Below are 576,716 nucleotides of genomic sequence, written 5' to 3' on the forward strand. Positions count from 1 at the left end.
GTTCATCCTTTCTAACACACCATTTTCTTGTGGTGTTCTTGGAACTGTCTTCTCTCTACGAATTCCATGCTCTGAATAGTACCTATCAAACTCTTTGTTGCAATATTCACCTCCATTGTCTGATCTAAGACACTTCAATTTCTTTCCTGTCTCAATCTCAACCAAAGCTTTCCATTTCTTGAAAGTATCAAATACATCAAATTTATTCTTAATACAATAAATCCAAGTTTTTCTAGTTGCATCATCAATAAAGGTAACATAATAACGAGAGCCACTGAGAGATGATACCTGAGTAGGTCCCCATACATCTGTATGCACAAGCTCTAATTTTTCGCTCTTCTTTTCTTTCCCAACTCTGAGAAATCTGACTCTCTTCTGTTTTCCATAAATGCAATTTCCACAGAAGTCCAAATCAACATTCTTCAAACCTAGTAACAGATTCCTTGAGTGAAGAATCTTCATCCCATTTTCACTCATGTGTCCGAGCCTATGGTGCCATAATGCTGCATCTGCTCCTTTGGAATTTAAAGCATTAATAGAGTTAGAAATACCATTGCATAAATAGAATGTACCAACCTTTTCGCCTTTTGCTATTACCAGGGCTCCTTTGGTGACCTTCCAAGCTTTATCTATGAAAGTTGTCACACAACCTTCACCACCTAACTGCCCTGTTGAAATCAGATTTTTCTTTAGATCTGGAACATGCCTTACCTCCTTTAGTAGCCATTGGTTTCCATTATGCTGTTTTACAAGAACCTTACCCATTCCAACAATTTTACAGGGTTTATCATCACCCAAACGAACTTGTCCAAAATATCCTTGAACATAGTCATGAAAGTATTTCTTATTAGGTGTGGCATGGAATGAGGCCCCTGAATCTACCACCCAGGAATCAGTGATATTTTTGAAAGAAATAATCAAAGCATCTTGTAACACCTCACCTGTCACATTTGCTTCATGATTGTTTTCTTGCTGTGCAACTCCTTCTTTTCCCTTCCGAGATCTACAGTCTTTCTTTAGGTGTCCTTTCTTTTCGCATTTCCAGCACACTATCCTCGATCTGGACTTGGATCTTCCTTTCCTTGATTTACTGCGATATCCTGAGCTCTTTCCTCTTTCCATTTTTCTTCCCCTAGACTCTGCACTCAAATCATTACCCGATGTCTCATCGGAGCTTTCCTGTCGCATTTCCTCGCTAAGGATAGCATCGACAACATCATCAAACTTTAAAGTACTAGATCCAGAGACAGAGTTACTAATGGCCATTACTAAACCATTCCAACTTTCTGGCAATGAGCACAAGAATAACAAAGCTCTAACTTCATCTTCAAAGTTTACCCCTACAGAACTTAACTGACTTGTAACTGTATTAAAATCATTTAAATGATCTGCAATAGATCCACCTTTTGACATCTTCATATTAAATAACCGTTTCATAAGAAATACCTTGTTTGAGGCCGAGGGTTTTTCATATAGTTTCGACAATGCCTGAATCAAACCTTTTGTCATTGTTTCCTTCGAAATGTTAAGGCGACTGACGTAGTGAGGCACAATCGTATTGTTCCAAGAGCATTTCTATCGAGAAGGTTCCATTCTTCATCTGTCATAGCCATCGACTTCTTTGTTTTTCCACTCAATGGTAGGTACAGGTCTTTCTGATACAGATAATCTTCCATCTGCGTCTTCCATAGCCAGAAGTTTTGGCCATTAAATTTCTCGACCCTAAACTTACCATCTTCCGCCATTGCTCCCACTCGAATGAGGAACCCTTCTTTCCTACGAGTTTATCAGCCAAATAGACCTTCAGCTCTGATACCAGTTGTTAGAAAATTATATATTACGGAGCAATGGAACACATAAAATATTGTATAAATATAAACACAGAAAACGCATATAACAAGAGAGACATAGATATACGTGGTTCACTCAGTTTGGGCTACGTCCACCCCGAACAGCCAGTCCTTCCTTTCTATTATCCAGCAAAATGAAGAGACACAACCTACAGCAAATCAGCTGTAATATCCTCTGTTTCCTCTCACAGTCTCACCTCTCCGTTTCTTGCTCACAGAATACACATCTATTACACAGCCTCAAATGTAATGCCCTCATACAAAGAGAGGGGTTTCCTTCTAGGGCAAAAAAAAAAACCCTAAACTAAACATAAGTTCTACCGTCAGATCATCCGCCTAATGAACGGCCCAGATTGACTAGAAATTACTATACTTTTACAAGGAAATTTTACATCTATTTTTATCTTCGGGGGCACTGGCCCCCGGACCCCCCAGCCGGGGGGTATCAGCCCCCTCAAACCCCCGCGAGGGGGACAAGTCCCCCCCACACCCCCCTACGTGGAGGGGTGTACAAACTTCCTGGGGTATACATCCGGCTGAGACAAAGATCTCTGAACAATCATGCTCCACACACAATAGTGCAGGATTGCAACATTGGATCAAAGGAGGAGCCCCAAATAATTAATCTGTAAAAAAGAATCCGCTTTCATTACAAACAAAGGTATTTAGATATTTTCAAAGCCTACAAAGATTTTTTTTCTTGGTCTTATGATGATTTGAAAATTTTTGATACTAACATCATACAACATAAGATTCCTTTGAAAAGTGAAGTGAAACCCTGCAAGCAGAAACTTAGATAAAAATATCCACTCTTACTCCCCTCCATTGAAAGGGAGATAAGGAAGCTGCTACACGAAAATATTATAGTAAATCTAACATATTTTGAGTGGGTGGTGAATATGGTCCCAGTTCAAAAGAAGAATAGAGAGATAAGGTTGTGTGTAGACTTCCAGAACCTAAACACAGTGTCTTTCGAAGACAACTACCCACTGCCCAAGATGGATAATATATTGCAGAAGGTGGTTGGTTCAGCCAGAATGTCTATGGTGGATGGGTTCTCTAGATATAATCAAGTGGCATTTCATCCCAAGGATCAAGAAAAGACCGCTTTCACCACCCCGTGGGGAACATTTATGTATGCCCGCATGCCTTTTGGGTTGATAAATTCACGGGCCATATTTCAGAGAGCCATGGAAATAACTTTCATGGGGGAATGATACAAATTCTTGGTGGTCTACTTGGATGACATCACAATATTTTCCAAGATGGAGGAGGAACACATCCTCCAATTAGAACTCACCTTTGAGAAGTGCAGGAGATATGGTCTCTCCTTGAATCCTATGAAATCTCAGTTCGCCCTAAGTGAACAGAAGCTGCTAGGACATGTAGTATCGTAGGAGGGTGTGAAGATTGATCCTAAATGGGTTGAAGCCATCAACCACATTCCTCTACCCAGTAATAAGAAAGAAATCCAAGCCTTCTTGGGGAGAATAAAATTCTTGAGGTGATTTATACCCAACTATGCAAAGATTTTCAAAGGTATTACAGACATTCTCAAGAAGGGAAACAAAGTCAAGTGCAGCCCCATCCCTAGTGATTCTTTTAGCAGCATTAAAGAAGATTTGGTTGAATCCCCAATGTTATCCAGTCCCGACTATGTAGTGCCTTTCTACATCTTTTCTTTCACCTATCCACATGCCATTTCCACAGTTCTACTACAGAAAAATAAAGTGCGTTATGAGCAACCCATCACCTTCTTCAGTCAAGTACTAAGTGACGTTGAACTAAGATATAGTATATTGGAGAAAAAAGCTTACACACTGGTCAAGGCTCTGAAGGTGTTTCGTGTGTATGATTCTACAATCAAAGATCACAACGTTTGTCCTAACAACAACAGTCAAGGACATCCTGGTGCAAGGAGACAACAAGGGAATGAGGGGCAAGTGGATAGTGAAAATATAGGAATACAAGTTGGAAATAAAGAATACCAAAATCACGAATGCCCAAGGGATGGCCAAGGTTTTGTCTGAATCCAACTTCCAAGCGCTAGGGATAAATCTAACCGCAGAGGAAGACAGACAAGAGGAGCACCAAGGCAGTATTAAAACATGTGACCAGAAAATCTATGCCAAGTATGAGGGATCATCGTGGTATAAGAATATCATTCATTACCTGTTATTCTTCAGTGCCCATTGGGGCTGGATGCCTCCAAATATCGAAGCCTGAGGTTGCAAACCCAGAAATATATCATATCCAATGACCTACTCTACTGGAAGGACCCTATCGGGGTATTGTTGATATGTTTGGTGGAAGGAGAGACCCATAAGGTGATTGGGGAGTTTCTTTAAGGAGTTTGTGGAGGGAATTACACTTGCAAAACCACGACACAAAAAATATCCAACGCTGGGTTTTACTGGCCTACGTTGTTCCAGGATGTCTAGAACAAAGTCAGGACGTGCCAGAAATGCTAGGTGTTTGTTGAAAGGCAGAAGTTTTCTCCTCTCCCCCTGATTCTTATGCTTGTGGAGGAGCCTTTTAGATAGTGGGGACAAAACTTCATAGGAGAGATCGACCCACCATCCAATGGCCAGCACAAATGGATATTGACATCCACTGACTACTTCACCAAGTGGGCAGAGGCTATCCCAACTAGAAATGCTACAGATTCAGAGGTGATATAGTTCATGGAGGAGAACATATTGTCCCGCTTTGGTTTCCCTTTCAAAATCATCATTGATAATGCTCAAGTATTCAAATATTCCAAGTTCACCATCTTCTGCCATAAATATAATATCACTATTGGGCACTCCACTACATACTACCCTCAAGGCAATGGTTTTGATGAACCCTCAAACAAAACTTTGGTGAGGATGCTAAAGAAGAACATCAATGAAAACCAAAGGAAATGGGACCCCCAACTAAAGTTTTCTTTATGGGACAATCGAGTAACTCCTAAACGATCCACTAGGAAATCACCGTTTGAGTTAGTGTATGGCGAAGTCGTTGTCTTCCCAATTCAGCTAGCAATGCTAGTAGCAAAGTTGTTGCAAGAAGCTGAAGAAGAGCCAAACGCCTTGACAAGGAGGATAAATTAGTTGGTTGAGCTTCAGGAGAACAAGGAACAGGTGGAGGCAAAAATGTCCAATTATCAGCAAAAAATCAAATCTTTGTTTGACAAGAATGCCAACGACAGACCTCTTCAGCCAGGAAATTTAGTTCTCAGATGGGATGCTCGATGGGAGGACAAAGGCAAAAATGGAAAATTTGATCCACTGTGGTTTGACCCCTTTAGGATTGTAGAAGAGAGAGGGAACAACACATTTCTACTTGAAAACTTGGATGGTGAACTGTCGGAACTACCAGTGAATGGTCAATTCCTCAAGTTCTATTTTCAAAATTAAGAATTATTTGCCTTACACTCATTTTAAATATTCGGTATGTTTAATGCAATTGTTATTTAAATTTTCTTTTATTGTAAAAAAAAAATTCTTTTGTGAAAGTTATCTTTTGATTGAGAAGTGACTCCATGCCCAAAGGAATAGTTTGCAGTGTGTAGGTTCTCAACACTTTGCTAGCAAGGCACTATCCCCAAATGTAACCAATGTTGTAATTCACTTCTAACTCACTACTTTGAAAATGATCAGTGATCTAGGATGCATGAGAACAGTGAAATTGAAGCCATTTCCTGAGCCACATAAGCTATTAGAGCTCGATGGGATCCTCTCCATTTCATAGTGCTCAGAAAAATATTTCGAGTGATATATAGAAGTCCAAAAAATGGTTCCTAGGTCAAAAGTTAGAGTCTATTGAAGATTACCCCTGAAAAGGCCAGCTGATTGAGGAAAATGGATAAGTACGGAGAAAAAATTGAAATTGAGACCTGGGAGGCTCATCACAATCGCAATCGGGCATTTAGATGGGTAAGGAGCATTGATCCAAAAAGAAGCAGCGATCCACCGATTGCCAATATCACATATTGATAGTCGGCAGGTCAGTGCCCAACATTTATCGGTGGTCGGAACCCCTCAGACATAGAAACATATCGATGATCGACGTATCGGCTTAACAATGGTTTGACACTCCAAAACTTTGTGGGGCCCTATATTGGATGCACTGTTAAATTTTCAAGGTCGGGCCAAAAATAGTTTACAAAGAAAATGGTTAACAAAAGAGGAGCAGGTTGCCCCCCTTCTCTCTCCTCCACATGGCACAATCCCACATCCCCCATCAAAGCAGTCCCATAATCTAAAACTTCAAAGACCTTGTGAGGCTTGATTTGTCGAGTCACAGGGTTCACACTTAATGATATCAAAATCTCATAGTCCCGTGATATCAGCGATCGGTGTGATTTAAACCTAAAATATTTGTAAGCCGTTGATCATGCGATAATGTGGTGCATCGCTCAGGGGATGAGAAAACCAAATAAAAATGAAACCATGAAAAAACAGGGTTAGGCAGACCTTTTTCTCTTTCCTCTAAGAGCCCATGTGGTGGCCTCTGATTGGTCCACTGAGCTGACATCACCAATATCGTGGCACGTACGGATGCTGACATAGTGAGTGGACACATGTCACTTGTTTTTGGTGTTTTCAGGCATCCTATGGGGCTATTTCCGGGTGCCACGTGTCACCACTCACAAGGTGACACATGGCGGTCATGACATCAGTAGGTTTATCGACAATCGGAGGTTCCAGGTTTCAGGCTTATCGATGATTGTGATTGCGATAAGGAAAGGCCCCGGATGCAATATATAATGAGTTGTGATTTATAAAGAGTTTGGGTCTGGGAAATCAGCCGATGAAGGACTTCTGTGATATAAATAAAAAGGCCCTCAGTGTAGTTTTTGAGAGCTTTAGAGCCAAGCACATGGGCCTTTAGTTCTAGCCCTAGTCGTATAAGGAATTTCAATAAAGGGGCTATAATAAAGAGAGGCTAAAGGGGAAATCCAAAGGTGCTCTTTCGCTCATTACAGAGGTATAAGTTTGTACCCTTTCACCTGTATGAAGAGGTCAATGCTCGTGCTCCTTGAGAATTTTATCATTAAACCGAGAATGCACCACCAAGACATACCAGGGCGTCGACTGTGCTCAGGGGGTTTTTACGGTAGAAATCAACGAGGTCGACGCTAAAAGCAGTTGCAGAGGAAGATATAGGAGATCAAGCCTTAAAGACCAGGCAGAGCAGAGAAATGATGGATTCAATAGAACATTTAAGGCTGAAGTGATAGAGTCAATCTCGGAGGTGACTGGAGTAGTAAATCAGGAGAGGAAGTATTTAAAACAAAGTCTGGGAACCCCCCAGAAGTGGCTCTTTGTAACCCATTCTCAAGGTTGGCGCCGAAGGTCTTAAAGATGGAATGACGAGAGTTAGCTGAGTAACACAGGAGAATATGACGTGAACTAAATGCAGCCATGAAACGAAAGAGATTACAGGGATGGGGTGTTGGGATTTTGCATTAATGCCTTTCCTGTTTCACGATTCTATGATGTGCCTTCCTCTGTGAGGCCATTATTATTGTTCTTAATGTTTTTTTGGATTCAAAACCTCCTCTGGCTGAGCGAGCAAGCTAGCTGGAGACCTGAAAACTTGGCCCAGGATTTTATGTATGAAACCATGATTGAAAGCACCCCCTCTTCCTATAAATACGACGTCACAACACTGAACAAGGGTTCTGAAGTCTGAAAGAAAGTCAAATATTTTTGTGAAAACTGTATCAGTTAGTCACATAGATCTTGCAGAACATTACATGAATAGTGGTGATTCCTCCTTTGATGTATTACAGTCTGTTACTCTATTTCATTCATGTTGTATGTTTTCCTCTTTGAATTCATGTGATAATGGATACTCTAATATTTCAAACTTGTCTACAGATTCATCTGCGTTAAAGTGTTAATGCATATGCCTATGTGAGGGGTTGAAATTATATTTCCAACATTGTATTGCATGAAGCATATCATTCATTTCTTCTATGTCGATTACATCTTCCCGTCACTCAGATAGTTATATTAAATCTTATGGTTTCAGGCTCTATATTTTATATATATAATTCTTGGTACTCTGAGCTCTATATCCTGAGTTTTCCCTTTTCTTTGTCTCCTCTCATTTATCTTATAAATATTATTAAACTGTAAGTATTTGAAGTGCTTTGCCTTCACTATTTCTATTATATTTATGGGAACTATGTGTGTATAAACGCTAAAACATATGGCTTGTATCTTTGAATGAAAGAACCACCTCTATGATATCTATGTATCAAATACACATGGTGTCTAATCCTTCTCAAGAATCATTTGAGGCAGACCAATTTAGGTGTACCCAGGCACTGGTCTTGTAAGAAATCCAAGGCTATCTCTGGGAGTGACAACATCTTCTCAAGAGCTTGCCGAGGAACATATTGAAGGATTTTCCCCCTGGGATACAAAAAATTGAGCACCCTTTGTGTAGGTGAGTGAAGTCTATTATGATTTCATTCACATCACCTTGGCAACTTCACACCCCCCTCATTATCATTCATCACCATAGCTTTTAGAAAGCCTCATAATCGCTCAGGCACCTCACATCAGAAAGCCCCATTTTTTTCTGACCCTAAAAAATTAATTTTCAGAAAATTTTAGAGAGAGAAAACTCCCCCTGCATCTGCTACCATCTCACCAGCCTTTGCCACTTCCTCCTCCAGTTCTCAACCCATTGTTTCTCACAATTTAGGACTTGCTCCTAAGGCCCTGACATACCCTCCTTCCCCTTCAACCCCTACGGTCTTCACCTCAGTTCCTCAAGAAAATTTTAATCCTCCTCCACCAATCGAGATGGATCTTCTAGGATTTTTACTAAACAATTATGCACCTCTTGACTTACCTCAGCCCTTAAGTGCTATGCCCCAGGACTACGTGAATATTTTTCCTAGGCTTAGTGGGGAAGATGATAATTATTCCTAGAGACAAATTCAGGCCTTTTGTACTTTTTTTGAGAACCTAAATGCAAAACCACTAGATGTGGTCCTGAGACTTTTTGTACAACCCCTTGATGCATTAGCTAAAAAATGGTTTAAACCCTCCTTGATGCCTCCATCACTACCTCGGAGGAACTGGAAACATCCTTCACACAAAAATGGGGTGAGAAGAGAGATCATGAGTGCCTCCTTATAGAGTTGAATGCCATCAGGAAGAAGCCAAAGGAGAATATATTAGATTTTAATAAGAGATTCAATAAGTAGTATAACAACTTGCCTGTTGAGATAAAACATCCTCCAACTATTGCTCGGGTAGTTTACTTGGGAGAATTTGAATATGACTTTGGTTTCACCTTAAGCGAAAGGAAATCTCGTACCTTAGATTGACTCCAATTCGATGCTCTGGAAGTAGAAGTAAATTTATCCTCTACAGGGAAGTCAAGTGGAAAGTAGGAAATCACCGGGAACAGAAGAGGTAAAGAAGAAGCTTCCTCCTCTGGTCAATCTAGAGAATCACCAGACCAAAAGTTGGAGGAGCTAGATAAACTCATCAGGAGTTTGTCACATAAGGTTGTAAAACAAAAAATTTAGAACAAGAGCCCCTCCAAATAGAATGCTCAAGGAAACAATCAGGGATATAACCCACAATATAGAAGGCCTCCATTATAGACACTGCGAAGGGAAAGAAAGGAACAATCGGATCAGATCCCTCATCCTCTATATTTAGAAGATGATCCCGATGAGAAATGGTCAGATACATAAGAGATGTAGGGAGACTTATATTCTTCTTTCTCTGAAGAAGAATAGGAGAATATGGTTCACCAGGAGGTCAGTCATGATGGAGAAGTAGCAAATAAGCAAGATATGGATTATTATTGCAAACAGTTTGTAGAGTTCATGTTGGAACAACCACAATGTAAATATAACCTAATATCTTCAAAGAATAGGTCAAGAGAACCTGAGAAATAGGAGGAAACTGCTCCCCAAATTACTCCTCCAGTATCGAACAGAGGGAAAGGAAAGATAAATTTCGACCCTGCGAGGATAAAAGTCCCCTTGAATAATGAAAAAAATCACTCAAAGGAGCACACAACAAAGGAAGCACTTGTTTTGTAGAAAAACACCAGTGGTAGTGAAGGGGAAGCTGAGCCAGGAGGTGTAGAGAAGACCCAATATACATTCAACCTTCAAAGGGAGCTTGAAAAGGTAAAGATTTATGTTCCACTAACTGAGCTTCTGAAGCAGCCTACCTATAAAGCTCAGGTATCTCAATTCATGCTCCCATCAGTTTCATCATCCACCTAGGATTCTCTAAATCTTCAAGAGGAGATGCCAACGGTGGTGTTTGGGCTGAATGTGGAAGAACTTGATCCTTCTACTGCACCTTTCTATGTAACTTTGGGAATTCATGATCTTCTTTTACATAATTGCATGTTGGACTCCGAAGCCTCCCACAACCTCATGCCATTGGAAGTAATGGAACAACTTGGCTTGCAGATCACCAGGCCCTACAAGGACCTTTACTCTTTCAACTCCAAGAGGGTCAAATGTTTGGGTATGATAAAGGATCTGGTGGTGAACCTGGCTCAGGTCCCTGAGAAGAGCATGGTAATGGACATAGTAGTGGTAGATATACCCCCTTGTTTTGGCATGTTGCTATCTAGATCTTGGGGTTCCAAGGTAGGGGGCTCTATCAAGTTGGATCTAGCTTCCACCACCATTCCCACCTTTGGAGGAGAGCAAAGGAGGCTATATATAGAATCCAGGTTTGTAAAAATTGTGACCTCAGCTAAAGGCTCAAAGAACTCCCGAGTGTATGGAAAAGAAAGTGACCTCTCCTACCTATTTCTAGAAGAAGATAAGGCTATCACAAAATAAACATTAGTCCACCTAACATGGCAATTAGAACATCAATGTGCAAGTGAAATCAAAGTATGGAAATTATATTTTCATGGATCTAATTAAAAAGAGGGAAATGGGGCAAGAGTATTGTTGGTATCTCTTGAAGGTCGCCTAATACCCCTCTCATTCAAGCTAGAGTTCGAAGCAACCAACAATGTGGCAGAGTATGAAGTGCTACTCCTTGGGTTATAGATTGCAAAAAATATGAATATTGAATGTTTAATGGTTTAAGGAGACTCTAAGCTGGTCGTAAGGAAAATCAAGATCTAATGCAAGGCAAAACACTTGAGAATGAGGACATACCAAAATGAAGTGTGGGACTTAATTGATAATTTCTTCCTGGCCTTTAATGTCTAGTTTCTTCCCAGGGAAGAAAACATGATGCCTGATTCTCTTGTTGTAGCTGCAAGTAATTTCAGGGCCCCTCAAAATCCTCTCCTCTGATATGAGGTGGAAGTTAGGTACAGACCCTCCATGCTTGATAACATTAATCACTGGAAAGTGTTCGAAGATTATGAACAAGTGAAACTATTCATAGAGTTAGTTTGGGAGTTTTCTAACTCTACCATCAATCAAGAAGAAGAAGAAGAAGAAGAAGAAGCAGATCAAGAAGCCACTTCATGGAAAGTGTTGGCATTATGACACATGTGTTGTCCTTGATGGCAACTCACTCAGATGACAGATCACATTTCACAGGATAAGAGCACAGAGTTACAGATCAGACTTCACTAAATGAAGAAAGAATGGTATACGTAGGTTCACCTTGACAAAGTAGCATATACACATGGGTTAACAGACCAAAAGGAGCATATACGTACACACACACTTTCACATAATGAAAGGCACGTATATATTAGAAAACTAAGTTTTGGTCCAAGGTATTTGGTCCATGGTATTTTGGTCTATGGTATTTTGATCCATGGTATTGGTCCAAGATATATGGTCTGAGGTATTTGGTCCAAGGTATTGGTCCTAAGTGGTTTTGGTCCATGGTATTGAGTAAGGCCCAAGGCTATAAAAGGAGGAGAAGATCATTAGGCAAAGGTACTCAAGCATTGAATATCTGATGAAAAGCAAGATCTAGTTTACAGGTTATTGGGTTATGGTGCATAGCTGGATCTGAACAAAGGATGAACTGTAGCGCTTGATGAAGGATAAGATCTAATGATGGGTCAAGATCCTAAGGCTTGAAGAGAAGTATCTTTATGTGGTTTGATCATTTATCTGAATAATTGGCACATGTTGTAGTTTGTAAATATGATGATCTGGGTATAATTGAAATCTAAAATTGTTGTAAATTTTAAATCATCATTTACAGATCTGTATGCAGGTTCACTTTAGAAAAGGTGCGTATACACACTAGTTCTGCATATCAAAAAAACATATACATCTTAAATTTGATTTGCAGATATGTATGCAAGTTTGCCTTGAGAAAAGAGCGTATGCACGCAGGTTCGGCATAGGGAAGTAGGGTATACCTTATAAAATATGTTTTAGCTGCTTCTGTTTGTTGTTGCAGTGTTCTAGGTTTTGGCTTGGGTTCTGGTTACTGTATTCTCGTTACAACATTCTGAAAGATCAAATTGAAGGGTTGTCAAAGTGATTGATTGATTCAGTTGTGGTTGGTGCAAAGGAGATTGGTTGATGCAGATATATTTGATGATTGAATGATGTTATTGATGGATCCAGTCTGAAAATTTATGAAATGTGGTCCCTGGAAGAAAACAGAAGGTTGTATCCTTCTGTAGGCTAGCACCTATGTACTATTAAACATATCAGCTAGTACAAGAGCTAGGGGGTTGTAGCTCCCTTCCAAGAGAAGTTGGAGAACGAGAGAAGGTTGTAGCCTTTTGTAGGTAGAAGCCTGCGTACTGGTATAAGTCTGCACCAGTAAAAGAATCGTAAAAAGAAGTTTCTTATCATTAAAAATATAGAGATGATTGCAACAGGTGGTTTTCACCTACATTCAGTTTCCACCTTATATCTTGTGTTCATATGTGTGACTGTCTGTTCTGTTTTTACTGCACTTGGTTACTATTTATATGGTTCTAATGCAATGATTAAAGATCAACATATGATGAATTAACTAAATCATAAGTTTGTAGGATATATGCTAGTTGCCTTAAACACAGTGGCGTATACACACGATTTCCATTAACTGAAGTAGCATATATGAATCTGATTATGGAAATGAAAAATTATTGACTTGCTAATACTGATTCACCCCCATCTCAGTATTATTTCCAACAATTGGTATCAGAGCAGGTCCTTCAAAAGAAGTTTGATCGCTTGAAGGAAGATCCATCATCATGAGTAATCAAAAAATAGAGGGATCCATCAGACCACCAATCTTTGATGGTAGCAACTTCGTTTATTGGAAGATAAGAACTACAATCTATATTCAATCTCTTGGAATAGATGTCTGGGAAATCATATAAGGAGGATATACACTTCCATCAGCAATTCCTACAGATGCACCAGGTAAAAAGCAATATGAAACTCACAATCACAATCACAAATTTGTCAAATTTATGCAGCTCAAATCTGCCAAAGAAATATTGGACAAAATCATTCTAAGCTATGAAGGACACTCTCAGGTAGAACGTGCGAAACTGCAAACTCTCAGAATTCAATATGAAACTCTCAAAATGTACAATGTTGAAAGTATAGCTAGTTACTTCTTATGTATAAATGAGATTGTTAATTACATGAAGAATTTGGGTGAAGATATAAAAGAAGTTACTTTAGTTGAAATGGTTTTAAGATCCTTGTCTTCTAAGTTTGAATCAAAAGTATCTACCATAGAAGAAAAACAGGATCTTTAGACTATTACTATGACACAACTGCACGGAATCTTAACTACTTTCGAGATGAGAAAAGGAGGTCCATCAGATATGAGAGAAGCTGCATTTAAAGCTTCAGGAAAAGAAGAACTCAATGAATCAGGACATATTTTAGAAGGAGAGGAAGAAGCAAACTTTGTCAAGAACCTTCAAAGGGGTTCCAGAAGATATAGAGGTAAACTACCTTTCAAATGTTTTGCTTGTGGAAGAGTCGGTCATTATGCTACCAAATGTCCTCATAAAGATAAGGTTGATAAAGGTAAGGAGTTTGCAAAATGGAATAGAAAACAAAGTGTAAGTAAGAAGAGCTACTATACGCATGAAGATAGCGATGGTTTATCAATTAGTGATGAAGATGAAAATAGTAATGACTATAGAATTCTGATGGCTTTTGAAGATGATGATTTCTTGGATGCTTTAGAAGAAGATGACCTTTATGAAGAAATATCTAAACTCAAAAACTGTTTATAAAAAAAGAATATGATTATAGACTTTGACATTCCAACTTGTTGAAAGAGAAAAACACAATGATAAACTAGAATGTGAAATTCTGGGTCTAAGAAAGAATATTGAGAAAACAAAAGCTATCAATCTTAGATTTGCTAAAGGATCGGAAACCTTAAATTTTTTTATCAAAGTGCAACATTCTCCTCTGATAAAGACAGGTTTTGGATATACTGAAGAAGCATCTCAAGCACAAAAGCCACCAACCTCCACTAAAAGCTATCTTAATGCAACAAAGAGTAGTGAACAGCTTGATAATCATCAGCAAAGGCATAAAGCAGATCACCAGGTAAATCAGGCTCAATTCACTTCAAGGATGAACATAAGCTACAAACAACCTCAGGGAAATCATACTAAATCTACTTCAAGAATGAATATCAATAGAAACTATAATCACCAGGTTAGTAGATTCGATAATCGCAGGACCTTCTTTAATGGCCAATGTTTTTCATGTCATAACTTTGGACACAAAGCTTCTCAATGTGTTGCTTACAAGACCATCATGACTAGAGAAGCACGAAATCAAATAAATGTGACAAGGATCATGAAAAGGACCTACAATAACTTTTCTCTTCTTGAAAATGAAATAGAATGCTCTATCTGTAACAACATCGGTCATGAAGAATCTGAATGCAGGAGTAAATTTTGGCAAACATCTCACAAGGAGCATACTTCATTAAGTCCCAAAATATGGAGAAAGAAAGAAATGCAAACAAAAAGATGTGGTATAGCCTTGTATGCAGAAGGACAAGAAAATCTGTGGTACATCGACAGTGTATGCTCAAAACACATGACATGTGACAAAGAAAAACTTCATTCATATAATGCCTTAGAGAAGGAAAAGAATGTCTCATTTGGAAATGACACTCCTACTGTCATAAAAGGTAAAGGCTCTATTCTCTTAAAAAAAAAGGTTAAAGCTGGGAATGTTATGTATGTTGATGGTCTAAAGCATAACCTACTGAGTGTCAGTCAAATGTGTGATCAAGGAAATGAAGTAGTATTTTGATCAAATGGATGTGTTGTTCGTGAGCTTGATACAGGAGAAACAGTGATCAAAAGTATAAAAACTCCAAACAACTTATACATACTCAAGGGAGGACAACAATAGTGCTATCTAAGCAAAAATGATGAACACTGGCTATGGCACAGAAGATTTGGGCATCTAAGCATCTCTCAAATAAGAAAAGCATGGAGATTCCAGGTTGTTCGTGATCTTCCTGATATCATCATTCTAGAAAATACAATATGCAAATCATGTCAATTTGGTAAGAAAACCAGATCACACTTCCCTGAAAAGGAAGGATCAGCTAGTAAGCCTCTTGACCTTGTTCATACTGATTTATGTGGAGCATCAAGGAAAAAGTCACCTAGTGGAGAAGAATACTTTATATTGTTCATTGATGATTTTTCCAGAATGTGTTGGATAGGACTTCTAAAGCATAAAGATGAAGCATTTGAAAAGTTCAAAGCCTTCAAATCTTTGCTTGAAAATGAATCAGATTGCAAAATCAAATGCCTCAGATCTGATCAAGGAGGGAAATTTACCTTGGATGAATTCTTTTAATTTTGTGAAGAGCATGGAATAAAAAGGCAATTCTCCACTACAAGGACTCCTCAACAAAATTGAGTGGTAGAAAGGATGAACAAAACTGTTCAAAAAATGGCTCATGCTATGCTAGATGAGTCTGGAACTCCTGTAACCTTCTGCGGTGAAGCTGCATTCATTGCCATCATTATCCTCAACCAAGAAAATGTTCGGGTAAACAACACTCAAAATCCACATGAACTTTGGTATGGTAAGACTCCTACTATAAAATACTTCAAAGTTCTTTGAAGCAAATGTTACATCAAAAGGACTGATGAAAAGCTTGGTAAGTTTGAACCCAGAGAAGATGAAGGTATTCTCCTTGGTTACTCTTCCCGAAGTAAAGGATATAAATGTTATAATAAAAGAATTGGGAAAATTATTGAAAGTATTGATGTTGTGGTTGATGAAGCATGCAAAAATCCAAAAAAAATCAAAACCAAAGATTATGAAGAAGATGAGGATTATCCTCCCACATCAAATCAAACTAATTCTGAAGAAGAAACCAATGAAGTACTAGAAGAAGAGATAACGGTAGAAGAAAAGAGTCCATCTAGGTATGTTTAGAAAAATCATCCAGAGACTCAAATTTTGGGACAGAAAAAGGCAGGTGTGCAGACAAGAAGAACTATCACAGAAGCTTCAAGCTATCTAGCATTGCTATCCTCCACCAAACCTCAAAATGTAAATGAAGCATGTAAAGATGAATGTTGGGTCAAGGCCATGAATGAAGAACTTGAGCAAATTGAAAATAATAATACTTGGGAATTAGTTCCTAGACCTCATGATAAGAATATCATAGGAACTAAATGGATATTAAAAAACAAGTTGAATGAAAATGGAGAAGTTATTAGAAATAAGGCCAAACTTCTTTGTAAATGATATGCTCAACAAGAAGGTATAGATTTTGAAGAAACTTTTGCACCTATTGCTAGACTTGAAGCCATAAGAATGTTCCTTGCTCTTTCTAGTTTTTAGACATTCAAAGTATACCAAATGGATGTAAAATCTACCTTTCTTAATGGAGACTTAGAAGAAGAAGTCTATATTGAGCAACCAAGTGGATTCATTCTTGGAAATGATGCAAAACTTGTATGCAGACTCAGAAAGGCTCTTTATGGTCTAAAACAAGCTCCAAGGGCCTGGTATTACCGTCTTGACAAATACCTCCATCAACAAGGTTTTTGAAAGGGATCAGCTGGTAGCAATTTATATACAAAGATTGACAATAATAAATTTATAATACTTGTTGTGTATGTTGATGATATCATTTTTGGTAGCAATGAAGAGGCCATGAGTCGGAATTTTGTTTTGGTAATGCGGCAAGAATTTGAAATGTCCATGCTTGGTGAGCTTACATATTTTCTTGGTCTAGAAGTTCAACAAAATAAAGATGGTATTTTTCTGTCACAAACCAAATATCTCAAACAGATCTTGAAAAAATATGGCATGGAAGATTCTAAACCAGTATGTACCCCAATGGTAACAGGATGCGGTCTCAGCTCAAATGATGAATCAACAACATTACATCAACCAACTTACAGATGCATGATTGGTAGTCTGCTTTATCTAACAGGTACTCGACCAGACTAGTGAGCACCAGTATTGCAATAATAATGCTACAAATCTTGGGTTGCCTACTTTACTCTTATCAACCCGGTAGTTCGTAACAATCTTGGAAGCGGCAATGTTGCATGCACAAGTACTAGTTCTTACTACAAGCTGTCACTTTCTTAGCTCGTGCAAGATCACTAGGAGCTCAAGCCAATTTCTATGGATTCCAGAAAAATCTCTATATGTGATGAAAGAAAGGAAATCTTACTCCACAGAGGCTGCTCTACTTACAGAAAGGGAAAAGATTGAAATGGAAAGTAAACCTAGCAAACCCTACTTAACCAACTAATCCTAATTTTGCAGAAAGAAATATGAAAACCATGAAATGAATGCCATTACCTACTCAAGGAAGTAAACAACATCTACTCAAGCTATTTCTAGAAAAAAAATGAGGAAAAAACATCTTTCTGGACTTTTATGTATTTTTATGTGAATTTGTCATGCATGTAATTTATTTGTTTGTGAATGTGGAAATGAATAGGTGGCGATGGAGGGTAGTTTTGGGACTTTAGACGATGTAGGATGGTGTGGGTAGGTCCTAGGAGGTCTCAGGTGGCCTTTTGGAGGCTTTTTCCACAATCGACCTTCAAAAGGAAGCCTACAAGAAAATCTACAGGAGGATGCAGGGGATCTACAGGAGGTCTACAGGAGGATGCCGAGAGCAAATTTGAAGGTTTTAAAGGTGTGAAAGTGGGTGGAAAGGATAGATGAAGGTTGGGATGATGTGTCAGGACACCTAGGGTCCACCAAGGATCACTAGGAGAGGGAAAGATGGTCAGGAGAGAGGAAGAAATCCTATGGAAAAACGTTGAAATCTAAGGCAGATTTGAGGTGAACTTTGGGCAACCTGTAGGGCATAGATCAGGGAGAGAACGTGATGGCTGATAGGCTGACCTGCTGTGAGAAGAAATTTTCTGCAAAAGAACTATGAGTCAAACAATGAAATCAAGCAAGCAAGGAAATTAAGTAAATGAAAAAAACAAAATTTTGCATCAAGCTAATCTAAATTATGAGCTATGGAAAGAAATGCTGAAATATGCTATAATGAGAGAAAGGATGGAAGAAGACTTATTTCAAATACAAAATGAGCATGGTGAAAGAGATATAAAGAAAAGCATTAACCTTCTAACAAACTGCAACACTAGAAATCCTATGGAGAAGGAAAATCTATGTTTCTGTGGCAGCAAGAGGGTCTTGGCCTCAGTTCATGGTCCCAAAGGGAGGAAAGGAGGCCAAAGCATTGTTGCTAGCATTTTGTATCTTCTTTCTATCACTATTCAACCTACTATAGAGAACACAACTGAAAACAACCTTCTGAATCACCAAAAGCAACCTATTCATAACCAATAAAGAAATTCATCTAACAACAACTAATCCATAAACTGAAACAAAGCATATAAATACAAACAAGAGGAGTTTGGCTGCTTGGATTGGGCCGTAACCCAAGAGCTTCAGCCCTCTGAGGTAACTCAATGCTCGCTCAAGAAGAATCTCAACTTTATTATTAAAATAGTAATATGATTATATGAAACTGTCACCAAAAGTAAGCTCGAAGTTTAGCAGAGAAAAATTGCAACAAAAATTCAAGAAAAATTCGACCCTAGTGAGGCCCTAGGCCTCTCTACTTATACAACTAAATCTCCCAACAAATTACTTAAAATCAGGGAGGCTTGGCTCCCAAAACTTGAGATAAACATAAGTTATCCTTCACTTACTCGGCTGCCTCCTAGTGCATTGATTTGGTTGTTTGTGCTCCAAGCTGCATGAAGGATAATTAAAAGTGGGGAGTAATAAATGAGGGGGATTCCCTCCTATAAATCTTCTCCTTTGTCCACTTCGAATTATTGCTTCCAATTGTCCATTGAATCTTTGACTTTGTCTTCAAAATTCAACAAAAATCTGCATTAAACACATATTAGACCTCATGGCATCATAACTAACCCAACTCAGTCCATAAGCATAAATATAATCAAAAAACATGAAATAAGCTAAGAGAATGGTTGATTTAACTATTTTAGGAGGCAAAATGAGCCCATATAATTACCCATTTATAGGGCTCATCATCACCCCCCTACTGAAGGTGTTGCTCATCCTCTGAGCAACTTGGTCCATCTCCTCATCTTTGATGGCCCTGATAGCCTCCCTAACATCCCATTCTTCTGATGTGATCTCTTCTTCTTTGTCATGGAATCCTACCTTTCTGTCTACCTCTTCCCATTGTTGTTGCTCTTCTTCCTCTTTTCTGCCTTCTAGCATGCCTAGCGGCAGTGGGGGACTCAATTTGAGGCCAATTCAATTGACCTTCAAACACTGTATGGAGCGCTTGTACAGTGGCACTCTCCATAATGCCTCTTTCATCCTTTTTGGGGAGTGATACTCCCTTATCTGCAAACTGTGTGGTAAGGTGTTCCACCTGCTCATACAAGCATGTACATAGTCATCCCTAAGTAACCTTTCTATGTCCTCAAAATGTGCAATGGCCTGTGCTCGATCACTTTTATATTTAGGGGCAATTTGAGGATTATTTGCAAGTAGCTAGTGTGTGCTGATGAGAGCCATGGGATCTGATGGCTCAACTCTAATCATTAAGGGCTCATTTTGCTCCTTTATCATCAACTTTCTTATTTCGGTTGCCCTTAACTCCTCATGATTCATCCATGATGCCATGGCCATTAGTTGCAGGTCCCCTAGCCTAGCATTGGGGTCCCACACATTCATGTCTGTAAGGGCCATGTTATGCAGATAGAATTATGCTACTTTTGCCTTGTCTTCTGATGAGCTTTGGTCACACATGTCCATAAATTGTCTGTAATCTTGAAAAGGTATTGTGCCTCTCTGTGCCAAAGTCTTTATCTGAAACTGTAACCATTGGTCCTTGAGGTATAATCCATAGGATTTTGCTGGTGTTCTACATTGTAGTGCCTCCATGGACCAATTGGCGATGCATGCCAGTTGTGTCTCCTTCTCTTGCAGCTGTCTTCTTAGCAATTCATTTTTTGTTTCAAGGTGAGTTCTTGTGATTTCTTCTCTATGTCTGACAGTACTTAATTCTTTGCCCATTTCTCTAAGTTGATTCTCCATATGGCCAATATCCTCAAATCCCTTGGATTTGGCTATTTGCATCCACCTATAGGTCCTTATTCTTTCTTTCTCTAGCTCAAAGAATTGTGGGATTGCAAATTTTTGTGCAATGATTCCCACCCCCCCCAAGAAGATTGTAGTAAGAGCTAAGACTAGGTTATGGGTTAGGTTATTGTGCCTCTGTTGCTTCCTCCTTCCCTTGTGGCTGTCCTTCTACCCTTTTTTCAATTTTTTCGGTCTCCTGTAGTCTTGACAGGGTCTCCTGTAAAATAGTCTGTGCCTCCTATAGAACTGTTTTTGGGTCATGTAGTTCTACTTTTTCCTTCCATGTGGGAAACCTAGGAGTCCCCTTTCATAAGTGATAGGTGCCTTGGAAGGGGATTCCTTTCCTTGGGTAGAGGGTGAATCTTCAATAAAAATAGGCACTTTAGAAGAAGGCTGAGGTTTCCCTATTTTGATCCTTGTGCTCTTCCTAGCCCTGAAGTACATTGAGGTCTACCTCTTCCTCTTTTGTTTTGGTTTAATTGGGGTGTTGAGTGCAGTGAGAGCAGTTGTTGCCTCTCTTTCTAAGGTCTTAGGAGACACTTTTGTCTTTTCTTCCCCTTTTTCTCCTTCTTCTGTCTTTTTCTCTGTCTCTGTTTGTTTTGTTTCTTCCTGCTCTGTTTTGGTTTCTTCCTTCTTCTCTTCTTGTTCCTCATTTTCTTCCCCTTCTCCCCCTTGCTGCTCTTCCTCCCCACTATCAAAAGGACTGATATCATAGGTGAGGGCCTTTATGTCATCTTTTATTGTCATGTTTCAGAAAATTTCCCATGCTATGGGGATTGCGAATGTATGGAGGGCTTATTCCACTAAAATTTTTATTAACCCATGCTGAGCCAACTGATCTGGACACCCTGCCTTGAACTTAATGCTGGAGTCTATGAGGGACTGCAGGAGGAAATAGGGGATGTTGAGTTTCTGGGGTGTTGGAGTGTCCATGCCATATCTCAGCGCATGAAGGATTCTAAAATGGTAGCCATAGACTATGCTATACCTCCCATCACAGGAAATATATTTGATGATTTGGTAACTGACCTCATCCCAAGGGTAGGGTATGCTTGTCCTTCTAATGCCATTTTTATCTTCTACAGGATGTTCATTGTTTTGGAAGAAGTTTTTCTTGGCAACCTATCCAATTGGTTTTTCATCTTTGCTCCAAGGTAATCCAAGAGGAAGGGTAGTAACGATACTGATAAATTTTGGGGTTAGTTCCATGGAAAGGCCTCTAAAAGTGACAGTGGCATGGTTTCTTGAGTGAGGGACTAAAGAATGGGAAAATTCCTGAGCAACTTCCTCATCGAACCCTCAAAATTTCTCAAAAAATGTCATCCAATTTTCCCTAGTGAATATAGCTACTACTTGGGGATGTTCATGGAGCCTGGTTGAATTAGTGGGCTCCTTCCTCATGAATCCTCCTGTCATTATGCTTATACCCCTTTTGAACACCAAATGTAGAGATGGAGACAAGAATTTTGAAGAAAATAGGAAAACTGTGTTCTGTTTTTTTTTCTTTTTCTTTTTAACGGGCAGAATTTTTTATGTATTCCTCTTCTTTTCTAGACTCAATTCCTCCTTAAAATGATATCACTCCTTACACATATTGATAATAAATGTGGGTATGCATGGAACCTACCTCCTCAAGCCAGAAATCGAGTAAAAAACCCATGTTTTCTCCTTAAAAACAGCTCATTGCCCCTCCTGTAGAACTACCTGTAGGTGTTCCTCTAGAACCTGTAAGTTCTCTTGTAGAACGCCGATAGCAGGAGGATGGATGAGAGTGATGGATAACGATGGTTTCAAGGCTATGGGGTTACAAGGACTTTGCTGCAGCTAAGTGGACGAGGATAGAATGAAAGAAAAGGTGGTGAGAGTGTTTCGAGGAGTACTTATTCCTTCTTTTAGATATTTCCGGTGATGGGGTGAGCTGGCAAATAGGTACGTTGGCCATATTTGGACCAGTGCTCCCCACCTACCTTGTCATCATGGTTTCATCCCATAATCACCTATCATTGCATCAGAGTTTGCAAATCCTCCACTACCTGTCAATGGCATCTTTCTCTGAGTTGACTATGTGCACGTGTGGTGACATCTTTGGATGAGTGCAGTCAACTGGATGAAGGTGGCTAAGTTAACTGACCATATTTTTTCATTCAACCCCAACCATCTCATTCGCTTATGCATATCTTTCAATTACACAAATGCAACAGAGGAGCGGGTTAGTCACTTACCTGTGAGTCAAATGTATGTGCTGTGAGGTATTTTGGCTCCTTTTACTGTTGCATGCTTGTGTTTCCCTTGTTGCATGCTCGCTGCTTTCTGAAGTGTGGCTGTTTGTCTTGTGTAGGTATCCTTTGGCTGGATATAAGCTTCAGATGTTTCCTTCAATCCCGTGATTTCACTTCTTTTGCTGTTGTGGCTTGATTTTAATGGGATTAGCTGCTACAGGAATTCCTACAAGAGCTCCTATAGTTGCTTCTCCCTTTAAAATTTTAGCTTATTTCTATACTGGAAGATGTGAGGATGATGCCAGAGATGCTGATGGAGATGGAGAGGTACTAGGTAAGCTGCATGTGAGATTTGAGGTGTTGCTTCCTTTATTTTTTTGTTTTTTTTCTAAAAACTGGTTTTCTGTGTTTTTCTATGACAGGAAGGGAAAAAAATGATGATGATGATGTGATGCAGGTGTGGAATGGATGGAAAGGAGGGTTGATAGCTGTATGAGGGTTTACATGTTCTTCATAAAGCTTCCTAGCCCCTCAAACTGCTTTTTGGAACCATTTTTGGCTCTTTGTGATTCCTACAGGAGCCTCTTGTAGAAAACACAAGGCCTCCTGTAGAACACATAGTTTCTGGAAAAAAAGCATAGTGGGGTGGAAGAAAGGTCAGAAATGATGGAGAAGAGTGTGGAGGAGGTGAAATAGGCTCTTTGGAATCTTCTCTTGCTCCCTGTGGTCCTCTTGCAACCTGCAATACACATTAAAATTCAATTTTCCTTTTCTTCTTTTTCTACTTTTTTTTTTTAAGACAACTAGGGCACCTCAAGGAGGTTTTCACCCTAATTGCCTGCCCTGGGTGCCTCCAAGGGAGGTTTTCACCTAGGGATCTTATTCTCTTTTTTTTTTTGGCATCACTGAGCCGCCTCAGAAGAGGTTTTCAACTCAATGATGGGACTCAAGCGCCTCATGGAGGTTTTAACTTGAGTCCTTATTTTTTATTTCTCTTTTCTGTTTCTTTAGTGAGTGGGTGAAGTGGAGGCTAAGACATGCTCCACCACCATCACTGTCTTATTTAGATCTTCAATGAACTCTCACTTGGAGAGGGGATTCTTGTAAATTTTCAATCGATGTCCATTGACAAGCATGGGGATGGCTTCCTCATCAATGGTTCTGATCAGAATTGAACCACTGTCATTGCATTTTTCCCTAGTGTAGGGTCCTAACCATATTATCCTCAGCTTGCCTTTGAAGTATTTATACCTTGAATCATAGAGAAGTTCCCAATCTCCCTCTTGGAATTGCTTCTCCTTGATATTTTTGTCATGCCATATCTTCCTTTGAAGCTGAACTACCTCTATGTGGAGAAGGGTCTGCAATCTTTGTTCATCCAATCCATTGAGCTGGAGTAGTCTTTCCTTTTATGCATGGCTAAGGTCTAGGTCCAATTTAGCTACCATCCTTAGTGTATTGAATTCAAATTCTATTGACAGCAAAGCCTTCTTCCCATAGACTAGTTCATAGGGTGTGAACCCTGTGGTGGTCTTCCATGTTGTGTTGTAGGCCCAGGTGGCCTCAACTAATCTATCCGCCAAATCTTTTCTACTGCTGCTCACTACCTTAGTCAAAATTCATTCCAAAGCTCTATTAGTGACTTCCACCTACCCATTGGCTTGTGGATCGTAAGGGGTGTAAGTCTTGTGCTTGATTTTATGATGTGTGAGTAGGTCTTCAATCAAATTGGAAGTGAACTGACTGCCTTGATTTGTGACCAATTCTCTTGGATACTCGAATTTGTAGAATATGTTTTCTCTCAAAAACTCAGCTACTTTTTCCTCTATTGCTGCTTTGATTGCTTTTGTTTATGCCCACTTTTTCAGGTAATCAGTACACACAATGATGTATTGCTTCTGTTTTGAAGGAGGGTTGATAAGACACACAAAGTTCGTGCCCCACTTCTCAAATGGCTCAAAGGTCACTTGAGGTTGCATGGGCATCTCATCCTTTGGAGTAGGTTTCCCCATCCTTTGACACTGATCACATTCGCTGGTGTATCTCCTCACTTCTTGATGAAGAGTGGGCCAATAGTAGCCTACTTGCAAGATTTTGAAGGCAATTCTCTTTGCTGCAAAATGACCACCACAAGGCCTGTCATGACAAGTCAGGAGGATGTCAAAAACTTCCTCCTCCCTAACACATCTTCTCAATATCTGATCTGGGCCAAGTTTGAAGAGATTACCCCCAATCCAGGTGAAAGGGGCGCTTTTCCTCACTATCTTGCTCTTCTCCTTTGAGGACAGGTGTGGTGGGAACTGTACTGAAACCAAGTAGTTTGCTATATCAGCAAACCATGGAGAGAGTACTGAGATAAAAAATAGGTGTTCATCTAGCATTTGATCATCCACCATTCCTTCTTCACCTGCAGGGAAATTTACTCTAGACAAAAAGTCAGCAACAACATTTTCTTTACCAGGCTTATCAACGATGGTCAAATCAAACTGTTGCAGTAAAAGCAACCATCTAATAATGCGAGCATTTACATCCGGTTTGTTGATTAAATATCTAATTGCAGCATGATCAGTGTGCACGAAGGTCTAATAGCCTGTGATATAATGTTTCAATTTGTTTAAAGAATGCACAACAGCTAGGAGTTCCTTCTCGGTCACTATGTAGTTTAACTCTGCCTTTGAAATTTTTTTTCTTATAAATTATATGGAATAAGGTAACTTTTCATCAGTTTGACCTAAGGCTACTCCTGTTGCTTTCGAGGCATCTGTGTGAATGTGGAAAGGTAGGGCCCAGTTTGGGCCTCTCAAAATTGGGGTAGTCATAAGTTTACTTTTCAAGGTATCTAAGGCTTCTTAACAGTTTTCCGACCATACAAAGTCGACATCTTTGCCTAGAAGACCAAACAATGGAGAGGCTAGCTTACTTAAATCTTTAATGAACCTTCAGTAATACCCAGCTAAGCCTAGGAAACTTCTGACATCTCAAACCTTTTGAGGAGGTGAGACCCTTTGGATGATGGAAATTTTGTTGGGGTCCACCTGCAATCCTTGTTGAGATATTGAATGACCTAGCACGGTCCCTTCAGTCATCAAAAGTTCACATTTTTATAGACTAAGTGATAGGTTCATCTCAATACACTTGTCCAAAACTTTTCCTAGGTTAGATAAAGCTTCCTGAAACTCAGAACCATAAGGAGTAAAATCATCCATATATATTTCCACTGCATCATGAACTAGTTCAGAAAATATACTCAATACTCCTCTTTGGAAAGTGGCTGGAGCATTACACAAACCAAAAGGAAGGACCTGGTATGCAAAGGTACCCCAAGGACAAGTGAAAGTGGTCTTATATTGGTCTTCCAAGCTAATTTGAATATGATTGTACCCGCTAAACCCATCTAGGAAGGAGAAACACCTTTTCCCTGCCAGACCACCTAACACTTGATCTATGAAAGGCAAAGGAAAATGGTATTTTTTAGTGGCTTTGTTCAATTCCTGATAGTCGACACAGATTCTCCACACTAGCACCAAAGGAGAGATCCATTCACTATCAGAGATGGGGTAGATGAATCCTGCATCAAGTAATTTTTGTAACTCTTCCTTAACAATGTCTTTAAGTGTTGGATTCATCCTCCTTTGAGGCTACCTGACTAGTTTGCAATCTTCCTTAATGTATATACGATGAGTACATACTGAAGGGTGCACTCCCTTCATCTCCTTATAACTCCAGGCAAAGGCATCTAAATGTTTTCTCAATAAGCTACATAGCTCCTTCTCCTTGGAAATGGATAGGGATGGATTGATTTTCAAGGTTCTTCTTGGGCCGAATTCTATATTCTTAACACGGAGAGAGGTCGGGTCAGCCACACAAAGATCATTTAAGGGGTTGTTTTGGGTTTCTTTCACTATGTCCTCTAATGGTAAGATACTGGGGGGTGGATTCTAAATTACATTTTCATTGATATCATCCTCATCTTGCAGTTCCTCCCCATGGTAATTTCTAATGCACAGAGTGGTGCAGAATAGACTTCATCCTCATCCTCCTCCTCCAACCAGAGAGGTAGATCATGTTCTAGTAAGGGTTGGGCAGGAGGGTATAGGATTAACTGTTTGTACATATGCCCGTTCTTGATGGTCATGTTCCTAGCTTGAGAGCTGATGTAGGCATCGACAGTAGTCAACCAAGGCCTTCCTAGGATGAGAGGGTACCCAGTGAGATTTTCCTTTGGCTGGAGAACTAAGAAATCAGCAGGGTACTCCCAAGAGTCAATGGAGACCATCACATCTTGCACAATCCCTTCAGGGGTCATGGTGGAGTGGTCTGCTAGCTGTAGTACTGTCGTAGACTTCCTCAAGGAGCCCTGGAGGTTAAGTTTGAGCATTATGTCCTTTTTCATCACATGAATGGCAGCTCCCAGATCAATCAAGGTATGTGGGATCAAGGTGCCATTTATGTGGACATCAACTACTAGGCTTCCAAGGTCTAGATATTTCGGACAGATTACCTACCCCAACATCAGGTCAGACAGTTGTCCTATGACATTGATGGTTGGGGCATCTCTCTTGTGCCTTCCTGGATGCCTAAAGCACTTCTCTTTGATTAACCTATTGTATATAGGTACATCTTTTTATGGCTTGGAGAAGTGGTATCTTCACACATAGATATTTCAATTCTCCCAGAAGTTTTGTTTCTTCTGGGGTAGGCTGTGTTGTCCTAGATAGTCTCTTAGGAAAGGATGGAATTACTTTAGGTTCACTTTCCCTTTATCTTCCTCAACCTCCCTAGGTGGAGGCTGGCTATCTGGGAGAACCTTCCCAGATCGTAGGTTAATCTCCTGGATCTCCACAACATAAGTTGGGCATGATGGTTCCCCACTATATACTTGCTGAGCCTGTTTATTGTTTGGGTTCAGGTTTGGCTGGGCAGGCATTTGGGGTTTCCTTGGTGGAGCAGGAGGCAATGGTTGTGGTTGAACAGGTGGTGGAGGCAAAAGAGTGGGAGGAGGGTTGTACTAGAGTCTCCACCCCTGATGAGATGCATTTCATTGAGGTTGTGGCTAAGAATAGGATTGAAATGATTGAGTGACTAGTTGGGCATGATATTGAGATGGAAAGGACCAAGGAGGAGGCGTGGACCAGGAAGGATGAGCAAGAGGGCCCCAAGAAGGTATGAAAGTGACATGGTTGGGGTTGTAGTATGCCTTAGATGTCCCTTGCATCCCATGCTGGTATGGTCTAGGTCCATCTGGTCCCCTTTGGTTCATGAAATAGAGTAGTGGCTGCTTTGGCCCCTTGGTATACAACTTTAAGTCTGGGCAAGGAAGGGCACTTATCTGTAGAATGATCTTCTTCACAAACTAAACAAACCTCTATAGAGTTCAATGGACATTCATTCCTAGGATGCCTTCTAGTGTATCTAGGACAAAAGATGGCCAAAGCCCTCTCTACTTCCTCTTGTTTCCTTTTTATATGCAAGGTATCCATTTGCATAGCAAGAGTCTGCAACATCTCACTTTTGAAGTCTTCCAACATGTTTCCAAGTTCACCTTCGATGGATGAATTGTAAGAGGCGGTACTGGCTATGGTTTAACTCCCACTACCTTTCTTTCTGGTTGCTCTAGAATGGTTTCTAAATACAGTCTTTATGTCCTCATAAGATAGTTGGTAGATGTCTCCCTCGACCAGTAGATGGAGGGTGTCTAGAAGGTCTTCCATGATTCCCCTGAGCATAACCAACTTTAGAGATTCAGGGTCAAGTGTGCACCTGGCCCTTTTGTAACTAAGTTAGAACCTCTCTTCATAATCCTCCAAGGATTCATCACTTCCCATGGTCATTCAGATGATTTCTTTCTTGGTATCTTTTGACCTACAGTAGTATCGATATTTGTTATTAAAGGCCTACTGCATTTGAGCCCAAGTTGTAATGCTATTGCCAGGTAACCCCATGAAGCAGTACAATGCTGCATCCTTGAGAGTAGAAGGGAATAGTTTCAACTTTTGTTCATCTTCTGCATAGTCATAGGTTCGACAGATGACAACAAACTCAAACAATAATGTGTCAGGATATTCTGCAGTCAAACCATGGAAGTGAGGTAGGGATGAAGGACTTATATTCTTCATTTTGGTGTCCCCATTGGTCTCTTGGATGGGAAAGGTACCCTCTATTCTTTTTCCATTTCCCCTAGCATTTCTGTTCTCAGCCATTGGCTCAGGAGGGATGTTTTCTTCTTCTTCTTCCCCTATAGGTTCTTCAAATATATCTGGTTGTTCTCCTAAAGGTTCTTCCTAATCACTGCCACCGAAGAAGAGAGAAGGTTAGCTGTGTGACGTAGTGGGGGTGTTGGGCAAGAATTTTAGTGAATTATCTCTATTCCTACGAGGCATGAAAGGAAATATTTTTGGTTGGTCTTTTCTTTTTCACTGATCGTACCTGCAAAACTGAAATGGATTGAACAATACAAATTGCAAATAACTGATATGAACTTTGCTGAAATGAAATTTACAGAATTGAAAAGGAAAGCAAAGAAATGTAGAAATGAAAAGAAATAACTATTCTACTTTTGCTGAAATGAAATTTGCAGAATTAAAAAGGAAAGCAAGGAAATGTAGAAACTGAAAGAAACAACTATTCTACTTTTCCTGAAATAAACTACTTAGCAGAATGTTGTAATAGAAAATAGAAGAAGGAAGTAATCACAAAATATTCTGACGATTCCCTGGAAACGGCGCTAGAAAGTGGTGAGCACCAGTATTGCAGCAATATTGCTGTAACTCCTAGGCTGCCTACTTTACTCTTATCAACCCGGTAGTTCATAACAAACTTGGAAGCGATAGTGGTGTATGCACAAGTACTAGTTCTTACTGCAGGCTGTCACTTGGTCAGCTGGTGCAAGATCACTAGGAGCTCAAGCCAAGTTCTATGGATTCTAGAAGAAGATCTATATGTGATGAAAGAAAGGAAAGCTTACTCTATATAGGCTGCTCTACTTGCAGAAAGGGAAAAGACTGAAATGGAAAGTAAACCTAGCAAACCCTACTTAACTAACTAATCCTACTTTTGTAGAAAGAAATATGAAAACCATGAAATGAATGCCATTACGTACTCAAGGAAGTAAACAACATTTACTCAAGCTATTTCTAGAAGGGAATGAGGAAAAAACATCTTTTTGGATTTTTATGTGAATTTGTCATGCATGTAATTTATTTGTTTGTGAATGTGGCAGCGAATAAGGGGTGATGGAGGGTAGTTTTGGGACTTGAGAGGATGTAGGATGGTGTGGATGGGTCCTAGGAGGTCTCAGGTGGCCTTCTAGAGGCTTTTCCTGCAATCAATCTTCAAAAGGAAGCCTACAGGAAAATCTACAAGAGGACGCAGGGGATCTACAGGAGGTCTATAGGAGGATGTTGAGAGCAGTTTTGAAGGTTTTAAAGGTGTGAGAGTGGGTGGAAAGGGTAGATGAAGGTTGGGATGATGTGTCAGGGCACCTAGGGTCCACTAAGGATCACTAGGATATGGAAAGATGGTCGTGAGAGAGGAAGAGATCCTATGGAAAAACACATAAAACTAAGGCAGATTTGAGGTGAACTTTGGGCGACTTGTAGGGCACAGATCAGGGAGAGAACGTGATGGATGATAGGATGACCTGCTGTGAGAAGAAATCTGCTACAAAAGAACTATCATCCAAATAATGAAATCAAGCAAGCAAGGAAATTAAGTACATCAAAAAACAGAATTTTGCATCAAGCAAATCTAAATTATGAGCTATGGAAAGAAATGCTGAAAAATTCTATAATGAGAGAAAGCATGGAAGAAGACTTATTGCAAAGACAGAAATGAGCATGGTGAAAGAGATCTAAAGAAAAGCATTAACCTTCTAACAAACTACAACACTAGAAATCCTATGGAGAAGGAAAATCTGTGTTTTTGTGGCAGCAAGAGGGTCTTGACCTCAGTTCATGGTCCAAAATGAAGGAAAGAAGGCCAAGGCACTGTTGCTAGCTTTTTGTATCTTCTTTCTATCAATATTCAACCTACTATAGAGAACACAACTGAAAACAACCTTCTGAATCACCAAAAGCAACCTATTCTTAACCAAGAAAGAAATTCATCTAACAGCAACTAATCCATAAACTGAAACAAAGCATATAAATACAAACAAGAGGAGCTTGGCTACTTGGATTGGGCCGTAACCCAAGAGCTTCAACCCTCTGAGGTAACTCAGTGCTAGCTCAAGAATAATTTCATCTTTATTATCAAAATAGTAATAGGATTACATGAAACTATCACCAAAAGTAAGCTCGAAGTTGTGCAGAGCAAAACTGCAGCAAAAATTCAACAAAAATTCGACCCTAGTGAGGCTCTAGGCCTCTCTACTTGTACAACTGAAGCTCCCAACAACTTCATTAAAATAAGGGAGGCTTTGCTACCAATACTCGAGATAAACATAAGTTATCCTCCACTTGCTTGACTGCCTCCTAGTGCGTTGATTTGGTTGTTTGTGCTCCGAGTTGCATGAAGGAATATTCGAAGTGGGGAGTAATAAATGAGGGGGATTCCCTCCTATAAATCCTCTCCTTTTTCCACTTCAAATTATTGCTGCCAATTGTCCATTAAATCTTTGACTTTGTCTTCAAAATTCAACAAAAATCTGCATTAAACACATATTAGACCTCATGGCATCATAACTAACCCAACTCACTCCATAAGCATAAATATAATTAAAAAAATGCAATAAGAAGAGAGAATGGTTGATTTACCTATGTTAGGAGGCAAAATGAGCTCATATAATTACCCATTTATGGGGCTCATCACATACATCATGCATGTAGTAGGAATAGTTGGAAGATTCCAAGCAAATCAAAAGGAATCACACCTTCAGGTAGTCAAAAGGATTTTCAAATATCTTCAAAGAACACAAAATTTTGGTTTATGGTATCCTAGAGATACAGATCTTACACTTCATGCATATACAGATGTAGATTGGGTAGGAAGCGTTGATGACAGAAAAAGCACTAGTGGTGGTGCATTCTATATGGGTTCCTGATTAGTGTCTTGGTTCAGCAAGAAACAAAGTTCAATTGCATATCTACAGCTAAAGCAGAATATGTGGCTGCTGCATCTTGTTGCACACAACTCCTTTGGATGATGCAAACATTGCAATACATTCAGATCACATGTACTCCACCCATCTCCATTCTATGTGATAATACAAGTGTTGTCGGTATTTCAAAGAATGCAGTCATGCATTCCAAGACCAAGCACATACCCATCAAATATCATCTTCTACATGAACAAGTGCTTGAACAAAAGGTCAAATTGGAGTATGTTCCCTCCAAAGAACAGGTTGTTGAGATGTTCACCAAACCACTACCCGGATAGACATTTGAATATCTCATATAGAAGCTGGGGATGCTTGATGCATCATCCTGTTGTTAAATCCTATCTGTTTTAGAGAAAGTTGGTTATACGCGAGTTTCATGAAGCGTAGTTGTGTACATACGCTGGTTTCTGTGGATATATTCACGTATATGTTGGTTTAAAGAAAATCAGTAGGCCAGACTCAAGAAGAAAGGGGTTTGATATGGTTCAGTGAGTTATCTACTCTGCTTGATGATGGTTACAGTCTATGGATGACATGTGGAAATAAATTGTTGGCTTTTAGTTTGTTGATAACTTGATGTGTTTCTGATTGATGATGATGCCTTGATAACTCTTCTATTATATGAAATGATCAGATTTGACAATGATCATCTAGCACAGGTTCAGGGGGAGCATATGCTTCTAATAATGCATTGTTGGCATTACCTTAGAAGATCTTGGTACAGATTCACACAGTTGTTTTTTATTCAGGTAGAACAGGTTCAGGGGGAGAACATGGTTGCTGGTCTGGATGTTGATTGACAGATGTTGTTGATGATAGTTGCTGATATTTGGTCTCTGTTATATATGTCATGTATATCTTTTAATGTAAAGGTCATGAAACGACCTATTTTGTTACCCCACTATGCATGGGATGGATGATGTAATGTTCTTGTATATCCCCACTTGGTTGGGAGATGGATGTATGTATGAGTCATTAATGATAGGAAGGTCATTTATGATGTATGTATAGAGTCATGTTCTTCTTTTAGAACATATTTTTGCAGACCTTGCTTATATTTAGGGGGAGCATGGAGCTCGTTCAACACACTTCAGCATATTAGAGAATTTAGCATGTACTCAGGGGGAGCATAACCCTTTGCCCTTGATGACAAAGGGGGAGAGTGACTTGGGGTTGCCATCAAGTCCAATGGGTGAGATTGTTGGCATTATGATACAGGTGTTGTCCTTGATGGCAACTCACTCAAATGACAGATCACATTTCAGCAGGTTAACAGTACAGAGTTACAGATTAAACTTCACTGAATGAGGAAAGAATGGTATACGGAGGTTCACCTTGACAAAGTAGCGTATACACATAGGTTAACAGACCAAAAGGATCGTATACGTACACAAAGACTTTCACATAATGAAAGGCGCGTATATCTTGGAAAACTAAGTTTTGGTCCAAGGTATTTGGTCCATGGCATTTTGGTCCATGGTATTTTAATCCATGGTATTGGTCCAAGATATATGGACCAAGGTATTTTGTCTAAGGTATTGGTCCTAAGTGGTTTTGTTCCATGGTATTGAGTAAGGCCTAAGACTATAAAAGGAGGAGAAGATCGTTAGGCAAAGGTACTCAAGCATTGAATATCTGATGAAAAGAAAGTTCTAATTTACAGGTTATTTGGTTATGGTGCATAGCTAGATCTGAACAAAGGATGAACCTTAGCGCTTGCTAAAGGATAAGATCTAATCATCGGTCAAGATCTTAAGGCTTGAAGTGAAGTATCTTTATGTGGTTTGATCATTTATCTGAATAATTGGTGCATGTTGTAGTCTATAAATATGATGATTTGGGTATAACTGAAGTCTGAAATTGTTGTAAAGTTTAAATCATCATTTACGGATCTATATGTAGGTTCACTTTAGAAAAGGCATGTACACATGCTGGTTCTGCATATCAAAATGACGTATACATCTTAAATTTGATTTGCAGATCTATACGTAGGTTCGCCTTGAGAAAAGAGCGTATGTATGCAGGTTTGACACAGGGAAGTAACGTATACCTTATAAAATATGTTTTAGTTGCTTTTGTTTGCTGTTGCAGTGTTCTAGGTTCTGGCTTGGGTTCTAGTTACTGTATTCTGGTTACAACATTTTGAAAGATCAGATTGAAGGGTTGTCAAAGTGATTGATTGATTCAGTTGTGGTTGGTGCAAAGGAGATTGGTTGATGTAGATATATTTGATGATTGAATGATGTTATTGATGGATCTAGTCTAAAAATTTATGAAACGTGGTCCCTGGAAGAAAAGAGAAGGTTGTAGCCTTCTGTAGGCCGGCACCTATGTACTGGTAAACATATCGGCTAGTACAAGAGCTAGGGGGTTGTATCTCCCTTCCAGGAGAAGCTGGAGAACAAGAGAAGGTTGTAGCCTTCTGTAGGTAGAAGCCTGTGTACTGGTATAAGTCTACACTAGTACAAAAATTGTAAAAAGAAGTTTCTTATTATTAAAAAGATAGAGATGATTGCAGCAGGTGGTTTTCACCCACATTGGGTTTCCACCTTATATCTTGTGTTCATATGTGTGATTGTCTGTTCTATTTTTACTGCACCTGGTTATTGTTTATATGGTTCTGATGCACTGATTAAAGATCAACATATGATGAATTAACTGAATCATAAGTTTGCAGGATATACAGTAGTTTCCTTAAACATAGTTGTGTATACATGCAAGTTCCATTAAGAAGTAGCATATATTAATCTGATTATGAAAATGAAAAATTATTGACTTGCTAATACTGATTCCCACCCTCTCATTATTATTTCCAACAATTGGTATCAGAACAGGTTCTTCAGAAGAAGCTTGATCGCTTGAAGGAAGATCCATCATCATGAGTAATCAAGAAAGAGATTGATCCATCAGACCACCAATCTTTGATGGAAGCAACTTCTTTTATTGGAAGGTAAGAACTATAGCCTATCTTCAATCTATTGGAATAGATGTCTAGGAAATCATGGAAGGAGGATATACATTTCCATCAGCAATTCCTACAGATGCAGTAGGTAAAAAGCAATATGAAACCAATGCCAAGGCTGTCAATACTTTATTGGGAAGTTTGTCACAATCAGAATTTGTCAAAGTTATGTAGCTCAAATCCGCCAAAGAAATATGGGACAAAATCATTCTAAGCTATGAAGGAGACTCTCAGGTAAAACGTGAAAAACTGCAAACTCTTAGAATTCAATAAGAAACTCTCAAAATGCACAATCATGAAAGTATAGCTAGTTACTTCTTACCTATAGATGAGATTGTTAATTGCATGAAGAATTTGGGTGATGAGATAAAAGAAGTTACTTTAGTTGAAAAGGTTTTAAGATCCTTGTCTACTAAGTTTGAATCAAAAGTATTTTCCATAGAAGAAAAGCAGGAACTTCATACTATTACTATGACACAACTACATGGAATCTTAATTGCTTTCGAGATGAGAAAAGGAGGTCCATCAGATCTGAGAGAAGCTGCATTTAAATCTTCAGGAAAAGAAGAACTCAATGAATCAGGACATATTTCAAAAGGAGAGGAAGAAGAAAACTTTGTCAAGAACCTTCAACGGGGTTCCAGAAGATTCAGAGGTAAACTACCTTTCAAATGTTTTGCTTGTGGAAGAGTCGGTCATTATGTTGCCAAATGTCCTCATAAAGATAAGGCTGATAAAGGTAAGGAATCTGAAAAATGGAATAGAAAACAAAGTGTAAGTAAGAAGAGCTACTATATTCATGAAGATAGCAATGGTTTATCAATTAGTGATGAAGATGAAAATAGTAATGACTATAGACTTCTGATGGCTTTTGAAGATGATTATTTATTCGATGCTTTAGATGAAGGTTACCCTTATGAAGAAATTTCTAAACTCAAAATCTGTTTAGAAGAGAAGAATATGATTTAGATACTTTGACATTCCAACTTGCCGAAAGAGAAAAAGACAATGAAAAACTAGAATGTGAAATTGTGGGTCTAAGAAAGGATATTGAGAAAACAAAAGCTCTCAATCTCATATTTGCTAAAGGATCGGAAACCTTAAAAGAAATTAACAAAGTGCAATGTTCTCCTCTGATAAAGATAGGTCTTGGATATACTAAAGAAGCATCTCAAGCACAGAAGCTGTCAACCTCCTCTAAAAGCTATCTTGATGCATCAAAGAGCAGTGAACAGTTTGACAATCGTCAACAAAGGCATAAACTAGATCACCAAGTAAATCAGGCTCAATTTACTTCAAGGATGAACATAAGCTACAACCAACCTCAGGTAAATCATACTCAATCTACTTCAAGAATGAATATCAATAGAAACTACAATCACCAGGTCAGTAGATTCGATAATCGTAGAAACTTCTTTAATGACCAATTCTTTTCATGTCATAGCTTTGGACACGAAGCTGTGTTGCTTACAAGACCATCATGACTAGAGAAGCACAAAATCAAAGGAATGTGACAGGGATCATGAAAAGGACCTACAATAACTTTTCTCTTCTTGAAAATTAAATAGAATTCTCTATCTGTAACAACTTCAGTCATGAAGAATCTGGATGCAGGAGTAAATTTCGACAAACATCTAAGAAGGAGCAAACTTCATTAAGTCCAAAAATATGGAGAAAGAAAGAACCGCAAACAGAAATATGTGGTATAGCCTTGTATGCAAAAGGACAATAAAATCAGTGGTACATCGATAGCGGATGCTGATGAGCCCCAAAAATGGACAATTATTTGGGCTCATTCAACCTCCCAATTTGACTTAATCCACCATTCTCATTAGTTTATTGCATGTTTTTGATTATATTTATGTTAATAGAGTGAATTTGGTTAGTCATTATGCCAACAAGTCTAATGGGTGCTTTGTGTAGCCTTTTTGGTCAACTTGGAGACAAAATTGAAGGTCTTAATGAGCACTTGGCAGCCAAATTCGTGGGAAGACAAGGGAGAGGATTTGTAGGAAGATGTCCCCTTCATTTATGGGCCCTTACCTCGAATTCTCCACCATAAGCTCGGAGTTCAAGGGCCACTGAATCAATCAGCACAAGGGCAGCCAAGCAAGTCAAGTAGGATTGCTGTTAACTCCAAGTTTTGGGCAGCCGAGTCCCTAAATTTTAGGAGGACTGTTGGGTCCTCAAATTGTATAAATAAGAAGGCTTAGGGCCTCATTTGGGTTAGCCAGTTAGTCATTTTGTTAGCCAGTGGATGTTAGCTAGTTAGCCAGTAGATAGTAGCTAGTAGTTAGTCATTTCATAGCCTTGTTGTAGTCATTTTGTAATTCGATTTGTAGGCAATAGATTAGCTTTGCTTTCAGCTCATTCTCAAGCTCTCCTTGTGGACAGTTTTGATGTAACTCTTCATTCTTGATTAATAAAGATGAATCCAGCTTTGCACCAGCTCTAAATCTCTCTTGGGAGGCTGTAGCTCTTGGGGTTGGGCCCATCTCAAGCGCCCAGTACCTCCCTTGTTTATCTTTATGTGTGTTTGCTGCGTTCTTAAAATAAAATCTGCTCTTTAGATCTTGCTTTGTTATTTTGGTTGTTTTTGTTGGTTAAAGTAGCTTTTTATGTTTGGGAATCGATTGGTAGGAGTTTGTCATGCATTTAGATCTTTCGGAATGTTCTTGCTCACGTGATGTACATGGTTCTCTTTCCAAATGAGGCTGTTGTTTATTCATTTCATTGACAGTTAGATTAAGCTAGCTAGGACTTAGTTTGTTTGCAAGAATTCATTGATTCGGTTGAATGTGCATTGTGCAGGGCATCTCTATCACTCACTCACATGGTCAAGCTTCATCCGAGCCATTTGATTCATCCCATATCTAGGCTTCTCGCTTCACACCCATCCTCTTGCCCACGTAACCCTACCTTCTTCTCCATTGTTGTCTCAACTACCTTAAAGCCAAATCAGCCTTCCACATATCATCTCACCACTCCATCCATCAGTTCCTGGGTCACTTCAGACCCCCATCCTACCTCCATAACCATCCATGCATCTTCCATCAATCACCCATCCTCAAAAATCCCATTTCGAAACATCCTGTAGAAGAATTACAGAACATCCTGTAGAAACCCCTGCAGACTTCCTATAGAAGTTCATAAACACGGTTGCATGGCATCTAGACTTTGTGAAACTCTCAGAAAGAATGTTAGGGATCCCTTAGACCCTCTCTGTACCATCCTGACCTTTCCCAAAGCATTTCATCCCTTGATCCATCCCTGCACAGTGGAAAACTAGTTAGAAGCACATGCATGATAATTTCAACAACTTAAGCAAAAATACAAAAAGATGTTTTCTTCAGATAGTGATAACTTAGACACATGCATTTTACCTTCCTAGAAGTAATGGCATCTCTTCTCGTAGTTTGCATTCTCATTTTTGCATCAGTAGGACTAGTTGGTAGAATTAGGGTTTGCTAGGGTTTGCTAGGGTTTGTATTTCTTTCTGGCTTTCAGTTTCTTTCCGCAAGTAGATTAGCTTCCTTTGAGTTAGCTTTCGTCCATCAGTTAAAAAGCTTCTTCTAAGAGCTCATAGAAGTTGGCTTGAGCCCCTAGCAGACTTGTGCCAGCTAACCAAGTGACAACTGCGGCAAGAGCTAGTACTTGTGCATACAGCACCGTCGCTTCCAAGTTTGTTACGAACTACCGGGTTGATAAAATTAAAGAAGGGAGTTCCAGGAGTTGTAGCATTATTTCTACAATACTGGGGCCCACTAGATGCTCAAAACACATGACAGGTGACAAAGAAAAACTTCATTCATATAATGCCTTAGAGAAGGAAAAGAAGGTCTCCTTTGGAAATGACACTCCTACTGTCATAAAAGGTAAAGGATATGTTCTCTTAAAAGAAAAAGTTAAAGATGGGAATGTTATGTATGTTGATGGTCTAAAGAATAACTTGTTGAGTGTCAGTCAAATGTGTGATCAAGGAAATGAAGTATTATTTCGATCAAATGGATGCGTTGTTCGTGAGCTTAATACAGGAGAAACTGTGATCAAAGGTATAAGAACTCCAAACAACTTATACATACTCAAGGGAGGACAACAACAATGCAAAAATGATGAACACTGGCCTTGGCATAGAAGATTGGGGCATCTAAGCTTCTCTCAAATAAGAAAAGCATGCAGATTCCAGGTTGTTCGTGATCTTCCTAGTATCAGCATTCCAGAAAATACAATATGCAAATCATGTCAGATTGGTAAGAAAACTAGATCACACTTCCTTGAAAAGGAAGGATCAGATAGTAAGCCTCTTGAACTTGTTCATACTGATTTATGTGGACCATGAATGAAAAAGTCACCTCATGGAGAAGAATACTTTATATTGTTCATTGATGATTTTTTCTAGAATGTGTTGGATAGGACTTATAAAGCATAAAGATGAAGCATTTGAAAAGTTCAAAGCCTTCAAAGCTTTGGTTGAAAATGAATCAGATCGCAAAATCAAATGCCTCAGATCTGATCGAGGAGGGGAATTTACCTCAGATGAATTCTTTGACTTTTGTGAAAAACATGGAATAAAAAGGCAATTCTCCACCGCAAGGACTCCTCAGCAAAATGGAGCAGTAGAAAGGATGAATATAATTGTTCAAAAAATGGCTCGTGCTATGCTAGATGAGTTTGGAACTCCTGCAACCTTCTGGGGTGAAGCTGCATACGCTACCATCACTATTCTCAACCAAGCAAATTTTTGGGTAAACAACACTCAAACTCCACATGAACTTTGGTATGGTAAGACTCCTACTGTAAAATACTTCAAAGTTTTTGGAAGAAAATGTTACATCAAAAGGATTGATGAAAAACTTGGTAATTTTGAACCCAGAGCAGATGAAGGTATTCTCCTTGGTTACTCTTCCCGAAGTAAAGGATATAAATGTTATAATAAAAGACTTTGGAAAATTATTGAAAGTATTGATGTTGTGGTTGATGAAGCATGCAAAAATCCAAAACAAATCAAAACCGAAGATTATGAAGAAGATGAGGATTATCCTCCCACATCAAATCAGACTAATTCTAAAGAAGAAACCAATGAAGTACCAGAAGAAGAGATAATGGTAGAAGAAAAGACTCCGTCCAGGTATGTTCAAAAAAATCATCCAAAGACTCAAATTTTGGGACAGAAAGAGACAGGCGTGCGTACAAGAAGAACTATTATAGAAGCTTCAAGCTATCTAGCATTGCTATCCTCCACTGAACCTCAAAATGTAAATGAAGCATGCAAAGATGAATGTTGGGTCAAGGCCATGAATGAAGAACTTGAGCAAATTGAAAAGAATAATACTTGGGAATTAGTTCCTAGACCTCATGACAATAATATCATAGGAACTCAATGGATATTCAAAAACAAGCTAAATGAAAATGGAGAAGTTATTAGAAACAAGGCCAGACTTGTTTGTAAACGATATGCTCAACAAGAAGGTATAGATTTTGAAGAAACTTTTTCACCTATTGCTAGACTTGAAGCCATAAGAATGTTCCTTGCTCTTTCTAGTTTTCAGAAATTCAAAGTATACCAAATGGATGTAAAATCTGCCTTTCTTAATGGAGACTTAGAAGAAGAAGCCTATATTGAGTAACCAGACAAATTCATTCTTGTAAATGATGCAAAACTTGTATGCAGACTCAAAAAAGCTCTCTATGGTCTAAAACAAGATCCAAGGGCCTCGTATTACCGTCTTGACAAATATCTCCATCAATAAGGTTTTTGAAAGGGATCAACTGATAGCAATTTATATACAAAGATTGACAATAATAAATTGCTAATACTTGTTGTGTATGTTGATGATATCATTTTTGGTAGCAATGAAGAAGCCATGAGTCGGAATTTTGCTTCAGTAATGCAACAAGAATTTGAAATGTCCCTGCTTCGTGAGCTTACATATTTTTTTGGTCTACAAGTTCAACAAAATAAAGATGGTATTTTTCTATCACAAACCAAATATCTCAAACAGATTTTGAAAAAATATGGCATGGAAGATTCTAAACTAGTATGTACCCCAATGGTAACAGGTTGCATTTCAGCTCAAATGATGAATCAGCAGCATTACATCAACCAACTTATAGATCCATGATTGGTAGTCTACTTTATCTAACAGGTACCCAACCAGACATCATGCATGCAGTAGGAATAGTTGGAAGATTCCAAGCAAATCCAAAGGAATCACACCTTTAGGCAGTCAAAAGGATTTTCAAATATCTTCAAGGAACATAGAATTTTGTTTTATGGTATCCTAGAGATACAGATCTTACACTTCATGCATATACATATACAAATTGGGCAGGAAGCGTTGACGAGGAAAAAAGCACTAGTGGTGGTGCATTCTATATGGATTCTCGATTAGTGTCTTGGTTCTGCAATAAACAAAGTTCAATTGCATTATCTACAGCTGAAGGAGAATATGTGGCTGCTGCATCTTACTGCAAACAACTCCTTTGGATGATGCAAACATTGCAATACATTCAGATCACATGTACTCCACCCATCTCCATTTTATGTGATAATACAAGTGCCATCAGTATTTCAAAGAATGCATTCATGCATTCCAATACCAAGCACATACCCATCAAATATCATTTTCTATGTGAACAAGTGCTTGAACAAAAGGTAAAATTGGATTTTGATCGCTCCAAAGAACATGTTGCTCATATATTCACCAAACCACTGCCCAGAGAGACATTTGAATATCTCAGGCAGAAGCTGGGGTTAGTTGATGCATCATCCTATTGTTAAATAGTATCTGTTTTAGAGAAAGCTGGTTATACGCGAGTTGCATGAAGCGTAGTCGCATACATACGCCGGTTTCTATGGATACAGTCACGTATATGTTGGTTTGAAGAAAAGCAGTAGGCTAGACTCAGGAAGAAAGGGGTCTGATATGGTTTAGTGAGTTATCTGCTCTGCTTGATGATGGTTACAGTCTGTGGATGACATGTGGAAATAAATTGTTGTCTTTCATAAGTTGTTGATAACTTGATGTGTATCTGATTGATGATGATGCCTTGATAACTCTTCTATTATATGAAATGATCAGATCTGACAGTGATCATCTAGCACAGGTTAAGGGGGAGAATATGCTTTTAATAATTCATTGTTGGCATTACCTTAGAAGATCTTGGTACAGATTCACATAGTTGTTTTTTATTCAGGTAGAACAGGTTCAGGGGGAGAACATGGTTACTGGTCTAGATGCTGATCAACAGAGGTTGCTAATGATAGTTGCTGATATTTGGTCTCTGTTATATATGTCATTTATATCTTTTAATTTAGAGGTCACAAAATGACCTATTTTGTTACCCCACTATGCATGGGATGGATGATGTAATGTTCTTGTATATCCCCACTTGGTTGGGAGATGGATGTATGTATGAGTCATTGGTGATAGGAAGGTCATTTATGATGTATGTATAGAGTCATGTTCTTCTTTTAAAACATCTTTTTGCAGACCTTTCTTATATTCAGGGGGAGCATGGAGCTCATTCAGCACACTTCAGCATATCAGAGAATTCAACATGTACTCAAGGGGAGCAAACCCTTTTCCCTTGATGACAAAGGGGGAGAGTGACTTGGGGTTGCCATCAAGTCCAATGGGGGAGATTGTTGGCATTATGACGCAAGTGTTGTACTTAATGGCAACTCACTCAGATGACAAATCACATTTCAGCAGGTTAACAGTACAGAGTTACAAATCAGACTTCACTGAATGAGGAAAGAATGGTATATGGAGGTTCAACTTGACAAAGTAGTGTATACACATAGGTTAACAGACCAAAAGGATCGTATACGTACACACAGAATTTCACATAATGAAAGGCGCGTATATCTTGGAAAACGAAGTTTGGGTCCAAGGTATTTGGTCCATGGCATTTTGGTCCATGGTATTTTAATCCATGGTATTGGTCCAAGATATATGGACCGAGGTATTTTGTCCAAGGTATTGGTCCTAAGTGGTTTCAGTCCATGGTATTGAGTAAGGCCTAAGACTATAAAAGGAGGAGAAGATTGTTAGGCAAAGGTACTCAAGCATTGAATATCTGATGAAAAGCAAGATCTAGTTTATAGGTTATTGGGTTATGGTGCATAGCTGGATCTGAACAAAGGATGAACCTTAGTGCTCGATGAAGGATAAGATCTAATGATGGGTAAAGATATTAAGGCTTGAAGTGAAGTACCTTTATGTGGTTTGATCATTTATCTGAATAATTGGCACATGTTTTAGTCTGTAAATATGATCATCTGGGTATAACTGAAGTTTGAAATTGTTGTAAAGTTTAAATCATGATTTATAGATCTGTACGTAGGTTCTGTTAGCACCTAAATCTGCCTTAGGCTGAAGGAAGGAAAAATTCAGGGTAACCACAAACCACACTCAGTCTGGTTGCTAGCCCTACCAGAACAGGAGAGGGCTCTCTCCGAGTCACGCTCAGTGAATAGATAAATGAAATGGTCTGAGATGACTTACAGTGAAATATTGATCTTAGGCTAGTAAGTGAATATGGATACAAGAAGCAATTTTTTATGAATCACTGGGTTTCTGGGATGGTATGGGACCAACGTACAGTAATGAGCAGAGAATTTAATACAAAGGCACATATTACATCGTGAGGCAAGGCAGGCTGAAAGTCTAGCAATTCAGTTTGAAATAACGTGGAATGGAGGAATTGCTTAGGAGGGTGAAAAGGGCATAAGTGCATGAATCCTTTTCAACAGAAGAAGAACATTGAACATGAAATATTCCCACAGGCAGAGCAATAAAATTGAATTCTACCTTATCTAACTTAGAAAATTTCACTGGAAATGAATATGAAATGAATTGTGAAACATTACGAAATGCATATGAAACATAAGAGACACATTTGCTACACTCACAACCACATGAATCTCATGAAACAGAGCCGCTGCCTTTCATTAATCCTCTGTCAAAATATACAATGAAGAACTGAGTTTCTCTCCCACAGTCTCCCAGAAATTACAAGCCAAGAAACCCTTTGCAAATAGTTTGCATACAATATATAGAATGTGCCATGAAGAGATAGAATGCCCAGGGGTTGGGGAGTTACTCGAATCATTACAAAATGGAAGTGGAAAGCCAACCATTAGCTACAGGTGCAGCATTACAAACATGACAAATGGCTTGGGTGACAGTTTTCCTTCCTTTGCCACTTGGAGAGAAGCCAATCTAGAGTGAAAATACTTTAAATGCCACCTTAGATGTCAAAAAACTGAAATGTAGATGAGCGGGCCCACTTGGAGAAGTCGCGAATCGAAATTTCGCGAAACGGAGGTAAAATTCGGCTTTTTTCCTGTATGCGCCACGCCAATTTGGAGCCTGTTTTGAGGCACTTGCAGGAGTCCAAAATGTGCCCAAGTGTGCTTGTTGGAAAGCTTGTCCTGTCTACTTTCTAACCCAAGTGGAATTTCTAAATTTGGTGCTCATTTTCCCCTCCAAATATTCATTCTCCCAAGACTGCTTCCTCTGTGTCAAAATAGGGGCAGAGAGGTCATTTTTTGGGTGTTTTTGACATCCTGGAGACTCAGATCTTGCCCAAATTTCTTGTCCAAGCACCAGTAGTCATGATCTTTCATGTTGAATCCAAAAATGCAAAACATTCTTCATTTGGAGCTCCCAATTTTTAGCGCGAGAAAAAACCTGTGTTTTGCCCAAAAATTTGTCATGTGACCAAAATTTCCCCAAATTTCTTGAAATTTGGGCTGGAGGTCCTCTATGAAGTGCTATGTTGTGCCAAGGAGGCTTTAGCCAAGATTCAAAGCTGATCTTGCTCTTTTGCCTCTTTTGTTGCTTTGCTCAATTTTGCCTTCAAGCTCTTCATCCGGGCCTTTGCACTCATATTTCGTGCCCTGTAATGGAAGGCCATGTGTCTCAGTAAGGCATGGTCCTTGTCAGCCTTGTCCAGTAGGCTGTCCAAGTGCATGTTAACTTTCTCGAGATTGGCCTCCCGATCCTTATTGATCTCTTGCTCCAATGATGTGAGCTCAACTCTTCTCCTTTGTGCAGCTTGGTGATGCTCACAAATGTTTTGTAGCTCCATAATCGCCTACTGATCCTCAAGCTGTTTGTTCCTCTACTCCAGATATTTCATGTTCCATTTGGCTCTTTCTAAATCAAGGGACAAGGCTTCAATCTCTGATTGCTGATCCGGGATGATCTCTCTAAGCTCTGCATTTGTCGATTCTGTATTTGTCTCATCATCATGAAGGAGAACGAATTCGGTCTCTCGTTCACCTGATGGCTCACTTGAAGGCCCCTCATCATGCATTGGCTCCTTACCTCTGTCCTGTTCCTGTGTCGTCAATGTCGGAAGCGAGGCCCCTTCCACCCTGGGTGGAGATAACACTCACTTTGCCACTACAAACAAATGTCTACTGCCTCTCTGATAGGTGATGAATACTGGCATAGTAGCGGCCTCATGGCACTCATACTGGTGAGAAGGACCACCTATCTCATGCTGTGCCTCTGATAATACCTGTGGAGTGCTGAAGAAGTCACAGGAGATGAAGTTCTCCTAAGAAATGCCCTGCAATCCCAACTAATGATCCACCAAAATAGGGATAAGAGCAAAGTGATAAACACTGTTAAGCTGCTGCTGAGGGGTCTTATGCTGCATGAAATTGTTCATCCTCTCTATGTTCCTGCAAATGAAAAATGGGAGGTTCATCATCCGCACCCTGGTAAAGTGCATGAGTAACCTGATGTGATAGGCATATAGGCGAGAGAACCTCCCCTCACAACTGAAGTACTTCATGATCAATTTCATGAGCGGAGCATACTCATCTTTCAAATATCTGAATGGGAAGAATCTTTTGAGCTGCCTCAAACAACTGGCCTTAATGGAAGGCTCATAGTATTGCCTATCCACCTTCTTCTTCTTATGCCAATGTTCTCCAACATTTGGTATGCCTGTTGCCACTGAGATAGTTTCGGGTGTCAATGTGAAGGTGACCCCAGCCAAGATAGACTGACCTCCATGTAGATGAAGCACAAAAAGACGGGCCAACTCATGATGAATTCTAACATTAGCCACCCTTTGACAAAATTCAAAACACGCTAGGTGCTGGAAACATGACATAGCAAGAGGGCATGCCTGCAATTCAGTGAGGGTGTTTGGCTCATCCCTAACATGTTTGCCACTCTTGTGATATCTCCTGGGAGCTTGTTCTTCCGGGGATGTATCACTTTGAGTCTCCACCTCATACTCTGATGAACCCTCAAATGCCATGACTGCTGTTTATGTACTATACTTAGGCTGCCCTTTGATGATGGTGAAGCTGGGTGTTGTTTTTGTGATATCTGCCACCAAGGGGAATAATGAAACAAAGGGAGTATTAGGAGGGGAGTAATGTGATGGGAATAGGGGTTATGGGGAGAAATTTGTTTAGGGATATGTAGGGGTTTTGGGTATTTGATAGGGTAGGTTTTTTGGGGTTTTAATGAGGTAGGGTTTGGTGTTTGTATTGACCAAATAGTGGAGGGATAAGGAATATGAGTTTGGTAGTATTTTAGGGTAGTGGGAATAGGAAACAATAGCATAGGGGGATAAGGAAAAATGGTAAGGAAGGAAAATGGAACCTTGGCATCAACACCACACTTATACAACCCTAGCAACAATGACTTTTTAGTACTTTCTTGTGGTTGGTTTTATGATTTTTTGTTGCATTCAATCATAGGCATAAAACCACCGTATCATTTATGAACTTTGATAAACAAGTGATGTTATAGAGCCTACCTTGCAATTTGGTGGGCTTCACAAAAGATTTGAGGAAGTTTGGCAAGGTTCTGAGCGCTTTGTTTGTGTGCGCTGTGCACAAAATACAGTGCAGCATGCCCTGGGTGTGTGCCGTGCCAGTTAGAAAAATACACTATGGGCCAGCTCTGTGTGTGCCACGCCCTCTGTGTGTTCCATGCCCTCTGTGTGCACCGCGCCCTAAAATCGCCTCCAATCTTGCTCTAAAACGTACGATGCACACTCAAACAGTTTGAAATGTTTCCCCAAGCACTTGGTTTGTACAATGACTTCGATTTTGGTGGAAAATTATATTTAAAGACTTGAAAGTCATGGGTTACATCTTTACTTTTCAAAAACCCATTTTTCTAATGTTATGTTTTGACACTTTTTCCCTGATTTAAAGAAACACTGATTCTCACTTTCCCTTTGAAATTTTAGCTCAAATGATGAAATTTTCGGCACTCTTTGTAGGGATTGCATGACAGGGCATTTGGCCATGGAAACCATGATTGCACTTGAAGAAATCAACTGAAGACTCTTTTGGAAATTTTATCACCAATGACACTGTTTGACTTTTCCTCAAAACAGAGTTTTGAAGAACAGTCGCAGTTTATTAGTATGACGATGAAACTCTCTGAATCATTATTTTGTAAGGGCATCACTCTGGCTTGCATGGCTTTACTAGACATATTTAAAGACCAAATTGATTAATCCCGAGACCTAATGATCAAAAATGAATTTTGTCCTTTAAAGGACTAGACCTTGACTATCATGGACTTTAGTGATCATTGACCAAATACCTAAGCCAGCAGGAGCCAGACATGAGGGGAAATGACTAGCATGACCTTTTCCGTCAGATTATGGCATGCCCCTAGCAGAATGCAGCTGAGTGAATGGAGCGGGACTCCTAAAAATGAAATGCATAAAGAGTTTTGATCTCTGACGGAGGACTGACCAGACCAACTCTAACATTGGCTCCAATGGGGGACGGTAGCTCCTTGGAGGTGCCAAGAACAGCAAATCTCTGGAAGAGCTAGACAGTGCCTTCATCCATTGGGCTATGGAGTCATCATTTCGACAAAAAAAACCGGGCTCTGACTCATTTATGAAACTAAAATGACCAAAAAATTGACTCAAACTTGACATTGAAATGACTTAAAGACTAACTTGACAAACTCAAACCAAACTGAAATAAAAATGGTATTTACAATGATAGTGGAAGTAATGTTAATAACTCATAAATGGTATCGCTTGAGCAGTCGACCATTGATCGGCCCTCCTGGACAATCTTCCCCGTTCATTTCCTTCAGAAGAAAGCCATTCTGACCCCGATATAATGCAATCTTGAAAGGGCCTTTCCAAAGATTCTTGAACTTACCGTGCTTACCTTTTCCTCATTCCTTGCATCCCACTTCAGCACCACATCATCCAACTGAAATTTATTCGCCTTTGCTTTTCTGTCATAAATTTTCTTTATTCTCTCCTGCAATTTGGATGTGTTCTTGAAAACTTCTTCTCTGGTCTGCTGCAAGTGGACTATTTGATTCAACCTTCTCTGCATGGGATCTTCTTCACTGCCAGCCTCCTGAAGAAGTCTGACTACCAGGGCAGCGAGAGAGGTAGGGAATACTGTATCAACTCCATAAACAAGCTCAAACAGTGACATATCAATGGATTTTTTCTGACTGACCCGATATGCCCAAAGTTCATGGACCAACCTCTTATGCCAGCTCTTCTTATTTATTTCTAGCAGCTTCTTGATGATGTTATACTTTAAAGCTGCATCTCTTATATCTCTGCTGAAGAATGCAATAGGTCTTTCATGATTATCTCTTTTCTGCAATAATACAGCTGCCATAGTGTGCTCCGAAGCAAATGAAAACAATATGAAATCCTGAGTGTAGTCTGGGCTGACTAGAACTGGGGCTGAAGAAAGAGCCAATTTGACCAAATTGAAAGATTTTACAGCCTCCTTCGTCCATTTCACTTGGCTTTCCTTTTTAAGCATGTTTGTCATCTCTCTTAGGTGTTCAGCGAGATTAGGCATAAAGCGATGTAGGAAATTCATATTACCATTGAATGATTGTATCTCTTTTTTATTCCGGGGCAGATCGATTTGCTGAATTGCTTGCACATGTGCTGGGTCAATACGAATGCCATCTTTTGAGATAATGTGCTCGAGTAGTTTGCCTTCCTCCATGGCGAACAAGCTCTTCTTCAGATTCAACAACAAACCATATTTTCTACACTTTTGGAAGACAGTTTTTAGATGGTACATGTGCTCTTCATCAGATTTTGAAAACACTGTCAAATCATCCAGGTACACCACCAAAAAGACATCCTTCTCATTTGCAAAAGCCAAGTCCATTGCACGCTGAAAAGTGGCACTTTCATTCTTCAAACCGAAAGGCATTTTAGCGTAATGAAAGGTTCCCCATGGAGTGGTTAATGTTGTCTTGTCTCGGTCATCTTCATGGACAGAAATTTGGTTATATCTGGAATAACCATCAAGTAGTGACATTCGAGATGCTCCCACTACTCGCTGAAGTATATGGTCCATTTTGGGCAGTGGATAGTTGTCCTTCAATGAAACTTTATTGAGATTTCTAAAATCAATGCATAAGCAGATTTCACCTTTCTTCTTTCATACGGGCACCCAATTAGAGATCCAATCTGAAAATCTGATGGGAACAATGATCCTTGATTTGTACAACCTGTTTATCTCCTTTTCAATAGATGGTAGCAACTTTGGATTTAGCCTTCTCAACTTTTGTCTGAATGGTTTTTGATTAGGCTTGATGGGTATAGTGTGCTGAATTATATTGGTATCATACTTATTTAAATCAGAATAGTCCCAAGCAAACACATCTGCAAATGAAGACAACAAACTGATATATTTGTCCTTGATATTTGGTAGCAATGCTTTAGACAATTTTACCAACTTAGGATTAGCAGCTGTTCTGATGTTGACCTCTTCTATGCCCTTCTCTATTGGCTGCAATGTTGGCTTGCGGGCTACATCATCTTGATCGAATAGTTCTTCTAAAGGTATCAAGCCTTTAGGAATAACGTTATTCTTCAGCTGCAACACGTTCATTTCATTGATCTGCACCTCATCTGTACCATTACCTTTACCATCATCATTTTCTACATCAATTGAGGTCTCTTTGAACTTGCCTTTGTTTTGCAGAAAATCATCAATCTCCTCATCATCTTGGAAAACTTGCCAATATCTCTGATTGTTTGGAACGGTTGGACGATGCTTGACATGGATCTCGAATTTATTACTAGAGTTCATTAGGATCTTCAAACTACTTGCTGCCTTGGGAAGAGCATCAGCAATACTATTTTGTATATGAGGCACACATGTCAAGGTGTATTCTGAAAATAATTTTAGGATGTCTAAAATTGCATTATGGTAAGCCCACATCCTAGGATGCTTTGCTTGATACTCGCCTCTGACCTGCTTAATTACCAATTCGGAGTCGCCATATACTGAAATCCTTTTAGCATTCATATTTCTTAGGATCTTTAGGCCAGCAATCAGAGCTTCATACTCAGCTTCATTGTTTGAACACTCAAAATCCAACTTGTAAGAGCATACCCGTACATTACTAGGCACTTTGTTCGGGGCGGAGAAAGGACTGCGTACCCAAATTCCAATTCCAGCGCCATCATTTCCTACTGCTCCATCGAAATCCATGGTCCACAAACCTTCTTCCTCCTCTTGCAAGTGCTAGAAATCTGTTTGTTGTGCCTTGTCTGCTTGTTGTCCATTACTTTCAGCTAATTGCCCAACATTGTTCTGCTGTTCTTGTCCTTCTTTCTTTAAAATTTCTCTGAAATTTTCTGTTATTTCTGGAATATCATCTGCTTCAACTAACTGACTATCTATATCATTAAAACTATCTGAATACAAAACAAAAGACTCTAAATCTGTATGTACATAGTTAATTGGATGATTTATTGGTTTCTCCTTGCTTGTGATCATGTATTTCATTTTTTGTTCCCGATACAATTTCCTCATTTTTCCAAACACCGGAATCGTTGCATAGGAGAAATCTAGCTGTAGTGTCCCTTTCAATTTCACTACCCAAGACCTAGAAAGAAGCATGCCAAACCTTGGAGGAATATCTGCTACAACCACATCCATCAAAACATTCTTCATTGGGAGCTGATCCAGACTCACAACCAAGTCTTTGATGAGTCCTATACATCTTACTCTACTGGAATCAAATGAATAGAGATCATGGTATTGCCAGGTGATGTCCAGACCAAGCTTATCCATGATAGCCTTGGGCATGAGATTGTGAGAAGCTCCGGAATCGAACATGGCGTTATGTAACACAAAATCATGCAACCTTAAACTGATATAAAAGGGTGGCACATCACTATCAGGAGACTCACCATTCGATGCTGGCCCAAAAACCATTTTAGGTTGATCATCTTTGACATTCACCATGTCAGACATTGGGTCCAAATTCAACATTTTAGATACTTGCCCTTTGTAACTGTTGTTCCTCATTATTTCAGTCAAGGGGATGGATACCTTTAATTTAGCAATCTCATTCTCTAAATTAAAAGCGGGAATCTTTTCTACCTCTTTGACTGGGATTTCATTCCTTTCCTTTTCTTTCGATGCAACTTGTTGATGTGATTGTTCTACTGATGGTGATTTGCTGCTTTCCGGACCAACCGCCTCCTTTCCTTTCCTTTGTGTAACTGATGAATCATTCTTTTATCCCTCAACATCCTTCCTTTTCTGAATTGGTTTGACCGGCACATCTCTGTTTCTAGGTGAATATTGTTGCTGTTGGGCGGACAAAGCATTCATATAGCCTCTTTGGTACTCATCTGATTCTTCCTCCAAGACGGTGTCATTTTCTAGAATGAAATCTACATCTTTGTGTACAGCTGAACTTTCTGCATGCTCCTCTTCCTCAGTGAGATAAATAGGCAAATCATCAGGGGTAAAGAGGTGGTTTTCTTCACCTATTATATTCTCGTCCTCATCTAACTCCGGTCCATGCACAAAATTTTGATGAAAAGGTGTTTGTACTGGCTGTTGTGTTGTCTGCTCTTGGGCTCGCTGATCTCTTTGTCTTATTCTATATTGTGGCTGCTGCTGGCCACGAAAGTTAGGATTTCTAACTTGTGGCTCCAGTTTGTCAAGTTTCACCCTTTCAAGCATCTGCTCTACCTTCTTGAGTAATTGATCCATTGAGGAAGACTCTTCTTTTACAGTGACCTTCTTCTTTGCCTTTTCTCTAGCTCTTTTGGACAGCAGATTTGCTTCAACGCTGACCGCTATCTTCTGCATGTCTTCCATTGTGGCCGGTTCTCTCTCTCTTAATTGATAAGCCATGTCATCATCAAAACCATCCGGGAACTTCACCATGGCCAGTCCCACAGGTGGCCTTAGATGATCTGGAATTTCGTTATAAACTGAATTGAATCTAACGTAAGTGTTTCGTTTGATTTTCTCATATTCAGCCAGAATTTGAAGAGGATTATTTTTCACTTCCCATCGGTTTATGAATTGTCTTTGTAGGTCAGCCAAGGTAGCGATATTTGCCGCCGGCAAACCTCTGAACCATTTCCTCACTTCACCTGCAAATGTCTGTACAAAGAGTCTCATTGCCACATTCTCTGCATCGATCTCATGAATTTCATAGAAATCTGCCATTCTATCCACATGTTGCTGAGTAGTAATGGTGTTAGGAGTGCCATCAAAAAACGGCATTTTGCTTTGATAATCTATGGGAATATCATCTAAAACTTGAGGCAAAACCAGGGGTACAAAACGGGCAGCCATCACTCTTGGTGGATTTGGCCTTGGAGGTGTTGGAGGAGTGTGCACAGTTTGTAAGGGGCTAGTAATTGGAGTTTGAAGCTGAGCTATAATGTAATTATCAATTAACCGGCTAGCCCTTTCCGTCTCCAAGTCTACAAGAAATTTTGGATCGGGGACAGTATAGTCAACAGTCCTTTCGGATTTAGTCTCGAACAATGATATTTCAAAACGCTCGTTAAACTCAAGCTCTTCAAGATACTCAAAAATGTCAGGACATGAATGGGATTTGAACACAGGCGTTATAGTGCTCTCTTGACGAAGGAGTCTTGGAATCAAATTGGGGTTTTCGTAGATATGAGGAGGATCCGGGTCTAGATTGGCTCTGGTATATCGTCTCGAAGCCAGCGTGCTATTGAGGAAAATCGCAGGACACAACCAACTTACTCAGCCTATCCAATCCTAAACTTATCATCCGGAAGCTTAGAATTATTAAGAAATAAGGGGATTTGATTTCAGTGATCCCCAGTATGGTCGCCACTATGTTAGCACCTAAATCTGCCTTAGGCTGAAGGAAGGCAAAATTCAGGATAACCACAAACCACGCTCAGTCTGGTAGCTAGCCCTACCAGAACAGGAGAGGGCTCTCTCCGAGTCACGCTCTGTGAATAGATAAATGAAACGGTCTGAGATGACTTACAGTGAAATATTGATCTTAGGCTAGTAAGTGAATATGGATACAAGAAACAATTTTTTTATGAATGACTGGGTTTCTGGGATGGTATGGGACCAACGTACAGTAATGAAAAGAGAATTTAATACAAAGGCACAAACTACTTCGTGAGGCAAGGCAGGCTGAAAGTCTAGCAATTTAGTTTGAAATAACGTGGAGTGGAGGAATTGCTTAGGAGGGTGAAAATGGCATAAGTGCATGAATGCTTTTCAATAGAAGAAGAACACTGAACATGAAATTTTCCCACAGGCAGAGCAATAAAATTGAATTCTACCTTATCTAACTTAGAAAATTTCATTGGAAATGAATATGAAATGAACTTTGAAACATTATGAAATGCATATGAAACATAAGAGACACATTTGCTACACTCACAACCACATGAATCTCATGAAACAGAGCTGCTGCCTTTCATTAATCCTCTGTCAAAATATACAATGAAGAACTGAGTTTCTCTCCCATAGTCTCCCAGAAATTACAAGCCAACCAACCCTTTGCAAATAGTTTGCATACAATATATAGAATGTGCCATGAAGAGATAGAACGCCCATGGGTTGGGGAGTTACTCGAATCATTACAAAATGGAAGTGGAAAGCCAACCATTAGCTACAGGTGCATCGTTACAAACATGACAAATGGCTTGGGTGACTGTTTGCCTTCCTTTTCCACTTGGAGAGAAGCCAATATGGAGTGAAAATACTTTAAATGCCACCTTAGATGTCAAAAAACTGAAATGTAGATGAGCGGGCCCACTTGGAGAAGTCGCGAATCGAAATTTCGCGAAACAGAGGTAAAATTGGGCTTTTTCCCTGTATGCGCCGCGCCATTTTCTGTGTGCGTTGCGCCACTTTGGAGCCTATTTTAAGTCACTTGCAGGAGTCCAAAATGTGCCGAAGTGTGCTTTTTGGAAAGCGTGTCCTGTCTACTTTCTAACCCAAGTGGAATTTCTGAATTTGGTGCTCATTTTCCCCTCCAAATATTCATTCTCCCAAGACTGCTTCTTGTGTGTCAAAATAGGGGCAGAGCGGTCATTTTTTGGGTGTTTTTGACCTCTTGGAGACTTAGATCTTGCCCAAATTTCTTGTCCAAGCACCAGTAGTCGTTATTTTTCATGCTGAATCCAAAAATGCAAACCATTCTTCATTTGGAGCTCCCAATTTTTAGCGCGAGAAAAAACTTGTGTTTTGCCCAAAAATTTGTCATGTGACCAAAATTTCCCCAAATTTCTTGAAATTTAGGCTGGAGGTCCTCTATGAAGTGCTATGCTGTGCCCAGGAAGCTTCAGCCAAGATTCAAAGCAGATCTTTCTCTTTTGCCTCTTTTGCCTCTTTTGCTGCTTTGCTCAATTTTGCCTTCAAGCTCTTTATCCAGGCCTTTGCACTCATATTTCGTGCCCTGTAATGAAAGGCCATGTGTCTCAGTAAGGCATGGTCCTAGTCGGCCTTGTCCAGCAGCCTCTCCAAGTGCATGTTAACTTTCTCAAGATTGGCCTCCCGATCCTCATTGATCTCTTGCTCCAATGATGTGAGCTCAACTCTTCTCCTTTGTGCAGCTTGGCGATGCTCACGAATGTTTTGTAGCTCCATAATCACCTGCTGATCCTCAAGCTATTTGTTCCTCTGCTCCAGATATTTCATGTTCCATTTGCCTCTTTCTAAATCAAGGGACAAGGCTTCAATCTCTGATTGATGCTCCTGGATGATCTCTCTAAGCTCTACATTTGTCGGTTCTGTATCTGTCTCATCATCATGAAGGAGAATGAATTTGATCTCTCGTTCACCTGATGGCTCACCTGAAGGCCCCTCATCATGCATTGGCTCCTTACCTCTGTCCTGTTCCTGTGTCGTCGATGCCGGAAGCGAGGCCCCTTCCACCCCGGGTGGAGATAACACTCGCTTTGCCGCTGCAAACAAATGTCTACTGCCTCTCTGATAGGTGATGAATACTGGCATAGTAGCAGCCTCATGGCACTCATACTGGTGAGAAGGACCACCTATCTCATGCTGTGCCTCTGATAATACCTGTGGAGTGCTGAAGAAGTCACGGGAGATGAAGTTCTCCCAAGCAATGCCCTGCAATCCCAACTGATGATCCACCAAAATCCGGATAAGAGTAAAGTGATAAACACTGTTAAGATGTTGCTGAGGGGTCTTATGCTGCATGAAATTGTTCATCTTCTCTATGTTCCTGCAAATGAAAAATGGGAGGTTCATCATCCGCACCCTGGTAAAGTGCATGAGTAACCTGATGTGATAGGCATATAGGCCAGAGAACCTCCCCTCACAACTGAAGTACTTCATGATCAATTTCATGAGCGGAGCATACTCATCTTTCAAATATCTGAATGGGAAGACTCTTGTGAGCTGCCTCAAACAACTGGCCTTAATGTAAGGCTCATAGTATTTCCTATCCACCTTCTTCTTCTTATGCCAATGTTCTCCAACATTTGGTATGCCTGTTGCCACTGAGATAGTTTCGAGTGTCAATGTGAAGGTGACCCTGGCCAAGATAGATTGAACTCCATGTAGATGAAGCACAACAAGACGGGCCAACTCATGATGAATTCTAACATTATCCACCCTTTGACAAAATTCAAAACACGCTAGGTGCTGGAAACATGACATAGCAAGAGAGCATGCCTGCAATTCAGTGAGGGTGTTTGGCTCATCCCTAACATGTTTGCCACTCTTGTGATGTCTCCTGGGAGCCTGTTCTTCTGGGGATATATCACTTTGAGTCTCCACCTCATACAATGATGAACCCTCAGATGCCATGACTGTTGTTTATGTACTGTACTTAGGCTGCCCTTCGATGATGGTAAAGTTGGGTGTTGTTTTTGTGATATCTGCCACCAAGGGGAATAATGAAACAAAGGGAGTATTAGGAGGGGAGTAATGTGATGGGAATAGGGGTTATGGGGAGAAATTTGTTTAGGGATATGTAGGGGTTTTGGGTATTTGATAGGGTAGGGTTTTTGGGTTTTAATGAGGTAGGGTTTGGTGTTTGTATTGACCAAATAGTGGAGTGATAAGGAATATGAGTTTGGTAGTATTTTAGGGTAGTGGGAATAGGAAACAATAGCATAGGGGGATAAGGAAAAATGGTAAGGAAGGAAAATGGAACCTTGGCATCAACACCACACTTATACAACCCTAGCAACAATGACTTTTTGTTATTTTCTTGTGGTTGGTTTTATGAGTTTTTGTTGCATTCAATCTTAGGCATAAAACCACCGTATCATTTATGAACTTTGATAAACAAGTGATGTTATAGAGCCTACCTTGCAATTTGGTGGGCTTCACAAAAGATTTGAGGAAGTTTGGCAAGGTTCTGAGCGCTTTGTCTGTGTGCACCACGCGCAAAACCCAGTGCACCGCACCCTGGGTGTGCGCCACGCTAGTTAGAAAAATACACTGTGGGCCAGCTCTGTATGTGTCACCCCCTTTGTGTGCACCGAGCCCTCTGTGTGCGCCGCGCCCTAAAATCGCCTCCAATCTTGCTCTAAACCGCACGATGCACACTCAAACAGTTTGAAATGTTTCCCCAAGCACTTGGTTTGCAAAATGACTTCGATTTTGGTGGAAAATTATATTTAAAGACTTGAAAGTCATGGGTTACATCTTTTCTTTTCAGAAACCCATTTTTCTAATGTTATGTTTTGACACTTTTTCCCTGATTTAAAGCAACATTGATTCTCACTTTCCCTTTGAAAATTTAGCTCAAATGATGAAATTTTCGGCACTCTTTGTAGGGATTGCATGACAGGGCATTTGGCCACGGAAACCATGATTGCGCCTGAAGAAATCAACTGAAGACTTTTTTGGAAATTTTATCACCAATGACACTGTTTGACTTTTCCTCAAAACAGAGTTTTGAAGAACAGTCGTAGTTTATCAGTATGATGATGAAACTGTCTGAATCATTACTTTGTAAGGGCATCACTCTGGCTTGCATGGCTTTACTGGACATATTCAAAGACCAAATTGATTAATCCCTAGACCTAATGATCAAAAATGACTTTTTTCCGTTAAAGGACCAAACCTTGACTGTCATGGACTTTAGTGATCATTGACAAAAGACCTAAGCCAGCAGGAGCCAGACATGAGGGGAAATGACTAGCATGACCTTTTCCGTCAGATTATGGCATGCCCCTAGCAGAATGCAGCTGAGTGAATGGAGCGAGACTCCTAAAAATGAAATGCATAAAGAGTTTTGATCTCTGACGGAGGACTGACCAAACCGACTCTAACAGGTTCACTTTAGAAAAGACGCGTATACACATTGGTTCTGCATATCAAAATAGTGTATACATCTTAAATTTGATTTGCAGATCTGTACGTAGGTTCGCCTTGAGAAGAGAGTGTATGCATGCAGGCTCGACATAGGGAAGAGCATATACCTTATAAAATATGTTTTAGCTGCTTTTGTTTGCTGTTGCAGTGTTCTGGGTTTTGGCTTGGGTTCTGGTTACTGTATTCTAGTTACAACATTTTGAAAGATCATATTAAATGGTTGTCAAAGTGATTGATTGATTTTGTTGTGGTAAGGAGATTGGTTGATGCAGATATATTTAATGATTGAATGATGTTATGATGGATCCAGTTTGAAAATCTATGAAACTTGGTCCCTGGAAGAAAAGAGAAGGTTGTAGCCTTCTGTAGGCTGACACCTATGTACTAGTAAACATATCAGCTAGTACAAGAGTTAGGGGGTTGTAGCTCCCTTCCAGGAGAAGCTAGAGAATGAGAGAAGGTTGTAGCCTTCTGCAAGTGGAAGCCTGCATACTGTTATAAGTCTGCACCAGTACAAATGTTGTAAAAAGAAGTTTCTTATTATTAAAAAGATAGAGACGATTGCAGCAGGTGGTTTTCACCCACATTAGGTTTCCACCTTATATCTTGTGTTCATATGTATGATTGTCTGTTCTATTTTTACTGCACCTGGTTATTGTTTATATGGTTCTGATGCACTGATTAAAGATCAACATATGATGAATTAACTGAATCATAAGTTTGCAAGATATACTCTAGTTGCCTTAAACATAGTTGTGTATACACGTGAGTTCCATTAACTGAAGTAGCGTATATGAATGTGATTATGGAAATGAAAAATTATTGACTTGCTAATACTGATTCACCCCCCTCTTAGTATTATTTCCAACAGAAAGATGCAGTTGTTGGGCACAAAATTTTGCAACTAAAAGGGAACAATATCCCTCGTGGACTAGTCCCACTAGAAAGGATTTTTAATAAAGATAATATAGCACCAAACAAATATCTCATGAGATGGATGATCAAGTACAAGATTGCAACATTGGATTAGAGGAGGAGCCCCAAATGATCATGTTTTCAAAAATAACCCCCTTGCATTAGAAAAAAAGGTATTTAGATCTTTTCAAAAGCCTACAAATATGTTTTTACTTGTTCTTATGATGATTTGAAAACATTTGATACTAACATCATACAACATAAGATTCCTTTGAAAAATGCAATGAAACCCTGCAAGCAAAAACTCAAACAAATAAATCCACTCTTACTCCCCTCCATTGAAAGGGAGATAAGGAAGCTGCTATAGGAAAATATTGTAGTAACTCTAAGATATTCTAAGTGGGTGGCGAATCTCGTCCCAGTTTGGAAGAAGAACGCAGAGATAAGGCTATGTGTAGACTTTCGGAACCTAAACAGAGCATCATTGAAATACAACTACCCACTGCCCAAGATGGATAATATATTGTAGAAGGTGATTGGTTCAGGCACAATGTACATGGTGGATGAGTTCTCTCGATATAATCAAGTGGAAGTTCATCCTGAGGATCAGGAAAAGACTGCTTTCACAACCCTGTGGCAAACATTTATGTATGATCGCATGCCTTTTGGGCTGATAAATGCAGGGGTTAGATTTCAGAGATCCATGGACATAGCTTTCGTGGGAGAGCAAGAAAAATTCTTTGTGGTCTACTTGGATGACATCACAATCTTTTCCAAGATTGAGGAGGAACACATCCTCCACTTAGAACTCACCTTTTATACATTCAGGAGATATGGTCTCTCCTTGAATCCTATGAAATCTCAATTCACCCTAAGTGAGGGGAAGCTGCTAGAACATGTAGTGTCACAGGAGGGTGTGAAGATTGATTTTAAATGCATTGAAGACATCAACCACATTCCTCTGCCCAGGAATAAGAAAGAAGTCCAAGCCTTCTTGGGGAGAATAAATTTCTTGAGGTGATTTATACCCAACTACGCAGAGATTGTCAAAGGTATTACAGACATGCTCAAGAAGGGAAACGAAGTTAAGTGGAGCCTCATCCCTCATGATTATTTTAGTAGAATCAAAGAAGCTTTGGCTGAAGCCCCAGTGTTAGTGAGTCTTGACTATGTAGTTCCCTTCTACATCTTTTCTTTCGCCTCTCCACATACCATTGTCATAGTGCTGCTACAACAAAATAAAGTGGGTTATGAGCAACCCATCGCCTTCTTCAGCCAAGTACTAAGGGATGCTGAACTAAGATATAATATATTGGAGAAATAATCTTACACACTAGTCAAGGCTCTAAAGGAATTTCGTGCATATGTGCTACAATTGAAGATCACAACGTTTGTCCCAACAACAAAAGTCAAGGACATCCCGTTGCAAGGGGACAACGATGGAAAGAGGGGCAGGTGCGAAAATATAGGAATACGAGCTGGAAATAAAGCCTACCAAACTCATTAAAGGTCAAGGGTTGGCCAAGGTTTTTTCTGAATCCAACTGCCAAGCACTAGTGATAAATCTGACCACGGAGCAAGACAGACCAAGGGAGAACCAAAGCAGTATTAAAACATTTGAGTAGAAAATATATGCCAAGTACGAGGGATCACCATGGTACAACAATATCAATCATTACCTATTATTATTGAGGTGCTTGTTGGGGCTGGATGCCTCCAAATATCAAAGCTTGAGGTTGCAAGCCTAGAAATATATCATATCCAATGGCTTACTCTACTTGAAGGACCCTGTGGGGGTATTGTTGATATGTTTGGTGGAAGGAGAGACCCATAAGGTGATTGGGGAGTGTCATGAAGAATTCTGTGGAGGGCATTACAACTAGAAGACGACAACACACAAAATCCTCAAGGTTGGATTTTACTGGCCTATGTTGTTCCGGGATGTCTATAACAAATTCAGGAGGTGCGAGAAATGCAAGGTGTTTGCTGAAAGACATAAGTTTTCTCCTCTCCCCCTGATTCCTGTGCATGTGGAGGATCCTTTTAGATAGTGGGGATTGGAGCTCATAGGAGATATCAACCCACCATCCAGTGGCCAACACAAATGGATATTGACATCCACTGACTACTTCCCTAAGTGGGTAGAGGCCATTCCAGCTAGAAATGCTACAGATTCAGTGGTGATATAGATCATGGAGGAGAACATACCATTTGTCTTTGGTTTCCCTTTCAAAATCATCATTGATGATGCTCATGTATTCAAATCTGCAAATTTCATCAACTTCTGCCATAAATATAATAACACTATCGAGCACTCCACTGCATACTACCCTCAAGGCAATGGTTTGACTGAGTCCTCAAACCAAACTGTGATGAGGATGTTGAAGAAGACCATCACTAAAAACCAAAGGAATTGGGACTCCCAACTGAAGTTTTCTCTATGGGACAACCGAGTAACACCTAAACGATCCACTAGGAAATCACCTTTTGAGTTAGTATATGAAAAATCCACCATCTACCAAATTCAACTAGCAATTCCAGTCGTAAAGTTGTTACAAGAAGCTGAAGAAGAGCCAAGCACCTTAACGAGGAGGATAAATTAGTTGGTTGAGCTTCAGGAGAACAGGGAACAGGTGGAGGCCAAGTTGTCTAATTATCAATAAAAAATGAAATTTGTGTTTGATAAGAAGGCCAAGGACAAACCTCTTTAGCCAGGAGATTTGGGATGTACAACAAGAGGACAAAGGAAAAACATGGAAAATTTGATCCACTATGGTTTGGTCCCTTCAGGATTGCAAAAGAGAGAGGGAACAACAAATTTCTACTTGAAAACTTGGACGGTGAACTATTGGAACTACCAGTGAATGGTTAGTTCGTCAATTTGCATTTTCAAAATTAAGAATTATCTGTCATACACTCATTGTAAATATCTGGTGTGTTTACTGCAATTGTTATTTAAATTTTCTTTTATTCTAAAAAAAAAAAACAAAAAAAGATATTTTGTGAAAGTTATCTTTTGATTGAGATGTGACTCCATGCCCAAAGGAGTATTTCACAATGTGCAGGTTTTCAGCACTTTGCTAGTAAGGCACTGTCCCCAGATGGATCCAATGTCTTCTTTCAATGTCCACTCACTACTTTGAAAATGATCAGTGATCTAGGATGTATGAGAATAGTGAAATTGAAGCCATTTCTTAAGCCACAGTAGCTATTATAACTCAATGGGATCCTCTCCATTTCATAGTGCCTGAAAAAAGGTTTCCAGTGATATATAGAAGTCCAAAAAAGGGTTCCTAGGTCAAAAGTTAGAGTTTGTTGAAGGCTACCCCTTAAAAGCCCAGCTGATTGAGGAAAATGGCCAATTATGGAGAAAAAATCGAAATCAGGACCAGGGAGGTTCATCGCAATCGTGATCGGGCACTCAAATGGGTAAGGAGAACTAATGCAAAAAGGAAGAATGATCCACTGATCGAAAATATCGTATATCGACAGTCAGTGGGTCAGGGCCCAACATTTATCGGCAGTCGAAACCCCCCGAGCTTAGAAATAATCGGCATATCGACAGAAAAATGGGATGACACTCCAAAACCTTGCAAGGGCTGATATTATGATGCAGTGTTAAAGTTTCAGGGTCGGGCTAAAAAGCGTTTACAAAGAAAATGGTTAACAAAAATAGAGTGGGTCACCCCCTTTCTCTCTCCTCCACATGGCACAATCCTGCATCATAGCAGTCCCGTAATCTAAAACTTCAAAGACGTTGTAGGGGCTAATTTACGATTTTTGTGTAACATTTCCCGGGGGCCGAGAAAACTATTTACAAAGGAAAAGCATGACAAAACAAGGGTCGGGCCACCACTTTATCTCTCCTCCACGTGGCATTGGTGATCAGCTATCGGAAGAGTCCCAAGGTTCACACTTAATGATATCGGCGGTTCTCGGTGCTGAAGGCCGATATCACAATCCCGTAGTCCCGCGATATCAACGATATGCATATTGGCGGGATTTTAACCTAAAATATTTGTAATATGTCAATCATGTGATAAAGTGGTGCATCGTTGAGGGGCTGAGAAAACCAAATACAAACAAAAAGCATGAAAAAATAGGGTCGAGCATACATTTTTCTCTCTCGTCTAGGAGTCCACATGGCAGCCTCTGACTGGTCCACTCAGGAGACATGGGAGCCAACGTCAGCAAATGACGTCGTATAGATGCTGTCGTAGTGAGTGGACACGTGTCACTCGTTTTTGGTGTTTTCAGGGGTCCTACGGGGCTATTTCCAGGTGCCACATGTCACCACTCACAGGGTGACACGTGGTAGTGATGAAGTGAGAAGGTTTATCGACAATCAAAAGTTTTTGGTTTTAGGATAATCGGTGATTGTGATTGTGATAAGGAAAGGCCCCAGATGTGATATATAATGATCTGTGATTTATAAAGATTTCGTGTCCAGGAAATCAGCCGATGAGGGACTTCTAGGATATAAAGAAAAAGGCCCTCCACATGGGTATGGAGATATTTAGCGCCAAACACATGGGCCTTTGGTTCCAGCCCCGGTCGTATAAGGAATTTCAATAAAGGGGCTATAATAAAGAGAGACTAAGGGGGAAATCCAAAGGATCCCTTTCGCCCATTCCAGAGGTATAAGCCTATGCCCTTTCACCTGTATGAAGAGGTGAATGCTCATGCCCCTTGAGAATTCTATCATTAAACTAAGAACGCACCCCCAAACCGGATCAAGGTGTTGACTTTCTCAGAAGGTTTTTATGGCATAAATCAGCGAGGTCGGTGTCGAAAGCAGCTGCAGAGGAAGATATAGGAGATCTAGCCTTTGAGACCAGGTAGAGCAGAGCACCGAGGGATTCAGTAGAACATTTAAGGCTAAAGTGACAAAGTCTATCCCAGAGGCAGCTGTAGCAGTGAATCAAGAGAGGGATAATTTAAAACCAAGTATGGGCACCCCCTAGGAGTGGCTCTCCGTAACCCATTCTCAAGGTTGGCGCCGAAGGTCTTAAAGATGGAATGATAAGAGTTAGTTGAATAACGCAGGAGAATATGCCATGAACCAAATGCAGCCATGAAACATAAGTGATTACAGGGATGTGACACTGGGATTTTGCATTAATTTCTCACCTTTTCCATGATTCTGTGATGTTTCTTCCTTTGTGAGGCCATTATTATTGTTCTTAATGTTTTTTTGGATACAAAACATCCCCTGGCTCAAAGAGCAAGCTGACTTGACAGCTAAAAAATCGGCCCAAGATTTTATGTATGAAACCATGATTGAAAGCATCCCCTCTTCTTATAAATAAGGGGTCACAACACTGAATAAGGGTTTTGAAATCTGAAAGAAAGTTGGATATTTTTGTGAAAACTGTATCACTTAGTCACATAGATCTTGCAGAATAGTGGTGATTCCTCCTTTGATTTATTACAGTCTGTTACTCTATTTCATTCATCTTGTATGCTTTCCTCTTTGAATTCATGTGATAATAGATACTCTAATATTTCAGACTTGTCTACAGATTCATCTGCATTAAAGTGTTAATTCATACGCTTGTGTGAGGGGTTGAAATTATATTTCCAACATTGTATTGCATGAAGCATGTCATTCATTTCTTCTCTATCCATTACATCTTGCTGTCACTCAGATAGTTATAGTAAATATTATGGTTTAAGGATCTATATTTTATATATAGAAATATTGGTACTTTGAGCTCTATATCCTAAGTTTTCCCTTTTCTTTGTCTCCTCTCATTTATCTTATAAAGATGATTGAATTGTAAGTCTTTGAAGTGCTTGGCCTTCACTATTTCTGTTATATTTCTAGGAACTATGTGTGTGTAGAAATGTTGAAACATACAACTTGTATCTTTGAATGAAAGAACCAACTCTCTAATATCTATGTATAGAATACGGGTGGTGTCTCCTCTTGCTCAAGAATCATTTGAGGCACACCGATTTAGATGTATGCAGGCACTAGTCTTGTAAGCAATCCAAGGTTGTCTCTAGGAACGACAACACATAGCATTTACCATTTGATAGCTTTCATTTCCCGAATAGACAAGCATTTACTTTCCTACATTAGAACTAGCTTTACATTCACTGTTAGTAGTCAGACTCCTTTTAGTCAATATAGGACTGGTCTGGAACCCTAATGTGGAAGCACCCCAGTTGAGAAGTGACATGAGTAGAGCGATGCATTTGTTGTGTATATAGCACGGTCACCTCCAAGTTTATATGAAACCCTGGGTTGATAAACTAAAGCTGGTACCCCTAGGAGTTTTAACATCCTTGCTGCAATACTGAGGCTCATCACTACCTCTTTGCAAGGGTAAGGAAATATTTCTCTTTGCTCTCCATTATTGTCTTCTACGTGCTTCTCTTTTGAAATGAAGAGGTTTTTCCAAGCTATGACACTTACTTGTTTGTCTTCTTTGATCCACCTAATTCCTAGAGGCAAGGTTGTCACTCTGTTGATGGTTTGAGTACTGAGAGAGATGGCCAACCCTTTGACAACAATTGTATCACTGTCCTCCTCTTGAGAATGTAATGCCACAGAAAATTCATTGGAAAGATCATCATCATGCCCCTTTAGTAACTCAAAGAAACCCAACCACTGGTGTCTTCTAAAGATGTCAACTATAGGAGGGTGTGGGTGAATTCTCCTAGTTTCTGAGGTTTCCCTTTTGTTAAATCCTCCCCCCATTTCTTCTCTATTACACCTCGATGCTATGTAGCTATGGAATTAAAAAAAAATCAAACAGTCCTAGTGGTGAAACAATTGTAAAGTGCTTGGTAGTAATATCAATGATTCTTGTTGTGGTTGCATAGGTTGCTATAGGAGGAGTTTCTTCTCGAAGTAGTATTTTGATCTCCCCTTGATGTCTTCAGTTTGCATGAGGGATATGAGGGAGATGATGATAAGCTATGAGGATAGGGTTAGAGTCATGGAGTAGTTTAGACACTGTAGAAATAGAATATAGTAGATTCTGTGTTTTTTTTTAAGGTAGGACAGAGTCAAAAATTTGAGCAAATTGTTGGTGAAATGGAATGTATGGGTGATGGATAGATGATGGAAAAATCATAGGAGGACTCTCTTTATCATTTCTCAAAGTCAAAATGGTATTTTGGTTTGTTTTCCTCCTTCGATCTCCCTCTTGTAGCTTTGTAAGCTTCTTCTGTAACATTACAGGACCTTCCTGTAGCAATACATGTCCTTCCTGTAATATCACAGAGAGGAGGTGAAATTTGGATTTCTTGATGATGGTATGGTGGAGAGAGGATGAATATGAGATGTATGGATGGAGAAATAGATGGAGAGGATGAATATGAGATGTATGGATGGAGAAATGGATGATAGCTTGTAGGTCTTGAACTATAGCCATGAAATCTTCCACTGTGCGCAATTATGAAAAATAAGAGAAAGGTTAGCAGACATGATATAAGCTTCTTCTTTGTTCTCCTTTTCTTTTCTTTTTTATTTTTATCTTTTTTCTTTTTCTTGTTACACACAGGCTGCCTCAGAGGAGGATTTCAACCTGCATGCCTTCCCTAGGTGCCTCAAGAGGTTTTCACCTACGGATCTTTATTATTTTTTTATTTTCCCCTTTTTTTTTCTCTTGGGCTACCTTAGAGAGGTTTTCAACCCTAGAGTTGGCCTCAAATGTTTCATAGAGGTTTTCATTCAAGACATTTTGTTTTTTTTATATTTTTTCAAATTTCTAGGAATGTTGTGGATTGGAAACTATGAAACTCCCAATCACATTTAATTCTTTGCTGACTGAACTGATAAATTATTCCTTGGAAAAAGGTCTTATATATATCTTCAATATATAACCATTTACAAGTAAGGGATTTCCCTCATCATCAATGGTTCAGATCTCAAAAGATCCATTTTTATGACACTTTCCTACTAGACATGGACCCAACCATCTTGTCATTAGCTTCCATTTAAAATATTTTAACCTAGAATCATATAACAAGGCCTAATCCCCTTCTTGAAAAGTATTTTCCTTGATATGATTGTCATGTCAGAAATTCCTTTGCAGTTGTATGACTTTAGTGTGTAAGAGAGATTGCATTCTAAACTCATCTAAGCCATTCAATTGGAGCAACCTTTCTTGTTTTTCTATGGTGAGGTCTAAGTCCAACTGAGCTGCCTTTCTCAGAGTGTAATATTCAAACTCGATAGAAAGTAGAGATTTATTCTCATAAATGAAATGATATGGAGTGAATCTAGTGGTGGTTTTCCAAGTGGTATTGTAGACCCAAGTGGCCTCTACTAGTCTCTCTGCCCAATATTTCCTATTGCTACTAACAACCTTGGTGAGGATGCTCTCCAATTCTTTGTTTATGACCTCCACTTGCCCATTTTCTTGAGGGTGATAAGTAGTGGATGTCTTGTACTTGATATGGTTCTGCCTCATGAGATCTTCAATCAAATTGGATGTGAATTGTGCTCCTTAATGAATGAATTTCTCCCTTAGATACCCAAACGTGTAGAAGATGTCTTCTCTTAAGCATTTTGTCTCTTTTTGCTCAATTCCTTCTTTGGCTACCTTTGTCTCAGTCCACTTTGTCAATTAATCAACACACGTAATGATGTACTTTTTCTTTCCTAATGGTCGATCAATTGGCCCAATGAAATCCATGCTTCACTTGTTAAATGGCTCTAAGGTCACTTGAAGTTGTAGTGAAATTTCGTCCCTGGGTGTGGATTTTCCCATCCTTTGGCACTAATCACATCTAGTGGTATATCTCCTTTCATATTAATGTAAAGTGGGCCAATAATAACCAACTTGTAAAACTTTAAAGGATGTCTTTTTTGCAGAAAAATGACCTCCAGAATGCCCATCATGACATGCTGAGAGGATGTCAAATACCTCCTCTTCTCTTACACATCTCCTCAATATTTGATCTGGTCCCAATCTAAAAATATTGCCCCCAATCCAAGAAAAAGGAAAGATTTTCCTTACAATCTTGCTTTTCTCCCTAGATGATAGATTCGGAGGGAACCTCCCAGTAACCAAGTAGTTTTCTATGTCAAAAAAAAAGGAGAAAGCACTGATATGGAAACGAGGTACTCATCTGGCAGTTGATCATCCACCATCTCTTCATTACCTATACACAAGGTTAACCTAGACAAAAAATCTGCAACCACATTTTCTTTCCCCGATTTATCAATATAGTCAAATCAAATTATTGTAACAATAACAACCATCTAATTATCCTATCATTAACATCAGGTTTTTTCCTCAAATATTTAATGGTTTCATGATCAGTATGAACAAAAGTTTGGTACCCAATGATAGAGTGCCTAAATTTAATCAAAGAATGTACTAAAAGTAATCGATCATTTTCAGTGACAATGTAATTCAGCTCTGCCTTAGACAAATTATTATTAATGAAATAAATAGCATAAGGAAACTTAACCTATAATTATCCCAAGGCTCCCCCCAAAACTTTATCAGATGCATCAGTATGAATATGGAAAGGCAATACCCAGTTGGGACCCCTTAGGATGGGTGCAGTGGTCAACTTTTCTTTCAACACTTCAAGGGCCTCTTGACAACTTCTAGTCCAATAGAAATATGAATCTTTGGCCAATAAAACAAACAAAGGTGAAGAAACCTTACTAAATTCTTTGATGAATCTCCTATAATACAGATTTAGTCCCAATAATCTCTTGACATTTCTTTGCTTCTAAGGGGTAGGGACCCTTTTGATGATGGAAATTTTGTTTGGGTCTACCTGTATCCCTTCCTTGGATATGGAATGGCCAAGGATATATCCCTCATTCATCAATGAATCACATTTCTCAGGACTTAGAGAGAGATCCATTTCAATGCATTTCTTCAAAATCTTGCACATATTGGAGAGTGCTTCATGGAAGTCACATCCAAAAGGAGTGAAAGTGGTCTATCTTAGTCTTTAAGGTTGATTTGGATTTGATTGTATCCACTAAATCTATTTAGGAATGAGAAGAATTTCTTCACTGCAACGCCATATAGGACATGGTCAATGAAGGGCAAAGGAAAATGGTCCTTCTTTATAGCCTTGTTGAGCTCCTGGTAATCCACACATATTCTCCACTTCCCAATATTCTTAGGAACTAACACAAGTGGTGACACCAACTCATTATTTGAAATGGGGTATATGAACCCTACATCTACTAGTTTTTGGAGTTCTTCTTTCACAGTGTCTCTAAGAGTTGGATTCATCCTTCTTTGTGGTTGGTGCACATGCTTGCATCCCTCCTTGATCTAAATATAGTGGGTACAAAATGAGGGGCGTACACCTTTCATTTCTTTATAATCCTAAGAAAAATCATCTAGGTTTTGACTCAGAACATTGCACAATTTTTCTTCATGTTTGGCTGAGAGAGAAGGTTTGATATTTAAGGTTCTAGATGGGCCAAAATCTACAATTTTAACATGGTATGGACTTGATTCAATAGGGAATACTTCATCCCAATGATTTCTCCTAGATTATTTCATCAACTCATCAAATGGTATGGGAGTGGGAGTTTTATTCTGAAGGATATTATCAATGAGGTCATCTTCATCAGGTTCCCCCCTCCTGTAATGGTATCTGAGTGCAAATTGGGTGGGGAGTGCTACGATATAGTTCATATTCTTCCTCCTCTTCTAACCACTAGGGTAATTCATGCTCAATAGAAGGTAGAGAAGGAGGACATAATACCAATTGTTTAGAAAAATGTACATTCTTAATGGTCATGTTCCCATCCCTACAACTAATGTAAGCATAAACAGTGGTTAACCATGCCCTTCCTAAGATGAGAGGATAGCCATTAAACTTGGTTTTAGGATGGATAATGAGGAAATTAGTAGGATACTCAAAAGATTCAATGGAGACCATAACATCTTCAACAACTCCCTCAAGAGCTACTGTGAATCTGTCTGCAAGATGCACCACTATGGTGGTATTTATCAAAGCCCCTTAGAGATTCAACTTTAGCATGGTTTCCTTAGTCATCACATTGATTGTAGCCCCAAGATCAATCAAGTTATTATGGACTATAAGGCCATCAATGTGCACATCTACTATTGGGCTTCTAGGTTCTAGATATTTTGGGAAGATCACCCTCACAAGCATCAAATCAGATAATTGCCCAACAACATATATGGTGGGCGTGTCTCTTTTTCTTCTCCCAGTATTTTAGAAACATTTCTCCTTAGCGAGCTTATTATATATGGTAACATCCTTAATAGCCTAGAGAAGGGGTATCTTAATACATAAATTCTTCAATTCTACCAGAAGTTCAACCTCTTCTGGGGTGTGCTGGATAGGGTGGATCAACCTCTTAGGAAAAGGAGTTGGATTGACTTGAACACTCTCTTCCTTCTATTCTTAAATCTCTTCAGGTGGAGAAGGTGGGTGGTTATCTGGAAGCACTCTCCCAGAATGAAGGTTGATCTCTTGGATTTCCACAACATAAGCAGGATAAGATGTCTCTCCACTATAGACATGTTCTGCTTATTTGTTGTTTGAGTTTAAATTTGTTTGAGCGGGAATTTTAGGTTGCTTAGGTGGAGTAGGATGAGTGCATTGTGGTTGAGGTTGGGGTGGAGGTAGTAAAGTAGGAGGTTGGTTAAATTGAGGCTTCCACCCTTGTGATGGGTTACCCCATTGAGAATATTGGGGTGGATATGGTTGAAAAGGATGGTTGACAAGTTGAGGAGGATATGGAGGAGCATAAGGCCAAGAAAGAGGTGTGGACTAGGATGGATGAGTGGAAGAGTACCAAGGTTGCAAGGGTGCATTCTGATTTGGATTACAATAAGAGTAGTGTGCACCTTGCATGCCTTGTTGATATGGCCGAGGTCCTTGAGATCTTCTTTGATTGATGAAATAAAGTTGCTATGACCCCCTTTTCCTCCCTGATATATAGCTTTAATTTCTTGCAAAGAATGGGATTTTTCTGTTGCATGATTTTCTTCACAGACTATGAAGACCTCTATGACATTCAATGGCACTCATTCCTAAGATGCATTTTGGTGTGCCTAGGGCAGAAAATGGCTAGTGCCATTTCTTATTCTTCCCATTTTCATTTTATTTGCATGGTATCCATTTGCAATGTAAATATTTGCAACATTTCACTATTGAAATCCTCCAACATGTTACCTATCTCATTCTTAATGGATGTTGTGGAGGGAGAGGAGTTGACCAAGCCTTGACTAGCCCTACCCTTCTTCCTAGCATCCTTAGAGTGATTATTGAACACAATTTTGATGTCATCATAGGATAACTGATAGATATCTCCACTAGATAGATTGTTGAGGGTTTCCAACATATCCTTTGTGATCCCTCAAAGAAGAAATAACTTGAGTGATTTAGGATCAAGGGTACAATTTCCCCTCCTATAACTGGATTGAAATCTCTTCTCATAGTCTTCTAGGGATTCATCAAGTCCAAGAGTCATCTTAAAGATTTCTTTATTGGTTTCTTTGAACCTACAGTAGTCCCTGTACTTGCTATTGAATGCCTATTTCATTTTGGCCCAGGTAGTGATGCTAACCATGGGCATACCCATAAGCTAGTGCAAGGCTACATCTTTAAGGGTAGAAGGGAATAAATTCATCTTCTAGTCATTAGAGGCATGGTCGTAGGTCCTATAGAAAATAGCAATTTCAAACATGAAGGTGTCAAGATCCTAAAAGGTTAATTCATGGAAGTGTTGAAGGGAAGTATGGCTTATGTTCCTCATTCTAGCCTCTCCATTGGTCTCTCTGATAGGGAAAACCTCATTTTCCCTTTTTTTATGCATATTTTGGGTAGGTGAAGTGGGTTCTTCTTCTTCTTCCCCAACAGGTTCTTCAAAAATTTAAGGTTGCTCACCTAAAGGGTCTTCTAACTCCCCTATAGTCAGAGAGGGAAGCTCATAGTCACTGAAGAAGAGTGAAGGTTGACTATTTGAGGGGGTGTGGGTTTTTGGTAAGAATTTTACTTGATTATCCCTACTCCTGTGAGAAATGTTTTGTTTTTTTTTTTTTTTTTTTTTTCTTACTTTTTCAAAAACTGTATGCAAAACAAAAAACAATGCTTAAGAAGGAACACCATCTACTTAGACACCTCCCTGGAAACAACACTAAAAAGTGCCAAGCCTTGGTATTGCACCAAGAATGTTGCAACTCCCAAGGGCTCCTAAACTCAAATTATCAACCTAGGGTTCGTACAAACTTCAAGGTGACAATTCTATATGCAAAACATATAGGATTCCGCTCATGCCGCCCTCAGTTATGACATTAGGACAAAAGTTCTCAGAGATCACTCCTGGACTGCTAAATTAGAATGAAAGCTTGCTGGTAAAGGTACACCTGGAAATTACTTCTAGATATGAAAGTGGAAATGTCATTGACTGAACTTGTAAATGCTAACTAATTAACTCATGAAAGGACAAAGGCTAATGTACTTTCGAAAAGCAAGCTATTTTATCTTGCAAAATCCATAAAACTACAAAATCTACTTGCAGAAAGGAAATTATTTTTCTTGCATAATTCATCAAGCTATGAATCAAAATTGCATGTAACATCTACCTAGTTTACACTTGCCTGTAAATTATTAACCTACTTGCATCGTACTTGTGATAAAAAAACTAACTCTACATTGTTTTTGCAGTGAAGAAAAGGAATGGTTGGAGTTGCCTAGGAGCTTCCCCTGATCATAAAATCATAGTTGGGGGTCATCATTCATCTAGACTAAGTCAAAGTTGCAATGGGGATCAAAACTGATGAAGGAAAGTGATGCTATAGGTTTTTTATAGGTGATTGCTACAGGAGGCTTGTAATGCTATAGGAAGGCTTGTAATGTTACATGAGGGAATCCGAGTGGCTTTTGAAGGTAAACATGTTGTCTTGAGGGTATGGAGAGGTGGATGGAAGTTGAAGAAAATGGAGGGAAGTTGGTTTGAGCCCCTAGCCAAGCTCAGGACGTCTCATAGGCTTGTCTTGCACTAGGATAAGTGCTCTCTATATAATAGGAAAAATGACTTATAAAAAAATATTTTGGGGAGAAATTTGGAAGTTGAAAGAGAATATGAAGGAGCTCAATATGGGAGTGCTAAATGTGCCCTTCCATGTATATCAAATAGCCCTGCAATTAATCACATGCATGCATCCATTTATTATTAGCAAAATGAAATAAGTTATGATGGAAAAGATGAGTTGAATTTAAATAACATCTAATTTATGCCATAACACTGATCTAATCACTAAACTGAATTCTAAGCTACATAAATAAAATGTAAAATAGGACAACTAACACTAATCTCTTTCCAAGAAATCATAAACATAATATTATTGGACTGTGGTTGTGAATCCTTCCACCCATTCTCCCACAAGAGAGGTGGTGCTCTAGAAGCTACAACCACAAGATTTTATAGATTAATCTCTACTGAAATACAAGAAACTATGAACTGCTTGGAATCGAGAAGTAACATAAGTACAAGAAGAGGGACCAAATCCTCTGGGTTGGGCCCAAACCCAAGGGTCTCATCCCTCCGAAAATAACTCATATACAACTTCAAATCCAACTTCTCATTATCAAAAAGTGCAAGTTTAATACATCACATAAAAGTTTAAAGTAAAAATGTCAGGGTTGAATCTCAATAGCTACACCTAGCTGAACAAAATTTTTGAATCCTTATGAGATCTTCTTCTAGTTTACTTATACAAAAGGGTAGATGAAGAAGTTCCCTTGAAAGTAGGAGTGGTTCCTCATTGATCTCGAAAATGGTGGTTCTTGTCCCTATTGAACTTCACTTGGACTAGGAGTCACTAAGATGCCAATGAATTCAAACTGGTGAGACATGATATTGTGATCCCAAGTCATGTTTAGGGAGTTAAGGAGATGGATAAACCCCCTAGATTCTCTCATAATTGTCTCCATCAAGCCCCTGCATAATAATAGCCTAAAAAATGCTTCATTTTCTTGCAATTAAACCACATTAGGCCACATACTATGACAAACACCTTTTACTCCTCCTACTAAGCATAATATAATAAAAAATGTGAATTAATGTAAGAGAAGGATAGTTTTAAGGTTGGAGGATGGCATAATGATCTTCAAAATGTACCTATTTATGGGTCTCATCAGTAGTATGTATTCTATTTTATGTTCATTCCATATATATTCATTTTTTTCTCAGATTACATGTAATAGTAACGGCTAGATGTGCTTTTTCTGAAATCATGGATTCATCTATGACTAATGTTGATATAAGGTGCTTGTGGCTGATAAAGCTTAACATCCTTAATAGGCACTCCATGTAACTTAGCATATCATTTAAATGTTTTTGTCATCCATTTCATACTAAAGCCTAATGCACTAGATTCTTAACAAAGCCCTGTGCATTTTGTTTCACTCCTTCATAATTCTTCTCTCCCATATTCTATAATGATTGATAAAACTAAATGCTCACATAATGTTGGCCACCAAAGGTGGACTTTAATTCTTCTATGAGTATTATTTTGCAGCTAGATTTGTATTTCTCTTCTTAAAGAAGTTTCTGAACCAATTTTGTTTTAAAATATGTTAAATATTTAGTGTAAGGGAACAATCCCAACAAATTCTACAAGAAATCATCAATAACATAGTTTCTCCTCAACCCACAGGTTGTCTCTAGGAGCTATAACATAGTTTCTCCCACTGAAAGGCCTCCATGTGACCGTGGCCTTTTTCAGGAAGTTCTGTGGCAATGACCCCATATTCTAATCCACTTTTTCAACGCTAGGACTTGGGACCAAAAAAAAAACATACACTACATACTTTTACACAATCCCACCATGTATCGATCAAGGGATCACTAGGCCCTAAATAAGCATGGATGCCTCTCGATCTCTCTACCTAAACCATGAGGAATTTTTTCGTATCCACCCTCTAGGCTTTACCAGGTATCCCACCATTACCATTCAAAGGATTTCCAGGCCTAACGAGGGCATTCATCTCTAGAATTTACCATATATCCCACCATTATTGGTCAAGGGATTTATATGCCCAATGAGGTTATTCAAAACTAGGCTTTACTATGTATCCTTCCATTACCGGTAAAGGGATTCCTAGGCCTTGTTATTTTTCCCAAGACCACCCCACTCAATTTCAAAACCATATGAAAATCCAGCTCAACTAAGTAAAAGAACCCCATCATGCCATGGCTATCCAGAAATGGAAAGGCAAGGTTGAAAACCACTATCACACCTTGTAAAAATCCTGCCAATAACAACAAGAGAACCAAAAACATACATGCATGTACCATCCATGCCAAAACTATCAAGGAAACCATACATGCAACTTGATACCTACAAGTAATCTTGTTGTAGCTTCTTGATCTCGTTCTTGCTTTCTTGTTCATTGCTTCCCTTTGCTTTCTTGTCCTTCTTTTGCATTCCTTTCTCCAATGCTAGAGTACTCCAAGAATACACTAAGTTTGAAAGAGTATGAGAGAGAGAGAATAGAGAGAGGGGTGCAAAATTGAACTGACAAAAGGTTGTTAAATGATCCTCAAAAGCCTTTTTTATCAATGAGGCCTCTAATTTCTTCAATTTTCCATTATTTTCCTTCAATTTCCTCCTCACATGCAACCTGTGACCTTTCACCTTCCTTTTTCTCCTAATTTCCTTTATTTTCATAAAAAAAATCCAATTAATTCCTCTTTGTGTTTTTAAATCCTTTGCCATTGCCTTTGCCAATTTCCTTAGCCATAATAAACCAAATGAACACCCACACTAGGATGTTTTCCCCAACATTCATCTTGGAATATGTGTCCCATGAACTTGATCTTAAATTTTTTCCTTTATTAACTTTATTACATGGATTTTTAACCTGATGCTATTACAATCTTCATCTCTAGGTTCCTTCTCCTTTACTGTCTTAATTGTCGCTGAATTCAAAAACTCTGTCAGAATGAATAGTCTTCCTCATACCCTTTGTTAACAGGTGGAAGTGGATCTTGATGCACTATATCTTTAGAAGATTTTCTCTCTTCAAGAGTGGGAAAAACCAAATATTCCACTATATAAACTAATATACTAGTATGAGTCATTTCATTCTTCTTTAGGAAATGCGATAGATTATGTGCACCAAGAATTAAACTGGTGGTCATTGTGAACTAATGGGTTATAGGTCTAAGTGCTTAGATTTGTTTGTAGGTAACCCCATATGTCAACTATGGGCTAGGATAAGAATATCCTCCTACTTCAGGAATATAATTTGGAATGGTGCTCAAAATGTTGTTACCTTGTCCAGGGGATGAATGGTTAGGGTGTGTAGAGTTATCATCCATAAAATACTTGTTTCCCTCCTTCTAGATCCAGAATGTTGGTGGTGTTGGATATCGCCAACATACAAAGTGTCTCCCTAATATAATGTCCCAATTAGAATTCACACTATTTGATGTAGGAGTCCCATATGTAATACAACCCAACTGTTGTTCACTTAAAGATATGCCTTCGCTTTAGCTATCAGCAAGAGAGAGAAGCACATATGTGATTTTGAATGAGAAAGCAAGTGTAACTTATGACTGTTCGATTGCAGATGTATCAAGGTTCTCGTGAATGTGAGCCTCTAAGAGAGGAGTAATAATAGTACCCTAATGGAGACAAATGCAAATGAGAAATATTCATCTAACATCAAGTGAAATAGTTCACATAGATGATGAATGTTATAAAAATTACAACACATTTCCAATAAGTTGAGCACCAAAGTTGCCGAAATATTCCAATTACTCCAATACAGGTGAAAGAAAACATGAACCATAAATATTCAAAGAATAGTCTTAGAAACATTAACAATCCATGTGTGAAAATATGTTGGCCTAAAATGTTTTGATATTAAGTAAAAGTTACAAGATACATAAATAAAATGAACATCACTAGCTCCAATAGTGGAGCGTTAGAGCCACTACTTGCTCCCCAAAAGTACTAACTTTGTCTCTCTAATGCCTTGCGGGAGAAGCCAAGGTTAAAATTCCTTTACATGAGAAATGAGGTTCCTCTTATAACTTGAGGTATGACCTTTCACATCCCCATGAATCTTGAATTTCCAATGCCTAATGACCTTTGGACTTCCATGACTCTTTTTTCAATACATGACTCTTGGAATTCCACTTATTTGTCTTTACAATGATTACAACATCACATCATAAATTCCACATCATCATGATATGAAGATGTGGCATGTCACTATCTTTGATGAATGGGACATGGACTTTCTTCAATGGTGACATGGATGTCACTTATGTCTTCATTCTTCATGTGGCTTCTAACCACTGACTCCTTCACCCTCTAAAGGTTCTTTGATATTGGGGTCTTTAGGGTGCTTCGATCATCAATATTTCATTGTTTTCTTTCTTCTTCAATACTTCCTTTGTATGTCTTATTTTCCTGAACTTCCACATGCATGATTGCCATGTTGTTCCTAAGATATTTGTGGTTGCAACCACTCATGAAAAGCAACCATCAACCTGAAAATATCCTAGTATAAAATGTTTTATGCATATTTTATGTTCATACCTTTTCAGTGCACTTTGGCAAAAGCAAGAAAATATTTTGGGAACAAGGGTACACTTTGAAAGGCTAAAGGGCTGAAGGGGGTAGGCTTCAGGGCTTCGACATATGCTCATGTGCTCAAGAGGAAGATACAATCAATGCAAGGTGTATGGCATAAATCTAAAGGATGAAGGGGAAGGCTTTAGGCTTCCCCAATGTGTTTTCCACTCAAGGGAGAGGGGGGGGGGAGCACAAGGTGCACTCCTGAAGGTTGAAAGAGGAAGGCTTTAGGCCTTCGGGGTGTGCACATTCACTCAGAAGGCCTAGGAGGGTGCATAACACAAGTCTGAAGGTTGAAGGGTGAAGCTTTATGCCTTCGGCATGCACTCATGCGTTGAAAGTGTGTGCTCATGTGCTCAAGGAGGGTGAACTTCTTCGAGCCAAAGGAGTGTGCTCAAAGGAAGACTTGGTTTCTTGAAGGGCACAGTTTAGAACAAGGACAAGGAAAGTTCTTAGTGCATGTTATTTTCACCCTTGGAGGGTGCATGGATCACTTTAGAATAACTAGGGGTTCCTAATTAAGGTTTTAGAGTGTGCTCATGTGCTGTTGGCCTTAATGGGTTCGCTTTGAAACCAAACTTTTGCTATGTATGGAAGACACCAAAAAGGGGTGAACATGATGCGTTTTAAACATGAAACCATGTGTGACACATAAAAACTCATCAAGAAAACTTATACAAGCTTAAAAAATGATTAGTATACATAAAAATTCCACTTTACATGCATTCCCCAAGTACAATGGGTGAAGTGTGTGCGGCTACAACAAAAAAAATGTCGTTTTTCAACAATAATGATGTTGCGACCATGAAATACACCAAAAATGTTCTACTCAATGCGATGGTAGTTAATAACACTCAAGAAAACTTGAAACACATAGGAGGACATGAAACGACACTTGAAAACCAAGGCGACACTTGACATGATGGTAAAGTAGGCTCTAAATTTTGAATGTACTGAAATTTTGGAGGGTGTTGTAGCAGCGAAAATAGGATCATATCTAACAATGTATGACCTATTCAATGTACCTAGAACCTTTGAGTAAAATACATGGTGACATTGGCTTGGATGAACATAAGGATTTGTACATAAAGGTTAAAAGGTTTTGTGCATAAGGGATAAAAACTTCCTTGTAAAAAGAAGACATCAGATTCTTAAAACTGGCCTTGTCAAAGTGCACATGATCTCGAGGAAAATACATGCCTAATGGTAAAATTGTGTGAAGATATTATGAATATATAAGCTTATGAAACATCCAATCCCTGAGTTAAATTATGCACACCCCATGGTGAAAAATGTGCACCTCAAAACAGTAAAATTCATGGAACTAGGGCATGATGAAAATTTCACTCCTTATGAAGAAAAATGCTTGCCTTGAGTTGGTATTTGGATGTTTAGCTTATGAAATTACATGAAACTATGATATTGAGGAAAATAAATGTTTTAAGTTGAAAATTAATGTTGAGTGCATGGGATTGCATGTTTACATAGTAAGGATAATTACACACACATTATTAATGACAAATGCATAATACAAACACCTTATTAATAAAAAATGCATAGTTGCACTATAAAAATGCACACCCTTGAGATATTTTACAATGTTATGATGACCTCAACCTTAAGTGGTTCATCCTTAACTGATATGAATGGTTTTCATATGAAGATGAGAAAATGGACGTTGATCCATTGTATATAATTGATAATAGTACTATATGTCTTATAACAACCCTGAACCCATGTTTGTTACTATTTTTTGAAAATGACTTAGGTGGTTAACCTTGTCTGTTGAGTTATTGCAACTTTTGGGAATGAAATTGCTTGAAACCAAATTTCAAGGTAATATGGCTATGCTAGGTTTTAAATACTAAAATTTAATGAAATTGATTGAAGGTTGTCTTACAATATTATTTAATTATGAATACAAAGATAGATTGTATTCCTTTGATAATTGTAATTAATTTATTAAAAACCATGCTATGATGGTGGATTCTATAGATACCAAATTATGGAAATAGGAGTTGAAATAAAGAGAGAGGGGATTAAAATATGTACTCTTACATTTATAACTCTAAAATGATTTTAAATTTACTTGAAATTAAGTTATACTCATATTCACCAACACTCTAATGATGTTTGGAAGATGTTTGAGTAAAACATAAGTGGTGAGCCCACATGACATTTTATGATTTTACCTTCATTAAAGTAATGGAAAAATTATGAGGATTGGATGGGTGGGAAAATGTAACAAATCTAACCTACAATAGGGAATATTTTTTTGTATGCCTTAGGTTTTCATGTTTAAGGATAGTGTGTGCTATTTTAAACCAAAAATATTTTCTTGTCCATAAAAGATAGAAACTACCTTGTAGAATAAAGACATCAAATTGTTAAAACAAACCTTACTAAAATGCACAAACCTTGGGGCAAATGAATGCCCAATAGAGGAATTGACACCATGATATCAAGAATATATAGGATTATGAAACATGCAATTCCCAAGATAAATTATGCATGCCCCATGGTGTGAAATGAATGAAAATACGGCGAAAAAGAATGCACACTTTGTGAAGAAAAATGCATGACTTGTGCTAGTAATTAGATGTTTATTTTATAAATTATATGAAAATATGGTATTGCACACATCAAGTTTAAAATTCATCTTGAGTAGATGAGATTCCATGTGTACTGATCCAGGTGGATATTGGTGGCAACCCACCTATTACTATTTATGGTAGCTTTTTCAGTCCTGAACTTCGAGAGTCTTTTTGAGGATCTAAATGACGTTATTTTTTGGAAAATAGGCAAACCTGTAGCTTACGATATGGGTGTACAATTGAAAGTTGTATTTCTCAGATAGATATTTCTAACGAGTTATTGTATGCGTTAGACAGAGATCATATAATTTACGACACTAGGAAGTTTATGTACCAATTTACCCCAATGGGGCCCACAGACTTTTGGCAGTTGATCTCCTAGGGTTAAGTTTTTGTTTGTTTAGGGTTTTCAATTCTTTCTCAATAATAAATAGGCCTTTGAGCCTCATTGTAAGACAATTCAAAAAGCATGTATCTCCCACATATCTTCTTATAGGTAAGCTACGATCACTTGAGCTAGTTTATTTCCATTTTGCATGTAAACAATTTTTAGTACTTTGTTATTAATGAATTGAAGTTATGTTTTCACTGTATCTCTATGTTTTTGTCCATATCTATATTTCATTTTTTTCCTTCATAAATTTGGATCAGTGATATCATAGCATTCTCTTTCTCTATTTTTTTGTGCATGTCCCCAATGAGATCAGGGTATAATGAGTTAGGGCTCCAACTGGTTGAACCTTTGCAAGACTAGCCTGATCCTGACGACCTCCCATGGTGGAAGAAAATAAAGATGAGGGAGAAGGAGATCCTCTCAAAATATTGCTCGAATAATACCTCAAGCGACAAAGGAACTCAATTATTGACAAATTTTCCCAGATCCTTCGGCAGATGCCCACTAGCGATGCATCTTCATCCAACAATCACTTCGTAGGCACCACCCCCTGTAGGGTATAATTAAAATTTGATATCCCTATATTCAAAGGTCAAATAAATTCATATGTTATAGATAAATGGTTGAATCCATTGGAATGTTAATTTTTGGTCCATATTTTCTCTAATAGGGAGAATATTACTTTTGCATTGCTTAAGATTGCTCCCCATGTCAAGCACTAGTGGGAAACTTACTGTGAGAAAAGGGTTCAGGAACCCTCTCTATCTACATCCACCCCCTCTTGGAACTCTTTCTGAGATGCTATCAAGTAACATTATTGCCTTGTGGCAAGATATGATAATAAGTACATACAATGGACCAAAATATGACAACAAAGGGAGTAATATGTGCTTCAGCTTACAAATATTTTTCATACTCTACACAAAAAGTTGGGTATCAAAGACTCTGAGCAAAATCTAGTGGCCTAGTACCACAACTTTCTACACAAATACATTCAGGAAGAAATTAAGTTCCTAGACATCTCCTCACATGGTGAAGCATATTGATATGCTTCCAAGATTGAACAAAAATTTAAACAAGAGAAGCGCGACTTTGGATCCCCAAATCAGAAGTAGGGAAAGAGTGCCCCCAAATCGTAGAATAAAGGATAAAGCTAAGGCAAGGGGACCTAGGAAAATGTCAAAGCTACAAGGAAAGAGAATCACCACAAAGACAGAGAAGGACACATGAAAGTGGTGTAAGTTACATAAAATCGCCACCCACAACACAATTGAGTGTCGAGCCAAGCAGTCACTAGTGGTCGAACTAAAGGCTTTAGAGTCAGATGCATGTTTTGACTCTGAGTTAGAACCCAACAAGGGGAATGAAAAAGGGAAGCATATTATTGATGTGGAACCCAGTGGCATTGTTACTAGCAGCAAGATCCATAAGATTGAGCCCAAAGATCCAAAGGAGGGGAAGCATCTCTTCCACTCATAGATGTGGGTGAAGGGTTCTCTATTGTAGTTCATTGTCAACAATGAGAGCCAAAATAACCTCATTTCAGTAGAAATCTTGAAGCAGTTGGGCCTACTAACCACACCACATCTGTTGTCATACACCATCATGTGGCTTCACCAAGGACGAGATCTTTGCATCAACCAACAATGTCACCTTCCATATGAAATCAATCCCTTCACGGATGAGGTACTTTGTGATGTTTCTCCTCTTGATGTTTTTGATGTATTATTAGGCCAACCATACTTGTGGAAGTTTCATGTTGTGTATGATTCTAAGCCTCACTCTATTATTATTACTTTGGGAAATAAGTTATGCAGGATACCATAAGTAGCCCCGCCTACCACCATCTCTTTTATATCCCAAACAAAGAATTTTATTTTCTTTCTAGTTCGATCTCAAAGTAAGTGGAATATCATGGCCACATCCATGGACCTTGGGAAGGATTCCTCCACGCAGAATAATTAGGTGGATAAGGTCATGAAAGAATACAAGGACATCTTCTCCTCACCCACAGGGGTACCTCTGCACTGTGAGGTCAAGCATTCGATCGATCTAACTCCTGTAGCACCCCTAACCAATTGGATGATATACCGCTACTCCATTATAAAAAATGAAAAGATCAAGTGCTAGATCTAGGAGTTGCTACAAAAATGGAACATCTGACCAAGTTCCTCAGCTTGTGGGATCCTAATTTTACTTGTACAAAAGAAGGATGGGACCTGGAGGCTTTGCAATGATTATCGAGTACTAAACAAAATCACTCTTAGGAATATCTATTATTCCCATGGATAGATGACCTTCTCAGCCAACTCAAGGGGGCCAAGTATTTCAACAATATCTATCCGAAGTATGGTTATCCTTAGGTTCCAATAGAGCCCGCAAATGTATGGAAGACTACCTTCAAATCCAAGGAAGGCCTTTTCTAATGGTTGGTCATGCCCTTTAGGTTGACAAATGCCCCTTCTACTTTTATGAGGTTGAAGGATGACATGTTGGGGCCCTTCACCAACTCGTTCGTGGTTGTTTAGCTTGACGACATCATCATCTTCAGTGATAGTTGCAAAGAAAACTTGCAACACATTTGACAAGTCCTTTAAACCCCGCAGTAACACAAACTGTGTGCCAAATTGGAGAAATCCACCTTTGGCATGAGCCAAGTCCAATATCTTGGTTACATCATAAAGGAGTAAGGCTTGCATGTGAATCCAGCTAAGATCCAAGTCAATTAGAATTTTCCAAGCCCGACCACTCTAAAAAAGCTTCACAACTTTTTGGGCCTCAAAACGTTATATTGGAGTTTCATGTTGGGATTCTCCCATATCACTTGGACTTTGAGTCAGATTACCAAGGGTGGAGAAAAACAAAAAATTTCCTAGTTTGAGTCCCAATAGAAGGCATTCATTGAGTTGAAGCACCACCTCAACTCTACACAATTACTCACATTGCCATACTTGCAACAACCATTTGAAATTGAGACAAACGCCTCCAACTAAGATATTATTGCAGCTCTCACCCAACATGGGAATCCAGTGGCCTATCATAGTGAGACACTCTCTGATACAATTCATAAGTACCCCACCTATGATAAAGAGATGTATTCTATCATGAATTCTCGCTAACAATGGAAAAATTACATTATGGGGAAGGAAACAGTCATCCACATTGGTCACTGACCTCTTCAATTTATATAGACACAAGGGAAGTTGAAGAGTAATCACCATCAAAATTGGTCTACATATCTAAAAAAATTCCACTTGAATATTAAATACAAAAAGGGAAATACCAATCATGTTGAGGATTGCCTCAACCAACCCCCATTTGCAACACTAACTATTGTTCTAAACTCTTCTGGCCAAGAGACCTATGGATGGTCACAACTGTATAAAAATGATCTAGAGTTTTCCACCACATACTAGATGCTAGGGGGTGGAAAGGAAGTTCTTGATTTCCACCTCCAAGATGCATTATTATTCCACCTGGTACACTTTTTTGTTCCTTCAAGTGAGTGTGTTAAGCTGATTTTGGAGGCATGCTGCAGTCAGCTCGCAAGACACTTTGATGTGGAGAAAATTGTGGTCATACTATATAAGTACTTTTATTAGCCAAAACTATGACACGGCGTTGGAAAATATATCAAGTCCTACACTGGCCATGTCATCGCCAAGTCAACCTTCAAGAAGTAAGGCATGTACACTCCTCTTCCTACTGCCATCCAACCTTGGGAATCCATCTCCATGAAATATCTGTATGGCCTCCCTTCTACCAAGCATGGTAATGACTGCGTATTTATAGTCATGGAAAAATTTTCTAAGATGGTTGTATTGGTGGCCTGAAAGAAGAGTATCAAAGTAGAGAACACTGCCAATATCTTCTTTGAATGAGTGTGGGTATATTTTGGGATCCCACAAACCATTATATTAGATCAGGATAGCAGGTTCCTAAGTGTTGTTGGGAAAAGTATCTAATTCAGAATGCCCCTATCCCACTCTAAGGTGTGATAGTGCCTTAGCAACAAACAAGGAAACTTACTTGAGTATTCTTCTTTGTGAAATGTAAATGAGGAGAAAGGATCTAACTAACCTGTGTCTTCCGCTAGTTTGTTGATCCAATCGCTCCTCTCTTCAGTAGCTCCTAGCTCCCAGCTCCCTTACTGGCCCAGCTTCACCGAATTCCTGCAAGATCACAAGAGAGAGAAACTACACGAAGATACAGATATACATTCATAAAAAGATCAGGATCAGATTAAGCTTAACATGCGAATATAACAAAACATCATTGGTACACAGCATGTAGGAGAAACTCAAATAGTTTATTGATAGAATAAGAAAGTCCAAGAGGAGATACAACCAAGTGAGTCTCGATCCAGCATCTACCTCCCAGCAAAGGAATCCCTTCTTCTCCTCCAACAAAGCATAAATCACCCAATGTACTAATCTCAATCTCAAACCAACAGCAATTCTCTGCAAAGTACAAAATTCCAGCCTTTGGATCTCTGGGATGAGGGATCCATATATAGATGTAAGCAGAGAGGATGAGTCAGCTTATGTTTTGACTTGTGGCTTCTCTCTGTCAGTTCTTGCTTCCACTTGGAGACTGAGAGCCTCTTACTCATCACTTTGTCGAATTCAGTGAGGCAAGTGTCATTGGAGAAGATTCTGGAAGCTTCCATGGTCTTTCCACCTCGTTGAATGACTCTGCCACTTGTCATTTCCCGCTCAACGCACCTGGGTAGTGCATTCAAGTGCGTTGCAACGCACCTAGACAGTGTACTGTGGTGCTTTGCAACGCAGGCAGCTAGTGGAGCACTTGAATTGATCCTGAATTGACTGTTTCTGAGTGATTTTTGGTGGAGAACTTCTGGGAGAAGATGTCATTGGTTGACCTTGTTCCTTTAGGAGCTGTAACAACATCTTTAGGGACTTTGGATCCCTTGGATTATGGACATTTCATGCTCAAAGTTTTAAGGCACAAAAATGTCTATAACAGTTGCCCCCTAAAGTATGAGGCCGTTTATCGGGTGAAATGCTTTATTAGGAGGATCCGAAGTTCATTCAATGCTGGGAGGAGACCTGTAATAAGATACAATACAATACATTATTCTTCATACTGTTTTCATGATCTAGCTGAGGCGGGCATTCCCATGCTCAGCTTTATAAATTCATTTTGATGTACATAGGACAGACAATCGTCTGATGGTAGACTGATGATCTTGCTGAAATCATCATCCTTTTGGTAGGATGATTATCTGTTCTGCAATGCTGTACATGTCAATGTCTTTATTTTTCCTGAATATATATCACAGCCCGGATGGATGAAACTAGATCCAGGGTCTTCAATCTCGTCCGATCTTCACTCTAAGTACAAGTCGATCCATGTGAGAAATGTTTTGAAGTCGAACATGGAAAGACATCGCTTGATTACTAGTCAATGATGTAAACTGTTAACAAGCGCGAGAGGAATCACCGATAAGGATGATGACCCTCAATGTACTGCAGTACAATTCATGTGGTGTGAATAAAGGACTTGGCGTCGAACACCACGCAAAATCTTTCGGTCGAAGGTCATTGATGTATACCTGTCGCCGGAAGTGAGAAACTTGCCATTGAGGCATGCAAGCTTCAAAGTACTGAAGGGGGTGTTCCTAGATCAACTTCTTGGATAATGAGTTGATGTCGACAAGAAGCGATCCGTCAAAGGAGGGCCTTAATGTATCCCACATCAGTGACACAGAACGGAGCAAATGATTTTGATGGAGGTGAAAACGATCTGATGATATATGGTTCAGGGTGGCGGTCATGAAAGAATGAAGTATAATGTATGGTAGTCGATGGGACACGATTGACTTCTCTGGATGACTTCTCTTGAACATATCGGCGACACTTATGTGATGGATTGGTAGCATTTACCCCAAAGGTGGATGGTATGGCGAGACCATGGTGATGTGACCAGTGAATGAAACAACCCAACCCGACTCAGGCACGGAGTGGAAGTGTCATGTTCAAGAGCGACTTGCTACCAATAAAGGTTCTTTGAGTTTCTTCCCAATTTTTCCCAGTCATTGCTAACCAGTACCTCTTTATTTTTGTCAAGCTTGAGGAGGATAACATATGCTTGTTCTATAATTTTCCCTTCGGGCAAACCCATCACTATGTTTCAACGAGCCTAGCGATAGTGAAACTCGTTCTCGTCTAAAGACAAGTTTGTCGCTATTAATCTTTTTAACGAGTCTAACGACAAAGATAACTCGGTCCTTTTCATTTTTAGAGAGTCTGAAAAGGTACGTAAAGTTAACTCCGAAAGTCCTTTTTCGTCATCTAATCCCTTAAGTCCGAAAAAGTATAAAACAATACAGAAGGGATGAATTTTCGATAGTTTTAACGAGCCGAACAAAACAAGCGCTCGATCTTTTTGTGCAATAATCCCTCAGGTCCAAAAAGATTAAAATCTAGAGGAGGGATAGCTCTTCCGGTCGCTTTAACGAGCTGGAAGGCCAAAACTCGGCAATCTTTTCATATTTTACGAGTCAAATGAAAAGAGCTTAAAGAAGACTCGTCTTTTGAGGAACGAGTGATAAAATGGGTAGCAGCTGATTCCAGGTAAGGGTTGGAATTTTCCAAGCACGGCAGTGTCACAAGGATGGCTAGTGAAATCACTCTTCGCAGCTGTTCCTCAAAATGGGTAAACAATCAAATGGAGGTGAATGATCGACCAAGGGAAAAGTGGAGGTGACGGTGCAAACACGACCAAGGCTTTAATGGCTGATAATGTTACATTCACGGTGGTCATTTACCGGAGGATAGTTCATTTTTTAACGAGCTTAAACACGGGTTGAAACACTTTCTCAATCTTATGTTTATTTTTTAACGAGCATGAACTATGTGCTAAAACTGCTCGATAAGTTTGCATGCCCCCAGCATAATAACTCAAATCGAGGTGCATTCCCCCCAAGCTTCATTGCATTCAACTCGGTGGTTGGAATGAAGGTTTACCTTTGAGATTTGGAAAGGGGATTTGTTTCATTTTTTAATGAGGTTGACACAGTAAATGAACTATCCTCATGACTCCTCGTTTCATTTTTTAAAAAATAAGAACCGTCCTCGGAGCCCACTGTATTTACAGCATTCGATAGAAAATCGAAAACTGAAGGATGATAAAGGATCTTTTCCACAATTCGGGAGAAGGGAACGATGGTGGGAATCATTCCATGGTGCTCCGTCAATTACCATTGATTGGAAAATTCCTTCGTCGGTGACATGCACTTGCGACCAAGGATCTGAAGGGGTACCATATTCTTTAGATCTATCTATCCAAACGCTTGATGAGCGTTGATTTGGGGTTGCCCCCCAGGCCAAGAAAATTGATTGCTACAATATTTATAAAATGGCGATGATCCATGCTGACAAAATGTTCAGGAATTTTTGGAATCCATTAGATATAGAAGATTTCATATTGTAGGTTTCCACTGTGGCCACTTCCGCCAGATTACTCGGAGGCAGTAGGGAAAAAGTACCCATTAAGGTAGGGTCTTTTAGGAGACCTACTCCAATATCTTGAAGCAAATGATTGCTTCCATGGATCATTGGAATGCTTCCCGTAATTTGTGAACCGTCGGGGAGGAAAGTTTGTTGGTCGACGACTGTAATTCCTCCTTGAAAGTGAAATGCAATCTTCCTGAAGTAGGTCGACACAACTACGGCCATGGCATATATCCAGGGCCTTCCCAGTAGGATGTTGTAATCGAGGTTTCCATCAATTACTTCAACATCAATTCCTACTATTTTTCCCCCTAGTTCAACTTGCAAGTTACTTAAAATCCCGTATGGAGTGTATGATCGTCCATCAAATGCTTTTAACGTCGTTGACGATCTCGACAAGGGTGGTGAGCCTAAATTTTTCCAGCAACTCATCGACATAATACACGTAGATGCCCCCTCATCAATAATTGTTCGATGAACAGTTTTGTTGAGGGTTTTCACTTGAATAAGGAAAGCTAGTTGAGCTGGTAACTTAGGGTCATATCCTTTATGATAAAAGGCCACAAGATTGGAATCCATTGGGCCAATCCCACCTATTGCTGATAATAAAGCTTGCTCTTGGGAGGGGCAATTTTGCGGTACCTCAAGTGTCGACATAGCGGACGATGATTGGGCCAGGTCATCTATTATATTATAATTCTGTGCTATTTTTGCACGAGGATTAAATGTCGATTTGTGTACTATTCCCTTTGGCGACTTTATCATTTTTTCAGGAATGATGGGTGGCACAACTTCGGATAAAGTTGTCGTCGAACTACTAGGTTGTTCATTAGCCTTGTTATTCAACAGCTATGGATTCCCGTAATCTTTATGCCTTGTCAAAGCATCATTTTGCTGCTTTGAGACAGACAACATAAGCACTTGGGATCGGGAAGTATTTTGATTAGCAACCAGTTTGGTTCCCAGGTTTGGAAACAGATCAGTCAATACTGCTGAGAGTTTTGAACTCTTAAAGAGTTTCTTAACTTCAGCTTTATGTGGACAATCTCTCGTCTGATGATCCTCATCGCATATATGACACCCCGTAGGGGGTTTCCTTTGCCCAGAAGGGTTTGCAGAAGGCTTTCCAGAAGATGACTCATCCTGCTTCCTTTTTCTCCCTTTCTTTTTCTTCTTGCCCCCTGGTTGCTTCAGTTGTTTGCCCTTGTCAGTCGACACGGCATTTACTTTCGAGGCAAGAAGTTCCTCATTTGCATTTTGACTAGAAATATTACGGGCCTTTTTAGATGTAGCCTTTGTCGATTTCATGTCTGTTGTGCCAATCACGCCATCGCCGGTGTGAGAGTCATTGTTTGATTTAGGAGGAGGAGGAATTGAGAATTTCGGTCTAGGGGCGTCAGGTATTTTGTCATATAGCGTGCCAGACTGAGTATAGACCAAGTCCAGATATTGCGCACGAGTGATGACTTGCTCTTCCGTTACGACTCCCCCCTTTGCCACATCTTCTGTGATTGTAGGAAGTAAGGATTTGATAAACCATTCAACTAATAGCTGATCGGGAATGTACATTTTTACCATCCTACGACGACGTCGCCACTCATGTATATGATCAGATATGTGAGTGGTCGTTGTCTGTTTGAAGTTGGTTAGGAGTTCCGTTCCCGTTTCGTACCTTATCGGTAATTGAAAATGTGTTAAGAAAGTCGTGGCTAAGGTACTGAAGTTGTCGAACGAAGCTCTAGGCAATTCAATATACCATTTTGCCACTGGACCCGTTAACGTCCTCTGAAAAAGGCGAAGTCTTATCGAATCATCATTCAGGGTGTTTGATGAACACCACAGATGAAAGGTCATCACATGATTCGACGGATCTTCACCTGGATTTCCATTAAATTTAGGAATATCTGACGAAAGTTTATGCGGAATCGCTGGCCACCAAGGGGCATAAGCAATTGGATCATTCGTCAACCGGTTTAGATCTGGTAATTCTAGAGTTGCTACAAAGGGCAACTGTTGATTCAGGTTAGGCGAAGCATACCCAGGATAAGATGGAATCGCCTGAGTAGTGGGTCTTTGCATACTAGCATAATGTATTTGATGCTGGCAACTTTGACAAGGTTGATGGGCACAACCATTATAATATGGCTGTTGATAATCGCTTTGGGAATGCAGTTGCCCATTATTTACAAAGACTTGTTGCTCAAGTCCTTGATATGATTGCTGGAATGGCGGTTGTTGAGATTGAGCCGGCAATGGTTGTTGGACCATTCGCTGTTGCCCAATACTGGATGATTGACCAAGATGATGAGTCATATTACCTGTTTGAGCCTGAGTCGCTCCAGATAAGGAGTCACTAACCTGAGGTTGTGATTGAGTCATTGAGACAAGAGGTTGTTGTATTGCAACCTGAGAAACTTGGGGTTGACATACAACAGGTAGCGCTTGTACTTACGACGCAATCACCATACCAAGTATAGTGGGAATATTCGACACAGGGTGGACTGGTTGCATTGAATATGCAACCCTTGGTTGCTAAGGCAGTATTGGTACCCAACCGCTGGATGTAATTCCAGTTTGACCTGAACTTTGTTGTAAACTCCCATATGGTTGTTCTCTGGGAGGGAACAATGAAAAGGCATACTGCCCTCCATATGGTGGAAATCCAGTGCTTAAAGGGTAGATTGGCCTTTGAAGACACATTGGATCAATTTGTTGAGTTTCAACATAAGAAATACCAGATGATAACCCGGATGAAGAAATAGGAACTAACCATGTCGTCGTCCCTGATTGGACTCTGGCTTGTTGTTGATAACTTGCCGGGACAGATGTATACCGGCGAACATTGTTGGAGTAGCAGCAGGAGGTTCAGCTGCTGCTGTGTCAGACGACACAGTCCTGGATGTCGACGGTTGTTCAGACATATCTAGTCTATCCAAAATATTTTCTAGCGATTCTACAAGATCTGTGATGAAAAGAGACTAACTTTGAAGACCAACGAGGGAATGGTGATGATTATTCCGTTTAAAAATAAATTTTAGACGCTTGGACACAACTTGCTTTTTCAATTTTAAAGAGTCGAGAAAAATCAAAAGATGACTCTAGTCTCCTTCGATTTTTAATGAGCCTGAAGTGACAAGTGCTCAGATGGACCTTTTCCGTTAAGGATTCTGAAAAGGAATGAAAGGGACTGCTATGGAGTTCTAGGTAGAGGGTGTGCCAAACTTTTCACAAAACCGCAGAATACTTTTTAAGGTACGGGCGGTCAATCTTCCCGAATGCTGTGTTCAGTGCATTGCGATCAGTAGGGCGGCCGACACGGCTTCCTATGGATAAAGGTTTTATGCCTATAGGGGTCTCCCAATATATACTCGACGGTACGTGGGAGCACAATCCGTACTGGCGCTTATCGTCTCTCAGGAGGAATCACCCAACCATCAGCGAGATCGACAGTCACCAGGTTTTATGATGTCGGAACACGTCTCTAGCCTAGACCTCTATGTTGTGCGTTAAGTTACAAAGCGTTGTTAAGTTCATTCAATTTATTTTAGGTTGATCTTTCTTAGAATTTTGCCTTTTTGGATCACCACGAGATGTAGATACAAATCCTAAATGCAGTCTAAAGATGATAAGCAAGCATTTATCTCTTTTCAACAATGAAAATCCTAGCTACAAGGGGAAAAGAAAGACACAAACTTTTCTCAAAGAGCGAAGAGCACACTGTAAATGCACTTTTCCTAAATCAAACCATACAAAATATCAATATGCAAATGCACAAATGCATGTATTTGTTTTCACTTTCTTAATATTGATGCCTAAAAAGAAAGCTGTTGTACAAATTTGAATTCGATTTCAAGTGAAAAACACAAACAAGCTTGATTACGACACTAGAAATTCATAAATTCAAACCAAAAGACAAAAGTAAAAGCGCAATCAACTGCCAACAGCAAACAAACTTACTCCTAAGATCAAAACGACACTTACGACGGGTCTAGATCTAAGGGCGACAGTATGACTAGTTTACTTTTGTAATGGGAAACTGCAAATGATGTAACAAATACACAAAAACAAATACAGTTTCTTTATACAAGTGAGGCAGAATTAAGGCAGAGAAAAGGGTTTTTCAGATAGGTACACACACTGATAACAGGCTGCAAAAAACAGAGATAAAACTGAACACAAGGATGCAAAGAACCACAGCTGCACAGGGCAAAGGCTGATCAGCGCACCTGCAGAACAGAGAAACTGAATTGCAGTGCAGGTAGCCCTCTCGGGAGCTGCGTTGAAATGCAGAGTCTCTTCACAGAGCCTGTGTTGAAGCAGAAACGAGATTTGTTTCTGGGTTCTGGGTCACAGTTTGCAATCTGATCTGAGGTTTTTGGCTGGATAAAAGCTATCAATAACGTACAATTAGGAGGATGATTTAAAGGAGGACTAAGAGCTATCACAAAGGGCAATTAGAGAATTTGTGGATCAGCTTGTTCAGATCATAAATAGGCCCAGTGAGTGGGCTAGAGTGGCAGATCTCTACTTTGCATTTGTAAATGGAAAATGCAGTTCGATTCAGCACTCCTAAGTTTATGAGAAGAACAACAATAGAAACACAAATAAACTAACTAGATACGGTCCCCAGCGGAGTCGCCAATTTGTTGTTGGGAAAATTATCTAATTCACAATGCCCCTATCCCACTCTAAGGTGTAATAGTGCCTTAGCAACAAACAAGGAAACTTACTTGAGTATTCTTCTTTATGAAATGTAAATGAGGAGAAAGGATCTAACTAACCTGTGTCTTCCGCTAGTTTGTTGATCCAATCGCTCCTCTCTTCAGTAGCTCCCAGCTCCCTTACCGGCCCAGCTTCACTGAATTCCTGTGAGATCACAAGAGAGAGAAACTACACGAAGATACAGATATACATTCATAAAAAGCTCAGGATCAGATTAAGCTAAACATGCGAATATAACAAAACATCATTGGTACACAACATGTAGGAGAAACTCAAATAGTTTATTGATAGAATAAGAAAGTCCAAGAGGAGATACAACCAAGTGAGTCCCGATCCAGCATCTACCTCCCAGCAAAGGAATCCCTTCCTCTCCTCCAACAAAGCATAAATCACCCAATGTACTAATATCAATCTCAAACCAACAGCAATTCTCTGCAAAGTACAAAATTCCAGCCTCTGGATCTCTGGGATGAGGGATCCATATATAGATGTAAGCAGAGAGGATGAGTCAGCTTATGTTTTGACTTGTGGCTTCTCTCTGTCAGTTCTTGCTTCCACTTGGAGACTGAGAGCCTCTTACTCATCACTTGGTCGAATTCAGTGAGGCAAGTGTCATTGGAGAAGATTCTGGAAGCTTCCATGGTCTTTCCACCTCGTTGAATGACTCTGCCACTTGTCATTTCCCGCTCAACACACCTGGGTAGTGCATTCAAGTGCGTTGCAACGCACCTAGACAGTGTACTGGGGTGCTTTGCAACGCAGGCAGCTAGTGGAGCACTTGAATTGATCCTGAATTGACTGTTTCTGAGTGACTTTTGGTGGAGAACTTCTGGGAGAAGCTGTCATTGGTTGACCTTGTTCCTTTAGGAGCCGTAACAACATCTTTAGGGACTTTGGATCCCTTGGATTATGGACATTTCATGCTCAAAGCTGTAAGGCACAAAAATGTCTATAACACTAAGAACATTTTTGTCGAGCCTATAGACACTATTGGACACCAAGCTCACAAACTCGACTGCATTCCATCCCCAGACTGATGGCCAGACAAAGGTCCCCAACAAGATGATAGTGCATATACTCTGCATGTACAACTCCTAGAATCCATGAACACGGGGTGAGATCCTTCCCTATGTGTAACACAACTATAACAAATATCTCCATAACTCAACTAGTTGCAGTCCCTTTCAAGTGGGTCTGGGATTTCAACCATTGTGTTTGATTAATGTCTCCATTCCTCATGTCATTACACAGAGAGAATACACACATGTATAGTATGAGGGTGATAAAGAAGCCAGGTTTATTGAACACATCCAGCACATTCGCCAGTGGGTTCACGACATCTTGGATAAGTCTAATGCCAAGTACTAGTGACATGATCAACATTGGGTGCCACACACATTTTAGGTGGGTGACAAAGTTTGATTGAATTTGTAGAAATAATGCCTTACCTATGCCCATCGAAATCTCATACCACTCTGATATGGGACTTACACCATCACCAAGACTATAGGAGACAATGCTTTTGAGCTCAACATTCCCCCATTCCTTGGACCGCACCTAGTGTTTAATGTGGACGACCTTCGGCCATACTTTCCACCACTACTAGACACATGAGACATTGCAAAACAACTCACACCAATAGAGATAAACTTAGAATGCATGGAATAGGCCACAACTGATCAAACATCGACATGCATATCAAGAACAATCGCCAATAGAAGATGCAACTGTATCGGGTTGTCAAGACTGGCCAACTCCTGCACCAAGGCAAGTGGCTCACTAGGGACCAAGTTCAACAAAATTTTCCCCATCTCATGGAGGCACTCAATGCAATGGGCACCAGTTCTTCCTGGGGGGGCAGGACTGATCTAGGTGGATATTGGTAGCCTCCCACAAATTACTATTTTTCATATTTTCTGGGTCTTGAACTTCCAGAGCTATTTTGAGGCCCTAAATGACATTTTCTTGGAAAATGAAAAAAGCAATGGCCAATAGAAAGGGCTTGTAATTGAAAGTTGTATTCCTCAAATAGATATTTCTAATGAGGTAATGTACACATCAAATGGATATTATATGCCAAAGTTACGACCCTGTGAAGTTGATGTACCAATTTACCCAATGGGGCCCAAAAACTTTTGGCGCTTCATCTGCTAGGGTTAGGTTTTTGGATGTTTATGGTTTTCCATTGTTTCTCAATAATAAATAGGCCTTCTAGTGTAATTATAACACAGTTCAGAAGGCATGTAGCCACCACATCATTTCTCAGAGACAAGCTACCATCCCCTGAGCTAGTTTATTTCCATTATGCATGTAAACAATTTTCAGTACTTTGTTATTAATGAATTGAAGTTATGTTTTCTTTGTATCTCTGTGTTTATGTTCATATATGTATTTCATTTCCTTACTTCATAAATATGGATCACATAAATAGCAAGGAAGAATACATGCACCTTGCTAATGAAAGTGCATGCAGGAAAACCAATTTCCCATGTAGGAAAATTCTTCATGTTTTCATTAAACATAGAAAAATATTTATTTTGCGATTCTTCAGACAAACCCACTTATAATGTCATTTCAAATATGTAGAAATTTTGAATAATTTAACACATATCTAATGGAGATTATCCTGATCATGTACTATTGCGGAATACATAAACAATACATAAGCTCCTCTATGTTGATCATCAATATAGCAGCATCAATAACAATAAAACATCAAGAGCATTCACACATTAACACAGTATGTAACCCGGGGAAAGCATCTCGATAAAAACCCCAACTATCTGTATATTAATGATTGAGACCATGCAACATTACAAAGTACAATGCTTATCACAAGCAATCCAGTACCAGATCCACCTGTTACACACAATACAGCTAAGATCTGATCTCCAAATCTATTCCACTGCTTGCCTGCCTCCACTGCTAAATACCTGCTCAAGAATGAATGAGAATGGTTTACCAAACTCGTATTTCACCTCAAAAGAATCACTAACATTGTGTTAGACGTGAGAAGAGGCTATAATACTGGGCAAATACATGAGCAAACTCATTAGCATACTCAATCCCTTGATTGTGCAAGATCTGATGCACAACTATAGTCACAACTGATAGCAATTTGATTCTCTAACACCTGTCCCTGCTGAACTGAACATGCACTGACATGAAACTGAGTTAACTGATGTATTCTATAGTTGTATTATGAGTTAATAATTAGTTTAACAACTCATCATTAGTCTATTTGCAGTTAGACTAACTACAACTAGTTTAACCAAGTCAAACTGAACACAACTCCATCAACTCTACAATCAACTCCACCAAACTCAACTGATTGAGTTCTAACTGAAGTCATGCATGCAACAACTCAACTGACTCATAAGAAAAGCGTACCTCCTTCTGACAGCTGCATGGGCCACATCTGTAGCTCAAATTGAAGTGCTCCAAGAGAATAAGATCAAGTTTATAGTCCAAATATTATTATGAGACAATAATATTTGACTTTTCTATTTTGGACAGACAGTCTAAAAATAGACTTTGATCACTCCTGCTGTGATCACTCCTACTGTGGTCACTCCTACTATGATCACTCCTGCTGTGGTCACTCCTGCTGTGATCATCCCTATTGTGGTCACTCCTGCTGTGATCATCCCTGCGGGGATCCAAAAATAGAACTTGCGCCATAATTTGCCTGCGGGCCCACTTAGTGAAGGTGCCTCTTTTCACTAAGCTCCATCATCTTGTTGCAATCTAAACACTCCCTCTCGACAAGATATGGATTATCAACAACCCCTATCCTGCCTCGGTGGTATTTGAATTTGCTCCTGGTGAGAGCCTTCGTCAGAATATCAGCATCCTGATCCTCCATTGGAATGTATGAAAGCAACATGATCCTCCGTTGCACACAATCTCTGATATGATGGTACCTGATGTCCTTGCTGCCATATACTTGGCCTCTTGAGCTCCCTGCCCAATCTGCATCCTCCTGTCTGTACCAAGATCCATATCCCGATGTGCCTCTCAAGTAGCGCAATACATGCTTGCCCGCCTTCCAGAAGAGCTTGGTAGGCTTAACCATAGCTTGTGAAAGATGGTTAACTGCATAGCATATATCAGGTCGTGTATTGACCAAATACATCAGCGACCCCACCAACTGTCGATAAACAGTGGCATCCACTTCTTCTCCCGAAGTGGCATCCTCCTTCCTCCAACCTCCAGGAAGAGGAGTATCAACAGGCTTGTAGCCATGCATGTTGAACTTCTCCAGTATCTCCCGAGCATACTTGCCCTGAAAAACAAACAGTCCATCACTGCGCTGCCATATTTCCAATCCTAGGAAATAGTGAAGGAGGCCCAAGTCCTTCATCTCAAACTCTGTAGCAAGATCCTTCTTGCATGACAGTATCAACAGCTCATCATCCATTAGAATCAAATCATCAACATACAGTACAATGATAAGCAACTTACCCTCCACCACAATTTGGTATAGGTTAGGATCCGCCTCGCTCTTGGAGAATCCAAGTCTTGTGAAATAGTTGTCTATCCATGTGTACCAAGCACTTGGTGCTTGCTTCAACCCATACAGCGCTCTCTTGAGCCTGCACACATGTGACTCACTGCTGAAGACCTCAAAGCCTTCGGGTTGCTCAATGTACACCTCCTCCTCAATGACTCCATTGAGGAATGCAGTCTTCACATCCATCTGATGAATGTGCCATCCCATCTGCGCTGAGAGAGCAAGAATCGTCCGTATGGAAGAATACCTTGTGACAGGTGCAAAGGTCTCCTCATAATCGATCCCCTCTATTTGTGAAAAGCCTCGAGCAACAAATCTTGCCTTGTACTTCTCCACACTCCCGTCAGCTGCCTGCTTAACTTTGTAGATCCATCTCGAACCCACCACTGATTTCCCTTCTGGTCTAGGAACAATCTCCCATGCATTGTTTCTGACAATAGAATCATACTCTTCCACCATGGCATCTACCCATGCGGGATCCTCCACAACTTACTCGAAAGAGGATGGCTCAGTCACAACACACTTGCCCATAAGAGCCATGTATCCAGTGTACCGATCAGGTGACTGTCTCTGCCTGCGTTGGGCTATAGGTGGTCCTACAACTTTCTCTGCATCTTGAGCCAGTCGCTCAGCTTCTGTCAAGCGCTTTCACCCTTTGATGGTTGGCGCTGCATGAGTGGTCTCTTCCACTCCATGAACCTCGTCCTATGGCTGATCCACGTCCTGAAGCTCATCCTTAGGAACTAATAGTTCCTCATCTGCATGCAAGTGTAGCTCCCTCTCAAGCGAACACTTCATGGCTTTCTCCTCCTGAAATTTTATATCCCGTCGCACAACAGTTTTACCACTGTCTGGAAAATACACACGATAGTTGTGGGGTGTATCAGTGTACCCCACAAATATCCCAACCTCTGCTGTCGGCTCCAACTTCTTCCTAGCATCCTTCGTCACATGCATGTAAACGTTAGCACCAAAAATCCTCAAATGAGAAAGATCAGGCTTCTTACCAGAATAAGCCTCCTCAGGTGTACTCATGCCAAGTATCCTATGAGGACAACGGTTCTGCACATAAACTGTTGTATTGCATGCTTCTGCCCACAAGTGAAGGGGTAGGCCTTGATCATGCAACATTGCCCATGCAGCACCCACAATCATTTTGTTCTTCCGCTCAGCTACCCCGTTCTGCTATGGGTTATGGGGAGCTATGAGCTCTCTCTACGAATCCCTTCTGCCTTGCAGAAATCCTTGAACTCGTCCGAGATGTATTCACCACCATTATCGCTCCTAAGAGCCTTCACCTTCTTCCCTGACTCCTTCTCGACCAATGCTTTGAATTCACAGAACTTTGAATATGTCTCGCTCTTCTTCTGCATGAAGAAGATCCAACACTTACGAGAGAAATCATCAACAAAAATCACATAATACCTGTGTTTTGTTGTCGAAGCAACTGAGAAAGGTCCACACACGTCTGTGTGAATTCTCTCAAGGATCGTCGTGGCGCGACTATCCTTCTCGTGAAAGGTGGCTTTCACAAACTTCCCCAAAGTACACCCATTGCACTGATCTGACTGTGCAAGAGTGCCTTTAGGAAGCCCTGTAGTGATCTACTACAGTATCTTCAAGGCTCCATGGTGAAGGTGACCCAATCTCCTATGCCACAACTCACCATCATCCCGGCTCACCAATCCTTCTGCCTTGCCCGCCATTGCTGCGCATCCATCTACATGCAACTGATAAAGGTTCCTCACTCGAACCCCTATCTTCCGGGTCTCACTAGTTGTCTTGCTACGCAGGAAGGCCTTTCCCTCGCTGAAAACAACATCATACCCCTTGTCTTCTAACATTGCCACTGAGATAAGATTCTTCTTCAATCCTGGAACATGCATGACTTCCTTCACTACGAAGGGTTTCCCAGACTCCCTCTCAAAGGAAATGGTACTGATACCAGTCGCACTGTATCTACCATCATCACCCATCTCGATGTGCACTCCAAGATCTTTGTCCTCCAGATCAGAGAACAAATCTCTATCTCCCGTCATGTGAAAAGATGCACCACTATCCAAGAACCACACCGATCCCATCACACTTGAAACCAAGCATGCGATCAATGAAAAATCAAGCTCAAACTGTGAGGCTAGAGCCTCTCTTGCTGAAGATCCAATAGCCTGCTTGTTCTTCTTCTTCTGCGAACAATTAGTGGCATAGTGTCCATGCTGGTGACAGTGAAAACACTTCACCTTGGACATTTCCTGCTTCTTTCCTTTCGCACCAGACTGAGAAGCTTTCTTGCTCTTCCCTTTCTTTGCTTTGGCAGCCAAAGCGCAATTCTCTTCATCATATACCTTTGATGAAGATCCATTCTCACCTTTATTGTTTCTAAGTTTATCATTGAGCGCCAGGTTGCTCTTGCTTTGGAATAACATTTGCAATCTGTTGAAAGACATTTCAACAACACTACTGCAAATTTGATTTCCACCAACTCCAAACTCAACTGCCTCAGATCTAAGATTCGTGAGAACACAATATTTCTCGTACAGAGATTGACTGTATGGGCATTCACCGGATATCTTACCTTCCAAAGGAAGGATGAATCCAGAGGCTACCTGGCCCGATTACAGACTCTACCTGAAGAAATAGAATGTAAACACTTCCTGAATAGTAGATCTGATGATCAACAGCTCTGATACCATGTAGAAATTTTTTCTACAAATCATCTAGCTCTGATACCATGTAGAAATTTTGAATAATTTAACACATATTCAATGGAGATTATCCTGATCATGTACTATTGCGGAATACATACACAATACATAAGCTCCTCTACGTTGATCATCAATATAGCAGCATCAATAACAATAAAACATCAAGAGCATTCACACATTAACACAGTATGTAACCCGGGGAAAGCATCTCGCTAAAAACCCCAACTATCTGTATATTAATGATTGAGACCATGTAACATTACAAAGTACAATGCTTATCACAAGCAATCCAGTACCAGCTCCACCTGTTACACACAATACAGCTAAGATCTGATCTCCAAATCTATTCCACTGCTTGCCTACCTCCACTGCTCAATACCTACTCAAGAATGAATGAGAATGGTTTACCAAACTCGTATTTCACCTCCAAAGAATCACTCACACTGTGTTAGGCGTGAGCAGAGGCTATAATACTGGGAAAATACATGAGCAAACTCATTGGCATACTCAATCCTTTGATTGTGCAAGATCTGATGCACAACTATAGTCACAACTGATAGCAATCTGATTCTCTAACACTTTTCCCTGCTGAACTGAACATGCACTGACATGCAACTGAGTTAACTGATGTATTCTATAGTTGTATTATGAGTTAATAATTAGTTTAACAACTCATCATTAGTCTATTTGCAGTTAGACTAACTACAACTAGTTTAACCAAGTCAAACTGAACACAACTCCATCAACTCTACAATCAACTCCACCAAACTCAACTGATTGAGTTCTAACTGAAGTCATGCACGCAACAACTCAACTGACTCATAAGAAAAGCGTACTTCCTTTTGACAGCTGCATGGGCCACATCTGTATCTCAAACTGAAGTGCTCCAAAAGAATAAGATCATGTTTATAGTCCAAATATTATTATGAGACAATAATATTTGACTTTTCTATTTTGGATAGCCAGTCTAAAAATAGACTTTGATCACTCCTGCTGTGATCACTCCTGCTGCGGTCACTCCTACTATGATCACTCCTGTTGTGGTCACTCCTACTGTATCATCCCTGCTGTGATCATCCCTGCTGGGATCCAAAAATAGAACTTGCGCCATAATTTGCCTGCGGGCACACTTATTGAAGGCAACTCTTTTCACTAAGCTCCATCATCTTGTTGCAATCTCAACAAAATATGTCATGGTATTTATTAGTCAAAATTTTATGATAAGGATTTTCTAAATTTTTCAGGATTTTGACTTGTTGTCTTCCTTTCTAGGGTCAATTTTCCATTTTCCTATTATTTCAAAGATTGATAAAAGTGAATTTGATGAACTCTTTTCTCTACTAAAATTTTTCAAGGAAACCACTTATGGGAAGCTTAAAAATCTTGTAATGTTTTGGAAAGTTTCTCTTTAAGTAGAAGGAGATCATTTATGACCATATATGCTTATATGATAGGAAAACCAAATCTTGAAGATATTGGCACCTTTAAATTGGTTTTTGGAAATGTTACAAAATGACATGAGGAAATGGGAAAACACAATATTGGGTATAAGAAAGAGTGGTATTGGGTTGAAATTTGAGCAGTATAAAAAATGTATAATTTTGACACACTATCAATTAAAATGTGACATGTGGAAAACCATGATATGGACTAAAAACATTGTATTAGATTTTTATGTTATTTTATTAAGCATGCTACTAAAGCTACCATGAGGATTATGAACCAACATATAAAATGATCATGAATTGTTAGATTTGGTCTATTCAAATTACAATTCTCTCTTTATAGATAACTCATAATCACACCCTTAAGAGCCAGTAGGATTATATTAATGCCCTCATGGCTTTTTTATGTGTTTTATTGATTACACTTGGTTTTATTTGATGTTGGTTAGGGATTATGGACTATTATTGTATAATTATCCTCACATGATATTGAGAAATTAATGACAACTGGATTAAGGTGATTTCTCTTACTTTGATAATTACTTGTGGTGCTCTTTTACTTAACTTGATGTACTTGCAATTAGTCTCTTCTTCACTTAATTATTATTGTCTTCTTATCATCAAACAACTACCAAACTATGAAGATCAATGAGGCAATAGGACAAAAAAATATAGGTTGCAAGCCAGGGAAAAAACCTCTCCCTTTGAGAGGAAAACCCACAAGCATTCTTCTCTTCTTATATAATATTCCAATGATGAATTCCAAGGCCTAAGACCCAAGACAAAGACCCCTCCAAAATCAAGTCAACCTCTCCTTTGATGAACCTTCTCTTCCTCAAAGCCAACCCAAGTAAAACTTCTTGAAAGCTTCAGATTTTGTCCTCTACTTCATATTTTCAGCCACTGCTTCAAGTCTATAATTTTCAGACTCAACAAAATCCCTATCTTGCACATGTGAGAAAATGATGGTGAAATTGACCTTCTCTCTCCTTCACTTGGATTGCTTCTTTCTTCTTGGCAATTCGACTTGCAAACTTGATACTTATGGCACCAAAATTCAACTTATTTGGAGGTCTGAAATTTCTATTTTACTATAGAAAAATGATGCCCTAACTCTTCTCACATGTGGGAGGATTTAACCCAAAATAGTCCTCAAGAATTTCAACTTCTCTTCTTTTACCTTTTCTGGCTCTTTAGACTTCTTTCCTTCTTAGATCGAACTTGTTCTCTTGCATAATCAAATGTGTTGGATGTGTCTTCAAATGAGGTAGAGTACCTCTTATATATAGGCTTCCCTTGGAGTTCGAACTGTCATCATGAGAACAACTTGCCCTCTTTTGTAGGACGAATTGTTGATGGCTAGGCCAACTTGGTCTTGGAGGGTCTTTATGACACAAATTGACTTACATAAATTCCTTTAACTTGATACATGATGCCTAATAGGGTATTTTACATATCACAATGACTCTTTGACTTACGTGACTTAATGTTAAATCCCTAGAAGCACAAAATGGGTTCTCGAATTAAAACAAACTGACTTAGAGCATGAAACCGATGCTATCAAAAATAATAATAATAAATTTTATTTTTCTCTTTACATCAAATAAATAAAATCATGAATACATAAGAAATTATTGATACCAAACCTAGTTACATTTTCCAACGCATCACACTTGTGATACCACTTACAACCTATTTGAATTGCAATGTCCTTACACTAGTGGAAATTGCACCCCTACATGGCACACTATTGCCTTGACACACATATTAGGCACCTTAGTAGACATAGTCAATTGCGATGAGAATTTTTAGTTCCCATAATGGGCTTAATTAAGGCCGTAGGGATAAAATGCACATGAGATGAGAACTTTTTTTATGTTTCATGATAGGCCACCAAGTGTCCTTGGTGGTTTTGATATATGCATTTATTGAAAAACATTGAAGGCGAATAACACATTTGGAAATGATCACACATATCTGACTGTCCAACAAAATTCAAGGCATGAAAATAAAAAAAATAACAAAATTTTAATAATTAATTAGTAGTTTCCAACTATATGATCAATTTTATCTGTATAATTGAAACTCCTCGTTGAACATAGACATCATATGTAATAGTGTGATGTAAGAACTAGCCAACATCCTTTGAATACATGAAGAAGAATATTAGTCAAGGCTTATTCGTAGCACTACCTTACTTGTAAAATTATTTTGGAATAGAAACTAATGCTTATGGGTATTTTATACGAGCAATATTAACTCAGAGGAGGAGGAACTACATCTCTTTCCTTTAAAGCTATTGAATGGCGTATTAATAAACTAGATTGCACATGGAAAATATATATATACCCTAGTTCAAGTGGTGAAGAAGTGGAAACACTCTCTATTGGCTAAGGAGATAATCATCTGTATTGATCACTATCTTTCACAACACTTTTAGGCTTAGAGTAAACCATAGCAAGTAAACAATTATAAATGGATGGGATTTCTGTAACAATTTATCTAGACATTAAATACAAGAAAGGAACAACTAAAAATTTGGTTGATTTTCTATCTAGGCCACCAATAACAAAGATTACAACTCTAAGAGCCATAATACAAATGGAGATATTCATCCATGAATGAGGATTATGTGGAAGATGATGACTTCAAGGTGGTATATCAATAGTTGTAAGGAGAAAATGAATATGTGTATGTTGATTAGCATCTCCAACATGGGTTACTCTGCAAGATAAGGAAGATTTTTCTACCAAATTCACAAGCTTTGTGTTCCCTATTTTGTATAAGTCCATACAAGAATAAATTCTCAATTTTAATAAACATGGCTATTTTAGATTCTTTTCATACCTATTGCACATAATTCTACATCAATAAGCTATAAGTTCATATAAATTCATAAAGAGGATGGTGTATGGATCCATAACCTTATTACCAAATGCACATATAAGGTTAAAGCCAATAATTCCTTATAAAGGTATAACAAGTTCATTGATAATTTTTTGAGAAAGAGGTCACATATTACTTCAATAGCATAATAATAACATGTCGTTGTTGTACAAGGATGTCTTACAATTTTATGATATGATTAAGAATGAAGAATATTTTATTTTTGAGAAATGTATTGTACTTGAGGCATATGGATTTTGAGGTAAATCATACAAACTTTTCATGTTCCCAACGTTAGCCTCCTGCTGCAGCAGGTTAATCATCTTTCATGATCGACATTTTTACATGCCAAATATGTCATACTTTGCTTGCTGCAATGCTCCATATTTGCTACAGATGGCCAGAGAAGTATCCATGAGAGTGTGCTAGTCTATATGCCACTGATGTGTTCCAGTTTTGATGAGTAATCCATTTTGATCAGTTTTCAAGTATAGGGAGGTCCAAACAGCTTAATCTTGGCCTCCCTAGGTTTCAATTTCCTGTTGTAGAATATAGAGAATGAACATCTGTCCAAACAGCTTAACCTTGGCAGATTTGTAGATAGGTAGAGAAACAAGGGTGCTCAACAGCTTAATCTGAGCCCCTGGATGCAATAAGTGTAGTTGTAGATATCAGGACAGCAAGAAGAAAAGAACAAAAAGCTGGGTATGCTAGTTCAAGTGCACCCAAACCAAAAACAAGAGAAAATGCTAGGTGAATAGGCCGGGTAGGTAGCTTTGTGGTTGCAGAATCATGGCTTGTGATCCATTTCATATTGTCAAGTGTTATATCTATCATATCACAAGTTGAAGGTGATTTTTCAGTTGCAGGACTTCAAGAAATGCATGTCTAACTTCCCGCTTCTCCCTCTTTCCCAAATCACTCACTAACTTCCCCTAAAGAGGTCAAGATCTGCTTGATACCTCTTAGATTCATCATTCTCCATATCATCTGCCTTGGTGAAGATCTGCTTCACCAAAGGAATGTTCACACTTCTTCTATCAGTCATTTTCCCCCATTGATAGCCTAAGACTTCATTCTTAGCGCGTTTTCTCATCATTATCATATTAACTACTAACTTTATTATGTAACTCCCTATCTCTTTTCCCTTCCCCTACTAAAACTATCTCTATAACTCCCCTATATACTTATCCCCTCCCCTTGGTTGAAAAATAACCATATACATCCTTGGGAATTGCTAAGTTTTTCTGAAACTCAGCAAGAACCCTCATTGACCCCTCTGACCATCTTCCAAATGCATAAGGACTCATTCCTTTGCATAGTTTCCCTTCATATGTATAAAAATCATCTCTTTGGCCTTGGTTTGCCTTTATAAGGCATGAAACCCTCTTTGGCCACTAAACCCCTCTCAAAATCACATCACTTTCCCCCTAAGTGCCTTTGGACTCCTTCCAAGGCATAAGAATACAAAAACCATGCAAAAACCATGAAAAACCTTCAAAAAAGGATAAAATCCTCCCTTTTTTGGCTATCGGACCCCTTCCGATGCATTAGAATCCATGCCAAACTATAAAGGAACCCCTCCGATTTCCCAAAAGGCTTGGCAGTTCACAAAAACATGGGTCCGATATAATAAAGTTTCATTCGGACCCCCTCCGATGTGATATCGCTATCGGGAGGGGGCAATCATATGTTTAAAACATCATATATAACCCCTCCGAATTCATTTGCCTTGCCTTTTCATAAAAAGCGTGCTCCGGTGAGATAAATATTTGTTTGATCCCCCTCCGATGCGATATCGCTATCGGGAGGGGGCAGTGGCATATATAAGTGAAAATGGCTAAGTCTCAAGGCATGAGGCATAGCGCCGATGGGCCGGACCCGAAAACATATAAAGTAGACCGGTAATAGTATATCGGGTCCACGCAGTTCGGCGATCACATATATGTCAACCCTCTGCCCCGCCGATTGCCGAAGTCCCGATATAATCGCAGCCATCCATTTTTGGGCCCCAGATCTGACGGCCCAGATCTTGTCGTGCGGTCCCCCACTTCGCATCGCCCCATATACTGCTCTGATTTGGCAGAGCCGATGAGTTATCAAATGCAGTGTTAAGGGTTTTCGGGTCCGTGGACGCATTCCACTGTTAAAACCGCCGATTTGGGTCCTGCCGATGGGTCGAACCCGAAATAAAATAAAAAGGGCCTGTATAACTTATCGGGTCTGATGGGTTTTGGCGTTTTTATGTGGCAACCCCATGACCCCACCGATAGCGAATTTCCGAGTTAATCTCAGCCGCCCATTCAGTTCCAGAGATCAACGGCCCATATTTAATCGCATCACTCCTATATGGCTCCGACCAGCAGAACCGAAAAGTAATAAAGCGTGGCATAAAGGCATATCGGGTCCGAAAGGGTCCGCACTGTGTGCTCCTATATCCCGGAGCCGAAAAATATTAAAGGGCAGTTTTAAAGGATTTCGGGTCCGCATATTGATTTTGTTAAAAACCGCCGATATGAAATCGCCGATGGGCCGGACCCGATCTCCATAAACAAAGGGCATATAAGCATTTCGGGTCCGTGGCATTTCAGAGGTTTTATGTGTTGGGGCCAATGGTCCACCCCAATGCGAGTTAGCACCAGCCGTTGGATCTGCCTTCGCGCGATCCCACGGCCAGGATTTAATCTCCGCTACAGTGTCGCTCCCGCCTATGTTTTTCACGAATTTTACATAGAAAATTGGTCTTTTTCTGTGTAAAAGAAAAGGCGGCATTTGTTCATATTTTCACATATATGCCCGTGCCCCTCTCCCGATAAGGGAATTCATGCATCCCTAAGCTTTCTGAGATCACTCCAAGGCCCAGTTTTGCTTCAGATAGCCAGTTTCGGCCTCGGCACAGTCGGCAACACTTTTTCCTCCTGTTTGCACAATTTTTTAAAGTTTAAAGCTAGTTTTGATCGGCCAGAGCGCCGATAGCATTCTAATGGCCATGGAGGACATTAGCAGTAGTTATTTTTACATTAAAAGGCAGAAGGGGGCGATGGGACAGTTTAAAAAGTATTAGCGGTGAGAAAAGGCCCAGATTCAGTGCCAAAGTGTATCAGGATGCGGCAAAGAGTATCAGTCCAGTTTTTCAAAGCAGATGAAATCAAAGCAAGCCCAGCAAAGTCAACAAAGCATCATTCAGCCATTAAGGCTCACCAACACTTCTTTTGTTGCCTTAAAGCCACCTAAAGGCATAGATGAAGGCTTTCAAGGCAGAGTTATTGCAGAGACATTGTTCCCAGTCATATTTTTGGAGCAGCGCTGCTTCCTTAATTGTGCAGTTATCACACAGAGGATAGCGCGTGGCTCAAGGCACTCTTTCAGTCCATTTTTGAAGTTGCAAGACCCTGTGCAGCCCTAAAGAGCCATTTTGATGAGGCTGCTCCCTCATGTGCATCTGTTTTAGATATTTTATTGCATTTATTTCCAACACAACTTAGCATTCGAAGCATTTATTGCACAGATCTCTTTTGGCTCTGTTTTGATAGATATTTTGAGATATTTTCTCCTTTGGCACCTGTTCAAGGGATGTTTGTAAATATTTTCTATTTAAACAACCCTCTGTATTTTTGTAAATGGTTGGTTGGTCGATAACTTCCTCTCTAGACTTGCACTGTATTTTCTGAGAGTCTCTATAATCAAAGATCGCTGGAATGCTTGGGAGATGAACTGGCTATTTTGTTTTAATGACTGAAGAGTGACTATGGAATCCTAACGCTTCTACATAGCCCAATACATGTTTCTTATCTTTGTTTACAGTTTATATGTTTTATGCCATCATTGTTTCACTATCTAAATAGTAGAAAGAAAGAATAGTTCAGAGCTCACTTAGTTGTATTCTGTTCTCAATTTCTGTGATTTATCTATGTTTTCCTCTGAATTAGTCCTGAATATGAACACTGATTAGCTCATAGTTACACTATTTCCTTCATATATGAATGTTGTTTAGGAATCCTTGATTGCTCCTATATAAATGTTCATTCACCTTCCCTCTGTTAGCATAATGAGAGCTACTTAGTTGCCTTTCATTCACTGACCTTCATTCCATCCTTATTCCAGCTTGATATTGTTTTATGTGTAGCTATCATGCTCTGTATTCCTCTTGTGACCAAGAAAATGCAACAGCAAGCCTAATCCATGACTCCATGCCCAATGGTTTTAACTTCTCACAGTATGCATCCCAACTCTGTTTGAAAGAATCCCCCATCCCACCAAACATAAACAAAACCCCCTTGAACTCATTAGCTAGCCTAATATCATCTTCAACAAAGCTAAATTATAAAGAGAGAGCCCTCTCTGATTGCAGGTAGGCTAGGACCTGTAGTCCAAAGATTGGTTTGTGGTTACCTCGGCCGTATCCTTTAAGGAGCTTTAAGGATAACCTGAGTGATAACACCCAACACCCATATTTTTTTCTAGTTCAAATAAATAGAAGGGAACTCAGTCTGTGGGACACATATTTTTCCATGGAAATAAATAGATGACATATTATTCCCTCTTGTTTTTCCATGATAGTTACTCCTTCCTAAATAAGAAAAATTATAGTGAATTTGGTGACATTTTAGTTCTTATGGATTTGAGAATGGCATTGATTGGTCTTGGGATCCTGTTGATGGTGCTAGAAGTCCATCAACCAAGCGGATCCCTGTTGTGGGGAAAAATGCCTATGCAGGACGATCCTATCCACCTAAGGTGTGACAGTGCCTTAGCAACAAACAGAAGCAGTTATTCTAGTATTCTTCCTTTATGAATTAAGAATGAAGAGAGATGGATGGACTAACCGGTGTCTTCCGTTTGTCCCTCGATCTGGTTTCTCTTCTCTTTGAGAGTTCCCAGCTACTTGCCTTCTCGCTCGCCCAGCTTCAACAGGTTCCTGCAAGATCACAAGAAGGGAACACTACACAAAGACATAGATTCATATTCATAACTGGTTCAGGATTAGAAATAAACCAAATACACTAATGCAATCATACATCAAAGACACATCAGCATATAGGAGAAACCAAGATAGCTTTATTAATGAATAACAAGGTTCAGGAGGAGATACAACCAAGAGAGTTCCAATCCAGCATCTCCTTCCCAGCAAATGAAATTCCTATCTTCACCTCCCTTCAAAGCATTAAGCACCCAATGATTCCAATCTCAAACCAACAGCAATTCTTTGCAATAACAAAATTCCCCTCTAGATCTCATGGAGAAGAGATCCATATATAGATGTTTGGAGTGAGGATGAGTCAGCTTGTGATCTGACTAGTGTCCTCTCTCTCTGTCAGTTCTTACCTCCACTTGGAGACTAAGAGCCTCTTACTCATCACTTAGTCGAACTCAGCAAGGCAAGTGTCATGGAGGAAGATTCTGGAAGCTTCCACAGTCTTGACACCTCTCACAAGAGACCCTGACATTTGTCATTTCCCGCTCAGCGCACCCTGGTAGTGCTTCCACCTGCGTTGAAATGCAACTAGCTAGTGTAGCCTCTGCATTTCAACGCAGGCAGCTAGTGGAGCTTCTGAATTGATCCTGAATTGACTTGTTTTTTAGCAGTTTCTGGTGGAGAACTTCTGTGAATTGTTGTGGTTTGTTAGCCTTGTTCCTCTAGGGGTAGGAACAACATGTTTAGGGACTTTGGATCCCTTGGATTATGGAAATTTCATGCTTATAGCTGTAAGGCACAAAAATGTCTATAACAGTTGCCCCCTAAAGTATGAGGCTGTTTATCGGGTGAAATGCTTTATTAGGAGGATCCGAAGTTCTTTCATTGCTGGGAGGAGACCTGTAATACAATACAATACAATACATTATTTTCATACTTTTTTCATGATCTAGCCGAGGCGGGCATTCCCATGCTCAGCTTTATAAATTCATTTTCATGTACATATAACAGACAATCGTCTGATGATAGACTGATGATTCTGAAAGAGCCATCATCCTTTCGGTAGGACGATTATCTGTGCTGCAAAGCTGTACATTTCCATGTCTTTATTTTCTGAATATATATCGCAGCCCGGATGGATGAAACTAGATCCGGGGTCTTCAATCTCGTCCGATCTTCACTCTAAGTACAAGTCGATCCATGTGAGAATTGCTCTGAAGTCGAACATGGAAAGACATCGCTTGATTACCAGTCAATGATGTAAACTGTTAACAAGCGCGAGAGGAATCACCGATAATGATGATGACCCTCAAGGTACTGCAGTACAATTCACGTGGTGTGAATAGAGGACTTGGCGTTGAACACCACGCAAAATCTTTCGGTCGAAGGTCATTGATGTATACCTGTCGCCGGAAGTGAGAAACTTGCCATTGAGGCATGCAAGCTTCAAAGTACTGAAGGGGGTGTTCCTAGATCAACTTCTTGGATAATGAGCTGATGTCGACAAGAAGCGATCTGTCAAAGGAGGGCCTTAATGAATCCCACATCGATGACACGGAATGGAGCTAATGATTTTGATGGAGGTGAAAACGATCTGATGACATATGATTCAGGGTGGAGGTCATGAAAGAGTATAATGTATGGTAGTGGATGGGACACAGGTGACTTCTCTGAACGACTTCTCTTGAACATATGGCGACACTGATGCGATGGATTGGTAGCATTACCCCAAGTATGGATGGTATGGCGAGACCATGGTGATGTGACCAGTGAATGAAACAACCCAACCCGATTGTGGTACGGAGGAAAAGTGTCATGTTCAAGAGCGACTTGCTACCATCAAAGTTTTCTTGAGTTTCTCCCAATTTTTCCCCAGTCATTGCTGACCAGTACCTCTTTATTTTTGTCAAGCTTGAGGAGGATAACATATGCTTGTTCTATAACTTGCCCTTCGGGCAAGCCCATCACTATGTTTTAACGAGCCTAGCGATAGGGAAACTCGTTCTCGTCTAAAGACAAGTTTGTCGCTATTTAATGCATTTAACGAGTCTAACGACAAGGATAACTCGGTCCTTTTCATTTTTAGAGAGTCTAAAAAGGTACATAAAGTTAACTCCAAAAGTCCTTTTTCGTCATCTAATCCCTTAAGTCCGAAAAAGTATAAAACAATACAGAAGGGATGAATTTTCGATAGTTTTAACGAGCCGAATAAAACAAGCGCTCGATCTTTTTGTGCAATAATCCCTCAGGTCCAAAAAGATTAAAATCTAGAGGAGGGATAGCTCTCCTGGTCACTTTAACGAGCTGGAAGGCCAAAACTCGGCAATCTTTTCATATTTTACGAGTCAGATGAAAAGAGCTTAAAGAAGACTCGTCTTTTGAGGAACGAGTGAAAAAAGGGGTAGCAGCTGATTCTAGGGAAGGATTGGAATTTCCAAATCACGGCAGTGTCACAAGGATGGCTAGTGAAATCACTCTTCGCAGCTGTTCCTCAAAATGGGTAAACAATCATATGGAGGTGAATGATCGGCCAATGGAAAAGTGGAGGTGGTGGGCAAACATGACCAAGGCTTTAATGGCTGATGTCACTACATTCACGGTGGTTATTTACCGGAATAGTTCATTTTTTAACGAGCTTAAATGCGGGTGGAAACATTTGCTTGATCTTATGTTTATTTTTTAACGAGCATGAACTATGTGCTAAAACTGCTCGGATCTTGCGTTTATTTTTTAACGAGCATGAACTGTGTGCTAAAACTGCTCGATAATAAGTTTGTATGCCCCCCAGCATAATAACGCAAAACGAGGTGCATGCCCCCCAAGCTTCATTGCATTCAACTCGGTGGTTGGAATGAAGGTTTACCTTTGAGATTTGAAAAGGGGATTTGTTTCATTTTTTAATGAGGTTGACACAGTAAAAGAACTATCCTCATGACTCCTTGTTTCATTTTTTAACGAGGTTGACACGAGATAAGAACCATCCTCGGAGCCCACTGTATTTACAGTATTTGATAGAAAATCGAAAACTGAAGGATGATAAAGGTCATCTTGAGTATCTTCTCCACAATCCGGGAGAAGGGAACGATGGTGGGAATCATTCCATGATGCCCCGTCAATTACCATTGATTGGACAATTCCTTCGTCGGTTCCATGCACTCGCGACCAAGGATCTGAAGGGGTACCATATTCTCTAGACCTATCTATCCAAACGCTTGATGAGCGTTGATTTGGGGTTGCCCCCCAGGCCAAGAAAATTGATTGCTACAATATTTCTAAAATGGCGATGATCCATGTTGACAAAATGTTCAGGAATCTTTGGAATCCATTAGGTATAGAAGATTTCATATTGTAGGTTTCTACTGTGGCCACTTCCGCCAGATTACTCGGAGGCGGTAGGGCAAAAGTACCCATTAAGGTAGGGTCTTTTAGTAGGCCTACTCCGATATTCTGAAGCGAATGATTGCTTTCATGGATCATTGGAATGCTTCCCGTAACTTGTGAACCGTCGGGGAGGAAAGTTTGTTGGTCGACGACTGTAATTCCTCCTTGAGAGGGAAATGCAATCTTCCTGAAGTAGGTCGACACAACTGCGGCCATGACATATATCCAGGGCCTTCCCAGTAGGATGTTGTAATCGAGGTTTCCATCAATTACTTCAACATCAATTCCTACTGTTTTGCCCCCTAGTTCAACTTGCAAGTTACTTAAAATCCCGTATGGATTGTATGATCGTCCATCAAATGCTTTTAACGTCGTTGACGATCTCGACAAGGGTGGTGAGCCCAAATTTTTCCAGCAACTCATCGACATAATACATGTAGATGCCCCCTCATCAATAATTGTTCGATGAACAGTTTTGTTGAGGGCTTTCACTTGAATAAGGAAAGCTAGTTGAGCTGGTAACTGAGGGTCATATCCTTTATGATCAAAGGCCACAAGATTGGAATCCATTGGGCCAATCTCACCTATTGCTGATAATAAAGTTTGCTCTTGGGAGGGGCAATTTTGCGGTACCTCAAGTGTCGACATAGCAGACGGCGATCGGGCCAGGTCCTCTACTATATTATAATTTTGTGCTACTTTGGCACGAGGATTAAATGTCGATTTGTGTACTACTCCCTTTGGCGACTTTATCATTGGTTCAGGAATGATGGGTGGCACAACTTCGGTCAAAGTTGTCGTCGAACTACTAGGTTGTTCATTAGCCTTGTTATTCGACAGCTGTGGATTCCCGTAATCTTTATTCCTTGTCAAAGCATCATTTTGCTGCTTTGAGACAGACAACATAAGCACATGGGATCGGGAAGTATTTTGATTAGCAACCAGTTTGGTTCCCGGGTTTGGAAACGAATCAGTCAATACTGCTGAGGGTTTTGAACTCTTAAAGAGTTTCTTAACTTCAGCTATATGTGGACAATCTCTTGTCCAATGATCCTCATCGCATATATGACACCCCGTAGGGGGTTTTCTTTTTCTCCCTTTCTTTTTCTTCTTGCCCCCTGGTTGTTTGGTTTCTTTGCCCTTATCTGTCGATACGGCATTTACTCCCGAAGCAAGAATTTCGTCTTTTGCATTTTGATCTGAAACCTTACGGGCTTTCTTGGATGTAGCCTTTGTCGATTTCACGTTTGTCGTGCCAATCACGCCATCGTCGGCGTGAGAGTCATTGTTTGATTTAGGAGGAGGAGGAATTCAGAATTCCGGTCTAGGGGCGTCCGATATTTTGTCGTAGAGCGTGCCAGACTGAGTATAGACTAAGTCTAGATATTGCGCACGAGCGATAACTTGCTCTTCAGTTATGACTCCCCCCTTTGCCACATCTTCCGTAATGGTAGGAAGTAATGACTTTATAAACCATTCAGCTAACAGCTGATCGGGAACGTATGTTTTCACCATCCTACGACGACGTCGCCACTCATGTATATGATCAAATATGTGAGTGGCCGTTGTCTGTTTGAAGTTGGTAAGGATCTCCGTTCGCATTCCATACCTTATAGGTAATTGAAAATGGGTTAAAAAGGTAGTGGCTAAGGTGCTGAAATTGTCGAACGAAGCTCTAGGTAATTCAATATACCATTTAGCCGCTGGACCCGTTAACGTCCTCTGAAAGAGGCGAAGCCTTATCGAATCATCATTTAAGGTGTTTGACGAACACCATAGATGAAATGTCATCACGTGATTCGATGGATCTTCACCCGGATTTCCATTAAATTTAGGAATGTCTGATGGAAGTTTGTGTGGAATCGCTGGCCACCATGGGGCGTAAGCAATTGGATCGTTTGTTAACCGATGTAAATCAGGTAACTCTAGAGTTGCCACGAATGGTAACTGCTGGCTCAGGTTAGGTGAAGCATACCCAGGATACGATGGGATCGCCTGAGCAGTTGGTCTTTGCATACCAGCATAATGCAGCTGATGCTGGTATGACTGGTAAGGTTGGTGGACAAGACCATTATAAAATGGTTGATTTTGACCATTTTGAATGTACGGTTGCCCACTATTTGCAAAGATCTGTTGCTCAGAACCTTAGTATACTTGTTGGAATTGTGGTTGTTGGTATTGCACCAGCCATGGTTGAGAAGCCATGTGCTATTGCGCTATACTAACAGTTGGACCAAGGTGTGGGGTAATTGTACCCGTTTGGACCTGTGTCGCCCCACTAGTTGGCGATTGTGGTTGAGTCGCGGGGTCAAGGGGTTGTTGCATTACAACCTGAGAAATCTGAGGTTGACATACAACAGGCAACGTTTGAACTTGCGACACCATCACAATCGCTGGTGTAGTTGGGATGTTCGACATAGGTACACACTGTTGCATCAAATACACAACCCTTGGTTGTTGAGGTAGCATAGGCACCCAACCACTTGAAGCAATTCCAGTATAACCTGAACTTTGTTATGAACTCCCGTATGGATAGCCTCCCGGAGGGGGTAATGAAAGGGCATACTACCCCCCATACGATGGTGATCCAGCACTGAAAGGGATTGTTTGCCCTTGAGGACCGGATTGCCCAAATTGACCTCCAAACGGATCAATTTGTCGAGTTTCAACATAAGAGTTGCCGGGTATTATTCCAGAAGAACAAACAGGAATGGACCATACTGTCGTAATAGCCCCTGAATGGGCTCCTTCCAGTGGTTGAGAGCTAGTTGGGATAGATGGTATGCTGGCGAACATTGTCGGAGTGACGGTAGGGAGTTCTGCTGTCGTTGTGTCAGGTGCCACAGTCCTAGATGTTGACGGTTGTTCAGACATATTTATTCTATCCAAGAGATTCCCTAGCGATTCTACAGGAACTTACACTGGTGGTAGACTAACTTCTGAAGAAGGATATAGAGTGACCCCGACTCCAAAGTGAGTTGGAGTACTTGTTGGAGGGTCTTCTACAATTTCTTCAATCGCAATCAGACCGGGTGGAAGAGGAAGACCGTCAGGTTCGTAAAATATTTCTGGTGCTGAAGAAGGGGTTGTATCGACCGCGACAGATGTTTGAAGAGCACCACTCTCTGGACCGATTACTGATGGAACTGGTTCGGTAACACAAGTGTTTACTCTCAAACTAGGATCAGTATCACTGTCCCTCTGTGGCTGTTGAACTTCTTCTGTAGAGGCAGGGTTTCCAGAAATGTTTGGAGTAACCGGAACCTCCGATGTCGTCGGAACACTTGTTCTAAATTTAAGAGGAGATTTGGAACCGGTTAAACGAGTTCGATTTGTCCGTACTGGCTTCGATTCCGGAGACAAAGACGGTTGACTCGTAAGTCTCCGCGAACGACGGGGTTTCAATTGACTTTATTCCACAATTGCGGATTACTCGATCAACTAAAATAAACAGGGGAAGTATATTTCCGAATTGAATGAATTTTAGATGCTTTTAGACACAACTTGCTTTTTCAATTTTAAAGAGTCGAGAAAAAGCTAAAGATGACTCTAGTCTCCTTCGATGTTTTAACGAGCCCGAAGTGACAAATGCTCGGATGGACTTTTTCCGTTATAGAGTCTGAAAAAGGCCAAAAGAAACTGCTCTGGAGTTCTAGGCAGAGGGTGTGCCAAACTTTTCGCAAAACTGCAGAATACTTTTTAAGGTACGGGCGGTCAATCTTCCTAAATGCTGTGTTCAGTGCATTGCGATCAGTAGGGCAGCCGACACGGCTTCCTAAGGATAAAGGTTTTATGCCTATAGGGGTCTCCCAATATATACTCGACGGTACATGGGAGCACAATCCGTACTGGCGCTATCGTCCCTTAGGAGGAATCACCCACCATCAGCGAGATCGACAGTCACCAGGCTTTACGACGCCGGAACACGTCTCTAGCCTAGACCTCTATGTTGTGTGTTATGTTACAAAGCGTTATTAAGTTCATTCAGTTTATTTTATGTTGATCTTTCTTAGAAGTTTGCCTTTTGAGGTTCACCACGAGATGTATAGACAACTTCCTAAATGCAATCTAAAAGATGATAAGCAAATTTTATCTCTTTTTCAACAATGAAAATCCTAGCTAAAAAGGGAAAAGAAAGACACCATCTTTTCTCAGAGAGAAATCAGCACACTCTAAATGCACTTTTCCTAAATCAAGCATGCAAACTATCAAGATGCAAATGCACAATGCAAGTGTTTGTTTTCCGCTTTCTTAATATTGATGCCTAAAAGGGAAGCCTTTTGCACAACTTTGAATTTTCTTTTAAATGACAAATACAAACAAGTTTACTTTTTCGAAATCAGAAAGGGTAGAAGAGATTACAACACTTAACAATTTTCGAAATGAATACTTGTTTTGACACTCAAAAGAGACAAACTCAAACCAAAAGCAAAAATGAATGTATAACCAACTGTAAACAGCCAATGAACTCTCTCCTAAGATCACAATCAACAGATCTGAATCAAGGGCTACAGGATGACTATTTCACTCTTGCAAAGGGAAACTGTAAATGATGCCACAAACACATAAAAACACTCACAGTCTTTTGTACAAAAGGAGGCGGAATTTAAGCAGAGAAAAGGGGCTATCAGACAGGTACCTATGCTGGTTACAGGCTGCAAAAATCAGAGATCAAAACAAGGCAAAACAGAACAGAGAACCCCAGCTGCACAAGGCCTAACTAGATCAGCGCACCTGTATAACAGGGAAACTGAATTTCAACGCAGGTAGCCTTCACGGGAACTGCGTTGAAATGCAGAGTCTCTTCACAGAGCCTGCGCTGAAGGAGAAACGAGAGTTCCTCACTGGGTTCTGGGTCACGGTTTGCTATTTAATCTACAGTTTCAGGCCAAATCAAAGCAACAAGCAAGGTACAATCAAAGGGATGCTTTGAAGGAGGGCTAAGATCTATCACAAAGGATCATCAAATCATTTGTGAGTCCATTGTTCAGATCATAGACAAATCCAGTGATTGGATCAAAGCAGCAGCTGTCTACTTTGCATCTGAGAATAGCAGATGCAGTTCGATTGCTACTCTTGAGTCTATGAAACAAACAATGATAGAAACACAAATAAAATGACTAAACTTCCTCCCCAGCGGAGTCGCCAATTTGTTGTGGGGAAAAATGCCTATGCAGGACGATCCTATCCACCTAAGGTGTGACAGTGCCTTAGCAACAAACAGAAGCAGCTATTCTAGTATTCTTCCTTTATGAATTAAGAATGAAGAGAGATGGATGGACTAACCGGTGTCTTCCGTTTGTCCCTCGATCCGGTTTCTCTTCTCTTTGAGAGTTCCCAGCTACTTGCCTTCTCGCTCGCCCAGCTTCAACAGGTTCCTGCAAGATCACAAGAAGGGAACACTACACAAAGACATAGATTCATATTCATAACTAGTTCAGGATTAGAAATAAACCAAATACACTAATGCAATCATACATCAAAGACACATCAGCATATAGGAGAAACCAAGATAGCTTTATTGATGAATAACAAGGTTCAGGAGGAGATACAACCAAGAGAGTTCCAATCCAGCATCTCCTTCCCAGCAAATGAAATTCCTATCTTCACCTCCCTTCAAAGCATTAAGCACCCAATGATTCCAATCTCAAACCAACAGCAATTCTTTGCAATAACAAAATTCCCCTCTAGATCTCATGGAGAATAGATCCATATATAGATGTTTGGAGTGAGGATGAGTCAGCTTGTGATCTGACTAGTGTCCTCTCTCTCTGTCAGTTCTTACTTCCACTTGGAGACTAAGAGCCTCTTACTCATCACTTAGTCGAACTCAGCAAGGAAAGTGTCATGGAGGAAGATTCTGGAAGCTTCCACAGTCTTGACACCTCTCACAAGAGACCCTGACATTTGTCATTTCCCGCTCAGCGCACCCTGGTAGTGCTTCCACCTGCGTTGAAATGCAACTAGCCAGTGTAGCCTCTGCATTTCAACGCAGGCAGCTAGTGGAGCTTCTGAATTGATCCTGAATTGACTTGTTTTTGAGCAGTTTCTGGTGGAGAACTTCTGTGAATTGTTGTGGTTTGTTAGCCTTGTTCCTCTAGGGGTAGGAACAACATGTTTAGGGACTTTGGATCCCTTGGATTATGGACATTTCATGCTTATAGCTGTAAGGAACAAAAATGTCTATAACAATCCCCCCGATGTGAAGTTCCAATTAGACCTCACACCATTTGGAGTAGGAGCCCCATCAGGAAAATTGACTTGGTTTCCATACATATTAAAGATATGCCTTGGCTCTAACTGTCAGCAAGAGAGAAGAGTGAATGGTGCCTTCGAAAAGCAATGGGGGTGTGCCTGGTGAGTGTTCTATCATATGTGTGTCAACTTAATTTCACTACGTAGGGGAGGAAAAGTGAGCCTCTAAGAGAGAAGTAGTAGTACCACCCTAGTAGAGACAGACATGAACAAGAAGGGTTCGTATAACATCAAATAGAACAGTCCAGAGAGATGCAACGATCATTGAAACCAATATAACAAGGAATATATGTCTAATATCCAACAGAATAGTCCACAAGGATGCGACAACAATAATAGAAATTACAACACATTCTCACTATGGTAAGTACCAAAATAACTTAAATAGTTCAACTACTTTAGCACAGACAAAAGAAAACTTGAATTACAAACATTCACAGAATAGTCTTACAAATATACATAATCCATGCATGAAGAACGTGCTAGCCCATAGGGCTTCTGTTATTAAGTAAAAGTTCCAAGACACATGTATATAATGAACATCACTAGATCCAGTAATGGAGTGTTGGAGGCACTCCTTGCTCCTAAAAATAATTGATCTGTCTCTCAAATGCCTCACAGGAGGAGCGAAGGTGAAAATTCCTTTGCTCATACAATGAGGGAGTATATATAACTAAGGGGTGATGCTTTCCCTTCCATGTGACTCTTTGAATTCCCTCATGGTTGTTTGATTTCCTATGACATTTTAACTTACGTGACTCATTATATTCCATGTGTGTCCTTTGGAATTCCACTTTACAATACATTCTGAATACCATTTACATGATCCACAATGACGATGTGGCATATAACAACTCATGACATGACACTACTGACATGGACTACTTGATGATGTGGAAGTGTTAAGCCACTACTGCTGCTGTGTGCTAAGTGTTTGCTTGAGAATGCTCTTCTTTTCACCTCCATACGACTTGGTGATAAGGAATCTTCAATGGTCTTAAGTCTTGAGTTACGATCACAAAATTATATCCCTTTTGCTTCTCTTAATTGATTAGCTTGTGTATTTAGCTACAAGTGTGAATTTTAGCAAGATTCCCTCCTTAATCTCCTTCTTCATCTTCTTTCCATAGTGTGATAGAGTAACTGCATCTGCAATTCACTCATGACAAGACGACATCAGTTTGAAAACACCCTAGTCTAAGATTGTGCATTTTTGATCTGTTACTGAGACGAAACCCTATGAGAGGTCGAGAGAGAGGGCTCAGTGATTGCGCAGTGCGCAATTCCAACAGGCAGGGAAGAGGCTTGAGCTTTGATACTCACAGTGCACAGTTCAGGTGAGAGTGAGGGAAAAAATTATACAATTCTAAGAGCTAGTGGGATAGGCTGAGGGGATGAACATTGAGAGGACACACTACGTAGTTTTGGGAGACAAGGATGGAAAGGCTACTACACAATTTTGAAATTCAGAGGCTCAAGGGATGAGCTTGAGGCTTGTGATTACGAAGTTCACAGTGAAGGCTAGGCTAGGAGGAATGATTACATAAGTATTGAGGTCAATGTCAGAGCTTGAGCACAAAAATTGCGTAGTGCAGTAGTCCTGGGAGGAAGGAACTACGCATTGCATAGTGTCAAGGGGTAAGGTATCAACTATAGGACTAAAACTACATAGTCCACAGTTCAGGGAGGTAGAGTGAAGCCAAGTTTCTTAGTCGGGAAGCCTTCTCAGAAATGGCTAAGCGTAACATTGGTTAGACTGACGTGGACAGTGATAAGACTTCAACTGTGATCTTACACTTAGAATACTTGATGACACAACAACATAGATCATGCAAGACACATGAATATCATGTTTCCCTATGTGTGACCACTTTACAACTAGATACGACAAGTGCGAGACTTAAGATAGACTTTGGGACGACCGTGATGACACTTGTGGGACAATGCTCAAAACTTTGTGAGTGAGTGTGACAGATGTTTACATAGTTAGAAAAACTCATATACACAAAGATAGACCCTTGAAACCATCAGAAAAGTCTTTTACGCAACATGTGACAACCAATCATGCTAAAATATGATAGTTAAACCATCTTGCAAAGGGGAGCATAATACTTCAAGAAAGCTCATGAAATAAGCTTCGATGTTTGCAACGACAATATGCAAGACCAAGGAAGTGTCTGAAATTTAGTGTAAGACAATATTTTGGAGGGTTTTTTAGTAGCTACAACATTTCCTCTTGGCATAATCATTCTAATTTTTTGAATGTAAATGATACTTTCTCTTACATCAGGGCTTGAGCTACAAAAATTGGAAAATAAAGACATTCTTGTCTTTATATTTCTCATATTATTTTATTTATTTCTATTTCTTTTTAGGTTATCCATAATCATCTTTTAATTTAATTTTATTATGTTTCATTTCATTCAACTCTTTTATATCATTTTTCATTTATTTGTGTATCTATTCACCGAATAGCTCCTTTCATGTTTTATTCATTTGTACACACAAATTATTAATTTCACCCCTTAAATCTAAATCTAGAAATATTTTCTAATATCATTTACATTGTGTGTCTCTTTCATAATGAGTGGAGAGTCTACTCAAAAACATTAGGGGTTTTATAATTTGGTATATTGCTTATTTTCAAAAAAATCAACAACAAAATAAAGACGATCAAGAAAAAGTTTTACAAGGAAAATTGGTTGATGTTGTTACTTACAAATTTCTTATAATAATTAAAAGGGAAATAATTTAGGTAATTGAATGTGATAAATTCTTATAAAAGGATAGATACCCAATACTTTTTCTTTCTTATTTTATTTTACCATAGTGAATCAACAATTCGTTGGAGCAAATATACCCCATACTAATTTTAACAAGGAGAGGGTTAGTGTGCGAGTAATGAAGAGAAAAAAAATAGATAAAGAAATATTTCCCAAGGATAAAATCAAATAATGTTGGGTAGGCACCTGTTTTAACAAGAGAGTGCATGATTTTGAAAGTATTCTTAAGGACATAATTTTTCTAATGCATGAGATAAGAGACACTTAAATTGAATTTCAATCGATATTGATAATTTTGATACTAATATTGTTGATAATGAACAATCCAATAAAGGATATATTAGAATCATGTCCCTAAAAAATTAAAGGAAAAAAAAGGGTTCCCAAAGGGTTTCTCAGTAATCAAGAGAATATGATAAGGAAGAGGAAGCTTAGAAAACGAAATCCAAGGTCCTTGAATTCATTTACACCACTAAAGTAACCACACAGTAAGGGACTCAATTCCATACAAGAACATAAATTCTTGAGTGGAATTATATTTATAGTATTTGGTAATTCATCTCAATAAATTCCAACTCATTTTTCCTAAGAGGGAAACTAAAAATGATAGACATTGGTCATGCATGGCTAGTAATAGTCAAAGTTATGATTTAGAAAGTTCCTCTCGTCCACTATGACAAGGGATAACCAACCTTAAGAGAATCCAAACAATGTGTATTAAAAAAGTAAGGACTAAGATGGAACTAGATTGCAAAAAATAAATGATGATGAGAAGATAACCTAAATAATAGAATGACCAAGACGAATACAAAATGGATGCTAAAGAATATTAACATCATTCTCCTCCTTAAAATAGCCCTACTTTCATTTATACCACCCTCCTTATCTCTCATTCTTTTTTTTACTTTATTTAGTCAATGTCACTATTATGTGATATCTCATAGTTGTTTCTTTCATTATGTCGCCTCTTCAAATACAAATTTCATAAAGGTGTTTCTTTTTCTCTGTATTCAACCATACCACCTTAGTCTCCTAACTCAATGCGTTATATATCATTCTATCCATATAAGTCAAATGGTTGATTAATGTCGATAGGCTTAGGACACCAATGCAATCAAGAAAGACAATTGTGGTAATAAGGTTGGAAAAAATTCAAATCTTAAGGTTAGAATTTAGTTACATGGCTAAAAAATCATTTAATAATACAAATAGTCACAAATCCCCATTTACAAAATGCAAGGAAGTCAAAAAATTTAATCATCTCTATAGAAATGTCTATACATTACGATACTTGTTTGGTTTGTTTCAATAAATAACCCTTCCATTCTAGTTACTAGACCAACTCACTCTTTCTCTTCTCTTGATGGGGCATGGAGGGTAATTTATCAATCATGGAATAGTCCATCCTTACATGATCAAATTATCCAACTCAGTAGAGAAACAAGAAATCCAACTGGAAATAGTGCAAGTAATAGAACAAACCAGAATTATTTAGATCATATCCTCCACAAAACAAGTTTTGACAATAGTGAATTCGAGTAGAAAGAATTCGTATAAATGCAAGAGGCCCATTATAGAACCCAATATAAGGGTGGTGTGTGGTTTATTTTGTGTTTAACATGGAGTTAACATGTGTTCCTTTAAAATAAAAATAAAATATACTCTAAATAAAAAAAATATCATCTATAATAAAAACATAAATGAATATCCACCAACAGAGAACCGAGCGCGATAGCATAGGCATGACAACACGACTGGGTAACTGGTATGTCTCTCTAGCCTTCCTAGTTCATGAAATGACGACATTGTAGCAATGCTCGAAGCTGGAATGGCAGGGTCTAGTGAGGATTGTGCTTGGATTAATTAGGATTGGGTTAAGTCTGTCTCTGTTAGCATCTAGAATGTCGATTTTAGTCTTTTATGGAAATCTTCTGGCCCATATGGGCATGTATGGGGAGTCGGAGCCTGCATCTAGCAAATTGTCTGTAGATTCTGTCAAGGAGTCCTGTAGTTCTAGGCGTCTAAGGCCCAAATGGGCCTAGGGTTGGTTAGGGAGCCAGACATCTTCTGAAAGTTTCTCGGACCAAAGGGGCATGTATGGGGAATTGGGGTCATCATCGAGTGTCTGGTATGTAAGTTATGAGAAATCCTTGCCTAATTCATGCAGGCAATTGGGGTCATCACTGAGCGTCTAATCTGTAAGGTCTGAGAAGGCCTCATTTAATTAATGGAGTTAGAGGCATGGTCGGGCCTTGAGTCAGTCAGAGAGTCTGAGCGAAGTAAGGCATCTGTGTCAGTTGAAAGAAATGGAGATGGTCAGATCTTTTGTCTGCCCAAAGGAAAAGGTTGAGGGCATTGGGGTTCTTTGTGTTCTCATTTTTTGGAACAAGAAATGTGGAACCATAATAGTCTCCCACGGGAAAGGGACGAAAGCTAAAACATGTATATGGCATTTGGAAGGCAAAAAGTTTAATGAACCCTCTATGTACACTACCATTTCAAGTATACCTAAATTGCATATTCCTACGGCTTTGGCATAGCTGGTTCTCACTTCAGTGAGGACTCGGGTGGTACCGCAGTCATTGGATGACCAAGTGTACATCAGAATGGTGAAGGCAGAGGCTGGCATAGGGAAGCAAGGTCGTTGTTGCTACAACATCCAGAACAACAGGAAAGGGAAAATGCCAATGGCTTCATCTAGTAATCCCCAATGTAAAAAAGGAAGGAAAATAGGGGAGGATAACATGCAAAATATCATGCATGCTTACAGTGTTGGATGCCCGACACAAGTGAACTCTGTCATCTCGGCATGGGAGGCAGAATTGAACACCAAGGTGACTGTAGAACCGATTCCAGCAAAGGATTGGAAACCTTTCGTAATGGACCCTGGACATACCCACAAAAGGCTGACTATGTTCAAACAGTCAGTCCATCTTTATTGGGTAATGAAGCGCTTACTGGTAAGAGATATGTCGGAAAACCAGAACATGAATGGCCCCTAGCAAACCCAACAATCTGAACTGAGCCTCAAGGACATTCAACGGGAAATATAGGTAGTACAGGTGCAGCAGTACCATCAGAATGTCTGCCTTGGCCACATGGAAAAACAACTACAAAGTCTGCAGCAAAACAAAATGCTAGAGTCAAGTTCAAAGGACCCAACCCCGGTAGAATCGTCTGATGATTGACAAAAAAGTCATGAAATTTTTGAATGTTTATGATAATTTTGTTGTTTTTAATGATCTGGTTGGATAGCATTTACATTGTCAATAGTACATACAAAGGGGTGATAGATATGACAACCTATAAAGCTGGGATAGACATTCTTAAATTGTTTATGTTTTGGACAACTTATGATGCTAATCGGTGGCCAATAGTCTTGGTTTCCTTCGGGCAAGTTAAGACCACAGGACATATTTTTTGTAACCTACCTTACATATGATTAATAGACATATTTTTTGTAACCTGCATTACATATGATTAATAGAAAGTTACTTTCAAGCTTACACAAAAAAAACATAACACAAAAAAACATAAGTGAATATATCTATTTTGTTATTTTTAATTAAAAACATTCGAAAACATCAATAATCCATCATTGATTTGGTCATTAATATTACAACCCATATGGAGATATGGTAAGATGTTTCATTTTTACTGTATGAGTCATAAATAAAATATTTAATGTCTATTTTAAATAATATTGCAATATAAAACTCAGTGTGTTCTTTAAACATTGTAAAATATTTTAATGCTTAAAAGAAGAATTAATTAAAAGTAAAATAATTGAATTACTTTCTAATAGTTGTGTAATTCATTTAATTCTTAATAAAAATTGATATGTGACATTAAAAAAAAATTGATATGTGGCAATAAAAAAATATTAATAATAATAAAATTATACAAGAGAGGTCATAATAAAATATTTGTCATGTCAAATAAAATATTTCAATGTAAATATATTATTTAAAGAAATTAAAAATAAATAAATTATTATGGTTAAAATATTTTAAAAAGTTTAAAAGTTGTCTCACTATTTTATGTTTTGACCCTTTCTTTGTGTATTTTTTAGTCAAATTTTTCCTAAAATCTAGCGAAGATTTGTTGGAATTACAAATTTTATTTGTGTATTTTACACCATCTAAGTGTCCAATGGGACTTTCAAGGCATTGTATCTATTTAAACATTAAAAATGCAGTTTAACCAATAAAAAATTACATATGAAATCCATCTTAAAGAGATTAAATCTCAAGGAGCTAACATTTTTCCAAATTTTATTTTCTAAAAGTGGTCTGCATATCAAAACATTTGATCTTCTTGGGGCTTGGTAAATCCTTGATTAAAATGAATCAAATGATGTGATTAATCTGAAAGACATTCGAAATAACAATATAGATCACAAAAATCTAAAAGCAATAAAATGAATCAAATGATGTGATTAATCCAAAAGGCATTCTAAATAACAATATGAATCACAAAAATCTAAAATCAATAAAGCAAATCTGATATATAACTATAATGAAAAAAAAATCACATCATCAAAAAATGCAATGATGCAAGGCCATTGGCTTGGATAAAATCCCATCAAAAGAGCAAAGCCAATTGCTAGATAAAATGCAAAGGGAGTTCATGAGGTAGTGCACATGAAATAGCTAAAAACTGGAGAACCATTTTGAGGTCGAGAAGTCAAGGCCCGAAGACAACGTCATAAAGGAGTTGAATGGAAAAAGGGTGAAGAACCAGATATAGTTACAGAAATAGAAGTTGCCCCAGTGACATTGATTATACCTTTTAAGTTTTACAATGAAAGCTTGTGGCTTAGAAAGAGACCTGTGAGAAGAGGAAGGTTGAATCACTGTGGAAGGGGATATAGGATGTACACATACCTTTTAGAAAAATATATCATTATCTTAAGAAAAGCATATCATTCTTTTAAGAACGCTAAAAGAAAACATATTGAGTCTGAGTCTGAAGTTTTGATAGGGAAATAAATTTAAATTTAGAAGCTCAAGCATAAAGGATAGTCGCACTGCACCCAAGTATAGAATTCTTCCTAAAGTATAGTTTAGTTTAAATTTATTTGAAGTTTTGATTTTATTTTTAATTAAATTTTGTTTGAAATGTAAGAGGGTTTGTTAGGATTATAAGTTTGATTTTGGTAATCATAATTTATTGTTTATGAAATTTTCACTTAATTAAATTGTTTTATATTGTTTTATATATTAAAAAGATGAACAAAAATAAATTCAAAATCTTATTCAAAATTTGATATGATCAAATTCTTTCGCAAAAATTAAAACATCGCAGAATCAAGCTAAGCACCTCTCATTTTATATAATAAAATTTTCCATTGTAAAAGAAGGCGATTCTGAAAGGGAAGATGCCGAGGCCTTTGCAGCTGAACTATAAAGCTACAACACGGCGGAAATAGAGCAAGGAATGAAGTTGTTTATTGAGGTTAAACTTTTTTGGATAGCTAATTTCTTATTGGAATCTGGTAATTTTTTGAAAAAATCTAGATTTGGTGGTCTTTAAATTATTATTTTTTTTTTTTTTTATCACAAAAATAAATGAACACTATCAAAAACTTTTAGAGCATTGAAAATCTTAAAATTTAATGATTATAACACAGATTTTCGAAAAAAAATTATTAAATTTTCTGAAAATCATATTTAAATTTCTATTATTTAGAAATTATAATTTGTTCAGGATACTTGAAAGAGAAGCATTGGAAACACCAAAACACGAAACCATGGGGGACAAACATGATAACGGAGATGTAGAGAATGGCTTTGGAGGCCACTTATCACAAAGATGAAAGTTATTGTGTTTAAGCTTATATTGATAGTTAATTTAATTATTCCATAAACATGTAGGAGTAAAGTGAACTATTCATTTTGTTACATAGTTATTAAATTTAAATTTAGAAATTTTCCAGTTTTGAGAAAGATGATGATAATGATGATGAAGAACAACGTCCGACTAAATTTGTCTATTTGACCTATAATTTTCTTAGTTTTTAATTGTCTCGCTCCTCGTCTTTCTTGGCGAGATTGATGTTGTAGCTTTCTTTTTTTTCTCTATGGTCTTCCAACTTCCTTTATCTTGCATCTTGTAATGACCCCAGTAACTTGTAATTCTAGATAATTACTGTGGTAAAAACAATATGAGTGATAACTTGTTATTATTAAAAGACATTGTTATTTTTTGAAAGTGAATATAATGGACTACTTTGCACATGTGTATTGATGAAATGCTGGCAGCCTCCAAAAGGAGGATTTTCTATTAAAAGAAAATAAATCAGTTATGAAACTAAAAAACAACTGCCTCTCACCCAAGGAAAAGTCCGGGGAGGAAAACCTCTGGCCTGTTGATGAACAGGCAGAGGAAAGATTCCAGAGAGAGAGAGCAGAGTGGAAAAAAGTGGGTTAAGTCTGGTTGTGATCAGATAACCCAGCACAGTGGTGCATGAGTCTTGTCGAGGGCTGCAGGCCTGCAAGACAGCTCGGGGGAGAATCCAGTGCAGTGGATCTCAAGGTTGGGAGGTTAAGAGCAAAATCGTTGCAGGTGAACTTTTGGAATAGGAGCGACAGTAGCGGATTACCAGGTATGCATCCTTAATTAGTTTAAATTGAGGCTCAAGTAATGATAGCATACAGTTATATATATATATACATGCAGTAGTCTGTGTTCTTTTATTTAACTAAGGGAATACAGTTAAATATACACACGCAGTGGTCTGGGTTTTTCTATTAAACTAAGGAGATATAGATATTTATGTGTGCAGTGCCTGTACTTTCCTTAAAGAGTTAATGAAATATAGTTGTATATATAGTTGACTGTGCTTTTCTTTAATAAGCGAATGAACTACAGATTTATAGATATATATATCTGTCTGTGAAACTTTTATAGTAAGGAAAACTGTATTGAAGAGCCGAGACCTTAACAAGTAAAGTGGAAAGACTTATAAAGAAAACTTTATTGAAGAGCCGAGGGTTTAAAGTAAACCGTGATGCCGTGTAAGCCGGAGCAACAGAGATCATAACTAGCAGTGTTGGACTTGTTCATAGACAAACCCCACTCTATCATTAAACCATAAAGTACTTTATAAGGCCGTGCGAATTGTAAAGAACATCTCATAGCTGTGTGAATATAAAGAGCATTGTATGGCTGTGCGAATGGAGCGTTAACGCTACCCGCAAGCCAATAACCAGAGACCACACTATTTAGAACTGAACAAGACAATTTACCATTTAACAAACTCCGATAATGCTAACATGCAAAAACCCATATTCGTGTTTGCGAAGAGGGTGACTTGCCTTCATTATTTCGAAAGCAAGTCAAAAACCCTGTAACCGCAACAGTATAACCATAAACTGTGTGGTATCTACGAATATTGAAACGATTTAAATACAGACCCATAAAGACAGAAGAAACCACGCAATATAAGGAATCGAAAAACATGTTAAACAGATCAAAATGTCTTCATTACTGTAGTAAGCCCCGTAGGGTAAAATCCATGAGATTAACAAGGTTAAGCTGTAGCTACAGTCAGAGCGGGGTGTTATCGATAGGTAAACCCTGTAGCATATTAGCCGCATGCAAACAAAGAACAGAACTTTGCACTGTAATATCCATAACAGAATTCATTACATAGTCGATGGTGTAATATCATAACCAAATATTAAAAAAAAAACCCTCAAATGGCCTGTAGCCGTAACAAGAGATTATATAATCCTCAGGGTTTTATGGAGTACAGTTTCGGTATGGAAATGCCGCCTGTAAACCACCCAGAGGTTGAATAAAGGGCAACCAAACCTGAGACATCATGAATAACCATATATGAGTCTCGTGCTGGCCACTGAAGATCGCCATACTTTCATCAGAGTCAACTCTACATGACAACGCATTCGGCATCGATGACTTACCTGGATGAAACGCAAATCTGCAAACCCTCCTTTGGAAAGCAGGAACTGTTGAAGCCCAAACCCTCCTGCACAGAGCCGCCATCGTTATCAACTGTATAAGGGGTAAACGAGTAAAACAAGAACCGAAATAAGCTGTCAAGAGCAAGACTGTAAACTTTTGTTAACCTGCTATGGACGATGTGGTTCCATACCTGTGCGAATGGCAGAACCGGAGTGGTGGTGGAAGATGTCGGATGAGTTGCGGATGCATTGGACGCAAATGAACCGAGGCCGAAGAACCCGGGGGTTCATATAATGTCAACCAAACCCTCGAACCAACCTGCGCCGTCCGATCTAAAGGAGTGATCGCCATCGTTCATTTGAGCGGGATTGTGGCACGCAAACCCCAATGCAAACCCTCTGCTTATTCACATGGTATCACATGGCCCGTAGCCACCTGGCCACGGAACGGGTGAGGTGGATTAACACCCGCGCACCATATGGCCGTGATTAATAGCCCAGTACTCAACTCAATTAAAGGACTGTGCATAATGTTAAGTGGGTTGGTGAAATATGGTTAAACGTATGACAATTAAAGTGTGGAGGATAAACCATAAACCATTTACTGCAAGGTTGAAAACATAATACCGTGTTTATATTATAAAAATATACCATAATGACCTGTAAGGGGTTGGTAACAATAAAAAAAAAATTTGGTTGGTATAAATTAGATTCGGATCGTGACAATGTGGTATCAGAGCAGAGGTTTCAAAACTGTGGCCTCTGGAACAGCAAGATCATTTTATAATGTATATATAGAAACAATGCAACTAATTGTCTTTCTTGTGTACCACCAGGAGAACCATACAGAGATAGCTACCTGTTAGCAGCTAATAGTACGATGGAGGAAATGCCGGGAGCTGGCGGCATCCCTCAAGAAAATGCTGGACTGTGGGTACAGCTTGGTGCTGAGACACGCAGTACCAATCAGGCAATACTGCAAACTGTTCAGGAGCTGAAAGGTGAAATGGCGCGTCTACGAGAGGACAATGCGCGATTAACAATGGAACAAGAAAGAATACTGAAAAGCTTTTCAGATAAACAAAATCCACCCTTAGCCAGCCCTAGTGCAGAACAGCAAAGGGGCACTGAGGAACGGGATTACGCACCTGAGCTTTCTGAAGAACAGGAAGACCATTCTGATAATGTACAAGAGAAGCAAACCTTCAAGCGGCAGAAAGTGGAATTACAGGGGGAATTTCGAAAAATCAAACCTCCACTTTTCGATGGAGAGCAGGAAGAAGCAGCAGAAGCCTGGTTGATTAATATTAATAAATATTTTCAACTTTATGAATATGACCAAAATCTGAAGGCGCGGCTGGCTATTTTCCAGTTGCAGGGCAAAGCCACCTTGTGGTGGGAAGAGATTAAGATTGTGAAGGGAGTAAGTGAGCAAAGTATAACCTGGGAAAAATTTCAGAAATACTTCAAGGAAAGGTATTTAACTGAGCGCTTTTATGATGAAAAGGCGCGAGAATTCCATGACTTGCGGCTAGGACAGCAGTCCATGGACGAATTCATAAACCGCTTCACTTCTCTGCTTCGTTATGTGCCATACATAAAAGAAGAGAAGGCCAAGGTGCAGAGGTTCGTGAGTAGCCTACCAGCTTATATAAGGGAACGGATTGAGTTTGACAACCCCCGAACTATGGATGAGGCAATTCGGAAGGCTAGAATTTGTTACCAGCAGAACAAACAAAGAGGCGAAGTTCCGAACAAGAAATGGAATGAGAGGAAAGGCAGCAGAGTTGCTGGAAACAACAAAGGCAGCCATGGAAATGGTGGTAAAGGAGCTGGAAAGGGGCAGTTTAACAGAAGCACCAATAAGGGCACCTTCCGGGCTAAGCCAAGCGAGAGCAGGATCAGCGAACCACCTGCTAGATCGGAGGTCGAGGGAACCAAACCTTCAGTTCAGTGCTGGGTATGTGAAGGACCACACTATGCTAGGAATTGCCCACAGCGTAAAAGAGCTGATCAAATATCTCAAATCCATGAAGCCTCAACTGTTGGGGATGTGGCGCGCAGCGTACCGAGAATCAATGCAGCCTTAGAGGACCGGCAAGCGGAATACCAACCTTCCATGGTGGAATTCGAAGGTAAGATTTCGAACCTTTCTATAGCTGTACTTATTGATCCAGGAGCTACTTTAAGTTATGTTAGTCCAAAAGTAGTGGAACAATGTAAGCTACCACCAGAAAAGTTCAAAAACCCATGGTTGGTCCAGTTAGCTACGGGGGCCAAAAGGCGGGTTTTAGCTAAAGTTAATAACTGTTCTTTCAGTATAGCTGGACAGCGCGTAACGACAGATCTGAATGTACTTCCGTTAGGCTCCTATGACATTCTTATTGGTATGGATTGGCTGGAGAAGCACTGGTCGTTGGTGAATTGCAAAACCAAGACCATATACTACAAAGATGATTTGGGGCAGCAGCAGGAATTGCAGGGAATTAAACATCCTGTTCAGATTCGACCTATCACTGCAACTCAGTTAGCTAAATGTATTAGAAAGAAATGTCAGATCTATGCCATACAAGTTGGCTATGCGAATCAGAAAGATAAGATGTCTGCATTAGACGATATTCCAGTGGTACAGGAATTTACAGATGTCTTCCCTGAAGAGGTACCGGGTTTGCCTCCAAGAAGGGACATAGACTTGACTATAGAGTTAATACCGGGGGCAGCACCAGTATCGCGGGCACCGTACCGGATGAGCATACCAGAGTTAACGGAGTTGAAAATGCAGCTCCAAGAGCTGTTGGAGAAACAGTACATTCGACCCAGTGTATCACCCTGGGGAGCTCCAGTATTGCTCGTGAAGAAGAAGGATGGGACCCTTCGCATGTGCATAGATTACCGGCAGCTGAATAAGCTCACGGTCAAAAATAAGTACCCTCTACCCAGAATAGATGAACTCTTTGATCAAGTGAAAGGGGCAAAAGTGTTTTCCAAAATTGATCTGCGATCTGGTTATCATCAGATCAGGATTAAAGATGAGGACATTGCCAAAATTGCTTTCCGGACACGCTATGGGCACTACGAATTTGTAGTGCTACCTTTTGGTTTGACCAATGCACCTGCTACTTTTATGTGCATGATGAATAGCGTGTTTCACAGATTTTTGGACAAGTTTGTACTGATATTCATTGACGACATATTGATATATTCTCGTTCCCAACAGGAACATGAGGAGCACCTTAGATTGGTGTTACAAACTCTTCGGGAGCATCAGCTATATGCTAAGTTTAGCAAATGCGATTTCTTCAAAGAGGAAATTCAGTATTTGGGCCACGTGATTACGAAAGAGGGAATTGCAGTTGACCCCGAGAAGATAAAATCTATTATGGAATGGCCTATACCCAAAGACGTTGCTGATATCAGATCCTTCATGGGGTTAGCTGGCTATTACCGGAGGTTTGTGGAAGGCTTTTCTAGGATAGCCTATCCTATCACCTCATTGCAAAAGAAAGGAAAGATATTCAGATGGACAGCAGAGTGTCAACAGAGTTTTGACCGCTTGAAGCACCTCCTCACCACTGCACCCATCCTGAGGATCGCTGATCCTAATAAGGATTATGTGGTGTGCACCGATGCAAGCAAAGAGGGCGTGGGAGGAGTATTAATGCAGGAAGGAAAAGTAATAGCATATGAATCAAGGAAACTAAAAGAGCATGAGCAGAGATACTCTGCTTACGATTTAGAGTTAACCGCTGTGATTCACGCACTAAAGATGTGGCGACATTACCTTCTTGGAAAGAAATTTCTGTTGTTAACAGATCATCACAGTTTGACGCATTATTTCAGCCAACCTACCTTGAATGTGAGGCAAGGCCGTTGGGCAGATTTTCTAAGTGGGTTTGACTTTGAAATAAAGCATTTAAAGGGCAAAGAAAATCGGGTGGCAGATGCCTTAAGTCGAAAGGTTCATTGCTTATGTGAACTTTCAGCCAGCAGGTGGCGGAGTTCGCTGGTTGAACAAATAAAAACAGCAGCCAGTGACGACTCTGAATATCAGCATTTAAAACAGCAGGTACAACAATCTGATAATGGAAAGTTACAGCAAGGGTACACATTAGATAATGCTGGATTGCTGTATTTTAATAAAAAAATGTATGTACCTGATTCAAATGACCTTAAGAGGCTGATTTTAGATGAGTTCCACATCAGCCACTACACTGGCCACCCAGGGTACCAAAAGATGGTCACGGCACTCAAGAAAGAGTGTTACTGGCCAGGAATGAAGAAGCAGATAATGGAATACTTGGCAAGGTGTTTGGAATGCCAACAAATTAAGGCTGAACATCAACACCCAGCGGGACTGTTGCAGCCTTTGCCTATTCCGGAATGGAAATGGGAAACCATTTCCATGGATTTTGTAACTGGGTTACCACGAACAAAGAAGGGCAATGATTCTATTATGGTCGTGGTTGATAAATTGAGCAAAGCAACGCACTTCATACCGGTGCAGTCTACTTACAAGGCGGTACAAATCGCACACCTCTTTATGCAAAATGTGTTCCGTTTGCATGGAATGCCAAAGGTAATCATATCAGACCGTGATGTGAAATTCACTTCCACCTTTTGGAGAACATTGTTTGCCGAGTTGGGCACTCGGTTGAATTTTAGCACAGCTTATCACCCACAGACCGATGGCCAAACTGAGCGAGTCAATCAGGTATTGGAAGACATGTTGAGGGCGAATGTAATGCTAAAGCCTAGTCAATGGGAAGAGTATTTGCATCTGGTCGAATTTGCCTACAATAATGGGTATCATACTTCAACCCAGCTAAGTCCCTTTGAGGTCCTGTATGGGCGAAAGTGCCGCACACCCTCAAGTTGGAGTGGACTGGAGGATAAGCTGAGTTTGGGTCCGGAAATGTTAAAAGACATGGAAGATATGGTGAAGAGAGTGCGAGCAAATTTAAAGGCTGCACAAGACAGACAGAAAAGTTTCGCAGACAGGAAAAGAAGATTCACAGAGTACAATGTTGGTGATCATGTGTTTGTAAGGATTCAAACCAGAAGGAGCACACTGCAGTGGAGTGGGTGCGCCAAGCTGGCTCCTCGATACTTTGGACCGTTTCAGATTTTAGCTAGAGTGGGGCCTGTGGCCTACCAACTCGCTTTGCCCAGTGATATTAAGATTCACAATGTGTTCCATGTTTCTGTCCTAAAGAAATATGTGTATGACCCTAAACATGTTATTCAATGGCAAGATGTGCGGGTAAGAATTGATCCGGTTGTTTCGATTATGCAGCTATATTCAATAGGAAATTGACTATGTGCTGGTTGTCTGCAGGTCGAACCGGAAGGCGAGGTCCTGGTCGAACCACAGAGCATTCTCGACCGGAGAGAAGTGCGGCTGCGGAAACGGGTTATTACCCAAATTAAGGTGCTGTGGCAGCACTATGGTCCTGAGGAGGCTACGTGGGAAGACGAGGAACCTTTCAGAAAGGCCTACCCGAATTTATTTAACGAGAATGGACATCGGGACGATGTCCAATCCCAGGGGGGGAAGATGTAATGACCCCGGTAACTTGTAATTCTAGATAATTACTGTGGTAAAAACAATATGAGTGATAACTTGTTATTATTAAAAGACATTGTTATTTTTTGAAAGTGAATATAATGGACTACTTTGCACATGTGTATTGATGAAATGCTGGCAGCCTCCAAAAGGAGGATTTTCTATTAAAAGAAAATAAATCAGTTATGAAACTGAAAAACAACTGCCTCTCACCCAAGGAAAAGTCCGGGGAGGAAAACCTCTGGGCTGTTGATGAACAGGCAGAGGAAAGATTCCAGAGAGAGAGAGCAGAGTGGAAAAAAGTGGGTTAAGTCTGGTTGTGATAAGATAACCCAGCACACTGGTGCATGAGTCTTGTCGAGGGCTGCAGGCCTGCAAGACAGCTCGGGGGGAGAATCCAGTGCAGCGGATCTCAAGGTTGGGAGGTTAAGAGCAAAATCGTTGCAGGTGAACTTTTGGAATAGGAGCGACAGTAGCGGATTACCAGGTATGCATCCTTAATTAGTTTAAATTGAGGCTCAGGTAATGATAGCATACAGTTATATATATATATATACATGCAGTAGTCTGTGTTCTTTTATTTAACTAAGGGAATACAGTTAAATATACACACGCAGTGGTCTGGGTTTTTCTATTAAACTAAGGAGATATAGATATTTATGTGTGCAGTGCCTGTACTTTCCTTAAAGAGTTAATGAAATATAGTTGTATATATAGTTGACTGTGCTTTTCTTTAATAAGCGAATGAACTACAGATTTATAGATATATATATCTGTCTGTGAAACTTTTATAGTAAGGAAAACTGTATTGAAGAGCCGAGACCTTAACAAGTAAAGTGGAAAGACTTATAAAGAAAACTTTATTGAAGAGCCGAGGGTTTAAAGTAAACCGTGATGCCGTGTAAGCCGGAGTAACAGAGATCATAACTAGCAGTGTTGGACTTGTTCATAGACAAACCCCACTCTATCATTAAACCATAAAGTACTTTATAAGGCCGTGCGAATTGTAAAGAACATCTCATAGCTGTGTGAATATAAAGAGCATTGTATGGCTGTGCGAATGGAGCGTTAACGCTACCCGCAAGCCAATAACCAGAGACCACACTATTTAGAACTGAACAAGACAATTTACCATTTAACAAACTCCGATAATGCTAACATGCAAAAACCCATATTCGTGTTTGCGAAGACGGTGACTTGCCTTCATTATTTCGAAAGCAAGTCAAAAACCCTGTAACCGCAACAGTATAACCATAAACTGTGTGGTATCTACGAATATTGAAACGATTTAAATACAGACCCATAAAGACAGAAGAAACCACGCAATATAAGGAATCGAAAAACATGTTAAACAGATCAAAATGTCTTCATTACTGTAGTAAGCCCCGTAGGGTAAAATCCATGAGATTAACAAGGTTAAGCTGTAGCTACAGTCAGAGCGGGGTGTTACCGATAGGTAAACCCTGTAGCATATTAGCCGCATGCAAACAAAGAACAGAACTTTGCACTGTAATATCCATAACATAATTCATTACATAGTCGATGGTGTAATATCATAACCAAATATTAAAAAAAAAACCCTCAAATGGCCTGTAGCCGTAACAAGAGATTATATAATCCTCAGGATTTTATGGAGTACAGTTTCGGTATGGAAATGCCACCTGTAAACCACCCAGAGGTTGAATAAAGGGCAACCAAACCTGAGACATCATGAATAACCATATATGAGTCTCGTGCTGGCCACTGAAGATCGCCATACTTTCATCAGAGTCAACTCTACATGACAACGCATTCGGCATCGATGACTTACCTGGATGAAACGCAAATCTGCAAACCCTCCTTCGGAAAGCAGGAACTGTTGAAGCCCAAACCCTCCTGCACAGAGCCACCATCGTTATCAACTGTATAAGGGGTAAACGAGTAAAACAAGAACCGAAATAAGCTGTCAAGAGCAAGACTGTAAACTTTTGTTAACCTGCTATGGACGATGTGGTTCCATACCTGTGCGAATGGCAGAACCGGAGTGGTGGTGGAAGATGTCGGATGAGTTGCGGATGCATTGGACGCAAATGAACCGAGGCCGAAGAACCCGGGGGTTCATATAATGTCAACCAAACCCTCGAACCAACCTGCGCCGTCCGATCTAAAGGAGTGATCGCCATCGTTCATTTGAGCGGGATTGTGGCACGCAAACCCCAATGCAAACCCTCCGCTTATTCACATGGTATCACATGGCCCGTAGCCACCTGGCCACGGAACGGGTGAGGTGGATTAACACCCGCGCACCATATGGCCGTGATTAATAGCCCAGTACTCAACTCAATTAAAGGACTGTGCATAATGTTAAGTGGGTTGGTGAAATATGGTTAAACGTATGACAATTAAAGTGTGGAGGATAAACCATAAACCATTTACTGCAAGGTTGAAAACATAATACCGTGTTTATATTATAAAAATATACCATAATGACCTGTAAGGGGTTGGTAACAATTAAAAAAACTTTTGGTTGGTATAAATTAGATTCGGATCGTGACACATCTCCTCCATCTCTTCTCTTCTGTTTCTTGGGACATTGGTGTCTTAGCTTCGCGACCTGTTGTGTATCCTTTCCATCTCTTATGTTTCTTGGGACATTGGTGTCTTAGCTTCGCGACCTGTTGTGTTCGTCATTTTGGTCAGAGAAAAAGTTTGGTCTAGGAGATCTGCTTTGTTGTTAAATGAAGATTTATGTTGTGCCATATTTGAATCCTCATAACTGTTGATGCTTGAGGGGTTGTAAAGTTGGGCGGGGCTTTCCCCCTGCTTGTTTTGAGAGTTGTTTCTTTCTTGCCCGATTTCTTGTGATTTTTTCGAGAGTATTCTTCTTTGATAGCAGTGTAGTGTTCTTTTTGTGCTCCTTCCCACCATGTAGATTTGTGGTGATTTTTTCTAGCATTTTTCTAGGAGGCTTTTGGGCTTTTTGGCTGGATGACCTGTCTCAAAGTAGGATCGGCATCTGAAGAGTTATCGGCATCTGCATCTGAAGAGTTAATATACATCAAAATAAGCCATTTATATTTTAAAATTTTCCAAATTTATTTGTAATTTAAATAAGGTTGTTTGTTGTTTTGGCTTGCCTCGCTGATTGTTCCTTTTCTGTGGGTTTTGAGTAATAAGGGGTAATTTATTAATGTGTTTTTACAATCTCATAAGCAAAATCCCCTATTAAATCAGTTTTAATCTCTTTTTTACTGCCCAGAGTTGAAATTTCAAAATAGACTCACTCTTTAGATTTGACGGTTTTCACCCCTAATTTTTACAATTTCAACAAAAAAGCTTCAAAGATTTTGTAAAATTTTAAACTGTATTTGACAAGCAAATTACAGCAAACAATTTACCTATCAAATTCCTTCCCTGGTCCAACCTATAAAATTCGAATTATTATGACCAATTCAGACGAATTTGGTAACCAGGCTTTGGATCATGTTTATCAGATGCTTAGAATTTGCAATCATTTCTTTAAACAAACTATTGTCAAAACTTGAGAAGGAAGTTAATTTCAAAATATCAGGAGTGCAGTCAGCGTTTTTCATAAATGAAAATAAAGATTCAGGAGTTACCAGATTTGGGCATTGATGACAGTACCTGCAACAATTCAAGGTCAAGGTCTCTTTCTTTTCACATATTGATGACAGGACTTGCAACAATTCAAGGTCTCTTTCTTTTCACATAGACCACTACTTGTGGATAAGGCCTAGTCATCATGTCAAAATTGCCGTAGATTGTGGATAACGCCGAAGCTAAATGTCAAAATTGTTCCATGCACAATAATGATTTTATTGAAAATGTTCCACATCTTGTGGGTCAAGGCTTGCCATAACACTGGGTCCTTGTCCCTTACGTTGTGCGGCTGGAAACGATGGACGTAAAGAGGGAAACACTGTTGAAATTGAAAAGTAGACGCAGGCCCTCAGCCCACGAAGGCATTGGGAATTATTGAGATTCCTATCGGCCTTAACGCCGCGATTAACGAGATAATGTAATTTTTTGCATACAATTCGTTTATTTAACTGGATACGATGTAACCTGCCCACCTGTCAGGCGGAGCACCATTTTTTTAATCTAGTATCTGCGTCACTATTTGCATAATTTAGTATCTAATGTTTCCTATTGCTCATCATCATTTGTTCCAGCTAGGATCTAATGTTTCCTATTGTGCTTCATCAAGGACAGCTCATCCAACAGGAAATTTTCGATTAAGTCATCAGGCTAACGTTCCGTAAACAAGTGCTGAGAATCTCACGAAAGATAATGGGAAGAGATTTTCATTAGAATCTCACAATGGATAAGGGATGAGATTTTAAGGATGGGGGAGATGAAGTGGGTCATTGCTATTGATAGGTCTATTGAGAGTTAAGATTTATGTTAATGTCACATTTATGTTTTATTTTACTTTTAATTTAGCTTATTTATAAATGATTTAATTTTATTTATAGATAAAATGGTTTTTGGGTTGGAGTCTGACAGTGAAATTTTACAATTTTTAGTAAGATTGTGATTTTTTATTATTTAAAATATATTTTTGAATATATAAATGGATTCACTATCATAAAAAGTCTAAGTCACTTGATCTTTGCAGATTAAAAAACTTAAATTTTTAATTTTTAAGAATATCTACCTAGTTTTGGATTTTCATAAAAAAGAATGTTTGGAAAAAAGTAATTTCATTACTTACACTACGCCTTTACATGTTAAAAAATTTCATGACAAAATGGAGTTGGATTTCCATAGTTAATAATCATGTTACATTTTTTTTTTTTAAATATATGTATATGTTTGTGTTTTATGTAAAATATATGTAATTTTTTAAAGTTTTATTTCTATAGTAAAAAAACATTAAAAGAAGGCCTACAAGATTATCATAATTTTTTATGAGTTAAAAGGTCAAGAATATTAGTGGTGTGACAAATATTTTGATATTTAGATCTAATGTGAGTATAAGTAAGACAATCTAAGAGAAAATATTTTTCCTCTTGAACCCTTCTAGTGTCCAAAAGGTAACAAACTCTCTCAGGTTAGGGTGTTTTTGGAATTGAGCAATGCTCAATTTCACTATGGAGGTCATGGAGGTTTTTTTCATATTTTGGCAATGCTTATTTTATTCTAAGTTACACTAGCCAAAATAAAGAGATATTTTTATTTTCAAGATTAGTGTTGATCACCACCTAAAATCTTAGTTTACATTTTCCATCTAACTCTTTATCGTTCCACAATTTCTCCTTAAATTTTGATGTAATAATATTTTTAATAGTATCCTTATTCTGCAAAATGGTCTTATCCTTTATCCCCCCAATACCAATATTGGGCATCCTTCTCAATGGTTTACCCAATATCGGGCATCCTTATGCCATCCCTGCTTGAGTCAAAGGTGGTGATTTTAGCTGGAGTTAGATCTTCCTTCATAACTATTTGGAGACACTACAACCCCAAACCTCACATCCATATAACATAATAGGAGTGATGAGAATGTCAAATTGGAATTACATTTTATCCCATATCCAAAGATCTACTAACTTACAATTGTTTTCAAGTCCATAATACTCTTTCCATTCACCATTTATCTTTTTCTCAATGCTATAATTTTATTTCATCTTGTGATAGATATCAATTCCTAGATATTCGTATGAAAAACATTCCTCCAAATTATTTTAATAATATTGACAAATTACGTCAATATTGTCGGATCTCAGTCCGTACATGAGATGGGTTCCATTTTGGAATGAGAAAGGAAATATTCCTAGTGTAAAAAAATTGATCTTGAATGCTCTCTAATCATGAGAGGATCTAGGAATCACATCCCATTTTTGTAGATTGATATTTTAAGAGTAATCCTATGTAATCCCAAAATCCTCTCATATGATGGCATGTTGATGGTGGGGGGAGGTTTAGCTTGATAATCTAAATTATGTTAGTGCTCTCTAAATCATGCATGACATATTTACACAAAATAAATTGCTAATGGATATAATTTTATAATTTTGTTTTGACAATTAGAAAAATACCCTGCTTGATTTTCAAACCGCCAATGATTAATATAAATAGTTGAAAATGCCCTTGATTGTCAAACAACAATTCCTCAATATAACTAGATGGACCAAATTAAATTATGCATTGGGTTTAATGGATTTGATTAAATTTAAGGAAAATACACATTTCATTTGGCAAGTTGATGATCAAGATCCCAAATCATTTCACATCTTTATCAATTTGAGATGGATCATTTTACATTAGTATTCTACATCATTATTGTCGTAATATCTTATCCAAGTCAATAATAAAAATTGAATCGACAGGAATAAAACCATCATAAACATCCTATACACATCGCCAAAATCAAAATCCAACACAACATTACTCAATTACTAGGTTAAGTACAACCTTATCTATTCTCATTAGCTTTGATAGGCTTACTAATCATGGTTCCCAAATGGAAGACTACCTCCTGTCTATCTTCTTGATAAAACCTAAATATGAAGACCAATTATATGCTTGGTTTGATGCATTTAAAAATCTATTGAAACTTGGTATGGTTGATGTATCACATTATACTGATTTACGTAGATTACATCATTCCCACGAAGCTTTAAATTTTTTCAAGCTTTGGAAATTTACTTCGAAAATGTCATGGTTCTTGTGAACAACTTTCCCAAATTCAAATCTGTATGACCTTGATCAATAATCCATAATTTACCATGACCATGCCAAATTCATCTTCCTTGTAGCCTATCAATCTATGGAGACATGTTACAATTCCTTGAGGGGCATATTATGATGAATTTTCATAACCAATACAATAGTAGAAGAATATGTTCAACTATGATAACTTCCAAAAACTTTTCCAGAAAATGACCAATCAATTCCTTGGACTATATTATCTTGTAAGGCTAATATTGATGACTAAATGAGATGGAAATTTCATTTCTATATATGCTATCAATGATTTTATGGAGACTTGATGTGAATACCACTTCAAGGCTTATAAATTTCTAATCCAAAATGAATTTATGCAGGTAATATATGAATTTATTAATTCTCTAGACTGGAGGGATTAGAGCTTGGGACATATTAAAGATGATGTTTATTTTCTCAATTTTGGGTCATTAACTTCTAATACATTTTTAATGCCATAAATAGTGTATTTTTTTCCCTATAAAGGCTTAGGATTGTCTTGGCCTTACTAAGACTTAACTTTGTCTTCTTCTCACTAATACCTTTCCAGGAAGTTTTCATGCACCTAAAATGAAGTTCATATGAGAATTTTGAGGCCTTAACAAGGTAATGATCCAAATAAGCCTCACATTTCCTTACATGCCCAAGTGGTGACCATGCGAGTTTTCCATAATTTGAATATGGGGAGTTAATAACATCTAGGAATAAACTAGATACTTCTAGAAGCATAATGAATGTTTTAATATGGCTTCTAAGCCCTAAGCCTAACCCTAACCTTAATTCTAGATATTAAAAACTATTAGAAAGAATAAAGAGGGTTCACATTTTCACTTTCCATCAACCATTCTATTGCATGAGAAATAGTGTGGAGGAAATATTAATAGTGTATAGAGACATAAGCATATTGCTAAGGATTATATAATACCATAGTGTCACATATCTTCATATTAACCTTCAAACATTTTGTATTATATATCATAATCATCATAATATATGTATATGGAAGGCATAATCCTTAAATTGAATGTTTTTCCTCCCACATGGGTTTCCAAAGTGAATATGTGTATTCCATTGTCTATGCATCAATGTACTCTTTTTCACACATCATAGTAATTCATGAATTTGAATGGTGTGATTTTAGTTGTAGTGTTAAGTAAATAGGAAAATATATTCATGTCACTGTTTTAAGTTTAGTTCTATTTTTATGCATTGACCATCGAAATATTCAAATAAATCTATAGATCATGTTAGTATTAGAGATGATTATCTAGGTGTTTGGTGGTTTGAGGCATAGTGTATGCTAAATAGTTTAGGAGATCCATTTATGTGGGAGAGTTGTACATTGTTGATCATATGATCAATATAAGAAGGGTTAACAAGTTTCCACAATCTACAAAATTGGATGAGTGTTAGCAAGGACCCTTTGGTGAATACAAAAGTATATTCAAGAGTTTCAAATTTAAGTAGTTTATAGTTACATTAGCATAACCATAATCATCGACACTATTGAGAAAAATATATATCCCTTTTTGAAGCCTTAAGCTCATGTGAAACTAGGATATATTGAGGAGTAGAGGGGAGAGAAGGAAGAAACAAATCCCAAAAAACATGACTTTAGTAACCATTCTTTTCAACACCTATTTGACATGGAAGGAAAGGTTGAGATCAATCCTTATGAAGGTGAAGTTGATGCATCTAAAATAATTCATTGGTTGTAAGAATTAAAAGTCTATTTCAATGTGCATAAGTGATGCAGGAGCATCCAACACCCTTAGTCAAAGGGAGGAATCCAAAGCGAAGCGAAGAGGAGAACGTGGACTAGGGGAGGAAAACATGGAAAAATCTATTTTAAAACATACTTAGAGATGGAAAAAGATGAATAAAAGTCTCAAGGAGACTTATCAATATGTATTCTGCCATATGCATGCATTATGGAGCTTTAGGGCTTTTTAGGAGCAAAATCAAGGAGGGGATGTGATCGGATCCTTCATAGTAATCCGATCTAACACCTCTTATATAGGTGTGTTAAACATGTGTGTTCAAAGTAGTAGAGACTGAATGAGATAGATGTGATGTAGTCAAATAGGAGACTGTTCTAAGGCTAAAATACCTTAGCTGTAATCATGCTATTTATAATATAATAAATATGTGTGTTGTGGATGTCCTCATGTCTGTGTATTACGTCTCTTTTAAATTTTGATATATATATATATATATATATATATATATATATATATATATATATATATATATATATATATATATATATATATATATATATATATATATATATAGATATGTGCCGTGGGTTCAAATCCCTCTTTGAGTGTGTTGATCGACCATCAGGCATGATGGCAACCCATTGATTTAACTGGGTTAATTGTGTTGTAGAAGCTATGCGTGAAGGGCAAAGAACTATGTTTAACACAGAAAACCTTCAAAAGGCATGATATCAACTAACTGTTATATGTATTGAGTGATAACAGTGTAAGTGGTTGAGTATGGTAGAGGAAGTCGTGCGTAGTGTAAGTCCATCAAAGGCAGACAAGATCACGTTAAGGGGAAACAAGAGCAAATGCACAGTGACTGTTTGATCACATGGATCAACGATCCAGATGATTTCCCTTCATTGCATCGGCAGATTGTTTTTATAAAGGGACAGTGAAGTGTCAATGGCCGATAATGGATATCGCCAATAGGCCAATCGGTGAACAGGGTTTGTGGTGATCGGCGGTTGGGGAAGTCGGAGTTCAGACCCTATCAATGCACCGATGGCGATAATGCGATATCGCCGATAAGCCGATTGGCGATAAGAGCTCTATTGGATCGGAGTTTCAGAGATCGGAGGTGTAGGCATCAGAACAACACTGCAGCAAGAGGGAGACAGGCCTAATGATATAGATAGGTGTGGACTTATAGTATTTGAAGTCTGGCCGATGGGTTCATAGTGGGATTTCTTTTGTTATCCCGTATAGTTCCGATATATGTGTGGCCGAGGGGTTTAAGGCTTGAATGCCTATGTGTAATGCCTCCAATGGGGGAAAAGCTCTTGATAGTTAAAGCTGCCAATAGTGCAATGTGGTGGCTCCGATTCTAATGTAAGTCCATGGTTAAAGGATAAAGGCCTTATGAACTCTTCCGATAGGCTTTGTAGGCCATAACCCACAGGCCTCATGATCGATTTATTTAGGAAACGGGATTTTGATTAACCCCCAAAATCTCATTTCCATTAAGTGGTATCAGAGTAGGGAAAAGTTTCCTACGAGGAGAAAGAAGAAGAAGGATTCCAGAGAGAAAGAAGAAGGAGTAGGAGGTATAGTCGTTTAAAGCTAGAGAATTTATGGTCTTACTGTCATGTAGATAGCGATAGCGGAAGGTGAGACGACTTACACCAAACCTAGATCATGGAGTGCTCATATGGTTCCAGAGGAGAGGAACTAAAGGATGCAAAAAGACTAAGCTCAGGAGAAAGCTTGGTGAGGTATCATCTACTAGAAGGAGACTATTACTGCAGATGTTTGCTTGCAGCTCACAAAAGACCATGAAAGCAGTTCCATTGAAGAAGGAAGTGGGTAGAATTGTTAAGGACAAGGAGAAGCATATGACCAAGAGGTCATAAAATTTTGTGCCTCGGGAGTCTAATGCAGGATCATCCAGCACCCTTAGTCAAAGGGAGGAATCCAAAGTGGAGCGAAGAGGAGCACGTGGACCAATGGAGCAAAATAGGGAAAAATCTATTTTAAAACATATTTAAAGATGGATAAAACTCTCGAGGAGACTTATCAATATGCCTTCTGCCATATGCATGCATTATCGAGCTTTAGGGATTTTTAGGAGCAAATCAAGGAGGGGATGTGATCGGATCCTTCATAGTAATCTGATCTAACACTTCTTATATATATGTGTTGAACCTGTGCGTTCAAAGTAGTAGAGACTGAGTGAGATAAATGCGATGTAGTCAAATAGGAGACTATTCTAAGGCTGAAATGCCTTAGCTGTAATCGTGCTATTTATAATATAATAAATATGTGTGTTGTGGATGTCCGCATGTCTGTGTATTATGTCTCTTTTCAATTCTGATATATATATATATATATATATATATATATATATATAAGCCGCGGGTTCAAATCCCACTTTGAGTGTGTTGATCGATCATCAGGTGTGATGGTGACCCATTGATTTAACCAGGTTAATTGTGCTGTAGAAGTTATGCGTGAAGGGCAGAGAACTATGTTTAACACAGAAAACCTTCAAAAGGCATGAAATCAACTAAATATTATATGTATGGAGTGATAACAGTGTAAGTGGTTGAGTATGGTAGAGGAAGCCAAGAGTAGCGTAAGTCCATCAAAGGCAGACGAGATCACGTTAAAGGGAAATAAGAGCAGATGCATAGTGACTGTTTGATCACATGGATCAATGCTCCGGATTATTTCCCTTTATCGCATTGGTGGATTGTTTTTATAAAGGGACAATGAAGTGCCGACGGCTAATAAGGGATATCGTCGATAGGCCAATCGGCGATCGGGGTTTGTGGTGATCAGCGTTCGGGGAAGTTAGAGTTTGGACCTTATCGATGCGCTGATGGCGATAATGTGATATTGCCGATAAGCTGATCTGCGATCGAAGCTCTATTGGATTGGATTTTCGGAGATCGGAGGTGTAGGCATAGGAATAGCGCTGCAGCAAGAGGGAGATGGACCCGACAATAGAGATAGGTGTGGACTTATAGTATTTGAAGTGCGACCCATGGGTTCGTAGCGGCATTTCTTTTGTTATCCCATATAGTTCCAATATATGTGTGTCCAAGGGGTTTAAGGCTGGAACGCCTATGTGTAATGCCTCCAATGGGGGAAAAGCTCCTAATAGTTAAAGCTGCCGATAGTGTAGTGTGGTGGCTCTGATTGTAATGTAATTCCACGGTTAAAGGCTGAAGGCCTTATGAATTCTTCCGATAGGCTTCGTGGGCCATAACCCACTGGCCTCAGTATTGATTTGTTTAGGAAAATGGATTTTGATTAACCCCCAAAATCTCATTTCCATCAATAAGGTATGTGGGAAGAAAAAAAGAGATTTAACTAAATCTAGAAGACCATGAATGAACTTGGTGGGAAAACCACACTAAGGCCCTTATGCTAAGGGGAGACCCACCAACAACTAAGTGGGAGGTATTCAAACACCTTTTCATGTTCCAATTTCACCCTTTTAGGTATGAAGAGGACCCAAGGATTTGGTGGAACAATTACTAATAGAAGAAATGACCAAGTGTAGAAGATCGCACTACAAAGTTCAAGAAGCAAACCATCTAATTTGGAACAAATTCTAAAGATTTAGATATGACCATCAATTTTGTAAGTGGTTTCATGGTCACATAAGAAGAATAGTTATGTTATTTGAGCCAAGGGAAATAACCAAGGATTGTGTACAATCCAAATACGCTGAATATGACAAGAAGAAGGGGAAATCAAATAATATGACGATAACAAACTAGCATGGAGCTTGCATTAAGGGAAAGAAGAACAAGATAAAATGAAAAATGGAGAAGATTGATAGCACTGTATGATATAGATTAATGAGAGGAATGAAAATATATCTATATTTGTAATTAGAATGCAGAGATATAGTGAAACTTGACTTCTATTAATAAATGGAAGATGTTGAAACTGTATAAATGTAGAATGAAAACATGCTAGCTCGGACAATGGTAGCTTATCTTTTAGAAGAGATGTGACGACTACATGGATTTGATGAACTATCTTACAATGAGGCTTGAAAGGAATTTTTATCATAAATAAGTAATGGTAAAATCACAAACATTCAAAATAATTAACATAGGAGATGAAGTGCCAAAAGGCTTGTGGGCCCCGATATAGTAAATTGGAATGTCAACTTACCAGAATCATAACTTTGGCATACAATCTCTATTTGGGGCACTCGATAGATTTTTGAAAAGGTATAACTAAGTAAAATTTTTAATTACACTCATGATTATATAACCTCCAAGTTCTCATTTCACAAAAAAACACCTTTTAGGGCCTCAAAACAACTATGGAGTTTTAGGAACAGAAAAAGTGTAGAAAAAATGCCAGAATAGAAAATTGTGTTGTGAGTCAGTGGAATAGATGGGTGGCCACCGATATCCATTAGGATTAGTATTCCCCCCTTAAGAAGAAATTCTCTCCATTGCGTTAATTTCCTCCTTTAGATGGGGAAACTTCTACTAAAGTTGGCCCCTAGTGTGCCACTCGCCTTGGTGCAGGATATGGCTTTCTTTAAAAACCCAATATAGTTGAATCTTTTGTTGGTGAGTGCTCTAAATCTATGTGTCGATGATTTGATCAATTTTACTTGTTCAATATAATCTTGGTTGACGTCTATTGATGTTAGCTACTCTGTGATTTCTTATGTGTCTAATAATGGTAGAAGATATTGTTCAAGGATGTCCACATTGAACATTGTGTGTAGGCCACCTTCTTAGACTTAGAAATTTTCATCCACTTGTGGGTATTTCCTCTTTCTGCTTCTAGCTCATAGAAAAGTGGGACTACAAATTTTTGGGGAATAATTGCCCCCCCTTCAATGAATTTATAATAATATCTTACGCTGGGTTGTGGACTGGGCTCCTGGAGCTCCGGGAAGTCCTTCTCAAATGTTTTTGGGGAGGCTTCTACCTCCTGTATTTGTTGTGTCACATTATGCCCCTCCTGTTTCTCATTCTTCCCCTCCTGTAGCATCCTCTGCCCCTCTTGTAGCATCCTCTATCCATCCTATAGTGCACTCTATTTTTCCTATCGCATACTTTGTCCATCCTGTAGCTTCCAATTTTATTCTTGTTGGAGGGTGGTTGGTCTCCTAGGTTTTTTGAAGGAGGTTGATCTAGTGGTGGGCCTCCTTATATATGCTATATGAGTCTTTGTTATGGGTTTTGGAGATGTTACCCTCTTTGATTTTTTCAATGGGTCCCACCTCCTCTTTCTTGCTTGGGGACTCTTCAATTGTGATAGGGGCCTTTGTGGGAGTTTGTGGCCTCCCTTAATTGATCCTCATGCTTTTCCTAGTCTTAAAATATAGGGGGCTTACATCTATCTCTTCCATTTATGTTTTCCTGGGTGCTGAAGGTAGCTAAAGTTGCAACTACCTCTTGTTCAATGGGTCCTAGAGACAAAATTGCTTTCTTTGGGGGTATCTCCATTTCTCTGGGTTGAGTAGTCTTCTTAGGACTTGATTTTTCCTATTTCTCCCCCTATTCCTCTTCATATTGTTCTTCTCCTACCTCTACCTCTGGTTCTTCCACTATCCTTTCTTCTTTTATTTCTCTTTCCTCTTCTTCTAACCCTATTGTTTCTTCCTCTTCTACCCTTGCCCCTTTTTCATCCTTTATTTTCCCTCTCTTCCTCCAAAACTAGAGGTTGGGGTCTCACCTGGTGTGAGGTTATGTGTGCCAATGAGGGCTTCTCTATCCATGTCTATGAATTTGGACCAAAGGATAGGGATTCTCAACTTGCTCAAGGCATTCGCCACTATCAGTTTAATGAGGCCATGGTGACCTAGGTGTTGGTGTTTTCCCTCTCTCACTTTTGACTCATGTCCCTCATGGAATGTAGGAGGAAGTATGGAACACTAAGCCTTTGAGCGAGAGGAAATTCTGCCTGAAACCCAAGTTCATGAAGAAATATAAAGTGGTAGGCATAGACCACACTCAGTATTCCCTCACAAGAGATGTATTTCAAAATATGGTAGGCCACCTCATCCCAAGGATAAGGTAAGATTTCCCTCCTACCTCTATTATTGTCCTTGACGGGCTTTTCATTGGTAGTAAAGAAACTCTCTTTAGTAGTGACACTGGTGGCCTTTTATTGTCTGCTCCATTTGATCCCTAGAGGTAGGGTTGTCACTCTACTAATTATTTCAGGGCCGAGTGAGATAGATAAGCCCCTCATCATAGTGGTGGCATTTTCCTTTGTTTGTGAATTCATGTCCATGGAAAATTCAAAGGCAGTGTCATCATCATACCCTTTCAATAACTTGAAGAATCTTAGCCACTGGTATTCTAAAAATGTCCATCATAGGAGGGTGTAGGTGGATTATTTTCATATCTGAAGGCTCCCTTCTAAATCCTTCCCCCATCTCTTCGTTATGTTTTTAGATAAGTGAGGGAGAGATACTTCTATAAAAGCTTTAGTGTATAATTCAGTGGAAGTAGTGAGTTAAAATTCCTTGATGATGACAATTGCCTACATTCCCCTTACTCTACTATCTGAAAAGACCTTTTAATTTCATAATTAGACTGCTTCTGCTTATAGAACTTGAATTGAAATTTACATGCAATCTTATGTATGGGTGAAGGAGATGGTGGAACTTACCTTTTATTAAGTGGCTTGGGATGAAGGTGATAATTTCAAGACCAATTCAAACCTCTGTGGATTTCCTTCAACCTTTTAGTCTTCCTCTAGATGTTTCTCAGCCTTCCTGTAGTAGTTGCAGGCTTGCCTATAGCTCCCCCCTGTAGCAATTGTAGAACAGGGTTTGAAACTCCTCGATGGAACCTCGAGCTCATCCTCTCCTTAAATATTTTTGAAATGAGTGATTATGCCAAATAATTCGAGCCTTAGTACATAATATTCCATTTTTGTCTTAGGCTTGGAGTGTTGTGGTGACCTGGCAGTCACACAGGGTTTCCTCTTTTGGACCGTTGTCCCCACTCGAAGTGATTATTTCCTCTTTCCTCACAATCCCCATCCACTATCTGTGACCCCAAGTCGACTTGTGTGACATATACACATTGCATGAGTGCTTACCATTAATTTTAGTTTACTATCCAATGGTGGCCAAGTTAACTGGCCACCTCCAGCTTGTTAAAACATCTCCTCCTGACATTTACACATTTGTGTTCTTCACAGATGGGGAGGAGGTGAGAGTTTTCCATACCTATGCCTACTTCATGATCAAACTGATGTAGGGATTTTCATGTTGGAGCTGGACCACATTATTTGCATCAAGGGAGTTGACTTGTTTGCTTCTTTCCTGTGTAATTCTTCAATTCTCCTCATGATATTTGATTATTATGTTTGTTGTGTGTGCAGGTACCTTCTTATTGTCCAAGCTACTACTGCTAGTGGAGATTCCTTCTAGGAGTGACATGACTACTTCAGAGCGGCCTCATAAGTTTCCATCACCCCATACTGATGAGAAAAAAAATTATTATTTCTTTTTGTGATCTGTGCACAAGCTACTACAGGAAGAGGTTTTCTTCTTGTAGTAGTCCTCCCCTTTTCCTTTGGGGTCTTCAAGTTGCATGGGGGTGATGAGATAAGTTGTAATAGGTCTTGAGGAAAATGCTAGGATCTTGAGGGAGTAGTGTATACTTGTAGAAATAAATATGATGGACTCTGTGTGTTTTTCCAAATTTTTAACAGGGGTAAGACAGAGTGGAGGAATTTTAGTGGGAAATGGTTTTTTTTTTAATATGAAATGGGATGGATGAGTGATATATGGATGGTGGAACATGGCAGGGGAACCTTATTCATCATTTTCAAGGTCATGTTGGTCTTTCCTTTCCCCTAGACCTCCCTCCTATAACTTTTCAGGACCATGTTGTAGCACTACAGGACCTTCCTGTAGTAGTCTATAGAGGGGGTGGAACTTGAAATTTGAGCTGATGGGATGGTGGAGAGGGGTGATCACATGAGTGTGGATTATGGATAAGAAGTGGATGGATGGAGGAGTGAAGGGAATATTCAGAATTTTGGCCCTGTAGCCATGGAATCTGTGACTGTCTTTAATCTTGCAAAATGACAAAAACAAAATAGCAGACATGGTGTAGATCCTTTTTTTTTTCTTCTCCTATTATTTTTTTCTCTCTTTTTTTAGACACATAGGTTGCCTCAAAGGAGGTGGAGCCTCAAGAGAGGTTTTCACCTAGGGATATTTATTATTTTTTCTCTTTCTTTTTTTTTCAGATCTTGGGCTACCTCAAAGAGGTTTTCAACCCATGAGTTGGCCTCATATGCCTCATAAAAATTTTCATTTGGGCCTTTTAATTTTCTCTTTTTTATTAAAAAAAATATCTAGAAATGTTGTACACTGGAAGCTATGACACTTCCAATCACATTGACTTCTTTGCTGATTGCATTGATGAATTCTTCCTTAGACATAGGTTTTATGTACACCTTCAGCTTGTAGCCATTGACAAGCAAGGGAATTGCTTCCTCATCAATGGTCCTAATTTGAACAGCTCCATTGTCATGACATTTTTCCATCAGGTATAGGCCTCACTATCTTTTCATCTGTTTCCCTTTGAAATATTTGAACCTAAAATCATATAATAATGCCCACTCCCCTTCTTGAAACACCTTTTCCTTGATATGCCTATAATGTCAAAATTTCCTTTGAAATTGTATAACTTCGGAGTGTAGGAGGAACTGCATTCAGAACTCATCTAAGCCATTCAATTGGAGCAATCTCTCTTGATGTGCTTTGGCAACATCTAAGTCCAATTGAGCCACAATTCTGTTCTACTCAAACTCAATATAAAGTGAATCTTTCTTTCCATAAACCTGGTCATATGGAGTGAATCCAGTAGTTGTCTTCCAATTGGTGTTATAGGCCCAAGTGGACTCCACTAATCTGTCTACCCAATCTCTCCTATTGCTGCTCATAACCTTGGTGAGGATGCTCTCGAATGCCCTATTTTTAGCATCTACTTTCCCATTTTCCTAAGGGTGATAGGTAGTAGATGTTATGTGCTTGATATGATGATGCCTTAGGAGATTCTCAATCAGATGTGATGTGAATTGAGCACCCTAATTAGTGACTATATCCCTAAGGTACCCAAATTTGTAGAAGATATTTTCCCTTAAGAACTCAACCACGTTCTCCTTTGTTTCTACTATGACAACCTTTGTGTCAGCCCATTTTTTCAAGTAATCAGTGCATAGAATGATGTATTTTTTTAGCCCTGATGGTGGTCAATTGGCCAAATGAAAACCATGCCCCACTTGTCAAATGGATCTAAGGCCACCTAAGGTTGTAGAGGAATTTCATCCTTGGGTGTGGGTTTTCCCATCCTCTGGCACTAATCATATCTGCCGGTATACCTTCTTTCATCTTGGTGGAGAGTGGGCCAATAATATCCAGCCTGTAGAGCTTTGAAAGTTGTTTTTTTGGCAGCAAAATGACCTCAGCAGGGCCCATCATGGCAGGCCAAGAGGATTTCAAACACTTCCTCTTCCCTGAAACATATCCTTCAGATTTGATCTAGTCCCACCTTGAAGAGATTGACCCCAATCCAAGTGAAAGGGGAACTTTTACTTACAATTTTTCTCTTCCTCCTAGATGACAGATTTGGGGGAAATATTGTAGTAACTAGGTAGTTGGCTATGTTAGCGAACCATGGGAAGAGCATTGATATAGAAAATGGGTTCTCATATGGAAACTAATCATCAACCATCCCTTCGTCACCTGTAGGAAAATTAAGTCTAGACAAAAAATCTACAACTACATTTTATTTTCCTGTTTTGTCAATGATAGTTAAATCAAATTGATGTAACAATAGAAACCATCTAATGATTCTAGCATTCACATTAGGCTTATTCTTCACATATTTAATAGCTTCATGGTTAGTATGCACAAAATTTTGGTATCCAGTGATGTAGCGTCTAAATTTGTTTAAGGAGTGTACAACAACTAAAAGTTCTTTCTTAGTTACAGTGTAGTTCAATTCAACCTTAGACAGATTTTTACTAATGAAATAGATTTCATAGGGTAAATTATCATCTATTTGTCCTAGGGATTCCCCCACAACGTTTTCTGATGTATCAACATGCATATGGAAAGGAAGAGCCCAATTGGGACCCCTAAGTATGGGTGTAGTGGTTAATTTCTCTTCAAAAATATCAAGGGCCTCTTGGTAGCTATTTTTTCAATAGAATTCTGAGTCCTTGGCCAGCAACCCAAATAATGGTGAAGCCACTTTACTGAAGTCCTTGATAAACCTCCTATAATAGTGAGCTAAGCCCAAGAAACTCATAACATCCCTCTTCTTTTGAGGAGAAGGGACCCTTTTGATGATGGAAATATTGTTTGGATCCACTTGTATTCCCTCCTAAGATATTGAATGGCCGAGGATAGTCCCTGCATTCATTAAGAATTCACATTTCTCAGGACAAAGTGAGAGGTTAACTTCCATGCATTTCCTCAGGACTTTTCCCATATTAGAGAGATCCTCCAAGAAATCACACCCATAGGGAATGAAATCATCCATGTAGATCTCCACAGAGTCATGGACAAGCTTGGAAAAGATGCTTAGAACTACCCTTTGAAAAGTGGAAGGGGTATTGCATAGACTGAAATGGAGGACCTTATAAGAAAAGGTAACCCAAGGACATGTAAATGTAATTTTGTATTGATCCTTAGGGCCAATCTGGATCTAATTGTAACCACTAAGTCCATCTAGGAAAGAGAATAAATTCTTCCCTGCAAGACCATCTAAAACATGATCAATGAAAGGCCAAGGGAAATGGTCCTTCTTGGTGGCTTTGTTCAATTCTATGTAATCCACACAGATCCTCCAATTACCATTCTTCTTTGGGACCAAAAATACAGGGGACACCCATTCACTATCTAATATGGGGTATATGAACCCTAGATCCAACAACTTTTTCAATTCTTTCTTTAATATGTCCTTGATGGTTGGGTTCATTCTCCTCTGAGGATGGCGCACAGGTTTGCATCCCCCTTGATGTAGATATGATGAGTAGAAATCGAGGGATACACCCCATTCATATCTTTATAGTTCCAAGAAAAGGCATCTAAGTGTTCTCTCAACATATTTCACAATTTATCTTCTTGGTTGACTGAGAGAGGGGTTAATCTTCAAGGTTTTAGATGGGCCAAATTATACAAATTTGACATGGGAAGGACTTGGGTCAACTAAGCATAATTAAATCCAAGGACTACTCTCAGACTCTTTCACAAACTCATCAAGAGGCATGGTATTGGGGAGTTGGTTTTGGAGGATTTGGTCAATAAGGTCATCTTCATCAGGTTTCCCCCCTCCTATAACAACATCTAGGGTACAAATTGGATGGGATGTTGCATGATACACTTCATCTTCCTCATCCTCTTCTAGCCATAAGGGTAAGTCATGCTCAATAGATGGCTGAGCAGGAGGATACAATACCAATTTTTTGGATAAATGCCCATTCTTAATGGTCATATTCTTGACCTTGCAACTAATGTAAGCATCAACAGTGGATAACCATGGCATTCCAAGATGAGAGGATAGCCATTGAATTTGGTTTTGTGTTGGAGAACCAAGAAGTCAGTATGATACTCCCATGAGTCAATAGAGACCATTACATCCTCAACAACTCCCTCAGGAGCTACTGTGGATCTATCTACAAGCTGCAACATTATAGTGGTCTTTCTCAATGCTCCTTGGAGGTTTCATTTTAGCATGGTTTCTTTAGTCATCACATTAATGGCAAACCCAAGATCAATCAAGGTACGAGGGGAAATGATGCCATCAATGTTCACATACTACTACTAGACTTCCAGGGTCTAAATATTTTGGACAAATAACTCTCCCCAACATCAAATCAGATAATTGACCAATAATATTAATGGTGGGGGTGTCTCTTTTTCTCCTCCTAGGGTTTTTGAAACATTTCCCTTTGATAAACTTAATATAGATGGGAGCATCCTTAATAGCTTGGAGGAGGGGTATTTTAACACACAAATTCTTCAATTCTCTCAGAAGTTCCATCTCTTCTAGGGTGTGCTAGCTAGGATGGATCAATCTCTTAGGAAAATGAGGTGGATTTACTTTATGGGTAATCTCTTCCTTTTCCTCTTCAAGTTATTCAGGTGGAGATGGAGGTTGGTTATCTGGAAGCACCCTTCTAGACCTAAGGTTGATTTCTTGGATCTCCATAGCATATTCAGGGTAATATGTCCCTCCACCATAGACTTATTGTGTTTTTCTATTATTTGGGTTAGGATTGGGTTGAGCAGGAATTTGAGGTTGTTGTGGTGGAGTAGGATGAGTGATTTGTGGTTGAGGTGGATGTGGAGGTAGTAAAGCAGGAGGTTGGTTAAGTTGAGGCCTCAACCCTTGTGATAGGTTATTCCATTGAGGAGGTTGAGAAGCATATGGAAGAAATGGTTGATTGACAGGTTGGGGAGGAAATTGATGAAAATAAGGCCAAGAAGGAGGTGTGGACCATGATGGATGAGTGGAAGAGTACAATTGTGGAAAGGGTGAATTCTAGTTGGGATGGTAATAAGAGTAAGATTCGCCTTGCATTCCCTGCTGGTATGGTCGAGGTCCTTGAGGCCTCCTTTGATTTATAATGCAAAGATTCTCAGCCCCACCTTTTTCCCTTTTGTATATAGATTTTAAACCAGGGAAAGAAGGGCATTTATCTGTGGTATGGTTTTCCTCACAAATTGAGAATAACTCTATGACATTTAATGAGCATTCATTTCTGGGGTGCCTTCTAGTGCATTTAGGTCAAAAAATAGCTAGGGCTCTCTCTGCTTCGTCTTGTTTCCTCTTGATCTGCATGGTATCCATTCGCAAAGAAAACGTATGCAAATTTCACTTTTAAAGTATTCCAACATGTTCCCAATCTCATTCTTGATGGATGTTAAGGAAGGAGAGGAATTGATGAGGTCTTTACTAGCCATATCGTTATTTATAATAGCCCTAGAGTGATTTTTGAAACTGTTTTGAAGTCATCATAGGATAATTGATAGATATCTTCCATAGACAACATGTTGAAGCTTTCTAGCATGTCCTCACTGATCCCTCAGAGAAGAACTAGCTTGAGTGATTCAGGATAAAGGGTGCATCTTGCCCTCCTATAACTTAGTTGAAATCTCTCCTCGTAGTCATTTAGGGATTCATCATGAACAAGAGTCATTATAAATATTTCTTCCTTTCTTTCTTAGGATCTACAGTGGTCCTTGTACTTGTTATTAAAGGCTTGTTGAATTTGAGCCCAGGTAGTGATGTTATCCCCAGGCAGACCCATAAACCAGCACAAGGCTGCATCCTTAAGGGTAGATGGGAATAACTTCAACTTCTGGTCATTAGAGGCATAGTCATAGGTCCTACAGATAACAAAAAATTCAAACATAAAGGTATCATTATCCTCAGAGGTTAATCCATGGAAGTGTGGAAGGGCATTAGGGATGGTATTTTTCATTCTAGCCTCTCCATTAGTCTCTCTGATAGGGAAAACCTCATTGTTCCTGTTTTCAGCCATGGTTTGGGTAGGTGAAGTGGGTTCTTCTTCTTCCCCAATAGGTTCTTCAAAGATCTCAGGTTTCTCACCTAGAGGGTCTTCTAACTCCCCTGTAGTCAGAGAGGGAAGCTGACAGTCACCGAAGAAGAGTGAAGGTTGACTTCTTGAGGGTGTGGGGGTGTTTGGTAAGAATTTTTTTTGAGTATCTATATTCCTACGACACCTAAAAGAAAACTTTCTCTTTTTCTTTTATGTTGCTTTTTCAAAATTGTATGCAAAACAAAAAACAATGCTAAAGCCGAAATAACATCTACCTAGACACCTCTCCGGTAATGGTGCCAAAAAGTGGGAGCCCTGGTATTGCACCAAGAGTGCTACAACTCCCAAGGGATCGTCAACTCTATTTATGAACTTGGGGTTTGTACAAACTTCAAGGTGACAATGTTATATACACATTAGATGGGATTCTACTCATGCCACCCTAAACTAGGACATTTGATCAATAGTTCTCCAAGACCATTCTTCCTACTAGATTAGAAGGAAAAATAACTAATGAAGGTGTAATTTAGAAGCTACCTCTAATGATAAAAAGGAAAATCCTTTCTAAACTTCAACTTGTAAATGTTATTGAATCAATTCATGAAAAGATAAGAGCTATACTACTTGCAGAAAGGGAACTATATTATCTTGCAATCAACCATGTAGCTAACAAATCTACTTTCAGAAAAGAAGCTAACCTACCAAATCATAACTTAATATTCTATGCATCATCTATCTAGCTCACAATTTCATATAAATCAATGTTTTATTTGTGCCAAATCTATAATAAAGAAACTATTGCTATTCTATTTTGCAGTGAAGGAAAAGGATGGTTAGAGTGGCCTAGATGCTACCCTTGATCATGGAGTCATAGTTGGGGATAAACCTACTTCTAAAATAAGTCAAAATTGCATCAAAGGTCAAAACATGTGGAGAAACAGGCTACTACATGTTTGCTACATGAGGTTGCTATGGGTGCCCTATATTGTTATAGGAAGGCCTATAATGCTACAGGAAGGTTGTGGAGAAGGTTTAGGAGGTACGAATGATAGGTTTAAGGGATGGTAAGGTGGATGGAGGTTGAGGTAAATGGATGAAAGGTGGCCAACACTCCTAGCCATGTTCAAAGCCTTTGGAAGGCCTTCTTTGCACTAGGAGAGATGCTCGCGGTGATCTAGGAGGGTGATCTCGAGAACAAAACTTTGAAGACAAAATTTTGGATTCATAAAAGAGGGTGAAGAATTCCAAGATGGAAGTGGTGAAAGGCCCCTTTCCTGCAAATCCAAATAGACCTACAACATCACATGCATATACCCTTTTATCATTGACAAAATGAAACAACTAATAGTGGAAAATATGAGTTGATTTTTAATGCCATCTAATATGTGCCAAAAACTCTGATCTAATCAATGAATCAACTCCTAAGATATGGTGATCACATGTAAATCAAGATAACTAACATAGAAATTCTTCCAAGAAAACATAAAAATAGTATTTTTGGACTGTGATTGTAGATCCTTCCATTCATGCTCCCATGGGAGATATTAGATAGAGGTTACGATAAAAAGGTTTTGAGGGGTCATTTTCTAATGAAATACATAAAACTAATAAGAACTCTGAACTAAAAATAAATACCATTACATAAGAGGGACCTAAGCCACTAGGGTTTGGCCCAAACCCAAGAGATTCATCCCTCTAGAACTAACTCATTAATTAACCAATAAGAAACTTCTCATTATCATTGCATCAATGTCAAATTGTTGGCTTAGGGGGTCCTGACCCAAGTTCAGAGTTAGTTGTGCAAACCATCAAAACCCTACACTAGTAGCCCTTTCAGCAACAACCCACGTAGCATAGGATTCATTCTCACCCAAGGCAGTATGGGGGATGCAAGAACCAAGTTTCTGCATCCAGAGACTAATGTGATGTTTTCCAGTGCCTTGGATCTACCTTTGTGCAGATTGATAACCCTTAGGGCACATTACTGTAACTATGTTAAAATAGCCTTCAGACCTTCGTGAAGGTCTCCAATTAGTCCTTGTGGACCTTTGACAATTAATTTACCTACTTATGCGCATCAAAAAGAAATCCTATATTGGTGTTCTCGTAGATCTACTTAAGCCGTTAATAAACATAAGAGGAATCACCAGAGTCTTCGGGAAAGTATTTAAACATGCATTGCATACATTATTAAGAATTATTCAAGAGATTCACATAGCATTCAATCAGTATTTCATAAAACAAGTCATTCATCAATGACATATAACATAAATAGACATGAACATAAATACTCAATAATTCTTCAGAAACTTGTCTTTATTGATCTTAATTCACATACTACAAACTCAAAATTGCCTTGCACACCCATATACAAGGGTCTGTGCACTCAACTACGGACTCTACCTAGGGCTCTACTCACTCAACTACTGAGCCTTTTCCTTCTCTACCTAAGCGCAGGAAGAAGAGCCTTCCTGCCCTAGACTTTTCAATAGACCCAATTCCTTTAATCTCAGTTCTTTCTTAGTTTTGTCTTCTTCTATTTCACTAAGACTCACTACTTACATATTATTTTTCATATAATGCCATGGTCTGTGGACCATGGGTGAATCTCAAAAACTGACTCAAAACTTATCCAAAAAAGGGGGCTAAGCCCCTTTGACTACTAATCATCTACGCACTCCGCATCCACAAATCGCTGAGAATTTATATTATTTACAAAATTATACCAAAATTTGGGTTATCATAACTCCAAACTAACCTAGGGACCCCATCCCAATGGGCCCCTAACACAAATATCGTGACTTGCCCTCGATTCACTTTGTTGGCATCGTGATATTACTGCGAAGATCCTTCAGCTCCACTTGGATCACTACAACTTCAGCAACGCTCTATGTTGCTGCCTGTTGAACCTCCTTGACCAATTTTTCAGTGGCTGGTCCTTCGATTTCCAACCTCATCATTCGTTGTGTCTATTGTAGTCCCTTAAGCTTATCTTGAATGGAGAGCATTATCTGATAATCCTCATCCAACCAAGGCCACAACCTGGCCTTTAGCAAGGCCTCTTTCTTCTATGCTTCCTCTACCTGTGCCAGTAGCTGCTTTCCTTCCTGTAACTTGGCAAGGCGCTGCACTGGTGCTGAGGTGCGCGCAGTCACCCTGAGCTCATCATATTGGTGTTGTATCTCCCTTACCTTTGTGTTCGATGTTTGTAGGTTTGAATCCTCTTGCAAATTGGTCAACAACTCCATAGTCTGATCAAACAATGATCCGAATTTAAACAGGAACACAAAAAATTATAGATATAACCCCACATATAGAGATGAAACATAAATAATACTTCATTTCATTACTGTAAAATACTGAAATATGCTTAAAAACAGAAATGGAAATAAACTAGCTAGGGCGATGGTAGCTTATCTCTAAGAAGAGATGTGGCAGCTACATGCCTTTGAACTGTATTACAATGAGGCTCGAAGGCCTATTTATTGTTGAGAAACAATGGAAAACCCTAATCATTCAGAAACCTAACCCTAGAAGATGAAACGCCAAACTGTGGGACCCGTTTGGGTAAATTGGTACATCAACTTCCCGGGGTCGTAACTTTGGCATACAATATCCGTTTAACGCGCACAATATCTCATTAGAAAGATCTATCCAAAAACTACAACTTTAGGAAGCAACATCAGTCCATGGACCCATGTTGCTCCCATTTTTCCCAAAAAATGTTGTTTAGGGCCTCAAAACGGCTTCGGAATTTCAGTACCCGAAAAACTGCTAAAAATAGTAAACTGTGCTACAATTAAGGAAACTAAAAAGCTGAAAGAAACAATGGTGGGGTTCCAAGTGGACTTGGTGGGTGGCCACTAATATCCAGCTAGATCAAATAGCATCGTACACTTAGTGACTATGGTATCCAAGGTAGCCATGCCCTCCTTAATTGTGACTCCGCATTGCTCCCGAACCTCAGGCAGAGTTGTGGGCTGCAAATTTAACTGCAACTCTGCAATCTTCATGTTGAAATTGAAAGTGACTCATCCAACTTCTACTCTAGTTTCACGTACACCAACGACTAATTTTCTAAATTTGGCTTCAAGCTGTGCATCCTCCAAGATGTGAAGTTCAGGCACTGACTTACATGCCTCCTCTACTACTGACTCTAGACATGAAATATGCACCTGTAGTGCCTCTTTTCCTTTAGAGCTTGTGTCTTCTTAATGAACAGTTGTTGATTGTTGATGTTAAACTCACGGATGGTAGTGAGTGCTCGTTGTTCTCTGATCCTAAGCTCTTCCACAACCCCCTAATGTAATACATGTGGGGACATAAGTGACAACATGGCGAGGTTCAGTCCCATGTTTTTGACGGTGTGAAGCACCTTGCGCCGTTCATCTATCTTAATGCAGACTGACCCTTCAGGCAAAGGGAAGACTCTAACGTCCTACAGCCAGTCCATTTTCGTGACTATACTCTTTCCTCGAGCCAAACAGGCTTGTGCACCACCCACCTTCTCGACATCTTCCTAAATTATAGTTGCTTAGAGTTGCAACTCATGTAGATCCTTCTGGACGCCCCCAAGCATCTGCATGTATTACTACTTGAACTGCTACAGCACTTCAATTATGGTGTCCTGAATTTTATCACCGATCAAATCGAGATCACCCTCTGTTAATACCATGTGTTTAGCCCATGTTTTATCATATTTATGTTTCTTTCATGTTCCACCCTTCTGCTCCATGCCATGTCTTTTCAAGATGAAGGGGGTTCATTGCCCTTCATCACGTCGTCGCCTTGTCCTGAAAGCTCTTCTTCCTCTGTCTCTAGCGATGGTGACTTATCAACTTTCTATGACTTGCGATGCTCTTTCTTTTCCTGCTCCTTAGCAATGCATTCTTGCTCTATGCGGGCCTTTTCTACAGCTTCCTTCTTTCAGTGTTCTGCTAGGGTATGTGCATCTTGCTTAGCGGCCTCCTTTCTTTCTTACGCAACAGAAATTTCCACACCCATGCTTGTTCCAACATCTACTTCTAATGGGGCACACCACTCTATAGGCCATAAGCCTATGACCTCCTGCACATCCGTTTCTGACACCAAATAGGGGAACTAGTGTCATTCTTGCTTTGGATCCTTTTGGGCCTGGATGTAGACCTTGTGGAAGTCAGCCTTGAATGCCACATAGGCTGACAGCTACGTGAACAAGGTTGGGGACAACCTTGGATGATGATTGGTTGCCATATGGAGATCCATTTCCAAAAAGGTCCAAAATATCTTTGTTTCTGTAATCCGCGCGACATCCATTGTAGACCATAAAGAGGCAAATTGCGCTGCATATGGCAATCCTTCTTTGAGCAGAGGAAATTGGCTATGCTATGGCAATATCCATGCAACGATCACAATTGATAGCAGCAACGAAGCATAGTGGAATGGCTTGGTTTCCTCTTGGGCCTGATGGCAGTTCACTAGGAAATCCTGACAAGGGTACCTGGCTCAATTAAACTGTATGCCTTTCGTGGACTACACAGCGAGTGAAACAATTGGGGTTGAAACTTCGTCCGTGTGGCGTTTTCTCATATCCTTCCCTGCTAAAATCTGGGAAGAAAATTGAAATGCCTAGTCCGTTATGGAGAGAATGGAATACCCTCGCGACTTCTTGAGGAGGTCGTAATCCTTCTTCATCTTGTCTGCAAGTTCTTTCTCCCTAGTCTTCCCTCCAAACTCCTTGGCAGGGTTTGCGCCTTTGTAAGTCAGATTTGTGATTCTGTGAATCAACATGTCTGTGATGGGGATAGACTCTTGTTGTAGGGAAAAGTATCCGATTCGGATGACCCTATCCCACTCTAAGGGTGATAGTACCTCAGCAACAACTGTAAAGAAAACTACTTAAGGTTTACTTCTTTATGAAAGCAAGAGAGAATGGAGAAATGCACTAACCGTTGTCTTGCGCTTAATGTCGAATCCAAATTCTTCTCTTTGCTTGCTTGCTCCCAGCTCCTTGCTCTTTTGCTGGCCCAGCTACAATGAGATCCTGCAAAATAGCAAAGAAGGAAACTACAAGAAGCATGCAATCATAATTGATTCAAGGATTAGCATAAATCAAATATACAATTATCACAATACATCATTGAAACAAATGCATATAGAAGAACCTCAATAGCTTTTATTAATGGAAGAAGTAAAGTTCTAAGAGTGTTACAACCATTGAAGGCCCCAATCCAGCAACACCTCCCAGCAGAAAGAATTTCTCCTCTTCACCTCCTTTAAGCAATCACCCAATAGCTCTATAGTGAAACCAACAGCATATCATTACTTTGCACAAAATTCCAGCCTCCTGAGCTCATGGAGAGAGCTCAATATATAGATGAATTGAGAAAGGATGAGTCAGCTTGCAACTGATGTGTAGCTGCCTTGTGTCCTCTCTCTCTTCAGTTGATCTTCAGTTCTTGAGTCCACTTGGAGAACCTTGCTTCCACTTGGAGAAACAGAGCCTCTGACTCATCACAAGGCGAAATCCCTGATCCAAGTGTCATTTTCGGAAGATTCCAGAGCAATGACTCAGTGTGCCACTTGTCCCATCTCGCTCAGCGCAGGTGGCCTTTGTTCTACCTGCTTTGCAACGCAGGTGCACCATGGAGGAGTTGAGTTTCAGCGCAGAAGCCTAGTGGAGCACCTGCTTTGATTTCAGGATTGCTTGTTTTTGAGTGTTTTCAGGTGGAGAACTGATCTAAGAGCTGTTGGTTTGCTGACCTTGTTCCTCTAGGGGTAGGAACATCATGTTTAGGGACTTTGGATCCCTTGGATTATTGACAATTCATGCCTGATGCTGCAAGGCACAAAATTGTCTATAACAGATGCCCCCTAAAGTATGAGGTCGTTTATCGGGTGAAATGCTTTATTAGGAGGATCCGAAGTTCATTCAATCTGCTGAGAAGTGTCCTGTAATAAGATACAATACAATACATTATTTTTCATACTTTTTCATGATCTAGCTGAGGCGGGCATTCCCATGCTCAGCTTTATAAATTCATTTTGGTACATAGAACAGACGATCGTCTGATGGTAGACTGATAATTCTCTGCTGAAATTATCATCCTTTGAGAAGGATGATCATCTGCTGTAATGATGTACACATCAAATGTTTTTATATCCTGAATATATATCGCAGCCCGGATGGATGAAACTAGATCCGGGGTCTTCAATCTCTTCCGATCTTCACTCGATGTACAAGTCGATCCATGTGAGAATTTCTTGAAGTCGAACATGGAAAGACATCGCTTGATTACCGGTCAATGATGTAAACCGTTAACAAGCGCGAGAGGAATCACCGATAAGGATGATGACCCTCAAGGTACGACAGTACAATTCACATGGTGGGAATAAAGGACTTGGCGTCGACCACCATGCAAAATCCTCTGGTCGAAGGTCATTGATGTATACCTGTCGCCGGAAGTGAGAAACTTGCCATTGAGGCATGCAAGCTTCAAAGTACTGAAGGGGTTGTTCCTAGATCAACTCCTTGGATAATGAGCTGATGTCGACAAGGAGCGATCTGTCAAAGGAGGGCCTTAATGAATCCCACATCATTGACACGGAACGGAGCTAGTGATTGTGATGAGGTGAAAACAAACTGAGATGTATGATTCAGGGTGGCGGTCATGAAATGGATGAAGGACAATGTATGGCAGTGGATGGGACACGGTTGACTCTTTGCAGAACGACATCTCTTGAACATATAACGACACTGATGTGATGGATCGGTAGCATTACCCCAGCTATGGATGGTGTGGCGAGGACCATGGTGATGAGACCGGTGAATGAAACAACCCAACCCGATGTGATACGGAGGACAAAGTGTCATGTTCAAGAGCGACTTGCTACCATTAAAGCTGTGAGGTTCTCCCAATTTTTCCCCAGTCATTGCTGACCAGTACCTCTTTATTTTTGTCAAGCTTGAGGAGGATAACATATGCTTGTTCTATAACCTGCCCTTCGGGCAAGCCCATCGCTATGTTTTAACGAGCCTAGCGATAGGGAAACTCGTTCTCGTCTAAAGACAAGTTTGTCGCTATTTAATGAATTTAACGAGTCTAACGACAAGGGTAACTCGGTCCTTTTCATTTTTAGAGAGTCTGAAAAGGTACGTAAAGTCAACTCCAGAATTCCTTTTTCGTCATCTAATCCCTTAAGTCCGAAAAAGTATAAAACAATACAGAAGGGATGAATTTTCGATTGCTTTAACGAGCCGAACAAAACAAGCGCTCGATCTTTTTGTGCAATAATCCCTCAGGTCCAAAAAGATTAAAATCTAGAGGAGGGATAGCTCTTCCGGTCGTTTAATGAGCTGGAAGGCCAAAACTCGGCAAACTTTTCATATTTTATGAGTCAGGAGAAAAGAGCTCAAAGAAGACTCGTCTTTTGAGGAACGAGTGATAAACAGGGATAGCAGCAGATTCCAGGTACAGGTTGGAATTTTCCAATCACGGCAGTGTCACAAGGATGGCTAAGTGAAATCACTCTTCGCAGCTGTTCCTCAAAATGGGTAAACAAACATATGGAGATGAACGATTGGCCAAATGAACGGATGGAGGTGAGACTGCAAGAACACGACTAAGGGCTTTAATATGGCTGTCAAAGGTTACATTTACCAAGGTTATTTACCGGTTCATTTTTTCTGGGTGAGCTCGAACTCTAGGGGAAGATTGCTCACAACTTATGTTTATTTTTTAACGAGCATGAACTATGTGCTAAAACTGCTCGAAATGCATGCCCCCAGCATCATAATAACGCATGTCAAAGGAGGGTGCCCCCCAAGCTTCATTGCATTCAACTTGGTGGTTGGAATGAAGGTTTACCTTTGAATTTTGAAAAGGGGTTTTGTTTCATTTTTTAATGAGGTTGACATAGTAAAATAATTATCCTCGTGACTCCTTGTTTCATTTTTTAACGAGGTTGACACGAGATAAGAACCGTCCTCGGGGCCCACTGTATTTACAGTATTTCCATTAGGGCGATGATCCATGCTGACAAAATATTTAGGAATCTTCCGAATCCGTTGGATATAGAAGATTTCATATTGTAGGTTTCCACTGTGGCTACTTCCGCCAGATTACCCGCCGGTGGTAGGGCAAAAGTACCCATTAAGGCAGGGTCTTTTAGGAGACCTACTCCAATATTTTGGAGCGATTGATTACTTTCATGGATCATTGTGCTGCTTCCCGTAACTTGAGAACTGTTGGGGAGAAATGTTTGTTGGTCGACGATTGTAATTTTTCCTTGAAAAGGAAATACAATCCTCCTGAAGTAGGTCGACACAACTGCAGCCATGGCGTATATCCAGGGCCTTCCCAGTAAGATGTTGTAATCGAGATTTCCATCGATTACTTCAACATCAACTTCTACTGTTTTGCCCCCCAGTTCAACTTGCAAGTTACTTAAAATCCCGTATGGAGTGTATGATCGTCCATCAAATGCTTTTAATGTCGTTGATGATTTTGACAAGGGTGGTGAGCCTAAATTTTTCCAGCAACTCATTGACATAAGACATGTAGATGCCCCCTCATCAATAATTGTTCGATGAACAGTTTTGTTGAGGGCTTTCACTTGAATAAGGAAAGCTAGTTGAGCTGGTAACTGAGGGTCATATCCTTTATGATCAAAGGCCACAAGATTGGAATCCATTGGGCCAATCCCACCTATTGCTGATAATAAAGCTTGCTCTTGGGAGGGGCAATTTTGCGCAACCTCAAGTGTCGACATAGTGGACGACGATTGGGTCAGGTCCTCTATTATATTATAATCCTGTGTTATTTTTTCACGAGGATTAAATGTCGATTTGTGTATTACTCCCTTCAGCGACTTTATCATTGGTTTAGGAACGACGGGTGGCACAACTTTGGTCAAAGTTGCTGTTGAACTACTAGGTTGTTTATTTGCCTTGTTGTTCAACTGCTTTGGATTCCTGTGATCTTTATTCCTTGTCGCAGCATTATTCTGCTGCTTTGAGGTGGACAACATAAGCACTTGGGATCGGGAAGCATTTTGATTAGCAACCAGATTTTGACCTGGATTAGGAAACGGATCAGTCAATACTGCTGGGGTTTTTGAACTCTTGAAGAGTTTCTTAACTTCAGCTATATGTGGACAATCTTTCGTCCAATGATCCTCATCGCATATATGACACCCTGTCGGGGGTTTCCCTTTCCTTTTCTTCTTGCCCCTTGGTTGCTTCAGTTGTTTGCCTTTGTCGGTCGACATGGCATTTACTTCTGAGGCAAGAAGTTCCTCATTTGCATTTTGACTAGAAATTTTGTGTTTGCTGGGCACGCCATTACTGGCGTGAGAGTTAGTGTTCGATTCAGGAGGGGGAGGAATTGAAAATTCAGGTCTGGGGGCGTCAGGTATTTTGTCGTAGAGCGTGCCAGACTGAGTATATACTAAGTCTAGATATTGAGCACGAGCAATGACCTGCTCCTCTGTTACGACTCCTCCCTTGGCCACATCTTCCGTTATAGCCGGAAGTAAAGACTTTATAAACCATTCAGCTAACAGCTGATCGGGAACGTAAGTTTTCACCATCCTACGACGACGTCGCCACTCATGTATATGATCAGATATGTGAGTGGCTGTTGTCTGTTTGAAGTTGGTAAGGAGTTCTGTTCCCGTTTCATACCTTATTGGTAATTGAAAATGGGTTAGGAAAGTCGTGGCTAAGGAGCTGAAATTGTCGAAAGAGGCTTTGGGCAATTCAATATACCATTTAGCTGCTGGACCTGTCAATGTCCTCTGGAAGAGGCGAAGTCTTATCGAATCATCATTTAGAGTGTTCGATGAACACCACAGATGAAAAGTCATGACGTGATTCGACGGGTCTTCACCTGGATTTCCATTAAATTTAGGAATGTCCGATGGAAGTTTATGCGGAATCGCTGGCCACCAAGGGGCATAAGCAATTGGATCATTCGTCAGCCGGTTTAGATCTGGTAATTCTAGAGTTGCTACAAAAGGCAACTGATGGTTCAGATTAGGCGAAGCATATCCAGGATAAGATGGTATCGCCTGGGCAATGGGTCTTTGCAGACCAGCATAATGCTGACAACTTTGACAAGGTTGATGGGCATAACCATTATAGCATGGTTGCCCATTACTTACAAAGACTTGTTGCTCAGGTCCTTGACATGATTGCTGGAATGGCGGTTGTTGAGATTGAACCAGCTCTGGTTGTTGGACCATTTGCTGTTGACCAATACTGGATGATTGACCAAGATGAGGAGTCACAGTACTTGTTTGAGCCTGAGTCGCTCCAGATAAGGAGGCACTACCCTGAGATTGTGATTGATGCAACGCATTCACCATAGCAGGAGTGGTGGTAATATTCGACACAGGGTGTACTGGTTGCATTGAACATGCAACTCTTGGTTGTTGAGGCAGTATTGGTACCCAACCGCTAGATGTGATTCCAGTTTGACCTGAACTTTGTTGTAAACTCCCACATGGTTGTTCTCCGGGAGGGAACAATGAAAGAGCATACTGCCCTCCACATGGTGGAAATCCAGTACTTAAAGGGTAAATTGTCCTTTGAAGACACATTGGATCAATTTGTTGAGTTTCAACATGAGAAGTACCAGATGATAATCTGGATGAAGAAATAGGAACTAACCATATTGTTGTCCCTGATTGGACTCCGGCTTGTTGTTGACAATTCGCCGGGACAGATGGTATACCAGCGAACATCGTTGGAGTAGCAGCAGGAGGCTCTGCTGCTGCTGTGTCGGACGACACAGTCCTAGATGTCGACGGTTGTTCAGACATATCTAGTCTATCCAAAAGATTTCTTAGCAATTCTACAGGAACTTCCACTTGTGGTGGACTAACTTCGAAGATCAACGAGGGAAGGGTGATGATTATTCCGCTTAAAATAAATTTTATAACGACGCTTTAGACACAACTTGCTTTTTCAGTTTTAAAGAGTCGAGAAAAAGCTAAAGATGACTCTAGTCTCCTTCGATGTTTTAACGAGCCCGAAGTGACAAATGCTCGGATGGACTTTTTCAGTTATAGAGTTTGAAAAAGGCCAAAAGAAACTGCTCTGGAGATCTAGGCAGAGGGTGTGCCAAACTTTTCGCAAAACCACGGAATACGTTTTACGGTACGTGTGGTCAATCTTCGTGAATGCTGTGTTCACTGCATTGCGATCAGTAGGGCGGTCGACACGGCTTCCTAAGGATAAAGGATATATGCCTATAGGGGTCTCCCAATATATACTCGACGGTACGTGGGAGCACAAGTCCGTATTAGTGCCACCGACTCTCAGGAGGAATCACCCACCTTCTTCGAGATCGATAGTCACTACGTTTAACGACGCCGGAACACGTCTCTAGCTTAGACCTCTATGTGTTTGCGTTATGTTTCAAAGCGTTGTTAGGTTCATTCAGTATATTTTAAGTTGATCTTTTTAAAGTTTGCCTTTCAAGGTTCACCACGAGATGTATGCGACAAATTCCTAAATGCAGCCTAAGATGAGAAGCAAGCTTTTTCAAATCTTTTTGACTGATGAAAATCTTAACTACTGAGGGAGAAGAAAGGCATATCTTTTCACACAGTTCATACAGCACAAACTAATGCACTTTCTCCTAAATCAACATGCAAACTTTTCAGATGCAAAATGCACAATGCAAGTATTTCTTTTCTCTTTCTTAATGTTGATGTATTACAGAAAGAAAGCTGTTATATAACTTTGAGTTCAATTTCAAGTGAAAACAAACAAGCTTGTCCAAAATCAAAAGACACCTTAAGATTCACTTGTTTTGACACTAGAAATATATGAAATCAAACCATATGACGAAAGCAAAAGACCAATCAGCTATGAACAGCAAACAAACTAACTCTTAAGATCAGCAAGACACCTATCACAGGTTTAGATCTAAGAGGCCACAACAAGACTAGTTCACTTTTCGTTATGGGAAACCGTAAATGATGTAAGAAATACAAAAGAACAAGTACAGTTTCTTTATATAACCGAGGTGGAATAATGGCAAGTAAAGTTGGTTTCAGATAGGTACATAGACTGGTAACTGGCTGCAAAAACAATAGTGAAAACAGGGCAAGAAACAGGAGGAAACCCCAGCAGCACTAGGCAAAACTGGATCAAAGCAGGTAGTACACTGTCAGTTTGACATTCAGCGCAGGTCCCGAAGGGGCTACCTGCGTTGCAAAGCAGGTAGCCTGTGTATAGCCTGCTTTGGAAAACGAAAGTTGCGTTTTCACAGTTTCCGGGTCACAGTTTTCTCAAAAATTCACAGTTTTTGCTCAAATCAGAAGCTATCAGTCAAGCACACACTAAGGGATGACAAGGAAGATGAAAAGCTATCACTAAGAGCTTACAAGGATCCTTGTAGATCAGCTCTTCAAATCATGAACATGCTCAGGAATGAGCTAGAGTAGCTGCCCTCTACTTCGCTTTTGATATAGTCAAAAGCTTTTCGATTTGGTACTCTTTTGTTCAGGAAATGAATAGCAAAATACTACAAACAATCAAACAGATACGATCCCCAGTGGAGTCGCCAGTTTGTTGTAGGGAAAAGTATCCGATTCGGATGACCCTATCCCACTCTAAGGGTGATAGTACCTCAGCAACAACTGTAAAGAAAACTACTTAAGGTTTACTTCTTTATGAAAGCAAGAGAGAATGGAGAAATGCACTAACCGTTGTCTTGCGCTTAATGTCGAATCCAAATTCTTCTCTTTGCTTGCTTGCTCCCAGCTCCTTGCTCTTTTGCTGGCCCAGCTACAATGAGATCCTGCAAAATAACAAAGAAGGAAACTACAAGAAGCATGCAATCATAATTGATTCAAGGATTAGCATAAATCAAATATACAATTATCACAATACATCATTGAAACAAATGCATATAGAAGAACCTCAATAGCTTTTATTAATGGAAGAAGTAAAGTTCTAAGAGTGTTACAACCATTGAAGGCCCCAATCCAGCAACACCTCCCAGTAGAAAGAATTTCTCCTCTTCACCTCCTTTAAGCAATCACCCAATAGCTCTATAGTGAAACCAGCAGCATATCATTACTTTGCACAAAATTCCAGCCTCCTGAGCTCATAGGAGAGAGCTCAATATATAGATGAATTGAGAAAGGATGAGTCAGCTTGCAACTGATGTGTAGCTGCCTTGTGTCCTCTCTCTCTTCAGTTGATCTTCAGTTCTTGAGTCCACTTGGAGAACCTTGCTTCCACTTGGAGAAACAGAGCCTCTGACTCATCACAAGGCGAAATCCCTGATCCAAGTGTCATTTTCGGAAGATTCCAGAGCAATGACTCAGTGTGCCACTTGTCCCATCTCGCTCAGCGCAGGTGGCCTTTGTTCTACCTGCTTTGCAACGCAGGTACACCATGGAGGAGTTGAGTTTCAGCGCAGAAGCCTAGTGGAGCACCTGCTTTGATTTCAGGATTGCTTGTTTTTGAGTGTTTTTAGGTGGAGAACTGATCTGAGAGCTGTTGGTTTGCTGACCTTGTTCCTCTAGGGGTAGGAACATCATGTTTAGGGACTTTGGATCCCTTGGATTATTGACAATTCATGCCTGATGCTGCAAGGCACAAAATTGTCTATAACAACTCTCCTAGACATAAGCACCCATCATGTACCAGTGTGAGGAGCTGGCACACACATATCGTATTAATGGGGGTGTAGTGATAATGTGGCACCAACAGTAGATTGAGCAACCCTGATTGCTCAACACCGTGGACCCATTCCATCATCTCCAATGTTGTAACACCCGTTTCTTCATAATGGACTTGCCGCATATATTTGTCCCTCACCAAATGTGGAAACGTACTGTGGTACGAGAGGTCCCAATCCTCCATTTTTAACAATGGGATCTGCATGAGCCAAGGACCTTCAAAGGAGACCTACTCAGGAAGCAGGTGCGCGGCTACTGTAAACTTCTTGGTATCAGGGTCCTTCATTACCTTTTATTTTCCCTTCTGTGGAGGGACATACTTTGGTAGCCTCGTCATGGGTTCCACTCCTTCGACATCAATATCCTCCATTCCCTGCAATTCTTCCTCCTCTAGGTTCACTACACTTGCTAGCTGCTTATCTTTCTTTTGTTTTTCCTGTGTTTCGGTAGGTCTCCAAGGTGACGTGCACACTGGAACCAACTTCTTCTGTTTCTCCTTCACTGCTGGTTGCTTCTTTGTGATTGCAGGCTGTTTTTCTTTCGTCATAGTCTGTTTTGGCCTAGGTGACCTCGGCGCCATGGGCACCATAGGTGTAGCCTCTACACTTGACACTTCTGGTCCTGGCGCATTGGACACAACAGCTTCCTAACCTAGGGTTTCGGCAGGGTTAGTGGCAATCATTCTATCCATAAACAATTCATAAGCTACGGGAGAAACATTTGCTCAGGACAAGAATTATTCCCATAACGCTCGGCTCATAGGAAACAGACATCAAAATTCAGCAACAAATCTTAGAGCACAAAGTGTTCTCTATTGGACCAGCAAGCGTAATTTATATGGGTTTTTGAATTCAAATTTGACCATTCCCCCCAAAATATGATAATAAATGATGTTTTGGCGATAGATCTTCAAAGATTTTCGCCTTAATTTCTGCCACCCCACTCCTCTTAACTATCTGCTGGTTGTCAAGTCATGAACAATGACTCCAACGGTCATTTTCCCGTTTTGCTGTGCGGTACCTTCCGTTTTGGCGTAGCTTCCTGAGTGCAACTGCATTGGCTGCATCTTCGTCACTCTTCGCATAGCTTGCTCACTACTTTGTCCTTTAAACCAGGCAGTGTAGTTTATAGTCTCTCGCTCTCTTGCAACTGCCTGGAACACGAAGACTATCCTGCTGCCATATAGTCATTGCACAAGATCCCCTATATACAACTTCAGTCTTCTCCCTTTCACTCTTCTCGGGAAGGGATCCCCATTCATCTTTGCACGCTGAACTGTGCCACCATCTATAATTTCTTTGACAATATATGGCCCTAACCAATGCATCTAGATTTTACCCAGAAATTTAGTGAATTTACTATCGTATAACAGGACAAGATCAAGTACCTAGAATGTGTGGAGCTTGATATGGTGATCATGCCATGATTTTTCGCATTCCTTCTATACTTGTTGATGGAATGCTACCAAAAATCGATCTTCTTTGAGCTCCATCAGCTGCGGGAGATGTTCCTCCAAGGCCTTGCAATCTGCCATATTCGTTAAAGCTGCAATGCACATACTAAGCACAATGTATTCCATCGGCATTACGGCTTTGACCCCATATACTAATCTGAATGGCGTTTTCCCTGTCAGATTCTTACAAGTAGTCCTATAAGCCCATAGTACTGTAGGTACATGCACATCCTATTCATTCCACTGTGCATTGCATATCTTCGTTAATGCATTCTCCTGAATCTTGTTAAAGCCTTCAATAGTTCCATTTTCCTGTGAGTGATATGGTGTAATATTCTAGTGGTAGTCCTAGAATTCCTCACTCAACACACTAATTTTTTCGTTCAGAAAGTTTGTACCCCTGTCACTCAAATAAGAATTTTGCTACCGTAGCTCCTGTACAATCCTTAACCAGTTGTGCTTCTGCCCATCTGGTTAGCTATTCCATTGCAGTGATAATATAACGCGCACCCATTTTCTTTCTAGGGGATTGAATTGGCCCCACAAAATCAATCGCCCACTTCTCAAAGGGATACAAAGATACCTGAGGGTGTAGTTGTAGCTCATCTTTTCATGACAGTCTTCTAGTTCATTGAAAAGCATCATATGCCTTCCAATATGCCTTGGAATCTTTATGCAATGTTGGCCACCATAGACCTGTGCGTAAAATCCTTTGTGCAATTGCCTTGCCTGCATAATGGCCTCTCACAGCTCCCCCATGAGCTTCAACTAGAATGTTGTCCCGCTCAAAGTCTGACACGTATCTTCGCAATATTTCATCCATACCCATTTTATACAAATGTCCTGCAATGACTGAAAAACCGGTTGTGCGCACTACTAATTCCTTCTTCTGCTAACTCATATATCCTTCGAGTACCATCCCCGTATTCAAGAAGTGAATCATTTCTGCAAAATGGTCATTCGCTACACACACCATAAAGAGTTGCGCATTTGGCAACCCTTCCTCCAAATTGTTAGGTTCTTCTCCTGTTTTGATTCAAGACAAATGGTCAGGTTCAACATTCAATCTCCCTAGCTTCACAATGACTTGAAAGTCATACTCCTGAAATAATAGCAACCATCTACAGATCTTCCCCCCCAACACAGGCTTGTTGACTAAGTATTTCAAGGTAGAATGATATGTGTACATCTTGAAATTCCCTCCTAATAGATAATGCTTGAATTTTTGCAACGCATACACCATGGCCAACCCTTTGTTCTCAGTCGTTGAATAATTTTTCTTAGCCTTCGATAACTTCCTACTTGCAAAGGCTATAATATGGTTCATTTCTCCTTTGCCAACCTGTGTTAGCACTGCGCCCAACACAATGCAAGAGGCATCCACATATACATGAAACTCTTTCTTCCAATCAGGAAATACTAAGATCGGTGCAGTGACCATCTTTTCTTTCAGCACGTCTAATTTGTGCTGACATTTTTCATCCCAACAGAATGCCACCTCCTTCTTTAGCAGTTTCTCCATGGGCACAGTAATTTGAGCATAGGCCTTAATAAATTTTCTATAGTATCCCACATGTCCCAATGTTGTGTGCAGTTGTTTAACTTTCTTAGGGGCCTCCATGTTCACAATTACCGTAATCTTATAGGGTCCACCGTCAATCATTGCTTGCACAAAACATGACCCAAGAAGATCCCAAAAGGAACACAAAATATGCATTTTTTCAAATTTAGCGCGATCTAGTATCTGTGACATGTTTCCAACATAAGGTGTAGACTTGTTGCATGGTGCTTCACTAATTCAAACACCGTCTAGTCATCAAATTATACCTCCATAAACTTATATACCTCCATAAACTTATGAATGAACTTCTTGAACACTGCTATGACTACGCGGGAAAATATCGTAGGTGCTTTTTTTAGTTCAAATGGCATCACAGTGTACTAGAAACAACCCCACTCCATCGCAAAGGTCATTTTTCTCCTATCCTCTGGCGTGATCTTGATTTGATGATACCCTAAAAACCCATCAGTAAAGGAATAGGCTTCATGCCTGCCAACATTGTCTAGTACTTCATGTGTGAACAGTGTCGAGAATGATCATGGACACATGCATCGTTAAGCTTTCAAAAATCTAAGAAGATCCTTATTTTTCCTTTTTTCTTCTTTTCTTGAACCACCATTGGGCTCACCTAGTCAGATTCTTCAAAAAAATTCTATGATGCCTACCTCCATCATCTTATCTAGCTCCTGGCAAACGTTTTCCTTATACTTAGGATTAAGGTGGTAAGGCCTCTATTTAACAGGCTTCACGTCTAGTTTCAGTGTGATATTCATAATTCCAAAGTCACCGATTATGCCCTTTAGATTTGAAAACTTAGTTGGAAAGAGATACTGGTATTCACAGAGTAATTCAACAACTTTATCTACTATAGTGTCATCCTAGTAATCTCCAAGTTTCACGAACTTTGGTTCTTCCTCAGTGCCAATGTTCGCATGCTCTGTTTTCAAAGGTGTGGAGATGTCCGATTTTTCTATTTGTGGACCTTCGACTTCGTGATGCCCTTCCGCCTCCTGAATATTTTTGTTCCTTGGCTCTTCTTCTTCCTCTTTAGCAATCAAATTATAGCATTCTTGTGTGTGGCGCAGCAGGGTGCTCCAGTCTAGTTGGGTCCATTCCATAGGTTCCATTGGCATTCTGAAGATAACCGCTTTAATTTCCTGCAGTGCTTCATCGATGCTTGCAAACCAATCATCAAAACTAAAAGTCAATAAGAACCCTTCCTTCAATACATCCCATTCTGTGGTGCCATGGTGGAGCTTTGTTTCAAAATACCAGTTCATGGGGATGGTAGCTAAGGTATGGAAAAATACATGTACCCACTATGGCTGAGGTTTTGTTCCCCATGCTTTAGTCCATTTTGCTAGGTGAATGTGCGGATCATCCCTTCCATTATACTTCTCAATCATTCTGGTGTTAGCATGCCGAAAATGTAGCTTCATCATTCTTTTGTAGTCCCGCCATCCAGAAAAACTATCCTTGTGCGTACCCCACCATCATGTAGGCGTAGCGCACAGTATCAATTCTAATGCTTGGAAGTAGTGGTCCTTAGGGACTTCACGCTCAAATTCATCTAAAAACAAATCTACATCAGTTAAACCATCACGATAGGGTAATTTCCTTACCTCTGAGGAAACACAACGCAATGACTTCATCATCCTATTACATTGCAATGTAGAAACTTCATGCAAGTGATTCTGCTAATGCTCTAACTCCTCATCTGAAATAGAGGTACATGAACTCTCCCAATCCTATGCAATCCATCCATCTGCCATTGGATTGATCCAGTCCTGATCTCGCCTTATTATCTTGTAAATCTAGTCCAGTTCATCATCACTTTCTTCATAATTACAGAATGGTACAGTATAGAGCACGCCTTCTGTAGGATCCAGTGGTACTATAACCTGAATCAACTTTATTTCAAACGACATCATTCTTTTCTTAAAATTAATGACCCCATTCATATCAATAGGCTAGTCAATTCTCAGGAGTGCGGGGTAGGGATTACTGTCTTCAACAATTTCTATAATTTCAAAGTATGCCACCACGATCGCACCTTCAATATCAACTATTGCACCATATAACCATCCCATGGGGATGATTTTCTGCTATTTCACCACTCTGAGCTAAATCGAAGACCACTGCAGCGCAGGTCTCCCCATCCTTTCCCATGTCAGTTTCAGTAAAACATTTGCATCAGACCCCATATCGAAGATGACCTGATCCATTTCATAATCACCTATCTATGCAGTTAGCCTCATCTCTCACCCTGTTTGTGCCTTGTGCTTGCCAAGATTTTTGACCACGCGGTGTTCACCAGGGGCCTTTTCCTTGTTGGCACATTTATTTATTAGCTCCTATAGGCCTTCGATAGCCTTGCTATCATGCAACAGCTTCGTGGAGGTCTCCAAAAATGTAGTGAGTGCAAAAGGATCAACATATGCAGCTACATTGAGTTCTTGTATCTTGCCCTAGCTTCCTAAGGTGGAGGCCTCAACGAAGTTCTTCTTGGCTTCCGATCCAAATCAAAGTCAGATTATTTCTATGGCTCTTTGTAGACCAATCCTTCTTCTTCAGGTTTCTTACCCTTATCAGTGCCAATCGTCATTTCACTTCTTATCACAATATTAACACTTTGATCTTCTTCGCGAGGCTTAACCCTCATCATCTGTAGATTCTGCTTAGGCTGCTAAGGTTGCATTTTCTTTTCTTGCATTTTAACTATTAGCACTAGGAATTCTTCTATAGTATGGTCAAACTGTCTACAATATTGACATGATGGGTGTCTAGGATTCTAGCACTCTCGCACATAGTTCCCTAGCTGTCCATAGTTGTAGCAGCTAATCTGACCGCGACCCCTACCAGGTCCTCCTCCTCATCAACCCTGATAACCTCCACGTGCTCCCATGGTGCCTTGACCTGGAGGTCAATTTTTTTCTTGCATATGGCACATAGGTTTTCTTTCCATCATCAGCTCATAGATTCAACAATGGCATTCATCATGGCTCGCAAATTTTTAGAAATTACAGAACAACTACTGTGGTGTTTGAACAAACTACCAAAGTAAATCGAAATTATATGTCGCATGTTTCCCAGTAACTTGACAAATGGTGCACCACAACGCAGACCCCATGCTCGGCCCTGCTGGGGCATCTAGCTTCAGGGGAATTGGTCCGACTTCTATTATAAAATTCATGTACATAGGACAATGATCCTTATTGTGCCCGTGTCCCTTGCACTTCAAACACTAGACTTTTGCACATACTTTAGGCTTAATTTCCTTTTCTTTCTTCAAACTCTGTATTTATAAGTGTAAAATTTCTAACTGTGAGTGGATCTGCTACACCCCCAGGTTTGTATTCTAAATAGGTGATGCATGGAGCCTCGTCATAATCTCCAAAGATTATGCCTACATTTCTATCTTCTGTTGCGATAGAGAAATTCTCAAATGGGGCAAAAGTGATGTTATAAACCATTCACGATGATGGCTATTTGTGATCTTCATGTTGGCCTCTCTAATCTGACACTTCAACCTCTGATAAAATTCCCAAGGCATTTCTTTGACCCTCATCATGATCTCTTTAAATCCGATTACCGACTGTGAGTCAAATTTAGGTTTACTAAAATCTTTGTTGAAATTCGTCTTTGTTATAGACATTTTTGTGCCTTACAGCTCTAAGCATGAAATGTCCATAAACCAAGGGATCATAAGTCCCTAAAAGTGTTGTTCCGACCCCTAGAGGAACAAGGTCAACAAATTACAGCTTCTCCCAGAAGTTCTCCACCAGAAACTGCTCAGAATCAGTCAAATCAGGATCATTTCAGCTGCTCCACTAGCTAGTTGCGTTGCATAGCACCCAAGTACACTAGCTAGGTGCGTTGCAATGCACCTAAATGCACTATCAGGGTGCGCTGAGCGGGAAATGACAAATGGCAGTGTCATTCCGCGAGGTGGACAGAAAATGGAAGCTTCCAGAATCTTCCCCAATGACACTTGCCTCACTGAGTTCGACCAAGGATGAGTAAGAGGCTCTCAGTCTCCAAGTGGAAGCAAGAACTGACAGAGAGAAGCCACTAGTCAAATTATAAGCCGACTCATCCTCTTTGCATACATCTATAAATGGATCCCTCATCCCAGAGATCCAGAGGCTGAAATTTTGTACATTGCAGAGAATTGTTGTTGGTTTTGAGATAGAGATCAGAGTATTGGGTGATTTATGCTTTGTTGGAGGTGAAGAGGGGATTCCTTTGCTGGGGGGTTGATGCTAGATCAGGAATCATCGGTTGTAACTCCTCCTGGATCTTCTTGTTATATCAATAAAACTATTTGAGTTTCTCCTACATGCTTGTGTATCAATGATGTTTTGTTATATTTGCATGTTTAGCTTAAATCTGATCCTAAGCTATTTATGAATATAAATCCATGTCTTTGTGTAGTTTTCTTCTTCTGTGATCTTGCAGGAACTTGGTGAAGCTGGGCAAGTAAGGGAGCAGGTAGCTGGAAGCTATCAAAGAGGAGAGAGATTGGATCAAAGGACTAGCGCAAGACACAGGTTGGTTCATCCTATTTCTCTTCGTTTATAGTTCATAAAGAAGAATACGAAAGTAGTTTTCCTTGTTTGTTTCTAAGGTACTTGTTGTGGGGAAAAGTATCCGACTCGGATGACCCTATCCCTACTCTAAGGGTGACAGTCCTTAGCAACAACTGAAAGTAAAGCTTTGATGTTTTCCTTTATGAAAGTACAGAGAAGGAAGAAAAGATTGACCAACCGGAGTCTTTCGCTTTTGTCGATCCTATCCTCTCTCTTTGTCTCTTGTTCCCAGCTCCTTGCTCCCTTTGCCGGTCCAGCTACACAAAGATCCTGCACAAACAAGAGAAGGAAAACTACAAGAAACATGTACTCATAACTGATGCATGGATTAGAGTGAATCAGATATACAAGTAAATACAATACATCAATGCAATACAAGTATATAGGAGAACATTCAAAGCTTTATTGATAGAAGTAAAAGGGTTCTGAGAAGGTTACAACCATCAATGGCTCCAATCCAGCAGCACCTCCCCAGCAACAAGAAATCTCCTCTTCACCTCTATAAAAGCAATCACCCAATAGCTCTAACTGTAAACCAACAGCACTTCCTTACTTTGCACAAAATTCCAGCCTCCTTAGACCTCATAGAAGAGCTCTATATATAGGATAGAAGAAGAAAGGATGAGTCAGCTTGAGACTGACATAAAACTGCCTTGTGTCCTCTCCCTCTTCAGTTAAACTTTAGTTCTTGAGTCCACTTGGAGATCCTTGCTTACACATGGAGATCAAGTACCTCTTACTCATCACAGGGCGAATCCCTTGAACCAAGTGTCAGTTTGGAAGCTTCCTGGGCAATTGACACCTTGCAGAATGACTGTGCCACTTGGCCAATCTCGCCCAGCGCAGGTAGCCTTCATTAGATTTGACTTTCAGCGCAGGTACAAGGAGGAGCAGTTGCATTCTAGCGCAGATGCTCAGTGGAGCAGCTGACATGATCCAAAAAATAACCTGTTTTTGAGTGTTTTCAGGTGGAGAACTGATGGGAAGTGCTGTGGTTTGCTGACCTTGTTCTTCTAGGGGTAAGAACAACATGTTTAGGGACTGAGGATGCCTGTAATTATTTACATTTCATGCTCCATGCTGCGAGGCACAAAAATGTCTATAACAGTTGCCCCCTAAAGTATGAGGCCGTTTATCGGGTGAAATGCTTTATCTAGAGGGTCCGAAGTTCATTCCAGTGCTGAGGAGGCGCCCTGTAATACAATACAATACAATACATTATTTTTCATTTTGTTTTCATGATCTAGCTGAGGCGGGCATTCCCATGCTCAGCTTTATAAATACATTTTGGTACATAGAACAGACGATCGTCTGATGGTAGACTGATAATTCTCTGCTGAAATTATCATCCTTTGAGTAGGATGATCATCTGCTGCAATGATGTACATGACAAATGCTTTTATATTTCCTGAATATGTATCGCAGCCCGGATGGATGAAACTAGATCCGGGGTCTTCAAACTCGTTCGATCTTCACTCTAAGTACAAGTCGATCCATGTGAGAATTTCGCTGAAGTCGAACATGGAAAGACATCGCTTGATTACCGGTCAATGATGAAAACCGTTAACAAGCGCGAGAGGAATCACCGATAATGATAATGACCCTCAAGGTATTGCAGTACAATTCACGTGGCGTGAATAAAGGACTTGGCGTCGAACGCCACGCAAAATCTTTTGGTCGAAGGTCATTGATGTATACCTGTCGCCGGAAGTGAGAAACTTGCCATTGAGGCATGCAAGCTTCAAAGTACTGATGGGGTTGTTCCTAGATCAACTTCTTGGATAATGAGCTGAAGTCGACAAGAAGCGATCCATCAAAGGAGGGCCTTAATGAATCCCACATCAATGACACGGAACGGAGCTAATGATTTTAGTGGAGGTGAAAACAAACTGTGATATATGATTCAGGGTGGCGATCATGAATGGATGAAGGATAATGTATGGCAGTGGATGGGACACGGTTGACACTTTCAGAATGACCTCTCTTGAACATATAACGACACTGATGCGATGGATCGGTAGCATTACCCCAAAAGTGGACGGTTTGGCGAGGACCATGGTGATGAGACCGGTGAATGAAACAACCCAACCTGATGTGGTACAGAGGAAAAGTGTCATGTTCAAGAGTGACTTGCTACCATTAAACTTTGATGTTCTCCCAATTTTTCCCCAGTCATTTCTGACCAGTACCTCTTTATTTTTGTCAAGCTTGAGGAGGATAACATATGCTTGTTCTATAACCTGCCCTTCGGGCAAGCCCATCGCTATGATTTAACGAGCTTAGCGATAGGGAAACTCGTTCTCGTCTAAAGACAAGTTTGTCGCTATTTAATGAATTTAACGAGTCTAACGACAAGGATAACTCGGTCCTTTTCATTTTTAGAGAGTCTGAAAAGGTACAGAAAGTTAACTCCATAATTCCTTTTTCGTCATCTAATCCCTTAAGTCCGAAAAAGTATAAAACAATACAGAAGGGATGGGTGTTCGGTACTTTTAACGAGCCGAACAAGACAAGCGCTCGATCTTTTTGTGTAATAATCCCTCAGGTCCAAAAAGATTAAAGTCTAAATGAGGGATAGCTCTTCCGGTCCTTTTAACGAGCTGGAAGGCCAAAACTCGGCAAACTTTTCATATTTTACGAGTCAGTGAAAAGAGCTCAAAGAAGACTCGTCTTTTGAGGAACGAGTGATAAACAGGGATAGCAACTGATTCCAGGTACAGGTTGGAATTTTCCAATCACGGTAGTGTCACAAGGATGGCTAGGTGAAATCACTCTTCGCAGCTGTTTCTCAAAAGAGGTAAACACACAAATGGAGGTGAATGATCGACCAAATGAACAGTGGAGGTGACGGTGCACAAACAGGACCAAGGCTTTTATGGCTGATGAATTTACGATCTCAAAAGGTTATTTACCGGTTCATTTTTTCTGAATGAGCTTGAACTCTGAAGGGAAGCCTGCTCATAAACTTATGTTTATTTTTTAACGAGCATGAACTATGCGCTAAAACTGCTCGGATCTTGCGTTTATTTTTTAACGAGCATGAACTATGTGCTAAAACTGCTCGAAATACCAGTCATAAAATAAGAATGCCTCCTCTAAGGATCCATTTTTTATAGAGCTTGCGCCTTACCACAGCTATGCTCCAACTCATCCTTCCTTTGTGTAAGTTCGGAAAACGGTTAATCTTAAAACTAGATAAATAACCGCCCCTAGCTTGCACTCCAGAAGGTTTGCATGCCCCCAGGTATAGGATAGAATTTCGAGGCTGCCCCTCCTCTCCCCCACCTCTGCTTTTCTTTGGGTGTTCACAGCTACTTGTCATCTTGCCAATCTAATGTTAACGATACTAGTCTTCTCGTTATTTTAAGGGGTCTTACGCGGTACTTGTCTTCCCGTCGGCCCAACTTTTAACGAACAGCTATTTGTGACAAGAGAAGAACACTACTCAAAGACAAAACATTGGTATTATTGAGGGAGGCTTGTCTCTTTCTTATTATCCGAAGAGGGTTCTATTTGCTGCCGCAAATCAATCTCTTTTCTTCGGCGATGTCTATCATTGGGTTACTCAAATATGGTTACCCTATATCACAACAATAAAATCTCTTTCTTTGGAGGCTGCCCCTACTTATCCTTCAAAACATTTGTTTTAATGGGTGAGGCTTGCTTTTCCCCAAAGATGGTTACTACTTGTTGCAATAAGGGAATTCCTACTTGGGCAGTGCCCACCTCTTTAGACAAAGGTGAATGACTCTTTAGCCAAACACATAACTTTAACAAAAGAATACTATTCCAGAACAACCCCTCTTCCATCCACGGACGGGGTACGGACTAGTCATATTCTTCTGCGGAAATTCTACCTTATACCTAGGGTTTCTTTTGCCCGAAGCAGACCAGGGTGCATGCCCCCTGGGTTCCAGTCTTTCTTTCCGAATCACTCGCACTCATCGGGAAGGAGGACTGGGGGCGGAGGCGAATCTTGTGTGAACAGACCATTTAGGAATGGTATTTGACTATTTGCGATGCGAGATCCCGGAAATGAAAGTTGGTCTACGAGCTTGACCATCCTTCCTTCGTGTGGAAAACACATTACTCTAAAGAGTGAGGAGACTATTGCTCCCATGCAATAAATATAGTCACGTCCAAGGAGTAGGTTATAATCCAAGGGTCCTTGGACGACCATCACGTTCAAATTAACGGTCTTCCCTTTCAATGTAACAGGCACATTGGGGAGGATTCCTAATGGTCGACTGGTTCCTTTATCAAAACCTGAGAGATTTCTTAACTCAGGTAAAAGCGCTGGGGAACCCAGTGCTTTCCAAGCAACAGAGGAAAGGATACTCACAGACGCCCCTTCATCAATGATAGTACCAGCCATGATCATTCTATAGATCTGGACAATGATTCTGAATGGTACACTGGCTGGTAACCGGGGTCTGCCTAGTTGATTCCAATCAAAGGATACAACCAGGTTGCTTGGTGGTGGGACCGAATATACGGCCGGATATGACCCTGATGATGTTCCTTCCTGCGATAAAGGAATGGGCACATTGCCCTGACGCTCATCAGAGTTGGTGCTGATGAAAAGAACCTGGATGGTGTCATCCTTATTCTCTTCAGTGAGGGTGTCGCATGAAGATGACTCTTCGGTGACGGTGTCATTTGAAGATGAAACTTCTGAAGGTAGAACCGGGTCAACTGCCGTATCGACCTTTGGACTTTCGTCCGGTCTGGATTCAGTAGGTTCATTTTCAGTGACTGACGCTTCAGCCGACCACTTGAGCGGGCCAGCTGTATTTTCAACCAACGAAGGACTTGGCACGATTTTTTTGTATCCAGGAGGAAGTTTTACCGGTGAAACCGGACGATCTTCCAAAACTCTTTTCGCTTCGTCTAAGAAGGGACAACGGTGGATGGCATGACTGCCTTCCCACAACTTACAGGGGAATCTTACTCCCCCTTTTTGTCTTGATCCTTCACTTTCACTGGTTGACGGAAAACAATCAACCTGATGGTTAGAGGTTGATGCCCCCGAATTGTGCAGACGAGGGGACCAATCCCTTAGTATCCGGGGAATACAGGGACAATCTCTGTGGAAATGGTCTCCTCTACATATGACACGTGGCTATTTAGGCCCGGTCTGTGCAGTGGGTGGGTTTTCGTCAGATGTCTTTTGCTTGCCCCCAGTCGCCTTAGGCTCCTTCTTCTTCTTTTCTCTCTTCTTCTTTTCCTTCTTCTCCTTGGGAGGTTGACTTTTGCCAGCTCCACCTTGCGAAGATGAAGGATCAGAGGAAGTATTGTAAGAAGTGGAAGGCTGGTGGGTAGTTCTAGACTGGTCTGACTGTTGATTCGATTGCTCAGGATTAGTGGCGATCTGGACTACATTAGTTGAAAAGAGCCATACAGGGAGGCCGATTGTCAATCCTGGAAGTGACAATGTTGCCATATGAGGCGCACCAACATCTCCCCAAGAGGAGAAGGGATTTGGACATCCGCCAAGGTTGCCTCCTTGGTTGGTGGGCTCCATACTTTTCAAATGAAAGATCAACGTGGGAATAACAGGTGATTTTGTTCCGCTTAAAATAAATTTTATTAACGACGCTTTTAGACACAAACTTGCTTTTTCATGTTTTAAGAGTCGAGAAAAAGCTAAAGATGACTCTAGTCACCTTCGATGTATTAACGAGCCCGAAGTGACAAATGCTCGGTTGGACTTTTTTAGTTATAGAGTTTGAAAAAGGCCAAAAGAAACTGCTCTGGAGATCTAGGCAGAGGGTGTGCCAAACCTTTCGCGAAACCACAGAATACGTTTTACGATACGGGTGGTCGATCTTCGTGAATGCTGTGTTCACTGCATCGCGATCAGTAGGGCAGTCGACACGGCTTCCTATGGATAAAGGATAAATGCCTATAGGGGTCTCCCAATATACGCGACGGTACGCGGGAGCACAAGTCCGTATTAGTGCCACCGACTCTCAGGAGGAATCACCCACCTTCGTAGAGATCGACAGTCACTATGTTTAACGACGCCGGAACACGTCTCTACCTAGACCTCTAGATGTTTGCGTTATGTTACAAAGCGTTGTTATGTAAATTGGATTTATTTTAATGTTGATCTTGCTTAGCAGTTTGCCTTTAAGGATCACCACGAGATGTATATATACAACTTCCTACATGCAATCTAAGATGAGAAGCAAAACTTTTCGATCTTTCAACTTTGAAAACCTTAATCTACTGAGGGAAAAGAGGATATCAACTTTTCTCACAGATCATAGAACACACACTAAAATGCAATTTTTCCTAAATCGTCAAGCACACAGTCAAATGCAAAATTCACAATGCAGATATTTCTTTTCGTTATCCTTAATGTTGATGTAAGACAAAAAGGAAACTGTTGTATAACTTTGAATCTAATTTCGAGCGAAAGTAAACAAGCTTGTCCAAAATCAAAAGACACCTTAAGATCGACTTGTTTAGACACTGGAAATGTATAGATTCAAACCACAAGATGAAAAACAAACAAACTCAAACAGCCATGAACAGTAATAAAACTAGCTCTTAAGATCACAAAGACACTTTTACAGTTCAGGATCTAAGAGGCCACAGCTATACTGGTTCGCTTTTCACAATGGGAAACTGTAACTGAAACAAGAAATACTGAAAGAACAATCACAGTTTCATCACACAACTGAGGCGGAATAATGTCAAGGAAAGTTGGTTTACAGCAAGTACAATGACAAGCAATCAGCAGCAAAATAATAGTGAAAACAGGGCTCAGACACAGTGGGAAACCTCAGGAGGACATAGCCTAACTGGATCAGCGCAGGCTCTGGTCTGTCAAATTGACTCTCAGCGCAGTTCCCGAAGGGAGTACCTGCGCTGGAATGCAGACTGCCTGTGGACAGCCTGCACTGAGACACGAGAGTTGCGTTTACAAGGATTTCCGGGTCATAAAAAGCTCAAAAATTCACTGTTTTTGCTGAAATAAAAAGCTATAGGTCAAGTACAAGCTAAGGGATGATCAAGAGGATGAAAAGCTATCACAAAGAGTACAAGAGTCTTTTGTAGATCAGCTCTTCAAATCATGAATCTGCTCAGTAAATGAGCAAGAGTAGCAGCCCCTCTACTTCGCTTTTGATATAGTCAAAAGCTTTTCGATTTGGTACTCTTTGGTTCAGGAAATGAATAGCAAAGATACTACAAACACCAACAAGATACTAGGCTCCCCAGTGGAGTCGCCAGTTTGTCGTGGGGAAAAGTATCCGACTCGGATGACCCTATCCCTACTCTAAGGGTGACAGTCCTTAGCAACAACTGAAAGTAAAGCTTTGATGTTTTCCTTTATGAAAGTACAGAGAAGGAAGAAAAGATTGACCAACCGGAGTCTTTCGCTTTTGTCGATCCTATCCTCTCTCTTTGTCTCTTGTTCCCAGCTCCTTGCTCCCTTTGCCGGTCCAGCTACACAAAGATCCTGCACAAACAAGAGAAGGAAAACTACAAGAAACATGTACTCATAACTGATGCATGGATTAGAGTGAATCAGATATACAAGTAAATACAATACATCAATGCAATACAAGTATATAGGAGAACATTCAAAGCTTTATTGATAGAAGTAAAAGGGTTCTGAGAAGGTTACAACCATCAATGGCTCCAATCCAGCAGCACCTCCCCAGTAGCAAGAAATCTCCTCTTCACCTCTATAAAAGCAATCACCCAATAACTCTAACTATAAACCAACAGCACTTCCTTACTTTGCACAAAATTCCAGCCTCCTTAGACCTCATAGAAGAGCTCTATATATAGGATAGAAGAAGAAAGGATGAGTCAGCTTGAGACTGACATAAAGCTGCCTTGTGTCCTCTCCCTCTTCAGTTAAACTTCAGTTCTTGAGTCCACTTGGAGATCCTTGCTTACACATGGAGATCAAGTACCTCTTACTCATCACAGGGCGAATCCCTTGAACCAAGTGTCAGTTTGGAAGCTTCCTGGGCAATTGACACCTTGCAGAATGACTGTGCCACTTGGCCAATCTCGCCCAGCGCAGGTAGCCTTCATTAGATTTGACTTTCAGCGCAGGTACAAGGAGGAGCAGTTGCATTCCAGCGCAGATGCTCAGTAGAGCAGCTGACATGATCCAAAAAATAGCCTGTTTTTGAGTGTTTTCAGGTGGAGAACTGATGGGAAGTGCTGTGGTTTGCTGACCTTGTTCTTCTAGGGGTAAGAACAACATGTTTAGGGACTGAGGATCCCTGTAATTATTGACATTTCATGCTCCATGCTGCGAGGCACAAAAATGTCTATAACAGTACTGTCACACCTTAGTGGGATAGGAGCATTCTGAGTAGACACTTTTCCCTTTAACAAAATGGCGACTCCGCTGGGGACCGTGTCTAGTTAGTTAGTTTGTGTTTCTCTTGTTGTTTGTTTCATAAACACAGAAGTAGCAATCGAACTGCATTTGCCATTATCAAATGCAAAGTAGACACCTGCTACTTCAATCCATTCACTCGATTTGTTTATGATTTGAACAGCTGATTCACAAATGATCTGATTACCCTTTGTGATAGCTCTTAGACCTCCTTTAAATCCACCCTCTAATTGTGCATTACTGATTGCTTTCACTCGGCCAAAAAACATTGATTAAACTGCAAACCGTGACCCAAAACCCCGATAGAATTCTCGTTTCTGCCCCAGCGCAGGCTATGTGAAGAGATTCTACATTTCAACGCAGTTCCTGAGAGGGCTACCTGCACTGCAATCCAGTTTCTCTGTGTAACAGGTGTGCTGATCAGCCTAGCCCTGTGCAGCTGAGGTTCTTTGCTTCCATTTTTCAGTTTTGTCTCTGATTTTGCAGCCTGTGATCAGTGTGTGTCTGTTTAAAAACCCCTTTTCTTTGCCTTAATTCCACCTCCTTTGTACAAAAAGACTGTAGATGTTCTTTGTGTGTTTGTTACATCATTTACAGTTTTCCATTGAAAGAGTAGAATAGTCACACTGTCGTCCTTGGATTTAGATCTGTCGTAAGTGTCGATTTTGATCTTAGGAGAAAGTTCATTTGTTGTTGACAGTCGATTATGCTTTTACTTTTGCCTTTGGTTTGAATTTGTCACTTTCTAGTGTCAAAACGAGTGTTTATTTCAAAATCATAAAGTGTTGTAATCTTCTCTACCTTTTGATTTCGAAAAGAAGCTTGTTTGTGTTTGTCACTTGAAAGCAAATTCAGATTTGTACATCAACTTTCTTTTTAGGCATCAATATTAAGAAAGTGAAAACAAATACATGCATATGTGCATTTGCATATTGATACTCTGTTTGGCTTGATTTAAGAAAAGTGCATTTACAGTGTGCTCTTTGCTCTTTGAGAAAAGATTGTGTCTTTCTTTTCCCCTTGTAGCTAGGATTTTCATTGCTGAAAAGAGACAAAAGTTTGCTTATCATCTTTAGGTTGCATTTTAGGAATTACATCTACATATCGTGGTGATCCCAAAAGGAAAACTTCTAAGAAAGATCAACTTAAAATAAATTGAATGAATCTAACAATGCTTTGGAACTTAACGCACAACATTTAGAGGTCTAGGCTAGAGACGTATTCCGGCGTCATAAAGCCTGGTAACTGTTGTCCTCACTGATGGTTGGGTGATTCCTCCACTTTGAGACGATAAGTGCCAGTACGGACTTGTGCTCCCATGTACCGTCGAGTATATATTGGGATACCCCTATAGGCTTAAAACCTTTTATCCATAGGAAGCCGTGTCGGCCGCCCTACTGATCGCAATGCACCAAACACAACATTCGGGAAGATTGACTGCCGTACCGTAAAAAGTATTCTGCAGTTTTGCGATTGGTTTGGTACTCCTTCTACCTAGATCTCCAGAGCAGTCCCTTTCGTTCCTTTTCAGACTCCCTAACGGAAAAGGTCCATCTGAGCACTTGTCACTTCAGGCTCATTAAAAATCGAAGGAGAGTAGAGTCATCTTTTGTTTTTTCTCGACTCTTAAAAACTGAAAAAACAAGTTGTGTCAAAAGTGTCTAAAATTCATTTGATTCGGAAACATACTTCCCCTTTTTATTTTAGTTGATCGAGTAATCCGCAATCGTGGAATAAAGTCAATTGAAACCCCGTCGTTCACGGAGGCTTACGAGTCAACCGTCTTTGTCTCCGAAATCGAAGCCAGTATGGACAAAGCGAACTCGTTTAACTGGTTCAAAATCTCCTATTAAAGTTAGAACAAGTGTTCCAACGACATCCGAGATTCCGGTTACTCCAAACATTTCTGGAAACCCTGCCTCTACAGAATAAGTTCAACAGCCATAGAAGGACAGTGATATTGATCCTAGTCTGAGAGTAAACACTTGTGTTACCGAACCAGTTCCATCTACAACCGGTTCGGAGAGTCTTGCTCTTCAAACATCTATCGTTGTCGATTCCACCCCTTCTTCGGGGCCAGAAATATTTTACGGACCTGACGGTCTCCCCCTTCCACCTGGTTTGATTGCAATTGAAGAAATTGTAGAAGATCCTCAAACAAGTACTCCAACGCACTTTGGAGTCGGGGTCACTCTATATCCTTCTTCGTCAGAAGTTAGTCTACCACCAGTGGAAGTTCCTGTAGAATCGCTAGGTAATCTTTTGGATAGACTCCAAATGTCTGAACAACCATCAACATCTAGGACTGTGTCATCTGACACAGCGACAGCAGAACTCCCTGCCGTCACTCCGACAATGTTCACTGGCATACCATCTGTCCCAACTAGCTCTCAACAGCTAGAAGGAGCCCACTCAGGGGCTATTTCGACAGTCTGGTATGTTCCTGTTTGTTCATCCGGAATAATATCCGAAAACTCTTGTGTTGAGTCTCAACAAATTGATCCATTTGGAGGTCAATTTGGGCAGTTTGGTCCCCAAGGGCAAACAATTCCCTTGAGTTCTAGATTACCACCGTATGGGGGGCAGTATGCCCTTTCATTATCCCCTCTGGGAGGATATCCATACGGGAGTTCACAGCAATATTCAGGTTATACTGGAATTACCTCAAGTGGTTGGGTACCTATACTACCTCAACAACCAAGGGTTGTGTATTCGATGCAACAATGTGTACCTATGTCGAATATCCCGACTACGCCAGCTATTGTGACGGTGTCACAAGTTCCAACGCTGCCTGTTGTATGCCAACCTCAGATTTCTCAGGTTGTAATGCAACAGCCCCTTGACCCTGCGACTCAACCACAATCGCCAACTAGTGGGGCGACACAAGTCCAGACGGGTACAATTACCCCACACCTTGGTCCAACGGTTAGTATAGTGCAACAGCACATGGCTTCTCAACCATGGCTGGTGCAATACCAACAACCACAATTCCAACAAGTATACCAAGGTTCTGAGCAGCAAACCTTTGTGAACAGTGGACAGCCGTACATTCAAAACGGTCAAAATCAACCATTTTACAATGGTCATGTCCACCAACCTTATCAGTCATATCAGCATCAAATGCATTATGCTGGCATGCAAAGACCAACTGCTCAGGCAATCCCATCTTACCCTGGGTATGCTTCACCTAATCTGAATCAGCAGTTACCATTCAAGGCAACTTTAGAGTTACCTGATTTAAACCGGTTAACGAATGATCCAATTGCTTACGCCCCTTGGTGGCCAGCGATTCCACATAAACTTCCATCAAATATTCCTAAATTTAATGGAAATCCGGGTGAAGATCCATCGAATCATGTGATGAAATTTCATCTATGGTGTTCATCAAACACCCTAAATGATGATTCGATAAGGCTTCGCCTCTTTCAGAGGACGTTAACGGGTCCAGCGGCAAAATGGTACATTGAATTGCCTAGAGCTTCGTTCGACAACTTCAGTACCTTAGCCACAACCTTTTTAACCCGTTTTCAATTACCGATAAGGTATGAAACGGGAACATAACTCCTTACCAACTTCAAACAGACAACGGCCACTCACATATCTGATCATATACATGAGTGGTGACGTCGTCGTAGGATGGTAAAAACGTACGTTCCAGATCAGCTATTAGCTGAATGGTTTATCAAGTCATTATTACCTTCCATCACGGAAGATGTGGCAAAGGGGGGAGTCGTAACGAAAGAGCAAGTTATCGCTCGTGCACAATATCTAGACTTGATTTATACTCAGTCTGGCACGCTCTACGACAAAATACCTGACGCCCCTAGACCGGAATTCTCAATTCCTCCTTCTCCTAAATCGAACAATGACTCTCACGCCGGCGATGGCATGATTGGCACAACAGACACGAAATCGACAAAGGCTACATCTAAGAAGGCCCGTAAGATTTCATATCAAAATGCAAAAGATGAACTTCTTGCTTCGGAAGTAAATTCCATATCGACAGATAAGGGCAAAGAAACCAAACAACCAGGAAGCAAGAAGAAAGGCAAAGGGAAGAAGAAGAAACAGGATGAGTCATCACCTGAAAAATCTTCTTCAAACCCTCCTGGAAATAGGAAACCAAAAAATCCATGCTATATATGCGATGAGGATCATTGGACCGCAGATTGTCCACACAGAGCTGAGCTTAACAAATTCTTTAAAAGTTCGAAAATCTCAATTGTGTTAACTGATCCGTTTCCAAATCCAGCAGCAAATCTGGTTGAAAGTGGAAATGCTTCCCCGTCTCAAGTGCTAATGTTGTCAATTTCGAAACAGCAGAATGATGCTTTGATTTCGACAAGGAACAAAGATTACGGGAATCCGCAGCTGTCGAACAACAAGGATAAAAATCAACCAAGTAGTTCGACAACAACTTCGACAGAAGTTGTACCACCCACCATTCCTGAATTAACAATAAAACCGCCGAAGGGAGTAGTACACAAGTCGACATTTAATCCCCACGCTAGAGCGGCGCAACATTATAACATAGTGGAAGATTTGGCCCAATCGCCATCCGTTATGTCGACTCTTGAAGTACTACAAAATTGCCCATCCCAAAGGCAAGCTTTGTTATCAGCCATTGGTGGGATTGATCCTAAGGATTCCAATCTTGTATCCTTCAACCACAAAGGATACGATCCTTAGTTACCGGCTCAACTAGCTTTCCTTGTTCAAGTGAAAGCCCTCAACAAAACTGTTCATCGAACAATTATTGATGAGGGGGCATCTACATGCATTATGTCAATGAGTTGCTGGAAAACTTTAGGATCTCCAACCTTGTCGCGATCCTCGACGACATTAAAAGCATTCGACGGAAGGACATATACCCCATATGGTATCCTAAATAACTGGAAAGTTGAACTAGGGGGAAAAACGGTAGAAATAGATGTTGAAGTCATCGATGGGAATCTTGATTACAACATCCTACTAGGAAGACCATGGATATATGCCATGGCAGCCATTGTGTCGACCTATTTTAGAAAGATTGCATTTCCCTTTCAAGGAGGGATTGCAATCGTCGATCAAAAAAACTTCCTCCCCAATGGTTCTCAAGTTACAGGAAGCATTCCCATGATCCATGGAAGCCCCCATTCGCTTCAGAATATCGGAGTAGGCCTACTAAAAGATCCTATACTAATGGGAACTTTCGCTCTTCCACCTCCAATCAATCTGGCAGAAGTAGCGTCGATAGGAACCTGCAATATGGTATCTTCTACAAAGATCTCAGAAAACGATATCAATATGGATCATGCAATGGTTCTGCCCCCAAGCCTAATAGAAATATTATAGCAATCAATGTTTCTAGCATGGGAGGCAAACCCAAATCAATGCTCATCAAGCGTTTGGATAGATAGGTCTAGAGAATATGGTACTCCTTCAGATCCTTGGTCGCAAGTACATGTCACTGACGAAGGAATTCGCCAAGTTATGGTAATTGAAGGAGCACCATGGAATGATTCCCACCATCGTTCCCTTATTCCGGATTGTGAAGAAGAGACTCAACATGACCTTTATCATCCCTCAGTATTTGATTTTCTTTCAAATACTGTAAATACGGTGGATTCCGAGTGAAACTTATCCAACATTGAAGAGACTATAGCCATAAATATCTCGACTAAAACAGATGTTGTAGAGAATATTTATGTTGGCAAATGTTGTTCTCCTTCAGAACTGGAAATATATAACGCTCTTTTTCGCGAATTCAGAGATATCTTTGCTTGGTCATACAGTGAAATGCCAGGCATCGACTCGAGTATCATTGAAGATGTATCCAGATGTCAAACCGGTACGACAACGGCTAAGGCAGATGCACCCCAAGAAAGCCGCTGCCATTAAGGCAGAAGTTGAAAAACTTCTCCATGCTGGTTTCATCTACTCGGTTCCTCTAACCGATTGGGTATCGAATATTGTCCCTGTTATGAAGAAACAAGGGACAATTAGAGTGTGTGTCGATTATAGGGATGTAAATCAAGCTTGTCCAAAAGACAACTACCCTACACCCTTCATCGACCAGATAATTGATGAATGCGCCGGATGCGAAATCTTTTCATTCATGGATGGATTTTCCGGGTATAATCAAATAAATATCCGCCCACAGGACCAATCAAAGACTGCATTCATTTGTCCGTGGGGCACATTCGCGTATCGGAAATTACCCTTTGGTTTAAAGAATGCAGGGGCGGCGTTTCAGAGGGCAATGAATTATGCCTTCCATGACATCAAAAACATCGTTCAACCATACCTCAATGACCTTCCGGCTCATTCGCGAAAGCGGACTGATCATCCGCAGCATTTAAGAGCGATATTTCTACATTGCCGACACTACAAGATACGACTCAATCCACACAAATGTGTATTTTGCGTCAGTTCTGGTCGTTTACTTGGCTTTGTAGTCTCCAAGGATGGGATTCGTCTCAACCCGTGCAAGGTCCAGGCAATCATAAATTTTCCTCCACCTTCAAATTTGCTTCAGATTCAGAAACTCCAAGGGAAAGCAAACTTTCTGAGGAGGTTCATTCCAAATTACGCCGAACTTGCTAAAGGTTATACACGTCTTTTGAAAAAGGAGGTACCCTTTGTCTGGGATTAGGTCACGCAAGCTTCCTTTGATGCTTTAAAAGATTCCCTAATGAAAGCATCTTTAATGTACTCCCCCGATTATCAAAGAGATTTTAACCTGTATCTGGCTGCAGCAGATACAACCATCACAATGGTTTTAGTTCAAGAAGTCAATGGAATTGAACATCCTATATATTATTTAAGTAAGAACTTAAATGATACAGAAAGCAAATATTCTTATGTTGAAAAACTAGCGCTTGCAGCTGTTCAAGCGATACAAAGATTTCGACACTATGTCCTCTTTCGGAAAACTACCATTCTGTCTGATTGCAATCCCATGACTTATATATTGTCGCGACAGTTGCTGGGGGGCAAATATTCAAAATGGATAGCAATCCTTCAAGAGTTTGATCTGGAATTTGTAAAATCCAAATCAAAGAAAGCTCTAGTTTTTGCAGAACTATTATGCGATCTCCCATCGTCGTCCAACGATGAAACATCCGAAGAATCAATCGTGGATGAGAATTTGTTTCTGATATCTACAAGCAATGAGTGGTATGGAGATATAATAATTTATCTCCAAACCCAAAAGTTTAGGCCAAACACCTCACACTCTGAACAAAAACGTATTCGATACCAAGCAAAAGACTACATGATCGTCGGTGATACACTTTACCATCGTGGTATCGATACAGTTCTGAGAAGGTGCCTCACCCATGAGGAGGCCGAAAAAGCCCTGAATGAGTGTCATTTAGGAGCCTGTGGGGGGCATCAATCTGGATATGCTACAGCACAAAAAATCTTACGAGCAGGATACTTCTGGCCAACAATGTTCAAAGATTGCATAACCGCAGTCAGAAGTTGCCATGCTTGTCAAATTTTTGATAGCAAAACCAGAAGACCACCCGCACCTCTACAGCCAATAGTTGTTGTTGGGCCGTTCGCCAAATGGGGCATCGATTTCATGACATGTAACCCCACCTCGACCGGGGGGCATGGGTATATCATAGTCGCAGTTGACTATTTTACCAAATGGGCCGAGGTGATGCCTACATTAGATAATACTGGTGAAACAGCTGCCCTTTTCTTTTTCAATCATGTAGTCGCCAGATTCGGCGTACCACAGGCTATAGTCACAGAATCTCCCGAAATCAACTGATGAAAATCAAGGGGGAAAAGGCACCTCCAAAGCTCCAACAAACCAAGTTCAAATGAAATGGTAAAATGAGAGGTAAAAAAACACTTTTTTATTGCTTTTACGTAGTTCAAAGTAAAATATTAGCGTTTTAATCTCATTTTCAAGCAAATATTGTTCATTTCTAACTAGTTTGATGAAGGAGTTGAAAATACAGTACTATCTTTGGAAAGACGAAGCTATTTATGGTAAAAATCAAAACAAGACCATCTAATCGAGCAGTTTTAGCACATAGTTCAAGCTCGTTAAAAAATAAACATAAGACATGAGCAAATGTTTCCACCCGCATTCAAGCTCGTTAAAAAATGAACTATTCTCCGGTAAATAACCACCGTGAATGAAGCATTTCAGCCATTAAAGCCTTGGTCGTGTTTGCACCGTCACCTCCACTTTTCCATTGGCCGATCATTCACCTACATTTGATTGTTTACCCATTTTGAGGAGCAGCTACAAAGAGTGATTTCACTAGCCATCCTTGTGACACTGCCGTGATTGGAAAATTCCAACCCTTACCTGGAATCAGCTGCTACCCATTTTATCACTCATTCCTCAAAAGACGAGTCTTCTTTAAGCTCTTTTCAATTGACTCGTAAAATATGAAAAGATTGCCGAGTTTTGGCCTTCCAGCTCGTTAAAGCGACCGGAAGTGCTATCCCTCCTCTAGATTTTAATCTTTTTGGACCTGAGGGATTATTCCACAAAAAGATCGAGCGCTTGTTTTGTTCGGCTCGTTAAAACTATCGAAAATTCATCCCTTCTGTATTGTTTTATACTTTTTTGGACTTAAGGGATTGATGACGAAAAAGGAATTTCGGAGCTACCTTTACGTGCCCTTTCAGACTCTCTAAAAATGAAAAGGACCGAGTTATCTTTGTCGTTAAACTCATTAAAAAGATTAATAGCGACAAACTTGTCTTTAGACGAGAACGAGTTTCACTATCGCTAGGCTCGTTAAAACATAGCAATGGGTTTGCCCGAAGGGCAAATTATAGAACAAGCATATGTTATCCTCCTCAAGCTTGACAAAAATAAAGAGGTACTGGTCAGCAATGACTGGGGAAAAATTGGGAAGAAACTCAAAGAATCTTTATTGTTAGCAAGTCGCTCTTGAACATGACACTTCCACTCCGTGCCTAAGTTGGGTTGGGTTGTTTCATTCACTGGTCACATCACCATGGTCACGCCATACCACCCACATTTGGGGTAAATGCTACCAATCCATCACATAAGTGTCGCCGACATGTTCAAGAGAAGTGATCCAGAGAAGTCATCCGTGTCCCATCCACTACCATACATTACTCTTCATTCTTTCGTGACCACCATCCTGAACCATATATCATCAGATCGTTTTCACCTCCATCAAAATCATTTGCTCCATTCCGTGTCATTGATGTGGGATTCATCAAGGCCCCCCTTTGACGGATCGCTTCTTGTCTACATCAGCTCATTATCCAAGAAGTTGATCTAGGAACACCCCATTCAGTACTTTGAAGCTTGCATGCCTCAATGGCAAGTTTATCACTTCCAACGACAGGTATACATCAATGACCTTCGACCGAAAGATTTTGCGTGGTGTTCGACGCCAAGTCCTTTATTCACACCACATGAATTGTACTGCAGTACCTTGAGGGTCATCATCATTATCGGTGATTCCTCTCGCGCTTGTTAACAGTTTACATCATTGACTGGTAATCAAGTGATGTCTTTCCATGTTCGACTTCAAAACATTTCTCACATGGATCGACTTGTACTTCGAGTGAAAATCGGACGAGATTGAAGACCCCGGATCTAGTTTCATCCATCCGGGCTGCGATATATATTCAGGAAAATAAAGACATTGAAATGTACAACGTTGCAGCATAGATAATCATCCTACCAAAAGGATGATGGCTCTATCAGAATCATCAGTCTACCATCAGACGATTGTCTGTCCTATGTACATGAAAATGAATTTATAAAGCTAAGCATGGGAATGCCCGCCTCAGCTAGATCATGAAAACAGTATGAAGATAATGTATTGTATTGTATCTTATTACAGGTCTCCTCCCAGCATTGAAAGAACTTCGGATCCTCCTAATAAAGCATTTCACCCGATAAATGACCTCATACTTTAGGGGGCAACTGTTATAGACATTTTTGTGCCTTATAGCTCTAAGCATGAAATGTCCATAAACCAAGGGATCCTAAGCCCCTAAAAGTGTTGTTCCGACCCCTAGCGGAACAAGGTCAACAAATTACAACTTCTCCCAGAAGTTCTCCACCAGAAACTGCTCAGAATCAGTCAAATCAGGATCATTTCAGCTGCTCCACTAGCTAGCTGTGTTGCATAACACCCAAGTACACTAGCTAGGTGCATTGCAATGCACCTAAATGCACTACCAGGGTGCGCTGAGCGGGAAATGACAAATGGCAGTGTCATTCCGCGAGGTGGATAGACAATGGAAGCTTCCAGAATCTTCCCTAATGACACTTGCCTCACTGAGTTAAACGAAGGATGAGTAAGAGGCTCTCAGTCTCCAAGTGGAAGTAAGAACTGACAGAGAGAAGCCACTAGTCAAATCATAAGCTGACTCATCCTCTTTGCATACATCTATAAATGGATCCCTCATCCCAGAGATCCAGAGGCTGGAATTTTGTACATTGCAGAAAATTGCTGTTGGTTTTGAGATAGAGATCAGAGTATTGGTTGATTTATGCTTTGTTGGAGGTGAAGAGGGGATTCCTTTGCTGGGGGGTTGATGCTGGATCAGGAATCATCGGTTGTAACTCCTCCTGGATCTTCTTGTTATATCAATAAAACTATTTGAGTTTCTCCTACATGCTTGTGTATCAATGATGTTTTGTTATATTTGCATGTTTAGCTTAAATCTGATCCTAAGATATTTATGAATATAAATCCATGTCTTTGTGTAGTTTTCTTCTTCTGTGATCTTGCAGGAACTTGGTGAAGTTGGGAAAGTAAGGGAGCAGGTAGCTGGAAGCTGTCAAAGAGGAGAGAGATTGGATCAAAGGACTAGCGCAAGACACAGGTTGGTTCATCCTATTCCTCTTCATTTATAGTTCATAAAGAAGAATACGAAAGTAGTTTTCCTTGTTTGTTTCTAAGGTACTGTCACACCTTAGTGGGATAGGGGCGTTCTGAGTAGACACTTTTCCCGTTAACAGTCTTAGTATCTGATAACGTTGCAAGAGGGTTATCAAAACAATACTTAATGTACCAAGTTAGTGCACCATCCTGCAAAGAGGTAACCAATTGTTCCTTCTTTATATTGTCGTCAGTAATCTGTTGCGATGTCCATTCAATGTTCATGAAAAACCAGAACTACTCTGGTTATTCACTTCCTATGCCCTTGGTGACTATCATCTTCATTGCATTTTCCATGAAAGGAGGTGGTGGAGGTGGAGGTGTGGACGAAGGTGTATGTGGTGGATGTGGAGGTGGAGGTGGGGACGATGGATGGTTTATTCTAGGAATCTCCTAAGTAATTAGCTGAACATCGTTGCATGACATATTCTACCCCACCCCTTTGTCGTCACTTGAAGGAGGTACAATCAAGGAGCTATACTCTGGTCCTGATCCTTTGCGATTTCTAAATAATCATCCACTTTGTGTAGCTCTAAACATCAAGGTAATGGCATCACCCATTTTTTAGATAACAACATATTAATCCAAGTATTCAATGATCTTAAATACTTACCTTGCTGTCATTTGAAGAATCTTCACTTCGCTTCAATATAGTTGATTGAGATATGAACTGCAAATTCTATAACAAAGCCTCCTAGAATTCGATTGAGCCAATGATCGACAACCCGTGCGATCTTGTTGTCAGAGGCTTCTAGTCGTCACACTAATTCTGGAGTCCACAATACAGGATTATCGAGCTTCTACCTTCCTTGACTATCTGTCAATTTAGCCAACCACTCATATAGTTCAATGGGGAAGGTGCAGAAGAAGATCTCATGTATATTTGTATATAGAAACATGTTCAACCAATCTTCCCTCAACAGATATGGATTCCTATTTTTTTGTGCTGTGAACTCGTGAATCTTCCGATCCAACCACTTTTCAATTTATTTCTTGGTCAAATTTCAATGATGTGACATCACACATCTCTTTCAAGCAGATCCCGATCCTAGAAACATAACCATTTGTTGGCTTAGGGGGTCCTGGCCCAGGTTCAGAGTTAGTTGTGCCAACCAAAAAAACCCTACACTACCAACCCTTTCGGCAACAACCCGCGTAACACAGGTTGTAGTCTAACCCGAAGTAGTATGGGGGGGATGTTAGAACCAAGTTTCTGCATCTAGAGACTAGTGTGATGTCTTCCAGCACCTTGGATTTGTCTTCATGCAGATCGATAACCCTTATGGAATGTTACTGCATCTATGTTAAATTAGCCTTCAGACATTCGCGAAGGTCTCTGATCAGTCCTTGCAGACCTTTGACAGTTAATTTACCTACTTACGCACAGAAAGAAATCGTAGATTGGTGTTCTCACAGATCTACTTAAGTTGTTAATAAACATAAGAGGAATCACCAACATTTTCGTGAAAGTATTTAAACATGCATTGCATACATTGTTAAGACTTATTCAAGAGAGTCGTGTAACATTCAATCAGTATTTCATAAAATGAGTCATTCATCAACAACATATAACATAAATAGACATAAACAAAAATACTCAATAATTCTTCAAAAACTTGTCCTTATTGATCTTAAATCATAGATTACAGACTCAAAATTGCCCTATGCACCCAGCTGCAGTGGTCCGCGTACTCAATTGCAGATCCTTTCCTTCTCTACCTAAGCACAGGAAGCAGATTCTTCCTGCCCTAGACTCTTCAATCAACCCAATTCCTTATCTCAGTTCTTTCTTAGTGCTGGTATTGAGTTAGATCGGATTTTTACTTTTGTGTAAATGTATTAGCCTCTTTTTTTCACTGCTACAACACCCTCCAAAATTTTCACTAATTTTCAAATTTTGGAGCTTGCGTCATTGTCATATCAAGTGTTGTCTCATTCTTCAAGTGTTGTTTCATGTTTCTTTTTATGTCATAAGTGTTCTTGAATGATCTCAGGTGTCATCACATTGATTATAACATCTCTAGGTGCATTTCATGGTTGCAACATCTTTGTGTTGTAAAATGACACTTTCGGGTTGCAATCACACACACTTCACTCATTATACTTTGGGAACATGTATAAACTAGAGTTTTGATGTATATTAATTATCGATAAATCTTGTATAAGTTTTATCAATGTGTGTTGCATGTCGTTTTATGTCTATAACTCATCATGTTGACCCCTTGCCTTATCACCTAGACTTAGGCAAATTTCAGTTGCAAAACAAGCTCATTAAGGCTAAGAGCAGATGAGTGGACTTTGAAGCCTTGATCAAAGACCCTTCATTATTTATAAATTCACCTTTCACCCTCCTTGAGAGTTGGGCCCACCCCCAAAGCATGAATCTTGTTCCTTGTTTCGAACTGTGCCCTCCAAAATGACTATGTCTTCTGTGAGTGCACTCCTCTGACCCGAAGAAGTGTGCCCTCCTTAAGCGCACTTACACACTTTGAATACTTGAAGCTCAATCCTTCAGCCTTCCCCAATGTTTCATGTGTCCTCTAGACCTTTGAGCACATTAGCACACTCCAAAGTCTCGAATTTCTTCTCGTCAACCTTCATACTTGCACAATACACCCTCTTTGGTCTCTTCAGTGCATGACTGGACTTTGAAGGCACGAAGTTCTCCCCTTAAACCTTCAGACTTGTACCATGTTCCATATTTGGTCTCCTTTAGTGTAGTCATTTGACATGAAGGAATGTGCCCTCCTTGAGAGCACTCCTTCAACCTGAAGGAATGCGCCCTCATTGAGATCACCCATTCGACCTGAAAGAATGCACCCTCTTTCTCTCCCTTGAGCACACAACACACTTGGGAAGCCCAGTGCATTCCCCTTCATCCTTTGGACTTACCAAATTTTCCCTACCTTGACTTCCTTATTCCCTTGAGCAGATGAGCACATGACGAAGCCTTGAAGCTTCCGTTCTTCAACCCTTTAGCCTTTCAAAGTGCACCCATGCGCCTAGAAGCACCTTTGACCTTTTTGAGTGCACTGAAAAGGAATAAACAGAAAATATGCACAAAAGATGGTATATTAGGAAATTTCATGCTGATAGTTTGTCATAATCAGTGATTATAGAAGTAGGTAGTCCAAGTACCTCATGGTATGCACACACGAGGAAGATCAAGGAAAGAGGATAAACAAAGGAAGCATGAAAAAAACCAATAACACACTTGAAACTTGATGATCAAAGCATACCAAAGGCTCCAATATTGAATACCCTTTGGAAGTTTAATGTGCCATGATTAAAAGACAAAAAAAGAGAAAAGATAGAGTGGCAGCCATGTCACAACTAGAGAAAGTCCATGTCATCAATCACTATCAGTCCTAATCATCAAAGATAGTGACATGTCAAGTCTCATAATATGATGATGTGGAGGTTATGATGGAGTATTGTAATAATTATAAAATATGAATAAGTTGATGTCCAAGAGTCATGTGTGGAACATGAAGAGTCACATAGTCATATATGCAAAAATATTTTATAGAATTCCAAAAGTCATTTAGAAGTTCAATAATTGTTTAGAAGTCTAAGAGTCATGGGGGTAATCTAAGAGTCATGAGGATATGAAAGGTCATTCATCTTGTAATAAAGGAAACCTCATAACTCAAGAAAATGTATTTTGGAGTTTTAAGCTTTGGGGCGATAGTCTTGGCTTCTCTACATGCCATAGGAGAGAAAATATATTCTTTGGAGAAGCAAGAAGTGACTTAATGTTCCACTATTGGAGCTAGTGTCTCATCATTGTAACTATGTACTTGGATGATTCACCTAATTGAAGGTCTATGAGCCGACACATTTTCATTCATGTATAAAAGATATTTTAGGACTATTCATGGGATGTTTACGATATATGTTGTGTTCATATGTACCACAGAAATTGAACTATTTTGGTGGCTTCGATACTCTGCTTGTTGAATGTGTTCTATATTCGCTTTAACATCGTTATGTGAACTATTTCTCTAATGAATCCTTTTATTCTCTTGTGTGTCTATCTTATGTTATTACTATTAATTTCCTTCTAGAGGCTCACTTTTGTCTCTCCCCTCATGAAAGTATCCTTTTACACATTGCAATCAGTGTTTCAAAATGTTAATCTACTTTCTTATTCAAGGTTTATGTTTATAACCTCTTATATTATCCATTTAAACCACTGGGTTGATACTCTAAATGGGGCTCCTACTCCAAACGGTGTGAGGTATAATTAGGACTTCACATCGGGGAGACCCCATGTATGTTGGTAGTATCTAGCACCATCAACATTCTAATGCTAGAAGGAGGGCCATATGACAAGTTGTGCCATTGAGTTTGTTTGAATCTCTTATTTATAATGGCTAATTCTCAAATTAGACTCCTGGGGTGTTTCTCTAGTTTATGTCCCCCTAGTCAAATTTTAATCCCCAATGAGCCTCTTTATGACTTGTCTCAATTGAAATTTGATGGTGAGAATAGAAAATCCATACTCGAGCACATCTCTATTTTTCTTAAATTGTGTGAATATTAAAAAATCGATGATGAATATTTTTCTTGTGTCTTTCTTCCTCACCCTTGAAGGTCGTCTCAATTGATGGTGTCTTACCTTACCATCTAGTTCCATCCATTCTTTTGATCAATTACTCAAGGAACCTCATCAATTTTTTGATAGGTATGATTACCAAGATGTTTTTAGAAAAATAAATCAACTTAGAATGAATCCTAATGAATCAATTAAGGATTTTTATAATTGATTCCTTCACTTGTGTTCTGATTTTCTTGGAGGAAATTTGGATTGGGATTTTCTTAAAGTGAAGTTTGAAAGTTTGGTTTGAATCTCTTTACACGACGAATCTAAATCCACTGATGTTTATGTTTCCCCAACTTTTGTAAATTTTGAGACACCTCTAATTCTATAACACGAACCTACAATTACTTGTGTTCCTTGTTCTCCTCCTTTTCCAGTACCAATTTGGGTGCCAACCTTCTCCCACTTTCCTCGATTCAGATCTAATGGAGGAAACCTTGGAATGGTTCATGGAGCCCAAGGTGAACGATAATCCATTGATTTCTAAAAATGGTATTGCCACTCATAACTCTAGTATTAAGTCTGATATCAATTCCTATCATCCTCTATCATCTCCCTTTCATGATCCCTTTCCCCATGATTTGCTTGATCAACCTATTCCAAATCAAAATAGTGATTAGGTGCAAGGAAGTCACTCTTCACTAATAGAGGAATAGGAAAGTGAGGATTATTTTTCTCTTGCTTCTCTTTTCCAAAATCCTCTATGTCAAGATTATGTTCTTCCATCCTTGGTTGATTTTGAATCTATCAATCTCAGTGACGAACCAAATGAAATTGATTTTCCTAATAAATATAAAGTCTTGGGCAACCATCATTCTCAGGGTGATGATTCTATTGATGTACATGGTGATGGACGCCCGAGTGCACCTACTAATCTTCTAGTTTCTCAAGAAGATTTTGATTTGAAATATTTAGATCTTGAATCTGTTTTGGTTAAATAAGATGTTATCATGGAAACTCCCTCTTCACCTCACTATCCCTTGTGTTCTACATTTTTTAATGCATTAAATTATGATGAAGATATGCCATGCTCTTCAAGTTCATAATCTAATGAGTTGAATTTTTAATTGACAAAATATAGTGAGGTCATCCATGATGAAAAAGAAGCTAAGCCACTCATCAAGTATCCTTTCCATTCCTTATCATGTCCAATTTTTCATGAAGAAAAATATTCTATCGAGGTTACTCATGAGATTTGTCTGATTTATCCATATTTAGGTGTGCAATAGAAGAATATTTTGGCTTGGGTAATCTTTTTTTGAAGATCTAAATTTTGATCAAATCAATGATGTCAATGGCTACCATTTGGATAATAGTGATCTTGTTGAAATTATTCAAGGTAGTTGTCCATACACCATGCATGATTTGATTCAATATTCAAAATGCAATTCTATAATTCTGGAAAGTTCTAGAATCAAGGATTCAAGGCACTTCAAATTCTGTTGATGGTTATGTTAGGTTCTCGCGACTCTGGTAAGATCCTTGAAATAATTCAGATATGGATCCTCTCACAGAATTCTTTTCTTTACATGGTTTCACTAAATCCAAATTACTTCCTGAAATATGTTTGTAATTTTGAACTTAGCTCTTTCAAATTTCAAGACGTGGTCTTTGATCGGGTTGATGATTATGTTTCAATTGATCATTCCTCATGTAAATCTCTTTTATTAAAACTGGTTTTGGAATTTATACCTTTCATGGATGAGAAAAGTTGTGAAGTTTATCATTCTAAAGATTATCTTTTGATCTAGTGGATCAAAATAATGCTCAAAATTGAAAGTTCGTGACAAATCTTGAAACATGTATGATTGGATAAATATCAGTGCTCTAATTCCAACGCAACTCGTTTCACTCCAATCTGACATCGGATGCTCCTAGCCCATGGCCACCCTTGTGCCACAGTACCATTGGAAGGGGGCCAAGGGCTAGGCTTTAACCCGGCCCTAGCCCGAACCTAGCCCTAGCCCAACCCTCACGACCCTTAACACAACCATATGCCCACAACAAAGAACCATAGCACAAAGGAATAGGGGGACCAGCCCATGGGGGCAGCCCTAGGTCGTATGACCCCTAATGTGTTCAACAACGTGTGTAGAAGGGGGCCAACTCATGGTTACAACAAGCCACAAGACTAGGGGTGTATGGAGGTAGGGGTTAGACTGAGCCCCCAAACTTCAATACCTTTCGCGGTCATATGATAGTCGCACATCCAGGAAATTTGGGACTATGGGCTTAATGGCACCCTTAACGGTCCTACAAATTCACCTACTGAGCGGGAATTGTGTCAGGTTTAGTGCATCGATTCCACGTTCAAGGTGCTCAAGCTAGGTTGAGGTCGAATTCGATGATGGTTAGCTATAGAATTTGGGAAAATGAAGAAACAAGCATAAAGTTCTCTATTTTTGGCCAAATGAGGTGCATAAAGAACCAAAATAGGTGTTTTTGACAATTTTGGATCCATTGGAGACATCAATTTTGCTATTTGAATAGTTCAAAGCATGTAAAAACACTTTTGAGAATTTTTAATGAAAGAGGTCTTGCATTGGAAGCTAGACCAAGAGATGTAGCCGAAGAGTGGGGTGAACTCCTTTATCATGCTTGTGTTATGTGTTTCAGATATGTGTGGTTTTGTCTCTGTTTGGCTATAAAATTTGATTTAAATTTACTTGTTTATGTGTTTAGTAAGCTGATCCTCTACCCAAAACACATATAAATTTAACTTGCGAAATTGTTAAAAATTTGCAAGTTTACAGATTTAGATCATCTTTGGCTTAAATATTCATGCTTGTCACATTCTTTTGAATGTAATCATCTCTTGATCCTTCTTTCGAATATTCTAATACTGATCATTTTCTTCATGGCACTAAATATCTTCTTTAATGTCAATGACAGCTTGTGATATTTGCTGAATCAAGTTCCTCTTTTTCATCCACTACATATTGACTAGTTTCATGTGTTTTTCATATTGGCATTCATTTTTAATTATTATGATGTCAATCCTTGTTGAATTCAGTCACAAGTAGTTGGTGTTTCACATTTATCATATGAGTAATATGATTCTTTCATTCGAATAATTTGTAAAGTGGTTCAAACTAATTTATCTTTGTTGTCTCCCCATCAAGAATCTTATGCCTTAATCAACAAATATAATGATGGTTCTTTCTCTAACAATTGTCATTCAATTGATCATTTCCCTATTGGCATGATGATATAGGTGTTGTCCTTGATGGCAACTCACTCAGAGGTATGATACAGGTGGCAACTCAATCAGATGACAGATCACAGTATAGTAGGTCAAGGGAGAGGTATACGCAGGTTAACCTTGATGAAAGTGCGTATACACACGGATGAGAAGAAAAGAAGACACGTATACGTACACACACAGGTTCACAGAAGGAAAGGCGCGTACATGTCGGAAAACTACGTTTTGGTCTGTGGTATTTGGTCCATGGTATTTTGGCATTGGTCCATTGTATTTGGTCCGAAGTGTTGACCCTAGGTATTGGGTCCAAGGTATTAGTTCTACATGGTTTTGGACCATGGTATTGAGAGAAGCCTAAACCTATATAAGGAGAAGATCATTAGGCCAAGGGCGAAGTGAGGAAGTGATGAATATTTGATATGTTGGTTATGGGTTTGTGTTGCTTTGCTTGATCTGAACCAAGGATGCACTCATGTGGATGATGATGAATGATGGATCGGGATCTTAATATTTGGAATGTTTATCATTATATGGTTTGATTATGGATAGACTAGATCTAAATTATTGATGCATGTTTTATTGTATGAATGTTATGATATAGGTATGACTGATGTCTGGAATAGATGCAAAGTTATGAGTAAATATTTGCAGATCTGTACACGGGTTGGCCTTGGTGAAAGCGCATATGTATGCTGGTTTGGTTCTTCATAGTAGCGTATACATTATGAGATATGATATTTGAAGTTGCAGTTGGATCTGGTTATTATTGCAGAGTTCTATTGTCTGTTCTGTGTTCTGGTGACTGTGTTGTTGATAGGGTTTCAATGTTTCAGTATTGGGTGATTCAGAGATTGATGATGTAGGTGTAGTTGATGGGTGTATTGCTGTGATGATTAATTTTGTGCTTCAATGTTGTTGATGGGTCCAGTATGAAAAGTGGATGAAATGTGGCCTTCAGATTATGGTGTTGTGCTTCAGGAGTATCCAGTCTGAAAATTTATGAAACGTGGTCCTTGGAGGAAGAGAGAAGATCATAGAGTTCTGTAGGTCGGCGCCTACGTACTGGTAAACATATCAGCCATTACAAGACCCAGGGGGTTGTAGCTCCCTTCCAGGAGCAGTTGGAAAACGAGTGAAGGTTGGAGCCTTCAGTAGGCCAGTGCCTACGTACTAGTAAATGGATCAACTAGTACAAGAGCTAAGTGGGTTGTAGCTCCCTTCTAGGAGAAACTGGATAACGAGGGAAGGTTGTAGTCTTCTGCAGGTAGAAGCTGCGTACTGGTATAAGACTGCACCAATACATAAATATTGTAAAATGGCGTTTCTTATTAAAGGAAGATAGAGATGAATTGTAGGAGGTGGTTTTCACCCACATTGGGTTTCCACCTTATATCATGGTGTTCATGTGTGCTCCTTATGTGTGATGGTCTGTTCTGTTTTACTGCACCTATTTACTGTTAATATGGTTAATAATGTTCTGATGCACTCATTGAAGATCAACTAACTGAATCATAAGTTTACTGGATATACGCTAGTTGCATTAAACACAGTTGCGTATATATGCGGGTATCCCTAACTGAAGTAGCGTATATGAATTTGAGTATGAAAATGAAAAGGTTATATTGATTTAATAATATTGATTCACCCCCCCCCCCCCCTCAGTATTATTTCCAACAATTGGTATTAGAGCCGGTCCTTTGGTAGAAGCTTGATCACTTGAAGGAGATCCGTAAAATAATGGGAAAGAAAGTGCGTCAAAAGAAGAAGACAGCTCAAAGGATCAATGACAGCCTGCCGTTGAGTGGAGGCAAGTATTCAGATCCTGAATCACCTCAGATTGAAGATGGACAAGCAAATGAAGCATCAGATAAAATCATAGATCAACAAGATCTACCTAGCAAAAGGGAGAGTGCCCTCAAAAGAGAAATTATCAACTTAAAAGCTCAGCTGGAATGTGCCTTCAGAGTTCGTCAAATGCTGCAGGACCTGAATGAAGAACAAGAAAAGGAGATACTCAAACTAAGGCAACAAATGGAAGAAGGAAGAAAGTACGAGGAAATTTTGAAGAAGCAATGTCTGGAAAAGGAAGAACAACATCAGTTCGAGGTAAATATCTTGAAAGGTAAATTAGAAGAAAAGGATAAACTATTATGATTTCAAGACAATACTAAGATTTTGGATGATATTCTTAGTAGTCAAAGGTCGCCTGATATCAAAATTGGTCTTGGTTTTTATGAATCCGTTGAAGGTGAATCTAAATCACAAGGTGAGGCAAGGAACTATAATGAGAAAACTGAAATGCTCAACAAGGAGATGAGAAGACAACCCCATCAACAGCCAAGGAAAGAAATTCCTCAAAGAATATCTTTTGCTCCTAACTGTGGAAGTGATAGATGATTATTTCCTCCAATGAATAATGTTGAATATTATGTACGTCATAATCTTGGACATGTTGCAGCCAGATGCAGAACTAGAATGGTTCAAGACCATGACTCAGGAAGATCATCACGTTCTAGATATTTTAAGGGATATTGTTTTTCTTGCAATATGTTTGGTCACAAAGCCATTGACTGTTATAGGAGGAATATGAGACATGTAAGATGTTATGCATGTAACAAGCTTGGACATATAGCAAAGGAATGCAGGAGAAGATTTTGGACACCATACCAAAAGGAGAAACCATAATCACAGTTGAATATGTGGAAGAAAAAGGAAGTATAGCCAGAAAGATGTTGTATAGCAGAATATACAGACATCACAGACTTAGAGGAAGCAGAAAGTGTGGAACATTCGTGTTCTAAATCTCATACGAAGGTTTCATGAAGATAAGTCGCATATATACGCGAGTTAGATGCTGCACAGGCGCGTATATGGAGCTCTGAAGAAAAACAGCAGAACAGACTTAGGAAATGGTTCTGTCGTGGTGGTTGGCACAGGCTGAGGGGGAGCATATGCTTCGAATAATGCATTGTTGGCATTATGGTTAGAAGTACTTGGTGATGATGCTTATTGACATATCTTACTACTGATTATTGATTGACCAAGAGAATGGATTGCAAGTTAAGATGCTTATAGTGCAGATCATATAGTGTATGATAGCTGTTGATATCTGTCATGGTCTTGTTTAGGTCATATGATGTATCTTGTTACCCCACTATGCTTGGGATGGATGATGTAATGGTTCTTGTGTTTGAGTCAAAAAATGGTGTATCCCCACTTGGTTGGGAGATTGATGTATGTATGAGTCTTTAGGAAGGTCATTGGCAATGTATGTATAGAGCTATGTTTTGCTTTTGTAGACCTTGCATGTGCTTAGGGGGAGCATGGACGGATTGGTACAAATTGGCATGTACAAAGGGGGAGCTCAATCAAAAACTTTAGCATGTACTCAGGGGGAGCATGGACAGCAGAATGTATATCAAAGAAGAGAATATCTTGGTCCACCCTTTGCCCTTGATGTCAAAGGGGGAGAGTGAGTTGGTGTGGTGGTTTCCATCAAGTCCAAAGGGGGAGATTGTTGGCATTATGATACAGGTGTTGTCCTTGATGGAAACTCACTCAGAGGTATGATACAGGTGGCAACTCAATCAAATGACAGATCATAGTACAACAGGTCAAGAGAGAGGTATATGCAGGTTAACCTTGATGAAAGTGCGTATACACGCAGATGAGAAGAAAAGAAGACGTGTATACGTACACATGCAAGTTCACAGAAGGAAAGGCGCATACATGTCGAAAATCTACATTTTGGTCTATGGTATTTGGTCCATGGTATTTGGTCCGAAGTGTTGACCCCAAGTATTGGGTCCAAGGTATTAGTTCTACATGGTTTTGGACCATGGTATTGAGAGAAGCCTAAACCTATATAAGGAGAAGATCATTAGGCCAAGGGGGAAGTGAGGAAGTGATGCTTTGCTTGATCTGAACCAAGGATGCACTCATGTGGATGATGATGAACGATGGATCGGGATCTTAAGATTTGGAATGTTTATCATTATATGGTTTGATTATGGATAGAATAGATCTGAATTATTGACGCATGTTTTATTGTATGAATGTTATGATCTGGATATGACTGATGTCTAGAATAGCTGCAAAGTTATGAGTAAATATTTGTATATTTGTATGCGGGTTGGCCTTGGTGAAAGCGCGTATGTACACTGGTTTGTTTCTTCATAGTAACATATACATTATGAGATATGATATTTGAAGTTGCAGTTGGATCTCGTTATTATTGCAGAGTTCTGTTGTCTGTTCTATGTTTTGGTGATTGTGTTGTTGACAGGGTTTCAATATTTCAGTATTGGGTGATTCAGAGATTGATGATGTAGGTGTAGTTGATAGGTGTATTGTTGTGATGATTAATTTTGTGCTTCAATGTTGTTGATGGGTCCAGTATGAAAATTGGAGGAAACATGGCCTTCAGATTATGGTGTTGTGCTTCAAGAGTATCCAGTCTGAAAATTTATGAAACGTGGTCCCTGGAGGAAGAGAGAAGATCATAGAGTTCTGTAGGCTGGCGCCTACGTAGTAGTAAACATATCAGCCAATACAAGAGCCAGGGGGTTGTATCTCCCTTCCAGGAGCAGCTGGAAAATGAGTGAAGGTTGGAGCCTTCAGTAGGCTGACGCCTACGTACTAGTAAATGGATCGGCTAATACAAGAGCTAAGGGGGTTATAGCTCCCTTCCAGGAGAAACTGGATAACGAGAGAAGGTTGTAGCCTTTTGCAGGTAGAAGCATGTGTACTGGTATAAGATTGCACCAGTACATAAATATTGTAAAACGAAGTTTCTTATTAAAGGAAGATAGAGACGAATTGCAGGAGGTGGTTTTCACCCACATTGGGTTTCCACCTTATATCATGGTGTTCATGTGTGCTCCTTATGTGTGATGACATTTTCTATTTTACTGCACCTATTTACTATTAATATGGTTAATAATGCTCTGAAGCACTCATTGAAGAGCAACTAACTGAATCATAAGTTTACTGGATATATGGTAGTTGCATTAAACACAGTTGCGTATATATGCACGTATCATTAACTGAAGTAGCGTATATGAATTTGAGTATGAAAATGAAAAAGTTACATTGATTTGATAATACTGATTCACCCCTCCCCCCTCTCAATATTATTTCCAACATTCCCCACTAGTGTACATAATGATGGTTCTTTTACATTAGCTGATATTTATGGTTTATCATCTCAATATTTAGATACTTGTCAAGCAGTTGAGGCACTTCAACTTCTGTTGATGGTTATGTCTGGTCCTCACTATCTTAACAAACCTTCTAAATTTGATTGGATATATTTTCCCTCACAAAATTGTCATCCTAATTCCATGCCATTAATTAAGGAATTATATTTTCAAGGATTTTGGTTTCCTCAAGAGGATGTTTTTGAATTTAAAGATTCAACCTATAATTAGATGGAGGCATCTTACTTAGCAAGCCCATTTGCTAGAAACATGCTTTTCTTTCTCTTGATGTTTGCTAAGGAAGATAATATAAGTGCAGTTGCTTTCCCAAGGAGGTGTAGAGGTTTGTATGATTTCTATTATTATCAAAAAGGTAAGGTGGCATGTTGGGTAAAGTCAAGTGGTATGGTGCATCTTTCTTTATTTAAGAAACACCTTCTATTTGTTTAGCAATATATTAAAGCTTTTAGGTTTTTTGGTGCACATGATCTTATATTGTTTTCATTGTTCGTATATTTGTGATTGCAGGTCAAGAGAAATTATGTTGGGTTCATTGGAAATATCAATACACTTATCACTGACCTTCTAGCTGGTTAGGTTAGGAGTAGACTTATTTGGATTTACTTTCCTTTTCATTCCATCCACCTTCTTTCCTGCTCTCCATCTAGTCTCTACATCTGTTTTGTTTTTGTATGATGTTTTGAATTTAGTCTCCATTTTCTTTGTCTCTTGTCTCTACTTTTGGTTTCTATGCATTTATTTTCTTGTTTTCTTAATAATACCTTGTGTGAAAAAGTGAATGTCTCAAAACAAACTTTGTCATGGAATAAATAAAATATAAGTGTGACAACCACAATGCTTTGCTTTTTGTTTTTCTCCTTCTTTGTTTGGGAAAATGTCATAGGTTGAGTTAAGTCAAGAAGGAAAATACGATTCATACAAGAGGATAACCTCAAGGGAACTTATTATATCCATGCCTATTCTAGTGTCTAAACTACTCAACTTGGTGTAAATCTATCTGTGTGTTAATGTTTGTCCAATCTACTAGAGAGAGGATATGGGGAAAATCTAAAGCGAGAAAATCAATATCATAGGTCTTAAAATAATTATCTAAAGGAGAAACCTCCCCTACACTCAATAAATTAGGATCCCTCTTCCTCTAATGAAAAATAATAAGTGTCGATGCATAGTCTATTAAATAAATAAATAAAGGGTGAAAGAAGAGAAAGGCTTCCTAAGAAGGGAGTTGAAGCAAGAGACTTCGCCAGGGTACTGTCCAAGCTTGATGGTTGTGAAGAAACATTTGTCCTCTTGAAGTCACTCAGTCAGGGTGCTGTCCAGGCCTACTGGTAGTGGGGAAACACTATAGATGAAAACTCATACTCTGAAAATCATAAAATCGTTGAGCACATTACCCTTTCCCATATCAACACAATTGTGATATAGTGTATCTTCTGTATGTGTTTTGACCAAGTGGAGAAAATTAAGATGCTATGTATAAAAATAGGTCGCAAGGGGGAACTTAGGGCAATAAATACTCCCAAAAGGTCTAACCCTTAACTAAAAACTTTCCCCAAACAAAGAAGTTGAAATTCACTAAGTCTGTCACCAAGAGTTGGCACTGCTACAACACCCTCCAAAATTTTCACTACATTTCAAATTTTGGAGTCTACTTCATTGTCACTTCATGTTGCTTTGTATGACATAAGTGTTTTTGAATGATCTCAAGTTTCGTTGCATTGATTAGAACATACTTAGGTGTATTTCATGGTCGCAACATCTCTCTGTTGTAAAACAAAACTTTTAGGTTGCAGTCGCAAACACTTCACAAGTTATACTTGGGGAACATGTACAAACTGGAAATTTTATATATATTCATTATTGATCAAGATTTTCTAAGTTATCTCAATGATTTGGTATGTGTCTCATGTGGTTTTATGTCTACAACTCATCATGTTCACCCCTTGCCTTATCACCCAGACTTTGACAAATTTTGGTTGCAAAACGAGCTCATTAAGGCTAAGCGCGCATGAGCGCACTCCAAAGCCTTGATGGGAATCAAAAACTCTGTTGTTTATAAGTATAAAACCCTCTTCCAACATTTACCCAAACTAACCGATCCAATGGGGTAAACATGTGATGAAGATTTACTATGATATGGTTCAACTCGACAAGTACAATTAAGGAAGTGGAATTGGAAAACCAAAACTGAAATGACCTTCCTCATGAGCTACAAAACCTGAAGGAGCCAACCAACGCCTCTAGGTTTCCAACCCGTAAGAGAAATTTCTTCTTGACTGAACTAGACCCCCATTCACTCCCATGAAAATCTCTCCATGTGAATGAGACCCTCGAGTTGCTCCCACAGTAATGCTTCCATGCAACTGTGGCCTTTTTTAGGAAGTTCTATGCCAACGACCCCAAATTTTGAGCCACTTTTTCAGGGCCAAGACTCAGGCCTCTACCCAAAACTTCATGAAATTTTTAGAAATGATAAATAACAAGATGGAAATGTCTCTAATGCAAAACTTGAAGAAGGACCTGACCTGACAGGGCCTACCCATGACATGCATTGCATCAAACATATCATGAACATGTAATCTACAGGTCATATAAACACATATGAGCATAGGGACTTCATACTTATTTGAGAACTATCAAAATGCTTTGATCCTCTCTCATAATAGTCGCATTATCATATATTATGTCATACATTCATTATAATTTCATTTACTAAACAAAACATGATGATAACCATAACTCAAGCCTATCATAAACCATGCTTATAAACAACATATAAACAATGATAGAACAACCATTATCATCACATAATAACAAACATATTTACTCATAGTATACAAGAGTAAAAAAACTATTATTAACATATACAAAATCAAACCAAGCCAGGGACTTCCACATACCACCTAACCACAAATTGGGCTGAACCAAATCTTTCTTTCAGCCAACCACCTGCATGCCATATTCCAAGCATGAATGTGGGACTCACAATAGAACCAACCAAGGCTTCCTCGGGTTTTACCATCTATCCCATAAATGGATTCCTAGGCCCACACAATAAACATACACTACAGGATTTAGCACGATCCCTCCATGTACCAGTCAAGGGATCAATAGGTCCTCAATAAGCATGGAAGCCTCCAAATATCTCCACCTAAACCATGAGAAATTCATCTCTCTCCACCCTATAGTATTTATAGTGTATCATGCCAGTACCGGTCAAGAGATTCCTAGGCCTAACGAGGGTATACACCTCTAGGATTTACTGTGTATCTTGCCATTACCAGTCAGGGGATTCCTAGGACCAACGAGGGTATTCATAACTAGGCTTTACCTTGTATCCCGCCATTACCGGTCAAGGGATTCCTAGGCCTTGTGATTATTCCTGAGACCACCCCACTCAGTTTCGAATCCATTTGACAATTCAGCTCAACCAAGTAAAGGAACCCCATCACACCATGGCTATTCGTAAATGGCAAGGCAAGGCCAAAAAACACTTTCACACCTAGAAAATCCCATGCCAATGACAATTAGAGAATAAAATACACACATGCATGTACCATGCATGCCAAAACTAGAAAGGAAAACATACATGCAACTTGATATCTATAAGTAATCCCATTGTAGTTGCTTGACCCTGCTCTTTGTTACTTGATCTTTACTTCCCTTTACTTTCTTTTCCTTCCTTTGCCTTGTTTCCTCCAATGCTAGTTTTATTCAAGAATAATCTAAGTGTGCAAGAGTGTGAGAGGGTAGAGAGAATAAAGAGAGAGCTCCAAAACTAAACTGACAAAAGGTTGTGAACTGATTCTTAGAAGCCTTTTTATTAATGAGGCATATATTTTCTTCAATTCCCATTATTTTTCCTTCATTTTCCTCCTCATATGCAACCTATGACCTTTCACCTTTGTTTTCTCCTATTTTCCTTTATTTTCATAAATAAAATTTGATTTAATGACACTTGCCTTTCCAAATCATTTTCCATTGACTTTGCCAATTTACCCTGGCCATAAAAACCAAATGAACACCCACACTAGGATGTTTTTCACAACATTCATTTTGGAATAAGTGTCCCATGACCTTGGTCATTATTTTTCCTTTATTAAATTTATTACTTGCACTTTTGTCCTGGGTTGTTACAAATCCCTCCACCTTAGGGGAACACCGTACTCAGTGTTAAATGACATCTACAACCAGTGAGATCATTGAAAAGAAAAACATATGACCCATGGATCTTTATAACTTAGCTCAATGCAATATTTACGATGATCAACTTGCTGAATAGAAACCAAACATAACAATATGACACCCATACTTCTTATTAGAGCTTTATAACAAAACTCATGGTGGTATTTACATCCATATACATAGATACATATACCAAAAAACCATGTCAAAACATATACCAAAAGACATCCATTCAACTAGAGAATAGAGAAGAGTACATAGCCCACATCTTGTCAGCGATCTCCCATGTAGCTTCATCGAGCCCAAAGTGCTTCCACTGCACTTTAACCTGCTCAATTACTTAGTTTTGGATCATGAGCATCTTTCTCTACAAAATACACAAAGGGTTCAGCTAGAATTATCCTTTTGGCTCCACCTACAATACATACCTATCAATAACATAATCAACATATTTTACGTATCTTTTAAGTAATGAAACATCGAAATATCATGTACTTTCACTGTCGGAAGCAGTGCAAGTCTGTATGCCACTAGACCAATCCTCTCAAGGATCTCTAAAGGCCCATAATACTGAGGTTCCAACTTCGCACATGACCTGATCCTCAAGGAGCTCTTCTTAGGCTTGATGTGCAAGTACACATGCTCCCCAACCTGAAACTCCTTAAACAACCTATGTTGATCTTCATAAATTTTATTCTTGTCCTTTGTCACCTTTAGATTCTTCTTGATAACTTTCATTTCTTGTTCTATATCGACCAACGTGTTCGGTCCTATTAACACCCTATTCACTGGATCACTCCAACTTTGGGAGTATTGCAAATCCGCCTATACACTGCCTCAAATGAACTCATCCTCAATGACTCCTGATACTCATTGTTGTAAGAAAACTAAACCAATGGAATATACTCTTCCAAATTTCATTGTTGATGCATCACATACATCCTCAACATGTCCTCAAGAATCCTGTTGACCCTCTCTATATGTCCATCTATCTACAAATGATAAGTTGTACTAAAGGCCAACTCTATACCCAAATCTACAATCAACTCTTTCTAGAATCTGGAAGAGAACTTAACATCTATGTCTGGCAAAATGTTCTTTAGTACACCTTGCAACCTCACTACATCTCTGATGAAGAATTTTTCTACATGATTAGCTAAATAAGTAGACTTCATTAGAATGAAGTGTGCCACATTTGTCAACTTGTACACCACAACCATGATGGAATCATGTTGTCTAGATGTCTTCAACAAACCTGCAATGAATTCCATGAAAATGACGTCCTGTTTCCATTATGGAATCAGAATCGACTGTATTAATCTACCTAGATTCTTACACTCTTCTTTTACCCATTGACAATTGAAACATCTAGCCAAAAACTCGGTCACTTCCTTCTTCATATTCGACCAATAGTATAACTTCTTCACCGCTATCAATCTATTCTGATATCCTCGGTGGCCTGAATACGAATTAGCATGAAATTCACTCAAGATAAACTTCTTAAAATCACTATTTTCTAGCACATAGATCCTATCCCTAAATTTGATCAAACCATTTGTTGTAAGATGATAGTCCACATCCTATTAACCTGTACCCTATTGTAACCTGTTCCTAAGCTCCATGTACCTGCTATCCTTTTTTCCTCCCTATAAGATCTGATCCAGTAGATATTTCCTGTTGGGCCCCTATACTACTAGTGTAACCCCTTATTGTTATTAATACAACCCCCTTATTATATTTTTGTACCCATGTAGTCCCCATATTGTTACTATTGTACCCCATAGAAGCCCGCTATTGTTATTATTGTGCCCTTACATTATTATTGTTATATCGGCTCTGATTATATTATGACCCCTTACACTCCTATATATAGAAAGGAGGTCTTGTCATTTGTATCATCCAAGAATCGTTCATTTGTGTAATGTAAAGGAGGTTTCCCCCTAGAAGAGGCTTAACTCTGAGGTGTTCAACTATCTTTTCTATCTTTTTGTGAGTTGGTTTCATAACATTTGGTATCAGAGCTTTAGATTCTAGGGTTTCACTGCTCCAAATAGGTCATCGTGGAATATTCGCTATAACTTTTTTCTATGATGTTTCAGAAGCTAAAAAAAATTCCATTTGAGACGAAATCGCACTGAACCTCGGGTCCAAATTTCAGAGCTTTTTCACTATACTTGCGGAGATATGATCTGAGGGAGTTGATTTTTTTGCAAACTCCTGAATTACATTCCAAACAGGTGACCTGGGGAAAATCATCATAACTTTCTCTCTGAGCATCGGATTGAAATTTCGTAAGAAGCTACAGAAAGAGGACAGGTTCTAGTTTCTTGTATATATTTTTTAGAGTCAAAGGTCGAAACAGTGACTCGTGGAACATCGTACAAGTTTGCTCTACTGAACTAGTCTATAATCAGGTCACTGTGGGAGATTTGGCATAACTCTTCCCTGGAGAATCCAATTTGGATCGGACTGGTGGCATTGGAAAGAGGACGCAGAGGGCTACCACAGGTTGCAATTTTAGAATTGGATAATCTGAAATTATAGAGATACATCAGATTCAATATCAAGCTCCTACAAAGTGAAAAAAGGTGTGTAGTTTTTTTTAAATTTTTGCATAAGCTTGGTTTGAAAAATTAGTTTGAAGGAATTCAAAGGGAATAGTAAAGAATTATTATCAGTAATTGATACCCCGAGGAAAGAAAATGCAAACACCTTAAGCAACCTGAAAGCTCTAGCATGACTCATGAAGTAGAGGAAGAAATAAAACATGATATATCAAATTACAAGACCAAGTGCAACAAGTGTCACTTGCACAAAAAGTAACAGAATCTAAGATGGATGGTTTAAAGAAAGATGTAGAAGCTAAGATGGATGGTTTAAAGAAAGACATAGAAGCTAAGATGGATTGTTTAAAGAAAGGCGTAGAAGCTAAGATGAATGACGTGGAAGCTAAGATGGATGATTTGAAGATAGATTTGAAGACAGACTTGAAGACAGGCATGGAAGATTTGAAGACAGATTTGACAAAGTTTCTACAAGAACTTCTTACTAATGGTGAAAGGGTAGTAAAGGAAACTCATAATGAGAACAAAAGAAATGTTAATCATGATTTCATAGACTCTAATTATTATAGACAATTTTGTGCCTTGCAGCATCAGGCATGAATTGTCAATAATCCAAGGGATCCAAAGTCCCTAAACATGATGTTCCTACCCCTAGAGGAACAAGGTCAGCAAACCAACAGCTCTCAGATCAGTTCTCCACCTGAAAACACTCAAAAACAAGCAATCCTGAAATCAAAGCAGGTGCTCCACTAGGCTTCTGCGCTGAAACTCAACTCCTCCATGGTGTACCTGCGTTGCAAAGCAGGTAGAACAAAGGCCACCTACGCTGAGCGAGATGGGACAAGTGGCACACTGAGTCATTGCTCTGGAATCTTCCAAAAATGACACTTGGATCAGGGATTTCGCCTTGTGATGAGTCAGAGGCTCTGTTTCTCCAAGTGGAAGCAAGGTTCTCCAAGTGGACTCAAGAACTGAAGATCAACTGAAGAGAGAGAGGACACAAGGCAGCTACACATCAGTTGCAAGCTGACTCATCCTTTCTCAATTCATCTATATATTGAGCTCTCTCCTATGAGCTCAGGAGGCTGGAATTTTGTGCAAAGTAATGATATGCTGTTGGTTTCACTATAGAACTATTGGGTGATTGCTTGAAGGAGGCGAAGAGGAGAAATTCTTTCTGCTGGGAGGTGTTGCTGGATTGGGGACTTCAGTGGTTGTAACACTCTCAGAACTTTACTTCTTCCATTAATAAAAGCTATTGAGGTTCTTCTATATGCACTTGTTTCAATGATGTATTGTGATAATTGTATATTTGATTCATGCTAATCCTTGAATCAGTTATGATTGCATGCTTCTTGTAGTTTCCTTCTTTGTTATTTTGCAGGATCTCATTGTAGCTGGGCCAGCAAAAGAGCAAGGAGCTGGGAGCAAGCAGCAAAGAGAAGAGTTTGGATTCGACATTAAAGCGCAAGACAACGGTTAGTGCATTTCTTCATTCTCTCTTGCTTTCATAAAGAAGTAAACCTTAGAGTGGGATAGGGTCATCCGAATCGGATACTTTTCCCTACAACAAACTGGCGACTCCGCTGGGGATCGTATCTGTTTGATTATTTGTAGTATTTTGCTATTCATTTCCTGAACAAAAGAGTACCAAATCGAAAAGCTTTTGACTATATCAAAAGTGAAGTAGAGGGCAGCTACTCTAGCTCATTTATGAGCATGTTCATGATTTGAAGAGCTGATCTACAAGGATCCTTGTAAGCTATTAGTGATAGCTTTTCATCTTCCTTGTCATCCCTTGGTGTGTGCTTGACTGATAGCTTCTGATTTGAGCAAAAACTGTGAATTTTTGAGAAAATTGTGACCCGGAAACTAAGAAAACGCAAATTTCGTTTTCCAAAGCAGGTAGTACACAGGCTACCTGCTTTGCAACGCAGGTCCCGAAGGGGCTACCTACGCTGAGAGCCAGACTGGCTGTGCAGCACCTGCGTTGGCCCAATTTTGCCTTGTGCATTTGGGGTTTCCTCCCTTTTTCTTGCCTGTTTTCACTATAGATTTTGCAGCCAGTTACCAGTCTTGCACCTATTCTGAAACCAACCTTACTTGCCATCATTCCGCCTCTGTTATATAACGAAATTGTACTTGTTCTTTTGTATTTCTTACATCATTTACAATTTCCCATAACGAAAGTAAACTAGTCTTGCTTTGGCCTCTTAGATCTGAACCTGTGTTAGGCATTTTGCTGGTCTAAAGAGTTAGCTTGTTTGCTGTCCATAGCTGATTAGTCTTTTTACTTTCGTCATTATGGTTTGATTTCATGTATTTCCAGTGATTAAACAAGTAAATCTTAAGGTGTCTTTTGATTTTGGACAAGCTTGTTTGTTTTCGCTTTAAATCGAAATCAAAGTTATATAACAACTTTCTTTTTGTAATACATCAACATTAAGAAAGGGAAAAGAAAATACATGCATTGTGCATTTTGCATTTGACTGCTTGCATGATGATTTAGGAAATTTTGCATTAGTGTGTGCTCTATGATCTGTGTGAAAAGATTTGTCTTTCTTCTCCTCAGTAGTTAAGATTTTCAAAGTTGAAAGATTGAAAAGTTTGCTTCTCATCTTAGACTGCATTCAGGAATTTGTTACATACATCTCGTGGTGATCCTTAAAGGCAAACTGCTAAGCAAGATCAACATTAAAATAAATTCAATTTACATAACAACGCTTTGAAACATAACGCAAACACATAGAGGTCTAGGTAGAGACGTGTTCCGGCGTCGTTAAACGTAGTGACTGTCGATCTCTACGAAGGTGGGTGATTCCTCCTGAGAGTCGGTGGCACTAATACGGACTTGTGCTCCCACGTACCGTCGCGTATATATTGGGAGACCCCTATAGGAACAAAGCCTTTATCCATAGGAAGCCGTGTCGGCCGCCCTACTGATCGCAATGCAGTGAACACAGCATTCACGAAGATCGACCACCCGTACCGTAAAACGTATTCTGTGGTTTCGCGAAAAGTTTGGCACACCCTCTGCCTAGAACTCCAGAGCAGTTTCTTTTGGCCTTTTTCAAACTCTATAACTGAAAAAGTCCATCCGAGCATTTGTCACTTCGGGCTCGTTAAAACATCGAAGGAGACTAGAGTCATCTTTAGCTTTTTCTCGACTCTTAAAACATGAAAAAGCAAAGTTGTGTCTAAAGCGTCGTTAATAAAATTTATTTTAATCGGAACATAATCACCTGTTATTCCCACGTTGATCTTTCAGTTGAAAAGTATGGAGCCCACCAACCAAGGAAGTCACCTTGGTGGAAGTCCCAATCCCTTCTCCTCTTGGGGAGATGTTGGTGCGCCTCATATGGCCACATTGTCACTTCCAGGATTGACAATTGGCCTACCTGTATGGCTCTTTTCAACTAATGTAGTTCAAATCGCCACTAATCCTGAGCAGTCGAATCAACAGTCAGACCAGTCTCGAGCTACCCACCAGCCTTCCACCTCTTACAATTCTTCCTCTGATCCTTCATCTTCGCAGGGTAGAGCCGGCAGAAGTCAGCCTCCCATGGAGAAGAAGGAAAAGAAGAAGAGAGAAAAGAAGCAGAAGGGGCCTATGGCGAAGGCGACTGGGGGCAAGCAAAAGACATCTGACAAAAATCCACACACTGCACCGACCGGGCCTAAATCGCCATGTGTCATTTGCAAAGGGACCCACTTCCATCGTGATTGTCCTTGTATTCCCCGGATACTAAGGGACTGGTCCCCCAGGTTGCACAATCCGGTAGCATCAACCTCTGGTAGTCATGTTGATTGCAGTCCATCAACTAGCGAGAGTGAAGGACGAAAAGGGAGACCAAGATCACCCTGTATGTTGTGTGAAGGCGATCACGCCATCCACCGATGTCCATTCTTAGATGAGGCGAAGAGAGTTTTGGAAGATCGTCCGGTATCACCGTTACGACTTCCTCCTGGATACCAAAAACTCGTGCCTAATCCCTCGATAGTTGAAAATCCAGCTGGCCCGCTCAAGTGGTCAGCTGAAGTGTCCGTCATGGAGAATGAACCTACTGAATCCAGACCAGACGAAAGTCTAAAGGTCGAAACGGCAGTTGACCCGGTTCTTCCTTCAGAGGTTTCATCCTCAAATGACACCGTCGTTGAAGATTCATCTTCGAATGACACCCTCACTGAAGAGAATAAGGATGACACCATCCAGATTCTTTTCATCAACACAGACTCTGATGAGCATCAGGGCAATGCGCCCATTCCTTTATCGCAGGAAGGAACATCGTCAGGGTCGTATCCGGCCGTGTATTCGGTCCCACCACCAAGCAACCTGGTTGTGTCCTTTGATTGGAATCAACTAGGCAGACCCCGGTTACCAGCCAGTATCCCATTCAGAATCATCGTCCAAATCTACAGAATGGTGATGGCTGGAACTATCATTGATGAAGGGGCTTCTGTGAGTATCCTTTCCTCTATTGCTTGGAAAGCACTGGGTTCCCCGGCACTTTTACCTGAGATGAGAAATCTATCAGGTTTTGATAAAGGAACCAGTCACCCGTTAGGGATTCTCCCCAATGTTCCAGTTACATTGAAAGGGAAGACAGTTCATATGAACATCATGGTCGTCCAGGGACCCTTGGTTTATAACTTACTCCTTGGACGAGACTATATATATTGCATGGAGGCGATAGTGTCCTCACTCTTTAGAGTCATGTGTTTTCCGCACGAAGGAAGAATGGTCAAGCTCGTAGACCAACTTTCATTTCCAGGATCACGCATCGCAAATAGTCAAATACCATCCCTTAACGGTTTATTCACTCAAGGAATGCCTCCACCCCCAGTTCTACTTCCCGATGAATGCGAGTGATTCGGAAGAAAGAACTAGGACCCAGGGGGCATGCACCCTGGCCTGCCTTGGGCAGAGAAAACCTTGGGTATAAAGTTAATTTCCGCAGAAGAATATGACTAGTCCGTACCCCGTCCGAAGGAAGGAAAAGAGGGTTGTTCTAGGATAAAATTCTTTTGTCAAAGTTATGTGAGCGAAATAATCGGCTCCCTTTGTCTAGAAATTAGGCTCTCCTAAGGGAGGAGATCCATTTGTGGCGGCAAGTAGCCACCATCTTTGAAGGCAAGCCTCACCCATTAAAACATATGTTTTGAAGGATAAGTAGGGGCAGCCTCCAAAGAAAGAGATGAAATTGCTGCAAAAAGTAGTCACCATCCTTAGCAACCTAGTAATAGACATCGCCGGAAAAAGAGTTTAGTTTGCGGCAGCGAACATAACCATTTTCCGGATAATAAGTAAGAGGACGAACCTAGAAATTATACTTTATACCTGGGGGCATGCAAACCTTTTGGAACGCAAGCACGGGACGACTATTTATTTTTTAAATTTTTAGGTCCTCCCTTTAAACCTGTAGGTCTAACCCGTTAAACTCGTAGGATTAGCCGTTTCCAGCTTGCATAAAGAAAGGATGTGGGGCAAAAGTCAAAACTTGCCAAATAGGAGCATAGCTTCATGAGATAAAGCTCCTTAAAAAATAGCTATCTCACCTGAGGCGTTTCTTGTATTATGACTGGTATATTCGAGCAGTTTTAGCACACAGTTCATGCTCGTTAAAAAATAAACGCAAGATCCGAACAGTTTTAGCACATAGTTCATGCTCGTTAAAAAATAAACATAAGTTGTGAGCAATCTTCCCCTAGAGTTCAAGCTCACCCAGAAAAAATGAACCGGTAAATAACCTTGGTAAATGTAACCTTTGACAGCCATATTAAAGCCCTTGGTCATGTTTATATGCCATCACCTCCATCCGTTCGTTTGGCCAATCGTTCATCTCCATATGTTTATTTACCCATTTTGAGGAACAGCTGCGAAGAGTGATTTCACTAAGCCATCCTTGTGACACTGCCGTGATTGAATATTCCAACCTGTACCTGGAATCTGCTGCTGCCCTGTTCATCACTCGTTCCTCAAAAGACGAGTCTTCTTTGAGCTCTTTTCACTGACTCGTAAAATATGAAAAGTTTGCCGAGTTTTGGCCTCCCAGCTCGTTAAAGCGACCGGAAAGCTATCCCTCCTCTAGATTTTAATCTTTTTGGACCTGAGGGATTATTGCACAAAAAGATCGAGCGCTTGTTTTGTTCGGCTCGTTAAAGCAATCGAAAATTCATCCCTTCTGTATTGTTTTATACTTTTTCGGACTTAAGGGATTAGATGACGAAAAAGGAATTCAGGAGTTGACTTTATGTACCTTTTCAGACTCTCTAAAAATGAAAAGGACCGAGTTATCCTTGTCGTTAGACTCGTTAAATTCATTAAATAGCGACAAACTTGTCTTTAGACGAGAACGAGTTTCCCTATCGCTAGGCTCGTTAAAACATAGCGATGGGCTTGCCCGAAGGGCAGGTTATAGAACAAGCATATGTTATCCTCCTCAAGCTTGACAAAAATAAAGAGGTACTGGTCAGCAATGACTGGGGAAAAATTGGGAGAACCTCACAGCTTTAATGGTAGCAAGTCGCTCTTGAACATGACACTTTGTCCTCCGTATCACATCGGGTTGGGTTGTTTCATTCACCGGTCTCATCACCATGGTCCTCGCCACACCATCCACATTTGGGGTAATGCTACCAATCCATCACATCAGTGTCGTTATATGTTCAAGAGATGTTGTTCTGCAAAGAGTCAACCGTGTCCCATCCACTGCCATACATTGTCCTTCATCCATTTCATGACCGCCACCCTGAATCATACATCACAGTTTGTTTTCACCTCATCACAATCACTAGCTCCGTTCCGTGTCACTGATGTGGGATTCATTAAGGCCCTCCTTTGACGGATCGCTCCTTTTCGACATCAGCTCATTATCCAAGGAGTTGATCTAGGAACAACCCCTTCAGTACTTTGAAGCTTGCATACCTCAATGGCAAGTTTCTCACTTCCGGCGACAAGTATACATCAATGACCTTCGACCAGAAGATTTTGCATGGTGGTCGACGCCAAGTCCTTTATTCCCACCATGTGAATTGTACTGCCGTACCTTGAGGGTCATCATCCTTATCGGTGATTCCTCTCGCGCTTGTTAACGGTTTACATCATTGACCGGTAATCAAGCGATGTCTTTCCATGTTCGACTTCAAGAAATTCTCACATGGATCGACTTGTACATCGAGTGAAGATCGGAAGAGATTGAAGACCCCGGATCTAGTTTCATTCATCTGGGCTGCGATATATATTCAGGATATAAAGACATTTGATGTGTACATCATTGCAGCAGATGATCATCCTTCTCAAAGGATGATAATTTCAGCAGAGAATTATCAGTCTATCATCAGACGATCGTCTGTTCTATGTACCGAAATGAATTTATAAAGCTGATCATGGGAATGCCCGCCTCAGCTAGATCATGAAAAAGTATGAAAAAATAATGTATTGTATTGTATCTTATTACAGGACACTTCTCAGCAGATTGAATGAACTTCGGATCCTCCTAATAAAGCATTTCACCCGATAAACGACCTCATACTTTAGGGGGCATCTGTTATAGACAATTTTGTGCCTTGCAGCATCAGGCATGAATTGTCAATAATCCAAGGGATCCAAAGTCCCTAAACATGATGTTCCTACCCCTAGAGGAACAAGGTCAGCAAACCAACAGCTCTCAGATCAGTTCTCCACCTGAAAACACTCAAAAACAAGCAATCCTGAAATCAAAGCAGGTGCTCCACTAGGCTTCTACGCTGAAACTCAACTCCTCCATGGTGTACCTGCGTTGCAAAGCAGGTAGAACAAAGGCCACCTGCGCTGAGCGAGATGGGACAAGTGGCACACTGAGTCATTGCTCTGGAATCTTCCAAAAATGACACTTGGATCAGGGATTTCGCCTTGTGATGAGTCAGAGGCTCTGTTTCTCCAAGTGGAAGCAAGGTTCTCCAAGTGGACTCAAGAACTGAAGATCAACTGAAGAGAGAGAGGACACAAGGCAGCTACACATCAGTTGCAAGCTGACTCATCCTTTCTCAATTCATCTATATATTGAGCTCTCTCCTATGAGCTCAGGAGGCTGGAATTTTGTGCAAAGTAATGATATGCTGTTGGTTTCACTATAGAACTATTGGGTGATTGCTTGAAGGAGGTGAAGAGGAGAAATTCTTTCTGCTGGGAGGTGTTGCTGGATTGGGGCCTTCAGTGGTTGTAACACTCTCAGAACTTTACTTCTTCCATTAATAAAAGCTATTGAGGTTCTTCTATATGCACTTGTTTCAATGATGTATTGTGATAATTGTATATTTGATTCATGCTAATCCTTGAATCAGTTATGATTGCATGCTTCTTGTAGTTTCCTTCTTTGTTATTTTGCAGGATCTCATTGTAGCTGGGCCAGCAAAAGAGCAAGGAGCTGGGAGCAAGCAGCAAAGAGAAGAGTTTGGATTCGACATTAAAGCGCAAGACAACGGTTAGTGCATTTCTTCATTCTCTCTTGCTTTCATAAAGAAGTAAACCTTAAGTAGTTTTCTTTACAGTTGTTGCTGAGGTACTATCACCCTTAGAGTGGGATAGGGTCATCCGAATCGGATACTTTTCCCTACAACACTAATGTTGGATCGAAGACCCACCATATTCCAAAAATCGATATGAGGAAGTTTGATGGCAAGGATCCCGCAAGATGGATATTACATATGGAGCAATTTTTGAATCTCAATAATGTGCAAAACACACAAAAGGTATGTATTGCAACTTTATATTTGGAACCAAATCAGTTTGTATGGTATCAATGGCTTTGCTCTCATAAACAAATTATCACTTGGGAAATTTTTATGGAAGAATTGATAGCACATTATGAGGATACAAAAAGCAACACTTTTTTTAGCCAATTGATAAGTCTAAAACAAAAGGGTTCAATAATGGAGCACATTGAGGAGTTCCAAAAATTGAACATAAGGGTAAAATTTTTTTTTAGAGGAACATAGGATTGATTTGTTCATAGGGACTTTAAAGGATAATATCCAACATGATGTTCGCCTTTGGGAACCTAATTCATTAGAGAAGGCATTCAGGTTAGGAAGAAAAATGGAAATCAAAATTATGGCAACTAGGAAGCATACCACACACAACTGTAAATATGGAAGTCTTGTTGCTCCTAGTCTTCCACAACCTATAAGGTTGACACCACAACAATTGGAAGAAAAAGGAGAAAAAGGGCTTTGTTACATTTGTGATAGAAAATGCACTGAAGGTCATAAGTGTGCTAAGAAGAAACTATTTTACATAGAGTATGAAGAGGAGGAAGAAAAGGACCAAGAAACATCAAAACAAGAGGATATACGCCAGGACCCAACTCGAGAGAAAGAAGAAATAAGTCTGACCATATCTTGTAAAGCATTGGCAAGAATTACCACTCCTAAAAATCTCAAGATAGAAGGACATATCAAGGAGAAAAAGGTTCAAGAAGTGAAAGATCACATCAAGAAAGAATAAATGAATCCAAACATATCATGTAATGCATTGGCCAGAATTATCACTCCTCAAACTGTCAAGATAGAAGGGCATATCAAGAAGAAAAATGTTCAAGAAGTGAAAGATCACATCGAGCAACAAGAAATGAATATGACCATATCTTGTAAAGCATTGGAATAAATTACCACTCCTCGAACTCTCAAGATAGAAGGACATATCAAGAATAAAAAGGTTTAAGTAGTGAAATATCACATCGACCATCAACACCAGGTTCTCCAACTTTTAAAGTATAATGCCACTTTGGTGCAGAATCGAATGAAACAACAAGTAGGTCAACATTGAAATGAAAAAGGTTTTGATGTAGGTGATTGGGTATTTTTACGGCTACATCTCAAGCAAGCTATTCATGAGAAGGAAATATTGGCAATACTACATGCACTTAAGAAATGGCGACCTTCCCCAATGGGAAGACACTTCAAGGTAAAAATGGATCATGATAGTCTTAAATACTTTTTAGAACAAATATTATCTTTAGAAGAACAAAAAAAATGGGTCACAAATATGTTGGGTTATGACTTTGACATCATCTATAGAAAAGGGAAGAATTTGTTTTGTTGCAGATGTACTCTCAAGAAAGGATGAGGATGTGGAAGCATTGTTTTGTGCTATTTCTATTATCCAACCAGATTGGATAAATGAAGCAAGGGATGAATGGAAGAAGGATGAAGAAGTGTGGCCACTCATTAAAAAGTTGCAGAAGATCCCATTTCAAACAATATTGCCAGAACTTGAAGAGGAAGGAAAAATCATATTGGAACCTGGAGCGGTCACAGAAATAAGAATCCGACAGCTATGAAATCGATCAATTTTAGAGTATCTCATCAAGTGGAAGAACTTACTTGTTGAAGATTCCACATGGGATGATAAGAATTTTATACAGAAGCATCATGAACTACTCAAGTGTTGAGGACAACACTTTTTAAAGGAGAGGGGCATGTTAGGCCCCTCTACTACTAGTGTAACCCCTTATTGTTATTAGTACAACCCCCTTATTATATTATTGTACCCATGTAGTCCACATATTGCTACTATTGTGCCCCATAGAAGCCAACTATTGTTATTATTGTGCCCTTACATTATTATTGTGATGTCAGCTCTGATTATATTATGACCCCTTAGACTCCTATATATAGAGAGGAGGTCTTGTCATTTCTATCATCCAAGAATTGTTCATTTGTGTAATGAAAATGAGGTTGCCCCGTCGAAGAGGATGAATTCTAAGGCGTTCAACTATATTTTCTATCTTTTTGTGAGTTGTTTTCATAACATTTCCCATAAGAACTCATAAATGTTATATGATTCACCTGCACTCTTCAGCTAAGAGCATCTGCAACCCTGTTTTCCTTTCCCTTAATGTACTTGATCTTGAAATCAAACTCATTGATTGCAGCCAACCATATTGCTTGCCTGGTATTCATATTTGGTTGGTCAAACAAGTATCTCAATCCATTGTGATCACTCATATGTACAAACCTCTTGCTAAGAATATAGTGCCTCCACATTTTCAATGCATGGATGATCGCTGCCAACTCAAGATCATGTGTAACAACATTTTCTTGTACTCATTCAATTTCCTTGACTCATAACATACCACCTGTCCCTCCTACATAAGGACTGCCCCAAGCCCTCTCTTGCAAGCATTGGTGCACACCACAAACTCTTTATCTGAATTTACAATCTTAAGAACTGGAGCATTTGTCAACAACTTCTTCAACTATTTAAAACTAGTTGCACATTCCTTTGTCCATTAAAATTTATTACCTTTCCTTTGCAATGACGTGATACGATAAGAAGTCTGTGAGAGGTTCTTGATGAACCTCCTATAGTAACCTGCTAATCCCATAAATGACCTTACCTCATCAACATTCCTAGGAGGTTCCCATTCCATGATAACTCTTATCTTTTCTAGATCCATTGTTATGCCTTCCTTGTAAAAAACATGTCCCAAGTAATGTACCTATATCTGAAAGAAATTGCATTTGCTAAGATTGGCATACAACTGATTTTCTCTTAGAAATCTCAACATTGTTTCTAAATGTTTGGCATTCTCTTCCTCATTATTAGAATATATCAATATATCATCAATGAACACAATAACAAACTTGTCTAGATAAGGATGAAACACACTATTCATGAAGCACGTAAAATTAGTTGGATCATTAGTCAAACTAAATAGAAATACAACAAACTCATAATGTCCATACCTAGTCTCGAAAGCATGCTTGTAATTAGCCTCTTCTTTGATGCATAATTGACGATATCCTAATTTCAAATCAATGTTTGAGAACATTGTTTCTCCCTTCAACTGGTCAAACAGAGCATCTATCCTTGGCAATGGATACCTGTTCTTGATGATTACCTTATTCAACTATTTTTTAATCAATGCATAACCTTAGAGTACCATCCTTCTTCTTAATAAACAATATTGGTGCACCCCAAGGCGATACACTTGGTCTAATGTATCCCTTGTTAAGAATTTCCTTTGACTACAAATTTAGCTCTACTAACTCTAGTGTGCTCATCCTATATGGTGCCTTTGATGTTGGTGCTGCCCCTAGTACCAAATCAATGGAAAAATCCACTTTCCTATGAGGCGGAAACTCTGAAATCTCTGCAGAAAATATGTCTTGGCACTGTTTTAAAAATTGATACTTTCTCAATACCTCTGCATCATCAACATCCTTACCTTTATCACTAGAAATATGCACTACAAATAAAAAACACCCTTTTCTATGATTATGCTTTGCCTGCATAGCTGTAACCATTCTGACTAATGTAGCTTTCTTCTTACCCTACAAGATTCGATGTTCTCCATTATCATCGAAGCATTCAATAGCTTGTCATAACAATCCACCTTGGTCCTATGAAGATACAACCAATCCATGCCCAAAAGTATACTATATGATCCCAATGGAAGTACATTCAAATGTGTTGATGTAGGCTTACCATTCAACTCAAATGCACAAGCTCTTACCCAATGATGAGCTCTTTTCTTTGTACCTATAGCCAACTGCACTAACCAAAATTCTACATGCACTTATTTATTCAACCCACACTTATCCACCAAGTTAGGATGAACATAAATATAATTAGATCTAGGGTCAATCAAAATAGAAACAAATTGATCACAAAGCTTACCATCCATATCGATAATATATTCCTGGTGATCCGCTTGCCTGTTATCCAATGCTCCATAGATTCGAGGAATGATCTTCCCAACATCCCCAACTGTCTGTGCTTCCTCTAAACTGTAAATCTAAGGCCTACCACCCTGATTATGCATAAAGTATCTCTTGAGATTCTCCTTGCCACATATTCAACACTATTTTGTACCATCACCTTTACTCTACTTCCCTCTAGGTTGTGACCCATGTGCCTGTCCAACTACATTAAAATTCTTGTAAGAAACAACATTCTCTTTTTCACCTACATCTTGGGGTCTTTTTCTTTTTGGATGCCATTTACCTTTAGCCTTGTCTTTCCCTTTCAAACCTTGCTAATACTCTATCTTATGCTTTGATTACTGATAAAAATGCTTTAACTTACCAATGAATTATTCAAGTGACTGAGGCTCATCATATTTAATCTGATCTCTAAATGCTAATGGTAATCCACTCACGAATATATGAACTTTGGCCTTCTCATCCTTAAGATATGGTACATACCTCAACAATTCTAGGAACTTGGTCATATACTCCTCATCCGTCATCGATCCCATATTTAGCTCATACAACTTCTTAGCTTTACTATCATAGTACCTCTCTGACAAATATTTCTTCCTCAAAATTATCTTGAATTCATGCCAACTCAACTCTTCTATCCGAATTTCTCTAACCCACTTCACATCTTCCCATTAGATGTCTACTTTCCCTTTGAGTTTGAAGATAATTATTTTGGCCTTCATATTATCTATGTAATCATGCAGCTCAAACAAATTATTCATCCCAAGTAACCATGCCTTGGCATCTTCTGGTTTCTTCAAATCTCCATCACAGGTAGGTGGCTAGGCTTTCTTGAATTTATCTAGAAAACATCCCCTGTAATTCCTCTTGTAAGGATGATAATGATGATGATCATGGTACTTGTCAGAACTAGAACTAGAATAGAATATGCACCCATCACCTCTCCTATCTGTCATATCCAAGAACATACCATATTTGATCGTGCCATCCCTATCCATCCTATGCCCACCATGAGACCTACTACCATATGCCCCATTAGTCCTATCCTACTACCCATGGTTGATCCTTAGTGGTCCTTGTCTCTGCAAGAATGAAAAAATCTAAAGAATAACTACATTAACCTCTACTTGTTTCTCTTGTGCCTAAATGATTATGTCATTATCGTTTTTGCAACTTCTTATTTCTTCCTTCAAACTTCTCAATGTGTCTTATATGTTAGGGGAGTGCCCATCAACATGCTTCTCATATGATCTATAGGGAGAGTCTCATGAACTGTAGTCTACCATCTTGCTAGTCATCTTTGATCTTCTTCCTGCAAGTTTACCATGTCAGCTAAACCAAAATATAAACATAATCAACATACCCTAGTAGATTTTAAGGGAGAATATCTCATCTGCAAGATCAACCAAATTATCACAATCCATGTATATATAGACAAAATCATATCAATATATAGAAATCATTTCAACCATTATCTAGTTACCATGCATGAATATACCATGACCATGATAAAGCATGCATAATGACACATAGACATTGACATGCATAAAAAATGCATAACTGACATGCACTCAAGATCACCACATCCAACAACAACACCATTATCTTCCATATGAAAACATAATTGCAACAATGACCACCACCATGCATACACAACAAGCACATAGACCAAAAACATAAATGAAACATATGCAACCAACATGTATGCATGACAAACTCATTTTTCCCATGAAGTCCAAGGGGTGAACCATGCTCTAATACCACTCTATGGTATCAGATATCGCCCAAAGAAAATGGAAACCGGACATCACCCAAAGAGAACGAAACTTTCTCTGATACCACTTTGTAACACCCTCCTCCCACATTTACCCAAGCTAACTAGTCCACCGGGTAAACATGTGACAAAGAGTTACTATGATATGATTCACCTCATCAAGTATAGTTAAGGAAGTGGAATCAACAAACCAAAACTGAACTTACCTTCCTCAGGAGCTACAGAACCTCTAGGAGCCAACCAACCCCTTCAGGTTCCTAACCTCTGAGAGAAATTTATTTTTAACTAAAATAAGCCCTATGTCGCTCCCATTAAAAGCCCTCCGTGTGACTAAGACCCTCCGGTTTCTCCCATAACAAGGCTTCTATGTGAATGTGGCCTTCTTCAGGCAATCTTGTGCCAACAACCCTAGATTTTGAGCCACTTTTTCACGGTCAGGATGCATGCCTCTTCCTAGAACTTCATGAACTTTCAGAAATGTTAAATAATAATATGGCAAGGCCTCTAATGAAAAAATTGAATAATGACCTAACTTGATGAGGCCTAGCCATGACAGGCATTCCATCAAACACATCATGAACATGTAATCTATAGGTCATATAAACACATCTAAGCATAGGGAATTCATACTTATTTTAGAATTATCAAGAAGGTTTGATTCCCTCTCATAATAGTTGCATTATCATATATTAGGTCATACATTCATTAACATTTCATTTTACTAAACAAAACATGATAAGAGCCATAACTCAAGTTTGTCATAAACCATGCTTATAACTAGCATATAACCAACATATCAACAATGATAAAACAACCATTATCATCACATAATAATAAATACATTTTCACATATTACATAAGAGGAAAAAATATATTATTAACATTTACAAAAGCCAACCAAGAGAGGGACTTCCACATACCACCTGTCCATATATTGGGCTGAACCAAATCTTTCTTTCAGCCAATCACCCCCATGCCATATTCCAAGCATGAATATGGGATTCGCAATAGAACCAATCAAGGCTTCATTAGGTTTTACTATGTATCCTCTAAAGAGATTCCTAGGCCCAAACAATATGCATACACTATAGGCTTTACCAAAATCCTGCCATGTATCGGTCAGGGGATCACTTGGACCTAAACAAGCATGAATGCCTACAGATCTCTCCACCTAAACTATGAGGAATTCATCTATATCCATCCTCTAGGCTTTATTGTGTATCCATCCATTACTAGTGAAGGGATTCCTAAGGCCAAAGAGGGTATACATCTCTAGGATTTACTGTGTATCCTTCCATTACTGGTCAATGGATTCCTAGGCCCAACAAGGGTATTCAAAACCAAGCTTTACCATGTATCCCTCCATTACTAGTCAAGGGATTCCTACGCCTGGTTATTTTTCTTGAGACTACCCCACTCAGTTTCAAATCCATCTGGAAATCCAACTCAACCAAGTAAAAGAACCCCATCACACCATGGCTACCTGAAAATGGAAAGGCAAAGCTTAAAACCAATGTCAAACCTCGAAAAACCCATGGAAATGACAAAAATAGAACCAAAAACACACATGAATGTACCATGCATTCCAAAATTAACAAGGACATCATATATGCAACTGGATACCTGCAAGTAATCCCATTGTAGTCACTTGATCCTGCACTTCCTTGCTTGATCTTTGCTTCTCTTTTCTTTCTTTTCCTTCCTTTTCCTTCTTTCCTCCAATGCTAGTGTGCTCCAAGAATACTCTAAGTGTGCAAGAGTATGAGAGAGTAGATAGAATAGAGAGAGAGCTCCAAAACTAAACTAAAAACAGGTTGTGTATTGATCCTCATAAGCTTTTTTATTAATTATGCCTTTATTTTCTTCAATTTCCATTATTTTTCCTTCATTTTTCTCCTCACATGCAACATGTGACATTTCACCTTCCTTTTCTCCTATTTTCCTTTATTTTCATGAATAAAATGCCAATTAATGCCACTTTCCTTTCCAAAGCCTTTGGCATTGCCTTTGCACATTTCCCCTAGCCATAATAACAAAATGAACACCCACACTAGGATGTTTTTCTCAACATTTAGCTTGGAATAAGTGTCCCATGACCTTGGTCATTATTTTTCCTTTATTAACTTTATTACATGAAATTTGAACCCGGGGATGTTACAGGAAGTATGCCTTGTGCCCTCCTTGAGAGTTGGGCACACTCCCAAACCACGAATCTCCTTCCTTGTTCTAAACTTCACCCTCCAAAATGAATAAGTCTTCCATGAGTGCACTCCTACTCAAAGAAGTGTGCCCTCCTTGAGATCATTGGCACACCTTGAAGATTCAAATCTCAATCCTTCAGCCTTATCCTTTGTGCCATGTGCCCTCCAGACCTTTGAGCACATGAGCATACTCTAAAGGCATGAAGCTCTTCTCTTCACCTTCGTGCTTGTTCCATGTGCCCTCTTTGGTATCTTGAGCACATAAGCACATTCTGGAGGCACAAAGATCTTCTCTTTACCCTTCAGACTTGTGCCATGCACCTTCTTTGGTCTCCTTTAGTGCACTCCTTAAACCTGAAGGAATGCAACCTCCTTGATACCACTCCTTCAACGTGAAGGAATGTGCCCTCATTGATAGAACTCCTTCGAACTGAAGGAATGTGCCCTATTTCTCTCCCTTGAGCACACAATGCACTTGGGAAGCCCAAATCCTTCCCCTTCATCCTTCAAACTTGTGACATGCACCCTTCCTTCACTTCCTTATTCCCTTAAGTGCATGAGTGCATGACGAAGCCCCGAAGATTCCCTTCTTTAGCCCTTAAACCTTTCAAAGTGTTCCCATGCGCCTAGAAGCACCTTTGACCCTTTTGAGCACGCCGAAAAGAAATAAATGGAAAATATGGATAAAAATATAGTAGATTACGAAATTTCAGGCTGGTAGTTTTTCATCATGGGTGATTGTAGAAGAATGTGTTCCAAGGACCTCATTGAAAAAACACATGAGGAAGATCGGGAAAAGAGGATAAATAAAGGAATCATGAAAATAACCAAGTGGCAAGGACACACTTGAAACTTGATGATCGAATCACCCTAAAGGATCCAAGATTGACGACCCTTTGGAGGGTTAAAGTGCCATGATAAGAATATAAACAAAGAGAAAAGACATAGTTCCAGTCATGTCACCACTAAAGAAGGTCCATGTCATCAGTCACTATCAATCCTAGTCATCAAAGATAGTGACATGTTAAGTCTCATCATATGATGATGTGGAGGTTATTATGTAGTATTGTAATCATTGTAAAAGATAAATAAGTGGAATTCCTAGGTTCATATGTGGAACATGAAGAGTCACATAGTCATATATGGACAAAGATTGTATATAAGTCCAAAAGTCATTTAGAAGTTCAAGAATTGTTTAGAAGTCCAAGAGTCATGGGGATAATCGAAGAGTCATGAGGATATGAAATCGAATTCCTCTTATTATAAAAGAAACCTCATAACCCAAGAAAATGGATTTTGGAGGCTTAAGCTTTGGAGAGCTAACCTTGGATTTTGTACTTGGCATAGGAGAGAAATCTATTCTTTGGAGAAGAAAGAAGTGACTTAATGTTCCACTATTGGAGCTAGTGTCTCATCATTGTAACTGTGTACTTGGATCTTTCACCTAATTGAAGCTCTATGAGCCAACACATTTTTACACATGTATTGCAAATGTTTTAGGACTGTTATTGGGATGTTTACAATTTATATTGTGCTCATATGTACTGGAGAAATTGAACTATTTTAGTGCCTTCGATACTCATCTTGTTGAATGTGTGTTGTATTCACTTTAAAATCGTTATGTGAACTATTTTTCTAACAAATATTTTTATACTCTCGTGTGTCTTTATTAGGTTGGTACTATTACTTTCCTTCTATAGACTCACCTTTTCTCTCCCATCGTGAAATTCTCCTTTTACAAATTTCAATCGATGTTTCACAATGTCAACTTACTTACTTATTCAAGGTTTATGTATATAATCTCTTATGTTATCCATTGAAACCGAGTCAAACCTTTGTGTTATAGCAATTGCGCCAATATGCCAGGTGGGGCTCCTACTCTAAATATTGTGAGGTATAATTGGGACTTCACATCAGAGAGACCCCCTGTATCTTGGTGGTATTGTACAGCTTCAACACCTCTATTTTTAGTTTCAAAATTGTATGAAAAGTAGAAAATTGGCTAGAGGAGGTAGTGGCCTACATTCAAAAGAGGTTGGTGCCTCTAGGCAAGTTGGGGCTTGCTAGGTGAAGGGGGTTGGTGTGTCTTGTGAGTGGGTTCTCACAAATAAAATAATTTAATTGAGTAGGTGCTTAATTTACATCATAACAATAAATAGGTTAGTGGCTTTCTCCCTTTGGGTTTCCACGTAAAAATACACGTGTCAACGTGTGTGTGCTGATAATTTGATGGAATATGTGTACATGCAAATGGCTTATCTTGCTGATCATTAGTAATATATTATGAATGCACTCTCAAGTAACTGACGGTAGTGAAAAGAAATAAATAATTATGTTTAAAATTATCAGAAACTCTCTATTACTGATTCACCCTTTCTCCCCTCTCAGTAATTCCTTATTCCAACAAAAATGTTATTAGAACTATTGAAAATTAAATCCAATATAACAAATTATAGGTAGGTATTAAAACCTTGCGAATAATTTTTTTTTATGTATAAGGAGAAATCCAAATACAACATTTATAGCCACAACCATAATCAAAATATTTAATCCAATATTTAAAATGGTTATATAAGCCATGGTAAGTTAGGGTTTTTGGTTTTCAAAACCCCAAACTCGACAAATAAAAGAACATATAACATAAAGTAAATACAAAGAGGCATTTAAATTAAACTATTCATGTAGGGGTGAAACCCTTAATAATAAAATAGACTCTGCATAAGAAACTTTGACATGTCATGGCTTGATAGTAAATGGCCATTGCAAAATAATTAAGAAAAAATTTTAAATAAGGAAAAACTAAAATATTATTTTCAAACAAAGATTTTAACATTCAAAACCCTAACCTATGAAATGACCAAGAATTAACAAAATATATGAGAAAAGTGTTTCTAATCTTTTAATTAGGAATGAAGTTTAAAGCCTTTGGGTAAAGAGAAAACCTCTATCAAAACATGCACCTTAGCTGAGAGCACATTTCTAGCAAGAGAAGGCCAAAAATCACATTATACCTCCATGGTGAACCTACACACAATGAAAATAAAGATTAAATTAAAAACCCTTTTCATTTAACTGACATAGAGTGCCATAAACAAATAAACAAAATATATATACATGAGCTTACTTGAAGGAAAATAGGAATGAGGAGAAATAAATTTTGTAATGAATTCAAGTTAGAATTATGAAACCAAGTATTGAATTAACATTTTCGATAACAACACAGACTAAGAAAAGTCTCGAAATTCTACCTGTCAACCTTATAAAAACCAAACAAAACCAACAAGGAATTAGTGTAAAAATATATTCGAATGAAAAAATAAAAATGGGGAAACTGTAATGAAATATTTGTATTCTGCAACTTACCTAAACACATAAGAAAACATGTAATGTAGCATCCATTGTATGTGAAGAGTAAATTAATCCTCGAAGAGAACAAGGATTACCATTATTCCAAATTTCGCTGAGCATGGAAATCAGAATAACTTTGTCATACAGAAGAGAATAGATCTATTGGAACACCAAGGAAAAATGACTGAAATAATTGATGGAGAAAAGGTCAATAAGGCCAAACCAAAACCCTAATGATAATCACCATCAGATAGAGAATATCGAGCCGTAATTGTTGAATTAAAGACATGTTACCAATTATGGTCATGTGAAGTGATGTGGGTAGCCATATTATGGACCAATGGAGTGGCTCTACATAAACAAGATTGGTCCACACGTTACATTCAAATAATGGCTCAAATATTAAATAAGACAATGTTAGATTGCAATAAAAGTTGTTGTGGTAAGTTAGCACTACATAACAATACAAGGTTTTATAAATCCATTCACCACGTTGTGTTAATAGTATTACCATCCACCTTTTCAGTATTGAGGTATTGGACATATCAAATGTATAACAAGAAATGGAATCAACTATAAGGCACAATAATAAAATATTTATATATACATATGAAGATAAAAAAAAAAAATGTAAGAATGGTAGGACATTTCTTTTCATTATCTTTCAAAAACAAGCAAGTTACATCCAGGAACTAAGTGGTTAAGTGGCCTCAACCTGCCCAAAGGGAACACACATCTATTTGCCACCTAACAACATGATAAACCATCCAAAATAAAAATATTATGAGTCTGACAATCCAAGCTAAATAAGCTTGTATGTCCTTAAACTTCCTAAATTCTAGATCAATATAAGCATAAGAATGTAAAATTTGAGACTGCTGCATACAAACACTAAATAGGAAACATCCAACTATTCATCATCAACTGAATCAAAAGGAGAAGGATCCTCTGCACTGGAGCCTGGAAGCTTAGAGTTCGGGATACATGGGATATATTTTTCAATGCGACCGAGGCAACCATTCTGCCTTTGGAGCTGAAATTGGATCTGTTGGAGATCCTTAGTATAATTCGGGAACCTTTGAGAAGACGAGGTCAAACCAGAAGGGATATGTGAGAAATATTTCACCAAGAGAGTCTTCATCATCCAATACAGATGGAAATTTTTCTTATACTGAGAGCTTCTTCCCTGAGAGTGTCCAAGGTCAGGCATGAGGGAGTATCAATCTTCCAAATTGTTATCCACAAGACTAGCTTGTTGGTTAAGCTCGGCTTCCCATGCATCTATCAGTTGGAAAACTTGGGCAGAGCTACCCTCATGGTATGCAGAGGCAACTTCGTTGATTATACGAGAGACAGATTTGTGGCCACAAGGTTTACCCTCAGATTCATTAAGTAGACAAGACTTAGGCGTGCCTCGATATTTCTTGCCTTGTCTATGAGAGCCCTGGGTGGCCTTTCCCTTCTTAGAAGTGGCACAGGAAATGGTTCAAAGCTACATAAAATAAAGGATGACTATAGACCTAGACCCTGTTAGCCAACCTGAGGATTGGTTGCACTGGACCAGGGGACCTGCCACATTAACCATATGTGAGAGTCTCATCTTGTTCATAACCCAATGCTTCCCTCTCATGCAGAATTCCACCCAAAGATATAAATAATCCTCAAACCAAGAAACAAGGGTCCCTCTCTCTTTGGATCAACCAAGGCCATAAGAATGAGTTGATTCACTCTCATTGTGAAACCCATAAGCCTCAGAACCTACTCTACCAACAATCAAAATGAAACCAACTCCATGACTCCAGAGAAAGGCCAAGAGGGTGGCCAAGAACAAGACAAAGGCTTTGCCCACCAAATGCCCATACGCGACAAGAGAATCCCAAAACAAATAGACACATTGTTGTTGGGAAAAGTATCCAATTCGGAATGCCCCTATCCCACTCTAAGGTGTGATAGTGCCTTAGCAACAAACAAGGAAACTTATTTGAGTATTTCTTCTTTATGAAATGTAAATGAGGAGAAAGGATGTAACTAACCTGTGTCTTCCGCTAGTTTGTTGATCCAATCACTCCTCTCTTCAGTGGCTCTCAGCTCCTTGCTCCTTCACCGGCCCAGCTTCACCGAATTCCTGCAAGACCACAAGAGAGAGAAACTACACGAAGATACAGATATACATTCATAAAAAGCTCAAGATCAGATTAAGCTAAACATGTAAGCATAACAAAACATCATTGGTACACAGCATGTAGGAGAAACTCAAATAGTTTATTGATAGAATAAGAAAGTCCAAGAGGAGATACAACCAAGTGAGTTCCGATCCAGCATCTACCTCCCAGCAAAGGAATCCCTTCCTCTCCTCCAACAAAGCATAAATCACCCAATGTGCTAATCTCAATCTCAAACCAACAGCAATTCTTTGCAAAGTACAAAATTCCAGTACCCCTGAACCTCTGGGTGAGAGATCCATATATAGATGTAAGCAGAGAAGATGAGTCAGCTTATGTTTTGACTTGTGGCTTCTCTCTGTCAGTTCTTGCTTCCACTTGGAGGTTGGGAGCCTCTTACTCATCACTAGTTGAATTCATTGAGGCAAGTGTCATTGGAGAAGATTCTGGAAGCTTCCAGGGTCTTTCCACCTCGTTGAATGAGTTTGCCATTTGTCATTTCCCGCTCAGCGCACCCTGGTAGTGCTTCCACCTGCGTTGCAGTGCACCTAGCTAGTGTATCCTCTGCATTTCAACGCAGGCAGCTAGTGGAGCCTCTGAATTGATCTTGAATTGACTGTTTCTGAGTGGTTTTTGGTGGAGAACTTCTGGGAGAAGCTGTCATTGGTTGACCTTGTTCCTTTAGGAGCTGTAACAACATCTTTAGGGACTTTGGATCCCTTGAATTATGGACATTTCATGCTTATAGCTGTAAGGCACAAAAATGTCTATAACAGTTGCCCCCTAAAGTATGAGGCCGTTTATCGGGTGAAATGTTTTATTAGGAGGATCCGAAGTTCATTCAATGCTGGGAGGAGACCTGTAATAAGATACAATACAATACATTATTTTTCATACTGTTTTCATGATCTAGCTGAGGCGGGCATTCCCATGCTCAGCTTTATAGATTCATTTTTATGTACATAGGACAGACAATTGTCTGATGATAGACTGATGATCCTGCTGAAATCATCATCCTTTGGTAGGATGATTGTCTGTGCTGCAATGCTGTACATGTCAATGTTTTTATTTTTCCTGAATATGTATCGCAGCCCGGATGGATGAAACTAGATCCGGGGTCTTCAAACTCGTTCGATCTTCACTCTAAGTACAAGTCGATCCATGTGAGAAATGTTCTAAAGTCGAACATGGAAAGACATCGCTTGATTACCAGTCAATGATGTAAACTGTTAACAAGCGCGAGAGGAATCACCGATAATGATAATGACCCTCAAGGTACTGCAGTACAATTCACGTGGTGTGAATAAAGGACTTGGCGTCGAACACCACGCAAAATCTTTCAGTCGAAGGTCATTGATATATACCTGTCGCCAGAAGTGAGAAACTTGCCATTGAGGCATGCAAGCTTCAAAGTACTGAAGGGGGTGTCCCTAGATCAACTTCTTGGATAATGAGCTGATGTCGACAAGAAGCGATCCGTCAAAGGAGGGCCTTAATGTATCCCACATCAGTGACACGGAACGGAGCAAATGATTTTGATGGAGGTGAAAACGATCTGATGATATATGGTTCAGGGTGGCGGTCATGAAAGAATGAAGGATAATGTATGGTAGTGGATGGGACACGGTTGACTTCTCTGGATGACTTCTCTTGAACATATCGGCGACACTTATGTGATGGATTGGTAGCATTTACCCCAAAGATGGATGGTATGGCGATACCATGGCGATGTGGCCGGTGAATGAAACAACCCAACCCGACTCAGGCACGAAGTGGAAGTGTCATGTTCAAGAGCGACTTGCTACCAATAAAGTTCTTTGAGTTTCTTCCCAATTTTTCCCCAGTCATTGCTGACCAGTACCTCTTTATTTTTGTCAAGCTTGAGGAGGATAACATATGCTTGTTCTATAATTCTCCCTTCAGGCAAACCCATCGCTATGTTTTAACGAGCCTAGCGATAGTGAAACTCGTTCTCGTCTAAAGACAAGTTTGTCGCTATTAATGTTTTTTAATGATTTTAACGACAAAGATAACTCGGTCCTTTTCATTTTTAGAGAGTCTAAAAAGGTACGTAAAGATAACTCCAAAGGTCCTTTTTCGTCATCTAATCCCTTAAGTCCGAAAAAGTATAAAACAATACAGAAGGGATGAATTTTCGATAGTTTTAACGAGCCGAACCAAACAAGCGCTCGATCTTTTTGTGCAATAATCCCTCAGGTCCAAAAAGATTAAAATCTAGAGGAGGGATAGCACTTCCGGTCGCTTTAATGAGCTGGAAGGCCAAAACTCGGCAATCTTTTCATATTTTACGAGTCAGATGAAAAGAGCTTAAAGAAGACTCGTCTTTTGAGGAACGAGTGATAAAACGGGTTAGCAGCTGATTCCAGGTAAGGGTTGGAATTTTCCAATCACGGCAGTGTCACAAGGATGGCTAGTGAAATCACTCTTCGCAGTTGTTCCTCAAAATGGGTAAACAATCGAATGGAGGTGAATGATCGGCCAATGGAAAAGTGGAGATGGCGGTGCAAACACGACCAAGGCTTTAATGGCTGATAATGTTACATTCACGGTGGTTATTTACCAGACGAGCTTAAACGTGGGTTGAAACACTTGCTCGATCTTATGTTTATTTTTTAACGAGCATGAACTATGTGCTAAAACTGCTCGATTATCCAGTCATATGATAAGAATGTCTCATGTAAGATGCCATTTTTTATGGAGCTTGCGCCTTACAAAGCTATGCCCCGCATCGTTTCGTTATGCAAGTTCGGAAACGACTAATCCTACTAGTTTAAAGGGTTATACCTACAGGTTTAAAGGGAGGACCTAAAAATTTAAAAAATAAATAGCCGCCCCTTGCTTGCACTCCAAAAGGTTTGCATGCCCCTAGGTATAAAGTACGATTTCAAGGTTACCTCTACTTCACTTCCGCCAAAACAATTGTTTTACCGAGAGAGGCCTACCTCTTTCAGGTTACCCAAAGATTGTCCTGTTAATCTTTCAAACAAAACACTTCTTCGGCGATGTCTACCGAGATAGACAAAGGTGAGTGACAACGAGCGCCAAACACATAACTTTGACAAAAGAATCTTATTCTAGAACAACCCCTCTTCCAATCACGGACGGGGTACGGACTAGTCATATTCTACCGCGGAAACCTACCCTATACCCAAAGTTTTCCTGCCGAAGCAGACCAGGACACATGCCCCCTGGGTTCCAATCATATCCCTCCGAATTACTCGTGCTCATCGGGAGGACGGACCGTGGGTTGAGACATTTCTTGCGTGAAGAGACCATTTAGGGATGGTATATGACTATTTGCGATGCGTGATCCGGGAAATGAAAGCTGGTCCACGAGCTTGACCACTCTTCCTTCGTGCGGAAAACACATTACTCTAAAGAGTGAGGAGACGATGGCTCCCATGCAATATATATAGTCTCGTCCAAGGAGTAGGTTATAATCCAAGGGTCCTTGAACGACCATCACGTTCATTTGAACGGTCTTCCCTTTCAATGTTATGGGCACATTGGGGAGGATCCCTAAAGGTCGACTGGTTCCTTTATCAAAGCCTGTCAGATTTCTCATTTCAGGCAAAAGCGCTAGCGAACCAAGCGCTTTCCAAGCAATAGAGGAAAGGATACTCACAGATGCCCCCTCATCAATGATGGTGCCAGCCATGACCATTCTATATATTTGGACGATAATTCTGAATGGTATGCTTGCTGGCAAACGGGGTCTGCCTAGTTGGTTCCAGTCGAAGGAGACAACTAGGTTGCTTGGTGGTGGGACTGAGTAGACGGCCGGGTATCGCTCTGATGAACTTCCTTCCTGCGATAAAGGAATGGGGGGATTGCCCCCGTGCTCGTCAGAGTCTGTGTTGATGAAGAGAATTTGGATGGTGTCATCTTTATCCTCTTCAGTGACTGTATCATTCGAAGATAAATCCTCTGAAGGCAAGACCGGGTCAACTGCCGCCTTGACCTTTTGACTTTCGTCGGGTATGGATTCAGCTGGTTCATCTTCAATGACCGACGCTTCAGCTGACCACTTGAGTGGGCCAGCTGGATTCTCAACTAACGAAGGACTCGGCAAGAGTTTTTTATATCCAGGAGGAAGTCGTAGCGGTGAAACCGGACGATCATCCAAAACTCTTTTTGCTTCGTCTAAGAAGGGACAACGGTGGATAGCATGATTGCCTTCGCACAGTCTACAGGGAGATCTAGCTCTCCCTTTCTGTCCAAGGACTTCACTTTCGCTAGTTGATGGTGTGCATTCAACATGGCTATCAGAGGTTGATGCCACCGGACTGTGCAAACGGGGAGACCAGTCCCTTAGTATCCGAGGGATGCAGGGACAATCTCTGTGGAAATGGTCTCCCTTGCATATGACACATGGCGATTTAGGCCTAGTCAGTGCTGTGTGTGGATTTTTGTCAGACGACACTTGTTTGCCCCCAGTCGCTTTTGGTTCCTTCTTCTTCTTCTCTTTCTTCTTCTTTTCCTTCTTCTCCTTAGGAACTTGGTTTTTTGTTTTACTAGTTCCGTCAAGCGAAGAGGAAGGAGGAGAGGAAAAATTAGAGGAAGTAGAAGGCTGGTGGGTAACTCTGGACTGATCTAACTGTTGATTCGACTGTTCAGGAATAGTGGTGTTCTGAACGACATTGGTTGAGAAGAGCCAGACCGGCAAGCCAATTGTCAGTCCTGGAAGCGACAATGTGGCCATATGGGGCGCACCAACATCTCCCCAAGAGGAGAAGGGACTAGGATTTCCACCAAGGGGAATTCCTTGGTTGGTAGGTTCCATTTTCTCAACCTAAAGATCAACGCAGGAAAAAGGGTATGAATATTCCGTTTAAAATAAATTTTAACGACGCTTAGACACAACTTGCTTTTTCAATTTTAAAGAGTAGAGAAAAAGCAAAAGATGACTCTAATCGCCTTCGATGTTTTAACGAGCCCGAAGTGACAAATGCTCGGATGGACTTTTTCCGTTATAGAGTCTGAAAAAGGCCAAAAGGAACTGCTCTGGAGTTCTAGGTAGAGGGTGTGCCAAACTTTTCGCAAAACCGCAGAATACTTTTTAAGGTACGGGCGGTCAATCTTCCCGAATGCTGTGTTCAGTGCATTGCGATCAGTAGGGCGGTCAACACGGCTTCCTATGGATAAAGGTTTTATCCCTATAGGGGTCTCCCAATATATACTCGACGGTACGTGGGAGCACAATCCGTACTGGCGCTATCGTCTCTCAGGAGGAATCACCCAACCATCAACGAGATCGACAGTCACCAGGTTTTACGACGCCGGAACACGTCTCTAGCCTAGACCTCTATGTTGTGCATTAAGTTACAAAGCGTTGTTAAGTTCATTCAATTTATTTTAGGTTGATCTTTCTTAGAAGTTTTCCTTTTTGGATCACCACAAGATGTATGATACAATTCCTAAATGTAGTCTAAAGATGATAAGCAAGCTTTTATATCTTTTCAACAATGAAAATCCTAGCTACAAGGGGAAAAGAAAGACACAATATTTTCTCAAAGAGCATAGAGCACACTGTAAATGCACTTTTCCTAAATCAAAGCATGCAAACTATCAAAATGCAAATGCACATATGCATGTATTTGTTTTCACTTTCTTAATATTGATGCCTAAAAAGAAAGTTGTTGTACAAATTTGAATTCGATTTCAAGTGAAAACATAAACAAGCTCCTTTTTCGAAATCAAAAAGACGATTACGACACTTTATGATTTACTTGTTTAGACACTAGAAATGCATAAATTCAAACCAAACGACAAAATTAAAAGCTTAATCAACTATGAACAGCAAACAAACTCACTGCTAAGATCAAAACGACACTTACAACAGGTCTAGATCTAAGGGCGACAGTATGACTAGTTTACTTTTGTAATGGGAAACTGCAAATGATGTAACAAATACACAAAGAACAAATACAGTTTCTTTATACAACTGAGGCGGAATTGAGGCAAAGAAAAGGGGTTTCAGATAGGTACACTGACTGATAACAGGATGCAAAAACAGAGATAAAACTGAGCAAAAGGAAGCAGGGAACCACAGCTGCACAAGGCAAGGGCTGATCAGCGCACCCTCAGCACAGAGAAACTGAACTTCAGCACAGGTATCCTTCACGGGACCTGCGTTGAAATGCAGAACCTCTTCACAGAGTCTGCGCTGAAGCAGAAACGAGAGTTGTTTCTGGGTTCTAGGTCACGGTTTGCAGTTTAATCTACAGTTTTTGGCCAGATAAAAGCTATCAATTAGGTACAATTAGGAGGATGATTTAAAGGAGGACTAAGATTTATCACAAAGGGCTGTTAGAGCACTTGTGGGTCAGCTGTTCAGATCATAAAAACAAGCCCAGTGAGTGGACTAGAGTGGCAAATCTCTACTTTGCATTTGAAAATGGCAAATGCATTTCGATTCGGAACTCCTGAGTTTATGAGAAGAACAACAATAGAAACACAAATAAACTAACAAGATACTCTCCCCAGCGGAGTCGCCAATTTGTTGTTGGGAAAAGTATCCAATTCGGAATGCTCCTATCCCACTCTAAGGTGTGATAGTGCCTTAGCAACAAACAAGGAAACTTATTTGAGTATTTCTTCTTTATGAAATGTAAATGAGGAGAAAGGATGTAACTAACCTGTGTCTTCCGCTAGTTTGTTGATCCAATCACTCCTCTCTTCAGTGGCTCTCAGCTCCTTGCTCCTTCACCGGCCCAGCTTCACCGAATTCCTGCAAGACCATAAGAGAGAGAAACTACACGAAGATACAGATATACATTCATAAAAAGTTCAAGATCAGATTAAGCTAAACATGTAAGCATAACAAAACATCATTGGTACACAGCATGTAGGAGAAACTAAAATAGTTTATTGATAGAATAAGAAAGTCCAAGAGGAGATACAACCAAGTGAGTTCCGATCCAGCATCTACCTCCCAGCAAAGGAATCCCTTCCTCTACTCCAACAAAGCATAAATCACCCAATGTGCTAATCTCAATCTCAAACCAACAGCAATTCTCTGCAAAGTACAAAATTCCAGCCCCCTGAACCTCTGGGTGAGAGATCCATATATAGATGTAAGCAGAGAGGATGAGTCAGCTTATGTTTTGACTTGTGGCTTCTCTCTGTCAGTTCTTGCTTCCACTTGGAGGTTGAGAGCCTCTTACTCATCACTAGTCGAATTCATTGAGGCAAGTGTCATTGGAGAAGATTCTGGAAGCTTCCAGGGTCGTTCCACCTCGTTGAATGAGTTTTCCATTTGTCATTTCCCGCTCAGCGCACCCTGGTAGTGCTTCCACCTGCATTGCAGTGCACCTAGCCAGTGTATCCTCTGCATTTCAACGCAGGCAGCTAGTGGAGCCTCTGAATTGATCCTGAATTGACTGTTTCTGAGTGGTTTTTGGTGGAGAACTTCTGGGAGAAGCTGTCATTGGTTGACCTTGTTCCTTTAGGAGCTGTAACAACATCTTTAGGGACTTTGGATCCCTTGAATTATGGACATTTCATGCTTATAGCTATAAGGCACAAAAATTTCTATAACAAACATGAGTAAAGAAAATAGAGAAACCCTCATACAATTCTACAATTTCCTGATGTGATTTCCAGTGGAACACCTTCCAAACCATCTAATATAAAATATTTCCATTCTTCTCAGAGACCATCAAAACTAGGGAATTAGCCATAGTCACAGAGAGACAAATATTAGGACTAAAAACATACCCATATGCGGTGGTATGAAGCGAATGTGGACGAGTTAATGCCTAGTGGAGGACCGCGAAGGAAACCTCCCCCAAGCCACAAAGTTTCTTAGAACAAGGCGGATTCGAACAAGAATTAGAAGCATAAAATTTACCAAACTTACCAACGTGAAAACCTGAAACTTTCACCTCAACATTGTTGTTGCCACCTTATTTAATGTCATTAAGTAGAGGCATGTGAGAGGCCACCGCTCCATGTGCCTCGTGCATGTGAAGGGTGGCAAAGTATCTTTTCAAAATCATCATATTAATTGGTTGGTAGGGATAGGGCCTTCTCTACATGCTCACACCCCGATCAGAGAATATGAAGATAAAGTAAAGAGGGTTAAAACCCTATTTTTATACACTTTAAATATATATTTATATTATGAATTGAAATATGTTAAAAACCCTATTTAAATGGAAAAATGAAAATGAGTAAATTCCATGGTGTTCCACTATAGAAAATGTGCAACACAAATCTTGGATCAAGTTTTGTATAAGATCTTTAAGAGAATGTAACAACCCCTAGTTGATTTCCTATGTAAATAAAATTAATACCAAGGCCATGGGACACATATTCCAAGCTAAATGTCGGGCAAAACATAGTGATGGGTATCAATGGTGCCTAATAAATGGCTATGGAATTTGGAAAAGGAAGTGGCAAAGGAAAACAGGCATTAATTGGCATTTATTTATGAAAATAAAGGAAAATAGGAGAAAAGGGACATGAAGGGTCACATATTTTCATGAGAGGGAAATTGAAGGAAAAACGAAGGAAAATTAAGAAAATAGAGTCCTTAATGATAAAAAGGCATCAGAGGATCAGTTTGTAGCTTTTTGTCAGTTCAGTTTGGAGCTCTCTTCTATTCTTTAATTCTCTCATACTCTTTCACACTTAGAGCATGTTTGAAACACTCTAGTTTTCACTTGGATTTGGAGAAAGAAGGCAAAGGAAAGAAGGAAAGAACAAGGGAACAAGTTGATTAGTAGTTATGGTTGGATTATTTTGTAGGTAGCAAGTTGCATGTGTGATTTCCTTGCTAATGTAAGGATGCATGATATATGCATGTGACTTTCTGGTTATGTGTTTTCATTGACATGGAGGATTTCCTGGATTGAGAGTGGTTTTAGCCTTGCCTTTCCATTTCCTGGGTAGCCAGGGTGTTGTGGGTTTTTCCACCTAATTTTTTTCTGATTGGTGCTCATAATTTCTTACGGTTGTGGGTAAAAGAAAAACACTCTGGAGGCCCTAGAACAACTTGGGTTGAGTTAATATTCCTAGATCCTAGGTTGGGACAAACACTCTGGAGCCCTTGGTGGGTTGAGTTACTAGTCCTTGGAGCCAGGTTGGACAAAATTCTCTAGAGCCCTAGAATGTTGTGGGTTGAGTTACTAGTTCCCGGAGCCCTTGAAAACTTGGGTAGATATCAACCTCATTGGTGTTAGTAGTGTCTGATCATGGAGGCAGATTCACTGAGGTTAAGGGTTGAGGTGTTTTGGCCTCTCGAAGCCCAAGTTTGGTTTTTCCTTGTTTTATTCCACGAGATCCCACATTAATGCTTGGAATATGGCACGGTAGTGATTGGTTGAAAGATAGATTTGGTTCAACTTAATTTATGGTTAGTTGGTACATGGAATTCCCTGACTTGGTTGGAATTTTCATATGTTAATAAGAGATATTTCTCTACTTTTATTCATGTATATTTTTAGCAATTATGTTGGTGATATTATGGCTAAGTTTCCATCGTTTCTATGTTGGTTCTTTGTTGGTTATATGTTGATTATGTGATGCATGTTAATTATGGGTCTTGTCATTAATGGTTTATTTATGACTGGTTGATGAATGTATGGACTAATAAGTGTTATTGGAGCTATGTGGAGAGGGCATATGGCCTTCTTGGTGATTCTCAAATGAATCTCACACTGTAATGATCAAATATGCATTCATAACCTGTAGCTTACATGTTTTCCATATTTTTTACGAAATCATTGTTATGGTTATGCATTGTTAGTTCAATTTCTTGTTTAAGTTTTGTATGTTTAGCGTTTTCCTTATGTTGTGTTAGAACTCTGTAATTTCTGAGGTTGTGAAAGAAGCCACAAAGGTAACCACAAAATCAGTTTGGAGCTTAGGATCTAGCCTTCCTAAACTCAAAGAGGGATCTCTCTGTCAGATTTAACTTTGTTGTAGTTGTAATTTTAGGATAGTTATGAGAGTTCAGAGTTTGATTTTAAAATTGGTTTGGTTTATTAAATTCCTAAAACTTCCATTCGGCTATGGAGTCTACAAAATTAATGTGGATCTGTCTTAGATTTTCAAAGGATTTTCACAGTGTAAGGCAGCTGAACTGACTAGATCTTTTAGATTTAAATGAAATGTAATGGAAGAAGACAAATAAGTTCAATTAAGAAAAATAGAATTTAAGAATTATTTACCTTAGTATTAGAGGAAAACATTTAAATTATCCATAGCCAGAATCATAGTGTATATTTCAACAAATTATGTTCATCAACTTTCTGTTAAATAATTTAGATTTTAGGAACACATAAGTATGAAAACAAGGAAATAAACACATGGAAATTGAGAGAGGCACTTCACCAAATAGTCTAGCACATGAATCTGTGAAGAATTTATTTTTTATTACTGATCAAACCATTAAATGGAAAAAGTAAAATAGCTTTCTAGAATGAAAAAATTAACCCTTGATACTTCAAAAAGAGAAGTATTTATAAATATATTTATAAAATATCCTATAAAACCTGATCAGGATATACTATAAGAAGTTCTAAAACCAATTCTATCTATTTGTTACAAAATATAGGAAAATTAAAACTGCTTAGATTGGTGGTCCTAGATTTGTGGAACTGTTGAATATGTGGCCCTCGAATTTCTGTCGCGTTGTTAGGCTAGTGTTGGAAAAAAAAAATCATCTTCTTACTCCAGTAAATCACACAATTTATCCCACGTTGTTCACTAGGGATAGACATCTTGAGTAACTTTCTGTAGACCTCATCCACTTCAGTATATTTGCCAAAAGTTGGCTTGGAAATAAAGATGTGCTTGATTTCATACTAGATGTCTAAATCATATGTCAATGCTTCTGTTATCACAAAATCGTGTACTAAGGGCTGCTACTTAGCAAGATCTCATGCAACTATTTCAAACCAGGCTTTAGACTAAGGCTTAGCCTCCTTAGTCAGAGAGGGCTCTCTCACAGATTTTTGATATGAATTAATAACAAGAAAAGATGGCTAACTCTTCAAACAGTACATGAAAATAAGCTGGTTGGAACAACAAAATAAGACTTCTTCCATTGGGCTCATGGATTCAAACACCTTTGCAGTAAATTACCAACTACTCATTCATGGAAGTCAAGGCATATAATGTCTAAACACTCAAAACATTTCTCAAAGGAACCTCAACTCATAAACATACACAGGAAATCTGAGCACTAGGTGAATTCAGAGTGATTGCACATCTATGGAGCTGTAAAACAGAAAGGAAGAGACACAACCATATATATTCTGAGTGTTTAAACACAAGATGAATCTTGAGAAGAAAAAGTAATCTTTCTATTGCTGTCAAAAGTCTTTTACATCAGTCAATATAAAAACTCTGTTTTTTGTATAAATCTCCAACCCCCATTGCATCAGAGTTTTCACTATATATAGGAAAACAAACTAAACTATTTTGAGTCTCCTCCTCCAGCATGAGGGGAGCTCGATGGCCTATCATTAACTAACCTTATCTATTTTAAAACAAACTCATTAAATGCATAAGGTATTGAACTGTAATTACATAGAGTTCTAATCACACTGAAACTCTAACTTCATCTCCTCGTATGCATGATTCCTTCCTTGATTATTGACACCTGTGTATTTTCTGTTTTGGCCGAGATATGTTGGAGGAGAATACACTGAACGAGCTGGCCTTGGATACTAGCTGTGTAGATGGCTCATAAACCAATTAAGATAAGTGCCCTGATTCCACGGTCTCTGTCTTCCATTATTCTTCACTACTTAAAGAACACGTCCCGGTTCTTTAATTCTTCAAAAACAACGCATAACACCATATGTCTCATGAGCTGGATGCCTCGTGGACTGAACAGGTGTGCAACCAAAAATTCCGGTAACCCTACCAGAACCCTAACAATTCGGTCATAAAGTACTTTTAACAAGACTTTGGCAAAAAACAAAATATTTCACTTTTTCTCTAAAATGCACAGCTGTCATTCTTTGAATAGTTATGATAGTCTTGTATAGTCTCCCTCCTGTCCTTGAGGTATTTCCTTCAAAAATTCGCTGACTTCATCATCAAACTCATTTTTTTCTTATAAAACAGCATCTACAGCAGTTTCGTAGCGCGCTACGAAACTGCTGTTTTTGTTAAAACAGAGCATATTTGTCTTGAAGCGCTTTCTGCTTAGACTCATGACTTCTTCAGACCTTTACTACAGGTGTTAGGGACCTAAATGACTTCAAAATGATGGAGCTTAAACCAAAATTTATCAAAACTTTAGAAAATCACCTTTCCTTTAAATCAGCGAGCTAGTTTACCTAGCTTCTTCTTCAAACTGGTAACCTCTTTCTTCAAAGCCTTATTTTCTGATCTCAGGCTCATGTTCAGCTTTCTTATGAGTTTTGCTTGCTTAAGTGCTGCTACCGTCCACGAATATACATCAGATCCCGAGTCAGCTTGACCCACTAGGCTTGTACAGTGTTTTAAAACAGCCCTTCTATAACTGGCATATCTCATTGCACGCTCTTTAGAAACATTCTTTACCTGGGCCACTTCTTCTTGTGTTGCTCTTGCCTGGCTCTTTATAGCTATGACATTTCCTCCTTGGGTAATAATGACCCTATTGTCCTTACGCTTGGCTGCCTGCACTGTTTTGGTCAAAACTTAAATTACCTCTGTACTGGGCATCTTTACAGCTACCTCTTCTTTATGCACTTTCTCAGCCTCTTTCATTTGTTTCCTTGTAACTGGCCTTCGTGGCTTGAACACATATTCTTCACTAGGTTCCTCAAACCTTAACCTCTTCGAAGCCTTTGATCTCTTCGTGCTCTCTGGTGAAGATTGGGTTAAGTCAATGTGCATTGGCTGCACTGGCTGGTCCTGCTCAAACTCTATTGGCTCAATCTGCACTGGCTGATCTTGTTCAAGCTCAATAGCCTCAAGTAAATCATTTAAACTAGCCTTTGACATAGGACTTTCTTCAACAGCAATTGATTTGCCCTTCTCCTTGCTTAATTGACTTCTTGTTTTTACTCTTGATACCTTTCCAACTTCACTTGATCCAGGTGTATCCTTCTTGTGCTTGACCTTCTCTTTTGATGATGATTGAGGTGGCTCCTTGACAACCAAGGGCTTCACTGATTTCTTCAACTTGGTTTTGGTCCTCTTCTGATCTTTCACCTCCTTCCTAAGCTCAGTAAGAGTAGGTTCTTCAATTGACTCTTCTCTTTCCCTAACAGGCAATGGAGTGAGGCCTGTCTTGCTCTGAAAGCCAGCCATAAAAATAGAGTTTCAATCTTTACCAATTTTCTGCAAACCATCTAGCACTAACAACTTTACTAAACCATGGTGAAACAGTGATGTTTCACAGTCATCTTTCTTCAGTTGAATTTTATCACACATCTTACTAAGGCTTCTGAATAAGTAGAATGGGATATCTATAGATGCTTTGCCTGTGAAATGTAACAAAAGTTTAAAATGATAGGAATAAACTTTGTTATACCTCCCTTCGCATGTTAAATATTTTTGGATGCATGTAAGGAGCAGTGCAAAATGTTCCTTCACGTAACTCCTTGGCACAGCCTTTGTGAGATCCTCATTTACATAAGGCTCCTTCAAGAATTCCTTACAGGGGCTCATATCGAATTTGAAATTTTTGAACCATTCATGTCCTCCTCTCGGAATCTCAGTCACATTGGAAATAGCTTCTGGAGATACAGGGAATTCTAGCATGGACACCTTAGAGTTTAAACCTGTAAAATTCATTGCGAATGCTTTTGTCACCTCTGCATGCCCTCCCTGCAACTTCTCACAAAACCTCCAGCAACCAGCATCTCTAAAATCTTTTGCTACTCCTTCATTCTTTAATGCAAGATCCAGCCCCTCCGGTTCTATTCTTTGGCATCTTCCTGATCGATGCTCCCTTTTCTCCATTTTACTTTGAAAACTTCCGCACAGAGAAATAACAGCAGCTTCAACTCAAAAAGCAAATTTAAACTTTGGAATGCAGGCTCGCTTGCAATCAGGTCCTTTTAAATAAAAACTCGGGCTCCTTTGCGCTTTAACAGTCTTATCAAACAGCAGGTCAGTTTACGCACTATGAACAAATATCATGACACTACCATACATTACAAAATCACTTTGAATGATTTTTATGTGCGTGGTTCTGAACCTCATGGCGGAATGATGACTCATAATGACTTGGAGAGGACACCAACTGACAATAGATGGACGGACCTAATGACTCATCCCCCCAGACTTGACATTTCAAGAATCCGCGCTGCAAAATCCCCGAATCTCCGATTTCGTAGCGCAGACAGTTATAAATTAATGACATGCGCTACGAAATGGCTGGTTATTGACACGCTACGAAAAAGCTAAAACATCATTGCGCTGCCAAATCAGCCAATCAAACTGCGCTGCAAAACTGTGAAAAGGACCAATGACGCAAACAAGATAAGATATGCCTTAAATAATCATGATGGAGGATGACTAACGGTTTCTGAAAATGATTCACATCAATACCTTTTTAAAACATGATCCCTAAGTAACACACATAGGACCATAACCATTTGACACACAATTTTTGACAATGAATTTTTTTTTTTTGTTTGGGAAAACATTATGTACATGGACTGCAGTTCTAGGTGATAACAGCTTCTAAAAATTATTTCCTTGTTATGTTGCCTTTCACTCCTGCAGTCTTAGTACCATCTTTAGTAATGGTCATCAATTTCTAGCTATAATCTAGCCATGTGATGAGCTTGTCGTTTATCACTAGTAAACTAGGACGTTCCTTTTTGTACAGGACTTCCAATTTGTTGAAGAACCTCTATTCACCTATGTCCACAACTTGACATTTTTCTTCCAGCTACCTGATTATGTTTCTTTTAGTTAGCACCTCTTTTACCTCTAGTATTGTCTCAGCCTTGACCTCAATCTCTAGTTCTTCTAGCTTCTTCTTATTTTTGGAATTGAGAAACTTAATGAGCGATGTAGATTCACTTGGTTTACCACCCATATACTCATTGATCTGTTTAATAGCTTCACTAGGTTTCTCAATTAATTCCTTCTTCTCAAATATGATTTGTATAGATGGGCAGATTTCTATCATGGCTTCATTTATCATTTTCCATATGTTCAACTTAACCTGGGCTAAGGTATTACCCATGGCAGTTTCCTTCTCTATCTGTTGCATTCTTTGGGTAAACCTATGGGATTTCGGCAGCTCTGTTCGGAGAGAATTTGCATATCTGGTGTTCTGTTCCCATAGGGCATTTACATCCTCTCATAGCTTTTTGATTTTTTCTCCTTGTATTAACATATTTTCCATTGATTGGGCCAGTTTGAAAGAATCATTTGTAGTTGAAGTAGGGGGTGTTGTAGAGGTAGATTCTCCTAATGTTGTAGCTAATGTAGAAAGCTCTATTTGAAGTATTGATGCAAGAGGCACTGCATCAAGAGTCACCAAAGTGAGCTGAGAATTCTTCTCCTTCTCCTTGATTAGTTTGTCCATTTCTACTTCCATTTCCTTTATTTGAGCATTTTGTTCCATGATGAGCATGAGCATATTTTCTTTCTTAATTTCCACTTCTCCCATCTCCTTAGCTTGAGGATCTTCATTAGTTGGCAGTTTTAATTGTTTTCTGAGAGAAGCAATGTCAACATTTTTCTTTTTTTATGATTTCTTCCACTACCTTTATGTTGCTTGGATCATACCCTGCTTTGATAACTAGATCTTCTAAGGATTTTATTCTATTATCCTTAGCCAAAGAAGAAATCTTCTCAAGCTTTAGTTGTGATTGAATGTTACTTAAAGATACCTACAATTTGGAAGTAATTATTGTAGTTTGTGTGAATGTGGAGTAAACCATCTCTCCAGTTTTCCTATGCATGTCCATCTGGTCCAAAGGATGGACATCCTTTGCCTCAAACTCAAATGTTCTTTTCTTGTAATCTGTTACTGATTGTGGATGGGGGCATGTTCTTGCAAGAATGCCATATGCATTCTCCCCTTTTTTGTGTCAAATTCTGACATGAGCCTATGCTGAGTGGTGGAAGTTTGCTTCCAAAACTCTATGTAGGTGTTGTGCTTGAGGGCTTTATTTCTTTCCTTGATCTCTCATGCTGGAGTGTTTTTTGGATTTCCCTATGAAAATGATGAAGTTTGGGACCCTATAGATATATCCTCTATTTTTTTTTTTAAACATTAAACCTTTCATAACTATTGTAGATGGTCCTTGTTCTTCTTCTTGTTCTACGAACCATGTTGTAGGATTCTTCCTGAATTTCCTTGTGTAAATCTTGAACTCCTTTGCTAAGACCTCTGTTACTGAAGGTGAGTCCTCTGATCTTGGTATTTTCTCTGTCTTTTCATGAGGAACAAGAGTATATGAAGTGGTCCTATGCAGAAGATGCTTCTCTACCTCTTTTAAAGTGTTTCTTCCCACTGATCCTGGTTCATGGATTTTTCAATTTCTGGTCTCTAAGTATGCACATATGGTGTAGTCTTCTCCTCCATCATAAGCTTTGAAATTATTTTAAATGGGTCATATGATTAGGTAAAGCTGAGGGGAAATTTCATCCATTTAAGAATTCCATCTTCTTCCTGCCTTGTTGTCCTATTGTTACAAATAAAAGGCCCCACCTGTGTTTTTATCTTGAATTGTGATTTTTTCTTGGCTGCAACATAATGGATTTCATTAGAATTAATAATTTTCTTGATGTATTCCAAGGAAAAAATATTCATGGGAAGGTATCTAGGTATCTTATCGGGTGGAAATTCATACCCATATACTCTGATTTTGGTGCAATTCTGGTACAAGTACCAGTCACCTATATTTGCTTGCTCATTCAGGCATAAGATCTTCTCGATTTCTTGACTAAACCTAGGTTCTGTCTGACCTGACAATAAACAAGTCGTTGGATGCACAAACTGATCTATGAAGTCCTTGAAAGCATACTCTAAATTTTTTTTTAAAATAGAGGCCCAAAATATAACTAATTTTGGCTCCCCCTTCTCATTTAGTTTCTGCATTGCAAATGGGAATTTGTTTTCTTGAAAAAATAAAAATAGGTACATTATAACATAAGCATATCTGAACATTCCTTTAGTTTGGAGTTTAAGGAATTGTTCATGGATCCTATCGGCAAGAAATTGGTTGAAATCAAAGAAAACTAAGGGATTATCTTTAGTGGAAAATATTGATAGAAAACCTAAGATGGGTTCATCTACCCATTCATTAGAATAGTAACCTAATAAATAGGAGAGCATTGATATGATTTGTTTGGCTCTTTCTAGAAACATTGAAGAGGGATAGGGAGGTTTTTTCTTGGGAAAGTGTCTATCTTTAGGTAGGAAAATCTCAAAAATTCTTTCCCTTCGAGAAAAATCTAGCTTTTAGTATAACTCATTTAGGGCTTCTATTGAAAAAGGGTAGAGGCACTATTTTGAGAAATCAACATCATCTATTGGATGGACTGAGGGGTAATTGCAAACAAAATTTCACCTATGGGGGTTATAATGGATCTTTGATTTTTTATGTAGTTAACTCTACATTTAAGGATGAATTCAGGAAAATAGTGTGCTTGGGGAAACATGTAGAGGGGCAGATTTGATTCCGAGATGTCGATTTCATCACTTTGGTTAAGATGAAGATCTTTGAGCTAATTGTGCAACTTGAAAAAATCAAATTCACACTTTGGTTCTAAGATCTTATATTCTCAGTCAACCAGGGGAAGGTGATCTAGGTCAATGGGTGGAGGGATCATGGGGTTTTCAGCACTGGTGGCAGTCTGAATTTTGGGAGCCATAACAAGAAATGTGAGGAACAAACAGATAAGAGAATTTAGGGAATTGACTGGAAAAAACCTGAAAACCAAAGGTTACTTGTTATGACGATGATAATTTGGCCGATGGTAATCCTCTGCTTGTATCCAGTCAGAAAAATGGGTAAATTGTGAAGTTTAACACCTGCAGAGTTTAGAGATAGCAAAGGGAAAAAATGCAGGAAACTCTAGTGTTTTTATGGTTGAGAATGTGTCCGTTGTAGGCACGGGGATGTTAGAGAGATTAACAGTAATTTAAGCGGGGGAATAAATGCTTAACAGTTAGTGGGTAGGGGGACAAGTGTCATGGAGGGAGTGGTAGAATAGGTGCGGGGAACGTTGATGGAAACGAATGGCAGTGAGGTGGTTTTTCTAGGGGAGGGGGGTTGTGAGTGGTATGTGGTATGGTGAGGGGGGGTGTGAAAGAATTAGGGAGTGACATGGAGGCATGGGGCTAGATAGGGAAATCACCTTTTGGGACCACCTTTCCACTGATAAAGATAGACGGGGTTGGGGGGGCGGGGGGGTGCGAAAATCCCTTGGAGTCGTTGATCTGGTCGTCGATGAAAATCCATTGTTGGATGGAGCACGAGGTTTAACCAAATATGAAAAAATGACCTTTGTCATTTGCAACTTTACAATATAAACTCCAGACATTAGATAAACCTAAATTTTAGGCTAAGCATAGGATGACCCAAAATATCAATTTTGTTTAATGTCCACCTCTTTGATCTCTATTTTCCTCTAGACTAAGATAATTTTTACTAACCAAGGGTGCATTTAGAGGGCCAACCCTTGTTTTATTTTCTTTCTTTTAAAAACACTTATCTAATCTAACTGCAACCCAACCCTAGTAATTGATTGATCAAGATTAAACTGTTGGATCAATTTATTCACCTAATCTATCTAACTATTTTTAGCCAAGATTACATGGTTTAGCTAATTTATTTTCTAACTTAATTAGCGGAAATTGAATTTTTCTTTATCATGATTACACTGTATGACCCAAACAATGACTCAGGGTTATGGCATTTTAAACAAGTTGAACACAACAATCAATCTATTCTAGAAAATCAAATCATTTATCTAGTAGTGGCATTTGAATTTGCATCACTTTCATTTCTATTTTTTTATGGGGTTCTTTTCATCCTTTTTTTTCTTTTTCTATTCCATTTTTTATATATACCCTCTTTTCATTTTTTTTATTTATATATATTTTTTGGAAATAATTTGCAATATAAAATATTATTTACAATTGGATATAGTGCAAGAAAACATTCAATCATCATTTGATCCTATGAATCATAAGACCCTAACAGTGGCTTCAGCTGGGGATGGCACTATCCTTGTGTGGTGTCGATAATGGTAGACTAGTAGCCTTAAATCCTCCTCTTTAGTGTTTTACTGCATCTTATTTGTTGTTGTTGTTATAGTTATGGTGGAAAACATGACTAAAAGCTCAGGGCCTTCTCCACGGGCTTCAACTTTTAGACATGATCTACCCCAAACATAATAGTACAAAGAAAATGGTATCTACAATGAATGTGATGAGAAGTGATTCTATTCCTTAAAAACATAATGTTTCAACATCCTACGTTTATGTAGAATTCTTCTTGAATGTGTACAAAAAGAAACTACTTTACGCTGTGGATGAAAAAAAGCCCTAATAATGAAAATCATTGTTAAACAATATTGATCTGCAACAAATGATAGAAACAAAACATGCCAAAGCCCTAATTTATGCAACAAATCTAGTTAAACAACAAAATGAAATAAGTGCAAGTAACTCCAATAATCCAATGGAAACCAGATATATAAAGAATATATTTTATTAAAAAACACCTGTGAAGGGAACAAATAATGTTACCAGTCCCCCTCTATGGGATGGGTTCTTGGCTATCCCCAATGTATTCAGATTTTGTACAGTATCTCTCCTCTACTCTGCGTAAAACCCAGCAAATGAAATGTTTGAGCTCAATGAGAACTCAATTGGAAAAGAAAAATGGTGTGCGATTATGATAATAATCAGAGATGCAACAGTGAGTGCAAGAATGAAAATAATCGAAAGTTAAGAGTGAATGTAAAACCCTTCTATTTATAACAAAATATTAGGTTATCCTCGAATAATGAGTAATAATAAAATATTATTAACCCCATTCTAGAATTAACCATTTGGAATATTTTATTATATCTGGTTTGGAGGGAAAAAGTATTTAAACTTTTATTTAGAAATAATAAATGAATAAATGATTTATTTATCATCTCAAAAAATATGGTTAAGGGATAATAAACAAATAATGATTTATTTAAGTATTCCTAGGGGATTTAGTCAAACTTGACAAGGAATAATAACTAATTAGTGATTAATTAATTATTCCTAGAGAAAAATAAGATAATTAATGATTTATCTATTGATTTCTCATAATTGTGTCAAATGTGACAATGAATATTAATTAAACAATGGTTTACTTAATTATTCGTAGAAGATAATTAAATAAATAGTGATTTATTTGATTATTTTTCATGGGTTTAATTTTAAATCACTTAACAAATGTGGTTTATTAACTAATTTCTCACTATGAAAGAAATTTTTCTATGGTAAAATTGGCCCTACATGGTGTACTTTGATCCATCTAGTAAATTATGGCTAGATGATCATTTTTTTGTGAAAACATATTTCCCCCCAATGTACGGGTGTTAGGAGAAAAACATATGACCGAAGTACATTATAAGGACACAACCACTAGACAACGAAGTGGAGAGAGAGAGACAAAGACAGAGACAGAGACAGAGAGAGATAGAGAGACCAATGGTGTTGAAGCAAAAGATGATAGTGATAGAGGGGGCAAGACCAATGCAAGTCTCCTTTTACATTGTGGTACCGGATCTCAGTGAGGCGGGGGAGATATACCTATACCCACCAATATAACTTAGTACAAAAATAATGATGCACCCAGAAACATGAAACTAAGCAATAAAATACATGTTGAATTGTACATGACATGCTAGCATAAACGAGCCAGAAAATAATACAATGTCTCCCATATACATAATACGCCTAGAAGAAACATGAGCCAGGAATGAATACAATAACATCTGATTACATGAGATACAATGGCCCTTCCCTAAAACATGGGTGGGAGGGAGGGCAGAACAACCAAAGAAGACCTGCTAAATAGGAAAGGGCTTTGAAAAACTAAATGGATCATCTGAGGGAGACATGCATGCATGAATGCTACAAGCGGCAAGAACTTAACCCATCAAATATACGAAACTGCATCTAAGGATGTAGCATAATAGGAAGGCATTTGGGCATGTTGGGGGCTACCTAAAGGGCCACCCCCTCATAAGGTCTGAAACATCTTACACACACCCAGGAATCACTGGTACAATTTGTTGCATCACTGGACCATCAAGTGTATGAATCATGAGCATGAAAAAAATAAGTCAGAGGGCAATGGTGATTCCCTTTACTTGATCCGAGGCACTGAACAAGAGTGGAAGCTGGAACTAAGATACACTGCCCTCTAGGTTGTTCTTCTAGAATAGATGTGATGACGTCGACAGAATAGGGCCTGCCATAGGTGAGGAAATGAGGATCATCATCTAAGGCATGAGGGAAAATAGTAATGTGATTGATTGAATGAAACTAAGGAAAGTGGGAAAGATGGGACTAAGGGACAAATAGACGACTTCCCTTGCCAGAGCATAAAGTGCATGGTTGACATGGTAGCGAATGAATCGACTACGGAGGGGATGGTGGACAATATGACTGAAGGCCAACATGGGTGACACGGGATGAATGGTATGGAATACTGTGGCATGATACAATGGGACGTGAAATAAACTCCATTTATGAAATGGTGACTCATCATAGATGCTCTAAACAAGGGTGGCTCAATGATGCTACCACAGAGAAGAGGTCGGTGGGGACCATGAAAGCATGAGAAAATTATGGTTGCTCATGACAAAAACAAACACATGAGACAACAAGGACCAAGGGAAGGTGGTCCCCAAAGTATAAGCTTCAGATATGAATAAATTCAATTTTGAGAGGCGATGAAGTGGCCCTTTTTGGAAAATTGGTTTCCTAGTGAAGTTTAAAAAAAGACGAAGAGATACCCATGATAGTGCTCAATAAGAGTTTTCCAATGGTGTTGATGATTCATCAAATGGAGCTACGGTCTATTCGTAATGTGTGACATAACAACTATGGGTTTCCATATAAAAGGGTGATTTTCGTCCAATTTGAGAGGAGGAGAAGGCCCTAAATCTTGTGGAGATCGTAGCGGAAAAGACAACCATCGGAATCAGGATCTATGAATTTTAGGTAAGTGGCATTACTTGTCTAGAGATGGAATTAATACTTCTTGAAATGATGGCTCCTGGTGAAGAATTAAGGGAACAGGAAAACAAGAACAAACTACTAGATGAGATCTAGAATCATCCTCACACACTAAGTCAAACATGGGGATTATGTGGTAAAGGTGGTATGACATAGAGTAGAATATTTGAAGATATGGTATCAAATTTCTATGATATGCTATGTGAATATGGCTTGCTGGAGAGGCCGATAGGACAAACTATCCAAGGAATGGGAGGATAATCGACCATACCAAGATCTGGTGGGATCTAGGTGGAGACTTATGTTAATAAATTGAGAAGATGGCCGAGGGAAAACCATCATGCCCCAAAGGATGGGATACAGCCCACAAGCATATTGATGGAGGGGATTGATCTGGTATGAAAAGGTGGGAATGATGCCCCCTAGCAAGAGGAGTTTGTGGAGTGCCATTGTGTTTTGAATGCTTGAAAAAGGGATTCAAGGATCTCGGCCCAACTTGGTACAAGATCCTCCAAAGGATGATAAGGATATGTAGGGGCCTATGTTCCCCCTAGTATGTTATGGGTGTACTGGATGTATTTAGAGTGGTGGACTCCAATTATGGAAGGAAGTGCACACGATGGTGCATATCGTGCCAAGGATAATCAGGGGTAGTCATGGCTTCCAGGATGTATTTATTAGAATGGAAGATGGTTGGACAAGAGGAAGACTGACTACATGATGTGGCACTGGTACCTGGTGCATCATCATGAGAAATAACATTCACATATGAATCATCTGAAATGGTAGATGACAGGCTAGTAGATGGAAAATCTACCGATGTTGAGACCTGGGTTTCTGATGAAGAAGGTTCAATAAAAGCACGCATAGAAACCTCAAAGAGGTTTTCCTACGAGGAACTCAAGGATGACGATAGGTAAAGGATATGGACCATGGATTCCATCATCTAGACATCGGGGGGAAGGATCATGATGGTGGGACCAGAGTCCCCCTATTCTAGTGTACTAGTGGTACCAAAATCCACAGGTAGAGGAGTAGGTGATCCACTACGAGTGGCCTCGTACTCACAAAGTGCTTGAAGGAAATCACAAAATTCATTGAGACGAGGGAAATAATGGGAATAGTTACCATAATGATCGTACAAGGCACATGGATAATTTGTGTGAAACATTTTGAGTGTCTTGGCTGGTCACGGTAAGGTAACTTGGACCTCAAGGATATTTGATTCAAGGAATGTTTCATGAATTAAAGGTTTCAGATGAGGAAGCTTAAGAAAGTTATTCGTGGCATGCCCAACAACCTCCCACAAAGTGCATGGAGGTGTTGACTTTGGAGGCTTAGGAGATGAAGGTACGTGGGGAGCCTTGTCCTTAGGTTCTTTCCTATTGGATATGCCCCCCTGTTTGGATGATTTTGCAATATGAGTGGGTTCTTGTTGAGGTTGCGGTGGAACTGAAGAAGCAAAAGGGGTCGTAGGGACCGGTTGAACTGGGGTCAAAGCATGATATGGTTTGAGCTGACCAGGTGGAGTGTTTGTTGGGGGATCAATGTACGAGACTGGGATCCCCAAAGCCATATTAGGGAGAGTCAATGAAGTCATGATAGGGACAAAAAAGATTCAAGGAGGAGGAAACAACAAAAGGTATCTGTCCGGTAGGGTAATGTCCCAGTAGAACAACTCCGGGATGGTTGAGACCTAGCAGAATAGTTCTTGGTGGGAACAAAGAGAAGGCACCCACGAAAGGAGGAGGTCCTGGGGGGGTGGATCCATATGGCTTGGTTGATATGGTAATAGTAGGGTGCTGAGGAGCTAGTTGTTGACAAGATGTACCAAGCTACTTTTGAGCAGCCTAAAATACTTGAAACATGCAAACACTCAAAGAGCTAGGCTCAAAGATGGGAGGGGGAGGGCCATGGAAAGCACCCAATAGCGAGGAGTCTTTGTAGAATCTGGATGAAACATCGGTGAGAGGGGTGACAGACTGCTTTTCGGACATTGATGAGATAATGGACTCAGGGGAGGTCAATAATGACGGCTCGTAGTATGTCAACTGATCGATAGTGATGATCTTCCCTTCATGGGAGAATCACATCTTGTGGAAAACCACAGACACAATGGATTACATGGCATAAGTGTAGCTACGACCCAAGAGAATGTTGTAATCTAGAGGGGCATCGATAACCTTGATGTCTACATGAACTATCTTTTCAGCAAGAGTCACTAGACAATTGTGATACATGCTGAGGGGTTGGGATGAGTGACTATCCCAATCACGCACAGTGATGGCAGATTGGGATAGCTCAAGTGACTTGAGTTGCTTCCAAACAGCAATGGACATCATGCAGGTGGATGCGCCTTCGTCGATAATGCATCGGGAGATGATGGCATTACGGACTCTGACTGGTATCTAAAAAGAAATGGATGGAGGTAATGGAGGATGTTCTGACATATCAACAGGCAAGAAAATCAAATGACCATCTGAAGGATCTATTACACCCAAAGCAGTTAGTAGAGATTTCTTTTGAGATGGGCACGACTAGAGGAATTCTATTGTCGACATGGCAACAGGGGATTTACCCGAAGTCGTCTATAATATTGTATGTATGGGCAGCTTAGTCAGAAGCCACGTTACAGTGTAATGGTCCCTTGGGATCTTGGGAATTGACTCAATGTTAGGTTGAGGGATCTGTAGCAGACCACTTGGTGTCATAAGAGGCTCATTACATTCTTTGATTTTGGACTCAGTGGTAGACGAAGTCGATGGCTTGTCATATTGACGCGACCGAGTTTGCAAGTTGATATCAAAGGTATTGATCTCATCAGAATTCATCATGAGGATTTGGTAGTCACCTAGACCAAAAGGTTGGGGAGGGTGGGCTGCTTGATCTTTCTGAGGTTGAGAAGCAAGAAATCCTTGCTGAGGGAAAGGATTTGTGAGCACAACTGATTGAGATGTCGTAGGATTCTGAGGTGATTGCTACATATGCGGTTGACCTCTAGAAGTTGCTTGGGCTTCCCACATTTGGCACATCTGGGGTAAGAGGGGACACTCATGAGTATAATGGCCATGTACACCACAACATGCACATGACATGTTCATACGAATAATCTTGTTATGCTTGGGTTGGTCACCCTATTGTTGGTTGTTGGTGTTAGGCTCGTTCCTGATCTGAATGGAAAATGGCATCAACCCATGGTATTCATCCACCCATGTTATTCATTGACCCAAAGATTTTACCCATGGTATTGTAAGTGGCATCCACCCATGGTATTCATTCACCCATGGTATTTTTCCATGGTATTGTGACATCCACCCATGGTATTCATTCACCCATGGTATTGTGACATCCACCCATGGTATTGTGACATCCACCCATGGTATTCATTCACCCATGGAATTGACTTGTGGTATTGTAACTGAAAAATACTATAAGTAACAAGTTGCATTTTGTAAAAGGATAGATGATGCACCACAGTGTAGTCGTTACAACTATTATTTGTTTTAATAAAAAAAATTCTTTGTGGTTTTGTTTATTGGGTATTCTACTCTTTTTCTTCTGGCAATTTCAATTTTTTAGATCTTGGGGACCTCCCGCCAATATCCAGATCAATGGTATTAGAGCAGGTTTTGATTCCATGGGAATGAGGGTTTCATACATATTTCAGTTTCAATTTTTGCAACAATATTAATCAAACTTCAGGGATGCGTTGCGACCTCCACAAAGCACTTTCTTGGACCAAGAAGGAAAATTTTTTCTTTTTTTCATTTTTTCGTAGGATTTTTTTTCTTTTTTTTTTTTGGCGGTGAGTTTGCAGATCAGATCTTGAATATTTGGTGCAATATTTAGAGAAAAAAATAACAAATCTGGATTCCTTGCGAGAAAATACCAAAATTCAAAAAAAAAGGGTCGAATTAGAGTCTGGATGAGGAAGATATCGCTGATTTAAAATCAACTATGTTGTAGAATTTTTTTTTTTTCTGACGACAACTCGTGGACGACGACTCTCCTATCATTTTTTTAATTTTTTTGTGCAAAATTTCAGAAAAATGATTGTATATTCGAGATCCTCTTGAAAAATCACCCAATTTAAAAAGAAATGGGTCGAATCAGAGTTCATATGTGGGAGATATCGCTGATTTAAAATCAACCATTTTTTGATGTGACGGCAGAAAAATTGCAACGCGAATATGAGATTCTAGAGTGTCCAGATAAGGATTTCCAAGACATGTGAAGATGAAAAATGGTCCTTCTGCTTCCAAAAACAGGTTATAATAAATATTCTGAGTTATATTGAACGAGTTATGTCCATTTTAATTATGGAGCAACATTCGGAGTAGGTTCCCATTGGAGACATGCCCTCCCACCCCACTTTAGCAGGCACCTGCTTCACATTCATCAGTTTCAGCATAACAGCCTTTGGCTTTGGTTATTTGGAGACATCCCCTCCCACCCTAGGCTATGTAGGCACCTACTACTTCATCAACAACCAACATCACGGTTATGGGTCAACCGCACAAAATCCTTGTAATCGAAGTCCATTTGCTAGGCCGCACACTGTTCATATCACAGTTGGTCACAAGCATTACAAGGCATCTCTGCCCTCAGATCTTTGTTTGTCATGTTTATGGGTCATCCACAAACCCGCACTTCATAGAAGTATATTTTCTAGGCCGCACACTGTCAGTATCACAGTTGGTCACAAGCATTACAAGGTATCTCTATCCTTGGATCTTCATTCATCATGGTTATGGGTCATCCACAAACCCACACTTCATCGAAGTCCATTTTCTAGGCCGCACACTGTCAGTATCATAGTTGGTCACAAGAATTATAGGGTATCTCTATCCTCAGATCTTTTTTCATCATGGTTATGGGTTAACCACATAAAACCCTTCTCTTGAGTGGCTCTTCATATTCAACAAAGGCTTTGCAGGAGGGAACTTCATGCAATGGGGACCATTGCTTCTTAAGGAGGGAGGAATGATTCGAATGGAAAATGGCATCAACCCATGGTATTCATCCACCCATGGAATTTACCCATGGTATTGTAAGTGGTATCCACCCATGGTATTCATTCACCCATGGTATTGTGACATCCACCCATGGAATTTACCCATGGTATTGTAAGTGGTATCCACCCATGGTATTCATTCACCCATGGTATTGTGGCATCCACCCATGGTCTTCATTCACCCATGGAATTGACCCATGGTATTGTGACGTCCACCCATGGAATTGAGCCATGGTATTGCAACTGAAAAATATTATAAGTAACAAGTCACATTTTTTAAAAGGACAGATGGTCCACCACAATGTAGTCCTTACAGTTCTTATCTATTTTATTAAAAAAAATCTTTGTGGTTTTGTTTATTAGGCATTCTACTCTTTTTCTTCTGGCAATTTCAAATTTTCAGATCTTGGGGGCCTCCCGCCAATATCCAGATCAGTTACCCTAGGGTTCATTACCTTGGTTATCCTAGTTAGCCTTGTTACCCTTCCCCTTATTCTTTTTCTTTGAATTTTGGGGATTTCTCACACTCTATTGTGCAAACACCTAACATTGAGGGGCTGGTGGTTGTTGGGGTTGTGGATGCATGGGAGGCTATGGTGCAAATTCCTGAGGGGTTGGAGCATTAGGCAGTGCATAGGTATAAGATGGTGAAGGAGGAACAGTCTAGTAGACAATTTGAGTACTAGCTAGCCCTGACATCTGCTGATGTGCTTGGGTGAATGCATAAGAGTTTATTTGTCCTAAATAAACGTTGCTAGTAGGAGGGGCATAAGTGTTGGAGGAACTGGTGCCCCCTGTTGATAGCCATAACTCTGCTGAGTATATGGTGAAGGATATGAAATAGCTCCAACGATATCATCAGCGACGTGAGATGCTCCTGGTGCATTGGCACCACCAGGATGAGGGAGGTCTGGTATAACGGTATAGACATAACCGGATTGAGCATAAATCAAGTCATATCTTAGAGCAGTCCGGAGAGCTTCTTATTTTTTCTGAGGACAGTGAGATGCAAAATCTTTTGAAATAGGCACTAAAAGAGTCCTAAGAAGCCAATCGAGGTACACACGGTATTTGAAGGTTGGAGCACAACACATGCTCCTCTTCTATGCCATTCTTGAATATGATCAGAAAGACGAGTGGCAGAGGACTAATGGAATGTAGTCAAGAGCTCCATACCAGTGTCGTATCAGAGAGGTAACTGAAAATATGAAAGGAATGCTTTATCAAGCATCACAAAAGTGGAATGAGAGGTGGCGGGCTGGTCAACATACCACTTCGCAAAATCTCTAGTGAGTGCGTGTTGGAAGAACCAAAGACAAATGGAATCATCGATGATGGAATTGGATGAACACCACATATGGAAGGAGCGGACATGATTGGTAGGGTCCTCTCTAGAATTATCCTCAAATTTGGGAATGTCGAAGGGAAGTTTAGTCGACATAGCCAGCCAACCAGCATCGTGGTGTATAGGGTCATTAATCAACTAGCTAAAATTCGGGAGGATTAACCCATCCAGGAAAGGTAGCATGGGAGTTGCTAAAACAGTTCTTGTAATGGTTCCACTAGATGTGACTACTAGGGTAGAACCATAGCCAACACTAGGTTGATTACCTGCACCTGAAGTGGGTCCTGAGATGATGACGGTATGCGATGAAGGAGGCTCAGAATCAGATGAGGAATCAAATGAACCAGAAGAAGAGTCAGTATGGGGACTCGAGGTACGATTAACTGGAATACTGCAAGGAGGAGTAATACATCCAAGTGGAAACTGGGGATGAAGGAGTAAGAGTCTCCATGACAAACACCTTGGTGGCACAATGGTTGTAAGACACAAGTGATACAGAAATGGTGAAGTGAGATAAACAATATGTTTTTTCTTTGTTTGGGGAGATAAATAAATAAAGTTAAGTATTGGCTTGGTGGTGTAAACCAAGCACCCTTTGCTTAAGGTTTGCTTGTGTGTGCAAGTGTGTTTATTAATTAAACCCATATCATGTTTGAAAAAAGAAAATATTGCTAAAATAAACTAAAATTAAAAACCAAAAATGAACAACAAATCAACTATCTAAAACCCCACCCAAACTAGGTTTGAAAACACTGTGTTGGTTGGTGGCATTATCAATTGAAAACACACAAAAAAGGGTAAGAAATAAAAGCATCAGTGTGACTGAGATCAAATGACACTATGTTGCTGGAAAGTGGTGCAACAACAGCAAAAAAACGGGGAGGAAAATCGTTGCAAAAATATAGGGAGATGGGTGTGAAACCTTGGGAAAACAGTGGTACCCTAAGGAAAATGACCAAACAAGGTCCAAGGTGAAACTTTGGATGGAAACAACCTATCTATGAATATCTGAAAAAGGAAGGTACAAATCTAGAAAATATGGCTGAAAGCTCTGCAAAAACTCAAACTTCTTACTCAGCTAAACTCCTCATATAAAGGTGGAAGTGTATGATAAGCCCTAAGGGACTAAATTCCACTTCAACAAGTGAAAAAAAGTAGATAAAGGCCTAAGCGGGCTAACACAATGGTCAACCAACCTAGCAGACAACTCTCGGCAAAACCCAGAGACAAATCAGAAAAAAACCCAGAAACCCTAAAATCGTAAGTAATGACCTGTTTAGGGGGATATCACAGTTTTTGGGCCAGAACATGCGCTCTGGACCTCCAAATCACACTTTTGGGGCAGAAAAGCACAATTTTTGCTCCTCAGTTCTTGGGCACAAATCTCGGAAAAAATTGGCATCTCTATCACGGTTGGTTCCTGTCACCTGTGGAAATGACCAGAAAACTTACGGAAGTTAGAAATTTGGTTGATCTACGGTTAGAATGCTAGTAAACAACATTAAGAGATTGAAAAAGAAAACCCTAGGCTGAAAACTAAAGGTCGCCCAGGTTTCTGAATCATAATTAAAAACACAGTGAAGTCGCCAATTTGTTAGCGACAATCAGAAAATCGCTAGTGGAGTCGCTAATTTGTTATGTAGAATTCTTCTTGAATGTGTACGAAAATAAACTACTTTAGGCTATGGTGGAAAAACAACCCTAACAATGAAAATGGTTGTTAAACAATATGGATCTGCAGCAAATGATAGAAACAAAATGTGCCAAAGCCCTAATCTATGCAACAGATCTAGTTAAACATGAAAATGAAATAAGCGCAAGTAACTCCAATAATCCAATGGAAACCAGATATATAAAGAATATATTGTATTAAAAAACACTTGTGAAGGGAACAAATAATGTTACTAATCCCCCTCTATGGGATGGGTTCTTGGCTATCCTCAATATATTCAGCTTTTGTAGAGTCTCTCTCCTCTATAATGTGTAAAACCCAACAAATGAAATGTTTGAGCTCAATGAGAACTCAAATTGAAAAGAAAAATGGTGTGCGACAATGATAATAATCAGAGATGCAACAGTGAGTGCAACAATGAAAATAATCAAAGCTGCAACAGTGATTGTAACAATGAAAATAATCGAAAGTCAAGAATGAATGTAAAACCCTTCTATTTATAACAAAATATTAGGTTATCCTCGAATAATGAGCAATAATAAAATATTATTAACCCCATTCTAGAATTAACCATTTGGAATATTTATTATAATTGGTTTGGAGGGAAAAAGTATTTAAACATTTATTTAGAAATAATAAATAAATAAATGATTTATTTATCATCTCAAAAAATATGGTTAAGTAATAATAAACATATAATGATTTATTTAAGTATTCATAGGGGATTTATTCAAACTTGAGAAGTAATAATAACTAATTAGTGATTAATTTATTATTCCCACAAAAAAATAAGATAATTAATGATTTATCTAAGTATTTTTCATAACTGGTTCAAATGCGACAAGGAATATTAATTAAACAATGGTTAAATTAATTATTCCTAGAAGATAATTAAATAAACAGTGATTTATTTAATTATCCTTCATGGGTTTAATTATAAATGACTTAACAAATGTGGTTTGTTAAGTAATTTCTCACAGTGAAAGAAATTTTACTATGGTAAAATTGGTCCTACATGGTGTAATTCGATCCATCTAGTAAATTATGGCTAGATGATGAATTTTTTGTGATAACACTACCATTAACAGGTCCACGAGGTAGCTCTGTTCCATCCATGTACTTCAGCAAAAATGCATTATTTCCCATGCTTGCCCTTTTCTTCTCTTCTTGAATCCAATTTCAAAACATGGTTTCCTATTTGAAAATCATCATCCTTAGTTCTTTTGTCATATATCTTCTTAATACTTTCCTGGACCAATTGAGTCCTATTATGAACTTCCACTCTTGACCATTGTAGTTGAATTGTTTGATTTATTCTTCTTTGTAGGCCATTTGGTTCAACCTACAATTCTTGCATCATTTTCAAAACAAGAATTCCCAATGAAGTTGGAAAAACAACATCCATCCCATAAACTAATTGGTATGGAGACATGCCAATTCAATTCTTAATATTACTAGCTTATTATGCCATGATTTCTTTTCACGCTGCAACAATGTTTTGATAATATTAACCAGACTTTTGTTGGAAGACTCTGCTAGTCCATTTCCCTGAGGGTAATAGGTTGTAGAATGTCCCAAAGTTATTTGATATTTGTTGCGAAATTCCACCATCCTCTTTGATTTGAATGTTGCAGCATTATCTGTAATGATTTTCCTAAGACATCCAAATCTTGAAAGAACACTATTCTCTAGGAATTTAACGAGTAATGCATCAGAGGCTTGCCTAGTAGGTATAGCTTCAATCCATTTGGTAAAATAATTGGTGGTTGTAAGAATCCACTTATGTTGGGCCAAAGAGGAAGGGTGAATTTCTCCTATGAAATCCCGACCCCATTGTTGAAAAGGAGTTTCAACTGATATGAGCTTTAAGGGTAAAGGCAATAGTTTCCTTTTGCCTTCAAATATCTGGCATTTGTGACATGAGGTGACTTTCTTTTGGACATCAGCAAATAAGGTTGGCCAATAAAAACCCACTCTTAGGATCTTGTTGGTAGTGGTCTTCCAGTATAGGTGTCCACCATAATCTCCTTCATGAAATTCCTGCATCACTTTATTTGCCTCATCTTTCAACAAGAAATTTAGTAAAACTCCACTAGTATCTTTCCACTACAAATTATTATCTAAAATATAAAATTTCATGCCTTTGAGATTAAGAAATCTAACTTTCATTTTGGTCAGACCAGGAGGATCTTGTAGATGATGTAGAACAAAAATAAGGTTTGCATACCAGGCAGATGTAGCAAAAGATTTTGCTACTTGTGGAGTCACCTGCTATTCTGGTTCATTGAGTATAGCTAGAAAATTTATATCCAAATCATGTAAATTAGATTCAACCACCAATTTAGCTAACCCCTAACCTTTAATGAGTTTGGTAGGTTTGATTTCAATGTATTATTCTAAGAAAAATGGCAATCCATTTACCTATTTTCTCATTAGGATCATTTTGAGTTAGTATGTCTTTTACCACAACATTTGGAACAAAGGAAAATATATGTGAGTGGAGGATATAAACTCTAAAATCTTTTATTGTTTTTACCAAAGGAAAAGCTTATTTTTCCATGATATTTTATTTTAATGCAACATCTCATAAGGCTTTACTAAAGAAAGAAATAGGTTGTTCATGTCCTTCATTATTTTTTCTCTAAGAGAACTGCAACAATAGTATACACATAAGCAAATGAGAAAATGAGAAAACCTTTTGTAAAATCAGGGCTAATCAACACATGAGCCTGGGTTAAGGCTGTTTTTACTTTATAAAATAATTATTTAGCCTCGATGTTCCACTTTACCTCCATGTCTTTACTCAACATGTTTATTATATTTCTTAGAAGCTCTGCTAGATTAAGAATAAATCTCCTCAGAAAATTGATTTAGCCAATGAAAGATTGAACTTCCTTTACATTTCTAGGGGGATTTATTTTTAATATAGCTTCAATTCTGCTAGGATCTATTTTAATTCCCTCCTTTGAAATGATATGTCCTATTCGTTTTCCTTATTTTAAACCAAATAATGTTTTCTTTGGGTTTAGGGAAATACCAAATCTCCTACATTTTTCAAAGACCCTCCTGAGGTGGAATAAATGTTCCTCATTTGTTTTTAAAAAAATAGTGATATCATCAAGATATATGACTATAAATCGACCCATTTCATCCACAAATGTAAATTCCATTGCTCTTTGGAAATTTGCACCGACATTCTTTAGACCAAAAGGCATCCTCACATACATGAAAGTGCCCCAAGGTGTAGTAAATGTTGTCTTTTCTTAGTCTTTAGGATGTACCAGGACTTGATTGTAACCAGAAAAGCCATCTAAAGGAGAAATTCTACTAGATCCATCCACCTACTACAAAATGTGATCCATCTTAGGCAGAGGGTACTTATCCTTCAGGGAGGCTTTATTAAGATTTCATAAATCAATACAAAGTCTAATTTCTCCAGTCTTTCTCATAGTTGGAACTAAATTTGATACCCATTTAGAATATCTCAATGGCACTATGATCTTGGGATCATACATTCTTTTGACCTTTTTCTCAATTAGAGGGATGGGCATTGGGTTGATTCTCCTTAGCTTCTACTTAAAAGGCTTGTGGTATTCTTTTAAGGTAGTCTTATGTTGTATAATTCTGGTGTCATAGGATTTCAAATCTTCATAACTCCATGCAAACACATCTATGAACTCTTTGAAAAAGCTTATGTACTTTTTCTTTTCTGTTGGGGTTATAGATTTAGATAATTTAATCATCTTGCGTTCTTGTTCAATTCCAATGTTACATTCTTCAACTTCAGCTCTAGTATGTTCTATTTTAGGATTTTTGGCTATGTCTTTAAAGTCAAACAAATCCTCTTAGGGGGCTAATCCTCTAGGCAAAACATTGTCTTTCTTTTTATTCTTAGTTTTCTTGATCTGTTTCTTTCAACTCTAATTTAGTCACACTGTTAGGTACACTATCTTCTAAGTCAAATTATATGTCTATATTGGCACACTCAAACTCATCTTTTGACTGTAAAAAACTTTCAATCTGTGCATCGTTTCCAAAAACTTGCTAATATCTGATATTGTTTGGTATAGTAGGTCTGTTTTTCACCTCAAGAGTGTATTGGTGACTAGGACGATATGGAATTTTATAGGTACTAGATGAAGTAGCAAGACCAACATCTAGGATGTTTTGACCTCTAGGGACCATAGACAGACTATACTCAATAAAAGATACAAGAAAATCCAAAATGACATTCCTATAGGCCCTCAACCTTGGATGTTTAGCAGAGTATTCCCCTTTAATTTGTTTTATTATTAGTTCATAATCTCCATGAATTGAAATCTCTTAGAACCTAGCTGCTTTAAAATTTGTAACCCTCAAAGTAAGGCTACATACTTGGCTATGTTTTTAGTACATTGAAAATTTATCTTATATGAATGTCCTTCTGAGTGACGAGTTCGTGAATTTGAAACGCATACACTTGCCCTTGATCCTTCTTTACTAATAGCCCCATCAAAACTTAAATTACATAAAGGTTCATATTGTTTATCATGTTCTCTAATATCTATTTGGAATTACGTAGTCTGACACAACTTAGTTTCTACATTGGGAACTTGTTCATGTATATTTTCTTCATTATACAAAATAAAATAATCAAGGTCTGAATGGAATGAATATAAGGGATAATTGTCAGGTTTATCCTGACTAGTAACCATAAATTTCACGAGTTTTTCCCTATATAGTTCCTATTATGAAAAAACATTGGAATTGTAGCATAGGTCATATCCATCTGGAGGTTTCCCTGGAGTTTAGCTCCCCATGAGAGAGATAGTAACATGACATATTTAGGAGGTATGTCAACAACAACTATGTCCATTACCACACTCTTGGCTGGTATTTGCACTAAGTTGACACACAAATCCTTAAAAGGCCCCAGGAATTTTTCTTTACTTGAGTCAAATGAATACAGATCCTTGTACCATCTAGTGATATCTAGTCCCAACTTTTCCATGATAATATTAGGCATGAGATTGTGAGAGGCCCCTGAGCCAAGCATTGCATTGTGTAAAATTCTATCATGAATGCTTAAGCTAATGTAAAAAGGAGGTACATATCCATCTTGGATTTTACCATCAACTTCAGGCCCAAATAATGTTTCTTGTTGATCATTAGATACATTGACTATATCTGTATCTTCTACTATACTTAAGGCTTTCATTACTTGTGATCTATATGAAGTTTTGTTCATAAATTATATTAGAGGAATGGATATTTTATGCTTTTCCAATTCATGTTCTATACTAAATGATGTTTGAGTTTTATTTAAATTCATGGCATCCTGTTTTTCAACCAAGTCCTTTTGGGAAGAATCTCTTTGCTGGCTAGTAGAGGGATTATCATTTTGAGTTGTTTTGAATATAGTATCAAATTTTTTGGGTTGGAGCCTTAGCATTCTTTCTAGCAAGAATCTCAAGGTTTTTATTAGCAGGTGTATCAGCTATCTTTTTATTTGGAGTATCAGGTGTTGTCCTACTCCTTAGATTATATTGCCTATGGACTTCCATAAGTGCATTTTCAAAACCTTTCTTATACTCCTTTGATTCCTTAGGATCTACTTCAGCGTGAGATAGTAGAAAAAATTATTGTTCCTCTTGAGTAAGAAATGTAGAATAATTTTCATTTACTCCTATTAAGTTGATTTGAGTATCATTCATGTCTTTATCTATTTCTCCCTCCTCACTATACAGTTCTCTTAAAAAGGAGATATCACCTGCTGATCTGGACCCTTTTGTTCCTTTTGTTTGACCTGGGGTGGGTTTCTTCTAAAATTTGGATTTCTGATTTGGGGAACAATTTGGTTTTCTCTAGGAGGATTCCTATTGGTTATACTTATCCTATACATCATCTTCTCCATGATTCTAAGTAGACTTTCTATTTTATAATCAGATGGAGAAGAAGACGAAGGTTCCTCTTTTATATTAACCCTTCTTTCAATTTTTAATTTTTCTTTTTTTGCTAATAAATTAGCCTAGACTTTAAGGGAATTAGCTTGCATTTCCCCTAAGGTAGTAGGGTCTCTTTCTCTTAGCTGATATGCCATATCCACATCAAATCCTTAAAGGAAATGTATAAGGGCCAAGCCCAGGGGAGGTTTAATAGCAGGTGGAATTGCATTATAAACTTTATTAAACCTGTCACAATATTCTTCCACAGTCACATTAGGTCCTCTCTTTAGGTTTTTATATTCACTAAGAATATGAAGAGGATTATTTTTAGTTTCCCACCTATTTAATAAAGTCTGATGAAAGGCATCAATATTAGCAATACTAGCTGTTGTTAAATTTTAAAACCATTTTCTTACCTCTCCACCCAAGCTCTCGGAAAAAATTCTCATCTTTACATCATTTTCATGCACTTCCTGAAGATCAAAGAAATCGTTCTTTTTATCTATATGTTGTTTTGAAATGATAGCACCAGTAGCATCAAATTGAGGAATTTTGGTTTGATAATATTGGGGCATAGGATGCAATTTCCCAGGTAAGACCAAGGGAGCATAACGAGCAGCCATGTTGGGTTGAATAATGTGTGGTCTTATGGGAGGTATAGATGTAGGAGTTCTTGGGATAGGTTGGGTCACTGTCTGTGATACTATTGGAGAAGTAGTGGAGATTATAGAAGGGGTGGGACTAATTGATGTAGGATGAACAGATTGGGAAGAAAGAGAAGATGTTGCAATAGTGAGGGAAGAAATTTCAACAGATTGTTGAATATAGGCTTGATGTACAGCTTGATCAAGTACTGATACAAGATCTTGTAACTTGTCAAAGTTTTGGAGGGTTTTCTGATCAAAATATGGTTCAATAGATGGACCTACAGATTTATAGGGTTGGAGTACAGATTTATCAATTACTGTTTGATCAACAAAACTTTCAGATTTGGTCCTAAATAGACTATGTTCAAATGGTAAGTCAAACTGAATATCTTGTATGGTAACAAACTTTTCTGGAAGAGAATTTTCCCTAGAAAGGGGACTATTACTTCCTTGACTTTCAGCTAAACTTCTTTTCCTTACTAACTTTTCAGGATCATCTAAAATTTTGGGAGGTTCTGGATCAGGATGAGATTTGGTGTAAATCATTTTTGGAGCCAAATCTTAAATGTGAGAGACACCACTTGATTATTTACACAGTTTACAACCTCTAATCCTTTATTTCTAAAATTTGGATCATTACTTTTTCTTGAAATAAAGTTTTATGAACTAGGGAAGTTAATTTTGTAAAAATGAAATGAAGGATTGTTCTTCCCCAGTATGGTCACCAGAACGTTAGCACTCTATAATTTCTAAGGATGCAAAAGAAGCTACAGAGGTAACCACAAAACCACTTTGGAGCTTATGATCTAGCCTTCCTAACTCAGAGAGGGATCTCTCTGTCAGATTTAACTTTGTTGTAGTTGTACTTTTAGGCTAGTTATGAGAGTTCAGAGTCTGATTTTAAAATTGATTTGGTTGATTAAATGCCTGAAACTTCCATTGGGCTATGGAGTCTACAAACTTAATGTGGATCTGTCTCATATTTTCAAAGGAGTTCCACAGGGCAAGGTAGCTGACCTGACTGGATCTTTTAGATTGAATGAAATGTAATGAAAGAAGAGAAATAAGTTCAATTAAGAAAAAGACTAGTTTATAATTCTTTAACTTAATATCATAGGAAAACATTAAATTATCCACAGCCAGAATCAGAGTGTATCTTTCCAAAAATTATGTTCATCAACGTTTTGTAGAATAATTCAGATTTTAGGAACACATAAGTATGAAAACAAGGAATTAAACACATAGACAGTGAGATAATCACTTCACCAAAAATTCCAACACATGAATCCTGTGAAGAATGTCCTTTTTATTACTGACCAACCCATCAAATGGAAAAAGTACAATAGCTTTCTAGAATGCAAAAATAAACCCTTGATGCTTGAAAAAGAGAAGTATTTATAAGTTTATTTACAAAATATCCTGTCAAACCTGATCAAGATGTATTCTAGGAATTTCTAAAACCAATTCTATCTATTGGTTACAAAATATAGGAAAATTAAAATTGTGTAGATTGGTGGCCCTAACTTTGTGGAACTGCAGAATATTGGCCCTCGAATTTCTGTTGCGTTGTTGGGCCTTTGTTGGAAAAAAAAATCATCTTCTTACTCTAGTAACTCATAAAATTTATCCCAACGTTGTTCACTAGGGATAGACATCTTGATTAACTTTCTGTAGACCTCATCCATTCCAGTATATTTGGCAAAAGTTTCCTTGGAAATAAAGATGTGCTTGATTTCATACTAGATGTCTAAATCATATGTTAGTGCTTCTAAAAATTCTTTCCTTGTTATGCTTCCTTTCACTCCTACAAACTTAGTACCATCTTTAGTAATGGTCATCAATTTATGGCTATAATCTACCCATGTGTTGAGCTTGTCATTTATCACTAGTAAACTGGGAAGTCTCTTTTTGTAGAGGACTTCCAATTTGTTGAAGAACCTCTGTACACCTATGTCTAGAACTTGACATTTTTCTTCTAGCTACCTGATTAAGTTTCTTTTAGTTAGCACCTTTTTTACCTCTAGTATTGTCTCAGTCCTTTCCTCAATCTCTAGGATTTTAGCTCCTACTTGTTTTTGGAATTGAGGAACTTAATGAGATTTGTAGCTTCACTCAGTTTATTACCCATCTTCTCTTTCATCTGTTTAATAGATTCACTAGATTTCTCAATTAATTCCTTCTGCTCAAATATGATTTGTATATATGGCCATATATCTATCATGGCTTCTTTTATCCTTTTCCATATGTTCTCACTTACCTGGGCTAGGGTATTACCCATGGCAGTTTCCTTCTCTATCTATTACATTCTCTGGGTAAGCCTTTGGGATTTCTCCAACTCTGTTAGGAGAGAATTTTCATATCTGGTGTTGTGTTCCGGTAGGACCTTTACATCCTCTCGTAGATTTTTTATTTCTTCTCCTTGTATTGACGTATTTTCCACTGATTGGACAATTTTGATAGAATCATCTGTAGTTGAAGTAGTGGGTGTTATGGAGGTGGATGCTCCTACTATTGTAGCTAATGTAGAAAGGCCTATTTCAAGTATTGATACAAGAGGTACTACATCAAGAGGTACCAAAGCGAGCTGAGAATTCTTCTCTTTCTCCTTGATGAGTTTGTCCATTTCTGCTTCCATTTCCTTTATCTGAGCATTATGTTGCATGATGAGCATAAGAATATTTTCTTTCTAACTTTCCACTTCTCCCATGTCCTTAGCTTGAGGATATTGAGTAGCTGGTAGTTTGAATTATTTTCTAAGAAAATAAATTTTTCTTTTTCACGATTTCTTCCACTGTGTTTATGTTTCCTGGATCATAACCTGCTTTTATAACTAGATCTTCTAAGGATTTTATTCTATTATCCTTAGCCAAAGAAGAAATCTTCTCAAGTTTTAGCTGTGATTGAATGTTACTTAAAGATACTTGCAATTTGGAATTAGTTATTGCAGTCTATGTGAATGTGTAGTAAACCATCTTTCCGGTTTACCTATGCATGTCCATCTGGTCCAAAGGATGGAAATCCTTTTACTCAAACTCAAATGTGCTTTTCTTGTAATCTACTGCTGATTATGGATGGGGGACCTATTCTTGCAAGAATACCATATGCATTCTCCCCTTCTCTGTGTCAAATGCTGACATGAGCCTATGGTGAGTGGTGTAAGTTTTCTTCCAAAACTATGTTTAGGTGCTATTCTTGAGGGATTCATTTCTTTTCTTGATCTCTTTGTACTTTTCAAAAATATTTAATTCTTTCTACTTTTGGACATTTTTTATTTCTGGATTTCCCTGTGAAAATGATGAAGTTGTGTTCCCTATAGATATATCCTCTGAATGTTTCTAAAATAGTAAACCTTTTAGAACTATTGTAGATGGTCCTTTTTCTTCTTCTTGTTCCACAAACCATGTTGTATGATTCCTCCTGGCTTTCTTTGTGTAAATCTTGAACTCCTTAATTGATACCTATGTGACTAAAGGTGAGTCCTCTTATCTTGGTATTTTCTCTGTTATTTCATGAGGAACAAGAGTATGTGAAGTGCTTCTCTATAGAAGCTACTCCTCTACCTCTCATAAAGTGTTTTCTTCCCACTGATCCCGGTTCGTATATTTTTCAAGTTTTGGTCTCTGAGTATGCACATATGGTGTAGTCTTTTGTTCCATCCTAAGCTTTGAAATTATTTGAAATGGTTCATATGACCAGGTAAATCGTAGGGGAAATTTTCTATGTTTTATAATTTCATATGCTTCCTGCCTTGTTGTCCTTCTATTACAAATAAAAGGCCCCACCTCTGTTTTTATCCCGAATTGTGATTTTTTCTTCGCTACAAAAAAATGGAGTTCATTAGAATTAATCATTTTCCTGATGTATTCCAAGGCAAAAATCCTCATGGGAAGGTATCTGGGTAGAATATAGGGCAGAAATTCACACCCGTATACTCTGATTTCGGTGTAATTCTGGTACAAGTACTAGTCACCTATATTTGCTTTCTCAGTAAGGTGTAAGATCTTCTCGATTTCTTGACTGACCCTGGGTTCTATCTAACTATGTCAATAAACAAGTCACTGGATGCACAAATTGATCTATGAAGTCCTTGAAAGCATACTTGTCTACTTTCAAAAAATAAAAAATAGGAATTTGTCTGCTTGAAAAAATAAAAAATAGGTACATTAGAATAGAAGCATATCTAAATATTCCTTCATTTTGGATTTTAAGGAATTGTTCATGGATCCTATCATTAAGAAATTGGTTGAAATCAAACACAACTGGGGAATTATCTTCAATGGAAAATATTGATAGAAAACCTAAGATGGGTTCATCTAACTATTCATCATAATAGTAACCTAATAAATAGGAGAGCATTGATATGATTTGTTTCGCTCTTTCTAGAAACATTGAAGAGGGATAGGGAGGGTTTTTCTTGGGTAAATTTGTATCTTTAGGTAGAAAAATCTCAAAAATTCTATCCCTTTGGGAAAAATCTAGCTCTTGGTACAATTCATTTAGGGCTTCTATTGAAAAAAGGGTGGAGGCACTATTTTGAGGAACATGCATCATCTGTTGGATGGACTGAGGGGTAATTTCAAACAAAATTTCACCTATGGGGGCTATAATGGCTCTCTGATTTGGTATGTAGTCATCTCTACATTTGATGATGAATTCAGGAAACTAGAGTGCTTGGGGAAACATGTAGAGGAGCATATTTGATTCCTAGACGCTGATTTCATCACTTTGGTTAAGATGAAGATCTTTGAGCCAATTGTGCGACTCGAAAAAATTGAATTCGCACTTTGGTTCTAATATCTTATATTATTGGTCAACCAAGGGAAGGTGATTGAGGTAAATGGCTGGAGGGATTATGGGATTTTCAGCACTAGGGGCAATCTAACTTTTGGGAGCCATAACAAGAAATGTGAGGAAAAAACAAATAAGATAATTAGGGAATTGACTAGAAAAAACAAGAAAACCAAAGGTTACTTGTTATGAAAATGATAATTTGGTTGAGTGTACTCCTCTACTCGTATCAGGTCAGACAAATCGGTAAATTGTGAATTTTAACACCTACAGAGTTCAGACACTGTGAAGGGAGAAAATGTAGGAAACTATGGATCTTTTATTGTTGAGAATGTGTCAGTTGCAAGCATGGGGACATTATACAAATTAATGGTAATTTAAGCAGGAGAATAAATACTTAACGGTTATGGGATAGGGGGACATGTGTCATGAAGGGAGTGGTAGAATAGGCAAGAGGAACTTTGGCGGGAAGGCATGGTGCTGAGGCAGTTTTTCGGGGGGGGGGGTGTAAGTGGTATGCGGTATGGTGAGGGGGGGTGCGAAAGAATGAGGGAGTGACATAGAGGCGTGGGGATGGATGTGGAAACTTCCTTTTTAGACACCCTCTCTACCAATAAAGATAAACAAGGCGTTGGGGGGGGGGGGGGCACCAAAAAGCCCTCAGAGCCGTTGATCTGGTCGCCGATGACAATCCATGGTTGGATGGAGCATGATGTTTAACCAAATACAACGAAATGACTTTTTTCATTTACGACTTTATAATGTAAACTCCAGACATTGGACAAACTTGTATTTCAGGCCAAACATAGGACAACCCAAAATATTAATTTTGTTTAATGTCCACCTCTTTGTTCTCCATTTTCCTCTAGATTAGGGTAATTTTGACTAACCAAGGGTGCATTTAGAGGGGCCAACCCTTTTTTTATTTTATTTATTTTAAAAAGGGAAACTCATCTAATCAAAGTGCAACCTAACCCTAGTAATTGATTCATCTGAATTAAACTATTGGATCAATTTATTCACCTAATCTACCTAACTATTTTTAGACAAGATTAATAGTTTAGCTAATTTATTCTCTAACATAATTAGCAGAAATTGAAACTCGATTGATCATGATTACACTGTATGACCCAAACAATGACTCAAGGTTGTGGAATTTTAAACAAGTTTCTCACAACAATCAATTTATTTTAGAAAATCAAAGAATTTATCTAGTCGTGGCATTTGAATTTGCATCACTTTTAGTTCTATTTTTTTCTGGGGTTCTTTTCATCCCTTTTTTTATTTTTCTATTCCATTTTTTATATATACCCTGTTGGGCGCGAGATCCCGCAAGGGCAATTTTTGGGCTTAAAGCCCAGATTTTGGTCCAATTTTGTAATCCTAATGTAAATACTCTGCATTTTGTGGTCACGGAGTGTGTAGATGTTAAAGAGTCATAGGTTTGCCTTCCTTTATTTTGATAATGTAATGTAGGTTGTAGAACATCTACGCATGGTCCGCAGACTATGGGATTGTGTAAATAGAGTGAAGCTCTAAGTAGTTAAGGCATCAAGATACAATAAGAAGAATGATATGATGTATGAGAGATAGCTCTAAGTAGAAGTCTAAGTTTGGGTCGTCGCGTAGGTAGAGGCTCTGCAGCTAAGTGTGTAGAGGCCTAAAAGTCTACAGCTGAGTGCGCGGATCCCTACAGCTGAGTGCACAGGGCGAGTCGAGTATGTAATCATTTGGGATTATCAATAAAGAGAAGTATTCTATAATTTCTATGTCTTTATTTCATGTTTATGCATCTGTTATATTGGGTATGAATTTCACTTCTAATGCTTATATGATGCACTAATGTGTATAATTGTGTTGGTTAAGTGAACGCAAGTAAGAACATCTGTTTATGTGAAGCTAACTAAGATATGTTAAAAAGATAAGTAAGATACTTAGCGTAGTTTGGGAAATATCACAGTTCGCTGCCCTAGCAGCGCAAAAGCATATCAGCCCCTAGTTAGGGCTACGCGGAAGCTGATTGTAAAATCTCACGAAGGTACTGAAGGGTAGAACAGAGGGATAAGAAACCTGTGTGAAGGCAACTATAGTTAGAATAAAACGACATCACATCCATCTCAAGGGTGCAAAACCTTGGTTCCAATATCCCCCCATACTGCTTTGAGTGAGACTTCAATTCGTGCTCTATGGGTTGATGCTGAAAGGGCCAATAGTGTAGGGATTTGTTTGCCTAACTAACATTGAACCTGGGTCAGGCCCCCACAAGCCAACAAATGGTTCCGTTGCCGGGACCTAAATCTGCATGAGAGATGTGCGATGTCATATCACTGGAATCCAACTAAGAAATAAATTGAAGGTTGGTTGGACAGAAGGATTCACATGTTCGTGGCGCATGAGAACAAAAACTCGTGACTGTCAAAAGAATAGTGGTTGGACCAATACTTGTATACGGAGATCCATGAAATATTTTTCGCATCCTTTCCTACTAATCTATACAAGTGGATCGTGAAGCTAGCAGATAGCCAAGGAAGGTGGAAACTTGAAGGTCCTATTCTGTGGACCCCAGAGCTAGTGCGAAGGTTGGAAGCATCGAAGGATAAGATCGTGCGCGCCATCGATTATTGGCTCGATCACATTATAGGAGGATTTGTTACTGAGTTCACGGTCGACACCTCAGTCAGCTATAGCAAGGAAAAGTGATGCTTTTTCAAAGGACCGCGAGGTAAGTACGTAAAATATCTGAATACTTGGATTAAAATGTTGCTGTGCAAAAAATGGGTTATGCAGTTACCTTGATGTTTGGAACTATGTGAAGCAAAAAAAGTTATGAAAACAAAGGAAATAAAGGTCCGGAGTATAGCCCCTTGATTCCATCATCGTGAAGGGACAAAGAGAATATAACAAAGGTCTCCCCGTGAAGTGCTATTCAATTGATAAGACAGGGATTTCCACAAATACCACCTCCATCTTCACTATGGAAAACACAGTGAAGTTGCCTTTGTTCAAAGGCCTAGGAAATGAGGACCCAGACCAATTCTGGTTCATTGTGAGGGTTGGATGGGAAGTTGAAGGTGTTACAGATGATAACATAAACAAGGCAACATTGGTTAGTTCTCTGTAAGATCATGTGCTAACCTGGTATATTAAGTACTCCAGCAATAACTCGAATGCTAGAGTAGTGGACATGCAAACAACACTGAATAGGGAATTTAGCAGGCCTAAATTTGAACCGCAATCAATCGGGGGATTCAGAGAGATCATGATGCTACCAGGCAAGATGTCTTGGGAACTAAATCAGAGGCTGAAATGTATGATCCGCGAAGCCAACATGAATTTGACAGATGGACAGCATCGCGAATGGTTTGTAGCTTCATTACTACCACATTTAAGGAGTGCACTATCATAGTAGAAGATAACAACTCAGGCAGAGGCCTTGAAGATTTCCATGAGATTACATGAGACTTCGATGCAGGATCCTAATCTAGGAGTTCAACAAATCCACATGCAGTTGAAGAATTTTTGCCTTGAGATGCAAAGCTTGAAGCAGGATAGGATCGTTCGGCCAGAGGTACACGAAGAAGTATGGTGCGTGAAATGCAATAATTAGGGTCATGACAAAGACCACTACCCAGTCTTTATAAATTACCTTGCACGAGGAGGATTAATGAGGATTAATGCCTTTAAGGCCGAAAGCTCAAGCAGGACCTAGTGCGATGCTTGCTTTGTTGTGCGCTATCTGTCAAATAGTCAGAAAACATGCCATAGATAATTTCCACCTGTTACAGAAGTATATGCAAACTCCACAACAGTTGTTCTGCAAATTTTGCAGATCAGTGGGACATGATGAGCGTACTTGCAGGAGCTCTGAATTGATGATGGATAGAACTCCCACCTACAGGGTTTAGGTCGAAACGCAGCCCCTCGACCAGAATGTAGGGATGGCACAGACACGATTTCAGGGGCGCAGATGAGGCCGAGGTAGAGGAGGACCTAGTTGAGGGCACGGACAATTGATTTTCTACACTTGCGGAGGGCCAGGACACTATGCCCATGATTGTACTAATCCAATGCGCTCGTCGTGAATGTATTGCACATTGTTTGATCATGAAACAGAAGATTGTCCTACGCTGATAGCTAGGATATGTGACAAAGGAGTGCTACTACCTCCCTTGACTCAGAACCTACAATGATGAGGTCTGAGCCATGCGAGGAAGATTTGAATGTAAATATAGTGCTCCAAAGTGGAATCGCGACAGGAGATGACAATGGAAAACAACCAAAAGACAGTACATGGGTTCGCTAAGCCCCGGTGAAAGAGGCTGAGTTCGGTTTGGAGCACACTCAAGAAAGCTTCATGGAAGCTAAGAAGAGCTTTTCTGAGGCCTCCACTTTAGGAAGCAAAGATAAGCCTGATTCGGAGATGGACCCCTCTATTCTCACTACTTTCCTGGACACCTGTATGAAGTTATTGTGTGACAGTAAGGCTGTGAAAGGGTTACAGGAACTTATCAATAGATGTACTGGGACCATGCTAGCTGAACCGTGCGTAGTTCGCAATATCAAAAATCATAAGACAAGGACGGGAAGTGAAATGAGACTCACCGCGCAGGTCGGAGAATACGAGATGGATCAAGTCATTCTAGATTTGGGATTAGATTCGAATGTTCTACCAAAATAGACATGGGAGTGAATGGGGAGACCAGTGCTACAATGGTCTCCGATTCAGCTAAGGATGGTGAATCAGTAGAAAATAATACCCATGGGGCGGCTGCAAGGAATAACCGTGGATATTGAAGGAGCAAGCATGCTGATAGATTTTGAAGTAATAGAGATTGTTGATGACAACAATCCCTACCCTGCACTATTGGGAATTGATTGGGCTACTGATAAGAATGGGGTAATCAATCTGAAGAAGCGAAAGATGATATTTGACAAGAAATCACTGCACGTAATAATACCCCTGGATCCTGCTGAAGGATCGCGCTATAAGGAGCTGGTCCACGACTATGAGAGTGATGATGATCTGGAATGCATCTATAAGATAAAAGCACAAGACCAAGACTAGTTGAATCCTACCATGGATGGATAGATTATATGGGAGCACGAGAGCTCCTGCACTTCAGATTTTGATGAGGAGATAGAACGCTCGCAGAATTGGTTACATGAAGTAACTACGTTGAATTACAACTTGATGACCTGGTTGCTGCACTGTGTGTCATCGGAGGAAAGAAATCTTCCTACTTATGATGGACTGAATGAGGTCGATATCTTTTTGGATGTGTTTGAAAAAGAGATGACAGAAAAACAACGCTTCCAGACCTTGGACTAGGCACTGCATGGTACGCTCGCAAGATGGTGGGGTACGCACAAGGCGAGTTTTGATGATTGGCACGAATGTAGGAAAATTATGCGAACACTATTTGGGAAGCCTAAGATGTGACTGACAGAAAAGTACAATGGGAAGAATGATCTGCACATGCATCTGGCCAAGTGCGCACAGGTTTATGGATAAAATCCACAGCCTAAGTGGGTTCACCTATTCTGTCATACCTTGGATGTTATCCCAACGAATTGGTATGTAGAAACAGAGCTTCGCCATGGGACAGGTGAATGGGATATCCTACACAAAGTATTCATGATGACCTTTAGTTTTGAGGACGGGTTTTACGGTATTTAGGAAGCGCTACAAGAGGTGAAAGTAGCCATCTTTAGGATACCACAGGATCCTTTGGATCTGACGCAGCTTGAATCGGCTACTTAGCTGAGTCGTGCACTGGAATGTTATAATGTAACTATTGAAGAAGAGGATGAGGATCTATGGAATATTAACATTCCAGAGACAAAAGGCCACCACGAGGTTCAGGGACCAGAGATTGAGAACCCTGATATAACTGCACCAGTGAAAACTAGACAGGTGAACATTGGTACGGAAGCAGAACCCAAGTTTGCAAAGATTGGAGACTACTGGGACAACGCGACGGTGGATAAGGTCTTTGAATTACTTCGCGAATATCAGGACTTATTCCCTACCAAGTTTATGGATTTAAAATGAATAATTAGAGACCTGGGAGTGATGAAGATCATGATAAAGCCCGACGTGAAGCTAGTTAAGCAGAGGCCTTACCGCCTAAATCTGTAATATAAGGAGAAGGTCCACTTAGAGCTAGACAAAGTGCTAACAGTAGGCATTATTGAGCTTGTGGAAGAGTCCAATCGGGTAAGCCCAATGGTGGTGCAAGAGAAGAAGCAGAAGCATGAGATAAGGATATGCATGGACCTTAGAAAGCTAAATGACGCTTTTGTGCATGATCCTTTCCCAACTCCGTTCACAGGTGAAGTGTTGGACAATGTAGGTAGCCAGGAAGCATACTCCTTCATGGATGGGTTCTCTGGGTACCACCAAATCAAAATTGTTCTGGAGGATAGGAGCAAGACAACCTTTATGACTGAGTGGGGTTGCTTTCAATGTATTCTAATGCCATTTGGGTTGAAGAATGTGCTTGTTATCTTTTTGCGCGTGGTTGTTGTGGCATTCAAGGAATTTATTCATAAGTTCCTAGAGGTCTATTTTGATGACTGGACTATATTTGGACTGGTTAAGTGCCATGTAGCAAGCTTTCACTTGATGTTGGATACTTGTCGAAGATACCAGATTGCACTTAACCCTAAGAAGTGTCTGTTTTGCGTTCCTTTTGGGAACCTATTGGGACATATGGTTTGCAGACAAGGGCTGATGGTAGACCCCATGAAGATCATGATGATTCTGAACTTGGAAGCACTAAGAAGTGTGAAACAGTTGTGCTACCTTGGGACATATGGGGTATTACAAATTTTTTATCAAAGGCTATGCCTAGATCACAAAACTGATGGAAAAACTGTTGAAGAAGGATGTCTCTTTCTATTGGAACGATGACTGTAAGAAAATATTGGATATATTGAAAGAAAAGATGGTTATTGCATCGATTCTAGTCTTCCCAGACTGGAAGAAAGAATTTCATGTACATGTTGATGCATCATGTATAGCGCTAGGAGAAGTACTAACACAAGATGGCGAAGAAGGCTTGGACCACCCTATTGCATTCACAAGTCGCAGATTATCCAAAGCAAAGAAGAAATATTCCATCACTGAATGTGAGGGACTGGCTATGGTGTATGCCCTCCAGAAGTATCGGCACTACTTGCTAGGAGGCCACTTTAAGATGTATACAGATCACTCTTCACTAAAATACTTGGTCAATAAGCCTATGTTGGGGCGGCGCATATGTAGATGGCTATTATTGTTCCAGGAATACGATTTTGAAGTTGTTGTGAAGCCTGGGTGATTGAACACGGGACCAGACCACCTATCACACATCGAGACATGGGAGGAACCTACTAATTTGGAGGAAGGATAACCTGACGGGAAAATTTTTGTTGTGTGCATCGCGGATGGAAATTTTGAGGATATAATACACTTCCTAACAACAGGAACTATGCCGGAAGGATACTCTATCCAACAAAAGAAGGAATTAGTGGTGCGCATGGTAGACTTCTCTGTCATTGCTGGGCATATATACAAGATGGGAATGATGAAATACTGAAAAGGTATATACCTAAGTTTGAACGAAGTAGCATCCTTGCGGACACTCATGGGGGCGCCGCATGAGGAAATTATGTAGGGAGAGCAACCGCGTAGAATATTCTATGTTCAAGGTTGTGGTGGCAAACCCTTCATCAGGATTCAAAAGAATATTGCAAGCCGTGTGATGTATGTCAAAGAATAGGTAGGCCATCACGGAGGGATGAGATACCTTTGAATCCACAAATGACGTTGCAACCTTTCGAAAAGAAGGCAATAGATTTTGTACAATTGATTCATCCATAAGGAAATATAGGCACGAGGTACATTATCACTGCGGTGGAGTACTTGACTTGTTGGGCAGAAGTAGCTAGTGAAGGATTGCATGGGTGCGACTGCCGCAAAGTTTCTATTTGAACATGTACTGATGTGATTTGGATGCCCAAAGACCTTGATGAGTGATCAAGGTACGTACTTTCTGAACAAAACGATCAACGCACTAACGGAAGAATTATAGGTGTATCATCAAAAGAGCACACCTTATCATCCACAGGCTAACAGGACAATGGACACATTCAATAAAGTACTGGAGACCGCGCTGACCAAGGTATGCAATGCTCAACGAAGTGATTGGGACCTATGCATGCCTACAGTATTATGGGCTTATCGGACAATGTGCAAGAAGCTAACAGGATAGACACCCTTTAGGCTAGTATATGGGGTTGAGGCTGTGATGCCTATGGAAAACATCATGCCTAGTCTGCACATATCAGTGCTGACATGTATGATGGATCACAGAGCTCTAGAAGAGAGGCTCGTGCAATTAGATGATATCGAAGAAGATAGATTTTTGACTGGAATTCACCAGCAGGTCCAAAAGCAGCATGAAAAGGCGTGGCACGATTGACATATTAATTTGTGCACCTTTGAGGTGAATGACTTGGTGCTATTATATGACAGTAAGTTTCATAAATTTCCAAGGAAACTCAAAATGCATTGGTTGGGGCCGTATGTTATTAAGGAGATTATCGATGGTGGCATGGTCCAGCTGGTTAAGTTAAATGGAGATCCCCTCCTAGGAAAAGTGAATGGAAGTCATTTGAAGCCATACACAGGTGGCCCGACCATCTAACTAGTCGAAAAAATCATATTCTTAGTGCTCTAGGCAGCTGAAAGGAGGTGTAGGACTATAAACTACACTACCCTAGAGCTGTGCGATTTCAGGACTACGCGAAGTAGCAAAGTGTCACAGGGTCCATGACAGCGTGAAGACAGTTGAGCTTGCACACAGGTCTACTGGAATGTGACCGTTAAAGTCACTATTCATGATTTTATGGTTGGTTTGAGGCCAAATGGAGCAGGCGGCAGACATTTAAGGCGAATTTTATAGGCTAGATTCTTGAAAATTTGCCGCAAATCTAGCATTAATGGGCCAAATGTGGGGGGAACGGTCGAATTCAAATTCAAAAGGTCCTATAAATTACAAGTGGATGTCCGGGGAAAAACACTTGGCATTTTGAGAACTCAGTTGTTGCGTTATCAAGTGTGTATGGACCTTTTGAATTTTGAGGCTTTGAGAGCAAGTTCAATGTTTGAAACATTGTCGAAGGAGATGCAGGACCTTCTGACTAGTATGATGTTGACACCCAAGGAAGTCGCACAGGAAGTTGCAGAAGTGGAAGTCCCAGAAAATGGTGGAATAATAGTTGAGCTCCCTAAATCACCCCGCACACCGAGACTTATGAAGGATAAGCAGGCCATGATCCCGGTGCACATCTCACCCAAAAATCCACTAAGGACCAAGCTCACCTTGCAGGAAAATGGGAAGGCCATTAATATGGAGGCCGATGAGGCGGAGTTTGAAGAAATGTTTGTGGAGGAGGAGGATGTATAGATGGAAGTTGAAACCCAGGGCGCGGACCCTATTACCCAGTTACCTGAATATGTTCCTCCATACAAGGGTAAAGCCAAGGTGCCGAAGGATATAAATGAGAGCAAGAGCTCTTTGTAAACTCCATTGCTCCCAGACAATCTTTTTTTTGAGGGACCGCACTTGGGGTGGGTTCCTATGTTGAAATTTGAAGATTGGGACCTCACAGAACACGAGAAGTTCCCACATTTAGTGACTGTGAAGCTAATGCACTAGAGGATTGACGAGATTGTTGGAACTATTCAATTGGAGCCACGCACATGGCTTAGTGGTGTAGAGAAAGCTGGGTCACTTAACCTGCTCTCGGTGCCGCATTACCACCGTACCCCAGTGACTATCTTTGTCATCAGGCAATTGCTCTGCTTGGTGCATGATGGGTGCTTGCGGCTAGAAGATCCCATCACCATCACAAACCATCTAATTCACTGAATTACATGGCTACCTTACTCAAGGGAGGATCTAGTTAATATTTTCAAATGAAAAGGTGGCGAGCTAGCCCTCATGGAATCAATGAAGAAGAGGTTCAAGTTGGAGAAGAAGAAGCGAGGATATGCCATCTCCAGCATTAACAACCCTGTCGTCAAGGCCGCGACACAAATCCTGGTAGGGAAGGTGATGTGGAAGTGTCACATGGATGATGTTCCTACGCCCATGGTTGCACTAGCGGCCCAATGTGTGGAAGGAGTCCAGTTCAACTGGGCGAACTATCTATGCAGTGAGTTCCTTGCGAAGTGTCATGAGGAAGAGGAGCAGGGAAAAACATTTCAATATGCATGGCTTCTGTTATCAACTGTACTAGTGGCATGGGAGATTCCCGAAGACAGCTAGTTCCCTTCGGTCACACTAGACCTTCTAGAGGCAATGAAGTATGCTTCACTGTGGGAAACTAGGCATGCGTAGTGTATTAGAGAAAGCAAGATATTTAGATACTAATGGAGATGAATATCAGAATGGGGATTAATTGCAAGCCGCAGTTGTCGCCCACAGTCTATGCCAGTTTACAGATCTTTGTAGAGTTCAAAGAATATTTTTACCATGTTTTTATTAGGGCATGGAAGGACCCTATGAAGACATGGCATAACCTACTGTACCTGGCAATAGATGATGTGATCTTCACAGTCCTTAAGTCTTTGCTGCCGGAGTGGCACGCTCCAGCTGGCTCCGTGGTGGAAACAAAAACGTTTGTCATGCAGCACAAGAAGGAAGAGTCAAATCTTTTAATGGAACAACTAGTGGAAAAGCGCAGAAAAGAGGAAACAGAGGCTAAGGCCTAGGTAGCACGCGATGCTGCGAAGCTAGTGGAACAACAAAAAATAGGAGAAGAAGAGCATGAAGGATAAAAGTCACCTTCGCCCGAACCTAAGACAGACATAGAACAAGGTGGTGCAGACTCAGATGACATCAACCCAGCTCAAGCATAGGCAACCATGAGAGCAGACAATGCCACAAAAGAAAATAAAGGCATCAAAGACTTCTTTCAACCCAATCACCCTCACTGAAGGGAATTTTCAGGATATCGGTGAAACGGTGAGGGATGTCACCACGGAGGCACTCCAACAATTTGAAGAACAACAATAGTTGGTATTAGGAGCTCTCAAGATAGAATTGCAGGAGTTGTAGGTTTGCACTTCACAGGTTGGCACCATGTCCACCAGCCTCGCGATCGACACTTCAACTGCCAAGGAGATGTTGCGCACAAGGGTGACCAACATGATACTGCTACCTAATGGGGTTCTCACTACGGAAAATGAGGTCAATAGGGCTATCATTAGCAGTCTGAAAGTGGTAGGAGTGAACATGGCCACACTCCCTCGGGAGACACTCTACCTCCTATAGGATGGAGTCACCACAGAACTTCGGGCCAAGGAGAGTCATGCTCTATAGGTAATGAGCAAGCAACGCATCAACATTAAGCAATTGGGCCTCCAACGTAATGAGGTAGTGGAGTAAAACATGCAGATAATATAGGTTGTGGAGGAAGCCTACCGGATGGTCCTAGAATTAGACATCCAGGCTGCAGAACTGGTGGAGGTGCGTGTTTGAAAGTTGGCCATAGGCGTGCACGATGCCCAAGCAGAAATGGCCAGGGTTCAGCTGGAGAAAAACCTGCAGATCATAGAATTGTAGTTGAAGGCTCAGCCTTAAACTCCGTCAGAGATTAGGGAACAACGTACCACCTCAGTTACAGCAACAATAACAACAGTTGATAGCGCAGTGGAAAACTGCATGTAGCTGTTTGAATAGTCACTTGAGGTCCTAACTACCCTGCAGTAGGACCCAAATTTAGAGTGCCTAGAGACAGAGGTGTGTGAGCTATAGCAAAGGTATGATGAGGTAAAATGGACTGCACAAACAGTTTCCCTTACACAGAGGCTTGCAACAATGCAGGAGGCAAAGGCACTCAAGGAACAGGTGGATGCCGCTTGGCATAAGCAAGCAGTCTTAAAAGTGCACCTACAACCATGGATTGATGAGGCTTATGCAATCATAGCCTCCATTGAAGGAAAGCTCACGAAACTACAGGAAGCTCAGCAGAATATTCATAGCATCAGTTCAGCAGTAGTCACCGAACATCGTGTGAAAGAATTCCAATAGGTAGTCGCTAAGTGTGCTACTGAAGTTGTAGTGATCCAAACAGATTTGGGAGGTCTTTGTGCTAATATCTCCACACCTGTAGAGTGACTCGGGGGTGACTCAAGATGTTTGTGTTAGGGGCCTGTTGGGCACGGGATCCCCCAAGGGTAGTTTTGGGGCTTAAAGACCAGATTTTGGTCCAATTTTGTAATCCTAATGTAAAGACTCCACATTTTGTGGTCACGAAGCGCGTAGATGTTAAAGAGTCATAGGATTTTCTGCCCTTATTTTTATAATGTAATGTCAGTTGTAAAAGATATACCCATGCTCTGTGGACCATGGGATTGTATAAATAGAGCGAAGCTCTAAGTAGTTAAGTCATCAAGATACAACATGAAGAATTATATGACGTATGAGAGATAGATATGAGTAGAAGTCTAAGTTTGGGTTGCAGCATAGGTAGAGGCTCTACAGCTAAGTGTGCAAATGGCTAGAAGTCTGTAGTTGAGTGCGTGGACCCCTGCAGCTGAGTGCGCAAAGCGAGTCGAGTTTGTAATCATCTGGAATTATCAATAAAGAGAAGTATTCTATAATTTCTGTGTCTTTATTTCTTGTTTATGCATCTGTTATATTAGGTATGAATTTCACTTCTAATGCTTATATGATGTGCGAATGTGTATAACTGTGTTAGTTAAGTGAACATAAGTAAGAACATATGAGTACGAGAATCTAAATAAGATCTATTAATAAGATAAGTAATATACTTAGCGTAGTTTGGGAAATATCACAATTCACTGCCCTAGCATCACGAAAGCATATCAGCACCTGGTTAGGGCTACGCGGAAGCCGATTATAACATTTCACGAAGGTACTGAAGGGTAGAACAAAAGGACAAGCAATCTACGCAAAGGCAACTATAGTTGGAATAAAACGACATCACATCCATCTCAAGGGTGCGGAAACTTGGTTCCGGCATTCCCCCATACTGCTTCAAGTGAGACTTCAGTCTGCGCTCTACGGGCTGATGCTGAGGGGGCCAGTAGTGTAGGGATTTCTTTGGCTAACTAACACTAAACTTGGGTCAGGCCCCCACAGGCCAACATACCCTCTTTTCATTTTTTATTTTTATTTATATATTTTTTTGGAAATCATTTGCAATATACAATATTATTTACAATTGGATATAATAAAAGAAAACATTCAATCATCAATTGATCCTATGAATCATAGGAGCATAACATGTCATTTATCATTCGGAGAAGTCTCTGGTGGTTCTGGGAAGGGGTCTGGAGGTTGTTCTGGAATTGTAACAGAAATATCAGGACTGAAGGAACTAAACTAAGAAATTTAGGTTACAACCACATGGAGCATGGCTTGTGTGTGTGGTTGGAGTCCTTCAACCACATGCACGTAATGTGAAGGGTGTCATTTAGAGTCTAGGTCAATGAAAAAGAGCCCCAACATAGGGTTTGGTCACTTGGGGTGGTCGTATGGCCCCTAAGTGTCCTGTAGCCTTGAGGGATGTTGTGATTTGTCAGTTTGTGGTCAGTTTGTAGGCTCCATTTCCTTAACTATAGGTTGGAGTTCAAGTCATGTCATAGTAACTCTTCATCTTATGCTTACCCTAGTAGGCTTGTGACTTTGAGTAAATGTGGGAGGGGACAGTTACATAGAATATAAGAGAAGTATGAGGTTAATGATATACAGATAGGGCCATAGTTAAATTGAAAAATAAATATTGTTAAAATATATCCTTTTATGAACTTGATAGAATTTTTATTGTATTATGATATTAGTATAAATTAAAGATGAGAAAGAGTCTTACAAAAGAATAAGGGCAACAAAAAATGTATCAATTTAGGAGGCTTTTACCTTATGATAAGACTTAGTGATGAAAGGAATATCTAACCATTACAAATATAAAATTACTCAATAAACAAGCTAGTAACAAAGTATTTAATTATAAACCCTTGAAATAACAATGTAGTACTGAAATCTAGACAACGAGAATAATTTTTTTTAACGTGTTTGTGGGGTTTATTAAACATAGTACTAGAGTTGTAGGATAAAACACTGGGTCTTTATGGGTCCAAACTAAATTATTATTTTCTTTGTAACATACAAAAAACAAAACTACTACCAAAAAGAAAACTAAAGAATGGTTGAAGATAACAATAGGTAGAATTTTGTAAGATCACCTGAAGGGGATATAGAGCATGATTCTCAACAAGGAATGATGAGGGGTCCGTAGTCATAAAACATATTCAAATGGTGTAAAATATAATCGTAAAAACTGTCTAAGACAAAGGATGAAAAAAAAAGATATAAATGGGTACATACTCAAGAGATTAGAAGAAAATAGAGGTAGTGTGAATGTTGAAATAACTCATAAGAAAAGGTTTAGAAGTGAGTCTCCAAATATAACTGAACCTATAACTTCTAATGAGAGTCAAATGCCCAAGTTTAATGATGAAATGGAAGAAAAAAAGATAAGAAGCAGTGCTTATGTGTCTAAGAAACGAATTGTATCCCAATTACAACGTGAATTTAAAAAGATAAGACCTTCAAATTTTAATGGAGACTCTGAAGAAGGGGTAGATTCTTGGCTTATTAACATGTCAAAATGTTTTGAAGTCTATAATTACCTTAGTAACTAGAGAGCTAGACTGACTACATACGAGTTGACTCGCGAGCAACTTTGTGGTGGGAAGAAAAAAAGCAATAAAGAAAATTAGAGGAAAAAGTTTGACATGGAAATTATTCAAGAAGGAATTCAAGAAGAAATATTCAACAGAGAGGTACTATGATGAGAAATCTAGGGAATCCCATGAGTTAAGACTATTTCAATTAACAATGGATGAATTTCTGAATAAATTCATGATCCTATTGTAATATGTTCCATATATTAAAGAAGAAAAGGAAAAAAATCAAAGGTTTATCAGTTGTTTGCCTTTTTCTTACAAAAAAGGATTATAGTTTGATAATCCAAAAATAATGGATGAGACAATAAGAAAAGTGAAATTGTGCTACAACTAGAATCAACAAAAAAGTGATAGTTCTAAGAGTTGGTTGGAAAGGAGAAATGAAAAATTCAATGCTAGAAAGAAAATATTTAAGAAATTTGCATTTGTCAATAATTCTAAAAATACTCATGGGGGAAATTGTAGTAGGAATGTAAATTAGCAGAGGAATTTAAATAAGGGAAGTGGGATGGTAATAGGAACTAGGAATAAAAAAATCGATGAATCTGCAAGGCCACCAGTAAAATGTTGGGGCTATAATGAAAATCACCTATGGAGGAATTGTGCACAAAATATTTCGAATACGAAAGTAACAATGCATAATATAAAGGAGGACTTTATAATAAATGATATTTCCTATAATATTCCAAGGATTAATGTAGCACTAGATGATAGGGAGGTTGAATATCAATCCACCATGGTAGAGGTTCAAGGTAAAAGTTTTGTAACAATTGTATCTATATCATTTAATCTCGCTTTTAGTTTGAGTTATACTTCTCATTCTGTGATTGAAAAATGTGGTCTTCATTTAATTTGTGTAGCTATAATCTATTCATAATGTACAATTTATACTTGTAAAGATAAAATATAAATTATATTTGTGATAAAAGAAAATTTTATTTATCATGTTCTTCATGGTTGTGAAAAAATAAAATTTATTTATTGATTTGTCAAAATAATAGTTCATAGGGCATGTTCTTTATGGCCTTTCTAGAAGTGGGAATTTGAATTTTTTAATTTGGAATTTAGAAACTACATGTTGTCAAGTTGTCCTCCCTAATGATGAAGTCGAATAAGCCCCAAAAGGCACCCATTCAGACCCCTTCCAATGCATATAAATAAGAGATTACTCCTCCCTCCCAAATTACCATTCGATCTCACACAAAAGAGACATTTGTTTCTGATCTAGAGCGAAAGAATAAAAATATGAGGTAAAAATTAAGGAGAGAAGAAAACCAATATTTTTTGTGGTACAGGTCCAAATTTCCTTAGTAATATAGGTCCTAAATTCTATGGAATAGTCTGAGCTTCATTCTGAATTGTAGTCCAAAATTGTTGTGATCATAATTGAAACTTTTAAGAGACAATTCCAAGTTTCTCTATGATTGTGGTCTAAGATCTTTTGTCCAAGCTTTTTGTAAGAAGAAGTCTGATCATATTCTGAGAAGTCTGCATAATAGTGTGAGTTTCTTGTGAAGAATAAAACCTAATTCTTATGGAGTGAAAGCCCTTGTTTCCTATGAAATGAAGCTATAATTAAGCTTGAAGTTTTCTATTATCTAAACTGAGACTTCTAGTGGGAGAAGAAGCTACTCAAAGTGGAAATTTGTGGATGAGTGAAATAGGTTGGACTTAACATCTTGTTGCTTGTCTTGTGAGTTTGACCATAAGCCTTGAATTTGATGTATCTCATGTTACACTAAATATTTATCGAAGAAGAAGGCTTCTCAGTTTTCACCCAGGTGGTTTTTCCCAGGGTAAACAGTGTGTCTCTCTCTTTTGCATTGTGATATCTATTATTTAATTGTCTTCATAGTTGAATTTATGAATGTGCAATTTCTTAATGATATGTTGAAGTGATAATTAAACATATACATGATTGGAAGTAATTATGAAGTTTCAGAAATAAGTGCTTATATAAGTTGCACTCAAAAAATCAATAGTCTTAAGAAAGAAAAATAGACTAAATGTCAGTTAGTGCAATTAGTTATAGGAACCAAAATAAGGGTTACTGGCGTTAAAAAAGATTTTTTAATAGGCATAAATGTATTTCACACTAAACTTAACTTGGATATTTTTCCTTTGGGATCATATGAAATTCTCATTGGCATGGATTAGATAGAACAACACAGGGTAGTCTTGAATTGAGTCAATGATGAAGGGGTAATTTGTATAGTAAAAGGGGTTCCATGAGCTATTTCATTGAGGAAATTATCTTCCTTACAATTAAATAAATGTGCTCAAAAGGGATGCAATTTGTATGCAATTCATATTAAAGATCATTCTAACAGTAATCAAAGACCTTCCATACACCATTATCCCATCTTAGAAGAATATAAGGATGTCTATTATGAGGAAATACTAGGACTACCTCCATAAAGAGATATAGATTTCACTATAGATCTTATCCTTGGAGTATTCCTAACATTTAAATATCCATACATAATGAGTATTCCAGAGTCAATGGAATTAAATATGGAACTACAAGAGATGTTAGAAAATAAATATGTAAGATCTAGTGTGTCACCTTGTGGTGCACCAGTCTTATTTGTAAAAAATAAAGATGGAACCCTTAGACTCTACATAGACTATCAACAACTCAACAAAATTAAAATAAAAAACAAGTATCATTTACGCACGATTGATGACCTATTTGATCAGGTCAAAGGAGCTACTATCTTTTAAAATATTGAATTAAGATATGGGTATCAATATATCAAGATTAAATATGAAGACATTCATAAGATATCCTTTAGGACATGGTATGGACATTATGAGTTCATCATACTTCCTTTCAGATACACTAGCAGCACCAACCACATTTGTGTTGAAAGAATATTGTACTCAAACCTTATTTAAACAAATTTGTCAATGTATTTATTGATGAAATTTTAGTCTATTCAAAGAATAAGGAGGAACATGACCACCTGCAAATGGTTCTCCAAACACTCTGAGAAAATGAATTGTATGCTAAGTTTAGAAAATTTTCATTTTTCAAACACAAATTCAATATTTAGGGCATGTTATATCTGAAGAGGGGATTGTTGTAGATCCATAGAATATAAAGGTGATTATGGAAAGGCCAATACCTAAGTACGTAGAAGATTAGGGTTTTCAAATTTATCTGGGGTTGATTTTGAATATGAGATGTCGGAAATTCCATAGTAGTCATCTTTGAATGTCAATGTTTCGAGTCTATACCAAGACCCATCGTCAAGAGAAAGGTCCAAGACCTTTGTCCTCGCGATGGGTCTTGGTATATGTAGAAGATATCTGGTCATTTTTTGGAATCACATGTTATTATAGGAGATTCATAAAAGGGTTTTCCAAACTATCTTACAATTACTTCCTTACAGAAGAAGGGAACTAAATTTATCTAGAATAAAAAATGTGATGATCGATTTGAAAAAATGAAGAAATTATTAACTACTACTCCAATTTTAAAGACAACTCACCCCAATGAAGGCTTTGTAGTTTTTACTAATGCATAGAAAGAAGGGTTGGGGGGATTATTAATGTAAGAGGGTCATGTGGTAAGTTATGAATCATGAAAACTTAAATACAATGAGAAACATTATGCAACCCATGATCTGGAATTAGCATCTTCATTCATGCCTTGAAAATGTGGAGGCATTATCTTATAGGAAGGATAATTTAGCTAAAAAATGATAATATTTGCCTTAAATATCTCTTTTACCATCGAAACATAAATGTTAAGCAAGCATGGTGGTTGGAATTTCTTAGTGAGTACAATTTTGAAATAATACACATTAAGGGAAAGGAAAATAAAATAGCAGATGCTCTTAGTAGGAAATTAAAATAGATTTGTGTTAATCTGCAAGTAGTTGATAAATAAATTTGACTGAAAAAGTAAGGACAATTGAAAATTTTAATGAAGAATATGTTAAAATGAAGCAGAAAATTCAAAGATCAGATTCTGAAGATGAGGAAGAAAATGATTTTTCAATTAATGAAGAGGATTTTTTGATGTAAAGAAGAAAAATTTATATACCCAATGATCAAAACATAAAATCGTTTATCCTTGATGAAAAGCATAAAAAACCTATATTTATACATCCTAGCTATTAGAAGCTAATAACCATGTTGAAAAGGGGCTTTTATTAACCTAATATGAAATCATAAATAAAACAATATGTGGAAAAATGTTTAGAATGTCAATAGGTTAAATATTCCTATCAACATCCATCCAAATTACTACAACCTTTACCCATTCCAAAGTAGAAATGCAAGATATAAGTGGATTTTATCACTGGTGTTGTCACTCACTGCGTTGTGGGTTTCAATTGGTCAAGGTTTCCCAAGAGAAGTGAAGTTTGGATCCACTTTCCTAAGCCATAGAAGATCACAGAGCTAAATTAGACCTTCTCCATTGCCTAGTGCCCAGAAAGATATTTCCAACGGTATATAGAATTCCAAGAATGGACTTCTAGATTGGAAGTTAGAGCATGTTGAGGATCACACTTGGAAAGCCTTGAAAACCAATAAAACAACTAAGTATGAGGGAAAACCGCATATCAACGACCCTGCAATCCCACATCCCGTAGGTTCTGCATCCCACAAATCGCATATTGGCAACCCCACAATACCATATCTTGTAGATCCCACATCCTGCATCTCAGTGACCCCGAAGTCCCGTAGTCACAGCAGTCTAACATGGCCCCTACAATACCTGATGGGCCATCCTCAAGGAATTCCGAGGGGGAGAATCGCCAATATGGTGTGACATCACCGGGGAGGTATGAAATTCATTTAAAAAGGAAGAGCATGGTAAAACCAAGGTAGGGCCACCTCCTTCTCTCTCCTCCACATGGCATCGGTGCATCAGCATATCAGCGGAGCAAAGCAGTGCCACTTTAAAGACCATGCGGGGGCCGATTCTATGATACAGTGCAAAATTTCCAAGAAAGGTTGAAAACCAAATATAAAGGAATTTCGTGAAAAATGACCAGGTCGCCCCCTTATCTCTCCTCCATGTGGCGGTATGGCATATCGGTGATGGGAAATATTATAATCACACATCCTGCAATCCCACATTATCAGTGATCGACAGGGTCACCACTCTAAACCATGGAAAAATGTCGATATTGTGATTTAATGCAAAGTTACCGAGGAGGGCCAAAATCCATTAACAAAGGAAATGCATGCGAAAACAGGGTTGGGCAGGCCTTTTTCTCTCTCCTCTAGGGGGCCACGTGGCGGCATATGATTGGTATCCAAAGCTGACATGACAGCTAATGTCATTAGTGATGTGGAAGTATGAATGATGATGTGGCAGTATAGGTGGACATGTGTCAAGTAGTTTCGACATTTTCAGGGGTCCTATAGGTGCATCTTCGGGTGACAGGTGTCACCACTCATAGGGTGACACGTGGAAATGATGACATCATCCTGAATATCAGTGATCACAGATGTCTAGGGGAGAAACTTAAGGAGAAGTGCAGTCAACGTTGGGATGCGAGATTCCCAGTAACAAAGAAAAAGGACCCTAGATGCGATAAGCTATTGTGATCTATTTGATAAGGCCTTTGAGTCTAGGATATTGGCCGATGTAGTGTAAGGGGCTATAAAAGTTGTTTCAAGTTACAAATTAAAGGGCTCCCGAGCAGCAGTTGAAAGCCTTAGTGCCCAAAGGGCTAAGCCCCTGGTTCCAGCCCCCAGTCATATGAGGAAAGTCACATAAGGGGCTATAATAAAGATGGGCTAAGGGGGAAATCAAAAAGTGCCAATTTCGCTTGTTTTAGAGGTAAAAAGCCTGTGGCTAACAGACTTCGTTGTTACACTACATCAAGGCACCGAGAGTGCAGGTTAAAGGTTTAAAGGGCGTGATGGGTCGACAAATATGGTTTTAAGAAGAATAGGTGATTCATTCAAAGCATGAGATGGGTTGATCCAGAAGAAGCCCACTGTGACATGGGTCCAAGAGCTAGCGCTGAATGGAATAAAGGTAGAAAGGATAGATGTTTGTGAAGCAGTGTAGGAAGCCATGCCTTAAGTAGAACATCTTTTGCAGCAGAGATGATCACAGGATAGGCAAGGAGATATTTATATATTTTGCACCTTATGGTTATTTATTTTTTGTACTGTAACGTGTCGCCTTTCCTAAGGCATTTAACTCTGTAATATTTTGGTCCACAAATCCATTTATGACTGAGAGAGCTAGTCAACTTGACAGCTGAGTCTAGACTAGAGATATTTTGCTGTAATGAATGTTCTTGGCCCCTTCTCCAGATAAATACGGGAAAGGAAGTCTTAGAACAGGTTCAAAAATTCTATAGAAAACACTACATGCTAGTTTTAGACTATATCTCTTTGTAACATATATTTTTCAGAATATCAAGGGAATGGTGGTGACTCTCTCTTCAAGAATTACAGTATGTTTTCCCTCTGTTAAAACCCATTTTGTGTTCATATTTCTTCTTTGTATTCATGCAATTATAGCTGCTAGAAACTTTTCAAGCTTCCTGATAGATTTATTTGTATTGATATGTGAATGCAAGTGCCTGTAATTATATCACAGATTCACTTGTCTTAATACTGTTGATGGATATACCTGTGTGGACTATTGAAATCATACCTTTAAATCTGCAACACATGAATCATAGCATTCAACTCCTCCTTCATCGATTACTTCTACTTGCAACTCAAATAAGTATAGAAATCCTTAATGACTCAAACTCTATGTGTTAAGTGTAGAAGTCTTGAAGACTTATTCTCTATGTGATGGGTTGCTTCTTCTCTTTGTATTCTCTCATTTGCCCTGCAAAATCTTATTAAGTTGTAGGCCCTTAAGATACTCGGACTCCATTATTTTTATGCATATTTTTGAGATTTGAACCTGTGAAGAAGTACCAGAAATACATGTCTTATTTCTTTGCATAAATGAACCAACCCATTTCCTATAAATATATCTATCTATAGCACAGAAGTGATGTCTCTAGTTTCCTATAAATCATTTGAGACACACAAATCTAGATGTGCCCAGGCACTGGTCTTGTAAGAAATCTGTTAGTGTCCTATAATTTATAGGATCTCAAGGTAATTGAGTATTGTATCTCAGGAATCTTATTTTGTAAATACTTGTCAATCTTCCAATGATTTCCAAATAAAAGAAAAAATAGAATAAAAAATGAAAAGAGGGTATAAATAAGAAAAATAAAGTCAAAAAACAAGAATATTGAATAAGAATAAAATATTGAACCCCACCAAAAGAAAGAAAAATAGAAAAAGGAATAATATTGAAAGTGTTGCAAGTCTAAATGACACTACTGATAGTTGGTTTTCTTCATTATTGTTAAATAAAGGTTGTGTGAAACTTGTTCAAAATGCCACAATCACTAGCTTTTGGTTTAATCATATAGTGTAATCTTGGTTAAACTTGTTTAAATTTATGTAAATTAGGTTAAAGAATAAAGATTTTCCCAATAAAGGCATCAAAAGACTTCTTTCAACCCAATCACCCTCACTGAAGGGGATTTTCAGGATATCGGTGAAACGGTGAGGGATGTCACCACGGAGGCACTCCAACAATTTGAAGAACAACAATAGTTGGTATTAGGAGCTCTCAAGATAGAATTGCAGGAGTTGTAGGTTTGCACTTCATAGGTTGGCACCATGTCCACCAGCCTCGCGATCGACACTTCAGCTGCCAAGGAGATGTTGCGCACAAGGGTGACCAACATGATACTGCTACCTAATGGGGTTCTCACTACGGAAAATGAGGTCAATAGGGCTATCATTAGCAGTCTGAAAGTGGTAGGAGTGAACATGGCCACACTCCCTCGGAAGACACTCTACCTCCTATAGGATGGAGTCACCACAGAACTTCGGGCCAAGGAGAGTCACGCTCTATAGGTAATGAGCAAGCAACACATCAACATTAAGCAATTGGGCCTCCAACGTAATGAGGTAGTGGAGTAGAACATGTAAATAATATAGGTTGTGGAGGAAGCCTACCAGATGGTCCTAGAATTAGACATCCAGGCTGCAGAACTGGTGGAGGTGCGTGTTTGAAAGTTGGCCATAGGCGTGCACGATGCCCGAGCAGAAATGGCCAGGGTTCAGCTGGAGATAAACCTACAGATCATAGAATTGTAGTTGAAGGCTCAGCCTTAAACTCCGTCAGAGATTAGGGAACAACGTACGACCTCAGTTACAGCAACAATAACAACGGTTGATAGTGCAATGGAAAACTACATGTAGCTGTTTGAATAGTCACTTGAGGTCCTAACTACCCTGCAGTAGGACCCAAATTTAGAGTGCCTAGAGACAGAGGTGTGTGAGCTATAGCAAAGGTATGATGAGGTAAAATGGACTGCACAAACAGTTTCCCTTACACAGAGGCTTGCAACAATGCAGGAGGCAAAGGCACTCAAGGAACAGGTGGATGCCGCTTGGCATAAGCAAGCAGTCTTAAAAGTGCACCTACAACCATGGATTGATGAGGCTTATGCAATCATAGCCTCCATTGAAGGAAAGCTCACGAAACTACAGGAAGCTCAGCAGAATATTCATAGCATCAGTTCAGCAGTAGTCACCGAACATCGTGTGAAAGAATTCCAATAGGTAGTCGCTCAGTGCACTACTGAAGTTGTAGTGATCCAAACAGATTTGGGAGGTCTTTGTGCTAATATCTCCACACCTGTAGAGTGACTCGGGGGTGACTCAAGATGTTTGTGTTAGGGGCCTGTTGGGCACGGGATCCCCCAAGGGTAGTTTTGGGGCTTAAAGGCCAGATTTTGGTCCAATTTTGTAATCCTAATGTAAAGACTCCACATTTTGTGGTCACGAAGCGCGTAGATGTTAAAGAGTCATAGGATTTTCTGCCCTTATTTTTATAATGTAATGTCAGTTGTAAAAGATATACCCATCCTCTATGGACCATGGGATTGTATAAATAGAGCGAAGCTCTAAGTAGTTAAGTCATCAAGATACAACATGAAGAATGATATGACGTATGAGAGATAGATCTGAGTAGAAGTCTAAGTTTGGGTTGCAGCATAGGTAGAGGCTCTACAGCTAAGTGTACAAATGCTAGAAGTCTGTAGTTGAGTGCGTGGACCCCTGCAGTTGAGTGCGCAAAGCGAGTCGAGTTTGTAATCATCTAGAATTATCAATAAAGAGAAGTATTCTATAATTTCTGTGTCTTTATTTCTTGTTTATGCATCTGTTATATTGGGTATGAATTTCACTTCTAATGCTTATATGATGTGCGAATGTGTATAACTGTGTTGGTTAAGTGAACATAAGTAAGAACATATGCTTACGAGAATCTAAATAAGATCTATTAATAAGATAAGTAATATACTTAGCGTAGTTTGGGAAATATCACAATTCATTGCCCTAGCATCACGAAAGCATATCAGCACCTGGTTAGGGCTACGCGGAAGCCGATTATAACATTTCACGAAGGTACTGAAGGGTAGAACAAAAGGACAAGCAATCTACGCAAAGGCAAGTATAGTTGGAATAAAACGACATCACATCCATCTCAAGGGTGCGGAAACTTGGTTCCGGCATTCCCCCATACTGCTTCAAGTGAGACTTCAGTCTGCGCTCTGCGGGCTGATGCTGAGGGGGCCAGTAGTGTAGGGATTTGTTTGGCTAACTAACACTAAACTTGGGTCAGGCCCCCACAGGCCAACATACCCTCTTTTCATTTTTTATTTTTATTTATATATTTTTTTGGAAATCATTTGCAATATACAATATTATTTACAATTGGATATAATGAAAGAAAACATTCAATCATCAATTGATCTATGAATCATAGGAGCATAACATGTCATTTATCATTCGGAGAAGTCTCTGGTGGTTCTGGGAAGGGGTCTGGAGGTTGTTCTGGAATTGTAACAGAAATCTCAGGACTGAAGGAACTAAACTAAGAAATTTAGGTTACAACCACATGGAGCATGGCTTGTGTGTGTGGTTGGAGTCCTTCAACCACATGCACGTAATGTGAAGGGTGTCATTTAGAGTCTAGGTCAATGAAAAAGAGCCCCAACATAGGGTTTGGTCACTTGGGGTGGTCGTATGGCCCCTAAGTGTCCTGTAGCCTTGAGGGATGTTGTGATTTGTCAGTTTGTGGTCAGTTTGTAGGCTCCATTTCCTTAACTATAGGTTGGAGTTCAAGTCATGTCATAGTAACTCTTCATCTTATGCTTACCCTAGTAGGCTTGTGACTTTGAGTAAATGTGGGAGGGGACAGTTACATAGAATATAAGAGAAGTATGAGGTTAATGATATACAAATAGGGCCATAGTTAAATTGAAAAATAAATATTGTTAAAATATATCCTTTTATGAACTTGATAGAATTTTTATTGTATTATGATATTAGTATAAATTAAAGATGAGAAAGAGTCTTACAAAAGAATAAGGGCAAAAAAAAATGTATCAATTTAGGAGGATTTTACCTTATGATAAGACTTAGTGATGAAAGGAATATCTAACCATTACAAATATAAAATTACTCAATAAACAAGCTAGTAACAAAGTATTTAATTATAAACCCTTGAAATAACAATGTAGTACTGAAATCTAGACAACGAGAATAATTTTTTTTAACGTGTTTGTGGGGTTTATTAAACATAGTACTAGAGTTGTAGGATAAAACACTGGGCCTTTATGGGTCCAAACTAAATTATTATTTTCTTTGTAACATACAAAAAACAAAACTACTACCAAAAAGAAAACTAAAGAATGGTTGAAGATAACAATAGGTAGATTTTTGTAAGATCACCTGAAGGGGATATAGAGCATGATTCTCAACAAGGAATGATGAGGGGTCCGTAGTCATAAAACATATTCAAATGGTGTAAAATATAATCGTAAAAACTGTCTAAGACAAAGGATGAAAAAAAAAAGATATAAATGGGTACATACTCAAGAGATTAGAAGAAAATAGAGGTAGTGTGAATGTTGAAATAACTCATAAGAAAAGGTTTAGAAGTGAGTCTCCAAATATAACTGAACCTATAACTTCTAATGAGAGTCAAATGCCCAAGTTTAATGATGAAATGGAAGAAAAAAAGATAAGAAGCAGTGCTTATGTGTCTAAGAAACGAATTGTATCCCAATTACAACGTGAATTTAAAAAGATAAGACCTTCAAATTTTAATGGAGACTTTGAAGAAGGGGTAGATTCTTGGCTTATGAACATTTCAAAATGTTTTGAAGTCTATAATTACCTTAGTAACTAGAGAGCTAGACTCACTACATACGAGTTGACTCGCGAGCAACTTTGTGGTGGGAAGAAAAAAAGCAATAAAGAAAATTAGAGGAAAAAGTTTGACATGGAAATTATTCAAGAAGGAATTCAAGAAGAAATATTCAACAGAGAGGTACTATGATGAGAAATCTAGGGAATCCCATGAGTTAAGACTATTTCAATTAACAATGGATGAATTTCTGAATAAATTCATGATCCTATTGTAATATGTTCCATATATTAAAGAAGAAAAGGAAAAAAATCAAAGGTTTATTAGTTGTTTGCCTTTTTCTTACAAAAAAGGATTATAGTTTGATAATCCAAAAATAATGGATGAGACAATAAGAAAAGTGAAATTGTGCTACAACTAGAATCAACAAAAAAGTGATAGTTCTAAGAGTTGGTTGGAAAGGAGAAATGAAAAATTCAATGCTAGAAAGAAAATATTTAAGAAATTTGTATTTGTCAATAATTCTAAAAATACTCATGGGGGAAATTATAGTAGGAATGTAAATTAGCAGAGGAATTTAAATAAGGGAAGTGGGATGGTAATAGGAACTAGGAATAAAAAAATCGATGAATCTGCAAGGCCACCAGTAAAATGTTGGGGCTATAATGAAAATCACCTATGGAGGAATTGTGCACAAAATATTTCGAATACGAAAGTAACAATGCATAATATAAAGGAGTACTTTATAATAAATGATATTTCCTATAATATTCCAAGGATTAATGTAGCACTGGATGATAGGTAGGTTGAATATCAATCCACCATGGTAGAGATTCAAGGTAAAAGATTTGTAACAATTGTATCTATATCATTTAATCTCGCTTTTAGTTTGAGTTATACTTCTCATTCTGTGATTGAAAAATGTGGTCTTCATTTAATTTGTGTAGCTATAATCTATTCATAATGTACAATTTATACTTGTAAAGATAAAATATAAATTATATTTGTGATAAAAGAAAATTTTATTTATCATGTTCTTCATGGTTGTGAAAAAATAAAATTTATTTATTGATTTGTCAAAATAATAGTTCATAGGGCATGTTCTTTATGGCCTTTCTAGAAGTGGGAATTTGAATTTTTTAATTTGGAATTTAGAAACTACATGTTGTCAAGTTGTCCTCCCTAATGATGAAGTCGAATAAGCCCCAAAAGGCACCCATTCAGACCCCTTCCAATGCATATAAATAAGAGATTACTCCTCCCTCCCAAATTACCATTCGATCTCACACAAAAGAGACATTTGTTTCTGATCTAGAGCTAAAGAATAAAAATATGAGGTAAAAATTAAGGAGAGAAGAAAACCAATATTTTTTGTGGTACAGGTCCAAATTTCCTTAGTAATATAGGTCCTAAATTCTATGGAATAGTCTGAGCTTCATTCTGAATTGTAGTCCAAAATTGTTGTGATCATAATTGAAACTTTTAAGAGACAATTCCAAGTTTCTCTATGATTGTGGTCTAAGATCTTTTGTCCAAGCTTTTTGTAAGAAGAAGTCTGATCATATTCTGAGAAGTCTGCATAATAGTGTGAGTTTCTTGTGAAGAATAAAACCTAATTCTTATGGAGTGAAAGCCTTTGTTTCCTATGAAACGAAGCTATAATTAAGTTTGAAGTTTTCTATTATCTAAACTGAGACTTCTAGTGGGAGAAGAAGCTAATCAAAGTGGAAATTTGTGGATGAGTGAAATAGGTTGGACTTAACATCTTTTTGCTTGTCTTGTGAGTTTGACCATAAGCCTTGAATTTGATGTATCTCATGTTACACTAAATATTTATCAAAGAAGAAGGCTTCTCGGTTTTCACCCAGGTGGTTTTTCCCAGGGTAAACAGTGTGTCTCTCTCTTTTGCATTGTGATATCTGTTATTTAATTGTCTTCATAGTTGAATTTATGAATGTGCAATTTCTTAATGATATGTTGAAGTGATAATTAAACATATACATGATTGGAAGTAATTATGAAGTTTCAGAAATAAGTGCTTATATAAGTTGCACTCAAAAAATCAATAGTCTTAAGAAAGAAAAATAGACTAAATGTCAGTTAGTGCAATTAGTTATAGGAACCAAAATAAGGGTTACTGGCGTTAAAAAAGATTTTTTAATAGCCATAAATGTATTTCACACTAAACTTAACTTGGATATTTTTCCTTTGGGATCATATGAAATTCTCATTGGCATGGATTAGATAGAACAACACAGGGTAGTCTTGAATTGAGTCAATGATGAAGGGGTAATTTGTATAGTAAAAGGGGTTCCATGAGCTATTTCAGTGAGGAAATTATCTTCCTTACAATTAAATAAATGTGCTCAAAAGGGATGCAATTTGTATGCAATTCATATTAAAGATCATTCTAACAGTAATCAAAGACCTTCCATACACCATTATCCCATCTTAGAAGAATATAAGGATGTCTATTATGAGGAAATACTAGGACTACCTCCATAAAGAGATATAGATTTCACTATAGATCTTATCCTTGGAGTATTCCTAACATTTAAATATCCATATAGAATGAGTATTCCAGAGTCAATGGAATTAAATATGGAACTACAAGAGATGTTAGAAAATAAATATGTAAGATCTAGTGTGTCACCTTGTGGTGCACCAGTCTTATTTGTAAAAAATAAAGATGGAACCCTTAGACTCTACATAGACTATCAACAACTCAACAAAATTAAAATAAAAAACAAGTATCATTTACGCACGATTGATGACCTATTTGATCAGGTCAAAGGAGCTACTATCTTTTCAAAGATTGAATTAAGATATGGGTATCAATATATCAAGATTAAAGATGAAGACATTCATAAGATATCCTTTAGGACATGGTATGGACATTATGAGTTCATCATACTTCCTTTCAAATACACTAGCAGCACCAACCACATTTGTGTCGAAAGAATATTGTACTCAAACCTTATTTAAACAAATTTGTCAATGTATTTATTGATGAAATTTTAGTCTATTCAAAGAATAAGGAGGAACATGACCACATGCAAATGGTTCTCCAAACACTCTGAGAAAAATGAATTGTATGCTAAGTTTAGAAAATTTTCATTTTTCAAACACAAATTCAATATTTAGGGCATGTTATATCTGAAGAGGGGATTGTTGTAGATCCATAGAATATAAAGGTTATTATGGAAAGGCAAATACCTAAGTACGTAGAAGATTAGGGTTTTCAAATTTATCTGGGGTTGATTTTGAATATGAGATGTCGGAAATTCCATAGTAGTCATCTTTGAATGTCAATGTTTCGAGTCTATACCAAGACCCATCGTCAAGAGAAAGGTCCAAGACCTTTGTCCTCGCGATGGGTCTTGGTATATGTAGAAGATATCTGGTCATTTTTTGGAATCACATGTTATTATAGGAGATTCATAAAAGGGTTTTCCAAACTATCTTACAATTACTTCCTTACAGAAGAAGGGAACTAAATTTATCTAGAATAAAAAATGTGATGATAGATTTGAAAAAATGAAGAAATTATTAACTACTACAATTTTAAAGACAACTCACCCCAATGAAGGCTTTGTAGTTTTTACTAATGCATAGAAAGAAGGGTTGGGGGGATTATTAATGTAAGAGGGTCATGTGGTAAGTTATGAATCATGAAAACTTAAATACAATGAGAAACATTATGCAACCCATGATCTGGAATTAGCATCTTCATTCATGCCTTGAAAATGTGGAGGCATTATCTTATAGGAAGGATAATTTAGCTAAAAAATGATAATATTTGCCTTAAATATCTCTTTTACCATCGAAACATAAATGTTAAGCAAGCATGGTGGTTGGAATTTCTTAGTGAGTACAATTTTGAAATAATACACATTAAGGGAAAGGAAAATAAAATAGCAGATGCTCTTAGTAGGAAATTAAAATAGATTTGTGTTAATCTGCAAGTAGTTGATAAATAAATTTCACAGAAAAAGTAAGGACAATTGAAAATTTTAATGAAGAATATGTTAAAATGAAGCAGAAAATTCAAAGATCAGATTCTGAAGATGAGGAAGAAAATGATTTTTCAATTAATGAAGACGATTTTTTGATGTAAAGAAGAAAAATTTATATACCCAATGATCAAAACATAAAATTGTTTATCCTTGATTAAAAGCATAAAAAACCTATATTTATACATCCTAGCTAGTAGAAGCTAATAACCATGTTGAAAAGGGGCTTTTATTAACCTAATATGAAATCATAAATAAAACAATATGTGGAAAAATGTTTAGAATGTCAATAGGTTAAATATTCCTATCAACATCCATCCAAATTACTACAACCTTTACCCATTCCAAAGTAGAAATGCAAGATATAAGTGGATTTATCACTGGTGTTGTCACTCACTGCGTTGTGGGTTTCAATTGGTCAAGGTTGCCCAAGAGAAGTGAAGTTTGGATCCACTTTCCTAAGCCATAGAAGATCACAGAGCTAAATTAGAACTTCTCCATTGCCTAGTGCCCAGAAAGATATTTCCAACGGTATATAGAATTCCAAGAATGGACTTCTAGATTGGAAGTTAGAGCATGTTGAGGATCACACTTGGAAAGCCTTGAAAACCAATAAAACAACTAAGTATGAGGGAAAACCGCATATCAACGACCCTGCAATCCCACATCCCGTAGGTTCTGCATCCCACAAATCGCATATTGGCGACCCCACAATACCATATCTTGTAGATCCCACATCCTGCATCTCAGTGACCCCGCAGTCCCGTAGTCACAGCAGTCTAACATGGCCCCTACAATACCTGATGGGCCATCCTCAAGGAATTCCGAGGGGGAGAATCGCCAATATGGTGTGACATCACCGGGGAGGTATGAAATTCATTTAAAAAGGAAGAGCATGGTAAAACCAAGGCAGGGCCACCTCCTTCTCTCTCCTCCACATGGCATCGGTGCATCAGCATATCAGCGGAGAAAAGCAGTGCCACTTTAAAGACCATGCGGGGGCCGATTCTATGATACAGTGCAAAATTTCCAAGAAAGGTTGAAAACCAAATATAAAGGAATTTCGTGAAAAATGACCAGGTCACCCCCTTATCTCTCCTCCATGTGGCGATATGGCATATCGGTGATGGGAAATCTTGTAATCACACATCCTGCAATATCACATTATCAGTGATCGGCAGGGTCACCACTCTAAACCATGGAAAAATGTCGATATTGTGATTTAATGCAAAGTTACCGAGGAGGGCCAAAATTCATTAACAAAGGAAATGCATGCGAAAACAGGGTTGGGCAGGCCTTTTTCTCTCTCCTCTAGGGGGCCACGTGGCGGCATATGATTGGTATCCAAAGCTAACATGACAACTAATGTCATTAGTGATGTGGAAGTATGAATGATGACGTGGCAGTATAGGTGGACATGTGTCAAGTAGTTTCGACATTTTCAGGGGTCCTATAGGTGCATCTTCGGGTGACAGGTGTCACCACTCATAGGGTGACACGTGGAAATGATGACATCATCCTGAATATCAGTGATCACAGATGTCTAGGGGAGAAACTTAAGGAGAAGTGCAGTCAACGTTGGGATGCAAGATTCCCAGTAACAAAGAAAAAGGACCCTAGATGCGATAAGCTATTGTGATCTATTTGATAAGGCCTTTGAGTCTAGGATATTGGCCGATGTAGTGTAAGGGGCTATAAAAGTTGTTTCAAGTTACAAATTAAAAGGCTCCCGAGCAGCAGTTGAAAGCCTTAGTGCCCAAAGGGCTAAGCCCCTGGTTCCAGCCCCCAGTCATATGAGGAAAGTCACATAAGGGGCTATAATAAAGATGGGCTAAGGGGGAAATCAAAAAGTGCCAATTTCGCTTGTTTTAGAGGTAAAAAGCCTGTGGCTAACAGACTTCGTTGTTACACTACATCAAGGCACCGAGAGTGCAGGTTAAAGGTTTAAAGGGCGTGATGGGTCGACAAATATGGTTTTAAGAAGAATAGGTGATTCATTCAAAGCATGAGATGGGTTGATCCAGAAGAAGCCCACTGTGACATGGGTCCGAGAGCTAGCGCTGAATGGAATAAAGGTAGAAAGGATAGATGTTTGTGAAGCAGTGTAGGAAGTCATGCCTTAAGTAGAACACCTTTTGCAGCAGAGATGATCACAGGATAGGCAAGGAGATATTTATATATTTTGCACCTTATGGTTATTTATTTTTTGTACTGTAACGTGCCGCCTTTCCTAAGGCATTTAACTCTGTAATATTTTGGTCCACAAATCCATTTATGACTGAGATAGCTAGTCAACTTGACAGCTGAGTCTAGACTAGAGATATTTTGCTGTAATGAATGTTCTTGGCCCCCTCTCCAGATAAATACGGGAAAGGAAGTCTTAGAACAGGTTCAAAAATTCTATAGAAAACACTACATGCTAGTTTTAGACTATATCTCTTTGTAACATATATTTTTCAGAATATCAAGGGAATGGTGGTGACTCTCTCTTCAAGAATTACAGTATGTTTTCCCTCTGTTAAAACCCATTTTGTGTTCATATTTCTTCTCTGTATTCGTGCAATTATAGCTGCTAGAAACTTTTCAAGCTTCCTGATAGATTTATTTGTATTGATATGTGAATGCAAGTGCCTGTAATTATATCACAGATTCACTTGTCTTAATACTGTTGATGGATATACCTGTGTGGACTATTGAAATCATACCTTTAAATCTGCAACACATGAATCATAGCATTCAACTCCTCCTTCATCGATTACTTCTACTTGCAACTCAAATAAGTATAGAAATCCTTAATGACTCAAACTCTATGTGTTAAGTGTAGAAGTCTTGAAGACTTATGCTCTATGTGATGGGTTGCTTCTTCTCTTTGTATTCTCTCATTTGCCCTGCAAAATCTTATTAAGTTGTAGGCCCTTGAGATACTCGGACTCCATTATTTTTATGCATATTTTTGAGATTTGAACCTGTGAAGAAGTACCAGAAATACATGTCTTATTTCTTTGCATAAATGAACCAACCCATTTCCTATAAATATATCTATCTATAGCACAGAAGTGATGTCTCTAGTTTCATATAAATCATTTGAGACACACAAATCTAGATGTGCCCAGGCACTGGTCTTGTAAGCAATCTGTTAGGGTCCTATAATTTATAGGATCTCAAGGTAATTGAGTATTGTATCTCAGGAATCTTATTTTGTAAATACTTGTCAATCTTCCAATGATTTCCAAATAAAAGAAAAAATAGAATAAAAAATGAAAAGAGGGTATAAATAAGAAAAATAAAGTCAAAAAACAAGAATATTGAAGAAGAATAAAATATTGAACCCCACCAAAAGAAAGAAAAATAGAAAAAGGAATAATATTGAAAGTGTTGCAAGTCTAAATGCCACTACTGATAGTTAGTTTTCTTCATTATTGTTAAATAAAGGTTGTGTGCAACTTGTTCAAAATGCCACAATCACTAGCTTTTGGTTTAATCATATAGTGTAATCTTGGTTAAACTTGTTTAAATTTATGTAAATCAGGTTAAAGAATAAAGATTTTCCCAATAGTCCAATCTGGGTAAATCAGTAGTTAGGTAGAAAATAACATTGATTCAATTGTTTAATCTAAAGAAATTGGAGAAATAAGGGATAGATTTTAAATAGTTTTTCATTATGTATAAAAGAAAATAAAGTGGGTTTGCTAGTCTAAGTGCACCCTTTTGAAGAATAAAAAATTCTAGTTTAGTTATGGGTAGGTAAATTAGATGATTTTGAAAATATATGATTATGTCATTTTTATCCTAAGTTTTAAGGATATGGTGAAAAGGCCAAAAAACGTGCCATGGGATAAAGTGTTTCCACATATGTTTTATACTTCCTTTTATCCTAAGTCAGAAAGGAAAATAATAAAAGAGCATGTAGATAAATTCAGCTTGTCGTATATCGTTAAAGTACATCTCAGTCAACAACACCGGGATGTGTTCCGGCTCATAACCTATGGCCCTTGTCCGCCTTCGACCCCCCTCTCCATCCTGCTTTTACCACCGGGTGGGTCTGAAAAGTTGTTTCTCTCGCCAAGCTCCATCCCCTATGTGTCACCCTCTTGCAATTTCGCACCCGCCTCACTGAAACCACATATCACTTATTACCCCCTCCGAAACCACCATCCTCTCACTTGCTTTACCATGCCCCACCACAATTTCCTCCGTCATTCTCCTCCCGCCACGTCATCTAGCCATTAGCTAATTAAATGAATTCCTGACAAATGACCGTTAACATTAAATTTGTAATTCTCGGGTAAACATTCAGGCCTAAGGGTCCTGCGCCATTTTCAACCAAACTTTCCTAGCATTTAAAAAACTTCTAAACCCATCAACTCTCTTTCCTTTACTGCTCATCCTATCACTCTCCTCCTTTTCACTATTATTTTCTGTTATTGACGGCTTTTGTCCAACGACTGTTCTCAGAACATTTCCATGACAAGACCAAGATAGAAAATTGATAGTCCTCTATTTTTTTTCACTTGATAGTTCATTACCCCAACAGTTTCCCTGGTAAGCTCTTTTGTAAATTCCTCTTGTTTTTCAAATTGTTACACTCATGCCTCTAAATACCAAAGATCAAGATAATCTTGTTAATCCTTTGATTTCCCCTTCTGTAGGCTTAGATCATATCCCTCTGGCTAACAGGAATTATAGGATTAGTGAAACCCAATGCGAATGTGACATTCTTGAATTATACTGCTAGTTAGAAGACAAACATGTTGATAAAAGTGATGAAATTGAGCTATGAGAGTCTAGTGTTCACCATTACATTTTCCGCTTGACATTCCGAGCCCCTGAGTTTACCAGAAAGTGTCAGGCATGTTATATCCCTACTCGAAGAGCTATCATGGTCCCCTTAGGTGACATTCTCTTCACAACTACTGCCCAGTCCATTGACCAAATGATGTTGGCTCCCACTATGGAAAATAATACTCCTTTCTCCTTAGAAGCCCTCACCCAACTTTATTAGAACCTAGATTTCGCCACCAGAGCTAAAATCTTTGAAATCTTCATGCCTGAGAAGCCCAGTTACCAAAAAAGAATCCTCTATATCCTTCCTCCATCTTCCCTAATCAGGCCAAACAAATTATATCCATGATTTACTATAATTTAGGCTATTATTCTGATCAGTGGGTAGATGAACCCATTTTAGGATTCCTCTCCATTTTTTCCATAGACAAAAAGCTTTCCATTGTGTTCAATTTCAGTCAATTCTTGGCTAACAGTATTCATGAAGAATTCATAAAGTTTCCCACAGAATAGTAGTTTAATTACACCTCCATTTCGATCTATATGTTCCTGTACTATATTGCAAAAAAACTCAACTTTGCAATGCAAAAGCTTGATGATGCAGGAAATTAGTAGCTAGTGATCTTTTGGACATCCTTGGTCATGAAAGAACAACAGGAGTTCTCTTACAATCAGTTCATTGAATATTTTGTTCATCCAGCCATGAACATCCTTAATAGTGCAATTCAACCCAGAATCAGTGAAGAAATCAAGAGAGTTTTGCACCTAACAGATCAGGATAAGGCTGGGGATTGGTATTTATACCAAAATTACACAGAGATTAGGATGTATGGTTGTGAATTGGCACCATACAAACTCCCCAAATACCTCCCCATGAGGATTTTTTCCCTAGAGTATATTAGACAAATGATGAATTCAGATGACATCCATTTTGTAGTGGCCAAGAAGAAATCACAATTCAGAATAAAGACACAGGTGGGCCCATTTGTATGTAATACCAGACAGCAGGTGAAGAAGCAGGCAAGATGCTTAAAGAAATGAAGTTTAGCTTGAGATTTACATGGTCTTATAACCCTTGTGGCATTATTTCAAAGCTTAGAGTGAAGAATAAAAGTAATCCTTACATCCATACTTCAAGGCCTAACGTAGAGAAGTATGCTAATCAACTAGAATGGATAGAAAACACTTTCTAGGAAGCTAAAGAACAACGATTTTCTACCTCCATTTTGTAGGCTCCCACTCCTAAGGAAAAATCAAGCAAAAGACAGAGGGAGGGAGGATCTTCATCAACCATTGGGAGCAAAGCCAAAGAGTTTAGGATGAGTTACAGGAAGAGGACAAAGCTGACTCCTAGAGTAGAGGTGGACAAAGAAACAGAAGAGCAGGCTGCCATCATAATCACAAATTCACCACCTGCAACCAACAAATTTACAACATCTCCTACTGGACCTTCATCATCACAAGGTCAAAAGGAAACTGAGCTAGAGTCACAGAATGTCCATACAGAAAAAGAGAAGACAGTTTTTGACAGGTACATAGAGATTAAGCTTAGAAATGAGATTCTAAAAAACAATACTTATAATTAGTTTTGAAAGTAGACATCCATCTCACAGAGTAGGTTGTTTTTAGTCTTTGACATAGAGCATGGAAAAATGTAGATGGCCTTCCTTGAGGCCCAAGTTCCACAGCCAAAAACAACAACAGAATACAGGAGCACTAGTTTTGAGTTCAACACCAAAGATATTCATCCCATTGATCAAATGGAGATGCACAAGAAAACTAGTCAGATGATATCTCCCACATTGACTAACACTGCTATGTCACTATCAAAATTGCAAGTTTCATTTTCCAACATTCAGCCATTATTGAAAATGGAGAAGGTGTCCTCCTTAGCAAAGGATAATAGGATCAAGCGTTTGGAATACTTGGTGGTTAAGATAGGGTATGACTATAAAGATCTCAATGTTGTTGAGGAGATTATTAAAAACAAGAATCTGGACATTGTAGCCTTGAGAAAGTAGCTTAAGCTACTAGAGATAGAGGATCCATTGACCAAGGACATCGAAGAAAATGAAGCACATAAGGTAGATATGATGAAACTGATCATAGAGAAGAATATAAAGATTAGAAAAATGGACACAGAGATGGAGAAAATGATAAAGGAGAAAGAAGAAGATCAGAAGATGGTCATTGTCCTCCTGGATGCCATACCTATTTCTCAGCTTCTAGCAATAGGAACAACCACTGCAACTACTTCTTCCACTCATACTGCAAGTTCTAAACAGGTGACAAAGACACTTGAGAACATGTCACTCCGGTCAAAAGAGATTAAGACATTGCAAGATCAGCTCAAAGCTTTAGAAGTACAAAAGGCCAAAGCTAAAGTTGGTAGTGTCACTGAAATGCAGAAATCCCGGAGATTGTTGGAAAAGTTTCAAAAGGTAGAAAGGGATACCTCAATTGGTCAGACCTTGGCCCAAGCCAACGAAACCATTTGGATGAATATATTAGACTCTATGAATGAGATTTGGCCTTCTATCGAAATCATATTTGAGTAGAAGGAGATGATAGAAAAAACTACAAAAGCTATTATGCAGGGAAGGGAGAAGCTTGGAGAAATGCCCAGAAAAACCTCCAACATTATCATGTTCCTGAATTCCAAGTCCAAATATGAACTTGAAGAAGTACGAATCAACGACAGAACTGCTACTATTTTGGAAGTCAAGAAAGTCTTGACAAAAAGGAATCTTATTAATTAGTTGGAAGAAGGATGTGATACCTTGGAGCTGCAAGTAAATAGGTTTACTAATAGAGTTAAAGCATTGATCTAGAAAGGACTACCCAACATTTATGTAATAAATGACAAATTAATCACTCAGGAAGGCTATGTCCTGAAGATGAAAGGAATGGCTAGAAGCAACATAAAGGTCAGTGGAATAAAAGGCAATATGACATCAAGGGTGTTTTTGGAAACCACGTCAAATGATTTCTACATACAGAATGAGGTAAAACACATTTTTACTGTGAAGCCGACTTTTGCCAGTAACATAGAGGTAGATGAAATTTACTGGAGAGTAAAAAAATTTGTTGATTTACTAGATGAAAAAGGTAATTCGGGAGCAATAAGACAACAACCAACACATCAGCCAACACGACAGTGAGTTCAGCAACACAACACAATTTCAGGTTGACTCAACAATTGAAACCATCAAAACAAGGCCACCTTTCTTTTCAGCTGTTTATGTGGCCTATTTTTCTGCAAGGATTAGATGATATTGTTTCAAGTATTAAGGGTTGATTTCTAAATGTAATTTCTTCTACGTATTGTATTTTTCAAAGTTCTGGAGCATCAATAATACAAGAACCTTTCATAGGATTCATGTGGTGTACCAAATGCTGATGTGTCTCTACTATTTATTTGTTTAAACATTGTTTTTATTTCTCTATTATTCTAAATATCTAAATTATTCAACATAAACTATGATAAATAGGATTTGTACTTAGAGCACCCTATTTTGGCTATTGGTAATTTTAATATTTTCCACTGAAGTCAAATCAAGGAATTCTTAATTGCTCCTTCATTTCTACTAAACCTTACACTTCTGCTATTTCACCATCCATTTAATTTATGAAAAGATCCAAATAGTGCAACCTAGCTTGCCTTTTGAGAACTCTCTAAAAATTGATGGAAAATCCAGCTTAATTTATAGACTACATGGTCCAATGGAATTATAACACTTAAATCAACCAAACCAATCAAATCAAAACAAACAAGTATGTTCACAACTAGCCTAAAATTTACATAAAACAAAGCTAAATTTTGCAGAGAGATCCCTCTCTGAAGCTGGCAGGGCTAGATCCCAACTTCCAAAGTGGTTTTGAGGTTGTCCCATGTTTTTACTCCCTCAACCTCAAAATAGAACGACAACATTGTGGCAACCATACCAGGGAATGAAAAACTTTCAGATTGAAAAATCATTATTCCCTGGTATTCAATCAGTATTTCAGTTAAACAAAATTGTTATATCACCATGAAATATATGATCTGAGGTTGTTATCGTGTACATATTTGAGTGTGTTTTTAATTTTGACTTATTAGTTCTGTGACGAATTTTTAATAGACCTAGCTCCCAAAATAATTTTCACTAGAGCTCACCCTGATTCCAACCCTATTGAATTTGTTGATAATCCAAAGAAATTGCTGACAAAGAAAAGCTTCACAAAGAGTCAAGGTAGTAATAGTCCATTGTCTAGGTTCAATTCTCTTCCTGAGAATAGTCCTTTGTCAAGGTCTAACTCTCTTCTAGACAAATTTGAAACTATTCAAGACATAGAGTTTGATTTTCCTTTCTAGCATAGTTTGTTGAAATCAAAATATGAGACTTTTGTGCATCGAACTGTCATTGAAAAAAACCATACTACAACCATATATCCCCCAAAAATATCCTTTTGAAACAGATCCGGATCTTGAATCCCTACAAAATTTTGATAAATTACAGGATCTAGTTTCGATTTCAACTAACCCATTGATGAAGCTTATATTCAACAATCTATTTAATTTTTAGCTTTAACTCTTGCAACAACTTCTTTTTCTAGCCAATCTTCCCAATCTATTAATCTATAACCCCCTAGTCCTACTCATTCCATACTTTCTACTTCCTCGTCTGTGATATCTCAGACTGTTATTCCTACTATCCCTATAGTTATCACAGCTACACCTACCACAGGACCAAATTCTAGCCAATCTTCTAGACTTAGAGCTATGGCAAGTAGGTATGCACCTTTGGTGTTATCAAACTAACTAAATGTTATGCCTAGATATTATCAATCTAAAATTCTAATTTTTGATAACACTGGTTCTCATACTACTCAACAACATGTGGATAGAATGAATGATGCGTTTGACCTTCAAGAAGTAGATGAAGCTGACGTAAAAATGAGATTTTTTGCTCAAAGTTTAGGAGGTGATGTCAAAAAATGGTTTAGGTGATCCGAATTTAAACAGGAACTCAATAAATTACAGATATAACCATTAATATAGATATGCAGCAGAAATAACATTTCCTTTGATTAATATAAAATAATGAAATATTCTTACAAATAGTATGGAAATGAGACTAGCTCGATGATGGTAGCTTATATTTGAGAAGAGATGTGCTGGCTACATGCCTCTGAACTTCATTAAAATGAGGCTCAAGGGCCTTTTTATTATTGAACAATAAGATCAAACCCTAAACAACCAAAACCCTAACCCAAGGAGATGTAACACCAAGAGTTTATGGGCCCCATTGGGGTTAGTTGGACAACCAACTTCCTGGGGTCATGACTTGGTCATATTATCTCCATTTGAGACACATAATACCCCGTTGGAAATATCTCTTCGAGGAATATGATGGAAAATACGATTTTATCAAAGAATTGTTCACGGTAGATTGCCAAAAAAACGTCATTTAGGGCCTCAAAATGTCTCAAGAAGTTTAGGACCCAAAAAATAGCTAAAATTAGTAAATTGTGCTACAATTAAGGAAATTGAAAAACTGAAAGAGATAGTTGGGGGGTCCAAGTGGGATAGGCAGGTGGCCACCAACATCCACCTGAATCATTAGGAGTCTACCTACAAGAAGTATAGCTAACCTTCATGCATTCTATCAAACGTTTTTAGCTAGATGGGAGATCAAGAAAAATCCACTTCAACTCCTAAATGAATATAAAAGACGGAAAGAAAATGAAATGAAAGTGTGGAAGAATACTGTGAATGGTTTAATATTGTTTTCAATGTCATTCCAATAGACATCAAGCCCTCCCCTCGCCTAGATCTAATTGATTTTATTGATGGTTTCGATGTAGAAATGGAATATCAACTTAGAGAGAGATACCTGACAACTTTGGAAGAAATACAAGCTAATTCTATCAAAGTTGAATCTAACATCTTAGCAAAGAAGGCCAAATTAAAATTTGAACGCAGGGTTACCGTAAAAGAAGAACCTTCCACTTCTGTCGTTGGTCATAAAATTGATAACTTAGTGAGGGTAGTGAATCAGATGATGCAAAGAGTAAACATAAATGACTAAACTCAAGTGAGAGAAAACCAAAATTCTCCTCAAAATAAAACCAAAAATTTAGCAGGAATGTTCCCCAAATCAAACAAATAGAACAATAGGGTCCAGACTAGTAGGTTCGGCCTCCTTTTCAAAAAAACTACACTGGTGATGAAGGTAATGTTATTGAAGATTTGGAGGATAGTCAAATAAATCTGATGGGAATAAATGAGGATGAAACAATTTTTCTCACTCAAGAAGAGCAAGAATGTTTTCTCCTAGCTCAATCTGAACTAGATTCTGAAGAATCAGATGAATATAAACTAGGTTTTGAAAATGCAATAATGGAGGTCCATAGGAAGTATAACCTTAGGAGAAAAAAGAATATGGACCCTCTCAACAGCAAAAAATTAGATAATCCTGCTAAAAAACCCTTTGAAACTGATCCTAGGAATACTACACAAAGTCTTCCCAAGAAAACTATTGACAAGTTTGGTAAAAGGAAAGTGAAAATTCCTACTAAAAAGAAAATTGATAGAGTTTCTAAAACTACTCAAACAAAAGCCCCAACCACAAGTCAGCAAAAAGAGCCTATGACAAAAGAAATGACAGATCAATTTGAGCTTCCCAACCTAGTTAAGATTCAAACATTGTTCAATATTGAGAATGAATTAGCAAAGCTTAAAATTCGTATTCCTCTAAGAGAGATAATAAACAAAAACATGTGCAAACCCCAAGTGATTAAAGCTCTAAACATAGGGGAAACCACAGACTCTATAAATCTGAATGATAGCCAGCCTGAACTCTTATTTGGACCTGAAGTTGAGGGCAAACCACAATAAGGACGAGTTCCTCCATTCTCTGTTAGCCTGAATATTCATGACAAGATTCTCCATAATGCTATGCTAGATTTCGGTGCATCCAAGAATTTAATGCCTAGAGTAGCTATGGAGAAATTAGGACTTGACATTACTATACCTTATAAAGAGTTGTATTCCTTTGATTCCATCAAAGTAAGATGTCTAGGTCTCATTAAATACCTATGTGTTACTTTAGCTCAAATCCCTGCCAAAACTCTAGTAATTGACATAGTGGTTGTTGATATTCCCCCTAAGTATGGCATGATATTGTCACACTCATGGGGAGAAAAATTACAAGGTACGCTACAGATGGATATAATTTTTGCCACCATACTAGTTTTTGGGTAGCAAAGAAGATTATATAGGGAAAATTTGATGAAATTTATGGTGAGTAGCCAAGAGAAACCCCACAATTATCCACTTTACTCTGTCCACACATATTTGGACACTTTCATTCTTTACAATGATGGAGGCATCAACACTCAGGTGGTTAATGTTGAAACTGGAATTTCTAAAACAGACCCAAACCAAACACAAACAATGCAATCAAATACTCCTCTTTAACCTCTTTGGAACATGAGATTTGATGGCTCTTGTACCAAAGATGGTTCTAGAGCAGGAAGATGGGTGGTAAACACAGGAAACAGTCATGCTGAGGGCCACTCATACAAGCTAAACTTCCAATGTACCAACAATATAGAAAAGTATGAAGCCTTATACTAGGATGGTAGTTGTTAAAAAGGTTAGGTGCAAAGAAGATCTCCATTCAAGGTGATACTGAATTAATTATAAAACAAATCAACGAAGAATATTCAGCTAAACACCCTAGGATGAGAGCATATAGAAATGTTTTGCTTGATTTTCTAGAAAATTTTCTTAAATATGACCTTTCTGTAATTCCTAGAAAACAAAATATCATTCCAAACAATCTGGCCTTTCCAGCCAGCTCCTATAAAATTCCTTATCCTAATCAAGAGTATGTACTGGAAGTGAAACATCAACCAGCTGTACTAGATAACATGAGGTATTGGCAGGTATTTGGAAATGATAAACGGATCAAAATTTTTCTGCGATCTAAATATGAATTTCAAGATGATAATATAGATTTGGAATATGAATTATAAAATCAGGAAGTTGTACATTCTAGTTTAGAAAGGCAGTCAAAAAATTTAGATGTAAATACACCCATAGATAAAGTTGTAAATAAATTAGAATTGCTCGAAATAGACCCAGAAAAAGAAGAATTTGAAACACTCCAGCTAAAAGATAATGTTTTGCCTAGAGGTCTAGTTCCATTATAAGAGTTATTTGATTTCAATGATGTGGCTAAAAATCCTAAGATTGAGCCCACAGGAGTAGCAGTAGAAGACTGTAACATAGGCAGTGAAAAGTACCCCAAAATCATAAAATTGTCTAAATCAATCCCAGCTGCTGAAAAACAAAAATACATTGCTTTATTCAAGGAGTTCAGTGATGTTTTTTCCTGGAGCTATGAAGATCTTAAAACATATGATACAGAGATTATACAACACAAAATTCCAATTAAAGAAGATCATAAACCATTTAAACAAAAGCTCTGAAGAATAAATCCAGTTCTGATGCCTTTAATTGAGAAGGAAATTAAGAGAAGACTCTAAAATCATAGTTCCTCTTAGGTAATCTAAATGGGTTTCCAATATTGTGCCAACTAAGAAGAAAATAGGTGAAATCAGATCATGCATAGATTTTAGGAACCTTAATAAAGTCTCCCTAAAGGACAACTACCCTTTACCAAAAATGGATCATATTCTACAGAAGATAGTTGGTTCTTCTAGGAATTCTTTACTAGATGGTTTCTCATGTTATAATCAGGTTTAGTGCACCCTAACAATCAAGATAAAATAGTCTTTACTACTCCATGGGTACCTTCATGTATGTAAAGATTCCCTTTGGTTTAATGAATGCTGGGGTCACATTTCAAAGAGCAATGGATATTTATTTTACTCATGAAATTGGCAGATTTATTGTGATCTATCTTGATGACATCATTTTTTATTCTAAAACTAATCCAGAACATTTTTCACATCTGAGAAGAGTATTTGAGAAATGTACAAGGTTTGGGATTTCATTAAATCCTAAGAAAACATTGTTTGGCCTCGAAGAGGGAAAACTTCTTGGTCAGATCATATCTAGGGAAGGTATTAAAATTGACCCCAAAAGGATTGAAGCTATTCTGAAAATCAATCATCCAAGAAACATTAAGGAAATTCAATCATTTATTGGTAGAATAAACTTCCTAAGAAGATTTATCCCTAACCTGGAAAAACTTCTCAGAAACATAATGAACATGCGAAAAAAAGATTCAGAAATCAAATGGAACATTGAAGCTAGGAAATCATTTGACCAAGTTAAGCAAGCTTTGACAAAAGCACCAGTCCTTATCAGTCCAGATTTTACTAAGGATTTTATAATTTTTTCATTTGCTTCTGAACATACTATTGCAGTTGTCCTTTTACAAAAAAATGATGATGGATATGAACAACCCATTGCTTTCTTTAGCAAGGCTTTGAGGGATGTTGCACTCAAATATAATATAATGGAAAAACAAGCCTTTGCATTGATAAAAGCAATTAAAGATTTCAGAGTATATATCCTTCATTCTCACATAATTTCTTATGTACCAAATGTTGTAGTTAAGGATATTTTGACACAAAATGGACCAGATGGTAAGAGAGGAAAATGGATTGCCATCATTCTTGAGTATGATATGGAAATCAAGCCAACCAAGCTTATCAAAGGACAAGGATTAGCCAAATTCATGGTTGAATCTAAATTTAATGCTTTGGATATCAACTTTGTAGCTGCATTAGATGATCAAGAGGAACATGCGACTCCATATCTAGATGAGGATTTCATGACCTCACCCTAGTATGCAGACTTTATTTATGATTTATTCAATTTAAATGCTCCTCCTAGCCTAAATAAAATAAAGGATAGATTTCTGAAGCTAAAAGCGATTAAATTTTTCATCATAGATAATGTTTTATATTGGAAAGATGTTGGTGGTGTTATACTAAAGCGTTTGTTGAAAGATGATGCAGAAAGAACAATGCAGGAATTCCATGAAGGTGACCTTGGTGGCCATCTATACTGGAAAACCACTGCTAATAAGATCCTTAGAGCTAGTTTTTACTAGCCTACCCTTTTCCCTGATGTTCATAAGAAGGTAAATTCTTGCCATAAATGCCAAATCCTTGAAGGGAAAAGAGAGCTTTTGCCTCTATATTTGAAACCCATATATGTTGAAAGTCCTTTCCAACAATGGGGGTTGGATTTCATTGGAGAGATCCATCCACCATCCTCTTCCCAACATAAATTGATCCTCACTACTACTGACTACTTCACCAAATGGATTGAGGACACACCCTCTAGACTAGCTACATATGTTGTTATCATCAAATTCTTAGAAACTAATATTATGTCTAGATTTGGTTGTCCACACAAGCTCATTACAGACAATGTTGCAGCATTTAGATCTAAGAAAATGATATATTTCTACAACAAATACCATATCACATTGGGACATTCAACTTCTTATTACCCACAGGGTAATAGGTTGGTTGAATCTTCAGATAAAAGTCTGGTGAACATTATTAAGAAGCAGTTAGAAGACAACAAAAAGTCATGTGACAACAAGTTGATAAATGCACTTTAGGATGATAGGCTCACAACTAAGAAGTCAATTGGCATGTCACCATACCAATTGGTTTATGGAATGAATTTTTTTTTTCCATCCTCTTTGGGAGTTCCAGTCATGAAGTTAATTAAGGAATTATAGGTTGAGTCAAATGGCATTCAAAGGAGAATTGATCAGACAATCCAATTGCAACAATCCAGGGAGGAAGTCTATAATAAGGCTTAGGTTATCCAGGAGAATATAAAAAAGGTTTCTAATAGAAGAACAAAAGAAATTGATTTCACATTGGGTGATAGAGTTTTAAAGTGGGATTCCAGAAGAGAAGACAAAGGGAAGCATGGAAAATTTGACAATTTATGGATGGGCCCTTATGTCATTTATGCTTTCAGAGAACACAATGCATTTTTTCTCCAACGTCTAGATGGGATAGAGATGCCTGGTGCATCTGTGAATGGGAGAATGTTGAAGCACTATTTTTCTAAGAAATAGATATTTTTTCTAGCACTGATAATTGTAAATATCATTGTCTTTATCATTTTGATTGGGTGACCTATTAACAGAAGTTGAAGCCCGTAGAGAAGGCCCTAAGCTTCCATTGTTATGTTACCATAAGTACTATGATAAAAGGAATCAGAGGTGGATATTGCTGAAATAGAACACTCAAGGATATTGATCAAATGTTCTTGGCACCTCACAGGGAGAGTGCCATCCCCAGTTGGAGCCATTGTTAGGGTCCTATAATTTATAGGATCTCAAGGTAATAATTTATAGGATCTCAAGGTAAAGGAAAGAATATTGATAGAATATTGATTCAATTGTTTAATCTGAATTAATAGGAGAAATAAGGGACAGATTTTAGATAGTTTTTCATTATGTATAAAAGAAAATAAAGTGGGTTTGCTAGTCTAAATGCACCCTTTTGAAGAATAAAAAATGCTAGTTTAGTTATGGCTAGGTAAATTAGATGATTTTTCAAATATACAATTATGTCATTTTTATTGTAAGTTTTAAGGATATGGTGAAAATGCAAAAAAATGTGCCATGGGATAAAGTGTTTCCACATATTTTGTATACTTCCTTTTATCCTAAGTCAGAAAGGAAAATATTAAAAGTGCATGTAGACAAATTTGGCTTGTCGTATATGGTTAAAGTACATATCAGTCAGCGGCATCAGGATCTATTCCCGCTCACAATCTATGGCCCTCATCCACCTTCAGCCCCCCCCCCCCCCCCTCTCCATCCTGCCTTTACTGCCAGGCCGGGGGGGGTCCAAAAAGTTATTTCTCCAATTGGGCCCCATCCCCTATGTGTCACCCTCTCGCGATTTCACACCCCCCCCACCGAAACCACATATTACTTGTTACTCTGTCTGAAACCATCATCTCCTCACGCGCTTTACCATGCCCCACCATGATTTCCTCCACCATTCTCCTCCCACCATGTCGCCTAGTCGCTAGCCAATTAAATGCATTCCCGGCAAATGACCATTTAGCATTAAATTTGTAATTCTCGGGTAACTATTAAGGCCTAACAGTCCCACACCATTTTCAATGGAACTTTCCCATCGCTTAAAAAACTTCTAAACCCATCAACTCTCTTTCCTTTACTGCTCATCCTATCTCTCCCCTTATTTTCACTGTTTATTTTCTGTTATTGACGAGTTTTGTCGAGCGACTGTTCTCAAAACATTTCCACGAGCATACCAAGATAGAAAATTGACAGTCCTCTATTTTTTTTTCGCTGATAGTTCGCTACCCCAATGGTTTCCCCGATAAGCTCTTCTGTAAATTCATCTTGTTTTTCAGATTTTTACAGTCATGCCTCCGAAGACCAAAGCTCAAGATAAGCATATTAATCATTTGATTCCCCTGTCTGTAGACTTAGATGATATCCCTCTGCCTGACAAGGATTATAGGATTAGTGAAACCCAATGTGACTGTGACTTAAATTATACTTCTGGTTAGAAGACAAGCATGCTGATAAAAATGATGAAATTGGGCTCTAGGAGTCCATTCTTCCCCATTACATTTTCCCCTTGACATTCCAAGCACCTGAGTTTACCAAAAAGTATTAGGCATGTTATATCCCTGCTCAAAGAGCTATCATGTCCCCCTCAAGTGACATTCTCTTCACAATTACTACCCATTCCATTGACCAAATGATGTTGGCTCCCACTATGGAAAATAATACTCCTTTCTCCTTAGAAGCCCTCACCCAACTTTATCAAAATCTGGATTTTGCCACTAGAGCTAAAATATTTGAAATCTTCTTGCCTTAGAATGCCTAGTTACCTAAAAAGAATCCTCCATATGCTTCCCCCATCTTCCTTGATCAGGCCAAATAAATTATATCCATGATTTCCTATATTTTATGTTATTATTCTGATCAATGGGTAGATGAGCCCATTTTAGGATTCCTCTCCATTTTTTCCATAGATAGCAAGCCTTCCATTGTGTTAAATTTTAGTCAATTCTTGGCTAACAGTATTCATGAAAAATTCATAAAGTTTCCCATAGAACAAGTGTTTCATTACACCTCCATTTGTATCTATATGTTCCTTTAGTATCAGGTAAATAAATTCAATTTTGCAATGCAGGAGCTTGATGATGCTGGAAATCAGCAGCCAATGATCTTTTGGACATCCTTGGTCATGAAAGAACAACAAGAGCTCTCTTACAAGAATTTCATTGAAGATTTTTTTCATCCAGTCGTGAACATCCTTAACAGTGCAATTCAACCCATAATCAGTGAAGAAATCAAGACAGTTTTGCACCTAATAGATCAGGCAAAGATTGGGGATTGGTATTTATACCAAAATTACACAAATATCAGGGTGTATGGTTGGAAATTGGCACCATACAAACTCCCCAAATACCTACCCATGAGGATTTTTCCCTGGAGTATATTAGACAGCTGTTGAATTTGAAACACATCCATTTTGTAGTGGCCAAGAAGAAATCACAGTTCAGATTAGAGACATAGGTGGGCCCATTTATATGTAATACGAGGACAAAAGCTGAAGAAGAAAACAAGATGATTAAAGAAATGAAGTTCAGTTTGAACTTTACATGGTCCTATGCCCCTTTTGGCATTATTTCAAATCTCAAAGTGGAGAATAAAAGTACTTCTTACATCCATACTTCAAGGCCTAAAATAGAGAAGTATGTCAATCAACTAGCATGGACAGAAAACACTTTGGAGGAAGCTGAAGAACAACTCTTTTCTACCTCTATTTTTCAGACTCCCACTCCTACGGAAAAATCAAGCAAAAGACAGAGGGAGGAAGGATCTTCATCTACAACTTAGAGTGAAGCCAAAGAGTTCACGATCAGTTACAAGAAGAGGACAAAGTTGACTCCTAGAGTAAAGATGGACAAAGAAACAGAAGAGAATGTTGCCATCAAAATCACAGATTCACCACCTGCAACCAGAAAATTTACAACATCTCCTACTAGACCTTCATCATCACAAGGTTAGAAGGAAACTGATCTAGAGTCGCAGAATGTCCAAACAGAAAAATAGAAGACAATTTTTGACAGGTACAAGGAGATTAAGCTCAAAAATGAGATTCTAAAAGATAGTTCTTATAATTAGTTTTGGAAGCAGACCTCCATCTCACAAAGTAGGTTGTTGTCAGTCTTTGACATAGAGCATGGAAAAATGCAGATGCCCTTCCTTGAGGCCCAAGTTCCACAACCAAAAACAATAGCAAACTACAGGAGCACTACCTTTGAGTTCAGCACCAAAGACATTCATCCCATTGATCAAATGAAGATGCACAAGAAAAATGGTAAAATGATACCTTCCAAATTGACTACCACTTCTATGTCACTATCAAAATTACAGGTTTCATTTTCCAACGTTTAGTCACAATTCAAAATGGAGAAGGTGTCCTCCTTAGAAAAGGATAATAGGATCAATTCTTTGGAAGACTTGGTAGTTAAGATAGGGTATGACCCTAAATATGTCAACTTTGCTGAGGAGATTATTAAAAATAAGATTCTATACATTGTAGCCTTGAGAAAGTAGCTTAAGCTTCCAGCCACAGAGCATCCATTGACCAAGGACATCGAACAAAATGAAGCACAAAAGGCAGATATGATGAAACTGATCATAGAGAAAAATATACAAATTAGACAAATGGAGGCAGAGATGGAGAAAATGATAAAGGAGAAAGAAGAAAGTCAGAATATGGCCATTTTCCCCTTGGATGCCATACCTATTTCTTAGCTTCTAGCAATAGGAACAACCACTGCAACTACTTCTTCCACTCATACTGCAAGTGCTGAACAGGTGGCGAAGACACTAGTGAACATGTCACTCTAGTCAAAAGAGATTAAGACTTTGCAAGATGAGCTCAAATCTTTAGAAGTACAAAAGGCCAAATCTGAAGCTGCTCGTGTCACTAAAATGCAAAAATCCTAGAGACTATTGGAAAAGTTGCAAAAGGTAGAAAGGGATACCTCAATTGGTCAGTCCTTGGCCCAAGCCAAGGAAACCATTTGGATGAATATATTAAACTCTATGAATGATATTTGGCCTTCTATCCAAATTATCTTTGAGCAGAAGGAGCTAATAGAAAAGGCTACATAAACTATTTTGCAGGGAAGGGAGAAGCTTGGAGAAATTCCAACAAAAGCCTCCAACATTATCAGGTTCCTAAATTCAAAGTCCAAATATGAACTTGAAGAAGTAGGAATCAGAGACAAAGCTGCTACTATTTTGGAAGTCAAGAAAGTCTCGAAAAAAAGGAACTTTATTGATCAGTTGGAAGAAAGATGTGAAACCTTGGAGCTACAAGTAAACAGGTTTACTAACAAAATTGAAGCATTGATCCAGAAAGGACTACCCAACATTTATGTAGTAAATGACAAATTAATCACTCAGGAAGACTATGTCCTGAAGATGAAAGAAATGGCTAGAAGCAGCATAATGGTCAGTGGAATAAAGGACAGTATGACATCAAGGGTGTTTTTGGAAACCATGCCAAATGATTTCTACATACAAAATGAGGTAAAACACATTTTTACTGTGAAGCTAACTTTTGCTAAATACATAGAGGTAGATTAAATTTATCGAAGGGTAACAAAATTGACCATAGCAGATGAAAGGATATGGGAAGAACTGGTCGATTTACTGAATTAAAAAGGTAATTCGAGAACAGTAAGACAACGGCCAGCACATCAACCAGCATGAAAGTCAATTCTGGAACACGACACAATTTTAGGTCGACTCAGCAACCGAAACCATCAAAACAGGGCCACCTTTATTTCTAGTTTTCAACGTGCCCTATTTGTGTGCCAGTATTAGATCATATTGTTTGTAATTAGGATAATAATACACTGTCGAGTTGACAACGATTTTGTAAATGATTTTTGTAATTATCAATATAAATACTTCATTGTTTGAAGTATTAAGGGTTGATTTCTTAATGTAATTTCTTTTGCATATTGTATTTTTCAAAGTTCTAGAGCATTAATATTATAAGGACCTTTCACAGGATTCATGTGGTGTACCAAATGGTGATGTGTCTCTACTGTTTATTTGTTTCAACATTGTTTTTCTTTCTCTATTATTCTAAATATATGAATTATTCAACAGAAACTATGATAAATAGGATTTGTTACTTAGAGCACCCTATTTTGGTTGTTGGTAATTTTAATGTTTTCCACTGAAGTCAAATCAATGAATTCTTAATTTCTCCTTGATTTTGACTAAACCTTACACTTTTTCTATTTCACCGCCCATTTAATTTCTGAAAGGATCCATATAGTGTAACCTAGCTTGCCCTGTGAGAACTCCTCTAAAAATTGATGTAAAATCTAGTTTAATTTATAGACTCCATGGCCCAGTGGAATTATAATATTTAAATCAGCCAAACCAATCAAATCAAAATAAACAATTATGTTCATAACTAGCCTAAAATTTACATAAAACAAAGATAAATTTTATAGAGAGATCCCTCTCTGAAGCTGGCAAGGCTAGATCCCAGCTTCCAAATTGGTTTTGATGTTGTCTTATGTGTTTACTCCCTCAACCTCAAAAATACAAAATGACAACACAATCCAAGGTTGTCTTTGGGAGCTACAACATCTTATGGTGTTGTTGTTGGGTAGCTTATTGAAGGATTTTTCCCCCAGGATACGACAAATTGAGCACCCTTCGTGTAGGTGAGCGAAGTTTGTTCTTATTGCATTCATATCACCTTGGTGACTCCACACCCACCTCATTAGTATTCATAACCCTATATTTTAAAAGGCCTCATACTCACTCAGATACATCCCGGCAGATAGCCCCATTTGTATCTGACACTGAAAAATTAATTTCCAAGAAAATCGGGAAAGAGAAACTCCCCCTGACTGTGTTACCATATCACCAGCCTTTGAAGTTCCCTCATCCAATTCACAGCCTATTGTTGCTCATTATTCAAGACTTACTCCTAAGGCCCTGTCATACCCTCTTTCCCCTCCAAACACTGTGGTCTTGACCCTAGTTCCTCAAGAAAATTTTAATCCCCCTCCACTAATCCATATGGCTCTTTAAAGCTTTTTTCTAAATAAGTATGCACCTCTTGATCTACCTCAGCCCTTAAGTGTCATTCGCCAAGATTACATTAAGATTCTACCTATATTCAATGGGGAATATGACAACACAGCACAAAGACACATATAAACCTTTTGTTCATTTGTTGAGAACCTGAATGTGGAACAGCTGGATGTGGTCATGAGACTTTTTTTACAAAGTCTTGATGGAGAAGCTAGAAAGTGGTTCAAAGGCCTACCAAAAGCCTCCATCAGTACCTGGGAGGAGCTGGAAAATTATTCACCCAATAATGGGGAGAAAAGAGGAATCATGAGTACCTCCTCACTAATTTTAATGCCATAAGAAAAAGATCGAAGGAGGATACTTCAGAATTTATCAAAAGATTCAATAAGAAGTACAATAACCTACTGGCTGACATAAAGCCTCCTCTAGATCTAGCTCGTGTGGTTTTCTTTGGAGCCTTTGAGTCCAACGTTGCTTTTACCCTGAGAGAAACGAAGTCTCTCACTCTGGACCAACTTTAGATCGATGCTCTTGAAGTAGAAGAAAATCTGGCCTCAACACGGAAGTCAAGGGTAAAGCAAGAACCTACTGAACCAAAAAGAGGGAAAGAAGAGGCATCCACCTCTCGTTAAGATAGAGAATCATCAGACCCGAAGTGGGACGATCTAGACAAACTTCTCAGGAGTTTATCACAAAAGGTTGGAAAGCTTGAAATTGAGAAAAAGAACCTCTCCAGACAAAATACTCAAGTCAACAACTAGGGATAGAACCCACAATATAGAAGGCCTCCACTGCAACTACTTCCAAGGGAAAGAAAGGAACAAATTGATCATATCCCTCATCACTTATACTTGGAAGATGGCCCTGATGAAAAATTGTTGGATACACAAGAGATGTAGGGAAATATATATTCTTCTTCTACCGAGGAAGAAAATGATAATATGGCTCAGTAGGAGGCCAGTCATCATAGAGAAGCAACAACATATGTGAAAGATATGGATTATTATTGCAAACAATTTGTAGAGTTCATGAAAACACAACCGCAATGTAAGTATAAACTAAGATCTTCAAAGAAGAGGTAAAGAGAACCAGAGCAACAAGAAGGAAGTGCTCCCCAAGTTGCTCCTCCCGCACCAGAAAAAGGGAAACGTAAGCTCCATCTTGACCCACTCAAGACAGGAGTCTCTTTAGATAAGGAAAACAATGTGTTACACAAAAATATCGTCACCATGACTATTTGCAGTCAGTATGGGTCTATCATCACTTGTATTGTCCTCCTAAGCAAGTCTCAGACCTCAGCTCTTCAAGTCAAGCTTTGAAAATGAGAGAAAGACATTGAAAATCAACAAAGCTCTGGTTCCGCACTTTCTCTCACTGTTGCCTATAGTCCCGCACCCCCGCTTGTTTGGGAGAGGACCGCACCCTCGGCTTGGAACACAGTGCGGACCTATCCGCACTTTTGCTTTTAGCACAGAGCGGTACCGCACCTGTGTGAACGGTGGGCCTGCGGACCCTGCTAAAATTTTGAAAAACTTAAGATTTTCTCTTTCAGTCAGTTTAGTTTTTGTTTAGATGTTATTATCCCCTGCCCAGACCTGCATGTAACTTGTCAGAAGCTTTTCTTAGGTTAATTCCATTGGTGTTAGGGTTTTAGGTGAAATTCCTAGAAGTTTTGGTTGCCGGGCTTGGTTTTCATTTTGGTCTTGTAGTAGCTCTAAGCTTAGAAGCTGTAGAAGCCTCAAATCACCTTGGTTTTTACTGGCCTTCTTATGAGTCTGGCCATTTGCAAAATCTACCTTTGTTGAGGAACCCACCTTGTGTTTTCTCTTTGCAAAACTTTGAAAAGGCTTGTGTTAAAAGTTTGGATTTCATTTTTAGAAAAGAAAACAAAAATTGGTTGTTTTTTGACTGATTTGTGATTCTGGACAAATTAGACCTTAGTTTGTTTATAGCTAAGTAAAACATCCTTGAAAAAGACATCTTGTAAGCTTTGACTTCAAACAGTTTTTTATAGTTTATAGATCTCAAGATTAGTTATTTCCATAGTTTTGAGTGTTTTATAAAAAATAAAAAATCTCTTTTGGAAAAAGTTTGTTTTTGTAGTATTTGAGTGTTTGAAAGAAAAGGGAATTTTTTTTTAAAATAACTAGTTGTCTCATTTTGAGTGCATTGGGAAAGACAAAAAGCTATTCTTTTAATTTGTTGGTTAAGAAAGACTTGTGTTTACAAGCATTTGCATTCTCAAACTCTTTCCTAGCTAGAAGTTCATTGAAGGGAAAAGATTGCTTAATCATCTTAAGTGCATTTTTTAGTGATTTTGAGTCGAGTCTTCACACCACAAGTTTTATCTCCGCACCTCTTGACTTAAACAAAAACCAATAAAAATAATGCTTAAAGTAAAATCTATCTAGTAATCTTTTTGTTTCTAGGGCTCTAATACACCAACATAGCTTAGGCTAGTGTCTTGGAGTAGGGAGTAATTAACTCTCCAAGACAGTAAAACAAACAAGTAGCTGTATCTTGCGGTAGGAGAAAAATCTAATTGTTGCATCTATGCTCTGGGAAAGTTCCTCTTAAAGGAGAAGCACGAGATCATGTCCAAGCCAGTGTGGGAATCAATCATTCCTCATTGGGAACGACGCCAGATATTCACGTTTTAAAAACGGTAAACCTCGGATTAACCATTGTCAAGGAGCCTGGGGTCACTTGTTGGTAAACCTTGGATCATGTCAAGGAGCCTTCAAGGGGATTGAGCTTGTTACTCTGCCCTTTCATGCGTATCGGATCGTAGACTGTTCCCCCGGGTATATTTGTTTCCGTTGGTAACCATAGTGACGATATTCTATAGGATTCTTCCTAAGGTGACAGTGGTGGGAAGATCCCACTGTACCTGGAGCAGATGTCGGCTAGACTCACTTGGATTTTCTAGGGGGTTATCTTCACTCGAGACGGTTTAGTGGAGGAACTTGTGCCAGTATATTCATTAAGCAGGTTGCCGGGGTAACTGTTCCAACCGCCATTTCTGTATTGAACTCTGCGACGTTGGACTTCATCACCAACTAGTGTTTTTAGTATGGAAAGTTACTGTTTGTGTGTGGTTTGATCTCCTAGATTCTTTAGGCGTGTGATTCAAATTTGTTTGGTTCTTTAGAGGCTTTAGGTGGTTTTCATTGAGATTTTACTTTGTTTGCGTGTGAAGTAGTTAAAATTTTTTAATCGTGGCTGAATTACCGAGGAAGTCCCGTAGACTTCGGGGCCAACCTCCTGAGTTTTCATCGAGCCAGCCTGAAGAGTTAAGAGCCCTCGTAACTCCTAAAGACAGTAGAGTTGGGTCACCTAAAGAAGGAGAGTCTTCTTTAGTGGTACATCCTGATTTTCAAGCTTTAGTAGCAGATTATAATCTGCAATCTGTGTCTGTTTCCAAAATTACTGGTAGCTTTTCATCTACTAGTGATATAGGTGAGGAACCTGAAATATCTGAACCTGAAAGTGAATTTGCTGCTACTCCGACGTCGGGATTTACCTCTCCAACTTCTAGTGGTCCTGGTTCACCCAGGATAGAAAGAATAATTACCCAAAATCTTCCTTTTGGACTTATAGCTATTGAAGAACTTGCTATTCTGGAAGAAGAAGTAGGCATCCCTATCCCTGAAAATCAACCTGATATAGAACTTAGGGAGCGTGAATCAATCTTTTACAGTCCACCTAGGAGCAATTCTTGGTATCTTTCATTGACAAACTTTTTGGAAAACCCAGGACTAGGTTTTTCACCACCTCGTATTCCTTATCACCCAACACCTAGAGGTTATTATCCTCCGTTAAATATGTCAAGACAGTCATCCATGTTTTCTCAATCTCCAGAATCCTTTTTGTACGGCTGTCCTTCTGTTCCCTCTGGGTATCAGTCACTTACTGGTACTTTTTTGGGGGCATCTCCTCAACCCATTGAACAAGGGTTATTAACTGGAAATAATGGTACTGTCGTTGAGTGTAGAAGATATTATCATGATGTCAAGTACTATTCCTAATCCTCAACCTCAAGGTGGCCAGTTACCGCCTGGGGGGCAGCCTCAAAATCCTCAATTATCGCCTGGGGGGCAACCTCAAGGTCCCCAATTTGCGCCTGGGGGGCAACCTCAAGGATAGTTTATACCTACGGGACAGTACATTCCTCAAGGTCAACCCCAGACTCAATATGTACCTCAAGGTCAACCCCAGTATCAATATGTACCTCAAGGTCAACCCCAGTATCAGTATGTGCCTCAGGGTTATCAACCCCAAGGTCAGTACTCGAACCAAGGTTTCCAACCACCTTTCGGTCAATCATATGTTCAAGGAACTGGAAATGTACCTTTGAATTATCAACCCTACCCTCAACCCAGTTATGGTCCTCAATATTCTCAACCTATTATGGGTCCGTACCCCGGAATGAACTTAGTGTGGGATCCATCGCAAACTCAACAGGTCTTGCAACCAAATGTACAGTTGTCATCTTAAACTGGACAACCCTTAGTTTCTGGTTCACCCCAGCAACCTATCCAGTCAACTATTCAAACTTATGTACCTTCGGTATTTTCTCAGCCTGGGCCTAGTACGCCTCGTACTCCACCTCAAACGGCTGCTGCAACTGCTGCAACGTCTGTTCAATCTACCCCACCTACTTCTGGAGTATCGACAGCTCTGGTTTCTATTGTTCCTATATTAACTCCTCAGACATCTTTACCTCGGTCTGGATCCACAATTCAAACTTCGGTTCAGATGCCTGTAGGACAACCTGGTTCAAGTACGATTGTCACAAGTCAACCTCAATTTACTTATCAACTGTACCAGGGACAGTACCAATTCGGTCATGTTGTGCAACAGCAAGTCTATCAGTATCAACCATACCCTAGGTATACATATCAACAACCTCAACAACCCCAGTACGGTCCGGTTAATCCTGGTTTTCCGGGAGGATATAATATCCCAAATGCAATCCCAATTCCTAGTTATCCTGGATATCCTGCTCGTGGGGCTGGTCTCATGACACAAAGTTTTAGGGACCCTAATCGTCAGTTACCGTTTATCACAACTTTTGACTTGCCTGACTTGTTGCGCCTAACGAACGATCCCATTAACTATCTTCCGTTTTGGCCGCCAATGCCGAATAAGTTGCCTAGTGATATTCCTAAGTTTGAAGGTAAATCAGGAGAGGACCCATCGAACCATGTGATGACTTATCACCTCTGGTGTGCGTCTAACTCCATTTCAGATGATTCAATCCGTTTAAGGCTTTTCCAGCGCACTCTAATTGGTCTTGCGGTCAAGTGGTACATTGAGTTACCGCGAGCCACTTTTTATAACTTTAGTCAGTTAGCTACTTCATTTTTAACTCATTTTCATTTTCTTGTCAGATATGACAATGGCACGGAATTACTAACGTCATTAAAGCAGTCAACGTCCACTTACATTTCAGATCACATTCATGAATGGAGACGTCGACGGTGTTTAGTGAAGGTTTTTATTCCGGATCAGATCTTAGCTGAATAGTTTGTAAAATCTCAATTGCCAAAGATCACTGAGGATGTAGCTAAGGCCGGAGTCGTTACTGAGGAGCAAGTAATTGCTCAAGCACAGTACCTTGACTTAGTTTATACTCAGTCAGGTACGTTACACGAGAAAATCCCCGATCTTCCTAAGCAAAATCAAATCGCTGCAGCTCCTTCAGGGTCTCATGCCGCTGACGGTATGATTGGTACGGTTAATACCAAAAGTAAGAAGAAGTCTTCCAAGAATTCTTCTCCTATCATAACCTTGCCAGATTCCCTGACAGGAGATTCTTCTACGGAAATTTCCGCCGATATTCATGTTGTAGAGTCATCTACAGCCAAATCAAAATCCGGTGGTAAGAAGAAAGGGAAGAAGAAAAATAAAACAGATAAAACTTCGAAAGAGAAACCAGAAAAAAGCAGAATCAAATGATGAGAAACGCAAACCTCGTTATCCTTGTCTCATTTGTGATGAAGAGCATTTTACAAGAGACTGCCCTCATCGTGCAGAGGTTGCGAAAATTGTCAAAGGTTCCCAAATGCCTGTTGTTTTGAAGGATCCTTTTCCATCAAGACAGTAAGATGATAAGTTCTTCCTCAAATGCCAATGAAGAACCCATACTGATGATGTCCCATGTTAAGATTGCGACTCGATCACATGATTATGGTAGAAAAAGTCCTGTTGATGGTAAAGAAGCAGAATCTTCTCATTCTAACCCATCAACCTCAGCTCCTGGTTCCGATCCACTACAAATCGAGAAACCTAATACAGACTTAGTAATCAAATCGCCCACCAAGGGTATACTTCGAAAGTTAGCTTTCAATCCACATGCAAGAGTGGCTGAGAACTATAACATTGTTGAAGATTTAGCTATTTCACCTTCAGTAATGTCGGCTTTGGAAGTGCTGCAATCATGTCCAGCACAACGTAAATTACTATTGTCGGCTATAGGAGCTGTTGACGTTCAGGACTCGAACCTTATCATTTTCAATCTAGAAAATAGTACACCGCACTTACCTCATAAAATGGCTTTCCAGATCCCAGTGTTAGTAAAAAACAAACCTATTTACAGGACTGTGATTGATGAGGGAGCCTCAACGTGTATTATGTCGATACAGTGTTGGAGATCACTTGGTTCTCCGTCGCTAAAACAATCCCCGACGATTCTAAAGGCCTTTGATGGCCGTGGGTTTCATCCTTTTGGCATTCTACAGGATCTACCTATAGGGGTTGAAGGCAAAACTGTTAATCTAGATGTGGAGGTGGTTGATGCCCCTCTAGATTACAACCTTCTCTTGGGTCGTAGTTGGTCTTACGCTATGACAGCTGTCGTTTCATTGGTCTTTTGGCTTATAAAGTTCCCTCATAATGGAAAGATCGTAACTATAGACCAGCTGACTTACTTTTCATCCCACCCAGCCTCTTCTGAAAGTATTCAGCATGTCGGTAAAGCGACTATCCTGTATAAGGATGTTGGAGTAGGACTAGTTAAAGATGCTGGTTTACTGGGAACTTTTCCTTTTCCTCCTATCAACGCATCGTCTTCTACTGCAGCCATTCATATGATTTCTTCAGACACCATTGTTTATGATGATCCTTGGATCGTACCTTCTAAATCTGAGATAGACTCATTTGGTGATGTTATGCCTTTGAGTCGATATGAAATTGCGTATCAGGCCGTGCAGTCATTTTCCGACCCATATTCAACCAAAATTGACTTAATGAATGTGGTCGATGAGAAATCACTTTTCACATCAACCTCAGATTCAACAACGTTTTCTGAACTTGTTCACACTGATGAGAAAATTTGTGAAATCCTATGTGTCGATGATTTACCATGGGAAGATCTTCATCATAGATTTTCGTTTTTACCCGAGAGTGATTGTTTTGAAAATGATTTTTCATCAATTTTTACGACTGAATATGTCAAGAAACCTTAGAATCCGATGAAAAATCCTGATTCAGAGTTAAATTTGGGAAACATTTCTCGAACTATTCCTATTGACATTTCGGTTAAGCCTGGAATTGTTGAAAACATTCATATAGGTGCCTCGTGTACAGAAGATGAAATTCAAATATATAAGGCCCTATTTCAAGAATTCCGCGACATGTTTGCCTGGTCATATGAGGAAATGCCAGGAATTGACCCCGCAATTGTTGTTCATGAAATCAAAACTTACCCGGACACTAAACCCGTCCGCAACGTTTGCGTCAGATCCACCCGTGAAAAGCTGCTGCTATTAAAGCAGAAGTTGAAAAATTACTCAAAGCAGGTTTCATTTATCCGATTCCGTTAACGGATTGGATATCAAATATTGTTCCGGTTAACAAAAAGTAAGGGGCAATAAAAATATGTATCGATTATAGGGACATTAATCGAGCCTGTCCAAAGGAAAATTACCCAACTCCCTATATCGATCAAATCATTGATGATTGTGCCGGCAGCGAAATATTCTCCTTCATGGATGGTTTTTCTGGATACAATCAAATCAATATTCTACCTGCCGATCAACCAAAAACGACTTTCATTTGTCCGTGGGGGACATTTTCTTATTGCAAATTACCTTTTGGGCTCAAGAATGCCAGGGCAACTTTTCAAAGGGCCATGTCTTATGCGTTTCATGACATCAAGCACATTGTGCAACCCTATCTCGATGATTTTCCTGCTCATTCATTACATCAAGCTGATCATCTCATCCATTTACAAACAATCTTTATGAGGTGTAGGCATTATCGGATTAGGTTGAATCCACACAAGTGTGTTTTCTGTATAGAAACAGGTCGGTTACTGGGGTTTGTTGTTTTGAAAGCCGACATTCGCGTCGATCCATCGAAGGTTGAAACTATTGTCAAATTGCCTCCTCCTTCGAGTCTTTGCCAACTCCAAAGTTTGCAAGGGAAAGCAAACTTTTTACGATGATTCATTTGTAACTACACCGAGATACAAAGGGTTTTACCCAGTTGTTGAAACAAAATACTCCATTCTATTGGGATGAGATAGCTCAGAAATCTTTTGATGCACTAAAACACGCGTTGACCCATGCACCGGTATTGCATCCTCCCAACTACAACCACGACTACTTTCTGTATCTTGCCGCTTCCCATTCCACCATCGGAATGGTGTTAGTTCAGGAAGATGAAATTGATACTGAACATGTGATATATTACCTTAGTCGAACTTTAAATCCAACTGAGCTAAAATACTCACACGTGGAGAAATTGGCATTGGTAGTTGTTCAAGCTGTCCAACGTTTTCGTCATTACATTTTACTACGTAAAACTACAGTAATTTCTGATTGCAACCCTATGATCTATATTTTGACCAAGCAATTGCTAGGGGGCAAGTACTCCAAATGGATTTTCATCCTACAAGAGTTCGACTTGGAATTTGAAAAGTCTAAGTCGAAGAAATCTTTAGTTTTTACGGAGTTAATGTGTGACTTCCCGCATGCTGACACGGAAACTGTGGTGGAGGAGCCCATTGCGGATGAATCCTTGTTTCTAATTAGTACTTTAGATCCATGGTATGGGGATATCATTGTTTATCTCCAGACCAAATCCTTTTGGCTAGAAATTTCAAGGTCAGAACGTCAAAAAATACGATTCCAGTCCCAACAATTCAGAATTATTGGAGATACTCTTTATCGTCACGGGGCGGACTCTATTTTTTGACATTGTTTAACTCACGAGGAAGCCGAAAGGGTTCTAAATGAATGTCACTCTGGAGCGTGTGGCGTTCATATGTCTGGGTATGCCACAGCCCAAAAGATATTGTGCGTTGGCTACTTCTGGCGGTCCTTGTTTAAAGATTGTATTAACGCAGTCCGAAAATGCCACAACTGCCAAATTTTTTATCAAAAGATGCACCCTCCACCTGCTCCTCTCCACCCTATAATTGTCATCGGTCCGTTTTCAAAATGGGGTATCGATTTTATTACATGTAACCCTCACTCGGCTGGGGGGCATGCGTATATCATCCTTGCGGTAGATTATTTTACCAAGTGGGCCGAGGCGATGCCTACATTTGAGGCAGACGGCAAAACAGCTGCGATTTTCATGTTCAATCATATAATTGCTAGGTTTGGTGTTCCACAAGTGATTATCACTGATCATGGGTGTCATTTTCAAAACGTTATGATGACTGAACTTACAGGCCAGATTGGCTTGCATCACGATAGTTCAACTCCTTATTATCCACAAGCTAATGGTCTGGTTGAAGCCATCAACAAAGTTCTAGTCATCATGATCCGATGAATCATCGGGATTCATCGGTCGAATTGGCATAACATGCTATTTTCAGCGCTTTGGGCGTATCGAACCTCAGTAAAAACGTCAACAGGGTTCACTCCTTTCGAACTAGTTTATGGTTTGGAAGCTCTGTTACCCATTGAATGCAAAATCTTGTCATTGCAAATGGCAATCGAGTTACTTCCAGCCACTTCCGAAGAGGAAAAACGTTTGTTATAATTAGCTCAACTAGATGAGAATCGACGTGACGCTGCATTGGTGATCGAAACTCATGCAAAACATATTAAAGCTCAGTATGATCAAAATGTGACCCCTCGAAATTTTTCGGAAGGAGACCTAGTCTTATTGTACGATCAAGCTAATGATAAATTAGGCACTGGAAAATTCGTTCCTATGTGACATGGTCCCTTTGTTGTCAAGTGAAAGCTAGCAAAAGGGGCCTATGAATTGGTAGACTTTGACGGGGACTCTTTAGGTAAACCCAGAAATGGTCTTTACCTGAAGAGGTATTATGCTTAAAAATGTGTGTGGAGATTTTTAGTTAGGTTAGTTTTCTTTCTAGCTGGTGTGTTTTAGTTTTAAAAAGTGTGCTTAGCTTAGAGAGTGTTTTTCGTCATTATTCCTGCTTATCTTGGTTTTACTCTTGATATTGCAGATGTCGATGCCTCTCCAAACATACATTGGTTTTGCTGATGGTGCTTGTCGTAATACATGGAACATTTCATCCGCAGCTTGGGTTATCTATTCGCCCTCTGACGAGTTGGTATCTATGCATGGGGTAAGCCTCGGTCAAACAAGGAACAACATTGCTGAGTATAGTGCAGTGATTGAGTTATTATCTAAATCTATTTCATTTGGGATTCGGAGTTTGATAGTGAGGTTAGATTCTGAACTCATTGTATCACAGCTTAATAGAGTATATGCCATTAGAAATCCAGTGTTATTGATATTATTTTTGAGAGTGCATCTCTTGGAACGTGAATTTGATTATATTGAATATCAATAGATTCCAAGATCTTTAAATACATTAGTAGATGCAGTTGCTTCTCGAATGTTAAGTAGACATTTGCAATAATCATACATGTAAATTTAAAAGCATTCCATAATATGTTTTACAAGATAATTCGTAATAGCGATATAGTATAATATAGGAGTGTGTCAAAATATACATCGTCCTCGATCATAGGTTGAAAAACACCTTATGATTGGCAAAAATGATAAGTATAAAAAAGCAAAAATGTCATATGTGTCTACTATAGGCGATCATCCTATCACTGGTGATGATCTCGATAAGAAACCACTGTATGGGCCACCTTACAAAGGAACCTCCTAAAAGGTCCTGGGACCCAAATCACATAGCGCTATAGTCGACGGGGAATGTCATCTATGCCGGTCTCCGGAATGTCTCCTGTCAAACTCTCTAGATGGCTCTCCAATTCGGCCAAGGTCTCTGCTGATTCGTCCTGTGGGGCTGGTACCACTGCAGCTGGTTGTTTCCTCTCGTAAGGCCAGAGAGCGGCTGGTCGCTGTGGACCCACATCTGCATTTGAAACTTTTACTATCAGTTTTGGGACGAGATAAAAACAAAAAAAAATAAAATAGGAAAATGTTGAAAATGATTTTACCTGAGTCATCCCATTGCTTTCTTGGTGGAAGAGCCATGTCTGGGTCACCGCAAAAATCTACCCCAGCATAAGGGAAGTCCTGAATAGCAAAAACCTAGTTTTCCAACCAATGGAAATACTCAGGTTTGAATCGAATGACCTCTGTTCCCTCATCAGGATGACGGGCCATAACTGCAACCCATCGCATCAGTTTGGGCTCTCGAGGAAGTCCAGCTCCAACAGTGAGGTGCTACGGGACCAACATTGGGACCCTCTCCAGACCAAAGCTCACAACTAAAGCACCATATCCAAAGGTCTTCAGTTGTCCATTCTTGGCTCTGGTCAGTTGGCCTTTTACATTAGCCAACACAGCATCGCACCAGTTGAAGATGGTGCCTCGAAAGCAGTCAACTGCCATCCGCATCTGGGATCCAGTGGCTATATGTAGTGCAGTGCTCCCTCAAAGCCTGGTAACAGCAAACGCGATCACCATGAGTTCAGGACGGGATATGGTTTTGATGTCTATCCCTTTGTCTCTAGTCTGGTTGTTGTAGAACTCTAGCCGGAGGCTATCGACAGACTGGCCACCTGGCCTAGTCCTGAATAGAGTCAAGTCTTCGCTTCTCTTAGGCAATCCAGTCAAAAAATATATGTCTGCCGGCTCAATTTCGAGCTGGTGACCACCAAGGAAGAAGCACTAGTCCTGTATGCTCCACCTGTCTACCAGCCACTGCAAGAAGTCCACCTGGGCCCTCATGCCAAGTATGGCCAAGAATTTGTACAAGTCGCATGCCTTCAATGCATCGATCAAAGGTTGGTGATTTAATGCAGCAATATCTACGTCCTCATGCTCCCGTTCTCGCCAATCAAGCATGATGTATACTCTACATCCAACAAAAAGGCGAGTTAGAATGCAAAAAATTGAATTGTTTGGGTAAATTTTGAGAAATTTAGGGTTAAAAACCCTTGCTGCGGCGACCACACCCTCTCTATTAGAGATAGTGTGTGGGTTCACACCTTGCCTTCAAGGCAAGTGTGGACCCCTAACTTTTTTCCCACTGAGAAAAAGTCGGGGTCCGCAGGCCGCCTGTGTTGTGCCTGCGGGCCCCCGTGCGCGGGTTTCTAGCCTAAAAAACCTCTAAAAAATGAAATGAAACCCTAAAAACGATTTGAAATGGATAAAATTGAAGAGTAGGATGATGTGGATTACCTGGAGGAGACGACGCTCGATTCCAACGGATAGATTTTCCGCAATCTTCACGGGAAGTTTCTGACCAAAAGTTTTTTTTTTCTCACCCAAATCTCAAACGGTAAAAATGAATTGACGAAAGCCCTTTTTATAATTTTTTTGAATAAATGAATTGTAAATTTATTTATGTTTCACTTTAGAAAGGTAACTTTTGCAGCATTTTTATCCATTTTAAACAGGTATGAGTAATGTTTGAGTTTTTGTTCAGGACAACGGACATTTCAGGCGAAATCGGTCATTTTCGACGAAAAAACATTAGAGAACCTTTAAGCTCTTTTCTGACTCCTAAAACATGAAAAGATTGCCGAGTTTTTCTTTTTAAACTCGTTAAAATGGAATTAAAAAGACGGTCCACTTACAGCTCTTTTTCTGACCGTAAAAACATGAAAAGATTGTCGGATTTTTCTCGTTTCAAATTCGATATTGGTTATAAAATGACATGTCATTGATCACTTTTTTACTTTTTCGGATCAGAGACACTAATTACGAAAAGTACTCCTTGGTCGTAATGATCAAGCGGTTCTCTAAAGTATTATTTTATACTTTTTCGGGCTTGGGAGACACAAATTTACGAAAAAGGTCAACCCTGGAGTCTTCTTAAGTTTTTTCAGACTCTCTAAAATTGAAAAATGCCGACTTTCTCCTATACTGGACTCGTTAAAATTTAACAGTAAAGGACCTATTCAATTACAAACAGGAGCGGACCACTCCTTCTTAGGGTTTGAATTTAAACTAAGTTGGACTCATCCGAAGGATGAGCTTATAAATAAGCAAATGTTATCCTCCTCAAGCTTGTCAAAAATAAAGAGGTACTTGCCAGAAATGGTGGGGGAAAAGAGAGAAAAATGAGCCTGTTTGTCATACTTTCTAACCACTCTTGAACACGTCATTCACCTGGGTTGGGAAATCCTTTGCCTAACAGTTGATGAAACCACATTAAAAGTCTTCAGCCGGTTTCTGGGTATTAACTTTGGGTCAATTGTCACCAAACCATCTGTTGTGTCATTATGAATTCAAGAGGTCAGTGCCAATAAGCCATTCATCTGCAAAATATCTGTCATCCATCTTGACCATCCCTAAGTCAGTCCTTGCAACTAAATTTCTTCAACTTGATCTATGATTTCTTGTTGTGGGCTTGCCTACGACAGATCGCTTTCTATCAACTCCAGCTCATTATCTAGAAAGATGATCTAGAAATCGCCAGTACCTTGGGATCTGCATGCCTCAATGGCAGGTTTCTCGCCTTCGACGACAGGTTGCATCATTGACCTTCGATCAAAGGATTCTGTGACATGTTCGACATCAACACATCTATTCACATCTCATGGATTGTACTGAGTACTTTGAGAGTCATTGACATTACTGGTGGTTTCTCTCACACTTGCTAACAATTTACATCATTGACTGGTAATCAAGTGGTTTCTACCATGTTCGACTTCAATACATTCATTCGCATGGATAGAATCGTACTATTTCGGGAAGTAGAAATGAAGACCCTGGATCTAGTTTCCGCCATCCAGGCTGCGAGGAATTTTGTATTCATTATATTGTGGACTATTCATAAACAGATGGTTACGTCCATACTGTGTCTACATGTGTCTATACTTGTGATGTATGACAAGATCATTCCTATATCAGAGCAGTAGTTAGTTTTCTAGTCAGTTTTGATCTGATTATGGGAATGCCTACCTCAGCAATGATATGATCTCATATATATATTTTGCATTGAATGTTTTTATAGGTTCCAACCAAGCTCTCCACAAGATGATCCTCGAAATGATAAAGTACTTCACTCTTCCTAAATGATAAATGAAATCCTCATCTACTACAGACTTCGCACTTTAGGGGGCAATCTGTTACACAAAAATATCGTCACCATGACTATTTGCAGTTAGTATGGGTCTATCATCACTTGTATTGTCCTCCTAAGCAAGTCTCAGATCTCAGCTCTTCAAGTCAAGCTTTGAAAATCAACAAAGCTCTGGTTCCACACTTTCTCTCACTGTTGCCTGCGGTCCCACACCCCCTGTTCACATTACCTGCGGACCTGCCCGCTCTGTCCCTAAAGGAGTGGGTGCGGACCCCTGTGAAAGTCAAAAAGGCACAAGTTTATTCTAAAAAACTCACTTTGGGTTAATTCTAGATGATTCTAGAAGGAATTTTGACGTGGATTGTTCGCTCTTAGGTGGTTCATGCATCCCAAAAGAGAAGGAGCTAATCCCTTGATGAGAGGAGCTATCCCTTTGAAGGAGGACTTTATCCCTTTGAAGAAGGACCTAGTAACTTCCCTCCATTGCACTATAAATTAAGGCATTGGGCTGGTTGCTAGAGAGGTTAGAAGCTGAACATTTTTTAGGGTAAATGCTAGTGGAATTGAGACTTCCTAGTTAAGCTTGAGAGGAGAGATCACATACCTTTTTGGCTTCATTGGGAAGAGAGTGAAACTTGTCAAAGTAGAGGAGACTTCTTGTTGGACCCTGGGAGGAGCTTGTACAGCATCAAGGCACAGGTTGTAAAGTTCTTCTTTGATTTGAATTAATACAATCAGATTCATTTTTCTCAACAAATTGTCTTATGTCATTTGTTTCATGAATTCCTTGATCATCATGATAAGTATGCTTTATGATATTAGCTTTTCAGGTGCTATTTAGTTTGTTTGCTTGTTTGTATTTGTAGATTCACTACAAGGGAGCTCATTTGGATCAAAGGAGTGAGGCTTCCACAAACTTGCATTGGACCCAAGGTAGGCCTAAAACACTTGTTTTCCTTTCTTTATATATTGCATATTTAGAGAAAGATAGTTTTTGATTGGCTTTCTTGTCACTAGATATCGTTAGATTCTAGGAAGGTCTATCTTGTCCGCAAGATCGACTCATTCCATGTGACACAATGGTCCTAAGGGACACACAAAAAAGGAGGCACATTTTTTGCCTAAAACTTCTAGTGGGAAGGGAGAAAGAACAGAGCCAGGAGATATAGAAAAGGGCCAACCCACATTCAATCTCCAGAAGGAGTTGGAAAAGGTAAAAATTCTTGTTCCTTTGATTGAGATTCTAAAGCAGCCTAATTACAAAGCCTAAATCTCTCAATTCATGCATCCAGTCACCTTAGCACCAACCCATGATAGTTTGAACCTCCAAGAGGAGAGGCCCATGGTTGTTTTCGGGCCGCATGTAGAAGAGTTGGACCCTTCTACTCCACATTTCTATGTGACTTTGGTGATCCATGACCTTTTTTTGCATAATTTCATGTTGGATTCTAGGGCCTCACACAACCTCATGCCATTATCAGTAATGGAATAGCTGGGTTTGGAAATCACCAGACCATACATGGACCTGTACTCCTTTGACTCCAAGAGAATCGAATGCTTAGGCATGATAAAGGATCTAGTGGTAAACCTGGCTCAGATCCTGATGAAAAGTGTGGTAATGGATATAATGGTGGCTGATATACCTCCTCGTTTTGGAATGATCTTATCCATATCTTGGGGATCCAAGGTGGGTGGCTCCATCAAGCTAGATCTGACCTATGCCACCATTCCCACTTTTGGAGGTGAGAAAAGCAAGCTGTACAGAGTATCCAAGTTTGTGAAAACTCTGACCCCAGTTAAAGGATCATAAAACTCCCCAGTGCATGGGAAGGATAGTGACATCTCCTATCTATTCCTAGAAGAATATGATGCCTTCCTAGAGGAAACATCAGTACACCTAACAGGGAAGTTAGAGAACCTGCAAGCAAATGAAAATAAAATATGGAAATTATACTTCGACGGAGAAAACTCAAAATATGGGAATGGAGCTGGAATATTTTGGTGACTCAGAGGGTAGCTTGATACCCCTCTCTTTTAAACTGGAATTTGAGGTGACCAATGATGTGGCGGAGTATGAGACATTGCTCCTCAAATCACAAACAGCAAAAAATATGAATATCGTATGCTTAACAGTCTACAGATATTCTGAACTAGTCATAAGGTAAATTAGAAATCAATGCCAGGCCAAAAATGCTAGGTTGATGACGTACCGAAATGAAGTGTGGTACTTAATCGATAATTTATTCCTAGCCTTTAACATCCAATTTCTACCCAGGGAAGAAAATAGGATGGCTGACTCTCTTGCGGTAGCTACAAGCACTTTCAGGCCCCCACAGAATCCACTCCTCAGATATGAGATAGAAGTCATACACAAGCCTTCAATACTTGATAATGTCAAACACTAGTAGGTATTCGAAGATGACGAGTAGGTGAAAAGATTCATAGAAGTCATTGGGGAGTTCACCCACTCCACCATCAATCAAGAAGAAGAAGAAGTAGAACAAGAAGCCACTTCGTGGAAAGACACAATGGCTGGGAAAAAAATTGCAACTAAAAGGGAACACCATCCCTCATGGACTTGTTCCACTAGAAAGGATTTTTAATAAAGATGACATAGCCTCCAAACAAATGACCCCCGAGAAGGATGAGCAAGTAGAAGACTGCAACATCAGATCAAAGGAGGAACCCCACACTATCAGGATGTCCAAAGAAATACCCTTGCAATACAAGCAAAGGTATTTATATCTATTCAAAACTTACAAATATGTATTTGCTTGGTCTTATGATGATTAGAAATGATTTTATACTAATATCATTCAGCATAAGATTCCCTTGAAGAGTCAGATAAAGCCATGAAAACATAAATTTAGATAGATAAACCCACCCTTACTCCCCTCCATTGAAAAGGAGGTAAGGAAGTTGTTGTAGGCCAAGATCATAGTAGCTTTAAGATACGATGAGTGGGTAGCCAATTTGGTCCCTGTGTGGAAAAATAACAGAGAGATAAGGTTATGTGTAGACTTTCAGAATATAAATAGGGTATCTCTAAATGATAACTACCCTTTGGCCAAGATGGATAATATATTGCAAAAGGTAGTGGGTGTAGCTAGAATTTCGATGATGGAGGGATTCTCCAGATATAACCAAGTTGCAGTCCACCCTAAGAACTAGAAAAAGACTGCTTTCACCACCCTCTGGGGAACATTCATGTACGACTGCATGCCATTCGGGTTGATAAATGTAGGGGCCACATTTCAAAGAGCTATGGACATATCTTTCATAGGCGAGCAAGGAAAATTCGTGGTATTCTACTTAGACGACATCACAGTCTTTTCTAAGACTAATGAAGAGCATATCCTCCATTTAAATCTCGCCTTTGAGAAGTGTAGAAGGTATGGTCTCTCTCTGAATCCTAAGAAATCTCAACTCACCCTGAGTGAGGGGAAGCTTCTTGGACACATAGTAGCCTAGGAAGGAGTCAAAGCCATCAACCATATTCCCTTGCCCGAAAACAAGAAATAATTCCAAGCCATTTTGGGGAGGATAAACTTCTTAAGGCAATTCATACCCAACTATGTTGAGAGAGTCAAAGGTATTACAGACATGCTCAAGAAGGAGAATGAATTCAAGTGGATATTTTTCCCCCATGATTCTTTCACAAGACTAAAAGAAGCTTTGGTTGAGGCCCCAGTGCTAGTCAACACCGACTATTCAATGCCTTTCTACGTCTTTTCTTTCGCCTCTCCACATACTATCGTAGTTGTGCTATTATAGAAAAATAAAGAAGGTTATGGGAAACCCATTTCCTTTTTCATCCAATTCCTAATGGATGCTGAGTTGAAATACAATATATTGGAGAAACAAGAATATGCACGGGTCAAGTCGTTGAAGTCATTCCATATGTATGTGTTGCAATCAAGAATCACAATGTTCATCCCAACGACTGTAGTCAAGGACATCCTGGTGAAGGGAGACAATGAAGGAAAGAGGGGTAGGTGGATAGCTAAAATACAAGAACATGAGCTAGAAATAAAGCCTACAAAGCTCATCAAAGGCCAGGGATTGGCAAACATTTTATTTGAATCCAACTACCAAGTTCTAGGGATAAGCCTGATCATAGAGGAAGGCAGATGTTGGCTCGATGGGCCCTAACCCAGGTTCAACATTAGTCAGCCAAGTAAATCCCTACACTACTGGCCCTTTCAACATAACTCCGCGCAGTGTGGACTGCAGTCTCACCCGAAGCATTATGGGAGGATGTAGGAACCAAGTTTCTGCACCTTGAGATGGTTGTGATGTTGGAATTCTACCTTAATCCCTGCCTTCACGCAGATCAATAAGCCTTTAGGGCTTATTGATGTACTTCCTCTTCCATCTTTCAGAACCTTTGCAAAGGTATCCAACTATCCTTCACACAACCCTAAACGATGATTCAAGCACTTACGCGCCCCTGTAACTAGGTTAATGTCTCGTTTCCCAAATTATCTCAAGTATTACCCAACTCTACCATGCAATTAAGATTATCCTCGTACAAACATATATTATTACTTGTGTTCATGTAACAGATGGAAACATATATTTCTGCACATCAACTAAACATTATATCTTAAACCCAACATTAAACATAGCATAATTGCAACATTTATAATAGAAGTAAAATAATGCTTACATAGATAGAAAGTACACAGTAAGTTTAGAACACTTCTCTTTATTGATGATTCAAATTTCCAATACAAACTCTAACCGCCCTGCACACACAGCTGCAAGTGTCCACGCACTCAACTATGGACTTCTACCCTAGGCCTCTATGCACTCAACTACAAAGCCTCTTCCTACGCTAAGACTCTCACTCTTAGCTCTTACAAACCTAGTACATCAATGAATCATGACTACTGAACTTCAAAAACTTGCCTTAGACTCTTCTAAGACTTCCCTTTTTATACAATCCCATGGTCCGTCGACCATGGGTGGATCTCCAAAACTGACATGACCTATCTAGACTAAGGGTAGAAACCCTTTTTGACTTTATATATCTTCATGCTCCACGACCAAAAAATGTGGAGAATTTACATTTCTTTATACAAACTTTGGGCCTTCTGCCCCAAAGATTGGGTTTTTAACCCAAAAATTAACCCCCAGGGGACCCGTTTCCAATAGGCCCCCAACAAAAACATGGTGACTCGCCCTCGATTCACTCAACTGTCATGGAGATCGTGTCACGAAGACCTCCTAGCTCAACTTGGACAACTGCCACCTTAGTGGTGCACTGTGTTGCTGCTTGCTTCATCTCCTCGTCCAACTACTCTATCGCTGGCCTTGTACTATTAGTCTATAGCTTCTGCTAAGTCTCCTATAGACTAGCTAGCTTGCCTTCAATGGTGTTCATGATCACATAGGCCTCATCCAACCAAGGCTTCAAGCGAGCCTTCAACACGATTTCCTTGTGCTGAGTTGCATCTACCTGCTCTTTCAATGCCATGGCCTCCTATATCTTCGCGAGTCTCTACATGATGGTGACATTATGCACTATCACTTTAACCTTGTCATAGCACTGTTGTAGTTCCAACGCTTCTTTCACCAGCCTCTGCACATTGGGGTCTTCTTGCAGGCTGGTGAGTACCTCAAGTCACTTCTCAAAAAGCGTCGTGTAGTCCGTCACTGCACTTGCTACTGCTGCTAGTGCATTTTCACGGTAGTCGCGCACTGTTCTCGGACTTCCAATGGAGTTGAAGGTTGGGCCTTTAACTAAAATTCTGCCATTTTTAGGTTCAACTCTAGCTGAACTTTTTCCAACTCTATGCATTCATTGCACACTCCTGCAATGAGTTTCTAAACCCATACATATACTGGCTTAGCCTCGGGAATGGCTAGCTCCGGGATAGTTCTGCATGCCTCATCCACAACCTTGATTATGCGTTGATTCTTGTCTTTCAATTCTATCACAAGTTTAAAAATGGAGTCTCTCTGCACAACCATCTGATCCTTGTTGACCGTTTTCTCACTGATCACATGTAAAACGCACTACTCACGAGCTCGAAGTTCCATAATCACACCATCCTTTAGAAGTTGAAGTGCCTCGAGAGGAAGCACAGCCAAGTTAAGTCCCACTCCCTTGAGGGCACTAACAGTGGGCCTGTCAGCTTCATTCACCATTGTCAGTGCTCCATCTGGCAGCACTATGGCTCGGGGGTCCCTTCCGTGCAACATCCCTCAGCTTCTAAGGTGCCAAGGGCCAAACTGGTGGACACCGTGCTGGTCTGAATTTGTGATGCATGGATCTACAGCTCACGCAGACCTGTCTAAATAGTCCCTAATGCCTACTGCTACTGCTGCTCGAACTATTGCAAAAGTTCTGCGATGGCATCCCGCACTGCATCCCCTATATCATTCAGATCCCCCTCTATTAGGGTGATCAGATCTAGAGACATCTTGCTAGCCTTGGACTTCTTCTACGGCCCTACCTTTTCTGGTCCTCTAGTGTGCTTGATACGGAATGGAGTCGTCTCCTGATCCTCTCCTTCCTATTCTGTCTTTTCTTCCTCTTCTTCCTCTATTTCTAGTGAAGGTGACTTCTGACCTCCATCAGAGCCACGCTCCTCTTCTCTTGTCTGCCCACCCGACTGCTACACAGTAATGCACTCCACCTTGGCCCTGTCATCAGCCTCCTTTATCCTTTTCACATGCGCGATAGTCTTGCTCGATCCCACAGCCAAGTCTGAGGCAGTGCGCCACTTTTTCGGTTAGTGGTCAAGGACTGCGTCGATCGCATCATCTGTTGCCAAGTAGGGAAAGTCATGCCACTTCTGCTTAGGGTCCTTCTGTGCCCGTATTGAGACATGGTGGAAGTCAGCCTTGAATTCCACGTACTCCTGCAATCTATCAAAATTGGTAGGCAACAACCACGGCTTGCGGTTGATGGCCATATGCACGTTCATCTCCATCAAGATCCAAAAGATCTTGTTGTCCTTTATCTGTTGAGGATCCTTAGTTTCTCACATCGCAGTGTACTTCACTGCCCCTAGTAGGTCTAGTGCAACCACAGGAAACTCATGGTCTTCGGGTAGCTCCCATGCTACCAGCAATATGGACAGCAAGAGCCATGCATAGTGGAATGGCTTGCTGAGATCTTACACCTCACGGCAATTCGTGAGGAACTCACTAGAGAGGCAGCACGCCTAATTAAATTGAAATTCCTCTATGCATTAGGCCACCAAAGCTATAACTAGTGCTGACACTTCATCTACGCGACACTTCTGCATGACCTTCCCTGCCAAGAGTTGTGTTTCCACTTTAATCGTAGGGTCACAGATGCTCGAAATGGCATAGCCACGTGGCTTCTTTATTAACTTGAACTTTTCCTTCATGGCCTTCGCGAGGACATGCTCTCCAGCCTTTTTGCCAAAGGCCATGGCTAGATTTTCTGCTGTGTATGGCAGCCGCGTGATCCTATGGATTAGCATATCAATTATGGGTATTGGCTCCTCCAACCATAGACACCCATCGTGTACCAAGCACAATAGTTGCTTGGTTACCACCATTGTGATGGGTGCATGGTTGTACTGCGGCACCCATAACAGGTTGAATGGTCCTACCTTATCCACGCCTCTCAGCCACTTCCGCGGTTCCAACGCAGTCACTCCAGTATTTTTGTGGAGGACCCAATGCATAAGTTGGTATTTTGCTAAATGAGGGAACTGCTCTGTGTCCATTAAATCCCAGTCTTCTAATTTCACAAGGGGGACATGCCCCAAGCGCAGTCCTTCGAACACAATTTGGTTTGGCAAGAAGGGTGTGTGCAGGGTGACCTTACTCTCATCAATGTCTTTGGGCACCTTGGTCTTGCCCCTATGGGGAGGAACATACTCAGGTAGCTTAGTGATAGGGTCAGACCCCTCAATTTCAACATCCTCTGTTTCCAAATCAACATCCTCATCGTCCATTGGGATATCCTCAATCTCTTCTTCTTTCGTCTCTAGGTTAATTATCTTGCCCTTTTCCTATGTGGTGGGCTTAACCTTTTGTGGGTGTTTTTCGGGACATGCACACACCGACTGCGGTGTCACGGCTTGCTTTCCCTTCTTTTTCTTGGGACCCTCCTTGGTCAGGGAGGGCCTTGGCCGAGGTGTCCTTGGGGATTTAGGCACCTCCACTGGTACTTTCGCAGATGCAACATCTGGGACAGCTCCTTCTGCTGCCATATCCACCTATGGAATAGCTCCCTCGACTATCACTACTTCAGCGCTCATAGCTTTTGTGGGCGTTGACATGATGCTATGCAATAACTCCTGTGTCACCTGTGGCAATGTCTCAAATACAGAATTTGCTACCAAAACTTCAAAGGTCTCACGCTTCATATGCACTTGAGATCTCAACAACTCAATTCTCAAAATGCCAAGTGTTTTTCCCTAGGCAACGACCTGTAAATGATAGGCACTTTCAAATTCAAATCTGATCATTCCCCCCAAAATCGGTTCATTAATGCAATATTGGGGAGATTTTCAAAGATCTTGCCCATAAATTCCAACTTAAATGCTGCCCCCTCGCTCCATTTGGCCTTTTTTTCATTGTCAAATCATGAACAGTGACTTTAACGATCACTTTCCGACTACTCTGCATGGTTTCTCCCTTGGTAGTACAACTCTCTGCATGTTGTTGAGGGCTTTGTGACATATCTTTGTTCCGTGCAATTCCTTGATTACGCAGATCCCTAACCCAGGCAGTGTAGTTTATAGTCCTACGCTTCCTTTCAACTGCCTAGAGTGGTAAGATTGTGCTTCCCTCATATAGTCACCTAGATGGATCACTGTTGTATGGCTTCAATTTGTTGCCATTCACCTTCCCTGGGAAGGGTTATCCATTCAATTTAACCAGCTGAACTACTCCACCATCGGTAATCTCCTTGATGACGTATGGCCCTAGCCAGTGCTTCCTAAATTTCACTGGAAATTTTTCAAATTTATTGTCATATAACAAGACCAGATCATTTACCTTGAATGTGCACAGTTTGATGCATCGATCGTGCCATGCCTTTTCGTGATCCTTTTGAACTTGTTGGTGAAATCCAGCTAGAAATTGGTCCTCCTCAAGCTTTGCTAGCTATGCAAGCCTCTCTTTCAAGGCTCTGCAGTCCACCATTCTTGTGAGTGCCGCTATGCGTAGACTAAGTACAATGTATTCCATTGGCATCACAACTTCTATGCCATACATGAGTCTGAAAGGAATTTTCCTAATCAACTTCTTGCAAGTTGTTCTGTAGGCCCATAGCACCACGGGTACGCGCACATCCTATTCATTTCTTTGAGCATTGTAGACGTTCTTCAATGCACTCTTCATTATCTTATTGAATGCTTCCATCATCCCGTTGGCCTGCGGATGATAAGGCGTACTTTTTTATGATACACCCAAAATTCTTCTGTCAACACATTGATTATTTCGTTAAGAAAGTGCTTACCATAATCATTCATCAAGATCTTTAGATAGCCAAATCTTGTCAACACATATTCAAAAATAAACTTTGCTACTTTCACACTTGTACAGTCCTTCACAGACTACACCTCCGCCCACCTGGTCAAGTACTCAGTCGCGGTGATGATGTACCCTGCACCCATCTTCTTTCCTTAAGGCTAAATTGGACCCACAAAGTCAATCGCCCATTTCTTGAATGGTTGTAATGTCACCTGCGGCATTAGAGGTAGTTCATCCCTTTGTGACGGCCTGCCAGTCCTTTGACATGCATCACATGCCCTATAATATGCTTCTGAATCCTTATGCAGGGTTGGCCACCACAACCCAGCACGTAGAACCTTCTGCATTGTTGCTTTACCTATATAATGTCCTCCTGTAGCTCCGCCATGAGCCTTAGTGAGGATACTACTTCATTCAAAGTCAGGCACATAACGTTGCAATATTTCATCTGACCCCATTTTGTACAAGTGCCCTGCAATGATAGAAAGGTTTGTCGAGCGCACTACCAATTCCTTCTTCTGTTGACTTGTATAACCTTCCGGAGCTGATCCTATTGTCAAGAAGTGGATAATGTCTTCAAAATGGTTGTCCATGATGCACATTGCAAAGAGCTACACGTCAGGCAACCCTTCTTCCAAATTAGTAGGTTCCTCTCCCATTTCAATGCGCGACAAATGATCAGGTCCCACGTTTAGTTATCCTGGCTTCACAATAACTTCAAAGTCGTACTCCTAGAACAACAGAAACCACCTACATATTGCCCCCCCCAACATAGGTTTGTTGACCAGGTAATTCAATGTGGAATGGTCTGTATACATCTTAAAGTGTCTGCCCAACAAACAGTTCCTAAACTTCTTAAGCGCACACACCATAGCTAATCCTTCGCTCTTTGTCGTGGAATAATTTTTCTTTGCTTTAGACAACTTCCTACTTGTGAAAGCTATAGGGTGATCAAGTTCTCCTTCATGAGACCATGTTAGCATGGCCCCCAGTGCAATACATGATGCATCCACGTGCACATGAAATTCATTCTTCCAGTCTAGGAAAACTAGGATCTGCGTGGTGACCATTTTCTCTTTCAGCACATCCAAGCTCTTCTGACATTCATCATTCCAACAGAACATAGCATCCTTTTTTAACAATTTCTCCATAGGCGTAGTGATTTGGGCATAGGTCTTAATGAACTTCCTATAGTATACGATATGGTCTAGAGTTGAGCGCAGCTGTTTCACATTCCTTGGCACCTCCAAGTTGATCATCACCACGATCTTCGTGGGGTCTACCATCAATCCTTGTCTGCATACCACATGACCCAATAGGATCCCAAAAGGGACACAAAATAGACACTTCTTCATATTGAGCATGATCTGGTATCTCCGAAACGTATGTAGCATCAAGCACAGACTTGCCACATGGCACTTGACCAATCCAAACATTGTCCAATCGTCAAAGTATACCTCCAAAAATTTATGAATGAAGTCTTTCAATGTCGCGATGACTACGCGCAAAAATCTAGCTCGCACATTCTTCAGCCCAGAAGGCATTATGGTGTACTAAAAAAATCCCCATTCGGTCATGAAGGTCATCTTGCTTCTATGCTCGGGCGTGATTTTGATCTGATGGTACCCAGAGAACCCATCAGTGAAAGAGTATGCTTCTTGGCTACCTACATTATCCAGGGCCTCGTCAGTGAATGGGGTTGGGAAAGGATCATGCACACAAGCGTCATTCAATTTCTGGAGATCCACACATATCCTTATTTCTTCTTTATGTTTCTTTTCCTGAACCACTATCGGGCCTACCCAATCAGATACTTCAACTGGTTCAATAATTCTTGCCGCAAGCATCTTATCTAACTTAGCGTAGAACCTTTCCTTATACTTCGGATTAAGGTGGTAAGGTCTTTGTTTTACAGGATTCTCATCGGGTTTCAGGGTGATCTTCATGACACCTAGGTCTCCTATTATTCCCTTCAGATAAGAAAACTTCATGGGGAACAAATCTTGATATTCACAGAGGAGCTCAGCAACCTTGTCTATTGTTGCATCATCCAAATAGCCCCCAATATTTGCAGATTTCGGCTCTGCCTCTGTGACAATGTTGACCTACCTAGCTTTTAGTGGTACGATTATGTCTGGATCCTCTATATGTGGACCTTCAACCTCGCAATGACCCTCAGTTTCCGGAATATTAATATTTCTAGGATCCTTGTCTTCTTCTTCGGTGGTCACATTATAACATTGTAGCACGTGGTTCAGCTGGGTAGTCCAATCAGGTTGAATCAGGTCCAAAGGATCCTGCGATATCCTAAAGATCTCTGCTTTAACCTCCTGTAGCACTGCCTCAATACAATCAAATGCATCCTTGGAGCTGAACATCATTATAGACCCCTGGCACCAGATGTCCCATTCTTCAATGCCATGGCAGAGCTCTGTTTTAAAGTACCAATTCATTGGTATGACATCCAAGGTATGATAAAACAGATGCAACCATTTAGGCTGGGGCTCCGCTTCATAAGGCTTAGTCCATTTAGCTAGGTGATTATGTGGATCATCCCTTCCATCATACTTGTATTTCATCTGCACTTTCTACTGCCCAAAACGTATTCTCATCATCCTCCTATAGTTGTGCCAATCACCGAAATTATCCTTGTGCGTACCCCACCATCTTGCGGGTGTAGCGTGCAGTGCCCAATCCAAGGCCTAGAAGCAATGCTTCTCCAACACTTCTCTCTCAAATGCATCCAAAAAGCGATCAACATCAGTTAGCCCATCATAGTGAGGTAGATTCCTTACTTCTAATGACACGTAGCGCAATGACTTGGTCATCATATTACAATGCAGCGTAGATACTTCATGCAGTTGGTTCTTCCAGTGCTCTAATTCTTCATCTGAATCTGATGTGTAGGAGCTCTAGCGGTCCCATGTGATACACCCGTCTATTGTCGGATTTACCAAATCTTGGTCTCGCACCTTTATCTTATAAATCTGTCCAAATCTTCATCACTTTCATAATCACTGGCTGGTTCTATATAGTGTGGTCCTTCTGCAGGATCAAGTGGCACCACTACGCGGAGTGACTTCTTTTCAAACATCATCTTTTTCTTCTTTAGGTTGATTACCCCATTCATGTCAATGGCCCATTTGATTCTAAGGAGTGCAGGGTAGGGATTTCTATCATCCACAGTCTCTATTACCTCAAAATCAACCAGTGCGCTCGCGCCTTCGATGTTAACTGTCACCCCGTGTAGCCTCCCCATCGAGATAATTTTCTGTTGATTCGCCATCCTTAATTGGATTGGAGACCACTGGAGCGCAGGTCTCCCTATTCTTTCCCATGTTTTCTTTGGAAAAACATTCGCATCAGACCCCAAATCTAAGGTAACTTGGTCCATTTCGTATTCCCCTATCTGGGCGATGAGCCTCATCTCATGCCTAGTCCTTGCCTTATGCTTGCCAATATTTCTAATTACACGTGGTTCGCCAATAGCGCCATCCTTTCCAGTGCACTGATTGATCAGTTCCTATAGGCCCTTCACAACCTTACTATCGCAGATCAGTTTCATGCAGGTCTCCAAGAACGTGGTAATCATGGATGGGTCCATTTCTTCAACTAGTTTCTCCTGACTTCTAGAGGTAGAGGCCTTAGCAAAGCTTTTCTTTGCTTCCATAAATGTTTCTTTTGCGTGCTCCAAATCAAACCCAATCTCCTTTTCTGGTGCTTTGTAGACCCATTCACCTTCTGCATGCCACTTCCCTTTATCCTCCTCAGTCGTTGTTCTGCTCCACAGAATAATGTTTACCTTAGGGTCTTCCTTTCGGGGCTTAGCCCTCATCATTTGGAGGTTCTGCATCGCCCCCTTTTCAAGAATATTAGCCAACAATATAGGGCAACTGTCAGTCACATGGTCAAACTGAGTATAGTAGCGACATGACAGTTGCGTCGGATTCAGATAGTCCCTTGCATAGTGTCCTGGTCCTCCATAATTGTAACAAATAAGTTGTCCTCAACCTCTACTAGGCCCCCCTCCACCTCGGCCTTGACCGCACCCCTGATACTCACCTCACGCTCCCCCAATGCCTTGGTCTAAAGGCCACATTTCTTCCTGCACCTTGTATGCAGGTGTCCTGTCCATCATTAATTCATAACTATGGCAATTGCACTCGTCATAACCTACTGATTGACAGAAATTGTAGAAGAGTTTTTGTGGTGTCTGTATGAATTTTTGCAGCAAATGGCAATTGTCGATCACATGTTTCCCAGGCACCTAGCATATAGCGCACCATAGTGCAGGCCCTGTACTTAGACCTACCGTAGCCTCCGTCCATAGAGGAATTGGCCCCCCTACTGTAACATAGTTCAAAAATACTGGAAAATGATCCTTGTCATGCCCATGACCTTTGCATTTTAGGCACCAAACTTCTTTGCACTCCTCTGGCCAAGCAGTTTTGTCCTTCTTCAGACTTTGCATTTTGAGGCAAAGGTTCTACAACTACGTGTGAATTTGTTGAACCCCTAGATTATCATCCCACATTGGTCTCTTATGCATTCTCCTCACGATTTCCAGAGCTTCTGCTTGGGTTCCAAACTTTTGTTGTGATAGCGCAACCCTTAGGTGGGGTAGGAGTGAGGCCACAAACCATTCGCAGTGCTTCCCATCAGTTAGGTTCATGTTGGCTGCACGGATCGTACACTTCAATATTTGATCCAAATCCTAGGGTGTCTCCCTAGTCTTCATCATGATCTCCTTGAATCCCAAAATTGATTGCACCCGAGACTTAGGTCTACTGAATTCTCTATTCAGCACAACCTGAATATTTCCCAATGTGGGCGTTGGGTTATAAGTACTGTACTAAATGTACCACATTAGTGTGTTGTCCTGCAAAGAACTAGCCAATGTCTCTTTATTCATTTGGTCATCGGTGATACCCTAATCTTCCCATACAACCTTCACGATGAACCAAAATTGGTTTGGATCTTCACTTCCTATGCCCTTAAATATAGGTAGCTTTACGTAGTTCACCATGTTGAACAGTGGTGGAGGTGGAGGTGGTGTGGGCGATGGGGTGAGTGGTGGGTGTGAAGACGGAGGTGGTCTGGATGGATGGAATAAGGATGGACATGGTGTATGTATTCGTGGGAACCCTTGTCTTATCAGCTAAACAGAGCTCAATGGAGAAGACTGCACTCCTCCTTTGTCGTCACTCAAAGGAGGCTTGATCAGCGGGCTATACTGAGGACCTTTTCTTCCTCCATCCCTGAATACCTTCCACTTTGCGTAGCTCCAAACATCAAGGTAACCGCATGACCCACTTTTCACACAAGGGCATCTTAATCCAAGTATTTAGTGACTTCAAATACTTACCCCGTGGTCCTTTAAAGAAGCGGTGCTCTGCTTCGCTGTAACTGACAGAAGTATCGATGCGAACATTGTCACAAATCCTCCTATGATGCGGTCAAGCCAATGGTTTATAGCATGCTTGATATTATCTTCAGAGGCTTCCAATCTCCGTACTAACTCCGGTGTCCAAACAATCAGATTGTCAAGCCTCCATCTTCCTTGGTTGTCTGCCAACTTCTCGATCCACTCGTATAAGTCAACCGAGAAGGAACAGAAGAGATTTCATGTATTTCTATGTACAGATATATGTCCAACCATTGTTCTTTCATCAATCATGGATTCTTCTTCCTTTGCACAGTGAATTCATGGATCTTCCTATCCAACCAGTTTTCGATCTCTTTCTTAGTTGGATTCCAATGATACGACATCACACATCTCGTTATGCAGATCCCGGTCCCCGCAACGGAACAATTTGTTGGATTGATGGGCCCTGACCCAGGTTCAGTGTCAGGCAGCCAAGAAAATCCCTACACTATTTTCCCTTTCAGCATCAGTCGACACAGTGCGAACCGAAGTCTCACTTGAAGCAATATGGGGGGATGTAGGAACCAAGTTTTCACACCCTGAGATGGTTGTGATGTTGATTTAATACCTTAATCCCTGCCTTCGCACAAATCGATAATCCTTTAGGGCTTATCGATGTACTTCCTCTTCCATCTTTAAGAACCTCCATGAAGGTATCCGACTGTCCTTTGCGCAACCCTAGACGATGATTCAGGAACTTACATGCCTCTGTAACTAGGTTAATGTCTCGTTTCCCAAATCATCTTAAGTATTACCCAACTCTACCATGCAACTAATATTATCCTCGTGTAAACATATACTATTACTTGCATTCATGTAACATATGGCTTCATGGATCGTACACTTCAATATTTGATCCAAATCCCAGGGCGTCTCCCCACTCTTCATCATGATCCCCTTGAATCCCACAATTGATTATGCCTGAGACTTAGGTCTACTGAATTCTCTATTCAACACAACCTAGATATCTTCCAACACGGGCGTTGCATTATTAGTACTCTACTGAATGTACCACGTTAGCGTGTGGTCCTTCAAAGCACTAACCAACATGTCTTTATTCATTTCATCGTCTGTGATACCTTGATCTTCCCATACAGCCTTTGTGACAAACCAAAATTGGTCTGCATCTTCATTTCCTACGCCCCTGAATAAAGGTAGCTTTACGAAGTTCGCCATGTTGAACAATGGTGGAGGTGGGGGTGGTGTGGGCAATGGGGTGAGTGGTGAGGGTGAGGATGGAGGCGGTGTGGATGGATGGGACGAGGATAGAGGTGGTGTATGTATTCGCGGGAACCCTTGTCTTATAAGCTGAACAAAGCTCAATGGAGAAGATTGCATTGCTCCTTTGTCATCACTCAAAGGAGGCTCGATCAGTGGGCTATACTGAAGACCTTTTCTTCCTCCGTCCCTAAAATACTTTCCACATTGCGTAGCTCCAAACATCAAGGTAACTGCATGACCCACTTTTCACACAAGAGCATATTAATCCAAGTATTTATTCACTTTAGATACTTACCTAGCAGTCCTTTAAAGAAGAGGCACTCTGCTTCATTGTAACTAATAGAAGTATCGACACGAACTCTGTCACAAATCCTCCTATGATGCAGTCAAGCCAATGGTAGATAGCATGCATGATCTTATCTTCAGAGGCTTCCAATCTTTGTACTAACTCTAGTGTCCAAACAATCGGATTGTCAAGCCACCACCTTCCTTGGCCGTCTACCAACTTCTTGATCCACTCGTATAACTCAACCGGGAAGCAACATAAGAAGATTTCGTGTATTTCTGTGTACAGATATCTATCCAACCACTTTTCTTTTGTCAATCGTGGATTTTTCTTCCCTTGCACTGTGAATTCATGGATCTTCCTATCCAACCAATTTTTTATCTCTTTCTTAGTTGGATTCCAATGGTATGACATCGCACATCTCGTTATGCAAATCCTGGTCCCTGCAATGGAACCATTTGTTAGATTGATGGGCCCTGACCCAGATTCAGCATCAAGCAGCCAAGAAAATCCCTACAATATTGGCCCTTTCGGCATCAGTCCACGCTACGCGAACTAAAGTCTCACTTGAAGCAGTATGGGGGGATGCAGGAACCACGTTTTCGTACCCTGAGATGGTTGTGATGTTGATTTTCTACCTTAATCCCTGCCTTCGTACAGATCGATACTCCTTTAAGGCTTATCAATGTACTTCCTCTTCCATCTTTTAGAACCTCCCTGAAGGTATCTGACTGTCCTTTGCGCAACCCTAGATGATGATTCAGGCACTTATGCACCTTTGTAACTAGGTTAATATCTTGTTTCCCAAATTATCTTAAGTATTAGCCAACTCTACCATGCAATTAAGATTATCCTCACATAAACATATATTATTACTTGTATTCATGTAACAGATGGCTTCACGAATCCTACACTTCAATATTTGATCCAAATCCCAGGGCGTCTCCCCACTCTTCATCATGATCTCCTTGAATCCCACAATTCATTGCGCTTGAGACTTAGGTCTATTGAATTCTCTATTCAGCGCAACCTGGATATCTTCCAATGTGGGCATTGGGTTATTAGTACTGTACTAAATGTACCACGTTAGCATGCGGTCCTACAAAGCACTAACCAACATGTCTTTCTTCATTTGGTCATACGTGATACCCTGATCTTCCCATACAGCCTTCGTGACAAACCAAAACTGATTTGGATCTTCATTTCCTATGCCCTTGAATACAGGTAGCTTTACATAGTTCACCATGTTGAACAGTGGTGGAGGTGGGGGAGGTATGGGTGATGGAGTGAATGGTGGGGTTGAGGATGGAGGCGGTGTGGATGAATGGGACGAGGATGGAGGTGGTGTATGTATTTGCGGGAACCCTTGTCTTATCAGTTGAACAAAGCTCAATGGAGAAGACTGCACTGCTCCTTTGTCATCACTCAAAGGAGGCTCGATCAGCGGGCTATACTCAGGACCTTTTCTTCCTCTATCCCTGAAAGACCTTCCACTTCGCATAGCTCCAAACATCAAGGTAACCACATGACTCGCTTTTCACACAAGAGCATCTTAATCCAAGTATTTAGTGACTTCAAATACTTACCTCACAGTCCTTTAAAGAAGCGGCGCTCTGCTTCACTGTAACTAATAGAAGTATCGACGTGAACTCTGTCACAAATCCTCCTATGATGCAGTCGAGCCAATGGTCAACAACACGCATGATCTTATCTTCAGAGGCTTCCAATATCCGTACTAACTCCGGTGTCCAAACAATCGGATTGTCAAGCCTCCACCTTCCTTGGTCATCTGCCAACTTCGCGATCCACTCGTATAACTCAACCAGGAAGGAACAGAAGAAGATTTCATGTATTTATGTGTACAGATATCTATCCAACCACTGTTCTTTCATTAATCACAGATTGTTCTTCCCTTGCACCTTGAATTCATGGATCTTCCTATCCAACCAGTTTTTGATCTCTTTCTTAGTTGGATTCCAATGATACGACGTCACACATCTCATTATGCAGATCCCGGTCCCCGTAATGGAACTGTTTGTTGGCTTAATGGGCCCTGACCCAGGTTCAGTGTCAAGCAACCAAGAAAGTCCCTACACTATTGACCCTTTGGGCATTAGTCCATGCAGTTTGGACTGAAATCTCACTCAAAGCAGTATGGGGGGATGAAGGAACCAAGTTTTTGCACCCTAAGATGGTTGTGATGTTGATTTTCTATCTCAATCCTGCCTTCGCATAGATCGATAATCCTTTAGGGCTTATCGATGTACTTCTTCTTCTGTCATTTAGAACCTTTGCGAAGGTACCTGATTGTCCTTTGCGCAACCCTAGATGATGATTTAGGAACTTACACACCTCTATTAACTAGGTCAATGTCTCGTTTCTCAAATTATCTTATGTATTAGCCAACTCTACCATGAAATTAAGATTATCATCATGTAAACATATATTATTACTTTCATTCATGTAACAAATGGCTTCGCAGATCGTACACTTCAATATTTGATCCAAATCCCAGGGCGTCTCTCCAGTCTTCATCATGATCTCCTTGAATCCCACAATTGATTGCGCCTGAGACTTGGGTCTACTGAATTCTCTATTCAGCGCAACCTGGATATTTTCCAACGTGGGCATTGGGTTATTAGTACTGTACTGAATGTACCACATTAGTGTGTTGTCCTACAAAGCACTAACCAATGTGTCTTTCTTCATTTGGTCATCTATGATACCCTGATCTTCCCATACAGCCTTCGCAACTAACCAAAACTGGTCTAGATCTTCATTTCCTACGCCCTTGAATACAGGTAGCTTTACGGAGTTCGCCATGTTGAAAATTGGTGGAGGTGGGGATGGTGTGGGTGATGGGGTGAGTGGTGGGGGTGACGATGGAGGTGGTGTGGATGGATGGGAATAGGATGGAGGTGGTGTATGTATTCGCAAGAACCCTTGTCTTATCAGCTTAACAGAGCTCAATGGAGGACCTTTTCTTCCTCCGTCCTTGAAAGACCTTCAACTTCGCGTAGCTCCAAACATCAAGGTAATCGCATGACTCACTTTTCACACAAGAGCATCTTAATCCAAGTATTTAGTATTGGAAATAATACTGAGAGGGGGGGTGAATCAGTATTATCAGATCAATAATTTAATTTTAAAAACTGATTTGTATATGCTACTTCAGCTTAGTGAACTAGCGTGTATATGTAACTATACTTAATGCAACCAACCTATATGCAGAGATATTTTGATTTACCCAAATTATCATGCATTGATCTTTAACTAGTATAACAGGAATTCATGAGATAGTGCAGTAAAAGCAGAATAAAACATCACACACAAACAACACACATGAACACCAAGATATAAGGTGGAAACCCAATGTGGGTGAAAACCACCTGCTACTGTCATCTCTGTCTTCTTTTAATAATAAGAAAATCTGTTTACAATTCTTGTACTGGTGCAGTCTTATACCAGTACGTAGGCTTCTACCCGCAGAAGGCTACAACCTTCTCTTTTCTTCTAGGGACCACATTTCATAAATTTTCAGATTGGATCCATCAACAACATCATTCAATCATCAAAGATATCTGCAACAACCACTCTCCTTTCAAACACAACCGAATCATTCAATCACTTTGACAACCCATCAATCTGATCTTTCAGAATTTTTTCACCAGAATACAATAACCAGAACCCAAGCTAGAACCCAGAACTCTGCAATAACCAACAACAAAAACTAAAGCATATTTTATAAGGTATATGCTACTTCCATGTGTCGAACTGGCATGTACATGCTCTTTTTTCAAAGCCAACCAACGTATACATTTGCAAACATAAATTCAGAGTTTTGCTGCTATTCCAAACTTTTGTTATACCCAAATCATATCATTTACAGAATAATATATATGCGTTAGTATTCAAATCTAGAATATACATGAGCTTATACAGAAAAAATAGTTCATTTTACACCTGAAGATCCCGATTCATCATTAGATCTGATTCCTCAACATTAGCTAAAGTTCATCCTTGTTTCAGATCGAGCTATTCACCATAACCCAATCACCTGCATACTAGATCTCACACTTCATCAGATATTCGATACTTGCACACCTAGCCTAATGATCTTCTCCTCCTTATATAGTTTTAGGCCTTTCTATATACCATGGACCAAAACTACTTAGGACTAATACCTTGGACCAAATACCTAGGGTCAATACCTTGGACGTAATACCTTGGACCAATACCGTGGATCAAAATACAATGGACCAAATACTTCGGGCCAAAACTTAGATTTCCAAGGTATACACACTTTTTTGTGAAAGTGTGTGTGTACGTAACACGACTTGTATACAGTGAACACATGCGTATACGCAGTTTGGCTAACGGTAAACCTGCGTATACCTCTCTTTCTTCATTCTGTGAATTCTGATCTGTAACTTTGTGCTGTTAACCTGTTGTACTGTGATCTATCATCTGAGTGAGTTGCCATCAAGGACAACACCTGTGTCATAATGCCAACAATCTCCCCCTTTAGACTTGATGGCAACACCAAGTCACTCTCCCCCTTTTTCATCAAGGGAAAAGGGTCATGCTCCCCTTGAATACATGCTGAATTCTCTAATATGTTGAAGTGTGCTGATTGAGCTCCTATGATCGAGTCCATGCTCCCCCTGAGCACAAGAAAGGTCTGCAAAAAGATAACATGACTCTATACATACATCACCAATGACCTTCCTATCACCAAAGACTCATACATACATCCATCTCCCAATCAAATGGGGATATACCAAATTTTACTCATCCGCCCAACCAAGTCGGGATATACCAATTGTTTATACAAGAAACATTACATCATTCGTCCCATGCATAGTGGGGTTACAAGTTAGGTCTTTTCATGACCTTTACATTAAACTAAATACATGACATATATAACAGAGACCAAATATATTAAACAAGACCATGATAGTCATCAAAAACTATCATCAGCAACATCTGTCAATCAGCATCCAGATCAGTAACCATGTTCTCCTCCTGAACCTATTCCACCTAAATCAAAAACAACTATGTGAATATGTAGCAAGATCTTCTAAGATAATGCCAACAATGCATTCTTAGAAGCATATGCTCTCCCTGAACTTGTGCCAGATGTTCACTATCAGAGCTGATTATTGCATATATCAGAGGAGTTATCAAGGTATCATCATCAACCAGATATACATCAAGTTATCAAGAACTTATGAGAGCCAACATATTTCTACATGTCATCAACAAATTGTAACCATCATCAAGCAGAGCAGATAATTCACTGAACCATATCAGACCTCTTTCTCCTGAGTTTGGCCCACTGCTTTTCTTCAGACCAACATATACGCAACTGTACCCACAAAAACCAATGTATGTACGTGACTACACTTCATGAAACTAGCATATACCAACCTTTCTTAAAAAAATGGATTTTAATAGTAGGATGATGTAGCAACTACTCCCAGCGTTTGTCTGAGATATTCAAATGTCCCTCTAGGTAATGGTTTAGTGAATATATCAGCAACTTGTTCTTTGGAGGGAACATACTCCAATTTGACCTTTTGTTTAAGAACGTGTTCATGTAGAAAATGATATTTGATGAGTATGTGCTTGGTCTTGGAGTGCATGACTGGATTCTTTGAAATACTGGTGGCACTTGTATTATCAAATAGAATGGAGATGGGTGGAGCACATGTGATCTGAATGTCTTGTAATGTTTGCATCATCTAAAGTAGTTGTGTGCAGTAAGATGCAGCAGCCACATATTCTGCTTCAGTTGTAGATAATGCAATCGAACTTTGTTTCTTGTTGAACCAAGACACTAACCCACCACCAGTGCTTTTTCTGTCGTCAACACTTCTTGCCCAATCTGCATCTGTATATGCATGAAGTGTAAGATCTGTATCTCTAGGATACCATAAACCAAAGTTCTACATTCCTTGAAGATATTTGAAAATCCTTTTGACTACCTAAAGGTGTGATTCCTTTGGATTTGCTTGAAATCTTCCAACTATTCCCACTGCATGCATGATGTCAGGTCAGGTACCTGTTATATAAAGTAGACTGCCAATTATGGATCTATAAGTTGGTTGATGCACTGTTGTTGTTTCATCATTTGAGCTAAGACTGCATCCTGTTATCATTGGGGTACATACTAGTTTAGAATCTTCCATGCTGTACTTTTTCAGGATCTGTTTGAGATATTTGGTTTGTGAGAAAAAAATTCCATCTTTATTTTGTTGAGCTTGTAGACCAAAAAAATAGGTGAGCTCACCAAGCAAGGACATTTCAAATTCTTGCTACATTACTAAAGCAAATTACTGACTCATGGATTCTTCATTGCTACCAAAAATGATATCATCAACATAAACAACAATTATTAGCAATTTACCTGTGTCAATCTTTGTATATAGATTCCTATCTGCTGACCCCTTTGAAAAACCCTACTGGTGGAGATATTTGTCAAGACAGTAATACCAAGCCCTTGGAGCTGTTTTAGACCATAGAGAGCCTTTCTGAGTTTGCATACAAGTTTTGCATCATTTCCAAGAATGAATCCTTCTGGTTGTTCAATATAGACTTCGTCTTCCAAGTCTCCATTAAGAAAGGAAGATTTTAGATCCATTTGGTATACTTTGAATTTCTGAAAACTAGAAAGAGCAAGAAACATTCTTATGGCTTCAAGTATAGCAACAGGTGCAAAAGTTTCTTCAAAATCTATACCTTCTTGTTGAGCATATCCTTCACAAACAAGTCTGGCCTTGTTTCTAATGACTTCTCCATTTTCATTTAGCTTGTTTTTTAATATCCATTTAGTTCCTATGATGTTCTTATCATGAGGTCTAGGATCTAATTCCCAAGTATTATTCTTTTCAATTTTCTCAAGTTCTTCATTCATGGCCTTGACCTAACATTCACCTTTGCATGCTTCATTTATATTTGGAGGTTCTGTGGAATATAGTAATGCTAGATAGCTCGAAGCTTCTATAATAGTTCTTCTTTTCTACACACCTACCTCTTTCTGCCCTAAAATTTGAGTTTCTGGATGATTTTTCTGGACATACCTAGACGGAGTCTTTTCTTCTACCGTTATCTCTTCTTCTAGCACTTCATTGGTTTCTTATTCAGAATTAGTGTGATTTGATGTGGGAAGATAATCCTCATCTTCTTCATAATCTTCGGTTTTATCTGTTTTGGATTTTTGCATGCTTCATCAACCACAACATAAATACTTTCAATAATTTTCCCAAGTCTTTTATTATAAAATTTATATCCTTTGCTTCAGGAAGAGTAACCAAGAAGAATACCTTCATCTACTATGGTTTCAAACTCACCAAGTTTTTCATCAACCCTTTTGATGTAACATTGCTTCCAAAAACTTTGAAGTATTTTACAGTAGGATTCTTACCATACCAAAGTTCATGTGGATTTTGAGTGTTGTTTACCTGAATATTTGATTGGTTGAGAATAGTGATGGCAGCGAATGCAGCTTCAACCCAGAAGGTTGCAGGAGTTCCAGATTCATCTAGCATAGCTCAAGCCATTTGTTGAACAGTTCTATTCATCCTTTTTATCACTCCATTTTGCTGAGGAGTCCTTGTGGTGGGGAATTGCCTTTTTATTCCATGTTGTTCACAAAAGTCAAAGAATTCATCCGAGGTAAATTCCCCTCCTCGATCAGATCTAAGGCATTTGATTTTTCGATCTGATTCATTTTCAACCAAAGCCTTAAAGGCTTTGAATTTTTCAAATGCTTCATATTTATGCTTTAGAAGACCTATCCAACACATTATGGAAAAATCATCAATGAACAATATAAAGTATTCTTCTCCACGAGGTGACTTTGTCCTTGATGGTCCACATAAATTAGTATGAACAATTTCAAGAGGCTTACTATCTGATCCTTCCTTTTCAAGCAAGTGCAATCTGGTTTGCTTACCGAATTGACATGATTTTCAAATTGTATTTTCAAGAATGCTGATATCAGGAAGATCACGAACAGTTTGAAATTTACATGCTTTTCTTATTTGAGAAAAGATTAGATGCCCCAATCTTCTAAGCCATAGCTAGTGTTCATCATTTTTTTGTAGATAGCACTGTTGTTGTCCTCCCTTGAGTATGTATAAGTTGTTTGGAGTTCTTGTACATTTGATCACGGTTTCTCCTGTATCAAGCTCACGAACAACACATACGTTTAATCGAAATACTACTTCATTTCCTTGATCACAGAATTGACTAACACTCAATAGGTTATGCTTTAGACCATCAACATACATAACATTCCCAAATTTAACCTTTTCTTTTAAGAAGACAGAGCCTTTACCTTTTATGACAGTAGGAGTGTTGTTTCCAAATGAGACATTCTTTTCCTTTTCTAAGGTATTATATGAGTGAAGTTTTTCTTTGTCACCTGTCATATGTTTTGAGCATCCACTATCGATGTACCACTGATTTTCTTGTCCTTTTGCATACAAGGTTATGCCACATCTTTCTGTTTGCAATTCTTTCTTTCTCAATATTTTTGGTGTTAATGGAGTTTGCTCCTTTTGAGATATTTCTCGAAATTTACTCCTGCATTCGGATTCTTCATGGCCAAAGTTGTTACAGATTGAGCATTCTATTTCATTTTCAAGAAGAGAAAAGTTATTATAGGAACTTTCTTGATCCTTGTCACATTCCTTTGATTTCGTGCTTCTCTAGTCATGATGGTTTTGTAAGCAACACATTGAGCAACTTTGTGTCCAAAATTATGACATGAGAAACATTGACCATTAAAGAAGTTTCTGCGATTATCGAATCTACTCACCTGGTGATTGTCGTTTCTATTGATATTCATTTTTGAAGCAAATTGAGTACGATTTACCTGAGGTTGGTTGTGGATTCTATTCATCCTTGAAGTAAATTGAGCCTGATTTACAAAGTGCTCTGTTTTATACCTTTGTTGATGATTGTCAAACTGTTCACTGCTCTTTGTTGTATCAAGATAGCTTTTGGTGGAGGTTGACGACTTCTGTGCTTGAGATGATTCTTTAGTATATCTAAGACATGTCTTTATCATAGGAGAACACTACACTTTGATAATTTCATTTAAGGTTTCTGATCCTTTAGCAAATCTAAGATTGAGAGCTTTTGTTTTCTCAAGATCCTTTCTTAGACCCACAACTTCACATTCTAGCTTTTCATTGTGTTTTTCTCTTTCAACAAGTTGGAATGTCAAGGTATCTATAATCATATTCTTTTCTTCTAAATAGATTTTGAGTTTTGAGATTTCTTCATAAAGGTCATCTTCATCTAAAGCATCCAAAAAATCATCATCTTCATAAGCCATCAGACGTCTATAGTCATTACTATTTCCATCTTCATCACTAATTGATAGACCATCACTATCTTCATGAGTATAGTAGCTCTTACTTACACTTTGTTTTCTATTCCATTTTGCATATTCCTTCCCTTTATCATATTTATCTTTATGAGGACATTTGGTAGCATAATGATTAACTCTACCACAGGCAAAACATTTGAAAGGTAGTTTACCTCTGAATCTTCTGGAACCCCGTTGAAACTTCTTGACAAAGTTTACTTCCTCTTCTGAAAAATGTCCTGATTCATTGAGTTCTTTTCCTTTTGATGAAGCTTTAAATGCATCTTCTCTCATATCTGATGGACCTCCTTTTCTCATCTCAAAAGAAGTTAAGATTCCATGCAGCTGTGTCATAGTAATAGTCTATAGATCTTGTTTTTCTTCTATGGCAGATACTTTTGATTCAAACTTAGCAAACAAGGATCTTAAAAATTTTTCAACTAAGGTAACTTCCTTTATCTCTTCACCAAAATTCTTCATGCAATTAACAATCTCATCTATATGTAAAAAGTAACTAGCTATACTTTCATCATTGTGCATCTTGAGTGTTTCATATTGAATTCTGAGAGTTTGCAGTTTAGCACATTTTACCTGAGAGTCTTTTCGTAGCTTAGAACGATTTTGTCCCATATTTCTTTGGCGGATTTGAATTGCATAACTTTGACAAACTCTGATTGTGACAGACTTCCCAATAATGTATTGATAGCCTTGGCATTGGTTTCATATTGCTTTTTACCTGCCGTATCTGTAGGAATTGCTGTTGGAAATGTATATCCTCCTTCCACAATTTCCCAAACATCTGTTCCAAGAGATTCAAGATAGGCTGTGGTTCTTACCTTCCAATAAACAAAATTTCTCCCATCAAAGATTGGTGGTCTAATGGATCCCCCGCTTTCTTGATTACTCATGATGATGGATCTTCCTTCAAGCGATCAAGCTTCTTCTTAAGGACCTGCTCTGATACCAATTGTTGGAAACAATACTAAGAGGGGGGCTGAATTAGTATTATTAGATCAATAATTTAATTTTAAAAACTGATTTGTATATGCTACTTCAACCTAGTGAACTAGCGTGTATACACAACTATGCTTAATGCAACCAGCATATATGCAGAGATCTTTTGATTTACCAAATTATTATTCATTGATCTTTAACCAGTATATCAAGAATTCATGAGACAGTGCAGTAAAATTAGAATAAAACATCACACAAAAGCAACACACATGAACACCAAGATATAAGGTGGAAACCCAATGTGGGTGAAAACCACCTGCTGCTGTCGTCTCTGTCTTCTTTTAATAATAAGAAAATTTGTTTACAATTTTTGTACTGGTGCAGTCTTATACCAATATGCAGGCTTCTACCTGCAGAAGGCTACAACCTTCTCTCATTCTCCAGCTTCTACTGGAAGGGAGCTACAACCCCCTAGATCTTTTACTAGTTGATATGTTTACTAGTACGTAGGTGCCAGCTTACAGAAGGAAACAACCTTCTCTTTTCTTCCAGGGACCACATTTCATAAATTTGCAGATTGGATCCATCAACAACATCATTCAATCATCAAAAATACCTGCATCAACCACTCTCCTTTCTAACACAACCAAATCAATCAATCACTTTGACAACCCATCAATCTAATCTTTCAGAATACTGTCACCAGAATACAGTAACCAGAACCCAAGCCAGAACCCAGAACTTTGCAATAACCAACAACAACAACTAAAACATATTTCTTAAGGTATACGCTACTTCCATGTGTCAAACCAACATGTACACGCACTTTTCTTAAAGCCAGCCAACATATACATCTACAAACATAAAATCAGAGTTATGCTACTATTCCAGACTTTTGTTATACCCGGATCATATCATTTATAGAATAATATATATGTGTCAGTATTCAGATCTAGAATATACATGAGCTTCAACACAAAAGATAGTTCATTTTACACCTTAAGATCCTGATTCATCATTAGATCTGATTCCTCAACATCGGCTAAAGTTCATCCTTGGCTCAGATCCACCTATGCACCATAACCCAATCACCTGCATACTAGATCTCACACTTCATCAGATATTGGATAATTGCACACCTGGCCTAATGATATTCTCCTCCTTATATAGTTTTACACCTTTCTCAATGCCATGGACCAAAACCACTTAGGACCAATACCTTGGACCAAATACCTAGGGTCAATACCTTGGACTTGATACCTTGGACCAATACCGTGGATCAAAATACCATGGACCAAATACTTCGGACCAAGACTTAGATTTCCAAGGTATACACACTTTTCCTTTTGTTAAAGTGCATGTGTACATATACGTGACTTGTATACAATGAACCTGAATGTATACGCAGCTTGGCTAATGGTGAACCTGCGTATACCTCTCTTTCTTGATTCTATGAAGTTTGATCTGTAACTCTGTGCTGTTAACCTGTTCTACCGTGATCTGTCATCTGCATGAGTTGCCATCAAGGACAACACATGTGTCATAATGCCAACATTTAGTGACTTCAGATACTTACCTTGTGGTCCTTTAAAGAAGTGGTGCTCTACTTTGCTGTAACTAATAGAAGTATCAACGCGAACTCTATCCCAAATCCTCCTATGATGCGGTCAAGCCAATGGTCGACAACACACACAATCTTATCTTCAGAGGCTTCCAATCTCTGTACTAACTCCAGTGTCCAAAAAATCGGATTGTCAAGCCTACACCTTCCTTGGCCATCTGCCAACTTCTCTATCCACTTGTATAACTCAACCGGGAAGGAACAAAAGAAGATTCCATGTATTTCTATGTACAGATATCTATCCAACCACTATTCTTTTGTCAATTGCAGATTCTTCTTCCCTTGCACCATGAATTCGTGGATCTTCCTATCCAACCAGTTTTTGATCTCTTTCTTAGTTGGATTCCAATGATACGACATCACACATCTCATTATGCAGATCCCGGTCCCCACAATAGAACCATTTGTTGGATTGATGGGTGCTGACCCAGGTTCAGTGTCAGGCAGCCAAGAAAATCCCTACACTACTGGCCCTTTCAACATCAGTCCATGCAGCGCAGACCGAAGACTCACTCGAAGCAGTATGGGGGGATGCAGGAACCAAGTTTTCGCACCCTAAGATGGTTGTGATGTTGTTTTTCTACCTTAATCCCTGCCTTCATGCAGATCAATAATCCTTTAGGGCTTATTGATTTACTTCCTCTTCCATATTTCAGAACCTCTGTGAAGGTATATGAATATCCATTGCACAACCCTAGACGATGATTCAGGCACTTACGCACCTCTGTAACTAGGTTAATGCCTCATTTTTGAAATTATCTTAAGTATTAGCCAACTCTACCATGCAATTAGGATTATCCTCGCGTAAACATATATTATTACTTGCATTCATGTAACAGATGGAAACATATATTTCGTGCATCAACTTAACATTATATCTTAAACCCAACATTTAACATAGCATAATTGCAACATTTATAACAGAAGTAAAATAACGCTTACACAGATGGAAAGTACACAATAAGTTCAGAACACTTCTCTTTATTGATTATTCAGATTTCCAATACAGACTCTAACCACCCTGTGCACACAGCTGCAGGGGTCCACACACTTAGCTGCGGACTTCTACCCTAGGCCTATGTGCACTCAGCTAGAGAGCCTCTTCCTATGCTAAGAATCTCACTCTTAGCTCTCAAAAACCTACTACATCAATGACTCATGACTACTAAAATTCAAAAAATTCCTTCGACTCTTCTAAGGCTTCCCTTTTTATACAATCCCATGGTCCGCGGACCATGGGTGGATCTCCAAAACCAACACAACCTATCTAGACTAAGGGCGGAAACCATTTTTGACTTTAGATATCTTTGCACTCCGTGACCAAAAAATGTGGAGACTTTACATTTCTTTATACAAACTTCGGGCCTTCTGTCCTAAAACTTGGCTTTTTAACCCCAAAATTGACCGCTAGGGGACCCGTTCCCAACAACAGACCAGAGGATCACCAGAGCAGAATTAAAATAGTTGAGTAGAAGATTTATGCCCAATATGAGGGATCGCCTAGGTATAAGAACGTTGTTCATAACCTCTTATTCCTAACATGCCCATTGGGACTAGATAGATCTAAATACTAGAGTCTAATATTGTAGGCACATAAATGAATTATATCGAATGGACTGCTCTATTGGAAGGACCCGGTGGGGGTATTACTGCTATGTTTGGTGGAGGGAGAAACCCATGAAGTGATTGAGGACTTCCCCATGGGAGTCTACGGAGGACACTAAAATTGGAAGAAAACAACACATAAAATCCTTTAGGTAGGATTCTATTGGCCCACACAGTTTGGATATGTTTATTCCCAAGTTAGGTTGTGCTAGAAATTCCAATTGTTTCCTGAAAGACAGAACTTTTCTCCTCTCCCATGGATTCATGTGCACATAGAGGAGCCTTTTAGACAGTGGGGACTCAAAATCGTTGGAGAAAGAAACCCACCATCCAGTGGCTAACACAAATGGATTTTAACAGCCACTGACTATTTCACCAAGTGGGTAGAAGCTATCCCAGCTAGAAATGCTACTGACTGAATGGTGATAAAATTTATGGAGGAGAATATACTATCCTGCTTTGGGCGTCCTTTCAAAATTATCACTAACAATGCACAGGTCTTCAAATCTACCAAGTTCAGCAACTTCTGCCATAAATTCATCATTATTGGACACTCCACTACATACTACCCTCAAGGGAATGGCTTGGCTGAGTTTTCAAATAAAATTGTGGTGAGGGTTCTAAAGAAGACCACCACTGAAAATAAAAGGAACTTGGACTCCTAACTGAAGTTTTCTCTGTGGGCTAACCTGTAATGCCTAAACGATCCACTGGGAAATCACCTTTTGAGCTAGTATATGGCAAGGTTGTTGTCTTCCCAATCCAATTAGCAATGTCAGTAGCTAAGTTGCTACACGAAGCTGAGGAAAAGACAAGCACCTTGACTAGAAGGATAAATTAGTTGGTGGGGCTCCACGAGAACAGAGAGCAAGTGGGGATCAAATTGTCAAGCTACCAGCAAAAGATGAAATCTCTATTTGACAAGAAGGCTAAGGAAAGACCTCTTCAAACAGGAGATTTAGTTCTCAGGTGGAATGTCTGATGAGAAGACAAAGGCAAACATTGGAAATTTGATCCACTATGGTTCAGCCCCTTCAAGATTGCAGAAGAGAGGGGAAATAACACTTACATGCTTGAAAACATGGATGGTCAACTGCTAGAAGTTCTTGTAAATGGTCAGTTCCTAAATTTTATTTTCAAAACTAGAGATATATGTCTCTTGCTCATTGTAAACATCTAGTGTGTGTGTTGAAATTGTTATTTAAATTTTCAGTTTCTTATCAAAAAATTCGTTTTTCAAAGAATTATATTTTGTTTAAGAATTACTACATGCCCAATGAAAGGAAAAGCTACTAGTCTGCAGGTCCTCAACACCTTGATAACAAGGCACTATCCCCAATTGGAGCCAATGTTGTCACTCACTACATTGTGGATTTCAATTGGTCAAGGTTGCCCAAGAACAATCTCACTACATTGTGGATTTCAATTGGTCAAGGTTGCCCAAGAACAATGAAGTTCAGAGCCACTTTCCCAGGCCACAGAAGATCCTAGGGCTAAATCAGATCCTCTCCAATGCCTAGTTCTTAGAAAGAGCTTTCCAATGGTATATAGAAGTCCAAGAATGGAATTTTGTATCACAAGTTAGAGCATGTTGAAGATCACACATGGAAAGCCTTGAAAACCAAGAAAATGACTAAGTATGAGAGCAAACCGCATATCAGTGATCCTACAATCCCGTATCCCACAAGTCCTGCATCCCGCAGGTCTTGTATCCCACAAATCACATATCATCGACTCCACAATCCTACATGCCACATCTCAGCAACCCCACAGTCCCGCAGTCACAACAGTCCCGCATACCGTAGTCCCGCATGGCCCTGCAATACCTCATGGGCCATCCTTAAGGAATTGTGGGGGGGAGAATAGTTGACATGGTGTGACATCGTCTGGAAGGGCTGAAATTCATTTACAAAGGAAAATCATGGTAAAACCAAGGCAGGGATGCCCCCTTCTCTCTCCTCCACGTGGCATTGGCATATTGGCGGAACAAAGCGTTGCCGCTTTAAAGACTGTGTGGGGGCCGATTCTGCGAAAAACTGTAAAAGTTCCGGGAAAGGCCAAAAACCAAATACAAAGGAATTTCATGAAAAATCAGGACAGGGCCATCCCCTTCTCTCTCATCCACGTGGTGGAATGACATATTGGTGATGGGCAATCTTGTAATCCCGCATTATCGATGATTGGCGGAGTCACAACTCTAAACCATGGAAAAAAGTCGATCTTGCGATTTAATGTAAAGTTGCCAAGGAGGGCCAAAATTCATTAACAAAGGAAATTCATGTGAAAAAAGGGTTGAGCAGGCCCTTTTCTCTCTCCTCCAGGGGCCATGTGGTGACATATGATTGGTCCTCAGATCTAATATGGTAGCTGACGTCATCAGTGACATGGAAGTATGGGTGGACACGTGTCAAGAAGTTTTGACATTTTCAAGGATCCTAAAAGCGCATTTCTAGCTGACACGTGTCACCACTCACAAGGTGACATGTGGCAACAATGACGTAATCCCGCATATCGGTGATCGTAGCTTCCTAGGGGAGAAACTTAAGGAGAAGTGTACTCAGCACCGAGATGTGGGATTCCGAGAGAAAAAGAAAAAGGACCCTGGATGGGATAAGTTATTGTGATCTATTTGATAAGGTCTTCGTGTGTAGGATATCAGCCGATGTGGTGTAAGGGGATATCAAAGGTGTTTCAAGTTACAAAGGAAAAGGTCCTCGAGTAACAGTTGAAAGCCTTAGTTCCCAAAGGGCTAAGCCCTTGGTTCCAACCCCCAGTCATATGAGGAAAGTCACACAAGGGGCTATAATAAAGAGGGGCTAAGGGGGAAATAAAAAAGTGTCTTTTCTGCTTGTTTTAGAGGTAAAAAGACCGCGGCCAAGAGACTTCGTTGTTACACTACATCAAGGCACCAATAGTGCAGGACAGAGGTTTAAAGGAAGTGATGAGTTGGCAGTTATGCTTTTAAGAAGAAAAGCTAATGCATTCAAAGCACGAGATGGGTTGATCCAAAAGAAGCCCACCGTGACACGATTCTGGGAGCTAGTGTTGAATGAAATAAAAGAAAAAGATATATAGGTTGGTGCAACAGTGCAGGAAGTCATGCCTTAAGTAGAACAATTCCTGCAGCAGAGATGATCATAGGATGGGCAACAAGATCTTTGTATATTTTTCATCTTATGGTTATTTATTTGTAGTACTGTAACATGCCTCCTTTCCTAAGGCATTTAAGTCTGTAATATTTTGCGCCACATAAACATTTATGACTGAGACATCTAGTCAACTCGAAATCTAAGTCTAGACTAGAGATATTTTTCTCTAATGGATGTTCTTTCCCCCCTCTCCAGATAAATAGGGAAAGCAAGATTTAGAAAAGATTCAGAAATTTTATAGAAAACACTACATGCTATTTTCAGACTGTATCTCTTTGTAACACGTATTTTTCATAATATCAAGGGAATGGTGGTGATCCCCTTTTCAAGAATTACAATATGTGTTCCCTCTGTTAAAACCCATTTTGTGTTCATATTTCTTCTCTATATTCATGCAATTATAGCTGCTATAAATATTTCAAGCTTCCTCATAGATTTATTTGTATTGATATGTAAATGCAAGTGCATGTAATTATATCACGGAATCACTTGTATGAATACTATTGATGCATATACCTGTGTGAACTATTGAAATCATATCTTTAAATCTACAACACATGAATCATAGCATTCAACTCCTCCTTCATCCATTACTTCTACTTGCAACTCAAATAAGTATAGAAATCCTTAATGCCTCAAGCTATATGTGTTAAGTTTAGAAGTCTTGAAGCCTGATGCTCTATGTGATGGGTTGCTCCTTCTTTTTGCCATCTCTCATCTTCCCTGCAAAATATTATTAATCTGTAGGCCCTTGAAATACTTGGACTCAATTATTTTTATGCATATTTTTTAGATTTGAACCTGTGAATAAGTACTAGAAATCCATGTCTTATTTCTTTGGATAAATGAACCAACCCATTTCCTATAAATATATGTATCTATAGCACAAAAGTGATGTCTCCAATTTCCTGTAAATAATTTGAGACACACAAATCTAGATGTGCCCAGGCACTAGTCTTATACGAAATCCAATGCTGTCTCTGGGAGCTACAAAAATTGGTTTTCCAAAAACAAGGAAATAACATGACTCTATAATGGTTGTGGTAGAAAACTTAGTAAAGCAACACATTTTATACTTGTAAGTTCTACTTTCAAATCTATGAAGGAAATTTTAGTTTACATGGTATGCCTAAGACTATAATCTCTAAGCTTTGGAAAGGTCTTTTTGAAGGCATGGCTAAAAAATTGAACTTTATCACAACTTATCATACCCAGACTGATGGTAAAACAGAAATTACCAATCAAATCCTAGAGGACATTCTATGAATATATGTTATAGATAGGCTCATTGAGTGAGAAGATTATTTGCATTTATATGAATTTTCCTACAATAATGGTTATCAAAATTCACTAAGATGATTCCTTTTGAAGCAATGTATGGAAGATAATGTAAGATTCCTTTAATTTGGGATCATGTTATTGGGAAATCTAGTGTCTATGCAGAACTGCTAGTCCCACTAAGGCTGGTAGCTACCTTAGAAACAAACAAACTAAAACCAATTTCGTTTTCCTTTATGAGAAGTAGATAAGAGGGGAAAGAAGGAGACCAACCTCTGTCTTGCGCTTGGTTCCTTGCTTGATTCCTCTCCCTTCTGATAGACCTTTGCCACTTGCTTCCTCATTTACCCAGCTTCAAATAGCACCTATAGAATCAAAGCAGCATAACACTATCCAAGAACATAGATCTACTATCATAAACAATATAGGACTAGATATATATTGACCACACAAATGCATCAATCATACAAGAATGTGGAGGAAAACTTGAATAGCTTTATTAATAATCAAGAATAGCAAAGAGGATTACAACCAATTGTTCTGACCCAGCATCATCCTCCCAGCAAGAAAGCCCTTCTTCACCTCATGAAAAGCTTAGATCACCCAACACTGTGATGTTACACCAAGAAACCAACAGCACTTCCTTACAAGATACAAAATTCCAGCCTCCGGATCTCTGGGGTGAGAGATCCATATATAGATGTTTGCAAGGGTGGTGAGTCAGCTTTTGAGATTTGATTAGTGTCCTCTCTCTAATAGTTCTTGATTCCACTTGGAGATTGATGATCTCTTACTCATTCCTGGGCGAATGCAGAGAGGCAAGTGTCAAAGGAGAAGTTTCTGGAAGATTCTATGATCCTCCACCTTGCAGATTGACCTTTTCATTTGTCCACTCTCGCCCATCACACCCCATAGAAGGGCTTTTCAATATGCATCGCACCTCTCGTGTGCATTTAGGTGGGATGCAGCGCACTTTGACCATGGAGCAGGTGAGATGGTCCAATTTTGACTAGTTCTGAGTAGTTTTTCATGGAGAATTTTTGGGAGATGATGTAATCAGCTGACCTTTTTTTTTAGGGGTTGGCACAAAACTTTTAGGGACTTAAGAGCCCTTGGTTTATGGACATTTATGATTGGGGTTGCAGTGCCCAAAAATGTCTATAACAGTTGCCCCCTAAAGCATGAGGTCGTTAATCTTTTGATGTCGGGTGAAATTCTTTATCATGAGGATCTGAAGTTTTTTCAAGCTGGAAGGCGACCTGTAATAAGATACAATACAATACATTATATTCATAATATTTTCATGATCTAGCTGAGGCGGGCATTCCCATGCTCATCTTTATAAATTCATTTTCATGTACATAAGACAGACAATCGTCTAGGTGCAGACCGATGATTCTGGTAGAGCCATCATCCCTTGGATTGGATGATTATCTGTGCAGTAATGATTTACATTTGATGTCTTTATTTTCCTGAATATATATCGCAGCCCGGATGGATGAAACTAGATCCAGGGTCTTCAATCTCGTTTGATCTTCACTCAAAGTACAAGTCGATCCATGTGAGAGATGTTCTGGAGTCGAACATGGAAAGACATCGCCTGATTACCAGCCAATGATGTAAGCTGTTAACAGGTGTGAGAGGAATCACCGATAATGATGATGACCCTCAAGGTACTACAGTACAATTCACGTGGTGTGAATAAGGGACTTGGCATCGAACACCACGCAAAATCTTTCAGTCGAAGGCCATTGATGTAAACCTGTCGACGGAAGTGAGAAACTTTCCATTGAGGCATGCAAGCTTCAAAGTACTGAAAGGGGTGTTCCTAGATCAACTTCTTGGATAATGAGCTGATGTCGACAAGAAGCAATCCATCATAGGAGGGCCTTAGTGAATCCCACATCAATGACACGGAACAGAGCAAATGATTTTAATGGAGGTGAAAATGATCTGATGACATAAGGTTCAGGGTGTCGGTCATGAAAGAATGGAGCGTAAATGTATTGCAGTGGATGAGACACAGGTGAATTCTCTGAGCAACTTCTCTTGAACATACCGGCGACACTGACATGATGGATTGGTAGCATTAACCCCAAATATGGATGGTGTGATGGAACCATGGTGATATGACCAGTGAACAGAACAACCCAACCTGACTCGAATGCGGAGTGAAAGTGTCATGTTCAAGAGCGACTTGCTACGAATAAAGTTTCTTCATGTTTTCTTCCCAATTTTTCCCTAGTCATTGCTGACCAGTGCCTCTTTATTTTTGTCAAGCTTGAGGAGGATAACATATGCTTGTTCTATAATTTTCCCTTCGGGCACACCCATCGCTATGTTTAATGAGCCTAGCGATAGTGAAACTCGTTCTTGTCTGTATGGACAAGTTTGTCGCTATTCGGTTTTAATGAGTTTAACGACAAAGATAACTCAGTCCTTTTCAATTTTAGAGAGTCTAAAAAAGGGATGTAAAGAAAACTCCAATAATCCTTTTTCGTCATATAACCCCTTGAGTCCGAAAAATTATAAAACCATACAAAAGGGATGAATTTTCGGTACTTTTAACGAGCCGAACAAAACAAGCGCTCGATCTTTTTGTGTAATAATCCCTCAAGTCCAAAAAGATTAAAATCTAAAGGAGGGATATCACTTCCGGTCACTTTAACGAGCTGGAGAGGCCAATTGCTCAGCAATATTTTCATATTTTATGAGTCAGTTTAAAAGAGCTTAAAGGAGACTCGTTTTTTGAGGAACGAGTGATAAATTTGGGTAGCAGCTAATTCCAGGTAAGGTTTGGAATTTTCCAATCATGGCAGTGTCACAAGGATGGCTAACAGGATCACTCTTCGCAGCTGTTCCTCAAAAAGGGTAAACAATCAAATGGAGGTGAATGATCGGCCAATACAGAGTGGAGGTGATGATGAGAACACGACCAAGGCTTCAAATGCTGATGATAATACATTCATGATGGTTATTTACTAGAAATTGGTTCATTTTTTAATGAGCTTAAACTCTGGGGGGACATTTTCTCATTGCTTATGTTTATTTTTTAACGAGCTTGAATTCCACGTTAAAACTGCTCGATATAATGGTCATTGATTATCTTGATTTTACCATTGACAACTTTTGTTCCTTCAACGGTTGTACTACTTCTTCAATTGCTTCATAAAACTAGTTAGAAACGAATAACATATGCTTGAAAAATGAGTCAAAACACTAATATTTTACTTGAATTGCGTGAAAAGTAATTTAAAAGTGGTTTTTTACCTCTCATTTTACCATTTCATTTGAACTTTGGTTTGTTGGAGCTTTGGAGGTGTTTCCCCCTTGATTTTCACTAGCTAATTCCAGGAGATTCTGTGGACGATTCTCGGCGCCGTCTGGACTAGGTAGGAGCTAAACCTGAGCTCTTCAGTTTCATCCTTTCCTTTTTGAATTCTGAGCATGTTTTGTGGTTTTTCTGAGCCTCTGGGGTTTGAAAAACTCACCCTGGCTCCATCACACCTCTTCTATATCGAAAGGTGCAATGCATGCTGGCTTGGCCATTGGCTAGTCAGCATGCATCCCACCTAGAACACTGCTGGGGGTACGATGGGCCAAAGAGGGAAATTTATGCACAGTTTTTCATGGAAATTTTTTCTTGTTTTTTCACCAAATTAGGATCCTGACCCTTCTCTTGTTTGTTTCAGAGATTCATTGGAGCAAGATGCCTGTTACATGGCGAGAACGTGAGCATGAAGAAGAGGACATGCTTGCTTTACATGATGCGGTTACGGTAAATGCATTGCGGAACTGTGGCCTGTTCAAGTTTTTCCGCATATCTAGCATGATGCAACAAATCAACTTGTTGCAATATTATCTCGATGCATGGGATCCTACCACCCAGGTGTTCCAAATTAGGGGCAAGTCCATCCCCTTGACTGTCGTGGACATCTTTTTTTGACCGGCTTATCGAGGCGGGGTGCCCCTATCTCATTATCAGGTTCGGTCCATGGGGGTGAATCTGTGAGAGATTACATTCGCAGGTATTGCAGATAGGGATCTCAGCCGAGTAAGGACGGTAAGATCAATATCCGAGATGTCACTAACAGGTTCTTGAGGACCATTCTGTTCACTTTTTCTAGACTGGCTGGTAGTGCAGCTCTTCATGTGGCCAACAGGTCTTATATGCAGTACGCCTTGGAATGCCTTGAACCAAAGGTGTTCAACTGGTGTGATGCAATACTCTCTGTGATGAAGGAACAAATGACCAAGGTGAAAAACGGAAGATTGAAGAACTTTGGATATGGTCTATCTTGACCGCTTTCGCCTTGGAAAAGATCTCGCTGACGCAGTCGTAGTATGTTTCACTTGGTTTACCTCCACCAACTGAGCCACGGATGCAGAGATGGGTCGACCTCATGGCAAAAAATGTTGGTCAGTCCCAGGTTTCCTTTTCTGATACCTTTTTTGAGTGGTTCAACCGTCAGGAGATGGCTTTTTCTGAGTATCCATATGTCGGTATGGATTTCCGGGGTGATTCGGATTTGGTACTGCCAGCTGGCGAGCAGTGGGGTGCCATCGGTAAATCCTCTGACCAAATATCTGTTTATCATTTCTTTTATAATGTTCTTGTGCTTTCTTCTATCATGACTAATCAAAACTCATGTGCTCATGCAGATGTTGGACCAATTCGGCTAGTAGTACGCCTGAGAGTGCCAGCTGCCACTCCAGCAGGAGAGGCTGTGGGAAGGGCTATCCTTCGCGACATTAATGTGGTCGAGACTCTTTCAGCATTACAGGACCAGGTCGAAGGCCTCACTCTTGGTATTTCGGACGTGAGGACTGACGAGCTTCCTCTGAGGTTGCAGCGACATACTACTGGTGTGCCGAGTCGATGGACTAGGCTTTTACGCATGATTGCAAAGGCAGTGACTTGTTATCACCAGCATCATTAGACTAGGGTGCCCCCTAGCGTTTTGAGTTTTGGGTCATTTGACCAATTTTGTATTTGTTACAGAACATTATGTGTAAACCATAAACAGTTATATATATATTTTTTACTTTCAGAGTTTTATTTTGGTTAAGTTACATGATCCTGATGCAAATACTGATGAAATGCTTCTTTTTATAAATGTTGCAAATGTCTATCTAACACATAATTTGCCAATGAGTCTGATAATGTGTTTAAGTTTCTGGAAATATGCTGATATTGAATAAAATCAAATTTCCTTTCCAAAATATTGACCCTTAGGAACATGTGATAGATCACTGGATTTCGGACGGAGTAGATACCAGTGAGTTATAGGATGACGAGCTATGAGTCTATCTTGACGACAAGTCGGCATATGCCATGTGTGATAGCATCAGAGAGAAGTTCTATCAACGCGCTATATTCAGCGATGTTATTTGTTGACCGACCAATACATACCCCTCTGAAACTTATTAACTCGCCGCTTGGATAAAAAATGGCCCAGGCCGCAAAAGATAGGTTCCGCAAACTACGACTCGCTCCGTCGGCATATCCAAAAGAAGATTCCAATAGGTTCGACATCTGCGAAAAATGTAAAAAGTGGATTACTTGACCAAAACAATTACCCTTAGAAAAAACAAAAATGTAACAAAATCATATGGGTTACCACACTGAATCATGTGTAGTAACGCTTAAGGTACAACCCGTTACGGGGTTGCGCCAGTGGAATCCCATCATAATCCATTAACTCATAAGCTCCTTTTGCTCATACATGCTTAACAATATAGGACCAGATATATATTGACCACACAAATGCATATATCATCAATCATACAAGAATGTGGAGGAAAACTTGAATAGCTTTATTAATAATCAAGAATAGCAAAGAGGATTACAACCAATTGTTTTGAACCAGCATCATCCTCTCAGCAAGAAAGCCCTTCTTCACCTCATGAAAAGCTTAGATCACCCAACACTATGATGTTACACCAAGAAACCAGCAGCACTTCCTTAAAAGATACAAAACTCCAGCCTCCGGATCTCTGGGATGAGGGATCCATATATAGATGTTTGCAAGGGGGGTGAGTCAGCTTTTGAGATTTGATTAGTGTCCTCTCTCTGATAGTTCTTGATTCTACTTGTAGATTGATGATCTCTTACTCATCCTTGGGCGAATGCAGAGAGGCAAGTGTCACAGGAGAAGTTTCTTGAAGATTCCATGATCCTCCACCTTGCAGATTGACCTTGCCATTTGTTCACTCTCGCCCATCGCACCCCATAGAAGGTATTTTCAGTATGCATCGCACCTCCCATGTGCATTTAGGTGGGATGCAGCGCACTTTGACCATGGAGTAGGTGAGATGGTCCATTTTGACCAGTTTTGAGTAGTTTTTCATGGGGAACTTCTGGGAGATGATGTAATCAGCTGACCTTGTTTTTTTAGGGTTTGGAACAACACTTTTAGGGACTTAAGAGCCCTTGGTTTATGGACATTTATGATTGGGGTTGCAGTGCCCAAAAATTTCTATAACAGATCATCCTCAAGACATGTTAGTATTAGGACCAGATATGTTGAAATATATGGAGGAAATAGTCAGACAGGTGAAATAGAATTTGAAGGCAACTTAGGATCGAAAAAAAATCTACGTAGATTTAAAGAGAGTTCCACTAGAGTTCAAATTTAGTGACCACGTTTTTGTAGAAGTGAAACCTAATAAAAGTACTCTTAGACTTGGTAGTTGTTCCATGTTTTCACCCAAATATTGTGGATCCTTTGAAGGGTTAGCAAGGATAGGTCTAGTTTCCTATCAGTGTGCTCTTCTAGCAACCATTAAATTTCATGATGTGTCTCATGTTCCTTTATTAAAAAAATTTGTACATGGTACAACTCACATAATTGATTGGAATGTTGTACAGGTAGACCTAGAGGCAGAGTTCATAGCAGAACCTCTACACATACTAGAGAAGAGGGAATTCATGCTCTACAATTGAGTTATAGCCCAAGTCAAAGTTTAATTGAAATAATTCAGCCCAGAGGATACAACATGGTAATTGGAAGATGCCTTTAAAGAAGCATATCCATCCTTATTCTAAAAATTGAGTTGAAATCCAAAGTAAACACTGGGATGGTGTCATACTCAAGTGGGGGAGGGTGTGATATATCGCCTAATTTAGTGTCTATTTGTGAAAATAATATATGTCAATGTACTTGATGTTAATATTCTAAGACTTAATTGGAATCAGTATATCAATATTGTGTTACTAATAAGTTAGATTATGTAAATATATTTTTGTTAAGTTGTTAATAAAATTCTAGAAAATAATTCCGAGACTACATATGGCTAAAGAGAAACTATGGGCTATGAACTAGTGGTTTAATTCATTAACCCTTGGATGTAAGACCTATGCATCTAATTTGAGGATTAGATTACTTAATGATGCAAAATTTATTGATCAATAACTCTCCTAAAAGACACAATTATGTCTTAGGAAGTTGGGGATGTGGAGCTCATTAATGAGCAAGTAACTACTTACCACTTAATGGATAAGGGAGGAGGTAGTTACCAACTACCAAGAGAATCGTGCAAAAAGGGTCCTCATATCCTATACTAGTTAGACTCATGAGGTGCATAGCCAATGTGGAGGAGGTATTGTTGACAAGAAGGGAAAAAGAAAAGAGAATTGCATTTTATGCTAGTCTGGGTAGTCCATTAAAGCTTGGGGGTAATCACCCAAGAGGAAGAGTCAATATTGGGAGGAGAATTTTAGTTCCTACGTTATTTTCTAAAGAAATTATTTTTCAAGTTGGTACTCTAAACACTTTGTTATCATTTCTATATTATATATTTATTATATGTAGTAGAATATTATTATAACATGTGCAAGTATTATGAAAGTTTTATGCAAGTAAATGAAACTAAGACAATGATATTTATTTTCTTATTATAAACATAACTAAGCATACATGTGGTTAAATGGCTAAATAGAATGAATTTCCTACTTAATGTTAGAAGCTCCATTATGTAACTCTAAGACTAGTATCTACTTTTTGTATTTCACTAAAGAAAATAATAATTGAATTTTTTGGACGCATGAAAATGTGAAAAATTAGACAAAGAATAACATAGTGAACTCGAATAGTTGCATAATAGTTCATTCATAGCACTCTTTCCTTTTATAAATCATCAGTGAGAAAAACAAGTTTTTAATTACAAACTTAAACAAATATATTTGTAAAGCTGAGTTGGCTTAATATTTCAGAAAGAATAGAATATTAGAGCTACGATCCATAACAATAAGGTTATATATATATATATATATATATATATATATATATATATATATATAATAACTTTTGAATGACAACAAAAAAGGAACACAGTTACAATTACATTAAGGGATTAAACCCTCTAGGTAATTGAAATAAACTCAATAATTAATGTTAAATGCAAAAAAATTGGAGAATAATTCTAAAAGGTAGAACATGACCCTTTTTAACCATTATATATATATATATATAAAACTTTTGAATGACAACAAAAAAGGAACCAAGTTACATTACAGGGATTAAATCCTCTAGGTAATTAAAATAAACTCAATAATTAATGTTAAATGTAAAAGAATTGGAGAATAATTCTTAAAGGTAGAATATGACCCTTTTTAAGAATTATAAAGGAAGATAACATTCATGGATTGAAGTCTCATAACTTTAGTCAATCAAAATGAAAATATTTTTCATATATATCAAACAAAAAATTTGACACATGCGATGGTATTTTCAAAATAACAAACATAGTTAATATTTAGAATGGATGAGAACGGCCTATATGATGAAGTGTAACAATAATGTTACCACTGACCGAAGGTTTTCAGCTAGGGTCTTTTGAAAATAATTATGAGAAGGCAACGTTTCCTTTAAACCATGAATACTTATTCATGGTAATGAATAACATAGTAACATTGTAAAAATAGAAACCCTCGTAATTAAATTGAAAATCAATCAAACACATAATAAGCCACTATGAGTCCAGGAGTACCCAACCTAGTTGGAGGAGGTGAGAAACGTGTTAAGTACTGGAAATACTTCATAACATATGCAAAGGAAAAAGTTTCAAAATTCGTTAGTGCTTCATTATACTTGTGAATTTTTGGAAATTCAAAATATAAGGATCGGTAAAAAGGGAACAATCTTATCCGAAGAAACAATAAAAATAATAATTGACTAAGTTACTTGAGAAAAAATCTATGTCTAAGGATTGATCTCGATTCCTGCAATATATTACAAATGTTGTTAAAACTATTGCAAATGAAATGTAATTATAACAAATTATAGGTAGCGATTAAAACCCTACAAACAAACAAAATTTTCATATAAGGAGAAAGAAAACACAACATTTATAACCATGATCATAATTAAATATTTAATCCAAGTTTACCAGTGGCTATAAGAGCCATGATAAATTAGGGTTTTGGGTTTTTAAAACCCCAAACTTGACAAATAAAAGAAGATGAACAAATAGCATAAAGTAAATACAAAAAATAATTAAAGTAAATGTACTCCTATAGCATTGAAACCCTTAATAATAAAATAGACTATGCATAAGAATCTTTGCCACAACATGGATTGACCATAAATGGGTATGGAAAATCAATTAAGCCAGGTTTTAGCCAAGTAAAAACCGAAATATTACTTTCATACTAAGGTTTTAATATTCCAAATCCTAACCTATGAAATGACCAAAGAATTAACAAGAATCTACGAGCAATGTGTTACTAATGTTTTCAGAAGGAAGGGAGTGTAAATATTTTTGGCAAAGAATGAACCTCTATCAAAATATTCACCTTTACCGAGAGCACATTTCTTCCAAGAGAAGGTCATAAATCACATTATAGCTCCATGGTGAACTTGCACACAACGGAAATAAAGAATAAAATAAAATCCCTTGTTCTTTTACTGAAATAGAGTGCCATAAACAGAGAAGTGAAATATATATACATGATATTGCCTAAAGGAAAACCAGAATGAGGAGAAATAACTTATGTAATGAGTTCAAGTAAGAATTATGAAACCAAGTAGTAAAGGAACATTTTTTCCAACAACAGAGACCGAGCGGAGTCTCAATATTCCCTCTATCAACCTTGTAAACACCAAACAAAATTAGTGAGGAATTAGTGTTAAAATATATTCAATTGACAAAAGAAAAATGGGGGAACCCTAACCAAATATTCATATTTATATGAGTGTCACTTTAGTAAATAAAACTTAAAATAGGCTACTTGAAAATAAACCACTTTAATATTTTTAGATAAATTAGGAATGAAATCAACTAGCATAAATTGATAGTCCAATGTATGATTTCAATGAAAATCATTCATATGTTCAAAGAAGAACTAGCTTAAGGATGCTCACCACTTTCCATTCTTTTTTAATGATGAACAAATGTAGAATCTAATATTTAGAGTGAAGAGAACCATCCAAGAGAGAGATGTTCCACTTAAATGCAAGACATCTTGGACTATTTAGCTAGCACTTGAGATATGCAAAAAAGAAACATCTCAAGAGAGGTCAGAGTAAATTTCACAAGAGATATTTCAATGTATCAAGTAATTATAACTTTAAAATAAAATGACAAACCCCCCAAGGTTTATCCAACATTAGCACTAGAATTCACTAAAACAATCTATGAGTAAATGATAAGCAATTATAAGTCAAATTGAGATGAATTGCACTGTGATTGCACCATTAGAAATCTTAGATAAAGTTGCATCAATATTCTAGATAATGAAATATAATATATCTACAAGAATAAATGAACCTTTAAGCACAAAACCCTATCTTTAGGGTTTCCCAAACCTATTTTTTATTGACATTATATAATTTCTAGTTTTGAAAAATCCTTAAAATCAACCCAAAACTTATTAGATAAAACCTTGAAGTACAATGATATAGAGCCAATTTTACCTGTTTAGGGTTTATAGATATGAAATGAAGAAAAAACCCTATATTAACTAGCCTAGGAAATGAATTTAACCATTAGTTTTGCATTAGAATAGGAAAGAAATCAAAATTTATGATTTTTCTTTGATTTTTACCATTAGATTTATTTCTAAACAAGATAAGATAAAATATTCTAAATTCTAGGATTTTTGGTTGGTTTTTGACCAAGAAGAAAAGTGTCTTAATCCAATTAGGTATTATGGGGTCAGGAAGTATGCTACTCTTAAAATCGGTTTATCTACCTTAATGGATTAGGGATAATATAATAGAACCCTAATGTTAAAATATTCTCTTATCTAATCAACATAAGGTATGAATACCAAGGCCCTAGAAGAATTAGTTCTCAAGGGAATCACCTTCACCAGAAAGATCAGCTATAGCTCGAATAAAATACCTAAAACCATTGCTAATAATTTGAAGGAGAAAAAATGAGGAGTTGTGTACTTACCAATATAAATAAGGAAGAAGAAAGGGATAAACCCTAAAACGTCTTCCCTTATTTTGGTAGGCCTATCCCTCAAATGGATTCATCTTAAAATATTTTAGAAGTAACAAGCTATTAAAACACATATCTACTGCACCAAACATAAACCAAGAGAGAAGAACAAACACCAACACCTCAATTGGTAGATCTTCAACAAAATTTTATTCTCAAAGGAGTAACCAACAACAAAAAAATGGGATGAGAGGAAATCCTCAATTTATATAGGAGACTTCTACATCCTTCTTGATCTTTATTATTTACTAATATCCCTAAATCTATCCTAGGAGAATTAGAAAACTAACTAGTCATCCACATAGTAAACAAGACTGTCTCAAACTACAACAAAGATGTGACACAACTATAATAAATCCCTCAAGAGAGGATGATATCCAACAAAATAGAGGTTGACTAAGGTCAAGAGACCTCAAAATCACTACAATATGTAGGAAAAAATATGCAAAGCATGGTAAGGTCCAAATATTTGGGGCTAATATCTAGAAAGGTTAAAATTCCAAGAGAAGAGAGAAAACATACAGATCTTCCATGAAACTAATCTCAAGAACATTGATAAAAAATGTAAGAAAAAATTCATCACAATATATATATATATATATATATATATATATAGAGAGAGAGAGAGAGAGAGAGAGAGAGAGTTTCCATTAAGAATAGCCATTACATGCAATGAGGCAAAACTTGGGACCTCTCCTTGTTGGGACGGGGTCCTCTGGGTCAAGTTTTGATAAGATATTGTAAAGTTTCTGTATTTTCAGGGGCGTAGCGCAAGTAGCGCAGGTCACTAAGAGTCAAGGGGCTTTAGGAAGGTCAAAGCCCCTTATTTTTGGCAAAGGGGAAGGCTCCTACACCTGAGTGCGCATGCCCCTATAGCTATGTGCGCAGGATCTAGAAAGCTTCTATATGAAAGATATGAAGTAATAAAGAATATTTGAAGAAATTTTGTGTCCAATTTGTATACTTAAGTGTTTTCTATATTTACATGTACTTGAATGCTAGTTATCTGTATTTTTGTATTTATTGTTCCGTGAAGATCTAGATCTACTATTATATGTGATTATATGCATGATTAGATGTATACACGAAGTATCAGATCTCCTTGAACTTGAAAAATGCATTTTGTGTGTACCTTATGGAATATTGTTAGGCCATGTTGCTTGTAAGGTAGGCTTGATGGTAGACATGCTAAGATTGTCGTAATTATCAATCTGGAGCCCCCTAGGAATGTAAAGCAGTTACGCGTGACATTGGGTCATACTGGGTACTATAGGAAGTTTATTAAGGCATACACGCAGATCACTGTGCCCATGGAGAAGTTGTTAAAGAAGGATCCTACATTTTTCTAGGACGATGATTGTCAGAAGAACTTGGATACTCTAAAAGAGAATATGGTTATGACGCCAATCCTAGTATTCCTGGATTGGAAGAAGGAATTTCATGTGCATTTAGATGTGTTTTGCATAGAGTTGGGAGTCGTCTTAACTCAACCAGGGGCAGGAGATATCGATCACCTGATTGCCTTCGCCAGTCGAAAACTATCTAAGGCCAAGAATAACTACTCAACCATAGAGCACGAAGGATTGACCATGGTTTATGCACTACAGAAGTTCAGACATTATCTGCTAGGTGTGCACTTTAAGATGTAAACGGACCATTCTTCTTTGAAGTATCTCCTTAATAATCCTGTGTTGGGGGGGAAATCTATAGATGGTTTCTCCTTTTCCAAGAATATGATTTTGAAGTGATAGTGAGGCCCAAGAGTTTGAATGTTGGACTAGACCACCTTTCTCGGATTGATAATGGCGAAGAGCCTAAAAATATTGATGAAGGATTACTAGACGTGCAACTCTTTTCTATCAGGGTTGCAGAAGAGAATTTTGTAGACACAATTTGGCTTTTATCAATTGGCATAGCTCCTAAAGTTTATATGACATAACAGAAGAAGGAATTAGTTGTTAGGGATGCAGATTTTTCTGTTATTGCAGGGAAATTATATAAGATAGGGTCGGACAAAGTTCTACGCCGATATGTGCATGAATATGAAAGACACAATATTCTAGCCAAAGCACATGGCGGTGTTCCTGGAGGACACTATGCAGTCAAGGAAACTACACAAAAGATCCTACGAGCATGATTACGGTGGTTGACAGTACATAAAGATTCCAAGGAATACTGCAGTGTGTGCGATGTATGTCAAAGGACCGAGAGACTATCACAGAGGGATGAAATTCCATTAAATCTGCAACTCACACTACAAGCATTTGATAAATAGGCAATTGATTTTGTTGGACCTATCCAGCCACTAGGGAAGAAGACAGGAGCACGTTATATTATCACTGCAATGAAGTACTTAACCAAGTGGGCTAAGTCACAACCTGTGAAGGATTGCATCATGCACACTGTTGCAAGGTTCATATTCAATTTTATTCTATCAAGGTTTGTATGCCTGAAGATTCTGATGAGTGATAGATGTTCGCATTTCCTAAATGAGACAATTGTAGCTTTAACAAAATAATTTCATATGTGCCATCAGAAGAGTACGCCATATCATCCATAGGTGAATGGCATTGTCGAAGATTTCAACAAGATCTTGGAGAATGCCCTCACAAAGGTTTGCAATGTTCATATAAATGATTGGGATGTGTGCATACCAGTGGTGCTATGGGCATATATGACTATCTGTATGAAATTGGCTACGCAAACACCCTTTCGACTAGTTTACAAATAGGGAAGCAGTAATTCTCATGGAATACATAGTGCCCAACCTAAGGATCACATAAGTAACTGATATGGTAGATCGCAATGTAATGGATGAACGCCTAGCGCAACTGCTTGCATTAGAGGAAGACTGCCTATTTGGATGGCTTTCATTAGCAAGTACAAAAAGCTAGAGAAAAGGCATGGCACGATCGTCAGATTAAGCAGTGCACTTTCAAGAATGGTGATTTGGTCCTAATGTATGACAACAAGTTTACCAAATTTCTGTGGAAGTTTCAGATGCACTGGCTAGGACCATATGTAATTAAGGATATTTTGGATGGTGGCACAGTTCAACTTGCGAAGCTGAATGGGGAAGTATTTCTTGGCAGGATTAATCGGAGCAAGTTGAAGGTTTATAGGGATGATATTGCTCTTGTGCAATGACTACATGGCCAGATGAAAGTCTTAGTGCTTCTGGCAGTTGAAAGAAAGCGCAGGACTATAAACTACTCTGCCAAGAAAAAAATTTATCAGAGAAGGAAGCCTGCACGATATTTTGGGAGATGGCACAAGTGGAAGCTACAATGAGGTAGCTGTGCCACATGTAGGATTGTCGCGCAACCTGCCCAGAAAGTGGTCATTGGAATAGCTACAGTTGATTTGAAAATGATTTTTTCGTTAAAAGGAGTGGGGGAAATGCATTTAAGGTGCAAATCTAAGAAAATTTGTTGCCAAATTCACATTTATGAGGATGATTTGAGGGGGAATGGACAGTTTTAATTTGAATTAGGTTATAAATATGGCACCCCACTCCACATTCAGACACTTTTATTTCATAGAGCTTATGTTGTGATTTTTCGCCTAAGTGTGAGTCGTGAGCATTGTTGGATGTGTGAGTGGAATTGGGTAGAATGAGAAAGGGAATTCTTGTAGAGAGGCATTGGATCTATCATGACTGCTACATAGCCTGCCTATACTAAAATGACAAGATCCTCTAGATGGAAGGGTGTTTCCTCAGTAGCAACAGCTAAGAAGAAGAAAAATCCGCAACAGACTCTGGTTCAGGAATCACCATGGAAAATTCCAACCGAGCAGAGACAGAAGGGTAAAATGGATAAAAACAAGAAACCCATGGAACCACGAGACTTGGATGTGGAGGAGTTGGATGGTGGCTTTGTAGACATTAACGTAGAAGATGTAGAACCTATTTCCAGGTTGCCTCTGTATTTGCCACCACAGAAGTCAACGTCCAAGGTCATGAAGGATCTAGATGCGGTTAAATATAAGGTTTTCACTCCATTGTTACTTGAAGACATACCTATTGAGGGAAAAAATTTGGCCTAGGTACCGTCCTTGAAGATGGAAGATTGGGATCTAAATGATCGTAGTAAATATCCCCAGTTTGGGCTCAACCAGTACCTCAAATCTATCTATTATGAAGAAGTAGGTGTCACATGCGTTGAACCAATGAAGTGGGTTGCTGGAATTGAGTGCACAGGTTTGTTGAACATGTTGTATGTTCCCCATTTTAGGCATAGTATCATCAACACTATTTGTGTGTGCCAATTGTTGGCGTTGGTCCATGATGGGTGCCTATGGCTGGGAGAGTCCATCCCTATTGATGAGATGTTGATCAAATGAATTAGTGCGTTGCCCTGTCAGGGGGCAAACCTGGATGATGATTTTGTAGGAAAGTCACAGGAGAAGAAACTAGTAGATCAAATGAAGAGTGACTTTGGATTGATTAAGAAGTCCCAGGGCTACACTTTTAGCTCTATTAACAATGAGGTTGTGCGGTTTGTCACCTTTACTTTGGCGAGGAAGATTATGTGGAAATGTCATGCAGGTGAAGTGTCAGCCCTTGTTGTGTCCTTGGATGCATAGTGCAGCCAAGGTGTCCAGTTCAATTGGGCAAGGTAACTGTGCCAAGAATTCCTGGATGACTGTGTGAAGCACAAGAAGAAGGAAAGTTCCATTATGCGTGGTTGTTGGGCTAATTTATTAACACAAGTATTTCTTTATCAATCCAGGTTTTTAAAACTTGGAGGCATGTCCAAAATGTATGGATATCAGATGTAGTCAAGATTAGAAGATAAAATATGAAGAACTAAGGAAATACATTTTATAAATATAAATCTAATTAAATATTTCTAATTCACTAATGCAATATATGTGAGATGAAGTGGCTCCTAACTTAGAAGATCCATTTGTGTCCTCCTTCTACAATATTACTTGATGAATAGAAATAAAAAACCATTAATTGACAATAGCTTAATATGCACAAATAAATAATGAAAGAAGCTCCTAAATTTGGAGATCCTTGATATTCCTCATCACAAATTCATTCATCATAATACTATTTTTAGAAAACTGGGATTGCATAAAACTACTTGAAAGCAAGAAAGATGAACTCTAGTTTTTATTCATTAATCCAATAGAAGGAGGTTCAACTTGAACACTAGATTGTCCCTTCACATAAAGATGGTAAATAAACCAAGATTCATCATAAAACATAAATCATCATACGTCAAATCAGGTAAGCAAATATGAAGCAAAACAAGTAAAAAAATATGAAGCAACTAGTTTATGAAAATAAAGCTAGTTTAACAATGAAGTGTACTTAGCTTGGAGTGGGGGCTCTCCACCCTTTCTTTGCACACTTGAAGATATTATCAACTACTGCAACTTCAGTCAATAATCCACACGATTGAGCATAAAAATGAAGGTAGAACAAGTTCCTCAAATTAACTTCAAATATTCAGATGTCTCAACATAAAATTAGATGAATTCTACATGCATAAGCCTTCAAAGTTTTGGCTTAAATAGAAGATTATGAAACAAAATGATCTAAAGTATCTCTAACAACTATATCTATCCATATCCACCTATCCAGGTTGAAATCATCCAACCTATCACTAAAAATATGGAAAATCCCATGAAATCATAAAATTGCCCTATTTCCTAGGGATTTTCTAAATGACTGGTCCTGTTTAACCAGCTTTGACCGGGCCTAATTAAGCCTGGTTTGAATGAACCAATAGGAGTTAGTTCAGTCCTAGTTCCCAAGCTTTCCATAAATGTATCCAACTCGTGCCCAGGTGTCCTGCAAATATGACATCCATATATATATTATGATAATTTCTCATTCTGTCCAAAAATGCACTTGAAATTCAATTTTCATAAAAACTTCTAAAAATTGAAAAATTAAACTTAAATACCTGAATATGCATAAATACATCAAAATGAGGTGGATTTCATGGAAAATGGATGAAAAATATAGAAATTAAGTATGTTTTCTTAAGCAAAACTTGACCAAAAATGAGGGCCAACAGTGGTTATTACTTCTGAATGCGTTAATCACTTGGAAAACAACAGAGGAATCATAGTTCCCTTCGGTGAATAGAGATATCTATGAAGCTGCTTGATATGCCTCGTTATGGGCATCCAAAGACCATACAAGGGTCATGGAGAATAATATATTTTTGGTTCTATTCGAAACAGAGCTACACATGGTGATTAATCAACAACTGCGGTTACAGCCCTATTTGATCAGTATCATGATGTTGCTAAGTTTAAGGCCAATTTTCACAATATCTATATCTGCACCAAGAAGGATCTGATGGACGAGTGGCATGCACTACCATATCCGGTAGCAGAAGAACATATTTTGGTTATCAACATTAAGTGGTCGAGTGATTGGCTCACCCCAACCGAACCAATGACAGTAGCAGGTACAAGCAAGACTATTGTAGAGACATAGGTTGAGAAGAAGGATCCAAAGAAGGATTCCAATAAGGATTCCAAGAAATATCCCAAGAAGGATCCCAAGAAGGATTCCCAGAAGGAGCCCAAGAAAGTCATGATTGACTTGGATGAAACCACTGTGCCAGAGATAGAGCACATAATCAACACAAAAACTGCTGAGGAGGAAGAGGGTGGTGAAGACCCTTTTGTGGGCATGGAGGACTTCAAGTCTCCATTCATTATCAAGAAGTGGTAGAAGCGGAGTGCTAGTGGTGTGTGGAAGAAACAAAAATTAGACAAGTCCACCAGCATAGAGCCACTGGCTCTTACAGAGGGGTATCTTTATGGAATTGGGGATATTATCTGATCCACGACGGAAGACATCTGGGGGAACATAGAAGAGAAATAACAATCTGTCTTAATGAAGGTCCAATAGGGCCTTCAGGAATTGCAGGTACAGACCAGTGTTCTACAAGCGAGCATGGGTCAAGCGAGCGTAGGTCAAGCGAGCCTTAAGAAAGCGAGTGTGACAACCTTACAAGCAAAACTTACTACAAACCTCCATGCAGAGCAATTTCTAGAGGGATCATTACATGTCGACACTTCAGAAGACAAGGCAGACCTCCTACATATGAAGAACTTGAACCTTAACCTAGTGGTGCTCCCCATTCAAACATCGCATGAGCTGCATCAAGGAGTCTCGGATGAGCTCAAGGTTTGGGAAAAACGGGCATTACTGGTTATTAGTGAAGTCAAGACTAACAACCAGAAAATGTTTGAGGAAAAGGTGTAGGCACTTAAGGAATGAGAAGAGGTCATTGCACACAGTCAGCAGCTGGAGGCAACAATAGCGAAGGTATGCAAGTGAGATTCTAAAGCTCCAGATTCCAGCAGAGGAAGCTTCGGCCGAGAAATTACAGAAGTTGGTAACCACAATCAAGGAATCTAAGGTTGAGGTAGTAAAGGTGCGGTTTGAGTTGTAGTTGCAGATCTTCGAGTTTCAGATGAAGCTGTAGCCTACAACCCCTCCAGAAGTCTGATAGCAGCGTGAGGCATCTATTAAAGCTGATATGGAAATTTTTTCCACTAGAGTTAATGACTGCAGCCAAATTTTTGAAAGTAAAATGGAAATGTGGGCCTCGCTACAGGAGGACCACATCTGCAGAAACTTGAATCTAACATCCGCAAAAAGCAACTGCAATTTGATGAGATCATGGCGACAATGTAGACCTTAGCACAAGTGCAAAGGTTCACCAGACTCCGAGAAGGGAAATTCATATAGACCTAGATTGATGAGTTGCGTCGAAAGGCTTCTATCATGTCAGCAAGGATGTAACAATGGGCCGACGAAGCAAGTCAATTGTCATAGAACATCCAGAGAAAAATAAAATCCCTTCAGTAGACATAAAGGATGATGAGTTTAGTAGTCGCAAGGCCAATTACAAAAAAGTTGGTCAAAGAGGTTAGGCAGGCCGCACAGTGTACATTAGAAATTCAATCTTTGAAGTCCAAATTCAGTTACCTCAAAGCACACATTAAGGATATACCAGCAGAGTGACTCAGGGACGAGTCACATCTTTGTGTTGGGGGCCTGTTGGGATGCAATCACCCAAGTTAAGTTTTAATAAGATATTGTAAAATCTTTGTATTTTGAGGAGCGAAGCACAAGTAGAAAAGGTCACTAGGAGTCAAGGGGATTTAGGAAGGTCAAGGCCCCTTAGTTTTTTTATTGTTTTTAGATTCGACCATGGTTGTGGACCATGGTATTGTAATACGAAAAAGTATATAAAAGGGTGTCTTAGCGAGTCTAAGGGGATGAATCAATCAATAGAAGTTAGATTTGATATGTTTTGAGTCTGTAAAGGTAGAGTCTTTCTGTATTTTTGGTGAAGGGGATGTTGAAGTGTGGCAACAAGAATATTCCAATTTAATTTGTCCTTGAATTAAATTGTGAATTAAAATCGAATTTAGTCTTAACAACTACTTGGAAATAATTTATTTATTTATTTTAAATTAATTAGTTGTAGAAATTCAAGTTAGAAACCTTTCTAAAGTCATGCAAGAGTTATCCCTTAAATTAAGGAGATAAGGTTGAGTTATATTTGAGTTGTAATTAGTAAACTCAGTTTACTAAGTTAAGTCCAGTTAAATTAGTTCCAAACTGTTTGAGGAACTAATAGAGAGTTAACAGTCAGTTGATGCATGCATGCATCCAACTAGTGCTATTCCAGTTAATTGAAGATTCCCTCATCAAAAACTCATGCATGTCTATTCTAAGAAAGACCCAGTTGACATTAATGTCAAGGAAAGTGTACTATCAGTTTCATATTTTTTCATATAAAGAAAACTCATGCATGTAGTCAAGGAATCATTCCTTGAGGATTGCACAGTTCTGATAGTGTGTGAGAGAGTGTTACACTTGGTAACAGGAGAATCATCCTAGAGGAACAGCACAAGGAAATAGGAGCTTGGAGGGAAGAGAGGAAGGCTGGAGAGAAGCCAAGATTTCCTATGAGCATCTGTGAGGATTGTACTGAGAGCTGGCTAGCTATGAGAGCTAAGGCTTTGTATAATTCCTATGTATTTCCACCTGTATGATAATACAATAGTGTGGGGTTTTAGCTGAGGCTTTCCCCAAAGTATTTTCACGTGTATTGTGTGATTGATTCTTCTTCTTCTGCTTATATTGTTTAGCTCGATCTTTAAGCTTCCGCAAATTGATAGTAGAAGTAGGTTATAGTATTCTGCTTTGATTTATATTGCATTATCGGGTTAAACTACCAGCAGATTTTCTACAGGGTATCAGAGCGAGATTTTTAGAAATTATTCTACATGGTATTAGAGCTGTGAACAGTATACTGACAAGAGAATTCGAAGTTTGAAGTTTGTGGTTGCAGGTGCAAATCAAATTCATATCATACTTCAAGGTTGGCCAATGGCGTTTTATGGCTTGAGACTCGAGTATGCCTTGGAAGGTAGCTCGAATTACATAGCATGGGAAGATAGAATGGAGGTTGTATTAGAAGAAAATGGCTTGAAGGAATTCATTGATCAAGAAATTCCAAAGACAGATTCAAGTAATGCACAAGAGTTGGCTGAGTGGAAGAAGTGTGTGGCGAAGGTGAGACAGATCATCCTTGGAGGAGTTCGAGGCCATATTGTCTCGAGTCTCCATGGGAAGGATACTCCATTTTCAATGTGGAAGACATTGAAGGACCTCTACCAGAGCAGTAGCGACTAGAGGAAATTGGCACTCAAGGATAAGCTTCGAAGAATCAAGATGGAGAAGGGCGATACTATTTCCACATATCTGAATAAGCTCACCACCTATAGAGATGAGCTTGGCAGTGTGGGAATAACTACTGCCGATGATGATATTATGAGCCTCGCTCTCCTTCGTATTCCAAAGAGTTGGAATAGCTACCAGGACTTTGTGAATGGAAGGGAGAAACTGCTAGACTGGGAACGACTGTGGTCGGATCTCATGCAGGAGGAGATCAGGAGGAGCACACGAGATGGTTCTTCGTCCAAGAATGATGATGAAGAAAATCTTGCCTTAGTAAGTAAGGCAAGTAAAGGGAAGGGGAAGGCTTCCCATTCCAAATCAAATTCTTCTCATGGAGGGAAGAAGGGTGACATGTCTAAAGTAAGATGCTTTAATTATCATGAGATGGGACATTATGTGACTAATTTCCAATCGAAGAAGTCCAAGAAGAGATCCTCAGAAGGATCGGAAGGTGAGGCATTAGCCTCTCAGTTCGAAATGGAATTTACCCTCATCGCATGCATGGTGTCATCAATGATGTGTTCTGTTTGGTATCTTGATAGTGGAGCCTCATTCCACATGACCGGTGATAAAAATTTATTTAGTGCCTTGGAGGATAAAGATCTCAAGATGCGCATAGAGATGGGTGACGATGAAAGGTATAGTGTTTCAGGAGTGGGCACGGTTGCTTTTCTAAGGGAGCATGGAGCTCCTCTCACCTTGACAGATGTGATGTATGTGCCTGGACTGAAGAAGAACTTGGTATCGGTTGTGATGTTGGAGGACAAAGGCTACGATGTTGTGTTCAGTAAAGGAAATGCATTCCTAAGACACATAGCCATGGGTCAGACCAAGAGGATAGGGATTCGGGTGAAGAATCTCTATAAACTAGAGGTAGATGATTGTGCAACATTGAGTACGAAAGCAGAATTGGCGCAAAGTCAAGACATTGGCGAGTTGTGGCATAGGCAGTTGGGCCATTTTCATCATGGGTCGTTGAAGATAATGTAGCAGATATCTACAGGACTTCCCAAAGGTAAACTTGAGCAAGTTGACACATGCAAAGGTTGTACCTTGGGAAAGTACACCAAGTATTCCTTTCATGATCGAGACAATCGAGCAAAGGCTATCTTAGAGTGAGTTCATACTGATTTGTGTGGACCATTCTCGACGGCATCCACAACGAAGCAAAGGTATTATGTGGTTTTCATTGATGACTATTCTCATAAATGCTGGATTTATTTCATGCAGAAGAAGGACCAAACTTTCACAAAGTTTTGTGAGCTCAAAGCTTTGGTCAAGAAAGAGTCAAGGAAGAATATAAAGGCCTTGAGAAGCGAAAATGGTGGAGAATATGTCTCTCAAGAGTTTAAGGACTTCTGTGCAGCAGAAGGAATTAAACGAGAGTTGATGGAACCTCATAACCCGCAGCAGAATGGGGTGGCCGAGAGGAAGAACAGAACTATTGTAGGGGCAACATGGGCAATGTTGCATGACCAAGGCCTACCACTTCACTTGTGGGTTGAGGCATGCAACACAACGGTCTATTTTCAAAATAGAAGCTCGCATCACATACTTGGGATGAAGACACCAGAGGAAGATTTCTTCGGTAAGAGACCAGATATGGGTCACTTCAAGATCTTTGGCTCGTTAGTATATTTCCATGTGACAAAGGATGCACAGAAGAAGATTTAGCTGACAGCGGATTTGGGGATACTTGTGGGGTACACTGATACACCTCACAACTATCAGGTGTACTTTCCTACCAATTGGAGGACAGTGGTTCGCAGAGATCTCAAGTTTGATGAGCAGAAGGCCATGCAAGTTTCCCTTGAGAGGGAGCTCCAACTACAGGCTATGGAGGAACTGTTGGTTCCTAAGGAGGAGGAGCCTCAAACTGATGTGGAGCAGCCACATGTAGAGGTTCCAAGAGTGGAGGCATCCACTCAAGCAGAGTCTTCCAGAGATGGATGGAAGCGCACAAGAGAAGTTGACAGATTGTTGGAGGATGTGAGAGAGAATGTGGGAGCACCATCTTCTCAGTGCAGAAAAAGGAGGTCACCTAAGAGGTACACTGGATACATGGCCCTTGCTGGGGAATGTGTTGAGCCCGAGCCATCTTCCTTTGAGGAAGCAGTACAGTAGCCGATTTGGGTTGATGCTATGGTGGAGGAGTATGACTCCACAGTTCATAACAATGTTTGGGATGTGGTTCCAAGACCGGAGAACAAGTTGGTTGTGAGTTCTCGTTGGCTTTACAAGGTAAAGCATACTGCTGATGATGGGAGGATCATGTTGCTGCAATATGTTTCGACAAAGGGGCAAGATGCTGACATTTTGACAAAGGCATTATCAAAGTGTAAATTTGAGCTCCATAGAGATAGGATCGGGGTGGCAGATAATCCCTTTCATGTTGAGATGGAGTGTTGAAATGTGGCAACAAGAATATTCCAATTTAATTTGTCCTTGAATTAAATTGTGAATTAAAATTGAATTTATTCTTAACAGCTACTTGGAAATAATTAATTTATTTATTTTGAATTAATTAGTTGGAAAAATTCAAGTTAGAAGTCTTTATGAAGTCATGCAAGAGTTATCCCTTAAATTAAGGAGATAAGGTTGAGTTATATTTGAGTTGTAATTAGTTAACTCAGTTTACTTAGTTAAGTCTAGTTAAATTAGTTTCAAACTATTTGAGGAACTAATAGAGAGTTAATAGTCAGTTGATGCATGCATGCATCCAACTAGTGCTACTCCAGTTAACTGAAGATTCCCTCATCAGAAACTCATGCATGTCTATTATGAGAAAGACCCAATTGAGATTAATGTCAAGGACAATTTACTATCAGTTTCATATGTTTTCATATAAATAAAACTCATGCATGCAGTCAAGGAATCATTCCTTGAGGATTGTGCAGTTTTGACAATGTGTGAGAGAGTGTTACACTTGGTAACAGGGGAATCATCCCAGAGGAACAACGCAAGGTAATAGGAGCTTGGAAGGTAGAGAGGAAGGCTGGAGAGAAGCCAAGATTACCTGTGAGCATCTGTGAGGATTGTACTGAGAACTCGCTAGCTGTGAGAGCTAAGGCTTTGTATAATTCCTATGTATTTCCACCTGTATGATAATACAATAGTGTGGGCTTTTTAGTTGAGGCTTTCCCCAAAGTATTTTCATGTGTATTGTGCAATTGATTTTTCTTCTTCTGGTTAAATTTTTCAGCTCGATATTTAAGCTTCTGCAAATTGATAGTAGAAGTAGGTTATAGTATTCTGCTTTGATTTATATTGCATTATCGGGTTAACCTACCTGCAAATTTTCTACAGGGGAAGGCTCCTGTAGCTAAGTGACCAGAGACCTTGATAAGTCTGTAGCTGAGTGCGCGGGCCCCTACAGCTATGTATGCAGGATCTAGAAATCTTGTATGTGAAAGATCTGAAGTAATAAAGATTATTTGAAGCAATTATGCGTCCAATTTTTATACTTAAGAATTTTCTTTATTTACCCTCACTTGAATGCTAGTTATCTGTATTTTCATATTTATTTCTCCACGAATATCTAGATCTACTATTATATGTGATTTTATGCATGGTTAGATGTTTACACGAAGTTAATAACTCTTCTTAACTGAAAATCTTTTAAGTTTTGGGAATTTTGGGGATAAGGGTTCACAAAGGTTAGATCAGGCTTGGAACTAGAGAAATGCCCTAACCCCACATCACATAGCCTTTTGGATGCAGAAACCTGGTTCTAGCATCCCACAATACTGCCTCGGGTGAGAGTGCAGCCCGAGTTAACCGGGTTATTTCCGAAAGGGCCGATAGTGTAGGGTTTTGTTGGTTAGCGTAGCTAACTCTGAACCTGGGTCCAAGCCCCCTCAAGCCAACACTCCCTCTCTACCTTCACTCTCTTTCTATTGCCTTCATATAATTTGGCTTGTTAAAATAGTCAACTTTAGTTAAGGTTTTCTCCATCATTTACATACGTATCAAGTTCCCTTTTACATAAAATTATCACTTGATGATGTATGCATTCAAACTTAGACTATGAGCCCCACTAAATTTGGATAAGTTCTCTTCCAAAGAATACAAGTCTCTGAATGTGCCAACATCTAACCTCAAAGGATGGTATGACCATACATGTTGGGTAAAAGAATTCCAAAAAGGAAGATACCTCCTTTAAGAAATCTCCAATGTCCAAGTGTGAAGTTTCCAATTTGAAATAATATCCTCATATCATGCATTAAGTAACCTGCACAAACCACGGAATGATCTTCCAAGTCAAAAATATCCCACATGTGCTAAAATGGATATTAGAATAGTTCTCCAAGAAGTCAACCATAAACTCAAGTGAGAAGTTTCCTCAAAATGCATGGAGGATGAGAGCACTCAAAGTTCAAGGACATGGAATGTCAAGATCTAGCCCATGCATGTAAAAATAGATCCAAAATGCTTCAGATGATGTGACTAATGTGGTAGTGCCTTGATCATATCAATGTAACTACCTCAAGATCTATGAAACTATCCTAGGAAATGTGAAACTACATCACAAACTATACAATCATCTCTAAGCTTCCATTGCCAAAGCGTGAAAAATACATAAGAGTGGGTCCAATCTTATGCATAAGATAATTATACTTCTGTAGGAATGACAACCTTTACAATATGATAAACACATTTTCATAGAAATAAGTAAGAGAGCATAGAGGTTCCCCCTGATCATGTGTTCTAGTAGATCCATCCCATGGCCCTAACATACCACCCAGGTCGTAAATGATTCATATGGTGTCAACTTAATTACAGCAAGGATTATTTAGCTAAGTCATAAGAGCAAGGAATATCCTAAAATGGGGACTAAGGAGATGGACCATGACTAATTAGAAAGTGTCTAGAGATAGGTCATCTACATTAGACACTTTTACATAAATCATTAAAGCGTGACCTGGTATAATATATGAATACAAAGGTAGCCATACTTTTGGCTAATAAGATGCAATAATACAACGCACCATAATGACACATCTAATCATGATACTTTAAGTTCTAATATCATCAAGATAGGCACAATCATTTGCTAATATGAAGGGTCACATATGGAGATAAAATATGAGGTGCACTAAAATGAATATGAGGTGTAACATGCACCTTTGCTATGGAATGTGACATTTTCCAACAACCAAAGGAATAGAGTGAAATCTTTATGTGAACTAAAACCTTTACCCATTGCATTGACTATATGGACTTTATTATGAAGTTACCCAAATATTAAAAAAAAAGATGTCATCATGGTTGTGGTTCAACTACTTTCCAAATATGCTCTTTTTGTGCTCCACAACACCCTTTTAAAGCCTCTATGGTAACTCAAGTATCCATGTATATGCCACAATCTACTATGATGGACTATAACCCCACTTTTGTTAGAAATTTCTAACAAAATTTATTTGGCTCCAATCCACTCAATTGACTCTTAGCATTGCAATCAATCCTAAATAATGGTTAGATTAAACCTATCAACAACATTATTTGGAAATGTATTTGTGGGGCTTTAATTTAGAGTGATAATGCCATTGGGTTTAGTGGTTACCTATAGTAGAATGGTGGTATAATGCAGTTTATCACGGTGCCACTTGAATAACTCCCTTTGAGGCTACATATGGCCAAAATCCCCCATTGGTATTGTAACAGCCCCGAAATAACAACACGTAATTAATTAGATTAATCAAGTGATTTATAATCAATAAGCAATTTATCAACTAGTTAAAATCATATTACAAAAATATGAGTGAAGAGAGACAACTTGCCTGTGGAACTCTAGTTGAACACTAGTCGAATTCTGCTACCTGCAACAAAGTCTTGGGGACAACTCTCCACCCAACCGTAGACTCAATTGCACAAAATCTTGCTACAACTGGCCACCCCCGAGCCCTCAATCAACATACTACTGCCAGGGTATCCTTTGTCTCACAACACTATTCTCCCAAGAGAATGGATGATGGAATGCCTCTCATCTTCCTCACCATCTATTAAATAGAGCAAACCTTGGAAGGGGAACCACATGCACACACTCCATGTGTCAACATGCAACTTTATTGCTTTCTTGTTTTATTCTTTTGTTTTTACTTTTTGATAGCTTTACTGATTTTTATTGCTTTCTTGTTTTATTTCTATTTATATTTATTTAGAGCTTTAGTATTATTATTTATTATTTTTTTACTATTACTATTTTTTATTTATTGTTTATTATTTATTTTCCTGTATTTTAATATTATATTATATTATTTATTATTTATTATTAAGGGACATTACATACTCCCCCACTTTAAGGAACTTCGTCCCTAAGTTAAGTTGAATTATTTAACATTTTATTTTGTTATTTATTACTTCATGTTGTCGACAACCTCTACTGAACTAGTATAGCCAGTAGGCATCGAAAGTTTCACAACACCGGGAAATCCCAAGGAATCTCTGTTCGTTTTCCCACTTTCGGAACCAGGCATAAGCCTCCCCAGTCTGTATCCCAGTCCAAGGCTGGCCCCAAGGCTCGTGCCCGACTCAGACCTCATTTGCCCCAAGGCAGGCATCCGGTACGGTACTCAATGACTCCGGGCATCTCGCAAGGTTGGCCCACTCCCTCCACAACTCACTAAGGCGCACAACCCCAGGCATCAAAGTCCTTACACCCCCACCAGACTTCGGCATCCCAATCCAATAACAGGCACCTAGCCTAGAACATCAGGCACTTGGCCTCCTCAAGATGGTCCCATAGCCCTTCAAGAGCTATCCATCAAGAGCTACACAAGACAAAGGAACCACTGGCATATGTAGTGTTGATTGAGTTTGTCCCCAGCCCATATGGTGTTACTTATTCTCCCTCTCGGCCCATTTGTGGAGTCCTGTCAATCATCACACCTCAACATGCAACCAATGCATTAGCTATACCATCATAGTATCATAGAAAATAATCCACATGCCAAGTCTTGCATGTCATCATGAGAACATTCATCATTGTTAATCGCAACATTATGAATAATAACGAACTGCATGCTCATGCATGTCATAAATTTGTATGCAACTATCACATGCTTCACCTCATGAAATACCATCATAAGTTATAACATCAACATATTTGCATCAAAGACATATCATGACTTCACATAATAAATGAACCACATGTCCATATACATCATATCATAACATCATGATTCCTATGCATATCATATCGATCATAAGCATATATCATCACTATTGTAACAACAATAAGAACCACATGTGCATCATTATCCTCATACCATCATATCATGAAACCTCATCCAACATTATACTCAACATCATAACAGTTAAGTAAACCATAATTGAATTCATAGTGTATGATTTAGATGTATCATAAAATTTAAACAATAAATCATGATTTAGATGCTCCATAAAAGTATTTATCTTAGCTAAGTTAAGCTCTCCTACTTAGTTCACCACACATTTTTAATCAAATAGATACAGAAAATCATGAAACATAACATTTGCATCTTCCGAGATAGTTGGCCTTAGGCTATATTGGTTCACGAACTCACAATCCATTAGAAAAATCAATTTCATTTACTCATGAAAAAGAATAACAAATATCATTCACCATCCATTAGGATTTAGACTATCTCTTCATTACTCATTAAAACCCATAATCTTTATCTAACACAAAGTTAATAATACCAAATCCATGTGTAATTTAAAATATAATTTTAATCCAGTTCTCAATAAGTTAGCATTAAAACCTATGTATTCCCAATAGTATTTATTTGTTTATCAATTAAATAAATATTATTCCCACATATATATTTTTCTATATATATGATTAATAAACATAATCATAATTACAATTTAGAAATGATACTTCTATTTTAAAAAATTGACCAAATAATTTTAAAAATAAATATTCCAAAAATAACTTATCAAATATCTTTTTGTATATTTAATTAACCAACTTATAATAATTAAAATTAAAACTTTATATTCCAGATTTTTTAATCACCATCTTATTAATCACTAAAATATTTTCTTATTTCTCCATTTTTATTTAAACATAACCCCCTAAAAATTAATTATGAATTTCTACTTACAACTAAATGGTTCTTTAATAACCACGATTAAAATATTAAGTAGTTTCTTAACAACCACGATTAAAATATATGTAATATTTATTTTATGTGAGAGAAAAATTCACATTGCTTCAATTAAAAAATACCCTATATTTTAAATAATAGCCATAATCTTTATTTAGGATAAATAATAAATAAACCTCGGTTTATTAACCATAACTTAAAAATGACTTATCATAAAAATTAACAAAAATCAATAATTAATATTTTTACTTTTTATGACACTTTATTCCCTCTAATTTATTTAGGAACAAACTTTCAAACACATTTTCAAGGATATTAATCGATAAATATTATTATGGTAAACATAACTTTACATTAAATTATCAGCTATTTTATTACATGCAAATTTTCAAATTTTATGCATGTTGATTTTTTTGAATTTCTAAATTGAGTAAGTGAGAATTAAATCTATATATATGAAATTCGTCAAATTGGGATAGACAACCAAATGAGGGTTTGATTAAAGAAAAGTAGGAGTACTTCACGTACTAAATACTCATAACCTCAAGAACTAAAACATAAATTATTCATTAAAGTGAAAACTGTCTCGAGTACCACATGCAGACACATGTGTAGACTAATCGAGAGCTAGTAATTCGTTGCCTTCCTCGATTTTGTTCGGAGACTATGGATTCCACTGCGTCCTTCAACATTATATTAGGTTCAACTTTAGCAGCTAAGTGAACTGATTTTATATACCATATGTATTTATAAAAAAAAAATGTTATGTATACATCAATTTAATCGAACCAATAGGAATCCGAAGATTCAATTAAAGAAAATCAGAGGCATTTGGAATCTTCCACAAATTTCATATTCACAGCTAATCTCATAAGTTTAGTGTAAAGTAACCTCAAATTTAATTCCAATGAGGGATACGAAGGCATGCTAAGTTGGGGTTAGGATGACTCATGAAAAGTGTTGCCACAAATTGAATATCCATTAACTAGAAAAAATTTAAAGCTATTTATCAATTAAAAAAAAAACCGTGAATAAATTAGTTTAAAAAACAAATCACCTATTTATTGACATTTGTATTTATAACCAACCATCTTGCGCTGAAACAGTGCCTTGCTATGGCAACACCTCAGGGAAACCAATATTTACCTAAAACCTGAGTGGAATCATTTGCCCCATTGCCAGAGTAAGGGCGTGCATGCGGTTGCACTATGGCGATGATGTTTCTCACTTGTGATTTCAGGGTTGAACGCTAGTAACAACACGTAATTAATGAGATTAATCAAGCAATTTATAATCCACAAGAAATTTATCAACTAGTTAACATCAAATTACAAAAATATCAAATTACAAAAATATGAGTGAAGAGAGACAACTTACCTATGGAACGCTAGTCGAATTCTGCTACCTACAATAAAGTCTTGGGGACGACTCTCCACGTTGAACGCTAGTAACAACACGTAATTAATGAGATTAATCAAGCAATTTATAATCCACAAGAAATTTATCAACTAGTTAACATCAAATTACAAAAATATGAGTGAAGAGAGACAACTTACCTATGGAACGCTAGTCGAATTCTGCTACCTACAATAAAGTCTTGGGGACGACTCTCCACCCAACCGTAGGCTCAATTGCACAAAATCTTGCTACAACTGGCCACCCCCGAGCCCTCAATCAACGTACTACTACCGAGGTATCCTTTGTCTCACAACACTATTCTCCCAAGAGAATGGGTGATGGAATGCCTCTCATCTTCCTCACCATCTATTAAATAGAGCAGAGCAAACGTTGGAAGGGGAACCACATGCACACACTCCATGTGTCAACATGCAACTTTATTGCTTTCTTGTTTTATTTCTATTTATATTTATCTAGAGCTTTAGTATTGTTATTTATTATTTTTTTACTATTACTATTTTTTATTTATTGTTTATTATTTATTTTCTTGTATTTTAATATTATATTATATTATTTATTATTTATTATTATTATTATTATTTATTATTATTATTATTTATTATTTATTATTAAGGGACATTACAACTATTATCGTACTTACCTACATTTTATAAGGTGCAATAGGTTTATACACATTTTCGAGTCACTTTCCACACTCTGAGGGATAATTTGGTAATGGCTCTAAATAGGATAAGGTAATAGGTTGATCAAAATCACTTGAAATTCCATTTAGAAGGATGGGATCATGAGTTCCTTTGTTTACATTCTTATAAGTAGACCTCCCTCAAAGAAAATCCCCACTAAAAGCTTGCTCCCAACTTTTATGGCCCCTATAAGCTCCTCAATGTATTGGGCCAGTGGCTTACAAATTGGATCTGCTTAGCAACTCTAAAATTCAATGAATATTTCACATATTTTGGTGAAAGCACATGGTGGGATCTAATTTTTGTATCTAGCCCAATTGGAAATGGTGAAATTAGGACAAAAAATATGAACTTACAAATTATTGAATGACTATTGAACTACAATGGTAGTTCTTGCTTGCTTTCATACTACAACACTACTGTAGATACTCTATCCTACTGAATATGCACTTTCATCATGAATATATAAAGGCATTTATTCATAGGCCTCATTTATATATAATAGTGACCTCAAGGTAAAGGCCTCATTTCTGTCTAACAACATAATTTTTTAAATGGAATTACATTAGTACCATTTATTACTTCATTTCAATAGATTCCATCTTATTTTCCCTAATGGGGAAACCATGAACCAACAAGCATTGGTCATGCATGGCTCCTAAGACTCCAAGTTATGACGTACTAGATTCCTCTCAAATATCCTCCATTGTTATAGGGGGTGGCCAACCTCCAAAGAATCCCAATGATGGGGTTGAAAAAAATAAAAACTAGGATAGAAAAAAATGAATGGTGATGAGAAGAAGACTTAGATGCTAGATGGCCTAGAAAAATGATGAAAGAGGGATGATTAAAGATAACATTCATGGTAAAGAACATCATTCTCCTCGTCGAAATATCCCTCCTTTCATTTATAACACCCTCCTTATTCCTCATTCTTCTTTTATACTTCATTTAATCAAATCCACCATTGTTATGTCATAGTGGTTTCCTTCTCAAGTGATAGTGTCTCTTTCAGAACAAATTCCATAAGATGCTCCCCTTCCCCATATTCAACCCTACAACCTTAGTCTCCTAAATCAACTACATGACCTAAGATACCTATATGGTTTGCTTCGTTTAGTGACCTTTGCTCTAGTGAGTATTGACTTGACCCAAAGGCCACTTCTCTTCCTTCATGGTGCTTACTTATATTCTAATTTACCAATCATATCTTATTGCATCTCTAGTATGAGCAAATTATCCAATAAAATAAAACAAAAAGAAATATAACAAATAGTAGGAGTAATCATAACTTATTGCATCCCTAGTATGAAGAAATCATCTAATAAAGTATAAAAAAGAAATGTAACAATGAGTAAAAATAATAGAAGCAAACCAAACTTGTTTAGACCATATCTGGTAGAAAACAAAGCGAAAATTCAAAAATAAAGTAGGAAGGGAGATTATTATGAATATCGAAAGAATGTCCATGAAATATTAAAAAATTGGAAAACTATCATGAATTGAGAGGCTGAAGATAAAGGCAACGTCATCAAGAAATTCAATGGAAAAAGAGGAAGATCTAGTCGTCGTAGGCTGAAGATAAAGACAACGAAAAAGACCTTGGAGAAAAAGGTCGACTCAATATGGAAAAGGCTACAAGGTGTAAATGTTGATTGGTTCAGAAAAATATATCATGTTTTTTTAAAAACATATTAAGGAAAATATAGTAGTCGAGTGTGAGGGCAAGATAGAGATAGAAGGAAAAAAAGAAAAAACCTATATACAGTAGCTTCACACGTACATTGCAACAAAATATAAAATCCTCTGAGATGACTTAAAAAATGTAACAAAATCCTTTACATTTTAAGGAATAAGGAATATAAAGGGTGATTCTCAAAAGAAAGATGTGAAGGCTTCTGAAGCTGAAGAGTGAAAACGGTCGCATATAAAGCTAATACAATGAAACAGAAAGGAACTAAGACCCACATTGAAGACAATAAAACAAAGAAACCATGGCGACAAACGTGATCATGGAGATGTAGAGAATGGCTTCAGAACAAGTCAATGCGCACCTATGGCTGCGTTCAAGACTTATCTCTGGGTATATACACAACTGATCGCTCACGTAAAAGTTGTGGGTAAGAAGGGTAAGTTTAAGTTGATTGTAGATTTTTTTGAATATTTGGGAATCTCAGGAATTTGACTGCAAAAAGTTGATCGTGTTCATGTCTGTCTGATTCCTAAATATTTGTGGAATCTACAATCTATTTAACTATACCTGGTAAGAATGTTACATTAAAGCTATCTTATTGTTTAGTTTTTAGTTTTTTTATCTTAGGAGAATGATTCAAAATTTGGAGAGATTTGTTAACCAGAAAATAGTTTAAAATTTAATAGAAATTTGTTAACAAAATAACTGTTTAAAATTTAGTAAAAATTTGTCAAAAATATAAATATAAACTATGTAAATAATGTAATTTAAATATTAAAATACTTGAAAACTTAAAAACAATTGAATTCACTTTTATATTTATAAATACATTCTAAATATTAAAAAATCACACCACCACCCTTACATTATATTATGTATATAAACACTGTCAAGACTGTTACAGGTGAGAAAGGAAGTCATTCTCAAAATATCTAAAACTCTTACAGGTTAGAAAGGAAGTCATTCTCAGAATACCTACTATTAGGATTGCGGTCATCCATTTTCGTAAATCACTAGACCATTGCAACAAATGGAGGTCTGTCTCGTTTCGCAAAGAGTACAGTGCCGACAACCGTGAGGCTAAATGTCAAAATTTCATAAAGAGAGAGACGAGGTGTTACCAAATTTGGGTATTGATGACAGGACCACCGTAACAATTGAATGTCTGTCACTTTTCACAAAGAGTACATTGTGGATGACACTGAAGCTAAATGTTAAATTTGGCGTACAAAGTATATAACGCCAAGTTAAATGTCAAAATTAGGTGAAGCCTGGGCCGAACGCACGGCCAGAAAGGAAATAAGTGGTGTGGTGAGCAGCCAGCAAGGTTGGCATGTTTCCATAAAGAGTACATTGTGGATGACACTGAAGCTAAATGTTAAATTTGGCGTACAAAGTATAGAACGCCAAGTTAAATGTCAAAATTAGGTGAAGCCTTCCCATAGCACCGGGACGAACGCACGGCCAGAAAGGAAATAAGTGGTGTGGTGAGCAGCTACCAAGGTTGACATGTTTCCATATTTGATAGGCTGTAGTTTAAGGAGGTCACAATTTTATTTGGAAAATTTTAGGAATTTTAGTAAAATTTTGAAATTTTTTCTTATAACAATCAAGGAAAATTTTAAGAATTTTAGCAAAATTTTGAATTTTTTTTTATAACAATCAAGTTTCAAGATTTTAAACACTACTAAACAATATTAAATTTATTTTTACAATAAAAAATTATTTAACCATTTCTATAACCAAATTTTTGAAAAATAAAAATTATGGGATTCCAGCTAAAAACATAACCTGAGAGAAAAATTATAACTTTAGTAGATGGTGCCTTTGATCAATAAGCGTATAAGTCAAGATAAATACTTTGATTAATAAATGTATAAGTCAAACTGTATAAGTCAAGATAAACACATAAATAATGGAAAGACGTGAGCTCCCAAGCTCCTCCTACATAGGGATTATCTTGATGTCATATGGTTTTTTCATTTGGCATGCACATAGTTGGGGCATATTCTTCACTGCTTAAGCAACCCCATTTAAGAATGTAGTAAGGAAATAGAGATTATTTTGCTCCCAGATATACACACAGTGTGATATGTTCTTTCCTATTGGCATGTACATTGTTGGGGTATATTGTTCACTGCTTAAGCAACCCCACATAAGAGCTAAGGATGGAAGCCATAAGAGCTAAGGAAGCCAGCCAAAAGGGTGAAGTAAAGACTTAGGTAAGTAAACCAAAGATGTTAAGTAAAGTTGTATGTGAGTAATCAGGTTAATAAGATCAACTAAATAAGTAGGAAAATCATCAAAATTAATTTATAATTAAATAGATTTTAATTAAATGGTCATTTAAATAAAAGGGAGAAATTGAGAAAATTAATATAATAAATATTATTTTTATATTATAAATGGTTTTATGTTATAAAAAGTGTTATTTTTGGACCACTCAAAATAATAATAATAGTAAAGTAAATCAACATTTTAATTTAAAAGCCAGTGTAAGTTATTATGACTAAATAAAATTATAAAAATTAAATCATTTTTTTTGGTTGACTAGCAGAATCCGCAAAGGCGGTGGTATCGTATTGTCGTTACATGGATTCGAATCCCACTGACTACCACTACCACTATAACTTCTAGGAGGACCGACTACCACTACCACTATAACCTCTAGGAGGAATGGGGTGGGAGACGGGGTCGAATACTATAACCTCTAGGAGGAACAGGGTGGGAGACGGGGTCGAATCCCACGGGCTGCCACTACAACCTCTAGGAGGAAACTGCCACTACCAACCACTATAACCTCTAGGAGGAACATGTCACTACCACTATAATCCCATCGGCTGCCACTACCACTATAACCTCTAGGAGGAATCGCCCAGCCCGCAATAATGACCCTCGGTTAAGACGAGACTTGAACTCGTGACCTGCACAGTGGCACGAACGACTTAGCAGACCATCCGCTGGCGACGAGACCAAACCCCTCCGGGCTATAAAAATTAAATATTAATATTGTACAATCTTTTGAATTGGTTCCATTTTCACATGAAAAAATAGTTAATTCAAAAATTTAATTTTGACAGAGATAATTTGAACATATTTTGACCACTATACATTAAAAATAAAAAGGTAAACTATTTCCATCTAAATTTAAGAGAGACTCAGTTAATAAAGGTAATAGTTGTTATATTGATGATAATGATCATATTATTAATCATTGTTTTTATTATTTAAGATGACATCTAGTGAGATGTCAAATTTACATGTTAATTATTATCAATATCATATTTAAATTCATATTGTAGTTTCATGTTAAATTAATGTTTTAAATGTCATTGTTTGTGGGAGTAGGGACCACTTCCATACAATGATTTGGTTAATAAAGGTAATAGTTGTTATATTGATGATAATGATCATATTATTAATCATTGTTTTTATTACTTAAGATGACATCTAGTGAGATGTCAGACTTACATGTTAATTATTATCAATATCACATTTAAAGTCATATTGTAGTTTCATGTTAAATTAATGTTTTAAATGTCATTGTTTGTGGGAGTAGGGACCACTTCCATATAATGATTTGATTAATTGGTTTATGAAAGTATACATACCTACCATTCTTTGTATTCAAACATGTCACCTTCAAGAAGGGTAGAGAAGTTATTAATTGTTACATCTACTATGATTGCAAGATAAGATCTTAATAGTTAGATCCACTATGATTGCAAGATAAGATCTTAATAGTTAGTTCCACTACTGCTGGAAGAGAGAAAATGAAAAGAATAATGTTAATATTTTTATGATTTTGACCTTTCATGATTTGTTATCCCTATAATCTTGTCAATTAATTTTGATTAAACTAAATTTTGGAATTTTGATTTTTTTTTTTTTAATGTAAAAATGGATTCAACATTCTTAAATACCACAATGGCCAAATTTGTACAATGTAAAATTTGATATTTACAATTACATCAATTCAAAATAGTTAGTATAGATTTTAGGTCAAAAATACTTGTTTGGAGAGTTTTTGTATTAATAAGAAGGGCATGGTAAGATTAATGTTTTCAATAATAATAATAATAATAATAATAATAATAATAATAATAATAATAATAATTATTATTATTATTATTATTATTTTCATTGAAGACAACTTAATAGACTATGTCCATCTTCATGATAATGAAGTGTTTTGTACAATAAGATTTGAAGTTGAAATCCCCAATTTTTCTGGTCACCAAAAAAATAAAAACCTTTTTTTATAAATTTGATTATTAAAAATTGAAAATCACATATATTAAATAAAAAATAAAAAAATCTAAAATATATACTATATAGGATATTGTGTATATATTTAAAAGTACAATAATTAAAAAAATAATTAATTAAAAAAAAATATTATCTAAAATATATCATACACAAATTTATAATAATTATCTAGCAATTAAATAAGATAATAATAAATAAATAAATATATTTAAAACATCAAATATACCATTAAGGAAACTTCCATACTTAAACGTCTCTACTTTCTAATTTTATCAAAATAAACCACATTTTATGAAAATTTAGGAAAGCCGAGATCTACTTTTCAATCATTGAAACCATTACCTCTTTCGACTAATATTATAAAACAAAATTAACCAATTTAGGAAAGCCGAGATCTACTTTTCAATCATTGAAACCATTACCTCTTTCGACTAATATTATAAAACAAAATTAACCAGAATTTCATATCGTGCAATTTAAATATATGAAGTTTATGCCTGACAAGTTTCATGCAGGGTAAATAATGAATTTATTTCATGCAAGTTATAAATAAATAAAGTTTTTGTCACAAATATAATCGAGAATGTGTTTTGGTTAGGGCGTTATATTCCAACAAGTCTACAAAACAAACCCACCCCACCGATCATGATAAATACTTACAAGCTTAAAATATAGAGAGAGTTATTTCCTCAGCTACTTACAACAAACATATGAATTACATTAAAATTAAATACTAAAAACATTACTGACAAACATAGAGGCTAATGATACTTTATTTCTAAATGGAACGAAAGATCCTTTGCAAATCAAGTAAAAAATGCCATAAATTAGCAATTGAATTTTGATATTTCTTACATCCATGCATACAATATTCAGAGCCCCAGGTGGATTTTCCTTGAATTAGGGCATGAGACCAGGTGTTCGCTTCTCCATGAATATATTATGCAGACCTGGGTGGATGATTTTCCTTGGGGTTGCATTAGGCATAAATAACCATTTACTTGGACAGTAGATTTTGGAAATAGTTTAGAATTTGATAGACCAAAACAAGATCAAGCAATTAAAAAACTGCTGACTGTTGATTCAACCATTGACCTCACTACTATCCTTTGGATTCCAAAATATTTCCAAATTCTACCATCAAAATAAGTTCAACATGCATAAATCACATTACTGCGCATCTAACTTCTCATCTCAGTAGACTTTTCCCAACCGGGCATTCTTCATATCGAAACAGATATCCCTTTTCATCAATGCGACCACCTGCGCCTTCGCCTTCGCCTGGTTTGGATTTTAAAATGGGTTCCTCCTTCACAGCTACGTGCATTGAAGCCCAGTTTATTGAGAGCTCCAGGTTGAGATTTAGTGTGGAGGGTTCATCCCGCGCTAGGGATTCGCTTGCAGCATCTGAAACTTGCTCGGAGTTGCTGCATAATTCTGACGGGCTGTGAAAGAAATTTTCGACAATCTCAGGCGGGCTTGCTATTTCAGGCACTCTAACTTTCCCGGGAAGCAAAAGATCATGGCGAGAATTCCTCTGAAATGGACGATGGGTCAGGGGATCGACCCCCATGCTGATGAGTTTTCTCTTCAGATGAGAGTTCCAGTAGTTTTTGATCTCGTTGTCAGTTCGACCAGGCAAACGACCCGCTATCAGAGACCACCTGCAAGTGAAAATCAAAATGAAAAAAAGAAGATTGATTGAAGTTGAAATTCGGGAAAAAAAAGGAAAAGAGATTTTCACAATTAGAATCCACGTTGTCAATCTATTTTTCTTTTGAAGAAATTATGTATCTAGATTGAAACTACCAATATTCATATTCATTTGTGGTAGCCATTACACTTATTATAAAGAACACATTGTAGCTATTTGTTCCTGATGATAATTTCCGTATCCTTGATAATGAGATAATGGGTAGAGCATCCATCCAAGTTTAATGGGAGGAGCATCCATCCAAAACTTGGGTAGTTTTAATCAAAATACATAGTTACACTCATAAATCACACTTCTCGTCCTTCCAACGTACTTATTTCCGAGGAGGGCGTGCAGTTTGAGAATAAGATCGTCTTCATCTTCAGAAAAACCTCCTCGTTTCAGATCAGGGCGAAGATAATTTATCCATCTCAGCCTGCAACTTTTTCCACACCGAAGCAGACCTGGAGATTATAACCCAAAAAAAATAAACAACAGTTTGTTAGCATCCAACCAGTAGCGAAATCCTTAGAATTAAAATATAGATTGAAGGAAAACCTGCGGCCTTGGGGAGAGAACGCCAGCATCCTTCTCCATGAGCCTGAATATATTGGGTAAGCCTGTCATCCTCTTCCTTGGTCCAGGCTCCCTTGTTTCTGTCACCGTTGGCACAGCAAGGGGCTCTTCCCATCGTTTGTCAGAGAAGCAAAATTGCTCGGGCCGAAGCGATAAGATGATCGAGCGTAGAACAAAAGGGCGTGGGAACGATTGTAATATATGATTTTGGATAACGGTAAAGAAATGGATAGGTACCCAAATTATTAAATAAGTGTTAGGTAAAAATGTGAGTGTTGCTGGCTGTGGTGCGTTGACGAGAATGGTCGTTCAGGCATTGGGAGTGAAGTTGATAAGTTGTGCGTTGTTCGGTATACGTATCTTTCTCAGAAAACAGCCAAGAGAATCTGGCGTGGATTCACCAACTTCATTTGTCTGAAAGCATAGGACGCAACGCCATGTGAAGTCGCTGCGAGTATGTGGTTGAGACTGTCGTCCTTCCAACCAAACCAACAGACTCTTCATATCTTTCTTATTTCCAAAGTAAAATCACTATAGCTCTGTTATCCAGTTTTATGGAATTGGTGTTTTCTTCAGATAAAACCAATTTCTATATGCAAAAATTGCAGAAAATTCACATCGATTTAAATGGATGGTGATTGAGTATATCTTTCTTATTTCCAAAGTAAAATCACTATAGCTCTCTTATCCAGTTTTATGGAATTGGTGTTTTCTTCAGATAAAACCAATTTCTATATGCAAAAATTGCAAAAAATTCACATCGATGTAAAGGTGCCTGTTTCAAAACTCATGAGTAATCTCACCTATCTCATTATTAAAAAAAATTATATATATAAATTTGACAGAAACATCTAAACATGTAAATTAGTAGTAGGGATAGTGTAATGATTAGAAAAAACAAAACACTTATATTATAATTTATTTTTATAATAAAAATCCATGTTTCTATATTTATTATTAGTGTTTACATAAGGTTAGGGTTGTAATAGTAATGAAGGTTATGATTATAGAACAATGGATTTTATGTTTGACTTTGACTTTGTATTATTTAACTTTTGATTATAATTTTTTTTGTTTCCTTCTGCTTATATTGTAATTTTTTAGTTTAACAAAATATATATTTTATTATTTTCAATTATTAAAATTGATTTCATTGTGATGTCATTAGTGGAGAGACTTAGTGTTAATTTGAGATTTTTCTTCACATATTTCTTTTACTAAGATATTATGGCTTTTTGTGATGTTTAGTGGGTAAAAGATTGTAGTTTTTTTGTTTTTTTTGCAACATAACTTGCTATTGAGAATGCTACTTTCTTTGTTTTATTTTGTTTGATTGTAGCTTTTTCTAGTTTTTTGGTAGTAAAACTTATTAATGAAAACACTACCTTCTTTGCCTTATTGTGTTTGACTTCAATATTTGGGTAGTCATTGATGTAGGCATACTTGGTGCTCAGTGCATCTATATTATGCTTTTATGGCTTTTGTGACTAGTGATTGGGGCTTTTTGTGACTTTTCCTGATTAAGGGATTATAGTCTTTTCTGGTTTTCTTGGTAGCAAAACTTACAAATCAGCACGTTACCTTCTTTGCTTTATTATGTTTGACTTCAATCTTTATGAGTAGTCATTGATGTAAGCATACAAGTAGTCATTGATGTAGGCATACTCAAGAATGGAATTTGACGGGAAACTGGCTTGCGACAGTTTAAAAATTTATGAGACCATCAAGATCCTTGCTTAAAACTATGAATATGGGTTGGGGAGGTGTGAAAACCAATCAATTTGATGGGTGGATCTATTTTGAAATTCCAACCCTCGACATACTTCTTGGTGCTCATTATGTTTTTTTGGCTTTTGTGATTGAGTGATTGTGACTTTTCATGACTCTTTTTACTAAGAGACTGGTTTTTTTCCTTTTCCTTATAAAGGGATTGTGGCTTTTTTTGGTTCTTTGGTAACAAAACTTACCAATGAACATGCTACCTTGTTTGTTTTATTGTGTTCAACTTCAATATTTATGAGTAGTCACTAATGTAGGCATACAAGTAGTCATTGATGTAGGCATACACGTAGTCATTTATGTAGGCATATGAGTAGTAATTGATCTAGGCATACTTCTTGGTGCTCAGTGCATCTTTGTTATGTTTTTTTGGCTTTTGTGACTTAGTCGTTGTGGCTTTTTGTGAATTGTTTTACTAAGAAGTTGTGGTTTTTTGTGATGTTTCCTAAATAAGGGATTGTAGCTTTTTTGGTTTCAAAACTTACCAAAGAACATGCTACCTTGTTTGGTTTATTGTGATTGACTTCAATATTTATGAGTAGTCATTGATGTAAGCATATGAGTAGTCATTAATGTAGGCATATGAGTAGTCATTGATGTAGGCATACTTCTCAGTGCTCAGTGCATCTATATTATGTTTTTGATTTAAAACACAAACCCTTGTTGTTACATCCCTTAAAACTTATTTTCTCTAGGTTGATGGAGGTCCCTTGATAAAATCCAAATTCTAGTTTTGTTGTGAAGGAGTTAGACAAAGTGAAAAACTTCCATGTGAGTTGGATGTCATAGTTGAAGTTCAAGAAGAAGCTCAAGAAGAAAGCCAAGTCAGATGGTGCTTGGTAAAATGTTAGGTTTTCCTTTCCCCGTGCTCAAGAAATTAAGGGAGTGTGTTGCAAGTGGTGGGGTTAGGGCTCTAATTATGTGATCACAAGCTCAAAATTTGTCAAAAAATCAAAGTGTCAGAATCTTGATAATCTTAGCTTTGGATCGAAGAGCTTGTCATTCTGAATCCAATGATGCGAGCAACACTCAAATCCGAGCATGTATGCAAAAGTTATAGCACGTCAAAGTTCAGATTTGACTTGTCCAGGTGGCAGGATTCGATGACATGGAAAAGGTCCCAGCGAATGGGGCAGCACCAAGTGGCAGGTTGCCATTGGGTCTCGCATATCGCATATTGGAGAAAAACAAAAGAGCGGCTTAAGGAGAATCGACACTAGGCAAGTGGCGATGTTGGCTTGTTGGGGCCTGACCCAGGCTCGAAGTTAATTAGCCAAACAAATCCCTGTACTACTGGCCCTTTTGGTAGTAGTCTACAGAGCGTAGACTGAGGTCTCACCCAAAGCAGTATAGGGGGATGCTGCAACCAGGTTTCCGCACCCTTGAGATGTCTGAGGGGTTGATTTACTCCAACTGTGAATACCTTCGCGTAGGTTACTACGCACACTTTCCTGACCTGCGAGGCCTTCGCGCCCTTGTTATATTCGTCTTTGCACAACCCAAACCAGGGGCTGTGGTGCTTTCGCACTGCTAAAGCAACGATCTGCGCTATTTCCCAAGTCACACTGTAGATCTTACTTATCTTCTTATAATAGTGAGTTATCTTCATGTAAAAAGATACCTTATATTATATTTGCTTATTCAACACATTCATCTAAGTTCACGTAGCAAATAAAAAGTAAACTTGCAATTCATACCCAATATACTTCAATGCATAAAATAGGAAGAGATACACAGAAATATTGTAAAAAATCCCTTTATTAATGCTTCAATCGGTTACAGACTCAACCTGCCCTGCGCACTCAGGTATGGACTACTAGGCCTCTATGCACTCAACTGCAGAGCCTTCTCCTACTCTACAACTCAAAGACACAACTCTACAATTAGACTCAATGCTTCCTTATCAGATCTTTTATTGGGTCCTTCTATGATGATCTCTTTACACTTAGAGCCTCACTCTATTTATATAATCCCATGGTCCGTGGACCATGGGTAGATCTCTCAAACCGACATTACATTACAAAAATGAGGGCAGAAAACCCTCTGACTCATTTACCATCTTCACGCTCCACGCCCACAAATCGCGGAGTCTTTACATCGAACTTAGTCAAAAGTTGGGCTTTAAGCCCCAAAAATTGTATCGGGGGGATCCCACGCCCAACAGGCCCCCAACACAAACATTGTGGCTCACCCTCAAGTCACTCTGTCGGTGTAGAGATCTTCGCACGGAGACCTCCCAACTCTGTTCGGACTGCTGCAAGGTCGGCAACACATTGATCAGCTACCTGTTGTATCTCTTGTACGCATTGCGCTCTGTTGTATCTGTTCCTGTGTCCCCTGCATCTGCACGAGCTTGCCTTCAATTGTTTTGATGATTACGAAGGCCTAGTCGATCCAAGGTTGAACACATGCCTTCAAAACTGCTTCTCTGTGTCACGCTGCATCTACTTGCTCCTTAAGTGCTTTAGCCAGTTGTATTCACGTCAACCTTTGTGTGAGGGCCACCGTCTGCATGGTCCCTTTGACGTTTTCATACTATTGTTGTAGCTCACGCGCCTCTATTTCTAAGCGTTATATGTTTAGGTCCTCCTGCAAATTGGAGAGGACCTTGAATGATTCTTCTAACATTTTGGTGCAATCCCTCACTACACTGTTGATCTCCTCCATCCTGGATGTAATGGCATTGGCACGCTGCTCCCTTACCTCTGGAGGAGTTTAAGGCTGTGCCTTCAACCGCAGCTCTGTTATCTAAAGGTTTAGCTCCAGCTACACCTTGGCCATTTCTTCTCGCACCTCGCACACCCCTACTGCTAATCTCTGGATGCGTGCCTCTGTTGGTGCTTCTGTTGGGATGGCTAGCTCAGGGACCATCTAGTAGGCTTCTTTAATTACCCATACCATCTACCTGTTTTAAGACATGACCTCGTCACGCTACAAGCTCAACTGCTCCATGTTAATCCTTTGTTCACTCAACACCTACAATGCGTGGCTCTCCTTAGCCCGCAATTCTATAGTAATCCTATCCTGCAGAACATAGAGCGTCTCCCGAGGGAGCACAACCATGTTAATCCATATTCCTTTCAATGTACTGACCGTAGGCCTATCGACCTCATTTGTTGTAACCAGTGCCCCCTCTGGCAGCACTATTGTGTTGGTCGTACGAGCGCGCAACATTTCCTCGACTGTGGCTGTTCCTATTGCGAGGCTAGTCGAGAGAGTACTAGCCTGAGGAGTGCGCACCTGAAACTCTAAAATTTGTGCTCGGAGAGCCCCCAACACAATCTAATTCTTCCCCGCAAATTTCTGGAGGGCCTCTGTGGTGACGTCGCGCACCATCTCTTCTATATCGTGCAGATCACCCTCGATAAGGGTGATCGGGTCGATAGACATCTTAGACGCTTTTACCTTCTTCTGCAACCCCATCTGCTCTCTCGGACGCTGGCGCTTCAATAGTGTTGACCCTGTCTATGGGTCCACGTCACCCGCCTTTACCTCTGTTTCCATCTCTTGCTCCTACTCAGGCGAAGGTGACTTCTGGCCCTCGTGTTCCATTTCTGCTGCCTTTTGTGCTTTTGCTGCAGCTTTTGCTATTCTGTTGTTGTTTGCGCAGTGTCCCACGCCTCTTGTGCCTTTACTACTGCTGCTTCTTTCCTTCTCCTTTCTGCCAACTATGCCACGCGCAGTTTTGCCTCCTCCTTTTTCTGTGCAGCAAACTTTTCCACCACGGAGATGTTTGGAGTGCGCCACTTCGACGGCCATGTCTCAAGTATGTTGAAGATCACTTCATCTGTGGCCATATATAGTAGTTCGTTCCACTTCTTTGCAGGGTCCTTGTGCGCCCAGAGGTAGATGTGATGAAAGTATGCTTTAAAGTATGCGAAAATTTGTAGGCTATTGTAGACAGTGGGTGATAACCACGCCCTGTGGTTAATCCCCATTCTGATGTTCATCTCCATGAACACCCAGAATATTTTACTGTCTCAGATCTGGTGCATGTCTTTAGTGGCCCATAGACAAGCATACTTCACAGCCTCCAGGAGATCCCTTGCAATTGTGTGGAACTGGCTATCCTCAGGTAATTCCCCGACCACTAGCACTATGGATAGCAGAAGCCATGCATAGCGGAAGGTTTTCCCTTATTCTTGTGCCTTGAGGAAATTCTCCAGGAATTCCTTGCACAAAAATTTAGACTAGTTAAATTGGACCCCCTCTATGCATTGTTCGGAAAGTGCAACCATCGGTGTGGGCACCTCATCTGTGCGGCACTTCCGCATGACCTTACCCGCTAGTATCTGAGTCACAACTCTAAATGCCTTGTTGTTGATACTAGAGATCACGTAGCCCCTATTTTTCTTCTCCAGCTTGTATTTCTTTTTCATGGCCTCCGCGATGGCCAAATCACTACTTTTACCCTCCGAAATGTCTGCTGGGTCTTCCCCTTTAGAAGGGAGTCGGGTAATTCTATGGTTAGGTGGTTCGTGATGTGGATAGGCTCCTCCAGCCATAAACACCCACCATGCACTAGGCAGAGCAGCTGCCTGATGACAAAGATAGTCACTGGGGTGCGATGGTAATGCGGCACCTAGAGCAGGTTCAACAACCCTACCTTTTCGACTCCGCATAACCACTTGCGCAACTCCAACTCTATGACTCCTGCCACGGTGTTTTGCTTCGACTTCATGAGCTGCAAGATCGCCAAGTGAGGGAATTTTTCGTGGTCAGCGAGATCCCAATCTTTGAACTTCAAACTCAGCACCTGTTTGAGGTGTGTTCTTTCAAAAATGATATCGTCTAAGAGGAGTGGAGTCTGCAGAGAGCTCTTTCTCTCATCGAGGTCCTTGGGCATCTTTTCCTTCCCCTTTTGCAGAGGGACATACGCGGACAGCCTGGTTGGAGGGTGCGCAACCTCAGTTTCTTCCTCCATGTCTTCATCCTCATCCTCTTCAACTAGGATGTCCTCAAGATCTTCCTCCTCCTCATCGATTTCCAAATTAACCGCTTTCCCTTTTTCCTCCATGGTCAATTTAGTTCTCAACAGGTTTCGAGGGGACATGCGCACCAGAATCATGGACTGCTTATCTTTCTTTGGTCTCGACATGGGATGTGATTTAGGGATTTTTGCAACAATTACAATGCTCTCAGGGGCATCTTCTATGGTCATGGCCTACGCAGCTTCTTCGACGGTCATTTTTGCGATTTCCCTGGCTTCTTCAGACACTGCCATCTTATTCATCTAGAAATATCTCAACTGTTTAATCAAGTGCTCAAACAATTCTCTCCACAAGACAAAGAAGTCTCAGTTCGGAATACTCAGGGCGGACGATAGCTCAATTCACAAATGACCAAGTGTTGTTTGTTGGGCAACCCTTTGCAATTTATAGCACCTTTTTAATTTGAATTCGACAGTTTCCCCCAAATTCGGTCTGTTAATGCTCCCTTGGCGACAAATTTTCCCAAATATTGTCCATAAAGCTCATCTTAAATGCTTGCCGCCTGCTCCATTTGGTCTCAAGTCAAGCATCACATCATGAATAGTGATTGCAATGGTCACTTTCCAGCCAACCCACGTGGCAACGCAGCCACCCTTGCACGGTCGCGGACCTTGTGACACTTTGCTCCTGCACGCAGCCCCGACATCGCGCAACTCTTGGGAAAAGTAGTTTATAGTTCCGCGCCTCCTTTCAACTGCCTGGAGTGCTAAGATTATACTTCCCACGACTATTCAGGTGGTCGCGCCACCTGTATAAGGTTTCAATTGGTCATCCATCACTTTTCTTGGAAAAATTCCACCTTTTATTTTTATTGTTTGCGTCACGCACTTCACCATCTACATGGCGCCACCATGGGTTATCCCTCTAGTAATATACGGTCCCATCCAAGGCATCAAGATGATAAAATCTTGGTGATAGTCTCCAAATTTGTCAACATAATCGTGCGCACCTTGTTTTATCACCACAATTTTCTTATAAAAAAATCCTTCTTTATTTCTTCCTCAGGCTTCTTGACTTCCACTTCCACCAGAGCTCTTTTCTCCCTTAACCGCACTCTTTCTTTCATGAGTTCTTGGAGCCTAAGATCACCTTATTGGATTTCTTCCTCAAGTCCCAAGCGTTCTTCTTCGTTCAGCTGCGTGATCCCTTCTTCCAAGGCTCTGCAAACCGTCACATCTACCGGCACTACTATGCGCGGACTAGGCATATTATACTCTATTGGGACTATAGCGTTTGCTCCATAGGCTAGCCTAGAAGGCATCTGTCCCATCAGTTTCTTGCATGTTGTCCTATAAGCCCACAAAACTGCTGGTACGCACAGGTCCCAATCACTTCGCTGCGCATTATATACCTTATTCAATGCTTCGCACACTTCGTTAAATGCTTTTGCTTGGGTAACCTTCTGCGCACTCATTTTCTCACACTTTGTCATTCCAACTCGAGGGACTATTCGTGCACTTTCCTCCCCAACACATGCTTATTGACCGTGGTTCCCAATGCGAAGTCCATGTGCAGCTGTGCAGGTTGTTTAACATATGTCTGTACCCACCTAGACAGATGTGTGCATGGACCATCCCATACATTATATTTATTTGTTAGCCCTTTTAGCACTCTAGGAAACTCTCCTAGGTTGTAGCTCGGAGATGCATGGAAACATATAAATCTTCAATATCATTCTCTGAACTATTGGAATGGATTGGGGTTCAGATCAAGTCAGATGACTGTTCAACTCTGTTTTCATTCAAGACATGCTTGAACACCCTAAGCTTGACAAGGCTTTCAACCATTAATGCTCAATAGTTTATAGATTCAATGAATAGATGTAGAATCCTGACTGTACCAGCAGATACATACATACACACATATGCATGACTAGCTACAAAAAGTAAATGAAGCTTGCAATCTAATTTATCAATGCAAAGATAAGATGATAGTTATTTGGCATTAGATACAGAAGAAAACATGAATAACCTATTTGAGTGCAAGCTTAGAGTAGAGGAGAAGATAGGAATTGAACATGTAACAGCAAAAGAAGCTTGTATTACTGGAATGAAGATGAGATGCTGGGAGGAACAAAGTATCCATAGTCTCCAAAAGTTGAACCTCTATTCCTTTGAACTTTCAGCCATTTTTAGGCTTTTTACAATACTCTCGAACTCACTGAGGCTTGAGATGTCTTAATCTACCCCCTCTGTCTTCTAACTGCTTGATGCCATAACTAGATAAACATGAGATTAGAGAGCTTTATTTCTAACAAACACGGTAATCAAATTCTGGTAATTTCGCTGCGCTGTCAGGTGGTTCACTCATGCCAATGCGTTCCATGATTATTTATGTTGGTTCGGCTGCGTCGAGTTGTTGTTTTTCCCTTTTCAGCCATGCATTCTATTATTTTATTTCAACTATCTGACTATCAAAACACTGACAAAGCCAACAAATTTCCTCCCCAGGTGACTGGTGGGAAGTGGGGTATGGGGGTCGTTGGATCAGCAGGAATGGGCAGAGGAGATCAATCATCGGAGGCTTGAAGTCGTGGCGGGAGCGGAATAAGACCGAGCCGTCAAATCTTAGATGGGTAGATCGAACGACTATTGGGTGAAGGAGGTGCTCGAAGGGTAATGCCTGGGAGAAGTTTATTTAAGTAAAAATCGTTTCTATCAAGCAATAAGTAGTAAATATTAGAGCTCGCCTGATTCCATTCATCGGACACCACGTAGCAATGGAGGAGAGAGAGGAAGCCGCCTTATCAGGCGGGTATCCCTCTCTCTTATTACCCAAGCAATATGCGTAATAGCTGTTAGATCTGGTGGACATGATCTAACGGTGGTGATTGGTTGGAGCAGGTGAGCATAATCGTTAGTCTGATGAAGTGTGGACTGTTAGATCAATGGGAAGATCGATGGCAGGGATCGGAGGATGGAGAGTGCAGTGGAAAGGGAGATGAACCGAGAGCGGACCCACCAATATTTATGAGCACGAGTTTATAATTTTTGAAGTCTGGCTTATGGCCAAAGCGGAGCAAGAGGAGACGTGGACCATTGAAGCTAAAACAGGGGACATTTCCATTAAAATTGTAGTAGTGTGCCTCAAGGCTAAGACTAGCTCCTTCTGGGGATGAAAGCCTCCCTGTGAGTTTTCAAGAACTGCAAACTACTGCCTGTCCAGTAACAACCAAAAGAAACTTATCTCCTAGTGTTCCATTGGGCATGGATTTTATTTGCATAAAAAACAAAAACTAAAAAAACCTATTACATCATAAGGCCTAAAGCCTCATATGAAGTAAAGTTTCAAAAACTGCCCATTGACTAGGCCATCAAAAACACCTCCCCCCTCCAAATTGTCCAAAATGAAAGTATTGTTCATCTGGACTTGAGCAATGACAAACGGTCCCGTCCATAAGGCATCAAATTTACCATGGTTGCCCTTCTTTTCCTTCAATGCATCCCATTTGAGAATCAAGTCACCAACCTGAAAACTATCCATTTTTTCCTTTCTATCAAAGGTTTCTTTGATCTTCTTCTGATGAATTCTTGATTTCTCAAACAATTGTTCTCTGATCTACTATAATTCAACCAAGTTACTTATTCTCCTCGCCATGTTGTTCTCTTCATCCTGTTCTTCTTGCAAGAATTTGTCCACAGGGAGAATCAACTGGATAGGGAAAACAACATTAGCACCATAAACCAACTTAAATGGAGAATTTTCTATGGATTTCTTTTTGGTAACTCTGTCAGCCCACAGTGTAAACTTCAACTTGGAATCCTAGTTCTTTTTGTTGTCCTCCAGCAGTTTTTTGATTATCCTTAAAAGACTCTTGTTGGATGATTCTGCCAGGCCATTGCCTTGAGGATAATATGAGGTAGAATGCACCAATTGAATGCCCATGGATTCACACATGTCCACCAATTCTTCTGCCCTGAAAGTTACTCCATTATCAGTGACTAGTTTGGTTGGGCAACCAAATCTAGTGAAAATGTTCTCATTCAAGAACTTTATGATAACCTGATGGTTAGCATTTTTAGTGGGAATAGCCTCAATCCATTTGGTGAAATAATCAGTGGCTACCAAGATCCATTTGTGACGGCCATTGGAATGTGGATTGATCTCACCTATGAAGTCCAAGCCCCACTACTAGAAGGGACCATTGGCATTTACTAGCTTCAAGGGTAGAGATTTTAGTTGTTGTCTTCTTGCAAACCTCTGACATTTTTCACAAGACTTCACAAAAGAAAACACATCAGAGAACAGAATAGGCCAATAATACCTGACTCTTAGGATCTTGTGGGCTGTGGTTTTCCAATAATGATGCCCTCCACAGATGCTAGAATGGAACTAGTGCATGACTTCCACAGATTGTCCTTTGCCTAGACATCTCAAGAGGATCCTTGATGGGTCTTTCCAATAAAGCATGTTTCTATTAATGCAAAATTTGGCTGATTTGAGCTTAATGGCCCGGGCTTGACTTGAGGTATGCCCTCGAGGGGCTTCTAGCTTCTGCAAAAAACGAACTACATTGGAATACCATTCATAGGTGGCTATATTTTTAGCCAAATACTGATTCTTCTCTTTCTCTTTTGCTACTTCCTCTATCTGCTCACCACCTGAATTTGAACCTATGCAATTGATGTCTAACAAACTGCAATTTTCCTCAGCCATAAGCTTAGCCAAGCCCTGGCCTTTGACAAGCTTGGTGGGCTTCACCTCTATGTTGAACTCTATGAATTTTGCAATCCATTTAGCTCTATTTCCATCAATATCTGGCTGAGTTAGGACATCTTTTACTGAGGCTGAAGGCACATACGCAACCACTTTGGAATGCAGAATATAAATTTTGACTGCCTTTAAAGATTTTATGAGAGCATAAGCTTGTTTTTTAGTAAGGTCATACCTTGTTTTAGCCTCCCTCAGAGTTTTGCTGAAAAAGGCCACAGGGTGCTCTACAGCTTCATCATTTTTCTGCAACATAACTGCTACAAGTGTATCATAAGAGGCAAAAGAGAAGATATAAAACTCCCTGGTATAATCTAGACTGATCAGAGTGGGAGCTTCCATGATAGCTTATTTGATGGCTTCAAAAGAGCTTCTTGCACCATTTGTCCATTTTATTTCCAATCCTTTCTTCAGCATGGAAGTGATGTGCGTCACTAGCTCTGCAAAGTTTGGAATAAACCTCCTGACAAAGTTAATCTTACCCAGGAAAGATTGAATGTCCCTTTTGACCTTGGGATGGACAATGTCTAAATTTCTTGAACTCTTGTTGGATCGATCTTCACACCTTCAACAGAAACAATATGTACCAGAAGTTTGCCTTCTTCTAGAGAAAACATTGACTTCTTTCCGTTCACAGAAATTCAAAACCGTCTGCACTTTAGAAACACCTTCTTCAAATGATACAAATGGTCCTTGTGACTGCTGGAAAATACTATTATGTCATCAAGGTAAATAAGGAAAAACTTGTCCTTCTCTCCCACAAAGGATATGTCCATGACCCTCTGAAAAGTAGCCCCAACATTCATCAGTCCAAAAGGCATCTTGGAGTACATGCATTGCCCCAAGAAGTAGTGAAGGCAGTGTTTTCCTGATCTTCTAGATGTACAAAAATCTGATTGTAACCTGAAAATCTATCTAAGAAAGACATGACTCTAGCCCCTAAAACTTTTTACAGCAAGTGTTCCATCTTAGGCAAGGGGTAGTTGTCTTTTTTAGAGCATTTGTTGTGATTCCTGAAGTCAACACAAAGCCTAATTTCTCCATTCTTCTTTCTTACTACCACAAGGTTAGCTATCCACTTTGAATACCTTAGGGGAACTATGATCTTGGCATCCAACAACTTCTTAATTTCCTTTTCAATCAAAGGCAATAAGAGAGGGAGGATAGGTCCTAATTTCTGCTTAAAAGGGATGGTGTTCTTCTCCAGTGGAATCTTATCCTGAATGATGTTGGTGTCAGGTATTAAGATCGCTATACTCCCAAGCAAAAATATCAACAAATTGTTTCATCAAGGTGCAATACTCATAACTTTGGGTAGAAGACAAGTGAGCAGACAGATTTATGTACATTGGATGGGCTGGACTCCCTACACTATGTCTATGAACTGTAGACTCATTTTATTTTTTGGCAGGCTTATAAGGTAAATCATTATGATCAAACAGCTTCTCTAGGGGCACCAATCCTTTGGGTATATGGTTACTAGGCAGCTGAACAATGCTATCCTGACCAATCTCGTCCTTTAGCTTGGACTGGTTGCATCCTTCAATGGTTTCATTTTCTTTGTCAATGTTGTTATAGACATTTTTTGGCACTGCAACCCCAAGCATAGAATGTCCATAAACCAAGGGCTCCTAAGTCCCTAAAGGTGTTGTTCCAACCCCTAAAATAACAAGGTCAATTGATTACAGCATCTCCCAGAAGTTCTCCATGAAAAACTACTCAGAACTGGTCAAAACTAGACCATTTCACCTGCTCCATAGGCAAAGTGCGTTGCATCCCACCTAAATACACACAGTAGGTGTGTTGCATTTCAAAAAGCCCTTCTATGGGGTGTGATGGGCGAGAAGGGACAAATGGCAGGGTCAATCTGCGAGGTGGAGAAGCATGGAATCTTCCAGAAACTTCTCCTGTGACACTTGCCTCTCTGAATTCGACTAGGGATGAGTAAGAGATCATTAATCTCCAAGTGGAATCAAGAACTATCAGAGGGGAGACACTAATCAAATCATAAGCTGACTCATCTCCCTTGCAGACATCTATATATGGATCCCTCATCCCAGAGATCCAGAGGCTGGAATTTTGCATCTTGTAAGGAATTGCTGTTGGTTTGTTGAGGCAACATCATAGTGTTGGGTGATCTAAGCTTTTCATGAGGTGAAGAAGGGCTCACTTGCTGAGAGGATGATATTGGGTCAGAACAATTGGTTGTAACTCTCTTGGCTCTTTCTTGATTATCAATAAAGCTATTCAAGTTTTCCTCCATACTCTTGTGTGATTTATGTTTTATGCATTTGTATGGTCAATTTACATCTGATCCTAAACTGTTTATGATAATAGATCTATGTTCTCGTATAGTGTTATGCTACTTTGATTCTACAGGTACTCTGTGAAGCTGGGTATACGAGAAAGCAAGTAGCAAAGGACTATCAAAAGAGAGAGGAATCGAATAAAGAACCAAGCGCAAGACAGAGGTTGGTCTCTTTTATTCTTCTCTCATCTATCTTTCATAAAGGAAAACGAAAGTAGTTTTACTTTGTTTGTTTCTAAGGTAGCTACCAGCCTTAATGGGATTAGCAGTTCTGCATGGACACTATTCCCGGTAACAAAATGGTGACTCCGCTGGGGAGCGAGTAGATTGTTTGTTCATCTAAATTTTTTTACTTTATAAACTTACAGACGGAGCCTGAAGTCAAGCCAGCTAGCCTTCGAACTGCATTTGCTATGCAAGTGCAAAGTAGATCAACGCTGCTTCAGTCAATCTCTAGGTTTTGTTTATAATTTGAACAATTGATTTACAAGCTCTCTAATTGCCCTCATGGTGGCTCTAGTAACCTCCTTAGATCTACCCCTGTGATTGATTTACTGATTACCACTTTCTCGGCCAAAATCCCTGAACTGAACTGCAAACTGTGACCCGGAACCCAATCAAAGTCTCATCCCTGGTCCAGCGCACTGTCTGTTCTGTGAATCTCAAATTCAGTGCACTTCCCGAGTGTAGTAGGTGCGGTGCATTTTAGTTTCACTGTGTTACAGGTGCGCTGATTAGACTAGGCATTGTTCCTAAATTTTAGTTTCTGTGTTCACTCTTTTCAGATCTATTCAAGAGTTTTGCTGCTTGTAGTCAGTACGCCTCTATTTGAAACCCCTTTCCTTGTTGTTATTCTGCCTCCATTGTGCAAAGAACTGTAAATGTTTTTATGTATTTTTTGAGTCATTTTCAGTTCTCCTTTATAAAGAAGTAACGTAATTATAATGTCGTTTCTTGATTTGAGAGTGTCGCAAGTGTCATTTTCAGTCATAGAAGAGAGTCTGATTGCTCTTGATAGTCGATTACCCTGTTACTATTGTATTTGATCTGAATTTGTAGTTTTACTAGTGTCTAAAGCAAGTTTTCATTTCCAAATCGCAAAGTGTTGTCGTTGTCTTCATTTTGATTTTGAAAAGAAAGTTTTTAGTAATTGTCGCTTTGAAAAATAATTCAGATTTGCGCATTAGCTTTCTTTTTATCATTCACATATTAAGAAGGCTGAAAACAAATACATGCATGTGCATTTTCATTTAGACTGTTTGATTGGTTTGATTTAGGACAGTGCATATAGTGTGTGCTCTTTGTTGAAAGAATACTGTCTCTCTTTCCTTAGTAGCTAGGATTTTCATTGCACAAAGAAGATAAAATGACTATTTATCATCTTAGATTGCATTTAGGAATTGTACCTCTACATCACACAGTGAACCTGAAAGGCAAATTTCTTAAGCAATATCAACTATAAAATAAATTTAATGAATCTAACAACACTTTGGAACCTAACACACAACATCTAGAAGTCTAGGCTAGAGACATATTCCGGCATCGTAAAGCCTGGTAACTGTTGTTTTCACTGTTGGTTGGGTGATTCCTCCACTTTGATACGATAAGTGCTAGTACGGACTTGTGCTCCCACGTACCGTCGAGTATATTTTGGGAGACCACAATAGGCTTTATCCTTTATCCATAGGAAGCCGTGTCTGTCGCCCTATCGATCGCAATGCACTGAACACGGCATTCGGGAAGATGGACTGCCGTACCATAAAAAGTATTCTGCAGTTTTGCGATTGGTTTGGTAATCCCTCTGCCTAGATTTCCAGAGCAGTCCCTTTCGTTCCTTTTCAGACTCCTTAATGGAAAAGATCCATCTGAGCACTTTTCACTTGAGGCTCATTAAAAATCGAAGGCGACTAGAGTCATCTTTTGTTTTTTCTCGACTCTTTAAAATTGAAAAAACAAGTTGTGTCAAAGCATCTAAAATTTATTTTAAACGGAATAATTATCACCTTTCCTATGTTGGTCTTGGGTTGAGGAAGATGGAGTCCGCCAACCAAGGAATTCCTCTTGGAGGAAATCCTAGTCCCTTCTCCTCTTGGGGAGATGTTGGTGCACCCCATATGGCCACATTGTCACTTCCAGGATTGACAATTGGTTTTCCCATATGGCTCTTCTCAACCTCCGTCATTCAGAACACCTCGATTCTTGAACAATCGAGTCATCAACTAAATGATAGCAGAGTTACCCCCCAACCCTCTACTTCGTCCAATTCTTCCTCTCCTCCTTCCTCTTCGCTTGATGAAGCTGGTAAAGCCAAGAATCAAGTTCCTGAGAAGAAGAAGGAAAAGAAGAAGAAAGAGAAGAAGAAGAAGGAGCCAAAGGCGAAAAGGGGCAACCAAACGTCATCTAGCGAAAATCCACACACTGCACTGACCAGGCCTAAATCGCCATGTGTCATTTGCAAGGGAGACCACTTTCATCGAGATTGTCCTTGCATCCCTCGGATCTTAAGGGATTGGTCTCCTCGTTTGCATAATCCAGTGTCGTCAACCTCTGATGATCATGTTGAAAGTACACCGTCAACTAGTGAAAGTGAAGCCCCTGGACAAAAAGGAAAATGTAAATTTCCTTGTAAACTGTGTGAAGGCGATCATGCCGTCCACCATTGTCCCTTCTTAGACGAGGCTAAAAGAGTTTTGGACGATCGTCCGGTTTCACCGTTACGGCTTCCTCCTGGATATAAAAAACTCTTGCCAAGCCCATCACTAGTAGAAAATCTGGCTGAAACGCCCTTGTGGTCGGCCAAAGTATCTATCATTGAAGAAAAACCATCTGAATCCATGCAAGGCGAAAGTCAAAAGGTCGAGGCGACAATTCACCCGGTCTTGCCTTCAGAGGTTCCATCTTCAAATGATACACTCATTGAAGAGAACAAGGATGACACCGTCCAAATTCTTTTCATAAGCACAGACTCTGAAGAACATGGGGGCAGTCTACCCATTCCTTTACCGCAGGAAGGAAGTTCATCAGAGTCATACCCGACCGTCTATTCGGTCCCACCTCCAAGCAACCTGGTCATTTCCTTTGACTAGAATCTACTAGGCAGACCCCATTTACCGGCTAGTATACCATTCCGAATCATCTCTCAGGTATATAGAATGGTTATGGCCCATACCATCATAGATGAAGGGGCTTCTGTGAGTATCCTTTCCTCAATTGCTTAGAAAGCGCTTGGTTCACCATCGCTTTTGCCTGAGATGAGAAATCTAACAGGCTTTGACAAAGGAACCAGTCGACCATTAGGGATCCTTCCCAATGTGCCCATAACATTGAGAGGGAAAACCATTCACATGAACGTAATGGTAGTCCAAGGACCCCTGGATTATAATCTACTCCTTGGACGAGACTATATTTATTGCATGGGAGCCATTGTCTCATCACTCTTTAGAGTAATGTGTTTTCCGCACGAAGGAAGAGTGGTCAAGCTAGTAGACCAGCTTTCTTTTCCCGGTTCACACATAGAAAATAGTCATACACCAACCCTAAATGGTCTTTTCATGCAAGGAATGTCTCATCAATCCCCAGTCCATCCACCTGATGAGCGCGAGTGATTCGGGGGACATGACTAAAACCCAGGGGGCATGCACCCTGGTCTGCTTCGGCAGGAAAACTTTAGGTATAGGGTAGGTTTCCATGAGAGATATATGACTTGTCTGACACTCCCGTTCGTAATTGGAAAAGGGGGTTAGACTGGAATAAGATTCCCTCGTCAAAGTTATGTGGGTGGAGGCATCTGCGCCACTCGCCTTTGTCTATTTCGGTAGACATCGCCGAAGAAGTGTTTTGTTTGTGGTACAAATAGAACAATCTTTGGTAACCTGAAAGAGGTAGGCCTTTTTTGGCAAAACAAATGTTTTGTCCACAAAATTGCGGGGTAACCTTGAAACTCTATGTCTCTATACCTAGGGGCATGCAAACCTTTTGGCATGCAAGCGAAGAGGGACCAATTATTTTTTTAAATTTGTAGGTCCTCTAACCCTTTAAACTTGTAGGATTGGTCGTTTCCTAACTTGCATAAAGAAAGGATGTGGGGAAAGCTTTGAAATAATGTCGTTTTTATATATGAGACATTCTTATTATACGACTGGATCGAGCAGTTTTAACGTGGACTTCATGCTCGTTAAAAAATAAAAATAAGAAATGAGCAAATGTTTCCCCCAGCATTTAAGCTCATTAAATAATGAACCAATTTCCAGTAAATAACCACCGTGAATGTATTACTTTAGCCTTTGAAGCCTTGGTCGTGTTCTCATCATCACCTCCACTCTGTATTGGTCAATCATTCACCTCCACTTGATTGTTTACCCCTTTTGAGGAACAGCTGCGAAGAGTGATCCTATTAGCCATCCTTGTAACACTGCCATGATTGGGAAATTCCAAAACTTACCTGGAATCAACTACTACCCAAATTTATCACTCGTTCCTCAAAGACGAGTCTCCTTTAAGCTATTTTCAACTGACTCGTAAAATATGAAAAGATTTCCGAGCCATTGGCCTCTCCAGCTCATTAAAGTGACCGGAAGTGCTATCCCTCCTTTATATTTTAATCTTTTTGGACCTGAGGGATTATTACACAAAAAGATCGAGCACTTGTTTTGTTCGACTCGTTAAAAGTACTGAAAATTCATCCCTTCTGTTTTGTTTTATAATTTTTCGGACCTAAGGGATTAGATGACGAAAAAGGATTTTTGGAGTTTCCTTTACATCCCTTTTCAGACTCTCTAAAATTGAAAAGGACCGAGTTATCTTTGTCGTTAAACTCGTTAAAACCTAATAGCGAAAAACTTGTCCGTAACAGATAAGAACGAGTTTCACTATCGCTAGGCTCGTTAAAACATAGCGATGGGTTTGCCCGAAGGGAAAATTATAGAACAAGCATATGTTATCCTCCTCAATCTTGACAAAAATAAAGAGGTACTGGTCAACAATGACTGGGGAAAAATTGGGAAGAAAACTTGAAAAAACTTTTTTGGTAGCAAGTCGCTCTTGAACATGACACTTTCACTCCGCATCCAAGTCAGGTTGGGTTGTTTCATTCACTGGTCACATCACCATGGTCCCATCACACCATCCACATTTGGGGTTAATGCTACCGATCCATCATGTCAGTGTCACCGGTATGTTCAAGAGAAGTCACTCAGAGAATTCACCTGTGTCTCACCCACTGCAATACATTTACGCTTCATTCTTTCATGACCGCCACCCTGAACCTTATATCACCAGATCGTTTTCACCTCCATTAAAATCATTTGCTCCGTTCCATGTCATTGATGTGGGATTCATTAAGGCCCTCCTATGACGGATCACTTCTTGTCGACATCAGCTCATTATCCAAGAAGTCAATCTAGGAACACCCCTTTCAGTACTTTGAAGCTTGCATGCCTCAATGGCAAGTTTCCCACTTCCAGCGACAGGTTTACATTAATGGCCTTCGACCGAAAGATTTTACGTGGTGTTCGATGCCAAGTCCCTTATTCACACCACGTGAATTATACTGCAGTACCTTGAGGGTCATTATCATTATTGGCGATTCCTCTCGCACTTGTTAACAGCTTACATCATTGGCTGGTAATCAGGCGATGTCTTTCCATGTTCGACTCCAGAACATCTCTCACATGGATCGACTTGTACTTTGAGTGAAGATTGAACGAGATTGAAGACCCCGGATCTAGTTTCATCCATCTGGGATGCGATATATATTCAGGAAAATAAAGAAATCAAATGTACATCATTGCTTAACAGATAATCATCCAATCTAAGGGATGATGGCTCTACCAGAATCATCAGTCTACACTCAGACGATTGTCTGTCTCATGTACATGGAAAATGAATTTATAAAGCTGAGCATGGGAATGCCCGCCTCAGCTAGATCATGAAAAAATTATGAAGATAATGTATTGTATTGTATCTTATTACAGGTCTCCTTCTAGCTTGAAAGAACTTCAGATCCTCATGATAAAGCATTTCACCCGACATCAAAAGATTAAAGACCTCATGCTTTAGGGGGCAACTGTTATAGAAATTTTTGGGCACTGCAACCCCAAGCATAAAATGTCCATAAACCAAGGGCTCCTAAGTCCCTAAAGGTGTTGTTCCAACCCCTAAAAGAACAAGGCCAACTGATTACAGCTTCTCCCAGAAGTTCTCCATGAAAAACTACTCAAAACTAGTCAAAACTGGACCATTTCACCTGCTCCATAGGCAAAGTGCGTTGCATCCCACCTAAATACACACAGTAGGTGCGTTGCATTTCAAAAATCCCTTCTATGGGGTGTGATGGGCGAGAAGGGACAAATGGCAGGGTCAATCCGCGAGGTGGAGAAGCATGGAATCTTCCAGAAACTTCTCCTGTGACACTTGCCTCTCTGAATTCGACCAGGGATGAGTAAGAGATCATCAATCTCCAAGTGGAATCAAGAAATATCAGAGGGGAGACACTAATCAAATCACAAGCTGACTCATCTCCCTTGCAGACATCTATATATGGATCCCTCATCCCAGAGATCCAGAGGCTGGAATTTTGCATCCTGTAAGGAATTGCTGTTGGTTTGTTGAGGCAACATCATAGTGTTGGGTGATCTAAGCTTTTCATGAGGTGAAGAAGGGCTCACTTGCTGAGAGGATGATGCTGGGTCAGAACAATTGGTTGTAACTCTCTTGTCTCTTTCTTGATTATCAATAAAGCTATTCAAGTTTTCCTCCATACTCTTGTGTGATTTATGTTTTATGCATTTGTATGGTCAATTTACATCTGATCCTAAATTGTTTATGATAATAGATATATGTTCTCGTATAGTGTTATGCTTCTTTGATTCTACAGGTACTTTGTGAAGCTAGGTATACGAGAAAGCAAGTAGCAAAGGACTATCAGAAGAGAGAGGAATCGAATAAAGAACCAAGCACAAGACAGAGGTTGGTCTCTTTTATTCTTCTCTCATCTATCTTTCATAAAGGAAAACGAAAGTAGTTTTACTTTGTTTGTTTCTAAGGTAGCTACCAGCCTTAGTGGGATTAGCAGTTCTGCATAGACACTATTCCTGGTAACAAATGTGAATTTCAGAAAATTCATCAATGACTTGCAAAAACCTATTAATTTCATCATCATATTCAAAAAATTTCTAGTATTTGACATTTTCAGGTAGAAATGGTCTATACTTCACCTGAAATTCATAAGTCAATTTAGGAGGAAAAGGAGGAATAAATGTGCTAGCAGGCACTGGTGAGCTCCAGTATTGTAGCAATAATGCTACAACTCCTGGGGCTTCCTGTCTCTTAATTTTATCAACCCGGTAGTTCGTACAAACTTGGAAGCGGCGGTGCTATATGCACAAGTACTAGCTCTTGTCGCAGCTGTCACTTGGTCAGCTGGCACAAGTCCGCTAGGGCTCAAGCCAACTTCTATAGGCTCTCAGAAGAAGCTTCCTAATCGATGGACGAAAGCTAATCTCAAAGGAAAGCTACTTTACTTGACAAAAATGAACTGAAAGCAAATCAAAGCATGTAAACCTAGGAAACCCTAATTTGACTAGTCTAACCTCTACAATGCAAAGAATGTAAATGCAACTTCTACCAATGCTATCATTACCTCTAATAAGTGAAAATGCATGGATCTAAACTACTTGCATCATAAAAGACATGTTTTTGTACTTTTTCATTAAGTGGATGGAATGATTGTGATTTTGTGCTTATTAGGATTTGGTTGTGAAGATGGGATGGAGAAGGAAGGAAAACGTGGGACAGGTTGGGGAGGCTAGGAGAGGTCCGTAGGGGTCCTTAGCATCCATCCACAGAGGTTCCTCACATTCAGAAGCTCAGCAACCAAGTGAGTGGCCTCCTACAGGATGTCTGCAGGGGTTTCTACAGGATAGTCCTGTAGGTCTTCTACAGGAAGGCTGTGCAATTCTACAGGATGATTGGCCGTGGAGGTTTTGGGAGATGATGGAGTGTTGGAATGGTATGGGAGGATAGGTGAGGTGGAGATGGACCTGTTGAGGGCTCAGGAGCTGGAAAATCAGATGAAGGAAGGGTGTATGCAATGGTTGGATGATTGGAAAGATGAAAGGATGGGATCAACGAAAGGCTAGATAGATGGAGCTATATGAGTAATGGAGGAACCAGAAGTTGAATGAGCGCAACAGAGGTCAAGAAAGTGACTTGAGAGGTGGTTGACAAGCAAAGGAAGGTAATGGAGTGATATGGAGCGGTGTAGATGAAACAAATAGTTTATGAGTGTCACCAAAACGAGAATGCTTCAACCTGAGCTACCTGTGACATAAAATCAATGAACAGCAATATAAATTGTGAAGGAAACTCATGCATGGCAGTGGAATGAAGAAGTAATGCTAAATATAAAAGTGCATGAATGGATCTAAGTAATGCCTCAGCCTACTTCCAAACAACTACAACAATTCTAGCTAATAAAACCAATCTGTTTAACTTCTACAGGAAATCTAAATCAGCAGCTATACTCAAATGCATGTAAAGGAAAATGGAACGAAATGCTAAAGGAACAATATTGATACAAAGGGAGGAGGCCTGAGCTCTCAGGTTGGGCCCAACCCCGAGAGCTTTAGGCTCCTTTAAAAACTTAGAACCTGATCCAAAACTGCTTGCTTTTATTCATAATCAAAAATCTAATGCCATGCCAAAACTGGCTTACAAAGAGAAGAAAACCAAATTGACTAACTAGCTGCTATGAAATGACTAACTACTAGCTACCAAAAATGACTATCCATTAGCTACAAAATGCATACTAACTAGCTAACCAAAATGAGGCCCCAAGCCTTCTTATTTATACAATTTGAGGACCCAACAGTCCTCCTAAAAGTTAGGGACTTGGCTGCCCAAGACTTGGAGTTAACAGCAGTCCAACTTGACTTGCTTGGCTGCCCTTGTGCTCATTAATTTGGTGGCCTTTGAACTCCGAGCTGATGGTGGAGAATTCGAGGTAAGGGTCCATAAATGAGGGGGACACCTTCCTACAAATCCTCTAGCTTGTTCTCCCATGAATTTGGCTGCCAAGTGCACATTAAGACCTTCCATTTTGTCTCCAAGTTGACCAACAAGGCTACACAAAGCACCCATTAGACTTGTTGGCATAATGACTAACCAAATTCACTCTATTAACATAAAAATAATCAAAACATGCAATAAACAAATGAGAATGGTGGATTAAGTCAACTTAGGAGGTTGAATGAGCCCAAATAATTGTCCATTTTTGGGGCTCATCATCACCCCCCTACTGAAAGTGTTGCTCATCCTCTGAGCAACCAATCCCTCTCCTTGTCTTTGATGGCCCTGGTGGCTTCCTTGGCTAATCATCTCGTCCAATTTCTCCTTTGGATTCCTTCTTTCAAACTTCCTGTAGAAACAGTTCGCTGGCTTCCTGTAGAAACAGTCTGCCAGCTTCCTGTAGGACTGTCTTTGAGTCCATCATCTCGATGTGCTCTCTTAGATGATGGATCTCCTTGAAGGAGACTCTTTCTTTTGTTTAGCTTGTGTGTCCTCAATGACAATTTGCCTCTTTGACTGTGGTTTGGGGTCTGCCAATTCTTATCTGCATGCCCTTTCTTGCCTTAGAGAATAGTGGAAGCTCCCTCTTTTACTTCTCCTTCGGCTTGGGAGAGGTGCTTTTATTTTCATCTTGGCTGTGGCAGCCTTCGTCTTCTCGCCCTTCTGCTCTTCTTTCCCCCTGTTTGCTGCCTTATCATATCCATGAAGTCTACCTAAAGGTTAGATCTCCATGTGTGTCTAAACTGTGATTGCAACCGTGGAATTCAAATACCCATTGAGAGATAAATTTGCAGTTCACCCTGAGGCATGCAGGCCAATATAACCTGTATGCTGAGATCCTTGATCATAGGACAGACCCTTTAACTTCATCTCTTTGATAAAAAAAACACTTGCAGGTTGACGAGATGATGTTCATATATGTTCCTAGGTTTATACATCCATAGATATTTCCTTTAATCACATGTATACTGAGTATCACATATATTCGTTGTGATATGTCTAGACAGATCTGCATATAGAGCCGAGATGGAACCCTTGTTATTGCTGCAATATACATACACAGTCTTCTCTGCCCATCAACTGCAAGGTTCACAGTAACAATCCTTCCATCAATGGTTTTGTTTGGTTCCTTACGGGCTTACTTAGTGGCCTCCACAGTCTTGGAAGTCACGAATGCAAATCCCCTGTTGGTGAAGAATACCTGCAACATTAACCAAGACAAATACAACCATAGGCTTCGGAAAAACATGCATAAATCTCTAAGAACAGAGGCATTTTAAACTGCCCATCATAAAGAAATATGATGCATATTAGATTTGCAACCTAGATCCGTTGGTATTCTCATCATATGCAACTGGACCTTCTACCTCTTTACTCATTTTCATTTGACTTGGAAGCTTCCAACTTCACACAAGAGTTTCTAGTCAAGCTACTTGGTGAATATCTTGACCTATCTCTGTTTTCGGGCTTCCTGTAGAAGCCTGTTTCTGCCTTCCTGTAGAACGTGATTCGGCCTTTGAGTGAGCCCGATGCACTAGAGAAATTCGAAAATAGGTAGGAAACTCAGCGGAGGTCGATAGATTAAGCCGATTGTGGAAGCAGAGGATGTAAACTTCAGTTTAACACGATGCAAGTGCAAGTTGACTAACAGTTCATGACTTCCAGCTGAGCGCTGATTAATTCTGCGTGATTTTTGGGTGGAGTGAGGTGGCAAACGTGTGCGCTGGCGTTTTAGAACTGCAGTGATGCATGTCTTCATCTATCTGTAATTATTTTACGTCCTGTGCACTGGAGTTCAACTGATCTAACACTAACTGTGTTTTTCAACTTCCACGTGAATGGCCGATCATGCATGCGTGATTTTTGCCTTGCTGAGTGCAATTGGACGTGGCTCCCTTCTTGGCTGAATCCACTCATTTCATTCATTCATGCATTGCTTTAGATTAGATCTACGCAAACAGAGGAACAAGGTTAAGTCACGTACCTCGAAGTGGAATGGTTGCCGTGAGCTGCTGTGGCTGCCTTCTCTGATTTTGCTGCTGCATGCTTAGTTTTCTTGATTGCATATGGCTTGGCTGCTAATCCTTGATTGCTTTTTTCATGTGCAGGTGTCCTCTGGCCGGATCTGAGTGCATGCAATCAATTCCACGTTCAACTCTGCCCGTTCAAGCTGCTGCTGCTGCATGGTCACAAAACCAGACTTCTTTTTGCCATTTCTCCCAAACGCCAAAGCGGATTGAGCTGAAACTTGGTGGGCATGTTCCTACCATCATGATGCATCTCCCATAGCAAATTCGTGATCAATGGATGCACAGATTTCGAGAAAATTGGAAAATGGCTGAAGATTTCAGAGCTCGATTTCTCGGAAACCGTGCATCGAAATTGGCTGAAACTGCTTGGGTAGGCTACTATCATCCATGTGCATCTCCCCATGAAACAGGTTTTGAAACGGATGCACGGTTATGGAGAAAATGCAAAAATGGCTGATGGTGATGGAGGCTGATTCCTTGGAAACCGTGCACCGGAATTGCATGAAACTGCTCAGGCATGTTTTCATCGACCTTGTACAATCCCCCATAAAACGGTTTGTCAAATGGATGCATGGTTTTCAAGTTATGGCAAAAACAAATTTGGCTCTAGGTATTTTTGCTTCAAGGCTTTTTGCATGTGCTTGCATGGGATGACAAAATGGATTTTGTTTGTGATGCAGGTATGAAGATGGTGGAGGATGAGTTGGAAGACTGCAGGAGGACTCTTGAACCTTTGAGGAAGCTACCATGCTTGCAAAACCACTTTTTGAAATGCATGCCTAGTTTCCCACAATTTCTACAGGAAGATCCTGTAGAAGCACAATGAGAGGCACAAGGAGGTGGACGAATGATGGAGAAAGGCAAGGGATGGACACACCAGTGCTTGTAGGCCTAGTCAACAGATTCCCACCATTAGATTCATTTTTGAGATTGAATTTGGCTCGTCCAAAGGTTCTACAGGATGTTTCCTGTAGAAATATAGAGCATCCTGTAGAAAACACAGTTTGGAGGAAAGAAGCTTAATGACATGAAAAAATGATGGAAAAGGAGTGAGGAATGGAAACATGGATGAGGGTAGGCCTCATGGACAGATTCCAAGCCTTCAGGTCCTCCTCGGAGATCAATTTGGCTTTTTTGTAAGCTTCCTGTAGAAGACATGAAACTTCCTGTAGAAGGCACAAAAACTCCTTTGTCTTTGATTTGAATGCTCCTCCTGTCATGCAACGTCCTTCTTTAACCTGCAATGTCATTGCTGCAACATGAAATGGAGATTAGCTTTATTTTTCTTTTTATTTTTTCTCTTTTTTTTTTTTTTTGAAAAACAACTAGGGTGCCTCATGGAGGTTTTCACCCTAATTGCCTGCCTTGGGCGCCTCCAAGGGAGGTTTTCACCCAAAGATCTTTTTCTCTTTTATTTTCTTTTCTTTCCAACCCATTGACCGCCTCATGGAGGTTTTCAATCAATGAGCCAATCTAAGGTGCCTCCGAGGGGGTTTTCACCTTAGATTTTTATTTTTCTTTTTCTTTTTTTCATTTTTTCTTTCTTTTTTCTCTTTTTTTTTCTTTTTCTTTTTTTTTTCTACCCTACCCTACTTGAAAAACAAAATCATTTTCAAGTATAAGAATACTTCCAATGGAGCCATGTGCACATCGAGATTAGAGACAAGATGATGTAAAGGCTCGGAATGCATGCTTTGACAACTATCCAACTTTCAGAGACAAAATGATATGACTTTGAAAGTACAAAACATAGCTGAGGAGGAGAGTACTGCTGCAACTTAGTGACCTTCTGAAACCATATCTCAATATAGCTTTGATATCCTTGGTTCTTTGGCTGATCTGGATCATGCTTCATGTCACTTTCTATCATGACTTTCTCATCTTCCTCCTTTTGCTGATCTTTCTCTTGAATACATGGAAGATTTGATGGTAACCATGAGGGATCTTTCTTTATCTCTGATTCTGATGTCTTCTCTTCATTAAGTGCAGCCCATGGTTCTTTGATCTCCTCTTTTGAATCTTCTTTTGCTGGATGTGATCCTTCAATGCTTTCAAGATGATCTCTTTTTTGCAATGCTTTTCCTGAGCTTTGGTGAACACCATTGAGCTCAAGAGGAGTCATTTGCACATGTTGTGCCTCATCTTTGAAATTGGGTTGAGCTACCCCAATGTGTGGATTTGGAAATGGTGGTACTGGTGGGTGAGTGGAGGTGTGAGTTTGAGATGGAGATGGATGGCATTGTGGTTGGGTAGGCATTTGGGGTTGCCTTGGTGGAGGAGGAGGCGATGGTTGTGGATGAGCAGGTGGTGGAGGAAAATGAGCGGGATGAGAGTTGGACTGGGGCCTCCACTCCTGATAAGGTGCATTCCACTGAGGCTGTGGCTGAGCATAAGGGCGAAATGAATGAGCAACTGGTTGGGCATAATATGGATCTGTGAAGGAACAAGGAGAATATGACCAAGGAGGAGGTGTAGACCAGAAAGGATGAGCAGGGGGATCCCAAGAAGGCATGAAAGTGGCTTGATAAGGGTCATAATAGGTCTCGGGTATCCCTTGCAGTTCCTGCTGGTAGGGTATGGGTCCATGTGGCCTCCTTTGGTTCATATAACAGAGTGATTCAGTGGCTCTCTTGGCTCTTTGATATGTAGCTTTGATTCTGGGGAAGGAAGGGCACTGATCTGTAGGATGGTATTCCTCACAGATGAAACACACTTCTAGGGAGTGCATTGGACATTCGTTCCTAGGATGCTTTTTAAGGCACCTAGGACAAAAAATGACCAAAGCCCTCTTGGCTTCTTCTTGCTTCTTTTGGATCTGCAAGGTATCCAGTTGCATGGCAAGAAACTGCCCCATATCACTCTTGAAATCTTTGATCTGATTTTCAAATTCATCTTTGGACAAGATGTTGCTCCCAACATCTCTAATTGTAGCCATTTTCTCCAGAGGAATGTTTCTTTCTTCTTCTCCCCTAGAGGTTCTTCAGATATGTCTTGATGTCCACCCAGGGGTTCTTTCATCACAGCCATCGAAGAAGAACGTTGGCTGTGTGAAGCAGTGGGGGGTGTTGTGCAATCATTTTTCTAACTTATCTCTACTCCTACAAAGCATGAAATAGATTGAACTGCAACTAACTATCTTGCGAAATTGAAATGAAAGCAGGAAAGGACTAATCTATTTTGCTCAAATGAAATTGCAAGAATGAAATGCTAGGCTACGCTTGCGAAATTGAAACACTAATCTACGCTTGCAGAATTGAAATGCGGAATTGAAAGGCTATTCTAGGAAAGTAGGAAATGCTAATCTATGAAAGCGGGAAATACTAATCTAGGAAAGCAAGAAAGGCTAATCTACTTTTGCATAAATGAAATTGCATAATGGAAATGAAAGAAACTACTTAGAAGAAGGTTGTAGTAGAAAATAGAAGAATAGCAACAATCACCAATACTCTGCCGCTTCCCCGGCAACGGCGCCAAAAAGATGGTGAGCTCCAGTATTGTAGCAATAATGCTACAACTCCTGGGGCTTCCTGTCTCTTAATTTTATCAACCCGGTAGTTCGTACAAACTTGGAAGCGGCGGTGCTATATGCACAAGTACTAGCTCTTGTCGCAGCTGTCACTTGGTCAGCTGGCACAAGTCCGCTAGGGCTCAAGCCAACTTCTATAGGCTCTCAGAAGAAGCTTGCTAATCGATGGACGAAAGCTAATCTCAAAGGAAAGCTACTTTACTTGACAAAAATGAACTGAAAGCAAATCAAAGCATGTAAACCTAGGAAACCCTAATTTGACTAGTCTAACCTCTACAATGCAAAGAATGTAAATGCAACTTCTACCAATGCTGTCATTACCTCTAATAAGTGAAAATGCATGGATCTAAACTACTTGCATCATAAAAGACATGTTTTTGTACTTTTTCATTAAGTGGATGGAATGATTGTGATTTTGTGCTTATTAGGATTTGGTTGTGAAGATGGGATGGAGAAGGAAGGAAAACGTGGGACAGGTTGGGGAGGCTAGGAGAGGTCCCTAGGGGTCCTTAGCATCCATCCACAGAGGTTCCTCACATTCAGAAGCTCAGCAACCGAGTGAGTGGCCTCCTACAGGATGTCTGCAGGGGTTTCTACAGGATAGTCCTGTAGGTCTTCTACAGGAAGGCTGTGCAATTCTACAGGATGATTGGCCGTGGAGGTTTTGGGAGATGATGGAGTGTTGGAATGGTATGGGAGGATAGGTGAGGTGGAGATGGACCTGTTGAGGGCTCAGGAGCTGGAAAATCAGATGAAGGAAGGGTGTATGCAATGGTTGGATGATTGGAAAGATGAAAGGATGGGATCAACAAAAGGCTAGATAGATGGAGCTATATGAGTAATGGAGGAACCAGAAGTTGAATGAGCGCAACAGAGGTCAAGAAAGTGACTTGAGAGGTGGTTGACAAGCAGAGGAAGGTAATGGAGTGATATGGAGCGGTGTAAATGAAACAAATAGTTTATGAGTGTCACCAAAACGAGAATGCTTCAACCTGAGCTACCTGTGACATAAAATCAATGAACATCAATATAAATTGTGAAGGAAACTCATGCATGGCAGTGGAATGAAGAAGTAATGCTAAATATAAAAGTGCATGAATGGATCTAAGTAATGCCTCAGCCTACTTCCAAACAACTACAACAATTCTAGCTAATAAAACCAATCTGTTTAACTTCTACAGGAAATCTAAATCAGCAGCTATACTCAAATGCATGTAAAGGAAAATGGAACGAAATGCTAAAGGAACAATATTGATACAAAGGGAGGAGGCCTGAGCTCTCAGGTTGGGCCCAACCCCGAGAGCTTTAGGCTCCTTTAAAAACTTAGAACCTGATCCAAAACTGCTTGCTTTTATTCATAATCAAAAATCTAATGCCATGCCAAAACTGGCTTACAAAGAGAAGAAAACCAAATTGACTAACTAGCTGCTACGAAATGACTAACTACTAGCTACCAAAAATGACTATCCATTAGCTACAAAATGCATGCTAACTAGCTAACCAAAATGAGGCCCCAAGCCTTCTTATTTATACAATTTGAGGACCCAACAGTCCTCCTAAAAGTTAGGGACTTGGCTGCCCAAGACTTGGAGTTAACAACAGTCCAACTTGACTTGCTTGGCTGCCCTTGTGCTCATTAATTTGGTGGCCTTTGAACTCCGAGCTGATGGTGGAGAATTCGAGGTAAGGGTCCATAAATGAGGGGGACACCTTCCTACAAATCCTCTAGCTTGTTCTCCCACGAATTTGGCTGCCAAGTGCACATTAAGACCTTCCATTTTGTCTCCAAGTTGACCAACAAGGCTACACAAAGCACCCATTAGACTTGTTGGCATAATGACTAACCAAATTCACTCTATTAACATAAAAATAATCAAAACATGCAATAAACAAATGAGAATGGTGGATTAAGTCAACTTAGGAGGTTGAATGAGCCCAAATAATTGTCCATTTTTGGGGCTCATCAGGCACAACAAGGGAATCAGTATGATGGTTCTTCATTCTAGGGATGTAAGAAATGTTGAAACTATTAAAAGAACCCTTGGGCTTCCATACCTCATCTTTGTATGCTTTTAGCCATGGATGCTTTGCTTGGAAATTTTTATTGACCTGCTGAATGATAAGGTCTGCATCTCCAAACACCTTCAGACCTTCGATGCCCATTTCTTTAGCAGCATTTAAGCCTAGTATCAAGGCTTCACACTCTACTATGTTATTTGTGACCTGAAAAGTTAACATGAAAGATAAATGAATGCATTATTGTGTGGGGGACACAAGGACTACACTTGCCCCTGTAGCTTCCTTAGAGTAAGCTCCATCAAAGAACATGTCCCAAATTTGTGGGCCGTCTTCCTCTGTGATCTGGCAAACCAGTTTCTTAAGCTGCATGGAGGCCAATTGGGATTCTTCAATCTGGAGAATACAAGCTCCAAAATCAGTGTTGACAACATATATGGGATGATTAGTGGGATTCCTTTCATCACTGATGATATAAGCCAACTGAGCTTCTATGTATAATCTCCTACTCTCACCTCCAAAAACTAGGACAGTAGCATAGGACAGATCATTTTGCAATGTTCCACCTAATCTCTTGATCCAACATTTGGAAAGAAACATGCCAAACATGGGGGGTACATATACTACCACAATATCCATCATCATGCTCTTCATGGGTAGCTGATACAAGGTGATGGCTAGGTCTTTGATTAATCCCAAACATTTCACTTTTCTAGAGTCAAAAGAAAATAGGTCGTGATAAGACTTGGTAATGTCAAGACCCAACTCATCGATGACAACCTTGGGCATTAGATTATGGCTGGTTCCTGTGTCCAGAAGGCACTTGTGAAGGATTTTGTCAATAAGAGTCAAAGAGACATAGAATGATGGGGAGCTTTCATCACAATTTTCAATCATTGGGCTGAGAACAATAGCTAGTTTGTCATCTTACAGATTTACATAGTCAGTGGAGGCTTGGATGGCTTTAGGCTCAAGGGCATCGAGGATAGATCTCTTGAAGGACTCATTCTTCACTAGTTCAATTAGAGGTATAGGTATGCTTAGCTTTTGAATTTCTAATTCAAAACTGAAGGGAGAAGGAGACTTGTCAAGGCCTCTTACCTCATGAGCTAGAGCTTTGAGGATGATGGAATCATCTGTCGGTCGTTTCTAGTTTTTAGCTTGCTGTATTGCAGGGACAACAACTTTCTGAATAGGAGTTTCCTTGGCATTATTCATCTTCGACCTTAGATCATATCTATGTTGATCATTAGTTTGCAGAACAGCTCCACCATCCCACTCTTGACTGATCTGGTCATTGAATAATGACTTTTCATAGGTAGCTGAGGTGAAAAAGGAGGCACTGCCTTTTTCTTCCAGACAATGGATTTCATAATCTTCTTCAATCTACTCTTCTTCCATGACTACATTCTGGAAAGGGGTCTTCACCCTTTGGTCTTCATTGGCATCTTTACTTCTTTGTAGAATCTGCAACTGCTCATTAGTTCTTCTATATGGATTTGGATTTCTAGGGGCAAAGGTATTAGGAACTCTTCCTTTCCTAGGGTGTTTCTAAACCTCTAATTTGGAGATTTTAGAGGCTAATGACTCTATCATCTTGGTCATTTTATCTATCTTGGGATCTGAAGATGATGAAGATTCTCCCCTCTGTCTCCTTCTATCAATATTCCCCTTGAGCTTCTATGCGGCCATGATGTTTGATTCTACTTCCAAGGCTACATCATGCATATCAGCCAAGGGAGCACATCGTCTCTCCCTCAATAGTAGACAAAAGTCTAAATCAAAGGCACTGGAATAGGTGAGTTTAGCAGAGGCAGTGGTGGGTTTTACTTTAGCTATCATCTTGTTGTACATGCGGTTAAACCTCTTATTAAAATCAGACAACAACTCACCATTTTCCCTCTTTAAGTTCCCAAACTCGGTGTGCTAGTAGAGTAGATCCTTCTTAGCCCCCCAATGCTTTAGGAATGCATCATCTAAAGCCTCAATATTTGCTATAGACCTTGGGGTTAGTTCTCTGAACCATTTTCTAGCCTCTCCATCTAGACATTGGACAAAGACTCTCATCCATACATCATCTTCACTAATATCCAGGTTATCAGCATAGCTATAGAATGATTCAAGATGTTCCTCAGTTGTAACGCCTTCAGTACCAGTGAAATTATGCATATACTTCTGATATTCTCCAGTATGCATGGCATTCAAAGGAGTGGGCAGTACTAGATGTCCATACCTAGCAGCTATGATTCTTTCCATTTTGGTAGGTGCTGCCATAGTTGTGGTGGCTATAAGGGTACTAGAAGTCTGAATGACAGAGGGATGAGGAGTGACTGATAGGACTAAAGGAGTATGACGGATAGGAGGAGAGGCTTCCTTTGGGCTTACAATGAAAGAAGAACCTAAAGAATAAGGAGCTATACAAATCTCTGAGATTTTTTCTTCACTGCTAGTATTAGATGCTATACTCTCATCATGTATTTGTTCTATTACAGGATTTCTTGAAGAGATATAGAATATTGTTTAGAGCTACTTGAACCTAATGCTCCTTTCTGCAATGCCTTTCTTTCTTTGATGATTTTTTCAGGGTTAGGTACTATGTTAGCTCATGGCTTTTGAGGATTTCTCCGAGTATGCCTCACAAACTGAGCTAGAACTATGGACCAGACTCGCCAAGAGGTTCGTCCTCCAGTAGAGTCGCCAGATATATAATTACAATCAAAATAGTGTCCAGGCTTTGTCTATCATCAAAGTTGGATCTGTGTCTTCCCCTAGGAAATTTGAGCTTCAGTCTCCTTTCCTCGACAATTATGCCAATTGTGTTAGCACTCCAGGAAAATCTCTTGGGTTGTAGCTCGGAGATGCATGACAACATATAAATCTTCAATATCGTTCTCTGAACTATTGGAATGGATTGGGGTTTGGATCAGGTCAGATGATTGTTCAACTCTATTTTCATTCAAGGCATGCATAAACACCCTCAGCTTGACAAGACTTTCGACCAATAACGATCAATAGTTTATAGATTCAATGAATAGATGGAGAATCTTGACTGTACCAGAAGATACATACATACACACATATGACCAACCTAAGATGATAAAGGATGGGTCTCACTATACCTAGAGCAGACGTCGACTAGACTCACTTAGAATTTCTCGGGGGTTCTATTCACTCGATATGCTTATGTGAAGAAACTTGTGCCAATCTATTTCATTAAGCAGGTTGTCGGGGTAACTGTTCCAACTGCCCTTTCCGTATTAAACTCTATGACCTTGGATTTCATCACCAATTAGTGTTTTTGGTACAGAAAGTTATTGTTTGTGTGTGGTTTGAACTCTTAGATTTTTTAGGCGTGTGATTCGCTTGTTTGTTTCTTTAGGGACTTTAGGTGCTTTTATTGAAATTCTATTTGTTTGGATGTGATTATTTTCATCCTACACCCAGAGATTATTATCCTTGATCAATCATGTCAAGACAGTCATCCATGTTTTCCCAATCACCGGAAACATTTTTATATGGTGGTCCTACTCTTCCTTTAGGGTACCAGTCACTTTCTAGTACATTTTCAGGAGCAACTCCTCGACCGTCTGAACATCAGTTATCACCTAGTAATAGTGGAACTAAAATGTTGAATGTAGAACAAATTTTTATGATGTTTGGTAGTATTCCAAACCCTCAACCTCAAGGTAGTCAGTTACCACCTCGGGGCCAAGGTAGTCAGTTACCGCCTGGGGGGCAAGGTGGTCAGTTACCGCTTGGGGGGCAACCTCAAGGTAGTCAGTTATCACCTAGGGGGCAACCCCAAGGTAGTCAGTTTTCACTTGGAGGGCTACCTCAAGGTTTTCAACCTTCAAGACAGTACATACCCCAAGGTCAACCCCATATTCCTCAGGATTCTTATCAACCCCAGAATCAGTACGTGCCTCAGGGTTATCAACCTCAAGGTTAGTACCCAACTCAAGGTTTCCAACTACCTTCTGGTCAGTCATTTTTACAAGGAGCTGGAAATGTACCACCTAATTATCAGCCCTACGTTCAACCAGGTTATGGTCCTCCATATGTACAACCTTTTATGGGTCCCAGAATGAATATGGTGTGGGATCCATCTCAAACTCAACAGAATTTGCAACCTAATGTGTAGTTACCTTATCAAGCTGGACAACCTTTTGTTTTTGGTCCAACCCAGAAACCTGTCCAACCTATGGTTCAAACCTATGCACCTGGTTTAGTTCAGTTGCCTGGGCCTAGCTCACCTCAGACTCCACCTCGAACTGCTACTGCAACTGCTACATTTTCTGTTCAATTTACCACACCTGTTTCTGGAGTATCTATAGCTCCGGTTTCTACTATCCCTGCATCAGTGTCGACTCCTCAAGTCTCTATGCCCCAGTTAGGACCTACAGTTCAGACTTCGGTCCAGATGCCTGCAAGACAAGCTGGTCTGAGTACAATTGCCACGAGTCAAACGTACCAGGGACAGTATCAATCCGGTTCTACTGTACAAAATCCAGCTTATCACTACCAACCGAACCCTGGCTATACTTATCAACATCCTCAACAACCCCAGTTTGGTCCGTTAATCTTGGTTTCCCAGGAGGTTATAACATTCCTAATGCAAATCCGATTCCAAGTTATCCTGGTTATCCTCCTCCTGGAGCTGGTCTCATTACAAAAGGTTTTCGTGAACCTAACTGTCAGTTACCATTTATCGCAACTTTCGATTTATCTAATTTGTTGCGCCTTACAAAAAATCCGATTTACTATCTTCCATACTGGCCGCCAATGCCTAATAAGTTGCCCAGTGATATCCCGAAATTCGAGGGTATGTCAGGTGATGATCCGTCAAATCACGTGATGACTTATCACCTCTGGTGTGCATCTAATTCCATTGTTGATGATTCAATTTGATTGTGTCTTTTTCAAAGAACTCTTATTGTTCTTACAGCCAAATGGTACATTGAGTTACCACGAGGCTCTTTTTATAATTTCAATCAGTTAGCTACTTCTTTCTTAACTCATTTTCAGTTGCCTGTCAGATACGACAATGGCACGGAATTGTTAACTTCACTAAAACAATCTACGTCCACATATATTTCTGATCATATTCATGAATGGCGACGTAGAAGGCATTTAGTGAAAGTTTTTATTCCGGATCAAATTTTAGCCGAATGGTTCATTAAATCATTGTTACCTAAAATCACTGAGGATGTAGCTAAGGCAGGAGTTGTCACTGAAGAGAAATTCATTGCTCAAGCTCAGTACCTTGACCTCGTTTATACGTAGTCAGGTACTTTACATGAAAAAATCCCTAATCTTCCAAAAACTACAGCTCCTTCAGGGTCTCATGCCGCTGATGGTATGATTGGTTTAGTTAGTACTAAGAGCAAGAAGAAACCTTGAAAGAATTCTTCTCCTACAATAACTTTACTTGATTCCCAAAAAGGAGATTCTTCCACTAAAGTTTCTGCCGATGTCCATGTCATAGATTCATCTCTGACCAAATCCGGTAGTAAAAAGAAGGGGAAGAATAAAACAATCAAAATTCAAAAGATAAAACAAATAAAAATGAATCTATTGACGAAAAACGAAAACCTCGCTATCCTTGTTTCATTTGCGACGAGGATCATTTTACTAAAGAATGCCCATATCGAGCAGATTTTTCGAAATTTGTTAAAGATTCTCAAATGCCTGCTGTCTTGAAGGATCCTTCTCCTACTCAAGATAGTAAAGCGATTGCTTCTTCCTCAAATACCTTGGAAGAACCCATTATGATGATGTCTCATGTCAGGATTGCGACACGATCGCAAGATTATGGTAGTAAAAATCCTATTGATGGTAAAGAAGCAGAATCTTCTAATTTAAACCCATCAACTACACCTCCTCCTGGGTCTGCTCCACTACAGATTGAGAAACCCAACCCAGACTTAGTAACCAAACTGCCTGCTAAAGGTATATTTCGGAAATCAGCTTTCAATCCATATACGAGAGCTACTCAGGATTATAACATTGTCGAAGACTTAGCTGTTGCCCCTTCAGCAATGTCAGCTTTGGATGTGCTACAATCATGTCTAGCACAACATAAATTACTACTGTCTGCTATAGGAGCTGTTGATCTTCAAGATTCAAACCTAATAATCTTCGATTTAGAAAATAGTACACCCCGCCTTCCTCATCAAATTGCTTTCCAGATTCCATTGTTAGTAAAAAACAAACCTTGCTTCAGGACTGTGATTGATGAGGGAGCTTCTACGTGTATTATGTCGATCTAGTGTTGGAGATCTCTTGGTTCTCCTACACTCAATCAGTCTCCGACAATTCTAAAGGCTTTTGATGGTTGAGGGTTTCATCCTTTTGGTATTTTGGAAGATTTACCTATAGGGGTTGAAGGAAAAACTATTAATCTAGATGTGGAAGTGGTTGATGCCCCTCTAGATTACAACCTTCTTCTGGGTCGCAGTTGGTCTTATGCTATGACTGCTATTGTTTCATCGGTCTTTCGGCTTGTTAAGTTTCCTCATAATAGAAAGATTGTTACAATAGACCAGCTGAGTTATTTCTCATCTGACCTAGCCTCTACTGATAGTGTTCAGCATGTCGGTAAAACAACTATCCCTTACAAGGATGTTAGGGTAGGTTTGATTAAAGATTCTAGTTTATTAGGAACTTTTTTTGTCCCTCCTCCTAACGTATCGCCTTCTATTCAACCTATTCATATGATTTCATTGAACACTATTTCTTTTGATGATCCTTGGATTGCACCTTCCGTATCCGAGGTGGATTCATTTTATGGTGCGATGCCTTTGAATCCCTTTGAAATTGCATATCAGGCGGTACAGTTGTTTTCTAATTCCTGACCTTTCGTGAGGATAGTTTGTTCCTGTCTCAACCTTGTTAAAAAAAGAAACAAGGAGTCATGAGCATAGTTCCTGGTCTTGTGTCAAGCTAGCTAAAAAATGAAACAAGGAGTCTGCAAGGATATTTTGTTCCTGTCTCAACCTCATTAAAAAATGAAACCAGGAGTCATGAGCATAGTTCCTGGTCTTGTGTCAAGCTCCTTAAAGAATGAAACAAGGAGTCCATGTGGATAGTTTTTTCCTGTCTCAACCTCGTTAAAAAATGAAACTGGATGTAGCAAGGATAGTTTGTTCCTGTCTCAACCTTGTTAAAAAATGAAACTCAATGTCATGAGCATAGTTCCTTGTCTTATGTCAAGCTCATTAAAAAATGAAACAAGGGTTTTGAGCATAGTTCCTAATCTTGTGTCAAGCTCGTTAAAAGATGAAACAAGGAGTCAATGAGGATAGTAAACTAGAAGTGTCGAGCATAGTTCCTGATCTTGTGTCAAGCTCATTTAAAAAATGAAACAAGCAGTCATGAGCATAGTTCCTGATCTTGTGTCAAGCTCGATAAAAAATGAAACAAGGGTTTTGAGGAAAGATCTTTTCCTGTGTCAACCTCTCTAAAAAATGAAACAACTCCGTGTCTTTCCAAGATCTTGAAAGAGAACCTTCATTCCATCCACCTGGTTGAATGCAATAAAGCTTGGGGGGCATGTACCTCATTTTGCGTCATTATGCTGGGGGCATGCAAACTTATAACGAGCATAGTTTTTCATTTCAAGCTTGCGTGAACATGAAACTGAATTCAAGCAGAGTTCTCTATGGTTCGAGCTTGTGTAAAAATGAACCCATACCCAATTTACATCTCATGATTTCCATTTTTATCCGCTAAATTATGTTAGATGAGCCTTGGTTGTTTTCATTCCATCGCTCCCATCTCTTTGGCTGATCATATGCTTTCACTTGGTTGTTTACCCTTCCTGAGGGACCACATCTATGAGTGGTTTTATTAGCCAGCCTCTTAACCATTACATGTTTTGAGTAGTTCCTCCATTGCCAGAACCAATTGCTACCCTTTATACCACTCGTTCCTTTAGGACGAGTCCTCTTTAAGCTATTTTCTAACTCGTAAAATATGAAAAGATTGCCGAGTTTTTTCTTTTTAAACTCGTTAAAACAGAATTAAAAAGATGGTCCACTTACAGCTCTCTTCTGACCGTATAAACATGAAAATATTGCTAGATTTTTGTCGTTTCAAGTTTGATATTGGTTATAAAATGACATGTATTTGATCACTTTTTTACTTTTTCAGATCAGGACCACTAATTATGAAAAGTACTCCTTGATCGTAATGGTCAAGCAGTTCTCTCAAGTATTATTTTATACTTTTTTGGGCTTGGGAGACACAAATTTATGAAAAAGGACATCCATGGAGTTTTCTTAAGTTTTTCTTATGACTCCCTAAAATTGAAAAACACCGAGTTTTTTCTATACTGGACTCGTTAAAATTAAACAATAAAGGACCTGTTCAATTTTAAACAGGAACAAACCACTCCTTCTTAGGGTTTGAATTTTAAACTAAGTTGGACTCATCCGAAGGATGGGCTTATAACCAAGCAAATGTTATCCTCCTCAAGCTTGTCAAAAATAAAGAGGTACTTGCCATAAATGGTGGGGGAAAAGAGAGAAAAATGAACCTGTTTGTTATACTTTGTGTTTTAGAAAAGCATATAACCACTCTTGAACACGACACTTTTTGTTCACCTGGGTTGGGAAATCCTTTGCCTAACAGTTAATCAAACCATATTGAAAGTCTTCAGCTGGTTCCTGGGTATTAGCTTTGGGTCAATTGTCACCAAACCATCTGCAGTGTCGTTATGTGTTCAAGAGGTCAGTTCAAATAAACCATTCATCTACAAAATATCTGTCATCCATCTTGAACACCCCTGAGTTAGTCCTTGCCAAATATATTTCTTCAAACTTGATCTATGATTTTGTGGTGTGGGCTTGCCTACGACAGATCTCTTTCTATCGACTTCAGCTCATTATCTAGAAAGATGATCTAGAAATTGTCAGTACTTTGGAATCTACATGCCCTAATGGCAGGTTTCTCGCCTTTGATGAAAGGTTGCATCATTGACCTTCGATCAAAGGATTCTATGACATGTTCAACATCAGCTCATCTATTCACATTTCATGGATTGTAATGAGTACTTTGAGAGCCATTGACATTACTGGTGGTTTATCTCACACTTGTTAACAGTTCACATCATTGACTGGTAATCAAGTGGTTTCTACCATGTTTCACTTCGACACATTCATTCACATGGATAGAATCGTACTAGTTTGGGAAGTAGAAATGAAGACCCTGGATCTAGTTTCCACCATCCAGGCTGCGAGGAATTTTGTTATTCATTATACAGTGGACTATTCATAAACAGATGGCTGCACCCATACTGTGTCTACATATGTTTATGCTTATAATGTATTACAAAATCATTCCTGTATCAGAGTAGTTTAGTTAGTTTTCTAGTAAGTTTTGATCTGAGTATGGAAATGCCTACCTCAACGATGATATGTTTACATATATATATTTTGCATTGAATGTTTTTTCAGGGTCCAACTGGGGTGTCCACAGAATGATCCTTGAAATGATAAAGTACTTCATTCTTCATACATGAAAGACTTTTATTTTCATCTATTACAGACTTTGCACTTTAGGGGGCAATCCATTGCACAAAATATTGTCACCATGACATTCTGCAATAGGTGTGAGTCTATCACCACTCATACTATCCTCCTTTGCAAGTCTTAAACCTCAGTTCTTCATGTCAAGCCTTGAAAATAAGAGAAAGCCCTTAAAAGTCTCTAAAACTCTAGTTCTGCACTTTCTCTTAGCATTAGCTGTAGCCCCGCACCTAATGGTCATGTCCTCTGTGTACCTGACCACTTTGTTTGTGTGTAATGGGTGCAGACCCCTGTAAAAGTCAAAAAGGCGCAAGTACATTATTAAAAAATCACTTTGAGTCATTTCAGGAAGCTTCTAGAAGGAATCCTGAGGTGGCAAGTTCGCTCCTTTAAGGTTCATGCATCCCATACCTTAAGGAGCTAACCCCTTGATGTGAGGAGCTTATCCCTTTGAAGGAGGAATCTATCCCTTCATAGGTGGACCTGTAACCTCCTTCCTTTGCACTATAAAATGAAGCATTGGGTTGGTTACTGGGGAGGTTGAAAGCTGAATATTTTTGAGGTGAAATGCTGCTGGAACTTAGTCTTCCTAATTAAGCTTTTGTGAGGAAAGATTACATACCTTGTTGATCTCATTTGGAAGAGTGTGAGGCTTGTCAAAGTAGAGGGGATTCCTGTTTCAGACTATGGGAGGAGCTTGTACAACATCAAGGCACCAAAGGTTGTAAAGTTATTCTATTTTCAAAGTTAATACAATCAAGTTTATTTTTCTCAATAGGTTGTGTTTTATGGTTTATTTCATGGATTCCTTGATCACCATGATGAATATGATTTATTATATTATCTATGCAGGTGTTATTTGATGTGTGATTATTTGTGATTACATGTTCTTATATGGAAGCTCTTTCGAACGATCGAAGCATGGCTACCACAAACTAGCGTTGGACTTAAGGTAGGGTCTAAAACACCTCTTTAGCTTTTATTAATGAATCACAATATGTTTAGAGAAAGGTAGATTTGCTTGTCTTGTTTGTTCCAGATCTTCATTTCCTAATCCCTTGAACACCGACGACTTTATCGCGCTTGCCATATTGACTCACAGTGGTGGAAAAGGTGGTACGAGCGAAGATGGAGTTGAAGGCGGTGAAGCTGGTGGTGGCATGGATGGGGGAAGTATGCATGGAATCCTATGCTTTATCAAATAGATCGCACTTCTTGGTGAGACCTTCGCGAGCCCTTCCTCGTCCCCTCGTGGAGGTGAAATCAAGGGGCCAGTTTCTAGTTCTACTCTACCTTCGTTTATGTAAATTCTCACACTGTAGCTTTTCACACTGTAGCATTTTAATCCAAGTGTTCAGAGACTTAATGTACTTACCTCACGGTCCTTTAAGAAAGTGTCACTCGGCCTTATTGTAGCTTACTGTAGTGTCTACTGCGAATTTAGTAATGAATCCTCCTATAATCTAATCGAGCCAGTGATCAACAATGCGCGCAAACTTATCCTTCGATGCTTCCAATCTACACACCAACTCTAGGGTCCACACAATAGGACTGTCAAGCTTGCACCTTCCTTGGCTATCTGTTAGCTTCGCGATCCACTCATACATCTCAGTAGGGAAAGTTTTGAAGAAAATTTCGTGGATCTCTGTGTACAGGTAGTAGCATAACCACTCTTCTTTTGATAGTCGTGGATTCTTGTTCTCGTGCACCACAAACTAGTGAATTCTCCTGTCAAACCAACCTTCAATTTCTTTCTTAGTTGGATTCCAGTGATATGACATCAGACATCTCTATGCAAATTTTGGTCCCAGCAACATAACCATTTGTTGGTTTGTTGGGGCCTAACCCAGGTTTGAAGTTAATTAGCCAAACAAATCCTGTACTACTGGCCCTTTCGGCAACAGTCCGCGAAGCGCGGACTGAGGTCTCACCAGAAGAAGTATGGGGGGATGCCTAAACTAGGTTTCCACACCCTTGAGATGTCTTGGGGGTCGATTTACTCCAACTGTGAATACCTTTGCACAGGTTACTTCACGCACTTTCATGTCATGCGGGGCATTTGCGCCCTTGTTATATTTTCCTTTCCGCAGCCCAAACTAGGGGTTGTGGGGCTTCTGCGCTACTAGAGTAGTGGCCAGTGTTATTTCCCCAAGTCACCCCGAGGATCTTACATATCTTCTTATAATAGTTAGTTATCTTTGCATAAACATATACCTTATAGTATATTCACTTATTCAGCACATTCATCTAAGTTTGTGCAACAAATAAATAGTAAACTTGCAATTCATACCCAATATACTTCAATGCATAAAACAGGACAAGATACACAAAAATATTGTAAAAATTCTCTTTATTAATGCTTCAATCGGTTACAGACTCAACCTGCCTTGCGCAGTCAGCTACAGGGGTCTGCGCACTCAACTGCGGACTACTAGGCCTCTGCGCACTCAGCTACAAAGCCTTTTCCTACTCTACGACCCAAATACATGACTCTACACTTAGACTCAATGCTTCCTTATTAAATCTTTTATTGATTCCTTCTATGATTATCTATTTACAGTTAGAGCCTCGCTCTATTTATACAATCCCATGGTTCGCAGACCATGGGTAGATCTCTCAAACTGACATTACATTACAAAAATGAGGGCGGACAACCCTCTCACTCATTTACCATCTTCACACTTTGCACCCACAAATCACGGAGTCTTTACATCGGACTTAGTCAAAACTTGGGCTTTATGCCCCAAAAATTGCCTTGGGGGGATCCCATGCCCAATAGGCAATGCGATAATCACATATCACAATCGCACGAAGGGAAAGTGTTAAGAATTGACCCCTGAGATGATCCCAGTTGTGATTGGCGATATCGCAAGTTAGAGGAGGAACAAGAATCAGTCCCTAGCAAAGCCCGGTTACGACGTGACAAAATCACAATCGTAGATCGTAGCGGGAGCATGAAGTAACACCCCGGCCACCGTCAATTACAATTTGTGATGGGGGGATTTCGAACCCGATATTATTATATGATGTATTTTTTAACCTTTGCGGGTCCGTGTATTGTAGAGTACCTGTTGTTTGGGCTTGGGACTATCCGTCAATGGTTGGACTTCGCCGATTGTGACTTGCGACAGAGCTGTAGAACCATTGCCTTCACCACCGGACTGCCCACTTTGTATGTGACCACTTGACCTTAACTGTGAGATAGGTAGGGAAGATGGCGAGATCACTAATTTCAGCAGAACTTCCAGATTTAACTCCAGATAATGATTTTAATTGGAAGTAAGCCAAATTTGGAGGAGAAATTGTGGAAAGATTGAAAGATGTCATAACTAAGGCAATTTTCGACCAAATGGGATGCAAAAGAGGCTAGATAGCCATTTTTGGGCATTATGAACTCATTGGAGCAGTTGTTAGGATCAAAGGAGCACTTATGGATAGGATTTTTTGCAAAGTGAAGCCTATGGGTGCCATGGTCAACCAGAGTGTTGATTTAGTTTATGGAGGAGTATGAAGATGGATATGACCTTGCAAGGTCTTCCAACCTCCACGTGCTTTCTACAAAATCCATTACATCAATGATGTAGCTTTATTTCTTCTTTTCTCTATATGTATATGGAGAAAGAGACATATTTAAGTACTGCAAGTGGATTGTAGTATTGTTTATGCTCTTGGAAGTTGGAGTATGGGGTCTTGATTTGAGAGCCCTTAGCTTATTGATTGTTTCATGGCTAACTGTAGGTTGTCATGTGTTTAGAGTGAGATTTATTTGCAGAAGAATGTTTCCATGAAGGGGAAACTAGCCACTCTTTTTGTCAGCACACTTATGTACTCTTTATTACTGAAGAATTTTGAGCACAATGAGAAGGGGTCATGCCTTTAGACCTGATCCAAGGAGATCTAGCCCAGGAAGGGTGAACTCCTTTATCAATGGTTGGTGTGTTATTGATTGATGCACACTTCCATTCAGTGTTTTGGTTTCATGTTTTAAGTTTTCTTCATGAAACTAACTTAAGTAAACACACATAAGATTCACGTTTTTACTTGTAATTTTAGAGTTCAAACCACAAGCACATTTTCATATTCTGAAGGGGGAATTAGCACATCATTACTAATTTGCTCCAATTTTAGATCAAGTTGGTATCAGAGCTTAGGTTTTCTCTGTCCAAGGAGGAATTGATTGTTGTTTACAAGTGAATTTGTTTTGAAGCTCAAGTGAGGAGAAGGTTTTGGAAAGGAGAGAAAGATTGTTACAATCTCTACCACCAAGTTCTACCTCAAATTGTAGTAGAAGCTTCAAGCAAAGCATGTCCCAAGGAGGAGAGACTGCAATAATGTCAGAGGATGTGAAGGCTTTTAGAAAGGCTTTCTTAGACATGGAAGAAATGGTGAATGTCCTCTATCAAGAGAGGAATACCAACTTGCAAGGTGAAATATTTAGACCTCCAAGAGGAGAATGTTCTCCAAGGGAAGAAGGTAACAAGGATGGTGAAAAACCACCATCATTTCCACAATCTTCATGTTTTTCTACAAATCTTATGCAAGATACTAGTGTAGAAAGTCCCTAAGAGAAGGTAGATGGACAAGTTTGTACCTTCTGTCCACAAGATGTGGAAGATGAGGTTCTATCCACACCCAAATTCGAGGACCTAAAAGAAGAGAGCCAAAGAGTCCAAGAGGACACATCCAAAATCAAAAGGGAGTTTGAAAACATCTTCGTATGTCAATCAAAATATGCGGAAAATGGTAAGAATTTACATGCTTCTTCCTTATGCGAAAGTGTTGACACAAATTCATTTGCAACCTTTGAAAAACATAGTAAAGGCATTGGATCGAAGCTCTTTACTAAGATGGGTTACAAGGGAGGAGGCCTTAGAGTAAACCAGCAAGGCATTAAAAATCAAATTGAGGCCATGGAGAGGCATAAATGTTAAGCTTAGGCTATGTTGCAAAATAAGAATGGTCTTCTAGCGACAGCACATGGGTATCGTGTTCCTTTTGCCGTAAGAGAGGACATGAGGAGGCAAGATGTTGGGATTTTCATCCAGAATTGGTTCCCTCTTGGTTCCTCAAGTGTAAGGAGGACATGAAATGTAAACCATCTCTAAGAAGAGATGAAAATGCTAAAGAAGAAGGTAAGCTAAATTCTTCTTGCCATGCAAGTTCCTGATGCAAGCAGCGTAAGCCAATGGACAACAAAAAGAGGTATAATTGTTCTGTTAATTCGAATGTTTTCTATAATGGAAAACAACACACAAATTTGAATAATGTGTTGAGGAGAATGTTTCCATGCACCTTTTGTTTTCATCTAACCATTGTGTAGATAAGTGCGATAAAGGGAAAGCAATCATCGAGAAGATGTTTATGTCTAATGGAATTGAGACTGAAAAGAGAAAATATCATCCAAGGTTAAAGGCAAGTGAGTGAAGAGGAGCTCAAAATAACTTTTGCACTTATTGCAATATCAGTGGACATTGGGTCAAGAAGTGTTGGAAATTGTTTCCAGGACTTCATTCTGGTAAAGGCAAGAAAATCATGCAAGCACCAAAAGAGGAAGTGACAAAATAAAAAGTGGCACAAGATGCGACCATCTCCAAAGCAACTTCAGAAGAAGAGAAATCTCAAATAGAGGGTTCCTTTACATGGTTGCATAAGAAATGGGTAGATTATTTGTCTAGCTAAAGTTTGTAAATTTTTGTTTTGCACTAGTTTCATATCCCCATAGTTGGGTAATTTGAAAAGGTGATGTTCATAAATAAATCACTTATATGAAACAATGTTTTCTTTAAGAATTATAATGCTAGTGTGGCTTGTTGATAGTCAATTTGAATGGAGAATTTGGGAGTCAAGTTTATTCCATTTTGTGAGAAATCATTTTAAAAATCTTGTATGACTAGTTGCAACACATTTAGTATGTTCCCAATGTGTTTAGCACTCAAGTTATACAAGTATTCACTATGTGAGGCTTGTTTTGGTTCATTTGGTAGAGTCTTTTAGGATCTTATCCTCGATAAGGATTTTGCAAGATGAGCACCTTGGAATTCTTCTTGGAAAGGATGTTGTTGTGGATGGCCATAGTGACATGGACAAGCCGAGAAGAACATCCTTTTGACTGGAATCCCAACATGATTTTGACAAACAAAATGTTGAATGCATGGGCAGACTTACCACAAGCATGGGTGAAGTGTCCAAGGGTTGTCCATTGTTGAAAGAATGGAATTTGGTAGTCTACAAAGAGCACGCTCTTCAAAGTAGACAGAAAATGAGTGGAGGCCAACACATCTTACAAGTCGGCTCCATCTTGTATAGCAAGAATATGTGCATGAACTGGCAGCGCAGTAATTTGGCCATCATGCGGGAAATGTTGAAAGAAGTGAGGAACTCTTTCTCTTGTTGCAACAAGAGTCACATTTCGATGAACAGATCTTATGTAGACCTCAGAAGACATGAGTGTCATCTTTTCAGAAGATATCATGAGAGTTTGGCAGTGACCATTAATGGTTGCAGGGGAGTGTTTCACTTGGCATGTCCAAATATCATCGATAAAGTTGATGATCCGAAGGCAGCACTCATCGATCTAGTAGTTGAAGGCACTTTGAATGTGTTGAAGGCATCGACTGCAGCAAAGGTGAAATGCGTAGTGGTAACATCATTCCAAACCCAAGTCAAGTAGATTTGTTGAATTATGAGAGTCTGCAGTAAGAACCTTAATTAAAGTTTTTAGTGCTTTATGGTACTTAGAGCACTAACCCCATTATTTGTACATGATAATATGATGGCAAGAAACAATAAAACATAAAGTGTTTTAAATGGCCATCAAGGGGATTTGTAGCCACTCTGAGGTGATGAGAGAGTGAGAGGCATTATGCCTAAGTTTTTGTAATGGGTTTTGTAATCATCATTATGTAATCGATTTGAAAGAAGCAATTTTCCTAAACCATCTTGGCAATTCCATGTAAACTTGTCCAAAGAGTATTTTATAAACTCTTGGCAAGTAAATTGCTTCATTGTAAACTCAATAATGTCAGCTACAGATGCAAGTAATGGCTTCATCATTCAAACTCCAAAGAACAGAGGTGAAGGAGACAAAGAAGATGTTTCAAAGACATTGCATACAGTTGATTGATGATTTGAAACTTTTGGAGACCAAAAGTTTTTCAGTGGGGAAGAGTGATCAGGAGCTCAAAATTTGCCAAAAAATAAGTGTCAGAATCTTGATAATTTTAGCTTTAAATCGAGGAGCTCATCATTCTGAATCCAATGGTGTGAACGACACTCAAATCCGAGTTCGTATGCAGAAGTTAGAGCAAGTCAAAGTTCAGATTTGACTTGTCCAGGTGGCAGGATTGGATGACATGGCAAAGGTCCCAGTGAATGGGGAAGCGCCAAGTGGGAGGTTTCCATTGGGTCCCACATATCTCATATCTGAGAAAAACAAAGGAGTGGCTTAAGGAGAATCAGCCCTAGGCAAGTGGCAATGCGATAATCACATACCGCAATCGCACAAAGGGAAAGTGTTAAGAATCGGCCCCTGGCAAGATCCCGATTGCGATTGCGTTATCGCAAGTTGGAGGAGGAACGAGAATCGGTTATCGACGAAGCCCGATTATAATGCGACAAAATCGCAATTATAGATCGCAATGGGAGCATGAAGTAACACCTCCGTCACTGCCGATTGCGATTTGCAATGGGGGGGACTTTCGAACCCGATATTGTTATATGCTGTATTTTATAACCTCTACGGGTTCATGTATCGCAGAATGCCTATTGTTTGGGCTTGTGACTATTCGCGAATGGTTGGACTTCGTCAATTGCGACTTGTGACAGAGTTGCAGAACCGCTGCCTTAACTATGGAACTGACCACTTTGTGTGTGACTACTCGACCTTAACTACAAGATAGGCAGGGAATATGGTGGGACCGCCGATTTCGGTGGAACTGCCATATTAAGCTCTAGATAATGAATTTAACTGGTTGTAAGCCATATTTGGAGGAGAAAATTGTGGAAAGACTGATAGAAGTCATAACTAAGGAAATTTTCGACCAAATGGGATGCAAAAAGAGACTAGATAGCCATTTTTGGGCATTTTGAACTCATTGGAACAATTTTCAGGATCAAAGGAGCACTTTTGGATAAGCTTTTTTGCAAAGTGAAGCCTATGGGTGACATGGACAAATAGAGTGTTGATTCAGTTTATGAAAGAGTATGAAGATGGAGATGACCTTGCAGGGGTCTTCCAACCTCCTTGTGCTTTCTGCAGTAGCCATTACAATAGTGTTGTAACTTTATTTTGTCTTTGCTCTATATGTGTATGGAGAAAGAGACTTGTTTAAGTAGTACTATGTATGCTCTTGGAAGTTGAGGATGGGGTCTTGATTTGAGAGCCCTTAGCTTGCTGATTGTTTCATGACTAACTGTAGGTTTTCATGTGTTTAGAGTGAGAGTTCTTTCAAGAAGAATGTTTCCTTTAAGGGGAAACTAGCCACTATTTTTGTCAGCACACTTATGTACTCTTTATTACTGAAGAATTTTGAGCATAATGAGAAGGGGCCATGCTTTTAGAGCTGATCCAAGGAGATGTAACCCAGGAGGGGTGAACTCCTTTATCAATGTCTGGTGTATTATCAATTGATGCATGCTTCCATTTAGTGTACTGTTGTCATGTTTTAAGTTTTCTTCATGAAACTAACTTAAGTAAACACACATAAAATTCATGTTTTTACTTGCTATTTTAGAGTTCAAACCTCAAACACATTTTTATCTTCTCAATGCGGAATTAGCACATCATGACTAATCTGGTCCAATTTCAGATCATTATGTCACCAAGTAGGGGGCTTATGCTTCAAAGGTTTAATTTTTACAAAGATCTTGGTATCTACATAGGTTAGTCATGAATTCTAGTTGTGTTATTTCGAATTTTTTTTTATGAATTGTATGGATTATTACAACTATTTTCAATGGCATTGGATTTAACCCTTAGGGTTTAAGCTCGTTAATTTGAGGAATTTTCTTTCCCGCAAGTCTTCACAATACTTTTGTTTATTAGTGATGAGAACATGGAGACTCAATTTAAAGAACTACCAAAAAGAAGAGATGGTATTGTTGCAACTGCGAGTCATGTTATTCATCATCTACTTGAGGTGGACCATTTATTTGAGACATATTTTATATGTCAATTATATGTCATATATATTGAAGCCATTATTGCAATGTAACCCCACCGAATTCATTATTCCTTCGACCATGATATATATGACTTAAACATACCATACCTAAAGTGGTGAAATGCAGTAGTACTACATTTAATAAAATATAATAAGTGAACATGGATGACGTATTCCCACCTTGATATTTTTAATGAATTTGATATTGATGGCAAATCTTATATGCTATAGATAGAATTATAGCAATTTATTAATCAAAGTCATTGCTTTGTGGACGGTTGTATTTAAAGACAAGCCAACATAGTGTACATGAGTTTTAGGAAAAATAGCGTTGTTAATAATGGGAATATTTCAATTCTAAGTTGTTACAAATGGTTAAAATCGCTATTAATATAAATAAATAAGTTATTATTTTTAACAATATTTTAATTAAGTAAATAAGTTATTATTTTTAACCATATTATGGAGTATTTGGGTTTTCCTATAATCATTAAAATTTTGGCATTGTATTTAACCATATCAATTTTTAGTATTTATGGTATGTTTTCCAAATTTTCTATTCGATAATTAAATATAGTTGGAAAATATTGATTTGTTTATATTTAGAAATAATTTATTAAGTATAATTTTTTTCTGAAAAGAAATTTTTTAAATTAAGATAGACATTGTATATTTTTGTTCAGTTAATATTTTGTAACTTTTATGTGTTACACGTTAATTCTATATTGAAAATAAAACGAACCACGCGTATTTTCTCTATTGATTATAAAAGGCGTCTCTTAATATTATAAATACATTTTAAGTATTACATGTATGTTTTATATTGAAACTAAAAGGAATCACACATAAAAATATTGATTTTAAAATTATAAAATGTGTTTTTTAATATCATAAATATTGTAATAAAATATTGAGTTGCATTAAAAAAAAAATGTCTATAAGATGTAGAATAGATAGTGATAATATTTTTGTTGTAGGTATTTTTTGGTGTGAAAATCAATTAAATAAATATTTTAATGTTACACCATTTTGTTTAATTATGATAATAGGTGTGTTTATTTTCGAATAGAGTTTACATAATTTTAATTTAACTATCAATTATTTCACTGAGATTTTTTTGGGTGCTTGGTAGATTTGAAGTTAGGATGGATCTAGGTTGTTTTAATTCCCCCTTTAAATAGATTATATTCCACACAAATACCATGGATCAATACCATGAGTTTTCAATATCATGGGCTAATACTATGGGCCATTTTTATCTTTAATTTTTATTTTATTTTGATAAGGTTATTATTATTTTTTTATATATTTATTTTTACTTATTTTATTTTATTTTGATTGAGTTAAAATATACATTGCATTACATTAATATTCTTATTTAATTTTATTTTTTATTTTTTATTTTTATTTTTATGTAATTTCACTTGGTCAAAATGTTAAACATTACATTACAAGATCTCCACCATATTGGGCTAGAGAGCCCCTCTGCACAATTAATATGTGCAATTTTTAATGGGTAAGGGATTGATAAACATTTACATGTTGGTTAAAAGTAATATAGAGCCCAGTATAGAGGCTGATTTCCCAAAGCCTACTGATGCTGCGCAAGTTGATGCTTGGCAAAAGAAGACAACAAAGTGTCGAAGGATTCCGTTGGAGGGCATGAAGGATCACATTGTGTCCAGCCTGCATGGAAAGGCTTCTCCATACTTGATGTGGAAAGCGTTGACAGATCTATTCCAAAGCAAGAGCGATTAGAGGAAGCTGGCGCTCAAGGATAAACTCAGAAACATCAAATGTGAGAAGGGAGACAGTATGCCCAAGTATCTCACGAAGTTCACTCAGTGCAGGGATGAGCTGGGAAGTGTGGGGGTGATTGTCGATGATGAGGACTTGGTGAGCTTGGCTCTCCTTGGTCTTCCGAAGAGTTGGCATTCCTATCAGGACTCTGTCAATGGTCGGGAGAAATTGCCAGGATGGGAGAGACTTTGGTCAGATCTTGTTCAGGAGGAGATCAGGCGGAATACCAGGGACGAATCTTCATCAAAGGTACCTGATGAAGAAAATTGCACTTTGGCTGCCAAAGCAAAGAAGGGGAAGAGCAAGAAAGCTTCTCAGTCTGGTGCGAAAGGCAAGAAGTAGGACATGTCCAAGGTGAAGTGCTTTCACTGTCACCAACACGGACACTATGCCACTAATTGTCTGCAGAAGAAGAAGAACAAGCAAGCTGCTGGATCTGCAGCAGGAGAGGCTCTAGCCTCGTAGTTTGAGCTTGATTTTTCATTGATCATATGCCTGGTTTCAAGTGTGATGGGATCGGTGTGGTTCTTGGACAGTGGTGTGTCTTTTCACATGACAGGAGATCGAGATTTGTTTTCTGATCTGGAGGATAAAGATCTTGGAGTGCACATCGAGATGGGCAATGATGGTAGATACAGTGCGACCGGTATCGGTACCATTTCCTTTGAGAGGGAGTCTGGTAAACCTTTGTATTGAAGGAAGTGATGCATGTTCCAGGATTGAAGAAGAATCTTATCTCTGTGGTGATGTTAGAAGACAAGGGATATGATGTTGTTTTCAGCGAGGGAAAGGCTTTCCTGCGCAGCAAGACAACTAGAGAAACCCGGAAGATAGGGGTTCGAGTGAGGAACCTTTATCAGTTGCATGTAGATGGATGCGCAACAATGGCATGCAAGGCAGAAGGATTGGTGAGCTGGGATGATGGCGAGCTGTGGCATAGGAGATTGGGTCACCTTCACCATGGAGCCTTGAAGATACTGCAGCAGATCACTACAGGGCTTCCTAAAGGCACTCTTGCACAGTCAGATTAGTGCAAGGGGTGTACTTTGGGAAAGTTTGTGAAAGCCACCTTTCACGAGAAGGATAGTCGCGCCACGACGATCCTTGAGAGAATTCACACAGACATGTGTGGACCTTTCTCAGTAGCTTTGACACCAAAGCATAGGTATTATGTGATTTTTGTTGATGATTTCTCTCATAAGTGTTAGATCTTCTTCATGCAGAAGAAGAGCGAGACATACTCAAAGTTCTGTGAGTTCAAAGCACTGGTCAAGAAGGAGTCGGGGAAGAAGGTGAAGGCTCTTAGGAGCGATAATGGTGGTGAATACATCTATGGCGAGTTCAAGGACTTTTGCAGTGCAGAAGGGATTCGAAGAGAGCTCGTAGCTCCCCATAACCTATAGAAGAACGGGGTTGCTGAGCGGAAGAACAGAATGATCATGGGTGCTGCATGGGCGATGTTGCATGATCAAGGCCTACCCCTTCACTTATGGGTGGAAGCATGCAATACAACATTTTATGTGTAGAACCTTTGTCCTCACACGATACTTGGCATGAGTACACCCGAGGAGGCTTATTCTGGTAAGAAGCCTGATCTTTCTCATTTGAGGATTTTTGGTGCTAACGTTTACATGCATGTGACGAAGGATGCCAGGAAGAAGTTGGAGCTGACCGCAGAGGTTGGGATATTTGTGGGGTACACTGATACGCCCCACAACTATCGTGTGTATTTGCCAGACAGTGGTAAGACTGTTGCGCGACGGGATATAAAATTTCAGGAGGAGAAAACCATGAAGTGTTCGCTTGAGAGGGAGCTACACTTGCATTCAGATGAGGAGCTATTAGTTCCTAAGGATGAGCTTGAGGACGTGGATCAGCCATAGGACGAGGTTCATGGAGTGGAAGAGACCACTCATGCATCGCCAACCATTAGAGGGCGAAAGCGCTTGACAGAAGCTGAGCGACTGGCTCAAGATGCAGAGAAAGTTGTAGGACCACCTACAGCCCAACGCAGGTAGAGACAGTCACCTAATTGGTACACTGGATACATGGCTCTTGTGAGCAAATGTGTTGTGACTGAGCCATCCTCTTTCGAGGAAGCTGTGGAGGATCCCGCATGGGTAGATGCCATGGTGGAAGAGTATGATTCGATTGTCAGAAACAGTGCATGGGAGTTTGTTCCTAGACCGGAAGGGAAATCAGTGGTGGGTTTGAGATGGATCTACAAAGTTAAGCAGGCAGCTGACGGGAGTGTGGAGAAGTACAAGGCAAGATTTGTTGCCCGAGGCTTTTCATAAATAGAAGGAATTGATTATGAGGAGACCTTTGCACCTGTCGCAAGGTATTCTTCCATATGGATGATTCTTGCTCTCTCAGTGCAGATGGGGTGGCACATTCATCAGATGGATGTGAATATTGCGTTCCTCAATGGATTCATTGAGGAGGAGGTGTACATTGAGCAACCCGAAGGTTTCGAGATCTTCAACAACGAGTCGTATGTGTGCGGGCTCAAGAGAGCATTGTATCGGTTGAAACAAGCACCACGTGCTTGGTACACATGGATAGACAGTTATTTCACCAGACTTGGATTCTCCAAGAGTGAGGCGGATCCTAACCTATACTAGATTGTGGTGGAGGGTAAGTTGCTTATCATTGTAATTTATGTAGATGATATGATTCTAACCGGTGATGAGCTGTTGATACTTTCATGCAAGGATGATCTTGCTAAGGAGTTTGAGATGACGGATTTGGGCCTCCTTCATTATTTCCTGGGATTGGAAATTTGGCAGCGTAGTGATGGACTATTTGTTTCTCACGGTAAGTATGCTCGAGAGATACTAGAGAAGTTCAACATGCATGGCTGCAAGCTTGTTGATACTCCTCTTCCTGGAGGTTGGAGGAAGGAGGATACCACTTCAGCAGAAGAAGTGGATGCCATTGTTTATCGATAGTTGGTGGGGTCGCTTATGTATCTGGTCAATACATGACCCGATATATGCTATGCTGTTAACCAGTTTTCACAAGCTATGGTTAAGCCTACCAAGGTCTTCTGGAAGGCGAGCAAGCATGTATTGCGTTACTTGAGAGGCACATCGGGATATGGATTGTGGAATAGACAGGAGGATGAGGTGAAGCTATGTGGCTTCACGGATGCAGATTGGGCAGGGAGACCAATGGACAGAAAGAGCACATTAGGAGTGGTCTTCAGTATCAGGTCGACAACAGTTACTTGGTACAGCAGGAAGCAGAGATCTTTGGCACTCAGTTTAGCAGAGGCCGAGTATATGGCAGCAATTTTGGCTGCATGCGAGGTTATATGGATGAGGAAGATCCTAGTCGGTTTGTTCAGTTCTTACTTGGAGCCTATTGTGATTTACTGTGATAACCAGAGTTGCATTAAACTCTCGGATAATCCTGTATTTCATGATAGATCTAAGCACATTGACATCAGGTACCATCATATCAGAGATTGTGTGCAGCAGAGAATCATGTTACTTTCATACATTCCAACGAAGGATCAGGATGTTGATATCTTGACGAAGGCACTCACTAGGAGCAAATTAGAATACCACCGTGTTGTGGGGAAAAGTATCCGACTCGGATGACCCTATCCCTACTCTAAAGGTGACAGTCTTTAGCAACAACTGAAAGTAAAGCTTTGATATTTTCCTTTATGAAAGTACAGAGAGAAGGAAGAAAAGATTAACCAACCTGGTGTCTTTCGCTTAATCGATCCTTATCCTCTCTCTTTGTCTCTTGTTCCCAGCTCCTTGCTCTCTTTGCCGGTCCAGCTACACACAGATCCTGCACAGAACAAGAGAGGAAACTACAAGATACATGTACTCATAACTGATGCATGGATTAGAGTGAATCAAATATACAAGTAAATACAATACATCAATGCAATACAAGTATATAGGAGAACATGCAAAACTTTATTGATAGAAGTAACAGGGTTCTGAGAAGGTTACAACCATTGATGGCTCCAATCCAGCAGCACCTCCCCAGCAGCAAGAACTCTCCTCTTCACCTCTAGTAAAACAATCACCCAATAGCTCTAACTGTAAACCAACAGCACCTCCTTGCTTTACACAAAATTCCCGCCTCCTTAGACCTCATAGAAGAGCTCTATATATAGGAGAGAAGAAGAAAGGATGAGTCAGCTTGAGGCTGGCATAGAGCTGACTAGTGTCCTCTCTCTCTTCAGTTAATCTTCAGTTCTTGAGTCCACTTGGAGATCCTTGCTTACACATGGTGATCAAGTACCTCTTACTCATTACAGGGCGAATCTCATGAACCAAGTGTCAGTTTGGAAGCTTCCTGGGCAGTTGACACCTTGCAGAATGACTGTGCCACTTGGCCAATCTCGCCCAGCGCAGGTAGCCTTCATTAGATTTGACTTCCAGCGTAGGTACAAGGAGGAGCAGTTGCATTCCAGCGCAGATGCTCAGTGGAGCAGCTGACATGATCCAAAATTAGCCTGTTTTGAAGTGTTTTCAGGTGGAGAACTGATTGGAAGTGCTGTTGTTTGATGACCTTGTTCTTTTAGGGGTAAGAACAACATGTTTAGGGACTGAGGACCCCTGTAATTATTGACATTTCATGCTCCATGTCGCGAAGCACAAAAATGTCTATAACAGTTGCCCCCTAAAGTATGAGGCCGTTTATCGGGTGAAATGCTTTATCTAGAGGGTCCGAAGTTCATTCCAGTGCTGAGGAGGCGCCCTGTAATACAATACAATACAATACATTATTTTTCATTCTGTTTTCATGATCTAGCTGAGGCGGGCATTCCCATGCTCAGCTTTATAAATACATTTTGGTACATAGAACAGACGATCGTCTGATAGTAGACTGATAATTCTCTGCTGAAATTATCATCCTTTGAGTAGGATGATCATCTGCTGCAATGATGTACATGACAAATGCTTTTATATTTCCTGAATATGTATCGCAGCCCGGATGGATGAAACTAGATCCGGGGTCTTCAAACTCGTTCGATCTTCACTCTAAGTACAAGTCGATCCATGTGAGAATTTCGCTGAAGTCGAACATGGAAAGACATCGCTTGATTACCGGTCAATGATGAAAACCGTTAACAAGCGCGAGAGGAATCACCGATAATGATAATGACCCTCAAGGTACTGCAGTACAATTCACGTGGCGTGAATAAAGGACTTGGCGTCGAACGCCACGCAAAATCTTCTGGTCGAAGGTCATTGATGTATACCTGTCGCCGGAAGTGAGAAACTTGCCATTGAGGCATGCAAGCTTCAAAGTACTGATGGGGTTGTTCCTAGATCAACTTCTTGGATAATGAGCTGAAGTCGACAAGAAGCGATCCGTCAAAGGAGGGCCTTAATGAATCCCACATCAATGACACGGAACGGAGCTAATGATTTTAGTGGAGGTGAAAACAAACTGTGACATATGATTCAGGGTGGCGATCATGAATGGATGAAGGATAATGTATGGTAGTGGATGGGACACGGTTGACACTTTCAGAATGACCCCTCTTGAACATATAACGACATTGATGCGATGGATCGGTAGCATTACCCCAAATGTGGATGGTTTGGCGAGGACCATGGTGATGAGACCGGTGAATGAAACAACCCAACCCGATGTGGTACGGAGGAAAAGTGTCATGTTCAAGAGTGACTTGCTACCATTAAACTTTGATGTTCTCCCAATTTTTCCCCAGTCATTTCTGACCAGTACCTCTTTATTTTTGTCAAGCTTGAGGAGGATAACATATGCTTGTTCTATAACCTGCCCTTCGGGCAAGCCCATCGCTATGATTTAACGAGCTTAGCGATAGGGAAACTCGTTCTCGTCTAAAGACAAGTTTGTCGCTATTTAATCATTTTAACGAGTCTAACGACAAAGAAAACTCGGTCCTTTTCATTTTTAGAGAGTCTGAAAAGGTACAGAAAGTCAACTCCATAATTTCTTTTTCGTCAGCTAATCCCTTAAGTCCGAAAAAGTATAAAACGATACAGAAGGGATGGCTGTTCGGTACTTTTAACGAGCCGAACAAGACAAGCGCTCGATCCTTTTGTGCAATAATCCCTCAGGTCCAAAAAGATTAAAATTTAGCGGAGGGATAGCGTTCCGGTCATTTAACGAGCTGGAAGGCCAAAACTCGGCAAACTTTTCATATTTTACGAGTCAGTGAAAAGAGCTCAAAGAAGACTCGTCTTTTGAGGAACGAGTGATAAACAGGGATAGCAGCAGATTCCAGGTACAGGTTGGAATTTTCCAATCACGGCAGTGTCACAAGGATGGCTAGGTGAAATCACTCTTCGCAGCTGTTTCTCAAAAGAGGTAAACACACAAATGGAAGTGAATGATCGGCCAAATGAACAGTGGAGGTGATGGATGAAAACACGATCAAGGTTCTTATGGCTGATGAATTTACAATCTCAAAAGGTTATTTACCGGGATAGGTTCATTTTTTCCATGAGCTTGAACTCTGGGGGAAACTTTTGCTCACACTTTTCTATTTTTTAACGAGCATAAATTCAGTCATAAAACTGCTCGAATTTTGCGTTTATTTTTTAACGAGCATGAACTATATGCTAAAACTGCTCGATATACCAGTCATAATAAGAACGCCTCCTATGAGATAACTATTTTTTTTTTAAGGAGCTTTATCTCACAAAGCTATGCTCCAATTTTGGCAAATTTTACTTTTGCCCCACAGGCTTTCTTCATGCAAGGTCGGAAACGGCTAATCCTACGAGTTTAAAGGGTTAGACCTACAGGTTTAAAGGGAGGACCTAAAAATTTAAAAAAATAAATAGTCGTCCCTTGCTTGCATTCCAAAAGTTTGCATGCCCCCAGGTATAGGATAAAATTTCGAGGCTGCCCCTCCTCTCCCCTACCTCTGCTTTTCTTTGGGTGTTCACGGTTATTTGTCATCTTGCTAATCTAATGTTAACGATACTTGTCTTCTCGTTATTTTAAGGGGTCTTACGCAGTACTCAGGCTTCCCGTCGGCCCACTTTTAACAAACAGCTATTTGTGACAATAGAAGAACATTACTCAAAGACAAAACATTGGTATTATTGAGGGAGGCTTGCCTCTTTCTTATTATCCGAAGAGGGTTCTATTCGCTGCCGCAAATCAATCTCTTTCTTTGGCGGTGTCTATCATTGGGTTGTCCAAAGATGGTTACCCTCTGTCACAACAATATAGTCCCCTACTTTGTAGGCTGCCCCTGCTTATCCTTCAAAACATATGTTTTAATGGGCGAGGCTTGAATTCAAAGATGGTTACTATTCGTTGCGATAAGGGAATTCCTACTTGGGCATTGCCCACTTTTTTAGACAAAGGTGAATGACTCTTTTGCCAAACACATAATTTTAACAAAAGAACACTATTCCAGAACAACCCCACTTCCTTCCACGGACGGGGTACGGACTAGTCATATTCTCTGCGGAAATTCTTCCTTATACCCGGGGTTTCTTCTGCCCGAAGCAGACCAGGGTGCATGCCCCCTGGGTTCCAGTCTTTCTTTCCGAATCACTCGCACTCATCGGGAAGGAGGACTGGGGGCGGAGGCGAATCTTGAGTGAACAGACCATTTAGGAATGGTATTTGACTATTTGCGATGCGAGATCCCGGAAACGAAAGTTGGTCTACGAGCTTGACCACCCTTCCTTCGTGTGGAAAACACATTACTCTAAAGAGTGAGGAGACTATCGCTCCCATGCAATAAATATAGTCCCGCCCAAGGAGTAGGTTATAATCCAAGGGTCCTTGGACGACCATCACGTTCAAATTAACGGTCTTCCCTTTCAATGTAACAGGTACATTGGGGAGGATTCCTAATGGTCGACTGGTTCCTTTATCAAAACCTGAGAGATTTCTCAACTCAGGTAAAAGCGCTGGGGAACCCAGTGCTTTCCAAGCAACAGAGGAAAGGATACTCACAGACGCCCCTTCATCAATGATAGTACCAGCCATAATCATTCTATAGATCTGGACAATGATTCTGAATGGTGTACTGGCTGGTAACCGGGGTCTGCCTAGTTGATTCCAATCAAAGGATACAACCAGGTTGCTTGGTGGTGGGACCGAATATACGGCCGGATATGACTCTGATGATGTTCCTTCCTGCGATAAAGGAATGGGCGCATTGCCCTGACGCTCATCGGAGTCGGTGCTGATGAAAAGAACCTGGATGGTGTCATCCTTATTCTCTTCAGTGAGGGTGTCGAATGAAGATGACTCTTCGGCGACGGTGTCATTTGAAGACTGGTCTTCAATGACGGAGTCATTGGACGATAGAACCTCTGAAGGAAGAACCGGGCCAACTGCCGTTTCGACCTTTAGACTTTCGTCTGGTCTGGATTCAGTAGGTTCATTCTCAATGACCGACACTTCAGCTGACCACTTGAGCAGGTCAACTGGATTTTCAACTATCGAGGGATTAGGCGCGAGTTTTCGGTATCCAGGAGGAAGTTGCAACGGTGAAACCGGGCGATCTTCCAAAACTCTCTTTGCCTCATCTAAGAATGGACATTTGTGGATGGCATGATTGCCTTCACACAATAGACAGGGTGATCTTGGTCCCCTTCTTCGTCCTTCATTCTCATTAGTTGACGGATTGCAATCAACATGACAACCAGAGGTTGATGCTACCGGATTGTGCAACCTTGGGGACCAGTCCCTTAGTATCTGGGGAATACAAGGACAATCACGATGGAAGTGGGTCCCTTTGCAAATGACACATGGCGATTTAGGCCCGGTCGGTGCAGTGTGTGGGTTTTTGTCAGCTGTCTTTTGCTTGCCCCCAGTCGCCTTCGCCATAGGCCCCTTCTGCTTCTTTTCTCTCTTCTTCTTTTCCTTCTTCTCCTTGGGAGGCTGACTTTTGCCAGCTTCACCTTGCGAAGAGGAAGGATCAGAGGAAGTATTGTAAGAAGTGGAAGGCTGGTGGGTAGTTCTAGACTGCTCTGACTGTTGATTCGACTGCTCAGGATTAGTGGCGATCTGGACTACATTAGTTGAAAAGAGCCATACAGGTAGGCCAATTGTCAATCCTGGAAGTGACAATGTTGCCATATGAGGCGCACCAACATCTCCCCAAGAGGAGAAGGGATTTGGACTTCCGCCAAGGTTGCTTCCTTGGTTGGTGGGCTCCATACTTTTCAACTGAAAGATCAACGTGGGAATAACAGGTGATTATGTTCCGCTTAAAATAAATTTTATTAACGACGGTTTTAGACACAAACTTGCTTTTTCATGTTTTAAGAGTCGAGAAAAAGCTAAAGATGACTCTAGTCGCCTTCGATGTATTAACGAGCCCGAAGTGACAAATGCTCGGTTGGACTTTTTCAGTTATAGAGTTTGAAAAAGGCCAAAAGAAACTGCTCTGGAGATCTAGGCAGAGGGTGTGCCAAACCTTTCGCGAAACCACATAATACGTTTTACGGTACGGGTGGTCGATCTTCGTGAATGCTGTGTTCACTGCATCGCGATCAGTAGGGCGGCCGACACGGTTTCCTAAGGATAAAGGATAAAAGCCTATAGGGGTCTCCCAATATACGCGACGGTACGCGGGAGCACAAGTCCGTGTTAGTGCCACCGACTCTCAGGAGGAATCACCCACCTTCGTAGAGATCGACAGTCACTATGTTTAACGACGCCGGAACACGTCTCTACCTAGACCTCTAGATGTTTGCGTTATGTTACAAAGCGTTGTTATGTAAATTGGGTTTATTTTAATGTTGATCTTGCTTAACAGTTTGCCTTTCAGGGTCGCCACGAGATGTATATATACAACTTCCTATATGCAATCTAAGATGAGCAGCAAATCTTTTCAATCTTTCAACTTTGAAAACCTTAATCTACTGAGGGAAAAGAAAGACACAACTTTTTCCACAGATCATAGAACACACACTAAAATGCACATTTTCCTAAATCGTTAAGCACACAGTCAAATGCAAAATGCACAATGCATGTATTTCTTTTCATTATCCTTAATGTTGATGTAAGACAGAAAGGAAACTGTTGTATAATTTTGAATCTAATTTCAAGTAGAAATAAACAAGCTTGTCCAAAATCAAAAAGACACCTTATGATCGACTTGTTTAAACACAGGAAATGTATAGATCCAAACCATAAAATGAAAAACAAACAAACTCAAACAGCCATGAACAGTAATAAAACTAGCTCTTAAGATCACAAAGACACTTTTACAGTTCAGGATCTAAGAGGCCACAGCTATACTGGTTCGCTTTTCACAATGGGAAACTGTAACTGAAACAAGAAATACTGAAAGAACATTCACAGTTTCATCACACAACTGAGGCGGAATAATGTCAAGGAGAAGTGGTTTACAGCAAGCAATCAGCAAAAATCAGTGAAAACAGGGCCAAGACACAATGGGAAAACTGAGCAAGACAATGGCTAACTGGACCAGCGCAGGCTCTGGTCTGTCAGTTTGACTCTCAGCGCAGTTCCCGAAGGGAGCACCTGCGCTGTAATGCAGACTGCCTGTGGACAGCCTGCTCTGGGACACGAGAGTTGCGTCTACAAAGTTTTCCGGGTCATAAAAAGCTCAAAAATGTACTGTTTTTGCTGAAATAAAAAGCTATAGGTCAAGTACAGGCTAAGGGATGATCAAGAGGATGAAGATCTATCACAAAGAGTAAAGAGTCTTTTGTAGATAAGCTCTTCAAATCTTGAATTTGCTCAGCAAATGAGCAAGAGTAACAGTCCCTCTACTTCGCTTTTGATATAGTCAAAAGCTTTTCGATTTGGTACTCTTTTCTTCAAGAAATGAATAGCAAAATACTACAAACACCAACAAGATACTAGGCTCCCCAGCGGAGTCGCCAGTTTGTTGTGGGGAAAAGTATCCGACTCGGATGACCCTATCCCTACTCTAAAGGTGACAGTCTTTAGCAACAACTGAAAGTAAAGCTTTGATATTTTCCTTTATGAAAGTACAGAGAGAAGGAAGAAAAGATTAACCAACCTGGTGTCTTTCGCTTAATCGATCCTTATCCTCTCTCTTTGTCTCTTGTTCCCAGCTCCTTGCTCTCTTTGCCGGTCCAGCTACACACAGATCCTGCACAGAACAAGAGAGGAAACTACAAGATACATGTACTCATAACTGATGCATGGATTAGAGTGAATCAAATATACAAGTAAATACAATACATCAATGCAATACAAGTATATAGGAGAACATGCAAAACTTTATTGATAGAAGTAACAGGGTTCTGAGAAGGTTACAACCATTGATGGCTCCAATCCAGCAGCACCTCCCCAGCAGCAAGAACTCTCCTCTTCACCTCTAGTAAAACAATCACCCAATAGCTCTAACTGTAAACCAACAGCACCTCCTTGCTTTACACAAAATTCCCGCCTCCTTAGACCTCATAGAAGAGCTCTATATATAGGAGAGAAGAAGAAAGGATGAGTCAGCTTGAGGCTGGCATAGAGCTGACTAGTGTCCTCTCTCTCTTCAGTTAATCTTCAGTTCTTGAGTCCACTTGGAGATCCTTGCTTACACATGGTGATCAAGTACCTCTTACTCATTACAGGGCGAATCTCATGAACCAAGTGTCAGTTTGGAAGCTTCCTGGGCAGTTGACACCTTGCAGAATGACTGTGCCACTTGGCCAATCTCGCCCAGCGCAGGTAGCCTTCATTAGATTTGACTTCCAGCGCAGGTACAAGGAGGAGCAGTTGCATTCCAGCGCAGATGCTCAGTGGAGCAGCTGACATGATCCAAAATTAGCCTGTTTTGAAGTGTTTTCAGGTGGAGAACTGATTGGAAGTGCTGTTGTTTGATGACCTTGTTCTTTTAGGGGTAAGAACAACATGTTTAGGGACTGAGGACCCCTGTAATTATTGACATTTCATGCTCCATGTCGCGAAGCACAAAAATGTCTATAACACACCGAGGTAGGATAGGGGTTGCTGATAATCCATATCTTGTTGAGAGGGAGTGTTGAGAATGCCACAAGATGATGGAGCTTAGTGGAAAGGAGTCGCCTTCACTAAGTGGGCCTGCAGGCAAATTAAGGCGCAAAGTCTATTTTTAGACTATGTCCATTTTTAGACATATGGATCATGGTCTATGAGTTGCAAGATGTTGTTTATGGATGATTGGTCATGTTGGAAAAAATAGATGGACTTCTATTTCTGGTTCACAGCGGAGTGATCAAAGTCCATTTTTAGACTGCCAGGCTAAAAATAGAAAAGTCAAATATTATTGTCTCATAATAATATTTAGACTATAAACATTATCTTATCCTCTTGGAGCACTTCAGTTTGAGCTACAGATGTGGCACATGTAGCTATCAGAAGGAAATACAGTTTTCGTGTGGGTCAGTTGAGCTATTGCATGCATGATATCAGTTAGAACTCATGCATGTGAGTTCTGTGGAGTTGGATGTGGAGTTGATGGAGTTGTGTTCAGTTTGACTTGGTTGAACTAGTTGTAATTAGTCTAATTGCAAATAGACTAGTGATGAGTTGTGTGAATTAATTGATTAAATTAATTCACTAATTATTAACTCATAATGCAACTGAAGAATACATCAGTTAACTCAATGCATGTACAGATCAGTCGAGACAAGTGTTAGAGGTTGAGATTGCTATTAGTTGTGACTATAGTTGTGCATGAGATCTTGCACAATCAATGGATTGAGTATGCCCATGAGAGTTGCATAGTATATGCCCAGTATTATAGCTTGTGCTCACGTGATTTTGAGGGTGAGTGATTTTCACTTGGTATTGGGCAATAGAGGCAGGCAAAGTAGTGGAGGAGATTTGAACCTGCAACTTGTTCGGATCTGAGCTAGTTTTGTGTGTAACAGGTGGAGATAGTGCTGGATACTTGTGAGGAGTATTGTACTATGTATTTTTACATGTTCTCAATCATTAATATATAGATAGTGTGGGGTTTTCAGCTGTAAGCTTTCCCTGGGTTACATACTGTGTTAATGTGTGCATGCGATTGATGTTTCATTGTTTTTGATGCTGCTAAATTGGTGATCAACATAGAGGAGATTATGTATTGTGCATGTATTCCGCAATAGTGTATAATCGGGATAATCTCTGTGAATAAGTGTTTATTATTCAAAATTTCTACAATACTTACAATATAACATGATTTTTAATAATAGCTACACCCCAAATTTACCATGGATATTATTAACCATACCATACCATGAATCAATAGGATGACACATCAATACTACATGCCAAATTTTTTTTTCTCATTTCACAATCAATATAATACTTACAATATAACAAGACTTTTAACCATGGATACTCACCCTGCTTTACAATGGATATTATTAATCATAACATACCATGGGCCAATACCATGAATCATCAATACCACATGCCCAAAAATCATCTTTCATTTCACAATCAAAATATTTTATAAATATATATATTTTTTTTAAATTTATTTTTATTCCCTTTTTTGGTTGAGAGACACTCTCCATCCCAATATGGAAGATATGTTATAATGTCCTATTATATTACGTTATATAAACATTTTGACCCGATGAAACTACATAAAAATAAAAAATAAAATTATTAATTAAAACATTCTGACTCAATGAAATTACATAAAAAAATTAAACTAAAAAAATAAAATTAATAATGAAACTAGCCTAGATCCAGCTTATCTATGGATCTATCAAGTTTCAAGATGGATTAAATTTCTCAAGGTGCAAACCTTTCTTCAAGTTTTGCACTCAGAAAAGAGGTTTTGACCTAGTGAGATTTGATCCTTCTGGGAGGTTGATAGATCCAGAGTTAAGATGGATCTAGGCTGGTTACTAGCGCAACCATATAAATTGGCTAATAAATGTTGATAGGTATCAAACACTTACCTCATGGTATATTTTGCATTACCAAGATTTACAAAATTATAACGATTAACTAAATTATAACTTTATTTTAACTTATTCCTATTTTTAATTTCATTAACTATAAGGAGAATTACTATATGAATTGATCATATATACATTTAAAAAACATGTAACGATACTCTTAAGCATGGAGATTCTTAACTTATAAATAGACTTTGTTATAACACTGTAGGTCAATATCATGGTTTACTAATACAACATGCACAAAAAACCATAATTCATATTTATATTCAAATTTTAAAATTAATTAATGTAATGAAAAAGGTAAAAATGGAATAACTATTTTTAGACAATATCAAGTTTTTATTTTTGAATACAATTAAGAATATTTTAGAATATAAGTTAAATCTCTAACACTCGTGTGTTTATTTGGAATAAAGATTCCATAATTTGAAATTAATTATCAATAATTATTAGGTGGATAGTAGAGATTTAAAAGTTATAGATTAAAAGTTATAGAATATAAGTTATAGATTAAAAGTTGAGATTTATCTCAAAAGTAATTATGCCATTTCATCCTTTTTAAAAATGTCTTATGAATATGAGTTATGTTTTTTTAGACATGTCATATTAGTAGAACATGATATTGGCTTATAATATTGTAACGAAACTTATTTACAAATTGAGAATCTGAATAGTAAAGTAGAAATGAATAGCCATAATTAAAAATCTTGTTACATGTTTTTTCAAATATATATACATAAACAATGTTTAGTTAAAAAAGTGATGCAAGCTCTGAGCATTATGCAAAAGCTCAACCAACCCTAGAGTTTGAAACTTGCACAAACCCTGACAATACAAGAGGAGCAGTTGATCGATAGAAAGCCAACAACAGGAAAAGATATGCAAACGACAAACAGGGCAGGGGGGGGGAGATCCCCTCCTACCAGAATGTAACAGTTGGACATTCCAGTGGGAAAACCAACAACCAGCCAAAATCCCAAGAAGAGGCCCAAATAATGGCCTAGTCCTTGGAGCGAGTGTTGGGCTGCCAAATTAACATCAATTTTCACTCCATTTTCACCTTTATCCCCATTTTGTCACCTCATTTCATCATATTATCATTACATAACCCTATATTTCCATTACCATATGAGTTTATATTTTCTTTCTCCAAAGTTATTAATTTCATGTATTTAGAGTGAATTTATGATTAAAAGTTAGAGAAATAACATGTATTTGCTTATACCTAAAAGTGGCTTGAGTTTGATGACATGTGTAGATCATTTGGAAGTTTCCAAGGCACCCTTATGTGGCCTCCCAAGATCAAATTCGAATTTCAACTCAAGAGGTGGACCATATTCCAAGGAGAAAGAACATGGAGATTTTGATGTGTCATGGGATTTGTATCTAGTATTTAGGGATAAGTTGAGACAAGTATGGGTCTAGTAGATATTTAAGGGATCTACATTTATTGAGTAGATATTCCTAATTGATGTATAAATAAGAGGAGCATCCTTCAAAGAAAGGGAGGAGGGAGAGAAAACAATTATCAGTTATTCATTAGCATTAGATTTATGTTCACTCAACATGAATAATACCACTTTCTCCAAATCATGAGTTATGAATGTTGTTTGATTCTTAAGGTGTGATAGTTGTTCATGTGTGCTCATTGAGGAATGGAAGGATCCCCATACTAAGATAAGTGCACTTTGTTGTAAAGTAATGTTGTGAATATACTAATTTTAATTATGATGTTCATCTTATTTCTTTCTTGTAAATACTTGTAGATAATTTCAGTATGAATTCATGTTGTGGCCATGTTTTGTTGTGTGAAGGTTGATCTCCTTTCAGTAGCTAGTTTTGGTGTGAGAAGGACAACCAGGAACTCCTAAGTTAGGAGTCTCTTCTCCATGAGCCAGATTAAATTGAAATAAGATTTACTTTCTCATATGCTTTCCTAGATTACATTTATGTGAATATTGATTCCCTTTCAGTATATAATTTTATGTGAGAAGGGCAATCAAGTCCCCCTAAGTTAGGAGACTCTTCTCCATGAGCTAAGAATTGAACTGAAAACAATATTTACTTGCTTTCATTTATATGATTTCTTTCTTGCTTTCTTAGGTGTTTGGTAATGTTATTATAGGAAGATTGTAGAAGGACAATCAATACTCTTGAACAAGAGACTCTTCTCTATCTTCTAAAGTAAAATAATTCCATTGATCAAACATTTTTTTTATGCTTTCATAAAATAGATCTGATAGTTTAGATTTGTAATATGCATTTCCATTCTAAACAAACTTCCTACAACTGTTTCATCTAAGGACCCATATATTTTGGTTTGCTTCTAAGTTTACAATACCCCAGATTGATAAATTAAATGACAGGGATTTAGCAGAGAACTAAATCACCCAACATTTTGGCGCCGTTGACGGGGAAGCAAACTTAGATGTAAGCTAGTTAAGAAGATTGTTTAGGAAGAATTTGTATTTAGGATCATTTAGGGTTAGTTGTATTTAGGAATTTTCATTTAAGTTTATTCTCATATAGAAAACATAGAAATAGAACGCACACAAAAAACCCCCATTCACAAAAAAAAACACACAATAAAAACAATGAGTATAAGTTTGGAACAACTCGCTCAAATCTTAGCAAGTTTTAGGATCTCCTCTTCTTGCGAAGAAGAGATCTTGACAGCCGCCAAAAGCTTAACTACTCTAGAAGAAAACAATGAATTAACATTTGAAGAATCTTGTATATCTGACGATGAACAATTATTTGAACAAGAAATTGAGGAGGACGAAGAGAAGTTGCAGCATGATCTGAATCAGAGTGGAAATCACGCCTATGAAAGCCTTATCGACAAGTGGTTTCGATGGTTTCAAACAAGTACGAGGTTAGATCGATTTTGTTTTTATTTCATTAGATCATACTCACAAAAACTAGATTCGATCATCCTTGTATATTTTCATTTTAAAATTGGGAAATTGAAAATGAATATATTTTTACTACTATTGCGTGAATGGTTACACTGGAAATTTAATTACACGTAATAGTTTGTAATTTTCAATTAGCATAGAGTAGGTAGGATCATATTTTATGTTTCGAATAAGTATGCTCTCCTCCTGCGTTTTCACACGATCTCGAGGATCAGAAAGTAGAATGTTTATAAATGTTTTCAGAGTTTGCAATATAGTTGTCTCCATTTGCTAAAAAATTTCATCCTAAATCAATAAATTTTCCATATTGTTTTAGGATTAGAATAAAATTTAAATTCTTAAAAAAAATGATTTTAAAACAATATAAAAATTAAAAAAAAATAGAATAAATTCAATTAAAAAAAAAAAAAGATTTTGATTTTAACATAAAAATTCTTAGGAATAAATTTAATTTCTTTTTATTTTTATTTATTTATTTTCGTAGTAACATAAACAAATTAGGAATAGAATTTATTTTATTTTTTTAGTTTAAACAAACAAAAAATGATTTACTAATTTAAAAAAAAAAACAAAATAAATCGATTTTACTTTTTTAAGTTAGAAAAAACATTAGAAAATAAATCAAATTAAAAAAAAATCATTTTTCTTAATAATAATACAAAACAATAAAAAAATTAATTTCTTTTTAGAGATTTTAATTTAAAAAAAAAAACAACAACAACATAAAATTAAAAAATTAAGTATAGGATTAAATTCTTTTTCTTGTAGTTTTTTTTACCATAAAAAATAAAACATTTTTGTTTTTTAGTTAAAAAATAAAAAAAATTAATAAAAAATAAAAAAACTAATAATAAGAATAATAGAGAGTGAGGAATCTACTGAGAAGAACGATGCCTCCAAAGGACATGAAAGAAATGCATGATTTGTGTGCAGGAGTAAAATTTCCCCCACAACTAGAGAATTCTGCTCCAATGTCATAATTTATGCTTCTCAAACCTATGGATCTCCATATCATGAAAATGAAGCAGTTGAGGCATCCCTGGCATCTGATCTTCCCGGTGTTAGCGTGAAAGATATTCAGAATACTGTGATATTTTTGATGTTTTGTTTTAATGCAAATGCTAAATTCTTTGGATCTCCACAGTAAGGAGGGTATAAAGCAAAAAGTGATAATATATCTTGTAGAACAATGTCTTTCTTACAAGTAGCGGTTGATGCATCTTATGAATACAACTTTGGATGAGGAGCTTCTTTGTCAGGGTCTTACATTGAATGATAGCCTGCAGTGTGTACTTGGAAAGCATGATGCAATTGTTGCAGGAGCTCCGGAGAAGCAGTCTGCTATTATCAAGCTTTTTATGGTTGGCAATGGAGGCACCGAGAAGACAATTTGTGTCAATCAATATCCTTACTGGAGAATTTAAAATACGAGCCAACAATAGGCATGGAAGTTTATCCTCTTGATTTCTTTACTAATTGTGGGAAAATTCGATTTAATTTCTGGCTATTATCATGAGATAGTGCACTATTATCATGTTCCAAAAATAAAAATAAACACTTCCACCAACAGGGAAAGCCACTATTATCGTTATTGTTATAACCACCAAGAAGAATTCTGACCTCAGAATTTTGAAGATATGGAAGAAATTTTATTGATATTTTCTTTTATCAAGCGGAGAGGAAAGAGAATTTCCACAAATTGCTTGTCTCGTATACACAGATTCGCAGTAAAATCTTGCATGACAATCTCCCAGATTATCTATCTCACAGAATGGTTCCAGAACTACACGAAGGTGCTGGCATGGCCTTGTCTAATAACAGGAAGACGGATTGAGACGATACAAAACCATACTCGGCATCAGAAGCGAACTACTGTAAGGTAATAAAGCGGTTGGAAGAGATTCTGCACCTTTCTGAAAGTTCATCGCCAGTGGATGCTAAGAATATAATGAAAAAAAACGTAATGGGCTAAGCAGGTAGAAGCTGAGGTGCAATTGCTACCCCAGAATGGCCAAGTTTCTACAGACAAGTGTCATCATAAATCTCATAGCAATATTATTCAGAGTTTCCCGACCAATATGCTTCTGGATGGTGATCAGTAATAGAAAGCAAAGATAAAATTGTGTGCCAATCCGTTGGAGATTTAATGTAGCCAGCATTTGATTTCACAAGATGCATTACTTCTTGAGTGATTTGTTCACAATATGCATCTGCTACCCGGGCATCCAATTTTAAAATAAGTTGCAAAGATCTCAAAAGTTCAGTTGCAAGATTTTCCTTGCAAGGAAGCAAACATTGACAGATGCGTAGGAGTCCAAAGACAACTTTTTCTACAAGAGAGTATGAAATAACTGTTAATTACACTATACCAACAATATGCTCATAAACACCCTGCCACAGGAGCATAATTCTATCCCGATTGTTTAGAGTAATTGCAATTAGTAATTCAAGGTAGAAAACAACAGTGTCTTCGTCTTCAGGCGAAATACTACCCTTTTGTGGTCTACCTGCTGCCCAAATGAGAGCCCTACGATGAAGAAAAGGGTTTTCACCTTGAGTAAATCTACGACAATTATTTCCAGCCCCTTGAGGCAGACGAAAATGTTGAAGCTGAAAAGGATGCAGAGAACTTGGTTTTGCGGGAGCTGATGGTTCAGAGTACGGGGTAAGAAAGTTGAACTTCTTTTCGTTAACTCTTTGCTTGCTTCACTATCGCTTTGCTTGGCATGAATGGATAGAAATTTTGGTAATGTTGGATTTAATTATCTCCACTTTTGATTCGTTATGTTGGAGATAATGGAGACGTAATGGAGGACAAGTTTCTCCAGTTGGTCTTTTCAGCCGTGAAGGGAAAAACAAGAATTGATGATGGTCGACGAGTTCTCTCCATCAAAGTGATTAAGGAGCATGGGTTGATTCTCAGGGTGCTCATGTTTAATTAATAAAATTCCATGGATAGTGCTCACTGCACTTTGTTTTCAAACAAAACAAAAAAATTTAAGAGATTTTATTTTATTATGTTTTTTTATTTATTTCTAGTTTTTTAATAACCATACAAAATAAATTCTAGTATTAAATTTTAGTTTTTTTAATATTAAAAAAAATCAAAACAATTAAAGAAAAAACTAAGAAAACAAATAAAAAAATGAAAATAATTAAAAAAATATCAAAACAATTCAAAAAATAAAATAAAATTAAAAACCAATAAAAAAATAAAAAAATTCAAAATAATTAAAAAATTGCAAATGGAAATTTCATAACAGCTGAAAACATTTTATGCTAACTTGTCTTGTTGGAGTTAGGAACTAGCGCGCAAAGGCAACAGGTAAAGAAATTCATTTCATTTTATTTTGAGTGCTAAGCATTCATATTCATTCTTGCATTTTATATCATTCGAAGAGCTCTTAAAGTTTTCATGCAAGATTTGTACTAAGCTTTTACAAGCGCGCAAAGATCCAAGTTCATGCAGATGTGATCTCGAGAAATCACATTCATCATTGAAAGCTTGAAGGAGTTAATTACAAATGTCGTGACATTTGTCACTACAGAGAAATGTTTTGTTGTCATGATTTGTTTCCCACACTTCTCCTTCAAAGCCTCATCAGTCATCCATGTTAAAGTCCATTGATTCATTGCCTTATCCATCATGACTTCATACATGTCTACTATTCTGAGTCGCATACATTTTTTTCCTTCTTTTCTGTTCATCTTTTTCCCTCACAAATAAACCAACCATCTCTCTACATTGCCTTGTTTTCCTTGCCATAAAAACTGTTTGACCATAACATCTTGTATCTATAGTCCTACCAATCATTTGGACGAACTCCCGTTGACTGATGTGGGATTCCTTAAGACCTACCTTTCAACAAGTCTTGACCCATCGACCTCAGCACCTTATCTGGGATAAAGACTAGAGTCATTATTAGTACCTTGAGGCTTGCATGCCTTAATGACAAGTCTTCTCACCAACGAACAATGGGAATACATTAATGTCCCTTGTTTGTTGGATCTTGCAAGTGGCTCGACATCAACTCATTTATTCACGCTTCGCAAGATGTACTTGGGTACCTTGGCACTCATTGACATTAATGGTGAGTTTGCCTCGCATTGGTTAACAATATTCATCAATGGTCGGTAATCTAATGACTTCTTTCCATGTTCGACGTCGACACATTCATTCACATGGAAAGAATTGTGCCACGATATGGGACGAGATGAAGACTATGTGATTCAGGAGTAGTAATAAAGGATCTACATTCACGACTTCATCCATCATATATGCAACCAAGACACAGATCACATTCTTGTATTCTTCATTCCATGATTCAACAGCAGAAGCTACACTTTTCTACATATACACAGTTTGTCCACTCAGGTAGGTAAAGGTATGTTTTTTTCTAGCTTTTTATCATACAATTCCTTTAATACTAAAATTATAATTTTTGGAAAAAGTTTCACCATGTTCATATTCACATCCATACTCCATTATCACCTTCCATATGTCATATATGTCCTTTCTACACATATCATCCTAACCAACATACTTTTTCCAAACAACTACTATTGCATTATGATTCAAATGTTACATGTTTTGCAAATAATGATCAAAGAAAGAATGGTTGATTAAATGTTTTCAAAGTCTTTTGATGCAACACAAAAACAATGAAAGTATTGTTACACAAGAACCAATACTAAACAAATTTTGGTTGTCACACAAGAACCAACCAAAATAATATGTTGCAATCAAATGTTTTTAAGAGAGAAGACTTTGCAAAAAGGAACAAAGTTTTCAAAAAGAAAATTATGTGAAGTTAAAAAATCAATATCAGCCAAAGTTCATGTAAAAGCAAGACAATTCAAAAGATCAAATCATGATCAATGTAATAGATTGCATGAGGACATGCAATAACTTAAGTTGGGGGGTATGTTGGGCCGCCAAATTAACTTCAATTTTCACTCCATTTTCACCTTTATCCTCATTTTGTCACCTCATTTCATCATATTATCATTACATAACCCTATATTTCCATTACCATATGAGTTTATATTTTCATTTTCCAAAGTTATTAATTTCATGTATTTAGTGTGAATTTATGATTAAAAGTTAGAGAAATAACATGTATTTGCTTATACCTAAAAGTGGCTTGAGTTTGATGACATGTGTAGATCATTTGGAAGTTTCCAAGGCACCCTTATGTGGCCTCCCAAGATCAAATTCGAATTTCAACTCAAGAGGTGGACCATATTCCAAGGAGAAAGATCATGGAGATTTTGATGTGTCATGGGATTTGTATCTAGTATTTAGGTATAAGTTGAGACAAGTATGGGTCTAGTAGATATTTAAGGGATCTACATTTATTGAGTAGATATCCCTAATTGATGTATAAATAAGAGGAGAATCCTTCAAAGAAAGGGAGGAGGGAGAGAAAACAATTATCAGTTATTCATTAGCATTAGATTTATGTTCACACAACATGAATAATACCACTTTCTCCAAATCATGAGTTATGAGTGTTGTTTGATTGTTAAGGTGTGATAGTTGTTCATGTGTGCTCATTGAGGAATGGAAGGATCCCCATACTGAGATAAGTGCACTTTGTTGTAAAGTAATGTTGTGAATATACTAATTTTAATTATGATGTTCATCTTACTTCTTTCTTGTAAATACTTGTAGATAATTTCACTATGAATTCATGTTGTGGCCATGTTTTGTTGTGTGAAGGTTGATCTCCTTTCAGTAGCTAGTTTTGGTGTGAGAAGGACAACCAGGAACTCCTAAGTTAGGAGTCTCTTCTCCATGAGCCAGATTAAATTGAAATAAGATTTACTTTCTCATATGCTTTCCTAGATTACATTTATGTGAATATTGATTCCCTTTCAGTATATAGTTTTTATGTGAGAAGGGCAATCAAGTCCTCCTAAGTTAGGAGACTCTTCTCCATGAGCTAAGAATTGAACTGAAAACTATATTTACTTGCTTTCATTTATATGCTTTCTTTCTTGCTTTCTTAGGTGTTTGGTAATGTTATTATAGGAAGATTGTAGAAGGACAATCAGTACTCTTGAACAAGAGACTGTTCTCTATCTTCTGAAGTAAAATAATTCCATTGATCAAACATTTTTTTTATGCTTTCATAAAATAGATCTGATAGTTTAGATTTGTAATATGCATTTCCATTCTAAACAAACTTCCTACAACTGTTTCATCTAAGGTCCCATATATTTTGGTTTGCTTCTAAGTTTACGATACCCCGGATTGATAAATTAAATGATAGGGATTTAGCAAACAACTAAATCACCCAACAACGAGATGGCAGGCAAGAAGTAGAGGACAGTACCTACCATGTGCAATAGAGAAACCCAGATTCGTAATACCAATGAACAAATTGGAAAGAGAACACAACTAGATGAAGGACCATGCGATGATATGCAAATTCATAGGGGTCTGATCAACCGAGAACGACCTGACAAAATGGATCCAACAGAAATGGCAACCAAAAGGCCATGTAGAACTCAAGCTGGGAGCGAGAGGCTTCTTCACGGTAACCTTCTCAAACCTGCAAGATAAGGAAAGAGTTTTTGAAAATGGTCCATATTTTCATTATAATGTAGAATTTTTTATGAGGTATTGGGAAGAATACTATAACCCGGATAAAGAGAAATTCCGAGAAGCCCCCTTATGGGTAAGGCTGTTCGGTCTCCCAATCAATTTTGGGGATCCAGAAATACTGGAAGGAATTGGGAATGCAATAGGAAGATTTGTCAAAATAGAAGAAACCAAAAAAGGGACCACTATACCTCATATGCTAGAATCTGTGTGTATATGAATATATCAGAGCATATCCCTGAAGAAATAGAACTTGAATATCGCGAAGAAATGTGACACCAAATCCTATACCACGAGCATATCTCGTTCCGATGCCGACGATGCCATGAATATGGCCACTTATTTAAAGAATGCCCATTGAACCAAGAAGGGGTGAATTTAAAAGAGAATCAAACGAAGCCCCCACAAGAAGTGAATGACGGATTCCAAGAGGTCAAGCATAAGAGGAAGAACCCAAAAGGCCATCAAAACCTAGGAAACAACAACCAAAAACATCATATCAGTAAAAATAGATATAAGGTATTGCAAGATGAAGAAGAAATAGAGAATGAAACAAAAGGTATGGATTATCAAGAAAAAGAAGAAAAAAGTAGTCCGAGCAAATAAAAAACAACCCCTAAGAGGAAAGCCCAAATAGATCTGACACAAAAAGAAGAGAAGGTAGGAAATGATCTCACCATAATGGAAGTAGATACAAGCAAGGGGAATGAGTTAAGTATGGAAGAGGAAGTCCTAAAAAAACTACTAAATGAATGGAGACATTTGGATGAAAGATTCATCCTAGAGGATCAAAAGAAACTGTATAAGGAAACCTTTCATCAATACAAGGCCAACCAAGGACAGAGACAAGTTGAGATAGCAGAGCAACTGGGAATGCAACAAGAAAATTTACATGAACAACAAAAGAGAAATAAAGGAGGGAAGAAAATAGGGAGGAGAAACCTACAGGAGTTAATCCAAATAATGGGAGAGATGCTGGTAAACACCGGAAGGGTTGTGCTACTATTAGTGGTATTCCAACAACTCAACTAAGTTACCCAATGATAGTACTATCATGGAACATAAGGGGCCTCAATAGCCAGAGAAAACAGAGATATCTATAGGATCGATTGACAAAGGAAAAACCTCAATTAATTTTGCTCTAGGAAACAAAGATAACAAGAGAAAAACTGGAAGAGGTTCTATGGAAAATGAAACCAAGATATGAAGCAATAGCATTGGATGCGAAAGTAAGTGAAAGGGCTATACCAATCATATGGAACCCGACAAAGGTAAAGACAGACTACTGGATAGGAATGTAGAGAATCCTCACAGGTCGTTTCTAGAATATAGAAACTAAAGAATGGATCATAATCTCAGCAGTATATGGGTCACATATCCCTACAGAGAAGGAAAACTTTATACAAAGTATAAGGACATTAAGCCAAATACATGATGAAAAGCTTTGGTTGATAGCAGGGGATTTCAATTTGATAACCTCCCTCGAGGAAAAAAAAGGTGGGATAGGAAGAGAAGAACTTGAAATGGAAAAATTTAGGGATCTTCAAGAAGAGTTCCATTTGGTAGACATACCGACAATCAATGGAACTTTCACGTGGAATAATTGAAGAGGAGGAAATCGACAAATTGCATCCCAGTTAGATAGATTCTTGGCCATTGAAAACTTAATAAGTAGAGATGTATATTATGAAGCGTCGATCCTACCCTCCATGGGATCTGACCACTGGATGATTAGATTGGAAGTGGACTTGAAACAAGGACATACCAAAAGACCATTCAAGTTTGAACCATTCTGGCTATGCAATCCGACCTTCCTAGGAAATTGAAGGAATAGTGGAACTCAAGTAAGGAACAAGGGAGAAACAAAATGCACGCATTCCTATTATGCATCAAAGAAATCAAAGGAAAAACAAAAGAATGGAATAAGGAAGAATTTGGAAATATTCATAAAGACCAGGAATTGTTACAGGCAAAGATCAAAAGGGTGAAACAACAGATAATAACAAATGGCAGCATGGAATACCTAGTGGAGGAAGAAGAACAATTGCTAAATAGTCTAGAGGAAAGAAGGCAACATGAAGAGATCCCGTGGAAGAAAAAATCGAGAGTTCAATGGCTGAGGGAGGGAGAAAGGAATACTAGATTCTTCCATAAAGCAATGATTCAACATCGCCAGCATAACATGATATTTTAATTAGTAGATTAGGAAGGAAATCTCCTAATTCATAATGAAAATATGGAGAAATTATTGGTCCAGTATTTCCACAATATAATGACACAACCAAATCTAGAAAGGATGGAGGATATAAATAAGATTACTAGGCATATTCCTTAGCTGGTCAGCAGGGATCAGAACCTAGCACTAATGATGGAAATCACCATGGGGGAGGTGGAAGAGGTGATCAAAGAATTAGCAAAGAACAAAGCATTAGGACCAGACAGATTCACAGGTGAATTTTTCCAGGCGACATGGCCGATTTTAGGAGAAGAAATTCTAGAAGTGGTGGAGGAGTCCAGATGAACTAAAAATATGCATCCAGCCCTGAACTCAACCTTCCTAGCCCTTATACCAAAGTTTGATCACTTGGAAGAGCCCCAAGGATTTAGACCTATAGATTTATGCAATGTAATATATAAAATTTTGTCAACAATAATGGTCAATCGCCTCAAACCGATCCTCCCAGGTCTAATCTCATAGGAACAGACTGGTTTTGTAAAAGGAAGGAAAAATGTGGATGGGATAGTGACATATCAAGAGGAAATCCATTCACTTAAGAATATAAAAGCTAAAGGAATGATGATAAAAATGGATCTCTCGAAAGCATACGACCGGCTAAGTTGGACCTATCTCCAAGGAATTCTGAAAGCCTTTGGCTTTGATCCCTGATGAATAAATTGGATCTAGTCGATGATATCGACCTCTGTGTTCTCAGTTCTCCTTAATGGCGCTCTGACAGAGGCATTCAATGCAACAAGGGGACTAAGACAAGGAGACTTGATATCCCCCTTGCTATTCATATTAGTAGCTGAAGGGATAGGAAGATATGTAAAAGCAATGTTGCAAGCAAGACAGTTCAAAGGTTTGTGAATGTGGGGAAATGATTTTCCATTAACTCATCAATAGTTTGTTGATGAAATCATGATGTTCGGGCAATCAACACTCAAGGAAGCTAGGGCCCTGGTAGACATCTTATAATACTTTACGAATTCCTCAGGAACATAGATTAACAAAGAGAAGTCAGATATTTTTTCTTCAATGCAACAACCCAATCACAAGCATTCCTGGAAAGAATAATGGGCTTTCGTATCGGAACCTTAGGATCGAAATACTTGGGTATTCCATTAAGTCTAAACCCAATTAGAGTGGCAAATTGAAAAGAAATTTTGGCAAAGATTCAAGGACGGCTTCAGAACTAGACATTAAGGACTTTAAACATGGTAAGTACAATCATTCTGCTAAAATCAATGCTACAATCAATCCCGATCTACCAGCTCTCAAACCTAGCAGTTCCTAAAATAATATGTAATGGAATGACCAATATCTTTAAGAAATTCCTATGGCAAGGGCCACAAACTATTAAAAAATGGGCATTACTCTCTTGGAACTGGCTAATTAAACCAAATAAAGGGGGGGGGGGGGGGGGTTGGGACTCCGAGATCCATATACCTAAACCAGGTAATGGGGGCAAAGTTATGGTGAAGATGGATATAAGGGGGAATAGATATATCGAAAGAAATATGGGGGAGAAACTATGGCATGCCTAGATTTCCATAAGGAAGATTAAGAGTCCAAGAAATATAAAGGGATCAACTATATGGAACCTTGCAACAGAAAACAAAGAACTGAAAAAAAACCATAGATTCTAGGAAATTAGGGGAGGAGATAAGGCTAGGTTCTAGCCAGAGGCTTGGCAGCAATGAGAAAAATTATTTAGAGGGCCAGATCTAGTGGAAATACTTCTCAACACAAACAACCCAAAAAATCAGACGGTGAAAAACTATTGGGAAACAAAAAAAGGAGAACAATGGAGGAAATGGAAGAGAAGACAACATTGGCCAGAAGCACTAGATTCTATACAGTGAGCAACCTACGATAAGGAGATGGACTCAAGAAGAAGAGCGACTACGGAAGGCGCGAACATTATAAGGTGGGGATATAGAATAAAATGGATGTTCACTATCCAAGAAGGATACTATCTGCAAGCAGAACACCATCAACAACAAGGGTTACCCATATGGGAACGTATATGGAAGGACAAACTGTCGCCTAAAATAACATTCTTCCTATGGGTGGTCCTCCATGGCTGCACCCTAACATGGGATCAACTACAGGTAAGGAGGATGAAGGGTCCGTCAATATGATATATATGTGAAAGACAAATGAAAACGATGGAACAACTACTAAATGATTGCAGTTACAACGAAGTCATATGGCAGAACCATGAACAACTATTCGGCCACACAGACAGGGATCAATTAAGTATGAAAACAACAATGGGAAAATGGCGAAAGAAGCTATACTAGAACCCCATCTTGGACCGAGCCTGGAATATCTCCCTGGAATTCTTGATATGGGTGGTTTGGAAGGAAAAGAACTGGCGAATTTTTATAGGAGAAAAAATAACAGTAATGGAGTTATGGGAAATGATAATTCAGAATATTAGAGAGACAATTCTCGCGGAGAAATGGTACCTAGATGATTGGGAAACTATGCTGCAAGAACACTGAATAATGGAAATGTTAAAGCTGAGTCCTCGTATGTTGATGGTCAACTCCTGGAAGAAGAAACCTCACCCAAGTGATTCCTCAAACCACTTTGTGCTTCCCCTGGAGGATTTCATAAAACTAAATTTTGATGGGGCGACCAAAGGAAACCCGGGTGCATCTAGCTCAGGAGGTTTGTTCAGAGACCACCAGGGTAACACCATCCAATTGTTCACAATGGAGAACAATGAGCAACAATGAAGCCGAGCTCTATCACTAAAGTAGGGGCTAGAAATAGCTCGAAGAGAAAATTTCTAGAAAATAGATTTGGAAGGAGACTCGACACCGATTATAGACATAGTGAAAAAACTTCAACAAGGAACCCAATGGGAGAAGATAAGGCAAAGTTGGAGAATGACACGACTAGTCCAGGAAATAGGAAACCTAATCCAAGGGGTTGAATACATCATACCGACACATGTTAGGAGATAGGAACGTGGCAACATATTGTTTAGCGAACTAGGGATGTGGAAAACCTAGAAGCAACCTAGATATACCAGGTGAAGATATAAGCCAAATAGAAGGAATGATTAGCCTCATGGAAATTCTTCGAAAAGACAAGGAAGAAGAATAGAATCCCTGATCGGGGTGTGGAGGGAAATAGGGGGCAGAGGAAAGCAAGACATGACAAATCGCAGGAGGGTGGGCAAGTTGTTGAATGGAAACAGAGAATGGAAGCTGATAGGAGGAGCTGTAAATGGTAAGGCAATGATGATGATTAATAAATGGCAGGTAAGTGGGTACTTAACCCGATACCTATGCACGAAGGAAAGATAGGCGGACAATAAAGCACTCCAAGTGGAGGGTACCTCAGAATTGAGGTTAGTTAGGTGGGAAAGTAAGTTAAGGCAAAAGGTGGCAAGGGTGAAGGGTAATTGCATGCAGGCTGAGGAGGAAGAACGACCAGATGGAGCTGGTGAATGCCGAGAGTTGGGGTGCAATGACCAGCATATGGCCTTCGGAAGGAAAACCTGCTATGTTCTTTCAGCCTCCCCCTATTTTGTTAGGGTAACAATGCTATGGAAATTGGAGAAGAATTAGGAATTTAAGGAGAAAAGCTATGAAAAGTTTAGAAAATGTTGGTTCTTTGTTATTGGTCTCTCAGTTGAGAGAAGGATAGGGAACTCCTGAGTAGTCAAGGATAACTATTTGGTAACCAAGAATGGTCTTGACCTAATATCTCTCTGGGAAGGGTGGGAAGGAAAATCCAAACCCTGTCAGATGGCCGACTAGTCATGGGGAAGAACAAGATTATTGGGCCATATAGATGCTGTCAGTAGTGATACTATATGCATCTCCCCTCATAATTACCCGAGGAAAATCTCTCGGCATAAAGGGATGGCTACCTTACTGGGATGAGTGGGGAAAAAAGGGCATTGTAAGAGGTCTGGGTGGGGAACTAAGCTTGGAGAAAAATTTAGATTGCTTGCTTGTACAAACCGACACAAAATTGCAAAGACAAAAGGCCTGGAGGCCTCTGCGAGATGTCGAGGGAGCAATGGCCCCTTGACTTGGGTAGGGGAGAAGGATAGATACTGCAATCGGAAAAACAACCAAGGGTAGTCCATCTTGATGGTGGAATGGCCAATAAAGTTAAGCTACCTTGAATTCAGTAAAATATCTAGGCAGCTAGACCACGAGCGCAGAGGGGGTTATTTGGGCTCCTTATGGGGAATGCGAAATAGAGGAGGCATAGAGTCAAGGACAGAGAATGTAGCGGAGAGGTTTCAAACAGATAGTGAGGGGAAGAATATGGGGAAAATTGGCAGAGAAAAGGCCAAAACATAGATCATAAAATAAAGTAAGAATACTAAGGATAACCTTATTCCAGTTTGTAATGTTTTAATACCGGTTCACATTACAGGTAGTAGAAAAGCTAGTGTTCATCAGGCCTTAGTGCAATAGAACTTGAATCAAGCAGGGGTTCAGGAGTGCAGGGACTATAGGAACAGAGAGCAGACAACGATGGTTAAGGAAGGCAGACAATAGGGAAGGAAAGGGAGCAAAAGAACAGGAAAGACGAAGTAGAAATGAAATGCCTGGAGTCATCCACAAGAAAATCACCGAGGAAAAGAGGAAGAAAAATAGGACATGGAAGTATGCAAAATATTATCAATGCCTACTCTGTAGGAACCCCGACTAAAGTGAAAGCAGTCTTTTTTGAATGGGAAAGAGAGTTAAATGCCAACATCAAAAACGAAGAAATTCATGCAGCAGAATGGGATACTATAATTCATCATCTAGGCCATACCCAAGGTCGCCAAACATTGTTTAGGCATACCATCCAACAATATTGGGCTATGAAAAGCATCTTGGCTAAAGCAATGACAACTTACAAGGAAATAGAAGAACCGGAAGAGGACAGACAAGTGGAACCAAGTCTAAAAGATCTCCAGAAGGAGATCCAGTCAGTTCAAATGAAGCAATATCATAACAATCTCTGCCCGAAGAGAATTGAACAACAGTGACAGACATTGATGCAAAGTGAAGCACCTGGGTCAAGTGCGAAAGTCCTGGCTCCAGTCGATTCCTCAGATGAATGAAGTAGAAGTCTAGTTAGTCAAATTTTATTATTATGTCGATTAGCCTTTACTTTTTAAGTATGAAGCATATAGTAGATAAGGTATCAAATGTAGCCTGGATGATAAAAATTACATTGTTTAAATTTTGGATAGCTTTTGATGTAAATAAGTCGCCAACAAACCTGGTTTCCTGCAAACAGGTTAAGGCCACTAGCAAAATTTTGAAAACCATTGACTATTTCTTTATGCAAAATTAATAAAAAATAGAATACTACTAAACATACACAAATATATATATATATATATATATATTTAAATAATTCCCCAACACCTTTATACGATAATTAAACATGCTAATAAAATTTTAGGAAAAGAAGCGATAGCAATATCCGGAAACATCCGCTATCAATACAAACTAATAATTGCATTTAATGTACAAAATAAAAATGTTACCCCACATTGAATACACAAAGGATAATACGAAGATCCTCTAAAAGAAAAATATGAACACATGACATTGTATCTAAAAGAAGAAAATAAAAAGGCTCCAACATGGAATGCATCAATACATTGTAGGTTAAGAAATTAAGTTTTTTTGGACACGCCTTTCACATAAACAATAACGAAAATTTTATGGAAAAGTTATATAAAATATTACAAATACAATATTTATCCCCCTAAAGTTTAGAGTTTCAAAATACTGAATGATGTTTTAAAAGTAATAAAAAAACCAATAAAGATGAAAAATAGTATAGCTCCTAAAATTTAAGAGTTTGATGTTTTTAAAGTAATAAAAGAAAAAACAATAAAGATAAGACAAATAACATAATTTTAATTATTTCAGATGGTTAACATTTACAAACATAAATAAGACCAGGGAAATTTTAGAAGACTCTTGAAATTATGGCATTCAAAAAATATGTCCCTTTCATATTTTTTTTTTTTATTTTATATATATATATATATATATATCTATTTTTTTTTTATATTTTTATAGTTGAATGGAATCTTTACTGCTCTTAATAGAATGTCAATCATAATTTATTTTAAAAATATCTTCTTCAATTTAGAACCACTTATAGTTACATAATGTATTCCAAGTCACCTAAGAGATATTCATCTTGGTTGTGATGGTGGAGGGATTTATTGACAGGGTAAATTTTACTACTAAAATGAACTTGTTGCTCTTATAACACCATTTAATAAGTTCAAATAAAGGTTTTTTCTCCATGGGAAAATGATTTAATATGTATCTTTAACATTGGTTAGTGTTTTTTACATAAAAATACATATGCTCCGGATTAAACATGGAAAATGTCCTTTTTATTTCCTTAAAGGTGTCTCATACTCTACTCTAGCCTTCTCAACTATCATGTCATCCAACCACTTTTATATGTCTTTAAGGCATGCCTCATCTTTACCCTACCACTTCTTAATAAAGTCTTTATGAGATTTATGGACATCGTCATGTATGATTTTTCCATTATACAATGTCAAAAGATTATTCCAATATGTCTATATACTAATTTAATCCTTTTTTTTTGGGTAATATCTTCCCATTTGTCTAAAAACTTCTCTATTACTTTCATCCTATTTTGCCATGACACCTTGATTTCTTTTAATTGGATATCCATTTGTAGCTCCTCATCTTATATTTCCCTTTCTAGGACAATAAACATATAGGATACCTATAGTGGAATGCAACTAACAACAAAATTAATGTCTATTTGGATGTATGAACATAGATTGAGATGGCTTTCACATTATCTAGTGCCACATGTTTCCCTCTTTTCTGAACAATAGGCTCTATATACCATCCACATTTCAAGAAATAATATCGTTAATTCTAATGAGATGGGAAGTTGGGGGTTGTGCCCACCATTTCCCAATTGCATTATGCATTAATGGCATGGAGGGGTGCAACATGAGCCTGTTCAATATTGCATGCATGTGTATATGGCATGCAAGGTTGACTTCTTTATATGTGCAGTATGTTGGAGGTTTTGGTGTACGTAGACGCATGCTGGAGAGGAGGTGAGGGTCAAACCCCAACCTCCCTATACTACCCGCTAGTTTGTTTAGTGGAAAGAGTGACTTTGGCTTTCTAAAGATTTAATTACATTGGAATTTGTTCTCGCTTAAGGATTTGTAATGTGTTGGTGAGGGTTCGATTTGTCTACACTTGTGTTCCTTCTCAGTTTTTGTATTCAACAATTTGCATGGTGGGTTTTTCCAATTCATAAGGCAGTTTATAATGTTGGGGCTAGTTTGCATATCTATTGTTATGTGTTTCTTGGTTTCCTTTAGAGGTCAACAAATCATTCTGGTTCTCTGGGGCATATGTTTTCATATTTTATATTCTTGGAATGTCTCGAGATAAGAAATTTAAAATGTTTTGAGATTTGGCGATTTTCTACTATGAATTCCTATAGAAATATATTGGGTTACTTGTTAATCAACATGTTAGTTTTTCCTGAGTATTGTATATGGTATTTTGAGACACACGTGGGTAAGGTTGCACATTTCATGGTGTTGGCTTGTGAGGTGTTTGTTGAAGGAGGTGAGTCTCCATCTATCCCTCCTATAAATTTGGTGGGCTTTGAATTAATTGTAAGGATATTTGGAGATGATTTAGTGGTATTAGGTTTAGGGTGTCAAGTTGGTGTTTCTTGTCTTTTCTCTTGCTCTTTTGTTTTTTTTTGCAACCCAATTTGTCCCTTGTCCATAGCTTTGATGCCTCCTAGACAACGAATGCAATGTAGATGGGGAGGAGGTACCATTGTTTCTTTGGGATAAAGGAGGGTCAAGCCCTTTGCCTGTGATTCTTGAATATTTAGCTACATACTTGAATGCTATTCCTCCAAAATTGAGAAAGGAAATCAATGTGTTGGAATCTCAAGTTAGGATGGAACAACAAGTTAAATTTTACTCATAGCTACTTGATGATGTTTCAAATAGGATTATTTGCCTTAGTCATCACTGGTGCAAGAAGAAACAATTTATGAACTCATTAGCTTTACATCAACAAATGCTCACCTTGCTGAGATTAGTCCTCAAAGACAAGAAGGCACAAAAGTATAATGTCTTATCCTCCATAGAGGATGTTAAAATAATGCTTTGAAATCAATGGTTTTTCTTGGAAAACATGGATTCCCAACTGGGTTTTGTAGAGGGTTACATAATGAGTGATTTTAATAATGGAGATCTTATGGATCCCTCGGGTTCAAGTGTTGAATTTCAAGGCATAATTTCTTCTTCAAAAAATGATTATTGTTGTAGAGTGTTGGTGGGAATTCTTGTTCTTGTTTTTCATGTTGGTTGGCCTCTATCATGTTGTTACCATTCAGGTTGGGTTGGTCGACAAGTGTGGTGTTTTGGTTACTACTATTTTGTTGTGATTTTGGTTGACCTTTCTTCTCTAGGTCTTGGCTCAATTTTCTAAAATTGTTTGCTACGATATTATTTTGGCTTCTCATGTTAAATATTAGTTGTCATGTGGCATATCTGTGTCATGTTTAAGGTTTTTTAGGGTACGTTTGTTGTTGATGTGGTGTTCAAATATCTTAGTATCGACATTCACTCTGTTGTCATTTCTATTTTTCAATGTCTTGGTTGAGAAAGTGTTCGAACTAGGATTATATTTTTGCAATGGCTTGTGTACATGGTCATATAAAACTTAGTTCTTTTGGTTTATTTATTGGCTTACTGTGCGGTAAGGATTGTAAATGGTGATTGATAAGTAAATCACCAAGGGATCATTCCAGTTTGCCTATGTAAAACATGCTTTTTTTATTAATATAAATGCTTCAATTCACAAAAATAAAATTTGAGGAGGCTAAACTATTTCCATATTTGATAATTAGTCTTACAAATATTTGATTATTTCTTCCATAAATGTCGTGATTCACACAATCTACTGCACACTTTTTTCTTTTCAACTTGGGTATTACCTATATTTAATTCAACAAAATCAACACCTAATACCAACTTTGAAAGATTGATATTATGTGTGGTTTCCTCCACCTTTTATATCTTTTTGCTTTTTCTCCCTTTGCCCTAAGTTAGCTTGATGTATTTTATAGTGAGATATTTCTTAGCACTATCATACTTTTTAAGATTAGGATCAATTCTCTTAGTGCTAAAATCATGATTCTTATTGAGAAATATAGATAAAATCATTTTTCACTCCTTGTATTCTCCAAGGCCTAGTTAATTTTCTCTAATGAATATCAAAACCATTCCATAAAGTGTCTTTACAAAGATTTATACCTTGTTTTATTCATGTGAAAAGAAATAAAATGAAGAATTTTCTATATATACATGAATAATCAATTTGAAAGAATGTAAATAAAACCTCCATAACATAAAACAAATAAATCACCTATGAAGTAGGCTCGTTGAAGACATGGCTCTAAATCCTTCTCCTTGGGAGGGTCCCTTAATGTGTGTAAATACCTACCTTGATTGAACGAGAAAGTATTATGTAAATCCAAATAACTATAAATAGGAACAAGTCCTCGAGATCTCTATTTTGGTTTTTTCAACATGTTCTTACCATGGATAGTGGGATGGTAAATGAAGATACCTAAAGCATATATTTATAAGAAAAGTAGTGGGAAAATCCCCTTAAAATGGCCATAAAAATAGTTGTTAATTGACCATATCAAGGCTATGAATAGTCATTAAGGTTTAGAAATGTCCACTTATAACTACTTTCCCTTTTTGGTAAATTCTAGCTAGAATCAACTAAAATTGCAACTTTTATGGGTTAGTGTAGCATTTTGGAGACTCTTTGCATTGGTAGTGCACTAATAGTGGTAAAAAGTGTGTTATCCCTAATGGACCAAAATAATAGGTCTATTGGAGGATAAAAATAGGGTGAAATGGGTGGAAAATTTGTTGTTTGATGGGGTTTTAGTAAATTTATGTAGATTTCACAAGTGAATAGTTTATAGGTGATCAAAGGAGTTTGTGCTTGAAATACATAATAAAAAACTATAAGAGTGGTTTGGTGAGTTGAGTAGGAGTCTAATAAATTAGGGATCAATAAGGTGGCTAAAAATATGTTTTCATTGATGTCAAAGGTGTGGCACAACTCAGGTGGTTGCAAGTAGATCGGTCAAAGAGAAGATACTTTGGAGAAATTTTAAGTACACAAAATACAATCATATGCATTGGAAGTGACATAGATGGATAATGCTCGGGAATATATTTGTAATGGTATATTGAATTCTAAAAAAGGCTTTATGGATCAAAAGATATGGTTAGTCAAAGTTTTAGAGGACAAAGTCAAAATTTTGGTGTTTTTGGTGTCAAAGGCCCTACAGTTGAATGAACATACAAGTGGTAGATCACACAATGGATATGTAATCCCAATGGTTTTTTCCCATATTTTTCTAAGGAAGGTGCAAGTTCTAACCTCTGGGGTGATGAGGTGTCAAGAGGATGTGGTAGAGCGACATGGCAAAGGAAATGGTGATTGGCGGAGGGGGGACCCCACTTGACATATAACCCTGGTGGTCCATCCCTGAAGGGATCTAAGGGAGCTTAATTTTTATTTTCGGAGAGATAATGATGGTGAAACACCAAAGGTTTTTTCAACTTCCATTAAAATTCCCATCCAACCTTTGAAATTTTAATAACAAAATCATTGAAAAAACCAAGGCCTTAGACCCTCCTTTCACTATATGATGACATGCCATTTGGCACATGTACCAATCGAAGGAGGACACATGGCATAATTTAAATGGATAAAGGAGACACAATGGAATGATGACATCATCACGACATAGATCAATAGGGATTTGATACATGGCATGTAAATTTGGCATTTTTAGGTGGCCAAGTGGGCCAAAAATAGGTGACACGCGGCACAATGAGAACATGACATGTGGAAATAGGCGCATATGTAGCAGACATGGTGGAAAATAGGGGAGCAGTGAGGACACATCACCCTAGTGAGCTAACCCTAATTGTTTCCTATGGAACTCAAGATTGAAAATCTGGGGTTATTGGGGCATCAAAACATGCTAGAAAGTACAAGTGGTGGAAGTAAAGCACGTGGACCAATTAAAATCTTAGGAAGGTGTTGGAAATAATAATGAGAGGGGGGTGAATCATTATTATCAAATCTATAATTTTATTTCCCAAACAGATTTATATACGCTACTTCAATGAAGTGAACTAGTGTGTACACGTGACTGTACTTAAAGCAACCAACGTATATGAAGAGAACTTTTGATTTAGACAATTTATCATGTATTGAGCTTAAACCAGTTTATCAGAGATTTATTAGATAGTGCAATAAAAGAATAATAAATTATCACACATAAGCAACACACATGAACACAAGATATAAGCTGGAAACCCAATGTGGGTAAAAACCACCTTCTGTTGTCGTCTCTGTCCTCTTTTAATAATAAAAAATATGTTTACAATCTTGTTGTGGTGCAGACTCATACCAGTATGAAGGCACCCATTTGCAGAAGGCTACAACATTCTCTCGTTCTCTAGCTACTACTGGAAGGGAGCTACAACCCCCTAGCTCTTGTACTAGCCAATATGTTTACTAGTACATAGGTGCCAGCCTACAAAAAACTACACTCTTCCACTAGGGACCATGTTTCATCTAATTTTCATACTAGACCCATCAACAATATCGAAACTCAAAAAATCATAAATGAAATACAACCATCAAATACATCTGCATCAACCAATCACTGGAACTTAATCATCATTTTCTAAATAAACCACAACTGAATCAATCAATCGCTTGGCAACCCATCATCACTGTAGCAAATCACAATCAATCATTTTGATCATTCTGAACACTGTCACCAAAATACAGTCACTAGAACCCAAAGTAGAACCCAGAACTCTAAAACAGCAAATAGAAACAACTGAAACATACTTCATAAGGTATACGCTACTTCCATGTGTCAAACCAGCATGTGTGTCCATTTTTACCGAAAGGAACCAGCGTACAGATCTGCAAATTCAAATTTATGAAGTATACGCTACTTTGATATGTTGAACCTACGTGTATACACTCTTTTACTAAAGTGAATCTACGTACAGATCTGTAAATGCTAACTTAAAACATCCCAACTATTTTAGACTTCAATCATACCCAGATGATCACATTTACAGAATAAAACATGCGTCAGTATTTAGATCTAGGCTGTTCAAGATCAAACCACATAATGATAATACTTTTAAGCCTTTATGATCCTAGTCCATCAACCTTCATCAGCCATATAGGTGCATCCTTCGATTAGATCAAGCAAACCATTAGAAGCTCATCAACCTGCTTCTATGATTCAACACTTCATAAGATATTCAAATCCTTGCACTACACTGGCCTAATGATCTTCTCCTCCTTATATAGTTTTAGGCCTTTCTCAATACCATGGACCAAAACTGTTTAGGACCAATACCTTGGACCAAATAACTCAGACCAATTACCTTGGGTCAAATACCTTGGACCAAAAACTTTTGGTTTTCCAAGATATACGCGCTTTTCCTTATGTGAATGTGTGTGTGTACGTATATGCTCCATTTTTTCAGTAAACCTACCTGTATACGCATCTTAGACAAGGTGAACCTGCGTACACCTCTCTTTCTTCATTCTTTGGAGTCTGATCTGTAATTATTTGTTGTTGACCTGCTGCATTGTGATCTTTCATCTGAGTGAGTTTCCATCAAGGACAACACCTATATCATAATGCCAACAATCTCCCCCTTTGGACTTGATGGCAACAATAACACCAAGTCACTCTCCCCCTTTGACATCAAGGGAAAAGGGTGGACCAAGAATTTTTCTCCCTTTGACATACATTATGATGTTCATGATCCCCATGAGTACATGTTGAATTCTTTGATTGAGCTCCCCTTTTGTACATGATGAGATTCTTGAAACCATCCATGCTCCCCATAAGCACAAGCAAAGTCTGAAAAAATATTTTCTAAAGAATAACATGACTCTATAACTCAACTATGTGAGGATGACCTTCCTATCACTAATGACTCATACATACATCCATCTCCCAACCAAGTGGGGATATACCAAATTTGACTCATCCACCCAACCAAGTGGGGATATGCCAATTATTTATATATGACATAGACAAGAAATATTACATCATCCATCGCATGTAAAGTGGGGATACAAATTACATCATTTGTCCAAGAGGACTCATTCAAATGTATGAGAAGGCATATCACACCCTAGGCATTTACGTGACTTGAGTAACAAATGGTATAAATATCTAAAGCCATAGCTGGACTCAGCAACCATAATGCCAAAAATGTTGAATGTACGTGAAGGCTAATGCTCCCCCTGAACTTGTGCTACCTGTGCATTGTTAACAGGTCAATGATCAAGGCATCTTTGTCAGTCAGATAAAATTAATGAACACAACATATCGATAGAAATTAATCATCAATATCAGTTAGAGCACCCATATCAGAACCCGCCCCACTGTTTTTCTTGTTTGAAAAACATATACGCTCCTTGACCCACAGAAACCTGCGCGTGTACGCGACTATACTTCATGAAACACGCGTATATTAACCTTTCTCTGAAAAATTGGATTTAACAGTAGGATGATGAAACAACTACTCCCAGATTTTGTCCGAGATATTCAATGTCTCTCTATGCAGTGGTTTAGTGAATATATCAGCAACCTATTCTTTGGAGGGAACATACTCCAATTTGACCTTTTGTTCAAGCACTTGTTCACGTAGAAAATGGTATTTGACGGGTATGTGCTTGGTCTTGGAGTGCATGATTGGATTCTTTGAAATACTGATGGCACTTGTATTATCACATAGAATGGAGATGGGTGGAGTTCATGTGATCTGAATGTCTTGCAAGGTTTACATCATCCAAAGTAATTGTGTGCAGCAAGATGCAACAACCACATATTCCGCTTCAGCTATAGATAACACAATTGAACTTTGTTTCTTGCTGAACCAAGACACTAACCTGGAACCCATATAGAATGCACCACCACTAGTGATTTTTCTGTCGTCAACACTTCCTACCCAATTTGCATCTATATATGCATGAAGAGTAAGATCTGTATCTCTAGGATACCATAAACCAAAGTTATATGTTCCTTGAAGATATTTGAAAATTATTTTGACTGCCTAAAGGTGTGATTCCTTTGGATTTTCTTGGAATCTTCCAACTATTCCTACTGCATGCATGATGTCAGGTCGGGTACCTGTTAGATAAAGCAAACTACCAATCATGACTCTGTAAGTTGGTTGATGTACTATTGTTGATGCATCATTTGAGTTGAGACTGCATCCTATTACCATTGGGGTACATACAGGTTTAGAATCTTCCATGCTGTACCTTTTCAAGATCTGTTTGAGATATTTGGTTTGTAAAAGAAAAATACCATCTTTATTTTGTTGAAATTGTAGACCAAGAAAATAGGTAAGTTCACCAAGCAAGGACATTTCAAATTCTTGCTACATTACTGAAGCAAAATTCTGACTCATGGATTCTTCATTGCTACCAAAAATGATATCATAAAGATAAACAACAATAATTAGCAATTTATCAGTGTCAATCTTTGTATATAGATTACTATCTGTTGAACCTTTTGAAAAACCTTGTTGGTGTAGATATTTGTCAAGGCGGTAATACCAAGCCCTTGGAGCCTGTTTCAGACCATTGAGAGCCATTTTGAGTCTGCATACAAGTTTTGCATCATTTCCAAGAATGAATCCTTCTGGTTGTTCAATATAAACTTCTTCTTCTAAATCTCCATTAATGAAAGTAGATTTTACATCCATTTGGTATGCTTTGAATTTTTGAAAGCTAGAAAGAGCAAGAAATATTCTTATGGCTTCAAGTCTAGCAAGAGGTACAAATGTTTCTAAAAAATATATACCTTCTTGTTGAGCATACCCTTTACAAACGAGTCTGGCCTTGTTTCTAATGACTTCTCCATTGCCATTCAGCTTGTTTTTGAATATCCATTTAGTTCCTATAATATTTTTATCATGAGGTCTAGGAACTAATTCCCAAGTATTAGTCTTTTCAATTTTCTCAAGTTCTTCATTCATGGCCTTGACCCAACATTCATCTTTGCATGCTTAATTTACATTTTGAGGTTCGGTGGAGGATAATAATGCTAGATAGTTTGAGGTCTCTGTAATAGTTCTTCTTGTCTGTACACCTACCCCTTTTTCCCCTAAAATTTGAGTTTCTGGATGATTTTTCTGAACACACCTGGATGGAGTCTTTTCTTCTATCATTATCTCTTCTTCTAGTGATTCATTGGCTTCTTCTTCAATATCATTGTGATTTGATGTGGGAAAATAATCCCCATCTTCTTCATTGTTATAATATTATGTTTTTATCTGTTTTGAATTTTTGCATGCTTCATCAACTATAACATCAATACTTTCAACAATTTTCCTGAGTCTTTTATTATAACATTTATATCCTTTACTTTGGGAAGAATAACCAAGAAGAATACCTTCATCTGCTCTTGGCTCAAACTTACCAAGTTTGTCATAAGTCCTTTTGATATAACATTTTCTTCCAAAAAATTTAAAGTATTTTACAGTAGGAGTCTTACCATACCAAAGTTCATGTGGAGTTTGAGTGCTATTTACCCAAACATTTGCTTGGTTGAGAATAGTTACGGCAGCGAATGCAACTTCACCCTAGAAGGTTGCAGGAGTTCCAGATTCATATAGCATGGCTCGTGTTGTACCTTTGAGATAGTAGTAGGTCAGCTACCAATGCCAGAGCATCTAAAATAATTGTTTTGGGGTTTTTGGTTTTAGTTTTGGAAGATCAATGAATGAAGACAGATGTAGAATTGAAATACTTAATCCTTTGGATAATATTAATATCTCAGAAAAGGGCTATTATAAAGCTTTACATAGTGATATAGATCAAATAGTGGTGAGAAGAAGACATAAAATAATATGATTATCATAGTTTCCAGACTGTAAAATAGAACAATCATATGTATGAAAACCTTCTAAACTACGTTCCAAAGATTCAAGGCAATATAATTAAGCTTACAAAATATACTGATGATTTATTGATTAGGGGGGATTAGCTAAACAGACAGTTCATTGATCCAATCTCTTAATAGATGATCACTTCAGGAGCTCATAGGAATAAATTGAGACATAATTATTCCTACCTAGATATCTCTATAAGTCATAAGCATATGAAGAAAAACATAATGATTGATAACTGGAAAAACTTACAGGATAACACAAACTATGTAAAACCAAATTCAAAATCCTCTGCTTTGGATTAAGGTTCCAGGAAGACTGAGTACATCAAGTGTCTAGAAAAGCTTCCTTCAAAGGTGCAACCAGGCTCAAAGTAGAATGAACAGTCACAACTTAACAAGTAATGGGCAATGAACCTTGAACCTTGAACCCATAACAACTTGAGAAGGGAGTTGTTTATACAATAATTAAACTAAGAAGATATCCTAAAACTAATTAAGATTTATTCTAGGAAACGAAAGATCTTGATACAAGAAGATAGGGGTAGCTATTGAACTGCTTCTTACTGTCCCTTTTATTCAGGTTGTGCTAGCTTTGTTGTTTGATATTTTGCCCTTTAAGCTGCTTGATTGTTTGTATCCTTTACGTTTGTTGATTCCTCCATTTGATCTTTCATCTGATACTCTTTAAACTCTGTGAATATCCTTTTACCTTGGTAAGTAGCCTTTACTGTTTTCTTTTTACCTTTACTGTGCATTTCAAGTTTTTACTGTGTTTTTCAACAGTAAATCCTTTTAGATTTTATGTCACATGGTAAAGTAATTTGATATGATCTTAATATTTGTCTCCTAACTGTATGCAGGCTTTTTTCTTTGTAAGCCTAGAACAAGAGTCTTTACCTGCAAAACACTGAAATTGTTAAGAAAAACATAGGTGACAGAGAAGGTCGTCAATGGCTTTATTGAGCTCAAAAGAATATTGGAAGGAGTCCAGAGCACATCGGAAGGTAAAACAATGGTTTTATTGGTTGCAGAGGCATATGGGGGTTTCACTGTGAAAACAGGAAAAACAAAGAAAAATGGTGATTTTTTCATTTAAATGGAAAAACAGTTTACTTTTTGAATTATGGCGCAAAGTGAACAGTTTCCATTTTGTCATTATGTGGGAGGTGGTTTTGGTTTTCACCGTACCGCTTGGGAGGTGTGGGTGGTTTTGGGAGGGGTCACCCGATATAATCTGAGCCTAACACGTAGTAAGGGGAGGTCAGTGGAATACTACTTTTCAGGTGGGTAATGCTCGGATAGAGAGCCAACCCGAAATTGCTGAGGGTCGTTGGATTTGAATGCATGTGATCGGACGGTGGTGGAGCGGAGGGGCCCAACAATTAATTATGGCGTTATGGGCTTTATTATGGGTTAAATACTGAGATTAGCTAGGTTTTATGGTTAAACAAAGGTTTAGGTTGGTTCTTCATTTAAAACATAAAAACATTTTAACAAATAAATCCTTTGCAAAACACGGTATGGCGGACTTGAAATAATATGAATTCGGGCGGACAAATGTCATCGGGTCTAGGTTCATCACATATCGCAATCGCAGTTTAGCGAGGGAAGGCCCATCACAAAGGAATGTGATAGGGGCCAAACACAATGTGGAAAATAAATCATAGATAATACTGTGTCGGGTCCGGGTTCCCATCGCATATCGGATATCGCAATGGCGGAGGGTATATGTTTCAGTCGAGACTTGCGATGAAGGACAGATGCAAAATGGCAATGGACTATGAAATATATCTACGTTGGGTCCAGGTCCATCGCGCATCACATATCACAATGCGGAGGAGAGTGCATTCATGTTGAAAAGCTTGTGATTCGCCGATATGCGATGCTTTATTGAATACATAGTTTTATAATAAAACTAATTGTTTCAAGTTATTTAATAAAGGAAGTTAATAATATACGGGAAAGGGAACTTTTATGGGTTTAATACTACAAGTTAGCGTTAATATGAAACATGGGCGGAAAGGGGAAATACACTAAGTACAATGTTTTTTCATAATTTATTTGCCTTTTATATATACATCAATACTTAGGCTAAACATCTTTTTGTGGGTTATTTGGGTAAAAGGGGGTTTAACATGGGATTTTCACTTTTCCTAGGCAAAAAGGATTTTAACCTTAGGAAAAGGGGTTTTTTATGGAAAATGAATGAATATGAACTGTATGAAGGTGGGAAGGGGAAATTAGTAAATATAGGGATGAATGGGGATGAGGGAAGTTAATTAATTGATCTTGTAGACCTTCATTTGCTTTGTGTAATTGCATCATGGACATAGAAACATATGGGAAAACATAATAAATGTAAATTTTGTCCAATGAATTAGCATACTTCTGCAACCTTTCTTCTACTTACCCTTTGCTTATCCTATCATTTTTTCTTCACTTAATGGGTGTTTAAGCTAGCAAACCCTTTTCTCTTCTTTTTATTTTAAAAAAGCAAACTATTTAATTCTAACCTTATAACATCCAAGGGCTTAGATTAAACTTATGAGCACCTTATTATTCTATACCTAACTACTGATCTGCCAAGATTAAACAGTTTGGCCAGACCTTTATTCTCTGATTATAACATCAAATTTAAAGCATGAAGCAGTCAAGTTTAAACTATTTGACTATCATGGGTTGTGACATTTATGACAAGCTGCACACGGCCATTATTTTGCAGAAAAATAGTAGTGGCATTTGGACTTGCTCACTTTCAGAGTTTATTTGTTTTCTTTTCTTTCTAACCTAACATTTTCTTTGATATGGACATCATCATCAAGATATTTTCAAAAGAATTTTATTCAATATTGTTATGTCCATATCCTAACTTAACATTTTTTCAAATATTCTATCTTATCAAAACTAAAAAATGCTACAACATTGGTTCCATCTGGGGACTGCTTTCTCTTGTAAAATGTAGAGAACCTGCAGATCCATGTGCCTTCTCCTCGAGCTATGGAGTCCTTGTTGTAAAAATATCACACTGACATCTTGAGAAGCGAATCAAAACCAGAATATTTACAATGAAAACTATTTCAACTTCTTAGTACTGAATGTAATGTTTGAGAAACCTTCCATTTACAGGATAAGTGGAATATAGCCCCTCCAGATTCTGTAGCACAAAAGTGTTGTTACCCTTCACTTCAGCAATTGCTAAAGGTCCAAACCATAGATTTTCAAATTTGCCATGCTTTCCTTTCTCTTCTCTCCTGGCATCCCATCTTAGAACTAGATCACCTTCCCTAAAGTCCCTTTCCCTGGATCTTCTGTCAAACAGGGCCTTCATCTTATTCTGATATTTCTTCACTTTGTGTTGAACCTCATCTCTGCTTTCATTAAGTTCAATAATCTTATTTATTCTTCTTGAAAAATCATCATGTTCATCTGTTGAATCCTGCAGGAATTTTAAAAAGGGAAGGTCAAATTGGTAGGGAATATTGCATCTTTCCCATAGACTAATTGAAATGGAGATTTTCCAGTTGATCTCTTTGGAGTAATTCTATTTGCCCATACTGCATAAATCAAGTGTGAATCCTAGCTCTTCTTATGATCAGCTAGAGTCTTTTTGATTGCCTTTACTAGGCTTTTGTTTGATGACTCTGCAAGGCCATTACCTTGAGGGTAGTATGGAGTTGAATTATGTAATAGAATCTGCTATTTCTGGAAAAATTCAATCATTTTAACACTAGAAAAAGCTGTTGCATTATCAGTGACAATTTGAGTTGGGCAACCAAATCTAGATAAGATATTCTCCTCAATAAACTTAATTACTACTAAATCAGTAGCATTTCTAACTGGAATTGCTTCCACCCATTCAGTAAAGTAGTCTGTTACAGTGAGGATCCATCTATGTTGATTACTTGAAGTGGGGTGAATCTCTCCAACAAAATCTAATCCCCATTGAGAAAAAGGTGCTGAAACTATTGATGGAACGAGTGGAAGAGCTGCTAATTTTTGTTTACCAGCAAACATTTGACAAGGAACACAACCTTTGACCTTTGTCCCTACTTGTAAGAACAATGTAGGCCAATAAAATCCTCCCCTCAGACTATTTCATGCTATTTCTCTCCAAGCATAATGTCCCCCGCAAAATCCTGTATGAAACTAATCAATGGTTCCTTCAATTTCTGATTCTATTAAACATAATAAATAATATTCAGTGGATCTTTCCAGTATAAATTTGCATTTATAATGTAGTACTTGAATGATTTTAACTTAAGAGTTTTACACTAGGTTTTGGAGAACGATGTTGGACACTCAAAATGGATCAAGAAATTTACAATATCTTGATACCAATTTGACAACAAGAATCTTTCATCAATGTGTATAGGACTGATCTACTTTGAAGGTAGAGGTTCTTATGGGTTCTCCCCTTTAGGATGAAGGGAAGGTTCTTGTTGTTTCTCCCCTTTAGGATGATGGGAAGGTTCTTGTGTATTCTCCCCAAGGAGAGAAGGTTCTTATGTATTATTCCCTTGTATTTCTAACATAGAGATGATTTCAAGTACTTTGCAGTTGGATTCAGCTAGAAACTTGGCTAATCATTGAACTTTTACTAGCTTGGTAGTCTTGATAGTTAGATCAAACTCCAGAATTTGAGTGATCCATCTACCTCTTTTCTCATCAGTGTCTGGTTGGGTTAGGACAATTTTCACAGCACTATTAGGGACATAAGTAGTAATAGGTGAATGTAAGACATACATCTTGAATGATTTCAGGGCTTGAATGAGGGCATAGGCTTGCTTCTCAATGATGTCATACTTAAGCTCAACATCTCTCATAACCTTGCTGAAAAAGGCTATGGGTTGGTCATGGGAATCTTCATATTTCTGTAATAGAATGGAATCAAGGGTTGTTTCAGAGGCAAAAGAGAAAATAATAAATGGCTTAGTATAATCAGGGCTGGCTAAGGTGGGAGCTTCAGAGACAAACTTTTTTATTTGTTCAAATGCATGCCTAGAAGAGGAAACCCATTTGACTTCATGGTCCTTTCAGAGCATGTCAGTTATATCTTTTACAATCTCTGCATAATTTGGAATAAATCTCCTTAGAAAATTAATCTTGCCTAGAAAAGCTTGAATCTCCTTCTTGTTTCTAGGTAAGGTCAATGTTTCAATGGCAGATACTTATTTAGGGTCAATTACAACTCCCTCATTTGAAATTATATGGCCCAACAATTTTCCTTCTTTGACAAAAAACAAGGACTTCTTAGGCTTCAATGATATTCCAAATTTTCTACACCTGTCAAAAACCTTCATCAAGTGCTTTATATCTTTCTGATCAGATTTAGAAAAAACAGTTATGTCATCAAGATAAATAACCACAAATTTATTTACCTGACCCATAAAAGCTATGTCCAGATCACTCTAAAATGTTACTCCAACATTGGTTAAGCCAAATGGTATCCTAGCGTACATGAATGTACCCCAGGGTGTGGTAAAGTTTGTCTTCTCTCTATCTGTTGTATCAACATTCACCTGATTTTAACCTGAAAAGACGTCAAGCATAGAAAGTCTTTGTGCTCCTGAAACCATTTGAAGTAACTGACCCATTCTGGGAAAAGGATGATTATCTTTTAATGATGCCTTGTTCAAATTTTTAAAATCCACACACAGTCTTATTTCTCCATTTTTCTTTCTAACGAGAACTAGATTTGCAACGCAATTAGAATATCTAAGAGGGAGGATGATCTGAGCATCTATCATTTTCTTAGTATCCCTTTCTATAGTTGGTAGAAGGGTTGGATTTATCCTTCTAAGTTTCTGTTGATAAGGGTTTGCTTCTGGCTTTAAAGGAATCTTATACTGTATTAATGAAGTATCATAGGTCTTTAGATCAGCATAAGTCCAAGCAAAAACATCCTTATAATTTTGCAGTAACTTAATATATTGAGCTTTGATCTTAGGGTCTAGAGATGCACATATTTTGATGTTTTTGATATCTTCATTAGTTCCAATGTAAATCTCTTCTATGTCATTTTTTGAAGAAATGGACTGAGGGTTCCGGAGGACATCATTTTGATCAAACAATTTTTCTAAAGGAATGAGTCCTTTTGGAATAAAATTATTAGATAATTGAATAATTTCATGATTACAAATTTGGGTTTTAAAATCTAAATTATCATTTCTGTCTGCATTTTCATTTATTTCAGTTCTATCTTCATCAATTTGTAGAAATAAAAAATCATCTATTACGTGCAGAAATGATTTCAACTGTTCATCATCTTCGAATATTTGCCAATGTTTCAGATTATCTGGTATAGATGGCCTATATTTGACTTGTATCTGATAGAGTACATCAATATGATCAAGAATTTTAAAAGAGCTTTCAGAGACAACTAAGGCATCTGCATGAATATTCTGATCCCTGGGAATATGAGTCAAATTAAAAGCATCAAAGAAGTTTTCAACTGAATCCCATACTTCATTTCAGTAGGACCTAATTCTAGGGTGCTTGGTCTGGCAAACATTTCTTACTTGCTTAACAATAAGTTTTGAATCAGTAAAAACACTTAAGTTTTGAACTTTTAAGCTTTTGGCTAATTTCAATCCTAAAAGGAAAGCTTCATTTTCGGCCACATTATTTGTAACTTCAAAGTCTAATTTACATGATTGGGTTATATTTTATTTTTCAGGTGAAATTAAAACTACTCTAGCTCCCGCCCCATATTTTGTGCAAGAGCCATCAAAGAATAGCTTCCAAATATCAGTTTGGTTTGGTTCAGGACTTTCAACTACCTCTTTAATTTTGACTTGAGTTTTATGTTGGTTTGAAGTGAGTTGAAAACAACCAAAGTCTTGATCTATTGCATAAATTGGATGGTTCCTTGGCTGGTCAATCTTACAAACAATATGTACAAATATTACCTCTCTATATAATCTTAATTGTTCTACTCCATAAAATAGGAATAGTAGCATATGACATATCCATCTGTAGAGTTCCCCCTAATTTGGCATAGCAAGACCTAGAAAGGAGCATTCCAAACTTGGGAGGGATATATGTGACAACAATATCAAGAACTACACTTTTCACTAGAATTTGGGCAAGGGTAACCACTAGATCCTTGATCAATCCCAAACAGGGCACCATTTTAGAATCAAAGGTGTATAGGTCATGGTAGGATCTAGTTATGTTGAGTTTCAAATGGTCCATGATAGATTTTGGCATAAGGTTGTGTGATGCTCCTGAATCAAGCATACAATTATACAACATGGAATCATTTGTTTTAAGAGTTACATAGAAATGAGGCACTATCTTATCTATCATGTCTAAAATAGGGCCAAAAACTACTATTGGTTTTTCATCTTGCAAACTTATGACATCACCTTCAGCATCAACTGAGGTATTTTGTATCCATTTTGTGACTTGGATTTTGTAACCAGGTTTTTTATAAAGTTCTGACAATGGAATTGGGATCTTAACCCTCTCTAATTCCTTTTCAACATTAAATGTTGTCAAAATGTTTTTAACAGTTTGGGTAGTATCAATTGACTGATCTAAGGGCTGAATAAGAGTTTTTTGAGCTTCAGTAGTTTTGGTACGTGGTTCAATTATTGGAGTTTCCTTTGGAGGTCTCCCAGGACCAGGCCTAGCCCTAAGATCATACCTCTTGTTTAATTCTACAATTAAAAATTCATAGGAAGCATGATATTTAGAGACCTGTGAAGCTCCCTGATCTTCTTGAACTTGATTTTGTTGTGAGAGAGGAATGATGGTTGTTTGATTGGGAGAAGAATCCATACTATTAATATCTTCAGTAGTTGTCATAGTATTATCATGAGGTTGTTGGTCATCTATCAATAGAGGAGTAGGAACCTGTTAATCATTGCTAGGTCTCTAAAAAATTTGTAGTGGTGGATTTCTTTTATACTGACCTTGATTTTGGTTTTAAGGTCTAGTAACTGTTTGATGTATTTTTCTAGGTTTGGTCTCAATATTTGAAATCCTATTTGATAGGCTTCTAAGAAGAGATGTTATTTCATCTATTTTTGAGTCTTCTGATTTAGTCTTAGAGGAACTAGAGGCTTCTTGAATAGATTTGAGTTTTCTTTGGGCCTTTTCTTCCTTACGTTTTAAAGAAGTTGAGGCTGCCCTATTTTCTTATACTTCTATAACATTTGTTTGCATATCTTCAAGATTTCTTGAAGTTCTCTCTCATGACATAACAACAAAGTCATCATCAAAATCTTTAGAAAATATAAACTTAGCTGCTACTACAGGGGGCTTACAATCAGCAGGCATTTTGTGATAGAGTTTATTGAATCTTTTGATAAAATCTGATACTGGTTCACCGAAGTTCCTTTTAAGATCTTCAAATTCTATGACGAAGTAAAGAGGATCCTTTTCCACACCCCATTGATTTTTAAATATGGTTGCATGTTCTTCCTAAATTCTAATGGAAGTTGCTGGTAACTGCCTAAACCAAATCCTCACATTTCCCTCAAGTGACTGTACAAACAATCTCATATAAACATTTTCTTTTTCAACATTCATGTTGTCTTCAAAGTCTAGGAAAGCTTGAAGATGGTCCTCAGCTAAGGGACCAGTTTCTCCATTGTACTTGGGAAGGTATTTTAAGAATCTAGCTGGGAATGCATCAAGGTTATTAGGTAAGATTAAGGCAACATATCTAGCCTGTACAATAGGTCGAAAAGCCATCATAGTAGGTGGTGTATGAGGTGCTTGAGGTGTATGAGGTTATCCAGGTGGAGTATTAGGTGTTTTTGTGGATGTAGAGGATGAAGAAGAAGTAGAGGAAGAAGATGGTGATTCAGGTTTGATGAACTAGTTGGAGGTGAAGGAGGAGATCCTCTGAAAGACTTCAAAGGATTCTTAAGAAATAACTTTGGGACCTGTAAAGGAATACCTTATTTTTTTTCAAAGAGAGGATTGGAATATATAGAGAAGGTCTCCTTAGGTTGTTCAAAAGGAGAAGCTTCAGGTCAGTCAAAAATGGAAGGAAAATGATAGGTGGTAAGGGATATGAAATCTTTGGGTTTATTCTAGTAGATTAACACCCAAATCAGATTTAGTTTTAGGCAATCTTGGTGGTAGTGTGGGTATTGGATGAGATTCTAATGAATGAATAAGGTAGGCTGACTTAAATTCAACTCCTTTATCTAGAAGTTTAGCAACCCTAGGTGATAAATGGGAGTAATTAGGATCAGATGGGATATTACTATAGGGGTCAAATGATTCTAATTCTTCAGACTGTAGGACTGAAGAGGAAGAAGAAGATGGTTGGTGTCCCCTTTTAGAACTGGCTTTTCTCAGAAGCCTTTCAGGATCTGATAGAGGACTAACTATGTCAGCTTTTGAACGAGATCTGGTATGTTTAAAAGGTGCCAACTTGGGAGTGTGGAGTTGCCTAGGTGAATGATTTTAACCTTTATAAACCCTTTAATCACCTTAAAGGAAAAGAATTAATGAATATCGTTGTCCCAAGGGAAACTTAAAAGAAATTCATATCCCTGGCAATGGCGCTAGTCTGATGTTGTACCTTTGAGATAGTAGTAGGTCAGATACCAATGCCAGAGCATCTAAAATAATTGTTTTGGGGTTTTTGGTTTTAGTTTTGGAAGACTAATTAATGAAGATAGATGTAGAATTGAAATACTTAATCCTTTGGATAATATTAATGTCTCAGCAAAGGGTTGCTATAAAGCTTTACATAGTGATATAGATCAAATAGTGGTGAGAAGAAGACATAAAATAATATGATTATCACAGTTTCCAGACTGTAAAATAGAACAATCATAAGTATGAAAATCTTCTAAACTATGTTCCAAAGATTCAAGGCAATATAATTAAGCTTACAAAAGATACTGATGATTTATTGATTAGAGGGGATTAGCTAAACATACAGTTCATTAATCCAATCTCTTAATATATGATCACTTCAGGAGCTTATAGGAATAAATTGAGACACAATTATTCCTACCTAGATATCTATATAAGTCATAAGCATATGAAGAAAAACATAATGATTGATAACTGGAAAAACTTACAGGATAACACAAACTGTGTAAAACCAAATTCAGAATCCTCTGCTTTGTATTACGGTTCCAGAAACACTGAGTACATCAAGTGTCTAGAAAAGCTTCCTTCAAAGGTGCAACTAGGTTCAAAGTATAATGAACAGTCACGACTTAACAAGCAATGAGCAATGAACCTTGAACCTTGAACCCATAACAACTCGAGAAGAGAGTTATTTATACAATAATGAAACTAAGGAAATATCCTAAAACTGATTAAGATTTATTCTATGAAAGGGAAGATCTTCATGTAAGAAGATAGGGGTAGTTATTGAACTGCTTCTTGTTGTCCCTTTTATTCAGGTTGTGCTGGCTTTGTTGTTTGATATTTTTCCCTTTAAGCTGCTTGATTGTTTGTATCCTTCACGCTGGTTGATTCCTTCATTTGATCTTTCATCTGATACTCTTTAAACTCTGTCAATATCCTTTTACTCTGCTGAGTAGCTTTTACTATGTTCTTTTTACCTTTACTGTGCATTTCAGGTTTTTACTGTGTTTTTCAATGTTAAATCCTTTTAGATTTTATGTCACATGGTAAAGTAATTTGATATGATCTTCATATTTGTCTTCTAAATGTATGAAGGCTTTCTTCTCTATAAGCTTGGAACAAGAGTCTTTACCTGCAAAACACAAAAATTGTTAAGAAAAACATATGTGACATAGAAGGTCGTCAATGGCTTTATTGAGCTCGAAAGGATATTGGAAGGAGTCCAGAGTGTATCAGAAGGTAAAACAATTGTTTTATTGGTCGCAGAGGCCTATGGAGGTTTCACTATGAAAACAGGAAAAACAAAGCAAAATGGTGATTTTTTCGTTTAAACAGAAAATGGTTTTCTTTTTGAATTATGGCGCAAAGTGAACATTGGCCATTTTTTCGTTATGCAGGAGGTGGCTTTGGTTTTCATCGTACAGCTTATGAGGCGCGGGAGGTTTTGAGAGTGGTCACCCGATATAATTTGAACGTGACACATAGCAACGAGAGGTCAGTGGAATACCGCATTTCGGGTGGGTAATGCTCAGACAGAGAGCCAACCCAAAATTACTAAGGGTCATTGGATTTGAATGTATGTGGTCAGATGGTGGTGGAGCAAAAGAGCAGTGCGGAGGGGCCCAACGATTAATTATGGTGGTATGGGCTTTATTATGGGTTAAAGACTGAGATTAGCAGGGTATTATGGTTAAACATAGGTTTAGGTTGGTTCTTTGTTTAAAACATAAAAACATTTGAACAAAGAAATCCTTTTCAAAACACAGAATGGCGACTTGAAATAATATGATTTCGGGTAGACAAATGTCATCGGGTCCGAGTTCATCGCATATCGCAATTGAATTTTAGTGAGGGAAGGCCCATCACAAAGGAATGAGATAGGGGCCAGATGCGATGTGGAAAATAAATCATAGATAATACCACATCGGGTCTGGGTTCCCATCACATATAGGAGATCGCAATGTTGGAGGGTATATGTTTCAGCCGAGACTTGTGATGAAGGGCGGATGCAAAATGGAAATGGATTATGAAATATATTTGCGTCGGGTCTGGGTCCATCGCGCATCGCATATCGCAATGCGGAGGAGAGTGCTTTCATGTTGAAAAGCTTGCGATCCGTTGATATGCGATGTTTTATTGAATACATAGTTTTATAATAAAACTAATTGTTTCAGGTTATTTAATAAAAGAAAGTAAATAATATATGGGAAAGGGAACTTTTATGGGTTTAATACTATAAGTTAGCATTAATATGAAACATGAGCGGAAAGGGGAAATACACTAAGTATAATGCTTTTTCATGAGTTATTTGCTTTTTATATATACAACAATACTTAGGTTAAAGATCTTTTTGTTGGGTTTTTAGGTAAAACATGATTTAACATGGGAATTTCACTTTTCCTGGGAAAAAAGGATTTTAACCTTAGGAAAAGGGGTTTTTTATGGAAAATGAATGAATATGAACTGTGTGAAGGTGGGAAGGGGAAATTAGTAAATATAAGGATGAAAGGGGATGAGAGAAGTTAATTAATTGATCTTGTAGACCAGCATTTTCTTTGTGTAATTGCATCATGGACATAGAAACATATTGTAAAACATGATAAATGTACATTTTGTCCAATGAATTATCATCCTTCTGCAACCTTTCTTCTACTTACCCTTTGCTTATCCTATCATTTTTTCTTCACTTAATAGGTGCATTTAAGCTAGCAAGCCCTTTTCCCTTCTTTTTATTTTAAAAAAGAAAACTATCTAATTCTAGCCTTATAACATCCAAGGGCTCAAATTAAACTGATGAGCACCTTATTATTCTCTACCTAACTACTGATCTGCCAAGATTAAATAGTTTGGCCATATCATTATTCTCTAATTATAACATCAAATTTAAAGCATGAAGTAGTTAAGTTTAAACAATTTGATTGTCATGGGTTGTGGCATTTATGACACGCTGCACACAACCATTATTTTGCAGAAAAATAGTAGTGGCATTTGGACTTGCTCACTTTCAAAGTTTATTTGTTTTCTTTTCTTTCTAACCTAACATTTTCTTTTTGTCTTGATTTTTTAGGACATCTAACCTAACATTTTCTTTGATATGGACATCATCATCAAGATATTTTCAAAAGCATTTTATTCAATATTGTTATGTCCATATGCTAACTTAACATTTTTTCAAATATTTTATCTTATCAAAACCAAAAAATGCTACAACAGCTTGAGCCATTTGTTGAATAGTTCTGTTTATTCTTTCTTCCACTCAATTTTGCTGAGGAGTCCTTGCGGTGGAGAATTGCCTTTTTATTCCATGTTGTTCACAAAAGTCAAAGAATTAATCTGAGGTAAATTCTCCTCCTTGATCGGATCTGAGGTATTTGATTTTTCGATCTGATTCATTTTCAACCAAAGCTTTGAAGGCTTTGAAATTTTTGAATGCTTCATCTTTATGCTTTAGAAGACCTATCCAACACATTCTGGAAAAATCATCAATGAAAAAAATAACGTATTCTTCTCCACGAGGTGACTTTTTCCTTGATGGTCCACATAAATCAGTATGGACAAGTTCAAGAGGCTTACTAGCTAACCCTTCTTTTTCCATGAAGTGAGCTCTGGTTTGCTTACCAATTTGACATGGTTTGAATATTGTATTTTCAGGGATGTTGATATCTAGAAGATCACGAATGGCCTTGAATTTTCATGCTTTTCTTATTTGAGAAAAGCTTAGATGTCCCAAACTTCTATGCCACAACCAATTTTGATCATTTTTGCTTAGATAACATTGTTGGTGTCCTCCCTTGAGTATGTATAAGTTTTTTGGAGTTCTTGTACCTTTGATCACGGTCTCTCTTATATCAAGCTCACGAACAACACATCCATTTGATCGAAAATCCACTTCATTTCCTTGATCACACATTTCACTAACAATCAACAGGTTATGATTTAAACTGTCTACATAGAGAACATTTCTAGCTTTAATCTTTTCCTTCAAGAAAGAAGAGCTTTTACCTTTTATGACAGTAGGAGTGTCATTTCCAAATGAGACATTATTTTCCTTTTCTAAGGCATTATATGAGTGAAGTTTTTCTTTGTCACCCGTCATGTGTTTTGAGCATCCATTGTCGATGTACCACTGATTTTCTTTTCCTTCTGCATACAAGGCTATACCACATCTTTCTGTTTGAGATTATTTCCTTCTCCATATCTTGGGATTTAATGGAGTTTGCTCCTTTTGAGATGTTTGCTGAAATTTTCTCCTACATTCAGATTCTTCATGACCAAAGTTGTTACAGATTGAGCATTCCATCTCATTTTCAAGAAGAGAAAAGTTATTATAGGAACTTTTCTTGATCCCTGTTACATTCCTTTGATTTCGTGCTTCTATACTCATGATGGTTTTGTAAGAAACACATTGAGCAACTTTGTATCCAAAATTATGACATAAAAAACATTGCCCATTAAAGGAGTTCCTGCGACTATCGAATCTATTGACCTGGTGATTGTAGTTTCTATTGATATTCTTCTTTGGAGCAAATTGAGTACGATTTACCTGAGGTTGGATGTGGCTTTTATTCATCCTTGGAGTAAATTGAGTCTGACTTACCTGGTGACCTGCTTTATGCCTTTTCTAACGATTGTCATACTATTCACTAGTCTTTGCTGCATCAATATAGCTTTTGGTGGAGGTTGATGGCTTCTGTGATTGAGATGCTTCTTCAATATATCCAAGACCTACGTTTATTAGAGGAGAACACTGAACTTTGATAATTTCATTTAAAGTTTCTGATCCTTTAGCAAATCTAACATTGAGAGATTTCATTTTCTTACGATCCTTTCTTAGACCCACAATTTCACATTCTAGTTTTTCATTGTGTTTTTCTTTTTTAGCAAGTTGGTATGTCAAGGTATCTATAATCATATTCTTTTCTTCTAAACAGATTTTGAGTTTAGAGATTTCTTCATGAAGGTCATCCTCTTCCAAATCATCCCAAAATTATCATTGTCATAAGCCATTAGAAGTCTATAATCATTGCTATTTTCATCTTCATCACTATTTGATAAACCATCGCTATCTTCATGAGTATAGTAACTCCTTTTATTTACAACTTTCTTTCTATTCCATTTTGCATATTCCTTTCCTTTTTCATATTTATCTTTATGAGGACATTTGGTAGCATAATGATCAACTCTGCCACATGCAAAACATTTGAAGGGTACCTTACCTCTAAATCTTCTAGAATGCCATTGAAGCTTCTTGACAAAGTTTACCTCATCTTATTCTTCCGAAATATGTCTTGATTCATTGTGTTCTTCCTCTCCTTTGTTGAAGCTTTAAATGTGGATTCTCTCATATCTGATGGTCCTCTTTTTCTCATCTCAAAGGCAGTTAAGATTCCGTGAAGCTGTGTCATAGTGATAGTCTGCAGATCCTGTTTTTCTATGGCAAACACTTTTGATGCAAATTTAGCAGACAAGGATCTCAAAACTTTCTCAACTAAGGTAACTTATTTTATTTCTTCACCTAGATTCTTCATACAATTAACAACTTCATCTATACATAAGAAATAACTAGCTATACTTTCATCATTGTGCATCTTAATAGTTTCATACTGAATTCTGGGAGTTTGAAGCTTAGCATGTTTTACCTGAGAGTCTCCTTCGTAGCTCAGACCGATTTTGTCCCACATTTCTTTGGCTGATTTGAGATGCATGACTTTGGCAAACTCTGATTGTGAAAAACTTCTCAATAAAGTATTGGCAGCTCTAGCATTAGTTTCATATTGCTTTTTACCTGCCGTATCTATAAGGATTATTGTTGGAAATGTATATTCTCCTTCCACAATTTCCTAGACATTTGTTCCAGGTGATTGTAGATAGGCTGTCTTTCTTATTTTCCAATAAACAAAATTGCTCCCATCAAAGATTGGCAGTCTGATGGATCCCACATTTTCTTGATTATTCATGATGATGGATCTCCCATCAAGTGATCAAGCTTCTTCTGAAGGACCTTCTCTGATACCAATTGTTGGAAATAATATTGAGAGGGGGGTGAATCAGTATTATCAAATCTATAGTTTTATTCACCAAACAGATTTATATATGCTACTTCAGTGAAGTGAACTAGCATGTACACGCAACTATACTTAAATAAACCAAAGTATATGAAGAGAACTTTTGATTTAGACAATTTATCATGTATTGAGCTTAAACTAGTATATCAGAGATTTATTAGACAGTGCAGTAAAAGAAAAATAAAGTATCACACATAAGCAACAAACATGAACACAAGATATAATGTGGAAACCCAATGTGGGTAAAAACCACCTGCAGTTGTCGTCTCTGTCTTCTTTTAATAATAATAAAATACATTTACAATCTTGTACTGGTGCGGACTCATACCATTACGCAAGCATCCACCTGCAGAAGGATACAACCTTCTCTCATTCTCCATCTACTACTGGAAGGGAGTTACAACCCCCTAGCTCTTGTACTAGACAATATGTTTACTAGTACATAGGTGCCAACCTACAAAAAACTACACTCTTCCAGCAGGGACCACGTTTCATGAATTTTTAGGCCATGTTTCATCTAATTTTCATATTGGACCGATCAATGACATTGAAACTCAGAAAATCATAACTAAAATACAACCATAAAATACATCTGCATCAACCAATCACTGAATCTCAATCATCACTTTTTGAATCAACCACAACTAAATCAATCAATCACTTGACAACCCATCATCACTGTAGAAAATCACAATCAATCATTTTGATCATTTAGAAGACTGTCACCAGAATATAGTCACCAAAACTCAAAGCAGAACCCAGAACTTTGCAACAGCAAACAGAAACAACTGAGACATACTTCATAAGGTATACGCTACTTCCATCTGTCAAACTAGCATATATACGCACTTTTACCAAAAGGAACCAATGTACAGATCTTCAAATTCAAATTTATGAAGTATATGCTACTTTGATATGCTAAACCAGCGTGTATATGCTCTTTTACTAAAGCAAACTTGTGCATAGATATGTAAATGCTAACTTAAAACATCACAACTATTTTAGACTTCAGCCATACATATATGATCACATTTACAAAATAAAACATGTGTCAATATTCAGATCTAGACAATTCAAGATCAAACCACATAATGATAATACTTTTAAGCCTTTATGATCTCGGTCCATCAACCTTCATCAGCCATATAGGTGCATCCTTAGATCAGATCAAGCAAACCATCAGAAGCTCATCAGCCTGCATATATGATTCAACACTTCATAAGATATTCAAATCCTTGCATTACACTGGCCTAATGATCTTCTCCTCCTTATATAGTTTTAGGACTTTCTCAATACCATGGACCAAAACTACTTAGGACTAATACCTTGGACCAAATACCTCGGACCAATTACCTTGGGACAAATACCTTGGACCAAAAACTTTTGGTTTTCCAAGATATACACGCTTTTCCTTCTGTGAATGTGCGTGTGTACGTATATGCTCCTTTTGTTCAGTAAACCTACGTGTATATGCAGTTTGGACAAGGTGAACCTGCGTATACCTCTCTTTCTTCATTCTTTGGAGTCCGATCTGTAATTCTTTGCTTTTGACCTACTGCATTGTGATCTTTCATCTGAGTGAGTTGCCATCAAGGACAACACCAATGTCATAATTCCAACAATCACCCCCTTTGAACTTGATGGAAACAACAACACCAAGTCACTCTCCCCCTTTGACATCAAAGGCAAAGGGTGGACCAAGATATTTTCTCCCTTTGACATACATTATGTTGTTTATGCTCCCCTTGAGTACATGCTGAATTCTCTGATTGAGCTCCCCTTTTTTACATGCTAAGATGCACTGAAACCATCCATGCTCTTGTTGAGCACAAGAAAAGTCTGCAAAAATATTTTCTAAAAGAATAACATGACCCTATGACTCAACTATGTGAGAATGACCTTCCTATCACCAATGAATCATACATACATCCATCTCCTAACCAAGTGGGGATATACGAAATTTGACTCATCCATCCAACCAAGTGGGGATATACCAATTGTTTATACATGATAGAAACAAGAAATATTACATCATCCATCCCATGTAAAGTGGGGATACAAATTACATCATTTGTCCAAGAGGACTCATTCAAATGTATGAGAAGACATATCACACCCTAGACTTTTACATGACTTGAGCAACAAATGGTATAAATATCTGAAGCCATAGCTAGACTCAGCAACCATAATTCCAATAATGCCGAATGCACATGGAGGCTAATGCTCCCCTTGAACTTGTTCTACCTGTGCATTGTTAATAGGTCAATGATCAAGGAATCTTTGTAAGTCAGATAAAATTAATGAACAGAGCATATCGATAGACATTAATCATCAATATTAGTTTGAGCACCCATATTAGAGCCTGCCCCACTGTTTTTCTTCTATGAAAAACATATACGCTCCTTGACGCACAGAAACCCGCATGTGTACGTGACTATACTTCATGAAACATGAGTATAATAACCTTTCTCTGAAAAATTGGATTTAACAGTAGGATGATGCAGCAACTACTCTCGACTTTTGTCTGAGATATTCAAATGTCTCTTTGGGTAGTGGTTTAGTGAATATATCAACAACCTGTTCTTTGGAGCGAACATACTCCAATTTGACCTTTTGTTCAAGCACTTGTTCACATAGAAAATGGTATTTGATGGGTATGTGCTTGGTCTTGGAGTGCTTGACTGGATTCTTTGAAATATTGATGGCACTTGTATTATGACATAGAATGGAGATGGGTGGAGTACATGTGCTTTGAATGTCTTGCAAGGTTTGCATCATCCAAAGTAGTTGTGTGGATCAAGATGCAGCAACCACATGTTCTGCTTCAGCTATAGATAACACAATTGAACTTTGTTTCTTGTTGAACCGAGACACTAACCCAAAACCCATATAGAATGCACCACCACTAGTGATTTTTCTGTCATCAACACTTCCTGCCCAATCTGCATCTGTATATTCGTGAAGAGTAGGATCTGTATCTATAGGATACCATAAACCAAAGTTCTGTGTTCCTTGAAGGTATTTGAAAATTATTTTGACTGCTTGAAGGTGTGATTCCTTTGGATTTGCTTGGAATCTTCCAACAATTCCTACTGCATGCATGATGTCAGGTCAGGTACCTATTAGGTAAAGCAGACTGCTAATCATCGCTTTGTAAGTTCGTTGATGTACCACTGTTGATTCATCATTTGAGCTGAGACTGCATCCTGTTACCATTGGGGTACATACAGGTTTAGAATCTTCCATGCCGTACCTTTTCAAGATCTGTTTGAGATATTTGGTTTGTGAAAGAAAAATACCATCTTTATTTTGTTGAACTTGTAGACCAATAAAATAGGTAAGTTCACCAAGCAAGGACATTTAAAATTCTTGCTGCATTACTGAAGAAAAATTCTGACTCATGGATTATTCATTACTACCAAAAATGATATCATCAACATAAACAACAATAATTAGCAATTTATCAGTGTCAATCTTTGTATATAGATTGCTATCTGTTGAACCTTTTGAAAAACCTTGTTGGTGTAGATATTTGTCAAGGTAGAAATACCAGGCCCTTGGAGCCTGTTTCAGAGCATAGAGAGCCTTTTTGAGTCTGCATAGAAGTTTTGCATCATTTCCAAGAATGAACCTTCTGGTTGTCCAATATAAACTTCTTCTTCTAAATCTCCATTAAGGAAAGCAGATTTTACATCCATTTGGTATACTTTGAATTTCTAAAAGCTAGAAAGAGCAAGAAACATCCTTATGGATTCAAGTCTAGCAACAGGTGCAAAAGTTTCTTCAAAATCTATACCTTCTTATTGAGCATACCCTTAAATACAAACTAGTCTGGCCTTGTTTCTAATGACTTCTCCATTTTCATTCAACTTGTTTTTGAATATCCATTTAGTTCCTATAATATTTTTATCATGAGGTCTAGGAACTAATTCCCAAGTATTATTCTTTTCAATTTTCTCAAGTTCTTCATTCATGGTCTTGGCCCAACATTCATCTTTGCGTGCTTCATTTACATTTTGAGGTTCGGTGGAGGATAGTAATGCTAGATAGCTTGAGGTCTATGTAATAGTTCTTCTTGTCTATACATCTGCCCCATTTCCCCCTAAAATTTGAGTTTCTAGATGATTTTTATGAACATACCTTGACAGAGTCTTTTCTTCTATCGTTATCTCTTCTTCTGGTGCTTCATTGGTTTCATCTTCAATATCATTGTGATTTGATGTGGGAAAATAATCCCCATATTCTTCGTTGTTATAATCTTATGTTTTTATCTGTTTTGGATTTTTGCATGCTTCATCAACTACAACATCAATACTTTCAACAATTTTCCCAAGTCTTTTATTATAACATTTATATCCTTTACTTCGGGAAGAGTAACCAAGAAGAATAACTTCATCTGCTCTGGGCTCAAACTTACCAAGTTTTTCATCAGTTCTTTTGATATAACATTTTCTTGCAAAAAATTTAAAGTATTTTACAGTAGGAGTCTTACCATACCAAAGTTCATGTGGAGTTTGAGTGCTATTTACCCGAACATTTGATTGGTTGAGAATAGTTATAGAAGCAAATACAACTTCACCCTAGAAGGTTACAAGAGTTCCAGATTCATCTAGCATGGCTCGAGCCATTTGTTGAATAGTTCTGTTCATTATTTCTACCACTCCATTTTTCTTAGGAGTCCTTGTGGTGGAGAATTGCCTTTTTATTCCATGTTGTTCACAAAAGTCAAAGAATTCATCTGAGGTAAATTCCCCTCCTCAATCCAATCTGAGACATTTGATTTTTCAATCTGATTCATTGTAAACCAAAGCTTTGAAGGCTTTCAAATTTTAGAATGCTTCATGTTTGTGCTTTAGAAGACCTATCCAACACATTTTGGAAAAATCATCAATGAACAAAATAAAGTATTCTTCTCCACGAGGTGAATATTTCCTTGATGGTCCACATAAATCAGTATGGACAAGTTCAAGAGGCTTAATAGCTGACCCTTCTTTTTCCATGAAGTGAGCTCTGGTTTGCTTACCGATTTGACATGGTTTTCATATTGTATTTTCAGGAATGCTGGTATCTGGAAGATCATGAACAACTTTGAATCTGCATGCTTTTCTTATTTGAGAAAAGCTTAGATGTCCCAATCTTTTATGCCACAAACATTTGTCATCATTTTTTCTTAGATAACACTGTTGTTGTCCCCCCTTGAGTATGTATAAGTTGTTTTGAGTTCTTGTACCTTTGATCACAGTCTCTCCTGTATCAAGCTCACGAACAACACATCCATTTGATCAAAACACCACTTCATTTCCTTGATCACACATTTGACTGACACTCAATAGGTTATGCTTTAAACCGTCTACATAGATAACATTTCCAACTTTAACCTTTTCTTTCAGGAAAACATAGCCTTTACCTTTATGACAGCAAGAGTGTTGTTTCCAAATGAGACATTCTTTTCCTTTTCTAAGGCATTATATGAGTGAAGTTTTTATTTGTCACCTGTCATTTGCTTTGAGCATCCACTGTCGATGTACCACTAATTTTCTTGTCCTTCTGCATACAAGGCTATACCACATCTTTTTGTTTGAGATTCTTTCCTTCTCCATATCTTGGGATTTAATGGAGTTTTCTCCTTTTGAGATGTTTGCCGAAATTTGCTCCTGCATTCAGATTCTTCATGACTAAAGTTGTTACAAATTGAGTATTCTATTTCATTTTCAAGAAGAGAAAAGTTATTATAGGAACTTTTCTTGATCCATGTTACCTTCCTTTGATTTCGTGCTTCTCTACTCATGATGGTTTTGTAAGCAACACATTGAGTAGCTTTGTGTCCAAAATTATGAGATGAAAAACATTGCCCATTAAAGAAGTTCCCGTGACTATCGAATCTGTTGACCTGGTGATTGTAGTTTTTATTGATTTTCATCTTTGGAGTAAATTGAGTATGATTTACCTGAGGTTGGTTGTGGCTTTTATTCATCTTTGGAGTAAAATGAGTCTGATTTACCTGGTGATCTGCTTTATGCCTTTGCTGACGATTTTCAAACTGTTCACTGGTCTTTGCTTCCTCAAGATAGCGTTTTGTGGAGGCTGACGGCTTCTGTGATTGAGATTCTTCTTCAGTATATCCAAGATCTGTGTTTATCAGAGGAGAAAGCTAAACTTTGATAATTTCATTTAAAGTTTCTAATCCTTTAGCAAATCTAAGATTAAGAGATTTCGTTTTCTCAAGATCCTTTCTTAGACCCACAATTTCACATTCTAGTTTATCATTGTGTTTTTCTTTTTCAGCAAGTTCGTATGTCAAGGTATATATAATCATATTCTTTTCTTCTAAACAGATTTTGAGTTTAGAGATTTCTTCATGAAGGTCATCCTATTCTAAAGCATCCCAAAAATTATCATCGTCATAAGCCATTAGAAGTCTTTAACCATTGCTATTTTCATCTTCATCACTATTTAATAAACCATCGCTATCTTCATTAGTATAGTAACTCCTTTTATTTGCAACTTGTTTTCTATTCCATGTTGCATATTCCTTTCCTTTTTCATATTTATCTTTATGAGGACATTTGGTAGCATAATGAACGACTCTGCCATAGGGAAAACATTTGTAGGGTAGCTTACCTCTAAACCTTGAGGAACCGCATTGAAGCTTCTTGACAATGTTTACTTCATCTTCTTCTTCCGAAATATGTCTTGATTCATTGTGTTCTTCCTTTCCTTTTGCTGAAGCTTTAAATGCAACTTCTCTCATATCTGATGGTCCTCCTTTTCTCATCTCAAAGGCAGTTAAGATTCTGTGAAGCCGTGTCATAGCGATAGTCTGCAGATCCTATTTTTCATCTATGGCAGACACTTTTGATACAAATTTAGCTGACAGGGATCTCAAAACTTTCTCAACTAAGGTAACTTCTTTTATTTCTTCACCCAGATTCTTCATACAATTAACAAATTCATCTATATGTAAGAGGTAACTACCTATACTTTCATCATTGTGCATCTTAAGAGTTTCATACTAATTCTGAGAGTTTGAAGCTTAGCACGTTTTACTTGAGAGTCTCCTTCATAGCTCAGAACGGTTTTGCCCCATATTTGTTTGGCTGATTTGAGCTGCATGACTTTGAAAAAATTTGATTGTGACAAACTTCCCAATAAAGTATTGACAGCTCTGACATTGGTTTCATATTGCTTTTTACCTGCCGTATCTGTAGGGATTGCTATTGGAAATGTATATATCCTCCTTCCACAATTTCCCAGACATCCGTTCTAAGTGATTGTAGATAGGATGTGGTTCTTATTTTCCAATAAATAAAATTTCTCCCATCAAATATTGGCAGTCTGATGGATCCCAAGCTTTCTTGATTATTCATGATGATGGATAACAATGTAAACTTTGAAACGGGAACTATAAACTCAAAACGGGAACTCTGGCCAAAAAACCCCAAAAAAACATCAAAAACAGTGCTAAAAACGAAAAGTGTGTATACTAGAACGATGTTTTTATTTTTTAGGCGTTAATTTTGAACATGTTTTAAAAATGGCAGTAACTACGAACTTTACTATGAAATTTTCGTGCAAAATATAGCTTCAAAATGAAAGTGATGATATTGGAATAATAATTTTTTTTTTTAGGGTCAATTATCAACATTTTAAAAAAATGCTAATAAAACCAAATTTTTATGTGTCAAACAAAGTTGTTTATGAGGAAAAAAAACACATTAATGTTTTTGGTAGAATATCATTTTTCTTTCCTAAGTATAAATTTAACATGTTTTCAACCATAACATGCTAGGGTGGGTGCCACAGCACGACTCGTCCCCTGCCTCTAACCCCCCTCTCGACACCCTTACTACCTTCACCCACAACCCACACCCCTGGCCCCTTTAATCCCTACCAACCCAACCCAACGCCTGCCCGAGCGCCCTCACCCTTCCCCCTGCCCGGCCCGGGCGCCCTCTCAACCCCCGCCCCCGCTGGCCGAGGCGCCTTGCAACCCTCCCCGCCCGGGCGCCCACACAACCCCCCGTGCCCAAACCCTCTCAACGCCCCCCTCCCCTGGCCCGGGCGCCCTCACCCGCCCCCAGAACCGACCCCCCACCCGGCCCCGGCGCCCTCACCCGCCCCCCGGCCCTGGTGCCCTCACCCACCCTCACCTGCCGACCCACCCGGCCCGGGCACCCTGCCAACCCCCCCCGCCCGGGCGCCCACACAACCGCCCGCGCCCCAACCCTCTCAACCCCCCCTCCCACCAGCCCGGGCACCCACAACCGCCCCCCCACCTGGCCCCGGCGCCCTCACCCACCCCCGGGCCCGGGCGCCCTCACCCACCTTCACCCGCCTGCCCGCCCGGCCCGGGCACCCTCACCCGCCCGCCCACCAGGCCTGGGTACCCTCACCCCCCCCCTCGCCCGGCGCCCTCACCCGCCCCCCCACCCGGGCGCCCTCACCGGCCCGAGCGCCCTCACCCGCCGGGCCCGGGTGCCCCCACCCGCTTGGCGCCCTCACCCGCCCGCCCCCCCCGCGTGCCCTCACCTGCCAGGCACCCGCCTACCAGCCTGGGCGCCCTGACCCACCCTGCCTCGGCCGCGCCCCCGCCTGGCAGGCGGCAGGGCGATTCCCGGAATCGCCCTGTCGCCTGTCGGGGGGCGGAGCGAGCCGACCGGTAGGCGGCAAGGTGATTCTGGGAATCGCCCTGCCGCCTGCCGGGCGGGGGCACGGGCTGCCCGGCTGAAGCCTGGCTCTGCTGCGTAGCGGCGCGACCCGGGCGGCCTGCGCCCCCGCCAGGCAGGCGGCAGGGCGATTCCGGGAATCGCCCTGCTGCCTGTCGGGTGCAGGCGCGGGCCGCCCGGGTGGCGCCTGCCACGGTCGCGCCACCAGGGCGGCCCGCGGCCCCTCCCGGCAGGCAGCAGGGCGATTCCGGGAATCGCCCGGGCGAGCGTGTGAGGGCGCCTGGGCGGGCGGGAGAGGGCGCCGGGCGGGTGGGCGGGCGAGCGCGCCAGGGCGGTGAGGGCGCCGGGCGGGCGAGCGGGAGAGGGCGCCCGGGCGGGTGAGGGCGCCGGGCGGGCAAGGGCGCCCAGGCGGGTGAGGCGGGTGAGGGAGCCGGGCGGGCGGGCGAGGCACCCGGGCGGGTGAGGCGGGTGAGGGCGTCGGGCGGGCGAGGGCGCGGCCGGGCGGGCGGGTGAGGGCGCCCGGGCGATTCCCGGAATCGCCCTGCGCCGGGCAGGCAAGGGCGCCCAGGTGGGTGAGCCGGGTGAGGGTGTTGGGCGGGCGGGCGAGGGCGTCGGGAGGGCGGGCGGGCGAAGGCGCCCCGGCGGGCGAGGCGGGCGAGGGCGGGCAAGGCGGGCGAGGCGGGTGAGGCGGGCGGGCGAGGCGGGTGGGCGGGCGAGGCGAGGCGGGTGGGCGGGCGGGCGAGGCGGGTGAGGCGGGCGGGCGAGGGCACGGGCGGGCGGGCGGGCGAGGGCGCCCGGGCGGGTGAGGGCGATTCCGGGAATCGCCCGGGCGCCATCACCCGCCCGCCTGCCCGGCGCCCTCGCCCGCCGGGCGCCCTCACCCGCCCACCCGCCGAATCGCCCTGCCGCCCGGGCGATTCCCGGAATCGCCCTCACCCGCCCGGGCGCCCTCACCCGCCGCCGGCCCGGCGCCCTCGCCCGCCGGGCGCCCTCACCCGCCCACGCCGGGCTGGTGAGGCGGGTGAGGGCGGGGCGGGCGGGCAGGGGCGGGCGGGCGGGTGAGGGCGCGGGCGGGTGAGGGCGATTCCGGGAATCGCCCGGGCGGCAGGGCGATTCCGGGAATCGCCCGGGCGCCCTCACCCGCCCGCCCGCCCGTCGCCCTCGCCCGCCCAGCGCCCTCACCCGCCCTCGCCCGCCCGGCGCCCTCACCTGCCTCACCCGCCCGGGCACCCTCGCCCGCCCGCCCGGCACCCTCACCCACCTCACCCGCCCGGCGCCCTCACCCGCCTCACCCGCCCGGGCGCACTCGCCCGCCCGCCCGGCACCCTCACACACCTCACCCGCCCACACCCGCCGGCCCGCCCGACGCCCTCGCCCGCCCGACGCCGTCACCCGCCTCACCCGCCGGGCAGGTGAGGCGGGTGAGGGCGCCGGGCGGGCGGGCGGGTGAGGCGCCCGGGCGATTCCCGAATCGCCCGGGCGCCCTCACCCGGCCCGGGCGCCCTCGCCCGCCCGGCGCCGGGCGGGCGGGCGCGTGAGGGCGCTCGGGCGATTCCGGGAATCGCCTGGGCGCCCTCACTCGCCCGCCCGCCGGGCGGGTGAGGCGGGTGAGGGCGCCGGGCGGACGAGGGCGCGGGCGGGTGGGCGGGTGAGGGTGCCCGGGCGATTCCGGGAATCGCCTGGGCGCCCTCACCCGCCCGCCCCCCCGGCGCCCTCACGGGCGGGTGAGGCGGGTGAGGGCGCCGGGCGGGCGAGGGCGCCGGGCGGGCGGGCGGGTGAGGGCGCCCAGGCGCCCTCACTCGCCCACCCGCCCGTGCCCTCGCCCGCCCGGCACCCTCACCCGCCTCACCCGCCCGTGCCCTCGCCCGCCCGGTGGGTGAGGCGGGTGAGGGCGCCGGGCGGGCGGCGGGTGAGGGCGCCCGAGCGATTGAGGGAATCGCCCGGGCACCCTCACCCGAATCGCCCGGCGCCCTCACCCGCCCGCCCGCCGGGCGGGTGAGGCGGGTGAGGGCGCTGGGCAGACGAGGGCACGGGCGGGCGGGAGGGTGAGGGTGCCCGGGCGATTGCGAGAATCGCCCGGGCGGCAGGGCGATTCCAGGAATCGCCCGGGCGCCCTCACCCGCCCTCCCGCCCGGTGCCCTCGCCCCCGCGCCCTCACCCGCCTGCCCGGGGCGGGTGAGGCGGGTGTTGGCGTCGGGCGGGCGAGGCGCGGGCGGGCGGGTGAGGGCGCCCGGGCGATTCCGGGAATCGCCCAGGGCGATTCCGGGAATTGCCCGGGCGGCAGGGCGATTCCCAGAATCGCCCGGGCCCCCTCACCCACCCGCCCGCCCGTGCCCTCGCCTGCACGGCGCCCTCACCCGCCTCACCCGCCCGGCGGGTGAGGCGGGTGAGGGCGCCGGAGGGCGGGCGGGCGGGCGGGTGAGGCAGATGAGGGCTCCGGGCGGGCGAGGGCGCCGGGCGGGCGGGTGGGTGAGGGCGCCCGGGCGATTTCGGGAATCGCCCGGGCGCCCTCACCCTCGCGCCCGCCCGGTGCCCTCACCCGCCCGCCTGCCGGGCGGGTGAGGCGGGTGAGGGCGCCGGGCGGACGTGGGCACGGGCGGGCGGGCAGGTGAGGGCGCCCGGGCGATTCCGGGAATCGCCCGGGCGCCCTCACCCGCCCGCCCGCCCGGCGCCCTCGCCCGCCCGGCGCCCTCACCCGCCCGCCCGCACGGCACCCTCGCCCGCCCGGCGCCCTCACCCGCCTCACCCGCCCGGGCGCCCTCGCCCGCCCGCCCAACACCCTCACCCACCTCACCCGCCCGGGCTCCCTCAACCGACCGCCCACCCAGCGCCCTCACCCGCCTCACCCGCCCTCGCCCTCCCGGCCCTCACCCGCCCTCGCCCGCCCGCCCGGCACCCTCACCCGCCTCACCCTCCCGTGCGCCCTCTCCCCCGCCCGCCCGGCACCCTCACTCGCCTCACCCGCCCTCGCCTGCCCGGCGCCCTCGCCCGCCTGCCCTCGCCCGCCCAGCGCCCTCGCCCGCCCGCCCTCGCCTTCCGGCCCGGCGCCGTTACTCGCCACACCCGCCCGCCTGGCGCCCTCACCAGCCTCACCCGCCCGCCCGCCCCGGCGCCCTCACCCGCCCGCCCGGCGCCCTCACCCGCTTGCCCGCCAGGTGCCCTGACCCGCCCGCCCCCCGGACGGGCGCCCTGACCCGCCGGCCCCCCCGGCCACCCTCACCCACCCTGCCTCGGCCGCGCCCCCCCGGCAAGCGGCAGGGCGATTCCGGCAATCGCCCGGGCGGCCCTCACCCGCCCGCCCGCCCGGCGCCCTCGCCCGCCTTGCCCCCCCGGCGCCCTCACCCGCCCGCCCGGTGCCCTCACCCGCCCGCCCGCCCGGCGCCCTCACCCGCCTCACCCGCCCGGGCGCCCTCGCCCGCCCGCCCTCCCGGCACCCTCACCCGCCTCACCTGCCCGCCCGCCCTCGCTCGCCCGCCCACCCGGCACCCTCACCCGCCTCACCTGCCCGCCCTCCCTCGCTCGCCCGCCCGCTCGGCGCCATCGCCCGCCCGCCCCGCGCCCTCACCCGCCCAAGCGCCCTCACCCGCCCACTTGACGCCCTCACCCGCCTCACCCGCCCGGTGTTGTAGGGAAAAGTATCCGACTCGGATGACCCTATCCCACTCTAAGGGTGATAGTACCTCAGCAACAACTGTAAAGAAAACTACTTAAGGTTTACTTCTTTATGAAAGCAAGAGAGAATGAAGAAATGCACTAACCGTTGCCTTGCGCTTAATGTCGAATCCAAACTCTTCTCTTTGCTGCTTGCTCCCAGCTCCTTGTTCTTTTGCTGGCCCAGCTACAATGAGATCCTGCAAAATAACAAAGAAGGAAACTACAAGAAGCATGCAATCATAATTGATTCAAGGATTAGCATAAATCAAATATACAATTATCACAATACATCATTGAAACAAGTGCATATAGAAGAACCTCAATAGCTTTTATTAATGGAAGAAGTAAAGTTCTGAGAATGTTACAACCATTGAAGGCCCCAATCCAGCAACACCTCCCAGCAGAAAGAATTTCTCCTCTTCACCTCCTTCAAGCAATCACCCAATAGTTCTATAGTGAAACCAACAGCATATCATTACTTTGCACAAAATTCCAGCCTCCTGAGCTCATAGGAGAGAGCTCAATATATAGATGAATTGAGAAAGGATGAGTCAGCTTGCAACTGATGTGTAGCTGCCTTGTGTCCTCTCTCTCTTCAGTTGATCTTCAGTTCTTGAGTCCACTTGGAGAACCTTGCTTCCACTTGGAGAAACAGAGCCTCTGACTCATCACAAGGCGAAATCCCTGATCCAAGTGTCATTTTTGGAAGATTCCAGAGCAATGACTCAGTGTGCCACTTGTCCCATCTCGCTCAGCGCAGGTGGCCTTTGTTCTACCTGCTTTGCAACGCAGGTACACCATGGAGGAGTTGAGTTTCAGCGCAGAAACCTAGTGGAGCACCTGCTTTGATTTCAGGATTGCTTGTTTTTGAGTGTTTTCAGGTGGAGAACTGATCTGAGAGCTGTTGGTTTGCTGACCTTGTTCCTCTAGGGGTAGGAACATCATGTTTAGGGACTTTGGATCCCTTGGATTATTGACAATTCATGCCTGATGCTGCAAGGCACAAAATTGTCTATAACAGATGCCCCCTAAAGTATGAGGTCGTTTATTGGGTGAAATGCTTTATTAGGAGGATCCGAAGTTCATTCAATCTACTGAGAAGTGTCCTGTAATAAGATACAATACAATACATTATTTTTCATACTTTTTCATGATCTAGCTGAGGCGGGCATTCCCATGCTCAGCTTTATAAATTCATTTTGGTACATAGAACAGACGATCGTCTGATGGTAGACTGATAATTCTCTGCTGAAATTATCATCCTTTGAGAAGGATGATCATCTGTTGCAATGATGTACATATCAAATGTCTTTATATCCTGAATATATATCGCAGCCCGGATGGATGAAACTAGATCCGGGGTCTTCAATCTCTTCCGATCTTCACTCGATGTACAAGTCGATCCATGTGAGAATTTCTTGAAGTCGAACATGGAAAGACATCGCTTGATTACCGGTCAATGATGTAAACCGTTAACAAGCGCGAGAGGAATCACCGATAAGGATGATGACCCTCAAGGTACGGCAGTACAATTCACATGGTGGGAATAAAGGACTTGGCGTCGACCACCATGCAAAATCTTCTGGTCGAAGGTCATTGATGTATACCTGTCGCCGGAAGTGAGAAACTTGCCATTGAGGCATGCAAGCTTCAAAGTACTGAAGGGGGTGTTCTTAGATCAACTCCTTGGATAATGAGCTGATGTCGACAAGGAGCGATCCGTCAAAGGAGGGCCTTAATGAATCCCACATCAGTGACACAGAACGGAGCTAGTGATTGTGATGAGGTGAAAAACAAACTGTGATGTATGATTCAGGGTGGCGGTCATGAAATGGATGAAGGACAATGTATGGCAGTGGATGGGACACGGTTGACTCTTTGCAGAACAACATCTCTTGAACATATAACGACACTGATGTGATGGATCGGTAGCATTACCCCAAATGTGGATGGTGTGGCGAGGACCATGGTGATGAGACCGGTGAATGAAACAACCCAACCCGATGTGATACGGAGGACAAAGTGTCATGTTCAAGAGCGACTTGCTACCATTAAAGCTGTGAGGTTCTCCCAATTTTTCCCAAGTCATTGCTGACCAGTACCTCTTTATTTTTATCAAGCTTGAGGAGGATAACATATGCTTGTTCTATAACCTGCCCTTCGGGCAAGCCCATCGCTATGTTTTAACGAGCCTAGCGATAGGGAAACTCGTTCTCGTCTAAAGACAAGTTTGTCGCTATTTAATGAATTTAACGAGTCTAACGACAAGGATAACTCGGTCCTTTTCATTTTTAGAGAGTCTGAAAAGGTACATAAAGTCAACTCCAGAATTCCTTTTTCGTCCTCTAATCCCTTAAGTCCGAAAAAGTATAAAACAATACAGAAGGGATGAATTTTCGATTGCTTTAACGAGCCGAACAAAACAAGCGCTCGATCTTTTTGTGCAATAATCCCTCAGGTCCAAAAAGATTAAAATCTAGAGGAGGGATAGCTCTTCCGGTCGTTTAACGAGCTGGAAGGCGAAAACTCGGCAAACTTTTCATATTTTACGAGTTAGGAGAAAAGAGATCAAAGAAGACTCGTCTTTTGAGGAATGAGTGATAAACAGGGATAGCAGCAGATTCCAGGTACAAGTTGGAATTTTCCAATCACGGCAGTGTCACAAGGATGGCTAAGTGAAATCACTCTTCGCAGCTGTTCCTCAAAATGGGTAAACAAACATATGGAGATGAACGATTGGCCAAATGAACGGATGGAGGTGAGACTGCAAGAACACGACCAAGGGCTTTAATATGGCTGTCAAAGGTTACATTTACCACGGTTATTTACCGGTTCATTTTTTCTGGGTGAGCTTGAACTCTAGGGGAAGATTGCTCACAACTTATGTTTATTTTTTAACGAGCATGAACTATGTGCTAAAACTGCTCGAATATACCAGTCATAATACAAGAAACGCCTCAGGTGAGATAGCTATTTTTTAAGGAGCTTTATCTCACGAAGCTATGCTCCTATTTGGCAAGTTTTGACTTTTGCCCCACATCCTTTCTTTATGCAAGCTGGAAACGGCTAATCCTACGAGTTTAACGGGTTAGACCTACAGGTTTAAAGGGAGGACCTAAAAATTTAAAAAATAAATAGTCGTCCCGTGCTTGCACTCCAAAAGGTTCGCATGCCCCCAGGTATAAAGTATAATTTCAAGGCGCTGCCTCTTTCTTATTATCCGAAAAATGGTTCTGTTCGCTGCCGCAAACTAAACTCTTTTTCCCGGCGATGTCTATCATTAGGTTGCTAAGGATGGTGACTACTTGTTGCAGCAATTTCATCTCTTTCTTTGGAGGCTGCCCCTACTTATCCTTCAAAACATATGTTTTAATGGGTGAGGCTTGCCTTCAAAGATGGTGGATACTTGCTGCCACAAATGGATCTCCTCCCTCAGGAGAGCCTACTTTTTAGACAAAGGGAGCGAGAAGCTGATTATCTCACTCACATAACTTTGACAAAAGAACTTTATCCTAGAACAACCCTCTCTTCCTTCTTTCGGACGGGGTACGGACTAGTCCCATTCTTCTGCGGAAATTAACTTTATACCCAAGGTTTCCTCTGCCCAAGGCAGGCCAGGGTGCATGCCCCCTGGGTCCCAGTTACATCTTTCCGAATCACTCGCATTCATCGGGAAGTAGAACCGGGGGTGGAGGCATTCCTTGAGTGAATAAACCGTTAAGGGATGGTATTTGACTATTTGCGATGCGTGATCCTGGAAATGAAAGTTGGTCTACGAGCTTGACCATTCTTCCTTCGTGCGGAAAACACATAACTCTGAAGAGTGAGGACACTATCGCCTCCATGCAATATATATAGTCTCGTCCAAGGAGTAAGTTATACACCAAGGGTCCTTGGACGACCATGATGTTCATATGAACTGTCTTCCCCTTCAATGTAACAGGAACATTGGGGAGAATCCCTAACGGGCGACTGGTTCCTTTATCAAAACCTGATAGATTTCTCATCTCAGGTAAAAGCGCCGGGGAACCCAGTGCTTTCCAAGCAATAGAGGAAAGGATACTCACAGATGCCCCTTCATCAATGATAGTTGCAACCATCACCATTTTGTAGATTTGGACGATGATTCTAAATGGGATACTGGCTGGTAACCGGGGTCTGCCTAGTTGATTCCAATCAAAGGACACAACCAGGTTGCTTGGTGGTGGGACCGAATACACGGCCGGATACGACCCTGACGATGTTCCTTCCTGCGATAAAGGAATGGGCGCGTTGTCCTGATGCTCATCAGAGTCTGTGTTGATGAAAAGAATCTGGATGGTGTCATCCTTATTCTCTTCAGTGAGGGTGTCATTCGAAGATGAATCTTCAACGACGGTGTCATTTGAGGATGAAACCTCTGAAGGAAGAACCGGGTCAACTGCCGTTTCGACCTTTAGACTTTCGTCTGGTCTGGATTCAGTAGGTTCATTCTCAATGACCGACACTTCAGCTGACCACTTGATCGGGCCAGCTGGATTTTCAACTATCGAGGGACTTGGCACGAGTTTCTGGTATCCAGGAGGAAGTCGTAACGGTGAAACCGGACGATCTTCCAAAACTCTCTTCGCCTCATCTAAGAATGGACAACGGTGGATGGCGTGATCGCCTTCACACAGTCTGCAGGGTGATCTTGGTCTCCCTCTTTGTCTTTCACTCTCGCTAGTTGACGGAATGCAATCAACATGTCTATCAGAGGTTGATGCTACCGGATTGTGCAACTTGGGGGACCAGTCCCTTAGTATCCGGGGAATACAAGGACAATCACGGTGGAAGTGGGTCCCTTTGCAAATGACACATGGCGATTTAGGCCCGGTCGGTGCAGTGTGTGGATTTTTGTCAGATGTCTTTTGCTTGCCCCCAGTCGCCTTCGCCATAGGCCCCTTCTGCTTCTTTTCTCTCTTCTTCTTTTCTTTCTTCTCCATGGGAGGCTGACTTTTGCCGGCTCTACCTTGCGAAGATGAAGGATCAGAGGAAGAATTGTAAGAAGTGGAAGGCTGGTGGGTAGCTCTAGACTGGTCTGACTGTTGATTCGACTGCTTAGGATTTGTGGTGGTCTGAACTACATTAGTTGAAAAGAGCCATACAGGTAGGCCAATTGTCAATCCTGGAAGTGACAATGTGGCCATATGGGGCGCACCAACATCTCCCAAGAGGAGAAGGGACTGGGACTTCCGCCAAGGTGACTTCCTTGGTTGGTGGGCTCCATACTTTTCAACTGAAAGATCAACGCGGGAATAATAGGTGATTATGTTCCGTTTAAAATAAATTTTATTAACGACGCTTTAGACACAACTTTGCTTTTTCATGTTTTAAGAGTCGAGAAAAAGCTAAAGATGACTCTAGTCTCCTTCGATGTTTTAACGAACCCGAAGTGACAAATGCTCGGATGGACTTTTTCAGTTATAGAGTTTGAAAAAGGCCAAAAGAAACTACTCTGGAGTTCTAGGCAGAGGGTGTGCCAAACTTTTCGCGAAACCACAGAATACGTTTTACGGTACGGGTGGTCGATCTTTGTGAATGCTGTGTTCACTGCATCGCGATCAGTAGGGCGGCCGACACGGCTTCCTATGGATAAAGGCTTTGTTCCTATAGGGGTCTCCCAATATATACGCGACGGTACGTGGGAGCACAAGTCTGTATTAGTGCCACCGACTCTCAGGAGGAATCACCCACCTTCGTAGAGATCGACAGTCACTACGTTTAACGACGCCGGAACACGTCTCTACCTAGACCTCTATGTGTTTGCGTTATGTTTCAAAGCGTTGTTAAGTAAATTGGATTTATTTTAATGTTGATCTTGCTTAGCAGTTTGCCTTTAAGGATCACCACGAGATGTATGTAACAAATTCCTGAATGCAGTCTAAGATGAGAAGCAAACTTTTCAATCCTTCAACTTTGAAAATCTTAACTACTGAGGAGAAGAAAGGCAAATCTTTTCACACAGATCATAGAGCACACACTAATGCAAAATTTCCTAAATCATCATGCAAACAGCCAAATGCAAAATGCACAATGCATGTATTTTCTTTTCCCTTTCTTAATGTTGATGTATTACAAAAAGAAAGTTGTTATATAACTTTGATTTCGATTTAAAGCGAAAACAAACAAGCTTGTCCAAAATCAAAAGACACCTTAAGATTTACTTGTTTAATCACTGGAAATACATGAAATCAAACCATAATGACGAAAGTAAAAAGACTAATCAGCTATGGACAGCAAACAAGCTAACTCTTTAGACCAGCAAAATGCCTAACACAGGTTCAGATCTAAGAGGCCAAAGCAAGACTAGTTCACTTTCGTTATGGGAAATTGTAAATGATGTAAGAAATACAAAAGAACAAGTACAATTTCGTTATATAACAGAGGCGGAATGATGGCAAGTAAGGTTGGTTTCAGAACAGGTACAAGACTGGTAACTGGCTGCAAAATCTATAGTGAAAACAGGCAAGAAAAAGGGAGGAAACCCCAAATGCACAAGGCAAAATTGGGCCAACGCAGGTGCTGCACAGCCAGTCTGGCTCTCAGCGCAGGTAGCCCCTTCGGGACCTGCGTTGCAAAGCAGGTAACCTGTGTACTACCTTCTTTGGAAAACGAAAGTTGCGTTTTCCCAGTTTCCGGGTCACAATTTTCTCAAAAATTTACAGTTTTTGCTCAAATCAGAAGCTATCAGTCAAGCACACACTAAGGGATGACAAAGAATATGAAAAGCTATCACTAAGAGCTTACAAGGATCCTTGTAGATCAGCTCTTCAAATCATGAACATGCTCAGAAATGAGCTAGAGTAGCTGCCCTCTACTTCGCTTTTGATATAGTCAAAAGCTTTTCGATTTGGTACTCTTTTGTTCAGGAAATGAATAGCAAAATACTACAAACAATCAAACAGATACGATCCCCAGCGGAGTCGCCGGTTTGTTGTAGGGAAAAGTATCCGACTCGGATGACCCTATCCCACTCTAAGGGTGATAGTACCTCAGCAACAACTATAAAGAAAACTACTTAAGGTTTACTTCTTTATGAAAGCAAGAGAGAATGAAGAAATGCACTAACCGTTGCCTTGCGCTTAATGTCGAATCCAAACTCTTCTCTTTGCTGCTTGCTCCCAGCTCCTTATTCTTTTGCTGGCCCAACTACAATGAGATCCTGCAAAATAACAAAGAAGGAAACTACAAGAAGCATGCAATCATAACTGATTCAAGGATTAGCATAAATCAAATATACAATTATCACAATACATCATTGAAACAAGTGCATATAGAAGAACCTCAATAGCTTTTATTAATGGAAGAAGTAAAGTTCTGAGAATGTTACAACCATTGAAGGCCCCAATCCAGCAACACCTCCCAGCAGAAAGAATTTCTCCTCTTCACCTCCTTCAAGCAATCACCCAATAGTTCTATAGTGAAACCAACAGCATATCATTACTTTGCACAAAATTCCAGCCTCCTGAGCTCATAGAGAGAGCTCAATATATAGATGAATTGAGAAAGGATGAGTCAGCTTGCAACTGATGTGTAGCTGCCTTGTGTCCTCTCTCTCTTCAGTTGATCTTCAGTTCTTGAGTCCACTTGGAGAACCTTGCTTCCACTTGGAGAAACAGAGCCTCTGACTCATCACAAGGCGAAATCCCTGATCCAAGTGTCATTTTTGGAAGATTCCAGAGCAATGACTCAGTGTGCCACTTGTCCCATCTCGCTCAGCGCAGGTGGCCTTTGTTCTACCTGCTTTGCAACGCAGGTACACCATGGAGGAGTTGAGTTTCAGCGCAGAAACCTAGTGGAGCACCTGCTTTGATTTCAGGATTGCTTGTTTTTGAGTGTTTTCAGGTGGAGAACTGATCTGAGAGCTGTTGGTTTGCTGACCTTGTTCCTCTAGGGGTAGGAACATCATGTTTAGGGACTTTGGATCCCTTGGATTATTGAAAATTCATGCCTGATGCTGCAAGGCACAAAATTGTCTATAACACCCGGGCGCCCCCGCCCGCCCGCCCCGGCGCCCTCACCCGGATGCCCGCTCGCCCGGCGGCCTCACCCACCTCACCCGCTCGGCGCCCTGACCCGCCCGCCCCCCTGCCCGGGCGCCCTGACCCGCCCTCCCCCCCCGGGGCGCCCTCACCCACCCTGCCTCGTCCGTGCCACCCGGGCGGCCCCCCCCTCGGGGCGCCCTCACCCACCCTACCTCGTCCGCGCCACCCGGGCGGCCCCCGCCCCGGCCCGGCAAGCAGCAGGGCGATTCTGGTAATCGCCCTGCTGCCTGTCGGGCGAGGGCGCGGGATGCCCGGGTGGCGCCTGCCTCGGCCGCGCCACCCGGGTAGCCCGCGCCCCCGCCTGGCAGGGCGCCAGGTGAGGGTGGGCGGGTGAGGGCGCCGGGCAGGGGGCGGGTGAGGGCGCGCGGGTTGGGCGGGTGAGGGCGCCGGGGCCGGGTGGGGGAGCAGGTGAGGGTGGGTGAGGGCGCCCGGGCCGGGGGGCGGGTGAGGGTGCCGGGGCTGGGTGGGGGGGCGGTTGGTGGGGCGGGTGAGGGCTCCTGAGCCGGGGGTGGTTGAGAGGGTTGGGGCGCGGGGGTTTGTGTGGGCTCCCGGGCGGGTGGGGTTAGCAGGGTGCCCGGGCCGGGGTGGGGGGCGGGTGAGGGTGGGTGAGGGCGACGGGGTAGGGTGGGGTGTCGGTTGGGGGGGCGGGTGAGGGCGCCCGGGCCGGTGGAGGGGGGGGTTGAGAGGGTTGGGGCGCCGGGGGTTGTGTGCGAGATTCGCAGGCATCAAAGACCCATTAGAAGAGGAAAATGAGCAAAAGGAAACAGAAAATATTGTGGAAGAAGGCAATGATGAAACTCTAGAGGACGAAGAGTTTGGATTACGTGACATTGTTGATTAAATTTAAGTTATGCTTGTAAATCAAGCTTTGCAATGTTTTGACTTTGACATTTTATGAGAAGAATAAACACTCAATTAGGGTTGTTATACGTTCAATATCTGTAATATGTGATTTTCGCATTGATTTTTAAGTTAATCATTATTTTTTGAAAAAAAAAGTGATTATTATTATTTTTTTGACATGAAATTCATAAAAAAATCTATTATTTAACCATTTTTAGTTAAAATTATCATATAAAAATTGCGATTTTGACATGTCAATTCTAGCAAAACATTATCAAAACGTGTAGTTTTTTAGTTATATTTATGTTAAAAATGGTTATTTTTATGTCCATTGTTAAAAAATATTGTTTTTTAGAAACAATTATTTCATGTGGATTGAAAAATTAATTAAGGATGTATAAATATGTAGAATATCGAAAATTCTAAATATCGACCTCCTAATTTAAAAATGCAAAACAATAAAAACCTCACTAAAAAAAAAAGTTAAAATTAAAATAAAAAACAAGAAAATGTGAAGAAAACGACCACTTCAACAATGATCAAATTTACAAAATAATTATTTACATTTTATACATTAGAAAATTTAAAGCCAAAAAACAGGTCTTTTAAAAAAAGGGGGTGATGCAGAATACTCACTTTTTTAAATCAGCATGAAAATCACTATGATTCTAAAACGTAATGTACATAAAAAAATTAAAGTGCCAAAAACTATGCTCTAAGAAAAACATGTTTGTTCTGCATCACCCCTTTTCAAAATCAGGTCACTTTTTTGCTATCTCTACGAAACGGGTAACAGTATCAGTTCCCGTTTCAAAGTTTACATTGTTGGATCTCCCTTCAACCGATCAAGCTTCTTCTGAAGGACCTGCTCTGATACCAATTGTTGGAAAGAATACTGAGAGGGGGGTGAATTAGTATTATCAAATCTATATTTTTATTTCTCAAATAGATTTATATATGCTACTTCAGTGAAGTGAACTAGCGTGTACACGCGACTGTACTTAAAGCAACTAGCGTATATGAAGAGAACTTTTCATTTAGACAATTTATCATGTATTGAGCTTAAACCAATATATCAGAGATTTATTAGATAGTGTAGTAAAATCAGAATAAAGTATCACACATCAGAAACACATATGAACACAAGATATAAGGTGGAAACCCAATTTCGGTACAAACCACCTGTTGTTGTTGTCTCTATCTTCTTTTAATAATAAGAAAATCTGTTTACAATCTTGTACTGGCGCAGACTCACACTAGTACGCAGGCACCCACATGAAGAAGGCTACAACCTTCTCTCGTTCTCTAGCTACTACTGGAAGGGAGCTACAACCCCCTAGCTCATGTACTAGCTAATATGTTACCTAGTACGTAGGTGCCAGCCTACAGAAAACTACACTCTTCCACCAAGGACAACGTTTCATGAATTTTCAGGCCATGTTTCATCTATTTTTCATATTGGACCCATCAACAACATTGAAACTCAGAAAATCATAACTGCAATACAACCATCAAATACATCTGCATCAACCAATCACTGAAACTCAATCATCACTTTTTGAATCAACCACAATTGAATCAATCAATCACTTGACAACCCATCATCACTGTAGCAAATCACAATCAATCATTTTGATCATTCAGAAGATTGTCACCAGAATACAGTCACTAGAACCCAAAGAAAAACCTAGAAATCTGCAAGAGCAAAGAGAAACAACTGAAACATACTTCATAATGTATACCCTACTTCCATGTGTCGAACCAGCATGCATACGCACTTTTACCAAAAGGAACTAGCGTACAAATTTGAAAATTCAAATTTATGAAGTATACGCTACTTTGATATGCTGAACTAGCGTGTATACGCTCTTTTACTAAAGCGAACCTACATACAGATCTATAAATGGTAACTTAAAACATCACAACTATTTCAGAATTCAGTCATACCCAGATGATCACATTTACAAAATAAAACATGCGTCGTTATTCAGATCTAGACTATTCAAGATCAAACCACATAATAATAATACTTTTAAGCCTTTATGATCCCGATCCATCAACCTTCATCAGCCATATAGGTGCATCCTTAGATCAGATCAAGCAAACCATCAGAAGCTCATCAACTTGTATATATGATTCAACACTTCATAAGATATTCAAATCCTTGAACTACACTGGCCTAATGGTCTTCTCCTCCTTATATAGTTTTAGGCCTTTCTCAATACCATGGACCAAAACTACTTAGGACCAACACCTTGGACCAAATACCTCGGACCAATTAACTTGGGTCAAATACCTTGGACCAAAAACTTTTGGTTTTCCAAGATATACGCACTTTTCTTCTGTGAACATGCGTGTGTACGTATATGCTCCTTTCGTTCAGTAAACCTGCGTGTATATGCAACTTGGACAAGGTGAAGCTATGTATACCTCTCTTTCTTCATTCTTTGGAGTCTGATTTGTAATTCTTTGCTGTTGACCTGTTGCATTGTGATCTTTCATTTGAGTGAGTTTCCATCAAGGACAACACCTTTATCATAATGCCAACAGAAGCATCACACAGTGAACAAGTGGAGGTCCTACCTTGACACATAAACCTGACAAAAATAAACATGACGATAAAAGAAGGTGCTCTAGACTTGGTAATGGTTGTGGAAATAATTATGGGGGCTAACGAATCTTCTCTAGGCTTCAGTTATATGGTGAAAAGTGATTGAGGGTGTTGGGATATTAACATGAACGAGTTGGTAGCTCTAGAAATGAGGGCCATATTTGGTGGTTCTGCTGAAACTACTAGTGCATTAAAACATGGATAACACACATGAACGAGTTGGGAACTATTTTTTTGAGGCATGGAGAGATTTAGTGGAGTATTTGGATTTGTTTCGCCAATCTAGTAGTTCAACAATTTTGGAACTACATACAGAACCTCAAGTAAACCCTGTAAAAATTCCAAAATTGAGAAAATTGGAAGTTAAACTTAGTTTATCACCTTCAAACAAGCATACCAAAATATAAATACTTCATGAACACATCAAGAAGACTTAACAAAAGTGAAACATGAGTGAAAATATGAATTCATGCAAGTTAAAGTGTTGAACTTAACTAAAAGGAAATTTCTAAAAAATATCAGCTCTAATTATTTATAAGAAAACTTTAGTTAGCAAGAACTTTGGTGTGGTTGTTGTTGTTATTTCTATTGTTTTTTTTGGCGAATAGATTAGAAATCATAGATTTATGAAGAGGATTTTGTGGTGAGTAGGGTGAGTGATTGAGGAGAGATTTATTTGTTTTATGAAAGAGAGTTTCCATCATGATTTGAGTTTGAAAATGGAATGAAAGATGAATCAAGGAGGTCAAGCAAGTGGAAGATTACAAATCAAGAGTAGTAGCTCCTTCTAGTAGTGGTTGGTAAATAATCAGGGGTTTAACCTCCTTTCAGTAGTAGTTGATAAATCAGGGGTAGTAGATCCTTTCAGTAGTAGCAATAAATTAGGGGCAATATCTCCTTTCAGTGGTAGATGATAAATTAAGGAGTAGTAGCTTCCTTCTAGTGGATTCTAGAGAACATTGTAACAACAAGTTGAAGCTTTCCTTTGTGAAAGTAATTGAGGAGAAAATTGAAGTCTTGATGTGTTGCAGACATGTTTATTGTGTTAATATTTACTTGAGTTGATGTTAATTATATTATTGGTGTTTTAGTATTATTTACTTTGTGAAAGAAAGCTTTAAAATTCTCAGAATACTTATTCTTCCCTCCCTCTCAGTATTGTCCTAGTTTCTCACAAAGGTACTTATTGAAGAATACCAAATAATTAGATTTATCTTCTCTCTAGGGGGCATACTCATACTCAGGTAGAAAACAAGTATGGTCACTAAATCAAGAGAACTATGGATCCATGAAATATGTGGGATGCAATATCACATAAGAAGAATACATAATGGATCCATATCAAAATAACATAGTATCCATAAGAAAATACATCCCGGTTTTACATATTAGTGATTAATATAACAACAAGAGTAAGAAATTGAGAAAACTAGACCCCCACCAATGAAAAATAGGAAAATTCAATTGAAACATAAACTTGAGGTAAAAAAATCAAAGCCTTAGTTTCCACTGCAACCTAAGATATTCATCCCATTCTATATTGTGTATGAATCACCTTGATGTGAATGGATGAACTTATGTCAAACATGGGGGAAACCATCTAACTAATAGTCAGTAAGGTATATTCTTGATAAATGCAAGGTGACCTACTGTTATAGCTGCTACAACACCACCCAAATATTTTGGCCATATCCAAAAATTTGGGTCCCTTTCTGCTTGCCTCAAACCAAAAATGTGTTAGGATGACACTTTGAATCGGTCAATCTCCCTGTTGTAGCTTGTTTTTCTTTTATATGTATGTGGAAATATATTTAAAAAAACAAATATATCTATATCTATATCTATATATATATATATATATATATATATATATATATATATATATATATATATATATATATATATATATATATATATATATATAGATATATAGATATAGATATAGATAGCTATATATATATATAAGAGGCAAATATTTCATGTTATATATAATTAAAATTTTTAATTAATTGGTTGGACAAGTGTTAAAAAAGGTGGGACCCCAAGGTCAATGTAACCATTTTAGAGATTAAAGGTTGATTAAATTTAGATGCATGAAAGAATAATAGAGTGGGGCGCTGAGGATGGAGAAAACCCGATGACACTACATGACCAATGGTTAGCTATTCTCGTCCCCCCATAAAACTTTTCAACGCAGACCTTGATAAAAAAATCTATGGTGGAGGATGGTTGTGGGGGAACTCCGTTGGATTTTTCCCGTACTGGAGTCTGCCTCCGTATGACGTCACCAAGGGGAATGTGTTTTGTTGGTAAGCGAGTGAGATGTGTCTATTATGCCTTTCTATTCCAACTGTCATTATTCCACCTGTGCCACCTCTTCCTCCACATCATCCACCTTGTCACCCATCACTTTGCCAGCTCATTTCCCTCGATTTTCACAAAATTACAGTTAATTCCATTCACCTACCCATTACTCTATTTCCCATAAAATCTCATTTTTCCTGCATTTCCTGCACTATTATCTCCTTTCCTACTGTAAAACAAATTGAATTGTATAGGCTAAAGTCAATTTTCATCACCAACTAATGTCTGTCACCTGCACAAAGCCTCAATGTTCATAATTTGGAGAAGATGTCAAAGAAATATACCATTACTGGTTCCACTTTTCATATTCCATTCACGAACAAAGAAAGGGATGTTTTTAACCTAGTTTGTTCACTTAATTATATATAAATCTACCATCATTTTTTTCTCAAACAAGATGAATCCCATATATATGTTATTGTTCTTAGGTCTAGTTTCCTAGTTTTAATAATTCCACAGACTTAAAATTTCCCTGAATGTATATATTGGCTTGTCTCTGACTTTAAATACCCAAAAAAATGTTTTGTCGTGAACAAATTGGGGGAGAATGTTTTCTAGGTGTCATCTTTGTTAACTGTGGAAGTGTTTTTCTTCCCAGTTGCAAATTATTTCATTACATTCTCAGAATAATATTTTCTTTCCACATTTCAGTATTTGTCTACTTCTAGCCATGCTCAACTCAGTTTGTTTTTAATGCCTGCTGGGAAAAATTTGCGTATGGAGCATCCTCAATTCCCTCTCGATACTTTTGTTGTAGATGTTAGACTTGTGATACAAATTTTGGCCAAAATATTGGGAAAGGAAGATACAAACACTTTAAATAAGGCCATCTTAGGAATGTTCAATTTAATGATGAACCCAAAGATAGTTTTTGATATACCTTCTTTCTGGGAAAAAATGATAAATTCTCAATTATTAGATATTCCTCTTACTGGTTGTTTTAGATTTCCATCTTTTATCACATATATGTTTTTATATACTCATGTGGAAAGGTTCATTCATTTACAGTTGAATATCATGGACCCAAATAAGAATAAGAAATCAATAGTATTTTGGAATGATATGATAAGAGACACTGGTAATGGCCAAGGTTTAATGTATTTTCCTTCTTCGTTCATATCGATTTCTTATTTAATCTTGAATAGTTCTCCTTCACCTTGTTTCTTGCCAAAGGATTAGTCTTTACTTCCACTCAGCAAAGATGCCAAAGTGGGTGATTGGTTTCAGTTTGAAGATTATTCTGAGATCAAATTATATGGAGCAAAAGTTGCCCCTTTCAGACTCCAATTTTTGTACCTATGGCGTTGTTTACACTAGAGGTCATTAGGAAAAGTTTGAATGTAGATCAAATACATTTTGTGCCAGCAAATAAGGGGTATTTGTTGAAATTAATAAAGGCATCGAGACACTTTATTGTGAATAACAGATAATCTGCAAAAGAGGTATAAAAGTTTCTTGAAGACATGGATTTATAGCTTGGTGAAAAATAGGCATATGACCCACACCATATCATTTCAAACAGAAGGGTGGAAAATTCCCATGGTCCTTTTGTTCATGAATCTAAACCAGAAATATAAAAATTGGTGAATGGAGGCTAATCTACTTTATTAGGAGACATGGAAATTGAGACTCCGCATCAGAGTGAGAAAAACATGAAAAGAGGTAGTGAGGATGTCATAGATTTAGAAGAAGAAACTGAGAGAAGTTCAAAGAAGGCTAATTTGTCTAAAGGTGGGAGCTGCTCATCATTTCATCTACAATTAGGAGAAGTTGTCTGCACAACCTCTTCTCTTGTTCCTGAAGAAGCTCACAAAAGTTTAGTCTCTATGATTAAATAGGTGTACTCCCAGATTGAGGAAATAAATAAAAATCTTAGAGAAAATATGGAGTCACAGGTGGAAGCACAATTTGTTTCTAACTATCAAACCAAGTTGCTTTCAGCTATGGGCTTGGAAAGGAATCATCTCAAGTTAGCTTTCTCTCACCCTTATGCTTTGAGTATTTCTTCTTCTTCTGGTTTCAAGAATTTCAATTTGACAATAGATGCTAGGGAAATTCTACTGCCTGACAAAATTAATCTACAGAGGAAGACTTGGGAATTAATTTATTGTGATTTGAAGAAAACTTCCTTGGCTACCAATAGAGAAGAGACTTTATTGGAAAAGTTGGTGAGCTAATTAAAATTGGAAAAGGCTAATTTAACAACCTTAGTTTCTCAAAATGAAGAATTGAAGAAGACGATCATCAAAATTGTGGTGAATCCAAAAGACAAAAGTGTTGTTCATAAATTGGTGCAGGGAGTATTAACAAAAGTTTAGGTATTGATAAAGAAGTTGAAGATGCCTGCAATATAACATATAATAGAAAGTGATGTAGAAAAGGTAGAAAAGGAGAAGCAGGCTTTTAGTGACAATCTGATCAAGAGAAATGATGAAGTTGCAAAGTTGAAAGAAATAAATACTACTATGCAAAAGAATATTGAATCTCGTGTTTGTATAGTTGTAATATCAGGTGATTCAGAAGATCCAGCTAATAAGTTGACCAGAGTCATGATAGATATGAATATTTCAGAAAATGAGATGAAGAAAGTACAGAGAGATTATGATACTACCTTATGAAAGGGAAATTTCCATGGAAAAGGAGATCGCAGACCAATATAGAGATGATTTTCAAGCTGTTTCTCAAAAAATCAAGGATTTGAAGGAAAAGTTGAAGGGAAACATTTCCCTTATTCAGGCCGGGGAAATTCTATGGAATGACGTCATCCATACTATTAGATATATTTGGGTCTCATTGTCCATAGTGGAGGAAGAAAAGATCATCATCAGAGATTTAGAAAATTGGATTGTTGCAAATAAGCAAAAGTTACAACAAAGATTTGAGTTCGCAAATAAAATGATTGATTTTCTCAATTGTCGATCTTCCTAGCAATTAAGAGAATTAGGAGTTGAATATAGAACTAAGTATGTATTATAGATAAATAAGATGATTGTGAACAACCTCGACAGGAAAAAAACAGAGACAAAGTTAATAGAGGTCAAGGTAGTTGTAATGAAGTTCAACACTAATTTTGATAAAAGAAAAAGAGCAAATTTTCCTTCATGCTGGGGCCAACAAGGTAGCTTATTGTGCTGGAAAACTTATGATACTTGGTGGGTGGAAGCAAAAATAAACATTGGGTCAACTCATGAGAGGACAATAGTGTCGAAAGGAGAAACCATTGTCAATTATATGCAAATAGTTTTTCAATTATTATGGTTGATGAGGATCCTCTTTGTGGACAAGCCAACATATGGGAGAGTTACAAATTTGAGGATGGTGCATTCAAGGTTCTAGAAGAGTCTTAGCATTGATACAACTATATGGAGAAAATGTCGGGAATTCTCACCATCATTAGCCACCACAAAATTAGGACCTTCATGCGTGTCTCAATCTCAGATTACTCGATAGAAAGCATCACATGTCATTCATTCAGAATTATACCATACATTTTTGGATTGTATATTCATATTTTATTTTACGATGTAATGTTCGAAAGAACTATTAGGTTTTGAGATAGTTTAGAAAGTTATGTAGTTTTAAAGCAGTTGACAATTTTCTAACTATCTTTTGAAACTTTGTATACATCCTTTTCAGAAAAAGAAATGACGCTTCCGAGTTTTGGACCTCAGAAGTAGAAACAAAATTGTACTTTTTCATATTTAAATGGAATGCAATAAACAAGTTTGAATTGATTACAAACATATGTTGATTACAAATGTATTTTCCCTTTATTTCATTTAATGTTTTCTTCATAGTAAAGAGTAGTGAAGTTTTTGGCCTTTAATATTACAGTTTTGAAAACCAGTTGTTGTAATTTAAATTTAAATCCCTTAATGATGTGCTCCTCTTTCCTATTCTATTAATTACACTTTTCTTCCAAAATTGAAAACACATATTCTGCATCAAGCAACCTATGTTGGAGGCTTTTCACTATCTTTCTATTTCTTCTTTCATTTAAATTATAATCAACATCAGAAGGACACTTCAGACGAATTGTTTATTTCCATTAAATATTAAGAAGAATTTCCTTTACAAATAATATTTAGGGTTTGAACAATGGGACAACCAACCTATATTTTTATTATTCTGAATAAATGTCTTGGGCACTGACCTCTCCTTAGTCGAAGGTTGTCTTCCAAGATACAACATTTTTTCGTGTTGTTACCGAGGAACGAATTCACAAAGATATTTTTCCATGGGTTTTGAATTCTGTTCATTTATTTGTCTGGTGAGAAAATAAATTTCTTAGGTTGAGATTCTCACCAATAAATCTGTCCTAGCTCCAAAAATACCACATATGAGGTATGATACCTTGTAGCAAGAAGCTCAAATTATCTCTAACCTAGAAAAATCAATTTCCAAAAGAGTTTAGAAGCCAAAATCTCCAGTTACTCCAAAACCTTCTATGTATGTACCTCTTTCAATTTCTATTTCAAAATCCTTTAATACTTCACATTCAGAGCCAACTGTGAAAAATATAGCTTTTTCTCAAGAAAATCTGTCTTCTTTTCAGAATATTTTTGCTGAACTTACATTAGAAGGAGAGTAATTTGAGTCAATTTATTTCTCCTTTCCTAAAATTGAAGAAATTAAAACAATTGATTTTTTAGTTCCAAATCTAATTATTTTAGTTCTCAATCAACCTATTCCTATTTCTTCTATTCCACCTTAGTCATTTGTGTTCCAAGCAGGAAGTTCCTATGTTCCTCTTTGTAATATAAATATGGATATCCTAGTTTTCCTTATGAACATATATGCACCTTTGAATCTGGCTCAACCAATGAATGCAATGCCAAAATATTATTTGAAATTGTTGCCCAGATTTACAGGGGAGGATGTAATAACAACAAAGACGCATATTGCTTCATTCTATGCATTTTTTGAGAATCTAAATGCTGAATATTTAGATGTTGTAATGAGATTATTTGTTCAATCATTATATGGGGAGGTAAGAAAGTGGTTTAAAACTATTCTTGCCAATTATATTAATACTTGAGAAGAGTTAGAAAATGTTTTTATACAAAGATGGGGTGAGAAAAAGGATCATGGATTTTCTTAACTGAATCCAATGCAATAAACAGAAAACCAGAAGAGGAAGTGAATGAACTTATTAAGAGATTAAATAAATTGTGTAATAGTTTGCTTGAAGAAATTAATCCATCTCCATAGGAGAAAAAGTGGTATTTGATTCTGATTTTGGTTTCACTCTAAGGGAGAGGAGATCTCCTACTTTAGACAAAATACAGACTTATGCACTAGATATCAAAGCTAATTTGTTTGCTGCAAGAAAAATCAAGCCAAAGGAACAAGTGCAAGATAAAGGCAAAGGAAGAGAAGAAGAAACAAAAATTTCTAGTCAACCAAAATATTCTCATGAGCAGAAGCTCGATGAAATGACCAAAGTCATTAAAAATTTGTCTAATAAGTTGGTGAAGATGGAATTGGAGAGTAAGAATGTACCATGATAGTTTCAACAAGCTCAAAATAGAAATTTCAACCCTCAATTTAGGAGAAAACCACTGTAAATTCTGCAGAGGGAAAGAAAGGATCAGGATCAAATATAGCCACCATTGTACATTGAGGATGGAACAAAGGAATAAGTGGAGGAATCACTTAAAGAGAAGGATAATCAAATTTCTACATTATGTGATGAAGAAGAATAAGAGTTTATAAAAGAAGATTTTAATTCATATTTTTAGGTCTCTTTGGAGGAAGAAAAAATCAAAGAATATTACAAGAGGTTTACAGATTTCATGAAAGAAGAGTTGCATAAAAAATATGATCTTTGGTCTAGGAAAAGGTCAAGACTCCCAAACAGTGCAAAGGAAAAAGCATATCATATCATACAACAATGGTCCCCAAAACAAGTTAAAAAAGGAAAGCACCAAGTTGAGACAGTCCCAAAGATTACACTTCAGCAAGGAGAGATCTCTAATCATAAACAAAAATTTAGGTATATTACATAAATCTATTCAAAAACTTGTCATTTCAGAAAAGATTTCCTCTTTGAACTTGAATGAAGAGGATCAATTAAGAACAACAAAATTAAGTCATTCTTTTTATTCAATAAAAGAGTTAGAAAAGTTGAAAGTTCCAATGCCTTTAACAGAGCTAATAAAGACTCTTAGATATAATAAGAAAGTTTATGATTTCATAGATTTTTGTCAAGATAATCATTCAATAGATGCAGTTAATTTGTAGGAGTGACCAGTAGTGATGTTTGGTCCTCATGTAGAAGAACAAGATACCTCTACACCTCCATTCTATATTTGTTTGCCTATGCATACCTTTATTTTGCATAATTGTATGTTAGATTCTGGATCATCTCATAATTTAATTCCACTATCAGTTATGAAGCAGTTGAATTTGCATATTACAAAGCCCTACAAAGACATGTATTACTTTGACTCAAAGAAGGTCAAATGTATTGGATTGATCAAATATTTCGTGGTATCCTTAGCCCAAATCGCTGCAAGGAGTATTGTAATGAACATGGTTGTTGCAGACATACTAGCTTATTTTGGAATGTTTCTATAAAGATATTAGGGAGCCAAACTGGGAGGAGTCCTTAAACTAGATTTTACTTATGCCATTATTCCAGTTTTTGGAGGAGAAGAATGAAGATTATATAGAGAGACCAGGTTCATGAAAACTATCACCAAGGAGGGTTCAAGCAATTATCCTATTTACAGTCAGGAAAAGGATGAATTTTCTTGTTTTATGTTGCAAGAGTCACTAGAAATTGTTAAAGATACATAAGTGTATCTCCCTTCAACAACTAAATGTAAGGAGTTGGTAATAAATGGAGTCTGGAAGTTATAATTTGATGGAGATTATTCAAAAGAGGGGAATGGTGTAGGAGTTCTTTTTCTTTCTCGTAAAGAACATACAAGTCTCTTCTCCTATAAATTAGAATTGTACTCCATGAATAATGTCGCTAAATATGAAGCTTTGGTTCTTGGTTTACAAGCAACAAAAATTTTAGGAATTTAGTGTATCTTTATTTTTGGAGATTCAGAGTTGGTCATAAAGAAAATTAAGAATTATTGTAAAACAAAGCATTGAAGATTAAAATGTATAGAAATGAAATATGGGATTTTCTAGATAATTTATTTTATGCTTTTAATATATAGTTTGTGCCATGGGAAGGTAACAGACTAGTTGATTCATTCTCTGTTGCAGCTAGTACTTTCAAGCCTCCTTCGAATCCCAAACATAGATATGAAGTTGAAATGAGAAAGAAGCCCTCCATTCTAGATAATGTTAAGTACTGGTAGGTGTTTCAAGATGAAGATAAAATCAAAATATTTCTAGAAACAATGGGTGAATTTTCAAATTTGGAAATTGATCAAGAGGATGAATACGAAGAGTTTCAAGAAGAACAATCAAACAATAATTTTCCTCTAAAAAATTGTATTAGAGATCAAAATATTGTGAAATTGAAGAATAATATGATCCCAAAAGGTTTGGTACCCTTGGGGATATTATTCAATACAAATTATGTTTTTGTTTATGCAAAGAAAGCAAACTCAGAAGAAGACCTTGAAGATTGCAATCTTGGAACAATAAGCAATCTAATATGGCGAGGATGTCAAAGGATGTTAAACAAAGGTATGTAGATATTTTCAAAAATTATATTGATATATTTTCATGGACATATGAGGATATAAAAACTTATGATATAAACATCATCCAACATAAAATTATCTGAAGTCGGGGATTAAATCATATAAGCGTAAATTAATATAAATAAATCCTTTATTGCTTCCATTAATTGAGAAGGAAGTCAAGAAGTTATTACATGCTAAGATAATTGTGCCCCTTAGATATTTTGAGTGGGTGGTAATTTGGTGCCCGTGAGAAAGAAAAATGGAGAAATTAAATTATGTATTGATTTTCGAAATTTAAATAGGGCATCATTGAAGGGAAATTATCCACTTCCTTAAATGGATCATGTCTTGTAGAAGGTAACATGGACTTCAAGATTGTCACTGATTGATTGTTTCTCTAGTCATAATAAGATTTCTATGCATCCATAAGATAAAAAGAAAACAATGTTGACTACTCCATGGGGTACTTTCATGTATGCTAAAATTCCTTTTGGATTAATGAATGTTGGGGATACTTTCCAGAGGGTTATAGATACAACCTTTGTAGGAGAAAAATAAAAATTTGTGGTAATTTATTTAGATGATATTACATTTTTCTCTAAGTCATATGAAGAACATTTAAAACATTTGTAGAAAACTTTCAAAAAATGCAAAAGGTATGATTTATCCTTAAACCCAAAGAAATCTCATTTTTCTCTGAAAGAAGGAAAATTATTGGGTCATATTGTTTCTAAAGAAGGGGTTAGGATAGATCCAAAGAGAGTCGAATAAATAAAAAATATACCTCTGCCAAGGAGTAAAAAGGAGATTCAAAGTTTTTTTCAAAGAATAAATTTTCTAAGAAGATTTATCCCAAATTACGCAGAAATTGTTAAGGAAATTACTGATATGTTGAAAAAGAATGCAGAGGTGATATGGACTACAATAGCTAGGGAATCATTTTCCCGGATCAAAGAATCTTTTCACGAAGCATTTGTGTTGGTAAGTCTTGACTATCAAAATACTTTTTAATCATTTTCATTCGCTTCACCTTTTACTTGGCAGTAGTGCTTCTATAGAGAAATGAGGAGAACAGAGAGAAACCTGTAGCATTCTTCAGTAGAGTGTTAAGGGATGCATAATTAAAGTATAATATTATGGAAGAACATGCATATTCTCTAGTAAAAGCACTGAAAGCATTCAAAGTTTATTATTTTCAATCTCAAATTACTGCTTATGTTCCTTATGCTACTGTTAAGGAAGTGTTGACTCACAGTGACAGTGGTGGAGAAAGAGGAAAATGGATTACAAAGATCGAGGAATATGACATGGATATTAAACCAACTAAGTTGGTGAAAGGAAAATGTCTAGAAAAAATGTTAACAAAAGATAATCATCAAGCCATGGGAATAAATATTCTGGCCAATGTCACTGACTCCAGGACAGAAGGAGAACAAGGTACGATTAAAGAACATGAAAGCAAAATCTAGTATAAATTTATTTTTTCTCGATGGTATAAAGATATTGTCCATTATATTTGTTTCCTCAATTGTCGTTCTTCTTTAGACATAACTAAATATAAAGTTATTTGGGTTGAGGCTAAAAAATATGTAATAGTTGATGGAAGATTATATTCGAGAGATCCTACTGGTGTTGTGTTGCTTTGTATATTTGAAAAAGAGACTAAAAAAATAAAAAATTAATACCATGGATGCCATTTTCGAGGTCACTACAGTTGGAAAGTTACAACCCAGAAAAGCTTGAAGCTAGGTTTCATTTGGCCTTCTCTATTTTCTGATATTTATAGATTTGTAAGAAGTTCTGTGAAATGCAAAATATTTGTTGAAAAGAAAAAGTTAGCTTCTTTACCCCTAATCCCCATATTTGTAGAGGAACCTCTTTGACAACAGGGTTTGGATTTTATAGGAGAACCACCCTCTAGTGGGAAGCATAAATAGATTTTGACAGGGACTGATTACATTACTAAATGGGTAGAAGTTGTTCCAGCAAAAAGAGCTAATGATACAACAATGATAATTTGTTTAGAAGAAAACATTTTTAGTAGGTTTGGTTGTCCTAAAAAGCTGGTAATAGATAATGCACATGTTTAAGAACTGCAAAGTTGATCGATTTTTGTTAAAAATATAACGTAATAATGACTCATTCTACCACCTATCACCCACAAGGAAATGGGATGTAAAAATCTTCTAACAAGGCTCTGATAAAGATTCTCAAGAAGACTATTGTAGGAAATTAGAAAATTTGGGATTCAAAGTAATTTTCTTTATGGGCAAATAGAGTTACTACTGGAAGGTCAACTGGAAAGTCACCTTTTGAACTAGTATATGGAACAACTGTTTTATTTCCCAGGAAATTAGAAAAACGTATTGTAGCACTTATTCAATATGTTCAGAAAGAACCAAATTCACTCATAAGGAGAATGAATCAATTGGTGGAATTGAATGAAAATAAAGAATGGGTAATGCAAAATCTGACCAATTACCAGGAGAAAATGAAATTAATATTTGATAGGAAAGCTAAAGATGTTTTTTTTTTCAGCTCGAAGAATTAGTTCTACATTGGGATGAAAGAAGAGAGGAGAAAGGAAAGCATGGTAAATTTTATCCTATTTGGTATGGTCCCTTCAAGATTGCAGAATTCATAAAAAATAACACCTTCATTTTTTAGAACTTGGATGGTGACATTATACAACTACCAGTAAATGGGTAGTATTTGAAGCATTATTTCCAACATTGACTTCAATTCTCTCATTCATTGTATATACTGGTGTGACCATTGGGAATATTCGGTGAGCCCTTCTTTGAAATGTTTTAAGCTATAAGTCGACACCATGCCCGAGGTGAAGGCACAAATTTGTAGTTCCTAGTGTTTTGACATAAAACATTATCCCCAGGTGGACCCAGATGGTTTAGTTTGTTTTACTTTTATATGTATGTGGAAACATGTTAAAGAAAAAAATACAATAATATATATATATATATATATATATATATATATATATATACATATACACACACATAAAGAGGAAAATATTTCATGTTATAATTGTTTAAACTTCTTAATCAATTGGTTCTTCAAGTGTTAAAACATGTGGGGCCCCAAGGTCAACATAACTGTTTTGAATATTAAAGGTCGATTAAATTTAGAGGTGCGGCATAATAATAGAGTGGGGCCCTGAGGGTGGAGCAAATCCAAAAGTACTCCATTCCCAATGATCAGCTCTCCTCCTGCCCCTATAAGATTTTTCAATGCATATATTGATCGAAAAATATATGGTGGAGGATGGTTGTGGGGGGAATCTATCAGGTTTCTCCCATACTGGAGTTTGCCCCCATATGACATGAGAAATGGGAATGTGTTTCATCAGCAAGTGAGCGTGATGTGTCCATTATGCCTTTCTGTTCCAACTATCACTATTCCACCTCTGCCACCTCATTCTCCATGTCATCCACCTTGGCACCCACCACTTTGCAAGATCATTTCCCTCAATTTTTGCAAAATTACAATTATTGCCATTCACCTACCCATTACTCAGTTTCCCATAAAATCTCATTTTTCCTGCATTTACCGCACTATTATTTCCATTCATGCTATAAAAAAAATTGAATTGTACCAATTAAAAGACAGTTGTCATTACCAGCTATTGTCTATCACCTGCACAAAGCCTCAGTGTTCAAAATTTGGAGAAAATTTCAAAGAAATCCACCATTACAATTCCAGTTTTCATAGTCCATTGATGGACAAAGAATTGGATGTTTTATACTAAGTTTGTGCACTTAATTATATAGAAGTCTACCATCAAATTTTTCTCAAACAAGTTTAATCACCTACGTATGATGTTGTTCTTAGGTTCAGTTGTTATAGACATATTTGGGCACTGCAACCCAAATCGCATATGTCCATAAACCAAGGGCTTCTAAGTCCCTAAAAGTGTTGTTTCATACCCTAAAGGAGCAAGGTCAACTGATTACATCATCTCCCAGAAGTTTTCCATGAAAAGCCACTCAGAACTGGTCAAAGAAGGACCATACAGACTGCCCAGTGCAAAGGGTGCGATGCATCTCACCTGCCACATGCAAAAAGTGTGATGCATACTGAAAAGACCTTTTGTAGGGTGCGATGAGCGAGAGTAGACAAATGGCACAAGCAGTTTGCTAGGTGGAAACCCAGAGAATCTTCTAGAAACTGCTCATTTGACACTTGCCTCTCTGAGTTCGCACAGGGATGAGTAAGAGATATAAAATCTCCATGTGGAACAAAGAACTATCAAAGATATGACACTAATCAAAATCCCAGAAGCCAACTCACCTCCCTACAAATATCTATAAGTGGATCCCTCATCCAAGAGATCCAAAGGTTGGAATTGGGTAATTTGCAAAGAGGTGCTGCTGGTTTCTCTTTGAAGACATTGTTGGATGATCTTGCTTTGTGTGAGGTGAAGAGGGCTTTCAAGCTGGGAGGATGGTGTTGGGTCAGACCAAGTGGTTGTAATCTTCTCTTCTACTACTTTTACTAATAAAGCTATTTGAGTTTTCCTCCATATTCTTGTGTATCTCTGAATATTGTGTTAGTACATGCATTTGTAAGGTCAATATATATCTGATCATATATAGTTTACAGTGAAATATCTCTATGCTTTGATGGTATTATGCTGTTGTGAATCTACAGGTGCTCTTTGAAGTGGGAAAAGTAAGGAAGCAGTGGTGAGATTCTATTAAAGGGGAAAGGAAACAAGCAAGGAGCCAAGCGAAAGACTAAGGTTGGTACTTTATGCTTCTTTCCCATCTCTCTCTCGTAAAGGAAAAACAAATAACTTTGATATGTTTGTTTCTAAGATAGCTACCCATCTTAGTGGGACTAGCAGCTCTGAATAGACACTAGATTTCTTGATAACAAAATGGCGACTACACTGGGGAGTGATTAGTTTTATTTCTTGTTTCTATTTGATTCATAAACCATAGATGGAGCCTGAAGTTAAGCCAGCTAGCCTTCGAACTGCATTTGCTATGCAAGTGCAAAGTAGATAAACGCTACTTCAGTCAATCTTTGGGTTTGTTTATGAACTGAAAAATTGACTTGCAAAAATCCTAAGTGCCCTAGAGGTAGCTTGAGTAACCTCATTAGATCAGCCCCTGTACTTTGTAGTTACTGACTATCATTTTCTCGGCCTAAATCCCTGAACTAAACTGCAAACTGTGACCAAAAACCAAGTTAAAGTCTTGTCCCTAGACCATCGCGCCCTATCTTCTTGGCAATCTAGATGCATCGCACTTGCCATGTGCAGTAGGTGGGATGCATCCCTGTTTCCCTGTGTTATAGGTGCGATGATTAGACAAGACTAGATCTGCCTCCAGATTTTGGTTTTTTCTTCACTCTCTTCAGTTTTATTCAGGAGTTTTGCTATCTGTGATCAGCAGACCACTATTGAAACCCCCTTTCTTTTCATCATCCAACCTCTATTTTACAAAGAATTGTGAATGTTTTTATGTATTGTGCGCCATTTACAGTTCTCTTTTACAAAATAGTAGCTTAATCGAATTATTGTCTTTTGATTTGGAAGTGTCGCAAGTGTCATTTTCAGTCAAAGAAAAGAATACTTCTCTTTTTGATAGTCAATTACACTGTTACTCTTGTATTTGATCTGAATTTATAAGTATTTCAAGTGTCGAAAGCATTTTTTAATTAAAAATCGCAAGGTGTCATCTTGCCTTCCTGTCGTTTTTTGAAAAGGAAATCGTTATCACTGTCGCTTTGAAAGAAGAAATAATTTAGATTTGTATTTAGCGTTCTTTTTGTCATTCATACATTAAGAAAGTGGCAAACAAATACATGCACGTGCATTTTCATTTAGACTGCTTGTTGATTTTGATTTAGGATAGTGCATCTAGTGTGTGCTCTCTGCTCTATGTTGAAAGGATTCCATTTCTCTTTCCTTGGTAGCTAGGATTTTCATTGAAAAAAGAAGATTAAACGACTGTTTATCATCTTAGATTGCATTTTAGGAATTGTATATCTACATCACGTGGTGAACCTGAAAGGCAAACTTCTTAAGAAAGATCAACTATAAAATAAATCCAATGAACATAAAAACGCTTTGGAACCTAATGCACAACATCTAGAAGTCTAGGCTAGAGACGTATTCCGGCATTGTAAAGACTACAATGAGAAAATGCTAGACAACTTGACCAATAGTGGTTGCTACATCAAATTAGAAAAGAATCCCATAAGGAAGATATCCAAGAATGTCAATAACTTAGTAAAATTAAGCAATGAACACAATATGAAGAATCTTATTGAAACCAACCCCTACACCCCCAGGATATATGGAGCCCTTAAAATTCACAAAGAAGGTATACCTATTAGACCCATTGTCAACACGATTGAAGGCCCTACTTACCACCTTGCGAAACATCTTGCTAAAAAGCTCAAACCCTTGGTGGGTAACACTAGCTCCTTTGTCAAAGATTCCAATCATTTCATCAATGAAATCAAGCATATAAAACTAGACCATGATGACATCTTAGTGAGCTTTGATGTAAAAGCCCTCTATACCAACATTCCTATAGATGAAGCTATGGATGTTGTTCACAAAATCACTAACCCTAACACAGCTAAATTGGTGGAAATCTGTCTAAAATCCACCTTTTTTAGCTTCAAGGATGAGATATATGAACAAACTTGTGGTGTGGCCATGGGATCACCGTTGTCTCCCATCATTGCTAATTTGTTCATGGAACATTTTGAAACCAAGGCCATTGAGTCTTCCCCCTTAAAACCTAAACTGTGGAAAAGATATGTTGATGACACTTATGTCATTTGACCTCATGGAAAAGAAAATTTAAACAAATTCCTAGAACACCTTAATGGCCAATCAAATTCCATCAAGTTTACGATGGAAGTGGAAGAAAATGGTTGTCTTCCCTTTCTTGATATCCTTATCAAAAGAAACGAGGATGGCACAATATCTCACCAGGTCTATCGTAAGAAAACACACACTGAGCATTACCTGCATGCTAACTCTCACCATCATCCGGCGCAGAAACCTGGGGTGCTAAACACTCTAGCCACAATGGCAATCCGTATTTCAGATCATGATAATTTTGAGCAGGAAAAGAACCACCTCTTGGATGTTTTCCAAAAGAATGGATACAAAAGACACCAAGGAATTAATGTTTTCAAGAAAGTTGAGAATCCCATAAACAAACAACACAAGGATGATTATGCTGGTACAGTTCACCTTCCCTACATTCTAGGTACCACTGATAAGATTTCACACATCTTAAGAAAGAACAACATAAAAACCACTTTCAAACCTATGAAAACAATTAACAGATGTCTTAAATTTGTAAAAGATCCTGTTGACCCTAAACACCACAAAGGGGTCTATTTGGTCCCTTGTTCATGTGGCAAAACATACATTGGTGAAATCGGCCGGTCTATATTAACTAGGATTCAAGAACATGCTGCTGACATCAACCATAACCGCACCAAAACCTCGGCTTTGGCTGAACACTCTAGTAAAACCAATCATCACATTTGCATCGAAAACTCCTATGTTATGGCCAAAATAGAGCATTACCACCACAGAAAATTTAGAGAAGCTATCGAAATAAGAAAACACCCCAATAACCTTAATCGTGATGACGGTTGGAAAATAAGTGATAACTGGATTCCCACGCTAACAGGGGGGTCCACCATATCCTAAACAAATCCCGATCCTTTGCTTCGTGGTCCTCTTGCTCCAATCCTTAAAAATCTTTAGTTAAATTAAACTCGCTCATCATCATAATTTAATTACATTAAACTAAATCAAATCAAATTAAAAACATAATTTAATTAATTTAATTAAAATTATAACAAACCTAATTAAAATAAATCATGATTAAATTAAACAAAATTAAAAAAAAAATAAAATAAATAAATAAATAAACAAATAAATTTAATTTAATTTAATTTAATAATAAATATATATATATATATATATATATATATATATATATATATATATATAAAATTGGAATTAAATTAAATTAAAATTAAAACAAATTAAATTATAATTAAAATAAATTAAATCTTCTAGTCCATGTAAAAAATTAAATCAAACTAAAATTATTAAATTATATTAAATTAAATAAAAATACATTACATTATATCAAAATTAAATTAGATCAAAACCAAATAAATATAAACTGAATTAAATCATAATAAAAATTTTATTTAAATTAAAATTAAACTAAATTAAGTTAAATTAAATTAAATTAAATTAATTAGTAAATTATATTAAATCCAAATTAAATTAAATGAAAACATATTAAATTAAAACAAAGATCATAATTAAATTTAAATGTAAATTTAAACTAAAATTAAATTAATTATAAATTAATTAAAAAACCTCACCTTCATCAAAAGTTGTCGGCTCCTTATACTACCCACCTTAACCTTTATTTATTTATCTTCATATGTCTCTGAGTTCTTCACAAATCTAAATCCTGATGATGAACCACAGAGGATGGTTCAAAACGTCGATGCATAAAATAACAATATGCGATGGATCCGGAAGATATAACCACACATAATGCAGATCGCAGAAGTCTCAAATCCATTATTTTCAACCTATACGGAAGGGAGAAATCACAAGAAGTTCGTGCACTTGAACGATACAGGGTAAAAATTGCAATGAAGAAGTCAGACCTTACCTTTCTCAAACGCTGCAGAGACGCCTCCATTATTCCTCCATTTGCCTGCATTAAGCACAACCTGAAAAACTACAGAAACAACCACATTTTCACCCAAGCCAGCCGTTCACTCATTCGCTCGGAGATTATAAAATTGCGGTCAGAACTGAATCTATTAAACGAGAAAGCTCTTAAACTACACCTAAATTTATCTAACCTCATTGAACCAACACTATGGTCCAGAATAGACTCATGCGCAGCTCTAAAATCCATTAAATCTGAAGAATGGAAGAAACAAAAACAAGCCTTGAAATTTGAAAGATTAGAAAAGAAATCAAGCGCTAGTACAAATCCCTTCATAGCTACCATACCTCACACAGGTTCCAGAATCATACCTACGCATATATCATTTCTTAATTCCCTAATCTCGAATAATGAAACACACCATAGCACTGTGAATGAAACAATGTATAAATCCATGTCTGGAGGCATTACGATGGAAGATCACAAAGAATCCAACAAATACAACGCTGAAGGTAACGCACATCCAATGGAGAACACACATCTGCTAAAGAATGAAACGCTAAAAAACGTGGAAAACAACGGAAAGTACAATTTCACGCAAACAGATTTGGTTTATGCATTATCGAATCAAGAAAACAATGCAAGTGAGGAATCAGGAGACAATACACTGGATCCACATTCGATTCTCACAAATACAAACAATAGAAATGAAACCAACACAAATGGTACTGTTACTGGTTGTAAGATGACACACACACATCTGCTAGAGAGCGCATATCTGCTAGAAAATACAGCACTACAAATACCGAACAACGTGGAAAATGAAGCAACCCTGTCACAAAAACTGCAGGTAAATAACAATACCGTGCTACCAGATTTGTTTAATATTGCGTCATCGAATCTAGGGGATGATAAAATTGGGGGAATCAAGCTACCTTATTCATTGAACAGCCATATCTGGACCGATACATCACATGACAGCGAGATCAGCAGGAACAAAAGCAGTAATATAATTAATGAAACAATGAACAACAATTACGATATTAGCCCCAACGAAGATTATAATAAGTCCCCTCATGAAGACATTAATCTCATGATGGATGACATGAGTAAGGACAGAATAAAATCTCAACAAATCAAAATAAACGGTCAGACAAAAACATCCGATGAAAAAGTAAGTATAATAAATCTCTCAAACACCCACATTGATGAAGTTACTATAGGTTTTCTAGAAAAAGGCTTGAATTTTGCTATTTCTCCTCGCAACATCCCCAAAGAAGATAATTTGTGCAGCATAGAATATGGGATCAAGGACATGCCTGACAACATCAAAGAAATCATAAGGTAGGATTATTCCATAATCCTCAGAAAAGCTAAACCACCCAGAAGCAACATCTCAAAACAAGAATACCTAGCTCTCAAAACTTTAAACCAAAACCCTGACATTGTGGTCCTAAAGGCAGACAAAGGGGGTGTGACGGTTATAATGAACACAAAAGACTACAATGAGAAAATGCTAGACCACTTGACCAATAGTGGTTGCTACATCAAATTAAAAAAGAATCCCATAAGGAAGATATCCAAGAATGTCAATAACTTAGTAAAATTAAGCAATGAACGCAATATGAAGAATCTTATTGAAACCAACCCCTACACCCCCAGGATATATGGATCCCCTAAAATTCACAAAGAAGGTATACCTATTAGACCCATTGTCAACACGATTGGAGGCCCTACTTACCACCTTGCGAAACATCTTGCTAAAAAGCTCAAACCCTTGGTGGGTAACACTAGCTCCTTTCTCAAAGATTCCAATCATTTAATCAATGAAATCAAGCATATAAAACTAGACCAAGATGACATCTTAGTGAGCTTTGATGTAAAAGCCCTCTATACCAACATTCCTATAGATGAAGCTATGGATGTTGTTCACAAAATCACTAACCCTAACACAGCTAAATTGGTGGAAATCTGTCTAAAATCCACCTTTTTTAGCTTCAAGGATGAGATATATGAACAAACTTGTGGTGTGGCCATGGGATCACCCTTGTCTCCCATCATTGCTAATTTGTTCATGGAACATTTTGAAACCAAGGCCATTGAGTCTTCCCCATTAAAACCTAAACCGTGGAAAAGATATGTTGATGACACTTATGTCATTTGGCCTCATGGAAAAGAAAATTTAAACAAATTCCTAGAACACCTTAACAGCCAATCAAATTCCATCAAGTTTACGATGGAAGTGGAAGAAAATGGTTGTCTTCCCTTTCTTGATATCCTTATCAAAAGAAACCAGGATGGCACAATATCTCACTAGGTCTATCATAAGAAAACACACACTGAACATTACCTGCATGCTAACTCTCACCATCATCCAGCTCAGAAACTTGGGGTACTAAACACTCTAGCCACAAGGGCAATCCGTATTTCAGATCATGATAATTTTGAGTAGGAAAAGAACCACCTCTTGGATGTTTTCAAAAAGAATGGATACAAAAGACACCAAGGAATTAATGTTTTCAAGAAAGTTGAGAATCCCATAAACAAACAACACAAGGATGATTATGCTGGTACAGTTCACCTTCCCTACATTCTAGGCACCACTGATAAGATTTCACACATATTAAGAAAGAACAACATAAAAACCACTTTCAAACCTATGAAAACAATTAACAGATGTCTTAAATCTGTAAAAGATCCTATTGACCCTAAACACCATAAAGGGGTCTATTTGGTCCCTTGTTCATGTGGCAAAACATACATTGGTGAAACCGGCCGGTCTATATTAACTAGGATTCAAGAACATGCTGCTGACATCAACCATAACTGCACGAAAACCTCAGCTTTGGCTGAACACTCTAGTAAAACCAATCATCACATTTGCATCGAAAACTCCTATGTTATGGCCAAAATAGAGCATTACCACCACAGAAAATTTAGACAAGCTATCGAAATAAGAAAACACCCCAATAACCTTAATCGTGATGACGGTTGGAAAATAAGTGATAATTGGATTCTCACGCTAACAGGGAGGTCCACCATATCCTAAACAAATCTCGATCCTTTGCTTCATGGTCCTCCTGCTCCAATCCTTAAAATTTTTTAGTTAAATTAAACTCGCTCATCATCATAATTTAATTACATTAAACTAAATCAAACCAAATAAAAAAAAACAATTTAATTAATTTAATTAAAATTATAACAAACCTAATTAAAATAAATCATGATTAAATTAATCAAAATTAAAATAAATAAATAAATAAATAAACAAATAAATAAATTTAATTTAATTTAATTCAAAATAAATTATATATATATATATATATATATATATATATATATATAGATATATATAAAATTGGAATTAAATTAAATTAAAATTAAAACAAATTAAATTGAAATAAAATTATAATTAAACTAAACTAAAAATTAAAATAAAACTATAATTAAAATAAATTAAATCTTCTAGTCCATGTAAAAAATTAAATCAAACTAAAATTATTAAATTATATTAAATTAAATAAAAATACATTACATTATATCAAAATTAAATTAGATCAAAACCAAATAAATATAAACTGAATTAAATCATTATAAATAATTTATTTAAATTAAAATTAAACTAAATTAAGTTAAATTAAATTAAACTAAATTAATTAGTAAATTATATTAAATCCAAATTAAGTTAAATGAAAACATATTAAATTAAAAAAATGATCATAATTAAATTTAAATGTAAATTTAAACTAAAATTAAATTAATTATAAATTAATTAAAAAACCTCACCTTCATCAAAACTTGTCGGCTCCTTATACTACCCACCTTAACCTTTATTTATTTATCTTCATCTGTCTCTGACTTCTTCACAAATCTAAATCCTGATGATGAACCACAGAGGATGGTTTGAAACGTCGATGCATAAAATAACAAAATGCGATGGATCCGGAAGATATAACCACACATAATGCAGATCGCAGAAGTCTCAAATCCATTATTAGCCTGGTAATTGTTGCTTTCATCGTAGGTTGGGTGATTCCTCCTCTTTGAGAGGATAAGTGCCAGTATGGACTTGTGCTCCCACATACCATCGAGTATATATTGGGAGACCACAATAGACTATATCCTTTATCCTTAGGAAGCTGTGTTTGATGCCCTACCGATCGCAATGCACTGAACACATCATTTGGGAAGATTGACTGTCGTACCATAAAAAGTATTTTGCAGTTTTGCGATTGGTTTGGTAATCCCTCTGTCTAGAATTCTAGAGTA

The 576,716-nt window shown here is 39.0% G+C and overlaps 1 protein-coding gene across 1 annotated transcript; it reads right to left on the bottom strand.

Moving 5' to 3' along the window:
* Positions 1-420,215: 420,215 nt before the first annotated feature.
* LOC149179050 (myb-related protein 308-like) lies at positions 420,216-421,878 on the bottom strand. Its single transcript, XM_089420503.1, has 3 exons — positions 421,656-421,878; positions 421,432-421,561; positions 420,216-421,068 (listed from the first exon to the last, which is right to left on the bottom strand). The coding sequence occupies exons 1-3, from the start codon at positions 421,786-421,788 to the stop codon at positions 420,594-420,596; spliced, it is 738 nt and encodes a 245-aa protein (XP_089276629.1). The 5' UTR covers positions 421,789-421,878; the 3' UTR covers positions 420,216-420,593.
* Positions 421,879-576,716: the final 154,838 nt, after the last annotated feature.

Source organism: Pinus tabuliformis, chromosome 4_1, assembly GCF_031772625.1.
Source record: "Pinus tabuliformis cultivar Carrire ecotype Pingquan chromosome 4_1, CPIR1, whole genome shotgun sequence".
Classification (NCBI taxonomy): Eukaryota; Viridiplantae; Streptophyta; class Pinopsida; order Pinales; family Pinaceae; genus Pinus; species Pinus tabuliformis.

Bases quoted from the DNA above. Each gene is read 5' to 3' on its own strand.
- LOC149179050 (XM_089420503.1), bottom strand. From the start codon at position 421,788: ATGGGAAGAGCCCCTTGCTGTGCCAACGGTGACAGAAACAAGGGAGCC. The intron at 421,562-421,655 runs GTTTTCCTTCAA...TATAATCTCCAG, and splicing joins TTCTCTCCCCAAGGCCGCAG to GTCTGCTTCGGTGTGGAAAA. The intron at 421,069-421,431 runs GTACGTTGGAAG...TTTCACTTGCAG, and splicing joins CACGCCCTCCTCGGAAATAA to GTGGTCTCTGATAGCGGGTC.